Source organism: Hesperophylax consimilis, chromosome 21 (assembly GCF_061612785.1).
Source record: "Hesperophylax consimilis isolate HC1 chromosome 21, BYU_Hcon_1.0, whole genome shotgun sequence".
Lineage (NCBI taxonomy): Eukaryota > Metazoa > Arthropoda > Insecta > Trichoptera > Limnephilidae > Hesperophylax > Hesperophylax consimilis.
In genome coordinates this window covers 3,013,781-3,558,447 of record NC_142856.1, presented here as the reverse complement: position 1 = coordinate 3,558,447, position 544,667 = coordinate 3,013,781, and the positions used below count along the sequence as shown (strand labels likewise).

The following is a 544,667-nucleotide window of genomic DNA, read 5'->3' as shown; positions in this document are numbered from 1 at the left end:
GTTGGATATCTCCAAAGCCTTTGACAGAGTCTGGCACCGGGCGCTTATCGGGAAGTTACCATCGTATTAATATCCTTCTCGCGAAACTGCAAGCCCTTGGTATACATGGATCATTCCTAAAATGGTTGAATAGTTACCTCTGTAACAGCGAACTGATGGTAAAATTAAATAATAAAGTCTCATATAAATTTAAAGTAACATCGGGAGTTCCTCAAGGCTCTCATCTGGGCCCACTTCTCTTCGTATTGTTTATAAATGATTTATCTTCATGTTTCGAAAATGTCAAATTCATTCTATTTGCAGATGACCTAAAGCTTTTTAAGATTATTAAATTTTTAAATGATGCACTTATCCTTCAGCATAATATAGATAGACTTGCTAGCTGGTGTGAAATAAACAAATTATTCCTAAACGTAAAAAAGTGATTCCACATGTGTTTTTACCGTTCATGGACTCCAATAACCATATCTTATTCAATTAACAACAATGAAATTGCATTAGTACCATTTATCAAAGACCTTGGTGTTATTTTTGACAGAAAACTTACCTTTGATCGTCACTGTGAAACAATTTCCAATAAGGTCATGCAAATTCTAGGTTTTGTAATGCGTAACACAAGGACTTTTCAAAACATTGAGTCAATTAAATTACTCTACTGCTCTTTTGTGAGATCGCACCTAGAATATGCATCTCCTGTATGGTCTCCGATTTATACCTGTAAATTACACCGCTTGGAGAAAGTACAAAGAAATTTTTTTCGATACGTTCAATTCAAATTGAGACAGCCTGTAATTGATATCTGCTACAATACTTTAAGGTCTGGTCTAAATCTACCACTTCTTTCTACCCGGCGAACTATTAATGACATTCTTATACTTTTAAAATTACTGAACAATCTCATAGACTGCCCTCAAATGTTAAGTGTTATAAATTTTCGTGTCCCTGTTAAATCAACTCGACTCCACCATCTTTTCCACAGTGACAATCATAGCACTAACTATATGTATCATTCACCGTTGGCGCGTTTTCACCGCACTGCCAACACGTATATAGACCTTTTTGATATTTTCAAAACCTCACCGTCTTGCATCAAGGCAAAAATACTTGGTTGTGAATGTAACTGATATGTTTGTGTAATGTTAAATGTCTGTTTGTACTGCATCATACTGACATGTTCTTTTTTATGTCTAACATATGTATGGTGTTCTTATACATATACATTCCACATATATACATATATGTGAAATGTATATGTATAGCATCAATATAAACTGCTTGCTTCAGATGTCTTATACTGTTGGCTAACGGATGTATTATTTTAATTAAAAATGTTATTTTTAATTGTCAAGTCTCTGACAGCCCTGAATTGTTGAAGCTACTTTGCCATACACTCCGGCTATAGTGTCCAAGTGGAGATATAAATTTGATTGTAACAATAAACTCACTACTATTTGCGCTACTATAATATTTTGCTAGATTATATCTGTTGGCAAGTCACCTTTTCTGTATATTTTATCCTGTTTAAATGAAGTGTTTTCTATTATTGTAGCATTCTATGCCTTAAGAAAATTTCAGCTGTATCACATTCAATGTCGTTTTATATACATATTGTTGTGTTCTTAAATGTAATACTAATATTCGCTGTGTACTTATAATCTAATGTATCACATTACTGTAAAAGCCTTTTATGGCGTTTAATAAATAAATAAATAAACAAAATGAACGCTGTTCCTTGGTTTCGCTTACGAGTTTGAACGCTTTTACGAGGAGTATTTGTGACGTACGCTATGTGGTGTCATTTTTAAAATGGATTTAACTTTACAGGGCTAATCTATTATAATACATCAATGTATGTAGCACATTTTTTCTACGAAATAATAGCTCGAGGGCTTATAAGGTCCATTATAGGTCACGAACATTGGCGGGTTAAAAACGGCCATTTCGTTTAGGCGGCAAATCGAAAATGACACATTTCAAACCGTTATAGATAATTTATTCGTCAACATAAAAATAAACTAAATATACTTCCATTTTCTTATTTTTTCAAGAATAAAAAAAACTATGAAAAATCCTATTCTGTGCTAGCGTTAGTTAGTCTGTGTATTTGATCTTATTTTTTAATGTGAAAATCGCACAAAAGTCCCAACTGCTCCCAACCGTCTGGAGCCAGTGAGACTTCGGCATCCCAATTGGAGTATATTGTGAGACTGAAGGTAGTGGAGAGGGGAAGGAGATGGGTAAGAGGAAGGTGGGGGTACTTGGCTATTCAGATGTGGCCACCAAACACGGCTGAAGCCATGTCAAGCAATTTTTCTGCCTGGTGGCTTACACCAGGTCTATAAATGAATAAATTGTAAAATAACACACATTCATCAAAAAAATTACTTGCGCACACCGGGATTTGAACCCGTGACATTCGGATTGCTAGTCTAGAGCCTTACCCCTTGATTTCGGAGGCTGTAAAATCTGTGGGATGTGGAAATTATCGCGACTGCGATATTATTATTTAATTTTTACTTATTGTACGTTTATTTATTAATTATTCTAAAAATTTTGATGAAAAAATGATTGTCTCGATTTGAGTTTTCGAATGAATTCTAGGGTTTAAAAGCAATTTTCTCGGTTTAGATTCCATGTTCGAATGATTTGTGACGTTTGAACGATTATCTCAAATCCACTTTCGATGAAGTTTCAAAACCATTGTCTTTGTTACCCCGTTCAGACAGAGCAATTTTAGTTGAACGACCTTTATTGAACGACAAAAATTGAACAAGATATCATTCAGACGTTTCAATTAAACTCGAACCGATATTGTTAAGAGTGGGTTAAAAGGCAGAATGGTGATTTGCTGGAAAACGGCTCTCTTAAACGGCCTTTCGTATGTCATTCTCAGAATTCATATTTTTTGTTACCAAAAAATGGACAAATATTTTTCAATCTGCTTTTTTTGTAATTGATGTAGGCATTTGACCATAAAAAATAAAAAACATTGATACACCATACACCCCCCACTTTTCAAACTTCGATCTATGATTATCGTCATCTGTAGAGGTAAGGCTTCTTATTATCGTTATGATATCTGTGGATATTAACAATTAAATAAACACTTTTTCTTGCACCAAATTTTCAACACATTTCACATTTTTTTACTTATTCCGGGAGAGAAGCTCCCGTTGACTGTGGTGAAACTACACGCTCCGTGTTTGACGGCGTATATATATATATCGAAAATGCCATCAAAATGTTTCAGTAATGAGTAGAATACCGACTCACTTGAAGTATTGCAGTAAGTACTCACAAATTCCCTTTTTTCGTGTAAATTCGTCGCATTGTATTTTTTCAACTGTCATATTCTTTGAAACCCATAAAATACAACATTAAATGTGCGTTCCTGTTCCGAACAGATAGCACGAACGTCATGATTATTGACTGGCGCGCTCTTTTTGCAAGAGTGTGTGAGAATTCATTGTCTATACGCGCTCTGACTATGTTGTGAGAGTGAACGTTTTTTCATACGGCGTGTTTGGTAATAAAACCAAAAATTACAGTCTCACGCCGGATCGTTGGTTTGGTAAAATCGGCCGTTTTAGGTGATAACAAGTCAAGTTTTTCACTGTTCCGGCCTTACACGGTAATAATTAACATAAGGAGTAAATAATTAATAAAGTTATATTAATATAAGGAGTAAAAAAGTTTATCACCGTCAAAATTGTTTCATGAAAATTTATTCTCATCATGGTCCTAACGAGCGGATGGATATAATCAGAGGATTTATCGGAAAAATGAACCAGCACCAAACAAAAGGCTTTTGATGGAAAAAATTGATGCCAATTCCAGAAGAAATTCAGATGAGTAACCTTGTGCCTTCCTATCTTTTTAATCATTTCCAAGTTCAAACAAGCTATGTTTTACTGTGTATTTTGCTAATATAATAATTTGAAAAGAAAAAAACGGCTACCCACAGCATAGATGCAAGTCATTGTGTATTATTATTGTTGGTTTTTTAAGGTAAGGTAGCTCAAACATATTATTTGTAAGAATTTGTCAAGGTACGGCTGGATTTGGTTATTTCATTATTTGTGGTTTCAATTATAATACGATTGCGCAGAAAATATTTTAAAGGGAACATTTTTTTTTTGGTTTTTACGCAATTAAGATGGATAATATGAAATCGCTAATCGCCAAACGAGGAGTTTTAAAAGGTAAACTCACGAGGTTCGGGGATTCAATAAATAGTTTATCGGTAAACGAGATCCAAATTAGGTACGAAAAAATTGAAAACGTATTAAACCAGTTTGAATTAATTCAAGATCAAATAGAATCTCTACCAGATTCTGACGACATCGAGAATAATTTCCAAAGGGAAAGTTTTGAGAATCAATATTATTCGATTTTAGCGAAAGCAAAAGAAATGTTACAATCCGTTGAGCAAAACAAGGTAGCAATAAAACTTCCTAACCTCCAATTAAGGGAATTCAATGGTGATCAAAAAACATGGGTAAACTTCTTAGAGACATTCAAGACACTGGTGCATAATAATCAAACGTTAAATAATGTGCAAAAATTCTATTATCTGCAATCCTGCTTAAAGGGGAATGCAGCGAAAGTGATCGCCAATTTCGAAGTATCAGATTTAAATTACGTGTCAGCCTGGGAATTGTTGCAACAAAGATTTGCAAATTTACGAACTACCGTTCATAAGCATATACAAGCTTTGTTTCAACTTAAAGAAATGAAACAAGAGGATCCGGTAGCCATGCGCTATTTAATTGATGAGACTAATGTGAACCTAAAGGCTCTGCAAAATTTAGGCTTAAAAATCGATCAATGGGATGCATTAATTATTTATATAGTTTCTAATAAATTAGACGCAATATCGCGAAAGCATTGGGAACAAACAACATTACAGGAAGAATTACCAACGTTAGGAGAATTTCTCAAGTGTCTAACGTCAAGGGCGCAAGTTTTAGAATTAATGTTACATACAGAATCGAAAAAAAATGTTACCTACCCGAAAATAAATGGCGGCAACAATAACATTCCTAGAAAGGAATCAGTTTTCTTAGCAGCCGCCCACAATAATTGTATATGTTGTCACGATAAAGGACATAAAATTTATTATTGTAAAAAGTTTTTAAAGTTAACTTCAGGAGAGAGAAGCGAAATGATAAAGAGGTGTAGGGCCTGCTTCAAATGTTTGAGGTTAGGGCATACGGCCTCATATTGTAAAATTAATATACAATGCAAGTTATGTGGTAGCGATAGCCACAACACGTTATTGCATAAAGGGAATCACCCGAGTAATGATTCCGATAAAAATGGTGAAGCCTGCCCTGGAGGTAGCGACCATATGGAAACTGAACGAGTTTCAGTGTCCAACCACTCCGCCTTGGTGAAGGCGGAAAAAACTGTGTTATTGTCGACAGCAATCATAGGAGTTTTAGATCGCAATAATGAAATGCATAAAGCAAGGGTATTAATTGATTCAGGAGCCCAATCAAATTTTATGTGCGAAAAGTTCGCAATAAAATTGAATTTGAAGTGTGAAAGCATAAACAAACCCGTGTCGGGTATACATAACAACGTGACCCATATAAAGAAACGGGTTGCAATTAAAATGAAATCTTTAAAAACAAATTATAAACAAGATATCACATGTCTAATATTGCAGGAATTAACTACAAATTTACCGCAAGCAACGGTGGCCAGGAAGGATTTCAAGCTTCCGCCGGGATTGGAATTGGCGGATCCAAACTTCAACATAGCAGCACCAATTGATATACTGTTGGGCGCTGAGAGTTTTTGGGAGATCTTGAAGAATGATCGGCTAAGATTGGATACCGGACCTACGCTCCAAAGGACAGAATTAGGATGGATCATCTCGGGCCCAATCAACGCTCACCATAAAAAAAGGCCAGTACCAGAAATCTGTAGTTTATCAATAAATACACTGTCAAATCAAGTTGAAAATTTTTGGAAAATGGAAGAGGTGATGCCTCCAAGTTTTTATAACCACGAGGAGAAGGCTTGTGAAGCCGACTTTGTAGCCACGCACGCCCGAGAGAGCGATGGTAGATACGTAGTGAGTTTGCCGCGCCGGCCGTGTGTCAACCAACTTGGTGACTCATTAGGCACAGCGGAAAAAAGATTCAAAGGTTTGGAAAGAAAATTTTTAATGAATCCTGAACTGAAATCTCAGTATGCTCAATTTATGAAAGAATATGAGCAATTAAATCACATGGAGCTATGTGAGAAAACAAAGGACCATTCCTATTTTTTGCCGCATCATGCGGTAATAAAGGAAGCGAGCAGCACTACTAAAGTGCGTGTAGTATTTGACGGATCGGCTAAAACGTCGACCGGTATTTCCCTGAATGATGCATTAATGGTAGGAGCTGTTATTCAAAAAGATTTATACCCTCATCATCTTTTACGTTTTAGGAAACATAGATACGTCATGACGGCGGACATAGAAAAAATGTACCGTCAAATCAACGTACGCCCAGAGGATCGCAGCCTGCAGAAGATTTTATGGCGCAACTCTCCAGAAGAGGAACTCAGGCATTATAAATTGAAGACAATCACCTACGGTTTGGGACCTTCCTCTTTCCTGGCAACTAGATGTCTACGGCAAATCGGTATGGACAATCGCATTAAATTTCCCGTAGCAAGCCAGGTCATAGAAAACGATTTCTACATGGACGATCTGTTGACCGGAGAGGACGACTTGGACGCATGCGTCAGGTTGAAGCAACAGGTACATGATATTTTACTGTCCGCCGGAATGACCCTGCGGAAGTGGAGATCGAATATTTCGGAATTGTCATCTGGGTCGGGCCAGGGTGAAATTGCTGGGAAAAGCAATGGTGAACAAATGATCACTAACAATTCCAAAATTGAAAAGATCCTAGGTTTGATCTGGGATAATGAATCAGATTGTTTATCATATGAAATTAAAAGACCGTCAAGTAAGACGGAAAGTAAGCGTCAGATATTGTCGTGCATAGCTTCAACTTTTGACCCATTGGGTCTCCTAGGCCCCATAATAGTGGTGGCCAAATTAATTATGCAGAAATTATGGCAATCAAAAGCAGCATGGGACGACACACTACCTGATGAAATTTTACTACCCTGGAGGGCCTATCTAGGTGAACTATCACAACTAAATGTATTGAAAATCCCGAGGGGAATTAACCACGGAGCGCCAAGGAATATACAATTACACGGTTTCTGCAACGCTTCGGAAAAAGCATATGGAGCCTGCGCTTACGTCGTCTCAACTGATCAAGAGGGTAAGCGACATGCACATCTACTTACTTCTAAGTCTAGAGTAGCACCACTGAAATGTATTTCACTACCCAAGTTGGAACTATGCAGTGCTGTGCTACTAGCCAAACTGATTAGAAATATCAAGTTGGAGCTAAGTATAGAGGAATCGGCCACTCATTACTGGTGCGATTCAACTATAGCATTATGCTGGTTGAAGGGTCAACCAGCTCGGTGGAACACTTTTGTGGCTAACCGGGTAGCGGAAATACAGGATATCAGCGATCCAAACCAGTGGCGACACGTATCATCGGCCGAAAATGCAGCGGATATACTGTCCAGAGGTACCACAGCTGAAAGGTTAGTCAACGCTTCAATTTGGTGGAAGGGACCAAGCTGGTTGACAGAAGAGATCAGCGCTTGGCCACTATCCAAGGTGTCCTGTTTGAATCCCCCTGAGATTAAGAGTAAAAATGTATTACTGGCAGCTAATGTTCAAGAATGGGAGATTTTCGAAAAATTTTCATCGCTAACCAAATTGAAGAGAATTACCGCTTTGGCGTTGAGATTTATAAATAATTGTCGGAATCCTAAAGATAAAATCGGAGGCAATATAACTGTCACCGAACTAGAAGCAGCCTTAAAATGTCTGCTGAAATCATCTCAAGAACATTCCTTTAAAAGAGAATTAAAGGACTTGAAAAATCACAGGATGGTAAACAAAAATAGTAGATTGAAAGCCCTCAATCCTTGTTTATTAGATGGTTTTATTTGTGCAAATGGTAGACTAAAACTAGCTACGTACTTATTACATCAACAAAGGCAACCTGTAATATTATCGCCTACACACAAATTAACCGAATTAATCATAAGACATTATCATTATGTGCATTTACATGCCGGGCCACAAGCGCTGTTAGCAGAAATACGCTTGAAATACTGGCCCATACTAGGAAAAAATACTGTTAAACGAGTCTTACATAACTGTATTATATGTTTTAGATACCAACCTCGAGTTTGCCAGCAGATTATGGGAAACTTACCTGTTGAAAGAATCACTCCCAGTCGACCATTTGCGGTGACGGGGCTTGATTATGCTGGACCTATTGACATGAAAAGTGGAGCGCTGAGGAAGTCTCCACTTATCAAATCGTATCTTTGCATATTTGTTTGTTTTTCTACTAAAGCTGTTCATTTAGAACTTGTAACGGATTTGTCAAGCGATACTTTTTTAAATTGCTTAAAGAGATTTATCGCCCGGCGGGGTCAACCTGAAAAAATATTTTCTGACAATGCAACTAGCTTCAGAGGAGCTTCCAACAAGCTTCAAGAGTTGTATGCCAGTCTAAAGCTGAACAATGACAAAATTCATAGGTTTTTAGCAGATAAAGGTATAGTTTGGAACTTCATTCCTCCTAGGGCGCCAAATCACGGCGGGTTGTGGGAAGCTGCAGTTAAATCTACCAAGTTTCATTTATATAGAAATACCAAGAATAATCCATTACAGTTTGAATTATTATATACCTTACTTTGTCAGATAGAGGCTTGTTTGAACTCCCGTCCTTTAACTTCCTTGTCTGATGACGTCAACGACCTACTCCCCCTCACCCCCAACCACTTCTTTATGGGCACTGAGGCTTCTATCATCCCTGAATTAGACGTCCGCGAGCTACCAGAGAACAGACTAAGCCAATATCAAAAATTAAATGCCTTAATTCAAACTTTCTGGTGTAGATGGTGTCGCGCGTCGGACCTGGGGGGCCCTGACTTTCCCTCGGCCAGCTCAGAGCGGGGCATGAGACGTCTCTCTCATAGTCAGGGTTCGGGGTCAGCGCGAGGCTCAAGAATCCATATCCCACCGTCTACACAAAACACTCCCATACGACTGCTATTCCCAAATGAAAGAGGTTAGGTTTTTATGAATCAAAATTGTATTTGAGCGGCAAAATGGACATTACATGGGTGAATAACAATAGAATACAGGTTGTTACATCCTAACTGGAATTATCATCAAAGGGTTCCCTAATCTCTCTCTGGGGAATAATTAACAGCTCTCTCTCTCTCTAGACCGACAGGCAGCGTGGACGAATTTAGGTTATTAGCGGACACATTCAAGGGTAATAGGAAACGTAAGAGACTCACAGCGTGGTGTTGTCGGGGTATCCTGTTGATTGTAGGGCTGAGCGCCGTGTTTCAAACAAACGGTGCCAGCCTGCCGATGTTCAAAGCGCGCCATTCTCGTACATATTGCTTTTCGACCGAGCGGTGCGAATTTGGGAACGCGGGCGCTGAGACGAGCACACGTCCAGCTAGGTCAGAGGTCGGCGCGTAAGAAGGAGGAACGAGGCGCTTGGTCGCCGGGGGTGGGGGGAACTGTAGCGGATCTTTTGCGCGTTATTACTACGTTTGGCCCAGCAACTAACCTGATAATTCCCGCTCTCAGGCTGGCAACTGTAGGATCTTTGCGCCTAAAATCTGTTATATGACACCTCCCCCCGCGCTCGTAAAAAGGGCGACGTGGTAATGGAGCATCAGGGTTAAAAGATCCTCTATGTGCCTCCCTTGGGGTTTTTTGACAAAACAAGAGTTGCCCTTAGTTTGAGAGACTTGGATGGCCAGAGAGATGCCTAGCTAAAACATAATGACTAGCTTATGCCATAGGCTAGGTAACAATATTTGTGGGGAGAAATGAGGAAGGGTACATAGCATGTTTGGAGCAAATAATTTTGGGGAGAGAGCAGGTGTGGAAACAACAAGTAAAATTATGCAATTAGAAAACAATAGACATGGTTATGCAATTGAAAGACAAAAGACAAAATTATGCAATTGAAAGACAAAAGGGCATGGTTATGCAATTGAAAAAACAATAGACAACATTATACAATTGAAAAAACAAAAGACGGAATGTTAAGGTGTGATTCTAGGGTTTCATTGGTCTGGAAGCTAAGTTTGCGTTGCGTTGGTTTTTTTGGTTTCGAAGAGTTGCGAAGGAAACGAGATTTCACTGACTCTAAAAGATTACATTATCACTGTAATCTGACCCATTGAGATAACACTCAGGAGTACACTTAGGCCTTGGAAAAAAAAAACACTTTGCTTCGTTGTGGGCGTTGATGTTTGCGAAGTGGGGCTGTGGTTTACGGGGCTGCGGCTATGGTTACAGTGGTCATTGGAGAGAGTAGTCCAGGTTCCGTAGTTATGCCAGTACGAGTCCTATGTGCTATTATGGTGGGCACGGATCGTATGTGTTGGTTATCGGAGCATAATGTAGCTCAGGATAACTTTTTAGAGGTGCGCAGTTTGTTGTTTACTGGAGGGGCAAAGGGTAATTATGTTTCACCCATGACCTGGTATGTGTCACTGCATGACAGAGCAAGAGACGGTATAACTGGCATTGGCATTGAGGGCAAGAAATTTGAACTCCGGGACTTCTCTTCTTCGATGGCGCTACAGCCCATATCGAGCTTTGGCCTCCTGCAACAGTCGCCTCCAACTCCTCCTGTCCTCAGCGGCTGACTTCCAGTTTGTCACCTGGAGAAGCTGTGCTGCATCCCCTCTTACCTCATCTTCCCACCTCAGTCTGGGTCTTCCCACTTTTCTCTTTCCACCTGGGTGACCAGTCAGAATTCTTTTTGGGACGCGTGTATCCGGCATTCTCTGTACATGACCAGCCCATCTCAGCCTGAGGAGTATCATGTGTGCAGAGATGCTAGGGGCCTTATATATATCGTACAATTCTCTATTGTGCCGGATACGCCACTGTCCGTCCTCTTTCACCGGTCCACATATTCTTCTCAGCACCTTTCTTTCAAAAGTATCCAGCATTTCAGCCATCTTTACTGTCAGTGTCAGCGCCTCACATCCATATGCCAATACAGTTCTTACAATGGTCTTATATATGGTTATTTTGGTTTTTCTGTGGACACTACGTGACTTAAACACTGGCACCAAAGAGAAGTATGTTTTGTTGGCTGCTGTGATTCTTCTTCTGATTTCTGCTGGATCCTCATTGTTCTCTGTCAGGCTGGAGCCCAGGTAGGTGAATTGATCGACCACTTCGTATGAGTAGTTGTCTTTAAATAGTGCACTACTTCTTCTTCTGTGCGAAGGGTTCCTGCTCTGTACCATCATTTTTGTTTTGTCAACATTAACTCGCAGTCCTACTTCCCGCGCCGCTATTTCTAAAGGGTCGAAGACCTCCTTAATGGCTGAAATTGATCTTCCGACAATGTTGATGTCATCCGCATATCCGACAACTTGACTGCTCTTGAAACAAATATTGGAGCCAGTGTCTATTAGTGTTTTTTTTTCCGGTCTATTAGTGAACTCCGGGACTAGCGTGTCCGAAAGGTAGTTCAGAGTGTCATAAAGTATAGTGGGACAACTCGGCTTGCAGTGGTGCGACAAACGTCATACATATGAGTGGTATTGTCTGTGGTTTCAGGAACAAGATGGAACAAGTGTGTAGCGAGTAGTAGTCGAGGGGCCTTTGTAACCACAGCGCAGGCTGCTAGGAGGTGAGGCTCAGCTTGGCTGCCGGAGATGGCATCCGCCTGGGCTTCTTTTTAAATCCGGGGGGAATTATTATTAAAGCAAATTTCTTGAAGTTTACCTGCCTAGGGACCAATGAAGAAAAGTTTGGAGAGAAACAAAATGTGTCCAGAAAAAATAAACAAACGAGGTTTAGCTGCCGGTCCGGAGAGTGACGAAGAGTGTGAGAGAGAGGTAAAGAGAGGTTCCTAACTAGTTTTGATTACATAAACATTATCCTTTATTAGGATGACTTGGCGTTTGTCGAATGACAAACTGTCTTGGTTGAAAAAACAACCGGCCTTCTTTGGCCTATGTTAACATACAGGTGGTAACATTTTCGTAGGATTTCAAAGAACAAGACAAAAAATTCGTGAACGAGTCACGGCAACAGCAGGGAAACTAATTCATGAATAAAGGTTGTCAGAAAAGACAGACGATACGCCAAGTGCGTATCATACATATTCAAAATTCATGAATGTGTTTCGTTGAGGAGAGAAAAAAAATGACAACATACGTGAAAGGTGAGGTAGGAAGCCTGTTGGTGACCGGAACAATTACCGATTCGAACTCGAAGTGAGGGCGAAATATGGTCGACAACAGATTTTCCACTTCATACATATGCCTGAGGGCATGGGGGTAGGGAGGGGAAGGAAAAAGGACGGGAATTGAGTTACGAAATTTGCTAGAGACTGGACTAATTTCCAATTCAACCTCTATGTGAGAGTGAAACATATTCAACCAGCAGATTTCCTGACTCTTTACATTTTAATAAAGTGGATTAATTTTAAACAGTATTTGAATACACATTGTACTAAAGAGGCTAATCTTTTGCGTGTATTTGGCAAAAGATTAGGGGTCGTTTTAAACTTCTACATGATTGTGAGAAAAGACAGACCCTAGTTCCAATTTCACAAACCTGGGATTCTTCTTATTCGTTTCCCAGACGACGAGTTTAGTGGTTTTGTGCCCATCGATTAACTCCTGCGGCACTATGCCCCATAATTGACAGTGAAGCTGAAAACTAGTCCTTTTGGGATAGTAGATATTCCTGGGCTTCTTTTCTTTTTGGAAAGCAGCAAAAACAGGAAGTCCACGGGCATTGGCGTTGAACAAAGAGGTTTCTGTGAAATACTTACGTAGTTCACATATAAAGGTTTGATATTATTTCGTTCGCACGATTCATGGTGAGTATTGTAACGTCTTCACGTATAGTGTACAAGTATGCAGTATATGTAAGGTACAACTCAATTATAGACAGAAGTCAAAGAGTGTAAAAAACAGTTCCTTAAAGGAGATGACGATGTCGATATTATGTCGTTCACACGAATCACGGTAAGTATTATTATTACGTCTCCACGTCTCGTGTACAGGGTTGTACACAATTATACACAAAAGCGGTTCTCATGACATGTTAATGACACACGACCAAATTATACACAAAGGCGGTACTCATGGCAAGTTAATGTCACACGACCAAATTATACACAAGGGCGGTACTCATGGCAAATTAATGTCACACGACCAAATTATACACAAAGGCGGTACTCATGGCAAATTAATGTCACACGACCAAATTATACACAAGGGCGGTACTCATGGCAAATTAATGTCACACGACCAAATTATAACACATGGTTATAAGTATTAAGTAATTGTAACGAACTTCTCGTGTAGTGGTGGATTTTTTAAGGATCTCTCCTATCGCGTGACAATTTTTTACATTTAAATATAATTCAACAAAAGCTAGCAGTATCATTTGATACTGTTTGCAAAGATTTGTTAGATTGACTAACTCCGTAGCCTGGAGAGGCGTACGATGGAACAATAGAGAAGATAAACAATTTTAATGTTACTTCATGTGTTACAAGGTGCAAGATGATGGTAGAAGGTATTTCTACTTACATCGTGCGATGGGTGAGAACAGGCCCATAATGGCTTTACATACTGTTCATTGTAGCGTGCAATTGGGTTGCAAACACTTGGTTAAATGGTGAGAAAAGGTTGGGTGTTTATATTATGCAACGATGATCGAACAAAGTCCTGTTGATTTACGTTGTGATATAATTATTTGCGTTCGAAGATCAGGATAACCGTAAGGTTTTACTAACCTGTCCCGTAGGGTTGAAACGTGAGGTACGAGACATACGTGACGTAACAGTAGAGAAAAGAAATCGAGATCTCGTCATACAATAAAAGACCTTAATGGGTTTTACATACTTTTAGTTGAAGCGAGTCCAGTTATGGTATGTGGTTTTATAGGACCGACATTTGGTTTTCTTTTATAAATACAATTTCCCAAAATGGATGTGTCAAAATCCGATTTTTGGTAAATGTGAGCTTGGGTAGGACGCCATCAATTTTTGAAAGGAAAAAATTGAAAAAAATGAGAAAATTATATACATACAAAGAAGACAATTATGTGATTAATTGCTACTTGGTTCTTGCCTTTGAGACCACTATAGGGTTTTACATACTCAAGGTGACGTTGAATTGGACAAGAAAGAATTAATGGCTGTACTTGACAGGTTTTCTTCTTTTTTTTTTAAAAAAAAGGGGTCGGTATTTAACACTTTGGAATTTACAAAATCCGAACTCTTTTGGATGGCACTCTTATGAGTGATTACCAATCGTTATTTTACAAGGAACAAAAACAAAAGTGGGGTGGTTCTTTCTAACACGACGAAGGGAACAAAATGAAACGAAAAATGGGGTGACATGACATAAACATTGCATAGTGTAGAAGTTGAGAAGCAAAAGCGGGTTCGCGACTTCCCGGCGATTGTAACTCGAAAACGTGTCTCTATTCTAAAATGATCAGTTTCAGAACAGGTGAGAAAATAAAACGTAAAAAGGGAGAAAACGATTGTCGTGAGGGAAAGAACGTTATTACAGGAATAATACTTCATGGTCATCATATGTTAATATACATTTATTTACAAAGGTAGGTTAAACTCGTTTTGACGAATAGGTTGACATGTAGTTGACACTTTACACGCCTAATTATGGTAAGACTTCATAAGCTTACAATAGTTTGTGATAATACACAATGGGTTAGTTTAAAGTTGCTGGGGTGGTGGGGCAGTTTCAACTGTCTCCTCACTTCCAGACTTTACAATGTCCTTAATATGGTAATTACCAGTATGTTTGCCAGAGGAGTCGGACAGGTAGTAAACTAAGTCCGATATTTTTCTTACAACCTTGGCCTTGACAAAACGGGGTGCCAGCTTGGCAGAGAAGTACAGGGCTCCTTGAGAGAGGGTGTTATTCCTTCTCCAGACAACATCGCCTACATTAAAAGTGATGTGTTTCCTACGTAGGTTATATCTGTCCGCACTTTTTTGGTGGGCCAGCAATAGGGCATCAGTAACTTCACTATAAATGGCAGTAAGTTCTTCCAAACGATGAGCGTAATCAACGGCAGGATTGCTTGTGGAGGTGGTTGACGTGGGAAAATTCGTGTTCCAGTGCAATGAACCATGTACCACCTGTTCCATACCGTGTTTTAAAAAGAAGGGGGTGTAACCAGTGGTTAGGTTAACAGTATTATTCATGGCAGCTTGAATTTTATCTAAATTCTTACACCAATTACGTTGGTCTTTGTCAACCAAAATGGCCAGAGCTGTGTTAATAGTCTGGTTATACCTTTCGACAGTGTTATTTTGGGGAGTGTACAAGGTATTATAATAAATATCTTTAATCCCGTATTTAGCAAGGAAATCTTTAAATTCTTGTGCTATAAACTGTTTTCCGTTGTCAACTATTACGGTTTTGGGAGTTCCGTAGGGTATGAAAATGTGTTTTTCCACAAGTTTGACAATGGCGGCGGCGTTGGCTCTTTTTAAGGGGAAGATCCAACAAAATTTGGTAAAGATATCCACAATGCTGAGTATATGCATGTGTCCAGAATAACTCCTGGGAAAAGGTCCAACGAGGTCCATAGATAACGATTGGAGGGGTCTATCAGCACGTTTGGGTTTTCCCATTAGGCCGGCAGGGGGTGCCGTACTATGTTTGTAAGCTTTACATGTTTCACATTTGGAGATGTAGTTGCGAACTTGCTTGAAAAGACCAGGCCAGTAATACTTCAAGGAAATCTTTTTATACGTCTTGAAGGTTCCTGGGTGTATAGAGTCGGGGGCACTATGATTGTTGATGATTACTTGTTTTCTCTTTTCGAGGGGCACAACGAGTTTCCAAGAGTAATCTTCAAGGATGGACAGTGGGGCCTTACAATTGCGATATAGTTGTCCTTCTTTTATAATAAAATTGGGAAACTTTTGTTGATTGTTTTTGCACCCTTCATAGATTTTAAGATACCATTCATCTTTTGTGGATGGGGTAGAGGCAATTGTATCGATGTTTAATGTGGCAAGTTCAATTCTTGACAGGGCATCTGGGACAATATTGTCCGCACCTTTACGGTGGATGACATCGAAAGTGTATTGGGACAAACGAGAAGCCCAGCGAGCGAGTCTGCCGGAGGGATTACTTAGAGAGATCAACCATTTCAAACTACTATGGTCTGTGACTACAGTAAATTTGCTACCGTCTTCCAGAAGTCAACGCCAAGGATGAAATTCTGGGATATAGAGGGTACTATTAGAAAGTTAATTGTAACTGTGTTATTGTTACATTTAATTGGTAATTGCTGAGTACCGATGACTGTCTGGGGAGCATTGTCCGCAGTTGTCACGAGTGTAGGTTTGGAAAAAACTTTAAAACCGTTGTTAACAAAAGGCAGGTGGGCATTGTTGCCAAGGCAACTAACAGATGCACCACTATCTAGTAGTCCAGAGAAGGGGACATTGTTAACGGAGAAAAGGGCATAAGGTCTTCCATCTTTAGCTTGTTTGCAACAAACCGAAGAAACATTTAAGGTCTGGTTAAAATATTTAATGTGTGATAACCAATCAGTCCATTCCTTAGACCTTGGTACAGAATGAATACCTGAGAGGTTATTATTTAGTTTTTTGGTTTTCTTGCTTGAAAATTCGGTGGGGGTTTAGAGAAATCCACTTGAGGTTTAACAAAGTGAGGGTCTTGCAACCTTTCCATGTTATTTCTTGATTTTTTGGAGATTTCACGCAGTTCGTCGCGTGGAGGAGAACGATCCCTGGAGCGATGTCTCTTTAAGGTTCTGGGTTCTTTAGCTTCCAGAAATTTGGCCTGCTTGAAACAAGTGGTAGCTAGGTGACCTACTTTTTTGCAAAAGGAGCAAACTTTTTTGTTGTCAAATTCTGGTTTTAATCCAGAAGGACGGCTTGGTACAGTGATATTGTCCGTGGTGGTTTTGTTGTTTTTCCTGTCTTGGTGGGATTCCAAAATGAGGCAAACTTCGTTTAAATGGGCCAACGACACAATTTTCTGTGAGGTGATAATGTTTTCATATCTTTGTAGGAGGCCATCAGTTATAACTGGTAATAATTCGGCTTCCGAGACAGGGTGGGAAAGTTTGATGTTGATGGACTCGGCCCTCTCTATGAATGTTGCCACAGTTTCGTTTACTAATTGTTTAATGGATAGTAACGATAATTTAATTCTGTGTTGGGCCTCTGATTTGCCGAAGCTAGTGATCAGGGCTGATCTGAGTTTATTCCAGTCCTTGCATTTTGATTTTTGTATTCGGTGCCACGGGATTAATTCTGGAGATATTAGTTCTCTAAAGTTTTCTGCAGCACTTCAAATGGAACATTTTTAATTGAGGCCGTTTCTTCGATTCGGTCAATGAAATCCAGTACATCAGAAACACCGTTATATTTGATCCTCCAAGGAGTGAGATCGTATGTTTTTTCTTGTGCCGTGATGGGTGCATTGTCTTGTTTTACTGTAACATGTGTCCTGGTTTCTTTGTTAGAAACGGGGATTTTCAAAACTGGGGTATTGGGTGCCTTGTCTTCACTTGCAACGGATAGGTTTATTTTCCTGATGAACTTCTTGTTGAATAACAAAGCGTATGCTTTCAATGCTGACTTTGATTTGTTTAGTGGTGATATTCCTCTGTCTTTTAAGACGGCTTGTAGGTGCACTTTGGATAAGTTGTGTACATTGGGAATGACACCCATGTCCAAAGATGTAGCCATTTGATTGGAATTCATTGTTAAAAATGGTTTAAAAAAGGAAAAAAAACTCCGAAATTCTTCTAAGTCTTTTTGAAGAAAATTTGGCCAGGGGGACACTTTAGGACTTGCATTATTTAATTTTTGTGGGCACTATTCGCACTTATATTCACTGCACTCGAGGAAAGGCACGAAAAAAGGCACAAAAACAGCACTTTAGAAGCGAAAAAACACTTTTGATGGAAAGATTTTATATTTGCTTCATTTACTGGCACTAAATCGTGAGATTGAACACACGTTCTTATTATTGCGTCGAGAAAACACTTCTTTGCAAAAAACACTGCACTTCTGAAGTTAATTTGAAACAATTCACTTAAAATCACTTTTATAACAGTCAAAGCTGAAAAAAAAGAATACGGACAAACACCGTACCTATATAATTAATCGGGATAAAGAATTACTTGTGTTTTACAGGTTGTAGCTGATATACTTTTTAGAAATCAGCTTCGATGGGCCGTTGGGTGTATTGTGCTTTTTTTTTAAAAATCACTTCCGGTGTAAAAATTGGCTTCACAGTTCTAAATCCTGACTGTTATTATTACGGTGCAATTTATGCCGAAATTAAAACAGTGGGTTTGTTTTGTTTAAACAAAGAACACAGAATTTATGTTATTGAAAAAAACATTATGTTCAAACTTTCGTTATCACAGCATTTTGGCGGGAATTTCGCGCGTCTCTTTTATTCGTTCGAGAGGATTCCTACCGTTATTTTTTCGCGGCAAAAATGCGCTTGGCAACAAAATTGCATAGTACATGTTTTCAAATTGGGGACAATCGTAAAGGCAATTCTGTGCAGTCGGGAAGGATATGTTTAAAAAAAATTCTGCCCTATGTTGGTCGCCAGTGTCGCGCGTCGGACCTGGGGGGCCCTGACTTTCCCTCGGCCAGCTCAGAGCGGGGCATGAGACGTCTCTCTCATAGTCAGGGTTCGGGGTCAGCGCGAGGCTCAAGAATCCATATCCCACCGTCTACACAAAACACTCCCATACGACTGCTATTCCCAAATGAAAGAGGTTAGGTTTTTATGAATCAAAATTGTATTTGAGCGGCAAAATGGACATTACATGGGTGAATAACAATAGAATACAGGTTGTTACATCCTAACTGGAATTATCATCAAAGGGTTCCCTAATCTCTCTCTGGGGAATAATTAACAGCTCTCTCTCTCTCTAGACCGACAGGCAGCGTGGACGAATTTAGGTTATTAGCGGACACATTCAAGGGTAATAGGAAACGTAAGAGACTCACAGCGTGGTGTTGTCGGGGTATCCTGTTGATTGTAGGGCTGAGCGCCGTGTTTCAAACAAACGGTGCCAGCCTGCCGATGTTCAAAGCGCGCCATTCTCGTACATATTGCTTTTCGACCGAGCGGTGCGAATTTGGGAACGCGGGCGCTGAGACGAGCACACGTCCAGCTAGGTCAGAGGTCGGCGCGTAAGAAGGAGGAACGAGGCGCTTGGTCGCCGGGGGTGGGGGGAACTGTAGCGGATCTTTTGCGCGTTATTACTACGTTTGGCCCAGCAACTAACCTGATAATTCCCGCTCTCAGGCTGGCAACTGTAGGATCTTTGCGCCTAAAATCTGTTATATGACAATGGAAACGAGATTACCTTGCTGAACTACAAAAACGGACCAAATGGCAGGCCAGCAGCCAAGAAGTTATAAAAAAGGACGATCTGGTCATCTTGAAGGAGGATAATCTGCCTCCTGCATTATGGAGAATGGCGCGCATAACAGCAACTCATCCAGGACCTGATGGCGTAGTGAGGGTGGTTACCCTCAAGACGTCCCAAGGCATTTTTGTGCGACCTATCACAAAAATATGTTTGATGCCAATAGAATCAAACCAGGATCTGCATCTCCAGACCCGGCAAACTACAGACCTTCCCAAGGTCACAGCCTAATGTAACCAAGGCTGAACCGATGCTACCACACAGGACTACTGACCATAGAGCATCGCTGTGGTTGACCAACCTATATCCAGAAGCCACTGGGGCTTCCAGTCAACCAGGACCAGGGGTATTCGCTGCCTACCAGGACAGGGCACCCTTAATATGAGACTCAACCCCCTGAGTTAACATTTACCACCCTTGACAGGATGATCACCACTGGACCGAATGCAGAGTGAACGGTCTACACAGTGCAGTGATTACAGTGTTTTGTGTTCTATTAAAAGAAAAGAGTCAAGTATGAACTCATATAAAAAAACAGACTTCAGTTTTTGAACGGCTCTATACGGGAGCTAGAATATTAGTTATTTAAGTGATCTATATGTGTAAATGTTATTAATTTTATGAATTTTTATCAATTTTATGATTTATCAGGTTATGGGTTTATTAATTTTATGGAATAATGTGATTAATTTTATGGATTATGTATTTGTATGAGGGTTATTATATTTTTGATTGTTTTATATTATATTCCCGATCCCTTCAGGTTTAGGTAGTTTAGTTATAATGAACTATTTTAATATTTGTTGAAAGTTTTTTGTATTGATATCGAAAAAAAAACCCACCAGTTTTTTTTTTTCTCATCCCGGCGGTGGCAATATGTTTAAAATGTACAAGTTATTAGCTAAGTGCACAACCATTCGACCAGTTGCCGTTCTATGTTCCATCATGAAAATATTCGAGAAAATTCTACATAAATATATACTTAATCACGTTAATCCAATTCTTGATGACCGTCAATATGGTTTTAGACCCCAGATGTCAGTAACATCAAACCTCTTATGCATCTCAGATTTCTTATCACAAACTCTCGACAATCGGGGACAGGTGGATGTTGCTTATTTCGACCTGGAAAAAGCATTCGACAAGGTTGACATCGACATTCTTCTAAATAAGCTAGCTTCATTTGGTTTTTCCAAAAGACTACTCTGTTTTTTTGCTTCATATTTTCGAAATCGTAGACAGTTTGTTTATTATAAGGGTTCCAGTTCTTTGGAATTCACAGTTTTTTCTGGAGTTCCTCAGGGGTCTATCCTTGGACCACTTCTGTTTCTGATTTTTATCAACGATATTGGTTCAGTCATCACACATTCGCTGTATTTACTATGATGTAATTTATGTATTTACTTGCAGATGACTTGAAACTATATCGTTCAATAAAAAACCATCTTGACTGTATTCTCCTTCAACGTGACATTGACTGCGTCTCAAACTGGGCCAAAATAAATGGCTTGAACTTCAGTACACCCAAGTGCAATATCGTCTCCTATACAAGATCAAAGAAACCGCATGTATTTGAATATACAATCAATGAAATTATTCTCCAACACCTAAATCAAATCAAAGATCTAGGAGTTATTTACGACAGCAAACTAACCTTTCACCAACACATCGATGATTTAATAAGCAGAGGATACAGGCTTCTCGGCTTCGTAATTAGAAACTCATATCCGTTTCGTAACACAAAAACACTGACGTTATTATATAACACACTAGTCCTAAGTGTACTTGAATCAAACTCGATCATCTGGGCTCCACATGAATTAACATACACTTTACGCATTGAAAGAGTCCATAAAAAAATTTTAAGGTTTTTATTCTCGCGGCTCTATGGACGTTACCCTTGGCTTTACCCATCGATTTATATATTAGGCATGACCAATTACCACTCCCTAGAAACACGTAGAGGTATTGCTTTGCTTAAATATTTTTTCCAACTAATAAACGGTCACTTATCTAATAATGAGATACTGGCCCAATTAAATTTTTTTGTACCAGAGTCTCACTCTCGAGGACGTCATCACAATCTTCTATATAGTAGAGCAAGCCGCACTAATTTATTAATGAACTCACCTGTGGGGAGAGCTACGTGCTTTTTGAATGCGGTAGATAAGAAATTAGATTTATTTTTTGTGTCCTATAGCGCATTTACGAGATTTTTGGCATTGCATATACACTGCATAAATGGTACAATTATAACGTCTTAGGCTTTATTACCTGTAATTGTTATAAATAAATGTACTAATTATATATATAAATAAATAAATAAATAAATTTTATTTTACAGGGCACTGCCTAGCACCTAGCGGTCAGTAGTAAAGCTAGGGCCTATTGTTAAAACAGGTGTTTTAATTACCATTGGCTTCTATGACAGTATTTGTTTGGATAATTAGATTGTCAATGTGTGTTATTTTGATTAGGTTATAAAAAGCCTCGCAGAGTGGATTTTTTCACTTCTTCTCTCCAAAAAATAGTAACAGGCAGGAATTATGGTCAACTGACCACCTGTAAAAGTGTTTTGCCCGGGTCGGGAATAAATTTAAACTCGTAACATTAAATAAAGTACAAATGCAGTTTTGTGCAACCAAAACCATGCGTCTGTTATTCTGAAGACTCCATCAAGCCCCAAACTATTCTCAACAAACAATAATATCGCTTTTCTGCGTATAAACACGTAATCATTCACACGTTGTCAAATCAAAGATATTCTATGTATGTGTTGTGTTGTAAAGTTCCAAATAATAATATTATTTTTCTCTTTGTAGATCAATACATGATTTATATGGCAGCCGGAAAAAATACTAAAAACAAGGTATGCTTCAAGTAACGAATGAATGAAAAAAGATTATTGTTTAGTTGTACTAAATAACACAGAATAATTTAACAAATATATAAACAAAAAATTAAACTTTCTTTTATTTCTTGAGGTCAATAATTTTAATGATGTTATTAATATGTATAGATATTCTATCAAATATAAAATTTACCAAAAAAATCCACCTTCGATTTTCTCAAAAACCAAAGTTCAAATAAAATAGTCATAACCCAAAATTGACTTTAAATGAAAGGTAGATTCATTCACAAGTTATACCGTTTATACCACGAGTTTCCGAACACCGTGTAAAACAAACTTTCTTTGTATCGGAAATGTTCCGTCGTAAAGCCAAAGGCCATTCAAATCTAATCAGATTTAACAAAAGCAAGTGATTTATTTTATTTTTTATATTTACTCCACACAGAAGGCCCTGAAGAAAATAATTTCCCTCAGAGCCTATGTCATCTTTGGGGATGCTGTGTGGAGGGTCTTTTTGTGGAGAGGAAGGAGTGAACATGGGTCTTGAAGAGTCCCATGTTGTAGGAGGGAGGAAACACAGAGGCCGGCAGTTCGTTCCACAGCCGATCTGTTGAACTTAAGAACGAATCGTAGAAGCGACCCGTTCTTATGTGACAAATATCAACCGTGTACAAATGGTGGGCGCGTGTTTGGCGTGTATCCCGACTACGCACCGGTGCCGAAGGCATCAATGACGCTAGTTCCTCAGAGCATCTTCCATTGTAATACCGATAGAACAAGGAGAGCATACCTACCTGATGCCTGTGCTCTAAAGATTGCAGTCCGTTTGTTAAGATTGGGGAATATATCAAACGGACCGCCCGTTTTTGCACAGAGTCAAGGGTTTTTTTCAGGTATTTAGGGGCTCCGGACCAGAGATGGCTGCCAAATTCGACAGTAGGGCGCACTTGCGATTTGTACAGGGTCAGCAGTTGTGTACTATTAAAGTATCTGCGGGCCCTGTACAGTACGCCCAGCTTCTGAGAGGCCAACTTTACTCTGGTTTCGATGGAGCCCCCGTACCTGAGCTGGTCACTTATAGTTACACCAAGCATATCAATGGAAGGCCTGTTCGGAAGATTGCTTCCGTTGAAGGAGACTAGATTATCATTTGGATCCCTTTTAGACGTAATCAGACAGCATTGCGTCTTTGAAACATTAAATTCGACGAGATTATTTTTACCCCAGGAGGAAATACTCTCGAGATAACCGTCCATTCTCTGCTTCAAAGCCCTCCGAGCCGTTGGAGTTTGTGTGCCCTTTGGGGGCTTGTCAAACAAAAAGCTATCATGAACTGTACTGTCATCCGCGTAACAATGAATCGGTGCACATGTCAAAAGGTCATTGATGTGCAAAAAAAACAAAGTCGGAGACAGAACCGATCCCTGTGGGACGCCAGCATTTATGGAGTGTGAGGAAGAGGTGAAACCGTCAGCAACCGCCTGAATCGACCTATCCCTTAAAAAGTCAGCAATCCACGTACACAGGGATGCGAGAAGTCCGTAAGAATGCAATTTGTTGACAAATCCTCGGTGCCAGACCTGGTCAAAGGCCTTGGATATGTCTAGTGCGACCGATTGGGTCTCACCGTGATGTTCCAGTCACCGCCCCCAAACATTTTTTTTTTTTTATAAAATATAGTATAATTATTTAAATTTACATAGTAAGAACAATATTTCTATAAAAATTAACATGTTTACCTTTACAAGAGTCTAAAACTCGTGTCTAAAGGGAAAAAAAATAAAACTTAACATACATATGTAAATAGAAGAAAAAGGAATCATAAAAACATGTAAAGTGAAGAGATTTTAGTTTTTAGTACAATAATTTATAAAATAATATAGTGAGATATCATCGTCATTCTAATTCGTTAAATCATTTAAGATAGTGAAGTTTATTTTATTTTTAAATTTATTATAATCCGGTTTTAATCTCATCTCTGTCGTTAGTTGATTAAACCACACCACTCCAGTGTACGTGTAATAGTGTTGTGCAAAACTGGTGTACATTAATGGAGTGTGTGATGGTTTGAACACTTACATAAATAAACGAGACGAACGTACTCCAAAAAAATTTTTTGTTTAGATTAACAACATAAAATACATTACAGGCAGGCCCTTAAGTAAACACGTTCCCACGGGAAGGGAGAAAGAGGAGATCGCAGGTCGGGGACAGTCGGGATTTAAACTTCGATAGAGAGGGAGCTCGGGGAATAAACTAAAATCAGTGGTGGTTAAAAGAATATGTGAAGGTACGCTTAGTTAGTGAATTCAGATGGTGTTAAAAATTATTGTTAAGTATTAAATTAAAGTGAAATATTATTGAACCGGTGAAGTGAAAATGATTGGACTCATTGAGGATTCAATTAAGTGTTGCGATAGCGAATTATATTATAAAATGTGTTAATTTAAACGTGATTTCGTAAACAGTTCAAACTAAATTACTTATCTTAAAAACATAGAAATAATAATAATAATAATAATTGCGTTTTAAAACAAAGTGAACGTATTTAGCAGCAGGAAGTGTTTACCATATCGGAACCCTTACTGGAACATTGGACCTTTTCTTTCAATTCCAATTTTTTTTTGCATATATAGGTTCATTTTGATGTTAATAAATGAGGAAAAATAATAAAAAAAATATGAGTTATTATTTGAAAGATTTATTAAATAACTTGATGTGGTAATTCCAGAGTACCACTGCTCCAGTAGCACTTTTTTTTTCAATTGAGAAAAATAACAATAATTGTTTAAAATAATAATTAATGGTAAATAAGATTGAGAAACCTGTTTCATATATGAACATTATTTTTTATGATAATCGTTGAAGCAGTTTCGCAGCTCCGATAGGCATAAACCTACTTTGCAGGTGGAGCATTCCCATTTTGATCTGCGTGGAACTGCTCTGGTACTGCAATTGGCACACCTGCGAACATTTCCTCTTACTGGTAAATGTTGTGCATTTGCCAAACGCCTTTCTTTTGGCACAAAAGGCTTGTACCGGGGTATAAACTCTACAGACTGCCGACTTTTCCGAAGTTGAAGTTGGCCTGTTCCCATCAAACCTTCTGCAATCGTCAATCGGAATTGCTTATGCACCATTTCTTGGTCATGTAGTTTCCCATGAATAATATAAGAATTAACAACAGTTACATCCAGGAAATGAAAGAATATGCGGTGCCACCACTTCTTACTCTTCCGAGAGATCTCATAATAAGACTTGAGTTGATCCGCTTTATCCACATAGCCCATATGGGTATTGTATTTTTTGACAATCTCGGGATATGTAATGGTCGAATTCGAACCATCTTTATTTTTTCTCACCACAGTGCCAATTATTGAAGGATCTAAAAAGTTTGAAATCAATACACAGCTTCGCTTGTCCATCCATTTTGTGACAGAAATGTTATCGCTCGTTGCATAATCCCAGTCACCTCTTTTCATATTTTTATCTTCTTCCAGATATATATTACCCTCTTTCTCAATTCGCATATTTTTCTTTTTTATAGGCAAATGTAAGCGGTCTCCTCTGATAGTTCCACAAGCGTGAATATTATATTTGCTTAGCTCTGTCATTAGCGGCACAGAAGAAAAATAATTATCGAAGAACACAATGTAATTTTTATCGATCAACTTTTTTGTCAACTGCTTTATTACTCGACCTCCTAAATCTTTTTCGACTTTGTTTTCAATTTTTCCTGTATATATCTCAAATTCAAAAATATATCCTGTTTGGTCTGCCCTCACCCAGATTTTATAACCACGTTTGATGGTTTTTTTTTGGCATATATTGTTTGAAAGATATTTTTCCTTTAAATTTAATCATACTCTCATCTATAGCTTGATGTTGAGTGGGTAACATACATTCATCATATGATTGTGATAAGGTTTCTAGAAACGGACGAACTTTGTATAATTTATCAAAATTATCACTTCCTTTTTGTGGCATTCGAGTATTATCATTGAGATGAATATTTCCTAAAAGCCAGCTAAATCGCCTTAGTGACATGGTCTTTGCTATAAAGTTGTCTCTCATAGCATCGTTCGATGACCAATAGTCTTTATAACTGGGTGATCGTTTTATACCCATTAGAATGTTGATACCAAGAACAACTTTAATTCTTCAGTAGTAATAATAGGGGTATAGTTGGTGCCATATTGTTCTGCTGCGTATAAATTTGTTTGATATACAATGTGTTCAAACAAATCATTTGTGAAGAGACTTGAAAATATCTCTACTGGGGATTTTCCAACAAGCCTTGAAATTTGTACACCCGTTTCCTCAGTAAATGGTTCAATGTTCTTAATTTTGTCAATATTCCTCACCCATTCATAATTCTCGGGTATATTTGTTTGAACCGTAAGTAATGACGACAGAGGTGCATTATCATCTTCACAGAAATCGTCATCCAAATCTTCGATTTCTGTAGGATTAAATATTTCTTCTGGATTTAATTCATCTTCACTCAAATCGTCAACTTCAGATTCGGAATCTGACGGCAAATCTATGACATATGCATTTATTTCAAAATCGCTCAGCTTTTCCATCTGAAAGAACATCAAAATAACTTTTACTATCAAAATGCGGTAACACAAAAAATTAATTTACGGTCAGTGCAGATTTCCCTAGTGGAGTTGTGGTACACTTGAAGTAACACATGAAAAATTCAACCCACGAATGGTAATTTACATATTTCGATATAATTCTTAAAATAATCACAATAGAACATTGTATTTTAATAGAAAATTGGATTATTACCTTAATATTTGCACAAAAAAGAGGTTTTTTGTAGCACTGAACTCTTCTAACATCCGACTGTCAAAAAATCTCTCGATGAATGACAAAAATGTCGATAAACACGATGATATTCAAATTTTGAAGGAAGTTTTTGGCAGCGGCCAATAGATGGCAGTATCAGTTACTTCAATAAATGTGTGATATTTTAAAAAGCACACTGCTCCTCTAGGAAATAATTATTTTCTATGTGTGCTCACAGGGATACCACAAAACCGTTAAGGGTTAATCGAGCTAGGGAGGAATCAATAATTAGCGAGATGGCGTTCTATCCACAGAGACCGTAAACCAAAGAATCAAACAAATCATATGACTGCGGGTTCGAATCCTGACAGAGGTTTTAGGGAGGTACAATTTTATTTACAGAATTATTTAATTACCCTTCTATAGACATAGGGAGGAAACCGTATGTCGAGAGAGAGAAGTTAAACTAAACTGATTTAGCTATGTAGGGTGGAACCAGGTAGGCTTCATACTGGTATTGGGAACGGCTGACGGGGTGAGTTTTTTAATATTATTTATTAAATTCCAGAAGACTCTTTAAAGGACGGATGCAACCGTGGAACAGGAACAAGGTTTATAATACCTGCCCTATGTCCGGGGCCAGAGGCGCAGAGTACAGTCAGTCGAATAGGGAGGGCGTTTTGCTAGCGTATGACCGCCCGAATAGAAAGCGACCGGATGCAACCAAACGGAACAAAAATGAATATTTATCATCTGTTATTTGACTTTCTAATTTACAAATTGGGATACACAAGAACAAATCTAGAGCCAAAAAGGGGAGATGGTAATCTCCGAAATAAAACTACCAACCGAATAACTTTTCTCAACAGGTCCCTTTCGAGAGGTAGGCAGCCTCATAAAATTAAATGCCAAAATCAAACCAATTATCCGTTTATACCTACCTGAGAGGACAGGTATTCAATAGAAGATACCCATACCTAATACACGAGGGAGCTAGTAACCTCATAAAATAATTACTGGAACTAAATATTAAAATACAGACAGTCCTCATCCTAAATTTGGCATTTCGAGTAAACCTTACATATATCTCACATCATAATTGGCTGAATGGGTAAGCACACAACTTATCCATAGAAGCGGATATAATGTCGATAAGATCGTCGTGTGTTATCTGTGTTATTGACCTAGAAAGGGATGTAAGTTCCCGACGACGTGGAATTTACAGCGTTTTCTGGAGGTGGCATGTAACTTGAGACCTTACGTGTTACATTTTTGCGACTAGATTCGTGACAAGGGATGTCATGATTTTCCCCTTCTACATTCAGTAAAGTAGATTTTCCTGGAGGTATAATGAGGTTGGGGCATTTCTGAAATCGGTGAGAATACCTGGTTTTCTTTATTCTGGCGTGAAGGTTGCCAATTTGGAACAAGGGGAGACCCCGCGAAAGCCCGTCAGACCCGGCCGGTTCGGATATCCAGACACGCAGATATCGATTGCCTTGTTCTAATTATCATCCATGAGATTTGTTTGGTAAAGCGGAGGAGCCAACTTAGCTTGAACAAATTCATTTCCGTTCTTCTCCTTTCCCTCCCAAAATATACGTATGGATGGCGCCGACAACTAACACCATAAGCTTATCGTATGTATATCACATATATAAAATCTAACACCTTATCATACTCACATTACCCTACAACAGGTAGAATCACGTAGCTAGTTGGAGAGCAGGCGAGACAGAAAATAAGGTTTATGAAATGGCTTTAAAACACAGCGGTAATGGATTCAACTCACTCTATCTCAAAAGAACCGAGGGATACCACACACATACATAGATAATCAGGTTTCTATACCGAGAAACAAAAAACCAACACAACGTTCGGTGAGACCTTTTTATACTGAACCGTCACGTGAAATAATTACGTTCAAGGTCGTAAAACACGTAGAAAAACTAGGATGCACACACTTGAAGGGGTGTGTAATAAAGAGAGGAGCAAAGGCTTGTACAGACGGCAGGGAGGATATTTCTACCCCGGATATATACATAATCAAAGCCTTATGGAAAAGTTACCTATGGGACTTAAAGAAAATTCATCGCAGAAAGAAAAGTTTGAAAAGTGCAGATCATTACAAGTGCATAAGCGACCCATTGTATTTTGCCTATTGCTCTCGACACGAACCATGGAATGGTGTGACTTTTTATACAGATCTTTGTGGGTTTGAAGCAGCGTAATTTTTGTATATGTATTTTTTAGTGATGGGACTTGAAAATCTTGGAAAAGTTATGAGGTTGGGAAGTCTGATGGTTTTTTTATTAAAATTTTTATTAACCGCCTTTGAGTGATTTCAGTACGACTCATTGAGCAACTGCTAACTGGCCGTACCTTCAGGGTTTTTCTAGGAGGGCGAAAAAGCAAAAAAATACCCCTCAATAATGGCCTTGCCCAGGGCTCAGTGCTGGCCCCATCGCTATTTAACATCTACACTCGAGACCTCCCTCACACTGAAGGCAGAAAATTTGCTTACGCAGATGACATCGCCGTCACAGCTCAAGCCAAAACCCTTAAAGCAGAAGAAGATATCCTCAATTCTGACCTAAAGGCTTTGGAAGAATATTTCCTCAATTGACGACTAAAGCCAAATGGGTCGAAAACAGTTGCGACAGCTTTTCATCTTAGCAATTCACAAGCGGATGCCAAACTCTGTGTTCAGTTTGATGGAAAAAATATTTACCATGACCCCCACCCCCGCTATCTCGGAGTTACTTTGGACAGGAGCTTGAACTACCGGCAACACATGGAAACAGTGGGTAAAAAAACCAGGACAAGGCTTAACTTAGTTAATAAGCTAGCTGGAACTAGCTGGGGATGCGACGCCAACACGCTCAGAACAGCATCCATTGAACTGGTTTTCTCAACGGCTGAATACTGTGCTCCAGTATGGGCTAGAAGCGCCCACACTTCCATGGTAGACGTTCAGCTTAATGCCACAATGCGAACCATCAGCGGGACTTTAAAATCTACTCCACTCCCTTGGCTCCCCGTACTTGCAAACATAACCCCGCCAAACATCAGGCGAGAAATTGCAACACTGAGGGAATACAAGAAGGCGTTGCAAAAAAGCGCAATACCTCTAAACGAAGATGTCGTCTCCCACCCGGCATGCCGCTTGAAGTCCCGAAAGCCCTTCTGGGCGGAAGGAGAGAGGCTCCTCCGACTACCTCTCACCCCAGAAGATAGGTGGAAACTTGAGTGGCAAACGGCCAACGTGGGAAATGCCCATCTCATACAGGACCCCACCGAGAGACAGCCTGGGTTCTCACTGCCTCGCAAAACCTGGTCCGCCATCAATAGGTTAAGGTGCTCCCATAGCCGCTGTGCCCACATGATGCACAGATGGGGCCTTAAAGAGTCGGCGATGTGTGAATGTGGTGCGGTGCAGACTACCGAACATGTGGTCAACGAATTCCCGCTCCATTCATTCCCCGGCGGGATTGATGAGGTCCACATGGCGACGCCTGAGGCCCTAAAATGGCTCGCAGATCTAGATGTCCCCCTCTGACCCCCCACCATACGAAAGAAGAAGAAGAAGTGATTTCCAGCGGTAAAAGTGATGATTTGTAAGCTCCCCCCCATGCAACGATACCATACTGTATTATTGAATGGGCTAGAGCGTAGTAAATATTTTTAAGAATTTTTAAGTTAAGTATATTTCTTAGACTAATAAATATGTAAATGAGTTTTCTTAATCTATTTATGATATTGTTTATGTGAGTTTTCCACTTAAGGTGACTCTCTATTATTACACCTAAATATTTAATTTCATTTTTATTTTCTATGAATAAACAGTCATTATTTTGGCAAGTTGATCTTTTTGATGTGCATTTTTTTTTATGTATTTTAATATTTAAAGTAATAAAAGGGTTTTTTTTGTTTATACTAAAAATTATATAATATGTTTTTTCAATATTTAATATTAATAAGTTTTTATCAAACCATTCTTTTAACTTATTGATATCATTGTTAGCAACTATTTGAAGTTCATTCAATGAATTCGCTTGAAATATAATTGCAGTGTAATCTGCACATGAAATGAGTTTTCCTGTTAATGGTAATTTAAAGATATTATTAACATATAATATGAATAGAAGAGGGCCCAATATGGTGCCTTGTGGTATTCCAAAGTCACTTGTGTTCGGTTCACTGAGAGTATCATTTATTTTTACATATTGATTTCTAGAGTTCAGGAAACTTCCTATCCACATTTTGGCATTATCTATAATTCCTATTTTGTTAAGCTTGTACAGTAATTTTTTGTGACTTATGCTGTCGAAGGATTTCTTTGGGTCTATGAATATTGCAAGAGATTTTTTGCCTTTGTCTAGTGTTTGATGTATATTTGTTGTTAAATCTATGATTGCGTCCTGTGTGCTTATTTTTGCGCGAAATCCGAAACATGCGTCACATACGCGAGAAGATCACCGCCCTTTTTTCCCTAATAGGTTTGCCTTTTCGGTGGCGGTGTTTGCTAGTGAGCCGTCAGGTCTGGTAAGGGGTGGCAAACTGGATTTACAAAAATTCCGACCTATTGAGCCCGCAAGCGACCAGAATGCTCTGCTGATGATTTTGCTGATCTGCAGGTCGTGTTCGAATTTTGACCCATTAATGATTCTCTTGCATTCCTTTGCCGATTTGTTGTATGCTGATCTGCTTTTGGGCGTTCGAGATGTGTTGTAGGCTCGGTAAGCCGCGTTTTTTCGGAGCATTGTCGACTGAACCACGGCTTTGAACCCACACCAGTTTCTTTAGTAGTCGATTGTATGAAGCCATCCATCGCCGATTTGATGACTTCACTAATCTCCTGGGCACATCTTGAAGGGTCCGAAGTCCGAAAACAAACAGCTGACCACGGAAAAGCGTTGAAATGGGCTCGCATACCGAACCAATCTGCTGACCTATAGTGCCACACTTTTCTCCTCAGCCTCTCGTTGGTTGGTCTGAGGCTAACGGGGATTGATGTCGTCACTAGGCAGTGGTCGGATGATCCCAGAGGCGCTGTGACGTCAATCTTATAACCGTGTGGCACAGTAGTTAAGAATAGATCTAACAGATTGGATCTGTGAGTCTGGACATCAGGAACCCTTGTAGGCTCCTGAACCAGTTGCTCTAATCCGTAGCAAATGGCAAAGGATTCCGCCTGTCGGCCAGCCGATTCCGTTGGTCCTGAGAACTTCAACCATGGTTCGTTATGAACATTGAAGTCCCCCAGAACAATAAACTCGGCCGAAGGGTAGCGGGGCAAGAGATCATCAATAGTATCGCTCAAATTTTTGAAGAGTTCGGAAGTGTCTGATTCGCTATGGTTCGGTGAGCGGTATAGACATGCGTAGAATCTTGCCGTACTGGCAAGATTGACGCGCACCCACATTACGTCGAATCTGGAGTTTTCCAGACTCAATAGTCGTACACAGTTGACGTCAGCTTGACTATAGAGGCAGACTCCTCCTTTGAGTCGGAACTTGCTTGCAAGGGTAAAGCCCGGGCAGTCCAGATAGGAGGAGTCTGGCGGCTCGGCTATCTGAGTTTCGGATAGGAAAAGAAGGTTGGGACGTTGGGACAAAAGATGGTGATGAACGGAATTTAAATTTGTGTGCAGGCCGCGAATGTTGGCAAAATTTACCAACAGTTTTAGCCCGCACCGGGGACGCCTGCTACTCGCCGCTGTAACGATGTTAAATTTGTTTTGTGTTGTGTTCATGATTTTAAGTTTTTTTTATTTTTTTTAAATATTTTTTTTATGAGGTGAAAGGAAGGTCTGGAAAGGAAAGGTATGAGGGGTGGGTAGGAATCTGGGGTTCAGGCTGTCCAGGAGTGATGAGCATTTGGTTCCAGCCCACCCACTGCGGTGCTAGGCGATAGGCTGGGAGAGTCCGGCTGGAGAGGGCATCCAATGCGCCCCAAACGCTGCTGCTGGGTCACGAACCGGCACAACAGCAGTGGCGGGGTTTTTTCACCCGCTGATGGGGCAGCCCACCCTTAGTCGTGAGCCTGAGGGTCGGGCCCCTGTACTATCGAGCGGCCCGGACAGCGGTAACCGGTTGTAAAGGGTCTCCCTCAACCAGCATCTCCCAACCGGCCCGCCACGCAGAAGGTGGGCCGAAGCACCCGCCACCAAGACCTGGGCAAACCTTAACCCATGAACCCGGGCACCCCTGCTAAGTCACCAAACGTAGCGAACCACTTGGGGTGACCTGTGGCAGAGGTGTTGGTCATCCAATATATGGTTCCCAGGGCGGCGGTACCCATTCCCGCCTACCAAATTAAAATGATGAAACATTTATAAAAAATGTCAAATTAAATGCTTTACCAAAATAGTAGGTTCTGAAAATAAGTCATACCTTTTTACCAAGTTGTTTGTTTTACTTAATATATTGATAAATGTATTGTTTTGTAAATTTTTCTTTTTATATAATCTTTTGTTGTGTATAAATTCTTTAGTTCCTACAGATGTAATTTACTTTTTCCATATTATGCTGTCTCAGTAGAGGTAAAGTCACAAGGAGTAAATCCATAATTGGTTTTATTTTGGCCATGTAATACTTTTGTACGAACTGATTAAATGTAAGCTGTCGATTTCCCGAAAATTAATAAATAAATAAATATTTCTGATTGCGTACGTTTATTGCTGTGCGACATGATGAACGCACATTTGACGTTGTATTTTCACAACATAATTTCACAAGTTCAGTACAATTACCGCCCTCTAGCGACAAAAAAATAAAGACATTTTGACAGTTTGAGAAAATTCGCTAGCATATAACAATATGGCGTCAAGTGAAGTTCTCGCTGCGTGCATCCCTATGATTTGGGACCTTTGACGGAACGAACTTTAGACTATGAAATCTATGGGCCAGATAATGGATTATAAGGAGAAACGAATTAGGTGCTTCTAACACTACATTGAGAGATGGCGTTAGAAGATAACGAAGGCTATCGCAATCATTTGCCAATTTCGGAAGAACAATTTGATGTACTGTTGTCTAAAATTTGAAAAATCCAAAAACAGGACACAGTTATGCGCGCGGCTGTCCCAGCAAAAACTAAGTTGCAAATTACGCTAAGACACCTGGCAACGGGGATTCTTTTTCAAATCTGGGTTATATGCAACAGAATTCCAAAAAATACGATATCATTGTTTATAAAAGAAGTATTCGTTGCAATAGTTGATACTCATAAAATTGTTATGAAGGTAAAAAAATATTATTCTTTGAGAGTGTCACGGGCATTCTTATTTTTGCAAACTTCTTGCTTCTTCTCCCAAAGACAGGGATGGTTTTGGTATGTATCCATAAATCTAAACATCATATCATCCAACCACTTAATACATTTTTTCATTGAAGTAGATGCCATGATGGTTGGTACTAGGTAAGCATAAATAAATCACTCAGTAGGGACGTCTGACGTCTACTTTCGTAGAGGTGAGGCGTATTTATCGTACCCAGTAAAAGTACCGGGTATTTCCATGCGATACTTTGTACTTGTGACAGATCTCTAAAATACCTGGTTCCAAAATACTCGTGAGTATTTTATACCGGGACTAAATATTTTTAATAGGTACTTTTACCAGGTATTTTTGGTAGGTATTTTTGACAAGTATTTTTGATGGATATTTTCAGTAGGTATTTTTGATAGGTATTTTCGATGGGTATTTTTGATGGGTATTTTCAGTAGGTATTTTTGATAGGTATTTTGGATGGGTATTTTTGATGGGTATTTTCGATGGGTATTTTTAGCAGGTATTTTTGATAGGTATTTTCGATGGGTATTTTTGATGAGTATTTTTGTTGGGTATTTTTAGTAGGTATTTATGATAGGTATTTTCTCGATGGGTGGTATTTGATCCGATATTTAGCGACGGGAAAAATGTGGGGATTTTTTTCGAAATGGAATTCCTAGCTACCCCCCCCCCCCCCCCCCTATGGATTATGAAAAATTATGGGGAATCACACATGATGATTTTGCCTGTGCGGAATTTTTTTTCAGCGAAGTTCTGTAACAACCCCCCCCTCATGGATTTCTCAAAATTTTTGTGGGGAATTATGGTTTACAGAAATTCTCTAACAACCCCCCCCCCCATGGATTTCAAATAATACAACGGAGAATCAAGCTCCCGTAGAATATTTGTGGGGAATATGTGGGTAGAATTTATAATTTATGCGAGTTCATTAGAATTACTTATTCTGAATCAATACTTTTGAGTATTTTGTCACCGGTATTTTTACCAGGTATTTATCTGTATACCTGTACTCATTGAACCCAGTAACGAAAAGTACTCATAGGACCCACCTCTACTTTCGACCGCAGGGAATGGCAGGGAACTAAACATCACAAGCGACTTGAAACATATGTTCACACGTTTCGATTCGGCGGGAAAATCGAAAGATGACTCATACTTGAACAACGAAAGTAGGCTTTCAACTTTCGTCGCTAAACTAAAAACTTGATCAACTCTATTAAAAGGCTGTTCTGACTTATCGATTAGCTTTCATGTGTCATTCAACACAGACTTGATCAACTAATATCGTTCTGTGTGAATGGGATATATTAGACTGTGTTTTCCAATGCAGTTTCACATCGAGATACGAGAGAATTCATTGTCCAAGATTCGATTTGTCTATGACAGTGAATCGAAATATTTCGATTGTTGAAAAGATCGAACACATGTCGATGATTTATCGACTGTGCCCATAGACATATAAGTAGACCTGCCCTAAGTGATTAAAATCGTATTATTCCCCACTCCCCATACCGGTTCCATTGGAGCCGGCTGGGCTCGCGTATGGCCTCAAGTGAATTTAGAAAACGTGACGTCATCATTCTTGTGCGAACTATGGTCGAGGCATCATCGGTTCATTTTACGAAATAACACGGCAAAATGGTGGCTTGTGGTATGAAAACTTGTAAAAATAGATGTGAAAAAGAGAATAAACCCAATTGTCGTATTACATTCCATATATAAGCATTATTTTACTTTATTTTAAGCATATTCACATCGCATAATATGGATCATTTGTAGAAACATATACTATCACAGATAGATATACGTCTGGACGCGAAACACAAAGCTGGTTGGTTGCTGGGAAGTAAATTATGAACATTTATAAAAGTGTCTTAACTAAATACGTAAACGAAATATTCGACTCTGAAAATAGAAGAAATTTATTTTGCAAATTTGTTCATAACGTGGCGAGTAATTTGCGCTCCCATGTAAAAATGTCTATTGATTCAAAAGCAGATTTTACTTTTAAGAACTAAATGGTGATATTATAATGCGAGATGCCTATATACTGTCAGATTGATTTATTGACGAATCACAGTCAGCTTTACCCCCTTCGTTCTTCAACAGTTGATTTTACCCCTCATCTTTAATTTCTAGTCTATATATTCATATTTCTGTGATTGTGCCCATCTCTAGATAATCGTTTTTAAATGTCAGAATTAATTCGAAAACGCAAACCAAGAAAGTTGTTTCTCAACTCTTTCTGGCTAAACATTCTATATATAAGTCTCATTCTATATACCACGAAATATACGTAACTAGCAGTTAAAAACCCGCTCCGCGGGTTTTTTTCTGCTAGGCCCTGCGGGCGGCTCTTGGTTGGGCTTCGCCCATTTTAAGTGATATTAACAACAGTTACATTTAATAGATAGATATTAGGACATTCACAGAGAGAGGGTGAGTATATATATATATTGTTAAAACACGGAACAGGAAGGAGTTAATTAATAATAACATGCTAAATTTACGCATAATAAGAATGACAGTTGTTTGAATAAATGAAATTTTACGTATTTGTGATGGATTATTTCAAATGAAACACTATTATTGACTACATGTCTACAACTGATATTATATGTTATCTTAGATACCTAATATAATTAGCTCATAGGAGACTTGCAGTGCTTAAATATGTGTTACAACCGTCAATGTCTATAAATTGAATCAATATCGTTTAGTTTGTTACAATTAAAGATAGTTAACAAAGTTGACTTAAATAATAGTTTATTACATATTGATTAATTGTACCCGTGTTTATGAATAAAAGGAGGCTAATTGTGCGATGAGATTAGCAGTCGGTTTAATTAAAAGGTGTTCATTTTACTCCAACTGGTGGTAATTCTTTACCTACAACTGTTACTGTATCTAATAAAGTTTAAAGTTAGATTATATATACAACATCATCAGGAGAATAAAAATCTATATATAAAGGTAGATTATTACAATATAGCACCCCTGAGGTGATATCTCACAAAAGCGGCGCTATGCAAATTGTCCAATAAATAAATAAATATAATGTTTACGTTTTATTGTGTATACAGCGAAGTCAAAAATTAAATATAGATTGCAATTGTGAAAGAATAAGTGGAAGGAGGGGGGAGGGGTAAGAGTAGGCTGGGTTTATAATAATTAGGAATTACAATATCGTTAGACGGGAAAGACCAGTTGAGTGGGAAAATATTTAAAAGAAAGTTTATAAAAAAAATTTTGTTAATTATATCTGTTTCCTCATTTCTAAAATTTCAAAACTATTTATAGTGAAGTATTTTAAGACCTGAAAAAAACAAATAGCATATAACCATAAAACAATATATTTATAAGACAAATAGCTTTTAATAACGGTTATTCTAATAAATTGATAGTTGAAATACTAAATAAAAAAATTAAACATATTCTCTTCAAACGGTCTTTCTAAAGATAGAAATAAACAATGGCGTAGAATTCTGTTTGTGGATAACGATACTTCTAAAATTATATATAAAAACAATCCTGGTACTATTCAACTGGCGTTTTACACTAATAACAATCAAGAAATATATTCTTAATAATAAAGATAGCAAAATTCAAACAAAAAAATCAGGAATTTAAAAACTCAATTGGGATGATTGTAATTTCTTTTACAAAGGTAGAACCAATAGAAACTTTGAAGTCAGAACTAAAGAATATCGCAGGGCTCTAAATGGAAATATAGAATCTGAGTTTGAATAATGATCACACTTTCGATAAAAAATTCAGGTCTTAAAATACTTCACTCAGGATATAAAGCATCGCAAATAAATAATTTTGAAATTTTAGAAATTAGAAAACATGTCAATATAAAATCAGATATAATTAATTAACAAAAAATATATAAATAATAATGAAAAATTCCATTACAAAGTGATAAGCTTTCAGAAGAAATCTTTTTATTAAACGCTTGTTAATCGTAAGTAGTCAAATATTGTGAGCTGCATATTTAAATATTCGCGCCAATTATTTGGTTGGTTTTTATACCGCCAGAGGTGCGCTCTGTCGGCCATCTAATCTATAGCCGTGCGTATCGGCAATTGAAGGAACGCGTGATTTTTTTATAAACGTCAAACATAATCACGTAACTGTGGATAATTTTCACTGTAATGTAATTAATCCAATGGATTATGAACTTTCTAAAACATATTTTCTTCGATATTATCCAAAAATTATATGAGCAGAAACGATGCTTTTGAAGAAATCTCGTATTATTATGAGGCGATCCTATTTTAGTATGAAATCGTGTCTTAATTTTCAAGTTAGCTGAATTTACCCGAAACAGACAATTTTAATTTGACCAATCAGAGGACCTACATCGTCCAGACGCTGGGACAATAATACTATCAGATATTTCGTGGGTACATTGCTAGTCACAAAAGATTTGATAGTTGATATTGTCTTTAAACCCGTTGTGTGAACTGTAAATGATTAATTTATATTTTTAGGTTATGATTTACGTTGCCACTATATTGTATGTGTATAATATTGTGCATGGCGATTGTTTTAATAAGTTTGGAAGGTTAGTGGATTATTTATTTACTATACGGGTGTTATATATTTTATTTATTGGAAATGTACCGAAAAATAAGTAGGTACCAGTAGCATTTGATTCCTTCAAAACATCATTCTGATGTTTCGATTATGCCATCACTACTTCAAATAATATTATTATCTATGCATTTCGTATATTGGCCGGCCTTGCCAAAGTTTTCTAGCTCGGCGTATTCATGTGTTGTTGAAAATGGCGGACGGGGTAGATATAGATTTATATGCCGACGACGTTAAAACTGATTTTGCACAGGTAGTATGTATTATTTATGAATTTTGTTGCTATGTTTCGTTAACTAAAGCAACGACTCTTTTGAAATCAACCCAATTTTTACTTGAAACCATGATTCAAAGTGTTTTCATCGTATTCAAAGTGACCCCGCGGGAATGTTAATTTGACATGCTTTACGACAATGCCGGATGTTTGTGTAAATTAACATTTAATGATGCTGTTTTTAGTTTATGGCGATGTACAGGAAAGCTTCATGTATTCGTTGTGTTTCAGGACGAATTTGGCGGGGAAGATGTAGACTTATATGACGATGTGATAGTGAAACAAGATGACGGAGATAATGGGAATCAGCCGGCCTCACAACGTCGTCCGTCAGAAGAAACAAATGGCGGAGGAAGTTATCACAACAGTAATTCTGGTCATGGTCACCACGGACACATTGGTAGGCGTCACCAGTTATATGTGGGAAACCTTACATGGGTAAGTAATTATTCCTTTCCTGTATCCGTTATATCGAATATTTTTTTATCGGCGGGAACTGTTTAATTTTTGTATGCTACTTACTCTTGTAATCTGAGTTCATTACTTATCGTGGTTTAGGAGCTCCACAAGCACTTCAGATAATAAATGGAAATATACTTCTATTGTATATTATTAATACTTGACAATGTTGCTACCATAAACATTTTATGGTAAAACGAACATGTCCGAGTCCAAACATAGAGTTTCACTTATTTTATAATGAAACATGTTTACATCAAAACAGAGAGGACATACAAAAATATTATCTGGCAAATGTAAACAATATTTTTTACGGCATTTCTGTTTTGAGTCTTCAAATTCAATTCCCAACTACATCATTTCTAATATTATCCAGGAAGGCAATATACGTACTACATCTCAAAATACATGTACCTACCATTTTATTAATTACTTATAAATAACTACAATAATGTACTGTACACTCCTCTTCCAACCACAAGCTAACGCTTCCATAGAAGAGTAGTATTCTAATCTCACAATACGTACAAACACAATGAAAATACTATTTTATATGTACTTATTTCTTTAACAAATCTTATAAAATCTTTTTTTAATATTAATAATTTCTTTACTTGTTCACACCTTTAAGGGTTTTACATCTATACATTGTTATAAATAAGTTGTCCAGGAGTACAATGATAAATTAATAAACTGAGTACGAACAATATAAGCAGGTACAATACAAGTTATCATAGAGAGTTTTGTTCGGGGGCTTGGGATCACAGGGGCCTAGCTACAAAAACTGTTTTTTGAGTTAAGCTTAGTTTTGATAATGCCATAATCATATTTATTAGTGACACAAAGCTCTAACTCGTACATACAGTCGGGCATATGAGCATGCCAATCTTTATTTGCGTTTATCTCAAAACTATGTTATTGTAGATAGGCCCCTGTGATCCTAAATCCCGGTAGTTGTACAAAGGAGTTCAATAATTGTATATAGTAATAAGAGCACAAAATAAGTCCTTGGGCACTATGGAACAGAGGTAGCAAGTTTGTTGGTATTTATAAAAGTAAATGAGAGTTTGTTGTACAGCATGTTTATATTTAGCAAACCTTTATTACGCCAGATTGGTTGTTTTATAGAACATATCTAATTTGATATTGTTTCGCCTAACCCTTAAATCTATGGAAGATTGTGACCTCTTACAACAAGACACTTTATCTGCTTGGTGTGTTGACAACGAAATGCAACTGAATAAAGCTAAGTGCAAAGTTATAAATTTAACTAAGAACACCAACAAAACCCTATTTTCATATAGCATATGTGGTCACAATCTGGAAACAGTTGAATCGATCAAAGATTTAGGAATTATATTCGACAACAAACTAACGTTCAACCAACACATTGAATACATTGTAAGTAAATCAAATAAATTACTTGGTTTTCAGAGATGTGCAAAATGGGTACCCAAAACCATTTGAAATGCAAAATGGAAATGGGTCAAAAATTTTCCATTTGAAAATGCAAAATGGTTTTTTGAAAAGCATTTCAAATGCAAAATACCTATTTTCAAAATGCATTGAAAATGCAAAATGGTTTCTCAGGTCAAACAATTAAAATAATTAACGAATTTTCAAACAATTTTGTCATTTAATAATGGACATCAATGTAGAACAAACATATTACATGATGGTAAATCCAAAAACACCACGACTACAGATTAGGAAACCACAAAAAAATTGTGCGGGACTAATTTAGCCAACTTAAAAACCTAGAAACTGCTATCTAATATTTAATATTACAGCGTCATGGCCCCACTTTCAGTATTTGAATCAGTATTTTTTTGTAATGGTATCACTCAATTGCCAGGGCTTCTACCAGGGAGCAACTTGACAAATGTAAATTATCTCTCATAGCGAGGTTGAGGACCGACTGATATTTGGGGCTTATGAAAAAAAGATGAGTGGAGATAGTAGGAAGAATGTTGCAAAAAAGCATTTAAAATGGAAAATGCATTGAGAAAAGCATTTAAAATGCAAAATGGTTTTTATATAAGCATTTAAAATGCAAAATGGAAAATACCCATTTTGCATTTCCATTTTAAATGGATTTATTTGAAATAAAGCACATCTCTGTTGGTTTTATTGTAAGATCAACTAAACTGTTCAAGAATTCTTATAGCCTAATAATTCTATTCAATTCGTTAATCCGTAGTGTTCTTGAGTATGGGTCAACAGTCTGAAATCCACATTATATCACACAGGTATCTAGACTTGAATCTGTCCAAAGAAAATTTACACGGATTTTGTCTTATCGATCAGGTGTCTACCATCTACTAGACGGTTGCGAACAAAGACTTACATAGTTCAAATTAGATAGTCTAGTTAAAAGACGAAACATAAATGACCTCTTAATGCTTTACAAAATTGTGAATAATAAAGTAGATATGTAGTAACATAGTCCATCTAATCAAGTTAAACGCCAGGCCCAAATTCACTAGAAACCTTAACATATTTTGGACCGAAATTTTCACCAATAACACTGGTTATTTTAATCCAATGTCTAGAATGTCTCGATCATACAACGATATTGCTAAAACACACGCTTGCATAGATATTTTCGTAAATAATATAACTTATTTCATGAGATATCTCCACGATTTCTGTACCTAAAAAATAATAAACAAATATTGTTTGTTGATTTTTGATAGTTTGATATTTTCTATTATATACCTAATTTAAACATATTTTCAAAGTCTATTTATATGACACATTAGTCTAGGGGCATTTATATTTGTACATAAATTTATTTTATACTATACATGACTGTACTTTAAATGTCCTGTTTGTGTCTCAAATAAAAAAAAAAATTAAAAATAAAACCCATTGGAAAACTGTACGATATGTGGGTAACATAACCTCGAAGGCTAGCGCCAAGTCTGCGCATACGGCGGTTAATTACGGAAGCGATTATATTAGATCCGCCTGGCCGGATGGACTGACCTGGTCATGTGTGGCCAAACCATTCAGTTGTGCATGACATTTTCAATGGCGTGGAATTTTACAAAATGGCGTTGTGGTCCAAACATTTTTTATTAGAATTCATTCAGTTATCTAATTTAAAGCACTGAACATAGTTTACAATTGATGAAACTGACAGCCAATTGTGATACAATAGCTTAAGGTTTGTCTGCTGATAAAGTTTATAAACCAAAACTATAGTATTATAATGAACTTAACTTGCTTATTGCCGTCAAGAATTCCGTATTTCCCATAAAAAATTACTGCCTATTCCTGTCGACTGGAATTTCCTCGGACTCGTTCCTGTGTTGCCGGTGAGTTCAAAGGGCTACCGATATTACTGACGGATATACTCACTAAGGAAATTATACTGTGTGTATATAATAATGTCCTTTATTTCCAGTGGACAACAAATGTGGACATAGCCAACGCGGTGGCAGACGTTGGAGTCAGCGACTTTGTGGACGTGAAGTTCTTTGAGAACCGCGCCAATGGCCAGTCCAAGGGCTTCTGCGTCATCTCCGTGGGCTCCGAGCAGTCACTGAGGCTGTGTCTCGACAGACTGCCCAAGAAGGAACTGCACGGGCAGAGTCCGGTGGTCACCGTGCCCAGCAAACAGGTAAATTACTAACTAACCAAACGTCACCCTGTTTTCTGCAGGGGTAGGCAGAGAGGATAGACAGGCACGCACTCCTTGCTTCATTCACATTCATATATCATCTCATACATAGTGTTTTATTATTCTGACTGTTTACATGACCTGACTCAAGTATTTGATTCACTTGATTGGCCCATCTCTCATGTTTCACCAAATCCAAATAAATGGAATATTTCTGAAAACTAAAAAACTGCTTTCGAAAGGTGATGAAATATGCTTTCAAATGTTATTATTAGAAATAAACATATAATTTTTCAATTACTGAAGACAATATTAGTGATTCCTAAACGAATATTTGAAACAGAAAAATCAGAAAAAGATACGGTCACATCTAGGACTTGAACCCAGGACCCTTGCCTTGCCGGGACACTGCTCTACCAACTGAGCTAATGGGACCTTATCTCTTTCGGTCATATTTAACTGTATCATACTTCGAATAAGAACTACTGACATTGCCTGCATTTTTCTCACCGCACATTTTTATTGGCTGCTAATTTTATGTATGATCACAAGATTCAACTCAAACTAAATGCACTCTAGACAGTGTCTTGATAAATATATCTTATTTTAATGTGCGCCATCTATGGGCTTTATCTGCAAGTCTAGGATGAATATTTTTTTTATTAAGATCCTTGCCCCGTGCCCCGGGTCCCGGGTTCGAGTCCTAGATGTTTCAAATATTCATTTAGGAATCACTATTATTGTCTTCAATAATTAAATATTACAATTTGAGGTTTTACTCATTAAGTTATTAAAAAAATAATTATAATAATAAATAATTTTATAACGATTCAAATTTTGATAGCAAACATAAAAACTGATAATGAAAAAAAAGACAAACATAAACAAATGTAGTACATATGATTGTCATTTCATAAAAAAATAAATAAAAATCACAAATTTTTCCTCAAATTGCGGTCTGAAACTTTGCTTTCATAGAGATGCACACTTTAATTTTGCTGTGGTTAACTTCTATATTTGAATATAAAGTGTGGTATTTTGTCTTTCTTACACTGTTTAGATCACATTTATCACCGTGACAGTAAGGGAGATACAATGATTTCTAAGAAACTCATGTGAGCCGTTACCAAAAGCGAACAAATTTGCTTGAGGGGTTAATAAAATTCACCAGGGTTAAAATTCACCAATTCACAATTGGCATTGGGCTAATACATCAGCAACGCGGGACATTAGCATCATAGATGAATCGGTATTTCTGCATCCTCCATATATCCTACAGCTATTGGTGCTTTCCAATTCGCTTGGTATTTTAACAATCTATAAACTCTTCTTCCTTTGATTTATATTGATAAAACTTCAACTTCTTCCAATTATTAATTCCAGGCGCTGAACCAGTTTGAGAGCCAGTCCAAGACCAGGCCTGCGCCGGCCAACCCCAACCAGGGAGGAGGTGGAGGGGGCGGCGATGGTCGCATGGGCGGTGGCATGGGAGGCGGCATGGGCGGGGGCATGGGGGGAAGAGGACCTCAGGGACCCCCGCACCAACACCACCCAGGTAAATTATTGATTCGACTTCTTTATTTGTTAATTGCTTTTCCACAATTATGTATATCATTCTCCACTGTCAGTTGAGACTTGTTAAGTCAAGTCAGTGCCTTGAAAGTTTTGTCTGTCTTTATGGAATAGTTTCTAAATCATGGACTCCACTAAAGCCTTGTTCAGACTTTAACTTGAATATTCTATCTAATGTGTATATTATATGTTCTACTTTTGTCTTTAATTCATTAATTTATTATGTATGTACTTTCCTTTTCTGTAACTTATATTTTTCACTGAACAACTGGGTGCATTTTTAAATTGGAAATAATATTAATATAAAGAATTTTTAAGTATTTGTTTCACTTGATCGTGCCGTGTCTTCCTCAGGCTACTTTTTCTACCATTCACTTCATATAGTGTAATGAAATCCACATTGTTACTGTTAAAAATCTACAGTATACCGACTTAAATTTGACTTCCGATCTCATTCTAGTGCATAGTTAATGCATTAAGTCTTCGAGTGACGCTGACTTTTCTACCATTCACTAATATATACCATATTGTTACCGTTAAAAAAACTACATTATATCGACTTTAATTCAATTACGTATCTCATTCCAATGCAGAGATAATGCGTTAAGACTTTCTCGGGCATCCCGACTTTTTCTAAAAATCACTACATATTGTGTACCACATTGTTACTATTAAAAAACTGTATTACATCGACTTAAGGCGATGCACTACGTCGTGTAATATTTTAAATTGAGCCGCTATCAATAATAACCCTTACGTAGATGGCGATAAGGTTTAAATTCCCACTTAACACCATCCGCCTGTTTTGATTTATGCAAGAAAAAAACATGGCCAAAAAGTGCCTTTTATTTTATTTTGTGGATGTTCAGGCATAAATATTTTTAAAAAATTCGATCATTTTATAAATAACTTAATTTGCCACATTATTCAATAAAATCATAACCGAAAATGGGTTTGTAAGTAGGAGATTTTGAACTTTAAAGCAGTTTTCATAGGCCTTATACATTATTTTTTTCTGGGCTTATAAAAAGAATTATCTAAAAAATACTCGATTATTTCAAAGGCCAAGATGTATTCTACTCGCAGTATTTAATTAAAGCATCTGAAACATTTCTAAGCGACCAAATTTTCAAAATACAATATGGCCGCCACTCTGGCGCCGCGCTCGTGTGTAAATGATCTACGCGTGTGTTTCTAAACCCGCCATGTCGGCTCAGTTGACTTTCAAAAGCCTCTATATCACGAAGTGAGTATCAAAATCCGCTTTATCCATTTTATTTATCGAAATTACTTAATTATTGCTAGACATATATGGAAAAATAAATTCTTTTCGAAATGTTATTACTCCAATTCATTATATAAAAAATTGTAATGCAATTACAGGGTGGCCACAGACCTGGAAAACCGGGAAAACCGGGAATTATCAGGGAATTTTACCGAACCGGGAATTATCAGGGAAATGTCAGGGAATTTTAAAATATTCTTAAAATATCAGGGAATTCCAAAAATAAAACGAAATTCGTTATTTACGATTTGTGAAGTCCCAAAGTTGTGTTTTATTACTTTTACTTGAGGCGTGTGTAACAATAGATATGCCGACAAAGACAAACTAGATAAGTAGGTATTTTTTTATTATTATTTTCGTAAATAGCCCTTGCAACACAATCATGTCGTAAACCACCCGCCTTGGTTTTTCCCCTATACTATGTAGGTGCGAAATCTGTAAAGAAAAAGCTAGCAAAGTTACAACAAAGTGTCAAAAGGGTCGGACACCCAGTACGGTCGTAATAAAATTTAAAGATCATCATTATCAACATTTTTACAAAGTGTCAATACAGTAGAACCTCGTTAATTCGAAATCCACGGGACATCAAAGATCAAATTTCGAAATAACGAATTCCCACGTAATTCGAATTTTTATGATAAAAAAAAACGCCGAAAATCGATTTTCTCGGCCGCCTCTTCAAACCCGGGTGGTATTTTAGCTGTAAATTCGTATTAATACCAATTATTTCTTTATTTTCGCGGCCGATTACCGTAGCGGCGGGCCCTTTAAATTCAGATATTCGCAATAAATTCGTAAAAATGCTATATATTTACGCGTAAATCGAGATTTCGCTGCCGATTTCGGTCGCGGCCTACCCTTTAAATTGAGATGTTCGTAAAAATACGATATATTTCCGCGTAAATCGAGATTTCGCGGTAATTTTCCGTCGCAGCCGGCCCATTATTTCAAATATCTGTATTTAAATTCGAGAATTCGCGGCCGTATTCCGTCGCGGCCGGCTCTTAAAATTCAGATTCGAAAAAAATTCGCAAAAATACGATATATTTCCGTGTAAATCGAGAATGCGCGGCCGATTTCCGTCGAATACGATATATTTCCGTGTAAATCGAGAATTCGCGGCCGATTTCCGTCGCGGCCGACCCTTTAAATTAAGATATTTGATGTAAATTCGTAAAAATATGAAATATTTCCGCGTAAATCGAATTTTATCGGCAGTTTTTCGTCGCGGCCGGCCTTTTAAGTTCAGATACTTGAAGTAAATTCGTAAAAATATGTCATATTTCGGCGTGAATCGAAATTTTTCGGCCGATTTCCGTCGCGCCGTATTTTTTAACTCGGATATTCGAAGTAAAGTTTGTAAAAATACGATATATTTCCGCGTAAATTGAAATTTCGCGTCCGATTTCGGTCGCGGCGGGCCCTTTAAAATTCAGATATTCGAAATAAATACGTAAAAATACGATATATTTACGCGTAAATCGAGATTTCGCGCCCGATTTACGTCGCAGCGGGCCATTTAAATTCAAATATTCGAAATAAATTCGTAAATATACGATACATTTACGCGTAAATCGAAATTTCGCGGCCGAGTTTCGTCGCGGCCGACCCTTTAAATACAGATATTTGGTGTAAACTCGTAAAACTACGACATATATCCGCGTAAAACGTATTTTCTCGGCCCTTCAAACTCGGATATTCGAAATAAATTTGAAAAAATACAACATTCCAGTGTAAATCGATTCAGATTTACAAAATAATAATACTAATTAGGACGATGTATAACCACGTAAAAATACATTTTCGGCGTTTTACCGCCACGGCTGACTTTTAGATTCAGATTTACGAAATATTATGATTTATTTTCGCAAAAATCAAATTTTTTCGAATTTCACGAACAAATTTTCGTGCGCGGACAAAAATAAATTTCGAATTACGAATTTCGAATTAAAAAAATTTTTGTATGAAAAAATTTTTCTGCGGATATTTTTTTGGCGAAAATTTCGAATTACGCGTTTTTTAGAATTATCGGGGTTCTACTGTACTTACTTTTGTTTATTTGTCTATTTTTGTCTGGTCTTTTCATTTGTACACAAATTGTCTTCAGGCGAAATATCAAAAATTTGTAATAAGTGTATTTTGTTTTGAATAGATCATTGTGGTGCAAGGAAATAATAAATGCTTTAGATGACGGAATTCCCTTTATTTATGTATCTGTTCTAATTTTCTGGCGTAGATGAAAATCGTGTTTCAAAAATAAAATTTTGAACGATATGTCCTTATACCAAATAAAACATATCAGGGAAAAATATAGAAACTGCCCTGGAAAACCTGGAATTATCAGGGAATTTTGAAATCCGGTTTTTGTGGCCACCCTGAATTACTTATGTACGCTAGAGATGTGACAGTTTTTTGCGGTTTTCTCCAAATCAATGAAAGTTGATATAGCGGGTATAGAAATTACACGACTCATTTGTCTTGAGAATTTAAAACAAATTTTTGTTACAGAAATCAAAAACTCACACCTTCATTTATCAATATTTTTTAACTCAAATTTCAACACATATAACGTATAATTTTTCATAAGATTCTCAACAAAGCTTGTGATATGAACTTATGTATCTTTATTAATTGTGCACCATGGTAATAGTTTAGCCAAGCATTAACAATAATGTATTGAGTATCAAAATAGCACAAACCTATTTAAATTTAGTTTATTAATCTTATGTTTAAATTTTACGCTACTTAATGTATTTTGCATCTCTAAGTCAAAATTCAAAAGATTTGCATACAAAACCGGTTCTTTCCTGCTGATTTCTATCACATGAATATAAAGTGTTTTATTTCAACAATCCTTGAAAAGCCAAAACCTCCGAACTGAGAAAGTGGTGCCTATTTCTGTTCAGCTGCCATACATTAGAGACATGTCGATGTATTGTATGTGTTATTTAAAGAAAAAATATTCATAATTAATTGCCAACGACATTCTGGCACAAATAAAGTTCATAGGACAATGTCGGCAGAATGACCCTATGTCTGAATGCAGTGGATGAATAATTCAATACAATAATTTTTTAGCGATTGAGAAATTTCTAATATTGTTATTATTCCTGTTATGTGGACGTGTATTAATTCTTTTTTTATTTTTTTATTGCTAATAAAAATCTGATGGCCTCTGAAAACTAGATTATAATTATGTATATTATGTCATAAAAAAAACTATGAAAACTTCCTTTTTTTAAAAAATAACACTGCTTTACATAGTTCCTTAACACTCTTATAATGTAAAGCAATGTTATTTTTTAACCCTTTAGATCTGCTGAGTATTCAGTTACCAATAAAAATCGATTGAATATAAACAAATTTTTATTTTCTTCCAGATCACTTCTACGGCCCAAATAACGGCATGGGCCCTGGCGGCGGAATGGGTCCTGGCCCTATGGGCCCCGGAGGCATGGGCCCAGGTGGTCCAATGGGCCCAGGAGGCATGGGTCCAGGTGGCCCAATGGGACCTAATGGCCCGATGGGGCCCAACGGCCCAATGGGACCAAATGGCCCAATGGGTCCAAACGGTCCAATGGGACCCAACGGCCCGATGGGACCCAATGGCCCGATGGGACCTAATGGCCCGATGGGTGGACCCATGGGCCCAGGCGGCCCCATGGGACCTGGTGGTAATATGGGGCCTGGCGGACAAAGGATGATGATGCCTCCTCCGCACCAGCAGAATATGAGGGGACCACCTCCTCCGCATCATCAGCAACAAAGGATGCCCATGCAGGTTAGTCTATAACTATTTTATGGCAAATTGTAAGTAAGAATTAGTTCGTACATATTCTTCTGTTATTCTGAACCAAGACATGGTCCGACTCTAGTTGCCAGGAAAGCAACCCATTAAAATGAGCATACATTTTTGTTTTTAGGGCCCACCAATGCAGGGTGGCGGTGGCCCGCGCTTCCAGCCCCCGCCCCAGCAGTGGGGAGGCCCTCCACGCCCAGGCGGTCCCCCAGGGGGTCCCCCGCGCCCCCCAGTGCCTCAGGGACCCAACCAGCACCACCACCCATCCATGCAGCGCCCACCAGACCAGCACCACCAGCAGGGACCACCCTACGTAAGAAACAACTTAATTTGTAATTGCTTCGACAAGCCGCCTCCACGCTTCCCTGTCCTTGGCTTCTTCAGCAGTCTCAGTCCATTACAGGCTCTCCTCGTCTCCAAACTCTCCCAGCTTCTCCTTGCGAAGCCTACTCATTTTTTAAACTGCTGGGCGGTCAAATGAGTCATAAAAAATGAACCATCCTTATGGTCAACTTTGTACAAATCTGATCCAATCTTTTCTATCAAATTTATGTTATTGCTTGTGTATATATTATTCTGTAATGCAAGGGATTAAACCTCCCCACATTCCAAAACAACCATCTACCGCTAGTTCTTCAGAGCACCTTCTGTTAAAATACTGACCACCTGATGCTTGTGCTCCAAGATTGGAATCTGTCCATTAACCTTTACGTAAAAGATGGAAGGTGAAAAACATGTATCACCTGGATGGGGGCACTGGGGTCCCCCATATATCGCAGAGCGATCGTGTCTCTTAATACTCCTTTTGCCCTTTCCACTAAAACTCAGATATTAATTACTATTTTATACCTACCATTTTAACTAAACAACAATCAATAATTAAGTAAAACAAAAACTTTCAGTAAAATGCACTTATTACATCGTATTCGGGGCTTCTTTGCAGTAAGGATTTAAAATAAGTTATGTAGATTGGAGGAAGGGAGAGGGGACACACACACAACTTAGATAACGAACAAAACTCTCGTTTGGGGGATGTGTATTAGGGTGTATCGATTTTTAACTTTTTTTTGTTTTCAAATTCCAAGTTGAAATAAAGTTGCTACTAGGTACCACAACTTACCACAATTTTTTTTGGATTTTTAAAAAAATGTTTAGGTCACCGGCACAAGGCCTAAAGTTTTAATTTTTTTCAAAAAATATAAATTTTTTTTTTAATTTAAAAAAATAAATTCATAACTTTTTTGTTTATTCCAAGTTAAAAAACAGTAATATTAGGGCATAAAAATAAGTACGAAACGGTTTTTTTTAATAAAATATGGTATTTTGGTCTCCCGCACAAGCCCTAAAGTTTGTTAATTTTGATGAAATTTTGTAATTTTGTGTACATATATGAACCATGTTTTTTTTTAAGTTTAAGCCACCGGAATTAATTGTACTTTTCTTACAGAAGGCATAAAATGAGACAATATATATATACATAATTCTTATATACATACAGTAAAAATATATACCACATATATACTATATATATATATAATATGTTTTATACCTGAAAAAAGATAGTTGGACGGTGTAAATTGTATGAGAAAGGTGTTGAAAGAAACTAATGTTATTTGCTATTACTGTTGTTTTTTACAAAAGTATAAAAGGTTATAACATGTCATAAAATGTAGTATAAAAACTAAGTACAAAATGTTGCTGATTACTTTCCATACGACATGAGTGGCAGTTTTCTTGTTCTACTGCAAATTTACTGACTTGTTTAAGTATTCGTCCTTTCATCTTGGCTTCAAAACCTTAAATCAAAATTATGTATAGTTTTTACATAGGCCTAGTGAAAATTTTATAAATGTTATTACAGTTCCCAAATGAAATTTCAATTTAATATAGAAGACAGTATGATAAAGACGTTATTTAGAAACATTATAACTACAAAATAGTCGAAAAAACTTACTTAAATTCTAATCCTTTGCAGAGGTTTTGTACTGGCTCTTGGTCTCGAACGTTGGTAGCTCTTTACGGTCTTCCAGTCTGGCACGGATAAAACCATCTCTTTCGATCAGCCCACATACTCGCTTTAAAGCTTCTGTGACTTTCTTGACAATTCGTTCCACCGCTTGAGTGTGAGAAGGAATTCTAAATTCAACCCTTCCACTTTTGCCAGTTTCCGCAATTGACTCCAACTCTTCTAGGCTCATATCAGTAACAAGAAGGGGTTTGGTTACTGAAGTGGATCGCCAGTCAATCATATCTATATAGTCTTCGGCATCAAAATTGATCTGAGGGGGTTTAAATACCCTTACCCCTTTCCTTTCGGTTGCGCGAGCTTTCTGGATTCCCTTATAAGCCAAGGCTCTGATATGTTTTCGTTCATCGAACAGCATAGCTATCAAAACATGCTCTGGGTGAGCCATGAAAGCATTTCTCTGTAACGTTGCATGGGCGACTTTTCTTAGCTCATCTTCCAAGTAATTGCGGAAAAGAATCCTTTTTAAAAAATGAATGGAAGCTTGCGGGATTTGGGGATTGCACTTAATTGAGAACCATGATGGTATGTAGACCTTTATTATGAACTCTGCAAGCTTTCTTAGCTGAGGGGTCGGATCATCGGTGGCTACATACAAACGAAGGACTCGATTTGCCAGAGTAAGCCACCTGGCGTGCGAGATGTTGCCGGGGTTTCGTTTGGCCAACTCTTCAGCAATAGAATTGTCTTCCATATTAAATTGAAATTTCATTTGGGAACTGTAATAACATTTATAAAATTTTCACTAGGCCTATGTAAAAACTATACATAACTTTGATTTAAGGTTTTGAAGCCAAGATGAAAGGACGAATACTTAAACAAGTCAGTAAATTTGCAGTAGAACAAGAAAACTGCCACTCATGTCGTATGGAAAGTAATCAGCAACATTTTGTACTTAGTTTTTATACTACATTTTATGACATGTTATAACCTTTTATACTTTTGTAATAAACAACAGTAATAGCAAATAACATTAGTTTCTTTCAACACCTTTCTCATACAATTTACACCGTCCAACTATCTTTTTTCAGGTATAAAACATATTATATATATATATAGTATATATGTGGTATATATTTTTACTGTATGTATATAAGAATTATGTATATATATATTGTCTCATTTTATGCCTTCTGTAAGAAAAGTACAATTAATTCCGGTGGCTTAAACTTAAAAAAAACATGGTTCATATATGTACACAAAATTACAAAATTTCATCAAAATTAACAAACTTTAGGGCTTGTGCGGGAGACCAAAATACCATATTTTATTAAAAAAAACCGTTTCGTACTTATTTTTATGCCCTAATATTACTGTTTTTTAACTTGGAATAAACAAAAAAGTTATGAATTTATTTTTTTAAATTAAAAAAAAAATTGATATTTTTTGAAAAAAATTAAAACTTTAGGCCTTGTGCGGGAGACCTAAACATTTTTTTAAAAATCCAAAAAAAATTGTGGTAAGTTGTGGTACCTATTCTCGGTCCAAGATTAGAACAACCCGTGGACGCGCATGTCTCCGCCCCTTCACCCCACTCCTAAAAGGACGAGCGTTAACACATTCAGACCCACTATTTTAATAAATTAATTATTTAATTTATTTTCCTACCGATAAATAAAATTAAAAATTAAAACATTTTAATACATTCAAATAATGATGATGATAGTATTACAATACATATTGTACTTTATTAGGCATCAGATTTATCAAATAGGCTAAGAAATCAATCCAAAGTTGAAAATATCATCATTGCCATTAAAAAAAAAAAAAAATTTCCTCAGATGATTCATTTGAAATTTCAAAAGCTAACGAATTATCATTATTGTCCTCTAGTTCATCAAAAATGTGATCGATATTCCGAAATTTTTTTTCGATACATATTTATTATCATTGTCCGTTGAGGTTTGTGCACCACCTATAAACATAAAAAAACCGATCAACACCAACATTCACAAATTTTATACATATATTACCTATCTATATCCTTGAATTATAAAAATGCATTGTTGTAAATCGAATAGTCATACAAATAACACATAAATAATGTTTACCTGTCCTTTTTTGTTTTTCGTAATTGGTGATAATGAATTCGGACATATCGGCTGAACATCCATTTTATAGCAGGGTCTGAATGGGTTAATTTCTCTAAGCGCGGGCATTAACGACTAACGAATTGTCAGCGAAGATTGCCGGAGATAGCCGAGCGATGGCGAAGGAAAGGAGCGGGGGGGTGGTATGCGCAGAACGAACCTAATTTGGTACTCCAACAGGTCGTTCTTATCGTGGACAGAGTATAGTAGCAACTTTATTTCAACTTGGAATTTGAAAACAAAAAAAAAGTTAAAAATCGATACACCCTAATGTGTATTACCCCCTCTGGTGCGAGAGGGGAATCTATCGGATGTATTGCGCGTTTTAGTATCTAGAAACTCCCTACTAGATTTTTATGATAGATTGAAGAATGTTAGTTGTTGTATATTTTGATTTCTGGGAATAAGTAGGACTTAATTTTTTTCATTGAGACATTAGGAGTATGTTTTTTTTATAAAATATTAATTGGTAATGTGAGCCTCACTGGGTGCTTATGTATGATAAGTGTACTATGAAGGTAAATTTTTTATTCTATTAAGTAAATTTTTTTTCTTTAATCCATATTTTAATTTTGTTTGTGAAATGTTTTTTGATTTCCCTAATTTTTTTGTCAAGTGTAAGATTGTTAAATGCTTTATTATAATATGTAAATTATATAGTAATAAAAGCCTGCAACGGGCTGATACTGCCAGGAACCAGGAACTACTGTCAGATGTTAACATATGTATTGTTTGAATATTTTTTAATACCAATAAGTTCCCCATTTTGGCGTGGTCAACGTGGTGGCTGAAATGTAATCAATGTAATAAATATTCATATTTTTTCCAGTTCCCCGGTGGTCCGGGAGGCCGCGGGCCCGAAGTGCGGGGCAGCCCTCGCGGTGGGCCCGACTGGGCCGGCCCGCGCCCCCCGCCCCAGCAGCAGCCCCCGCCCTCGCACCACTTTGCCCCGCAGCAGCCGCCCCGCGGGCCTCCGCCCCAGCATGTGCCCCCGGGTAAGTTTACTGCACAGAATCTTTATGGAGAATAATAATAGATTAGCTTTTTGCCCGTTGCAGGCAACTAATTTGTAAAGTGTGTAACTTTCCGGCAACAAATTTAAAACGGTTTGTGATATAATATTTGAATGTGGATGAAGCAAGGATCGTGTGCCTTCATGAAGAACCCAGGGAGTTATCCATTCAATTTAGTACTCCTGCTACTGAGCCACTTGGGTCGCCCTGGTCAAAGCGCTCAGAATGAGTCAGAGAATGGCATTTTACCACGTGCCTTTTTTTCCCAATTAGTCTCCTCATTTTTTCTGAAGACTATGGATAGGCATAAGGGACGGGGAACTGAGAGAAAACCCCTCTACGAGTTGCAATTTGCCTATCAACCAGGTAAGTCGGTCGAGGCGGCACTGCACGGGTTGATGTACAAACTAGAGCAGGCAGACGACGAGGGAACTGGCAGTAGGACTCTTCTGGATATAGAGGGAACATTCAACTGCATCACTATTAAATCCATCGATCCATTAGTATACCTCCAGGAACACATTGCACTACATTTCAAGCTGAGATGGGGGCCATCTTAGCTTGTGCACAGGAGAACACACGTACCGGGTACAGGAATAAGAACATAGGCATATGCTCTGATAGCTAAGCAGCCCTAATGGCGCTGGAAAGTAATCGATGCGACTCCAGATGGAATGCTGGTGATAGAATGCAGGACCGTTTTTGAAGAACTTGCTACCATCAATAAAATAACCTTAATCTGGTTACCAGGACATAAAGGAATCGAGGGCAATGAGCGGGCTGATGGACTAGCAAGGAAAGGGACGAAAGCACCACTTGCAGGATCAAAGCCGGTTGTAGGATTAGCAGCTTGCCACACCAAAATACGTATTGAAAGGTGGGTCAAATCCCGGCACTGGGAGGAATGGGAAAGGGCACCCGGAATGAGGCAACCCGGAAAGACCCAAGGCGAACCAGATAACTACTCAATATGGACAGCAACCCACTGAGGGAACTGGTAGGACTACTAACGGGACACTGCCATCTCAGGAGACACATGCAGTTGTTGGGAGTAGAAAACGCCAATAGACGCAGGAAATGTGAAGAGGATGAAGAGACTCCAATTCACCTTTGTTGCCAATATCCCGCCCTGTTGGGAACAAGGCTCAGATACCTGGGAAGACACATTGTAAAACCAGAAGAGCCACTTATGATAACAATGATAACCCTGATAACCTTTATAAAGGGTTTACTGTTAAAGGAATGAGGTAAAATAGGAGATAGCACAATGGGCCTATGGCTTAACACGGGAAACTTACGTCAACCGTCTCCTATAATTAAAAAAATGTAATAATTCACCATGATCTACCGCAAAAACAAAAGCTCTTGAATGAATTTTGTGCTGGCGAATTGAACCATAAAATCTTCCAAAATGCAGGGTGGTACAGTCGATTTTAGCGAGACAAAAAAGGTTTAATTTTCAGGAATGGATGTCGTCACGTGATAATGGTCAGTTAAACTTAACGGTAGAGTGGTTATTTTACGCATATTGACAATGAAATTTCAATCTTACCAAATAACCACAGATATTAACGACGCATATTGGTAGAAATTTTCATTGTCAATATGCTTAAAATGGTGGAAGATGTAAAATTACATCATACAATATTATCTGATTTCCTCTGAGTCAGAGACATATCACTTTGATTATCCAATGTGTTATTCTCTGGCAAAAAAATGAATGGCTGGCTCATTGTTCAACACCTTTAATTTATGTATATGATACTGACAAAATTTGTACTCATTACAAACATTCAAATGCATTTTTATCAAACTAACTATTCTGGACATACCATACAACCGGTTCAGTGCCAATCACTCCAATGGGCGGAGCAATCATATGCAATTTTAATGGTAACAAAAGCTCCTGGCAGCGAATGTGGTAATACCATCGATATATCGCACCTCCGGTGCTAAACTGTCACTTATATGCAAGTTTTGTCAAGATTGATCTGAGTATGAGAAAAAATAACTAATGTACCTCTTTACTTGGTGTGTCATTGTCGCTTGTGTAGTGCGTATAATTTCCGCGTGAGGGCAGTTATGTCGTTATGGTTTTGGTGCAAATCTAACCTCCACTGGGAGAAAAAACGTTTGATTGGTTAGTTGCGCGCGGCACCCCGCACGAATAGCAGTCTCCTGGAGCTACAACGCCACTAAGGTAATTGTGACAATTCATTTTTATGATTTTGGAGCAATAACAACACTTAACTTTGTTGTGACATTTGTTTCTTGAAATAATAAAGATACTTGTGTACGTAGTGACATTGTTTCCCCAATCCTTATGTTTTATGGTATAAAGTTTTCGTTCGATTAACAATTGTGACAATATTCCTGATTCGTGGGGCGAAGAAGACTGGTAAACCATTTGTGGTAAAAGAAATGAATTACGATGATTCCTTTGATTTGAAGTCACTTGAGGAAAACATGAAGTTCAATATAGCAAAAAATTTAAACGGAGATGTAATCAAAACTGGTGATATTAAATGCATTAAATTCACAAAGAATTGTGAAAATTAACAACTTACAAAACTGAAAACTGGGAGGAAGCAAAAGCTATAATTCAACCAAGAGGAAGAAATTTACGCGGAAGTAGAGGCAACGCCCAAAGAATAGATGACATTCCCTTCAAGCAAGCATACACTTCAAAAATACCAATTACAGAACGCAAAAAGTGTGATTTATTGCAATTAGTGGAGGCAAATATCATACCAAGATACTATGAAAGTTTCTATAATGATCTCATTTAATTTTTTGTACTTTTAAAATTCTATAAAGTCACATTTCCACTTGCAGGGAAAACAAGTTTATTGAAACCACAGCGTTAAAGACTCCCTGATTTTCCTGGGAATCTGACAATAAATTTAAGGTTTTTGATTTTTTAAGAGTACCCAATTAGTACAAAATTAATGCTAATTAAAATAATAATAATAAGTAAAAGAAATTGTATTTGTTTGATACTGTTGTTAATTGCGTAATTATAGTATTTAAATAGGACCATACGTGACCAATGACTGATTTAATATGAAACGTCGCTGAAAACCGTTCGTAAAATGGTAAGAAAACTGAGATTAAAAAGTCTTATTAATAGTAAAGTTCCTTATGTAGAATTAAGAAAGTTTGTTATACTGCTTTGATTTTTTAATTAATAAAACTTTAGAAAACTATGATATCGTGTTTTGATTGTTATGACATAATTGTCTGGTAAATTGTTTTCTAGTGCCATAATGTGACTTCTGGGAGGGTTGTAAATTTAAAATGTTTATATTTTTTTATTACAAAGTTGTGAGACGTTTGCTTTTACTTTGATATGAAGTTTAAAGTTGTAGTTTAAATAATTACCAGTTCATTTTTTAGACAAGAAGAACTGTACATTATAATAGGATGTCGAATTTTCAAACGCTTCTCCTGAAAAATTACATTATTTGCATAAGTGACAGTTTAGCACCGGAGGTGCGATATGTATACCTATTACTTATTTTCATGCCAACTTCAGCTGTATTTTTGGGAAATATTCCCCAAACGGGGAATATTGCAGGGATTTTCATATAATTGATGAAATCCACATGAAGTTGTCTCCTACAAGGAAATATGCTATTTACAATTATTAATATTAATTAGAGAATGCTGAGGACAGAACTTTTTTATTTTTGGAAAATACCGAAGATATAAGCTGTCACAATGTTAATATTTGTAGCTGGCCAATAAGAATGTGATGTCAAGGTACATATCGCACCTCCGGTGCTAAACTGTCACTTATGCAATTAATGTAATTGTTCAGGAGAAGCGTTTGAAAATTCGACATCCTATTATAATGTATAGTTCTTCTTGTCTAAAAAATGAACTGGTAATTATTTAAACTACAACTTTAAACTTCATATCAAAGTAAAAGCAAACGTCTCACAACTTTGTAATAAAAAAATATAAACATTTTAAATTTACAACCCTCCCAGAAGTGACGTTATGGCACTAGAAAACAATTTACCAGGCAATTATGTCATAACAATCAAAACACGATATCATACTTTTCTAAAGTTTTATTAATTAAAATATCAAAGCAGTATAACAAACTTTTTTTAATTCTACATATAGAACTTTACCATTAATCAGACTTTTTAATCTCAGTCTTCTTACCATTTTACGAACTGTTTTCAGCGACTTTTCATATTAAATCAGTCATTGGTCACGTATGGTACCTATTTAAATACTATAATTACGCAATTTAAAACAGTATCAAACAAATACAATTTCTTTTACTTATTATTATTATTTTAATTAGCATTAATTTTGTACTAATTGGGTACTCTTAAAAAATCAAAAACCTTAAATTTATTGTCACATTCCCAGGAAAATCAGGGAGTCTTTAACACTGCGGTTTCAATAAACTTGTTTTCCCTGCAAGTGGAAATGTGACTTTATAGAATGTTAAGAGTACAAAAAATGAAATGAGATCATTGTAGAAACTTTCATAGTATCTCGGTATGATATTTGCCTCCACTAATTGCAATAAATCACCCTTTTTGCGTTCTGTAATTGGTATTTTTGAAGTGTATGCTTGCTTGAAGGGAATTTCATCTATTCTTTGGGCGTTGCCTCTACTTCCGCGTAAATTTTTTCCACTTGGTTGAATTATAGCTTTTGCTTCCTCCCAGTTTTCAGTTTTGTAAGTTGTTCGATATTGGTAATTTTCACAATTCTTTGTGAATTTAATGCATTTAATATCACCAGTTTTTATTACATCTCCGTTTAAATTTTTTGATATATTGAACTTCATGTTTTCCTCAAGTGACTTCAAATCAAAGAAATCATCGTAATTCATTTCTTTTACCACAAATGGTTTACCAGTCTTCTTCACCCCACGAATCAGTGATATGTATTGGTCGGGTACATAAATAGATCCAGCATTTTTTGCTCTTGTTACAGCTTTTTCAATAACCGAATGCGCTACGTCGCCTTCGTTTTGCGTATGACTTCGAATCAAAAAGTTATGTTGAATAAAATTAATGTCAAACTTACTGACTGCATAATAGTACATCGCAAACACAAACCTGTTCTTTTGTTGGCCACAGCAAATGTCCGAGTAAATAATTATATCGGAGCCATGACTTTCAAATGCAATCTGCTCCAGGTATTTATACACACACGATCCTATTTCTATGGCTCCTCTATTGCCCAAGCCTTCGTGCCAAAAATAACAGGTTGTTTCTTTCTTTTTTGCATTAGACATTGTTAATTTATAACAATTTAGTCTCGATTTGTAGTAAAAAGAGCTTGATTTGCCAACAGGACAGGGTAACACTGCTTGTAAGTCATAGATGAAAACAATTATGTTGGTGTCAGGTTCATGACACTTTTTCATATCCCTGTCTTTTTCAAGTCTACTTAATTTTTTTTCTTCCTGGAGTAACTTGAACCTGTCATGTAACATTGTCACAATTGTTAATCGAACGAAAACTTTGTACCATAAAACATAAGGATTGGGGAAACAATGTCACTACGTGCACAAGTATCTTTATTATTTCAAGAAACAAATGTCACAACAAACTTAAGTGTTGTTATTGCTCCAAAATCATAAAAATGAATTGTCACAATTACTTTAGTGGTGTTGTAGCTCCAGGAGACTGCTACTCGTGCGGGGTGCCGCGCGCAACTAACCAATGAAACGTTGTTTCTCCCAGTGGAGGTTAGATTTGCACCAAAACCATAACGACATAACTGCCCTCACGCGGAAATTATACGCACTACACAATCGACGATGACGCACCAAGTAAAGAGGTACATTAGTTATTTTTTCTCATACTCAGATCAATTTTGACAAAACTTGCATAAGTGACAGTTTAGCACCGGAGGTGCGATATAATGAACGTCATATCAGCTGCAGCACTACCATTCGAATTATGGATTGTGCCTCTTGTGACGTCCCGAGACAGAACTGTATACATTTTACCAAAGTTCATTTTGAAAGCTCATAACTTTGTCATTTTTGGAGATCTTGAAAAACTGATTTTACTGTCGTTATTAACTTTTTGAATACGATGAATTTTCATTAAAATAATTCAACCTGATTCAGAATAACTTTCTTAATAAAATAATTTTACCTACCAATAAAATTTATATTTTGTTTCCACGATGCCTGGAATTCATTATGAGAGAGAGCTTGCTCTTTCGCCCTTTTCATTTACGTTTCGCGCGTGTTTATTCCCTATATTTGCCCCTTTTCTCCACTTGCCACGCTTTCTCTCCCTACTGGCAACACTGTAGTGACGCGCATTTCAGGTCACGTGATGTTTTTGTTAATTAATTTTTTTTTTAAATCCCAACTGTGGGGAATTTATATTAGGTCGGAGGATATTCCCGGGTGCACATCACTAGCTGTATGTTCCATCGAGTTCTTCTCCAATGTCTCCGTATTATTTAATAATGTATTCTTTATCATTGCAGGTGTGGTAGGTGGACAGCCTGCCCCCCATGTGAACCCCGCCTTCTTCGCCGGAGCAGCGGGAGTGGGCGGTGCGGTGTCGGTGGTGGGAGTGCCCCCCCAGCAGGCGCCCCCCGTACCCCAGATCGCACCGCAGCCCTACCACCGGCCGGCGCATGCATACCAGCGTCCTCCCGTATGTAGCTCTGTCTTTAGTTCTTTGATGATGTGAACGCATAGTCGAACAATGGCTCTTCTATGAACCTCTGAATATTGCCAACATTGAATGGGGTGACTTGATTAAGACTTTCAAAATTTGATCTGGACATTATAGTTGCCCTCGCATCCAAGAAATCTTAACCACCGGCCGATGTTTTATAAATTATAACGCACATAAATAAAGTAACACATATCCGTACTAGACATTAGCTATACCTTTTGATAAAAAATAATTTTTCATTTTGATTTATTTTATTTAGTATTTTGGCCTCAAATTCAAATTTAAGTTTTGTATGAAGAAGGGTGCGCAACATTAAGTTTACACCTAATTGATATTTAACACCAATTTTTAATACATACTATGAAATTTCAGTTAATTTGTTGTCTCAATATTTTGTTTATTGAAACTGTTTAAAAATAATATCATTTAAAAAAAAACGATTGGATTGATGGTGAAAGCGTTTTGTAGCAACAGTTTATGATGGGTATTTCAGTTTACAGGTAAATCATTTTAGAGACCCTTGCTTTTTTAGCGGTGTACTGGATGGATCCAAAACTTATTTTATTTAATAACTAGCTGTACCCCGCCACGCGTTGCTGTGGTTCAGTCTGTCTGTGCAGATAGAGAATCAATAGTGCGCGCATATAATTTTTACTTTCATCAGATAGCGCTGTTTTTCACAAAAAGCATGCTTTCACCTGTCACAGGTTATATCTATATAATATAGATATATAAAAACAAATGCAAATTCAAATGCAACGTTGTGTCAAAATTTCAAAGCAATCGGTGGATAACTTTCGGAGATTTAAGATTTTGATCAAACGAACATTTACATTTTTATTTATATAGATAATTTTGTATTGTCAGGAAGCTTAAGAATGAAACATTTAAGAACATTGTCCAATTGAAACACGAATCTAAATTTAAGTTATCGACGAGACAAGTTGAATATAAGCGCCACGTGGAGGTGACATCACCCATACATTCAAACATAGGCGAAACGTTAAAAAGCGATTTTTCGATTCCAAAAGTCACTGTTCCCTACCTTGATATATTCTAAATCAGTTGATTGATTCTATAATTTCTGTATAAAACAATCTAACGTACTTGTATTGCCATTTCCAGGGGGGATATGAGGGTCGCGTGGAAGCCCCTCCTCTCATGTCGGAGCAGGAGTTTGAAGAGGTAATGGGCAGGAACCGCACCGTGTCCAGCAGCGCCATCGCCCGCGCTGTTTCAGATGCCGCCGCCGGAGAGTATGCCAGCGCCATCGAGACGCTCGTCACCGCTATCTCACTCATCAAGCAGAGCAAGGTAAGGAGGATGATTATTTTATGCATACATCTTCTTCCCCATATCGTATTCAAGGCGCCTCCGGATGTATCTTCTGGGATATTTCAGCAAGCCCAGCCTCACCTCGCGCAGTCCTGGGAGTTATTGTAATATGATTTCTATCAATATGATTTTATTGAGAATTGTGATGGCTGAATTAACGTCAAGTCAAATGACTAGGAGCATCCGCCTTTACTTTGTTAATGTTCAAATCAAACTCAACATTTTCCGCTGTTTTCCACTGCAGCTTTGCAAAATATCTTTTTCTACATGTATACGATGGCTACCCATATTTAGGTCTCATCGCTCTAGGCCTTGAGCCACGGCTAACTAAATTTAGGTTGACGGTTTTTGCAATTTGTTTCAATTTATTTTTTACCTACGTATATGGGATAAACAATGAAATATCAATTCATTGGCTTTAAACCACAGTAGGCAGTTTATGTTTTAGTATTATTATTCGTAGTTTATCATGCTGAATTATCTAGATGACTTAACTACCTAACCTTCCACATCATTTCTCCGGGTAGGCTGGAGAGGATAGACTGCCACACAACGGCACACACTTACAGATTATCACCACAATGCACATTCCATCAAATTAAGCCGTCAAAAGGGCAAGATAAAGTGTATGAAATCATTGTGACATATCCATTCAGACATTTCCATTATTGCTAGATACTTTTTAGCACTCGTCTAGCCCATGCGTGACACACCTCTGGGAGACGATGAAGCTAATCACTTTAATACTCTCTTGTTATGGCCTGATTCAAGTGTATAATGACTGTTTGTTTTGTTAACCAAATCTCTGTAATTTCAGGTTGCAAACGACGACCGCTGCAAGATCCTGATCTCATCGCTGCAGGACACCCTGCACGGCGTAGAAACGAAAAGCTACGGGTCTGCCTCGCGCCGCGAGCGCTCTAGGTCCCGGGATCGAGTGCACCGCCGCGCGGCGCGCAGGGAGCGCTCTGCATCGCGCACCTACCGGGACAGGAGCCGCGAACGTGAGGAGCGCGAAAGGTTAGAATTCATTTTTTTATTTATTTTTTTTTTTATTATTGTTATTAAGTTTAATTTGTAGAACTCCATTTTAATATAAAAAATAAATAAAAAAAGGTTAGAATTCAATTTGGTTTTAACAAATGATTTATTTTTGTTTAATTTCAAACTTTGATGATCGTTAGCTTATGTTTTGCTAGAGACGTGAAAAAGTTATTTTCGTGTAAATGATGAAAATTATCATATTTTTTGTGCAATTTTCTGCTATTTAAAAATATGAACATAAAATATTTGGTTTTGACAACCTTGAATTGCCATAAAGTGGAATGTAGCAAACTTCAGGCTGAAAACATTGCATATTTATTTTTTGATTATGTATACAATTAAACACAAAACAAACAATAATATGCCATTCTGCCACTTTTTTCATGCAAAACATCATAAGTTAACATAGCTTTTGCTGTAAAATAACACCGCTTTTCCATATTCCACCAAAAAATTATGTGAATTTCGCCAAATAATAATGCAAAATTTTCAGGTCACTTTGTGTATTGCTAATAGATTTCTAAATGAGGCAAGTTTTGTTAGTAGTTTTTAAACCCTAAGATTTAGATAAATATATGCTGTTAACTTAGTTTAACTTTTACAGAGAAAAGAGAAAATTGGTATACCTGTTAGAGTTTTGAATTGTTTTCTAGCATGGTGATATTGCGCTTGGGATGATATTTCACGAAAATGGTGGTATCAAAATTATCCCTTAATTAATTAGGCCTGCTTTCTGGGCTATCAGTCACCTCAAATTGTAATAAATATTTTAAAAAAATCTTTCTCTATACTTTTTTGATTAAATTTTTCTTGATTATAATAGTAAATAAATATTTTCCTAGTATGGAGTTTCATGTTCAACAATTTCCATTATGTGTGTTTGTATTTCCCATACATAAAATGATTTTTATCAAAGTTCGGAATTGGTCTTAACTTCTCTGAAATCTAAAAACCCACTGTAAAATTATTTGTTCATTATGTCTTCATTTTTTACTGTCACATGCATCTCGTCGATTGTTTGTGCCGTCTGTAGTAATTTGAAATTATTTTGAGTTTGCTGAAAAACCATGTTATTATGAACAAAAATGGACCCATGACCTTTTCAAATTGCAATGCAAAATAAATCTGATGTTATTTTTTTTAATTATGTGATGATTTGGGTGGGAAGATTGATATTTTAAAATAATTCGGTTATTGTTTACACCTGTCTGCTTCTAAAATAATATTTTCCTCAATATGTCTAAACTTTGTACAATGTACTAATTTAATCAGAACATAGCTCTAAGAAGGTAATTGCAGATGGGAGCTAAAGGTATATTAAAACATTTTTTATTTTCACAAATTGGGCTCCATTTCTGAAGGGATGAACAGCAAACTGCATGTAAAGTTTTCTAAAACATTTATTCCTTTTGCATTCCCTTCCTTTTCTATTTATTATGTTTAATTTAATAAGGATTCAGAATTCTGCCTATGGGCTCATATCTAATTCACAATAAATTTTACGAGGGGTGGGATTTGTTCTCATTTATAAATAAATGTTCCTTAGTGCAGTTCTGGACATTTGTTTCCAGTCCCCAGGCCTTCCTATCCTGTTCCAGAGTGGTACTCTTTGTATCGCCCTGATGAAAGAACACCTTTCAGAATCGAAACATTGCTTGTGATGGCTGGTTTGGTGATCAGTTATGAATAGCCAGGTATATCCCAACCTTCCTCTTGCACATCTCCTTCCTTTCACACTCCCTTCGTCCTCAGCGTACCCAAATTGAGTATCTCATAGTCCCACTGACTCCGAACAGTTAAGACTTTTGTGCTGTTATCTTTTCGTTCACGACTCAATACATATCTTCCTCTGGGTAGTTTCCACTGGGACACCCACTTGCTTACTCCCTTTGTAATCAATTTGCCATCTTATGAATAGCATACCTTTGTGTTTTAATTAATCAAAATAGATTTTTATTCCACTGTAAGTAAACCTATCTCAGAGCTCATTTCGCATAGCTTATAATTTTATTTTATGCTCCAATAGATTCCATTTTCATCTGGAACTAACCCACATTTTCCATTCCTTTTTTCCCATTTGTTCAAATCAAAAACTATTTAGGTTAGGATAGGTAATGTGGTTAGTAACATGGTAGTTTCTAGTCGCGTCCAAACTGACGTTTGATATTGCCCTTTCAGATTCAGGGAACGTTCGAGAGAACGGGACAGGGAGCGTGAGAGGGATCCGTGAGTATTCCACATTTGCCAACGTGATTTCACCATCTGTGTTTTCATTAATCATTGATAAATAAGATGCTTGTCACGTCAACAGTTACAATACAGACCAGATACTTTGTAAAGATATTTTTTTTATTTTAGCGATCATATAAAAAGATTAAACAATAAAAGAGACAGTAAAATTTCAACACCATTTTATACATACAGTACTCTCTCACTAATCTGCCACCCCAAACAAACACTGCGCAAGTGTACAATTAGCGGCGGATTATAAAATACATACTAAAATAAATACATACATACGTTCTAAAAACTAAACAAACTCTGTTATCGATCTTTTGTAAAATTTTAATTTTTTTGTTTAAAGTGTCAATTTTTAACGTGTCAGAACGAAACGAAGAAAACCACGTTCGAAAGTTGCTGAAATACGCAGAGGACTAACCGAACTATCCTTTTACAACAAACAACAATTGTGTCTGTTAAAATCGTCAGCTCTACCGAGCTAAACGGCGATATATTAACTGAGTGTGTGAGATAACCCAACCTGTCGGTGTATGTGGTTTGCCGCTCGAGTCTAGGAACGCGACGGACTACTAAATTTGACATACGAATACCGAAGAATTATAAAGCTTGATTTTGTATAAAAATAACGGCGGATTACTGAGAGAGCACTTTACTTCATTCTGAGGTGAGATGATGAAGCATAACGTTACAGATTCAATTCCCATGTAACGCAAAAGCTCAGCTATGCTAAGTCTGGGTGTTGTAACATTGCTCCTATCTTCAAATAATTTCAAGCTTTGTATTGTAACTCAAACACGTGCTAATGTCATGTATTATATTATTTTTTTGCTAGACATTTGCGAGATGGTATTAGTTTGTGATATTTACTGGTGTTTGTGTTATTTTTTGTAATGAGTAGTGGTTTAACCTTCTTGTGCCACAATACTCAACTTTTATTTAAAAACATGACATACATTTTAAGTACCTATGTTTTTTAATACTTGTTTGAGATATTTTTGGCTCTGTCAATTAGTTGGCCGAGCCTAAAAATGATTGTAATTTTATTTTTGAATTCATACTAATTAAATATTTGAACTAAAGGTGAGTCTTAGAAGTGCTTATTAAAAGTAAACAATATTTCAGATGCCTCTCTATCACTTTTTAACCCACATTATCATGGCCATTTACCTCATATTTTGATTGTTCTCATATTAGAACTTTCTGAATTTCTGCTACATTTGACAAAAAATATGTACACTGATGAATATTTTTGGTATTGACCAGAAGCTTTCACAATTTATTTTTATTCTTTGGGGCCTGCAAACTGCACTTTACAGCCATATAAACTGTACGCCCCTGAAATTGAAATTTTGTTATTTGTGATAGAATGACTTTGGAATTATGTTATCTTTTGGCAATCCACATACTTGTTTACGATTTTACCATTTCCAGTATCAATTTTGTTGAATACTTATTCACAAACTCTTCTCATCTCTTTCAGGTATTACCGGGATAATTACCGTGAAAGGGAGAGGGAACGATCTCGCTCCAGGGGAGACAGGACGGACCATTACAGGGGCCATAGCCGGGAAGAAAGGTACTACATAATAATAATTTAATATTTTACAGCGCATTATGCTTATAATTAGAGTGAAACATGGTGATTCAGGTAAGCTGCTTTGTCTTTCTAGCCCTACAATGTTAGAATACATAATGCATAGCACTTTTTCGTGACAACTAATCTTAGCATGTGAAAAGTTATTCAGGTCCTGAACTGAGTCTATAGGGAGATACCTGTTGTATGTAATACCTTAATAAAATTAAAATTTATTTACAATACATTAAAAAAATTATTGATCGTTCAGGATCTGCAGTCTTGCTACCATTGGTAAAGCCAGTTAGGAGAGCCTACTAACAACATGCTGAGAGAATTGGCGGTTAAGAGGAACGGCTTCGTGACCTTTTTCATACAAAACTTAAATTTAGATTTGAGGTCAAAATACCCAACCAAACTGAAAAAAATAATAATAAAAAAATGTACAAATATCTAGAATTGATATGTTCCACTGTATTTATGTGTTTTAATTTATAAAATATGAGCCATCGATGAATTCAATAGACATGAAAAAAAAAATATTCAAATTTTTATTATATAAATATATGAAATATAAAATTTAATTAAATTAAATGATTCAGAAAACCATTTTGAACAGCGTAAATTTAAATTACAAACAGATTTGTGTTGGACAATTAAATACAACAATTGTTGATAATTTGTTGTATTTAAAATTTCTACCCAAAAGAAAACCCTTGTGATATTAACACAGTATGTAGGGTAGGATTATTTTTTACTAATTACAATTAACTCGCAAAAAAAACAAAATCATGGAAATTTTCTCCAAAAGCATGCAAAATTTACTTCTTCAATGGCCTATATATTATTGTAATTTAAAATGCAATTAAATAATGTTACTTACTAATAATATTTATATTTTATTTCCATCGATGCATGGAATCCATAATGAGAAAGAGTTTGCTCTTTCACCCTTTTTATTTACGTTTTGCACGTGTTTATTCCCTATAGTTTTTTTCGACTGCTACACTCTCTCTCCCCTATGGCAACACCTATATATCATCGTAATTTAAAATACAGTAAAATAAAATAGCACATATCGGTACTAAAAATTTGCTATACCTTTTGATTACAAATAATTATTCACTTTGGTTGGGTATTTTGGCTTCAAATCCAAATTTAAGTTTTTTATCAAAACGACAGAGCAACCGTTTATCTTAACAGGGCCCATTATTGAAAGTGACTCTCTCGTAAAAACTTATAAATTGCGCTAATCGTCGATTTGTGAGAATGTAAAATATGCCATAGATTGAAACAATTAGTACTAACACTCGGTGTTATAACCATAAAATTAGTCTTATAATTTCCTTTCTCCCTTTAGACCTCGCAAGTCTCCAGTGGAGCCCAGTGCCGGTGAAGCCCCCGTGATCTCAGAGTCAGTATCCAAGTCCCGCTCCGGAGTCTCATCCAGCGGAGGCCTAGGGGGCTACTATGAGGACCGCTACCGAGAACGCGGTGGAGGGGCACGCGAGAGGGAAAGAGAGCCCCCGGCCGAAAGAGAACGAGATAGGGGAGAACACCGATCCCGACACTAAACAATGTGACACTCCTATCTGTTTTCAAATCATTTCTATGCTTTTAAGAAATGACATCTCTTTTCAATCTAATTCTATGGCTTTGATAAAATAGTGATGCATCTATTTTTGTGCCACTTCTACGGATTTTATGAATGAAAAAATTGTTAATTTCTTAGATCTTCATTTATTACATAGTAGTAGTTATTTTAGTTTGCTAATTTCTACTACAATTCTTGGTACATACATACAGTATAATTTAAGATAGCATGGGTCATATATTCGGTGCAATTTACGATAACATCGGGTAGTGAAATTGTTGGATCCAAGTTTTAAATTGTGTAGAACCACCATCTTCGATTTAATTAAAAATTATGTACTGGTATATTGTGTTGCACACTTTTAATATTTGCCTCCACAGCCTGAAGTGTTTTGTAATAAAGGTTACTATGCTACGCATCGCGAAATGTGTTAGTATTATTTTGGGAGTGTTGCAAATTATCCAAAGATTGACAGATCATCAGTGAATATTCGAGTGAAACCCACCGGTGTTTGTGACCGTACGTTGACATTATCAATTCAGTGCTCTTCTGATTATTTTCACTAATCACTTATTATTCTGAACCCACTTTATGTGCCAATTTCTGACATGTGATTTAAATACTTTAACTTACGCTTCTAGTTTTTTTTTATCATTTTCGTAAAAGAAATTATGCCAAAATCTATGATCGTTTTGACCTTAGAAAAACTTTTGTTACTAGTGCGGATTTTGTTTATTTTTTCAAAAAATCTTACTTTTTTTTTCCTTACACAATAACTTTTTTTTGTGCGGTCACGCATATTATTCCATTTGATTTAATTTCATTTTTTTGACTACCATTATATTTAAGTTGAACAATATGTTCATCGCTTTAATAAAATGCAACATGTTTTTATCTCACTGATTCATGACATTTTTCCGAGTCTCTTGTAATGAAAAATGATAATGTTTTTTTGAAGATTTATTATTATTATTTAACGCTCTCCAAAGTTGTGTCCTTATCTGGATCTTATAAAGCTTAATTAAACACGGATTTAAAAACTTATATTTAAATTTAGGTTCTAACTCCACGTAATATCCATTAGTGTCGTTACTTGCGTAACCATTGATGTTTACTAGAAGTTACAAATGTAACCCATAGATTTAGTCAGTGTACGTATGAATTGAGTCGGAAATTTCTTTCTTAGGGAAGATGTTCTATACGGAAGCGGCAACTCCAAAAAGAAGAAAGAAGAAAATAACGGAAGATTTCATTTTACTTATTGTATTAGTTTTCTTTGATGTATTTTAGTGAGTATAAAAATTATAAAACCAATCTCATTGTATTTTACTATTGTATTTTTTAGATTTTGGTGTTTTCACCTCATTTATGTTGTATACATATTAATATGTTCCTTCTTTGTAAATTATTCTGGCTGTGTGATGAGACTTACTTAAAAAACGTACTCAAATACATTTATAAAAAAATTTAATTTAACTTTTGCTACGTGTATTTTATTATACACGTGATAGCTGTTTTGCTTTTCGGAGGCATTGTCGAATGTCAAAATTTGGCAATGCATTCTAAGGATGGGTTTTTTCACAGAAATTCAAATGGCCAATCAGCACCATTTTGTGTGTTTTTTTTTTAACCGTTGAAATGTCCCCGTTACATACCGATTCTAAGTTTGTTTCAGTTTTTGAACAAATTGTGATCAGTGGAAGAGGATAACTATCATCTTATTAAGCTTGTCAGCTTATCAAAATTTGATAGAAAGCTGAAACGCACCTGGAATCAGCGTTTAACGCGAACCTTTGAAATGTAAAAAAAAATGGTGATGACTTTGTCACACGTGAATTTCTGCAAAACAACTTGGCCTTAATTTAAATGTATACCTAGAAGATCTGAAAGCATTGTATTTAAAAAAAAAAAATTGTAATGTTTTACAACTAAACAAAAAAAAATGTGATGAAAAATATTTTCATATTGTGTGAAGTGTTAAGGACGGGTTGTTTCATAGAATTTGAACAATTCTTCAAATTTCAACATTAATTTTCGGGTTCCGTGAAAGTCCTGTCCAAGTTTTGTTAATATATCATTATAGGCCAGACAGAACTGGAATAATAACAAAACCAGAAAAGAACTTTCACAGAACATGAAAATTAACTTTGAAGTCTGAAGAATTATACAAATTCTCTGTAACAATCCGCCCTTAGTGTTAATAGATCACTTCTTTGACTATTTTGAAAGAAGAACCAATGTCTTTTGTAAATTCGAACTTAACCTGTGATTTTTTTTACTGATTCCATTACATGGCTAATTGTGTGTAAGATTATTCTCATGCATATTGCTATGTATGCATTTTGTATATGTAGCTAGTTTTACTAGCTCTACATGTATACAATGTCCTAAAGATAATTCTATGTGAACGGAAGAAGGGAATAAGTCAAAAGATCTCATTTAGATTTAAGCACTTAATGGAAGAAAAAATTCAACAAATTGAAATATATTATTGAGTATTTTTTAAATCAAATGTCATCTTCAACGTTTAAAAAACATGTCAGTGTGGGTGGGGGTTAACTGTTGAATCTACATCACATCAGCGAGACTTGCGTCTTTTGTAGTATAACTTTTTCTGATTTGATATTTCACTTTTGTCCAAAAAGTTCACTCGTCAAAATCCACATCTCTATGTGATGTGGATTTGCCAGTTTCCCGCTTGTACTACGAGTTTCCGAACACCGTGTATATAAATAATTGCATTTTTTTTAAAGCAGTGTTATAAGAGAAATAATAATAATGCTATATTTGCCAATTTTGATTTATCTCCTTCCTTTCACACACAGAATTAATTAAATATTTGTTGGACTGCCGACCCTTTACAGGTCTTTTTATTTATGAAATAGTCTGATAAAATGTTGAGTGTTAGACTGCGTAAGATTGAGTGCTGAACTAAAAAATGTTTTTATATTAACTCTAGAAAAGAAGTTCCAATATTATGATGGAAGGAACTTTTGAGGTGCGTTTAATTAAATGTAGATAGAATGAAGGTATTTCTACATAACTCTGGTCATACAAGCGAAAGTCACCATGTACACTATTTTAGCAGAAATTGTTATCTGATTAAAACTCTGACTGCTGCTACAAGAGTGATCATGTGTTGAAAACAATTACATTGACTGATTTATAATTTTGGTTTTATTGTGTTCACTGAGAGAGAATCATTTTCAAAAACAAAGTAATATGTTTCTTATCAAACATAAACATAACAATATCAAACTTCATTCATAAGGAACAGCTGTCACATAATATGATTCCATGATAACTCCTCAAAATGACAACTAAACACATCTATAAAAAGTGTTACAAAGTTATGAAAAGTGATGAAACAAAAACTAGGTTAAATAGTTACATATGTAACCTATTTAACCCAGTTTTTGTTTCATCACTTTTCATAACTTTATAACACTTTTTATGGATGTGTTGAATTGTCGTTTTAATGAGTTATCCGGTCACCCTCATAATATATTTCCTTTGAATTGTGTGTCTATATAATATATTTATTGAAGAATAAGATAATTCTAAAAAATCTAAAGGAAACAGAACAAGACACAGAAAATAAAAAGATGATGGACTAAACTGGGAATTGAACCCGGATTCTCTGTCTTACGGGAATAACGTCCTTATCCAGTCAACCATATTGGAATTATTATTTGTCGATCTCTTCTTTCAAATTCAGAATCAACAATAATATCTTGCAACTAATTTTTCTCATATATATAATAATCTTATATGTTTATCCGAGACACTATCAAGGTTACAAACCAATTCTTTAGAACTTTGTGATCATTCAAAAAGATAATGCCAAAATTATGGAAATAAATTAGTTGCGAGATAATATTGTTAATTCTGAATTTGAAATATAAGATCGACAAATACGACGTATATTAATTAGGTCCCAATGGTCGAGTGGATTAAGCCATTGTCCCGGTAAGACAGAGAGCGATCCTGTGTTCGATTCCCAGTTGAGACCGTTATCTTTTTATTTTCTGTGTCTTGTTCTGTTTCATGCTTAGTTTAGATTTGTTAGTATTATCTTCTTCAATGATATGTTGTTATATTGATTCAAAAGTTGTTCAAATTAAAAATTGAATAATATTTTGTTTTTGGAGAAGATGACTGTGAAAAATGAAAATAAAACCAAAGTTTATTTTCCTCTTATTTATGAATGCAAATTTAAATTCAAAAAATCAGGTCAGGGCGTTTTCAACACAGGTGTCTAACCACAATATTTAAAATTAACCCCAGCTTTCTGTGTCGTTTACTTTATAAGCATTGTTTTAGGTCCCGAGTATTAATAAGTAGTAAATTAACACTTTTTATTTTTATTTTATATACTTAACCAAGATGAGATTTCAATTTGGTTTTTGGTGAATGAAAATCATTTAATCAATTTCACAAAACCTGTTATTTTCATCTCAGTTATATTATCGCGTTATTTAATTCAATATTTTGAAAAACAGTATTATAAAAATATTTGTGCCATTCCATATATTATAATAATATTTAGCAATACAGTAGAACCTCGTTAATTCGAAATCCACGGGACATCAAAAATCAAATTTCGAATTAACGAATTCCCACGTAATTCGAAATTTTATGAAAAAAAAATACGCCGAAAATCGATTTTCTTGGCCGCCTCTTCAAATCCGGGTGGTATTTTAGTTGTAAATTCGTATTAATACCAATTATTTATTTATTTTCGCGGCCGATTACCGTAGCGGCGGGCCCTTTAAATTCAGATATTCGCAATAAATTCGTAAAAATGCTATATATTTACGCGTAAATCGAGATTTCGCTGCCGATTTCGGTCGCGGCCTACCCTTTAAATTGAGATATTCGTAAAAATACGATATATTTCCGCATAAATCGAGATTTCGCGGTAATTTTCCGTCGCGGTCGGCCTTTTATTTCAAATATCTGAATTTAAATTCGTAAAAATACGATATATTTCCGCGTAAAACGAAAATTCGCGGCCGGCTCCTTAAATTCAGATATTCGAAATAAATTCGCAAAAATACGATACATTTCCGCGTAAAACGAGAATTCGCGTCGTATTCCGCGCGGCCGGCTCTTTAAATTCAGATATTTGATGTAAATTCGTAAAAATATGATATATTTCCGCGTAAATCGAATTTTATCGACAGTTTTTCGTCGCGGCCGGCCTTTTAAGTTTAGATATTTGAAGTAAATTCGTAAAAATATGTCATATTTCGGTGTGAATCGAAATTTTTCGGCTGATTTCCGTCGCGCCGTATTTTTTAACTCGGATATTCGAAGTAAAGTTAGCAAAAATACGATATATTTCCGCGTAAATTGAAATTTCGCGTCCGATTTCCGTTGCGGCGGGCCCTTTAAAATTCAGATATTCGAAGAAATTCGTAAAAATACGATATAATTACGCGTAAATCGAGATTTCGCGGCCGATTTCCGTTGCAGCGGACCATTTAAATTCAAATATTCGAAATAAATTCGTAAATATACGATACATTTACGCGTAAATCGAAATTTCGCGGCTGTGTTTCGTCGCGGCCGACCCTTTAAATTCAGATATTGGTGTAAACTCGTAAAACTACGACATATATCCGCGTAAAACGTATTTTCTCGGCCCTTCAAACTCGGATATTCAAAATAAATTTGAAAAAGTACGACATTCCAGTGTAAATCGATTCAGATTTACAAAATAATAATAATAATTAGGACGATGTATAACCACGTAAAAATACATTTTTCGGCGTTTTACCGATAAAGCTGACTTTTAGATTCAGATTTACGAAATATTATGATTTATTTTCGCAAAAATCAAATTTTTTCGAATTACACGAACAAATTTTCGTGCGCGGACAAAAATAAATTTCGAATTACGAATTAACGAATTTCGAATTAAAAAAATTTTTGTATGAAAATTTTTTTCTGCGGAAAATTTTTTGGCGAAAATTTCGAATTACGCGTTTTTTCGAATTAACGGGGTTCTACTGTATATTCAACTGGTTAATCTATGTTAGTCGACATGCTAGTTCTTTTAACCCTTCAAGCCTTTGACATTTTGCTATGTACTGCTCTTAGAAGAACTGTCAGGATAAAGATTCCACCGAGAATATTTTGGCATTTCATATGAGAGCAGATAAATTCGCTGTTTCTGAACGTATTTCAAAATGAAATGGTCTGTTTTCAAGAACAGTATTTTGACTCGAATGTATTGAGAAAATATTTCATGCACTTCATTTTGACAGTTCAAATAAAAATATAGTGGCTTTAGGGGTTAAAGGAATTATTTGGGTGACGGAAGGTTACTCTCTAGACTTTCTTTGTTTCTCGTGTCTTGTCTTTAATTATGAAACATTAAACCTTGCACTGATAAATCGGCGGTATTCGCACAGTATGATGGGCTATTGAGCACTTTCGTAGGTTGGTGCACGAGGGTTAAAAGGCGTTATTAGATTTTAAACTATGCACGCCCAGTTTTAAGTATGTTCATGGTCCAATCTTATGGCATCATTTACAAAATTTTACTAACCACGAACCCGGAAAAATCTTAATAATTTGAGGCAATTTAAAAAACTTCTATAATGTCTTTGTTGCAGCAATATCTGTTATGTGATTCTATGGACGGGTTGTTTCACAAAATTTGAAAATTCATCAAATTTCACAGTTGATTTTCAAATTTTGTTATTATATCATTATTGGCCAGTCGTTTCAAAAAAACTGAAGCAACCGGTGCTTAGGACGGGTTGTTTCAAAGAATTAGAACAATTCATCAAATTTCAAAGTCGCTTAACAAATTCCGTGAAGGTTTTATTCAAGTTCTGTTGTTATTTTAGTTTTGTGAAGCTGCTGGCCGATAATGATGTAATAATAGAACTCGGTTAATGAAACAACTCGTCCTTAATTTTCTGTAGTTCATTTCAACCGATGCATTATAATTAATGCATAATATTACTAGTGCCAATTCATTTTAAATATATATTTTTGCTTCAAAGGACAAAATTAACATCACGTAAGGGAAATTGCTGAGCGAATTTATTCAACACCTTGTTTCTGCCAGGAAAGATGTTAAAAAATTTATATGTTTTTCTGCTGGTCCACAGAATTTTTTGTTTTCCCAAATCATAACGGAAAACCTTATTAACTTCCACAGACTAAGAAAACCATAGACAGGCCCATAAGGGTGAAGAGAATAAACCAAGTGCGGGGAGGTGGCATGTACGTCTCGTCTCCCTTTCAATGATTTCTCACTAAATGAATCTGAGTGTTTACAGGCAACACGCATCCTCCTCACTGTCACAACACGCATCCTCATCACTATTTAGTCTTTGAAAATAAAATCTGCTTACAAATTACTAGTCCTTTGAACAATGGTGCGTGCATTGCCCGTTTCTTAATGAACATACTTGAGATTCCCATATCGGGTGACAAAGGTTCGGCTTGTTTCCAAAATCTAATATTTTATTGCAGTATTTACAAATGTGTTATAATTTACTCACCTCACTCAGTTTTGCGGCCCGAATTGATAGTTTTTAAAACAGTTCAGTTAAAAATGAACAATAATATCTGCCAAGGCAACATGCAAACCCTGCCCAGAAAAGTCTCACGATGGACTACTCTGCAAACTGTTGTCTAAGTTTACTTTTCTCTCGACTGCGGTCAGCATACAATAATTTTTTTATTCAGTGTTTTTTTACAATTAATGTTGTGGTTTGTTCAAAAAAATGCTGGAACCCTCGTGCCAAAATGATATACGGATTTTGAGTTAGGCAAGTCTATCCTTTTCTTCGTCTGTGATAACAAACAACATATCATTATTTTTGATACTTGTGAATTTTTGTCATATCAAAAAATAAAAAGACGGTCCCCGGGTGTCTGGGGGTAAAATGCTCAAACTTCGGGAAGTGATTCTACATTATTGTACAAGTTGTTTTAAGGTAGTTTTCAGGTACAAAAGTTGATTTTTTTTTAATGGAGAAAATAATATTCTTCTATGGAAAAATATTTTTGTATAGGAGAAAAACAAAGGAATTTCAAAAAAGTTATTTATTTTTTTTACTTCTACTATCATGTAGAATCACCTCCTGAATTTTGTGCACTTTACCCCCAGACACGCTGTATGTAATACCGTTATTGTGTACTTTGTTTCATACAAATGGAACAATATTTACAATTAAATATTATTCACAAAGAAATAACCTAAACATTTTTAATATAATATTTTATTTCAAAACATTCTTCTCTCGCTACACAGAAGAAGTTTTTAAAATATGAGGTTTTAATGTATTTATTCTTGCGTGCATTTTTTTTTGTTGGAGTTGTAGTTCTTATGGATTGTGTACTATTTGACATGTTGCAAGGTGATGCTAATCTATCTATTTAAATTTTACAATGAACAGATTTATATTATGAAAGTACTTACTAAAGAAACATTACAATTATTGCAGTTAATTCTTAACAACATCCCCCAATTGGGGATGCCATAGTCTCACTGGCTCCAGACGGGAGCAGTTGGGACTCTTGTGAGGTATTCACTATAAAAAAAATCCCTCTGGCTAATTTGTTCACTCTTGGGAGCAGCTCGTATAGGTCTCATAGAAATCGTTGTGTCTGCCTTACTTTGATGGTGAGTATGTGTTAGAAAGAGAAAACACCACGCTCTATATTAAATCTAGAAGTTAACCACAGAAGAATTAAATTGTACGTTTCTATGAATTCAAAGTTTCCGACCTCAATTTGAGAAAAAAAGCTTTGTCAATTTTTTATTAAATATTTTTATGTAAAACGACAAAAGAAACATTTTTAAATAAATAAAATGGTTTGTATTTTTATTATACAAAATAGTAAGGTCAGCCATTTTAAAACCTTTTTTTATGTTTGCATTCGAAATTTTTATATTTTAAAAATTATATGTTTATTTCTAATAATAAAATTTTAAAGTGTGTTTCATCACCTTAGCACATTAGAACGTCAGAACAACGTCCTAACCACTCAGAACATTAGAACGTCAAAAGATGTAAATATGATAATAGCGGTCAAGACATTAGAACGTCTTTTCACGTAAACGCGCGAGATTTTACAAAAATCGATTTATTTCCATCACTTGTATACGGATTGCCATGATTTAAAAAACAGAGTATCGATAATGAATAACGCTACGCGTCTGTATTCAAGAATATCTATGGAACGTAGAAGTGCATTATCTAAGCCGATTGAATCTGTCATCTTGTTCGTTCATAATTTATTGCGTTTCTAAATAATTTATTAAAAATATTTTAGTTTGGACGGTTATTATTTTGAGGTGACTAATAGTTTTTAATTATATTTCTTCAATATATAAAGTGTTATTTCTTTATGATACTCAGAAAAAAGTACATTTTTCACGGCTTTGAAATAATGGTAAGCGATTCTTACATATTTTTGACGTTTTCATAAAATATATATTTAGAAACGCAAATATTTACGTATAATAACACAATGCGATAATGGATTTCATAATCTTTCCAAAACATTTTTTAGAATGAGGCTACGTTTCCCAAAACGTGAGTTATGAAGCTTTTAGCAAAATTCGTAAATAACACAAAAATTATCACGTTTTGACAGTTCTCAAAGGAACACACAGTAAATAAATGTCTTTGTCTGAGAGGTTAAGAAAAGTTTTTAGTTTTGGAAACATTCAGAAATATTCCATTTATTTGGATTTTATTGCGAAGTGAAAATACTCTGGCCTTCTGACAGGTATGCCAAAGGCCTGAAGGGGTTAAGAATTATATTGTATGCAGTATTTACTACATACAAGCATTCAATTGTGTAAATTTTTAAAACAATTTTTGTGTAAAGACTTATTATTATCGTCACCTTGCAACTTGTACAAAATATGTCTGTTTTATGTAAGCGCTCCTTCTTTTTTTGTATTCAAACCTCAATTCTTACCAACCTTAATCCTATCCTCAATTATAACCAAAGAAACAAGTGTGTACCATTACCTCAAAAGTCTGACAATTACCATAGCTCTGTTCAATCATGAATATCTCTAATTATCTGTTCAATCATAATATCCTATTTAACAGTCATTCTAATAATCATCTTCATCTTATCAATTATTTAAATTTCTTAATATTGTGTTATTTTTTTCTTTTTTTAAAACATGTTTATGAATACTGTATAAATAACAAAATTATATTCTTATAATTTTTATTCATTGGGTACCGACAAACAAGCCAGCTTACTGAAATTTTCGTGAAAGTGTAAACGTAACGTACATTATAATCTACACCTTCATAAATGGCGTTAATTTAATCATAATATAAAAATATACTTTTTGCAAGTTATGCTTTAAAATATTTAAGACAAATTATTTCTTTGCATCCGTACATACACAGTATAAATATGAATAAATAGTTTTGTCTGTTTAAAAACTCAATTCTTTCGAGAAAGGCGTACAAATACAATATTGTATTGGCGATGTATACCTTGTTGTACCGATACAAAATTGTATTTTTTTTTTTTTTTTTAAGAAAGACAAACATTCCTGGGTTACGAATAACCTGACAATATTTGAAAATCTCCTACTACCACCACAGAAAGCGGAAAATGTTGCTTGTGTTGTGATGGAGGACTTAGCCAGCCGAGGAATTGAACACGGTACGCCTGGGTGGGACCCAAGCGCGATGTCAACTCGGCCACCGACCTGTCAAAATTTGTTTGTCTATATTGAATAATTGAGTGTTTATACAAGCTGAAGCTGAATCCATCTAAGATTGAGTTTCTCTGGGCGGCCACAAACAAACATCAACATTTCATAGACGATTCATCTATTTCTATTTCCTGCAGCGATATCATCCCAAACACAACAGCCAAACTTCTCGGTGTCAATTTAGATTCGGACTTTTAGTTTAAAAGTCAAATAAAAAGAACTGTAAGGACAGGTATTTTTCAACTAAGACAACTCAAGTCTGTCCGAAGAAACCTTCCTGCAACGGCATTTATGCCAGCCTTCCAAAATATCAATCTGAGAAACTTCAATCAGTGTTTAAAGTCCTAACAGAATTCAGGTCTAAACTAAAAACTTACCTCTTAAATATCTCGTACCCTTAAATTAAATATACATACCTGCCTGAGAGTAGCATTCTTGTATTGCCTATAATACATCCTAATCACACTTCTCTTATTGGATTTACATTAATCGAAATCTGTCTTATACCGAAGGACGAATCACGTTTAGGAAGAGGAATTCTGATCAAAACCTTTTACTCTAGTACCACCCGGCATAAAATTAGTTTTTCCTTTCCTAAACACGCTCATTAAAGAACATAAATACATATTATTAAAATAAATTCCAGAAGACAAATTATGTCCCGTGCGTGCGAACCGTATCTAAATTTCTCTAATAAACATTAAACCTTGTTAATCTCCTACCAGGTAATTATGGTACTGTATATAATCTGCCTGTACAAAATAAGAATAAAAACATATGTACATTTGTAGGAATGTATTACATATTTGTACAGCGCCCTTGAGGTGATTTTGCACAAAAACTGTGCTATCAAATCATCCAAATATAATTATTGTTATTATTAAAACAATGTTCATATTGCGTATGTACGGGCGCAAACTAATAATTCTTCATAATGTTTTTAAGGATTAACACACTTCGGCCAGAAAAGGTAGTTCTACCCGTTCGGTCGATTGATGCTTAACGCCGGAAAAGGGTAGTTCTACCTTTTGCGCTGGCCTCATTTCCATGGCAGAAAAGACGGAGTTATTCAATGTTTTAACATGAAAAATATATACCAATCTCTTTGTAAAGATCCCAACTATATGTACATAATTATCAATGTAATGAAAGTATTTTTTAAAAATTTATTTTCGTGCCTTTCGTTTTCTTCGATATTTCAACAAAAGGAAAGTATATTAATTGTTAATGAATTAATTCAATTCCTGGAATGAGGGTTTTTATGACCGTGAAACCTGATTCGAATCTCTTTCTCCGTTCCGCACCCACTCAACTGCTATGTGCGAGTGAGAGATGTCGGGCGTATTTAAAGAAAGTAGGTATGAGCAAATACTTTAGCCGTGAAATGGCTTTAGCCGTGTTTGGTGACCAGATCTGAATAGCCAGGTACTTCCCCACCTTCCTCTTCTTCATCTCCCTCCCCTCCCCAATACCCTCAGCCTCACATCATACCCCAATTGGGGATGCCATAGTCTCACTGGCTCCAGACGGGAGCAGTTGGGACTCTTGTGCGGTAATACTGTAAAAAAAAAAAAAAAAAAAAATACATATAGGCGGAATACCGTAATAAACATATTACAAGTTTAATTTAATTGAGTTGCATTTCAAATAATATTCGATTATCGTTTAGTACTTTTATAGCTTGCGTATGCTGAGTTACTATGTTGAAATTTTATTAAAATATTTTTGAAGATATAGCGATTTAAAACAAATTAAAGAAATTCGCCCGGACTCAGCATAATAGCGCCAGCGCAAAAAATACCCAGCCCAAATGTGTTAATTGCAAAAAGTGTATTTTTATGAAATAATTAAATTAACACCATCTATGAATGCGTAGATTACAACGTGCCCTTAATTGATGTTTAATTTTTAAAAAAATTATTACGTGGTATGAAATTTCTTTGTTTCAAGATTGTGTTTTTTATATGCAAAACAAGTATGAATCAATATTGTGCTTTTGATTTATTAAAAAAAATAGTGTTTTTGATTTAATTTGGATTGCCACTTTTTCCTTTGTCAACAATATTTCACGGTAGAAATCTGGCAAAATTTTAATTTTGAAAAAAATAAATTGATATTTTCTATTTTATTAAAAATAAATGCATTTATTGGTATTAACTTCTAACCGTAAACGTTTTGGAAAATAAAATGTTTTCCTTTAAAATAACACAGCAAATGAGATTGAGAGTTCTTCGTACATATTATTGTTATGTATCATTATATATTTTTTTTTTTTCAATATTGTTTTATGACTTTTCCTCAATGTTCCTTTTCGATCCATGTTCCTTTTTACACATGTAAATACTATTTGTTTTAGATCCTTATATTATCATCTTTCTGCTTCCTATACATTTAATATTATTGATTTACTGTCAGACTTCCTAGATTTACACCAAAAAAATTAGAAAAATTATAAAATTATCCATTTTAAAAACATAAAAAATTGAAGCTTTTGCTGTCGTGTAATGCCAATTCAAGACCTCGCCGTAAAAATGTTAGTTTTTTTGTTTTGTTCCAATTTCTATGCACTTTTGAAAGAGCTCGTGAATGATAAAAGATATTAGGATTCAGACCCTTTTTGAAAAACAATGTTTTTTTTGGTTCTGATGTAGCCATTATTATTCACCAGTTTTGCACTTGTTCCACTAGTTTCCGGACACGGTGTATTATCAAAAATAAATCCTGTTATTTTCGATATCTTGCCTGTCATTAACTTGCATAGAACACAAAACAGAAAACTGAACGGTGCTTTTGCCTTGGGGTCCTCAATTGTCATGTAAGTCTGGAAAATCTGTACAAATTTGTAATGTAGATTTTGTACCATGGATTCCTTTGTAAGTGTAAAATTTATTTCTGTCCTTCATTATGATTATTTTACTAGAGTTTTATTAAGTTTTACACTTAAAAATGGCTCAATATATTTTAGGTCATGTCAAAAGGCTTCTCGTTCGAAATGCAACTTTTTTTTCTCTGTCTCTCATTTTGAACAAGTGTTGCAAGCTCTGAAATAACAGCATTTCAAACAAAGATGTCTTTAGGCATTGACCGTGTTAAATGATATTAATCAATCTATTTAAATATTCTATTATATTGATTAGTTTTAGACATAATGACAGGTGTGAATAATATATATATATATATATATATATATATATATTTCTTGTTTTGACTGAAAACGTTAATTCTAACATTGATTTTCTGCAAGGTCGGGTGCGATATTGTCATTTAGGTATTTTTCTTTAATAATTACTGAATGATATCAAATACCCTAGAATAGAAACAATACTTCCAACTTTTGGCATTTCCCATGCGTTCTGATGGCAGTATTCTACGCTAGTTCCTCTTAGCTGTGCCAGTTCTGCTACTGGGGTTTCATTCATACGTTTTAATGAATTTTATGTTAAATTTTTATATTAACGAAAATTTAAGAAATGAATATTGGTTTAATTATGTACATACTGACCTTACTGCTTTTTAAAAATATTTTTTAATCAATATTGATCACAATTCAAATTAATGTACTAAAACAAAATGCACCACCAAGTACTTAATAAATTTATTTATTTCCCGCCGTTATCTAATGTTAACATACTACACTAGCACCTCTAGTGGCCAGCATTGGGTAAATACTGGCAACATGTTACTGGAGTTTGGCGTGTTATTATTATTCTATGGTATTTGATGATATATATTAACACAAGTTCTTATCAGACGTGATATTTAATAGATTGACAGTTGTAAGAAGGTCCCTGTTTTACGCTGTTAGAATATGTAATGCCGCCAAATCACTACTTGGATCTGATTATTAATCCATAGTACAGCTAAAATGGTGGTTAAAATGTAACAAATAAGTTTTTTTGATGGTCGTCAGCTTGTCACTTATTATAATTGCTGTACAAAATATGTTTTGGCCAATTTATCATTAATTTTCACCACCATTGTTATTTTTGTGCTATTCTTTGGATGAAACAATCGGTCTGTGTCAAAGTGCAGTTTTTTTTTAAAAACTAAAAGTGGATAAAAGTTCTGGATGATATCAGAATCAATGTGAAAAATACTCCCAGAGTAAAAATATTACCCACAGTGAAATCTTTCTCCACTGAACTGATCCTAGCAATTTTTAAGTGTCTTTATATTAATAACTCAGTATTTGAGGAGTTGAGGCAGATTATGCTTTCACAGTGGGTATTATTTCACTCCACGGTATTGTATATTCTTTCGCTACATATCTCTGTAATAACATGCCCACATCACCTTTTTCTTTATTAGTTATAATTCAACCCGTTTACAAAGTAAAAGTATGTTAGCATTTATCACCATTATATAATATTTTCTAGTCAAGTCAGATTTCCCGTGTAGGTCATGTTAACAGGTCATTTTTATGGTAAAACATGTTGTGATAATGAGGTGGTTTCCTGCAGCGAAATTTCATGTGTTTTACAAATGTATCATATTCATTAGAGCACGCTGAGAACAGAACATTTTGAAAATGTTGAATAGTACCGAAGATACAGTGGGTGGCCAGATTATTAGGTTTTATATTATTTAAGAAGTAACCGCTTTTAATGCATAAATAAATTTATTACTAATTTTATTGATAAACTTAGAAAAATACATATAGTAAGTCAGAAAACTAGAAAATCAGGAGGAAAGTTATTCACTATGCTCCTAATGAACGAAAAAAAATTGACATTTGCCTGGAAAACAGGAGAAAATTTACGAAGAAGTTACGAGTGCGAAGGACGAAAATATACTATTTCGCTAAAATGCATTTAGAGCACACCAAAAAATGTGCAAGCTGTAGCTGACACCAAGGGAAGGTCTACTAAATATTAACAGATTTTGTATAGTGCTATTTAACAAAAATATATATATATTTTTTTTTTTATTGTTTGAAATTCCTAATTTAACTAAAAAAACATAAGTAAAAGTATAAATTTCCCCTATTTAAAAATTTTACAGCTTCAAACTGATGATAATGTAATTTTTGTATGTGTAATTAATAATTGGGCCACCCACTGTATAAGCCGTCAAAATCTTGATATATACGGCCTGCCGAAAAGGTTTTATGTACACGGCACACATGCGGAGGTACTGCGGCACTGCCATTAAAATTATGAATTGTACTGAAACGTGTCTTGTGTGACGTCATTAGCGCAAACCCTTACAACCAATCTTAAACGATCCATACTGTGCTTTGCATATGTCAAGAAAAAAAGAAAGAAAATAAACACTAATAACTTTTGTGAGAAAATTGTTCATTTCCGATAAATGTACACTTTTTGCAATTTATTTTTCTTCTTTTCATAGGGTATGCACAGCTTTGCAGTATTTGTGAATAGCAATTAATTTTTCCTGCTTGCAAAAATAGTTTTCAGTCCTCTTGTCAGTATATGTAGCTTAACTTATCATGTGGGAATCTGAAAGAAGGTTTATTGTGATATATAAGTCCCAAAGCAAGTGTAATTGTTTTTGGAAAAGAAGTACTTAAGTTAATGTATTATAAGTAGTGTTAAGAAGGAGTATGCAGCTTGGAAGTCTACAGAACGAGACATCGGGCGGTTGCGGACAGCAGACTTCAGTAGACATAAGCACTTTAGTATTAGGTTATGTTCTTTGGATTAAAAGAACTAACAATTCTAAGATTATGGTAAGATTTGTCCTAATTCTGTACCATGCATATTTTTTCCATAAAAAACCTGTTTATACTTTCAACTTACTCTATCTGCAATACCTTGTAGAAGCCAACTTTGAAGTGTATTTTTTCACAATTTTGCTGAAAAATTGATATTTATAACAAGTGTTATGACCGTATTCTTGATGTAAAAATTTGTGAATAATAAAGCAGCAATACAATTTACTTCAAAGTTGGCTCTTCTTGTAAAGTAGAAGATTTGCTGATAGAGTAACTTACTGTAGTATCTCATTCCCTCATTTAACTAAAATTAATCTGATTGCATTCAAGTTGGTTATAAACATAGGCAAAATAATAATCAACCTCTTCTTTTTATTTGTATCTTCTGTAAAAATATTTTTTATTTACTTTACCTTATTTTCAATTAGGCAAAACTTTGTCTTTCTATTATCTCTTTTAATATTGATGTGCATTATAGACTTCAATAATCCTATTTTTTTAAAATTATCATTGTGTTGTGAAAAAGCAGAATAAGTGAATGTTCGTAGAGATTGGATCTTTGCAGGCATCGCCTAATTTCTCAAAACAAACTCCTATTAAAAGATTGGTAATTTTTAATCATTGATGACAATATTAGCGACTCAAAAACAAAAATTTGAAACAGAAAAGGGTTTGATAGCATCTAGAAATTGAACTCGGGACCTGCCGGGGCTTTGCTCTGCAAGGCTGTGGTCCAGGGTTCAATTCTTAGATGCGGCCAAATCATTTTCAATTTTCATTTGAGGGTCACTAATATTGTCTTATATGATTAAATATTATAATTTGAGGATTTACTCATTAAGTTATTTCAAAAATATTAGTAATTTTTTGGTTTGTAGGAGATGATAATAGCTGTTAAATGATATTATTTCTTAACCACAATATTCAGTTTTATATTAATTCCTTATAAGCTTATATATATCTATACATATACAGGGTTTTCCAATAAGAGGTGTTATTTTGATATTCAATCGTAAAAGATCAATGGTTTCGTTGCTTGTGTGGCACAACGAGCCGTTTTGTTGAAAGTAAGTAGTTGTCCAGATCAATACAATCCAATTTCGGCCATAAAAAAACATTAATCATCTCTCGATAGCGCAATCCATTCACCGTAACTGTTGCTCCAGCCTCATTTTCGAAAAAGTAAGGTCCAATGACTCCGCCGGACCATAAACCGCACCAAACAGTCACATGGATAGAGAGGCTTTTCAACAATAACTCTTGTGTTTTCCTAGCCCCAGATGCGACAATTTTGCTTGTTGACGAAGCCACCGAGGTGGAAATGGGCCTCATCAATCAAGATGATTTGCATTTGATTCACTCAAGTGAATTTTAATAATTTCAATGCTTTGTTGAAGCGTGTATCGTTCCATTTTTATTAATGGCGTAGTTTCTACTTGTCAAATGTCAAAAAATGGCAGCTTCAAAAGTAACATCTACCGAAATAGCGGGCTATTCAAAATAACACCTCTTATTGGAAATCCCTGTATATATCAACTCTCGTTACTACGCAATTGTTGAATTAAAATTTCAACAGTAGTTATATTCGGTCCATCACTAACAGTAATTCACTTTTTATTTTAAACCAGGTCTTCTTTATACTGTATCAATCGTCTACCCCATTGTAAAATTTATATTTTTAAAACTGTCGGTTTGCCGTGGAAATTCCAACGTAATGAATATAAAAAGAAAGATATCAGCGATCATCAGACCAGTCTGAAGATGACTACAATAGGTTGAAACCGATCCGATCTACAAAATAAAAATGGAATTATGATTTAAATTGTTGTATATTCATTAATACCATTGAATTTAAATAAACCTCTGATATCCTAATGCGTACTCGCTGACAATAATAATTCTGTAACTTGAAGTTTCTCCAAAAATTTCTAATTTTCATGTAACTTGATAAATTTGTTAGGCTATAAAAGTCTTATAGTTTTTTTTTGTAAATTATACGAGTTATAACTATTCGTATTTTATTATATAATGTAAAACACCAAAATAAAAAAATAAAGTATATTTTATTATGTTTATTCATATAAATTTGTAACCATTAACAATTTTTGTATTTTGCTTGCGCTATTACTATTCGTAATTTATTGTTCATAACTAGACATCGGATTTTACGCATGATATGCGTTTTTGAGTATTTTTAGTTGGTAGTGCATATTTCAGCCTTTTTGTTCGTTGGTGTATATTTGAAAGTTTTTCCATCACCAATGCCTAAATTTCTTCAAAGTATATATTATAAAGTATAAATATTCTTAAAAATAGATAAAACTGAATATTTAAAAAAATATATAGCTTATAGATACATAGCAAGTAGGCTATGGATGAAAAGAATAAAAAAATTATAATATAACTACAAAAATATAAATTTTCTGAAAGAATCGATTGCAGAAGATCTATTTTTCTTGTTTTTATTGTTTACTTAAAGCGTACATTTTGGCATTGAGAATGCATTTAATCCGATGTATATTCTTAACATTATGTAGATTAACGTCACACACTATAAATAATATTATTGTAGAAATACAGTCAAGCAAACAGGTTTGGCATAAATGTTTGTCGAAAAATATTATCATTAAATTTTCATCATTTCATCTTGCCTTCATCCAACTTGGAGTAAAAAGTACTAAAAGAACTATTATCTAAAAGAAATGACTCTCGATCATTATTAATGTTTAGTGGTCCATACTCAGTCGCTTGTTTATAATATTAGATAAAATGGTACTACATACATAATATTATATCTTGTATTCCTAAAGGTGTGTATAAACATGCGAGCCCAACTGCCGAGCTAACCACAACTTGTGGGAAAGGAAGGAAGCAACCTCAAATGGTGCGAAACGCAGCTTGCGGTTGCTTTGTTCCTTTCCTGAAATTCGTGGATCAGCTTGCGCGTTTCTTCTCATGTCTGTATTAAACATTAGAGTTTTGAAATAATGGTGTTCTTTCCAAAGTTTACAAAGAGTTTATTTTTAAAGCTGAGGTTTTTAATTTTCGTTTTGTTACGGAAGAAAAACTTTGAACCTTATTCTTGTGGTTCCTTTTTAAAGTAGGCCACAAGGTATGATTATGTCTGCACTATATTTATATTGTTTTTAATAATAGGATAAAAAAAGGTAAGTAACATTAGTATAGGTTAAATGTACATTATAGGTTAAAAAGTTATTTTTATTGATGCCATTGGTTGTGTATATTACATCTTTTTGAATGATTTTTTTTTTTAATATTATGATATTATTGTTTGTTTTACTTGTACTTAACCCGTAGGAGCCGGCAAGAATATTCAATAAAAAAAAATACTTTTTTGTCATACCACACTTGAAAAAGTGACATTTTGATTGTGTGTTTAACAAACCCTGTAGAAGTAATATCCAAATGCAAAATCAAGGTATTAGGTCGACACTGCAATTGCAGTGTTTCGTGACGTGCGTGGGCACAATTCTTCAACACTGCAATTGCAGGAATCCGGCTCCTAAGGGTTAAAGTTGTAAAATTAATTACACCATGCATAAAAAGAACAATCACTTTTGAACGAAGTAATTGATATTTTAAATGTACTTTTGAACCACAGGGTGACAGTTTTTAGACAGATGTAATATTTATTGTATTACAACTTATACTACAATTTGTATAAAATTGGCAAACTAATTACATTATTTTCCCTAATATTATTTAGGTAATCTAGTTAATTAATAATCTTGATGGAAAAGTACTTAAATTTGTAACTAATAAAACCTGTTGGTAGCAGATGCATTTCCCATCAAATTAATTATTGAAGTGTAGTGTTTTTATTTAAGCTTTTTCCCTTCAAGTTTATACTACATAAATATAAACAATAATTTTTTTGATAATGCCATTATCATTACAAATAGTGGTAATCTTTCAGATATGCTTTATACAAATATGTTTTTCGAAAATATCACTTGGACTCAACTTAATTACTATTAACGATAAGTACACAATTACGTTGTGGGAGACGGTAAAAGATGCATTAAAATTAAAATTTGATGTGACAATCTCAGCCACGTTTTTTTTCTTGTTTAACGTATTCATATTAAGCATATTCAGTGATTCTGAAATTTTACCCAAATAATAATGCCTTAAAAAAATAATACTTTGTTCTGACTTTGATAATTTATTCTGTTTAAAATTCCATGATAAATAGGACATTCATTGGAAAAGTTTATGTATCAGCTCTGCGTTATTTTTCTTGATTATATAAATGCAAATTTCTCAGATTTACGCTATCTGTAATGGTTAAGAATTTCGTCTAATATAAAAAAGTTCGGGTGAATATTACAGTAATTATCTATTAGTCTTTTACATCTCAACGTCGCTGTTAATTCCATTTCACTCTTGATGACACTACAAAACAGATAATATACTTAAGGTTAAATGTAAACATTTGTATAAAAACTCAATTCTTTCAGGAGAGGCATTGAAAAACAATATTGGATTGAATCACTGAGACAATATTGTATTTGTATGCCTTTCTTGAAGGAATTTTTTATAAGAACAAAACTATTTATTCATATTGTGTTTGTACAGGCGCAAACAAATAATTTGTCTTAATATTGTAAAGCATAACTCAAAAAATGCGTATTTTAATAAAATAATTAAATTAACGCCATCTATGAACATGTAGATTATGATGAACGTAGCGTTTAACCTTAAGAATTTATATTACATATTGTCGTCAGAATTTTTTGAAATCTTTGAAGTAATTTTATGTTCAAAGAAAGGCGAATGGATGCAAAGACAAAATTGTACTGTGCGGGTTGAACTTGAAACATTTTGCAAAATAAATCGTTAACAGTATTTTATTAGTGTATAGAAAAACTATTTTATATATTATATTCATTCCTTAACATAATAAATTTTTTTTACATTATTATATTTTATAATTTTTATAAATTCATTTTTTTTAAACTTTATTTTTTAGGTTTACGTTTTCTGTTGTGTTTTATTATAAACAATGTTTAATCAGTATTCAAAGAAATCAATTATTTCTTACGTTAAATTATCAATACAATATTATATTTTTTATCTGTCTTGGTATAACCAATCTGTGATATTTTTAATATGTTTGATTCGAAATAATTGATGGGATCATTACATAATTTGATATTTGAAGAAATATAATGCTTGCTAGCTGAATACTGCATTTTAATAAAAATAAAAATCCTTGCACAAAAACAGGTACAAACGAGATCTATAAAGGTGTATATTTTATAGTTTGAAGTAGAAGAACTAAAATGCTTTTTAATGGTGGTATTAAAATTAAATGTTTATTTAGTGAAGCAAATAACATCAAACACTGCGAGAGTGCGAGGCTTTTAGTGACAGTTGAGAATCTATGAATTTGCTTAAAAGCTTAGATTTTCAATATCTAAGACTGGAAATCTAAAAAGTTTCAGACAAAAAAATAGTGATGGTTTTTTTATTCTTTATAATATAATATGAATCATATATATAAAATTAATAAAATCGTATTTCATTTTGTAATAAAGTAATGGTTACAATAAGAGGTTTGGATCATAGTGGAATCGATTAATAGCCATCGAAACAGCATGTCTTAACAATGGTTTTTTAGACACTAAAGGGCAGTTGGGTATTAACAAAATATTTGCAGCACTTATAGTAATTTGGTAGGTTTTCTTAGAAATCCAGTTAGTCGTGTTTTGTAATATTTCGATTTTTTTTTTAATTTATTGAAGATCGTGAAAATCGTAATACCCACTAAACTTGAGAAGTCGGATAGGAGTAAGTATAATAATTATTTTTTTTAAAAAATTACTGATCGAAGGATTGTAACTTACCGTCGTTAAAGCAATGCACTACGTCGTGTAATATTTTGAACCGAGCCGCTATCAATAACATACCTTACATAGATGGCGATTAGGCTAAAATCCCCGCTTCACACCATCCACCTGTTTTGATTTATGCAAGAAAAAAACAAACCAAAAAGTGCATTTTATTTTGTGGATGTTCATGCGAAAATATTTAAATGTTTTCCATCATTTTATAAATAACTTAATTTGCAACATTATACAATAAAACCATAACCGAAAATGGGTTCGTAAGTAGGAGATTTTGAACTATAAAGCAGTTTTCATAGTCCTTTACATTATTTTTTTCTGGACTAATAAAAAGACTTATCTAAAAAATACTCGATTATTTCAAAGGCCAAAATGTATTCTACTCGCAGTATTTAATTAAAGGATCTGAAACATTTCTAGGCGACCAAATTTGCAAACCAAAAACACATGATTTTAAATTACTACGTAGTGCATCGCCTTAAAATAATTTTAAGATCAGCATGGTAGCAGAAGTCGGGGACGCCCGAGGAAGACATGGCACGATCAAGTGAATCAGATAATCGAGTCGGGCCATGTCAAGAGTCGAAAATTATGTATGAATATGAATTAAGCAATAAGTGTGTGCCAAGATCGAGTTGTTTGGCGGTCCGTCCTCCCTGCCCACCTCTGCGGGGAAACGGATTAATGGTTAGTTATGCTGTGTTAGAACAAAAAGATTATGTATCGAAATTGCACGAACGTTTTCACAATCATCTGAATTTTAAAAATAACTTTAAATAAGAATTTTAAAATAAACACCGACAAACCTTGCACAGGCGATAAGGCCGAAATATTCTATTTTTAGGTGGGAGAAAGCTTTTAAGTTTTGTGGATAACTACAGTGATGCCATTCTATGCCACCTCAGATTCCCATTGATGTTTATAATAATAGTGATGTTGACGCAAACGGTTATGCGTTTTATATTTCGTGGCTAATGGTAAACGTTTACTTCTGTCTATGATCATTTGCAAGAAGTGTCTATGCCCCACTGTCGTACCGCAGTGCACCCTACCGCCACAACTCCGAACTAGAATTTAGTATGAGACTGAATGCATTCGGCGGCGGAGTCGTAACTCAAGTTGTTTGGAGTGGGGGTGTTTCTATCGCCATTTTACGCGCTTGCTTCTGACAGTCGCCGTGTTTGTGTCTTATTGTGAAAATTTGGGAGTTCCATCGTGTATCCTAGATTTAAAATGTGTTAAATCATAATTACTACGATGTGGTCTACAGTTTTTCAGTGTTCCTTTTTTAGTGTGTGCTCCACGGTGGTGGAAAAGTGACGAAAACGAGCCGTGTTATTGTGTTGTGGTTTGGCTGTCACAGCTGTGAAGGTTCATTTATCGTGTGAATTTATCGACCTCGCGCCGTCTCCTGACTTTGGAATACAACCTGGACAGCATTCGACATGGCATCCAAGAGCATTCCCGCAGATAAGGTACGTTTCAGTGAATCTTTCGCCCCTCCCTCTACATTGCTACAAGAAGTCTATTTCGACCTACTTATATTATAGGTACCCTAGATTAATTCGTTGAGGAGGTCGAAATGTTTTTACATTGGTCACTTACTTACATAGAAATCTATTCTTGAATAACACTCGCTGAAGAATTCTTCGGACTCTTCATTTCGTTGTGAGACTTCCATATCGCTAAAGGGAAAGTTTGTTTGTTCTTGTATTCTAGGTTCTTGCGATGAACGGAGAGAGAAAGGTTGGATAATTCACAGCTCACGGATGTTTTAACAGAAATAATAATACCAGCGGAGGTATTACTAAACAATTGTTAGTCATTGATGAGATTCAGCGCTATACTTGTACTCTTCATTAGAGTGACAAGGTAAATATTTGACAACGAAACAAAATATTTACATTGCTGGTTTGAATTGAAATTTCTAGTGGTTGCTGGAAAAAAAACTGGAGCTACTTACTAATAATTTTTCATTGAGAAATATCTTTACAAGGCTTGGTGCTCACGGCAGACTGCATAAGTATGGAATTCCCTGTTAAAATATAATTCAATGATATATTAGTAACAAAGATGATGGTAAATATACAGAAAACAGGGACACGCTTATACACACATTCTACTTTCATTTACAACTTTGTATCCGTTAGATAATAAGTATTTCAGTTTCCGGAAATTGAAAATAATGGATTTTAATATTTATTTCGTTAAAAAATGTGATAATTTGACTATTTTCTTTACGCCGTGTTTTGGCGTAATAATATTAAAATTGTTTTTTAAACCCAATTAGGTTCGTATTTTGGGTTAAAGACGAAAAACTAACCTTAAAACTTTCACTTCTATAGCAATAATTTTGGCTGCAAGTGAACAATCGATTTTAATTCTAATGAAATAACTGTCGGAGTTTATTATTATCTAACTACCGCATCTTTGTCTAGCCAAGTGTTCCTATTTTCTGTATATTTACCAAAAACTTTTCTGCACTCGGCCAGGGAATGAAAAATAAATATTTTAACAACTAGTTCCTACTCGACAATTTTAGTTCCTACTTTGCATATTTTAAAATTTTGTCATTTAGCAGAGATCTGAATTTGAAAATCACCCGACATAATTACATTTACAAGGCATCGATAATTTTTAATGAAATTGTTTTAAAATTAATTGAAAACCGCCAAGTTACAGAATTGCACGCAAGTTTTACCACGCTTCTTGAACAAGGTACCTTCCTACCTACCTTTAAAAAAACCATTATAATAATTCATGGGCAATGGTAAAAGTTCAATAATGAATGAACATTCTGTGTAGAGTCAACGGTATTGAAAGTTAATTTAAATAAATTAGAGACGGTTCTTGTACGGGTGAACCCAGGTTTTAGTCGTCCTTCGGCCAGAGTTATTTATCGAAAATGTATTTAGCGAATATAAATGAGGAATTATAACAATGAAATTGATACCAAAAATATGTTTTTCGATTTTTTTAGATTGTAGCTCTATATTTCAATTGGATATCCGATTTCGTTATAATTTTACAAGAATCTGTTAAACTCGATATTCTATTTTAGTATGTGAAACACGCACGATGCCCATACATATGTAAATGTTCAGTAATTAATTATATTCAATTAAACAATAAACAACAAAGTAAATGTCAAACAAGACGTCTAAAAGGTGAAATACAAAGTACCCACCTACATAACAACTTATTGGTTTTTTATGGTATATTTGTTGTTTTATTTTGTTTTTATATTTGCATGTCATTCTAGCTTTTTTCTGTATTCGGTATAATATCGATGAAAGATGAAGGAGGAACATTACAGACGCTGGAATATGTCTGTACATGTCGAAACAAAGAACCATTTGGATATTTTTGTGATGTGCGTCATAATCGACATTATTATTTATTTATATATTTCGTTTGTAAAAATAATTAATTCGAATAAGCACGTCGATTATAAATAATAATCCAGAGTGGTAGTGATATTAACATACTAAATACTGCTAAATTGCAATCCGTTTTCAACGCTGTGGCAAGATTTATGACCGGCGTATCTAAATATTCCCACATTTCAGAGCATCTTAAAAAAAATCCTAAAAGAATCCAGTTCAAGCTCTGGTGGATGTAGGGTTGCCAGATGGTATCCAAAAGGAGGACATGTCCTCCTTTTCCATGTTTTGTCCTCCCTTACCTACTGTAAGTCCTCCTTTTTGCTAAACATCCAAAATGTTAATAAAACAGCCAAATACCCGTGTTTTACCAGCGGGCGAGACTACTTTGAAGCCAATAATGTTCTGTTTACGACTGCCATGTGAATGTGGGCAACAAGGGAACTATTGCTTTAGAAAGACACGTGGCTACGAACTACGTAACTTGATTTCATTTCTTAAATCAAAATCAGATGAAGATGAAGCATATTATGATGAAGTTGCACGAACAGTGGTAAATCTACTTCAAAAGTGTTAAAAACATTGAATTTTTCTTAGAACTGCTCAATATCTGCGAGTTATATTTTTGTATAAGCGCACATAACGCAAATGTGAAAGAGTTTTTTCACTGATTAATACTCAGTGGAGCAAAGAGAGGAATATACTAAGTGTGCAGTCAGTTAAATCTTTATTTCTTACTCCATACAACTTCAAAAACATGAAATGTGAAGATTTTTATAATTTTTTGTTAAAAAACCAAGAACTTCTTTCCAAAATTTGCAGCTCAGCTAAATATGATTAAAATAAAATAATAGGTATAAAAAATTCGTTCAATTTCTGAATGTCCTCCTTTTTTACAGAAAATCCTCCTTTTTGGACCCATCTGCCCTCCTTTATCAAATTATCATCTGGCAACCCTAGGTGGATGGCATTTAAACCACTCATCGGAAATGTGTATTCAAGATAATGCCAATTCACGACAATCAACCCCCAGGTCAACAGCGTCATCAGATATCGGAAGGTTGAAGGAACCAAAGCGCACACCAGACTATTAATTCTTTCGTTAAGGGATGCGATCCCGTTTTTAACCGGATTTCCAATAATTTGAGTTTCTTAATAAATTAGCAATACTCGTTTTCCTGCGTGTAGGTAAAATTTATATGTTAGTATTTTTTCTTCGCTTTTTATGACTCGTCAATTGTCACTGTGTTGGATTATCATGGAAGCGTAGGCAATGCATAATTTACTGCTTATTATTTCATTACTAAACTCCGCTCCGGTGTCGGTAGCCAACTATCGCATAACTCGATGTTAATTGCATAACAGGTAGAAGAAGAAATATAAACGCACATGCTCACATACTTGATAGATTATCTCATGCATTATGGATTATTTATTTATAAATTGTATCACGCCGTTAGAGCAATGTCAGCCAAGTCAAAACGGTGGCAATTCATCATCACTCTCCAACGTCATCCTTCCCAATGAAATCTTGCTTCTATTTTGAACTTAGATCGCTGTCTGAAGAAAATTAAAATACGAATTCATTATTGCAATTGGGTATTTATTCATTTGTTGATAATTCGTGAAATTTTTGTAAGTGGTAGCAGTAATGGTGTCAGTTAATTTTAGATATAATCATATTTGCATAACTTGTCTCTTATAAGAATAGCTGTAACTGCCTTTGGTAAAATTATCATTAGAAACTTAAGAGGAAGCTACAAGCCAAAAATGTGTATATTCTTAGTATACCTTATATTGTAGGTAATATGCATTAAAATCGCTTGACAAACGGAGTCTAGAAACGTTCGATTGCAAGCACAAAACTGGTTTTTATTTATTTTCTAAATAATTTTATAAGAAAGCAAAAAAGTTAAACAAGTGAAACTGTCACAGATAACACTGGTCAACACATTTTTTGTCCCTTTAACGAAATCTGACAGGAAATTTCACGCTGATTTCAGATATTAGTTTTTTTCTATCACGTCAGGTTTTCATGGGTTTTAAGTTTTACTAAAATGTGTATTAATTCATATTCATTCGTGAGTTATCATTGATTTTTTTTTATAATATGTCAATACTAGGCTCGAATGTCATTTGAATGTCACAAACATGAAAGAGAACTATGACAACATAAAGCTGCTATTAACAAAAATTAAATATGTAAAATACGAATGGAAAATATGTGGTGATCGAAAAGTAATAGGGCTCCTACTAGGACTGCAAGCGGGATACACAAAGTATTTTTGTTTTCTGTGCGAGTGGGACAGCAGATAAAGAAAAGACCAAGGACTGGCCTACTAGAAAGCACCTTAAACCTGGCACGAAGAATGTTCAACATGCTCCCTTAGTAAAATCTAAAGATATCTTACTTCCACCCTTACACATTAAATTGGGTTTGATGAAAAATTTTTTAAAAGGCTTGTCTAAGGATGGAAATGGCATGATTTACTTAAAGCAAAAGTTTCCTAAGATCAGCGACGCAAAAATTAAAGATGGAATATTCGTGGGACCATTTAAAAAAATAAATGTAGACCAGTGTAATCTTAACTTTATACTGTATTTTTTAGTAGTTTACATTTATATATTTTATTGAGTAATTTATTTTTTATTTGGATTCTACTCAAGCGAAGCTATAGGAAAACCTTCAATTTATTTAAAGCATATTTTTTGGTATTCATAATGTACATCAATTCGTTATAAAGATTGATCAAAATAGTGATTTGGCATTAAGCTCTGATAAAGGGGGTATTCTTGAGTCACACGTCTTAATTAATTCCGACTAATTGGTAACTATAATACATTTTTTCTCAGACCGATACCCACGGGTGTAAGTTATTTATGTTTAAGTTTAATAAAAACTTTACCTTACCATGAAAATATTTTACGTAAAACGGTTTGATTTTTTTGTTTTAAACTGTAAGCACCAGTTTTTATTTTTCAACACGATGAATAAGGAACTTCCCGAGGGATTCAGTTAAAAAAATCTGGGATTTTAGAATTAATTTAAATGACCCCCGCGACTGACAGAGCAAACTCGACCTTATGTCCGTCCAGTAAGCAACGCCGCGCGCCGAATACTTTTTTCACGACTTCTCCACTTTTGTCGTTAAGATTCCCACTTTTTTTGGGTGTATTTTAGTGTCATCTTAACAAATGAATCGCAATCTTTAGAGCACAGGCGTCAGGTGAGAATGCTGTCCTTGTCCTACCGGTATTTCAATGGAAGATTTTCCGAGGAACTAGTGTCATTATCTTGTAAAATTAAATAAATAAATCATTTGCAAATGCATTCAGTCGCTTGATGCGACTTGTATTGCAGTAAATTCAAATCTCCCCGTGGAAAATGTCAAGCTACGTCACGTCTTTCTAACCAATCACTGCTCTACCCTCTCGATGAGAAATAAATATTGTATGGATGATTCAATTCAATATTGTATTTGTATGACTTTTTTGAAAGAATTAAGTTTTTACGCGGACAAAACTCTTTATTCGTATTAGAATAACTTGAAAAAAGCGTATTTTAATAAAATAATTAAATTAATGCCATATACGAACACGTAGATATAACGAACGTTGCGGCGCGGCCCTTTTCATACGAAACTTAAATTTGGATTTTAGGGCAAAATACCCAACAAAATTGAAAATTATTTTTTCAATCGAATGGTAGAGCAAATATCTAGAAATCTAGATCTTCCCAGAAATCTCTTAATTACCCCTTCCCTTTTGCTCACCTCCCGCTCCAACACTTAGAAATATGTATATATAACAATATTTTATGTGAGGTAGTTTTAATATTCTCCTGGTGAAGGAAGGGTACTTCTGAAACCGGTTGAGTGTAATTACAATAAAGTGGTCAAAAACAAATGTATGTGTTTCTATTGTAAATACCTATATATTTCTGTATCGCACAGGAGTTCCAACTGTCTGAAGTCTATGGCACCCCAATAAGGAATTTCAGTCATCTTTTAAAAGTTTATATAAACTCGCTCACCTTCTATCTTAATTACATATTTTTTTTACAATTGTCGATTTCATTTTTGTTTTAAATATCTAAATCTGACGGGATACGCGTGACGTCATACGTTCCTCGGTTTTGTCGGTTAAAAGTAAGATCAATCCCACTCGGGTCGGTATAAAATCAACAAATCCCAATTTAAATATTTAACAAGCTTTCTAAAAAAAACATAGGTAATTTATTTAAAACATTTTTGAAATAGTAACCTTCCACTCCAAAACAGAGTAATTCAAGTAACTAACTCCCGAAAATAGACAAGAAATAACTATACTACGCATAATGTCCCAGACTTCGAGTTTATTTTTCTGCTGAAACTTCTGAATCTACACCCAACCCCCGCCCACCCTATTCCACCCTCTTTCAACCTCCTCACCCCTTCACCGATCTGCGCTCCCGATACCCGCCCCCTAACGAGGCAGCGATTTGTTCGCAAATCGGAACGCTTTTTCTTACTCGGACAACAAACCGGCTCAGATCTCAATCTTGTTTTCGGAAGCGAGATGTCTTCGTGTGTGAACCATTTTATTTTGTAAAATAATGGCGTCAGAAACACGGTGCTTACTTTTTTTTCCGTTATTGGGCACATTTGAATTTTCAGTTTTTGACGATTCTTAATCCCACAAATTAATCTGCACCTTTAGCTGGGATCGAACCTGATTTATTATACGTTCTATTTCGTAGAACTATTTCTTAGATTCTACGAAAGAAAGCATACGGTTTCACGATAACTCAACACAATGACAATTCAACACACCTTGAAAAGGTAAAAACTAACATATAAACATAATCTAGTTTTGTTTATCACTTTTCATGACTTTAATCTAATCTGAATCTACCACTTTGTAAAGCGCTCTTGAGGTGATCACCACAATATAAGAGTAGTATTAAGAATTTCTTCTTGTGATTTACTCCGTTCTTAAATTTGATTGTCCTTTGATTTATTGAAATTCAATGTAATTGACGGGTTGAAACTACTGAAAAGCCTAAGCAAACTTGATTTAGTTCAGATACAACATTAATTGTCTGTACATATACGATGCTAATATGTAATAATGTCAATCTAGCGCCCTCAGATACCTGTCTCCCTTGACTGAGACGGGGTGTTATTATAATGTGTACTTTACTCGTGTATTTTGACACTTGCCATTTGATATGCCCGCGACATCTGCTTGGAATCACCCCTCACACCGCGTACCCCTCTGCCGTTCTGCCGCGCTAATGAGAGTAATACGTTCCCGTCGAAGGCTACATATTATGTTGGACATTTTTCACCCCTAAAAGAAGAAAGGGGAGTATTCTAGTATATCACCTGTGGTCCTGCCACCGAGAGCTGTTATAACGTCCGTACATTGTTTATGTGAAAGCGGAGAGGTAAATAAATTTAATAAAAGCTGTATTCTGGAATAACTTTTCTTTCTGTTACATTCGTTGTTTACGAGAAAGAAAGAGAGGTTACAACATATCTACGAGTGGGTATATCTGCTTCTGAGAGCTACGTTGTAACTTGTAACCTCTCTGTTTCAAGCGTCGTTTACAGGAAAAGAAGATAGGTTACAGCGATTCTACTAGAGGTATGCTATCAACGATCCTACCCCTGAAACTTTCATTGCAGTATGTATTTCTATTACATGTGTTGTTTATGACAAACAAGGAGAGGTTACGACATATCTATCAGCGGAACGCTATGGTTCTAGCACTGTTGTAACATCTCTTTCTGTTACGGTGTGTCTATTATCAGATAGAGGGAAATAATACGACGGATCTTCCAGTGGTGTGTCTATATGTATAGTAGGTGCGGCAGCCTTGGAGGGTACGCAAGTAGTTAAGGAAGCTTTTTCTTTCTAGAATTTCCCTCCCTTTTTCCATCCTTCGCTTCTTGCCCTATCTTCTCCCTCTGACACTTAATGACATAAATTGGAGTATTTGTTAGTGCGTACTTGGAGAAAGTTGCTTGGGCCAGTCTAACACGGACCTTTGATCTTTTTTCAGAATCTTATTCGCAAACTGTGCTTTTTCATATTCTCTTGAATTTTTATGGAAAAATATTTCCTAATGCTTATTCAGGTTTTTGAGTACATGATTTTGTAGATGTTTGACTAAACGTATCCTACAAAACGCTTTTGATTATTCTACCTCAGCTTCATAAACAGGCTTTATCTGATTTCATGTGTTAAAAAATACAGGCTTGATGTGATTAACTATGTTACAAAACATGCTTGGTGTGATTACTTCTAGAAGCTACAAAAACCTGCTTGATGTGATAAACTAAAGCTATAAAAACCGGCTTAGTGTGATTACTTCTAAAAGCTTCAAAAACCTACTTGATGTGATAAACTAAAGCTACAAAAAAAATGCATCATGTGATTAACTATGCTACAAAACATGCTTGGTGTGATTACTTCTAAAAGCTAAAAAAAACATGATTGATGTGATAAATTAAAGCTACAAAAAATGTTTGATGTGATTAACTATGTCACAAAAACGTGTCTGACATGATTACGATTACCCGTGCTACGAAAACATTCCTGGTGTGATCACTTCTTGAAGCTACAAAAACATGTTTGACATGATAAACTAAAGCTACAAAAACATGCCTAATTTGATTAACTATGCTAGAAAAACATGCTTTGTTCATGACCCACTTAAGCACTCATGCTATAAATACAAGCTTGGTGTGATTACTACTCGAAACTTCAGCGCCGTTGAGGCGCTAAGTACGGCGCTGTGCAAGTTATCCAAATTATTAAAAAAATTACTAGACGTAATAAACTAAAGCTCATAGACATATGAATATTAGTATACCTGCCCTAAGTGATTAAAAGCGTATTATCCCCACTCCCCATACCGGTTCCATTGGAGCCGGCTGTGCTCGCGTATGGCCTCAAGTGAAATTTGAAAACGTGACGTCATCATTCTTGTGCGAACTATGGTCGAGGCATCATCGGTTCATTTTACGAAATAACACGGCAAAATGTTGACTTGTACTACGAAAACTTGTAAAAATAGATTTGAAAAAGAGAATAAACCCAATTGTCGTATTACATTCCATATATAAGCATTATTTTACTTTATTTTAAGCATATTCACATCGTATAATATAGATCAGTTTTAGAAACATATACTATCACATCGAGAAACGTCTGGACGCGAAACACAAAGCTGGTTGGTTGCTGGGAAGTAAATTATGAACATTTATAAAAGTGTCTTAACTAAATACTTAAACGAAATATTCGACTCTGAAAATAGAACCGAATTTTTTTGCCGAATTTGGACTTCGCAAATTTGTTCATAACGTGGCGAGTAATTTGCGCTCCCATGTAAAAATGTCTATTCATTCAAAAGCAGATTTTACTTTTAAGAAGTAAATGGTGATATTATAATGCGAGATGCCTATTTACTGTCAGATTGATTTATTGACGAATCACAGTCAGCCTTACTCCCTTCGTTCTTCAACAGTTGATTTTACCCCTCGCCATTATCTTCTCGTCTATTAATTCCTATGTCTGTGCTAAAGCTACAAAAACATGCCCAATATGATTACCCATACTACAACAATGTACTTGACCCATGACCCACTTAATTACTCATGCTTCAAACACAAGCTTGGTGTGATGACTTCTAAAGGCTAAAAATCGTGCTTCATGTGATTACTTGTGAAGCCAAGTATTGTAGAAGCCAAGCGAGTTGTGAAATATTTTGAATTATGACCCGACAGATAGGCTAGGCTATCCCAACTCCTCAGCTATCGAACAACAATAAATAAGCATAAGTTTTCAATTCCATTTCAGCTCGAAACTTGGACACAAATCAACACCTTATCTAACTTTGACTGAGCTTTTTAATAGTGTGGTCCCTACCCGCTTGAAGAATGTTTGAAAAATAATTCCCTACCCGCTTGAAGAATGTTTGAAAAATAATTATCATCGAGATAGTGACGTTTCTTTGTACATTTGTGAAATATTTTTTTTATAAATCTTTCAGCTTCACAAATCCTACAATAATTATAATATCCTGTGATTTTTCACGAGGTCTGCCCTAGTAATTCATAAAAGTTGAATTTGCAACAGCATAGCCAATCAAATTAGTTTACAATGAATTCCTAAGCTAATCTCTTATTAAAATTGTAATTCGTGCAAATCGTAAATGCGTGTTTTATCCCTCGTTGAGTAGAGTTTAATTGGCGACCCTCCGTGGAGTGTGGAGAATGGGGAGGCGTGGGTTGTAAATCAGGCGGCGGCGTCCAGTGGGCGCTAATGAAAACAAATTCAATTTAGGGGATGTAATAAAAGTGCAATAAAACCGGCTGGGGTCGGAGAGCGGTCACAATTCTCCCGATGTTTACAGCTTTGGACCACAACACTGTGATGGCGCTGTATACGAATATCGCTACACGAAAATGTATCATATTATGTATCTTATATTATTGTAGTCACTGCTGGCCACAGACCTAAACACCTTACAATAAATTACCGCCACTGGAACGTGTCTGTCGTAAATAATGGCATTTGCCATTTGCAACTCTCTACTTGGACGGTCTACATCTCACCTTACTCGTGGATCGTTTGTCCAATATCTTGACTTTAATTGTTAAATGTTATATTACATATACACATAACATTTAAAAATTATTTCATTTTAATTTAGAATGAATTTCTAAATTAAATAAATTAATTCAACGGAATCTTGGAAGTGGAAATTAACACACTTCCCGACATATGATCGTGCTGAAACTCGGCAGATAGTCTCGTCGTCGATGGCAAAACATTCTATCGACTTTTGGTGGCATACACACGCATTTTCTGTAATTGCCTGACATTATAAAAATTTTCAGCAGTTAATATACGAAATAAATATCGGTACCATCCAATTGTGATAGCGCGGTTCACTCATTTTAGTCAGTCCCTGCGGAGGAAGGTCCAATCCTCAGTTAAACCAAAAAATTATATATTTAATAAGAAACAGGTGCATTGTAATTTAAAAAAAAAAATTAAAGATTAATAATAATAATAATATTGGACATTTTTTATAGCGCCGTTTTTGTGAGTTATCACCTCAGAGGCGCTTTACAGTTGATGCAGGTATTACAAAAAATATAAATATTACCAAAATAAAGTGAAGTTAAGTAAAGTAAAATGAAGAACAAGAACAGGTGATATGAAGACAGAAGATGGAGACTCTGCAGCAAGTATCCTAGGTGGTGAAGAGGCTGGACCAGCTGCTGCAGCGAGAGAGACTACCGCATCCACCAACAGTGCCAGCACGAGGTTCGTCATCCGTTCAGGTATGTGTCTGCTGCTAATAAAGCGCTGACATGTGTCTGCTGCTATTAAAGCGCTGACACAATATCCTCACATAGATAACAGACCTTGGCAGCACCGCTGTGACGTTCGACGAAGACAGAAGATGGAGACTCTGCAGCAAGAATCCTAGGTGGTGAAGAGGCTGGACCAGCTGCTGCAGCGAGAGAGACTACCGCGTCCACCAACAGTGCCAGCACGAGGTTCGTCATCCGTTCAGGTATGTGTCTGCTGCTAATAAAGCGCTGACATGTGTCTGCTGCTATTAAAGCGCTGACACAATATCCTCACATAGATAACAGACCTTAGCAGCACCGCTGTGACGTTCGATGAAGATAGAAGATGGAGACTCTGCAGCAAGAATCCTAGGTGGTGAAGAAACTGGACCTGCTGCTGCATCGAGAGAGACTACCGCGTCCACCAACAGTGCCAGCACGAGGTTTGTCATCTGTTCAGGTATGTGTCTGCTGCTAATAAAGCGCTGACATGTGTCTGCTGCTAATAAAGAGCGCTGAAATAATATCCTCACATAGATAACAGACCTGGGCAGCACCGTTGTAACGTTCGGTGAGTCCATCATAGTCTCTATTAATAATAATATTTGGACGATTTATACAGCGCCGCTCTTGTGCAAAATCACCTCATCTCTCCTAGTCTATTTTAGTCCCTTCTAGTCACTTCTTAGCTATTCATGCCACTTAGTGCATCTTCTCGACCCTTTTAGACTCTTTCCTGGCTCTAATACCTAAATAAAATCCAACAAAAATTAAAAAAAAAATAAAAAAAAATTATAATTTATTCTATTGTGTCGTGATCCAACGATTTCATACCTCTGTCTCAGACCTATAGGGCTCGCTTACGCAGGCTATCATCAACAAAATCTTGAACCAAAGTCAAAGTGAAGTGTATGTGTGTCATCTGAAACGAAAACAATTGTAACTTAAATTTAAATGACGTAAATGCGAATGGATGCAGAAGTCGGGGACCCCCCGAGGAGGACATGGTACGATCAAGTGAATCAGATGTTAAGATTTAGAAAAATAGAAGAGTATGTATGAGACAATGTATGAATGTGAATGAGACAAGGATTGTGTGCCAAGACCGAGTTGTTTAGCGGTCCGTCCTCTCTGCTTACCCCTACGGAAAACGGCGTGATGGTTAGTTAGTTGAATTGTAGTACGACAGATTAATAATTCATTTACAGTACAAGGTTTCTTATTTTAATATTCTTAACATAAAAAACTTCAGTTGAGTTTATTAATGTTAATCATAAAATTTTAACTAAATTGTGAAAAAAAAAATATTATCAAAAAGTATTGATTTGTCGAAAATGTAAGCGAGTTATGAGAGTATAATAACTAGATTAATGTTCGACTTTTTACTTGGTTGAATAATATTAAATATTGCCTAAAATCCATCTCCCGTGATTGAAATTAGATAGCGATTTAGAAATTGACGTAGAAATTGACAAAAAAACCTGTGCAAATCTTACGACGCCAAAGCTCACCGTTCCAGGGCTTTTGTAGCACTTGTGCTTTGTAGTCGACTTTTTTTTAAATAATGACATAATTAATTTCCCCGCTTACCAATGTAACTCATCCTCCGGTAATAACAGATCCTCGTTTCGGACGCTCACTTTGTGGTAAGTTTGAAAATTATTATGCCGTAATGTATGGCGCTGTAACTTCCCTTGTATTTTATTTGGCAATAAGGGCGGATGGGTTTAACGAGGCGGGCTGTTTTAAAACGCTCTGAAATCAGACACTAAACCTGTGCCTCGATTCTCGACGAAGTCATTCCACTCGAACAACGAGTGGTTCGACCCACTCATTGTTTGTGTGGAATGACTTTTGACATTAAGCGTATGTAATTACGTACCTTCGACGAATAAGATTGTCGACGAATGTATGTACTGTCGACGACGAATGCGAGCGGCCTGGATTGGAGAATCGATACACTGGAGCTGTGATTACGGAATTAGGAATGGGTTAATTCGACATTCTTTATGGTGATAGTTGTGATGTCTCGTTGGGGACGTTGGGATTAGGGAAATTGTTTAATGCTAAAGCGTGAAACACAGATTTTAGATAACTTCTTCGGAGAAGAAAAACGTATAACATTTTTTGAGAATTCTGCCTACAAAGTATTTTATTTCATTTCAGTATATAAAACAGGCACGATGCTAAAAAAATTACATACATGGATGTTTTAATATATAATAATAACCAAAGCAATTAGCTAAATATCCAAAAGTAAATTACAAACAAGAATATGTAAAAGGCATTGATTTATTATGTAGATGAGACATGAAGCGTAAAAACGTGTTCCGCTTTTTGACCTCCAACTCTCACAACCATATATAAACCACTAACTAGACCGATATCTTCGGATTTTTAGTATGAAAAAAATTGGTCCTAAAAACCATAGATATGCCAATATATAGGCAGTAAGATTCTCATTTGGAGCCTACTTATTATACTATACACCAATGAAAAACTCTGAAAGTTTATTCCACAGACTTTCAGTTTTTTTCATTGGTGTATATAGTTAGGCACTGTGACGTCATATATAGGTATATGACGTCACAGTATTTCGGTTCCAATTTTTGATCGGAGTTATACCCCCTGCTCCCAACTCTCTAACTAAAACTACCGATTCTGGTCTACTTGCACCCGTTATCGCGTTCTAATAGTGGAACAAGTTTCGACAAGATATTATTATAGTATGCAGTATCGCCTCTAATTGTAGATCTATGGTAAAAGGGTGGAATACAAATTAAAATGTTCATAAACAATTTATTATTGTCACTTGTACAGATGATACACTGATTTGGTAGAGGTACAATGTGCTTCATGACAATATCAGCTTGATATGATTAATGGTAAAATATATATTTTTTAAGTATTTAAATTGGTTATTAAAAATGTCTATTTCATTATTAGACCACTATATATAGTGTTATATTTCCTTAAGGTTAAACGCAACGCTCGTTGTATTCTACGTGTTCACAGATGGCGTTAATTAATAAATTTTGTTTAAATACGCTTTTGCAAGGTATTTCTTTACAGTATTAAGACAAATTATTTGTTTGCGCCCTCATATACGCAATATGAATATGAATAAATAGTTTTGTCCATATAAAAACTCAATTCTATCGAGAAAGGCATACAAATACAATATTGGATTGAATCATCGGTAAAATATTGTATTTGTGTGCCTTTCTCGAAAGAATTAAGTCTTTAAACGAACAAAACTATTGATTCATATTCATATTGCGTATATACGGGCGCAAAAAAATGATTTGTCTTAATATTGTAAAGCAATACCTTGCAAAAGCGTATTTAAACAAAATTAATTAATTAACGCCATCTGTGAACACGTAGAATACAACGAGCGTTGCGTTTAACCTTAATGTTCGCCGTACAGGGAAGAAATATCCTGTATTTCTGTGGTAGGCTTTAATATTGAAAATGTCCTGCACTACTGTATGTTGATGTTAATTTTGGATTAAATGTTTGGTGTATCAACTGATGCATGTATAATTTTACGTAGAAGCAACACATCATAAAGTTTACGTCTGACTGTCAGAGAGCGTAGTTTATAGTGCAAAATTCGGATGTTATGCGCTCCAAATTGATCAGATAAACCTTCACAATAAGCGATTATACAGGTTAATTTTCTTTGTATGGATCGATCCTATAATTATGAATCTCATAATTGGGAGACCAAATAGTGAATGTGTATTCAATAATACTAAGTAACTGATTACATATCACAAGAGAGCCCAGAAGAAATCTTATTGCTTACCAGGCTTTGAGTTCCGTAGCCCCGGCTATCCGGGAAGTAGCTCAAATTGAAATGCGTAGACCACACCACACTATAAAATAAAAATTAATTGGGTTGATCAAAGCAAAACGAACTCTAAGCAGAATTCTTGCCTGAACAGACTATGCAATAATTAATAGCGTATTATCCAAGGTTGATATTTTCAGTTGCGAACTTACCAAATACAAGTTAGTAAAAGAATATTTCTCTGATGGTTCTTGAATAATGTTTATGTCTCGATTGTTTATATCTCTATTATGATTTGATTTATATCTACAACCTCTCTCGATGGCTATAAATGTATTGTTTTGTAAATTTTTCGTTTTATATAATCTTTTTTTTTTATTTTTTTTTATTGTTTAACTTATAACATTGTTACATTGTATATAAAATTAGATAATCATAGGTAATAGTGAAAAACATAAGTTATTGAATTTCTACTCCAATGAAGAGTGCTAGCTCTTGAGCTTGGCGTAGGAGTTATTTGACAATTATTTCATGTTTATATCACTAATTAACATAAATACAGTACAATAAATATAAACTTAAAAGAGGATTGTGACGTTAATTTTGGTTGTAACATGAATTGAAGTTATAACATTTGATAGGTGATATTAATTTTTTTTAAAGATAAATTTGACCTTCTTTTTGAATAAAATAAAATCTGGTATTTTTTTCACTTCTTCGGGAAGACTATTAAAATATCTTATGCCTTTGTAAATGTAATTATTGTGCATTTGTTGTGTTGAAAATAGAGGAATTTGGATGTTAAAATTATGCCTTAAGGATGAGTTAAACTTAAGTTTTTTTATTACAGTTTCTTTATATATTTGTAATATTGCATCTTTTTTATAGAGGTCTTCAATTGTTGGTACTTCGAAAATTTTGAACAGTGATGCTGAAGAGAATGTTGGTTTTTTTTTCAAAATTACTTTTATAATTAGTTTTTGTACCACTTTTACAGAGCTTAAAATTTTTTCATATGCACCTCCCCACCCAATGATTCCATACTGAAGTAATGATTGGACTAGTGCGTAATAGACTTTTTTCAGGTTATTTAGCTTGAGAACATTTCTTAATCTAATGAATATATAGATACATTTTCTAATGCGCTTGACAAGTTCACATATGTGTCTGTTCCATTTCATATGTTGGTCTACAATTACACCGAGGTACTTTACTTCAGTTGTTTGGTTTAGTATGGTACATGATTTATTACAAACATCTTTGTTACATTTTTTGTTGTGTATTATTATATGAATGTTGGGGTAAGATTTGAATTTATTTATTGTGAATGGTATATAAACTGTTTTTTTTTTGCGTTAATTGTAAGTAGATTTGAATCGAACCAGTTTTTTAGGATTTGGATGTCATTATTTGCATTTTCATTTACAATTTTCCAGTCATTACCCTTAATTATGATAATTGTATCATCTGCGTAAGATATAACTGTTCCACTAAGGTTTTGTTTAAAAATGTCGTTTACGTACATGATAAAAAGTAATGGACCCAAAACAGTACCTTGTGGTATCCCAAAATCACTTGTGAGTGGTAGACTAGATGCGTGATTAATTTTTACTACTTGTGTTCTTTGGTGAAGATAACTTTTTAGCCAACTTAATGCTGTGTCATTAAAACCCACGATCTTTAATTTTTGTATTAGTTTGACATGAGATATGCTGTCGAAGGCTTTTTGGAGATCAACAAAAATACCAACACATTTTAAAGATTTGTCTAAAGCGTCTTGTATGGTACTAGATAATTTAGCAATGGCGTCTTTTGTGCTTTTGTTTTCCATGAATCCAAACTGGTTTTCGTGAATTATATTAATCTTTATGAACTGAGTTATTCTTTTTTTGGCAATTTTTTCAAATATTTTTGCAATGTTTTATAGTAAAGAAATAGGGCGGTAATTGGTTGGTTCTTCCGGATTGCCGGTTTTAAATATTGGTATAATTACAGATTGTTTGTACATGGATGGAAAAACTCCGCTTTGAAAACTTGTATTGATTATATGAGTTAATGGTTTTGATACTTGTGATTTTATACATTTCAGTGTTTGTGTTGTGACCCCATCAAAACCAGGGGCAGAACCTCCTTTCATACCTGAAATAATTTGTTCAATTTCTTCTGGTGTTGTCGGTTGAAATAATTCAAATTTATGCTCATTATTTACTATAGTATTTGGGTCATTTGGGGTAAGGCCTTGTTGGATTTTTTAAGCGAGGTTTTTTCCTACATTAGCAAAAAAATTGTTAAATACATTTGCGGCTTCTAGAGGTTTATCTTTACAGCAGATTTTTGAATCATTATGGTTTACATTGTTGATTGTTTTATTTTTTAAATGTTTTTTATCGACAATTTCATTTATGATGGACCAAATCCTTTTACTGTCATTTCCAGATAATTCAAGTTTTTGTTTGTAGTAGTCATCCTTTGTGTTTTTTATTAGATATGTAAGTTTTTTTTTATAAGCTTTGAAATGTTTTTGTAATGTTATATTTTCCGGTTGTTTTGTATATTGTTTGTAGAGTGTTTCTTTGTGTCTAATTGAGATGATTAATCCGTGAGTTATCCATGGTTTGATTGGTTTTAGTTTTGAAGATGTTTTGTTAGATGTAATATTTCTACAAGCATTTATGTGAAAACTCAGTTTTTTATCAAATATTTTGCAGCATTCTTCTACATCGTTACATTGATATATTTCTTGCCATTCTTTTTCGTTACTTAATATTTTAGTGAGAGAATTTATATTAATATTATAGTTGTATTTATCAGTATTATTAACGGCCGTTGTGGTTGGTAATGGGAGGTTTTGATGTTTGTAGTCATATTTAAATATACATGCAAAATGATCCGTTACAGTTGTTTTAATTACCGCAGATGATATATTTTGTATATCTTTGGTGTTTGTGAATATGTGATCGATACAAGATGGTCGTTGTCCGATAATGTTTCTGGTGTATGAATTTATACATGAAATGTAATTTAATTCTGCTAACATATTTAAATAGTTATCTTTATCGTTAGAGGAGTAGTCATTAGCGATATTTACGTTAATATCTCCGATGAGTATTGTTTTTTTGTTTCTATGATGTTGTAATATTTTTTTTAATTCTTCTATGTATGTGGTTATAGCAGAAGAGTGTGTCCGATAAATAGCAATGATATTAAATGAATAATTCATAAAATTTATCTCTAAGTTTAATAAATTGACATTACTCACCATTATTTCATTTACACTTGTGACAGCGTAAATATTTGATACAAATATGGCGACGCCGCTATTTCTGTTAATTTTATATTTTGTTGCATAGTCCGAGTAGCCCGGTATATTATAATTAATTTCACTCGATGAATGCGTTTCTGATAATATTATACAGTCAAGTCTATTTAATTGTTTAATAGTTATTAGAAATTCTTCGAAATTTTTTTCCAAAGATCTAACGTTCATGTGTATTATTATTAGGCTGGCTGTAGGTTTTATATCTATAAAATCGTTTGTATTATTTACCGTGTCAAAAATCCTTTCGTCTATTTTATATGAATTATCTATTGCGTTTATTATAAAGTCGTTCATTTTGAGGTAGTAATAAAATTAACAATAATGTTGGCGCTGGGAATACACTTCACATTTGTAATTATAATACTACATGTGTTGCTTGTATATCATCACTGCGTGTTAACACTTTGCGGGCGGGCTTTTCGTAATATTTTTTTGAAATATTGTGCATATTATTTAGGTTTTCGTTAGATTTGTGATTAATAATATGCATCATTAGTCGTAATCGATGCGATCCCTCGCAATTTTCAGCATTTTGTTTCTATAGTTGCACCTAATACTGTTGGCTGCGTGGTCCGTGGTGTTTTTTTCTCCATATTTAGAATTTTGTCTGTTGCAGTTTACACATGCTGGTACTGTTTTTTCTCTTCCCGGACATTTTGAAAGGATGTGATCGCCCATACAGTGTGGGCAAATTGGAGGGCTGGTTCGGTGTAGGCATCTTTTAACCGTATGCATGAACATACAGCAATGAAAACATTGAGTTAATGGATCGCAATCTTCAATTTTCACTCGTTGAAACTGTATATTTAGTTTACCGAGTGCAAGGAGACTTTTTCGCATTTTGCCACTGGTTTCCATGATGTAGCTAGTGAATTGGCGCTGCTTTTCGTTTATGCTTGTGTTTTTTATCTCCGTTATAAGTGTGATTTTGTTGTCTTCACTTTCCTTGTAAACATCTTCAATTCCTTCGTTCTGGGTAATTATTCCGCAAACTATTTCGTCTTCAGTAAGATTGGATTTTAATCCTTTTATTATTATTTTTGGTCTTTTCTTTTGAATTTCATTTACCACCAAATCGGTATTCAGTTTTTTTTATTTCGGCGGTTAAGGTATTTGCATATTCCTTTTTTGGGCATGATATTATTATTTTTTCTTCTTTTGTTTTTCTCAAACCATTTATTCCTATCTTTATGTTACTTAAATTTATTTCTTTTTTTATTATCTTTTCAATTTCTTCTGCTTTAGCATTATTTTTGGTCGACGAAATGATGATTGAGAATCTCTCTTCTTCTCGAGGAGTGACTTTGGTTGTTGATAATACCTGTGCATAGGATGGTGTTGTTGCGCTTTTCATTATTTTTTCAAAGTTTCCCACCAGTTGGTCGTTTTTTTCGATAAGTTTGTCTTGTAGTTGAATTATTTGTTGTTGCATTTTTAATATTTCAGATTTCACTTCATTGTCAAGATCAATGATAATTTTTTCGATATTAGTTTTGGTTTTCGAGTCTTTAACGGTTTGTATTTTTTGAACTTCATTTTTTAGCGTACTTAACAACTCTTCTACCGTCATGAAAGTGTTACGTTGCGGTGTAACGAGAGCGCGAATACAGTACCGTGGGACGGGCTGCCGTTACGAGCGTAAGGTTATAAAAAGGTTAGTTAGGTTAGTTTTTGTTTTGTATAAATTTTTTAATTCATATTCCTTTCTCGCAAATTTAAATAACTTATTCCATACTATTCTGTCTCAGTTAAAGTCACAAGGAGGAAATGCATAATTGGTTTTATTTTACTATATTATACTTATCTACAAACTGATTAAATGTGAACTGTCGATTTCCCGAAAATGAATAAATAAATAAAAAAGCCCATCCTAGCCTAAATTTCTTCTAACATTGTGATTGTTTACTTACATAAATTAAAATTCTCGGTAAAGTTTTTAAACCCACCCAAAATCCTGTACAACGGACTTCCTCCTAAATAAAACTACAAGTATTGTTTATAAAAGTCGTGGCTCAGTGTCTGTTGGCTCTTGGGCCGGTTGCTGGTGACTTGCTGTTGGCTGGGAAGTGTATCCGAGAATTTATTAAACCTAATTTATGCTTCCCTAAGAAGTTTTATTCTTATCGGAGGCGAACTGAGTGTTTCGGAATGTACTCGTATTAATTCCACGCAAATTTTTTGGTCAGACAGGGAGTCATGATTCCGTGGAATTTGCTGGTATATTAATTAATTTACATTTTTTATGTAAAAACTGCACAATATCGATCGTGAAAGAAATCTATCTGCCATGTAAATACCGCACAAGAGTCTCTACTGCTTCCAACCGTCTGGATCCAGTGAGACTATGGCATTCCCAATTGGGGTATTTTGTGAGACTGAAGGTAGTGGGGAGGAGAAGAGGAAGGTGGAAAAGTTTCTTGCTATTCGTCTTGTCACCAACGTTTAAATTCTGAATGGTGGACTTTGACCAGCTGGAAAAGTGCCGTAAATATACTGTACAGGGTGTAACAGCTTGTACCCGAAGAACTGCTGGAACGTGCCATAAATATACTGTACAGTAAGGTGGAGCGGTCTAGTATGCAGAATTTTTTTTTTCGTAATATAGAATTCGACATACGCGGGATTGATGCTCCGTTATGTACTTATCTTAAATAAAAAATATAAAAAATATTTATTTATAATTACGACATCGCCACCACTTTGAATTTTTGATAAAAACACTGAAAACACCAATAATGTTCTCCCGATTCTTAGAAATGCTTATAATTATGTAAAAAAAATTGAGTGTTTATTTATTACCTATGATATAATTACATTATTATTTTATAATATAATTATAAAGTAGGACTGTAGGAACAGTTAAACTATTCCCACACAGCAACGAATCCTTCTATCCCAAACGCGTATCAAAGAGAGTGAAGTGTATCGCGTATCATCTTGGCGAAGTTTCCGATCCGCTAGACATTATCTAGTAGATCGGGGTACTGACGCTATTCCTTCTTGTAGTTTAAACTTTAGACTCTCAAAAAAATGTGCTTCGTCTTCAATCCCTCAAGAAATAATTCAAAGTGAAGCACAACCAAATTATTCTCACCATGAGGTGAAAGATTTCCCTGTTGTGGCCAGAATACTAGACAGATATTGTATTTCAGATCGAGCAGGAGCTGCAATTGTTTTCGCTGTATTACAAGATGTTGGTTTAATTTCACAGAACGATACATCTCGCGTTGTGGATAGGAGTAAAATACGTCGAGCTCGAATGAAGAAAAGAACTGCCCTTACTAGTAAGCTGTTAGTAATCGATTCCAATCAATTTGGTTTATACTTCGATGGACGGAAGGACAAAACTTTAAGCATGGAGGACAACCGGCGAAAAATAATAACTGAAGAACACGTTAGTTTAGTAAAAGAACCAGGTAGTGGGTGCATGGGACAAATTTCATTAAAAACCGGAAAATCTGAATCAAAAAGTAATGGAATTATTTCACTACTGTCTTCGAAAGATATTGCTTTGGAAAAAATTGTTGCAATTGGATGCGACGGAACTGCAGTTAATACGGGGTACAAAGGAGGTGTTATTCGGCGCCTTGAATCACATCTCAAACGGCCTTTACAGTGGACTGTCTGTCAATTACAAGCAAACGAACTCATTTTGCGACATCTCTTTGAGAACATCGACGGAACCACGACTGGACCGCAAAGTTTCACTGGAATTATTGGTAAATCTTTAAATAAGTGTGAACAACTTCCTGTCGTGAAATTTAAAATCATTCAATGTTCATTACCAAGTATGACAAATACACAGGATTTAAGTACAGATCAGCTGTATCTATTGAAAATGTGTAAAACTATTGACTCCGGATTCTGCAATGAAAATTTATCAAAAACAAATCCCGGTAAAATTGTACAATCCAGGTGGCTAAACTACAGCGAATCGGATTCTTCGACTTGACATTTTTACCCTAAAACCATAAAAAATTTGGTAACTTTAACGACATTTGTATTAACAGTTTACGCACCTATGTGGTTCAACATTAAGACCAAACCATTATGTCTTTTCGGTGCAAGGCATTTACACGAAACAATAGTGCTTTCACGGTATTTGCCCAGTGATTTAAAAGATATGATTGATCCAGTAATCCAGCGTAATGGCTTTTTTGGGCATCACGAAAATATATTGTTAGCCATGTTAAACGACAACCGAAAATACGTAAGAGAGTTGGCGTTGAGAAGAATATTGAAAGCTCGGCAAATGAAAATGCAATCAGACTTTATTCGTACCTTCAAAGTGCCTGTTTTTGATTTTTCAGCAGATGATTATATTGATGTTATAAAGTGGGAAAATATAACCGAGACACCACTAACCAAATTTGTAAGTGACGAGACAATTTTACAAGCCATTACCGATCACACGATAATTGAGGATGTCATACTACCAATGATAAAGAATTTTCCTTGCCACACTCAAGCTACAGAAAGATGTGTGAAAATTGTAACAGAAGCCTCAGCCGTTGTTTGTGGACCCTTGAGGCGAGATGGATTAATAAAAACAAGGTTAGAGTCACGACACCTTATGCCTATTTTTAACACCAAAATGCAGTACCGTTCATAGTAACTTTTGTAATTTTCAAGTTTTTCAATGCGGTAAATAATATATGTACAATTTTTATTTCCACTATTTGTTTCATTCTAACAATCAACGAATGTAATATCTGTAAAATAAATGGTAAAATACAAATTTTATGTTTGTTTTATTTCGCGTACATAAGCTATAAATACTTAGGTAAAATCGTGAAAATGATAGAATATAAAGCTTTGGCGATGTCCAGGTATTGTGAATATATTTTTTTATTATTTTTGTTGTAATTGTTAATATATGGAGCATCTTTCCCAACTATGTCGATTTCGAAATTCTCAAAAAAAAAATTCACTCCACCTTACTGTACAGGGTGCAACAACTGAAGAACTTGTACCTGAAGAACTTTAACCAGCGTCTCCTGAGTATTTATGGAGTAAAAAATGTAGGTGCCATCTATGTTAACTCCAAATATTCAGGAATCGCTTGTTAAAATCCTTCCGGTATGTTCTGATACATATCATATAATACATATTTTTTATTGAATTATTTGTGAAACAACACAAATTAATAAGATTTACTTTAGCACGCCGGAATTTAAACCCTCGAATTGCTAGTCGGAGTATTACCCTTCGACCACGGAGTCTCTTAAATTGAGGTTTCAGCGCAATTACAAGGTTTCATTGGGCATAAATACTTTTTTATATGGTGTCGCAAGTCACATCTAACAGGCGCCATTGGAACTATGGCATTTTGATGTGGGGAACAATGCACTTCATTTCTTCAATTTTCTAAAGTTTAATATATTTTTGTGATGAATGTGGAGCACTTCGATAGTAATTATAATTTAAATTATCGATTTTCTGTAGAAGTCTACATTATATTTCTCTGCTCAAGTTCAGAAGTATTCTTGAATATAATTCCTCTCTCTGATCACATTTATGTAACATACATACACATAAAATTGAAAGAATCCCTTCAGCATACATTTTTAAGGTACATAAATTAAGGGAATGTTGTCTTTCTTTTTAAAGAAAGAAAATTATAAATTAGATATTCCAATTGATAAAATAAATCATAGTGATTTAATACGATTACTTATGATAGCCCTGACCCGACGAGTGACGACCCTGACCTGACTAATTATCGTGTAGGTAACCAATAAATATAACACTATACTTCATGCTCACCAATTCTATGTACAATTCTTGTTCCCAGAGATTGCATCGTGGGGGGAATGAATCTTGCTCTGTCGATCTGTTACACAGATATCTTAAATGAATTAATGAAATTAATCTTCGATCTTTACCTCACTAAGATCATTCATCGCCCTACAATTAATGTATATAAAAGTCTAATGGACGTTTAAATAAATAAATTAGAGTTATCCACCCTTTCCAGATCCCACCGCGGCGGGGCTCTCAGTATTGTGAAATATGAAGGCCGTAAAAAGTTTTCCCATCGAAATAATAAAACTCGCGCGCTTTGTTCGTGCTTTTAAACTCGCGGAAATTTCGCGGAAAAAATGCTCGTTTTAAAACAACTACCTGCCAAACAAAGTGAGCTAAGTTATAAGTAGGTACTTGCTTAGTTAACGGTGTTTACAACATTACATTTGAAATGTTGTATGGTTGTTCATTATAAGAAAATAAAATTAATTTAGCTATTTTAACCCTTTGATGTATGCCGATTTATCTGCAGGATCCTTTTTGCCTCTTGAGTGCGGCGCGGCTGCTATTATGCTACGTATACATACGCGAGCTGAACCTCATCACAGCATGGCGAACGCTTGTCCCTTTCACCTGATCATTCAGCATTGGAAATACACATTGGCAATGGTTTTTTTTTTAGCAAATATGCAAATTAAAAATTAATCAATATTTTAATGACCCGTTTCATAACCACCGCTCCTTATTTAAGGATAACAATGTATTGGGCATTGTTTGTTTCACATTTTGCATTCAAATGTATGGAGAAGCTTGGAAATTAAATTGTTTTATTTTTTAACGTTAACTCCACCCAGGTGGCCATGAAGAAAATTATTTCCCTCAAAGCCTATGTCATCTTTGGGAATGCTGTGTGGAGGTTCTTTTTTGAGTAGAGGAAGGTGTGAATATGAGTCTTGAAGAGACCGGATGCGACAAAGGCTATTCTAGCCATCACGCAGTTCCTTTGTAAGGGTACGCAGAGAGGATAGACCATCATACAACTCTATGCCTATGCACACATCCTTGCTTCATTTACATACATCGTCTCACACATACTTTTCTGTCTCTTGACAAGCAGTGGCGGCTTGTGACGTTTGGGTGTGCTAACATTAAAACAAGGTATTATTGATGTTGTTGTATCCGAAAATGATTTTTGTTATTTTTAGGAAATTCGGTTTTTTGTACGAAGATTTTCAAGTAATTTCCTGAAAATCTTCATACAAATAATTTTAGAAAAAAAACGTTTTGGACTAAACAACACTAATAATGTCGTAACGTACGCTATAATCTACGCTTCATAGATGTCGTTAATTTAATCATTTTATGAAAATACCCTTTTCGTAAGTTATCTTTTAAATTATTTGTTTGCGCCCGTACACACGTGATATGTATATGAATATATTAATAGTTTTGTCCGTAAAAATACTCAATTCTTTCAAGAAAGGCATACAACAAATACAATATTGGATTGAATCACCGATACAATTTTATATTTGTTTTGCCCCTCTTGCAAGAATTCAGTTTTTATACTGACTAAACTATTTATTCATATTAATAATATTGCGTCTGTAGTATACGGGCGCCAAGAATAATTAATTCATATTTTAAAGCAACACTTGCAAAAAGAGTATTTCAATAAAACGCCGTCTATGAACGCTTATATTATGACGTATGTTACGTTCACCCTTAAGATATTTAACTTAAATTCCCTTTTTTATCATTTTCAGTAATCTTGTTCACAGTACATAACTTATTTTCGACATATAGATTGTTATCATCTAGTATTCCGCTGAGAATCATTATATTGCTTGTTAAATATTCAAGGTAAGTTTGTTTCGCCACTTTTGCCGCTTTGGCTCATCAAAATGTTTAATGCGCCTCGAGAGACTCGTGCGCGTTGTGATTGCTTTTACTACCTGCCTTTAAATAATGGAATATCGTTATTGCTAGTCTAATAAATACACCTTTCATTTAATAAGGCCATTATAATGTATGTTTAAAATTTATTTGGTGATTCAATGGTTTATTCCTGGTTACAAATATTAGGGTCTAATGCCAATCGCCCGCCTTAAAATTTCGGCAGAAGTGTTGGTAATCCAATAAATGGTCGCCTCCCAAATTTTGAAATCAGAATATTAATATTTTTTAAATAAATAAAACGAAAATTGTTGGTTTTAAGTCACCTTACTGATATATTTTCACTGTCTTCCGGTGTCTATATGTTCCCCATTACTTCACTTATCCCACACTCCCCTCCCTCAACTCTCTCCCTCAACTGACGAACTGTCCCACTCTAATATACTTCTTATTTCGTATGGTGGGGGGGGGGTCAGAGGGGGACATCTAGGTCTGCGAGCCAGTCTAGGGCCTCAAGCGTCGCCATGCGAACCTCATCAATCCCTCCGGGGAATGAATGAAGCGGGCATTCGTTGATCACATGTACTCCGTATACCGTATACTCTAGTATAATGGATCTTTCTTTCTTGATAATATGTCTATATATATGTGTACTTCTGTATTTGATAGCATTATTTTTATAACGGTCCTTAGACTAACCGGTAGACAGTGAGAATATATCAATAAAGTTACTTAAAACTAAGTATTTTCTTTCATTTATTTAAAATGTCAAGTCACAATGTGTTTGAAAAATTTAATATTTTAATGGCGTAATATTCACAAGTTTCTGATAGCAAAACGTAACATTTTTTATACTATACCAGGAATTAATATTATTTTTTTTGATCTGGGCAATAAACACGTCTAAAACCTTTTTTAACATAAGTTTCAATGGCAAATTTTGTACATGCTGTGTAGGTATAAAATATAATACAAGTATAAATTCTTTTTTTTTACACAGTCCACAAATTTTGTACATGATGTAGATATAAACACAAAACTACTTTTGACAATATCCAAACTGCTCGTGATACTAGAACCAAAGGACATAATTTCTTACAAATCCCTTTCGCTAAAACAACTTTTGGCCAGAGAAATTTTAGATATTTTGCAACAAGGCTATATAATGCTCTCCCACTAGCCATTAGATTGAACGAATTTTTTTAAAAATATAAAACAGACATCAAGTCTTGGATCATCAGCCAAGACAGATCCAAGATCAAAAATTTTATAAAAATCCCTTCATAAGTATGTACTCCAACTAGATGCTGATTAACAAATTTATCATTTATTATTATTATTTATTATTTTTTATCTTTTTCACAATGTCATTTAATGTAATGAAATTTTTATGTATCAAAAAATATGTAAACATTAATTTATGTATCAAATACGTCCGTCTCGACACAGGTTTATCCTAGTGAGACAGACATCGAAAAAAAAACCTGTAAAAAAAACTTTATATTGATAATAAAAAAATAAAATAAAATATAATATAAGTATAAATTCAATTTTTTTACACATTCCCTCAAATTTTGTACATGATTTAGGTACAAAATATAATATAAGTATAAATTAAATTTTTTTACAGTCAAATTTTGTACATGATATAGGTATAAAATAAAACATAAGTATAAATTCAGCTTTTTTTCACAGTACTCCTTTCAAGCAACGTTGAGTAATGTTCGCTATATTAAATTCGGTTCCAGCCATTAGAGAATACTTCATTGCTGTGTACTAATAAGTTCCGATTCGTCAATTATAACGATATGTACGTCGTATAAGAACCTATCGTTATTAAATTTTTGATTGTTCTGTTACATTACTTTACCGAATAATTTTCAATGACAAGCATATTAAGGAAAAACATTCGGAAATGGGCGAAATCAATCCTTTTGCAAATGGCGATAAGGTTGAAGTTCCCGCTTAACACCTGCCGCCTTTCACTTTATTTTGTGAATTTTTGACACAAATCTTAATACGTTTTTCCATAATTTTCTAAAAAACTTAATTTACCACATTATACAATTAAACCATTTCCGAAAAGTGGTTCGTAATTCATAATTACTTACTTATTTATATTATACGCCCTTACGGGCTTTTACAAACGTGTTAACAGTAATCATGAAGTAAAACTTGGTATTAAAATATGTAGAAACCCAACGCAGAAGAATGGTATGTTATTATAGCCTTCTTGTAACTATATTCCGTGCAGTTGAACACGTTTGCTATTTCTGCAAAAGTATGGGCAACTGCATAAAATCTAGGTACAAGCGAGTATCTAAATGACGCAGTCCTGGAATTGTTGTTGCAATTAAAAATAATTTTCGATCGAGTAGTTAAAGGTGACTTGGCTCAGTAAATCGGGGCTGTCTATAATTCCATTAACAACTTTATATTCGACTTCTCCAAGTGAGGACGTGTTTACGTCGATCATATGAACGCAATAAAGTTAATTATGACCTTCGGAGGAGGAATATTGAGTTCAAGGTTGGTGACATTCCTTCGTTTTGTCTGATGCCTCTAAACATTTCTCCGCTAAACTGGCTCCTAAATTTTTAAGGAGCATAATTATTGAAAATGTCTCGGCTGTTGTGTATAAGCTGGCAGATATGAAGGGGAAGTCAATTGGCGCTTTCCACATAAAGGATTTAATTAGAGTAGAAAAATAATTTTGTTTTATATAAAAAAAACGGGTTTCTTGTACTAACACTATGTTCGCGACGGTGGTATCTGAAACTCATTTTTTTTAGTCATTGATTTGGGGAAATGGTTTTCTCGTCCCTGGAGAATTCGAACTAAATAAAACCATTGAAATGTTGATCTGTTATTTAACGTTTTTTATTATTGTTAATTCACACAAACACTAAGAGATTTTTGATTTGTGTACTACGTGTTTAATTTAATATTTTATTGACGACCGTTTTTTATTAGATATTATAGATGCCCAGTTTATTGGTAGACTCCTCTCGTTGATGCGTCGAACGAGTCTTCAGATTACCTCATTTTGTTATTTAATTTTATTACACAAAGGTAAAAGTTGTTAGCTATAAATTAGCTACCAATTCAAACTTCTCGGTAATAATAAACATAAATCGATTCTCAACTTACAAAATTGAGTAATTTCTGCATCCATAATGTTCCGATTAGTTTCACGTATCGTACGTTTGAAACTCTGTAATGTTAAATGTTAAATTCGAACCGAAATACACTTCGATCCGATTAGCATAACTTCGCTATTATAATTTCCGTGTTCCGAAGTTTGGTTTCTAATCTCAAACACAAACTAACCAATCCACAACTAGGAACGTTTGATATTTCCACTAGTGTCGGATTAATATACTTGTACTACTAATAGTGCAGTTACCTCGGTTCAATAAACTAGCTAACGTCGGTTTTAAATTAGTTCGAATTACTGACTCATACTTTGGCTCACCTGTAATTCGTTTGGATCAATTACATACATGTTAATCTCAGTCGATTCTAGAACCACGATGCATAAATAGTAGATATGAGCCAATGGTTACAATGAAAACTGACGAAAATACTGGTATTTAAGCTAGAAGGTGAACTTTCATATGTATATATTTTTTAATTGATCGGAATTCCTTATTAGAAACTCTAATTAGTCATCGTTGTCTACCATCCTCTTTCTTTAACTTCCATTTAGCTTTTTCTTGATACATATATACAGGTCTCTTTCATTAAAATATGCAGAAATGGACGAGTTTTAAAGACGAGTCTACATTATGTTTCGAAACGGCCTAAAAACTATTGATTATTCGTGAATCGCTAAAATCTATGTCACTGTCCATTGACCAATGTGAACCGAATTTAAAGTATCGTCATAGTGAAGTGTGTACCTACCTGCTTACCGAACTGCTATTGTTTATGAATGTCGATTAAAGGGCGTAACAGATTACGCTATAAGTTCAAAGTCTTTTATATGACTCCATCTGTCACACCTAAAAATGTGATTTATTATGTCGGGCGCTTTACAGTTAATGCAGATATAGTAAAAAATATAAATATCACATAATAAAGTGAAGTTAAGTTAAGTAAAATGAAGTACAGGAACAGGTGACACGAAGATAGAAGATGGAGATTTGTTATAAGTGTGGGTGTGGTGACGATATTCGCTGTGATCTGCTAGCCAGGCTATATTTAAATATATGCGACCCTCTCCTACCTACGGCAGAGAAGGGGTCAGAACAATTTACGGAGCGCGTAATTAATTAATTTTACTACGCGGCTGTTATTTGTCAAAGTGACAGATCCCATGCAAAGAATTGATATTCCGCAGCAGTTCCCCAATTGATCTGACCCCCTCTCCTGAGTAAGAATATAGCGTAGTGAATCACCCCAATATATAATACGTATATTCCACGCCCAAATTATGCATGCATAATATAGCGTAATGTGTCTAAGGCTTAATACTATAATAAATATCTCTCAATGGTCGAGTGGTTTAAGACGCATGTCCCAATAAGACAAAAGATCCTGTGTTCAATTCCTAGTTGCGAGTTGTGACCGTTATCTTATATTTGTCTGTGTCGTGTTCCGTTTAGATTTATTCGTATTATCCTTTTCTTCAATGAATTAAAAACAATTTCTTACAATATTTCGAGCTTAGTTTTCTCATGTGTAATTACAATTAGTATAAAGCTAATTCGCTCTTAGTTAAGTAGTTCTTCTGACTTATTTATAATTAACAATCTCGAGAGATATCGCTACTTTATGATATTGTATTACGGAAGTACTTACTCACTTTCTTAGGTGTTCCGCTCAAATACTTTCGAAGTGTTTTCCCCGTAAAACAATATCTTTAAGATGTTGCTTTTCTCGCCACTTCCTCGAAAAGCCTACATTAGAGCAATTAAATCTATTGCCTTTACGCGGAAGGCTTTTAAAGAATGTAAGAGGCACCACTTAAATACTTACGTATTTGTAAAACGAGCATTATCAACGTTTAAGGCTCAAAACCACCAACCCAAATAATTTATTTTATATGTGTAAAAGTGCGACGCAAGAGCCCCAATTATTCCTAACCGTCTGGAGCCAGTGAGACTATGGCTTCCCCAATTGGTGTATTTTGTAAGGCTGAAGGTGGCGGGGAGGGGAACGATACGCGGAAGAAGAAGAAAACGTTAATTATTTATTTACCAGCTGACCCGGCGTTGCTCGCCTTTTCTCTACTTTCAATAAATATAATATACATTATTTATCTTTCGAACGTCATAAAATTACGTATTTCCGCGTGATAGAAAAAAAGAGAAAAATACTTCTATAACATATATGACCCTAAAACGCTGGAGAGGTTAAATAATAGGAATTAGAAACATTTATTTTAATATTATATATACAATACACATATTGCATTCGAATGTATTATAAAAAAAAGAGAAAAATACTTCTATAAAATATAGACGCCCTGTCATACATGACCCTAAAACGCTGGAGAGGTTCAATAATAGGAATTAGAAACATTTATTTTAATATTATATATACAATACATATATTGCATTCGAATGTATTATAAGAACTCCAGACTGACTTCTATTTACCTTGACAGAGACCTGTTTCGCAGTATGTAGTCGTGGGAATGCTAATTAACGTGTTATTATGTATTTATTTACATGAGGTGCTTATTATTTACCATTTTTACTATTTTCGTTTCTTGCTGCAGTGCAATCCCGATGAGATAAAACTTATTTTAGGACCGATGGAATTTATTATCCATAAGTAGGAGGTAATACAATTTTGCATAGGTATTTTGATAAATCAAAAGTATGAGTTTGATGTTCAATGCAACATGTTGGAACACGTGTTCATGAAAATCCGAATATTTATAGTGCACGTGCATTTGCTTTGACATGCTCCAACATCGTGATAATTCGTAATTTACGAAAAGTTTGTCAGGGAACCTGTTAATTTATTCGTTAAGGCCTGCAATCACGTTTTTAAACGGATTACCAATAATTTTAAGAGATTCTTAATAAATTATCAATACTCATTTTTCTCCGTGCGTGTCAGAGGAATTCAGATATTATTGTGGTTGAATACAGATTACGGGGAGATTTTATTTTTCTTATTACAATGATTGTCGACAATCTTCTTTGACCTTTATTGAGCTTTCTCCGTATTAGCTCGCCGATGAAGGGAACCATAGAAACCTTAGTGAACCATAGAAAACGGCCTGCCGTGTGTCCTCAATTCGTTTCTGATTTGTTTTCACTAAGCATGACCGTTTCCGATTCGTTACAACGTTTTAATAATTAATGGTTTAAGTGTTATGACCCTGATTTGATTGTAAATAGACTATATTCAGTTGGTGCAGGTTATTTTATGATAGTGAAGACACTGTCATGTACAAGACTTATTTTTGATTCATTCAAAAACAAAATGTTCGTGAATATGGCATTGTTGGACGTCACACCGGTCAATGTCGGTGACAGCCATAGACTAAAGAATATAACAAGCTTTGCCCTGCGGGAGTGTGAAAACTGCGTTTTACCATGATTACAAAATTCAAATAAGATGGCGAAATGCAATTTCAGGCAAGTGTAAGAGAGACAGACCGCGTGCTAAATGGTCCAGAAACTCCGTTCAAAAATTTCCGTTAAAATTTAGATGGAAGGCACATTTCTTCTTTATTCTATGGTGACAGTCATCTTACCAGCCAGTAGCGTTTTATTCGTCGTAATGACGTTGTGGCCAGTTGTAACCGTTTCGTAATATGCGATTTTAGATCGTTTTTAAAATCAATAATTTTTAATTAAAATATAAAAATACACATTTTTACTACGATGTTCAGAATACGAAAAGTTTACTTTAAATCTTTCGCATATTCGCAAATCATGAAAATACCCCGTACACCAGTATTATCTTAGTATGAAAAACAATTTACAATGTGGTGATCTGAGAAAGCGATACAGTAGACGATAAATACATCACTAATTAATTTTTAGTGGTACATGAAAAGTGTTTTATTTCACAACTCTTTTAATTCGCGGGTCAAAGTATTTAACGCGCCAAATTGTTGCAATTGTGTAACTTCTTACTTATTTTTTACAATGTTTTGAAATAATGGCGTTAGGTAACGAGATTTTTTTTCTTTCATTATTCTTAAGTTTTTCACACGCCTTTGTGTTATACTAAGAAGTAATTGTTTCGCAACTCCGACAAACAAGAGCTGCGAGCGAGATTATTTTATAATTTTGAATCGATCCTTTGTTGAAAATATGAACCGTTGTGGGAATTAATTAAATCTCACTTTCATCCGTTGTCGCATTGTTGTGTTGTTGTTAGTTCTTACGAACTCTCTCGTGTGTGTTGTTTGCTGTGATTTTGCGGTAACAGCCCATTTGAAAATTGCTAAGTCTGATGTGAAATCGTATGTTACATGTGATGCAGTGTGCAAGAGATGGACTATTCTGTGTTTGCTGCTTCTGCCAAACTGTATACTACTGACTGACTGACTAGACTTGTCATCGCTATTGATATTTGATATTGTCGGGAATGTCAAATTTGTTGAATCAAGACGGGTAAGACTTTATAATCAGAAGTATTTTTGATTTTCAAATACAAACATCAGATATTCTCACTATCTCCCTGGTGTTACTACCACCATTCTGAATTGAAACGTTGCTTGAAATTACTTTTAACGTAACAAGGTATTTCCCCACCTTCCTATTCCCATCTCCTTTCTCTCCCTTCTACCACGAGCCTTACAACATACCCCGATTGAGGATGCCATAGTCCCACTGGCTTCAGACGGTTGGGAGCAGTTCTTGTACTGTATTCATATAATAATAATTAATGAAATTCCTGATTACTTACGTTCGAAAATCTAGGTTAAAATCTTCGTCTCCAGGCACTCAAATTGTTAACTCCCGACTGACAGTGCTTATAGCAAAATGTGTCCATAATCCTGACGTTGATCGCTCTGTTATAACTTCTCCATATTTCTCGTAAACAACTCATGTAACAGGGAGGCATGTTCCAACGGTACGTTTCAAAAGTGCCATACATTTTATTTTCAACATAAGTAGATACACAAACACATGGAATAATGTTGCAAATGCAAAAAATAAATATTGGATGGGAAAGGGTCAGAGTATTTGATGCATTTGACATTAAGCGCTGCTATAAATGCTACGGGTTCAACCATAAAGGGAGCGAATGTAAAAAAGACTCCTTTGTATGCCCTAAATGTACAGGTGGTCATAAAAGTGAAGAATGCAAGGCTATTAGAGGAACAGAAAAGTGTAATAATTGTATTAATACTAAAAACAAGTTGAAGATAAACCTGGACTCAAATCATCCAGCGTGGAGCTTCGAATGTCCAGTATACAAAAGGAAATTGGAATTGGAGAAGAAAAAGGTAAATTTTTTATAAAAAGCAACCAACTGCAAGGAATTATATACTTAAATATTCAGAGTCTGATAGCGAACAATGAAGAAATCCAGATTTTGATTGAACGAAATGATCCTGCACTTGTAATGTTAAGCGAGACTCACATAACATGCGATATTGAAGACAGCGAAGTTACTTTTCAAGGATATTCAACAATACGCTGTGATTCCTACAGTAGACACACAGGGGGAGCAATAATAATTATCAAAAAAGACATAATATTTGAAGTTATTTCTAACACAAAATACGAAAAGAACTGCTGGATACTAGCGATCAGGATAACTTCTGGATATAAGAAAGGAGTATACGGAGTAATTTACCATTCTCCAAATGCAAGTACAAAAGACTTTTTATCATTTATAGAGAACTGGTGCACCCAAAACCTAGAAGAGGAAGAAGATAATATCCTAACTGGTGACTTTAATATAAATTTCAAAAATTTGAATGATACATATACTTAAAAAAATTATCCAAGCATCGGGAATGAAACAACTTGTTAAAAGTGAGACACGAATAACGGATAAATCCAGGACGTTAATTGACCTTGTCATATCCAACAGATTAGATTTGAATGTAAAAGTTCTAGATGAGCCAAAAATAACCGACCATAACCTTATCCACATTACAGATAACACAAAAAGAAATAATACGAAAACCAGCAAAGTAATAAAATACAGAAATTATAAAAAATATAACAGTGAAAGGTTAATTGAACTTCTGGGTGATATGAATGAACTTCATCAAATGGAATTTAATGAAAAGGCTAAACCATTAATAAATAACCTTCAAGAAGTAATCGACCAGTTAATACCAATCCAAACTACTAAAATAAGAGGAACAAATAAATGGTATAACATAGAACTACAATCAATACAATATGAAAGAGATAGACTGTACAAAATTGCAAAAATCTCAAGAAACTCACAAGACTGGAAAGCATTCAAAAATGCAAGAAATAAATACTCAAAACAACTGAAAGTTTGTAAGAACGATTACTTCAAAAATAAAATTATCTGTGAAAAAGGAGACACTAAAAAAATGTGGAAAACCATAAAAGGATTAATGCAAACTGAAGATAAAGGGATGAAACATGACATTGAATTTCCACATCAGATACAGGGTAGCATACAGAACTGCTTCAACAAATATTTTGTAAACAGCATAACGGAATTACATCAGAGTATACCAATACTGAAGGAAGACAACCGCGTGAGAAATGTTCCCCTAAACCGAGAAAAACTTGTGTTTAAAGAGATTGATGAAACATATCTTTTACAGATTCTAAACAGCACCAAATCAAAAGAGAGTCCAGATGGAATAAGCTTTACAGTTTTAAGGGATGCAATGCCAGTGATAGGACCTCATCTACTGAACATAATAAATGAATCGTTAAGAAGTGGAAAATTTCCAAACACATGGAAAACATCTATTGTGATCCCGATTCCGAAAGTTGTTAATACCAGAAAATGCGAAGAATTTAGACCTATAAATATGTTACCAAAATACGAACAGGTACTAGAAATTGTAATAAAGAAACAACTCGTTGAGTATTTGGAAAAACATCATATATTATGTGACGAACAATCAGGATTCCGTAATAATAACTCTTGTGAAGCTGCAATAAACATTGTGATTAATACATGGAAGAAAGAAACAGATAATAAAAAAATCACCATTGCAACATTTTTAGATTTTAAAAGAGCATTTGAAACGATAGAAAGGAAAAAACTTTTGGAAAAATTAGAAGATATAGGTCTTTCTGAAGTAGCTCTAAATCTTTTCAAAGAATATCTCCATGAAAGAAAACAGGTAACAAAAGTGGAAAGCTCAGAATCAGAACCGATAGAAAACAACCTCGGTGTTCCACAAGGGTCGGTATTAGGCCCAATTCTATTCATTATTTACATTAATGATATAATTAAAACCATAAAACATTGCAAAATTAGATTATTTGCAGACGATACATTAATCTATATTTCATGTGAAGAATACATAGATGCAATCAATAAATTAAATGAAGACCTACAAAATATAGCGAAATGGCTGAAATTAAACAAATTAAAACTGAATGTCAACAAAACAAAATATATGGAAATAGGCAACAAAACACATAACACAGAGTTAAAATTGACAATTAATGGCGAAAAAATTGAAAAAGTAAATGAAATTAAGTACCTGGGTGTGATACTAGATTCAAAACTAACTTTCGCAGCAAATTTTGAATATGTGCTAAAAAAGGTATCTAAAAAAGTCAATTTTCTTAGAAGATTAAGAAATAAACTAAATGGAAACACTACAGAGCTGATTTATAAAACTATAGTTGCTCCACATTTAGATTATTGCTCTACTGTGTTGTATTTGGCCAATGAAGGAAACTTGAACAAGCTAGATGTTATACAGAATAGAGCTATGAGATGTATACTAGGAAAAGGAAAATACGCAAGCATAGATCAAATGAGAGAACAGCTAAATTGGATTTCTATAAAAAAGAGACTATTATTTAATGTGTTAATTTTTGTACATAAAATCATGAACAACCAAATGCCAAAATATTTTAAGGATGAAATTGTTTTTAATAGAGATGTTCATAATTACGAAACCAGAAATGTAAATAGGATTAGATTGCCACATATGAAAAAAACAAAATCACAGAACTGCCTAATGTACAAAGGACTAAAAATGTATGATGAAATGCCTGAAAGTCTGAAGAATGAAGGAAGAATGAATGTATTTAAAAAGAAATGTTATATTTATTGTAAAAATATGTAAAATTACAAAATGAAATATGATCTTGTTTAGATTAGTTTATATTCAAATGTATAAACTAACTCAATAAATAATAATAAATAAAATAACAAACAAAAAAAAACCAACAATAATAATTAGGAAGCTGTTTCAGGTCAAACGAAGATTACATTCGCGGTTAACATGGTGACACGAATCTTTCTTCGTACCTTGTGGTTTATCCCACTGCCAATATTCACGACCTTATTACCATTAACTAACCATTATGCTGTTTCCCCGCAGGGGTAGGCAAAGAGGACAGACCGCCAAACAAATCGGTCTTGATACACACACACTCCTTATCGCATTGTCATACATACATCGTCTCATACTCTTCTGTTTTTATGACTCTTTACATGGTTCGACTGAAGTATTTGGTTCACTTGATCGTGCCATCCCCGGGCGTCCCAGACTTCTTCTACCTTTCACATGTATAAATTCTCCTTACACTCATTTCTTCATATATTCGCTCGAAATCCCCAAACCATCTAAGCGTCCCTTTCTTAATCTTATTCATTGCGCTTGTCTTGCATTCTTTGCGAATCTCCGCATTTCTCACACAATGATTTACTACACATACGCCTCAGGGTCTCATATCCACAGCATTCAGTCACAAACAGGGTAGGTATTAGCACCTATTGAGGACTACTATCTTCTTTGGACATTTTTTTGTTACCACCAACCTTATTAACACCGTTATTTTTTTATTTATTTTATATATATATAAATTACAAACAATACAAAACAAAATTAACCTTTGTCTGTCCAACTGGGAAGGATTCCCGTTTCAGGACAGCCAAATATGTATTTAGTAGGTACATAATATTCTTACAATGGAATGGCGATGCTGTCAAAACAAATTTTGAGAACATTGTTGATTGCATTCGAAGTGACAGGATGGTTTCTTTATCCTTGAAAGAATCGCAAGGATGTAATTTATTAAAAGGGGTCAATTTGGATAACATTAGTAATTGCATTCAGAACAGATGAATGGTTTCTTTCGGGACATCACAAAAGTCTGAGATTCTTTCCAGGGCATTTTGGAGAACATTTACAATTGTATAGTTAGAATTTCCACATTTATCAATCAGTATAAGACATATGAATCCCATAGTACTATATTTTTAGAATTTTTAGGTGATAGAAATTACACATTACTATACTACACCTGAATATATGCCGTATGACATATGAATATCCAATTTTTAAATTTCGAATCTTTATTTATTAAATGGCTAGTCATTATTATACAGTAATCGAAATAAAACCGCGCAAAAGATTCGCAAATTTAAATAATGACAACAATGAAGATCAAGTATTAGGAACAAAAATAACCATTTTTAAACTTGAAATAAAAAAACTGACTTTAGATCCTTATCTGTCTTAAGTATAAAACAGCCTTTTGGAAGATAAAATGTTGACAATTACCTTCCTAAACCTACACACCAGGTAACTCTACGTACTATAATGAATCAAAATGTGTTTCCTAGAAAGCCTCCAATGATCTGCTGTTCGTACTTAGGTATTAATATTTACAAACCGGTTTCTACGTTTATACACCTCGTTCTTGTTTAGGTATGCACTGAATGATCAATATCGTGTTGTATTTTGTGTTACCGGTTTTAGATGCTCCGGGCTAACAGTTTAAATGCCTAATAACAACGTGGTCCAACCCATTTGGTCTGATCTAACTAGATATACATACACTTTATATATATATAGTGTATGTTGGTTTATTTGAATCTATGCGATGGCACAATATTTCGTACGTGTTAATATGCACGAAAGTTTACTGCAGGAAAGTTTATTGCACGAAAGTTTACTGCTTGCGTTATGATGCCTAAAAGGATCTGTATAAAATGCATTAAATTATACAAAGTGTTAAGAGATGTACCTGACTTATTTCCCTAGTGATTTTTGAGCTCATTTGAAGAAGAGGAAGCTACAAGCAAAAAAATTGTATATTCATGGTCTACCTTATATTGTAGGTAATAGGCATTAAAATCGCTTGACAAACGGAGTCTAGAAACGTTGGATTTCAAGCACAAAACTGGTTTTTATTTATTTTGTAAATAATTTTATAAGAATGCAAAAAAGTTAACCATGTGAAACTGTCGCAGATAATCTTATCTATAGTGCTGTATTTTTTAAAAGTTGTTTCCTTTACGCGTTTATACATTTCTATTGAAATAATATTTTTTTAATAGTTTACATTTATATTTTTTATTGAGTTATTTATTATTTTATTTGTATTCTACTCAAGCGAAACGATATGAAAACCTTAAATTTATCTAAAGCATATTTTTGGTATTCATAATGCACACCAATTCGTTATAAAGATTAATCAAAATAGTGATTTAGTATTATGCTTCGCCTTGAGAATTTGTTAACTTTTGTCTGTATGTTGTTCTCCAGAGACCATTTTTTTCCTTTTGTTATCACCTAAAACATAATAAAATCAGTAGGTACGTATTGGACAGTTACGGTCGGGGTGGCGGTTTGGACGGTTACTCGGATGAGTGAAAGTGACGAAAAGATTTTTTTTTTAATGTTACCTGAGACCAAAATTTTAATTTACTTACTACAAATATGGTCAGAAATCACTGTTTAAAGTTCGTCATGTGTGTAACTTAACAACCCGTTTACGTTGTCGTTGAATCCAATATTGAGAGAAGATTTCTTCTTAATCTTGTCGTGTTAAAAAAAATACGTTGTTTTAGTAGACTTGAATTGAAAGTACGTATTTCTTTTTACATTGGTTTTGCGGTGTTTGAGTAAAGTCCTGAAAAAGGCTCGGACAAAAGGTTATAAATAAATTTTCTGCTTACAAAGATGTACCAATCCTAGGCATATTCAATTCAATTCAATTTATTATTTTAAAAACGTTACAAAATTTTTATTTTTTGAGCGTTTTTTATACATTTACATTTGCAAAGCATAAATATAGACAGTGGGTACACCGAGAAAACTTACTGATATATATTGTTAATTTATTAAAAATCCTGTCAAATTATAACGAATGATTTGATAAATTTCATAACAAACTATCAGTAAAGCACGGATATGTTATGAGGAAGCGGAAGATGTGTTCTTCAGAATAATAATAGTATGGCATCTTGTCCATTGTATTTATTCGGACAAGACCACCTGCGTTGAACATGTGTTGAGATATATTCTGAATTACTAATATTTTATTAGGTCATGCAGTCACATTTTTAACAGTATCTTGATAAAAAAAGCCGTGCTAATTTTTCTCCGTGCATATATCAACAGAGCTTGGCTAGTAAAGGCAGATTCATTTATGCTAAATATGTCGATATCCGAATTGATTCTTTTTAACAGCAAGATTGCTCTCCCTACCGGCTTGACCATTGGCAAGTTAGTCCTGCAGGCTGGGAGATGTCTATGTTGTCTAGTCATAGTCATTGTCATAGTCTATGTTGTCGGTGACGGAGATAACCATGAAATGAATGCTCTCCATTATAGCCATGTTTTCAAACCATCCTTGAATCAGTTTGAAGAAATGTGTACATTCCTCCTGACTCGTAGATGCTTCACTCCGAGCACGAGCAGTTAGCAAAATTAATATTGTAGGTACCAGAATTCTACTCTGATATACAATTTTGAATATAATTATATATCTTAAATTCACTATATTTTTGATTGAATTCACGAAATTATCGATTGTGTAAGTTGACTAGTAATAGTGTTACATTCGAGCCATTTCTACTTCGTGCTAAATGCCATACGAAACAATTGTATAGTTGTAACACTTTTCGTATTGTGTAAAACCATATACAATGTTTGTATGTAGACATCCCCCCTTGTATCACCATAATGTGCGATGACACGGCAGTATATTTGTATGCTAATCTCCCTAAAGCAATAATTGCATTCAATGTCTTTATAAATAATATTGCATTGTCAACATCGATGCAGTTTACCAGCGTTTGATAAGAATAACAATTTAATTTCTACGTACAAATATTGATTAATTTATTTACAATCGCGCAATGTCTCACGTAGAGGTTAACATTAAGGAGAGAGGCAACGTGCGTCCCTGTGCAATGTTGTTGATTGTGTTTGAAATAATATATGCAAAAAGCTTTTCCTTTGTTGTGACATTTACTTCCTCGTATTTATGTTTTCCTGATACGTGGTTTCATCAGATGTTCACCAATGACATCTTTAAAGTACAACCTTTACATCTCCGGATGTTGCTAACTGGATGTATTATTAACGCCTAGTGGAGTAGGCTTTCATATTATTATAATATGACATTGTTATTGCACAATTTTGTTATATTTCATCAATACTCAGCCTTACTCGCTTGCTCGGATAATCTATCAGAATTGCTCTTAAAATTACAACAGCGGCGGCGTTTGCGTAGTGTATACATTACTTACCTCTAACCGTTATGACATTAATGGGAATCAAGCCGTGCCTTTGTTATAAACCTAAGAGATAGAAATCCTACGACATAAAACAACTTCTTTCTCTCAATCTTTAAATTTTAATATTTCAACTATCGACCGGTTTCGGAATATACCTTTTCAGTAGGGAGCAAGTGTAACCGTCACCCCTGATAAAGGATGGTTATTCCAAAATATACTGATGTGTAGAAATACTTTTCAGTGCTTGAAAGAAAGTATAATTTCTTTAATTTTATCTAATTTTGGCAAAGTCACAATGTAATTTGTTTTTAGGATCATTACTACCGCAGAACCGTGAATAATCACGGGTATCATAATTCCAAATATGAAACAGAAAATTAAAATAATTGTCTTGTTAAAATATATCGTTTATCGCTCTCTGAATTATTCTTCACATAAAAAGTTCTATTTTTTTTTTTAATGACACTTAAATTCAAAGCAAATTTGAGTACATTGAATGGGAATATTTTCACGCAGGAATAACGCACATCAAAGACAATCGAAATTAGCATGTTTGATAACTGAAGTTAATATAATCGTACATGTTATGTTAGTATGTACATATTTTACAACGTTTGTAAAAGTCTTCGAAGACATTACAAATGTCAACAGAACAGAATTTGTAAAATCTATAAAACCCAAAGGTAAAGTTAAATATTTGTCAATGAATCCTTCATCAAACTGAGCTATTTAGTTATGTATCTTACTTAGTTAATTATGTCAAGTATTGAAGTAGTAACAAGTGCAGACAGAAAATATAATTTATGACATAACTGCTTCCATTCTCATAATATATTCGATGTAAATAATGTTTTTTTATCGTATTCCAATGTCTGTAAGTGCCATTTCAAGTAGGATGAATCACAGTAGTTGTCTCGAGCACCGATTGACCCATTCATCACGCCGTTACGCGTCGCGAAATACATTGCACTTTAAATATTCTCATTAAAGTATGTCAAGACGTGAAAGTGTGTGGTTTTTCTTCACCAATCATGGCTCGGTAACGCGACGAACCTCTCCAAACCCAACCGTTTATTATTATTATGCATACGATTAACGTTCTATCGAGGTAGTGTTAAGAAATAATTATGTTTTTATCGAAATTTAAGTAGTTATCTTAACCTTGAATGATTTAATCATGTGATGGTTTTCCAACTTGTTCTTGACCTCTTTGGAGAATGAAAACAACACGAACAGTCTATACCCCTTACCGTGTGTTTTGTTATTGATAGCTCGTCGAAACGTATAATATTTCATTGAATTATATGTAAAAAAAAATATCATATTTTGTCCTGATTTTTTTTCTTATGACTGATAGATTTAAAACAAATTTAAGCAATAGTTGTTCATAGGACAATATTTTCTCGGCCTCCATGGTCGAGGGTAAGGCTCTCGAATCGTGATCTTAAGGTTGATGGTCCAAATCCCGGCGTGCGCAAGTAAATTTAATTTATGAATTTGTTATTAATTAATTATAAATATTTGAATTATTAATTTTTTTTATTTTTTTTATTATCTAATAAATGTTTGCATGTTACATTTTTTAACTTTTTTTTTAACTACCATACTAGGCTAATGCCCGTGTTATGGTAGTTATACATGAAATAATAATAAAGATAACATAAAAGAACTAAAAAATACTATTTTATAAAAACATAAGTATGCAAGTATGAATCATACATGAAATAATAATAAAAATAACATAAAAGAACCAAAAAATACTATTTTATAGAAACATAAGTAAGCAAGTATGAATCATACATGAAATAATAATAAAAAGAACTAAAAAATACTATTTTATAGAAACATAAGTATGCAAGTATGAATCATACATGAAATAATAATAAAAATAACTTAAAAGAATATTATTAATTCTAAATAATATATAGTATATAAGTTAATCGACGTTCCGGAGTGGAAAATACTCTCAGTATCGCCCTGATGTAAGACCACCATTCTGTTGAAACGTTGCTTAGAATGGCTTTAGCCATGTTTGGTGACCAGATCTGAATAGCCAGATACTCCCCCTCAACCTTCCTCTACCCCATCTCCTTTCTCTCCCACCACCTTCAACGACACAACATACCCCAATTGGGGATGCCACAGTCTCACTGCACGGGAGCAATTCGGACTCTCACTGCACGGTATTCACATTTTACAATACGGTTAATGAAATATCAAATGTCGTCGCCGATTGAAAATAGTCGAGAGTGACAAATTGATTTTCTGCTTTGTTGTTAATACTTTTCTGCTTGTAAATTATTCAACTTAAATCTCACATCTTTTATTATTTCTTCATTTGACTGTTTTTTATGAGAGTATCATTGAAATGTTTGTGTTTTTAATAATGTTGATTTGGTTTTTATTGCTGTACATAACTTGTTGACATTTATTTGACCGATGAAAAAGGCTTGTTGACAGGAATAGTTGGTACTACTTGTGTGTGGTATTAAACTTGTGACTTGCGGATGTCTCGATTGAAGATTGCTTCCATTGGAGAAGATTGTCTCGGTTTGTCGATGTTTTGATCCTCTTTAATCCAAGTCAGACACGACTGGATCTTTGAAACATTGTCTGTTCTCATTATGCTTCAAAACTTCTAAGCCATTGAAGTTTCTCTGCCTTTTGTAAGTTTAATCCCCCAAAAAACTTAACCAGTAGAACGCCGCTGGGTCGCTGGAGAACATGCGAGCATTCTGATATGATCCTTATTAGAAAAATTCACGATGCAATTTTGAACTTAATTACTTAGAAAAATGTATGAAAAACAAATTCAGCATCGTTTGGGCTAATAAAACGTAAGGTTTCACTAATATTTTTCTGTTTTCAACAGGTTAAACAATCATCGTCTATCATCCATATATTCCCATTGGTAGTGTATGGTGAGCGATACGCTGAAATAGGCCAAGCCATGATGCGTATAGCGTAATGTGTCGCCTACTTAAATCTCACATAGCCCCATAGACATCCAAATTAATAGACTAGTCCATTAGGGAAAGAGGAACAAACCAAGTTGCGAGGAGCGCTGACGGGTCGTGACCGTCTCTCTTTCTGTAATTTATCAATAAATGAATCTGACAGTATACGGGCAACTCGCTTTGTAAATCACCATTTAGTCCGCAAAAATAAAATAAAACATTTTACGAATTACTAGTCATTGTTACAGTAGCGCCCAAATTGCTGGCTGCCTAAAAACTTAACTGCAAAACCCACATCGATTTAACAAAAGTTCGGGATTCTTTCTAAAACTGAATGCTTGTTTGCACTTTTACAAATGTATTATAATAATTTTTCCATTTTACTCATTTTTAGCGATGCTAAGCCACCCGATTTGAAGGTTCAGTTTTTTTAAACGCTTTTACGAATTTTCCGATCCTGCCCAGAAAAGTCCTACAATGGACTGCGCTGTAAACCGTTGCCCTACTGTAGCGAACTTTACTTTTCTGCGCTGGGTTATTTCAATGTGCGCTCTTCGGAGTTCAACGTACGACTGATGTCGTAGATAATTTAAAGCATTCTTGAACTCTGATGCCAAAATATAGTCACGTGGTTTGCTTCCAGCTTGTCGAAATGATACCCGGATTTTGTGTTAGGGCAAGTCTATCAATTTGAAAGTCTATGTAAGGCCCCAATATTTATTTATATTTTATGGTTTGGTATTGGGCTCAGAATAATACTTCGGTATAGTTACTAGGTTAGTGTGAGAAGCCGTCTAAGTTCATTATCAAAACGTATATCCGTATTACGCGGAATTAGCAAACCCCGGAATATGTAAGTTGATTAGTTTTCGATGAATTCCCGAAGATGTAGTTGGTTAATTTCAATTTGCTACCAGCCCGGCCAATTTGCGCCCCCGTGTACCCTCGCAACCCCAAGAAGGGCACCAGCCACCCTTAAACCAATCAGTGACTTAATCCATCTCCTTAACGGCGGAAAATATCATCCCCTACCCTTCTTCCCATCCCTTATCGCTAGTTCCGCTAATACGCGCGCACGGACCTTTATCGGAATAACGACCTTAGAACGATGGCAATCCGTTATCCGTTTGCCTAACGTCTTACATACTCTTGCTGTGTTATGTTTCTGCTGCTCGATTCGTTGCTGTGTGATGTTTGAGTGGCTCAGAACCGAATTCGCCTAAATAACAAATTTGTTACAATTTATTTCCGAATTTAGTGCAGTGCTTATCACGTCACACAAAAGTCAAGTCTGAATCGAATAAGTTAAGTCTGAATGACAAAATCAGCTAAAAATTCTAAATCGGTCATCTCGGAGGTCGTGAACTTTCCGCAGAAACATCATTTAAGCCCCCCTACATACCGATTTATAAAGCGCGCTCTACACTCGCGGCGCTTTGCTCTATTTCAAACTAGTCGTGTTTTATTAAATATTTTCGCTTCATTATTATCGTTTTTATTAGCACGCCCCCTCTAACATTCATATTGACATATCTCACTTTCAAACCATCTTTGAACGCTTACTGAACTTATACGTCAACGCAACTCTTTTAAGATCGCATTTTTTTCGCGTAATATTGAGCTTTGCTTTGTCCGCTTGTATACAAGTTTTAAACGAAGTTATACTGTTGGTTCTATAGTCTTTCGATAAAAGAGTTGAAATTTGGTCGAATTCGAACGGAAGCAACTGAACGAACTGAACAATGAAATGTTTAATGATCATTAAAATTAAAATTTAAACAGAGGCAACAATTTGAAAGATGTTATTAATTTTATAACCTGTGAACTTTGAAATTAAAGAGTCCTATATTATTTTAAAAGAAATATTATATTCTACCTTTGCCACTAATCTTCTATTTAATGTAATATCAATAATAAAGGAAGTTAAAAGAGCAATTGTAAAATCAATGTCCAGTGTTTTCACCATAGTGTCCTCTGCGTGCAAAGTCGTGTCGTGTTTATCTGTAGTGACCTGACAGGTAAATATGTTTTTCTGTATCTATTTGTAAATAATATGTATGTTTTTCTGAATCTGTTTGTTAATAATAAATTTAGAAGAGCCTAAGAATTCGCGATTTTTCACAAAAACTGCGCTATATAAATTATCCAATTATTATTGTTTGTGCGGCAACCGTGGAAATATTAGTATTAATTCGCAAAATGTTTCAACGATAATATTAAGTCGTACATTGTTTACCAAATATTCTTTATTTTTAATGGAATGTTATAGTTATCTTGAACAAAATAAATCGCTTATAAACATAATGGCGTACTAATAATAACCTTCAAATGTACAATAAAAATAAACACATTAATTAGTAACATTGTATCGATTATATTGTAACCTTTGAACTTTGGCGCTAATTATCTCAGTTCCCCAATTTGCTGTATAGGCGTTTTTGGCTCTGTGCCATTCGTTTATGTTACACCGTGTCACGGATCTCGGAGTACTGACACTGAATACTTCCGGAAAATTACACGGATGTGATTCACATTCTGGGATCAGATAAAATATCACTCCACCTTAGTTGAATATTGTTTACGGGTTCTAATAGAGAGATTTTATCAAGAAATGTACTGTAAAACAAGTTTCACACGTTTTTTAAAAATAGTTTATGATGTCACATCGTTCGATGTTTCTTGTCTACTAGCGCAGCCCGTGAATAATCACGAGATATTATAATTGTAGGATTTGTGAAGTATTTATTAATTATATGCCTCGGGATCATTGCTTTTCACAAACAAATATTATCTCAATTTATTAATAATACATACACGTAATTATTATTTTTTGTTGACAAATTTAGAGGCGTCACAATTTCCATTTCGAATTAATAGTGTTAGTACACTTGAATAATCATCTTTCGAGAATTTAAACAAAAGAAATGTACACATCATTTATGTGTAAAATTATTAATTTAATAAAATAATGTTGTTCCTACTTTATCGCTTGTCTAAATTGTTTCCACAATCAGTTCCTATTTTGATAATTAAATGTTTATTTTAACGTGAATGATTTCGCCCAAGAATATTTAACATATTTACGTGTGGTGGTGTGTATAGGTATGTGGTATATGTAACTAGTTTCGTGTTAGACAGTTGGACAATGTCTTCTCCAATTGTGGGTGTGTTGTGAGGATGAAGGGAAAATGAAAGATATGGGGAATAGGAAGATGGCTATTTGGATCTGGTCACTTTTACCTGGACACCGAATGCTAGTATCGTATCTAGAGAGTTCTACCTACGATGCGTTTTGCATGGGCGAACGTTCCCGAATAGTCTAGTAGCATCGCTACGTATTTCTTAAAGGCCTTTCCATTAAATGTGTTTTAAATTTTACACAACTGATGAACTACCAGTAACGTAGGGTAAATGGTTGTTTATCAGTTGTTTAAATCACGTTTATTAGTAAGGGGTATAGTATATAATAGTTTGGCGTCGTGGAATTGACACACTTTTTGACACAATTTGCACACTTCACTTTCAAAACAAGGGGAAGGTGACTATCTATATAAGATTTCTGATAACCACCCCCACCATTTTTTCACACCCTTTCAAGTAGAATTTTTAAATTTCTTGATATAATTTTGCACACTATAAACTTAACGTTCAAATTAAGAGAAAAGTTACAGTCTAACTCTTTGTAAAAGCTATGCAACGTTATTTATAAATATATTTCATGGCAAAATTTTAGTATTATTGTTCCGATACAATGTAGATATATCCATATAATAAATCGACAGGGTATATTGTGACGTCAAAGCTCCATAAATCCACCCTGGGTGACGTGAAGGAATCATAAATCCCCGTAATTGCCCGGGACATTCGGCGAGGCGAGCCGACCCACTCGGTCTACTTTCATATTATTATATTCAATACATGCTAGAAAGCTAGAAGGCACGACATTATAGCCGTGTAGCGGTATTTTCCGATACGAAAGATAGCGTTTTTGTTATTTAGAATTTAGTGGACTAAAATAAGGTCGCACGTGTTTTTTATATGCTACGTTTTAAGTTCTATTATTTTTTATACTATCTTCAAGGAAAATGTATTTTGCTGTCGGAAATCTAATGATAACCTATGTTAACTCACGACCTTCGTGTTTGAATGGTTATGACCCTTGGCTACGAATCCGGAAGAATTTTCATCAGTTTGATAACGGGTGGGAGTTTGTTGTATAACTTTACAGTTAAAAATCAACCCGTAAAAAAAGGTTTTTTTTACTATTATTATAGTATTATTATAATACATCTAGCTTAAGGCGATGCACTACGTCGTGTAATATTTTGAATCGAGCCGCTATCAATAACACACCTTACGTAGATGGCGATAAAGCTTAAATTCCCGCTTCACACCATCCACCTGTTTTGATTTATGCAAGAAAAAAGCATGGCCAAAAAATTCTTTTTATTTTATTTTGTGGATGTTCAGGCACAAATATTTAAATATTTTTCGATCATTTTATGAAAAAACTTAATTTGCCACATTATTCTATAAAACCATAACCGAAAATGGGTTCGTAAGTAGGAGATTTTGGACGTTAAAAACAGTTTTCATAGGCCTATTCATTTTTTTTCTTGGCTTTTAAAAATTCTCGATTATTTCAAAGGCCAGGATGTATTCTACTCGCAGTATTTAATTAAAGCATCGCAAACATTTCTAGGCGACCAAATTTTCAAACCAAAAACACATGATTTTAAATTACTACGTAGTGCATCGCCTTAAAATGTCTTAAAAAAAAACTTTAAAAAAATGGTTTGACTAAGGATTGTACCTCTTTTCTCAGGGACTGGACTCGCTAACATACTCGCCAAATGCCGATCGGGTAGGACCGATATTTACTTCGTATACTAACTGCTCTGATATCATCCGACTTCAGAGAATTGCGTATATTTCCGCGTGTGTGCGTGATTGCCACCAAAGCTGACACGATCGGATGTCGGGAATTGTGTTAATTTTCGCTACCAAGATTTGCATTCAATCGTTTCCAAAAACAAATGTGAAATCCAAATAGATGTATTTAAAGATGCGGAGTTTTTAGTCCAAATGTAGTATTATTCTCATGTAGGTATTATACATTTAGCTCGTCTAATTAAATACGTACTATCGGGTATTAGTATTTTTTCGCATTCCAACAGTGCACTAGTTGTAACTAGTTTTTTTATGCCATTATTTTAATTCTACACCTACGAGGGGGCGTAATTAAGTTCGCGGAATGGGAAGGTAAGTGATTAGTGGGGGTGTCGGTGAATTAGGTACTAATTGAGCAACTCATTATTAGTATAAATACCGGATTTATCGTAATTAGTTCATTAGTCTTTGAGCTATCGTCGACCAAACAAGTCAATCAACGGGAGAATTGTGAATATGGAGAAAATCGAGTTCCGCGCTGTTATAAAATCCCTTACCAAGCAAGGAAAATCAGTTCAGATCATACTGGAAAAGATGTCATCCGTTTACGGTGACTCTTGTCCAAGTAAAACTATGGTTTACTAGTGGCATACCCTCTTTAAACATGGCAGGGAGTCGCTTGAAGACGACCCACGGCCAGGAAGGCCTATCGAGGTGACCACTTCGGAAATTATTCAAAAAGTCGAAATATTAATAATAGAAGATGCCCGACTAAAGAAGAAACAGCTTGCAAACAGAAATGATTGGTGTATCAGATACAACTATTTTCAAAATTCTTCACGACCATCTTGGCATGACTAAAGTCACCGCAAGATGGGTGTCGAGAATGCTCACACCGCCTCAAAAACAACAGCGCGTGGAGTGTTCTAGTGCAGATTTGGACCTCTGTAGGGAATACAAAGATACAGTGTTGGCTCAAATTGTTACTGGTGATGAAACTTGGGTTCATCATTATGAACCTGAGTCTAAACAGGACTCTATGCAGTGGCACAAGAAAGGCACACCACCACCCAAGAAGTTTAAGGTGTCACAATCGGCTGGGAAAATCACGGTGACAGTCTTTTGGGACTCAGAAGGAATCCTGTTGATCGATTACAAAGATAAAGGTGTTTCCATAACCGGAGTTTATTACGCTTCAATTCTAGAGCAATTAAAGGAAGCTATCAAGGAGAAAAAAAGGAGAAAATTGAACAAAGGTGTCCTCCTTCTGCACGACAACGCGCCTGTTCACAAGAGCCGTGTTGCGATGGCTGCCCTGCAGAATATGGGCTTCGAAATTTTGCTACATCCACCCTACAGTCCTGACCTGGCTCTTATTACCTTTTTCCAAACATGAAAAAAAGAACTTCGTGGGAAAAAGTTTTCAAGTGATGAATAAGTGAAGGACGCAGTTTCGGTGTATTTTTTAGACAAAGACAAATCTTTTTATTGAGGGTATACATACATAAGTTAATTGAAAGATCCGAAAAATGAATTAGGGTAACTGGTGAATATATTGAAAATGAAAAATAAATTTGGATTTTTATTTCCACTCCTTACCCCCCATTGGAACGTTCCCTCGTACCTACAAATTATAAATACATTATTAACTAATCTGTACATATTCCTATTGCATTTTATTACAACCGTTTGTCTGCTAGAATCCATATAATTAATAATATGAATTACGTTATAATTAATTATTATGAAAATGTCTACGTGTACACAATTGAACCAGAATGGGATATCGGGAATACCCAGGACGTAGATATGGAACGGTCAAGTTAATTAATTTATATTTGCTGATGCATTTTCATTTCTGTATGTGGGAATGTCCTCACTTAGTCATCATTCTAGTATCTCCTGTAGTGTTCGTTTTCGTACAAGACGTGTGAGCAATGCTTCGCTACTGCTAATCTCTTTCTCGGGCGTCTCCGACTTCTTTCACCATTCACTACTGTATACCACAATCGTACTGTTAAAAACTACATTACATCGACTCTATTTCGACTCCGTATCTCATTACGGTGTAGAGATATTGCGTTAAATATTCCTCGGTGTCCCCAATTTTTTCTACCATTCAAACTAATCTCTAAATACTCCTGCCACTAATAAGAACAAACTTAATTTTTTTAGCAATATCGGTCGACTACTTTTTAGTTTTGCGAGCACAAACATACGCCGACTGAATTTTTATACACATGGGACGATTATCGATGATCTCACGTACGACTTCTCTCTCTGGTGTAACTATAGAAGTACTTATTTCTCATCAGTTTTTGGACTCCTGCCTAACCGAAAGGGTTTATTTTGAACACTTTTTAGTGTTTACTGTAAATGCAACAATGCGTTTTGACCTCACAGCTAATTATATTACTTGTAATTATAATTATATTGGTTTTATTCATGGTCCATGTCTCCTTTGAATTAATTTATTTAAATACGATAACGTAAAGAGGTTAATTGCGGACTCCTCCAATGGTTCGTTAAGTCATTAAATCACACTTAATGGTGGGCAATTCATTTGTTTATTTATCTTCCAGTATTTAGATAACCCCGAGAGCGGTATCGAGTAATGTACACGTTATGTTAAATAACCTGCCTGCAGTAATTATTTAATTAATTTCATTTTAAAATTGTCAAATCTGGATGAATCATTTTTTCGTATGAGTGAACAGTAGGAGATCAGATGGATCTAAATCTGAGCTGGGATGGGGATAAAAAATTTCCATGTTTTCACTCTCATTAAGAAGTGGATTTAGGTCCATCCCTAAGATGACGATGAAGATCTTCATAATGCTGTGACAGGTTGGCTACGTACGAGTACATTCCCAGGCGGCTGAATTGTACGCAAAATGAATTTGGAAATTGGTGAAACGCTATGAAAAGCGCTTGAATTTAAATGGCGACTATTTTGAAAAATAGTGGATTTTTGTAGTTTTAAGGCGAAATACGACTCTTATAAAGGGGGTTTGCTCGATGCTCCATTTGCTCTACATGCCCAAACCATTTAAGCGTCCCTCTCAATCTTACTCTCATTACCCTTGCATTATTTGCGAATCTCAATATTTCTCACACGATCGTACATGATTTTATCTCTTTTTACCATTTTTATATTTTGAAAGATGATTTTTGTGTATAATCTAAACCAAATTTTTTCTCCTCATTTTTTAAAAAGTTTTATTTTCAATGTAAAATTTTTGGTATACAGTGTACGATCTGTCGTGTTGATATCTCACAAAAGCAGCGCTATATAAATTGACCAATATTATTATTATGTGAAACACGCCCTCTGAGACCTAATGTCCTTTCAAATGAAAGAAGCAATAAGGTCTAAATATTGACATTAACAAAAAACATGCGCACCGTTTAATATTAAAACTATTTTGTGATTATTCCACATCCCAATGTTCCGTTCAATTGTCATTTTCTTCCTTCCTAAAAGTCTTACCCGGGAAGAAACAAGAACGGAAGTGATCTATGTTGTGTACACCTATAAACTGAAAGTTATCTGTTAGATGGAATTTCCAAGAAACCAATATCATCATAATTAAATCCTTCTCCCTTTAATCTCCTCGTGTTCCTAGTGATTTTAACACGATCGAGTGAACTTCTTTCATTCATTTACATACAGTCCATTTTAACTGCCTCGGGCATCAAACATTTTGGTCCTTCGAGCAGGATTGAACGTCAGTTCAATTAGAAAGACAAGGATCGTGTTTAAAATCACAACCCCGTTATATATTCCTGTCGTAAAACTATTTCAACAAACTTTTTACTTTTGTTTTTAAATAACTCTACCAATATCGCGTATCAAATACGTTCTACCACTGCCAGATTTAATTCAGGTCTGAAAGGGCACTGAGTCATTTACGACGCATAATTTCAGCTGCTTAGGGAACATTACCCGAGTTATCCACAGCTCCTGCGATCCTTTAATAACCTCGTAAATTAGCGATACAGGTGACAGAGTGCTGAAATAGAACCCGTTAAAACATAATTTTATGGAGCAATATTAAATGTCTTTATTATGAATATTATGTATGCGAAATCTGTGCTTGTACAGTGACTTAATCGAACAACGACGTGAGTCTGAAAAAATATTTTTTTTCGTAACTCTCTCTCTCGCCTAGCAACTGGAGCTCGTGGGTTCAAATCCCTTATTAAAATATGTTTTTTCACAGTTATATAGTACATTTGCGGCATGTTCCAGAGAGGAAGATACTCTCAGTATCCCCCTGGTGTATGACCACCATTCAGAATTTGGAAACGTTGCTGGAAATAGCTTTGGCCGTGTTTGGTGGCCAGATCTGAATAGCCAGGTACTTACCCATGATCCTCTTACGCATCTCTTTCCCCTCCCCGCTACCTTCAGCCTCACAACATACCAAAATTGGGGATGCCATAGTCTCACTGGCTCCAGACGGTTGGAAGCAGTTGGGACATAATGCGGTTTCACATAAGAAAAAAAAAAAAATCGCTCGAACGGTGAGCTCTGGCGTTATGTAATTTAAATATCTTTTTCGTCCTGAAATTTATTTTTCGATCCACTTTCATTCAACTCGCTGGGTCATTTCCATCGTGAGCTATGGAGCTTCGAAATGTTCTACTAAATACCTATTTTTTTCATTTTTCAATTAGAATATAATGTAATTAATTAGTAATAATAGAAAAAAATTGTTTGTTACTCGGATGAAGCCTGGTAGTAAAAATAGATATTTGTAATATCAAGGTTATGAAAAAAATACAATATAAAGGAGTGTACCTACTTAACAATTTAATTCCAGTTAATGTTACGTCCCGCTGTCTTATTAATATAATTTTTTTAAATTTGTAAGTTCCTTGCTTGTTATCAAGGCGGCATTTTTTTACAGTTATAATTAACAGCAAAGGTGTGCAAAAAAAGTGGAAAATATCACATTGCCTGGTTTTTTCGTGTTCGATAAGTTTTTGCTTAAAATGACCTGTAAGCAATTTAAAGTATTTTATTTGCTTCATAGGATTCCAGTCCGTGCGAATCACCCGATTTTTTTTGCATACATCTATTTGTATGAAAACAATTTTATACTATTATGGTATTTTTTGAAAAGTATCTTTTTTAAAGTTTTTAAGGTGGATGCATTGTTTGTTCTGAAATCACAAAAATAGCTACAGACGCGTATAGCGTATTTACAAAGCCTTTTCTAAGTCAGTGATAGTGACAACTATTATATTAGATCAGCTTTTGTTTGAGCAAAATCATTTATAAAGCCTACATCATTTCTGTCCGTATACTTTCTTTTATTATATTTTATGAAGATACATTATGATAGCAAAGGCTATTCTATAGGTTAGGTTAGGTTTGCCAAGACAAAATTGACAAGTAAGACCACCATTCGAAGCGTCGCTTAAAATAGCTTTTGCCGTGTTTGGTGAACAGATCTGAATAGCCAGGCACTTCCCCACCTTACTCTTCACCACGTTCTTCCCTTCCCCACGGCCTTCAGCCTCACAACATGCCCCAATTGGGGATGCCATAGTCTCACTGGCTCCAGACAGTTCGGATTCTTGTGCGTTATCACATAAAAAAATAAGAAATCTGTAATAGTCGCCACCGTGACTGAAGTAGTGAAGGTTTTACGAACGATTTTGCACAAACAAAAAATTATTTATTTATTAAAGCTTTGTAAATTCGCGCGGGGGCACACGAAAAAAAACTGAGTATTGCTGATTTATTAAAATCCGGTTAAAAATTATCCGGGATTGCAGACTGCTTCCTGATAAACTTTTAGTACATTTCTAATACATCGGAACACGTTTTCATCCACCTGCGTTCGCCCTGATAATATATAATGACGAAATGCGAAAATATAATGGTTTTTATGAACACGTGTACATTCCTTTTTTACTAAAAGTTTAACAGGGAACTTATCGATTCATTCGTTAAGGGCCTGGCAGTTCCTTTTTTAAACGGATCACCAATAATTTCAACAGATTCTTAATAAATTAGTAACATATTGTAAGTTTTCTCCTTGCAAAGATGAGAATCGGCCTTTGGTTTCTTTCGCTATCGACTACCGACAATGCGGCGCTTGCGGTAGGATTCATTTTTGCCCATTACCATTAGAGCGGTGTAGTTCCCAATAAAAAACTCAGATGGCATTTTTTGACACACAAAAAGAGCCTTAGAGTTTGTTGAATAGATTATCAACCTTAACCCAAAATAAACAAACAACACTGATTTCAGATAGATTCACTGATAGAAGCTTTGTTCTGTTATGTTCGTTTGTCTGTATTCTGTATGCCAATAAATTGTATGGGGATATTTTTGACGGGTCTTTTGTTCGCACCAAGGTCGGGTCAAGATCTCCATAGTTCGCGCATTCTGATTGACCTTTCTCCGCCTTTGTTGATATCGGTTAACCCTTCAGTACATTCATGACATTTTTTCAGTTTGCAATGTTTTCTGTCTATTTCAAATGCGCTATATTCATCTTATTTTTTAAATTTCCGTAAAAACAAATACTCTTCAATAAAGTAGATAAAATTATCTTTCCGTGGTATGCATTAATAAACATGACTATTACAAAATAATAAAATTTTAATATCAAACGTTAAAAACGCTGTCAAAAACGCTAACCACATTTTACTTAATTTTTTGCTCCAATCATAAAAAAACTTAAGATAACTTGGGATTGTTTGGGGAATCAATAAGAAAACTGTACCTTCACTTTTATCTCGTTCATATAATAAAAAAATAAGAAATAAGTTAAACCGATTGTTACGATAGCGGCGCCAAAAATGAATTATTCATTTTGGATTTTTTTAGGATTTTATTAAATAAAGAATTATTATTTCTCTTTTTAACGTCAAAAAAATACGTATTCCCGCGTGTTATAAAAAAAGGTACAAAATACTTTTATTAAATATGGACGCCCGGTCATATATGACCCTAAAACGCTGGAGGGGTTAAAGATCAGAGGTACCTACCCAAACCTTAATACGTTTGGTATTTCATTGAAAGTGGCCTCACTTTGAACGATGTTGAATTATCAATGTTTTGTTATTCAATTACGTATTTCCATTGGTATTGGCAGTGCTTTATTTATCAACATTTTAATATTTGCTTTCAAATATGTATTAACAAAATAATGTGTCGGAAATGACCGGTTAATGGCTGAGTTTGCTAATGCGTTGGGTTCCCGCCCAGGCGTTGATTTCAATTCCTCGGCTGGCAAGTCTTCCATCACGACACAAGCAATATTTTCCGCTTAGTTTGATGGTAGTAGGAGATCTTTAAATATTGTTTTAACCTTAGAATGTTCTACTTCACGCTCTATTTAATTTAACATACCAATTCTATGTGATTTACACTAGGTCCTTACAAATGAACGAGTTTTAATTTTATTATATAATCAGTAGTGTAAAATTTAAAATACGTTTATTAGGAAGGGAGTTATTATTTATTTACCTTTCTACAAATCACCGTGATTTTAAAAAAACTTTCAATGCGTCAATAAATTAACATTAACACAAATTTTTACAAAAAACCAAGACGAAGTAACGTCCCAAACATACTGATTTCAGTTATCAGTGCGTGTTTATTTGTCCCGTGAAATCTGGCTTAATAAACTCAAAAATTGGTTTGAATTTACGTGTCATTTTCAAAATTGGGGCGATGAATTAGGTACCTACCTTTAATATGATCTTTGAACAAAAATATATTGTAATTGTCTTTTTTAAATATAGTGTATCTATTTATTTTTATGACCAAATATTTCCGAATCACAGTTATTTTTAATTTTATTTGAGACACAGACAGGACATTTAATGTACATTCTTGTGGGTAGTATAAAATAAATTCAAATAAAAATATAAATGTCCTTAGACTAATGTGTCTGCAGCAATCACATTTGCACATTCACAGAAGCAAACACGACAAAATCAGTATTTTTTATACAAAGCTTAAAATTACCAAAAATTAAAAGACAATAATTTTTTAAATATGTTTAAATTAGGTATATAATAGAAAATATCGTTGGCTAGGGAATCAAACCGGGTGTCCGGGGTGTTCAAACTTCGGAGGGTGATTTTGAATGATAGCGCAAGTAAAAAAGATGGATAACTTTCTTCAAAATTTCAACTTTTTAAGGTAGTTTTTCGATACCAAAGTTCAATTGTTTGTATGGAAAAGATAATATTCTTTTATGGAAAAATATTTAAAAAAACAACGGAATTTTGAAATAGTTTATTTTTTATTTTTTTACTTCTACCATAATAATAATAATAACCTAGCATTTATATAGCGCAGTTTAGTGTCATTTCACTTCAAGTGCACACCATTGTGTAAAATCACATCTCGAAGTTTGTGCCATTTATCCCCGGACACCTGTATAGATTAGCCGAGCGTTGGGCATGTTTACCTGTATCTACGCCGTGGTTTTATATCATGTTTTTCATTCTGACCTTACGCACCGCGTAATATATACACAGCGTTTATAAGTAAGGGGTATGTTCATTTTATGTTTGTGTCCAACGTATACCGTGTTCAATGTTATCGCGTTATTTATGCCTCCGCGTTAACAGCGTACCATAAAGTCCCGGATTTATCCGTCAACTTTAATTTTATGGACTCTTTTAATGGGCACCGTGAGCTCTTCGTCTAAAGGGATAAAAATAAGCATTATTGTTATATCAAGACAATCACCGTGGTGATAATAATAAGAAAGTTACGTGACGATTTTTTACACCCCATTTTCGTGAATTTTTACCTCAAGGACGCTTTACAAATCTAGAAAGAATATCTGTATGAAATAAACCGTAATTGATGCAAGATCATAATATACCAATGCCCATTTGCTATGAAAAGGAATTCCAAGATGTGGGGAGGTTAGTGCAATCCCACACGTCCCATATATAGATATATACACATTGATTGTACAATAGATATCAGAGGGCCCTGAAGAAAATAATTCCCCTCAGGGCCTATGTCATCTTTGGGGATGCTGTGTGGGGGGTCTTTTTAGGAAAAGAAGGGGAGGAAGTTCTGGGAAGGAAAAAAGTATGAGCGTTGGGTAAGAATCTGAGGGTCAGTGTGTCTAGGAGTGACGGATGTATGAATCCATCCCCCCTACTGCGGTCTGAGAATCATAAGTTTCCCCCAACCAGTCTCTCCCGCTCCGGTCTATCACGCAGTTGGTGGGCAGACGCATCTATTGCCAAGACCCGGACAAACCTCACCCCACGAACCTGGACACCCTTGCTAAGTCACCAAACGTATCAAACCACTTGGAGTTATCTGTGGCAGAGGTGTTGGTTATCCAATAAATGGTTCCCGGGGCGGAGGTACCGTACACACCTACCAAATTGATTCAATATTGCGCAATTACCATATCTACATTGTTAAGGCCCCGTAGTAGGCATTCAAAAATGGTTTGAAAGGGAGATATTTAAATACGAACGTTTGAAATAGAGCAAAAATCTCTCTATAAATGTTTTAGTTGTATTTAAAGATACATTGTGACTTTTTTCATGCCTAAAACATATAACAAAACATGTTTTTAATAATTTTCGGAGCTTACTTTGCGATTCTGTTCCATCGAAGAGATTTCATATAATGAACGTTTTAGCATAGCACATGTATAGATATTATCTTCAAAAATAACATATATTTTATTTGGAACTTTAAAACTTAAAAACTTAAAAGTTAAACGAGAAACTTGTTATGAATCGGTAGAAATTGGGTACGCGGGACTTAAGCATGATATGAAAGTGAATCTATAATTACAACGGTTATGCCATCTATGAAAATTAATTGTAATTTTGTAGCGTTATCATAATTTGTCATTATCATCTTTTGTCTGAACATTTCCTTCTTCCCTAGGGCCTCAATAGTTTATAATTTATCGTAATGTCTGCGATAAATAATAAAGTAATTGCGCTCAAATAATGACTATTATTTATTTCATTTATTATAACAATTCTCAAGGCCGTCCCATGATACAGATTGTTAACTAGTTATGGTAATTACCAAATAAAAACACTCGGTTAACGTTGCGAACGGAAATTTCACTTCCTCTTCGCGGTTTGACAATCTTTAAATTAATAATCAGGCTACATACAAAAGCCATATTATCATCATCACCAGATAAAATTTTGCATTCTGCGAACGGAAAATAAGTTTGCAAGTCAACAACATCAAGTACAGTGGTACCTCGACATACGAGTTTAATTCGTTCCGCAACCTTGCTCGTATCTTGAATTACTCGTATATCGATGCAGATTTCCCCATACAAAACAATTAGACTACCATTAATCCGTTTCAACCCCCAAAATGTCACCCCAGTTATTTTTGTTACGTGGTTTTGAATAATAAAAACGTATTTATAAATGACAAATATTTATTGTACAAAAACAAAAAAGAGAATGTAAATAAATAAATTAGATATCCTTACTGGTCTTTGCCTTTTTCGCTACATTTTTCTCGCTTTCACCTGTAGGCCGTTTAGAAAAAAACATGTCCAAGGAGGTTTGTTTCTTCCTCCCTCTCAGAATGTTTCGTTGTATTTGAATTTCGATTTTGTTTTCGTGAATGCAAATCTTGGAAGTGGATATCAAACAACTTCCCGGGATCCAATCGAGCTGAAACTCGGCATATAAACTCGTTGTTGATGACAATGAATTCTGTCAACTTTTGGTGGCAATCACGCATATCATCGATGACATTATCAAAAGTTCCCACAAAAAAACTCAGCACATAAACACGCTTCAAGGTTCACAGAAAACTTATTAATCCCAAAAGCAAACAAAACTATATTTCAAAAAGGACCACACTACATGGCCATTAAAGTATATAACAACCTTCCACGTAGCATCAAACAAATAACCGACATACTTAAATTTAAATCATCACTAAAAACATTTATTCTAAACAAATGAATACCTCGCATAAATTAAATACCTCTGTTTTTTTTTTGTTTTTTTTATTTACATACATTTGTTAACATGTAATTGTTGGGTTATGTAATATAATGTGTATTTGTTGGGTTAGCTGGAAGAAATAGGATGTAACCTATAAGCTATACCCTTTGTACTCTGTATTTTTGTGCAGTAAACATTTTTTTGAATTTTGAATTTTGAATTACAATTGTCGGTCCTACCCATTCTGGATTTGGCTTCGTTGTTAGCGCGGTTGACTACAGTCCCTGGGGAGGAAGGTTCAATCCTCAGTCAAACCTAAAAAAATATCTTTACCATTAGATACATAATTTGACTTACGTGCAAAACATAGGGCTTTATAATTGAATTAAGGTAAATATTATCGGTCTAGCTATAAAAATTAATTTGTATATTGATATTGGGTACCTGCGTACATTTTATAGTATGGCAGTTTTATAAGCTATTTCACAAAGTTTATCATACCCAGCCCTTGACGTGTTTATGTCCAAAAATCACAACCGTAACTCACGTCGTAAAGGCGACACCTTTGTATCGTTTAGTACCGACGTAAGTACACACCGGTTAACGTCTCTAGTACCTACTTACTAATTTAATGACTAACGTTAAAGTCGTGGCACGTGACGCACCTGCACTCGTGTACCTGTTCCGCTGAAGGTTTGGAAGTTGTGAAGAATCAATTTTGACAATTTCCTTTGCATATCTTTTAAGGCGAAGCTTAATGCCAAATCACTATTTTGATTTATCTTTATAACGAATTTGTGTACGTTATGAAAACCAAAAAATATGCTTTAGTTAAATTGAAGGTTTTCCTATCGCTTCGCTTGAGTAGAATACAAATAAAAAAATAAAAATTACTCAATAAAAAATATAAATGCAAACTATAAATAAACTATAAATACAAAAAAATATAAATACTACAAAAAATACTTTTTCAATAGAAATGTATGAACGCATAAAGGAAACAACTTTAAAGAATGCAGTTTTATAGCTAAAATTATGTGTGACAGTTTCACTTTTTTGCTTTCTTATAAAATTATTTACAAAATAAGTAAAAACCAGTTTTTTTGCTGAAAATCGAACGCTTCTAGACTCCGTTTGTCAAGCAATTTTAATGCCTATTACCTACGGTTTAAGGTACACCAAGAATATACAACTTTCTGGCTTCTAGCTTCCTCTTAAGATTCAAGCCAGTTCCATTACAAAGATACTCACAAACCTACATTATTCAATAAACCTCCGGTTTCAACAAAAAACTTAGGACGGGTTGTTTCACAGAATTTGAACAATTCATCAAATTTAAAAAAAATAAAATAAACATCAAATTTAAAAAAATTAAATAAACATATTTATGAAACCACAAATGTAAAACAGAGTCACAGAACTGCTTTTTGAAAAGCTTTTTTAAACTATCTGTACCCTGTCACACGTTGCTGTGGCTCATCTGTCTGTACAGATAGACAAACAATAGCGCGTGTTGTGATTACGTCCAACAGATGGCACTGTTTTTTCAAAAAGCATGTTTTTACCTTTCACAGGTGACATCTATATAATATAAAAACATACGAGTATTCGAATTCAATGTTGTATCAAAAATTCAAGGCAATCGGAGATTTAAGATTTTATACAAACGAACATTTAATTTTTATTTATGTAACCAAGTGCAAATTAGTTTATATTCAGAAAACATAACTATCTAAATAAATCTTTTTGATGATAATTAAGCTTCAACCTGTACATTTTAATTTTTGCCCTATTTTAGGTAGTCTAATCGATTTCCACCACATAGTTCGAGTTGGGTTCCTTTGAAGGACTTATGGAACTAATTAACACGTGTCCTTACATTTTCGCGCCCTTACAATGGCGAGAAAATCAAGCAAACCCTTTTAAAATTTAATGTGAACTCTCCCACTCTATTTTCAATTTCAATGTCACGCTTTGTCATTGTCCTTTGTCTAGCTCCTCAGAAGTCAGCGATATTCTCTCAGAAGGTCGTAGCATTTCTGCTTTGCAATATAATCTAAATAAATGGAATATTTCTGAACGTGTGTTCATGTTTTTGAAATGTGATACGCTTTGAATTTTATTATTGTATATAAACGTTACAATTTTGAATGCAAACATAAAAAATGCCTCATTTTACGTTTTTTGTAACAAAAATTACTGATAGTCAAAATATATTTAAAAAAAAAACACTTATATTTTTAGACAAATATTTATTTATTTTTTTATTTTATTTGGTACAATATTTTTTACATTTTAAGTTTTCCAGTAATGTAGGCCTCACTGGGTGGCTTGCCCGTGCTGAGGCCTTCATTTTATAATATGAAAATATAATCTACATAATACATTTAAAGAGAAAATAATACATTTAAAATTAAAAATACATAATAATATATTTAAAATTAAAAAATAATATGATTTAAGATTTTCACGGCCAAAAGTATTTTTGTTATTTGTTTTTGGGGTATTATGCCGTGTTGCGCCATTGCTACTGACACTGCAATGCCGTCCGAAACGTTGGCTAAAGAAGGAGTTAGCGCAACACGGCATAATACCCCAAAAACAAATAACAAAAATAAAAAATAATACATTGAAAATAATCTTGTGTGTTTGAGAGTGATGTGTGTTTATATTGGTTTTGTGTGTTACGTGTAGGTTTTGTTTTTATTTTATGCTATGACATTTTGGTAATATTGTCTTTTTTGTTCTTTAATCCATTTTGTGTGTGAATTTATTTTTATTTTCCTCAATTTTAATTTCAAATTTTACACTGTTGAAAGCTTTTATAGCATGGTATTGGTAGTCTCTCTTTGTCCAAAGCTTGAATTTACTGTCGGAGTTTTTTATGTTTTCTTTGTACGCTAGTCTAACTGGTCTGTTAGTGTTTTTATATATACCAAACGTTAATGTCACCTCACTTTGTCCTAAAATAATTCATTAAAAATTCATGAAGTCTCGTGTAAGTTTTTTTCAAATTGCGGTCGGGACCCTTGGTTTCATAAAGGTGCACATTTCAATTCTTCTCTGGTTAACTTCTATATTTTTATATAAAGCGTGGTATTTTCTCTTTCTAACACCGTTTAGATCATATTTACACTACAACACCAAGGGAGACAACGATTTATGAGAGACCATATGAGTTATTTACAAAAGCTGATATCCAATTTTGAACAACTTTAAAGCTATTTATTTTCTTTCCCGTAATGTGTTTGTTATCTGTTATACATTTACGAATATGCAATGCAATACCGCTTCTGGCAATATGTGCATTCGCGGAATTGTCTTCATTACTTTATCTTAAAATTATTCCGGGAAGCTGCATTATCGAAACTGATAAAATAATTAATTATAAACTTCTCGGAATCAAGTCTAAAAAAGAATACATTAGTAAAATTCTTTCATGTATTGTAAATTCGATGTATTTAAGGCGAAGCTTAATGCTAAATCACTATTTTGATTAATTTTTATAACGAATTGGCTTACATTATGAATACATAATTATAGCTATATTTATCCGTGAGAGTTTCACTTGATTAACTTTTTTGCTTTCTTATAAAATTAATTACAAAATAAATAAAAACTAGTGTTGTGCTTGAAATCGAACGTTTGACGAACGTCTCCGTTTGTAAAGCGATTTTAATGCCTATTACCTACAATATAAGGTACACAAAGAATATTCACATTTTTGGTATGTAGCTTCCTCTTAACATAGTTGGTAGCTTCTCACTTCTTAACCATAGCTGTAGCTTCCTCTTAATGGGTTCCTCAACTTATAACCTAAGAACTAGGGCGGCGATTGCATTGCAGCTAGCTAAATAGATTCCTGAAGTCCTGGGAAGACCCTAAACGCATGGAGCACGCCTAATTACGGAGGCAATTGAAAAATATATAATATTTAGAGCCGACAGGGCTGATCTTAATAGCTCTTGGCATCCGGTAATTGACGGCTTCATCAAAACTAAACGATACTTACTATTCATATACTCATATACCAGTCCTAAGAGGATTGACGCGTGCGACACCGTATCCCTAGTACATATATAAACACACAATCTTCACATCTGCCGTGATGTGATGATGGACAGTGAAAGGCTGTCCGAAACGCTACGAAGGAATAATATTATATTCGTTGCTATGCAAGGCGCACTAAGAATATACTCATTACACATGGCTTGTGTATTCTTCTTGATTGAGCCCTGAATGCTGTAATTGCTACTAAAAAGTGGTTGCAAAAAAAGTCTGGCAGTGCGCATTGGGTTTCTGATACCAACCCTGATTTATGGCAGCGAGTGTAAAAGTCCCAACCATCTTCGTAAATTGGGGTATGTTTTGTGGCGAACCGTATTTGGGAGGGGCGGAGGAAGGTGGGGAATTACCTAACTATTCAAATCTGGTAACCAAACACGGCTAAAGCCATTTCAAGCAACATTTGATTTCTGAACGCTTCTTACTCCAGGACCATATTGAGAGTATCATATAACATGTCCCAAATATACTACATTTATAATTTTACATGAATAAGTTGTGGCTTTGCCGATCATTTAGTCATTTATAATATGTGAGATAAAAAAAACATTTGGTGTTCTTTGGTGTCCTTTTTTATTTAAATGGTTTTCGGAACCTAAACAATTCTTTTGTTTACAACCTTTTGTATAGAATGTCGTCCATATTGGTTATTTCCTATCGGTGCTGTGTCGGAACCTTCGGCCCTCCAGTCTTGTTATCTAAAGTTATGCATCCTGGTGCCAGGGGCGCATGAAGTGGAGAGGAAACGTGTCTGGAATCGGTCTGTGGCGGAAATGCGGTGTCTTTGACGAATGCGCCTAAAGACGGTGGACGGTGTTGTATGGCTGAATTGGATACCTTGTTTGTAGAACATACGATAATGGAGGGCTACATCAAAGAAACTATTACAATGTGGAGCTTTGGTTTCTTAAGTCAACTTCTTATTTTATTTTTTGTGTTTTTGTTAAAATTGTATGCCTCGAGGAAGCTCCCCTTGTATTTCCCAGTACAGTTACAAAACCTTCATCTTATTATTTATTTATTGGACAATTTGTATAGCGCCGCTTTTGTGAGATATCACCTAAGGGGCGCTTTACAGTTGATGCAGATGCTATTTATTTATATATATATTCGGCGCCCTTGAGGTGATTTTTCACAAAAACGGCGCTCTACAAATTATCCAATTATTATTATTATTATATTGGCACTATAGCAAATAATATAATACAAGGAAAGAGATAGGCAAAGTGTATTGATACCTGTCGTACAAACAAAAAGCAACTAATAAAGTAACGTATGTTGAAAACACCAACCCGTTATAAACAAAGTTTCTTTCTTGTAATACTTTTTCTTCTTTATGTGCCGTATCAGGTCCCCCCGACGTTGGCGATCACTCTAGAAAATGTCTCTTTGTCTTACGCTGCCCGGAATAGCTCCTCCACACTACTAATGCCGGTCCACTCTCGTATATTTCGCAGCCAAGACATTTGTCTCCTACCAGGCCAATAATAATAATAATAATCCCTCTTGTAATACATATTTTTTAAATGTCTTTTAAAACTTGGTTTGACTGAGGATTGAACATTCCCCGGGACCGGAGTCAACCGCGCTACCGATCTTGGCAGATGCCAAGCAGGTGAACCGACATTTATTTCGTATATTAACTGCTGTAATGTCATCTAATATCAGACAAATGCGTATATGTTCACGTGTATTTGCTTAATTGCTATCAAACGTTGATAGAATGCGTTGTCATCGACAACTAGTCTATCTGATCAGTTTCTGCTCGATTTAGTTTGGTGATTTAGCCGGGGTGCCCAGATTCATCGGTGAGGTGTGTTGTGGATGTCAGGTGTGTTCCCACCAGCCTTGGCATGCCAGATCGGGAGAGGCTGGTTGGGGCAGAACCTTTGAACTCTCCAACTGGTCCAACATCGTCTTGCGCCGCAGTGGGAGAGATATATTCATGGTGACCGGATAAATCATCAAAATGATAATTCATCACATCTTTAAAAAGTTATATAAAGTCATGGAAAGTGATAAAACAAAAACTTTATTAACTGGGTTAAGTAGGTTAGGTTAGGTTTAAATTTTATTTTTTATTTTTTTTCATCGTTTCTAATGACTTTATATCACTTTTTAAAGGTGTGTTGAATTGTCACTGTGTTGAGTTATCATGGAACCATGTTCATATTTCCGTCACTCCTGGACACACTCATTCCTAGATTCCTACCCAACCAACTTCCTCTCCTTCCTTTCCTTGAAAAATAACTTCCACACAGCATCCCAAGGGATGACATATGTCCTTAGGAAAGTTATTTTAATCAGGACCTCTTGTGTGGGGTTAATATAAAAAAAACCACTAACACAAAAGTAACGATTCAAATATGTGTATTTAAAAATGCCTTCAATATTACATAATCCCCTGATGTTACATAACACACTATAATATAACTTTTAGCGGTTGATTCTTAACATTATTTTGTTTCTGCGCAAAATATGTGAAATTGCTACAATAAACTGTTTCAACTCTACAATCGATTACTGAGTAATGTTTTTTGAAAAGGAACGCCCCTCTTTCTGCCAGTCTGCTACACAATTTGCTGTAAACTAAATTGACGTTAAGAAAATAAGTTATGAATAATTTTCAAACCGCATCATAAATTTTCGTCGTAAAACAACAACGTGATATTTATAATCTTTTAACGCTGTCTAGTAAATTTGTATGAGCCAGTAAATTTATGGCCACTTTTGACTTGACAATGCCTTCTTCAGCAATTCATTAGTCACCTTATTACTTCATTGTTTCGGTCGATCTTTAATATTGTGATGATAAAACTATTTTTTTTATTATTTTAGACGGTACCCCTTTTTGGAATAATATTGTACTACGATGTGAAGTTATACAGGTGTCCAGTGGTAAAGTGCGTTAAAATGTCAAAAAATATCACCTATGATAGGTAAAAAAAAGATTTTTAAAAACAGCGCCATCTATTGGACGTAAAATCAACAGGCGCTATTGTTTCTCTTTCTGCACAGATACACTGAGGCACTGCAACTTGTGGTGGGGTACAGCTAGTTTAAAATAAGTAAATTCTTTCTTCTCTTCAAAAAAGAATTTTATGTATTTACTAATTTCCATGTTTACATTAGAATATGATTTATTCATTTTTATTTATTCATTTTTGGGAAATCGACAGTTTACATTTAATATCAAAGGCAAGGAACAAAGGCAAGGAACAAAGGCAAGGGTATCAAAGGCAAGGAACTTCAACTATTTAAAAGTTATATGAGTAACAGAACTCAACAAGTCAAAATTAACAACCATACTAGTAAACCACTGCCGATTACATATGGAGTTCCACAAGGAAGCATACTAGGGCCCGTTCTTTTTACTATTTACATAAATGAACTTTGCAGCATGAAAATAGACAATAGTTAGCTATGCTGATGACACAGTTTTACTTTTCAAATCTAAGGATTGGAATAATGTATATAACATAGCGAATTTGGGAATCTCGCAAGTGAAAACATGGCTAGACTCAAACATACTTACACTTAACATATCAAAGACAAAATTCACAACATACAGTATAAATAGCACGGGACAGCCAAAAAACAATACAAACACCATAAAAATACACGAATGTTTAAACACCAACATCTGCGATTGCCCTCCTCTAGAAAAAACAGAACAAATAAAGTATCTAGGAATCGTAATTGACCATAACCTTAGATGGATACCTCACATCAAACATATCACAAATAAACTTCTCAAAACAATCCACATTTTCCTTAACATAAGAAACATATATAAAATAAAACAATTGAAAACAATATATTTTGCACTCTGCCAATCAATAATAGAATATGGAATTATTGCTTGGGGAGGAGCAACAAACTCGGCTATCAATTACATAGAAACCGCACAGAAAACGATCTTAAAGGTAATACTAAAAAAACATAGACTGACCGATCCAGACCAAATATTTAACAGCTGTGACGTACTAGATATACGCCAATTATACGTTAAAACACTACTAAACTACATTTTTAACAAAAAAAATAAATTTCAACATACACAAAATAACACTAACAGACCAGTTAGACAAGCGTACAAAGAAAACATTAAAACTCCAACAGTAAATTCAACATTTGGACAAAGACACTACCAATACCATGCTATAAAAGCTTTCAACAGTCTAAAAATTGAAATTAAAATTGAGGAAAATAAAAATAAATTCACACACAAAATTACAAAATGGATTAAACAACAAAAAAGACAATATTACCAAAATGTCATAGCATAAAATAAAAATAAAACCTACACGTAACACACAAACCAACATAAACACACATCACTCACAAACACACAAGATTATTTTCATTGTATTATTTTTTTAATTTTAAATGTATTATTATGTATTTTTATTTTTAATTTTAAATTTATTATTTTCTTTTCAAATTTACTATCTTCTCTTTAAATGTAATATGTAGATAAGATTTTCATATTATAAAATGAAGGCCTCAGCACGGGCAAGCCACCCAGTGAGGCCTACATTACTGGAAAACATAAATTGTAACAAAATAATGTACCAAATAAAAAAAATAAAAAAATAAAAAAAATCAGTTTGTACATAGGTGTTATTTAGTAAAATAAAACCAATTATGGATTTCCTCCTTGTGATTTTAACTGAGACAGCATAATTTAAATTTGTGAGAAAGGAATATTAATTAAAAAAATTGTACAAAAAAAGATTATATGAAACGAAAAATTTACAAAATAATACTTTTATAGCCATGGAGAGAGGTTGTAGATATAAATCAAATCATAATAGAGATATAAACAACATAAACAATAGAGACATAAACATTATTCACAAACCATTAGAGAAATATTCTTTTATGGACCTCTTGTATTTGGTAAGTTCGCAACTGAAAATATCAACCTTAGATAATACGCTATTGTAATTATTGTATAGTCTGTTCAGGCAAGAATTCTGCTTAGAGTTCGTTTTACTTTGATCAACCCTGAACAGGACACAAGAGCGTGTTGAACGCGCAGGTACATTGAATGGAATCTTGTTTAGCAACTCTGGGCATTGAATATTATTGTAAACTACTTTATACAGGAATAGTGCATCTTTATGATGCCTCCGTACACTCAGTGAATCAATTTTAAAGTATGAAGCTGCCTCTGCATAATTACTAAATCTTACAAATGACTTGTAACAAAGATATTTTAGGAATTTGTTTTGAATTGCTTCGTTTTTGTTTATGTATTAAAATATTATTTTAATTGAGTCGTTAATTAGGAATGTATGCATATGATAATGCGCATTATTTAATTATAATTTTCTTTTGTTACAGGTTAATAATACATCTCTCCACAATTACAATTGTTATCAACGTGACACATGTCGACATATCCAAGAATATTGATATTCCATCAAATGTTCACACATGTGACACAGCCTTCAGGTATTTAATCTAACGTTCAGCACTTGATAAATTTGCATTGTCTTTTTGCAGTTTCAACCGCTTTACATGTTCAGTTTTTAATGAAGTCACTATTTATTTGTTGTGTATCTGCTACTTAGTCTGGGTCATTAGAGACCTCTTATGAAGTGATCAATTACAAAGGAGAACTAGTAACAAAAAAAAAACCATTCATAAATCTTAACTTTTCAATATTTTATAATAATCCGTATTCTAAAACTTCCGGTAATTGTTTGGTTTCAGTTCCCTCCTTATTGTACCTTTTTAAAATGTCTGCTCAGAAGATTCTCATTTCTGAGCACAAACTACCTCCTGTTTTATATTATGTTTTAATTTTAATGTTCTTGTTTTGTCCTATTCTGCTGTTATTGTTATTCTAAGTTTTGTCATCACTTTGTATAAACAGTGTATTTAGTGTTACAATATTAGATATGTATTAGGAAAGGAACACTGTAGGAATAATTTTAAGAACATGACCACTAATATTAAATTACCGTTTTTAAGTTTGTTATAGTAAAGCGCACTTGAAGTGAAATGACACTAAACTGCGCTATATAAACGCCATGTTATTATTATAATGTATCATATTATAATATAAAGATAAAAGCATGGACACATAACATGTAAAGTTGCTCCTTGATTCTTGTGGATTTTGTAAGGTGAAGTATTTTTACATTTATAACTTATTAATTACCTTCCCCCGCTACTTATTGTTATAGTTTAGTCTTTGCTGATATATGATGCTACGTATACATACGCGAGCCGAACTGCTGAACTGAACCTCAACTTATGGGAAAGGAACCAAGTAATCGCAAATGGCGCGAAACGCCGCTTGCAGTTGCTTCGTTCCTTTTCCGTGATTCGTGGCTCTGTTCGCAAATGTATACGTACCATTACGTCTTTTCATATTCAGTGCACTTTGGATTCAGATGACGGAGCTATTGGTTTTTAAAAATGTTGATATATTTATTACTGGCCCGGGTACACGCAGTTTTTCGAAATCAGTCAATAATAATTTTTCTCTTATTTTGAACGTCAAATGTGCAAAATTTCATTAAGAATTGTCAATTTTCTGCTTTAAGTGATGAGTATGATTTTTCGAAATCACATGTAAAATGTCACCTTCCTCTTGTTTTGAAGAACAATTGTGCATTATTTCATCAATCTCGAAATAAATCTTTATCAAAATCGAATCGTCGCCGCCCGCTACAGACCTGGGCAAAAATGAATGAAAGAATTATATGAATACATTCAATCTTATAACATGCTAGATTTGATTCTCAATTTCAAATCGAATTGTTTCTTCATTCCTTACCTTTGGCCTTGTATCCTACGATTTTTAACGTCACCATAAATCTTTCATTTCTATTTTACAGTTAAATTATTTCAATGATTATTAAGATTAGAATGATGTGTACTGTAAACGATTTAAATATTACAATGTTTCTTAGGTATTTAAATATTATAAAATACCCGGGCGACTAACCGCCGCCAACTAGTTTCGAATTCCGACCACTTCTTTTTTTGTGAATAAGAGGAACGAATAAAACGAATCAATTCATTGGCCAGGGGAATCAGACTGAATCGATTCTCTACTGTGAATAAATCTGCCCGTGTCCAGTACACACACTATTCTTTGAATAAAGTAGATTAAAATAATGAATTTTGTTAAAATTTAATTAAAACAAAGTATGTACTTTCGGTTCTAAAGTAGCTTCTAATCCTAGGTTCCAAGTTTATTTTAAATATTGATTGGCAGTTTTAACATTTAATCATTTAAATCCAAGTTACCTTCAGGGTATTGTGAAATCTACTGTACGTGGAGAATCATTGCTGCTTAAATACTAGGCCATGTGCTCCGTACCTACACCTATCTTTCCCTTACCTTGGTGGCAAACGGATCCGCGCTTGTGCCAAGGTCGCATCGTCACCACTGACGTCAGCATTCCGCTCTTTGTGTACGAGAGGCATCCGTAAAAGTTCAATTTTATTTTGCTCTGACGCTTCTCGTTTTGCGGAGAGAGGTAAAAACATACCACTGATAACTCCGTTTTAACCCCTTTTTGTGGTTGCTGTGTCATTATCTCTCACTGATACCCTAATATCATGGAATAAAAAAAATTAGAAGGTCCATCAGGGCTTCGTCTCACTTATACCAAAACCTCCTAGATCACAAGGCCAGGACACTGAATCAAATCAGCCTCCTAACTTGTATGAGTTCCTCTAAAAAAATGTATTTTTTATTTATTTATTTAAATTAACTAAAACATTAAGATGTTTTAATAAATAAGAATAAACTGAAAAAAATAATTAAAACATTTTTTTAATAAAAATCTCATACAAGTTAGGAGGCTTCTTTGAATGAGTATCCCGGCCTTGTGATCTAGGAGGTTTTGCTTACACTCGTCTGACATCGTAGATCTCCATCCCGGAGATTTGACTTGACAGCCTCCGTGGTCGAGGGTAAGGCTGTCGACTAGCAAGCTGAAAGTTGCGGGTTCTAATCCCGGCGTGAGCAAGTAAATTTTATTTGTGTTTTTTTCGCAATTTACTCATTTAAAATAATGTGTATTGTATTTTTGCGGCACGATCTAGAATAGAGTAGAAAATACTCTCAGCATCGCCCTGGTGTAAGACCACCATTCAGAATTGAAACGTTTTTTGAAATGACTTTGGCCGTGTTTGGTGACCAGATCTGAATATCCATATTCACTTCCTCGCCTTCCTCTTTCTCATTTCCGCTCCTTTCCCACCACCTTAAGCCTCACAATATACCCTAATTAGGATGGGGTATATTGTCTCACTGGCTGCAGACGGTTGGGAGCAGTTGGGACTCTTGTGCGGTTTCAACGTAAAACATAGACATCGCGATAGGAGAATTTTTTTATTAGATTTTAGACATTCGGATCATAGATTTTGTAATAATTTTAAGCAGTTGAACTGCAGTTGAGTTTGAGTATAGGGAGCCGTAAAAGAGAGAGAGGAACGGATATCTCAGTGACAGCACCATATCTACGTTACGTGCATCATACTGTACAAAGCTGAGTTTCATTATTTTACTTTTAGAATAGTGCAAGATGGAATATAAACACTTTTTATTCTGTGCTGCTTGCTTATACAGGCACTCTTGTGGCGCGCAATTACTTTGTGCTGGAACTTTTCAATTGCGAAGCTTTTGTCGTGACGTCTCTTTCGGTATTTATTTTGTTGAACTCTTTTTAAAAAATAATATGGATTGCTGACCAAAATTCCAAGGCACAAGTGGCTTAAATCTAATGGAATGAACTACAAACATAATTGAAACATATTGAAAAGGATTCATTTAAAAAAATTATAAAAATGAACGTATTTTTTTGTCCTTTTTTAAATTTCTTTATTTTCATTATATTATGTTTACCCTGACGAAGAAACTATTGGTTTCGAAACAAGTCGATCCTTTTGATTAAATAGTGGTGTATTCAAAGTATTACATTTTATATGATTAAAATTATGACCTTGCTCACAATTAACATTTATCAAAAAAAGGTAATTTTCTGTTAAATTTACACACTGGAATTATGTTGCTTCATCTCTTACAGGTGTGATTTTATGAGTCCCTGAGCACAAAACCACCTTTCGTGTTACGTGGAGATAGATTTCAAATGTTTCTAGGTAGGTACTTAAAATAGAATGGAGTTATCCGTATTCTACTCCTTCCTTACTCCACTTTACCTTATCTGCATACATTTTATAGATCTGTGTCCAAAACACTCCCAGTTTCCCTTCCAAAAAAACATCCTATACAAAGCTCTATCTTAATACATACTATGATCTCAAACAGAATTCATAACGAGCTGTAGAGTTCAAAAGGCTACTCTGTGATTATGTGATTATTGTTATTTTTTCCTCTCGCCAACGCAACATAAAAAAAAACAGCGCAAAAAATCGAGTAATTCAAGGATAATATCGAGTATATTTGAATTGCGCACTGTGCGTCGGCATGCTAAATTAGCTGCACAAAATCCGATTACGACTAATTTGGGTATACTATTTTTATTTTATAGTAACGGTAACACTGGCCGCTCGAATTAATCAATTTATTACCTAATAGAATCTCTTTCCAGCATGATTACTTATCTTTTTTTTCATCTCATTATTACATTCATCTTTTCTCTTTATAATTCATTATAATTTTTTTTAGCATTGTAATCCGAAAAAGGAGAACAAATACATTATTTAATTTAGATTTTATTTAGTAGATAATATGATACCCCTTTAGTTTTGGACAAAGGCGTTTTAATTAAGAATAAAACGTTCATTAAAGACTACATCTATTCCGAATATTTTTAATTTTTACCCACTTACTAATGGCCATGTTTTAGGTTCTGTGCAGCTGAGAAACATCCATTTACTCTACATTAAGGGTTGGTTACCAGTTGTGTAGGGTTTGAAACACCAAAATAAATAATTTGTATTGTTAACCTTTTATTCAAAATAAGTATAATGTATTTATTGGTCACCGTGAAACAGACAGTTGCCTAGTATGGCGATTCAATGAATCAATGCCTTGTAAAATGTCTCTAAAAAAACATGTCTTTTATAAATAAAATATAAAATAAAGAGTATAGGTATTTTCAAAAGTATTTTAAGGTATTTAGTATTACATTATAAAAGGGTATAAAATTAAACAACCTTTTGTTTTTTTTTAAGAAGCGTAGTGATTTTTACTAATTGTATACACTATTGAGATACATGCTTTAAGTTGTAACCACTCGAGCGATTGGTGTCATATATATATTGACCGGTCAGTGGTTGAGTTGGCATCGCGTTTGGGTCCCACCCGGGCGTAGTGTGTTCAATTCCTCGGCTGGCTAAGTCCTCCATCACAACACGAGCAATATTTTTCGCTTATTGTGGTGGTAGTAGGAGAGTTTCAAATTTTGTCAGGTTATTCGTAAGCCGGAAATGTTTGTCTTTCTTATTCATTTACCATAATTATTTTATTTATACTACTCCTCAAAATATTAATATGGAAACATACGAAACTGCTTGCTTGTAGGTTGTATAAATTTGGCACATAATGGCAATCGATCGCTCAAAACGTTTTTGCAAATTTGGTTTAGTATGCCAAAAATCGCTCAAGTGATTAAGTGGTGATTACTTGGAAAGAAGGGATAGAGGCATAAACTGTTTCTGTCAGCAAAATTGCTATGCCTAATTTTGCTTTAGTCTTCTGGTAACATGATAAAGTTTTCTTTTCTTATTAGGTTCTCCGATGAGTATGTTTTGTCTCCTAAATTCAATCCGCGACCCACCGTGCAGCGTTGTGTGAATTTCAGTCGAGTCATTGAAATAATTTCAATAGAATTAAAATTCTTCGTAATGTCGTGTGTAAATAAACAAAGCTGTCAAATGTTTGCATTGAATTTGGTCAAAATCAATGTCGTTCCTTTGTATTTATATGTGTTTTAGTCTTGACCCCCATATGAAGCTCGCATCTTAAATAAATATATAATATTATTAACACTTCAATTGATTCATTACCGCCTTGTTCACACTGTTGAAGTTGATTTTCCAATAGTCGAGCGCGTTCGGCATTACATCAATTAGGCAGTTGAATGGATTTGGCCTTTGGTGTCTCGTATCGCATCGCTCGATCAGAATTTGCCTTTATTGAATTATAACGTTATTGCATTACGCTTTACGCCTGATCATATTATGTTGGCGTATAAAGTAACCAATAGAAAAAGTAATTACATTAAGTAAAGCGCTGAATCATTTAACCACAAGGGTATGCAGAGAAAATGAAACTCCATACATTTGAACGTACTACAAAGATACCAACTATAATAATAATATTTGGCTAATTTATATAGCGCCATTTTCGTGAGAAATCACCTCAAGGGCGCTGTACAAATATATTTCTTAAATAGTTAATACTAGAACTAGTGACTTATCTCTAAGACTTAAATCTAGTGACTTACGACTAAGGTCTATAACTACTATCTTATTGACATATATACGAGTATTTACATATGTAGCAACTTACAACTAAAATTAACATTAACAATCCAATATTACTAACGCCAGAAGAAGAAGGAAGTTCTATTATATTAGGGTGTTTTTATTAGTTATTAGCTGGAAATATATATGTTAAATGAATTAAATTAATGAATAAAATCAATCGTCGATCTTGAACGCATTTAGATGATTCATCTGCCAACAATTAAACCGATTGACTTGTTATGTTCCCGCTGATATTGGAAGCTACAAACCAAAAATGTGTATATTCTTGGTATACCTTATACTGTGGGTAAGAGGCATTAAAATCGCTTGACAAACGGAGTCTAGAAACGTTCGATTTCAAGCACAAAACTGATTTTTATTTATTTTGTAAATAATTTTATAAGAAAGCAAACAACTTAATCAAGAGAAACTGTCACAGATAATCTTAGCTATAATACTGTATATTTTAAAAGTTGTTTCCTTTATGCGTTCATACATTTCGATTGAAAAAAAAAATTAGTAGTTTACATTTATATTTTTTATTGAGTAATTTATTTATTTTATTTGTATTCTACTCAAGCGAAACGATAGAAAAACCTTCAATTTATCTAAAGCATATTTTTTTGTATTCATAATGTACACCAATTCGTAATAAAGATTAATTAAAATAGTGATTTTGTGTAAGAGAGCTTTATTTTTCATTGTTTTATGTCTTAATTAAAATAATTCTGAAACTAATTAATTCATTCTAATATAATACAGTAGCCCTTCGGGATTCGTTGCAGAACTTTTCTAATTTCTGGCTGCGATCCAAAAACCTTGCTTTGCTGCAGCTTTCCCCAACTAACAAATAATAAAACTAAATAGTACCACTTTCGCAAAAGTTGCTTCTCATGAACACTGTCTTACACTGTTTACAATTAAAGTAATGTTGATAACATTTCCCTTTGATGAGTGGCCTTCTCGCTACTGTTTCTTGGTCGCAGAATTTAATGGAACGGTACTTTAAACGTTAGTTTACGAAGTTAAATAAAATTTTGTGTGATTTACAATGGCAATTTATTGCTGCAGTACTTGCAAATTATAGTAACACTTATTGCGATGAACATAAGCAATAGTTTTATCGCTATATTTTTTGGGTAATTGTCCAGTAACTGTAATTTTAATATTCGCTTTACAAAATTCTGTAATAAAACAATATTCAAATTATTTGCATAATTCACGGTTTCTAAATTTAAAAATACTAATTTCGGTTGTGCTTCTGACTGTAACTCTGGTTCAATGAACTCTAGAACTTGCTTTGCATTGAATATAAGTGCCATTTTCAAAATTGGAACTGATTGTGGCATCATTCATACAAGCAAATTAAATTTTTTTACAGATGTGTTAATTTTTCAAGTTTGCTAACGGTGTGCATTTGAAATGTAAATTTATGATTCTCACTAAAAGTTTACAATGTTTGTTTTTTCCTGATCCTGAGGCAGATGTTATTTTTTTACAAATACTTTCAGCTTCACAACTCCTTCAATTACGATATATTATCCCGTGATTTTTTACGGGTCTGCGCTACTTATTAATAAAAACCAAATCGAATATAGATCAATCTCGCATGCTGTGAAATCTTGCTGATTTTTGGCTTAAAATAAGAAATGTATGCATAAATATAGGCAATTTCTTGTAACATGAACATTCATGTACCCACTGTTTATTATTCGGATATGAATGTATTATTAATATCACTAAGGAAGATTTTAGTAATTTGGATACAAAAAAAATAGTGTCAATGCAGATAGTTAATTATTTAATTCTGTTTAGTATCATATCACATTAATAAGAAAATAAATTTATCTTGTGAAATGTTGAATAATTGGCTCTAGGACTGGTGACGTAATGATGCAATGGATGACGTTAATCTGGTGATGAATAAATGAGGCAGAGATATATTTTTAATTTTCTGCATAATGGTTATTGGCACTCGACAAGAAAAACAAATTCAGTTATAAGGCATTCTCTTAGTATCTATGGTTTCGATGTATTAGTTGGCCATAATCCGATGCAATAAAAAAAACATTAAGTTTCATTTTGAATTATTGCGTATTCCAAAGAATTGGAACTATTTACGAATTTTTGATTTTTGCAATATCCCACTAGATACCAATTGTTATTCTGTGTATCCACGGGGAAAACTCGTTACAAATGATGGACTTGCCGAACGGCACAGCTTGGTGCTGCCAAGGTCTGTTATCTATGTGAGGATACTGTGTCAGCGCTCAATTAGCAGCAGACACATACCTGGACGGATGATTAACCTCGTGCTGGCACTGTTGGTGGACGCGGTGCACTCTCTCGCTGGAGCTGCTGGTCCAGGATCCTCACCACCTAGGATTCTTGCTGCAGATTCTCCATCTTCGTGTCACCTGTTTCTGTACTTCATTTTATTTAACTTAATTTCAATTTATTTTTGTAATATTAATATTTTTTTCTAATACCTGCATCAACTGTAGCGCCCCTGAGGTGGTATCTCACAAAAGCGGCGCTATGCAAATTGTCCAATAAATAATATTCGCTTCGCGTAAATTAAATCATCGGGACTTTTACCGCGTTACAGCTGTAGTCTCGTTATAACCACGCTCGTCATAACCGAGTTACACTGTATATTTTTCCATCGCGTATCACAACATGCACTTCTACCACCCTACTGAACCGCTTACATCAACATCTGAGTGTATATTATAATCACTTCTTATTCAGTTCAGTTTCAGTGCCGGCAACCCGGGCGTTTATTTAAGGTTGGTTCTGTACAGATGTTTTTTTTTTCATTACCCTCCTCACTAGACATAGTCTGTTCTGAGGCTGGTAATTATTACCGTTGTTGTTTTCGTGCCCAACTTAATAAATACCCTTCCGCTGACAACTTCGTTTTGGTGTCTCTTTCTACTGCTTGCGTTTCTTATGAGGAGTGAAAGATTGCATGAATGCCTAGAAAATCACCTTCTCCACGGTCGTGCAACTCTGCACGTTTGCACGTAGCGTAGCATCGGTGCGACTGAATTCTCAATACATTACGTGACCCTAATTTAACGCCTAGAAATCTAGAAATCGAGCGTTTTTAGCTTAACCCTGTTATTCGAGTTAGTGTAGAGTATAATGTATGTGTTGTACATGTACATCCCTGTTTGACTGGCGCCGGTTTTGTTTAACGACTGTGGTAAATCTCAATTAATACTTTGCTCGTCTTCAATCATTTGCTAATCTCTATTCTATGGAGGACAAATACAATTTTTATGTGTGATACCGCAAGAGAGGTACAATGGCATTCCAATTCCAATTCTGGAAAGCTCTAAGGCGGAAACGAGCGGGAACAGAAAGGTTTGAGAAATAACTGGCTAAAAGTAAACATTTCGAAAACCATTCAAAGCAACGTTTCAATTCCGAATGCTTATCTATCTTCAGGGCGATACCGAAGTATCATTTACTGTGAGTTACAAAGAGCAAATGTGCACCCAGTTGGCCTAGACGGATTAACAGGCCACATTCAAGACCATTTTCACTATTCAAACTTATCGACCCTTCAAATTTTTCATGTTACCAACGAGGCTGAGCTGTCAACTTGACATCTGCATCCAACAACGAGAGTCAAATTTTTTTAGGAAAAAACACCTTTTGCAAGTTATGCTTCAAAATATGAAAATAAAATTGTGCTCCTGGTATATACCGAATATGAATATAAATAAATAGTTTTGTCCGTATAATAAAATTCAATACTGAATTAAATCACCGAAACAATGTTCTATTTGTATGTCTTTATTGAAAGAATTGTGTTTTATACGGACAAAACTATGTATTCGTATACCATATGTACATGCGCAATAAAAACTATATATATTCATATACCATATGTACATGCGCATTAAAAACTACATATTCATATATCATGGATATGTACTTGCGCAATAAAAACAATTCATCTTAATATTTTGGAACATTTCTTGCAAAAAGAGTTTTTTTCCTGAAATAATTCAATTAGCGCCATGTATGAACGAGCCGTTCATAAATATGTTTAGTATGTTTACTCTTAACGTTTTCACGTATTTAAAGTCTTGCATATTTTAAAGTAAAGTGATTACTACATAAATTGGTTTGTTGAAAGCGCATTTCAGTAAAAATGTATTAAATTTCAAAATATTGTTTTTCAATTCCATTCTTTCGTCGAAAATTAAATTTAACAGACAATTCACGCTTCAATATCAACAACCTCGTACAAAACATCAAAACCGATGCATGAAATATTGAAAATTCTTTTTCTTCTTTAATATTATATTGCAAAGAACTAACGTACAGGAGAATGTATATATAAATTTTTCATATTTTTAAACAAATACATATTAGATCGTGACATCATAATTACTGGTTTTAGGTGAAAGCTATTTTGTTGACATTAAAATCGATCAAAAGGCATTCGGTTATTTAAAAATAATATGTAAATTTATGTGGTGAGCTCATTTTAAAGGTAAAAAACGATATCCAGTTTTTTTAATGATGAATGAGGAATGCTATTCTAGACGTAACATATTTTAAGACGAGAATACAGGTAACTTGGTACCGTAACGTACCGCGAATCTTTGTAAGGTGGATTATTAATTTTGACAGCCTCCGTGGTTGAGGGATAAGGCTCTCAACTAGCAATCCGAAGTCGCGGGCTCAAATCCCGGCGTGCGCTATATAATGTTATTTGATAGATCTTTATTATTTTTATAATTTAATCATTTAAAATCTCTCAGTATCGCCCTGTTATAAGACCACCATTCATAAATGAAATGGCTTTAGCCGTAACTGACTCACAACTAAGATTCATAATAACTAGTGACTTACATCTGAGATCTATATCTAGTGACTTACGACTAAGGCTTTTATATATGAATATACTACAGTCATAGTGATTAAATAACTTTTATACATAATGACTGGTCATTATATATAATAACCAGTCAATACAATGTGATAAATTAATCATTTTATCCGGATATTATTCATAATATCGGGTCAAAGTTAGCCAAAGTAATAAATACGGTCCAACTGACTTCTAGCTTCCTACCACAGTCAAAGCTTCCTATCACTTCTAGGATACTACCCCCTATCCTAACCTAACCTATAATAACCCAACCTAACCTCACCTATCCTAACCTAACCTAACCCAATCTAACCCAACCTAACCGTACCTAAGCTATAATAACCCAACCTAGTTTAAATTTACTTCATAAAATTAAAGGCAAATTGAAATAACATATTATAATCTTTACCTATACCTACTTGTTTTATTACTTTATCGTCTTCGAAGAGATTATATAAAATTTCTAGTTAATGTGATTAATTCTGTGTCAATTATCACTTTGTCTAAATTGGGTATATAAATAATGGCTCGATAGTATATATAATATCCGGATTTATTAGTTTGTCTGTAACATTTATACTACATATAAATTATATTTATAGAAAGTAGAGAAAAGTCGATGTTTCGTAATCGTAAGCGCTGGCTAAACCTTATGAGATACATCAAAATAATGTAGTACGGAATTGTATATCTTAATCAGCCCTACAGAAAAGTCCGAGATTGTATATATCTATCTCCTAAGGATAACCCCCAGCCACGCCGGGTACACGTTAGCTAGTTAATAAATAAATTTCAAAACAACACGGTCGTCTGTGTATTTCGATGTTGAGAGCTTTTAGCAGTCCGCGTATTCACGGCGATCTTAATAACCACAGACATAGGAATTAATAGACGAGAAGATAATGGCGAGGGGTAAAATCAACTGTTGAAGAACGAAGGGCGTAAGGCTGACTGTGATTCGTCAATAAATCAATCTGACAGTAAATAGGCATCTCGCATTATAATATCACCATTTACTTCTTAAAAGTAAAATCTGCCTTTGAATGAATAGACATTTTTACATGGGAGCGCAAATTACTCGCCACGTTATGAACAAATTTGCGAAGTCCAAATTCGGCAAAAAAATTCGGTTGTATTTTCAGAGTCGAATATTTCGTTTAAGTATTTAGTTAAGACACTTTTATAAATGTTCATAATTTACTTCCCAGCAACCAACCAGCTTTGTGTTTCGCGTCCAGACGTTTCTCGATGTGATAGTATAATATGTTTCTAAAACTGATCTATATTATACGATGTGAATATGCTTAAAATAAAGTAAAATAATGCTTATATATGGAATGTAATACGACAATTGGGTTTATTCTCTTTTTCACATCTATTTTTACAAGTTTTCATAGTACAAGTCAACATTTTGCCGTGTTATTTCGTAAAATGAACCGATGATGCCTCGACCATAGTTCGCACAAGAATGATGACGTCACGTTTTCAAATTTCACTTGAGGCCATACGCGAGCACAGCCGGCTCCAATGGAACCGGTATGGGGAGTGGGGATAATACGCTTTTAATCACTTAGGGCAGGTCTACTAATATTCATATGTCTATGCTAATAACGCATTATTGTTATCAGAAGGCGGTTTTCTATATTACTCATGAAAATATGCAATTATCACGATTCTACTCTAACCCACATCTATATATGGGTTCGCAAGTGGCGAGTGTACAAATTAGGTCATAATACACATTGCGACATTTCTATAAAATTAATGGCCCTTCGAGCGATTGCTACATTGCACAGTAATGCACAGCACCAAGTGCACAGAGCATTGAACACTCCCAACAGCAGCGGATCGGTGATCCATTAGTTTTCTGGGTTAAGTAAGTCACTGTGATGAGAGCGCGCTTTATGACATTTACGACCACTTTGGTGACGTTTTGCTATGGGAGAAATCGCGGCTCTCGGCTCGGCGCAGCGTGAGAATGTCTTTATTGTTTCCGCTTGTGTAGGGTGGTTCCCATTAACATAGCTCGAAACGTATTTCGCGCGTTCAATAAATTTTTCGATCGATTTAACAAATCAAAACTGATCGAACTATGAGTGAAATGAGGATTTACCCCTAACGACATGCTCACTCAAGTTTCATGTATTTTTTTACCATGCAATGCTACACAAAAAGAAAGCCCAGGGGCAAAATATCATCGTTATGTTATGAGGAGCTTCAAACGTTTCACGTATATTCAGGTAGTTTCGTATTCACGAAAGCGTTGTGGTGGTTGACGGAACATCTGAAGAGGAAACCATGATATCAGGGAAGGAACTCGCTCACATACAACCGCCTCAACAAGGTAAAGGAAGTAAAGAAACACCCATGAACTAATATGAACTTCAAATGCTTTGGACACATGGCGGGGCAAGGAGGATCTAGTCACGGTAGACTGGTACTTTTCTCCCGGTGAGGATACGGCGGGAAGCGAGTGCCAGGAAGCTAGAAGCAGGAAACGAGAAGCAGCGAAAAACGTGAAATGAGAAGCAGTAAGAAGCTGGAAACGCGGAAAGCGTGTAGCAGGAAGCAGGACGTAAGAAGCAGCGTGAAGCGGAAAGCAAAAAACCAAGAAGCAGTAAGCGGAAAGCAGGGAATAAGAAACAGCGGTAGCGGAAACGGGAAGGAAAAAGCAGAGAGAAGCTGGAAGCGTGTAGCGCAAAGCATAAAATAACAAGAAGCAACAAACAAAAAAACTTCGCGGGAGGATGGAGACGGGAAGCTAAAAGTGGAAGCTAAAGCTGTAAACGTGAAGCAAAAATAAGTGAAAGACGAGAAACGACAACCAAAGCTCGATCAATTAATTTATTCCTGCCCACCCTACATTCCAATATTGGCTTATTAGGTTGTCATGTATACCGGTCGATTAAACTCCAAACTCATTTCCATCCTTAGGGCACGTGTTTCTATTCTTAACTAATCAATGCCCCCCGGTGAACCGGTCCCACCGGGAAAGGAGTGCTCCTGGCTGGGGTGGTACAATCGTATCGTATCGTCATTTTATGAGGAGCTTAAAAAATACAGGATTGATTTTTTTATGTGAATACCGCACAAGAGTGCCTATAGCTCCCTGCTAACCGGAGTCCGTGAGGCTATGGCATCCTCAATTGGGGTATTCTGTGAGGCTGAAGGGTGTGGTGAGGGGAAGGAGATGGGGAAGTGGATGTAATTAGTAATAGTTAACAATTGAAACAGTAGATAGCACGTTTTCTAAAAAATTTAGAATGCGATGTCTGGGGAAAAAATTTAAATGTTTTGTGAAGAGGTCATCTGAATATTATAAGATCCCATCTAGGTAATCTCCCCATTCTGTGATCTCTCTTTCTCTGCACAGTGCACCATGTCACTTGGGCGTGGTAGTCATAAACTTAACAGCATCCATTACCACATCTGCTGCTTGGAAAGTTGCGCCCATTACAAGAACGATCCATCTGGCTTTGTTTATTCTATTGAAGTAGTTAATCTTGTGAACTGCCTCATCTAGGAATAGAGTATAAACATACCACTAATAGATTCTTTTGTATCTCACTTTTTCTTACAAAGATGCATGCAATAGAAAAGACGTTACAATAGTGCTCTCAGCGGTAGGGCTGTATCGCATATCAAAAACTAGGGTCAGCTTAAATAATAAACGAAAATCAACCAATTAATTTTTTACACGTTCATGGATAAAATTATTTACTAAACAAAAAAATCGGGTTAGAACTCAAACGCACGATATCTTTAAAAAGTTTCAAGTTTTCAATTTACAAAAACTTTATTAATTTATTTTTAAACTAAATAAAAATATATCTGAATACTCTACTGCCCAACATAATTACTCAGCCAGGGCAATAAGCCAATATGCGCTGGTTAGTAACAGATTTATTTTTTTAAACTGAAGTAAAAACATGGCTGAGAGAACATATTGATAATCAACTTGTAAACATTATAAAGACAATGTTAAGAAACATATAGACTAAATAGAAAAAAATGTAAAACTATAGGCCGCCTCAGAGGAGGAAACCGTAGTAAGGGCGGACTGTGAAACTAATTTATTTTTTGGATAGGCCCTGAGGAAAATAATTTCCCTCGGGATCTATGTCATCTTTGGGGGTGCTGTGTGGAGAGTCTTTTTAAGGAAAGGAGGGAAAGTTCTTAAAAGAAAAGTCCTGGGTAGGAAAAAGGTACGAGGGGTTGGTGGGAATCTAAGTGTCAGTGTTTCCAAACCGGCCTCTCTCGATCTGGCCCGCCACGCAGCTAATGGGCAGGCGCATCCAGCGCCAAGATCTGAACCCGGGCACCCCTCCTAACTATCTCCAATCGTAGCAATCCACTTGGGATGACCTATGGCAGAGGTTTTGGTTATCCAATAAATGGTTCCCTGGGCGGCGGTACCCATGCCCGCCTCCCAAATGCATTATGCTTTATATTTACATCATGTACAATATTTGCCATAGAAACTAAAAAAATAAAACAAATTCAAGCAAAAGGCAAAATCTAAACTAGAAACAATTTAAAAACGGAACTTTGCTCTAATCTCTTCATGAACTGATTTTGATTCTGAAAGGAAGATAATACATTAATCTATTCGTGTAGATTAATTTGAAAAGGTTAATCCATACAACATTATTCGTATGGTTTAACTAAAGTAGGTTAATCCAATGATTTATTTGCATGGATTAATGTCAATTTTGTGTTGAACTGTCAGTGTGTCAGTTCACTTATGTTAGTGCAGGTCAAATCATTACTTTATTTACAAATGTGTGACAGCAAAAAATAACGAACATAGATTTAAGCCCATGACAGACCTCGCTATAAGCACGCAATATAAGCCATGATGCGTTTAGCGTAATGTGTCGCCTACCTTATGCAATCTAACATTTTAAGCAATACAATATTCCAATATTAAAATATTAAAGTAATTAATGGTTTTTTTTATTTATATTCTTTGCGTATTTACTTACAGTTGTATCTCGGTTTCGTAGCAAAATGTTGTGGCATCGATCTGCTTCTGCTGGTTTATCAGTTGTGTTGTGTTGTCTTCTTTATTATTATTTAATACCTTCACTATGTCACCAAGACATTGGAGTTTATTTAGACGTAATTAATTTTATACGTTGTGCCCTGAAACAAACTTGTGGTTTAAGCTGGAAGCTGGTACATTTACATAATCTTATTTGGTTTCTATTTTTTTACTCTAACTTTCGTTTTGGAGTAATTCCAACGATGGATTTTTTTATCAAATTCAAAATGTTTATTCGCTACGTTTACCCGGCTCCGATGGTACAAAATTGAAACAAAAGTTTTTAAAAATCAACATGTAAAAAAAAAAAAAATTATTGTAATACATTTATTTTCAAATGTCTTTTTTCCTTTTGGTTTTACTGAGGATTGAACCTACCTATCCAGGAACTGGATTCGAGAATTCGTCGAGTCGAGCCAAAGCCCAATTGCACAAAACCTACATTCATTGCGTATATTAAAAAGTTGATAAAATGTATTGTCATCGACAAAGAGTATATCTGCTAAGTTTCAACCTGATCGGATGTCGGAAAATTGGTTAATTTTCACTGCCAAGATTTGCATTCATTCAGGAAAACAAAATTGAAATTTAATTAGATATTTAAAAAAATATGGTCAGATCGCAGAGCATAAGGTTTTTTTTGGTTTCTCCATATAGTTTCACCAGTTTACCGCTTGTACCAATGTTTACTGACACCGTGTAAAATTCAATTTCGCAATCTTTGGAACTTTAAAACATTTTTTTATAAAAGTTGATAGTATAGTCTTCCCATTCGCATTCATCTATGCAAAATATAACCACGATCCGCTCGCGAATGTCTACAAAACAGTTAAAGGTTTGTATAAAACAGTCCTATAGACTTATAGAAATAATAGCATATCAGTGTTGTGTTGTGGCTATCGTGAGGCGGGGAATAACATTATAGAAAGCGGCTCTGGTTCATTATACTGAACCCTTCCGCCCCGGACTTGTCTCGATCTCACAGACCTTGGGAGGGGCGGGGAATTATAAAGTATAAAGCCTCCAGTTGCTGCGTTTGTTATAGAAGATCAAGCGGCCAATTCTTTCAATGGATGATTCAAATTGTTAGGAACTGTAAGATATTAACAAAAAATATGTACAATATGGTACACGATATAGGCAAAATAGTTCAAGTAATTGTACTGGACTGTGTGTAATCTTGGGGAAGAACCACAGACATAGGAATTAATAGACGAGAAGATAATGGCGAGGGGTAAAATCAACTGTTGAAGAACGAAGGGAGTGAAGCTGACTGTGATTCGTCAATAAATCAATCTGACAGTAAATAGGCATCTCGCATTATAATATCACCATTTACTTCTTAAAAGTAAAATCTGCTTTTGAATGAATAGACATTTTTACATGGGAGCGCAAATTACTCGCCACGTTATGAACAAATTTGCGAAGTCCAAATTCGGCAAAAAAATTCGGTTCTATTTTCAGAGTCGAATATTTCGTTTAAGTATTTAGTTAAGACACTTTTATAAATGTTCATAATTTACTTCCCAGCAACCAACCAGCTTTGTGTTTCGCGTCCAGACGTTTCTCGATGTGATAGTAACAACTGATTCTGAAAACCTTGACGGTTCTTTTTGAAAATAACAGAGGGCGCCACTTCCGTTTACAACAATCCTAAACTGTGCAGTCATTAACGTAATAATACTATCAGGTTGGTCACGGATGGTGGTTGGTTTCTTCCCGTAGACAAAATATATCATTGAACATACAGTTTTCTTTAATTTGTTATCATACTTTCAACAGCTATGATTTTCATATTTACAAAATAAATTGATTTTTTTTTACTTTCAGCATCACTTCACTATGGATGTAACTGTATAATGTAGTTTTGAAAATACCTTACTATGATGAACTTATGACTGAAGTCTTGTATGAGAGAGACGGCATGAATGCGATACAAATGAAGGAAAGTATATAAAGAGTAAGGTTCATGGTTCTCCGGTCTCTGCATTATCTCTTTCATCTTAGAAATTACAGTCTATTATTATTATTCCACCATCCCAAAATCCATGTAAATCCTTAATGTAAAGGGCCATTATGCAAAAAGCCAATTTCACCTACGTACTTAGCCCATTTCTGACGTTGTTCTAAAAAAAAAATTATGTTGGACGAGAAAAAATATCTTATTTTTCTGTAATAATCAAAACTATTGTAACAAAAAGGCCCCCGACTAACTCGATAGACCCGTGGTAGGAGAGAGGCTCCTCTGGCCGACATTGATGTATGGCTCGCGCGAGGAATGCTACCTTCCTCAGTCCTTAGTCGGGACCGAGCCGAGCCTAGAAGGTGAGCCGTAAGCTGTGAGCCTGGGTATATATAGAGAATACATCGCGGAATAACGCAAGTCATGGACGGGTGGAATCGTACAGCAGATCTCGGGACAGATTATAATTTCCCGGTTAATCCAATTTTTTAACGAATATTTTTTTCATTATTTAAGACAATGTTAGCGATTCTTAAACGAAAATTTGAAACAGATAAATCAGAAAAGATACGGTCACATCTAGGACTTGAATCCGGGACACTCGCGGACGCCGCCCTACCAATTAAGCTGATGGATATATTATATATTGCACTTATCTCCCCACATCCTGGAATAAAGAATTTATTATTATTATGATGGGACCTGAGCTCATTCGGTCATATTTAATTGTATCATACTTCGAATAAGAACTACCAACATTATCTTCATTTTCTCATCGCACACTTCATCTTAAATATTAAAAAAATTGTGTTTACTCTTTAAGTTATTCCAATAAAATTAATATTTTTTTATTCGTCATTATGGTTTTCCCGGTAAAGCGAGAATAATGCTCCTCTGGCCTACTTTTTTTTCTTCTTTTTAATGTAAAACAAACATTCCCGGGTTACGAATAACCTGACAATATTTGAACATCTCTGAAGTAAGCGGAAAATGTTGCTCGTGTTGTGATGGAGGACTTAGCGGAATTGAACACACTATGCCTGGGTGGGACCCAAACGCGATCTTAACTCAGCCACCGACCGGTCCATGACGTATTTGACTTACCGATTAACCAATGATTCCTGGCATTATTTGAAGTAAAAAATATAATGAAATTTTGGCCTCCGGTGACATTTTACTGATTTTTTTTTCAAAATATTTTTTTTTCAAACCAATTAAAAAATTCTTCCACTTTTTGACACTGGTCACTAAGCCGAGTAACTACCCAACCTCTCACATCAATCCCAGCTGTGCAATACCTATTGATTTTCTATGTTTTTGTAGAATTAACAACAAAAAAGTCGCCGGAGACAAAAATTTCACTTACAATTTTTCTCCAAATAATGTCAGAAATCACTGGTTAAAGTAAGTCAAGTTTGTCTTGACACCCCGTATAAACTAACCTCTTTCAAAATATGGGGATTAATTTAGGTTCCAGAGATTAATTTTTAAAAAAAATGTTTGTCTAATAATATTTTTCGGCGGGCTTCTAAGATGTTGAAATCAAGCATTCTTGTTAAAACAAGGATAGATACAGGCATTAATAGTATGTATAATCCCTCATATATAGGTAACGCTTAAACCCCTTTTGTACTCCCATTGTAGAACTCGCGTGATAAATGCTCTCTACCTCAAAATTAAACTGTAATGGTAGGATTTAATTATCTTAAGGTTCTCACTATCCATCTTCAGCAAAGCGCCAGAAGCGTGAGTGAGAGAATACTTTGAGATATCGTAATTAAATAAGTTAAAAATAAGCGGGATCAAATAGGCTCCTTGGGGAATTCCGGAAGTTTCATAAATATTTTCAAAATATTCATAGTTATTTGAATATTTTTTTACTGTAACAAATGTAAATACTAGTCTTAATGTTTTAGAAGAGTATGCACACCCGTTCAACCTTGTTGACTTGAGGATTACCTACTGTAAAAAAAACCCTTGGATCATTTTAAAGTTTCTATTATCAACAAAGACACTTCCCGGTTAAGCCGCTTACCGCTTAAGACGAACCCTACAAATCGAAAGTCCACTGTATATCGGCCTCATTGATGCGGCCGGCCAACCCACCTCCCAGCATCCTGGATCCCTTCATTGTTCGTGGTCCAATCATCTGCCAACCGAGATGATGCCAGAGGTATTTGACGGGACTCATTTATCTCACGAGGGGAGGGTCAGGGGGATTTAGGGGAGAGCGTGTATCAGCGCATTTTTACATGTGATACAAATTACCACTGAATATTTTTTAATTCATGAGGTTATGATGGATGATATTGAGTTACAATAATCTACAATCAATTACCTGGCTTTTCAGATATGGTCACCAAACGCAACTAAAGACATTTAAAGCGACGATTTTGAATGATATTCTTTCACCATGGCAATACTGCGAGTATCTACCACTTTGCCATACCGCGATTACTAAATGTATATAAATTAAATCTGAAATTAAAAATTAAAAATTTATTTAGTCGAAATTTAAACCCACGAGGATCTCAGATATTCAACCAAGGAAGAATGAGAAGTACTCACCATGAGTGTTATTTTTATTTATTATACTTTATTTGTTTATTAATAAACGCCATTTTTCGGGGCGTTTAAGTATGAATATTAAGAAATATACATTATTTTTTGTTTATTGCTTCATTAACAACATTTTATATATATATATTTTTTTTGGTTTTAGGCATTTCACCCTGAAAAGAGTGCTTTGTGACATTTTATATTTGTTTTAAGATGAATTGAAGATGTCCACTGACTTGGTATAATTGTTTCCCTTCATTAGTATGCCGGGCAAAGAGGAATACATATGGTAGTTAGTCCTAGAATTTCTGCACTGAAATAAATCCTGACGTTGTGGAATCCGGAAGCTTCAGAATCAATCCTAGCAAAACCGGACTATCAACTAAATCATTTAGAATTTTATATAGAAATACCAAGTGAGTGAAAGTTCTTCTGTCTGACAATTTGAACATATTCATATAATTTAACAGAGTGTTTTAGTTCAACATAATTGCTGGAATACCCATTTTACAAAGTAATAAAACGTAAGAATTTGTTTTGTATTCTTTCAACAGCTTGTACATGTATATTATAATGTGGGTTCCAGACAGGAAAATAATTCTTGTTACGTACATAATTGTTACATTTTTCTCTGAATTCTCCTAATATAGGTAAATTTTTAATTTCACTAGGAACATGGCTATACATCTGGGATTCCTTTATAAAGCAAGGTATTTTCACTGTTATTTTTTATTCTCGAAAAATATTATCATTTTCGATTGCCGCTAAAACGCCATGTTGACGACATTGGTGACAGCCGTTTTTGAAGCCAGTGACATAATGACGTTGTAGCCAGTTGGAACCATTTCAGAATTTCTGTTTTTCAAAACAAATAATAATGAACGAAAATATTAAAATTACACATGTTTAGTGCAATGATCAGGATCTGAAAAATAAACTAAATCTTCCGCATGTTCTTAACAGTATTCATAGTTTGTGAAAATACCCTATTTTTGTTTTATTACTTTTTTAGACTGAGATTTTCTTCTGGTTGCTTCATTCTTTTCTCGTAATTCGTGGCTCGGCTAGCGCGTTTTTTCTCGTGTCTGTACGCAGCATAAGACCTTCTGTTTCTTGTTCGTGATATCGAACATGTGTCATACTTACACGACCGATTGCTAAACAGCTTTAAAATGATCGTCAGTTTATTAGATTAGTCATCTAATCCCCAACATGCAACGACACCGACTTCTCCCGTCACCCATATCCGCCTCGTGAATAGCACTAATGATCATTGTCATCAATTGTTGTTGTATGTGGTTAAAACAGCAGGTTCTTTGTTACGCTGTTAACTAAAATAATACGCATTGTTGCGAGTAGGTTCAAAGTCATTGGTTCTTAATTAGGGTTTGACTCACCACAACAGCATCTTGTTGAATTTCTGTGTGGTTTTTGTATTCTGCAGGACAGATTGGGCCAGAACAAGATAGGGACGCTTGGAGATTTTTTTCTATGACCAGGGGATTGTTGATTTTATTTTAAAAGCCCATAAGGCCTTTACATTATTATTTAGTACGTCTTTTATTCAGAAATAATAATAAAATATACAAGAGTCAACAAAATACAAGGAACAACTAGTCATCGCAAAAACGACGAGCACACAAAACAACCATCACCAAAAAAATCACACCAGCCGAAAGGACGACTTCTCCTAGCCCAGTGATTGGCTTACTGACTGGGGATAGGTAGCTGTACACGGTTTTCAAGTTGTTCTACTGGCAAAACCCGGTACTACAAAACTAAGCCCCCCGCAACACTAGTTTGGTTTTTTTTGGGTACCCCTCGTATACACCCCAGACATTATAACCTGCGCAGAAAATTAAGTAAGGTAACGGTCTGCAGCGCAGTTCCCAGCATTTGGTTTATATTGATTGCTTACCGACCCGTGAGACGACGGGCTTACACTTTTCTACTGGAAAGTGACTTCTTCCTGGCTGCAGCCTGCAGGATGAAGATTAATCTGATAATAACCAACCTCCGATAGGAGATGGTTTTATTTTACGACTACCATCTGATAAAATATCAATCTAATCTGATAATATGTTAAGCACCTTCGTCATGAAATTTGCACAGCTTTTGGTAAAATTGTTCTTTTGTATATCTGCTCCCAATGTAACTAATTTCCACATCGCTTTGAAATATCTATCATGTGTTGAAATACGAGGCGTATCCAGAAAGTAAGTGTACTGATTTTTTGTAGTTTACAAATCTTTTTAATGAAACAAAAAAATTACATGGTTACCGTAGTACATATGTAAGCTATTTTTCGACATAGTCGCCATTCCTCTCAATGCAGGTGGTGAAGCGGGGGATCAACTTTTTGATGCCTTCCTCGAAGTAGTTTCCCGCCAACACCTTCGTCCACTTTTCCACCTCCTCCTTTACCTCCTCGTCGGTTAAAAACCTTTTTCCACCCATGTACAGCTTCAGGGAGGTAAAGAGATAATAATCTGAAGGTGCTAGGTTAAGGGAATGCGCGGGGTGGTTCAGGATATCCCATTTAAACGAAGCAAGCAGTTCCTTCGTGGCGTTGGCCGTGTGTGGTCTGGCATTGTCGTGCAGCAGGCTGACTCCCTTTGTCAGCATGCCTCTCCTCTTGTTATGAATCACCTTCCGCATTTTTTTTAGGGTCTCACAGTATCTTGCAGAGTTGATGGTCTCCACTTGAGGCAGATATTCAATCAAAATTATGCCTTGACAGTCCCAAAACACGGATGCCACGATTTTCTTGGCTGAAATTGTGGTTTTGAACTTTTTGGTGGAGGGTGAAGACGTGAGAACCGTTTTTAAACTCGCGATACTACTTGTACACACTCGTACAATTCATAGCTTTATCACCATATGCAGTTTTAACCTCATTATAAACCTCAAACGGAGGTTTTTCCTTCCAAACGAGATAACGGATGACGCCGCGTATTTCGCATTTGGCGGGAGATTGGATTGACATTTTTCACGAAACGTGTTGTCGCGTTGACACTTCTCAACGTACTGACCTTGAACAGGTCTCGTTGCGGAGGGGAAGAGTCAGGCTACACGTAAGTGTAGCCAACATATCGAAAATAAAATTCATTCGGTCGTGAGAGCCTCAGTACACTTACTTTCTGGATATGCCTCTTATAAGACAAAGATAGCACAATATTATTTGTTCTAGCACTGCGTAGTTACAACACGATCATTTGAAAAATTTGAACGCTTAGAAATATTACTGATGATTTGATTAAATACTGCGAATAGCATTTTGGCATTTTAAATAATCGAACTTTCTTTTGATTAGTCGTTTTATAAGCCAAGAAAATCAAACTATCAGACCTTTAAACGTGAACTGCTTTAACGTGAACTCTCCTACTTGCGAACCTCTTTTCGGATTTGGTTTTATTGTATAATGTGTCAAATTATGGAAAAGCATTTTTAACTATTTGTGCATGAACTTCAAAAAATAAATTAAATTTTTATGCGTAAATTAAAACAGGCGGCTTGTGTTAACCGGATTTTTAACCTTATCGCCATCTAAATTAGGACTGTTATTGTTAGAGGCCCGATTCCAAATGTTTCACGCCACCATAGACATTATCGTTACCTACTAGTAAAACCAGTACAAAAAATGTTTGGTTTTGAACTACAAAATTTTAGTCTGTATAAATGCGTTATCAAACCATCGATCATTAAAATAATTAGCTGATCTCAAAAATCGATACTATTATTAAACAAGTGTTTATAATCACATTGATAACACGTGATGATTGTAATTATTATTTACAGATCTCTTTGTCCTCTATAAAGTCGTGAAATTTTAATATAAATCTGATACCTAGTGTGCCAACTGCAAACTCATTTTCTATTGTTGCAATGTTATCGCTGCATGACGAGTTGCTGAGACGTTCGTATCGTAGATCTGTCTCGATATGTTCCTTTATTTAGTCCAAGGCTGCCCAACCTTTTTAACAGTTGGGCCAAATTGACGATTTTAAATCACTGGCGGGCCACTGAATACCTGACGGTTCCTATTTCCATGGGGGGGGGGGGGTTGTTAGAGAATTTCTATGAAACATAATTCCCCACAAAAAAAAATTTAAAGTGAGTGCTCCCTACAAAATATTTGAAATCCATGGGGGGGGGTTGTTACGGAACTTCCCTGAGAAAAAGTTCCGCGCACCCAAAAACATCATGTGTGATTCCCCACAACAATTTTTCGAATTCCATGGGGGGGGGGGGTGGCTACAAGATTCCATTTCGGACGCATAAAATATTATATCAAAAACCGGTGTATTTTTGTTTAAAAAATAAGTTCAACAGGTTAGATTTTTTCGTCGCTGATTCTCGTTCTGAGTAGCCTAAATAAAGATAGATCGTCTTCGTTGGCAACACTGGTGATCGCGCGCAAGCTGCATTGTTTGTTTTACTGCGGGCCCGCGACACTTTTTCAAATTGGCGGATTGGCGGGTTTTTTGAAAATGGTTCACGCGGGCCACTTATAATTCGTTCGCGGGCCACATTGTGGCCCGCGGGCCTGGGGTTGGGCAGCCTTGATTTAGTCATTTGATTAGGCATTGAAAAATTAAACGTTTTGATGGGTATAAAATAATTGTTTAATTTTATTTTTTGGAATAAATTTTGAGTAAAACCCCAAATTGTAATATTTAATTATTGAATACAATATAAGCGATTCCTAAATGAAAATGTAAAACAGAAAAATCAGAAAAAGATACCTCAAACCATACTCAAACCCAGCACCCTTGCCTTGCCGGGGCACAGCTCTACCAACTGAGCTAATGGGACCCTATCTCCTTCGGTCATATTTAACTGTATCATACTTCGAATAAGAACTACCAACATTATTTTCATTTTTCTCACCGCACATTTTTATTTGCAGCTATTTTTATGTATGATTGCAAGATTCAACACTAACTAAATGCAATCTAGACAGTGTCTTAGATAAATATATCTTATTTTAATTTTAATGTGCGACATCTATTGACTTTTTTCTGCAAGATAAGGAATCATGTTTCTAACCATTTGTTCAGACACTGGTTCTATTTTATTCCCTAAAATGTTGAATGTTAAATGTTTATTTCCCTGTTATGTTAAATGCGTTTATGCTCAGGTTCATTCCTATTCTCAGATAATAAACTGAGCGAAGTCCTGTTTTAACTAGACAATTTTGCATTTCGTCTGTCTGTAAATTTGTTTTTATGTTCCCTTTCCGGTTCATGGCTCTGTAAAGATTATTTTTTCAAATTTAAAATCGTCAGGCTTATTCGTACTCTCTTATTAGCATTTTTTTTTAATATTATGGTACCTACCTGCCTAAAGAATGTTTGAAAAAAGAATAAAACTGTCATTAAGACAGTGAAGTTTCTTTGAACAAATTTTATAATTCTTTATTTGAATTATTTCAAAGTTACATTATGGTTTGCTTATTATTAAGTAGGTAGGTAATTTCCGAGTTCTAGTCTTGGGCATGACGCATTACCTAATTTTCTTTATTTTCTGTCATTTCTATAAATTTATTACTATTACCTTAGTCTCGAAGAAAATGGTCTTGTAATGAAGATGTCCAAAAGAACATGATTAAAGTTGCCCAATGTCTTAAATAAGTGTGTCCGCATTTTAATATTGATAAATCTATACGAATTAATTATTTATTATTATCAAGATTATGTTTTCTAATCCATTTTAACTTCCTTAAGTTCGTTCTTCCGCGTGAGAAATGAATATTGATCGATTCAACTGTAGCGCTAATCGTCACGATTCATTAATGCTAATCGAGAATTCAAATCGGCAACGACTGCCAATTAGGTATGTGTTTTTGTCAATATTTCATTTGATCTGTCTCGATGTTTGGCAATCTGCTAGCTGCAACTTTTAAATGAAAATTCTTGTCGAATTTCGTTGCGTTAAAAGAAGATTATTTTCGTTGCTGCATGAACGGTTACAGATTACAGAATATATTTCTGAGACTTGTTGTTGGTGTTTATATAAATGAACATTATTCTTTTTAACATCGTATACTAATAACAACCAATCTGGAATGTTAAATATAATAGTGCCTTCGGAGGTTGAAACAGCTGTCACCTGTTTAGATAACTATACCTATTTATATCATTCAAATTATAAACATTAGGTAATCAATCACGCAAGAAAAGTTTATTGCTTCGAATGGGATTTGAACGCCGCGCCGCGATCTTTCGCTTACCGGGCGACTCCTCTAAACCACTGAGCTCTCGGGACAACTTTCAGACTAGGACAACACACACTTCTTCATTAATAAACAAACACTTCCCAACGGTTAAACGGTGTTTTAGTTACACATTAAATAATAATTAAACAACCTCAGATTTGATTTGGTACTAATAAAAAAAGTCTTTAACTTTGCTCCGAAAGAGCTGGCAACATTGCACTTAGGATTGACACCTGAAATTTCCGTCTTGAAAAAGTGAGGTTATTTCGGACATGTCGTTTTTTTAATTGACTGTTACTGCGTGAAATTAATAAGAATTCTATGAAAGTAATAATTTTAAATAACATAAATGTTTTATGAATTTATAGGTAAATATAAAGCCTAGAAATCAACGTTTATACTGCGAATTTCAAGTTTATACAACAGATCAATAACCCTCTTTGGCCGTGTAAACAATGTATATATCTTTCCATGAACTACATTATGTCCAAATTATAATAAGCAATAATTATTAGCCTGAAGTACAAATAAAAATTGAAAAAATCTTCCGATAAAAAATGAATAAGCAATAATTGTTGAATAAAATACTAGTATTTATTGAATTATTTGGCGGTTTAAAAATAAGACGTAGCACAGTGGCTTAGTGCACCTGACCGGCAAACAGAAGGGTGCGGGTTCAACTAGAAGAATTTTTCAATTTATATTTGTTTTTCAGGCTGATAATTATTGCTTGTATACAGTGTGGGGCAAAAGTAATCACCCTATTGGAAAACGCTATAACTTTTGCAAACGGCTCCAAATGTCAATTCGGTTTTGACATTTGTGAAGTAAACAGGCGCAGAATACAGATAGAGAGGACATGAATCGGTTTACAAACAATTGAACAAATTTCACAAGCAGTACCAAAGTTTATCATAAAAAAATAGAGCAAAAGAACATCGGGTGATTACTTTTGCCCCACCTTGTATAAGTTGTTATACTTTTTGCTTTGCATAAAAACCTTGTTTTGTAAACATAAGTTTTAATAAAAAAATAAAAAAATTATGCCCGTTTCTATTAGTAAGGTTTTCACATAAACGGTTGTTTATGAATTACATAAGATATTCTTTACGTTTATAGTAAGGCTGATAGTATTTTGATAATGATTGCGTTACGAAATCTTGTCGTGGAAACATTAAAAAAAATTACGTATTTAAAAAATTGATTAGTCCGCGACTTCTGTACAACATACAAGTCAGTGTTTGGGCTATCCAATTGAATAACGACCTTCACAATTCTTTGTTACGATCTGTTTTTCAACTGTTTTATCCTCACATCATTTAAATTTCGAAATGACTCCTTCGACATCCACTTGAAGCAATAATACCCGCAGAAATTGCACAACATCCTTGTTGGTATTTACAGTTCCTAATCACGTCTGGCAAATTAACCGTTCCGAGTAAAAAGAAAAAATCCTAGGCCTATCACAATAGCTGTTTGACTTGATATTTTTTACAATTGTTCTAAATCTTGCAATATCCTGCTGCAGTAATACAGAGCAACTCTTTTGTGAAAATGGAAGACTTCTATGTATATAAGTCCCCAAGCTAGTCCATTAATGCTTTTACCTTTTTGCGGCAAAACCTTCAACTCTAATGTTTTTTTTACCTGTGTTTTCGAGTTCACCATATTATTGCATTTCATTGTAGATTCTTGATTTGACGCTTTGAGATTTGATACGTTCCAAGGCTATTGTTTTAGTAATCTAAGCTGATTCTTTATATGCTGGTAAAATATTGTTATTTTCTAGATGTTTTTTTTGGTCAATTCAAAATGGCAAACCTTCAAATTATGGTGATTTTATCTTCATTAGGTGTTTGTTCATACAATCATGAAAATTTTAAATTTTTATATTTGCTGTTCACATTTGGTTTATTGTGATTTATTTATGCTTATTATTTTCACAATATACATTCATTTCATCGCGTTCCATTGTATCGTGTAAATGTCTCTATATAAAATGTTATTATTATTTAAGTAAAGTTGTTTGGCCCTTTGGTGACGTAAAATTAACTGAATTTTGTATCTAATTTCGTTTATTTTTCTTTTGCAGGTAATCCCAAAATTCAGTTATTCTCTGATCAATCTCTGAAATGTTGAGACTTCAATATTGTGCAACAGTATTGGTAAGTATATTTAAAATTTTAATCTTTGATTTGTAAACATATACGTGTACACCTACACGTGACGACATAATTTAATAAAACATAAACTTAATCCTCTTGTTATGTATTTTTGTGTAGAAATCGGTTAATGGTTAATTGAAGAACATCTTTAAAATACATTAATCATAAGCACAAGGTGTCTATACCACTCAAACGATGTTATAAAATGATCTTTATAATATCGATCTACTTTCGCGATGCACTCTTTGTCAATATTTAAATTTATAGACGTTTCTAGTAGTGTTATGGAAACCATAGTACAAAATATTGGAGAATCGGGAATTGCCCACCAGAGAGAATCGGCTACTTCGTCGTATGCCTAATTATATTGAAACACTGTAATTATCCGTAGAATTTAGTTTTAAACTAGGCACTCAAAGATAAATGGAACGGAACAATTATTTTAAGTTCTTATTAATTTGCAATTGTGACAAGAAGAACCTAGAAGAGACTAGAATAGGCAAGAGGAGACAAAAGAATCCTGGAAGAGCCAAAAATAGCCAAGAAGAAAGAAACAACTCAATCAATTCCTTTGTTTGTGACCGATGCCCATCCTAAGTTCCATTATTGTCTTATTAGGTTTCCATGTAAACCAGTCGATTAAACCCCAACCTCCTTCCCATCCTGAGAGCACGGGTTTCAAATCCTAACAAATCCGTTCAAGAAGATAATAATTAAATTCTGGGATTTCCTGCAAAAGAAAAACAAACAAAATTAGGTAAAACATTTTTTGAATTATTTCGCCAAAGGGCCAAACAACTTGCACCGTGACAGGAATCCTCCTGGCTGTGGTGATTCATTTTTATCGTATCATTGCTTCGCCGAGCGCCTTGAGTCGTTTTTGGTTTTTAAACTGCCAAATTGTGGTATACATGACAATCATGTACAATGGCTTAGAAATGCGTCGTAAACTCTAAAAAACGGATGAAATTTATCAGCATCAGCTTTTGTAGAGATTAGATAACTAATGTCCGGGTGTTCCCTAATATTCGGATAAGACAAATATATAATGATAACGGTCATCCACATTTGTTAATTATGTGTATCTATGCTGTTATCAGAATCATGATTATCGTACCATGATGTTTACTTGGAGCAACGAGAAGAAAGATAAGAGTCTGCGCTGTGATCTTTTTGAGAACTTTAATATGGAAAAATGTCTCCCATTGAATATTTCTAAATCGATAATTTAATTAATTATTACTGCGGCTGTATTTTATTTTTAACCACCAACAGAACAAACAGGACACTTTTGTAAAGTTATATGGAGTCTTGAAACGATGAAAGGAAATAAGGTTAGATTTTTTATCACTTTCAAAGGTGTTCTGTTTTATGAAAGAAATGTTGAGAGAGTTATTATTTATATATCTGTGACAGCGACAAAACAGAACACAAGATTGACAAGTCATGAAAAGACGAAAGTAAACAAGTTTTTTCAATCACTTTTCATGACTTTATATAATTATTCAAAAGTGTTCGGTTTTGTCATGAAACCATTTTATATACGTAAAGAATAATTTTTAAACATTCCGCTCTTCGAAAATAATGTTCAAATACATTTACATGTATTTCCCAAAATATGCAAACATTTTGCTGACTATTAAATTTCTTTCGAATAAATTAGTCGATGCGTTCCTTCGATAGTAGAATGCCAAATGTAATTTGATTGATTTTGGTTTGATTTGAATAGTAGTTTTTATTGACTTTGACAGGGAAGAATATAGGAATGTGATGTTTAATGAGATGCGGTTATTTGGAACAATCAGAATTTATATTCAGCTTTCAAAATTTTAGATCTTTCGTCTATTTGTCATACAATGGAATGCCAAATTTTTGAATCCCAAATGCTCAAATTATATCTGGGTTTACCTACTATTATAATGATTGAGTTGTATTCCTACACGGAGAAAAAGTATTGCCATTTTATCAAGAATCTATTAAAATTATTCGATTCGTAATCCGCGGTTAAGGTTTACTGTTAAACTTTTAGTAAAAGAGTAATGTGTTATCACGATGTCGGATCACGTGTTTATAAACATCATAATATTTTCGCATTTCGTCATTTTATGTTATCAAGACAAATGCAGGTGTTCCGATAAATTAGGAATTGACTAAAAGTTTATCAGTAAACGGCCTGCAATCACGTTTTTCTCCGTGTATTATTAAGACAGATGCATATTTAATCCTACTAGTTTTATAGTACCTAATACGTGATGTCTTCTGATCAAATAATGTTAATTCTGATAAAATTAATCGGGTTAGCAGATAAGTGGATAAACGATGTCCTACCTGGACATAATAATAATAATATTGGACAATTTTTATAGCGCCGCTTTTGTGAGTTATCACCTCAGGGGCGCTTTACAGTTGATGCAGGTATTACAAAAAAATATTACCAAAATAAAGTGAAATTAAGTAAAGTAAAATGAAGAACAGGAACGGGTGACATGAATAATATATTACCGATAGAAGATGGAGACTCTGCAGCAAGAATCCTAGGTGGTGAAGAAACTGTACCAGCTGCTGCGGCGATAGAGTTCACCAACAGTGCCAACACGAGGTTCGTCATCCATCCAGGTATGTGTCTGCTGCTAATAAAGCGCTGACACAATATCCTCACATAGATAACAGACCGTTCAATTCATCTGCCATCTAAGACCTCCTTCATTGCAGAAGTTAAATATTCCGCTTATAATGATGATGTAAGTGGTAGTTTTTCTTTAAACAAAATCTTGATTAACGAAAGTGAGCTTTCTTTCACCAAATTTAGGCAAACCTACATGTTTTTTTTTGTTTTATTTGGAACGTTAAAAAGTTGATAACAATTCATTTAACAAATAATAATAATCGCGATTGCAATCCAAATAACCATTGTTCACTTCATGCAAACACAATGCAAAATAATAATTATATAAGCTTAAATCTTTTAATCGTCAAAAGTACACGTCAGAACCGTGAGTAGATTATACTGCATCCTGATGGCATAAGCTAAAAATCGCTTACAAAAATGCTTTATAATATAAATTAATACTATTCCGCCTACCGAGATACTGCAGTGCTACGGAAATGTTCCTGGAGGGACTAGTGCACTCTCAGAGCGCGTCTCCACCACCACATGGGAAGCTTATGGCGCATACTAAGCTAATCAAATAACACTATCACCACTGCCATGGTTTCCTGGACGGAGTTCCCCCTAATGGCCCTCTAGAGACGGGAGATGTTCAAATATATTAACGGCGGCTTGCATACATTTTTCACTTCTATTACGCATTTTTTGTTGCTATCTATGTATTCTTATTATTTGTATGTTATTTTAAAATATTGCATTGGACCCCCTGCATACATTCTGGAATGAACTAATGATTAGAATGATTATGTAGTATATAGAACAGCTAACAGATTTATTTACAAAGAAAAACACAAAAAAATCCTTTTTGACCACTTTAATTTTATTTAAACTCTACCGGTTTCGGAAGAACCCTTCTTTCGTCAGGAGAATATTAAAAACTAATCTACAACACAAAATATTGACATGTATATAAAAAAAAAATTAGGTGTATGAGGGAGAGGTGGACAAAATGGAAGGGGTAATTTCGGGATTTCCAGGAAGAACAGAGCGGTTAACTGGAATTATATCTAGAATCGGAATAAACAATAGATTAATTTGGTTATTCATTATTCTATATTTATTATGTAGGGATTTTCTGATTTCGAGTGCTTCTAAATCATCCAATTTTTGGCTTGGTGAAGAATTTTAACACCATCTTTTTTACATCTATAAATAATAAACTTATAAACAATACAAACAAAGGATAACAAATTATTATAAGCAATAATTAGTCTCCTGAAATATATGTACTTACCAGGTGGAAAAAAAAATTTTTAGACGTAGCTCAGTGGTCCAGAGTACCTGACCGGACATCAGAAGGTGCAGGTTCAATTCCCGTCGGCGGCATTTATTTTTACTCGGAAGATATTTCAAATTGTATGGATATTTCAGGAGACTAATTATTTATTGCTTATAATAATTTGTTATCCTTTGTGCCATGCATAAAAAAACCTTGTCTTATAAACATTAGTTTATCATTATAAAAAAATAATACAAACAAAATGTAATGATAGACAGACCCGTGGGCTAAAATATTTACGAAAATTCAAATTTTTAAATATAGAATCATGCCGGTAGATGTTATTCAGTAATAATTTTCACTTTTCGTGAATGTCGCACATTGCACACGAATCAATTATGTGGACTATAATCAATATGATTTGGTAACCTTTCAACTTAACACAACTATTTGGGAATATGGTTAATAATAATAAAGTGTTTATTCCGGTATGTGGGGAGGTTAGTGCAGTCCCACACATTCCATATAGAGAAGATTTAGTTTATAGAGTAGGTTAAGATTTAGTTAGAATTGGGAACTGACTTACCCCTTGTCCTTCTTTATACGTCTTGTGAGAACATAATATGTAAACGTTCCCAGTTCTTTTAACGGACTCGATATTAATACATTTTGAGGGTCACTTAAAAGTGTACACTGCGCAGCTTGTCTTAGTAGAGTGACAAGGTATCGATCAAAAGTAAAAATTCCGGTATGTAATCAAAACTGTCAAAAAGGGACAGGTAAATGGCTATGGGAATGCAGGGGAGGGAAGGTGTGAACATATTTTAGGAGGATATGCATAGTTGCGTCAGCATAAGTCATTATCATTCTGTTACGTGAAAAGGTACTAGGTACCCACTCTAAGTAAACCTCTCCAATCCCAATCTCACACCTCAACCGAAAGCTTCTGTTCTTCCCAAAATGTCCATCTAATCACCACCAGCCGCAACGTACAAATTCCTCATGCCATGGTGAGGGTTAATTAGTCTTGCAAAGTGGTCGGCTTGTCGCTGCTCCAACCCGCTACCTCCGGATAGCTAGTGGAAAGTCTTATCCCTCGACCACGGAGGCCGTCAAAGACTAGACTAAGACAGCCTCTTTAGCCCGTATTACTTTCAACAAATTTTTCAATTTACTTCTTGGGTGCTTAATTATATAAATGTATTTAAAATAATCGGCACAAGTGCCATTTACGAGTACATGCATGCTAATTATTGACAGTCATAGTACAAAATAGAAAGAAGAAAGAAAAAAAACAATTATAAGATTATATTTGTAAACAAGGCAAAAGATAAAAGAATATACATGAGTACGAAGTTGATGAAAGAAATGAAGAAGAAACAAAAACAAAAAACCTGTTATGCGGTGACCTCGTTGAAATACGCTCTGTTAAAATGTTTAATTAGTACCTACAGCTTTAAGCCTGTGACAGACCATGCTATAAGCGCGCTATTTCAGCATATCGCTTGCCGTACATTCCCATTGGGATTATATGGCGAGCGATATGCTAAAATATGCCAATCCATGATTGGTTTAGAGTAATCTGTCAGCCCGATTATACTTCAATAGAAGCATATTAAAAACATTTGCTAACATAGCATTAGAGTTACTAATGACGTCTGATCTATTTATAACAGAATTGTAGCTTGAAACCATAATATAATTGTCACAATAATACATACTAGGGAACCTTCATCTAATGGTAGGAACATGAAAGTGAATCAACATTATCAGAGCTATCCAACTGATAATTTATAATTTTATATATAAAATGTGTACGATAATTTTTTTTCTGCTACTTGATGTATTGTCATTTCGATATAAAATTACTGTCCATCGGGTGTTACCACCTTGAACGTCGAAAGGTGAGATTAGTGCTCTTTACGACAGATTGGACTCAACACCCCTTTAATAATGCCATCCAAGGTGCAAACATTGTTGGATATATTCGACCTGTTAGACCGCAAAAGCCTTGCATCTGAGTGCGGTTAGCACCACTTTGCATACCCGACCGGCCCCTAAACCACGAGCCGCGGGGGCGGTGTAGGAATCTGCAATCTTACAACCCTTGCCCTCGGGGACTTGTAACTTGTAAGTAATGTTGGAATCCACCCCTTGCCCTTTACCCTTTGGAGATTTAGGTAATGGAAGGATATTGTGGGATCATTTTGGTAGCATTTTCTTGTTTTCTTTTTCAACTAGCACAACCCCGTCAAAATCACCGGTCATTATATTTCTAGGATTTGTCAAGCTGAAAGTATTTAAAAAAAATCATCTACCTTGGGATTATTGACTTCCAAATGAAGAAATTAACCTTTAGAATGTTAGTGTCTTGATAAATTATGACACATGGCATATGTCAATAATTTAAACAAAACAAATACAAATTTTAAAATAAATAAAAATATGCTCCTACTTTATCGCTTGTCTGATATGATTTCATACTTATCAGTTCTGACTCTGGTTCACTGACCTTACATTTGTTTTGAGTTTAAGTGTAATTTTCAAAATCTTAACCGATTGTTTGAAGAATTCGGACAACAAGATAAACTACCTATAGTCATCATAGAGGGAGGTCATAAGTATGTTATCTATGATTGTCCTTTGCCTTTTACGTATTTATAACCATAACAACAAAAGATAACAGAACGATGACGTCACATACGACCTCTGAGACTACTATGCCTGCATCATATAATATTTTAACAGAAAATTATTATAGTGGAAATTTTTTTTTGGAATTGGAACTGATTTGTCAAGAATCTCGTGAATTTTCACGGGTCTGCGCTAGTACCTAATAAAATACCATTCAAATTCGTACAATCCATTAAAAGTTTGACTCTCCACCGCATTTCACGTATGAATATACTATATAAGATTTATTGCGGAATACTAACAAGCTGTTTAGTAGAAGATTACTTTACCTGAACACAGTAGTGCGAGTGAGAGCCGAGAACAATCGAACACTCTCACGGTATTCCATAGTCTTGGGGCTCGATTCTCCAATAGCGATCAAGAGTTATTCGTTATGCGCCAAAGAACTGTGAACGAAAGATTACCCGTTGTCTTGACGCACTTTGTCGAATGTTTCATTTATTCCTACGTATTATTGAAAGTCGAAGGGTTGAGGGGTGACGATTGTATTGGCATCCCTGTGAATATTTTCTGATGTTTTTAACGTTACTATGGTGATACTTGGAAATGTCAAAAACAAAACGTCACCTCGTCATTTTTGTAATCATCTTAGTTTCGGCATCTAGAGCTGAAGAACGGGACGGAGGTTTATGAACGGATGTACAATGACTACCAGCCGACGTACTGACGCTTTGTTAAGCCTAAAATTCCTGACGAAGTATTTGTCTATCAAATTAGCGAAATAATCAAATCAGCTGTTTCAGATTGCTCTACATGTATGTATTGCAGCCAAATCGCCGGTAAATCAGAACTTTAAATCAACTTTGTAAAAATATACGATGCTTGTCCTTCGAAGAGCGTGCGGTAAATGATCTTATGCTACGTATACATACATACGCGAGCCGAACTGTCGAACTGATCATCAACTTATGGGAAAGGAAGCAACCACATATGGCGCGAAACGCCGCTTGCAGTTACTTTGTCCTTTTCCAAAATTCGTGGCTCGGTTCGCGTTTCGATTCGCAAATGTATACGTACCATTAGGTTAAGATATAATTAAATAGATTTTGACAGCCGTCGAAGACATATGGGTTTCGACTGGTTCGACCCACTCGTTGTTCGAGTAGAATCATGTGGAATGACTTTTAACGTTTGGCGTCTAAGTATGTAGTACCTTCGACGAGACTCGAGAATAAGATTTTCGACCAATGTATGTACTTTCGACGGCGATTGCGAGCGGCCTGTATCGGAAAATTGGTCCCCTGCTCGTGAATTCCTATTGTCTCCTTGTTAAAATTCCAGCAGACCTTCTAAGAAGCGGAAAGCGGCCCGGTAGAAGAAACAATATAACGTTTTGAACTTTTAAAAAAGCAATCCTGCTTTCAATGCGGTTCGGAGAGAACGGCTTAGGAATATATTGTATTGTATTCAATTATTTTCTTACAGTACTTTATTTGTTACTTTTACGACGGAAGAATAAAGACTAAAAAAATATAACAGAAGCTAGTTTGTTCGTAGTATTTTTCCATTATTCAGTAAGACACAGAGTAGTAATAAGTAGTTGATAATAATATTGAAAGATAATTTCAACAATTCAAAGACTGTCTAATTTGCAGGTTTAATTGCTAAATTATTATTATTATGTAACATAAAAAACACATTATAAAAATGAAAAAAAATGTAAAATATTTATTACGATGGGTGATGTATGGCTTTTACTTGCCTCTTGATTCTTTCAATACTAATGTTAAATATGTCGACAGTCTTGGAAACATTATTTTATAGCGCCTTACCTCGTGTCATGCTATTCCGAGCCAGTACCTCCGTTCTGCTTTGTGGTATACATAGCAGATCATGGTGCCGTTCCTGGCTGTAGTTGTTCGGTACAAACAACTTATAGCATTACAGGAAGTATGGGCTATCTATTCAATTATTAGTTATGTTAAACATAAACATTTTACAAATTTTATAAAAAAAATTTCTCTCCCTTATTCGTAAAATATATTTGTATACAGTTTTTTTTACATGCTTTTCGACTACCACACTAGACACATGTCCGTATTATGATAGTCGAAATTTATATAATATTATATAAATGTAATACATGTTCATTTGTTAATTAATACATTTACAAATTGGCTATCATTATTTCTTTGCACCAATCATCTAGGAATGGTGCATTATTTGACTGGAATCACCTGCTAATTGAAAATTTTCTATTTGTCTTATATGCGCATTGGTAGCGGACATTTTTGCGTAATTCGTGTTATTTTTTTTACGAATTTCGGGTTATCTGTGTAAAATGGTGTTACTATAATAATAAAAATAATATTTGGATGATTTATATAGCGCAGTTTTTGTGCGAAATCACCTAAAGTCACTCAAACAAAAGTTATGTTATGTTCGCTTTTTGGTATTTTTTTTAGCAAAAAGTGACGAAACAGATTTTATATAAGAACGTATTTCATTTTTTTATCATTACCATGCTTTGTGAAAATCAAAAAAAATAACGACATGAAGTAACCTGCATTCCATTTTATTGGTATGCATGCAAGTTCTAAAAAAATAGACAAACAATATTTAGAACTTATAATAATGTTGAACGAGTTGTTTAGCGGTCCGTCCTCTCTGCCTACTCTACTATTTTTTTTGCTACCTATAATACTCAATGCAGATTTTTTTATTGCTTTTTTAAACCCCCGACTCCTTAGTCCAGAGCCAAGGAGCTTGCAGGTCTCCCACGAATTTCATCTATAACATTTCTACTGTAGAGGGTAGAAATCCCTCTCCCTCCTGTAGTCCAGCTTCCCTTCTCTGCTTTATGGTCCCCTCGAGGGCAGGTTAAATCGACGTATCTACTAAGAATCATGATACCCGGAGGTAATATTTACTACACACACGATCGGCGTTTCTGTCTGGGAATTGTTGAACATTGTTGATTGTGTTTTCAAACTTACGAACATTCCTTTGCCAGTATAATGGGCTTTTTACACGATGCTTTTTTCATAACGATTTCAATATGGAAGCTATATTGATACCCATATGAAAAATGTTTGCTTTACACGATTATTATTTTCAAACATACAATTTCATACAGATAGTTGTCATTAGAGACTAAATAATATTTTGAGACAGTACACCTAACACCCACCTTGAACATAACCATAGATCACACGAAAATATCTGTCATTTGCCTTTACCGTTGCCGTCATAAATTCATCACAAATACATGCGAAATTCTTGTCAAGTATTTGAATCTCTTGATTATTCTGGTGTGTCCCAACTTTTTCTTTCAAGCCACATGAGCACTTCCATGCCGCAGAGCCGTTCTGCAGGGTCGGTATCAGAACACCGTTGTGGACTGGTAATTCCGATTCCTTTGGAATATCTTGAGTCTTGGATGAGCGATGGAAGTATTTATGCAGAATGATTTCGTCATGAAATTTAGTGAGTCTTAATGTCCGGTTTACACAATACTTTTTAATTAAACATTATCTATTTGATTATATGAACCTGAAACACTTTGTATACACCACTTTTAACTAATAATAATTTACATATTTCGAAGCCTATGGCTTCTTCGTCCCGTCTCAGAATAATGAATAGTAAAAATAATGATGATTCTGATGAAGAAGTCTGTAGATTATTGTTAACTTAATGTGGTGTATACAAACTGTATCATATTAATCAAAAGTGGTGAATTCAAAGTGTATCATTTTCAATTAAAAGTGTATCATTTTCAATTAAATGTGGTGTATACAAAGTGTATCATTTTCAATTAAAAGTGGTGTATACAAAGTGTATCATTTTCAATTAAATGTGGTGTATACAAAGTGTATCATTTTCAATTAAAAGTGGTGTATACAAAGTGTATCATTTCAATTAAAAGTGGTGTATACAAAGTGTATCATTTTCAATTAAAAGTGGTGTATACAAAGTGTATCATTTCAATTAAAAGTGGTGTAGGTATACAAAGTGTATCATTTTCAATTGATCCACAAAGTAATTTTAAACTATTGAAGAAGAAATATCTTTTTGAATTTCCCTTTTGTTTTCGGTAATGAATGGATGAATGCAAATTAACCCACTTTCCTATATCCGATCGAGCTGAAGCTCGGCAGATACACTCGTTGTCGTGGAAAATGCATTATGTCAACTTTTGGTGGCAGTCACGTACACACGCGCGGACATATGCGCATCTCTGAAATCGATGACATAACAGAAGGTCCGACCCGATGGGCATTTGGCGAGGTTGGTAGAGTTTTCGACTCCAGTTCCTCGGTAGGAAGGTTCAAAACTCAGATACTATTATAAAAAATAAAAAGTCTTCTTTAATTTCATTTTTATTTCCTTCAATGAACATCACTTTCTATGTTACATATTCTGACAGGCGCCCGCGACTGCGATTTATTATTAACGCTTGATTACACAAATGGTTAGGTTATTTGTTACAATCATGTTAAACATAACATACTGTGCGCATATTTGCAACAACGACTGTGGGCTAGGACCATAGAATAAAGGATCTATATTTTATGTTTCATAGCTCGGAATTTGCCGAAAGCGATAAATGTGCACGATCTGCAGGCCGTTATGCATTTTCGCATTTTTTTCTTTTGCATATATATACTGCTCGGGGGTGACCATACCTTCAACATTAATTATTTAAAAAATATCGTGGGTTTAGTACATTTTCATTTCATCGTCTTTACTAAATTTTCTTAGTTTAATCGGTGACCCGTTGCGTCAACAATGCTACTCCAGGCGTTTTTTAAAAATGAAACTTAAGGTGACGTTTCCTCCGGTTAAAAACGGTTAAAAATCTTTGGGGGTATCGAGTTTTTTTTGTAATCATGGTGTCTCACTACTTTATTATACGAATACGTGTTCCAACATCTCGATAATACATTCCTTTTTTACTAAAAACCTATAAATTCATTCGTTATGGGCCTGCATCCCCGTTTTTAACCGGATTGCGAATAATTTGAAGAGATTCTTAATACATTATTAATATTTTATATCCAACAGCTGCTGCTTATTGTCTTTAAAACTTTAGAAATCTATTCTCGGCTCTAAACGCTTTTTTAACCCTTTAAATGACGAAAAAATGTGTTAATTGAAATGCTCAGATCGAAAAAACCTTTTTAACTTTCTTTTTGTATGTGATGTACATTCATCAGTTTACCGCTTGTACCGCCAGTTTTCCGGATACATTTTATGTTTTTATTTATTAACTTTCAAAAATACAGTTTTTTACTATTTCGCCAATAAACAATTAGATAATGTTAATTAAGTGTTAATCTCAAGTGACCTACCAGGTAAGTATTGTACTGTATATTTTCTCCATAAATAGTTAAGTAATAACATAGATCACTGTAGAAATGTATTATAAGTTTGTACAGCGCCCTTGAGGTGTTTTTGCACAAAAACGGCGCTATACAAGTCATCCAAGTATTATTATTATTATTATTATTTTAAGTCCCGTTAAACTGATTGACATCAGTTTGTCAACGGGTTCTTTTAACAATAACTTTTAAAATACATATACAATATTAACAAGTACATAAAATATACACATAATTACATTAGTACAAAAAAATTCTTTCACATAACCATTTTTTTAACATACATTTCCTTCTGTGAGTCAATTCACGGTTTTTTTATTGCGTTTGGTAACATGTTGTAAATTATTGGAACGAGGTATTCTAGAGTTCTTTGACCGTATTTATTCAGGTATCTGGGAACTACAAGTCCATCGTTTGCAATTAGTCTTGTATTATGAACATGTGTCACTATTTTATTATTGTTGGTTCTATTTTTGAATCGTCAATAAAATAATTAGTAAGTTTTATGATGGAGACATTATTAGATTTCATTATTTTAGATGCCCGTGCCAGAGTCAAAAGTGCATCTATTACATTTACATTATTGAAAAATGCTGTAAGGCGACATGAAAAAAATATTGGAAAGGTGGTAAGCATGGACTAGATCCTGGCTATTGATTTACCCAATGAAAATAGTTGTAGCCATTTCCCCTTTCAAATAAATTTTCATTAATTATTGATTATTCCTACTAAACTAAACTATTTTGACCGGTCGGTGGCCGAGTTGACATCGCGTTTGGGTCTCACTCGGGCGTAGTGTGTTCAATTCCTCGACTGGCTAAGTCCTCCATCACAACACAAGTAATATTTTCTGCTTACTGTGGAGGTGGTAGGAGATTTTCAAATATTGTCAGGTTATTCGTAACCCGGGAATATTTTATATTTTGGAATAACTTAATGAGTAAACCAAAGATAGGTCACATCTAGGAATCGAACCCAGGACCCTTTCCTTGCCGCGTCCGCGAGGGTCCTGGGTTCGAGTCCTAAATGTGACCCTATCTTTTTCTGATTTTTCTGTTTAAAATTTTAGTTTAGGAATCGCTAATATAATCTTCAATAATTAAAAAAATATGAAATTATCTAATGGTGAATCAGGAAAAGTTGTAGATATGGGATATGTCTAGAATATCAAGATCAACTCAGCACTTCAGTTAACGGTGTTATTTCTTTCATGAGCTAAGGAGCTATAAAAATAGACAAGAAGCAATATACTTACTGTATACATTTTTTTTCAATATTTTTCAATTGTTCAGACAGAAAATGTTAATATCTTTTAAATTGTGAAGATAGTGAGCATAAATTTCATAGCATGCTTCATGTCACAAATTCGTTATTTCGTAAGTAGGGAGTCTCATTCTTGCAGCCGATCGGTTGGCCACCCTAATACGTCACAGGAAATTGCACACGTAAAACAATTTTTCCGCTATCGAATCGGCGCATCCCTGGCGGAATATTCGCTCCGTTTGCTCCATGGAAACCCGTTTCTGCACAGTGCAGCGATAACTTGCATCCACCGGCATACAACACATAGGAAGCTTCGAGTATATTCTATAGTAGGCGCAGAAATAGCAACCTGCTTTTACAGGTAGCAAGCAAGTAGCAAGGTCTATACTACTCTACTGTAGGTTGCAGAACTGTAAGAACTGCAGACTGTGTCTGTATAATTTTTCCTTAATCATATAAAATTACGCCAAAAGTTTTTTTTTACAATTTACACACACACCATACATATAAAGGCATTGGCAGACCGGTCAGTGGCTAAGTTGGTATCGCGTCTGGGTCTCACCCAGGCGTCGTGAGTTCAATTCCTCGGCTGGCCTCCATCATGACACAAGCAACATTTTTCATATTGTGGTGGTAGTGAGGTGTAATTATTATTGTCAGGTTATTCTTAACCCGGGAATTATTGACTTTTTAAAAATAAAATAATAATTTATATAGCTTACTTCCCGGTGAATTCAAAAATGTACCTAGATTATGCATATTGAAAGAAAAATTAAAAATTTCTGTTTGTTATAAATTTTAGAAATAAGCAAAATGTTAATTAAGAAGGAAAATGTATGTTTATATTAGTCCACACGAAGTGGAACTATTTTAAGTTCAATAATTAAATAAAATAAAAATGTTAAACTGCTCGAATAGCAGCTTACTCCGTGCTTATGCGGGCTAATGCTACGTATACATACGCGAGCCGAACTGCCGAAACTACACTTATGAAACTGCTGAAACTAAACTTATGGGAAAGGAACGAAGCAACTGCAAGCGGCGTTTCGCGCCACTTATGGTTGCTTCGTTCCTTTCCCGTGATTCGTGGCTTGGTTCGCGTTTCGGTTCGCAAATGTATACCTACCATTAAATGCATGATACGTCGGGTACACGGGATGGTAGGAAATTGTGCAAACACAGCAAATGCACAAATCAAACTTCCTCTTACGAATAAAACTAAAAATATATCCCCGAAGAAGATTCTCCATGGAGTTGTCTGGTATGTAGACTTATTATTTTGTCAAACTTCCGGAAGGAGATGAATACAAAATGGAGGCAACGCAACAACGGTACCTACTAAAAGTATACCAGTTATATTATCCGGCTCCGCCCAGAATTTCTGTTTTCTCCCAGTAATAGTAATAGGTAGAACACCATTTTTTCTAAGTCCTATTTTTATTATTGGAACATTAAAAGATGCAAAAAAAACAAAGCGAATTTTTGTTCTATTTTAATTTCAATTTTGTTTTCTTGAATAAATGATTTAATTAATGAAATTGAATCTTGGAAGTGTAAATGAACCCGACATCCAATCGGCATATAGACTTGTTGTCGACGACAACGCGTTCACTAATTTCCTCATTGGTGGCACTCACGGACACACGCAATTCTCTGAAATTGGATGACACCACTATAAAAATCTACAGCAGTTAATATACGAAATAAATCTCGATATCCAATTAGTGATAGCGCGGTTCACTCATTTTAGTCAGTCCCTGGGGAAGAAAGTTCAATCTTCAGTCAAACCATTTATTTTTAATTTTTTTATTTAATTAAGTTCACCGCAGTTCAATCCTCAATCAAAGGAAAACAATGGATATTTTTAAATACATTAATTAATAGGAATAACATTTCTTTTTACTGGTTGATTGTTTGAAAAGCCAAATTGGTGTTTTAAAGCTACATGTATCCTTGTGGAAACGATATTACCAGCTGCTGACAATGCGTTGGACTATAAATTCGTGAGAGGAAAAGCTGTGCTAATTTCATAACGCCAAATAAGTTTTTATGTTGCTTCTGAATCAAGCAGCTTCCGCTTTATAGTAAATATTATTACTACTACAAGTTTTATTGCTATTTATTTTAAGCTAGGCAGAAAAACATTGTTTACCGTTTGAGAGTTTTTTCCGCTTCAGCACACCGATTTTTTGCTGTTAGGATAACATTTTTCTATCCCATTAAAAACTCGCCAACGATGTTTTTTTTTACAGAAATTCTGCTGTCGATTTAAAACATTGCATAATTTATTTTTAGAATAACTCTATGTAGCTATAAGATGAACTATAAAACTTTTTGCTTATAAGAAATCTACAAAAGTTTCTATTAAATTCATTTGTTAAGCTTTTCAAATGACAGTCAACTTCTATAAGATGAACTATGTATAAAACTTTTTGCTTATAAAAAATCTAAAAAAGTTTCTATTAAATTCATTTGTTAAGCTTTTCAAGTGACAGTCAACTTCTATAAGATGAACTATAAAACTTTTTGCTTACAAGAAATCTACAAAAGTTTCTATTAAATTCATCTGTCAAGCTTTTTAAGTGACAGTCAACTTACTTACTGGTCTTACAAAACATATTTTCAACATTGGTTTTCAACTCTTATGCTATGCTAGCTGATGTTTTTAATATGCCTTTATTGATGTATAAAGCCATACTAATTAAACATTTTAGCAGTGCATATTTTAACGAGGTCACTATGTAGTATATTTGTTTACATATTTTTTGTTTCTTCTTCATTCACATACAAAATAAAATAATAGATTCAATAATTTTATAATAGCCCCCTTGTAAGTAATCTTTAAGTACCTGAATACGTCTGTCTCGACACAGGTTTACCCTAGTGAGACAGATGTCGAAAAATTTATGTAATAATACTTTATATTGATAAATAAATAAGTAAATAAATTTCTTTTTTAACAGTGTATAATATATAATACATATTGATAGAAGTAAGTATACAGCAGACAGAGCGTTAACATTACAGCAAAATTACAAAGTAATAACAAGAATATATATGCCAACCGTCCAATGACGGTGGACAACTAACAGTGTGTTATTTGCAGTATGTTATTGCAGTATGTATTTTACATTGCTGCAGTTTTTGCAAATGCAGCAATACTGTTACGTGTGAGACATGGTGTCACTACCGAACTTACTCGATGGAACGACTCCGAATCAAAAATAATGACGCCTGTAGAATCATATTTGGATACAGAAGATACAGCAGCGCATCGACAATGTTCACGGAATTAGGACTAAATGGATTTGCCGGCCTGATGAGACACCGGGTCACTGGAGCCAGGATGCGGCTAATGGCCTCCGCCAACACGTTGGTGACCGCAACCTACCAGCACCAAACGCCACTCTTGAGTGAGCGCTGGGCTCAACCTCACTCAAGACCACGCCCTACATAATTGTACTTAATTGATAATGTATTTTTCTTTATCTATTTTTGCATGTTAAAATTTTTTGTACAAAAATATCGTTATCTGTATTGGACGTGTGGGATTGCACTAACCTCCCCACATCCTGGAATAAAAATTATTATTATTATTATTTCAAATGATCTGCATAAGGGTAAATATATAATATATGTTTGAAGCTGTTAATTAATACCTCCCTAATTGAGAATAACTCGTGTTTAGGGAGGGAAAATACTATGTATACCATACTTTCATATAAGATATGTATTCAGGTAGATAAATAGAATAGAATTAACCCACTCCCGAATGTTTACCTTCACAGGACAAAATTCACTCACAGTAACATAATATAAGGGAACTAAAACGCGATCCCTAATAAAAAAAGGTTCCACATCCTTCTCGGAACCGTTTTTCACCTTCTCCAGGGAGCACGCGCTATAAATTCTCATTATTTGCAGTTGCTGGATTAGTTTCTCTGCAGAACACCTTTATTAAATTAGTGGCGGTTGTTGTTTTTCTCCACTTCTTCCCTTTTCCCTCTTCCCTCTCCTACCCGAGCAACCACCCCCCGCACCTGGATTAGGGGAGGGAGTTAAAACCCACCAACCAATAGCCGCCTTTACATTAACCATCCAAATGCAACATTCAATTGTATTAAATTGCAATTAAATATCAATGTATATCATGATCACCCTACATGTTTACTACATTATACTGTAATGAATTGGCTGGAATTAGATTAATAGGTACCCAATTCGTAGAAACGTAAATGTAACAATATTGTTCTCTTAATATATAGTATTTGTTTTATTTTTTTAATTATTAACCTCAACACAAGCTTGTCCTAGTGAGGTAAAAAATTCTAACGTAAAAAGGATACAATGTAAAGAAACAATAAACAATTAGTGCAATATTAATTTAATCATTGAAGACAATATTAGCGACTTGAACGAACATTTAAACACAAAAATATCAGAAAAAGATTCGGTCGTATCTGTGAATTCCCAGGACCTCGCATCAAAATGAAAATGTATATATTTATCCAAGACACTATCTAGATTGCAATAATATCTAATCTTTAATATTTGGAAGAATCTTGCAATCGCACTTAACCCTAGATTCATAACCATTCGTCCCACAGACCGCGCAAAACGTAAATTTGTTTCTAGTGTCTCGAGTGAAAGAGATAGAATGATGACCTCTCAAGTACCTTCCTAGATCGCTTGTTCATTAGTAACGCGGGTGCGTTTGCCTCGCAGTGAAGTCTTGTGGACAAGTTATAGACCAAGGCTGCCCAACCCCAGGCCCGCGGGCCACAATGTGGCCCGCGAACGAATTATAAGTGGCCCGCGTGAACCATTTTCAAAAAACCCGCCAATCCGCCAATTTGAAAAAGTGTCGCGGGCCCGCGGTAAAACAAACAATGCAGCTTGCGTGCGGTCACCAGTGTTTGCCAACGAAGGCGATTTATCTCTATTTAGGCTACTCAGAACGAGAATCAGCGACGAAAAAATCTAACCTGTTGAACCTACCTTTCCGTAACAACCCCCCCCCCCCATGGATTCCAAATATTTTGTGGGGAGCACTCATTTTGAATTTTTTTTGTGGGGAATTATGTTTTATAGAAATTCTCTAACAACCCCCCCCCCATGGAAATAGGAACCGTCAGGTATTCAGTGGCCCGCCAGTGATTTAAAATCCTCAATTTCGCCCAACTGTTAAAAAGGTTGGGCAGCCTTGTTATAGACCTTTGAACGTCTGAGAGACGAATGCTTATGAATAGTGTAACTTTTGAAGACACTGCAAGTTATTTTGAAAACATTGTTTTTGATGAGTTCTGGTTATACAGAGTAAAAGTAAGCATATGATATTATTCTATATGAGTTATTATTTATAGTTACATCTTATTTTATCGTTCAAAATGTATTATTGTGTGTATTTTACATCAAATCTTTTTATTTTATTTTAGAATGGATGATCGGCAAATTGATGACTATTTGAATCGTTTATCTGATTCTGATGATGATGATTTTACCATTCAGCAAAAGGATGTAGAAATCAGTGATGTCGAAGATTATGTGGAATTAGATGAAATGGTCCCGACAGATTCCGACAGTGATAACGACATGGTTACGTAAAAGACACGAAATGCCAACTTTGAAGAGATGCCTAAAAAGGAAAATCGCCGAAGTTTTAGATGAAATGCCTACCATTGCCACACCTGGTCTAAGTGGTACTCAAAAAAAGGTTTGTGGTTATTGTGATTATAAAAAACGGTATATAACAAGGTTCCAATGCAAGCAATGCAAAAAGTATATGTGCATGGACCATCGCGGCCTCATGTGTGTGGAATGTAGCGATGAAATTTTATTTTAACTCGTTTATTATTTTTTTTGTTACCTAATTAAACTTATTAAAGAGTGCTATACTTAATTTATTTATTTTATTTACAAGTACCCCAAAACTCGTCACTTAAATTTAGTCGTCTGTGAGACGAATGTTTATGAATAATGTTCCTCTTAGATAAGGTTATGAATCTAGGGTTAAAGATAACAGCCATATCTATACTTAATTAATCAATGCTATTGATTATTTTCCAATCACTCAACTAGATTATAAACTTACCTTAACACAATGTTTGCGGGGGTTTTTTTTAATCAATCTACGCCGTAAAGCGGGCAATTTTTATTATGTTCGCGCGCAAAATTCCGTTTCATGTAAAATAGCTATAACTTCTGAACTATTGATTAAATTTAAATAAAATTTTCAGTATTTTACCTTATTTGAATTTTTTATTATGATCTGGTCACAAATTTTTATATTTTTGAAGAAACAATTACGATATATAAGTTTAAATTAAAAAAAAAATTGAAAAAAGTGCACTTTTGTCGTATTGTCTATTTAATCATTTTATGCACATTCAACATAGTATATATATATATATTTTTAAACACACACCACTAAACACTAATATTGTTTGAAAGTATGAAATCGTTGGAAACAATTCCCTTCATGTAAAGGTACATCATAGAATTTACACATGTACTGGGTTTCGCTAAGTATTTTGTGTACCGCGCACACATCATACGTTACTCGTAATATATTGTTACTCTAAGTGTACCTACATCGCATTTTGGCGTCTCCCGCGCTTTACCAATAGTGTACAAATACGAAAAACGCTTTTAAGCGTCTCCCGCTCTCTACCAACAGTACGCAAAAGACGCTTTTAAGCGTCTCCCGCAAACAATGTGTTAACACTACCCTTCCCATTTTCTACCTTACAACTCCTGCGGTGATCTGTATTTTTATTATTACCATCTGGCTTTTACTTACTTTACCGATTTTATTTTATTCTAAGTGCACTAAGGGAAAATATCTCAGTAGGATTAAAAAATGAAGCGAGGAAATGGAAAAAACACCTTTGGGTATCTATATCAACCATTGTCTCATAACGCTTATTTATACACTTACTTAAGATAAATATTCAATTTTGTTTTTAATCATTTGCTGCATCCTTTTCGAGTCGCATCTTTTTGAGTTTCTTTGTCGGCTCCTAAAGCTGGGGGACACGTCATTCACAATAAGTATAATATTTTGTAATCACGCTTGAAGAATGTTTTGTTTTTCGATTTTTGCAAGCGATTTAAATAACCAAACATTCATTTATTGTTAAACATAAGCATTCGATACTATTTTTTGTATTTTAAGATATTATTTTTTTTCTTTTCGTTATTCTTATAAGTACAAAATTGTATATGTAACTAGTGATTCTAACAGGAAATCAATCTTAACACTTTTTTCCTTCTATAAAATAATATATTCTATAATTAAACAATGTAATTTAATTAACCTCATTGAATTTCATATACCCACGAGAGCTACTCGTTCTAAAATTTTGTTTAAATGCAACAATATCAAGACTGAGTATTCCAAACACTCGCTTGTACCTAGGTTGCATGAAGTTAGTAATAGATACGCAGATGTGGCAGATCTATTTAACTGCACGCAAGGTAGGTACAAGAGGGCTATGCTATCAAATCTTTTCAATCAATATTAATTTAATCTAATTCTACCTTATTTGCACTATAGAAACTTATGTACTTGTATCTCTTGTTTACTTACTTACTTACTCTCTAATGTCATTTCACAATCAAATGCCACATATATTTGTAATTCTTTTTTTTTTAATATTTAAACGATTTTAACTGTGACATGTTATCATTGTTTATGGTATATTTATACCGTTGATATTATATAAATAAATAAATAAGTAATATGAAATTTTGATATGAACTCAATTTGTCAATTTGACTGGCCTAAAACAAACAGGATCCGTTCCTAGTTGGCTAGTCAAAGTTTAGCATATGATTTATTGTATAATTTTGTTGTGAAATATATTATTATTATTAATAAAAACTCCGTTAAAAAATGAAGATAATGTTGGTAGTTTTTAGTCAAAGTGTGATGCAATTAAATATGATCCGATGGGGTTAGGGTCGGATTAGCTCAGTGGTAAAGCAAATCTCCGGCAAGGCTGATTTCCTGGGTTCAATTCCTAGATGCGTCCGAATTTTCGTTTAGGGATCGCTAATATTGTCTTCAATAATTAACAATTTAAGTTTTTACTCATTAAGTTCTTCCGGAAATAATAAAAAATATATATTTTAGCCAGATACCGTCACCGTAGCTATTTGATCATTGACATCTGGAGGTGGCAACATTGAATCAATCTGAATGATATCAGCTCAAATCTTCACACGTTTCTCTCCGGGTGTTCGTGGCTTCACGGCCTCCCTCTCGTGTTAGCTTCAATAATTTAATAGTGGAGATATGTTATTTAACATAATACTTTAATCAGTAGTGAACAATGCAACATGCCCCATTCCAATGTAACTTAATTGCAGACCACCAAATTAAAAATTGCATCACCAAAACTTTATTTATTTGACTATTACAATTAGAGGGACAGCAATACTAGATAATTGATTCTATGATTAATCATTTCAATGTGAAAAGGTGATACCCAACACTTCAGAACACGTTTATTCATTAAACTTATTCTACATATATTAAAGTACTCGTGAAGGTAATTGTGAATAATGCCGTACACACAAATAGTTACAGAAAAGGCTATGCAAATGTAACACGTTACAGCTTTAAATCACTGCCTGCTACGTTGCCGTTTTATGTGATACAATTAAACAGAAAAAGTGTATTTCTGTAAACGGCATACTAATGGCTCGTTCTGATCAGGCACTTAAACTAACATACACACATACAAAACTGTTTGTAAACTCTGATTCATTGCCTGTAATTTTATTGGATCTAGATTTCAGTAGCTCGAACAGTGAATACAGACTCGACTTTAATAAAAATATTAAAATAACAATGTTTTTTCTTCGTTCTTTCTTTTTTGGTAAAAGGATATTTTCATCAAAGTGTACATTGCGTATTTGTCATGTCCTACGATTTTGATTGGTTCTTTCATTATTATGTATTGCAGAATATTGGAAAGTTATTTATTTTAACGTGCATATTTATTAATTTACTTTGTTTAGTCGGTTTAATACTACTATTGAACCTGCATATATTTTTAATTTATTATTTAGATCAACAATAAATGGGGTTTTACCACTATTTTTGATGTCCCATTTCTACTTTAAATTTAAAAAGTCTGATTTCATATTTAATTTTAGGTATGTAAGATTAATTTTGTGGCGTCTTAAATAGCTTGCGTAATATACAGGGTGTCCGGAAACTCTTGTACAAGCGGGAAACTGGTGAATCTACATCACATTAAAGTCGATTTTGTAGTATATTTTTTTTTTGATTTGAGCTTTCGTTATCGAGTAAATCGAGTTAGAAGTTGATTTTTTTTTTTTTTATAAAATTCTTATAAATTATTACTGAAGATCAATGTACCAACTAATTAAAACTATTTGAAAGTAAAACAAATGAAGAAACTCGGATTTGAAGCATTATTTTGAAATCACCCTTCATTTAATCCGGTGTAATCATAAAATATTTCTGCTCTGCAGGGTTAAAACATCTGTTGTTCAACCCTACAAGAAAAAACTTTAACCCTAAAATAGCCGAAAAATATATATATATTTTTTTTTTGTGAAAATGCTCAAATCAAAAAACTTTATGTTTATTTGGCTTCCCCATGTGGTGTAGATTCTCCAGTTTCCCGCTTGTACTACGAGTTTCCGGACACCGTGTATATTAAAATGATTAAAAAATATATTGTTTTTGAAAAGCAATAATCCCGAGGCAGATGTTTTATAAATATTTTCAGCTTCACAAATACCCGAATTATAATATCTATAAGCAATATAAAATCGATTGTGATGTGAGAATAATATAATGAATTTATGCCGCCTTTCTTAAAATAGTAGGTAGTCAGTCTAGTTCCCTTCCAAGCAGTTGATCGAGGTTCGATAATCGGCCGTAAGAAAAAAAAATTAAATTACCCCTATTAAAATAAATTAGTAGTGACCAGTATTAAAATAAATTGTATTACAATTTATATAATTTTTTTCACTCTCATTATTATATATGCTCCACCGTATTTTTGGTAAGGATTAATTTAGAAGGTGTGGTTACGTCCGGTTACAAAAATGAAGCCTTGAAAACTATTGCGAACAACAACTTTATACCTTTTGTATTTGCGAGCCGGATTCACACTACACGCCAAATTAACAAAGCACACAAAATTAATGTCAGACAGAATGACAGAATATATAATAGAATCAAAATAACTCCCACAAAGAAGATTATCAATTTTTAATAATTTTATTTGTTTGTTCTGAAGTGAGGTAGACTCAAGTTTGTTTCGTTACAAATTCAACGAAATTGTAACTTTTTACTTGCAAGTTTCCAAACAAGCTGGATCACTCTGTCAAACTGTCAAATCCAGCATTTGTCGAAGGAAACAAAGTTGTTTGAAAATATTTTTTGATTATTGTGCTTTCGAGGCAGTTTCTTGACGTTACGGAGACGATCGCATGCCTCGTCTTCAGCAGACTTTGCTGTGCCTACTTCACATCTCAGAGAAACCTGTAAAGTACAAATATTGTTTTAAATTCTAAAATGATATTTAGTAAACAAAACGCCCCTTTGAAAATACATCTATTTGAATTTTATTTATTTTTTCTTGGAGCGGAAATTAAACCACTTCCGAATTCTGATCGAGCTGAAACTCGGCATATAGAATCGTTGTCGATGCCAACGCATACTACCATCTTTCTGTGGAAATCACGTACACACACGCGGTAATACAGGATTTTCCAATAAGAGGTGTTATTTTGAATAGCCCGCTATTTCGGTAGATGTTACTTTTGAAGCTGTCATTTTTTGATATTTGACAAGTAGAAACTACGCCATTAATAAAAATGGAACGATGGAACAACACACGCTTCAACAACGCATTGAAATTATTAAAATTCTCTTTAGTGAATCAAATGCAAATCATCTTGAGTGATGAGGCCCATTTCCACCTCGGTGGCTTCGTCAACAAGCAAAATTGTCGCATCTGGGGCTCGGAAAACCCAAGAGTTATTGTTGAAATGCCTCTCTATCCTCAACGTGTGACTGTTTGGTGCGGTTTACGGTCCGGCGGAGTCATTGGACCTTACTTTTTCAAAAATGAGGCTGGAGCAACAGTTACGGTGAATGGATTGCGCTATCGAGAGATGATTAATGATTTTTTATGGCCGGAATTGGATGGTATTGATCTGGATAACGTTTATTTTCAACAAGACGGCGCTACGTGCCACACAAGCAACGAAACCATTGAGATTTTACGATTGAATACCAAAATAACACCTCTTATTGGAAAACCCTGTATAAGCATTTCTCTGAAATCGGATGACGTTACAGCAGTTAATGTGCTCCTACCCGATGGGCATTTCGCGATGTTAGTAGAGTTGTCGACTCCAGTTCCTGGGTAGGAAGGTTCAATCCTTAGTCAAACCAAAGTATAAGTAATTTTTTTAAAGCATAAAATACACTAAAATAAAATAAAATACTTTTAACTGGACTGCCTTAGTAACAATCTTTTGTATTTGTTTAGCGAAAAATTGAAGATGCCCACTTCCTCGGCGTAATTATATCCCTCCATTAGTATTCGGAGCGATGAGGAATACGTGAATACATAGGTACACATAATGACTACCTCTGTGGTTATTGAGAAGGTTCTTGACCAGCAAGCCAGAGGTCGCGGGTTCAAATCCTGTGGTGCGCAAGTAAATGTTCACAATTTACCAATTAAAAATAATGTATAGTATATTTATTATTATTATTCTATTCGGAAAATAACACGTGTCCTCGATATATTCTGAATGATTAATATTTCATCAGGAACTTGTAGCATGCTGTCACTTCTCTGTGCATCTTTCTCATAAACAACGCATGTACCAGGTCTAAACTAAAAACTTACCTTTTTAAGCTGTCGTACCCTTAAATTAAATATACCATTCCTAAGAGAAAGTCCAGTTATATTCAGTTTTCCAATTATGTCCTAAATCCTGTATCTAAATTTCGCTAGTAAACAATTAGATAATGTTAATCTCAAATGACCTACAGGTAAGTATTGTACTGTATATTATCTCCATAAATAGTTAAGTAATAACATAGATCACTGTAGAAATGTATTATAAGTTTGTACAGCGCCCTTGAGGTGATTTTGCACAAAAACGGCACTATACAAGTCATCCAATTATTATTATTATTATTACCAGAAAACGGCTTTAAGATTTACAACAGATCTCTCAGCGGCAGAACAACAGCAAGGACACAGATTTACCTTAATCCACGTGTGTTCATCCTTTGTTCTGTGTTACACGTGAAAAAAAGCTGTAATGAAATTTGCGAATGTTTTAACAATATTTCATTACATGTTATTATTTTAGTCAAACTTTGTACTTTTGAAATGACACCCTCGCCACCCATAAAAACAAACCGCACCGTTTATAACGAATGACGTAAGTAGAATTATTACTGAAACACCGCCGCTGTGACGTGTTCGGCCGAGGAAATCCGAACTCGGAACGCGCTCACGGGCGGGTTTATAATAAAAATAATTTTCCCTGGCGTGTTGAGACTATTACGTTGATTGCTTCGCCGTTCGCTTTTTATTGTCCTTATTCAACTTTTTCAGAGGCATAAGCCGGAAATATTACAATTTTCAAACGCTTTAGGCGAAATTAAAATTCTTCGAAAACATTGAAAATTTAATATTCAACAAGAATATTTACGGAATTTTAGTGGAACGATTTATATGCAGACCTTTAAAAAATGTACTGTATACTTTTTGATTTGGTTTGTAGGCAGTTACTAAAATCATTTTTTTTATTAATGTACGGTGTCCGGAAATTGGTAGTACAAGCGGGAAACTGACGATTGTACATCACTTGGAAAATCAAAAAAAAAAATTATTATTAATATTTTATAAAAAAATTACAAATTTGAAAAAGTTGAAAAAGCACAAATTTGTTTAAAAAAAATTGAGAGAAAAAACAGGTCTGAATTTTAGTATTATAGCTCAGTTGAATAGAGCACTCGCTTAAATAGCGGTTCAAGAGATACAAAATCCCAGTCCCACAAATAACGTTTTGTGATATGATTATTATTCTTTCAATGTTAAATGTCAACATAAAGCAGCGCTAAAAAAATCTTTGTAAAAAAATAATATTAAAAAAAAATTGTTGCATTTATTGTAAGAATAAATTATAAAGTTTTCTCGGAGCTTATAAAAATAGTCGCTGACAAAAATGATGATGAATATTTCAGTGACGTCTTTTATTCTAGTACGCTATATTCGCGGTCTCTTCTGTGGTCAGATTGGCCGAGTGGTCTAAGGCGCCAGATTTAAGTTCTGGTTCTCGAAAGGGAGCGTGGGTTCGAACCCCACATCTGACAGACGGTTTTTTTTTATTGTCTAGTTCTTTATCATTTATTTTATTTTACATTATAATATATTAATAAAAAAATAAACATTTTCTTAATAGATTATACTTGTACGGGTGAATAGGAATTTTAGAATGTAGAATGAATACTAAAGATTATCTGATCATTTTTATTTACGTGATTTTAATTGAAGTTCTCCGATTTTTTTGTAACACACCGATTAAGTTTTTTTTTTAATAAATTTAATATTGTTACAAAAAACGTTCCTACAAAAATTCACCGCTTTATTTGGTTGTTTGATTTATGTGTTGAGATAAAAGATCAATCAACCTAATAATAATTCAATTACATTGCTAATTGTTCACCATATATTATTTTATAGTGTTGTTTGACCTTGAAAGATACTTCACAACAGTAGCTACTTGGCTAGTAGCCACTTGATAAGATTCTGTTACTTCCATTATCCACGACTTCTGCTTGCTAATTGTTGTTTTTATATACATCAATTTGAATTGCACTTTTGTTTTCGGGAATAGATTTAGAATTAGAAGCGGAAATTAACCCACTTCTTTACATCCGATCGAGCTGAAACTCGGCACGTAGTCTCGTTGTCTATGACAATACATTCTATGAACTTTTGGTGGCAATCACACATACACACGCGGAGATATACGCATTTCTAATAAATATTATGATTTCATAGCAGTTTAATATACGAAATAAATGTCGGTCCCACCCAATCGTGATTTGGTGCAAGAGGAAAGATCAATCCGTATACAAGGATATTTTATAAGTTTATAGCAATTTATGAGCCAGTACCTGAAAAGGAAGGTTCAATCTTCTGTCAAACCAAAAAAAAATAATCTTTGAAATTGGCTACTAGCCGGCCCAAGAGATGGCGCAGTTAGGTTGAAAATTAAAAAAAAATTTCAATTTTGTTTAACCCGATAAAAGAAACTTTGTTTTTTTACAGGTTGATTTTTTAAAAATTTTATTTACTCTTGTTCTTATGCGTGGCAGGCAGCTGACAGCTTGTCAACCTGTCAAAATTGAAGCGAAACAGCAGTAACGGGAAAAATAAAATCACTTAAAAATGGATGATGATAATTTATTATTTACTAAAGTGTTTTTCAAAGTAATCATTAAGGTCTTTTTTAATCATAAAATAACATACTTTGTTTACACCACTATTTAATAAAAAATGTCAACATGTTTAAAAGCCAATGATTTCTTCATCAGGATATAAGCAGTGGCGGCCGGTGGTCAAAATATGTGGGGGTTCACCGGATTACAACATTAAGTCATAAAATAAATTAAATAAAGGTACATACCTATTTATAAAGAAGTTCTATTCTCTGCTCCTTTTGTTTAACGAAGACCTCTATCAATGCTTAACACTGATAGTGCGTTCAATCTGTCCTGGCTCAACGTGTTTAATAAGATTTTATTCTTTTTAACGTTGAGAAACATCTTTAGCTTTCAACTGAGGTCATTCCAAAGGTCATGAATGGTGCACAAAAGTTTTAGTAATTTCACAGTCTCGGGAAAGTCTTCTAATAATCAAGTACTATAAAAAAGTTGTAAAATTAAATTAATTTGTTAGCTTTTGAAAAATCGTCGCGGGCGTAAATTGCACAGAGTTCACCTTTTACTGAACTTTATTTAGGAAGTCATACGTTTTAAGCGTCACATTGAAATCATGTTCTGGGAAATTTGACCTGTATCGATTTTTATTAAATAGCTCATTATGGTGTTTAACTTAGGCACGGTAGCCTGAATCCAATTGCATTCTGATGTCAACTTTTCCTAAAACCTTTAAGCTCAAAACTTTTTGTAAATGTAAATGACAAGAATTATGTTTTTTGATTTTTTCAGAAAGGTGAGTTACATCAGTAACACCGCTGATTGTCCAAACTGAATCAACATCGTAAATTAAACACGTAAAACAAAATAAACTATCACATTCTTCGATCCAGATTTTCACTCTTGTTTTATTATCAGTTCAGGTTTTGGGTTGCAATTGATATGCCTTATTAATAATTGATATACAAGATCGATATAACCTGCAATTAAACTTCAAAACTTTCGCAGAGTAAGAAAAGTTTTAAATTTAACAGACAATACAATGCCCGGCAACGGCGAGTACTGACTAAACTGATAATAAGTAATCTGACCATCACTCATCTCTTAATGACATGTTTTATCCTGTATGCTTGTATCGAAGAAGCGGAACATTCGCTGAAAAATAGCAGATGGTAAATTGAAACCACGATATCGACAATAATATCAAACATACGCGTTTTAGTTTAACTTTCTACTGAATAAACCGTTCCTTCTGATGTGGTGGTAAAACCCCGAACGCCGTCCTTGATGTGGTATTATTTGCAAAGAATAGTATGAACTGGTATGTACCCACGCTTTCGACTGTTCCACAGAATATGCGACAAAGCAGTTAAATTTTGGATCGCAATCGAAAACGAACTACTACGAACATAGGCACAAGTCAAAGTCGGTCTGCAAGTTATGCGCGCTTAATAAGTAGGTACCTTTTGAATGAGATATTATAACCGAACCGAGTTTCGTATTGTGATTAGTCATGTCAGAAATCTTGTTGGTTGTTCGGCGCTCGGGAGCACATATTAGCTGGCCGCCACTGGATATAAGTATACTTATATAATCATGAATTTCAGCTAAAATTGAAAAATTATCTTAGACCACTATAAGAGTGCACATATCTGTTATTATTTTAAAACATTATAATGTATTATTGATAAATCTTACATTTTACTAACTTAAATAATTGTTATTATTTACAATATTTAATTAATTACTCATATTATTTTGTATAATTGAGAGACAAACACAAGAGCCTTTTGTTTTGTTTTTGAGGAATGGCTATTTTTGTTTATTTTTATGAAAATACTGTATGACGTGTAAACATTGTATATTTATTGTAAAATATAAATATTAAATAATCAAATATATGTATTTAAACATGCTTATTAAAATATTTGTCTTTGGGTGATTAAACATTCGAGCCACATAGTGCTAGATCTGTCACCAAATGACAAGTACTCATAAAACTCATTGCATTTCCTTTTTCTGCTTTGTTATTTTTTTGTTATTCTTCATTCAATAATAATTATAATACTAAAGCATAAATATAACGAAAAATAACAATAAAAAGAGATTTAGAAGGAGAGAACACCATGTTTTATCTTTGTATTTAAAAGTTTACCACAGACGCTACCGCATAATTTTAAATAGTTCTACAAAATAGTATTATTTTTTTCATTAACTCAACATAGGTAGCCTTCCGCCATGAGCTATGTCGTCTTTGGGGGTGCTGTGAAGAGGGTATTTTTGACCAGAGGCAGGAGTGAACGTGGATCTTGAACAGACCCATGTTGTAGGAGGGAGGAAACACAGCGGCCGTCAAATCACCCCATAGCCTGATTGTTGAACTCGAGAACCTGTAAATGTCAACCATATACAAACGTTGGGCGCACGTTTGGCGTGTTTCCCGGCTATGCACCCATGCCGATCAACGACTCTAGTTCCTCGGAGCATCGTCCATTGAAATACCGGTAGAACAAGGACAGCATTCCCACCTGCCGCATGTGTTCTAAACATTGCAGTCCGTTTATTAAGATTTTATTATTCGATGTAGATTTTTCTTTTCAATTTCTACCCATGAATCGCACTCATGTTGCAATGTAAGTTCACCAATAAACATAATTAATTATCTCATAATGATATTGCTTTTAAAGTGCAATTCTCATATTATAAATTATTTTGGATTGAATGTAGGCAGGATACACCGCCGTGTAGGCTCTCTAGATAAAATCACATTAATTAATAATACCATTCGAGACAAGTCGGCAGTACATCCTGAACTTAGCCTGTTACTACAAAGTATAATAAATACGGTTAAGTATTGCAAACTTCTCGCCTGCATTACGGATGTGAAATGCAATAACGTACCATTTCGCAATGGTTTTCTGTTACATCCATGCACCGTATCTCCTTTCTTGCTGTACGCGTACTCTAACTCTGTACTAACTGTGTAGGTAGGTAATTTATAGTGAAGGTATGTACCTATCATGTAGTGTGGATAACTGTTGTATACAGCGTCGATTGCGTATCGCTATGTGAATATTTATTACCAACATTATTAGGAATAATATTAGTTTTGACATTAAGGCGATGCCATACGTAGTAATGCAAAATCATGTGTTTTTGGTTTGACAATTTGGTCGACTAGAAATGACTCAGATGCTTTAATTAAGTACTGTGAGTAGAATACATCTTGGCCATTGAAATAATCGAGTATTTTTAGATAAGTCTTTTTATAAGCCCAGAAAAAAATAATGTAAAGGCCTATGAAAACTGCTTAAAAGTTCAAAATCTCCTACTAAAGAACCCATTTTCGATTATGATTTTATTGTATAATGTGGAAAATTAAGTTATTTATAAAATGATGGAAAGAAATTTTAATATGTATGCCTGAATATACACAAAATAAAATAAAAGGCACATTTTGGCCATGTTTTTTTCTTGCATAAATCAAAACAGGCGGATGGTGTTAGCGGGAATTTAAACCTTATCGCCATCTACGGAAGGGTTGTTATTGATAGCGGCTCAATTTAAAATATTACACGACGTAGTGCATCGCCTTAATAAATTATCTACTTGAAATTTTATTTTTTGTTTTCTGGACTAAAATGAATTAATTGAATAATGCAAATCGTTAAAGCGGAAATTAACCCATTTCCCGACATCCGATCGAGATGAAACTCTACAGATAGACCCATTGTCGATGACCATGCGTTCTATCAACTTTTATTGGCAGTCACGTACTCACACGCATCAAATCGGATGACATTACAGCAGTTAATATACGAAATAAATTTCGGTCCTACCCGATCGGAGTTTTCGACTCCAGTTCCTGGGTAGTAAGGTTCAATCCTCAGCAGAACCATTTTTTTAAGTTTAGGGTGAAAGGCGATGCACGTCGTGTAATATTTTAAATTGAGCCGCTATCAACAACAACCCTTACGTAGATGGCCATAAGGTTTAAATTCCCGCTAACACTGGATGTTCAAGCATAAAATTTTTTTTTTCGATCATTTTATAAATAGCTTAATTTGTCATATTATACAGTAAAATCATAACCGAAAATGGGTTCGTAAGTAGGAGATTTTGAACTTTAAAGCAGTTTTCATGAGCCTCATTATTTTTTTCTGGGCTTATAAAAAGACTTATCTAAATAATACTCGATAATTTCAAAGGCCAAAATGTATTCTACTCGCAGTATTTAATTAAAGCATCCGAAACATTTCTAGGCGACAAAATTTTCAAACCAAAAATACATGATTTTGCATTACTACGTATGGCATCGCCTTAAAAGACATTTTGAAATAGTTGTTGGTATTATAGTTTAAAAAAAAAGTTTTTTTAGTGATTGATTTTTTATATTTAAATTATAATGTGCATCGAGAATATTCCCCTACCCAATAAAACGTCGGGATTTTTTGTTGTAAAGAAATTTATTATTCTAAATAAATCTATTCTAAACGTTCTCGGAAACATTTCTATTTTTGCTGTTGTAATATTTTCATCTGATCTTTAAATAGTTGTGTTTCTGTAAATGCAGGTGTACCGGTGTACATCGTGAAGAATTATTATCAATTCGTACATTTTTGTACAAAAATAAAACAGGTGGGCGTTACAAGTTTCGACCAGAACAGGGTCATATTCCTTTATTTCTTTGTCTTTGTCTATTCTAGTTTTTTGATTGTTTTGTTGATGTTGTTTTCCGTGCTGTCTTAGGGTGACCGGGTATGTCATCAAAATGACAATTCAACACACCTCCAAAAAGTGATATAAAGTCATGAAAAGTGATGAAACAAAAACTAGGTTAAATAGGTTACATAGGTAACTATCAAACCTAGTTTTTGTTTCATCAATTTTAATGACTCTATATCACTTTTTAAAAGTGTATTGAATTTTCATTTAGATGAAATATCATGGAACCCTGTCTTACTTACACCCCCGAACATTGTTAAGCATTTGGTTGAATTATTTATGCAGCCGAATTTTCAGTGTTAAAATATTTTCTCCTTGTATAGCGGGTTCAAATCCCGGCGTGCGCAATGTATAGTATACTTGCGCCACGTTCTAGAGTTGAAGATTCTCTCAGTATCGCCCTGGTGCAAGACCACCATTCAGAATTGAAACGTTGCATAAAATGGTTTTAACCGTGTTTGGTAACCAGATCTGAAAAGCCAGATACTCCCCCGCCTTCCTCTTCCCCATCTCCTTCCTCTCCCCACTACCTTCAGCCTAACAACATACCCCAATTATTTGGGATTCCGTAGTCACACTGGCTGCAGACTGTCGGGAGCAGGTATTAACTTTTTTTAAATGTAAGGATTATTTTTTTGTTCGCACAAATCTTTAAAAAAAAAAATATTATTCTAAGCTCCCACAAAAAAAATATCGATTCAAAAAGTTGACTAAGCGCCCCTGAGATGATAACTCACAAAAGCGGCGCTATAAAAATTGTCCAATATTTATAGATTATATAACAAAAAATCTGCCATTTAAGTAATATTCGAAGTATGAAATCAATAATGATGTTACGTCTAATTCACCGTCGTTCATATTCCCATAAAAAAACGTATTCAGGTTTTTTTAAACTTCCGACCTCGAAAATTCTGTAAGGTTAATTCTTTCGCGTCTAACTCTTATTAGGTACTGTGTACCTTTCAGTCGTTACAAGTGTTAATATATTATGTATGTATTGATTATTCAAATTTCAACTCTGAAAATAGCCTGACATTTGTTGGTTCGTTATACAAACGAGATCGATAAGTCTACGTTGACTCGTCGATATTTAATTCTGACGTCGGTAGAGCTCCTTATTAAGACTAAACATTAATATTTTAAATTCACTCGTTTAGAAAATAGGTCCATTAAAAAAATCAGGTAAATGTAATAATTATTAGATAATATTTTGAAGATATCCCGCAGTACTTACCTAATTTTGTATTTTGTTGATTGACCTTGTAAATAAATATGATGAACCAAGCATAAATGTGGTTTATAGACATTATAATATATTATATCCATATTTTAATATTTAATAATAATATTTGGCTCATTTATATAGCGCCGTTTTCGTGAGAAATCACCTCAAGGGCGCTGAAAATATTAATGTATTTTAATATATTATGTAGATATTATAACATAATATATTATAATATGTAGGTATATATTATAATATATTATGATGGATTTTATAATATCTACTTAATATATTGTGTAGATATTATAAAATATTATGTAGATATTATAATATATACATATTATGTAGAAATTATAATAACCACATATCATAATATATTATGTAGATATTATATTATCTACATATTATCATATATTAAGTAGATATTATAGTATATTATGTATAATGTAGATGATATTGTAATATCTACATATTATGTAGAAATTATAATAACCACTTATCATAATATATTATGTAGATATTATATTATCTACATATTATCATATATTAAGTAGATATTATAGTATATTATGTATTATGTAGATGATATTGTAATATCTACATATTATGTTGAAATTATAATAACCACATATCATAATATATTGTGTAGATATTATAAAATCTACATATTATAATATATTATGTAGATATTATAATATAAAAAATATATTATATGTAGTTCTCGAATATTCCCGAGTTGTAAAACAGTTTTTCGGTGTTTATTCAAATGTTTTTTTTTTCTTCTTATTGAACAGTTGAAAAATTTCAAACAAGTCAAAATACAGTCCGGAAGTACGGATTGTGTGGCAAAATTCGCCGGACAAATCTTGCAAAATCCTCTACATTGCCCAACATTTTTCGCCGATGGAAGTAGGTTTTTGAGTCATTCAAACATTGAATTCCGTGAATTTTTCTATCTCAATATAGAGGGGAGAATGTGGGGGAGAAAACATATACCTCACGTGCTTATCGGCTGACCGAAAATATCAAATTATTAAAGGCTTTAAGACTTATCAGATAAAAACATGATATAATGAATTACCTGAATGCCCTTCCTTGTGACAATGTTATGCTTCGGTTGTTTTTCCACCGGGAGAGACCTAATCAAGGCGGCCACTTCTCATGCAGTTTTGCACTTCGCCAACTATAAATACAAACAAAATTAATTAACCCCTTAGGTAACTTTGGGAGATATTCTTCACAGACAACATACAACCGTAGCCTTTTTGGAAGATACATATCTACAGGGTGTCCGGGGGTAAAGTGCACTAACTTCGGGAGGTGATTCTACATGATGGTGATTGTACAAGTAAAAAAAAAAACTTTTTCGAAATTCCAACTTTTTTTCCCACACTTAAATATTTTTCCCCCAAAAGAATATTTTATTTATTTTCCCATACAAAAAATTCAACTTTTTAACCTAAAATGTAGTTTAAACCTTAGAATTTAGAAAAAAGTACATCTTTTCTACTTCTAAAATCATGTAAATTCACCCCTCGAATTTAGTGCACTTTACCCCCCGGACACCCTGTATACTCCCAGCCAGACACATAAATAGTATAATAGTAGTCTCATAGTCTCATAAAAGTAATCTATCGCATTTTGTATTACGGTGAGAAATATGATTTAAACAGTGTTAGAAATAGAGAATAACACACTTTTAGTTATATTACTTGACAAAATTTACTTAATTATTCCGACAGTTCTAGAACATGGTAAAATGTCAGAGGCTTAAGGAGTTCTGACATCTATGTAACAGCTATTTTCGGTAAAATTCGGTATTTTCAAAAAATTCTAAAAATTCTGTCGTCGTCCTCAGCATACTCTTATCAATATAATACATTGTAAATAACATAAAATTTCGTTGTAGGATTCGAGAATTCTCGAAATATTCCCATTTTCTGAAATATTCCCTAAAAATAAATTCCCGGGAATTTACCCATCACTAGCCAAGATATATAATAATATACTATATCTTGACTATAAATATTACTTCAAGTAACCCATTACACCAGTCCCTCTTTCGTCCTCGAGTCACTTATGCAATAGTGTTTTACCATTGTTTCATCTTTCAACAACCTTCTTCTTTCATTTATGTTTCTATGGCTGTACAAATGACTGATTGTTATGTAGTTAGCAATCTGTTGCACTTATATTTGCTTAGCGGGTACCTATGCATACTACTTGTTATTCGTATTCAATCTATTTACTATGTATGACTCGTACGTGTATTTTCGATATGAACAAGTACCGGTGCCGGTGCCAGCGCCAGCGCCAGTGCCAGTGCCAGCGCCAGTGCCAGTGCCGTCCCATCGTTCTAATGTGACGTCATGTCATGTAACCTTCACCCGGTTCCAATAAGCGCTTCAGCGATATTTGGAACGAATATGCGATCGATGTTAACACATTGCATTTTTCATACACATGCCTCTCCACGTGACCGTGCTCTGTCGAAATCACCGTGGCCCCAACACGTGACGGCAATGGAATCATTATTAATTTCAAACGAGCGCAGATCCGTGAAAAATCACGAGATATTCTGATTATTTTAGGATTGACAATTATCGCATGTTAGCTAAAAATCACAAAATCTGACATTAATGATAGTTCCGGTCGGTGACCGAGTTGACATCGCGTTTGGGTCTCACCCAGGTGTAGTGTGTTCAATTCCTCGGCTGGCTAAGTCCTCCATCACAACACAAGCCACATTTTCAGCTTTCTGTGATGGTAGTAGGAGATTTTTAAATATTGTCAGGTTATTCGTAACCCGGGAATGTTTGTCTTTCTTAAAAAAAAAAATAAAAAAAATTGTTCAGTGCCGTTTTTGTGAAAAATAACCTTCAGGACGATACTTGTCTAGATTAACCTTAAGAAATTAACACATTTGTGACATATCGTTTCCAATTTTAAAAAGACCATTAAAATATTTTTTAAATAATTATAAGCAATAATTAGTCTCCCGAAATATTAATACAAATTGAAAATATCTCCCGAGTAAAAATAAATGCCGCCAACGGGAATTGAACCCGTGCCTTCTGATGTCAGGTCAGGTGCTCTGTATCCACTGAGCTATTCGGCTTATTTTAAAGCCGCCAAATGATTCAATATGTACTAGTACCTCAATCAACAATTACTGCTTATTATATTTTTTTCACCTCAATTTGTATTAATATTTCGGGCTACTAATTATTGCTTATAATTATTTGTTATCCTTAAAACCTTGTCTTATAAACATTAGTTAATCATTAAAAAATAAAAATATTTTTTGTTCAAATATTATATTATAGGTATCTATGTACTTTATCGCTTGTCTGAATTCTTCACATAATCAGCTCCTATTTTTAAAATGACACTTCAATTCGAAGCAAATCCGAATTCATTGAACAGATTGCACAACGAAATTAGTATTTTTTATGATTAATATAACCATTACGTTAAATACTTCTTTACAATAAAAAACACATAAATTTGTTTTTGACCACTTTACTTTAATTTAAACTTTACCGGTTTCAGAAGAACCCTTCCTTCTTCAGGGGAATATTAAAAAATAATCTGACGAGGCACAAAGTTAATGCTTTTTACAAGTACGTAAATACTTCTGGATATTTTTTACTATTCCTGTATTATTATTTTTCTTTATTATGCTTTTACTGTGATTAAAATTTATATTGTTGCATTGCACATTAAATATGTTAGCTAAAGCAGCATAAGCTCATCGCTTTATATCACTAGCGTCATAAAATTTGTAATATACAACTCCGTCTGGATTTTCTGGTCCAACACAATTGTTGAACCAAATCATCGTTTCTAAAACCACTTGAGCGATTGGTGTCATAAATATACATTTACCATATTAGTCAATTAATTCTATTCCTCAAAATATTAATATGGAAACATATGAAACTGCTTACTGCGGCTCAAAGCCAATAAATTCACTTAGATTTAACCGTTTATCTCGTGTGTTTAGGTTCTATAAGCTATTTAGCTTCTATATTGTTTTATTCTAACTAACCATCACGCTGTTACCCAGGATCTCCAAACAACTCGGTCTTGGCACACACTCCTTGCCTCATTCACATTCATACATCGTCTCATACATACTCTTCTATTCTTCTGATTCTTGTCATGGCCCGACTCAAGTATCTGATACACTTGATCGTGCCATGTCTTCCTCGGGCGTCCCCGACTTCTGCTACCATTCACATTTGCGTCATATATTCTACTTAAGTTTCTTTGCTCGTTTGCTCTACATGCCCAAACAATCTAAGCCTCCCTTTCTTAATCGTACGCGTTGCGCTTACATCAGCCTTGCACTCTTTGCGGATATCCATATTTCTTTATTTATTATTTATTCTAGCTTTAAAAGTACCATTTTGCCTTTGCATATTGTTGAATAAGTAAAAACGCGATGAAAAAGAGTGTTAAGGCGATGCCATACGTCGTGTAATATTTTGAATAGAGCCGCCATCAATAACACTCCTTACGTAGATGGCGATAAAGCTTAAATTCCCGCTTAACACCATCCAGCTGTTTTGATTTAGGCAAGAAAAAAACATGGCCAAAAAGTGCCTTTTATTTTATTTTGTGGATGTTCAGGCTTAAATGTTTAAATGTTTTCCGGCCATTTTATAAATAACTTAATTTGCCACATTAGACAATAAAACCTTAACCGAAAATGGGTTCTTAAGTAGGAGATTTTGAACTTTCAGCAGTTTTCATAGGCCTTATACATTATTTTTATCTGGGCTTATAAAAAGACTTATCTAAATATTACTCGATTATTTCAAAGGCCAAGATGTATTCTACTCGCAGTATTTAATTAGAGCATCTGAAACATTTGTAGGCGACCAAATTATGTATGGCAAAAAACCAAAAACACATGATTTTGCATTACTACGTATGGCATCGCCTTAATTTATTCATAAAGTTACCAACTTTAAAAAAATACAGAAGTGGAAATATGTTTTTATAAACCTACTCGCAATTACTTTAATTTTTCTTATTTCTTTTGCCGTAAAAATTAACTTTTTTTCTGCATATTTTTATTTCACCACTGAAACAAAGTCTTCATACGTTTTAATTATTCCAAATGTTGTAACTTTGACCTCGCATAATACAAATAATACTCCCGAAACGATCTACTTATTTAGTTTTACAAAATGATTCCCTCGGCCTGTGTAACGGGAAAACTCATTTATTTTTATTATTTTTTACAGGTAAGAATATCCCAACCAACAACAACAGCTTTGCGCAACTTTGAGCAACTTTTCCCAACTGGGTCGCAGTTTCCCCATACACTGCGCAACTTTCCCGTAAGTTTTTCACATAATAATCTTGCTTGTACCTTGTACCGAACACCATGTTCAATTACCAGAAGTTGATCGTCAGTTTGTTGACTGATTTTGTAGGAATTGGATACTATTGTTTTTTGAACAATGCACATTCTTGAATAATCTCGGAACAACGGTTTGCAGAATGCAGTTTTTCTTGTGATAGGGGCTTACGATAACGAATGCCAAGCATTTTGTTGCGGAAGTAACGGGATATGGGTGAGATAAAGACACAGAAGGCGGATTTTAGTTAGTGTCAGATTTTCCGGTGTCATCAGTTGAGATTATATTTTTGAAATTATTTTTTAAGAATTTAAAAGTTTTTTTCAAAACTTAAATTTGAATTTGAGGCCAAAATACTTGGCCGAACTGAATAAATATTTTTGTGATCAAAAGGTACATCAAATATCTTGTGTTTTAAATTATAAAATATATGCCATTACATAATTCTATTTTACGCTCTTTAGAGACAACTTTGACATTTTTTAATGATTGTAATCATTAAAAAAATAATCGTGCCCAATATACTATGGAAATACCATTAAATAAATAGATTTAAAAATAGAACATCGTAAAAAAGACGGTTTTGTGCCTGAATTTAAAATTAATTTGTGTTCCAACGTAAATCGATGAATTAAATTTAAGCACATCAAAATAAGTTATTAACAATTATTTTTTTTATTATTTTATATTTGCATAGTAGGGGAAGGCAAGCTTATTTTTTAGTAATTACCATTAAGTCACATATAAATAAAATAGCACATATCCATACTAGATATTTACTACACCTTTCGAATTTTATTTTTATTTTGGTGGGGTATTTTGGCATGAAATCGAAATTTAATTTTTGTATGAAAAAGATCCCGCAATCGTTCGCACAAAATAAAATCGTATTTTAATTATATTTATCGTGGGATTTGGTGATAGCAATATCAATTAACATATTAGTCTGCACCACAGCGTGGCATTTAATGTTGTCGAATTTAATGAGTAATCAGAACTCCATTAACGCGAAAAGGTCCAAATTATAGAAACTGATCTGTAAAGGATTGGGTTTTGCATTCAGACTTAAAGAAGTATTGAAAATGCAAGATTTATATTAGAACAAAAATATCCTCATTCTAATTCTGTCTAGCAAAAGGGCTTTGCTAAAAGTAGTAATATGGTGTGATACCGTTTGATCTTGAAGCATCTTTGTATATGAACAGCGTGGCATGCAGGAATATCATCTCGGCTGGTTTTTCAAAGCAAATGTAGCCTTGTCAACAATTTCTCAATGACAAAAAGCCCGTTTGGGTGCAGGATCGGTAGATGTTCTCATATTACAAAGTCCTCTCAGAATCAAGTCTCCAATGTCAAATAATGATGTTGTTATTTACGAGTCCGTGATTCGTCATGCGTTATCCGTCAATCCAGAGGTCTTCCAAAGCTGTGCATTATCGTACAAGAAATAAATGTTACCCAGATTTTAACTTCCAGTTCGGTGGCGCAGTTTTGACAACTGTAGCGACCGACAAATTCAGTTTTGGCAATATGGCTACACCGAAACCATAGACTATAATTCATATTCACAAAATCCTTTATATGACAAGATTTGTACCTATTTTTTATCACCGTATTATAATGTCTGAAGTTTTTTTTGTCCAAAGGAAGTATTTGTTTTAGGTTAATCGATATATACGTATTATAAAAGTAAGTGTACAATGTGCGTGCCGCTAAAAACCAGAAAGGAGTCCCGGTACGATCAAGTAAGTTATATGGTGTGGTAGCCCTCTATCCCCCATCCATGAAGAAGGTTCCCGTTTTTAGCTGAAGGGCGTGCTTTTGAAGATATAATGTCTGGAAGTTCCGCCCGAACAGTCAGAACTTTAGAGAGTATTCGAGAGCATTTCACAACATGGAACAACATCCCGGAACATTCGGGAATAGTCAGGAACGTTCAGGAACATCCCAGATGATAATGCACCAAAAACGGGATTACAGGCCGTTTCCTGATAAACTTTTAGTAAATTCGTAATCGCTACAATAGATTGGTATCTCTAAATAGTATAAAATAAAGTCATTATCCGCATCTGTCTGTTTGTGGGCTTAATTCTTCTAAACTATGCAACGGAGTTTGATATGGTTTTCACTATCATTTAGAGAATTTCTTCCGGAAAGTTTATGTATTATATAAAGTAGAAAAAAGTCGAGAAACTCCGGATAAACGTCACCTAGTGTATTTATAAATTGAAGTGTGCCATGTTCTAGAGTCGCAAGTGTTACATGAATTAATATTCTTATAGATGAAAACTTTGTATGTATCGTGCAGCAATGTTGCGTAGGTTCTCGAGAACAGAGTCGAGTATGCAAATCTCCCCCGCAAATAATGTTCAAAACACTTCGTTCGCTCTTCGACCTGCATATTATTATTTCGTAACAGTTGGTTCTCATCCAATAATAGCGCACCTGGCTCTTTGAGCTCAATCTTCCCGAGTGCATACGTTCAAAGAGTAGGTAAGTGCACTTGGGAATATTATTACACTTTACCAGTTGCACAATTATACACGTTATATTAAGGTTCTATTGCAAGTTTCTCAAGAAGCTCTGAGAAATACGTTTGTCTAATGATGTTCCTCTTTCACAACCATCTATCTCCTTTTCATGAAAACGACTTGTTTTTACCACAGACGGTACGGTATGTAGTAGAGGTGGGTCCTATGAGTACTTTTCGTTACTGGGTACAATGAGTACATGTACAAAGAAATACCTGGTAAAAAATACCGGTGACAAAATACTCAAAAGTATTTAATACCGACCTGTGAAATTCTTCGAATTTTTGTGAAACATAATTCCCCACAATTTTATTTTCAAATTTGTACTTCCCCACAAAATATTTGAAATCCATGGGGGGGGGGGGAGGGTTGTTCCAGAATTTCTGCGATACGTAATTCCCAACAAAAAAATCATATGTGATTCCCCACAACATTTTTTCCAAATCCATCGGGGGAGGGAGGTAGCTACGGAATTCCCTGTCGAAAAATTCCCCACATTTTTCCGATCTCAAAAAATCATCGTAAAAAGTACCAGTCGAAAATGGCCATCAGGAACACCCATCAAAAATACCTACTAAAAATACCCATCAAAAATACCTACTGAAAATACCCATCAAAAATACCTATTAAATATACCCATCAGAAATACCTGGTAAAGGTACCTATTAAAAATATTTAGTCCCAGTATAAAATACTTGTGAGTATTCTGGAACCAGGTATTTTGGAGATTTTGAAGTATCGCATGAAAATACCCGGTACTTTTACTGGGTACGATAAATAAGCCTCACCTCTAGTATGTAGCGCAGTGAATTATGAAGACTTCGCCTTTTGCCTCAGAATTTTCAAAACCGCGTAACTCGTGACAACACAACACAAGATAAAATGTAATGATTTTTCTGCAAACATACACAACCAACTATCACACACACTCACTAAAGTCACTAACCAATAGAATGCATGATCAGGTTTGGGAATATTATTGAATTTTTCACTGACTCCATTTATAGAATTAAGCGTCATCTATACCAGCTCTTTGCTGAATCCTACAAATTATAGTAGCATGGGTAACGTAGTTTAGTGATTTGTCTTAAAATATCGTTTTAATTTCTAGTATGTTTTTTTTTATTTTATGTTACTGTTACATGTTTTAATAATATTATATCATATTTAGTTTATCAGTTATAATTCATGCTTTAAAAACGTTATTTTGTATAAATTTAGACAGCTCATTGGGTATATTATGTTGGTGTAAGATATATTAAAGTCCAGCTGGGCGTAAAATCAAATAAAATAAAATAATATATATCATCTTGCATCATTGTAGTAAAGACTACCCACTATATAAATTTAACGACTCATAATATAAACTATCGTTCGGTACTTTTGGCTACTTCAGCACACGTCTTTCGTACTTTGCTGATTCACCATTTTATTGGGCTATTACGTCAACACCAGGAGGTCTAACGCGGACGATCGATAAAGCCCTATGTCAATACGGTATTGACGAAATCCCTCATCTATGTGTCAGTTAGCCATATTTGCTAGCAGAATTCCGAACAATCGGTAGACAAAGGCCACTGCTTTTAGCGCGGCCTCCAAAGTGTCGGATAAGCTGTCAATATGGACAATTTTTTGGATAATGGCGTTCTTTATGCAAAATAACTGACTTATAATGGAGGTGAAGCTCTTAGAATTGAAAGAAATCGTGTATACGATCCATAGACTTTATTAATTGTCTAACACGCGATCAATTGATTCCGTTCTAGCCTGCAGAAACAAAAGTTGTTAGTTATATATTTATTGGACAATTTGTATAGCGCCGCTTTTGTGATATATCACCTCAGGGGCGCTTTACAGTTGATGCAAGTATTACAAAAAATATAAATATTACAAAAATTAATTGAAATTATGTTCAATAAAACTAAGTACAGGAACAGGTTATGAAGTACAGAAACAGGTGACACGAAGATGGAGACTCTGCAGCAAGAATCCTAGGTGGTGAGGAAACAGGACCAGCTGCTGCAACGAGAGAGTGCACCGCGTCCACCAACAGTGCCAGCAAGAGGTTCGCTGCTAATTAAGCGTTGACACAGTATCATCACATAGATAACATACCTTGGCAGCACTGCTGTGACGTTCGGCAAGTCCATCATTCATCTCCATGTAATATTTAGTTATGACTAAAGACCTCATGAACTAATTACCGCCTTTTTTAGTGTCAAAAAGTACACGGACTAATAATAATAATTGGATGATTGGTATAGCGCCGCTTTTGTGCAAAATCACCTCAAGGGCGCTGTACAAAATATAATATATTTCTATAATTATCTATCTTATTACTAACTATAACGTTAACTTGACGTTTAGGATTGTCAATTCATCGATAATACCACCAGTGTTGCTAGCGTATGTCGATTTATAATTTATTGTTTTATCAATGTTGGCTATCAACAGCGCGACCGTGCTGGGGATATCTGTATAAAACCATCGTATCAAATTAATCATATTGTAAAATTATAGATTTCACTGTGCTAGGACACCCAGGTGTGCTAGTATTAATTATAATTTTTGTACACATTCATCATTACTTTGTTAATCATTAAACATTTACGAATTCATTTACATAATTATAATTTTGCAGTTATTGTGTGTGACCACGTTTCACTATTCATGTTTCTTCAGTGTCAAGTGTGTTGCCGTTAAATGGCGACCTCTGGAAAGTGGCCTCAGCCCACTGTTTTTATTTTTACCATTCGTCATTCAACGTATTACGTATTCAATTTTTTTTTTACATACACGATCCCTTCAATGTCATTTCCTGCTCACCCACAATCAATTTGAATCACACAGATGTTTGGAAATTATATTACGAACTATAAATATGCAAGTTAATGATTCATTTTTTCTTTGTTGTTGATACGGAGATGATTCGATTTGTTTAACGCTCGCTGCCTGTAGCTTTTGTTAGCATTCAGGCGACACAAGACTTTAATAACAGGGGTTTGCTCTAAGCTCACATTTTTTTTAATTCAGATTATTTCGTTACTATCATATCTTTTTTTATCAGACCGATACCCACGGATATAAGTTATTTATATTTAAGATTAATAAAGCAGTACCGTACCATTACATTGTTTTAGGTAAAACGGTTTGAAAATGTATAAATCTATACAGGGTGTATCCGGGTGGAACGTACCCGACAAACTTTAACCAGCTATTCCTTAGCATATTTGGAGTAAAAAATAATGGGCACTTTGCTGTCCGGTAACATTTTTTTTAAATAAAAAATTTACCATTCATATTTTCAGCAAATGTCACCACTGTTTTATCCTTTGTCACAGTTTGAAAACCCATCTGGCAATATTTTATTCGAGTTTCGTTGAATAATATACGTACGTACCTACATTGGCGCGCTTTTACAATCACAACGAAATGGCATGGCACCTTTCGTCTCATTTTTAACTATTATTATTTAGTTTGTAAGAAAGAGCGAACACGCTTTTTGACACACTTGCTAATAACAGCTGTTGAACACGAGAAACAGTGACAATGACAGTGACGGAGTGTGGATTTTTTTATATTTTTTTTTGTTTTTAATTGAAAAAAATGTTACCGGACAGCAAAGTGCCCATAACATTTTTTACTCCAAATGTTAAAGTTTGTCGGGTACGTGCCGATACACCCTGTATAATTTAGCTATAAGTACAATATTTTATTTTTCTAATCGATGAATTAGTAACTATCCGAGGTATTCATTTAGAAACATCTGAGATTTTAGTAATGCGTTTATCAGAATTATTATTTTTTAAATTCCGTGGAAAGGTCAATTTTCTAGGTCTGTTAGAGCAAATTCGACCTAGGTACTTCCAATACACCAGGGCCGCGCGTCGCGTATTTTTGTTTTCGCCTTCTTCACTTACGTCGTTAAGCCCCCCGCATACCCAATTTCTACTGATTTATAACAAGTTTCTCTTTAACTCTTTAAGTTACAAAAAACAATATGTTATTTTTGAAGATAATACATATACATTTGTTATTCCGAAACGTTAATTATATGATATCCCCGTGATGGAAAAAAATCTCAAAGTAAGCTCAGAAAATTATTAAAAACACATTTTTCTGTTATTTAATGTTTTAGGCATGAAAAATTCACAGTGTATATTTAAATGCAACTAATGCATTGTTATTTTTTGCTCTATTTCAAACGAGTCGTGTTTTATTGAAGAAATATTTAAAATTAGATATTATTGTTCCGCCCATGGGAGTGATTGGCGCTGAACCAGTTAACTCAATAGGCACACAGCACAAGTTAAAGTGAACAGGACTGTATTATAATTCTTAGGGTTTATAGCTTTTTCCCCATTCGTGTCTTTAATAATCAAAATTTGAGTAACTGTTATCCACTTTCCCCTGTTCGTAATTAGCACAAACCTAATACGTAAACAGCGGGTTCCCGTTAATAAATCACGCTTATCCTCTAGGGCAGCTTTATTCCACCGGTTGTACTTCGGACCTTCCTGGGGAGAGATTAACGAGAAATAAAAAAAAACAGGGACAATTGAAACGAAACGCGAATCAAATAATTGTCCTATTTTGTAGCATGACATAAAGTGCCGGGCACGTTTTTCTGTGCCCATTGATTTTACAGATCGAGCGAACACAAAACGTGAATCGTTTTGTATAGGTACCTAATTAAAGTTTAAAAACTTTACTTGTTGTAGTAATGCTTTTGGAGGTTTTGAATGTTTGGTTGAATAATGAATTCTGCGCTGACTAAAGAAACGTACAGGTGCAGGATAATAATTTTAAATAAGATACTTTGAATGTGTTTGTTCACACCGGTGATATTGAAAGTTGCAAAGAAGTTTTTCTAACTAGTTTGGAACACTCGCCCGCAGTCCCCTCTTGCCCCGAAAATGACTAAAAGGACAGTTGGAGGCGATTTAGGGAGAGTGGCGGTGGGGTTAAAATTAGCCTCTTGTCTACACACCTGTCTCTGCCGCAGTGTAAAACATTGATCAAGATAGCGATACTGGGCACCATCGCACACTGGGTGACTCAACGCTAGCCGACTTGATGTCAGTTCCGATTTCGCAGTTAGGGCCGTTTGTCTACTCACGCAGTGATCGAGGAAGCGATCTGGGGTGCCCACCATTGCCCCGATATTGCCTCCGATTACAAGGAGGTATGTAACGACTGCTTTACACCATACTTTTTCATACCGATCACCATATCGAGACCCTCACGAAATTTTTCGCTTTACACGTTCATTGTTTTCATACTTACGATTTCATTAGAGATGTTTAAAAATAAATATTTTGAGACGATAGTAAGTCGTCAAAAAATGGCAACACCTTGAACATAACCATAGATCACGATCATGAAATCATCTGTCACTGTCATTTTTGAGCTTTGTCACGTGTTTTGTCATAACCCAATCGATGTTTTGGTCTACCCGTTCGTCTCTGAACCTTTGCCATGTTTTTTTATAGGCACCTATAATTTCCTACCTGATCATCGTATCTTGATAGGCACGATATTTGTATAATATATGAGGTGGAACTACCAAAACACAGCAGCGCAGATGTCAAAGCAACAGCTCTCACAACCCTGTTTTCATAAATAAACCACTCACCATGTGTCTATACATTAAATAAAAGTATGTTACAATATCAACTTAACACACATATATATTCTTTATTTAATGAGTTAACTGTACGTATATAAAATTCTTATATTATTTCCTCAAAACAAAATGTCAAATCATCAAACATACACGCGAAATTTACAATATCTAACAGCAATACACATTCACAATCAGTAATAAATAGATATTGTAGTCTTTTACTAATATTTTAAATATAAAACTGAATAAACATGCAACATTTTCACGCAATATAGTTACGTAAAACAGTGATAGGTGACATACGTCAAATAATGTCCGCCATCTTAAAATGTACGAAAATCGATAATAATCTCGCGGTACCAACTACCAAAATAAAACACGTCCCATTTTTCATCTCGATTAGACAAACTGGATGAAAAAAGGTGTGTAAAACAGCCATAAGGACTTTTAATATACTGGTGCGTAGCGACGTTTATCAATTCCGTTTAAATTTAGACTCGCGATTGAATTCCACAATTATTTTGTAATTATAAACTAATGTTTATAAGACAAGGTTTTATGCATAGCATAAAGGATAACAAATAATTATAAGCAATAATTAGTCACCTGAAATATTGCTTATAATTATTTGAATTCTACAATGTTTCTCTTGGGTTTTTTGTTTCAATGTTCAGCTCCCTAATAAAACACAATTATTTTTTTATAAATCCAGGCCACCACTACGCTAATTAAATAATAATAAATTCATAAGTGTACTTTTGGTTCTGGAACATGTATATAATTTGTATTGTGTGGTTTAAACAAAGCTCATTATTTTCATTTAATAAAAATTATCAAGTCGTGGTTGTGAAGGGACTTAGATTTGTCAAATTATCTCGTTGGTAGGAAGATTCATTATTAGTTATATTCTAAAAATAATAACAACAACAAAAACTCCCAAGACACGTGATAATATTATCCTCATTTTTCTACCCGAATGATGTCAACTGCGTGACTTACAGCTAGCGACTCGACCCCGTGATTAATTAACGAAGTAACCGCGATGAAAGGCCAGAACGCCAGAAGTAACAAAGGGGAATGGTAAAAAGCTAAGTTCCCGACTGTAATCCGCGGTCACATGACTGTGATGTATTTTTCACAAGGCGAGAGGGAAAAATGTAAAAAAAAATTGCCTGCGGGAATTTATTCTAGTTCGTGAATAAATTACACGGGGCGATTGCTGGCCGGGGCTTTTGTTCCGAACACCCTTCTGCCCTTTTTTCTCCGTCGGACTAATCACTTTCCCTCCCACAACCCTCTGCTGCTCAATTTGAAACATATTTTTGGTTTATTTAAGCTCGGGCAAGATTACAATGCGCGTTTAATTTAAATATAGCTCTTTAAGTTGTTGGCGTAGCGAATAAGACAATGAGATCTTTCTTGTTGAAATAAATACTTTAGGACTGCAGTGCTGAAGAACATGTAGTCAATAAAATTATGCAAGAGTGTATTTATGATTTAAGATTTTCACGGCCAAAAGTATTTTTGTTATTTGTTTTTGGGGTATTATGCCGTGTTGCGCTAACTCCTTCTTTAGCCAACGATTCCGAATCGTTGGCTAAAGAATGAGTTAACGCAACACGGCATAATACCCCAAAAACAAATAACAAAAAAGAGTGTATTTATGTATTTATTTAAACGCCATAAAATGGCTTTTACAATAGAGTGATACATCGTATTATAAGCATACAGGAGAATATGAGTAATAAATTACAGAACAAGTAATGTGTACACCAAAATATTATTGCAAGTGATACAGTTGTTAATAGTAGTGCAGTGAGACAATACATAATTAAATAGAAATATCTACTAGTGTAATAATAGTTGAATGAATGCTAGGTTTGTATAAGACCTGACATAAATCGAGGTAAGAGGTGTTTATGATAATAGATAGTAATTAATATAAAATAAATTCTATTAAGTTATAGAATGTTATAATAACAGAGAATATTTTATTTTAACAGAATCTTAATAATATGTATAAATGGTGACTTGTTAAGGCGATGCACTACGTTGTGTAATATTTTAAATTGAGCCGCAATCCGCGATAAGGTTTCAATTCCCGCTTAACACCATCCGCCTGTTTTGATTTATACAAGAAAAAAACATGGCAAAAAAGTGCCTTTTATTTTATTTTGTGGATGTTCAGGCATAAATATTTAATTTTTTTCCGATCATTTTATAAATAACTTCATTTGCCTCATTATACAATAAAATCATAACCGAAAATGGGTTCGTAAGTAGGAGATTTTGAACTTCAAAGCAGTTTTCATAGGCCTTTACATTATTTTTTTCTGGACTTATAAAATCTAAAAATTACTCGATTATTTCAAAGGCCAAGATGTATTCTACTCGCATTTTTAATTGAAGCATCTGAAACATTTCTAGGCGACCAAATTTTTAAACCAAAAACACATGATTTTGCATTACTACGTATGGCATCGCCTTAACTCCAAATTAAACAATAAATTTGAGCGTACATTTCAATATTTGCAACAAAGGTTAAACAATAACATCGACTGTACCCAACTTCTGTCCCTAATTAATTTTTACGTTAATTCTTTGAGACAGTTCCGTGATAACTCCTCAAACTGACAATTCAACACACCATTAAAAGGTGATATAAAGTCATCAAAAGTGATGAAAAAAAAACTAGGTTTAATACAGGGTTTTCCAATAAGAGGTGTTATTTTGAATAGCCCGCTATTTCGGTAGATGTTACTTTTGAAGCTGTCATTTTTCGACATTTGACAAGTAGAAACTACACCATTAATACATACATACATAACATATTTGGGTTCGTAAGTAGGAGATTTTGAACTTTAAAGCAGTTTTCATAAGCCTATACATTATTTTTTTCTGGACTTATAAAAAGACTTATTCAAAAAATACTCGATTATTTCAAAGGCCAAGATGTATTCTACGCAGTATTTAATTAAAGCATCTGAAACATTTCTAGGCGACCAAATTTTCAAACCAAAAACACATGATTTTGCATTACTACGTATGGCATCGCCTTAACATGTATAATCTTGCAAAATTAAAGTATTGTATTACTAAGCAATATAGTTTCCTAGTCTATTAGTCCTCAGTATTTTATTTTTACCACTTGGTCCTTCTGCCTGATTTATACGCTTAACCACAATATTGTTATTATTAGTTGATATCGTGTACTGCGTTAACCTCACTGTCTTGGGCACATTTTTAGTAAGGCACGCTTTCATTTAATACGCTTCGATTAATTTAAGTGAATAGGTTATTTGAGTAATTGCGCTTTAATTTTTTTTTTTAATTATCACCCATGTTGTTATTAAGCCCCACTTGCTCGACAGTGTAATGTTACATCTACATCAAACGTTTTCACTAAAGTTTCACATTTAATCTGAATATTTCGTTGATCGTAATCGTGATTATCAATATCTTATAAGTTTAAACTTGCCTGAAGGGAGTTGTCGCCTGAAGGCTCTGCTCAATTTGCAAGTTCTGGCTGTTGTTCTAAATTTACTAACTCGTGGATGGCTTTCTTGCCTTGGGGGTGCTTTAAAAATCTTACTAGTACTTTTCCAGTCTGCAAAGTTTTGATTGTTTTGGGAGTTATTTTAAGGCTGTTTAGAAATTCGCAAAGACCCCCTTAAAAATGCATTGCATATTTTCAGGGTTTTTTATGATCCATATTGCCCATATCGTTCCTAAAAGTTAAATACAAATTATTTATATCATAGCCTTGCTTTTGAGAGGAACGGTTGCACGGCAGTTTTCATAAAAAACCTAATTTTTGATTTTGGGCCAAAATACTCGACCAAATTGAATAATATACTTTTGAATCAATATAATATGTCTATCAAATAATATCTAGTGCGGATGTGAGCTATTTTGTTTATTTCTGTTTTAAATTATTAAATACAGGCCTCTAAAGAATTCTATTTTTTAGGCAACTTTAGCAATGATCTGGGAGTTAATGTATAATTCCTACTATTTGAAAATAAAATTATAAAAAAAAGGATTAAAAAAAAGCTTTTTGATGAACATAAATTTAAAATTACAAAATACCGATTTAAGTTGGAACATAAATTTGTCGTACCTATACAAACTACAATTTAGACCCAAAAAAAGTCTTTTTTACAATGTTTTATTTTTCATGCAGTAAGGTGGGCATGATTCTATTTTTTATTAACTTAATAAGTTGCCAAAGTTGACGAAAATCATGAAAAATCGAATTATTGAATGACCTAGGTTGGCACGGCCTATATCGACTCACACAAACCAGTCGCCCCTTGCACACACATGCACCTTCATTTTTGGTCTACGTCATTTTGCGTACTTAGTTACTGCTTTTGACACGGTATAGTAGGGCATTTCGTTATTAGTACTGGGCACTTATTTTTGAAAGTGAAGATTGTAGTATTGCAATACTTTTACACATTTATATTTTTATGCGAGTGAGATAGGGAAGGTAGTGCTTACGTGTATATGTATATGGACAGCACGTCTCTTTCCGCGTGTTAATAAAAAGCGATTATGAGTTTTATCAACTGTCTCGGGCCTTGGGTTGGACTTGCTTTCGAACGTGACGGGTGAAAATGGTATTGGATGCATTGCGGGGTTTCCGTAGATTAAAGATTATCTCGGAAAACTGCTAGAAATTTCGGCATAAGCTCCTCAACTAGGGGTTTCTTAAGATTATTATCCGAGAAAGTTTCCTTGGCGGGTTTGTCGATAACTACACAGGGAAGGCTTCTCGCTCAATGATGCCAGGAATCCATTTTCTAGATTACGTTAAGCTTTCTTTTTGAAAATATGAACTCGGAATCCCGGGATAGACTGCCAATCTTTGGCATTTTATCTCCTCATATTCGTGTGAACATAGAACATTCCGAGACATCTTTGCTATGAAAAGAACAATCCATGTGTATGAAGCAGCAAGCAGCTCTCGGATGGTGACCTCTGGCATCTTGATATTTGCATAGGTTTCTTCTTACGTGCAAATTCAATCGATATTAAGATACTATCTTTTTTAACTTAGAGGCTTCTATATATGTCTACAACACGCCTAAGCGAAAATAGCGTTCAGTTCCACCGATACTGTGTAACTGAACCGTGTTTTAACTTAGCGAACGCTCAGTTTGATTGATTTTTCGTCTCCTTTATAACTTTTTATGATCGATTGCTTATAATATAGATCGGTTTTACAATCCTTAGATAGTCTTGGCTGTCTCCAGGAAATACCTCCACTATCATTTCTCTCTACTCTCGTTAATACACTGCATACAGTGCGGACCGAACACTGCACTGACGGTCATGAGTCATGACTAATAACAATAATTGAGTGTATCACGGCCCGGGACGATGAATCAAGGTCCCGTCGGCAGTCCAGACGGCACCGACACCAGTTAACTTTAACTCATTACTCATTACTGATGGGGTCGTTGTACAATATACACTATATACAGTACTTACACTTGTCGGGGGAGTGATTATGGTATGGCCGATTCGTTGAATCAGTTCGATAACGTATGTACATATTTATTTATTGAAAAATGACCAATATTTTAGTCATTACACCCAATTGAAATTATGAAATGCGATACTATGGCGGCTGCCCTAGTAGCCACTTTTTTTGTTAACTCCTCATTAAGAGAACCTGTGCTGAGGTGTTCGCATGTATTGGGAAAGTATTATTATGTATAAAGTGTCATAAGTAAAAATACATCACCGTCCTTGAGGTACTCAAGGAGGATACTGTGGTTTCGTCTATGGCGGCAGTAATGTGTACATACTAGATTAATAGTTGTTACATCATAATGTTACATATCACATAGACCTAGTTTCGTGAAAAAAGGATACTACGTAAAGTCTACTAGTACGAGCGTCTTCAGGCTTACTCACACCTCCTCGGTAGGGGTGACGGGTACATAGAGGGGTGGCTTAGGCCTCTTTTTCACGGTGATACGCAAGTATTCGTCACTCGTATTGTGCACTTTGTTGCAAACAACTCGCTATTTGAATCACAAGACTCGCGTTTCCACGAATCATTGTTGAATTCTCCAAATATCTCTAAACTAGAATATTTTCATAGCCTCAACGACCTGTAGTTATTTAGCTGTCATTTTTAAATACATTTATTTGATTTTTTTTTATTTTCGATAATGAATTAATGAAAATTTTGAAAGCGGAAATTAACCCACTTCCAGAAATCCGATCGAGCTGAAAATCAACAGATAGACGCGTTGTCGATTACAATGCATTTTATCTAACTTTTGCTTGCACATATTCAAACACACGCTGACATACACGAATTCTCGACACATGGCAAGGCCGGTAGCGCGATTGACTCCGGTCACTGGGAAGGAAGGTCCAATCCTCAGACAAACCGAAATTATTTTATGGTAGTAAAAAAAAACTTTTTTACGTATTGATTTTTATATCACGTCATTCTTTGTTGACTGTTTTGTTCTGAGCATTGATCTAAAGCACACGCCTTGTAACAAAATGTTTGACAAAAGTGAAGCCATGTTTAATGTTTCGACGACGTGAACGGTCACAACCTCGCCCGGCTGGTCGTGAGAGACTGGCGTCGCCGACGAGTTCATAAAATATCGGAAACGTGTGCCTATGTACGAACCTCCGCGCAGATGTATGACGGTAGTCTTCAAGATACTTGAATCTTTGAGTATCGGATACTTGCGCATTGTCGTTGAAGAAAGGCCTAAGTGTTATAAGTAAGTATTGGGTACCAACTCAGTGCCACATAGAGAGGTGGCTACGTACATCGTACAGTCATAAGGGGGACCATCGCTCTAGACATTTAATAGTAATCTAGGCGCCATCTTCACTTGTCCCAAACGTGCGATACGTATTTTATTATTTTATGCAAGTTTAATCGCATGGATTGACAACTCCTATTTTTTTTATTTTTTTTTATTTTATTTGGAAAACCAACAGTTATTATAATTACAAAGTATGGTGTATTAAGTGTTAATTATTTAACCAATAATAGGTTTTCACTTAAGTATTCTGAGCTTCACTTTTACTTCCTATCGTTTCTACATGTGATTCATATTATTTAGTGATCGATGTAATTTTTTTATTATTTTTATTTTCATACCAATGAGTTACAAAGCGCACGCGGATATTTATTTATTTTTTATTTATTATTGGATAATTTGTATAGCGCCGCTTTTGTGAGATATCACCTCATATATATGTATTTCTCTGAAATCGGATTAGATTACAACGGTTAATATACGAAATCGAACGGCATTTGGCGAGGTTTGTAGAGTTGTCGATTCCAGTTCCTGCTTAGGAAAGATTTTTTTTGAGTTTGACCGTGTTCTATGTTTTAAAAACATTTTAAAATACATATACTTATTATAGATATGATTTAAGATTTTCACGGCCAAAAGTATTATAGTGATTTATTTTTGGGGTATTATGCCGTGTTACGCTACCTCCTTCTTTAACATTACAGTGTACAGTGTACACATGTCCGAAACTTTGGCTAAATAAGGAAGTAGCGCAACACGGCATAATATCCCAAAAATAAAGCATTTATATATATTATAGTTAAAAATATTTGGTTTTTACGGCTTGATTTTTCCTATTCACATATTTGAATAGAAAGTCTTTAATATTATTTTGTCTGATTAAATAATGTAACGGTGAGTATTATAAACTTACAACAATAAGTTAATCCTAGAATTTGAAATTTATTTGTTTGTTTTGTTCGGAAATATCGCTTTAACTGGCTATCAAACACACCTAAAATGGATAAATGCGTCGCGAATAATTGCGAAAAAACGCTCATCGATTCCAGCTCAAAAAAAATTGGCGCCATGTAACTCCGCGCCTCGTTTTGCCGCCCCCTAAAATTCATTGTATGATGTTTATTATTATGTCTACAACCCTAGGCCAGGGGTGGCGAATCTACAGTACGCGTACCAAGGTCGGTATTTCAGTTTACTCAGAATATATATTTTTTTTATTTAATATGTGTACCGCACTTTCCAATTCCTCACAAACGTCTTTTTTGTAACAAATTATTATATGAAATAATAAAATAAATAATAAAATAAATAATAAAATAAATAATAAAATACAATAAATAAAATAAATACCCAAATACACTTACTATGTCAATAATATAGAGCGCATACAAAATAAATTCATTAAGTACCTAGGTTATAAATACAACAATAATTATATCTGCACTCTCCAATCCCTGAAATCCAGGCGAACGGTAGCTGACATGACATTTCTCCATAAAATAATACACAACAAAATAGACTGCTCAGAACTTCTATCCCAAATAAATTTTAACACCCCATCTAAAAGAACTCGACACACCAACCTTTTTTACACAACTAGTAATAATACAAACGCTGCAGCCAATTCCCCTATTTCTCGCATCCTTCAAACATTCAACTCAATTCAAACAAGCACAAATACCGATATATTTTTTGATTCTCTCCCTCTATTTAAGAAAAACTTTTTTAGCACACTGAATTCGCCCACATAACACATACAACCACACACAGACACACATGGACACGTACACACACACACAAACACTCACACATACCTCTCTCCTTCCCCAGCACACTAATTTAACTTAACTTAAAAATGTAACTTAACCGTTAAATGTATAATATACCTCATATGCATATATGTCAGCGACATGTCATTGGTACCAATTATTGTACTAACTTTTATAATTTTGTAACTATTGTCATCTATGTAATTATGTACTGTTTGTTTCTGCAATAAACAAAAAAAAAAAAAATAAAAAAAAAAAAAAATAAGCAATAATTAGTCGCCTGAAATATCAATACAAATCGAAAATATCTCCCGAGTAAAAATAAATGACGCCGACGGGAATTGAACCCGCTTCTTCTGATGTCCGGTCAGGTGCTCTGTACCACAGAGCTACGTCAGCTTGTTTCCAACACGCCAAATAATTCAATATTTACTAGTACTTTTCAATCAACAATTACTGCTTACTATATTTTTTTCGGTTCCATGATAACTCAACACAGTGACAATTCAACACACTTTTAAAAAGTGATATAAAGTCATTAGGAAAGATGATTTTTTTTTTAACCTAACCTAACCTAACCTACTTAACCCAGTTAATAATGTTTTTGTTTCATCACTTTCCATGACTTTATACAACTTTTCAAAGATGTGATGAATTATCATTGTGATGATTTATCCGTTGACCATTTTTTTCACCTTTAAACATTCAACTTTAGTTTTACTCGGGAGATATTTTCAATTTGTATTGATATTTCAGGCGACTTATTATTGCTTATAATAATTTGTTATCCTTTGTGCTATGCATAAAACCCTGTCATATAAACATTAGTTTAACATTTAAAAAATAATGAAGTCTTTTTTAATGTGAGACCGCACAACAGCTGCTCCCAACCGTCTCTTTGAGGTTTTGGTGAGGCTGAAGGTGGCGGGAAGGGGAAGGATATGTGGAAGAGGTATGTAAGGAAGTACCTGGCTACTCAGGTCATCAAACACGGCCAGAGCCATTTTAAGCAAAGTTTCAATTCTTCTTCGGTCTTACACCTGGGCGATAATTATGGGCGAGTATCTTCAACGTGCCACAAATATACTACATATATATTTTTTAATTAATAATTTGTGAAATTAAGCAATTTCATCGAATAAAATTTTGAACCCGCGACCTCCAGCTTGCTAGTCGAGATCACGGAGGCTCTCTGGAACCAGTGAGACTATTGCATCCCCGATTGGGTATGTTGTGAGGCTGAAGGTAGTGGGGATGGGAAGGAGATAAGGGTAGAGAAAGGTGGCAGTACCTGGATATTCTGATCTGGTCACCAAACACGATTAAAGCTTTTTCTCTGTACATTTGTCATGCCGAAACTTTAATTATATGAAATTCCCTCGATAGAAAAAATCGCAAAGCAAGCTCCGAAAATTTTTTAAAACACGTTTTGTTCAGTTATTTTATATGTTATATAATATTTGGCTAATTTACATAGCGCCGTTTTCGTGAGAAATCACCTCAAGGGCGCTGCATGATAAAATCACAGAGTATCTTTAAATGCAACCAAAGCATTTGCTAAGAGATTTTATTATCGTTTTTTCAATATTAGCGCGCTCCCTCTAACATTCGTATTTACATATCTCCCTTTCAAAAGGTCTTTGAACGCTTACTACGGTACCTTAACTGTTTGGGTGCCAATCGTCGATTTTCGTCGATTAGTGTTTTAACGAAGATTGCCGATCGTCGATTTCCGTCGATTGCGTCAGTCGTGTTCTGATTCGCGCGTACGTCTGTACGTAAAATTCTCATTTTTTCGAAACGCCTGGACTTCGGGATCCTCCTCCGCGTGATTCTAAACCAATATTCTTTAATAGAAACACCGAAAAAATCATCGAAATCCTTGAAAATTCAAAGAATTTATGGGGTTTTAAAAAAATATATAGTTTCATAAAAAATAATGTTTTTTTGGTGGCATTTTACAAGCAACTGTATGAATTTTTTTGGCACTCAAACGGTTAAGATCAGCGAGCATAATTAAAATGTGCTTATGTAAGTGATGAAGTAAACAATTATATTTAAATTTTTATATCGAATGTGTACTTTTAAGTTAAGAAAGTAAAATGTGCATATTTCTTTTAACTTACCTACCTACCATTAAGGAAAAAGGGTTCGCCATCCCTGGTCTGCGCCGTTCAATACTGTCATTGGCGTGATACATAACCACTCGCAATTTGTTTATTGTGTCTGGGTTAGTTGCGTATTCCGCCATCGCGCAAAACACTCCCTTAAAATAAAGTAGTATTGCTCAGCCCTTCAGAATTCCTCTGTATTGCTTAAGCTCTGTACTGCTTAAGCCCGGTATACATTAGGCTCTGAATATGCTTAAGCTCTGCATTCCTTAAGTTCAGTATAGCTTAAGCTCTGTACTGCTTAAGCCCGGCATACCTTTAGCTATGCATTCCTTAAGTTCAGTACTGCTTAATCCCGGTATACCTGAAGCTCTGAATGTTCTTAAACTCTGCATGTCTTAAGTTTAGTATAGCTAAAGCTCTGTATGTAAGAGTATGTAAGCAGGAGCCTACTGCGAGCCGCTCGCGGGTGGAGCGCAGTGTGCTCGCAGTGACCCTGTTTCACTGCGAGCACCATAGCGAGCACTAAAGGCGGATCCGGGAGGTCGTAGCTGGATACGCGGTTACCGTGGACGAGCCGTACCCACTTGCAGATTGATTCAGTATCAGATACGTTAAATGTTACACGGTTAGGTGAGTACCCTGCTGTAGATATAATAATATTAATTACAGTACTTACATGATTGTAAATCCAAAAACACCATGACCACAGATAATGAAACCATTGAAAACATAAAAAAATTGCGCGGGACTAATGTTGGCAACGTAAAAAATAGAAACTGCTTATTACAGCGTCTTGGCCCCGTGTTTACTATTTGAATCTGTATTTTGAAGTGAAACTTCTTTACGCGCGTCATGCAATTTCGAGGACCGGAGTAAAACCGACTCATGACCGAAACGAAAATGCGGGACCACCGATTAAAGTTCATTTGATCTAGTCAAAGTTTTGAAGTAACATATAAATGCTTCTTAGCTCATCCCGACAACTGGCGTTGGTGGTGTAATGGTCAGCATAGTTGCCTTCCAAGCAGTTGATCCGAGTTCGATTCTCGGCCATCGCACATTATTTTTTTGTTTTTAACGCCTTTTTCATTCAATATCTTATTTTTTAGTAGGTCAGAACATTTTTTAAAAGAAAATAATATTGCAAAATAATAAAAACACTTATCTCACTGTGATAAAACATTACTCCGCTAGAGCGCGCTTTGCGTTATTGTGTTGGATTAAAATTATTATCTAATCCGTATATTATGATAATTGTATTACATTTATTTAATTAATTTATTTATTTTGATAATATGTAATAATTTACAGAAAAAAAAATTAAAACTATCTCCCTCTGATAAAATATCCGTTCGCTAGAGCGCACTACGCGATCTTGTGTGGGATTCTATTTCTGTACATTGTACATTATTTTTAAAAATATATTATATTTTGGGTGTGATGTAGGTAACATTATAAAACATAACAAGCTCTCATATTTTCAGAACCTACATAATATAATCAATTTATGCGGCTTTGCTTACAGTTGGTGCTCAGCGTGGTTGGCTTTCAATCAGTTAAGCGAGGTTCGATTCTCGGCTGTGGCATTTTTGAAGTGAAACCTTGTTGAGGTGGGGGAGCCGCTCACGAACGTTCTCTCTCTTCTCTTCTTTCCTCTCTCTCAGACACCAGCGAACTGCGCCACGCCAAGCATCAGCTGAAACTAGAAGTTTCACTTCTGTCTTGCGTAGGCTTGACACACCCACTTTTTTTTTTTTAATGGTATCACTTAATTGCCAGGGCTCCTACCAGGTAGCAACTTGACAGACGTAAATTATCTCTCATAGCGAGGTTGAGGATCGACTGATATACGTCTATGATAAAAAGATGAGTGGAGATAACAGGAAGAATGTTGCAAAAAAGCATTTAAAATGGAAAATGCATTGGGAAAAGCATTTAAAATGCAAAATGCAAAATGGTTTTTAGAAAAGCATTTAAAATGCAAAATGGAAAATACCCATTTTGCATTTCCATTTGAAATGGATTTATTTGAAATAAAGCACATCTCTGCATATATGTAATACATTTCAATCGGTTTCATGATAACTCAACACAGTGACAATTCAACACACTTTTAAAAAGTGATATAAAGTCATTAGAAACGATGAAATTTTATTATTTTTTTAACCTAACCTAACCTACTTAACCCAGTTAATAAAGTTTTTGTTTCATCACTTTCCATGACTTTATATAACTTTTTAAAGATGTGATGAATTATCATTGTGATGATTTATCCGGTCACCATTTCAATCATAACACTCATACATTCTACACTCCAACCACCTATCTCTAATCTCCCTTCATAAATCTCTCACATTCCTTATCCAATTTTCTTAATTAAATTATCATATAAAATATCTAAAACTAAATCTGAATTTTATATCTTAAAACAATTATTATATGCATATTGTGAACGAAATTCAATCTGTCAATTTCACTCGCCATAACACAGGAACATCCCTAGAATGGCGGGTGAAATAATACTAAAAATATCTAAAGTACACATTTTTTTGTACGAAATTAAAAAAATGAATTGTGCTTCAGTGAAAATTTGTCATAGCACTATTACGTATATTGTGTCAATTATGTTAGATATATTTGAAATTGGATCAGAAACGTGTCAAAATAGCTAGAATTAATAATTTTGTAACGGATTTCTTCGAGAATATTCTCTCTTTTTTTGACTATATTAAAATTCCCCTATTTTATTATTGAGTCAGCATAAATAATATCCAAAATAGACAGGAATTCCAGAATCCAATTTAAGATATTTTTCAGTATTCCCATGATGTCAGATCTAAATTTGTTCCATTTCTACTTGATAAAAACCGCTACGGACCATGATAAAGCTGGGTTATATACAGTATAATTCGCATTTATATGTAGTATAAAATGTCCTCTGTTCCACCTTCGTGTTATTTCTACGTCATCTCTACTTTCATTGTGATGAATCAGTCGTAATAATAATATTTGTCTAATTTGTACAGCGCCCTTGTGTACCTTCGGCTCAAGGGCGTTTTTTTTATAAAAGCTAATATAAGTTACGGAGAATCATAGAGGTTAGCAAGTCAGAGGTCGCGGCTTCAAATCTCTACTCATTTGAAATATTATGTAGTATATTATGGAAGATACATTCAGAATTGAAAAAAATGCTTGAAATGGCTTTGAACGTGTTTGGTGACTAGATCTGAATAGTCACGTACTTCTCCACCTTCCTCTTTCCCATCTCTATCCTTCAGCCTCACAACATATCCCAATTGAGGTTGCCATAAAATAAAAATGAATTATAAATTTTCCAATTATTGTTATTAGCTATCCGAGGAATTAAACTCACGACGCCTGGGTGGGAACCACACTGGATATCTATTTATTTTTTAAATATGATTTAAGATTTTCACGGCCAAAAGTATTTTTGTTATTTGTTTTGGGGGTGTTATGCCTCCTATGACTCCTTCTTTCTCCTATAACGTTTGTATCGTTTCAGACAACGTTACAGTGTCCATCATCGGGGCAGATGTGTGATATGTTGGCTAAAGAAAGAGTTAGCGCAACACGGCATAACACCCCAAAAACAAATAACAAAAATATGTATTTGTTGTGTATTTCGAGAGCTTCTAGAATCACCATTTTCCACTTCAAAATACGTGAGTAATTATTATCAAGATCGTTCATATTTTAATTTTAAATTAATCACGTTTATAAATCTAAAAGGTGAACGTTCATTTGTGGCCCTTATCAAAGGTGATCAGTTTTATTTCAGACCGAACCGATTCTCTTAAGTCCTGCGAATATATTTTATTTGCTGTTCACATCCTTAACCCTTTCCGGACCGTGCGTATATTTGAAAATACAAAGATTTAAGATTTTTTCCTCCCCGTCTAGAGCGAATAATAATTGGCGGTTTTCGTTTTTCAATTGCTGGAATAATTAACTGGCTTGGCATGCCATTGTTAATTGGATTTTAACTAAAAGCTTAGGCAGTAGCCACTTTTATATTTTGATATTTGATTTTTGTGTTCTATCTCGACCCAAAGTATTGAAGGTATTTTTTCTTTTTATATTTTAATTATCCATAGTGGAAGATACTCTCAGTATCGCCCTGGTGTAAGACCACCATTCAGACTTTATAAATGACTTTGGCCGTGTTTGGCGAATAGATCTGAATAGCCAGGTACTTACTCTCCTTCCTCCTCGCCATCTCCTTCCCCTCCCCACTACCTTCAGCCTCACAACATACCCCGATTGGGATGCCATAGTCTCACTGGCTCCAGACGGTTGGGAGCAATTGGAACTCTTATACGGTTTCACAATAAATAAAAATATTACGTTATTTCAAATGAAATTAGCGAAAAAAAACAACAACAACATTTTCAAATAACTCCAGCATAAAATACGTTCTACCACTGTTGGTTTTAATTTAGGTCTGAATTGGTTAACATTACAGCATTAACAATGCATGACGTAATTATTAATATTAGATTAATGGTATTGTTATAACGGGTTTGCTGGTCCTTTGTACTGCCGGCATTCATGAATCATTCCTTACTCTAAAATTGATGCATGAATCAATACAATAAAATATGTACATAAGGGGTCACCGACTTTTTGTTGGTAAGGTCGACATTTTAATTCAATAGAAAACAATGGTCGCGATCTAAATTAACATCTACATAACTCGATCGAGCCTCCTAGACTAATCAATGACGAAGTGATTGTTTTTTCGATTTAAAAGGCTGTTTTTTTATTAGTTGCAATTGCAAAGTTTATACGATATAAATACTACACAGTCCTCACTAGGGTTTCCTGTTCTGAACCGGCCTGTAGATTTTAAACTTTTGTATTTAGCTTCAAGTTGTCTTTACATCGTTTTCATAATGTTTTTAAGTTGAATATCACTTTGTTCTCTCAGCCGTGTTTTTAATTTCGTTTTAAATATATCCATTTCCGTTATCTTTTTTGTTTGATTTGGTAGAGCATTGTATAATTTCGCAGCATACAATTTAATATCTCTCAGTTCAAACTTTGAGTAGCTATTTTATTTTGGTTTATTGTTCTGGTTGAGTATTTATGTTGGGCAGTGGAGTATTTAGATATATTTTTTGTACATTGTAGACTTGGAAGTTTTAAAATATTTCTTCTGCCAGAGTTCTAACCAGAACTTTTAGAATTGTCTTTAGTACTGTTTCTCGGTCTATATTGAGCCGCTCTGTGTGGGTGCTGCAAGGCAGACCCCCAACCAGTTATCCCGTACTCTATTAGTGATTGACACAAAGCGTAGTAGTTTGAGGGGACCCTTTGACCTCTCCAACTAGTCTCTCTTTAACCTTGCGACGCGGAGGGTGGGATAGATTCATGCGTCCGTCTCTCTTAGACTCACTGGTCCCTAGATTCCTACCCACCCCTCAAAACTTTTTCCTTCCCAATAACGTAGACAATAACCATACTTGGTAAAGTGACATTTTTTATTTTTGTCTTACCAACTAACCCATTAGCGGTAATATCAGAAAATTCGAATATCGAATATTCTATATGAATGTAAAAGGACAACACTGCGGTTGCAGTGTTTTGTACCGTACGTCGATACGATTTTTCAACACTTCAAATGCAGGGCTCCGGCCCCAAAGGGTTAATAAACTTTGGATTATTGAAGAACGCTGGAAAGGTAGATTTAATCAGAAAATTGAGGGGCGCTATACATGTCATTTAAAAAAATCCATTTCATCACCGATTCAGCTACGATTGTCCAAAAATATATTCAATACTGACAAGTAATTCGCGATCCACCGGTTAACCGTCGCTGATAAATATATAATTTTGAAACAAAGTTTCAAATAACGAGAACGGTTAAGGAACACAATATAACGTTTCACTGTAAATTTGCCTAAAGAAAGTGCTTTATTCGTCAGTCTTTTTTTCTGTATATTACTAACCTACCGTTCTCAGAATTCATGTATCAAACATTCATTTTGTTCCTTTGTTCGTTTCCACATTATTTACGACATTTTTTGCCGGTATTTGCTGTTTGCCAATGTCAGACATTTTCAAAGATCTTGTTTCGTGCGGTTCTGGGTCAGTGAACATTGAATTCGCTATTACTAGATTTTTTTTTGTAAAATGGCCAGATTAGATTATTTCACCCACTGCTGGATTCGAAGTGACCTTCGCAGCATCGTAGGAGTAGTCAACTGACCTCCGGTGCCATATTTCTGATTCACCTCTAAAGTGCTTTTTCGAAATAATTTCATTCGCCTTCAAAGTTCTTCCGGCACCTCAAACATTTAGATTTTTGCAATATTAAATAATAAAAAGTAAATAAAATTTTTACATTGATTTTTTCAGATTTTAACATCTTTAGTTGGTTGGTGCATGAAGTTGCTCCAGAGCGATTTCAGAATGTACATGCATAAAGTGTTTTAAGGATTTAAATTTAGATTTAATTGACCGGCCACTGGCTGAGTTTACATCGCGTTTGGGTCCCGCTCGGGCGTCATGAGTTCAATCCGTTGGCTGGTCCTTTATATCGACACAATCAACATTTTCCGCTTACTGTAGTGGTAGTATGAGATTTTCAAATATCGTTATTCGTATCCCGGGAATGTTTGAATTTCTTAAAAAAAAATTTAAAATCGTTTTGCTTTTAAAATTCTGTTTGTTTGTTATTATTCATAAAGCATATATTTTTAATGTAAAAAAATGAGGCATGTTTATAAAAGCTCGCGTGAGTATTCTTGGTTTATGCCTCGATCCTGTCATATATATATTATTATTTTTTTGCGACTCTTTTGTTTTTTTCTAATGACCACTTAGTTTTTAATGAACTATGTTCTTTTTATGATACTACTTCAATTAATCCGTTTTCTTTTTATAGTAGCTATCCTTCTAATGATGAATGAAGAAGTCAGAGTCGTCCTGGGAAGACATGACACGAACAAGTTAATCAAATACCTTCATCGTTGTTACAATTTTTATTGTGTAAACTGAATGCGTCCATTTACTTTACACATGAACGTTATACGAAATAATAAGAAGCAATAACGTTATAAGGAGTAGGCTGGTAGTGTAAGGACTCTGGAACAATTGAGAAAAAAATTCTCAGGTACTCTGAGAACATCCGAGGTTTCGTACCGTACATCCGATGTTCTAGCACCATATAGACTTACTTGAGGCAACAAATAGATTTAACCTAGAAACCACACGTTATGCAAATCTTGCAATAATTAATTTAAATATTCATAGCCCAATCCTCTCGGAATGTTATGGCTTGTACGTTCCTGAAAATTTCAGCTGTAGTCGTTATCACGACTTGTTCAAGATACCACACGGTAGAACAGATCTTCTAGCACAATACGTCATGACACGAGGAATGATGCTGTTGAAGGAAATTTCTGAAACAGTGTATGTATTTAATTCATCTTTAAATAGCATTAAGACTTTTTTATGTAATAATCTTCCCAGATGTTAAGTGTCAAAAAATTAAAATTATTTGCGTGTCTCTTTAAACCTTCGAGGTTATGTTGGAGATATCAATGTTATTTATCAGCACCACATCATCATGCTGTGCTGAGCCAACACGTCTCTTCTGCCATATGGTGTGCAAATCAGATCGTGGCGCCGCCCTAGAAGTAGTTGTTTGGTACATGTAAAGATTCAGAATAACAGAAGTATTCATGAGGAGATAAATACAATAAAAAGCAAAGGGAGTGTGTAAGAATAGACTAAATTTAGTAAGGCTAGCATCGTCGGTTTCAAGTTTCGAGTTCTCCTACTTAATTTGATTAATTATTTACATTTATTGACCGAATAGTTTATGACATTGCCCGACGATAATAATTTATTTGAACAAGAATACGAAGAGTTTTATTATTTAAATGCGGACATAATGATGTTTGCCCTCGTTAGGTATTTTATAAGACGCCCTCACTTGCTCACTTAAATGTCAATGTCAAAACGTCAAACATTATTTCTAATAATTTTAAGTTTTTTACTGCTTAATAATTTTAAAAAAAATCTAATTAGATTTTTCTATCGAGGCTTGGAACGATAATGATCTTGAATGTCATTTATTTCCGCTTAATTTTTCAATAAAATTTTTCCTTTCTTTTCCCAGAATCTATATTGTTGACCAAAAATACCAAATACTTTTATGCAAAAAATAAAAATTAGTCAGTTATATTTTTTTAATTTTTTTTTTATATTTACTCCACACAGGAGGCCCTGAAGAAAATAATTTCCCTCAGGGCCTATGTCATCTTTGGGGATGCTGTGTGGAGGGTCTTTTTGTGGAGAGGAAGGAGTGAACATGGGTCTTGAAGAGTCTAGAAAATCTAGAAAAATTAAATTATTAAAAAAATCCTCCTTCCTACAAAAAAGTTGTAGGAGGGAGGAAACACAGAGGCCGGCAGTTCGTTCCACAGCCGAGCTGTTAAACTTAAGAACGAATCGTAGAAGCGACCCGTTCTCATGTGACAAGTGTCAACTGTGTACAAATGTTGGGCGCGCGTTTGGCGTGTATCCCGACTACGCACCGGTGCCGAAGGGATCAATGACGCTAGTTCCTCAGAGCATCTTCCATTATATGAAAGCTTTTATCAAGGGTAAGCAGAGATCACATAATAATCTGAATTGTCATATCTGTATTCCTGATATAATACAAAACATTGAATAACTTGATGAGTAAAACCTCAAATTGTAAAATTTAATTTTTGAAGGCAATATTAGCGATTCTCAAAGAAAACATTGAAACTAAAATCAGAAAAAAAATTGGTCGCATCTAGTAATTGAATACGGGACCTCAGCATTGCCTGGGCTTTGCTCTCATAAAGATAGCAGATAAAAATATGCGTTAAGAAAATGTAGATGATGTTGGTAGTTCATAGTTGAAGTACGATGCAGGTAAATATGACAGTAGGGGAAAGGGTCGGGATAGCTTAATGGTAGAGCAAAGCCCCGCCCTGGGAACCATTCATTAGATAATTAACACCTCCGCCATAGGTCACCCCAAGTGGTTCGTTAAGTTTTAAGGATGAATTGAAACGTACGTCACTCCTGGACCCACAGACCCCCAGATTCCAACCTTCATACCTTTTCCTTCCCAGATCATCCTCTCCTTCATTTCATTAAAAAAAACTGCACACAGCATCCCCAAAGATGATACAAACCCTGAGGAAATTATTTTCCTCAGGACCTCCTGTGTAGAGCTGATGTAAAAAAATCTACAGTTACATTAAGCGCCCTTGAGGTGATTTTCTCACGAAAACGGCGCTATACAAATAATCCGATCATCATTATTATTATTACCAAACAGCTCGCCTCTGAACAGATGTTACCAACGAAAAAAAGATATAAAATTCATCCTTGCGCCCTTGCCAAATTTTGCTGTTAAAAAAAACTGGTTTCTCGGTATCCTGGGACGGCGTTTATTATCGAAAAAAGTGTTCTAGACTTTATTTGTATTCCGCTGAAGAAAAGTAACTAAGCGATATTTCGTGGAATCAAATATTGCTTTAAGTCCTACCATTACGTAAATATTTTCTTGCTCGGAAAGTAATCTTTATCTGTAGTCAGTGTTTTGTAATAGATTTTCTCTGACTCTCTGAAGCTTTCCAGAGAAAAATGAGAAAGTCAAGTTGATTTTTAAGCTTCTCAAGATTTTGGATTTTATCAGAAATAAGTAACTTATATGAATACAATAATTACCTGGGTGACCTTTCAATGACTTTTAGTGACTTTGAAGTCGGATAGTTAAATTAGTTATTGGCATCATTTATAAATTTATTTATTTACAATTAACGGCGCAAGTGTCATTTACATGCATGATAGTTATTTACAGTCAAAGAGAGAAAAAAGAAAATAAAAAGTGCTAAAATGCCTAATTAGTACAGCTTTATACTTCTGTAGAGGCATATTAAAAACATCAGCTAACATAGCATTAGAGCTACAAATAGTGTGTAATCTATTTATAACCGAATCGTAGCCTGAAACCGTAGAATAATTGTCACAATAATACATACCTTGATCTAATGGTAGGAACATGAAAATGAATCATGATTTATATATCAGGGCTATACAAGTTTAATTGCCATTATTTATTTTTATTGGCATTATTAAATTTGCGTTAGTGTAAATAATGTAGAGTTTTCGGTGTTGTTGTTGCGATGATTGTTTACTTCGATTAGACCAGAGGTTCCCAAACTTTTTTGCCCCGTAGACCACTTGCCAAAAAAAATTTCGTAGACCCCCTTCCTGCCGAATAATGAATGTTCCATAACTATTAACGTCCAATGTGATCATTTATTTTTTTCGTCAAAAGATTCCCTTCCCTTGCCTGTTCAACAACCGGGTGGCGGTATAGTTCCTCTGTCTTTACACTGTGCATACAGGAGAGCCCTTGTGAGGTATTACACCAAATGAAAATGAAGCAGGATAAGCAACGGAAATTTCTTTCTGTAGCTGGCCCTACAGAACTTCCCCTCAAGTTCTTTGTCATTGCTTATTCCGGTCAGTTCTTCTTGTCACATGATATCCGATTCTTCAACGTTCCATGTCCATAGTCAAAATGTCCTCAAACTTAGTTTTGAAGTCTGTGTGAAGTGCAATTAAATGTTGAACGTCATTATTACCCTGGACGTTTTTCAAAAACAAGTTGGGGGACTAGGAAAATTTGCGGCTTCCAATGTGCAATGTTTTGCTTGAATATATTAATTCTGACGAGAAAAGGAACGTAGACTCTATTTATATACCTCAATTAACAACTTTACGAAATATAAAAATACATTTATCAAATAAGTAATTTCTCAGTCTATTATATTTGTGTTAGGTCTATTGTGTCATTTACGGAACTCCTAAATGTTGACTTGAGATAAATGGGAGTCGGCTCGTATGTACCCCCATTTGAATCTCGTGGACCCCCAAATTTTTTTCTCGCTGACATAGCCCCCCAGCAAGCCGGTATCGACCCCTGGGGGTCCATATAGACCACTTTGGGAACCTCTGGATTAGACTGTGCAAAATATCTGTTAAATATTATTTTTATTTTATATCATTGATGAATGAAATACTAGTATTTATTTTATTATTTGGCGGTTGAAAACAAGCTGACGTAGCACAGTGGTTTCGTGCACCTGAGAAGCAATCAGAAGTTTTGGGTTCAATTCCCGTCGGCGGCATTACTTTTACTCGGAAGATTTTTTTTCAATTTATATTTGTTTCAGTCTAATAATTATTGCTTATAATAATTTGTTAAAACTTTATATTTTCCGCAGATTTTTAAGGTTATTCATAGTTTGTGAAAGTACCCCTTTGACTTAAAAATCCCTTCCATTTTACCTCCTTAGATCAACCGTTCGATTAGCATCTTCGTTGCAGGTTCCTGCTGCGTTCTGACAACCGCTTACCCCCACCCACAGCTCTGGGTGACATATTATATTCTCCCGAGACGTTTAGGGGGTTGGGGAGGTCTCGGGAGGGCTAATTGCGTTTCGGGATCACTCCCCATCCCTCGGGAACAAGGGTTGGTAAGAAAGCGTGGGCATTGAAGCCTGGGAGGTGATTCACTACTTTTTTGTAATTATTTTGGTTTGCGTTTTAAAATTATTATGGAAACTTTTTTTGTTATTTTTAACTAAGCCTAAAGTGTGTTTCTTTAATCTTTAAAGTAGAAAAAACTATCCAAACTTTTGTGAAACTTGCACAAGTTTTTTTAGTTCTACGCCATTTCATCAAATCACAATAATGAGCTATGTAGCTTTAAAATATCATTTAACTGTCACAAAATAAAACTAAACGTATTTTTTTTGTTCCACACATTTCAATTGTAATTTTAATTTAGTGTAAAAAAACGTATTTTTTTATCTTCGTTCCACTTTATTAATTCTATGGAGTTCCTCTTTAAACTTTTTTCCCTTTATTAATACGATGGAGTTCAACCAAGTGTTAACCGTTGAAAGAATAAATATTCTAAATTGTAATTTTAGTCGAATATGTAGTAATAAATTATCGGTAATTTAATCGTCATTTGATAAATGAAAGATTTTAGGGAAACACTTTTAAACTTAAACTTTTTAAATTTAAACTTTTGTATTGTATCTACATTGTTTGAAGATGTTGTATTATATAATTTTGGTAATTCGGACTGTCTCTGAAATATGGTTTTCTCCACGTAGTAATGTTTTTCTACTATTTATAATATATTTATGTCTCGACTTCCACTATTGTAAAAAAGTTCGCTAGAAAACCTACCTAACCCTTCAGGCCTAGGAAGGACATTACTGGCCGCACACATCATATTCCATTATAGCCTCTGAAGGACAGATCTGACCGGGGCGTCTGTACATTATTAAACTATTTGTATCTTTTGTTCTATAATGCGTAGATTTGTAAAATGTTCGTCATTGGAAAGATACATAATTATTCTTCACAGTTTGTATAAAATATTTATACATTATTACATTTATAAAATTTTTAAAAATTATCAAAGTTTTTTTCATTGACAGTGGAAAGTTAAAAAATTATTTACATTTTTTTATTGTAAAAAAGGTATAAAAAGTGAAGTGACAATGTTCTTACTTATTGCCTACACAAAAGGAATGTGTTTTATAAATATCGTATTATTTCAAAATTATGGACTTTCCAAGTCCAAATTCTCTGGTAAGTTTTTTTGTTAACATTTTAACGTTTGATATTAAAAGTTTATTTTTTAGAAAGATCAGTGTTTTTTTTAAATGCAAATTTTTCAAAGATAATTTAATCTTATTTCTAATATAGTATTTCTTTTAACGAAAACTTCGAAAATAAGTAATATGTAGCACATTTTAGATACATCGGGTGCATTTCGAAATTCCTAGAAAATTCTCCATGTCGTTGGTAAAAATATTTAAAAACCTGAAGAGTTAAATGAGTGTGAATGTGAATCGCTCCCTGAACATTTTATTGTCGCTCCACACCACACGACTACTTTTCACCCCGCCTTACCTTATAATGGCGGCTCTCCGCGCAAATAGTTTAATGGCGCGTGCCGCTGCAAGATTTTGGCGGCAAGCGACGCCATCTTTCACCGAGGGGTGACACTTCCCGCCACGAGGAATATTATTATTATTATTATTCCGACTAAAGTAAAAACTTTGACTTTCGTGGAAGTTTTTTGTCCGCCATTACAAAGGTCGCACTGTGCGCCCTCTGAGGAAAAAGGCGGAACATTAGGTCAGATTCTCGGTACCGGTCTTTAATTGATTTAGAAAAGTTTTAATTGTTTAAGTTCTTACCCCGGAGATGTAAATAAGAAGTAGGATGAGTGAAATGGAACCTTCAGCCGATGATTATTGGACACAAACTCTTAAAACTAACGAACTATTGGAATATTATAAATAGATTCGATTATTTTTTTCGATAGGGCCCATCACTAGCCCAATGAAACTATGTTTTCAGTTCTAATCTTAGATTTTGTGATAGTTCGAGCTACATATCATAGATGGCTCTACTGCTAGTATCTCATAGAGTTTATAGAGTTATCCGATAGATGTCTCTAGTCTTATTCCAATGAAACTATGTTTTCAGTTCTAATCTTAGATTTTGTGATAGTTCGAGCTACATATCATAGATGGCTCTACTGCTAGTATCTCATAGAGTTTATAAAGTTATCCAATAGATGTCTCTAGTCTTGGCCCAATGAAACTATGTTTTCAGTTCTAATATTAGATTTTGTGATAGTTTGAGCTACATATCATAGATGGCTCTACTGCTAGTATCTCATAGAGTTTATAGAGTTATCCAATAGATGTCTCTAGTCTATAGGTTTGCACTACCGTGCTCAGAACTGAGGAGGTCCAGCAGTTAGTTTTCTAGAAACATAGAGATTTTGAGAGCGTAACAAAGAAGACATTGGCCTCCAGGCCGTCCTAGACGCTTGTTCCTGATTATAAGAGTTTTTTTTTAAATAAAGAAAAAATGTTTTGTTTTGAAGAAGTAGTTATTATTTATCAAAAATCATTCATAGCAGTGTTCTAATGTATTTTATCATGACCACTTTCAGTTATCAACTTCTTTTCTATCATGAGCTACGATGCCCATTTAACTATCAAGAGATAACCTAAGACGACGTATTGTTAGATCAATATTTTAAACGAAGTATTTAACCCCTCGAGCATCGACAAAACAATATCATGTCATCAAATATTCTCGCTTTACATTCAAAATTAAATAGATTCGCACTTTTTGAACATATTTCAAAATAAAATACTGCTTTTGGAAGCAGATAAAAGACCCATTCAGATTTTAGTATTATAAATCGATATTAAAAAAATTAAAATTTTGAACGTAAATATGGATAATTTTTTTAAAGTCACTTACCCATGGTTTTTATTGTGGTAACTGTAATATTACCCCTTTAAACTAAACTGAAAAACATATTATTTAATTGTACAAAGGTATTGTAAAAGTTATTTTATCCTTACTTTTTGCGTTTTATACAAAAATATTTATTAAAAAGATTGCAAACTATGACAATTTTTTTTTAAATTCTCAGTGTTGTTTTAAAGTGTGGTATTCTCTTTTTCTAACACTCTTTCAATCGTATAACTCAACGTAATACAAAATGAGATAGCATGACTTTTATGAGTGCATGTCAGGCTGGGTTAAATATCTCCCAACTACATTCCAGGGGTTAATTCCAACGACAGACTTAATAATACCTGTTAATCTCAAACAGAACAATACCAATATTTACACTGTTTCTTTCGCCTAGAAACCTGGTCACCCTAAATACAGAAGACAGGGGTGTAATCTCCGTCACCCCCGGGGGAAGAAATGCGACGCGGGATTTGCCATATTAAACATAATAAATTACTACCCCTCCGGTAGAAGGGACTCCACCCCTTGTGTGAACAGCATTGTCACCCACTGGGAATAAGATTGGTTTATCGGTGGAAAGTAAAGTGCCTTGCGTCTTGTCAGCTTGATCGTGGCTGCGAATAATGGGGTTAGTAATTTAATTGGACACCTTGTAACATATCGCTACTTGCTGATAATTACTCTTTGCAATTCACTTGAATTTAAGTTTTTCCACACTTGTATTTGTGCTATCAGGAATTTAATATACGGGTGTATCGGCACGTACCCGACAAACTTTAACCAGCTATTCCTTAGCACATTTGGAGTAAAAAATGTTATGGGCACTTTGCTGTCCGGTAAATTTTTTTTTACTGGATTAATTAAAAACAAAAAATGATAAAAAAAATCCACACTCCGTCGCTGTCATTGGCATTGTTTCTCGTGTTCAACAGCTGTTATTAGCAAGTGTGTCAAAAAGCGTGTTCGCTCTTTCATACACACTAAATAATAATAGCTATAAATGAGACGAATGGTGCCATGCCATTTCGTTGTGATCGTAAAAGCGCTAATGTAGGTACGTACGTATATTATTCAACGAAACTCGAATAAAATATTGCCAGGTGGGTTTTCAAACTTTGACAAAGGATAAAACAGTGGTGACATGTGGTGAAAATATGAATAGTACATTTTTTATTAAAAAAAAATGTTACCGGACAGCAAAGTGCCCATAACATTTTTAACTCCAAATGTGCTAAGGAATAGCTGGTTAAAGTTGGTCGGGTACGTGCCGATATACCCTGTATATATATATATTACCTATACAATATACAGGTAAGCCGTAACTATGAATGCATTTAAATATTATAAGATTCTACATTACAGCACATGATCTAACTTAAGATTAATACATAAGTTATTATAGAGTACCTACCGTTTTTGTGTAAAAATCAAGTACGCGGATATTTTCTGTGAATTATAATTAATTCTATAATCAAAATCCCGCCATTACAGTTTGCTAAGTCATTCCACGAAAAGCCAAACACACGTAATTAGCGAGCTCTTCAAACAACGTGGATACATCATCCGTTACAGCATCAGTCCCCAGCCAACACAAACATCGATATGCCCTGCGAAATTCAATCATTGAATTTGAATATTTGCCTACATCTGTTTGTTGGACAAACAGGGTTCAACCTTTATCCCCGGGCGCAGAGCCTGCAGACCTCCCTGTCTCTTGCTCCGGGCGCTGCACAATCGTCCAAATTGCAAGATCAGTTGGCCAAAATACAATTGTGATTTTAGTGATTTAAAACATGCCGTAACTTGTAACAGCGTAATGCATCACATGGTGCACGATCCATCTCGTTTCTCAAATGCTGCTTTAGTCTGAGTAATTCAGAGATTTCTATGAAAAGTGTTATATTCCAAAAAAATCTGGAAACTCGTTGCACTTTGTGATAATATACATAATTGTCGGAATTGTTAGACCCAGCTGATTTTCAAGTGAGTGCTTTTAAAACCTGTGTTGTTTTACGAAAATATTTTGTTTGGGAAAAATAACGTATTCGTTTCAAAACAGAAAAAGAGTGTGCTGGATTATTTGTGTAAATATGTTATAATATTTTATGTTTTCAAATAAATATATTTAAAAAAAAAAACAGAACAACGACAACATAAAATAAAATAGACAATTTCTTTTCACAATTTTTTTGTCCAGCTAAACTTGCGATTCAGCCGTAAGTGCGCCTACCGTAAAGCACAGAGCAACCATTATAGTTCCGGGTTCAAATCCTTTGTCCAGGGTTCCCACACCTCTTTGGAGTTCTCCTGGATGTTCTGGGGATTGCTTATCTGCTGGATGCTACGGTAAACATTCAACCCTCTAGATATTGCTAGTATTATAATTAATACCAGCAGCGTTATAATGTTCTGTGCAAGTAGTTACCTATTTTTTTATTTTGTAATTTTCCTGAAATATTAATTATTTATATTCCATTGACATCGTGTCGTTTGTTTTCTTTAAAGATAAAATTGTAAATAACTGTTTTTACCTACATATTTTGCCTAACTCAATAGTTTCTTTGTTTATTTTATATTACCTAATGTTAATATTTTATATTACCTAATGTTCATATTTTATAACATCATATTCGAGTCGATAAATCGCCTGTGACGAGATTGCATATTTTTAAGCTTTCTAAGTATTAATTACTAAATCTTTCATTTTTTCCCTATTTATAGTTTGTTTATCAGATCAACTACAGTTCTAAATAACTTCTAGCCCCCTGGCACGAACACGTCGATAAAGGTTTTATCGATAATAATAATAACGATTGGATTATTTGTACAGTGCAGTTTTCGTGAGAAAATCACCTCAAAGGCAATTGCAAGTAACTTGTCGTCATTCCTGAGCGCGACTGCAGATCGCCAACGAAAAAAACAACGGTTCACACCGGAGTTGTACAACAAAGTTTTCTTTTGAATTTGTAAAGATCCCACTTGTAGTGTTTTTCTGTCCCTATGGTGTATGTCGCTATGTCTTATGTGTAGCTAGAATTATTATTCCCGCGTGTGTAGCCTATTAATCACACCGAATCAACACTCCTGTCTCCTGTCCCTGTCCCGCGCCGCCCGCCCTAATGAAATGCAAACACATGTCTCCGACTGCGAGGCGGATTTCTAATAAGGACCCGAGGACAATCTCACATTTCCTTAATTAATGTAAATCGTCTCGCATCACTTGGGGTATTCACTCTGTTATTAATATTTTGTTTACAATGGAAAGGATTCACAGTTTTTGATTGAAAATGGCTCTACCTAGAATTATTATTATTTATCCACCCGGGTCTAATTGTGTAAGGGTTCCACAATGTTCAATGTGCATAATATTGATACAACTAACTCTCGATCGTTTGGCAAAATCATGATGGATTTCTTTACATTAAGACAGGACAATACCCTCAATAAAGTCGGAATCTTGACGTAAGTGAAGAAGCCGTGTACAAAAATATGCGACGCGCGACCCTGGTGTATTGAACAGACCTACGGTCGAATTTTCCCTAGCTTCTATAGGTACTCTAAAATAAAGTGGGAATCATAACGACGTAAGTGAAGAAGTCGTGTAAAAATATTTCTTTAATTAATTCTGATATTTAATATTTATTTTAATTCATTCTGATAAACGTATTACTGAAATCTTAGATTTTTCTAAATGAATAAAATACATCGGAAAGTTACTAATTCATCGTTTAGAAAAATAAAATCTGGTGCTTACCGCTAATTTTGCATAACATATTTTAGCGGTAAAGACTGTTTTTATTAAACTAAAATATAAATTACTTACATCCGTAGGTATCGGGGTATATACATATAAATATATTATTGTTACGAATTTGTCGGAATTAATTAAAATGTGAGCCTCGAGCAAACCCCTTAATGAACAGATTAGAACGTAGAAATCTGGAGGCCAAGCTGTATCTTTTCGACCGGTATTTCAACGACAAGTGCTCCGAAGACATTGTCTTGGTTGTTTTAAACATTATTCCTAAATTTTGTCAATTTTAATAGTTATTATAGAAATTTCCCTCCTTATTTTAAAACATCAACAAAATTATCAAAAACAGTTGTTTAACATGGATAAAAGAAATTTGAACATGTTTTCTTACTTATTTTTTTTTTACATATTTTGAAAATTATTTGTGTAACTGAACACTTTCAAAATAATATTTTATGAAGTGTGGGTATGATTTCATCTGCCTTTCAATATTCTATAGCATGCAATCAATAACATGATCAAAGCCATTTCCATAGTTCGATGACTCCGTAAAGTCCCTGAGCTGGTTTATGCGGAGAATATAATTTAAAGTGGGATGTCACTCACCTCCTTCGGGCGATCATAATAGTAATAACAAACCTACCACAGAACAGGTAATCCCTAGAAGTGTCATCTATTATACTGAGTTGAAACTAAACTGATGTCGCTTCACTACTTTAAACCCTTCTGCAGGCCAATAGAATGTATCTTCTGTTCAAGAATTTATAAAAAAATTATTTTGCGGGTTGGAAATAAGCCGACGTGGCTCAGTGGTCCAGAGCGTCTGAACGGTTGAACTCGCACCTTCTGATGTCCCGTCGACGGCATTTGTTTTTACTCGGGAGATATTTTCAATTTGTATTGATATTACAGGCGACTAATTATTATGTATAAAAACCTTGTCGTATAAACATTAGTTTATCATTAAAAAAATAAGAATAAGAGAAGACTATGTATTAGACGATGTTCATGAAGCAAGGTGTGTGTGCCAAGACAGACTTGTGTGGCTGTCCATCCTCTCTGCCTACCCCTGCGAGGATACGACTTGATGGTTATTTACTTAGTTAAGATACGCACTTTTTATAGTCTTCTAGCGCAAGAAATATTATGAATTTATCTTTAAAACCTATGGATGCAAGTTATTAGAAAAATGTACAAGGTTTCTAGTTAAAAAGTTCTTGGACTTGCAGGCTTTTGTGTTCTATATGAAATAAGTGGTGACCGGGTATGTCATCAAAATGACAATTCAACACACCTCCAAAAAGTGATATGAAGTAATGAAAAGTTATGAAACAAAAACCAGGTTAAATAGGTTACATAGGTACATAACCTATATCACTTTTGGAGGTGTGAAATTTTCATTGTGATGAAATATCATGGAACCGATTTTAATTATTACAGTTTGATGATTTCGTTACTGGGAACTACACTTTTCAAATTTGCAGTTAAAATTTTTTGTAGTTCCTCTTCTATAGAAGCTGGCGCTTGTGTCTAGAAAAGTGTGTCTATTGCAAATTGCAAGTTCGCAGAAAAGAAAGTGATGTTTGGGGTCATTTTTGTTCTTAACCTTTGTTAGTGTACATGCTGTCCGCAAACTCGTAATGCAAGCGGGAAAATGGTGAATCTACACCGTACAGAAAATGCAAAAAAAAACATATTTGTTTCGACCTGAAGTTTTTATTTTACTTATGTTTTAAACATAAAAAAATGGAGTCGGATCTACGCCTAAGTAAGTTATACTTGCAAAATCTACACAAAAGTGATGCAGAATCGCCAGTTTTCTCGCATGAACTACAGGTTTCCGGACATCGTGTATAAAAAAAAGAATAGGAGTTAAATTTTACCGCGTCAAAAGACACGCCCATAACGCACTCCTATCGGTATCTCATTCAGTGCTATCAACGTTCGCTTCGAAACGACGCAGCTCTGCTGGATATTGAATATGCATTATGCCCGGTGTGACGCGCGACATGCGGGTCTATTCTGATGGCCCTTCAAACTTTAACCAACCATCCTTCGCTACGGCTCGCTTCATCGGGATACTTCTATTGGCGCTGTTGGTGTTGTCACAGCTGCTCGGAATGGCCAGTGGTGTTTTCAAGTCCTGGATTATAGCTTTATAGGCAGATTATTTGATCGATTTTGGTAGATGCTGCAATTTGCATGAGTTACAGTAAGTCAGGCACCTCGTTTGACACCCTATATATTGCAGGCTACTAGAATCCAATAACAATACTACAATTGCCGTCTTACTCATAATAGATTATACGAAGGGATAAGAACAGGTTAGTAGAAAACGTTACACATAATCAATCACGCGCATGCGTACTGCGTATACCTACATATTCCTACTAGGAGATCGCGGACTTAAAAATCTGATTAATTTCACAAATATCGATCAGTCTTGCAATGAAATTGTAAAAAAGCAGTAATACCCATTGGCAGCACTATCAGTGGAAAATCTTAAATCGAAATATCGATTTACCAAAGCAAATACGAAATGCATAATCAAATTGGCCTAATTTCGAAGCAATTCAAAGCAGACCGGGTAAATGACATCGCAAATGTCATCTGAAGAAACGTGAAGTTAGCAACTAAATGCGAAATGTAAAAATGACCGCGTTTTTGAGGGTTGGAACAAAGTGGTACCAGTCTAAAAAAAATCTTGCATGAATATTGTTATATTTTAACTCCTTCATAAATGATTATTATTTATATCTCAACTAACGATGTTATTAAGAATCGTTGCTTGCATCAGTGATAACTCCTCCTCTAACAAACATGATACATTCACAATATTGCTTCATTACTTGACATTTTCTGAGAACGCCCTCGCGTTCTATTTTCATAACGTCCAAACGCGGTGAGGAAATTGGAAATAGACTTTACCAAAGTGTACTCCCATTAACCACCACCGTTATTACATACAAAACTAATAATTCCGATTCTACGAATCTCATATTATTTCAATCTATTTTTAGTGATCAAACAACATTTAATTAATTGACGGTGACGAATCCATCACGATAATAATATTAAGTTACTAAAATTGGAAAGGTTCGTAATGCTTCGTCATGCTGTGAGAATGATACGCTTGGACTGGGTAGATTAAACATTGTTTATTAATTTTTGTGGTTTAACAAATTCTTGTCTAACCACAAAATTTATTTAACTTTCCATCGCTTTCAAATATAGAAGGAAAGTTACGGTATATTTAATAACATAAGGATTTTTTACAAAATGCGGTTTTATTGGTAGGTGGATTACGTGAAAAATAAAGCAGTAAATATTTTTTTACTCAACAAATCACGATGCCTAATGAATTTAATAGGAAAATTAACGAAGAATATAAGATTCACAGATAATAAATTAATAAGGCTACAGTGAATTTTCCGTAGAAATTAGTCTAATTAATAAGATTAAAATATAAGTATGTAAGGATTATTCTTTTTTATTGGAGCACACGTTGATGTGGTATGCCTCTAAACCAATAAATAAGTAAACAACAGAGTGATAGATACTCTCAGTATCTCCCTGTTGAAAGACCAATAACCATGTTTGGTGACCACATTTGAACAGCCAGGTACTTATCAACCTTCCTCTTCCCATAACTTTCCATTCAATCTCATAACATAACCCAATATTAAGATTTTTAATGCCATAGTTCCACCTGCAGTTAACAAAGTACCTGGTATTAAAAACACCCTTTCTCCTTTACATTATTGTCACGGGATAATAATACAACGTTGTAATGTTAATATTTCTACAAGTCACAGAATGTCTCCACTATATTTAAAAAAATATATATATCACCCCACAATATAATAACTGCTATGCCAATCTCAATTTACCTTCCCCAGCCTTCAGTTAATAATTTCAGTATACGCACCCCACTCAGTGGGTGTATTATTATTGAGAATGGTGGGTGGGACTGTGTGGGGTCTATCTTTAGTGTGATGTATGATGATCCCGGAAGTGTTCATCCCTTGCGGTATTAGCGCCGAACACCCTGTATGAGGGCCCGTATTGCATCCCAAGTATACGCAGTGGCTGAATTCCAAATTTTACCACCCCTCAGCAAGATTTTTTTTTTTTTTTTTGTAAACGGGAGTCGTTAAAAGATAAATAGATTTTTTAATGTTTTTTGGTAAATATGTGAGTATTATAAAAGATGTGAAATCTTTTTAAATAATCACCTTTACAAACTTAGAAAACATTTGCAATATAATTCACACAAAAGATGGAAGAATTCGAATTTTATCATAATATTTGTAACCTGGGAGTTTTTCTTTCTTTTTTTAAAGAATATTCTTGATTTATTTGTTTAATGATGTATTTTTATACGTAACTATGTTTTAAAAGGGTAATAAGTTCCAGGCTTTTAAACTTACTAATTTTGATTTTTTTAATAGATTTTCCAAAACAAATAACGTCGCCCTTTAAGTGTATCTCGTCAAAATTTTACCAAGTGCTGAAAATCGGCGTTTAATGAGATAGGGGGACAATTTCGAACAACTTTGCCTAAGAGTCGGTAACTTAGAACATCGTAAATAAATGGATTGATTATTTCAAGTTACCGTCTACCATAATATTTTGATGAGCAGTGATAAATTCATATTTTGATAAACAATAACAATTTTTATACCATAAATTTGAATGTGTACGTATATTAATTTAAAATTAGGTATCCGTTGGCCCGGGCAGTTACATAAAAACAAAAAAAAATAATCTTTAATGGACCAATTAGATAAGCGTACAAAAAAAACATAAAAACTCCGACGGTAAATACAAGCTTTGGACAAAGACACCACAAATTCCAGGCAATTAAAGCATTCGAAAATCTTTCACTCAATATAGTGAAGGAAAGAAAAAAACTTTTCAGAAATAAAATTAAACAATGGATTAAAAAAAATGCAATATTACAAAATTTTTATAACGTAAAATAATAAAACATAACGCATAACGGCGCCTCCGCTGCATACCCGAAGCCGTGGGTGAAGCCGCTAGATGGCGCCGCCGTCGGTTGGTATTCCGCCCGTGGTGTTGTAGCTTGCGGAACAGTAGGCTCTCCCCCCACTGTGTAGGCAAGGCTGTGACTGGGGCCACTCGGGGCCGCCGCAGTCTGTGGAAGGCCCACCCGTGGGCCAGTGGTGTGCGCCTCGGGTGCGTAGCCCCAGCTTTGCTCGGGGCCGCTAGATGGCTGGCTTCCGGGATAGGCTCCGCCGGGTTGCCAGGCTGCAGGTGAAGCGGTCCGCGTGAGGTCCTTCAGCGTGGCGACAAGTTCTGCCATCTGTCGGGCGTGGTCGTCCTGCAGCTTCTGGGTGCGCCGCCTCTCAGCTCTTAGCTCGAGCTGCACCTGCCGGAGCGTGTCCTCGCTAGAAGCCTCGCTTCTTGACGAGGCGTCGGCTGCGGCAGGGGGCGTCTGTGGTGGTGATGCGCCGGAGGGACCAGGCAGTGGGTCCGCTCGGGGATCAGAGGGGGCCAGGGGGGCTGTTGGCCGGAGTCCGGGGGGCGCGGCTGTGGCCGCCCGGTTGGTGTGGGATCATCGCTTCCCTGCGATGAATCCCCGTCAGCGCTGTTCTTCCCAGAGCGCAGTGAAGGTGACATGATTTCCACAGAAAGATCCGGCGGCGAAGGACCACTTATGTATCAGACGTAATCGTGACACACAAGACTGTAGATAGGGCCGGTGATCCCAATCTGTGGAGGCGTAAGATGTCTTCCTTCAGTGGCGTGGAGGGGTAGAACGGGGCCGTCTCTGATGCCGTTGTAGCTGGTCCGAATGCTGTTTTCGCGTCCTTGATGCTGAGTCCGGGTCTGGTCCGAAGGGGTAGGCAAGTCCGTGGTCCAGGGTGAAGCGGGGGTCAGAGTGAAAGAAGGCGAGTAGAAGCAGAAGTCGGAGCGAGGTAGAAGGCAGAGCAGAGAGAGAGGTGTTGAGCTGGTGGTGGTTGCTGGATATCTGTCTTTTCAAGGGACTGTTGCCCGTTTTATAGGCCACCGGCGGCAGGCGCTGGCTGAGCGACGTTCACACGGGCCAACTTTCTCTTTGATTCTGGGAATCGAAACCCGTGTTTGTGACGCGCTCGCGGCCCCGCCGCCGGTCTGGTTACCGCCTCTCGGCCGGTAATTTTGGGCCCGTGGCCGAACGTGACCACGGCCTCTCTGTGTTCAGGCACGGTCCTCAGAATCGCGTTGTGTAATTGTGGAACGTTCGGGCGGCAAACCACCTCGCACGCTATGACGGCGCACGGCCCTTTGCTTCGGGTCGCGGCCGAACGTTCCCTCTCGTATAAGCACGATTCTCATAACCGTGCCCGAATTAAATGCTATGCTAATTAAATGCTATTAATCCACCAGCTCTCTCGGTATACTTCTCTGCCCGTGTCTCCTAGCCAAGCTCCGACGTTTCATTTATTGTTTACATATTCATTTTCTCATAGGGGTTCAGACATACATTTTATACATTTCTTTGATTTTATACAATTTAGGATTAGACAGATTGGCGTAGATTATAGATTGGCGACCGTGGCCGAGCCCGGAGCAGTACGTCCGTAACAGTAGGTACTATAGGTATAGGTAGGTATCATCAAAAAGAGAAATTTTCCAAACTGGTATTCAGCTTCTCTAATTAAAATCATTAAAGATAAACAAAAACTCCATAAAAAATGGAAATTCAATAATAATCCAGTAGACTACATAGAGTTTTCAATCAAACGTACCCAACAAAAAAACTTACAGAAGCATTGCTTTATTCAGTACATAAGTTCAGTTGAATCTAATATTCTTATAAATAATAAACAACTTTGGAACTATGCTAAAAGCAAAAGTAAAACAAATGGCATCCCACAAATCATGCACCTTAAAGATGAGTCAGGCACCGGTGCTCAACAAGTGTGTCAACTATTCTCTAAACACTTTCAGTCCACCTACGTTAATGATAAGGACACGAATGATCCCAGTATAGTCGATAGTTTTACCTATATGAATAATCATAACCCGATTGGGAACGTACAAATAAACAATTTTTTGATCAATATATACCTGAAGAATTTAGACATTAGTAAGGGTGCTGGCAGTGATGGTATATCGCCATTCTTTGTCTCAAAATGTGCAAAAAATCTTTCATACCCCCTAACTAATATATTTAGAATGTCACTAAAAGCAGGAAAATTTCCTACAAAGTTTAAAGAAGCAACTATAATCCCTATTCATAAAACAGGTTCTAAAAGCAACATTGCAAACTACCGCCCAATCTCAATTTTAACTGTATTTAGTAAACTCTTTGAAAAAATTGTCTACGATCAAATTTATACAACAATTGTTCGCAACATACAAAACCAACAACACGGATTTCTACAAAAAAGATCGGTACTAACAAATTTGGTAAATTTCACGGAATATTTAACGAGCAATATGGACAATAGAAACCAAGTAGATGTAATCTACACTGATTACTCTAAGGCCTTCGATAAAGTAAACCTTTTCATTTTAATTAAAAAATCAAATAGGCATCCATGGTGACTTACTTCGGTGGCTCACTTCATACCTTCGGAGCAGACTTCAATGTGTATCAGTTGCGGGAACTAAGTCCAGTTTCTTTTCCGTGCCCTCCGGTGTACCTCAAGGTTCTCATTTAGGGCCATTATTATTTAATGTGTATATTTATGATATTCACAAATGTTTTTTACACGCCAATTACCTAGCATATGCAGACGATAAAAAAATCTACTTAGTTATCAAATCAATCGAAGATTGCATTAAACTTCAAGAGGATCTCAATCGTCTTTTAACTACTGTGAATCAAATAAACTTGTAGTAAATACCTCAAAGTGCAATAAATTATCATTTACACGTAACAAAAATAAAATTTCCTTTCATTATACATTAAATGGGACACAAATCAAAGAAGTAGATTCTATCAGAGACCTTGGGGTAATACTGGATGTGAAATTAAACTTCATTCAACACACTGATGCAATCATCAACAAAGCCAACAAAATGCTGGGATTTATAATACGTTTAACGAAACCTTTCCGCAACCTTAAGACTCTATATTCACTTTACACAGCGTTCATCCGTCCCCACCTAGAACACTGCACACCGATCTGGACTCCTTTTTACCAAGCTCACATTGAAAGAATCGAAAGAATTCAAAAAAAAAAATTTAAACACATTAATTATAAACAAAACTTACATTTCTCAAATTACGCCGATTCTATTAATTACCACAACTTCAATTCACTTCATACACGACGTTTGATTTTTGACCAAATCTTATTATTTAAAATTCTTAACAATGGCCTCGACTCACCAGAGCTAATGAATTTAATAAATATTCATATTCCAACAAGATCAACACGGCAATCCCATTTGTTTCATTTACCTACACATAGAACTAACTTTAGAAAAAATTCACCAATTCCACGTATATGTGCCCAATATAATACTAAATTTCAAAACATAGACATTTTTAGCAATACACTTCACAAATATCGATTAGAAGTAACTCGTACGATCGAAAATTAATACAATAGTATGGAATGTATCCAGAGCATCTCCTATCCTTATCCTAAATTCCTATTCCTCCCCTCCTCACCTAAAATATATATATATATATATTTTTTTATGCAATAAAACTCCATCTCCAATCAATTTTAATATAGGAGACTTTTTTGGCTTGACTGTATTTAACATATTTATATTTATATTTTATGTATAAGCTGTTTGTCTTTTACCATTACCAATAAATAAATAAATAATTACCGTTTTTTTTTCATCACCGCCTTTATTGTTGTATTTTATTTCATTTCAATTTATTTACTATTCCTTATTATATATTTAATATTATTTCATTGTAAAATGGAGGCCTCAGCACGTGTAAAGCATCCAGTGAGGCTCACATTATTAAAATAAGATAATAATATAATTATTAGCTAAGAAAATGGCAAAAAGGTAAATTTTTAAGTAGAATAAGGAATAAATTAGATATAAATTCAAGTAAATTAGTTTATAATAAGTACAGTAGCATCTCATTTAAATTACTGCTCTAGTGTCCTTTTCTTGTGCAATCAAACACAGATAAAGAAATAATTCAAAATAGAGGTATTCGAGCAGTATTGAATTGTAATAGGTATTCTAAAATAATTATTATGCAGAAAAAACAAGGATAGTTTGCACAAGTATGATACAGCGAATAATTTACAATACCCTAATATTTATATTTAAGATGCTCCCGAAATACATGTTTAAGAATGTAAATTTGAAAACGAGAAACTGTGGAGATTTTAGACTTCCAAAAAAAAATTTGTCGCGAACCCAAAATAATCTCTATTTTAAAGGATTTAAGATTTTTAATGAATTACAGACAAAGTTGTTAAAGAAGCTAAAAGCGCGTTGTTGCTTTTCGTGCGTTATGCCTAAATACCATAAAGAATAAGTATTAGATGTATTGTAAAGTGTCCTTAATGTAATAGAAGTAAGTTTTTAAAAGGTTTATACTAGATATAAAAATGCAATTTTTTTATAATTAAATAAAAAACATACAACAACAAAAAAACATTACCAAATAATGTTTTACTATCAAATATGTTATAAAAGTTATTTTACCATTTTTTTTACTTACGCCACTGAGCATACACCAGTATAAGAATACGCGGTGATACGCGGAGGCACTATTTATTATTTATCGACGTACGTTTGTAGGTTTATCGATGTTATGAGGCATGTAGCAGATACGACATGAGTGATGTATTGTATTGCTGCGAAATAATAAAATCCATCGTGCCCCGTGCTCTATGTTCGAAAACGGTATTTTTATCTATCTAAGTATTAATTATTACGATAATAGCTAAAGGGTTTAATGTGCGGCTTTTCTTTATCATAAAAATGTATGGAGTGAAAACGAATCTCACACAGGCAATTGCGTCTCTGTATGAGGGAAGTGTCGCCTGTGTTAGGGTGAACGGTGGATTTACGGGTTGGTTTTATATCACAAAAGGTGTTAAACAAGGCTGCTTAATGTCACCATGGTTATTCAATCTATACACGGATAATTGTATGCAAGAATTGAAAGAGGTGGGATTGGGCGCAATTTTGAGTAATCTGAAAGTATGTTGCCTGTTGTATGCTGATGCGGTACTGATTGCTAACATGATGGAAGATGTAGTCTCTCGTTTTTAGGATGAATGAAGTATGTGTGAAGAATGAGTTAGTGATGAATTTAGTCTAAAGTCATGATGTTTGAAAGATAGAGTACGAAAACAGTGTACAATAGAGTTGTAAATGAGGAATACTTGAGAGCAGGTGGATTTGTGAGTTTGTGTATTTGGGAAGTATGTTTACGGGAGATCGGAAGGCTGATAGAGATATTGAAAGAAGGGTAAATGCAGGTAACTCCATTAATGGAGGACAGCACGGAGTTGGCGCTAACAAAAAAATTGTCCAAAGAGGCGAAACTAGCAGTCCACATTGGAGTGCTGGTACCTACCCTGATGTATGGCAGCGAGGCATGGAACTGGCAGAGGAAGGATGAAAGTAGACTGAATTCTGTAGAAATGAGATCCATGAGGCGTATGTGTGGTAACCATGCATGATAGTGTGGGAAATGTGGAGATCCGTAAAGAGTTCAAGGCTGATGTAAGCGTAATGAGTAAGATCAAGAAAGGGACGCTTTGATGGTTTGGGCATGTAGAGCGAATGAGCGAAGAAAGGAGTGTAAGGGGAATATACGATGCAAATGTAAATGATAGCAGAAGTCGGGGACGCCCGAGGAAAACATGGCTCGACCAAGTGAATCAGATACTTGAGTCGGGCCATGTCAAGAGTCAGAATGATAAAGAGTATGTGTGAGACGATGTATGAATGTGAATGAGTCAAGGAGTGTGTGCCAAGACCGAGTTGTTTTGCGGTCCTTCCTCTCTGCCTACCCCTGCGGAGAAACAGCGTGATGGTTGGATAGTTAGTTAGTTATAAAAAAATCTACCCGAAAAAACGAGGTTTTTTTTACTTTATTTTTTTTTAAATTTATTTTATAAATTTGAAAAGATTACTACTTTGGTGATTTTCTCAACTACCATACTAGGCTATGCCCGTATTATGGTAGTCGTACATGATTTATGTAAGAATAACAATAATAAAACATAAGAGAAAAGGAAATTTTTATGGTAAAACTAAAATTTAAAAAAAAAGTGTATTACTATAGAAACCATATTAGAAGTAAAATAAAGATATTTTGTAGAAAATAAAGATATTTTATAGAAAATAGAAATAAAAATATTAATCGTAAGATTAAAGCACATGCAAAATTATACCAAATTTTTTTTCTTATTTTTTGTATTTTGTGAGTGTTGAATCAGATTGGGATTTAAACATCTGCCCTGCCTTTTTAAAGTAAACTTTTATTTTGATCTAATGTTGTTTTATTTTCTTCTACAGGTAATCATGAAAATCAATTACTCTCCGATCGTCAGATTTCGAGCTTTCAAGTATAGGCGATTACACGGGTAAGTGCCTAAATAATAGCAAGTGTTGCTTTTACGTCCAACAGATGGCGCTGTTTAAAAAACGTTTTTTTTACCAGTCACATGTGTCAACTATATCTGAACTTGTAAAATGACTGCCTCAACACAGAGGCGGGGTTTAAGAAACCTCAAATTATAACTATACATTTCTATTTGTTACGTACCACATTCTCATTATATACCATTATATTTTATTGTTATTTTTTTTACTTGCCTAATCTGTAAACAAAGGTGCACTGTGCACTCTAAACATGTACTTTTGGTTGTAGTTGCAATGTTGCAAATGACTTACAACAAAGACTTACTTATCACTATTATTATTCAGAACTGTTCAGAATACATAGCAAACACAGCTAATGTAATGTAACATTAGTTAATGTTAGCCACTAGATACTAAGGTAATGTTAGCAACTAGGTACTAAGGTAATAATAATAATTGGATGCCTTGTATAGCGCCGTTTTTGTGCAAAATCACCTCAAGGGCGCTGTACAAACTTATAATACATTTCTACAGTGATCTATTTTATTACTTAACTATTTATGGAGAAAATATACAGTACAATACTTACCTGGTAGGTCACTTGAGATTAACACTTAATTAACATTATCTAATTGTTTATTGGCGAAATTTAGATACAGGATTTAGGACTTAATGGAAAAATTGAATATAACTGGTCTTTCTCTTAGGAATGATATATTTAATTTAAGGGTACGACAGCTTAAAAAGGTAAGTTTTTAGTTTAGACCTTAGATGTTAGCAACTAGGTACTAAGGTAATGTTAGCAACTAGGTACTAAGGTAATGTTAGCAACTAGGTACTAAGGTAATGTTAGCAACTAGGTACTAAGGTAATGTTAGCAACTAGGTACTAAGGCAATGTTAGCAACTAGGTACTAAGGCAATGTTAGCAACTAGGTACTAAGGTAATGTTAGAAACTAGGTAATAAGGTAATGTTAGCAACTAGGTACTAAGGTAATGTTAGCAATTACGTACTAAGGTAATGTTAGCAACTAGGTACTAAGGTAATGTTAGCCACTAGGTACTAAGGTAATGTTAGCAACTAGGTACTAAGGTAATGTTAGCAACCCACACCGTTTTTCTAGAAGTTGACGGAAAAAGGATGGGATAGATGTAAGTAAGCATGTAAGACAATATCTCTATTATAAGGTGCTACAAGTGTAATGGTTATATGCACAAGGCGCAAGAATGCAGAAACCAAAACAGTTTACATGTGAAAAAAAAATAATGAGCAATAATTGTTCAATAAAATACTAGTACATGTTGAAATTTTTAGCGTTTTGGGAATAAGCCGACGTAGCTTAGTTGTATTCGAATGCAACGTTGTATCAAAATTTCAATGCAATCGGTGAAGAAATTTAGGAGATTTAAGATTCTGAACAAACAAACATTTACATTTTTATTTATATAGATAGATAGCAGCTGCATTTCGCATTTTGTTTTTTAGCTTGGATCTTAGATTGGCCACATATTTTGTGGTGAACGGATAATTCATCACATCTTTACCTACTTAACTTAGTTAATAAAGTTTTTGTTTCATCACTTTCCATGACTTTATATAACTTTTTAAAGATATGATGAATTATCATTTTGATGATTTATCCGGTCACCGGTTTAATCACGCATTTGTACAGACTAAAATTTCACTTTTTAAAAGTGTGTTGAATTGTCACTGTGTTGAGTTATCATGGAACCATATTTTATAATACCTTTATTCGCCAGTGTGGACGGGCGTTATCCATTTGGTCCCCTATTGGTTTTTTTTTCATATATAAACATGATTGATATTATTTTAATCATTGAAAAACTTTTTTTTCCCTTTATTTTTTCCCATTTTTTACATTTTACATACAATATTGTATAAATCAATACGAATAATGGAAACCCACTGATGCGCAGCCTGTGCGTAGGTAATATATATAAGTTATTATATTATTGTACCTAGAAATAAACAAACTACGGGCATACAGATTACATAAGATTACATTTTGTCTAAGCGGTTTGTATAAAAAGTGTTTACAATAGTGTATAGTGAAGTTATAAGTGTTTAGTGTAATATATGTTGAATATTTTATGAGATACATAAATTGATACAAATTAATTAAAGAAGTTAAGTAAGTTTAGTAATCAATATTTTTCGGTAAAAGATTGAAAGTACGAGGTCCAATGAAACTGCAGTGTGTTTGCATTTGTTTTGTGTTCGTGTGGGGAGTATAAAATACATTATTATTTCTTATGTTGATTCTGTTATCATTTATTTCGAATTTATTTTTGTTTTTAAATGTGTATTTCATAGTTTGCAAAATAAATAGTTTATGGAGACAGAATAGTTTAGATTCTTTGTATAACTCATTTGTTAAAAATGTTCTTTTACGATTATACAAAAAATTGATGATATAATTATAGTATTATAGTTAAAGGTAAAGGTTTTATATGTGCATGAAGCGCATCGCCCATAGACTAAATCAATGGCATCGCCCCATTATATTATTCCGTATATGAGTGAAGATTGCACCAAAGAAAAATCAATAATTTTCTGTTTTTCAACATTGAGCACTTCTTTTAGTCTGTAAAATGTGTATGCAAGATATCATAATTTACAGACGGCATTATTAATTTGTGACTGCCAATTTAATTTTGTATCAATAATAATAACTAAATATTTGATCTTTTCAACTTTTCCGAGTTCAAAGCAAGATGAGCATATTTCTTGATTACAGTTAGCATTATGTTTTCTAATTTTAAGGTTATTCGGGGGTTTATTTTTACTATTTTTATAAATGGTTAGGTAAAATGTTTTATTATAGTTTAAGAAGAGTATATTTCTTTTTAGCCATGATGAGACATATTTAATAAATTTTAGTTGCCTTTAAAAAAGTTTCAAAGTTTTTCGAACGGAATAATTGACTAAAATCGATATATTGACCACAATGCGTCGTAGAACCACTAGGAATCAAAGGGTTACATATGAGTCAAAACAGGAAATGTCAAAAATCAAAACCTTAATTCCGAAAAAATCCAATTTATTAATGCGTGCCAATTTCACCCCAGTAAACTCGTTTAATTAAAGTTTGACGTAATTCTCAAATGATTACGACTGTTTGAACGAAATCCAATATTGTATCTCATCCATTTTGGTCCATAAAATGATTAATTCGTATAAATGGGACTCTAACCAACCATTAACGACTCGTTGGATTAATCGTAACAAAATGTGAACTTTTTTTACACTTTGTTGCTCAAATTTAATGCGAATTCATCGGTAGTTAATGTTATTTGTTATTGTAGTTGTGCAATTTTATTATAACTTATAAAACCTAGAGCTTTTAATTTCCCTCTCAATAATTCGATCATTTTTATGTTGACATATTTAATGAGCGTATCTGCGTCCACAGTTCTTTTTTCGAACCATTTACTATCGTCCCTTTTTTTATTGAATATTTTATTTTTTATTTCTTTGCATTAGTTCCACACAGGAGGCCCTGAGGATAAAAATTTCCCTCTGGGCTCATGTCATCTTTGAGGATGCTGTGTGGGGGGTCTTTTTTAGGAAAGGAAAGACGATGTTCGGGGAAGGAAAAGGGGGGTGGGTAAGAATCTGGTCAGTGTGTCCAGGAGCGACGGAAATATGAATCCATCTCTCCCACTACCGCAGTGGGAGAGAGAGTCCAGCTTTACATTACAATTGGTCTCCCTCAATCCTTCAATAAATGGTTCCGGGGCGGCGGTACCGATACCCCGCCACACAAATTATAAAGCTCCAGAGCCCATGATGGGAATTACGTTCCATGCTGAATTTCGGCTGTAGAGAATAGTATTTTTGGGGATCTGGTGAGGAGGCACGAAATGAAAGACGTGTCGTGAAGGTCACAGTGTTTTATTGGTGAGTCAGTTTGCCGTGATGTGAGTTGACATAGGACTGATGTTGTATTCTCCGGATGCTGGCTGTGATGGCTGGTCGAGCGCGGGTCAGTGAGTCGACGCCGGGCGCTGGTGACCGGACTCGTTGACTGTCAGGCACTGGAGATCTTGGCAATCAGTACTCCAGTGCTGACGGGAAGGCCGAAGGTGCGGTGTACCTTGTAGGCGGTTGAGCGGGAGCTGCGTAGACCAGTGAGGATGCTGCATGTCCTCGTGGTGGTCATGGTGCGTGGATGAAGCGCTGGTCAGAGCCGCTGGAACCAGGGCGCTGTAATCCGTTGTAGCGCTGGCCAGGGACGGTGGCCAAGGCGCTAGGATGATGTCCCGATGGAGTCCATGATGAGTACGGGCGAAGCCGGGAATATTGTCCTTCGCGGAAATAAGGTGCGCGGATTATCACTCGTTGATCCTTGTAAACTGATGGCGGATTGATGACTGACTGACTGACTAGATCCTTCATGCTGTCGCTTTTATAAGGTGAAGAAACTTCTCGAACATTTTGGTTGCTATGTAGATATTGCCAAACTAAAATTAAAAAATAAAAGAACATCCAAGAAGCTTGTTTGGAAAAAACTGAAACTTTTAGAATGCCGTTCGAATCAAGTAGTGGCGTACCACTACATATTTGTATATTTTTACAGTTCCCAAAGAATTTCTTTGTTTTTAAGATTAAAAGTGAATTCTCTCTCTTCAATATTTTCTAAGAATAAACGTTATTTTGGAATAACGGACTCTATTATTTTACTCCGAAATTGAACTTTTAGGAAATTACTGAAAATTTTGAACGGAATTTTTTCAAATAAGAATTCTGTACCCTGTACTACAAAAAAAGGATTATGTATTTGAATTCCCCGGTAAGAATGCGGAAATATTCATCGCGGAATAAAAAAATAAAATAAACTGATTTTTTACCGTGCAACTAACTGTACATAAAAAAAACTTGATAAACAACAAAGAAATCATTCATACTTCTGTTCTTCGATAAACGCAAATTCCTTTTGTTGGCGTCATTTTAATTATATGAAAATAAAATACTTTGTATACACCACTATTTAATCAACATATTTCTACACCAATGGTTTCTTCTCCAGGGTAAACGCACCTATACATTTTATATTTCTATAGTTAGTTCATATTAACTCCAACATACTTTCATAAGCCTTGCAATTCTCTGCTACTACTCTTCTACTCATGATAAAGTCAATGTGCTATTGATTTACTTACCATAAAGCCTTGCGATTCCCTGCTACTACTTTACTACTCATGATAAAGTCAAAGTGCTTTTGATTTACCCACCATAAGCCTTGCAATTCCCAGCTATTACTATTCTACTCATGATAAAGTCAAAGTGCTATTAATTTACCTACCATAAGCCTTGCAATCCTCTGCTACTACTCTTCTACTAATGATAAAGTCAAAGTGCTATTGATTTACCTACCATAAGCCTTGCAATTCCCTGCTACTACTCTTCTACTCATGATAAAGTCAAAGTGGCATTGATTTACCTACCGATAGACAATGTCAGTGGATGTCTGACTATTAGTTTATTTCATTAAGTAAATTTCGTTTCATTCACTTAAAATATCTCTCTATAGTTAGGTAGACTATATTCTTACTTTTCTATGAATCTAGATAACCCAAAACATATGTATTTTGAAATGCAAATAGATTAGTTGTAGGTCTCTAACTTCGTCACAGTTGTAAATATGTTACCAATTTTAAGTCAGTACTTATGAGTCTTGGCGTAAGTCACTCACTAGTCGTAGATGTAAGTCACTTGTTATAAGTATAAATCTTAATTGTAAGCCAATTATATTAATTTTATTATATATTTATTTGGATGGTAGGATAGCTATCAGAATGCCAATTCAACATTCTTTTTAAAAGTGGTGTAAAGTCATGAAAAGTGAGTAAACATATATTTTGTTATGTATGTATTTTAGTTTTTGTCATCGCTTTTAATGACTTTACATCACTTTTGAAAGGTGGGTTGAATTGTCATTGTGTTGGTTACCATGGAACCATTTATTTGTACAGATCTCCTTATGTGATTTTCCACGATTACGGCGCTATAAAAATCAGCCATATATTATTATTATTATTAATTTGAATGGCCTTTTTTCTGCCGTTGGATGATTACAGATTCTTTTCAACTTGTATGAACTTATAGATACGTTACTAATTATCAAACCATCATGCCCTTACCCACAAGGGTAAGCAGAGAAGATCCTCGGGCTCCCCCGACTTCTTCTGCCATTGATCTGTCCTATATTCTTCTTATAATATAATCTTATTATATAATCATGTCAATAATTTAGACTGCTCAATGCGCATACATACAGACACACACATACAGACACACACACACACACAAACACTCACACATACATTACACACACTCCTATATACTACACACGTCACCTGGTAATTAAGGAATAAACATACCACTTAGCAGACATTACAAGGAAACATATCATAGGTACCCAACATGAACTATCTTATTCCTGTATATTGTTTCAACTCTGTAAATCACGTACTGTTTGTTTCTATAATACAAAATAAAAAATAATCGTTTCTTCGTTTATTCGCTCTACATTATAATACCCAAACCATCTAATCGTACGATACGATAAATTTGTACCAACCCACTCAGAAGTACTATTGTCCCGGTGCCACTGGTAACCAGTTATTAACCATGTTATTTCTTCTTTTCTGAAGTTATTTTATTTGCCACTCTTGTATCTACTTCGTTCCAGGCTTCAGATCCTTTCCATACGTTGTTTTTAGCACATCTGCAAGTACAATCGCTCTGTGTATCAAAGATATATCAAAGAGACCCAAGGACTTGAAAGTCAAGTGTAAAAATTTAACCAATCTTGGGATAAAATTGTAGATTTGTATAAAAAACAAACCCACTGATACTCTTCCTTATATATTACGCCCCTTGCGGTGATTTTCTCACGAAAACGGCGCTATATAAAATATATATAAAAATAAAAATTGTTTTCGTTATTATCATTTAAAACTGCTTTTGTAGTTTATCATCACGCACATATTTACAACTTTTTATATATACAGGTGTATCGGCAAGTACCCGACAAACTTTAAACAGCTATTCCTCAGCACATTTTGAGTAAAAAATGTTATGGGTGCTTTGCTGTCCGGTAACACTTTTTTTTCCATTAAAAACAAAAAATAAATAAAAAATCCACACTCCGTCACTGTCATTTGCATTGTTTCTCGGGTTCAACAGCTGTTATTAGCAAGTGTGTCAAAAAGTGTCCTCGCTCTTTCGTACACACTAAATAATAATAGTTAAAAATGAGACGAATGGTGCCGTGCCATTTCATTGTGATTGTAAAAGCGCGCCAACGTAGGTACGTGCGTACATTATTCAACGAAACTCGAACAAAATATTGCCAGACGGGTTTTAAAACTTTGACAAAGGATAAAGCATTGGTGACATGTGGTGAAAATATGAATAGTAAATTTTTTATTAAAAAAAAATGTTACCGGACAGCAAAGTGCCCATAAGATTTTTTACTCCAAATGTGCTAAGGAATAGCTGGTTAAAGTTTGTCGGGTACGTGCCGATACACCCTGTTTACGCGCCCTTGAGGTGATTTTCTCACGAAAACGGCGCTATACAAATAATACAAATTGTTTTCGTTATTATCATTTAAAACTGCTTTTGTAGTTTGTCATCACGCACATATTTACAACTTTTTATATATATATATACATATAATAACATGTTACATTTTAAAGTAAGCACTATACGACAAATCAGCATTGTAAATTGATGTGAGTTCAACTTTAGCCTATCTTACTTTAACTCTACTTGTAGGTGTACAAGCATTCCCTTAGTGGTTTCCTATTACTTACTTTTCTTGTATATACATAATATTTGTATAACTATCTAAAAATTAAAAATGTGTTTTTACCAACGTAAACATAATGGGAAAAATACAGATTTAAAAACATTAAAAAAGGTATTGTAAAAAAATCTCTATTAAAATAATTCAGGTTCATTCGCCGCTAAATCAAGAGACGTTCGGTTCGCCACGTGGGCGCTACGTGCACGTATTCTGAACTGCGTGTCGGCGCGATACCACGTAGGTCTAATGACCATTGCGTGTGCGACGCGTTATTTTAACGCCGGTGCGTGCGCATCCGTCGGGCGTTATCGCTCCCATCACTTCAACGTGTTATCCTATCACGTCCCATTATTACATTTAGATTTATTTTACAGTTGGAATAAACGCATATTTAAAAAATATCCTTTTATTTCATCGACATTGGGCCCATGTCTCTAAACACAGCTGGGAATTTTCATTTCTTAGTGCTGCACTGCTACGTTATTCTCATACCCTTAAATATTAATTTTTCGAAGAAAACTTCTTCTAACTGCTTTTCACTTTGTGATGGCATTATTTATTTTTTATTAAAACACAAATAACTTAGTTTACATCACTTTATTTCGATACAAAATCTCAACATGTTTCGTGAACCAAGTTCACATCATCAGGAGCACAAGTATACTAAAGTTATAATTAAAATTAGGTCTAGAAAGAAGAGGTAGAAGGAGCGGGGAGGGGTAAGAGTGGGGGAGGGTTATTCAAAGTAGGAATTAAAATGTCATTAGACGGGAAAGACCGGGCAATTGGGAAAATATTTAAAATGGGGGTTTATAAAAATTTTTTGTTTATTAATAATATCTGCTTTCATATTCACGTGTTTTCTTATTTCTAAGATTTCAAAATTATTGATTTGAGATACCTTGTAACCAGAATGTAGTATTTTAAAACCTGAATTAATATCGAAAGTATGGTCGTTATTTAATAAATGATCCGCAAATTCTGATTCACAGTTTCCCTTTAAAGCCCTAAGATGTTCTTTAATTCTGATCTCAAAGTTTCTATTAGTTTTTGCTTTATAAAATTAATTCCTTTTATATAAAATTAAAAAAATTAAATTTAAACTAATTTTAATTATAACTTTAATATACTTGTGCTCCTGATGATGTGAACTTGGTTCACGAAACATGTTGAGATTTTGTATCGAAATAAAGTGATGTAAACTAAGTTATTTGTGCCTTAAATATTATCTCTTGGATATGTTTTTGATTCTAACCCCGTTGTAGTCTGTTTTGTAAAACTAGCTATAGGTCCCCGGCGTTGCCCGGGCCTTAAGCAAGAGCTTTTCGAAATCAGTTGTAGACAAAATTTTACTTTGGGGTGGGAAAAGTGGATGTTGTGTTTTTTTCTTTAATTTTTGCATTAAATCCCACACAGGAAGCCCTAAGGAAAATAATCCCTCACGACCTATCTTTAAGGGTGCTGTGGCGGTATTTTTGAAGAAAGTAAGGATTTGAACCTTGGTCATGAAAAGACCCATGTTGCAGGAGGGATGATACACTGAGGCTGGCAAATTATTCCACAGCCGAGCTGTTCAAATCAAAAACGAGTCACTTACGACCCCTTTTCATGCGAAAAATAATGTCAATTGTGTTTAAATGTTGTGGTGTTTCTCGACTGTGCAGCGGTGCTGAGGGGATCAATGGCGTTCCTTGGAGCATTTCTATTGAAAGAACGGTACAACAAAAATAGCATCCCCACCCGACGCCTGTGCTCAAACGATTGTAATCCTTTTGTTAAGATAGGAGAATGTATAGGACTTGAAGGTCAACTGTAAAAATTTAACCAATCTCGGTATAAAACTGTAGATTTGTATAAAAAAACAAACCTACAGACACTCTTCCTTGTATATAGAATTTTGTAAGAAAGAGGAGGAGAGGTTACAACGAAACCATCAGCGGAATGTTTTTGTTCCCGATTCACACTTATTTTCTTCTTTGGGGATATTCTTCGCTCTGAAGATTCACAGATACAATAATAATATACCCATCATACGTAACTCGATAGTTTCATTACGAACTGAAAAAAGTCGCTGCTTCGATTATCGAAATGCGAAACGCTAAATTGATAAGAAGCTATACTTTTTTCTTCGTCTGAACGACTTTGAACATGAACATAAAAAGCTTGCCTTCCTAAAATTCACTAAGTGAAAATCGGTAACTACTTCTAGCTTTTACACAAAAAATGATCGTAAGCTTTTTCTGCTCTAGACATCTGGTTTCTTAAGTTTTCGCAAAGTGTTCTGCAATCTATTCGAATCCAAAAACTAAACCAACACTCCATTATTATCAGGCACGTTCCCCGTTGAAAGCTAATACTATTATTGTAATATTTACGTCAACTGAATATTGAATTTGTGTGGGAAGCATGTAAAAATAAAATATGAATATTATAGGAAACGTAGAGGGTTTAGAAACTAAAAGATACACTTTTGGCTATTGATTTTTTGCGATCTTAAGTATGTTTGACTCGTCCTAAATAATAAACTACATGTATTTTACGAGTAGAACACGTGCTGCCCTAATTTTTGATCGAGCGATTTTTTAATACAAGCCTTAACTTCTTATTGGAAAATATTAGTAAATTTGTCTCGAAGCTTCACAAAATATACATTACATTTTATTGAGTTTTTTTTTTGCATAATTTAAATCAGTCGTTTGACGGGACGAGTCAATTTCAAAATAATATCCACTTCGAGTTTCTCATTTTCATTTGCACCTTTGTATTTTTGTTTCCCCTTAGAGATAAATTAAAACTCCTCTACATCTGAATCCTTACCGTAAAGGTGCCTTACTTTGTCCCTTGATATGTAACTTTGCCTAATTTAAAAAATGTTATATCTACAAATACAGTATTTTTAAAACTTTTATCACAATTCATAAAATGGTACTTGTAGTAATATAATATTTTGTCTTGTGACTTTCCTGAAAAAAAAGTTTTTTGCTCTCTAAAAACTAGTATCAAACGCAGCCGACGAGGTTAGATTGAATGTTGTGATGATGAATAATGCTCAGTTCTTTGAAATTTTTCAACAATATAGTATTTTTCGACTTGAAAAATGTTACCCCTGTAAAATTCCAATCGCCTGGAGTACCAGTACTCGCTCACACTATTTTCGTAATAACATATATTGTTCCGTCACGAAGTTTGTCATTTTTGGCGTTACTTCACAATTGTAGCTTCGTTATGCTTCCGCCGAATTTTGGAATTCAAAATCCACGCTTGATTTTTGTACATATCTTACTAAATATATATACAGGGTGTATCGGCACTTACCTGACAAACTTTAACCAGTTATTCCTTAGTACATTCGGAGTAAAAAAATGTTATGGGCACTTTGCTGTCCGGCAATTTTTTTTTAATAAAAACAAAAAATGTACACACTCCTTCACTGTAAATGGAATTGCTTCTCGTGTTCAACAGCTGTTATTAGCAAGTATTTCGAAAAGCGTCTTCGCTCTTTCGTACACACTAAATAATAATAGTTAAAAATGAGACGAATGGTGCCATGCCATTTCGTTGTGATTGTAAAACGCGCCAATGTAGGTACATACATACATTATTCAACGAAACTCGAATAAAATATTGCCAGATAAGTTTTCAAACTTTGACAAAGGATAAAACAGTGGTGACATGTGCTGAAAATATGAATAGTAAATTTTTTATTAAAAAAAAACGTTATCGAACAGCAAAGTGGCTATAACATTTTTTACACCATATATGTTGAGGGATCGCTGGTTAAAATTTGTCGGGTACGCGTCGATTCACCCTGTATTTATAAATATGTACATATAAATATATTACTGTGACTTTCAAAAATCAGAATTAATTATGACATTTGACATGAAATTTTGCGTCGCGCTTTTTCACAGATTAAATAAAAATATTTGAAAGTAAAGAAACGATAAGCTAGAATAATAATTCGTGTTATTTCATTTCCAAGCGAATAAAATATATTTTACTATTGATGAGTTCAGAATATAACATTTAATGTATTGGAGTATTTTTTAAAGTTCAAAATACCATCAATACAATCGAGGGAGTGCGGTGAGCCACTCGCATATCCGCAACTAATTTCTTGGCCCACTAGCGGTTAAGGGGCAAAGTAAGGCTCCTTTATTGTAAGCCGCAATCAAGAATCAATGCAATGATGAATACTCTGCCCCTTCACAATTTTTCGACAATACAGTATTTTTCAAATAGTGCAAAGTTACTGCTTAAGGGGAAAAGTATGGCGCCTTTACAGTCCTCCCGCAATCAAGAATCGATACCTTTGGCGCCTGATTGCTCCAACTGCACCCATTATTTGCGCCCAGTCAGTCGGTTATACCGAGACAATAGAGCAAGGAGTCAATCCGTCTGCAGATTGTTTGATTGAGATTTGTTGGTTCATTGGTTAGTTGCCGATTGGTTTGTCGCTTTGTTGGTGTGCTAATTCGACTATTTGTGTTTACTGTTATCTGTCGGTGGTATGTGGACTGCGTGATCTGGTGCTGCTTGGGTGAAACCGGTTAGTTAAAATTATTGATAAGGTAAGGAACAGGAGCTGCATCTTACTTTCGTATTGATACTCTTTAGGAAGTTGCCTTTTATCTTATTTCAGAATTCTTCAAAGCTCATAGTAGAAATATTGTTATGAAGTTGAGAAAATTTTTTGCTGACCTAGAAATTATGAACAAAAATAGTTCCAAATAGCTCACATAGAAATCTTTTGCTGCTTTTGATATCCACAATGAAATACACAAATATTCTCCGCTTTATAAAAGGCAATTCATGTGTTTTTGGTTTGAAGATTTGATCACCTAGAAATATCTGTAGTCGCAATATTATATGCGAATCAGTTTGTGGTTGACTGTAATCAATATTTGACTTTTAAAACTGACACAACTACTTGGGTTAGCTGCTTTACAGTTAGTTAGAATTGGGAAGGGATTCTGACTTATCCCTGGTCTTTTAATAATAATAATAATAATAATTGGATAATTTGTAGAGTGCCGTTTTTGTGAAAAATCACCTCAAGGGCGCTGTACAATTTGAACGCATCTTGTTGAGAATCGATGTTGTGCCCCTGAGGTACACCGCGGGTATCACTGAACAAGTTTCCGTAATAGATTAGATATTATGCATACTAAATGAACATGTTCAATGTACCAGTTTTCTTAACAGACTAGTCATGCATATAAAATGTTGCAATTTCACTGATGTAGGTACTTCACACTGTCAGACACGGACAGGTAATTAGGTAGCAGGTTGGGCACGAACATGTATCAGAGGGAGATGCATATAGTTGCGTCAACAGGATCCAATTCGTAAAATTCTTAATCTGCTGGCATCTGTCTGACACTATGGATATTCATCGACAATGCCAACCTTTTAATTTTATTATTTCTTCTATAATAAATTGAAATATGTTTATGGGAGTCATACTTATCTTTTGTGTGTGTATTATATAAATTATGTGAACGTGTGTGTAAAAGTCTTTAGTGGGCATAAGTAAATAAATGAATATCGATTAATAACAGTGAGGTATATATACCATATCCCATATCATTGAAATGTGATCAATAAGCCTAAGAGCGAACCTGATGAGGTTTTTCCGAAAGTTCATCGTTCGAGAGTATTTTTGCTGTTTCAGACATCACAAATACAGAAACCCTATTCCGAATTTCTGTCGATATATAACATATTTCTCTTGAACACTTTTAAGTTTTTAATGTCCCAAAACAATATGTTCTTTTGAAGATAATATCTATACATTTGTAGACCCGAAACGGTAATTATATGAAATTCCATCGATAGAAAAAAATGGCGATAATTTTCAAAAACATATTTTGTTCTGTTATTTAACATGTTGCAGGTATGATATAATTCACAGTGTATCTTTAAGTGCAACTTAGACATTTGTCGAGAGATATGTGCTCTGTTTTAAATGTTTCGTATTTTATTAAATATTTTCACTATTTTGTTCTGTTATTTAACATGTTGCAGGTATGATATAGTTCACAGTGTATCTTTAAGTGCAACTTAGATATTTGTCGAGAGATATGTGCTCTGTTTTAAATGTTTCGTGTTTTATTAAATATTTTCGCTCAATTACTATCGTTTTTTTTAATATTTGCGCGTTCCCTCCAACACTCGTATTTACATATCTCCCTTTAAAACCATCATCTTCTTCTCTTTTAATGCTTACTACGGAGCTATAAGATTAACGATTCGTTTAACAAGCACATTTAAAAAATATATACCGCTGCAATCATACTGTAGATTTTAAACTGGATATTTTTTCTCTTTACCAAAAGCACTGGACCATCCCGCGGCAGTAATCACGAGGTTTTGTGGGCTTTTCACTCCATTAAACAACACCGCGTGAAAACTGTTGGGAAAATGTCACACCGACTACTTGAATAATATAGACGAGCGAGAAAATCGGGCAGAAAGTAGAATATCAAAACGACAGAAAAACTCTAACTCGTTATTTTAACGGGCCGCGGTATAGAACCATAAACGATCTCTGTGGTCTTTTTTGGACGAGTGGTGGTAGTGTTGGTTAGATGAGAAACTGACGTAGCAATGCCAGAAGCTGAGAATAAAGAACAGAACAGTCTGTCAATAAATAGTATACAAAATTGGGTTCCATGATAAATCAACACATCGACAATTCAACACACCTTTGAAAAGTGATATAAAGTCATTAGAAACGATGAAAAAAAAATTAAAAAACCTAACCTAACCTACTTAACCCAGTTAATAAAGTTTTGGTTTCATTACTTTCCATGACTTTATATAACTTTTTAAAGATGTGATGAATTATCATTTTGATGATTTATTCAGTCACCACAAAATTGATGGTTTTAAGTGACAACACCAAGGAAAAGTGAATTTATGTTTAAAAAATATTTGGTCCAATGAATATTTTTGTAAATTTAGCATCAAGGAGATGAATCTATATCATAGGTAAATTTAATATTCGAACATAACAATGTATCAAAGAAACCATTTATTTGATACTAGCTGGAGCACCCGGCGTTGTCCGGGTTTATTCTGCTTTAGGGGGTGGAAAAAGGAGATGGGGGTGGTTTTCTGAATCTCATATAGACATTTACCTTCCTCTTATTTTAAAGGTCAAGTGTACAAAATTTCATCAATCTGGGAATAAAACTGTACATTTGTATTAAATGAAATAATATTATTATTTGGAAGATACAAACACTTACATACATTTTTTTAAACACAAGTTGTGCCGTTTTGGAATTGACATTACCTCAGATTTATATGTGCTAAAATTCGTCAAATTGTTTATTCATCAGTAGTATTTCATTGCTCAGTCCAGGGGATTTCTCTACTTGACTTTTTTTTCACTTTAATTTAATAACAGTTTATTAAGCGTTAACTATTTAACCTTACCACTGGCACCGCGGGGAGAAATCATAACAATCTGTATTTGTAAATGTAAATATGTATGTCAGTCGTAAATCTCTAGTTTAACCCGTAGTTGTAAGTCGTATTATACCGGTATTGTGTAAATGCCCACTTGGTCATAAAAATATGTATAGTTTTTAGTCATTAGGTAAAAGTCTTAGTTGTAAATCACTCGACATTAATCTTAGTTATAAGCCACTAGTCAAGTCTCTATCTATGAAACTTAGTTATAAGCCAAAAGTCTAAGTGATGTATAAATTAAGTTGTTAAGCGCCCTTGAGGTGATTTTCTCACGAAAACGGCGCTATATAAATAATCCAATCATTATTATTATTATCAGTTGGTTTCGTAATGAAAATTTCGACTTCCATTTTATTAAATTTGTACACTTTTTTAACGGACTGTAGCTAACGCCAGACGTCGAGAATAACGAATATCGAACCTGTCGTAAATGTATTTCTCCGTGAGATATTATCATTTTAACACTTTTTACTGTAATATCATTGATGTTAGTACAAGATAATATAATATTTTTCAATGGTTTGAATTGGCTCGGTAAGATTGCCATTCGATTCGGCAATTTTTTTGTCCCCAATTTATCGCAGCAGTAAAACATTATTTGATAAAATTTCTGTCATTTTCGGAATACGAAAGAATGGAAGAAATGAATTTATATTAATTTCACGCCCACGACTGGCACCCAAATGATTTTAACTATCCGGGGGCTGAATCAGCAAGGCAAGACCCCGGGTAGCTGCGGGTCTGGTAATCTGCAGTTTTTATCTGGAAATATTTTCAGCATAGACGTTATTGCCATCGTGCACTGTAAAGCTCTGAAATACCTGTAAACTCTTGATCGGTGAGCCCTGGCATCGTACAATTTGCAGTTTTTTTCTATCAGGAAATATGTTAAGCACTGTCACTTCCGTCGTGAGATATAGAGCTTTGAAATATAGCTGCCGGTCGGGTAATCTGCAGTTTTTATCTGGAAATATTTTCAGCAGAGACGTTATTGCCATCGTGCACTGTAAAGCTTTGAAATACCTGTAAACTCTTGATCGGTGATCCCTGGCATCGTGAAATTTGCAGTTTTTTCTATCAGGAAATATGTTAAGCATTGTCACTTCCGTCGTGAGTTATAGAGCATTGAAATATACATCAGTAGTTTTGTAAGAGCATTGAATACGAAGGCTATCAAATCCACTTCTATTTAATAGCCTTCCAGATCACATTAAGTCGTCAAATTCCTTGTGTACATTTAAAAATAATGTTAAATTATTTGCTTTCATATTTGTCCTTTTAAATTGTGGCATAATATGTTGTACCTATATGTATATTTTTTCATCATTTTCCTTTTATAATGTAATTTTTTTTATTAGACAATTTACGTAAATTTTAAACGTAGGAAAGAAAGTGTGTATTTATTAATGATAATAATAATCTTTCTTAGTGTTTATTGGCACCAGATGAAGAAGGAAGTTCTTAACCCCTCCAGCGTTTTAGGGTCATATATGACCGGGCGTCCATATTTTATAAAAAAAATTCTATCATGCGGAAATACGTAATTTTTTTGACGTTCGAAAGACAAATAATAATTCTTTCCAGCTTGCCTCAAATATTTTAATAAAATCTTAAAAATAGCCAAAAATTAATAATTCATATTTCGCGTCGCGATAAACCATCGGTTTAACTTTAAAAATAATTATTTTTATTATATCAACGAGATAAAAGTGAAGTTGCAGTTTTTTTACAACTTCCCAAAACAAAACGAATGTGTTTATGAAAATCGAGGTCTCCCAATTTTTCTACGATTGGAGTAAAAAAATAAGTTAAAATGTGGTTTGCCTATTTGATAACATTTTTCACGTTTGAAATTAAAAAATTATTATTTAGAAATAGAAATGTTTATTTTAAATGCATACACCGAAATGATAATTTTATCTAGTTTCTGAAACGGTATTTTTTTTACGGATTTTTTAAAAAATAAAATGTATACAGCGCATTTGAAATACACAAAAAATCGTTGCAAACTGAACAAAAGTAATGAAAGTATTGAAGGGTTAAATACATGAATACTAGTGGACTGCGCAATGCGTCTTTCTCGGACGTCTCCGACTTCTTGCACCATTCACTCCTGTATAGCACGATGTTACTGTTAAAAAACTACGTAACATCGACTTTAATTCTACTCCATATCTCATTCCGGTGCAGAGATGTTGCGTCATGTATTCCTCGGGGGTCCCGAATTCAATCCACTCTCTAAGCACTCCTGGCACAAATAAGAACAAACTAAAAATTTTCAGCGATATCGTTCGACTTCTTTTCGAGTTTGCAATCACAAACAACGCAGGTTGAATGTTTGTATATTAAGAGGAAGCTACAAGCCAAAAATGTGTATATTCTTGGTATACCTTTTATCGTAGGTAATAGGCATTAATATCGCTTGACAAACAGAGTTTAGGAACGTTCGATTTCAAAGAAAAAACTGGTTTTGACTTATTTTCTAAATGATTTTATAAGAAAGGAAAAAAGTTAATCAAGTGAAACTGTTACAGATAATCTTAGCCCTAAAACTGTATTTTTTTAAAGTTGTTTCCTTTATGCATTCATACATTTCTATTGAAAAAATATTTTTTGTAGTAGTTCGCATTTATATTTTTTATTGAGTAATTTTTTTTTTATTTGTATTATACTCAAGCGAAGCGATAGGTAACCTTCAATTTAACTAAAGCATATTTTTTGGTTTTCATAATGTCACCAATTCGTTATAAAGATTAATCAAAATAGTGATTTGGCATTAAGCTTCGCCTTAATGATTTTTTTATGTGTTTTCGCAAGTAATTTTAGAACAGTCAGTATTAAGAAGAATATTAAATTAATGCTAGCAAAAATTATTATAATAGTCCGATTTCCTCGTGATTCTGTAAGCTTGTGATGTATTATTTATTTAGAACATTTCAGAAGGTCATAACGTCTGACCGCGCCTTCTGCCTTCATAAAATGTAATGTCTAACGTGGAACGCAACACGGTTAAATGAACAAACTCTAAAACGGAGTGCAAACTCCCAGTTAACCAAAAGTTGGCGTTTTCAGCTGGAAAGTAACACTTTATTATACTGTCAAACAATGAAAAGTTTGCCGTTCCAAAAGCCAAGGGTCATTTTGAAGGAAACAAACGAGATCATTTATATTATATGTCCTAAATCTTTCCACAGTATTTTTTAATTTTTATTTATTTATTCACTAGCTGCTGTGTACCCGGCATTGCTCGGGTAAATGGTTTGAAGTAAAGTTTTGAGTATTTATTGTTTTTGTGTTTAATTCGTAGAACTCCATTTAAGTTTTTTTTTTAAATTTAACTAAAATCAAATTTAATAATATAATTATTAAGTTCTGCAATTATTTTTTGGTTTTTGTTATTGTTACAGCTGTTTCGGCTTTCAAGGCCATTTTCAAACTGTGGTTAAGCCACGTTTTGACGACTTATTAATATGATTCTATTTTACCCCCTCCCAAGTTAAAATGATTTATTACCGGTTAAACCAATTTACTGATAAAAATAATTGTGACAATAGATTTCATATTCTGTGGGGGTATTTTGAAGTCTGTTTTCCCCACATTAATGATATCTTAATTGTTCAATAATGATGTAGCAGTTATTAATTTATTTAAATGTGTTATATTGTTTAGGTTTTGTGAACATACTTAGAAGCGAGGAATAAATAATTTTCCTTACTTTATTAATTAATGTTATATTAGGGTCATTGGTTCTTTTTATTGATTTCTAATTGTTCAAGTAAATTTAATCTAAGGCCCTTCCTTTCTATGTGCAAGGGTTTTGAGGTTGTGAATTTTATTGTATGAAAACTGGGCCTATTTTAAAGGTGGAAATAATATTATTCAAAATAATTGAAAAAAGAGTTTAAAGTTTTTGTTTTTATTTTCTGTTTTTGTTTATGTATTTTGTTACAGATGACACACATAAACTTCACTTTGACTTTGGTTCAAGATTTTGGATAGCCTGCGATAAGCGAGCCCTAAGGGTCTGAGACAGAGGTGTGAAATCGTCGGATCACGACAATAGAAAGAATTTTAATTTTTTGCTGGATTTTATTTAGGTATTGGAGCCAGGAAGGAGTCTGAAAGGGTCGAGAGGATGCACTAGGTGGCATGAAAGGCTGAGAGGTGACTGGAGAGACTAAGGTAGACTAGGATGAGGTGATTTTGCACAGCGGTGCTGCCAAGGTCTGTTATCTATGTGTGGATGTTGTGTCGGCGCTCTTTATTGGCAGCAGACACATGTCAGCGCTATATTAGCGGCGGACACATGCCTGAGCGGATGACGAGCCTCGTGCTGGCACAGTTGGTGGACGGGGTAGTCTCTCTCCCTGCAGCAGCTGGTACAGTTCCTTCGCTACCTAGGACTCTTGCAGCAGAGTCTCCATCTTCTGTCTTCGTCGAGCGTCACAGCGGTGCTGCCAAGGTTTGTTGTCTATGTGAGGATGTTGTGTCGGCGCTCTTTATTGGCAGCAGACACATGTCATGTCAGCGCTATATTGGCGGCAGACACATGCCTGAACGGATGACGAACCTCGTGCTGGCACAGTTGGTCTAAATAACAAATGTAGATCCTAGGAAGTAAATTGTACAGCGCCCTTGAGGTGATTTTTCACAAAAACGGCGCTCTACAAATTATCCAATTATTATTATTATTATTATTATTACATATTATCGACTTTTATTCATTCCAGTGTAGAGATAATGCGTCTTCTAAAGTTTTCCTCGGTCGTCCCCGACTTGTTCTACCATTCAAAACACTATTTAAACTCCTGACACTAATAAGAACAAACTGAAATTTTCAACAAAATCGGTCCTCTAGTTTTTGAGTAGGTACAGGGGACAAACAAAGAAAAAAATATTGTTGTAATTAGATTTCTATTATCTTACAGTTTACATAATAATATTAAGTACCTACCTACACTATAATATTTATTTTAGTAGAATCTTTTTATTTCCTATAATATAATCTGATTGCACATAAAAAATATTATTTTAATGGATTGGAGAAGAGATCAGGTCAGAAGATATTGAGGTCATTTGATTTCCCGTAATTTTCTCAAATCTTTCTTTCGCGCAGTGGCATAAATGAGGTTTTATCATGACAAAAAGGCTGTTACAGTCGTCGTGAGCGGAAACGTCTTGATGAATGATCACGATAAATAGATGTTATTGTTTCTCAAACAGAATTGATTGAAATGTATTTTTTTTAACGCGTTACGAGAAAATTGGTCACGTCTAAATTGAACTGACGGAATTTAGTATAACAACCGTGAAACTAATGATCGTGTTACAGAACCGTAGTCTATAAACGTACTCCGCGGTATATCCTCCCTTCCCTGTGTTAGGAAGCCAGATCCGAATAGCTAGGTACTTTCCGATATTCCTCTTTCCTTTCTCCTTCTCTTCTCCTTTCCCAGCAGCCTAACAAAAACCTTACTTCTAATGGGTCCAAACCAACGACCAAATATTATCTAGACAGGGCGAATGAATTTTAAAATTAATACCGTAACCAGAAATATTGGTTTAAGAAAACATGAATCAAAAAGAAAGTGCATTATTTCGCGGTCGAAAGATCCGAAGAATCATTGCTTTTTACCTTTTGTTGGTCTGCACTGAGCAAATTTGTCGTCCGGTGAGTTCGTTCCAATGCTCACAATTAGCTTTGTGAAGATCATTTTTCAGACGCAGTTCCAAATAATTTAGGTAGGGGCTTTCTTGGACTTGATCGTTAACAATTTTTTTAGCTATATGAATATATAAAAAAAAAACGTACCATTTAGGCAGCTTCAAAGTGGCGTATCAATAAATTTAACTAATAATAAAAAATCTTACATTTCTTTCTAGAATAACAACTATGTTGCGCAACGAATTACAGACAATAACAATTACACTTTTGCCACTAAATGAACTTTTCGCATACGTTTTTAGAAGCTTGTACAGCAATTTTACATTAATTTGGGTTGTTAAGTTCATCTCTATGGCTTGTGACGCGATGCTTTTCAGGCTCGCTATTGGCCGATAAATAAACAAATATTACATCATCTGATTTGAGCGATAACTTTGTGCTCTTTTTTATAATGTAGGGAACTTGCATTTAAATCTAGGCTTTCGAAGCGAGGCATCGGAATTCGATGGGGAATTCTATTATGAAATTACTATTAGGCGGTATCATATGATTTGTTACATTGAAATTAGGTATGAGAGGGCTAATCTATTGCTTTATTTACATAAATAAAAATGTTTCAGTTTCGGTGAACTTTACAATGGAGCTATCAGCGTCATGTCTCTTAAAGATCTAGATTTAGCATACAGATACTGACAAGACTGTGAAAATTATTATTTATGAACGGATCACAGGGGTCCAATACTCTTTGACCCCTAGGAAAGGGTAAGTTTGCATTTGGCCAGTGATAAATGTATTTTTATTTTCTAAAGGTCGGGCGTAGGTCCGCGTGCAAATATAATTATCCGTAGACGTCCTAGCGATACCCTTCGGCCCTGGATTAGTCCTTCAATAATACCCTTAATTGTTTTGGGCCGCCTAGTTTTCTGGCACCTCTATTACAAATAATTGTATTTGTGATTATATCTTAAATATTCCGTACATAATTGTAAATCAAATTAGCGCAGACGCATGAAAAATCACAATGAATTCCTAATATATAGGTAGCTATTTTATCGCCTGTCTGAACTGTTTACACAATCAGTTCCAATTATGAAAATAATACTTTCACGCAGGACTAACGCACAAAATTAATATGTTTTTTTCGTTTGGTGTAAATTATAATTCAAATGTTAAAAGCGTATTGAATTAAATTATAATTCAAATGTTAAAGTGTGTATTGAATAAAATTATAATTCAATTGTTAAAGGTATATTGAATGAACAAATATACCTGAAATATGCCTGAAAAAAAAAACGAAAAAAATAAAGAAAATGAAATAAAAATTTGTCTCTTGACAGAACGAAATGAAGACCTAGAAAAAAGAATAATAGCGATCGAGATTGACCAAGAAAACAGGAACAGACGAATCAACAATACTTGTTTGGAACTTCGAGGGCTTCCAGAATTCAAAGAGGAAACATCACAAACCTTAAAAGACATTATATTCAACACCAGTAAAATAATAGACTGCCAACTAAATACAAATGATATTTATAATATATATAGAGTATCACAAAGAAACAAAAATATTCCTCCAACAGTTAAACCTAGGTCAGTGGTAATTAATTTTAATTCAATACCGTTAAAAGAGGAGCTCCTTAATGCTATAAAAAAATATAACAGGTCTTGCGAAAAGATTGGAGACAAACTAAACACGGGAACAATCGGATTGTCTGGCCCCATTACACCCATATACGTCTCAGAACTCCTCACGTCTAAAGGCAAACGGCTTTGGTATCTAGCTCGCCAACGTGCGACGGAATGTAAATATAGGTACGTCTGGACGAAAGCAGGTCTAATCTACATGAAAAAAGATGACTCTTCTCGACCTATATTAATAGACTCAGAACAAGCTATACCGAAGCTCTGACTACCTGCTCTTTATTCTGATTATCGTGATAAAACTACTGACTACCGCTTTATATCGCCATTTCATACTCTATTACATAACAGCACTATATTATATGAACACCTAGGTTTTTGCATAACTCCAATTTGTACTGGAACAATTTTAATCCTAATTTTAATTTTAATCTTTATTCTCTCTAGAATGGTAACTACACTTATTATAAGATTATTATTTGATTTATTAGTAATATTACTAATAATTCGGCAAAAGAGAACTCTAATCAACATATCTTATATAACCCAGATATTACTTATTTTTCATACTTATACTACTTTTTACTGTCTTTTGAAAGAGAAAATGCCACACACTAACTACATACGTTATTTATTTCCTGGATTTTATTTCAGATATTATTTCTTACTCATATATATTTTATTTTTCCTAATTACATCATTTTGTTTACAGTTTTGTCGCTACATATTTCGTACTACAAGTATTTATATGATAATAAAATACTGTTTTAAAACTTTACCCAGAAAACAACAATTAATTTTTGAATTCTAATGGTAATAAACGATCTTCAACATGAAATCGATAGTATCTTAGTGCCAAATACTGAAATAATTTTTGAAAACATTAACAAAATTATGCAATTTAATTGGGAATCTAATAGGATTAATATTGTTCATCAAAATATTAGAACGATGGGAAACTTGGATGATTTTCTTATATTTTTGGAAGAAATAAAAGCTGTGGTAAAGTTCCATATACTAATTCTCACTGAATGCAGGTTAAATGATTCATACATAGCCAAACAAATTTCAGGCTATAACGAATACCATACAACATCGCATATTAACCAAAATAGCGGAGTAGTAGTATATATCGACAACACATTAAATTCCTTAGTACAAGAAATAAACATCAATCAGTGTAATTGTTTAAAAATCAACATTAATGAAAATTTAGGTATCCTAGCTATCTACCGATCACCATCGTTCAATGACATCCAAGATTTCCTGGAAAATCTTATTGGTGAGTTAAAAAAAACTAAGGATTATGCACAATATGTACTGATCGGGGACATGAATATAAATACTATAGGAGAAGTATTGCATAGGCAGTCCGACGACTACTTATGTGCTATGGCTGAAAGTAACTTTATTTCCAATATTAATTCTCCAACTAGGGTACAAGGTAGCTCAAGCTCATGTTTGGATCATATATATACCAGAAATATAACAAATTCAAATGCATTTGTAATACATAATACAATCACTGATCATTACACCACTGCAATCAGTATCCCAAACTCAACACCCAAAAAACATAAAATTAATCACAAACAGATTATCGATTATGAGGCTTTATTAAATGATCTTAATAATAAAAATTGGAAATATGTTTATAAAGAGACTGAAGTTAACAATGCTCTAAACTATTTTATTAATGAAATCGATACATTCATAACAAAACACACAATAACTAAACGCATTCCATATAGTAAAATACATCTCACACCATGGATTACCAACGGCATTGTTAAATCTATACACAAAAGAAATCACCTTCATAAAATAGCTAAACGAGACCCATTGAACGATACTAAACAGCAAAACTATTACCGATACCGTAATATTTGCAAAACCGTTATTCGCAAATGTAAAGAGCGTTATTATAAATTCTTACTTGATAAGGATAATTCCAGCAAAAACATGTGGAATGTTGTCAGAGACATAACTAAAAGTAAAAGAAATACCAATGCATCTGTAACTGAATTAAATACCGGAAATTTGATTATAACTGACAATCAATCAATTGCATGTCATACTAATCAATATTTTGCATCTGTTGGATCAAATCTAGCAAAAAAAAATTTATTAGAAACCCAGAAAACGGAAGACTCTTTAGCATCGACAATTGAAACAAAGGAACAATCTTTTTCATTTAATATTAAACCAACTACTGTAGAAGAGGTCTTAAAAATAATCAACAGCCTTAATACTACACATGCAAAGGGTCCAGATAGTCTAAATACACAAATTCTAAAAAAAATTAAAAATCAGATTTCTGCTCCGCTATCATATATTTACAACTTAAGTTTTGCATCAGGAATATTTCCTGATCACTTCAAAAAATCAATAATTGTCCCAATTCACAAAAGTGGACCTAAATCTCTTGTAGAAAACTATAGGCCAATATCACTATTAAGCGCGATATCCAAAGTCATTGAAAAGCTTTTCAAAACTAGGTTAAACGAATATGTGGAGAAACATAACATTCTAAGTCCTAACCAATACGGCTTTCGGTCGGGTAAGGGAACGGATGATGCCATCGCATGTCTCACTGAAACTATTGCAGGGAATATGAACCGTGGCAAGAAAACTATTGCCCTTTTCCTGGACCTGGCCAAGGCATTTGACACTATATCTCATAAAATTCTTTTACAGAGACTTAGAAACATAGGAATAAAGGAAAAAGCTTTTCAATGGATAGAAAGTTATATATCTAATAGATTTCAACAAACCAGAATTAACGAAGCTATTAGCACTTCACTAAAATACACTTTTGGGGTACCACAAGGAAGTACACTTGGGCCCCTTCTCTTTATTATATACATAAACGAACTTTGTAACCAACACATTGGTGGCAAAATTATCACGTTCGCTGACGATACAGTTATTTTGTTTGAAGGAGATGATTGGAAAGAAACACACCACCTTGCGAACACAGGTATAAACAGAGTAAAACAGTGGCTGGACAGTAATTTGCTTACACTAAACATACAAAAAACAAAATATCTCACATTTAGCGCTACCCTTGCAGGTCAACCCAAAACACCTCATCACCTCACAATACATAATATTAAGTGTAGCCTTGGAAATAATAACCATACTTGTAAATGCGAAACCCTTGAATGTGTTAAATCTGTTAAATATTTAGGTATAATAGTGGATAACCATCTTAAATGGAAACAACAAATTGAAAACACAGCTAATAAAGTGCGCAAGCTTATTTATATATTTATAGCATTGCGGGAAATTATAAAAACTCAAGACATTAAAAAAATATACTACGGGCTCTGTAACTCAGTCATAACCTACGGTTGCATTGGATGGGGTGGAACAGGATTAACAATATTATACCCGCTACTGAAGGCACAGAAATCCATTCTACGCGTCATTATGAAGAAACCCTTCAGATACTCGAGCGACGCTCTCTTCAAGGAGTTTAATGTGCTTGATGTTCGACAGTGTTACATAAAAAAAATAACAATCTGCGTCCACAAAAATAAAAACAAAACGATAACAGTCGATCATAATCATCAAACCAGAAGTAAGAGCAGAAACGACCTTTCTATTCCAACTAGTAATACTGCGGCTTATCAAAAAGTTTTCTCATACCTGGGACCAAAAATATACAACAAAATCCCCTATCAATTTAAACTGTGTGAATTATCAGCCTTCGGTACTAAAATTACTAAATGGTTATTAGACTTAGGTAGGACAGATTCCGAAAAATTATTAAAAAACGTAGTCTGAGTTGATTTCTTCGATTTTGTATTTTGTATTTACCTAAAAAATATTTTTTTATTTTTCTTTCTTACATTGATATATTATATTTTTATTTTATATTTTACATGTACCTATCTGGATTTTATTGTTTATTACTGCTAAATTGTATTTTCCTAAAAAAATATTTTCTTTCTTACATTTATATGTTATATTTTAATTTTATTTTTATATTTTACATGTACCTACCTGGAATTATGTACACTCAACCTGCCAATTTGACTGTCCTAAAACGGGAAACTTCCTAGTTGGACAGTCAAAGCTTCCTTTTATATTTGTATATCTTGTATGTAATAAATGTAAAAATAAATAAATAAATAAATAAATGACTACTGATTATAATTCAAATGTTAAAGGTGTATTGAATGAAATTATAATTCAAATGTTAATGGTATATTGAATGAAATTATAATACAAATGTTAAAGGTGTTTTGACCGGTCGGTGGCCGAGTTCAATTCCTAGTTCAAGTCAGGCGTAGCGTGTTCAATTCCTCGGCTGGCTAAGTCCTCCATCACAACACAAGCAACATTTTCAGCTTCCTGTGGTGGTAGTAGGAGATTTTCAAATATTTTCAGGTTATTCGTAACCCGGGAATGTTTGTATTTCTTTAAAAAAATAATAATAATAAAAAAATATGGTGTTGAATGTAATTATAATTCAAATGTTAATGGTATTTTATATGAAATTATAAATCAAATGTTGAAGGTGTATTGAATGAAATTATAATTCAAATTTTAAAGGTGTATTGAATGAAATTTGCCCATGATTTTTCCGACTTCATAATTGTAAAACTGTTGACCTTGATAACTTATCAAAATGACAATTTTGATGAGTTATCGCAATATCTCTACACCGGAATAAGATACTGAGTGGAATTAAAGTCAATGTAATGTAGTTTTTTAACAGTAACATTGTGGTATACAGTAGTGAATTATGAAGGTGTGTTACCTATAAAAAGTGCTTTAAAGTTATGAAACAAAAACTAAGTGAAATAGTTACATATGTAACCTAGTTTTTATTTCATCACTCTTCATAATTTTATAGCACTTTTTATAAGTGTGTTGAATTGTCATTTTGATGAGTTATCCGGTCACCTTGTAAAACATAATTCAACACTCACGTTGATTTTACTATTATGATAATGAAAATTTGTCTTTTGTAGAAATAAGACTGTATTGATCGATTTGAGAGTTGTAGGTAGATATTCACTACACACTCAATACATCTGATTACGTTTTGCGGCTCTCTTCAAGAGAGACTATCCATTCTGCATTTCTTTGCTGTATTGTTTATCAAACTCCTTGCGTGACATAACGTAGGTATCTGTTGTTTGTTTATAAATTTCTAAAATATCTGTATTACGATATCCTTTATTCAACTGCACAGCACTGGAATTGACTGGTTTATTTCTGTCAACCGCTGCGAGCTGTCACCGGCACGTGTGTCATTCAATGTGCGACATCTTGACTTGTATTTGAGTGCATTCTACATTTATTTTATCATTAAGATTATAATGACTTGGATGGATGCAGCTTATTTAAGAAAATATGCATAAAATAATCCGTGATTACACCCGATGATTTTCAGATACCTATGTATTTTCAAATTGGTTTTAATTTTATTTGGTAATAAAATTGAAAGCAATTTGATTTTTATTTAAGTAACTTTTTTATAGAAGTTATATTAATAGTGGCCTCAACACACCATTTTGATTATGCCTTCGAAAGGCGAAACAGCTGTCACGCGTAATAATAATTACACCGCAGAACTGGTTTATTTATGAACTTTTTTTTTAGAAATTAAACTCGAAGCAATGCATAAATATTTTATTGGTTTTTCTTGTTGACCAAATTATATTTTAATTTACGCATTCGAAAACCAGGACTTTGCATGTGCAAACTTGGCTCGATTCACAAGATCCTCATTACAACATACATTCCACCAAACATCAACTAAAACGACTTGAAATATGCAATATTTCTCTGTAAAATTATTTAATATCCTCCCTCTTGCAATAAAAACCTTTACCAAAATAACCGGCTTCTAAAAGAGGATCAACAAATGGGGTTAACGCTATAAGATATTTTCTTCTAGATATTGCTTTATGATTTTCTTCTTGCAATATTTTAACCAAAAATTTACTTATTATAAGCAATAATTAGTCGCCTGTAATATCAATACAAATTGAAAATATCTCCCGAGTAAAAATAAATGCCGCCGACGGGAACTGAACCCGCGCCTTCTGATGTCCGGTCAGACGCTCTGGACCACTGATCCACGTCGGCTTATTTCCAACCTGCCAAATAATTCAATATGTACTAGTACTTTATTACTGCTTATTATATTTTTTCCACCTTTAAACAACCAACTTTATTTTTGTAGGAAAGGCTTTGTTAGTGATAAATTTCCCACTAGATGGCGTCGAGACATATTATATCTAAAGTGAAATATTTTGACTTGTCAAATATTATTATTTCTTTAATGTTAAACTAATGTTTATAAGACAAGGTTTTTATGCATAGCACAAAGGATAATAAATTATTATAAGCAATAATATAGTATTAGTTTATCATTAAAAAAATAAAAACTTATTTTTCAAAAAAATCTTGTCCTTATTTATAAATCAAACCATGTACAATGTGACCTTAGAACAGGGTACCCCAGTGAGGTCACATTCTTTTCGACATTGGTAAAAAAAAAATAGGTGTCTTGTTTTATAATGATCACAACTCTTCGCATTGTCTTATTTTTAACATTGGAAATGACCTAATGATCAGAAAACAGTTGAGTTGACCTGGAAATTCTGTTTATACACCAGATTTTTCCGCTTTAGTAAACTCATTTCTGCTTTCATAAATTTATAAAGATACTTATTTCATAACCGTAGCGACTTCTCACCTGCTAATTTCTAAGTCCTGACGAAACGCTAACTGTTGACGTCTAGTAGAAAGTGTTTTCACTTCTCTTTCACGCGTCGTGTTTATTTTGACACGGTGTCACCTAGTGACAGCTGTCAACAGTGCAGTACTCACGCCCGAAATAAATCATGTCACATAAAAAATAAAGTGCTTTATTTTGGTCTACAGGCGGGCGTGGAATCTTTTTATAATTATTATTTGTTATTCTTTTGTACGAAACGTTCAACGGTCTTGTTAAGAATTCATTGTAAAAGATGGGGAGGGAAATGAGCAAATTCCTACGTCTTACATAAAATGCATTTTTTAATGGTTCGTAGGTAAGGTACCTACACCTACCTGGTTACATTATTCTTATTTAGCCCCTATCTACCCATTGTAAGGTTTTTTTTTATTTATTATAGATATAAGTGGGTACAGTGGTGTTATATAAATTACTTGTGGGTACAAAATATATTTATATTCGCAATCTTACCGAAGAAGAAACTGGTTTTTCTTGCTTGGTGAGCGAGTTACATTATTTATTATAATTATTTGATTATGCTTGTATACTGTGACATGCAATTATTTTTTATGGTACATATATACCGTGGATATTAAATAAATAAATATATTACGCCTTCTTAGCGTTGTGCGTCTTTTAACACCATCAAACAGCTAATTCAATTTTTTTTAAATAAATAATTTTTACACAACTTCTTATCAGATTGTTCTCAATGTATGTGGTATCGTTTCGAAAATCATCAGTGTAATCCTATTACTCTCTACAAACGGAGAAAAATGTTCTGTTTATATATAAAATTGTGAACTCGATAATCAAAACTCAATTTACTCCAAATATGAGGAGGATTCTGGACACTCAGTTTTTCCGGACACCGTGTATATTACATCATACTTTTTGTATTTGAAAAAATATATATACATTTATATGAAAAACATAGATAGTTAAAACTGTAGAATAGAGTCAACATTTTAATGTTATATCATTTTGCGTACTTGGTTCCTGCTTTTGACAAGTTTTCGTAGGGCGGTCGGTGTGTTTCATTTTGGTAGTTAAGTACTTGGCGCGTATTTTTGAAAGTGAAGATTGTATGCTTGCAATAGTTTCATAGTTTTTTAATATTATTTATATTTTATGCTCGTTATGTAGGGTACGCAGTGCTTATGTGCTTCTATGAACGGCCCGTGTGCAGTATGCATAGATTGCATAGGGCTGGTGTGTGGGTACTCTGTGTACTAGTCTAATTAGCAAGCTACGTAGGTCACTTGTCTTACTTTGTTTTTTTCTTAAAACAATTTGACCAAATGGGAACGTTCCACTGACTGCGGGCTGTTGCTGATTTTGACTCTTAGGCGGTATCACAAAAAATAAGAATAATAACTCATCGACTTTCCTGTCCCACGAGAAAATATGTAGCAATTATCTTTCCATGGCTTTTCCATTTCAGTTCTTTTAAATTTTTGAAACCTACTACCTATACTCTGTATTAAACATACAGGCAATTCCTCCATATAAGACAGCATGGCATAATGACCCAGAAAATAAATCATCACGGACTGCGAGCGTTGAGGTACCGTTTCCAGAATACCATTGCTTCGCGTCGCATCAGAGTAAATAAGGCGTGGTGACTGTTGTTTCTCCTATTGTTGTTGCAAATCGAATCTGGTCTTCGTTCTGATTAACCAAAGCGGTCATTCACCATTATGTAAAAAGGAGAAAACCTATAAGTACCGCTTCATAAGTCAGAGATTATTGTAACTGTTCCCTTTTTACGCAAACGATGATTTTCCTTTGCTGGTTTGGCCGATATTTTGATTTTAAAAGTAATAATGCTACAGCGAAAACATACTCTAGTGCCCAATGTCTCTAAATCCGCGGTGACTGCTTTGTAATGACTGTGACCTTTCTTTCGCATGTGAATACCTCATGGAGTTCTGTCTGCAGCCAGTGGGATATACAATTATGTAACACGCCTAAAGCCATTTGAAGCTGTCAATTTGGGAGGCGGTTATGGGTACCGCCTCCCCGGGAACCACTAAATCTAAATGGTTCGCTTCGTTTGGTGACTTAGCAGGGGTGTCCGGGTTCATGGGGTGAGGTTCTCTCTAGGAGTCGGCGGCGGATTCGGCAGCTCACTTAGTGCGTAAGCTATCCGGATCGAAAGAGACTGGTTGAGGGAGACCATTTGAACTCTCCAGCGGGACTCTCTCGACCCATCGCCTCACAACACTGTAGGAGAGATAGATTTATACGTTCGTCACTCTGAACCCACTGACCCCTACATTCTTACCCACCCCTCATACCTTTTTTCCTCTCCCTCCTTTCCTTAAAGAGACCCTCCACACAGCATCACCAATGATGACAAATTCTACTCATTTAACTTTTTCTCAACTATTTTCCTCAGGGCCTATGTCATCTGTGTGGAGCTAATGGAAAATAGCAAACCTTTGTTTCTGAATTATGGTTTTTCACCAGGGCGATACTGAGAGTATCTACCGCTCTGCACTATTGCTTTTCTGTGACTATTTTCTTTCATCTGCAGCCACTACTTTTTATTTTCCTTGATAAGTCTCAACTAAAGGGTTATATCTATCTTATGCGTCTCTTGTCCCAATCTTGTTGCGAGATGACCTTTTCGTGCATTGGTTAGTTTTCCTTGACGTAATAATTGCTTTTTACCTGTGCATCTTTTTGCAGACCATACTAATAATGATTGTGCATTCTTCAATTGCTTGAGACTACTACCGTTATTTAAAGCCACTGCCCCACATAAGATCCTGCTATCAACGCTAACATCCAGGTTAAAGTAGCATTTTAATAAGGTCAAAGCGTAGAAAATATACTTTCCACAATAGGTGTAAAAATCTACCATCAGTTGTGATGAAGAACTCTTTGCCAAAGTGGTGTTATTTTGATCACGAACTGTGCGACTAATCTAAGTTTTCTGACTGTAGGTATTACAGACCTTTTTATTATGTTTGCAATTTGCAATACAGGTTTTCAAATAATAATGATTTATTCTAGCGGCGATCGGTCGTCCAAATAATCTACATTGATGTGGAAAATACACAACTTTGTATGTGTCAGAAAAGATTAGAAATGTAGAATAGAGTCAACGTTTGAATGTGACTTCATTTTGCATACTTGGTTCCTGCTTTTGACAAGTTATTGTAGGACAGTCAGTGTGGTGGTCAAAATAATCTGCATTGATGTGGAAAAGGCACAACTTTGAATGTGTCAGAAAAGATCTCAAATTTAAAGTTGATCGTTTTTGATTGGTGATATGAATTATTAATTCTAATTTTGTTTATTTCTCTTTTGCAGGTAATCCCGAAATTCAATTTTTCTCTGATCTTCGGAAATAGACCATCCAACAGTGTGTTACGTTCAACGATTTAATTTGTAAGTCTAATTATAAGTACTTTGGCCGTTTTATAAACATACCGTAATTTTAATTATAAAGCAGAAGTCTGAATGCTGAAGCAGCAAAACCTCTTGCTAAAAGTGTACTCTGGCGTCATGAAATTCGTGCAGCTTTTTTCGTCGGTATTTCTATTTATTATTTTTATTTAACAGAATCTACCTGGTTAGCTATCGGAAACTATACAATTTTTAAAATAATGATATAACAGTAAACTGCTAAACTGAATAAGGCAAATCACTAAAACTGGATTACCAACGCTACTATAATTTGTAGTATTCAACTAATTCAATTCTATAAAAGGAGTCAGTAAATATATCAATAGTACCTACCCCAGACTTGTTGCCCAGATCTTGCATCCTATTGGTTAGTGAGTGTGTCTGATAGTTGCTTGTGTATGTATTGCAGAAGAATGTTACATTTTGTCTTGTGTTCCTAGTCGGAACATTGCAAAAACTGTTTTTGCAAAAAATCAGAAATAAGAGGCATAATAAATAGTTGATTTACTTAATGAATTGCAATTTATTACAGCAAAATGTTAGGGAATGTGAAATTAGCATCTTTCTATAAAAGCTCTAAAGTTGATAAATCTTCGGTAAATCCTCTAGTATTTACCGAAATGGTTGGGCTAAATTAAGTTACCTTAGGTTAGGTTAGATTTTATTGTTGTTAGCACGTAATAAGGATTGTTCTTCTTTATTCAATGGTTGTTCGGTTGGTCATAAAAGCTTGTGTAGATAATCTTTAATTTTGAACTTTTACACAACACTAGCAATTCTCAGGCTTTGTAATTTTAATTACGAATATTTTTATCTAGGTAGAGGTACCCAACAAATTATTTATGTACGTTAAATGCAGTGCTGTAGCAGATTTATTCCAGCCCCATATTGCCGCTGTGGACAGCACGAGATGTCAGTATTCCAGAAGCGATATTTTAATTTCCCTAACTAAAACAACATGGCGGGCTGTTGACGTTTCCGCCAGCTTGATGAATCGTAAACACCTTCTGCATGAATATATTTGTATTTAGGAATATTTTACGGTCGACATTGATTAATGTCGAATACAGGACGGTAAGGTATATGTATATATATACATACATACATATATTATACATTGAACTTTTTTTGCAAATTAGTGGGTTTTTTCTCTTTGTTTTATTTATTTATTCATTCAAACGCCATAAAATGGCTTTTACAATACACTGACAATCGATAAGTGCAGTAAGCCAATGCATAATTCAAAAGAAATATATACCAGTGTAACAATAGTTGAATTAATTTATACTAGGTTTCTATAAGACCTGTATAAGTCGAAATATGAGGTGTCTATGATAATAGTCAGTAGTGAGTTTATTGTTATCCACAAAATTAATTGTACTTGGAATAGCTGAGTAGGCATCGCAACTTGGCATTAACAATTCAGGGCTGTTTTCAACGCATTGTACCTACTCTAAAAGCTTGTTAATATTGAAACATTGTAAAATATAATATGTAATCTGAAACTTTCCATATTCTTTTCCAAAGACCCAACTTAACCTTCTACCAACGTCTTGCGCGAATGTGATTTTTTGTTTGTTTTTAATTGAAAAAAATCATCGGACGGCAAAATGACATGTACAAATATGGTCAGGAATCGCTGGTTAAAGTCTTTGAGGTACGTGCCGATACACCTTGTATAAAATGCGAAAATTTGTTTGACCTATATAATATAATACCCATGTCTTTGTAATATGTCAGCGAGCAGAGAGGTAGGCAGGTAGGCACCACCGCTACCTGGATGCAGACCGGCCCCGGGAATCTGAATAATTTACTCCGTTGCGGTTTTTCTTTTTCCTTTTACACCTCCCCGAACCTCTACCCCTTCTGCGCCCCTGCTCTAAGGAAGGCATCCTACATTCCTCTCCCAGGGGTCCACAACCTTTTCAGACCGACACTGATTTGTTTATCTCTGGAAATAGAAGAGCAACGCTGATTATAATAATGGCTGCATATTGATTTTGTGTTGCTTATTTTTTTTAATTTCTACAAGCACAGTTCACCCGGATTTGTCCTAGTTTCAATGTTATTTTCGTGTTGAACAATTGGGAAATATGGAATATACACATATGGCGTTTTATATTATTTTTTATGTGTGAAAAGTTTACTTATTTCGAAGCTCCATACATTTATTTTGGATATCACATTGTAAGCTGAAAATAGTCGCGTCAAGTTAGATTCCAGAAAGGTAAAGCTGTGCGAATTTCAAGACACAGCTCATTGTTTCAATGTTTTTTTTTTGTTTCAGTCGATTTACACACAGTTTTACTCCTTTTGTTCCCTTTTTTCATTGACTGATTAATACCTAAATGCTAAGAGCCTTGTTATAAAAATTATATACTTAGAACTTTGCATTTAGATTCATGCTTTTTTTATCTTCTTAGCTATTTTACATAATTTTATGGTGATTCATTGTTGACTTAAGGCGATGCCATACGTAGTAATGCAAAATCATGTGTTTTTGGTTTGAAAATTTGGTCGCCTAGAAATGTTTCAGATGCTTTAATTAAATACTGCGAGTAGAATACATCTTGGCCTTTGAAATAATCGAGTATTTTTTAGATAAGTCTTTTTTAAAGCCCAGAAAAAAATAATGTATAAGGCCTATGAAAACTGATTTAAAGTTCAAAATCTCCTACTTACGAACCCATTTTCGGTTATGATTTTATTGTACAGTGTGGCAAATTAAGTTATTTATAAAATGATCGAAAAAAACTTAAATATTTATGCCTGAACATCCACAAAATAAAATAAAAGTCACTTTTTCGCCATGTTTTTTTCTTGCATAAATCAAAACAGGCGGATGGGTGTTAAGCGGGAATTTAAACCTTATCGCCATCTACGTAAGGGTTGTTATTGATAGCGGCTCAATTTAAAATATTACACGACGTAGTGCATCGCCTTAATCTTCAACATAATTTGTGTCCAGCCTCCTGACTCCTAGCTACAATGTGAACACAAAGGAAGAAGAGGATGATGTCATTTAGTCAGTATTCCAGGTATTACAGCATAGTCTGGAACATTATAAAACTATCCAATGACCTTACAATGCAAATAGACAAGTTATTGCCTGACAAAACAAATAACAGAAAATTCTTAATTCAAACGTTGTTCATGTGTGACAAAGATAGATAATAAAACATTTTAAATGTATGAACGATACATAGACCGGGCAGCGTTTACGTAAAAGTTGCGGCGATTCACTATATTATACAACACAGATGTGAACGAGATGGCAAGTTAAGTTTACTCGCTTACACTAAAATGAATACAGAACGCCGTATGCGATGACTTTCTGTGAGTAGTTTGTCCTTCTTATACTTGTGTTTTGTTATGTTCGCTATCTCACTTTATTTTATTTCGACATTCACCATTTTCTGGTAGCTAAAAGCCTAGTGAATAATTGCATTTTTTTTAAATATTAAATTATTTTTGTGTATTTGCGAATGGAAAGAAACTGCATTAGTTCTTGTTTTTGCTTTGTGCACCTTTCAAAAAATGTTTAGAACGACGTATTTGTGTAGTAAATTTCAAGTATGTCCACTGGACCTAGTTCAGTGAAACCACGCGCGTTGGGTCAGTAACCTATCTTTACTTTTTAATACATCTAAGGTAGGTAGTATCCCACCAAATGAACCCTATTTTTTTCCATGTACTATCTAATAATGACATAAAGGAGCAAATCTAGAATCTTCGCACAGTCAACGGGTTAGCGATATCTGCCTCCCCCCTCGGCCCATTGTGACAGTTGATATATTACATCTCCCCGCTGCACGTGGCTTTGTACCACGTATAAAAGGTCTAACCGGGTCTCGAATGGATGTCCCGCTTATATGGGAAGAAGATACTTGAATATAAAATTCTGAATTGTCTGCGATGCGCCCTGGAACTTGTACCTATTCCTAGCGAAGGCATTGTAACAGTTTAGCTGCAGCCACATGGAAAAGGCTAACCCAAGTACTAAGTATGTACAATAAGTACTATGTACGTTTAGTAAGTTCTATGGAGGTACAGTATGTACTGGTTTAGTACCGTATTCCTCGGAATCAAAATGATTTAGCGAAGCGGACACACAATACAGGGTGTATCGGCAAGTACCCGACAAACTTTAACCAGCTATTCCTCAGCACATTTGGAGTAAAAAATGTTATGGGCGCTTTGCTGTCCGGTAACATTTTTTTCCATTAAAAACAAAAAATAAATAAAAAAAATCCACACTCCGTCACTGTCATTTGCATTGAATCTCGTGTTCAACAGCTGTTACTAGCAAGTGTGTCAAAAAGTGTCCTCGCTCTTTCGTAAACACTAAATAATAATAGTTAAAAATGAGACGAATGGTGCCGTGCCATTTCGTTGTGATTGTAAAAGCGCGCCTACGTAGGTACGTACGTACATTATTCATCGAAACTCGAACAAAATATTGCCAGATGGGTTTTAAAACTTCGACAAAGGATAAAACATTGGTGACATGTGGTGAAAATATGAATAGTAAATTTTTTTATTAAAAAATAATGTTACTGGACAGCAAAGTGCCCATAACATTTTTTACTCCAAATGTGCTAAGGAATAGCTGGTTAAAGTTTGTCGGGTTAGTGCCGATACACCCTGTATAGTAGTAACCGCACTTTCTAGGGATCATCGCTTTCAAAACGTTTTGTAAAGAGTAATATATAGAAGGAAATAATACATATTGCCGGTTTCATAAATATATTATTTATTTATATGAAAATGAAGTACGTACATTGTATACACCACTTTTAATCATTAATAATCTACATGTTTTAAAGCCGATGGCTTCTTCGTCAGGATAATGAAAATTAATATTTATACTATTATTAAGTATTTCATTTTCATATAATTAAAATGACGCCACAAAGTAATTTTTCAACTTTGAAGAAAAAATATGTATTTATGTTTTGAAAATTCTGGAATTGTAAGGATCTACTTATTTTCAATTTGTATGGATATTTCAGGCGACTAATAATTGCTGATAATAATTTATAAAAGTATTATTATTCTTCCTATTAATTACTAATGACAACAAAATTAACGATGTAATTAACGCCTCGTGCCAAAAAATTCGCTTCTATTCAGGGGACAATTTCTCATCCTTTTATTTGGTGTTTTTTTATATGAAAAGGGGAGGCTACGCCGCGCCGTGACAATCTGTTAGCTTAGCGGCCGGGAAACTTCTTATCTTCCCCTCTGCAGGGCGCACCCTCCCCCGCCCGCCTGGAACCAACCGACCTACCCGCAGACATGGCCAGATAAATCTGTGAAATATATTATGCACTCGTTTGGCTATGGCTTTATGTGGTACTTCTTCGGTAAATGGGATTATACACGGTTTTTAACATATTAGAGAATGCTATTTATACTAGCGCAGACCCGTGACAGATCAAGGGATATTATAATTTTTATATGTGCGATGCCAACGTTAAGAAGAGCATCGTGGAAAGGCCACGCGTGCTGTATAACAATGCCCTTTCTTCAAGCATTCGGGTGCCATAACATGACACTTACAAGTCTTAAAATTATTGCACAGAAACATAACGATATTAATAAAATTAAATTATTTTATAAGTAGAAGTGGGCAGTAAGACATTATTGTCATATAATAATTAGGTACATTATTTTATTTTGACAGAATCAGATCTTAAAACTCAAATTGTTTATTAAAGATAATGTTGCATTTTGGAACTAACAAACGTTCGTAAATGGGTTATTCGCGGTTTTTACATGTAATTCTAGAACGTCATTTTATATGATTTTTATTATTTATACAAGCGCAGACCTGTGACATATCACGATAATAATATATAAATATATATAAATCCGACAGACAATCGACTTTCGAATTAACACCTAGAAATGTAGTTAGTTTCTTAACGCTTTCTTAAACATGTAAAAATCGCAGTTCATTGAAAAATCACAAAATCTGACTTTCCCTCTCAAGATTAACCCTTATAAATTTAAACAGAAGAAATAAACATTTAAATTGTAGAATTTTCTATAAAAAATATTATCCATAAGCACTTTAAATGACACTTAAATTCAAAGCAAATCCGAGTTCATTGAACCAGAGTTACAATCACAGACCGAACTGACATTAGTATTTTTGATGATAAAATAATATACTGAACACAGACATATGAATATATAGACTAGAAATTAAAGGTGAGGGGTAAAATCAACTGTTGAAGAACGAAGGGGGTAAAGCTGACTGTGATTCGTCAATAAATCAATCTGACAGTATATAGGCATCTCGCATAATAATATCACCATTTAGTTCTTAAAAGTATAATCTGCTTTTGAATGAATAGACATTTTTACATGGGAGCGCAAATTACTCGCCACGTTACGAACAATTTGCGAAGTCCAAATTCGGCAAAAAAAAATTTCTTCTATTTTCAGAGTCGAATATTTTGTTTACGTATTTAGTTAAAACACTTTTATAAGTTATTATTTTTTTGATAAATTAATGTTTTTAAAGACAAGATTTTATTTATGCATAGCACAAAGGATAACAATTATTTTTATAAGCAATAATTGTTCGCCTGAAACACTCATCCACATTGAAAAAATCTCCTGATAAAAAATACATGACGCCAACGGGACTCGAACCCGTGTCCATTCGATTTCCGGTCGAAAGCTCTGACCACTGAGCTATGGGGGCTTATTTCTTACCCGAGAAAATATTCAATATATGCTAGTGTTTCATTCAACAATTACTGCTTTTTACATTTTTTCACCTGAGAACAACCAACTTTATTTTTATATGAGAAAGGCATTGTAAGTGCTAAATCTCTCACTTTGATACAAATTGTATACATTTTTTAGGTGAAATACTTGGACTTGTCAAATATTAATTATTATTTTTTTGATAAATTAATGTTTTTAAAGACAAGATTTTATTTATGCATAGCACAAAGGATAACAATTATTTTTATAAGCAATAATTGTTCGCCTGAAACACTCATCCACATTGAAAAAATCTCCTGATAAAAAATACATGACGCCAACGGGACTCGAACCCGTGTCCATTCGATTTCCGGTCGAAAGCTCTAGTGAGAGATTTAGCACTTACAATGCCTTTCTCAAATAAAAATAAAGTTGGTTGTTCTCAGGTGAAAAAATGTAAAAAGCAGTAATTATTGAATGAAACACTAGCATATATTGAATATTTTCTCGGGTAAGAAATAAGCCCCCATAGCTCAGTGGTCAGAGCTTTCGACCGGAAATCGAATGGACACGGGTTCGAGTCCCGTTGGCGTCATGTATTTTTTATCAGGAGATTTTTTCAATGTGGATGAGTGTTTCAGACGAACAATTATTGCTTGACGAACCACGAATTTTTATTAATTTTAAGACCCACCGGTTTCGCTTCACTCGAGCATCGTCAGGGTACAAAATTAAACTAATCAATAATACAAAATGTGTCTTTATATATACATCAATGTCAAAATTAGGATTAAAGAACATCTTAGATGCCTAAATAGCAATGGCTTTTCAGAGTTTGCCAATCATCTTATTGAAAAAGATCATACCTTCAATAAAAGCACCGGTGCTAAGATTCTCCATAAAAAAGACCATAGTAACAAATTGAATAGCCTAGAAGCACTAGAAATAAAGTAAGCCATTAAAACCAAAAGTTTAATTCTGAATAATCAATTAGATTTGTCAAAAAGCCTAATACTGGGAATATTCCCTGTAAACTGTAAAATTCCCAGTATCCCATCACCTTACAATTATTAATACCTATTCTCTATTATTATAATATTTATATACACTAATCGTTTTCTTTTAATATATTGTTGTTTCATTTTGGTTTTACTTTCTCTCTCCCTCTGTATGTATATATAAAGACACATTTTGTATTATTGATTAGTTTAATTTTGTACCCTGACGATGCTCGAGTGAAGCGAAACCGGTCGGTCTTAAAATTAATAAAAATTTGGGTTTTAAACAAAAAATATTGTTTTATTTCATTAAGATAATAATATTTTTCATTTCCAAAAATTCTATGCACACCGCTTCATGATGTCTACCATAGATATTTTTTTAAATGTATTTATCAATATAAAGTTTTTTTACATAAATTTTTCGACATCTGTCTCACTAGGGTACACCTGTGTCGAGACAGACGTATTCAGGTACTTAAAGATTACTTACAAAGGGGCTATTATAAAATTATTAACTAACTAACTAACTAACCATCACGCCGTTTCCTCGCAGGGGTAGGCAGAGAGGACGGACCGCCAAACAACTCGGTCTTGGCACACACTTCTTGCCTCATTCACATTCATACATCGTCTCATACATACTCTTCTATTATTCTGACTCTTGACATGGCCCGACTCTAGTATCTGATTCACTTGATCGTGCCATGTCTTCCTCGGGCGTCCCCGACTTCTAAAATTATTATAAAATTATTGAATTATAAAATTATAAAATTATTGAATCTATTAATAAACGAGCCAATCAGAGAAAGGTGAACAAACCGAGGTGAACAGAGCGCGGGAGGCGGCGTGACCATCTTTCGATGATTTTTCAATAAATGTGAAATGAATCTGACTTTAATTTGTCTGCCCTTATGTTGGAAGCCTATTGGAAGTTTTTTGGGCTGAAAAGTATCTGAAATGTTTTTGTTTTATTATTTGAATTCGATAATCCATTTTAAAAACCCCCCAAGTGTACACGAGTACGAGACAAACACAAGTTCTCGCTCGGTAATATGACTACGGACTTAGATATTATCTCAGTTTGGGGAAATCCCGTCCAGGTCGTTTGATCGTTTATTTATTCCCGATAAAGTCGGTCCGAGAACGACCGAATTTGGGTAATATACGAGGGCTGAGTTCAGTACTAACCTTGCCTAGCCTAGCAGAGCTGCCAGCTCGGCCGTCATAGTCATAAATCAGATGGGGTCCGCTGATGCCAGATGCGGTCTTGGCGCTTTTTATACTCGTCGCGTGAAAGGCATGAAAGTTAAGATTTCAGATTAGAACACAAAGAAATTGAAAGAATATAATTTATACATGTTTGCCAGAATAGTTTTTTCTTCCAAAAACAGAAAAATTGTAATATTTTATTTTAGATTATTAATTTACACAACGCTTAGATAGTTTGGGCATGTAAGGCGAATGAGCGAAGAAAGAAGTGTAAGGAGAAGTTAACTCCATTAATGGAGGACTGAACGCAGTTGGCGCTGACAAAAATATGTCCAAAGAAGTGAAGCTAGCAGTCCACAATGGAGTGCTAGTACCTACCCTGATGTATGGCAGTGAGGCATGGAACTGACAAAGGAAGTATGAAACTAGACTGAATGTTGTAGAAATGAGATCCCAGAGGCGTATGTGTGGTAAAACCATGTATAATCGTGTGAGAAATGTGGAGATCCGCAAAGAATGCTAGGCTGATGTAAGCGTAATGAGTAAGATTAAGAAAGGGACGCTTAGATGGTTTGGGTATGTAGAGCGAATGAGCGAAGAAAGGAGTGAAATGAGAATATATGATGCGAATGGTAGCAGAAGTCAGGGACGCCCGGAAGACATGGCACGATAAAGCGAATCAGATACTCGAGTCGGGCCATGTCAAGAGTCAGAATAATAGAATAGTATGTATGAATGTGAATGAGGCAAGAAGTGTGTGCCAAGACCGAGTTTTTTTGGCGGTCCGTCCTCTCTGCTTACCCCTGCGGGGAAACGGCGTGATGGTTAGTTAGTTAGTTATGTACACAAAAGACAGAGAGTTAACCGAAAGAAATAACAAATAGTGAATACCAATTATCAAACGAACATTTTTATTTATATAGATAGATAGATTACCATACTAATCACACGGAGCAGTGGAAACAGGAACGTGTGCAATGTGCAGCGCAATTCAGTCGTTCCGGTTCACCAATCCGAAAGCATCCGGCCGCATCCGACATCCTTCAACATCGATGCGTTAATCTAACTGACGTCACTGGATCCGGTCCGATCGTGGCCCAATGGTTCGGCGCCGCCTTTGAGTCTGGGCGCATATACACAGCACTATGCATTACCCTTACGGACTTCCCATCGCGGGCCGATTGATACCTTTGGTCCAGCAAGCAACCTTTGGTTCTGCTAAATATATAGAATCTAGGTCGTGTTTGTTCAGTGGCTTTGGGTAGTGCTGCCCGAATGAAAGGCCAGAATATCTGCAGCATGGCAGCGCCTCTGGCGACGGATGTGTGAAGTGAATAGAAACAAAAGACGTTGTTTCAAAATCCGAAAATGTGTTCAATAATATGGGGTTGGTTAGAGAAAATTTATAATAATATGACAGTAAGTTGGGTCTTACACACATCCGCCAGTAAATAGGAACTTATCAAGTACCAAATTTTGTGTTAAAAAAATCCGCCAGTTACAATTGGACACAATAAGAATTTTTAAAGATGGCATTTTAAAGTTGTATAAAATATTTTCCGGTAACCAAACATGGCAGGCAAGAAAATGGGCAGTAATTATTTCAAAAACGAATATCTAAGAAAATAAATCACTTTTTCAAATTACCACAAATTAAGTGCATTAAGTAATCATAAACATGTTTTTATTAAAACTACTTTTAGCATATATTATATATAATTGCCTTACATTAAACTCTGGTCTCTTTGTTTTTATTCGCCTCATGTGCATCTTGTTTGATTTTCATAAAACGCATTTGAAAATCAATACGTATTCGCGTCTTCGCTCGAGACACTTTATTTTCGGCGAAAAAAAACCTCAAAAAGGTAATGTACAATCTAAACTTACTTATAGAATAAATTATTGCTGTATTATAATATACAGGGTGTCCGGAAACTCGTAGTACAAGCGGGAAACTGGTGAATCTACATCACATTTGGAGTCGATTTTGTAGTATTTTTTTTTTTTGATTTGAGCTTTCGTTATCGAGTAAATCGAGTTAGAAGTTGATTTTTTTTTTTTTTTTAATCAAGTTCTCATAAATTATTACTGAAGATCAAAGTACCCAACTAATTAAAACTATTTGAAAGTAAAACAAATGAAGAAACTCGGATTTGAAGCATTATTTTGAAATCACCCTTCATTTAATCCGGTGTAATCATAAAATCTTTCTGCTCTGCAGGGTTAAAACATCTGTTGTTCAACCCTAAACACCAGAAAAAACTTTAACCCTAAAATAGCCGAAAAATATTTTTTTTTGTGAAAATGCTCAAATCAAAAAACTTTATGTTTATTTGGGTTCCCCATGTGGTGTAGATTCTCCAGTTTCCCGCTTGTACTACAAGTTTCCGGACACCGTGTATACAGGGTGTCAAGGGACTTACTTGACTTAATTTAACCAGTGATTCCTACCATTATTTGGAGAAAAAAAATTTGGTCTCTTGGTGACATTGTTGAATTTTTTTCGTATCTACTGAAAACATAGAAAATCAGTTATTGGACAAGATTTTTTTAAATCGTTTTTGAAAAAAAAAAAAAATATATATAATAAAAAAAAAAACAAAGAGAGACCAAATTTTCATTTACTTTATTTACTCCAAATAATGTTAGGAATCAGTGGTTCTAAATCTATCGAATCCGGTCTACGCACACCTCTTATCGCGTTCTAATAGTAGAACCCGTTTCGACAATAATAGTAGTATGCAATAGCGTCTCTAATTGTATAGCTCCATGGCTATGTGCCGAATTGTGATAAAATTATCAGGAGGCCCAAAATGTAAAAAAAATATATATATGCTATATCGACCGCCATCTTGTCAGTGTAAGGGCCTTGTATGCAGGCGGTTCTGATTCAGGTCGACATCATGATCCGACACAAGCACCCGTTGCACCCTGTAACGCTCGTGTGGAGGACCCTTTACGATAGTGCATATTGCCTGTGCCGTGTCGCAGGTTTACCCACTCGAATTGAAGTTAGCGAGTTGTTGAACTTTCAGGAGACCTGCTAGCTGAAAATTTGTTCACTCATCTGCTGAAAGCACTAAAATCTCGAATTTAAATGTCTCTACCGCTTTTTGATATTTTAGGTGGAATGTTCAACTCCTCAAGCTTATTTTTTCGGTTTTGCGAACACCTCATATGGTCTATATATTTGCGAACATCTCATATGAAGAGTGAACATGTTGTAGGATAAATAAATAAAAGAATAATTAAAATGAAACTCTATGAAACCAAAGATTTCGGCCGCAATACGAGAAAAATTCTTGAAATTTTGTGATTTTTTACTAATTATTTTTATACAAAACAATCAAAAAGTGAGGTGGCAGTAATGTTTATAAATATATAAAAAACACATATATATATATATATATTAAATATGTGTTTTTCTTCGTTATCAGTATTTTAAATTCAGTGTTATTATAATGCGTAAGGTGAGTCCTTTTTACAACTTTTTTTAAATTTTGCATTCAAAATTTTAATAATGTTAATGACGTTTATTTCCATCGCCTATGAAAAACAGTTTTGTTTTTAGTATATGTTCAGAAATATTGTTTAGATTTTATTGAGAAGCGGAAGTACACACAAATTCTCAGACATTCTGACAGCATCAATATAACAGTCAATAATTTTTAGCCTGAAGGCTTAAAAGTATACACTGAAAAAAATCTAAATTATTATTGTCATGAGTGTTCTTTTGTTGTTTTATATTGTCTTAATTCATGTTGCATATTATTTTTATAATGTGATATCTTCTCTTAATATGACATCTTCAATTACCGCCAGTACTAGAGTGGCCTAAGCCTGAAACGTTTTTTTTTTTAATTCGATTTTTAGTATGAATATTTTCAGGAAATTTCAGTTTGGCAGTGCACTGCACCGATTTCCTGAAAATCTTCGTACAAAAAATCGTTTTTTGAAAAAATAAATTAAAAAAGTTTTCGGCTTCAACAACAATAACGCCATTTTATTGGTCACGAGCCGCCATTGGTTACCACTAGAATAAGCTCCATAAAGTAAATGTTTTTCTCATTTCATGTGCGATTTTTCGTTTTATATAATCTTCTTATAAATTTATTTTTTATGTTGTCTTATTAGAGGTAGTCATTAAGAGGAAATAGATAAATGGTTTATTTTGGCTGTATACCTACTGATAGAATGTTAACTGACAGTTTCCTGATATAAAAAAAAAAAATTATTACATTAACTCCACACAGGAGACCCTGAGGAAAATAATTTGTCGATTTTGTCTACGTCATCTTTGGGAATGCTGTGTGGAGTTTTTTTTATCAGAGGAAGGAGTGAACATGTTGTAGGATAAATAAATAAAATAAGCTGTTAATCTTGAGTTAGTAATAGGAATAATTTATGTGTATAAAATTATTAGTGCTATTTCTTAAGTGATGATGTTGGCGAGTACTAGTAGTTACTGCCCGGTTTCATCTTTTTTCGGTTCAACCATAAGGCGTCTTTTTTGATTTTTGGCGCTAAAATTGATATTTTAAGTTTCATAAATATAGATTATGATGAAAATTATGTGATCCCCTAAAATAGAAAAGGTTAAAATTATGTATATTCACAGTACTGCAAATTTCACGACTCCCTAGCCGACTCTATGTTAGTCTATGAGTATGTTGACTATGAGTCACACCGTCAGATTTTTTGGCTTTTGACATCAGAACCTTCGGTACAGCTCTAAAGTGTGAGTTGTTACAACAGATCTAGCAGCCTCGTGTTAAAAAATACTCATTCTTATCTTGAAGTCACTGAGGTTTGACTGAAAAATGTATCAGAAGAAAGGTGGTTTAAAAACTTAGTATGCTAAACAATATCACATATCAAAAATATTCTAAAGTCATTAACACGAATTCTAACAAATGTTAAAAACTTATTTACAAAGCTAATTAACATATTACTAATGATAATTACATGTTATTGTTTAGTTATACAAATATCTGGTAGATATTATATTTCACGGCTTTAAGCACCTCACGTGAAGCGTTTCGGTTCCACCCCTTTGCACGCAGCTACCCCTAACACGATATATTGTAATAATATGGTAACAGCACACACGTGGTGACAAAATGGGTATGATTTTTTACATCCGATATTTGAATACTGGGGTTTGCGTCGTTGATTTCTGGGAAAGAAATCTAGAATTTTTCAGAGATACCTCTCGCAATATACACTTATTCTTAGTTATTCTCACTTATCTTACTCCAGCAATTTGTACTTAGAAAACTATATACCAGGTTTTCCTACTTTCAACTCAACATAGTTTTACCACCCGTACATCTCGCAATTTACACTCAACAAAATAGACCAAAAAAAATATCCATGCCCTAGTTTTAATTCTGCAGCACTCTTTATTCGGCCTCTCTAGTGAATAACAAAGTGTCGGGTAGCAGAGCAAAGGTTCCATTGATTGCATGGCGGTAATGAATCCTTTATAGGACCCGCGCAAAGGGTTCTTGGATCCTGGTTCCTGTCAGAGGCTGGGCCGCTGGAACTTGCCAGAGCCCGGTACAGATCCGTCCTCGAGAGAAATTAGTTTCCTGCCAAATTGAGATGGGAATACACCGCGTCGCTTTAGCTGTGATTCTCAAACTATGCGTGAAGAAATTCTACGATTTTTAAGGAAATGAAATGCATAACGCATCATCACGTGCTGACAAACAAATCAATTAAACGCCAGGATTAATATCGACGGTAATAAGTTTCTATGTTCTGTAATCGGGCGTAATAAAGTTTGTTAATTACAAACATGCTTTACAACAAACTATTCGTATTTCTTTTTATAATAATATCAACAAAGTTACTTCACATTTATCTGTGACTACTTTGATAGTATCATAAGTATTTCTCTTGTGCTCTTGTTGTTAAGCACACTTATTGAACTCCTGTATACAACTTTCTAAGATAATGAAATTACAAACTTGTATAGTACCTGTTTAAATGTTTTATGCTTAATAATGTTATGTATTAACTAACTATCACGCCGTTTCTCCGCAGTGGTAGGCAGTGAGGACGGATCGCAATCCGCCAAACAACTCGGTCTTAACGCACACTCCTTGCATCATTCCCATTCATACATCGTCTCACACATACTTTTCTATTATTCTGACTCTTGACATGGCCCGACTCAAGTATGATTCACTTGATCGTGCCTACGGGCGTCCTCGACTTCTGCTACCATTCGCATTTGCGTCATATATTCTCCTTATACTATTTTCTTCGCTCATTCGCTCTACATAACCAAACCATCTAAGCGTCCCTTTCTTAACCTTACTCATTACGCTTACTTTAGCCTTGCACTATTTGCGGATTTCCACATTCCTCACACGATCATGTTTTTACCACACATACGCCTCAGGGATCTCATTTCTACAGCATTCAGTCTACTTTCATCCTTCCTCTGCCAGTTCTATGCCTCACCGCCATACATCAAGGTAGGTACCAGCACTCTATTGTGGACTGCTAGCTTCGCTTCTTTGGACAATTTTTTGTTAGCGCCAACTGCGTTTAGTCCTCCATTAATAGAGTTACCTGCATTTATCCTTCTTTCAATATCTCTGTCAGCCTTTCCATCTCTCGTAAACATACTTCCCAAATACACAAACTCACAAATCCACCTGCTCCCAAGTATTCCTCATTCACAACTATATTGCACACGTACTCTATCTTTCAAACATCATGACTTTAGACTTACTCACATTCATCATTAACTCATTCTTCATACATACTTCATTTATCCTAGACACGAGAGATTGTAGATCTTCCATACTGTTTGCAATCAGCACCGCATCATCAGCATACAACAGGCAACATGAACTATACACTTATTATTATATTCCTGAACATCTTACCTTTAACAATGTATGCTTGTAAAATTATACATTGTTATAGACTTTGATCAAAGATTGCTTCAAGGCGTGAATAAATAAATAAAATGCTCTGGAGTCCCAATTTTATTACATTGGTAATAGAACATTATTATAGTGGTTTAAGAATAAATATTCACTATACTTAACATTTTGTAGCTAAATAAAATACACTGTAATAAAATTATTAAATTTGATGTACTTCAATTTTTCAATAAATTAAACACAAATGAATATTTTCATTCTGGCCGGTTTCACCTCAATTTTCACCCCGGTGAAACTGTAAATAAATATTATATAATTCCATCGTAAATACCACCAAACTAAAGGTTGTCATTTTCTTTCTCTTCACGTTGAAACTACGACGAATGCTTTTAACTTATGATAAAACTTCTGAAACCCCTAACCAAAGGTTAAGTAACTATCGATCTTTACATTTTCCAAGAATAGACTTCTCTGCAAAACACTTTGGCAAGAATCCTCTTTACTTCTCAACTATGACGAATGCATTTTATTTGTAAAATATCATAACCCATGTGTTGTGCTCCACTTCTACCGCATCTCAGTGGAACGACATTCTCGATCTAAACTTTTTCTTCTAGACTTTTTTCTCTCTACTAGACAGAGGCGGCTCGTAACTGAAATTGCCAGCAGCGCATTTCGCTTTTGTACCTAGTATGTAATATAGTAAATTAATTAACAGGAGTACTACAATAATAAGTAATATTTGTAAAATAATTTAATACATAATACTGCTTCGTCATCGTTTACAATATCACCTCGAAAGTAAAGGCCACGCAAATTTATCGGTGAAAATCTCGCGGAACCGTTTAAATTTTACGCGCACGAGTACCAATGTGTGCATGTTGTAGTGCTAACATTATGAATTAACGAATATTTTCCCGACGCTTTGGATTTACGCATGATCAAAGTTGGGCAATATTCATTTGACTTTAAGGCGCTTCGCGCATGCGTCGATAGTGCCCGGGATAATCTATATATCTGCACTGCTCCAACACGCGATTTGCGCTTGTCCGATCTCAACCGGCCGAGCTGTCTCGATACCGCCCGATGCTGTCTCCGTAGTACCCACGGTAAACCAAAGTTTTGTGCACATTGGAATGTGCACGATGCGTTTGCGCTTGCGCGGAAGGCTAGTACAAGAAAATAGCTCAAATTTCCAATGTCGGGAATTATGACTGGAGAGTAGGTACTTTTGTTTATTCATGACTGGGGCACAGATGTCGCTGTAAGTTATGTGAAGACTTAAAACAAGTAGTGCAATGAATAGGCATACCAAGGAACCGCCTCTGCTCCTAAATGATATAATTATTATTTTTTATTATTTCTGCCTGAAAATAATAAAACGTCTTCTCGTAAGAACTTCAGGCTTCAGCCTCGCGGTGGCCTTTCTGCTGATTAGTGCGGTCGTCGGAACACAGATGGCAGCTGATACTATCGAAATGATGTTATATCACGCCGCGGCATTAATCATTTTTAAATCTTATTAGGTCCATGTGTGGGAAGCTGCATCTTGTAAAAGGTGAAGAGATTATATATTATCCGGCCTTGTATTATACCGCATTATCTCTTTGTACCAGAGTCACACTCTAGAGGACGTCGCCATAACCTTCTTTATTGTAAAGCGAGCCCCCACCAATTTGTTCATGAACTCACCCGTGGGGAGAGCCACGTACTTCCTAAATGTAATTGATCAAAAGATCGATATGTTTTTCATTTCCTACAACGCTCTTACGAGGTTTTTGTCACTGCAAATACATTGTATAAATGGTACAATTATAACTATCTAGACCCCATTCTATCTCGGGCAATGCTGGGTACTTCAGCCATAAATAATAAAGTAGGTACCCCTTATACTAAATTAAAAAATACTTTATGATTTGAGCAAATTTGGAAAAACAATAATTTATTGATAAAGATGAACAAAAAAATACCCAATGAAATGAGCCACTAAAATTGTGCACATAAAAGTTTTTGAATGCTTCTATGAATAATTATTATTCCTGCCACTGAAAGCTCCGTCGAAACCTATCTGTCAGCAGTAAAGTTGTACCAGTGAAATGTCACTTTTTGGTTTTAATAATATGCAGATGTAATTTGCCTAAAAAAATATTGGTAAAAAATAATATGCAAATCCTGTCCCTTTTCTGTTTTTGCGTGACAGAATTTGACAGTTCGAATATTGAATTAAAAAAATAATAAAAAAGGGGACTGAACTAATTTGAATTTGGAAAGAAAAAAATTTCCAATTAATTTTTAAAATATGGGGAAACGGCGTGATGGCTAGTAAGTTAGTTAGCTATAAACTAAAAAAATCTGTTTGTCTGAAGCAGCGAAAACTCTCGAACTGCAAGCTTTGGCGACATGAAATTTAATAATATTTGGATGATTTGTATAGCGCCGTTTTTGTGCAAAATCACCTCAAGGGCGCTGTACAAATATATAATACATTTCTACAATGATCTATGTTATTACTAACTACATATGGAGATAATATACAGTATCATACTTACCTGGTAGGTCACTTAATTAACATTAACTAATTGTTTATTAGCGAAATTAAAATACAAGATTTAGGACATAATTGGAAAATTGAATATAATTTGACTTTCTCTCAGGAATGTTATATTTAATTTAAGGGTATTACAGCTTAAAAGTCCTTCTTGTGTGGAATTTCAACGCAAATACATATTTTCAACTCAAAAAGCGATTTCCACCTTGAGCTATTGGGCTTTAAATTATCCAATTGACGATATATTATTATCTTTTATACATGAGAACAGGTGGTTTGTAAGAATCATTCTTGAATTCAACAGCGCTCTACATGTAATTCCTCCTACAACATGTTCACTCCTTCCTTTACTACAAAAGACCCTCCACACAGCATCCCCAAAGATGACATAGGGCCTTAGGGAAATTATTTTCCTTAGGGCCTCCTTTGTTCGGTTAATGTAAAGAAAAACAAATTATTCAATTTTTATCATTATTTCGCGACACCGTACATATAGATGTATAGGTTTGTTTTTCCACTAAAGGTACTAAACTATATTTAACTAAAATTAATTTACCAGTCAACCATCAAAACCCGACAAATGTTCTCAGTTTTACATCATCAACTCGCCTGAACTCTGTGCGGACCAATAACTTTTAATCTTTCTTTCGGCCCTTCCTATAATCTCGTAATGGAATCGGAAACGAAGAATTAATAGCAGTTATACAAGTATCAAACCATCGACTAAACGTCAATTCCTTCCTCGCAATGTTAGTTGGTTCCCGTTTACACGATTCTTCAATTAACTTGCTGGAATATAGCGCCTTGACACCTTCGAGACATACCTTTTATTGGGTCGGCCATAGACTTTTTTCTCGCCGTACAAAATTGTAAAAGGAAATACTTAACATTCATTTAAGTGGGAATAATATCCAGTTAAGTGACTTGGCACTTGATAAAAACACCCTTTCATTTACATCAAGCCCTTAATGTGACATATGAAATGGCCAAACCCTTTTATATTTGTTACGTATATTAGCTGGGGTTTGACTGTTTGTTGATGGACTGAAAGGGATTCCGTACTTGGCACCTTATTGGTGGAATTTTGTCGTTCTTTTTTCAAATTGAATACCTTCTAAGATCTACTAGGAGCGTTGGTCTTTAGCGTGTTATTTATTTTGCGCCAACAAAGGCGTATCTAACTGAGTACAATTTATCTCGCTTTGAAATAATAGGGTTGTAACTCAAAGACATGTTTTACAGTTCAATGACTCTGGAGTTCTTACGTAAATATGTTTCGAAAGCAAATCAATTGTAATTACAATTACAATAATGGGATAGCTCTACGCTTTGTTGAAACATGTTTTGTAAACACATTAGCGATGGGAAAACTGTCCACCTCGAATTACGTTATAAATAAAAAATTGTTACATAAGCTTTTTTTAATATGAATTTAGGCATCAGCTGTAGGCAGACTGATGGAACCTAAGCGCAAGCCAAATACTAAGTTTGGTGATCGCGCTTTCGGAGTATCTGGGCCGAAGGCTTGGAATAAACTCCCCCCGGAACTAAATCCATAACAAGTCCAACAGAATTCAGGTCTAAACTAAAAACTTACCTTTTTAAGCTGTCGTACCCTTAAATTAAATATACCATTCCCAAGAGAAAGTCCAGTTATATTCAATTTTCCAATTATGTCCTAAATCCTGTATCTAAATTTCGCCAATAAACAATTAGATAATGTTAATTAAGTTTTAATCTTAAATGACCTACCGGGTAAGTATTGTACTGTATATTATCTCCATAAATAGTTAAGTAATAACATAGATCACTGTAGAAGTGTATTATAAGTTTGTACAGCGCCCTTGAGGTGATTTTGCACAAAAACGGCGCTATAAAAGTCATCCAATTATTATTATTTATTTAAATATTGAAGACAATATTAGTGATTTCTAAACGAAAATCTGAAACAGAAAAATCAGAAAAGGAAACGGTCACATCTGGGACTCGAACCCAGGACCCTTGTCTTTCCGGGACAGTGCTCTACCAACTGAGCTAATGGAACCCTATTCCCCTCGGTCACTTTTAACTGTATCATACTTCGAATAAGAACTACTAACATTGTCTTCATTTTTTCACCCCACATTTTTATTGGCAACTATCTTTATCTTTATTATTATTTATTATTATCAGCTCAATGAAAGTTGAAGGAACCAAACAGAGTCAGGACTTGTTGTTTCACCGAATTTGAACAATCCATCAAATTTCAACGTTCATTTTCGGGTTCTGCGAATTGAAGTTCTGTTATTGTATCATTATAGGCTAGTTGCTTAACAGAACTTGAAAAAATCTTTCACAGAACTTGAAAACTAACTTTGAAATTTAAAGAATTGTTCAAATTCTCCGAAACAACCCGTCCTAAGTTTGCAGCTTTGAAATTCTCAAATACTGTATCTTGGTGAATCCTGGCACGTGAACAAATAGAATTCTAAGCGAAACGCAAAACTCATCTATTTAGTAATAAGTCAAACCCCCTATTTGAGACCATTATTTGGTACCTAAATTTTCTATCTTCTTATATAAATAAAAGTTTTAATGTTCGTTTGTTCAAAATCTTAAATCTTTGAAAGTTCTTCACCAATTGCTTTGAAATGTTGACACGACGTTCAATTCGAATACGCGTGTGTTTTTATATACATATTTATTTATTTATTTCATGCCTATTAAGGCTTTAACATACATATAAGTCAAAATATCACTGAACTTGATCTACACAGCATGCAGGCAAAAAACATAAAAAATCCCAAATATTTTTTCTGTTTCAGTTGACAAAATTATTATGTGTTAGTCAAATTAAATACCTTTATTAAAATATGATGAAAAAAACTTCAATAGGGTATGCTTATATATTGAAATTGATGAACTAAATATATCAACAACATCGTAGTATTTTTGTTGTTTGTTTTTGGGGTGTTATGCCGTGTTGCGCTAACTCCTTCTTTAGCCGACGTTTCGGACAGCGTTGCAGTGTCCATCATCAGGGCAGATCCGGTAGATCCGAAGATGTGATCCACATCCACAGAGAAGATCCACATCTTCGGATCTACCGGATCTGCCCTGATGATGGACACTGCAACGCTGTCCGAAACGTCGGCTAAAGAAGGAGTTAGCGCAACACGGCATAACACCCCAAAAACAAACAACAAAAATGCTTTTGGCCGTGAGAATCTAAAAACTTATCGTAGTATTTGTTTCCTAGCTGTTGAATCCGTCGCATAGGAGTGTGATATTGGGACGTTGATATAGAATTGCTACAATAATATGGTAGGTACTGTCTTGTAACCAACCTGCTTGGAGTATGAAAAGAGATTACATATAATAAATCAGGGGTATCAAACATTGAATTTTATACAAACAGGTTAAATCGGAAATAATTCTACGGTCAGATAATTTAATTAAATTTAATGAACAAAGTACGTTATCATAATTTAGGTTTTCTCTAGGAATGCCCATTTTAAAATTTACATATCTTAAAAATTTATTTTGGATTCTTTCAGTCTCATGTGAATGAACCTCACAATTTGGGGACCAAACCGTGGAATTGTATTCTACATGACTCCTTACTGTATATATATATATATATATATATTATAAAGTTGTCACCTGTGCATCATCGGCGTCATCTTTGGACAAACGAGCCTTTTTAATCAGTGCCATCTGTTGGACGTAAAAGCAACACGCGCTATTGTTTCTCTATCTCTATACTGAGCCACAGCAGTGTGCGAGTTCTCAATATAATTTTTGTATTATTTTGCAAAAATGAATGCTATTTCACAGTTGTTCCCTCAAATCTGAACGCTTTCATAGATCATTATATCTGTACGTGGAGAACAATGAGCATTACTAATTCATTAAGAATCTCTTCAAATTATTGGTAATCCGGTTAAAACTGTATTGAAGAAATTACGAATGAATTAACAGGTTTCCCGATAAACTTTTAGTAAATTATTAATATATTATCAAATTACTAAAGTTAGGAATACTCGTTTTTCTCCGTGTATATATTATAATATGATTAAACCGAATTTCGTTTATTTTGTACGCATAGTATTTTAATGGTAATAAAAGTACACATTTCATTTTTTGAGGTCTGTAAATAGGTAATTAAAAAAATTACATTTCTTGATTTTTCAGCGTTTTGCGCTGGTAAATAAATAATTAATCATTTGTTTCCATAATCTGAACAGTCGGCTATGATATTTTGCCATTTCATTTTTATTGAAACATTATTTCGAACAACAGACGAGACAATCGAGCTTGAATGGAAATTCCTCGTCGCTCGATTGTTTCTCGAGGTTTTAGCTTTTTCTTTCGGGGTTTTTTGTACCAAGGCGTTTTTTTTAACATTTCTCGCGCCGTGACCCCTCGTGGCCTGTAACATTCCGCCAGCACAAAGCATGCTGCGGTCGGGAGTGATTAAAAAGGAATGAAAGGATACTACCCACGGGGAGGTCGAGGGCCGGGCGGGGCAGATCTAATATTGGAAAGGACTTATCTACGTAATTAAAATACTTTAGAACATTCCAGTGTAGGTAAGGTACGATGTAATCTCTGAACTTGGTTTGGTACCAATACACCGTATAATAAAGAAGATGTTGGCCCTATCCCACATACGTTGTCTTTATATTGTTTAAGTTGATCTATGATCCATTAAATTTACATTATAATTTAAAATTGTTTTCTGCGTTTAGTTTTGGTGTAGCCGTCAATTACCGGATACCAAGAACTATTGAGCTTACCCCGTCGTCTTTATTAAATTTTAATTATATTGTAATACTTAGAGGATTGGCGTTTGCAACACGGTATTACATCTACTTACATAAGCCCACACCTTACCACATCGATAACCCGTGGACCCTTGAAGAAAGAGGTATCGCAAAACGGCATAATACCTCAAACATAAACCACTTTAATTGATTTTTGTATATATCTATTATATCCGTTCTTTGAAAATTGCTTAGTGTCCATGATCCGTTTTTGGCATTGTCAAAATAATCTCCATTTACCTAAACAATGACCAATCTAAAACCTAACCTAAAACAGTCAATTGCTCCGTTTAATAGCTCCTACGCAGAGTAACCAAGATTCAACTTCGGCGCTAATTAAAATATTTAAAAAAAGTCTTTTGCACGTTATTCATTAAAATATTTCATCAATTGTTTTTTGGCGGCTTTACATTCGGAATATGAATAAATAGTTTTGTCCAGTGGCGGCCAGTGGTCAAAATATGTGGGGGTTCACCGGATTACAACATTAAGTCATAAAATAAATTAAATAAAGGTACATACCTATTTATAAAGAAGTTCTATTCTCTGCTCCTTTTGTTTAACGAAGACCTATATCAATGCTTAACACTGATAGTGCGTTCAGTCTGTCCTGGCTCAACGTGTTTAATAAGATTTTATTCTTTTTAACGTTGAGAAACATCTTTAGCTTTCAACTGAGGTCATTCCAAAGGTCATGAATGGTGCACAAAAGTTTTAGTAATTTCACAGTCTCGGGAAAGTCTTCTAATAATCAAGTACTATAAAAAAGTTGTAAAATTAAATTAATTTGTTAGCTTTTGAAAAATCGTCGCGGACGTAAATTGCACAGAGTTCACCTTTTACTGAACTTTATTTAGGAAGTCATACGTTTTAAGCGTCACATTGAAATCATGTTCTGGGAAATTTGACCTGTATCGATTTTTATTAAATAGCTCATTATGGTGTTTAACTTAGGCACGGTAGCCTCAATCCAATTGCATTCTGATGTCAACTTTTCCTAAAACCTTTAAGCTCAAAACTTTTTGTAAATGTAAATGACAAGAATTATGTTTTTTGATTTTTTCAGAAAGGTGAGTTACATCAGTAACACCGCTGATTGTCCAAACTGAATCAACATCGTAAATTAAACACGTAAAACAAAATAAACTATCACATTCTTCGATCCAGATTTTCACTCTTGTTTTATTATCAGTTCAGGTTTTAGGTGGACCGGCATTTTTTATTATCACTTTGTTTTCAAAACTCGACCTATTGTTCTTAATGTATTCCACATTCAAACTCATTCTTAATTTATACTTTGAACAAACACAAAAGTAATCATAAATTAGTATAACCTGCAATTGATATGCCTTATTAATAATTGATATACAAGATCGATATAACCTGCAATTAAACTTCAAAACTTTCGCAGAGTAAGAAAAGTTTTAAATTCAACAGACAATACAATGCCCGGCAACGGCGAGTACTGACTAAACTGATAATAAGTAATCTGACCATCACTCATCTCTTAATGACATGTTTTATCCTGTATGCTTGTATCGAAGAAGCGGAACATTCGCTGAAAAATAGCAGATGGTAAATTGAAACCACGATATCGACAATAATATCAAACATACGCGTTTTAGTTTAACTTTCTACTGAATAAACCGTTCCTTCTGATGTGGTGGTAAAACCCCGAACGCCGTCCTTGATGTGGTATTATTTGCAAAGATTAGTATGAACTGGTATGTACCCACGCTTTCGACTGTTCCACAGAATATGCGACAAAGCAGTTAAATTTTGGATCGCAATCGAAAACGAACTGCTACGAACATAGGCACAAGTCAAAGTCGGTCTGCAAGTTAAGCGCGCTTAATAAGTAGGTACCTTTTGAATGAGATATTATAACCGAACCGAGTTTCGTATTGTGATTAGCCATGTCGGAAATCTTGTTGGTTGTTCGGCGCTCGGGAGCACATATTAGCTGGCCGCCACTGGTTTTGTCCGTATAAATACTCAATTATTTCAAGAAAGGAATACCTCAATTCAATATTGTATTAGTAATTCAATCCAGTGCATATACTACCAATCTCGGTGATGGAACTTTTGTATATCAGTTCAGTTAATAAAACACGCAGCTTTGAACTGGCGGTAAAGCTATGCTTGGAAACGTTTAACATACAGGGTTTTCCAATAAGAGGTGTTATTTTGAATAGCCCGCTATTTCGGTAGATGTTACTTTTGAAGCTGTAATTTTTTCGACATTTGACAAGTAGAAACTACGCCATTAATAAAAATGGAACGATACACGCTTCAACAACACATTGAAATTATTAAAATTCACTTGAGTGAATCCAATGCAAATCATCTTGAGTGATGAGGCCCATTTCCACCTCGGTGGCTTCGTCAACAAGCAAAATTGTCGCATCTGGGGCTCGGAAAACCCAAGAGTTATTGTTGAAAAGCCCATCTGGGGCTCGGAAAACCCAAGAGTTATTGTTGAAAAGCCTCTCTATCCTCAACGTGTGACTGTTTGGTGCAGTTTTTAGTCCGGCGGAGTCATTGGACCTTACTTTTTCGAAAATGAGGCTGGAGTAACAGTTACGGTGAATGGATTGCGCTATCGATAGATGATTAATGATTTTTTATGGCCGGAATTGGATGGTATTGATCTGGACAACGTTTACTTTCAACAAGACGGCGCTACGTGACACACAAGCAACGAAACCATTGATCTTTTACGATTGATTATTATCAAAATAACACCTCTTATTGGAAAACCCTGTATATCTAAAATTAAAACGTAGATTTCGTGCGTTGGTTTCCAATATTATTTCAATTCCAAATTGATAGATTCTGCCCAATAAATCAGTGTTGTCGTTCCTTCAAACATCTCCGGCGAAATGTGAATCTGGATTGTATATTCGCGGTTTAGCCCGCCCCGACATTTGTATACATTATTCGTCAATTTGAATTCAATCTAACCGCAGCCGGTTTGGCATTTGCAAATTCGCGTAATAAGCCTGGAAAACCGCCTTACATAATGTAGCACATACATATTTATGGAACCTGCCTGTAATGGATTGTACGCATCTAATACGTACGAGGGCCTATTACTTTCCTGTTGTTTTTCCTATATCGAATATTCCCAGCATCCGCCATGGAGCCATGATTGATCGATCTGAGACGACAGAATTCGACGTAGACGCGATAAGACTTATAAAATATTCAGATCTCTACATTTTACATGACACGTATATTACCTTTTCATCTTACTTACATCTTTGGAGAGTCCTAAGAACTTCAAGGAAATACCTTTCCTCCTGTCGGTATCATGCTGTCATTTCAGTTAATTCAGTTCCTCATATCCAAAGATAATGGAATAATTATTATCATCATCATCATCATTAGTCATTAAAATAATTTTTTAAGATATGTCAATTTCAAAATGGGCATTCCTAGAGAAAACCTAAACTACGATAACGTACTTTGTTCATTAAATTTAATAAAAGTATCTGATCGCAGAATTATTTCCGATTTAACCTGTTTGTATAAAATCATTAATTCAATGTTTGATACCCCTGATTTATTATATGTAATCTCTTTTCATACTCCAAGCAGGTCGGTTAGAAGACAGTACCTACCATATTATTGTAGCAATTCTATGTCAACGTCCCAATATCACACTCCTATGCGACGGATTCAACAGCTAGGAAGCAAATACTACGATTTTGTTGATATATTTAGTACATCAATTTCAATATATAAGCATACCCTATTGAAATTTTTTTCATCAAGTAGTGGAATATTTTAATAGTGGTATTTAATTTGATTTGACTAACATATAATAATTTTGTCAACTGAAACAGAAAAAAATATTTTGGGTTTTTTATGTTTTGTGCCTGCATGCTGTGTAGATCAAGTTTAGTGATATTTTGAATTTATATTTATTTTTCTGCAATGGTTTTAACAGTCGTTTCCTGCACTATTTTCATGTATAATTTCGTAAATATTTTTTATATATATGTATGTAAAAGCCTTAATAGGCGTGAAATAAATAAATAAATTATCATAATCTGCACTACAACCTTTGGAGAGTCCATAAGGTAACACTTTTACTCCTATCGTGATTATTTTTTGGATTTTTATGCCGCGTTGCTCCTTTCTCTTCTTGTTCTTGGTATCAGATACTTGAAGGCTATACCAAAACTAAACGCCGAAAACCACATTAATTTAACCAATTTATTATACTGAATTATCGGACCTAACAAAATTGACGTCCGCAACGCCTTATCACTTTCACGTACATGAACACAGACTTCACAATCTTTACATCTGCCCTGATGATGGACACTGTAACACGGCATAATAACCCAAACATTAATAACGATAATACTTTTGGCCGTGAAAATCTCAAACCATACCTCTACTCCTGCCTACCTCCTGGTGTAGTTCTTCGTGTCAAAGGATGAGGTGTTCGTCTCCACACCTTTCAATCACCCAAGCTTAAGGTCTCTTAAAAATTCTTCGTCCTGTAGGCATATAATAAAGACAGCTCTTTCTAATGCGTACTCGGCTATATTCCATCCTTGGTAAATGTCCTGCCCAAAGCTCTCGTCCAGTCTTTATTATTGACGACTCTTTCAAACGGTTGGTTGTGCCTTGACTCCATTTTTTTGTATAGATCCAAAGATTCTTCGTTTCAAAAATATCCTAAACAATTACATTATCCAACTCTACGAACCGTAGCTTAGGTCTTCTTGAATTAGTTGTTCATGGAGATTTTATTTGTTCCTTAGTCTTGATTTGAAATGTCTGAAGGTTGTAGCTTCTGTTAGCAAGGGCGACTCTTCTATTATTTCTACTTGTCGTTTGTGGCGTCAGAATAAGTTCCGATGTAAATGAAATCAATCACTGCAACAAATACATATTCATTAACATACATTACATCCTTTGCTTTGACTCGTACTGTTTTAATCAAATTCTTTCAGACCACTCGCCAAGGACTAGCCATATGATTTCCACACTTTGATGTGTTTGTCGGGAGGCATCACAGTCCTTCTTTTTTATGCGAATATCGCGCAACAATACTAACTGCTCCCCACTCTCGGAGCCAGTGGGACTGGTGTTGATCTGGCTTGTAAATAGCACAGATCATCAGGGAAATTAATTCCCTATGAAAAAAAATGGTTGATTATTAAATTCACTCTGCAGGAGAAGTAACAACTTATAATCCAGCCACCAAAATACATAAAAACAGAAGACTCACCAAAAAATAGCACTCGCATTAAGTTTAGCTCCTTGATCTTCAAATTCGGAAGCAGACGGCAAATCGGCACAATAATATTTGTATTCGCACTATGATATTATAATATGTCAACCAGCTCTCAAGAGAGTAGAATTTTTAATAAAGATGAATTAGCACATTGTAATTCCAAACGTACTGCCACATTATTGTGACAAAAATATCTTAATCCTTTTGTCTGAAATCCACCAAACAGAGTGGTGCCCTCTTTTGTCAAATGATATAATTCGGAAGAATCCATCTGATTAATGCAAAGATTACTGTAATTCGTTATCACTCACCTGCAGAGCAAAATCTATACAAAACTGACCAGAGATCTCTCTTCTGTCCATTATTTTTAATTTATATTTTTAAAATTATTTCACACTAATTTTAAATCGACTGCTTCTCCAGGGACCATGGCATCTCCAATTTATGCACATATGTTTTGAAGCTGAGGGAGTGGGGAAGAGAAGGCGCATCACCGTCTCTAGAGGAAGGTTAGGAAGCAAAATACCTAAACACAGATAAAGCCATTCCAAGCAACGTTTCGATTTTGTATTGAGATCTTTCACCAGGGTAATACTGATATTTAGATTAGTATCTTTTACACTGGTTTATTATTTCATATTCTAGGGCCGTCTGTTTCAACGCTAGCTATAGTAAAAGTAAATGCTAAAGTAAATGCTAAAGTTAAATTTCACCAAAATGCGTTTTTCAATCAATTTAACTCATGGTTTTACGTCACTTTTATGTTTAGTTTTTACTTTCCGAAAATAGACAGTTATCCTTTAGTTACTCCGCCATGTTGGCATATTTGACAGTTCTGTCTTATGCATAAATACCATTCACGGTTCTGTCAGAGTCGGGAGGTAAACTACGAAATTACGCGCTTCAAAATCGATTGCTAATCATGATAGATATTGTAGAAGGTGATGATAGTGACGATGAATTACTAATCCAATATGTCTTGCGGCGAAAACCAAAAACATTTCGACCCCGCGTCAATAATATGGTTATTTGGGACGATCTCGAATTTTTGGCGCGCTATCGGATGTCGAAAAACCTTGTCAATTTTGTGACACAACAAATACAAGGAGATATTACAACTACTGGAAGGTAAATTATATTTTTTTCCGCGTAATACCGTGTTACATATTATAATGGGTCTTCATTTACTTCAAGATACTCACAAACATATTTTTACAGGAACAAAGCTGTCAGCGCCATTGACCAAGTACTGATGACATTAAGATTTTTGTCAACTGGAAGTTTCCACATCAGCAATGGTGACTTATGCGGACTCCACAATTCAACTGTCTCCAGAGTCGTGTGGCGGGTTATTAAAGCCATTGCTAGGCTAAGGCCGCAGTACATAAAGATGCCAGCAGACGAGGCAGAGATGTCGGAGGTTGCGTGTTCCTTCTATAACATTGCCAAATTTCCCAGTGTGATAGGAGCCATAGATGGAACACACATTCCTATCCAGTCTCCAGGAGGAGATGATGCTGAGGTGTTCCGCAACAGAAAATCAACATTTTCATTCAACGTACAGGCTGTTGTGGACGCAAAACTCAAGTTTATTGATATTGTCGCACGCTGGCCCGGCTCTGCTCATGATAACACTATTTTCAACAATAGTGCTATCAAAGGGCGATTGATAGCCAAAGAATTTGGAGATTATCACCTTTTAGGTGACAAGGGCTACGCAAACTGCGAGTACCTATTGACACCACTTCGCCTCCCAACAACCCCTGCCGAAACGCTCTATAATGAAAGTCACATAAGGACGAGAAATACTGTAGAGAGAGCGTTCGGGGTTTGGAAAAGGCGTTTTCCTGCTTTATCGCTGAAACTACGAATAAAAAAAGATAGAGTGCAGGACACAATAGTCGCAGCTGCTGTTCTGCATAACTTATGCATTCTGCATAAAGAGATGGAGCCACCGGAAAATGGCCCGAATCCGGAAGAACACCCTGATGAAGAAACGTTGGGCGGGCCTCCACTTGGCGGCGGTGGGAGAGGTGAAAAAAGAAATAAATTAATTAATTGTTTTTTTGCCAATCTTTGAGCTGCTTTTTATTCCTTTGTAACTTTTGCAAACAATTAAAATAAATTTATTTTGTTGTACATTTTGTTATTTATTCCCATAATACAGCCTTCAGCAAGCACCAAATATCATAATTTATTAATTATGAATATAAACTAAAGAACGACGAGAAAAATTGCTCAGGTTATTATTCTTAGGTTACGTCTAAAGAACTATGAGCTAATGACAGCCAGGTAATTAAATTACTCCCACATGAGATAGAAACTTTAAAGTGCACAGACCTGATATGTCCATACACATCTTATCATTCTTACGTTATGTCTACAAAACTATGAGCTAATGACAGCCAGGTAATTAAATTACTCCCACATGAGATAGAAAGTTTAAAGTGCACAGAGCTGATATGTCCATACACATCTTATTATTCTTAGGTTACATCTAAAGAACTATGAGCTAATGACAGCCAGGTAATTAAATTACTCCCACATGAGATAGAAACGTTAAAGTGCTCACAGCTGATATGTCCATACACATCTTATCATTCTTACGTTATGTCTAAAAAACTATGAGCTAATGACAGCAAGGTAATTAAAATGCTCCCAGATGAGATCGAAACTTTAAAGCTGATATGTTCATATACATCATGTTATTCTTAGGTAACGTTACAACAGCGATGTGAGAGTCCAGAGATAGCAGACAATAATAAATATTGAATAGTAACAGTGAATAAATATAAACTGTAGAAGTAAAACATAAAAATATAGATGCTATGAGAATTGTGTCTACATAATGTGTACATTAGAGTACATTTATCCAAGTAATAATAAACTATAGCAGTAAAACTTAAAAATATAGATGCTACGAGTATTGTGTCTACATAATGTGTACATTAGAGTAAATTTATCCAAGTAATAATAAATTATAGCAGTAAAACATAAAAATATAGATGCTACGAGTATTGTGTCTACATAATGTGTACATTAGAGTACATTTATCCAAGTAATAATAAACTATAGCAGTAAAACATAAAAATATAGATGCTACGAGTATTGTGTCTACATAATGTGTACATTAGAGTACATTTATCCAAGTAATAATAAACTATAGCAGTAAAACATAAAAATATAGATGCTACGAGTATTGTGTCTACATAATGTGTACATTAGAGTACATTTATGCAAGTAATAATAAACTATAGCAGTAAAACATAAAAATATAGATGCTACAAGTATTGTGTCTACATAATGTGTACATTAGAGTACATTTATCCAAGTAATAATAAACTATAGCAGTAAAACATAAAAATATAGATGCTACGAGTATTGTGTCTACATTATGTGTACATTAGAGTACATTTATCCAAGTAATAATAAAACAATAACTTCGTAAACACCACTTTTATAATGAAAGTGGTGTTTACTAAGTTATTTTTTTTAAATTTAAATTTGAACGTTACATCACAAAATATCTGCTTCATATGAATATAAAATTAAAATAGCTGATAGAAACAACAGTATTATTTTTTTTCTATTTCTTTCTTCAGTAATAGCTCTGCCAATTCCTGTCGAGCTTCCGCAGCTTTGCACTCAGCGAGGGCCTTCCGCAGGTGCAACTGGTGAAGCTCAGCTTCTCGTGCTTCCTTTCTCTTCATGACGTCTTGACTTTCATCAAAGTACTCCATCTTCCTCTTCGTCATGGAACTGAGATTTTTTCTCAATATGGCCGGAGTAACTGCAGACTTCTTCTTTGAAACTGCAAACAATGAAATTGTTATAAACGCATTGTCTTGACGCTACAAAGATTCCACAATGTAGAACAATATTAAATGCAAATGAGAGAAAGCTCCATAAATAATTATTTTAGTTTATATATATGTTTGTACTAATTTGTTACCTGTTACTAGTGGACTGGCCATCTTTCTTTTGATTATGGGCTTTTCAGCGCATATCACATCATCCTCCTCCTGCTCACAGCTCAAAGGTCCAGCATCAGTTTTAGCTTCGTCCACTTCCACCAGCTCGATAGTAGTGGTAGGGTCGCTTAACGTACCGTGGTATCCTACAATATGTGTACATATTGTTAAAATGATAGTTTTTCAACATTTATGTAGTGTCACTTTGCACACTCACATGTTGCACATCTGGCATTGTTTATATTTAAATTATGATTGAGTTAAATACTTATTAAATAATACCATCGCAATCTGAAGTAGTGGGTTCACCCACCATCGACGTCTGCATGATGCCCTTGAGCCACAGTGTGGTCTCCGAGACATCAGACGGAGGTGGGCCTCCACCCGTCTTCCTCTGCTCCTGGACCACATGGCTCCATTCCTAAAACAAACATACATATACCGTATACTACCTAAATTAAGGAACTTTTATGAAAAATTAGGAGAACGAAATACCTACATAATAGAATAATACTTACAGTATTGGCCACCTTTTTTAAATTGGAGAATTTCAATTTTAGTTGGTTTGCCGATCGAGGAATGGGACCAGGCATATTAGAGTTGAATTCCATGGATATCCGGTCCCATACCTCAATCTTCTGTCGATTGGTCCCCGAATCTGTTTTTTTGTTGAATATTACATGAGAATACTTCGCAACCAGCTCATTCAATTTAGAAATTTCTTTCGGCGAGAAATTACTCGCCTTGTATCTGTAATAATAAAATGTAATCATATTAACATAACGTATAAATCCATGTAATTTATAAATACATGTAAAACAACAGAATTGTACTTACTTCTTTACATATTCCGCCATTTTAAAGAATTTTTGTCGGACTTGATGTCAAATCAACGATGATAAATGTTTGAATCGTAAATAACGGGAAACAAGATACAGCAATGTTTTGACAGTTCTATTGCATTTCAAATTTCATTTGTGGTGTTGCCGCACCAAAAAATATTGCTGTGCGTTTTTCCAGACAATTTCGAGGTATATTCTGCTTTGTAGACTGGCAACACTAACTATTTTTACTTTAGCTAAAATAGGCTTGAAACAGCGCGTGGCCCTGTTTAACTTCCTTTTTAGTATAACCGATGGTTAAAATTTAGACTTAGTTCACGATTTAGCTTTCCGATGAAACAGACGGCCCCTAATGAATTATAAACCCTCTTCTAATAATTGTTTAGAGGGTTAACAATCGTGTAAGAGAACTACATAATTACATCTTTTATAGTATAATATGCATCAAATAAATATAGCGCGAATGTTATAAAATATTCCAGTAGTCTCTCTGTGGATTTTCATTTTTCGATATGTTCTGAAGCCATTAATATTATTGAACAATTTTCAATTGAACCATTGCCATTGATTCAGGTAGATTGCATGATTGTTTCCCGGTATCTGATCCATCCAGGTATACATATGACATGAAATTATTTGTTGAATTTGATAAAATTTATGACATTTCTGCTTGTGTCGGCTTTCTGTGATTTTAATACTTGTACAAAGCAATACACAAAATAACATATAATATATGTTGGTAAAGTGACCGAATATGGCGTTAAATAAAAAATTAGGCACAGTTATGAACTTTTTGTAAAAAGTGTGATTTAATCCCGATATTTTTACACGTTCATGGAGCTTTAACATTGGTTACATTGAAATAGGTCCTTATGCCTACTGTATCGAGTAGGTACTCTTAAATTGACCATACCCAGATGTCACATTCAAGCTCTGAAAGCACAAATTTGAAAAAGAAGCTTAGTTCGCTATTTTATCCAATAATTAATAAACACTGAATTTGTTGAACCTGGGCTGAGGTGTTCGCTTGATATAAATATAAGCACACATGGCGTGGTTCTACTTTCTGTCGTTTTGCAATTTTAGAAATTTCCAGATTCCACTGATAGATTTATTTAAACCTTGCCCTCTTTCTTAAAACGATAAATGCAACAAAACATGTAACAACGGAGTTCTAAGTAGCAGAACCTACGTTTTTCTTCGAAATAATAATTGAGAGGGTTTTGATTTTTAATGGATAATGTTGAAAATTGAAAAAAAAACAACATGATTCCTTTCTGAACCTCTCTGTGTAGAACGAGGCTCATTTTTATTCTGCTATGTTTGTCTTAGATTTGAATCAAATTACAACCTGAAGCAATGATTGTCTCACAGTTACATGAATAAAGATTGTATCAATAATCATGAACCGTTTCTGTTGTTTGTCTTTGAGCCTCTCCCTCCATTCGCCACGCGGAGTTGCCAGCGTGTATCTCACTGGCTTACTGAAATGCTGTAGGTACTGATCTGGAGTGCTGTGGAAGGTAAAAGGTACACGGTATGGTAAAAATGTCTTACTTTGTCCCTAGTGTGGTAACCATGTTCTATTTGAAAACGTTTTTTATTTTAAAATATGGATAAATACTGTATTGTTGAAATTTTATCATATTAACATAGGATGGACCGCCACACAACTCTGTCTTTGCACATACCTACTTCTTGCTTCATTCGAATTCTTCATTTTATAGCAATTTCGGTGTAACCGGCTCCATTCTCTTGCGCGTCATAAACTGGTAATAATTTCTCCGTTTGATCACTGGTGATCGATTGAATATCGTACTTTAGACTTCAACCGGTAAGAAAGCTTAAATAAAAATCGTAGTAGTAATTTGGGAAACACAGACTCCGACGTTGTAAATATATTTAGTTCAACTGCACTATAAGTTGGCTTTAATACGTTTTTGTCTGATAAAATTTAAAAAATATATTTTTCTCGTTTGTGTTTGTGAATATACTGTATAAAATAAACACATATATTATATATAAAAGTTTATTTAACGTGCGTTAAAATTCAAATAAATAATATTATAAACTTTTTGCAAATTCTACGATAATATAAAGTATTTATTGTACCTACTGATATTTATTATATTCACTTTATTTATTTATACTGGGTTTTCACAGACGATCTCACTTACGTGAGATCATTCCAGTTATAAAAACTCAGTTAACATACAAATAGGTACAATAGGTACACTTATATGTATTATATTTCTGCATTATCTAAAATTTTGACTTCAATAAATAAATAATTGCAAAAAATATAAAAAATCTTCATTTTCATTTTCTCGGTATTCAAAAAAAAACCTTTTCAAATACAGCAAAGTTACGCCTTACGGGGCAAAGTAAGGCACTTTTGCGGTACACGGTTCTGTTCCTTTGTTGCTTTGATCTCCGCAGTCTGCCACGATGATTGTCCCGTTACGTTTTACGGTTGGTTACCTCAGCGAGGCGGTCACGTGGTCGCACTTTTATGCATAGTAGACTTACAAATACTATTATAAAGGAGAAAATATTTTAATTAAGCATTATTGTAACTGACGTTTTTGTTATGGATTGGCTAACCGCGGTCGCTTTGTACACGTGATGCAAAAGGGATGTAAAGGATTCTGCATAGTGTGAATATGGTCAAATGCAAATATCTGAGAGGAATGTCACCTTCATTACAGCGCCCTTGCGGTGATGTTTCACAAAATAGTACATATATGGTACAAATCGTCAAAATATTATTATTATTAACAGTTTCCCCTGGGGAAAATCTAGTGATAGGTAGGTATATTCTCGCGTATTTATTTTTGAGAAATATTGGGGAAATTGCGGGAATTTTCATCTAAATGGTGAAATCCCAAGAGGTTGTCTACAAGGAGATAAATGACGAATATTTATTTATTTAATTTATTTATTAATTTAAACGCCGTTATGGGCTTTTACATGATACATATTTTATATCATTTACTGCATAATACAGTGACAACGGAAGGTTTTTATTTTTAAAACATCAACAAAAAAATAACAATATTTTTTAGGTTCAGAACGTATGTAAAAGAAAACAACAAATATACACAATCGCTCTTTAAATATGCTACATAAAAATTTAATTCAGGTATCTCTTGAACACAGGCAAACTTATATTAAATATGTCGATATTTGAGGTGAATTTGTTTCCAAGTGTGTGAAAGCGAGAAATAGGTGCATGTATGTGGTAGTTGGTACTGAAGTTATTGTTGCAGAATAATATATTTTGCCTAGTTGCTCGAGTAGGTACTCTGAAATCTATGAGTTGCAGGAGTTCAAAACAGTCTAGTTGGGAGTGAATAATCTTAAATAAAAAAGTTAGGTCATTTATTTTTCTTCCATTTTCTAGGGAATATATTTTAAGTGTTTTTAGTAAGAATGTATAGTTTTTGTGTTACATTGAAAAGAACCTCTTCAAATTATTCGTAATCCGGTTCAAAACGGGAACGCGGGCCCTTAACTTAAATAAAATGTTACCACATTCAGTATAACTTTCTTAATTAAAAAAAAATTAAATTACCCACTTTGGGGATTTTATGTTATGTCGGGGAATATTCCCGGTTGCACATCACTAGTGTTGACCGTGCTGAACCAAGTGAATCCCGATGCCGTCGACTGCCGTCACTGTGACCTCCACCACATTCAGAAATAACTCCTTTATATTCCGTGTAAAAGTAACAAAGTGACTGTATTTCCTTACACAGTGGGTCATCGTATTGAAATGGTGATCCGGATATACCAGTGACCAGCTAGTAGCGGCCCCGGGAGCCGTGGTAAGGCGTTCACTTTGTGATTCCGCAGTAATAATTGCGGGGCCTATTATTACATTACCCGTGTCGTGCTACCAAAACCACCTCAACCCAGGCCAGGATACTTTATTTTTTTTTATTGCCGGTAACCCGGTCGTTTATTGACATCAATGGTTATTTACAAATCATGTGCGCTACCCGACTCACTAGACAATATCTGTTCTGAGCCGGGTAGCATACTGAATGCATATTACGCTGGTACTGTTGGTTGACGCGGTAGACTCTCTCGCTGCAGCAGCTGGTCCAGTTTCTTTACCACCTAGCATTCTTGCTGCAGAATCTCCATCTTCTATATTCGTCGAACGTTACAGCGGTGCTGCCAAGGTCTGTTATCTGTGAGAGGATATTGTGTCAGCGCTTTATTAGCAGCAGACACATACCTGGACGGATGATGAACCTCGTGCAAGTACTGTTGGTTAACGCGGTAAACTCTCTCGCTGCAGCAGCTGGTCCAGTTTCTTTACCACCTAGCATTCTTGCTGCAGAATCTCCATCTTCTATATTCGTCGAACGTCACAGAGGTGCTGCCAAGGTCTGGTATCTGTGAGAGGATATTGTGTTAGCGCTTTATTAGCAGCAGACACATACCTGGAAAGATGACGAACCTCGTGCTGGCACTGTCGGTGGAATCTCTCGCTACAGCAGCTGGTCCAGTTTCTTCACCACCTAGGATTCTTGCTGCAGAGTCTCCATCTTCTATCTTCATGACACCTGCTCCTGTTCTTCATTTTACTTAACTTAACTTCACTTTATTTTTGTAATATTTATATTTTTTGTAATACCTGCATCAACTGTAAAGCGCCCCTGAGGTGATATCTCACAAAAGCGGCGCTATGCAAATTGTCCAATATTATTACTATTATAGTAGAAGAAGTCAGGAAAGACATGACACGATCAAGTGAATCAGATACTTGAATCGGGTTAATCGGAACGTCTTATTCAGTATCCTGGCCTTGGTTGAGGTGGTTTCGGTTGTAACCAGCCAAAGGAAAAACAGCTATCTGTGACAGATGATGTGATATTTCATCTCGACTTTCTTTGTTCCGTATTCCCGCGATCATTTTAGTATCTAGTATAAAATCTATGGCGTACGAGAATGATATCAAATATTTATGTTGGATTTGTTTTATGATTGATGAATCTTTCTTATCTCGTATGAATTATTATTATTACTTTTTTATTTTTTATTTCTTGCTAGAGCTATCCCGATGAGTTACAAAAATCATTGTAGGACGAAAGGAATTTACAATACAAAGGTGGAAGTTAACAGGTAACAATTTTACATTGGTATTTTGTTATCAAAATTATAAGTTTCACATATGAAACAGTACACAAATAGAAAAAGGGAGGTAGTAGAACAAACAAGAATAAACAAAAAAGGAAACAGACAGGGATATACACATAAGCACAGAGCCAAGGTAGGAATTTAGAAGAAGGTACTTACCCACTAATACATTGGTAAAAATAGATTATGCTCGATTACAAATACAGGGGATAGAAAAGGAGAGAGAGAGAAACAATTAAATTAAATTAAACAAAGTACAACACGACAAGAAACATATTTTCGTTTTTATATGTTTTAAAAAAATATTCTTTTAAAGCCTTACATTGAATTTTTGGATTATGCTGGCTGTTTTTATACATATCTGGAAGAGAGTTATAGAGTGTGTAGGCAATATAGATTTAATTCCATATTTCGTAGTGTGTGTTAGAGAAATGCGGATTTTATTGTTATTTCGAGTATTGTGGTTGTGGATGCTTGATTGTAAAGTAGCTTGATGTTAGTGTGGGTTGATTGTTGGGTAATTTGTAGGATGGTGGTCGTGATTTCATGTTTGGGAAGGACTGTGATTGGAAGGATACCGGAAATTGAACAGATATCCTTGACATGTGTGTCCCATGGAAGACCAAGAACATTTCTGAGAACTCGGTTATAGAATATGCGTTGCGCTTGTGCCGTTGAAAGATCCGTTGTTACTTCTATTTTGTTACGTGTTTCCATTTGATAACCAAACAGACATTTAATAGCAAATAAACTTCATTTAATTGAAAATAATAAAATTTGATTATATTAATATTTCATTAAATATAATTCATATAAGAATAGACAAATAATCAGAGATAATATATAGCAATAATCCGTGGGAGAAAGTAATTAATTAATTTTAACCAAAATAATTACATAAATTAAATTAAATTAATATAAATAATAATTGTATTTATATAAAAATACCTTTTTATAAATTAAAACAGCGGAATCATGGAGCTACCATGATTATTTTAATGTTAAATTAATGTTTTAAAAATTGAAAATAACAACCTGCAAATCCTGATACACGAGAAATATCTTGGACTGTGCATTGATAAACACCTAACTTTTAAACAGCATATTCAAGATATTAAAGATAAAATCACCCCCTTAATTGGCGTATTCAGCCGGATATCATATCTGTTACCAAATAAAATTAAAAAAGGTTTATATTATAGCCTCGTACACTCACATTTAAACTACTTGGTTGAAATCTGGGGAAATACATGTGAAACATATATAAACGAACTACAGGTAACACAAAACAAAGTAATCAAAAAACTATTTCACTTCAAATCTAGAACAACAACAAAAAAAATATATATGGAAACAAAACTATTAAAATTAAGAAAATTATATGAATATAATACATGTCTTCTTATTTACAAAATAAATAATAAACTCACACATACAAATACAGAACTCATTAAAACGTCCCAAGTACACACACACTTTACACGGCAACACGATAAAATACATTTAAACACCATACATACTCATTATGGCAAGCAATCCATTGGTTACGAGGGAAGCACATATACAATTGCCTCCCAGACGAAATTAAAAATGAAAACAGTATAGGTACATTTAAAAAAAAATTGTTCAGTTTTATGCTCAATCAACAAAACAATGAAAGTGAATAATATCAGTGTGTAATATATATGTTATTTCTAGTTAAATAAGTGAAAAATGTAATTTACTTTTATCTAGAATAAAAAAAAATAATAAAAAAAAGTCAAGGATTTTTTACGCATAGCACAAAGGATAACAAATTATTATGAGCAATCATTATTGGCCTGAAATACCCATACCATTTGAAAAACCTCCCGAATAAAAATAAAAGCCGCCGACGGGAATTGAACCTGCTAAATGTAATAAGCAATAATTTTTGATTGAAATACTAGTACATATTGAATTATTGGGTGGTTTGGAATAAGCCGACGTGGCTTAGTGGTTTATAGCAGCAAATATTATAATGGTAAGGCCCGGTTTTTATTAATCTTAAATATAAATAACATACATCTGTATGGATCAACATTAAAGCTTTTAGTAATACGTTCATCAGAAATAATTAAAATGTGAGCTTTGAGAAAACACCCATTATTAGACTCTTATGTCGCCTTAAGCCTTTGTTCTATTCCAGTGTGAAATGATATTCCTAGTTCCAAGAAAACCCGCTCTCAAGATAGGTAGGTACCTACAGCATTATTTAATACATTTTATACGATAGAAAATTGGATTCTTTTATGGTCTTGTTATTGGAAAGTGTATTACGTAGTGTGTTCTCCCGATCAATAGAGAAAAGTACATAGTATTGTGATAGTTTGCAGGGAGAAAGCTTTTGAAAACATGAATCCGTGAATTAAATTATCCTTACTAAGGATCAACGCCCTTCCGAGAAATTTACAAAAGGAGAAGTTTAAGTTTGTAGGCGCAGGTTAAAAAGAAAAGCCTGTTATACTATACCATATATAACATATATGAAATTAATATGAGATTATTCAATTTAATGTTTATTTATTGAACTACCGGAGGGCTTTTAAAAACATATGAAGAACAATAATAAGATAAAATGAGTCGATACATACAGCACTAATATTACAAAAAATTTTTTGGATTCTCGATAATGACTTCTCGATATTTTTTTATTTTTATTTTTAAATGTCAATTTTTTTAGAATATCTTTTGAAGGTTATACCAATCAATGTAATATATCACTGAAGAAGAAGATAGCACTAATAAATCTAAACGAAACATGAAACAGAACAAGACACAGAAAATAATAAGGTAAGGTCTCAACTGGGAATCGAACCCAGTATCTCTGTCTCACCGGACAACGCCTCTAATCACTCTATCGCCATCGGGATATAATTATTTTTTAGTCATTTTTGTGGATCTCATTTCTAGATTACAAATAATTTTTTTACCACTTTATAATCATTTACAATAAAAATTAGTTAAAATTGTTTATAGAGAATTAGTTAACAACAAAAAATGGAGCGGGACACAACTGAAGAATGCGGAATTATTGTTAATGCTTATTTGACCAATTTCCGATCTGTTGTTTTAACGCACCGTGAAGTTCGTCGTCGTTTTCCTCGTCGTCCTTCACCATTTACGCGAACAATTGAGCCTTTAGCTGAGCGCCTCGTGCAAACTGGGTCCAGAAGTTTGGAGATAATTATGTTTATTCCGAATTTGAAATATGAGATCGACAAAAATGACGTTTAATAATTAGGTCCCAATGATCGAGTGGTTACGCAGGTTCCTGTAAGAATGCAAAAGAAGAGAATTTATGAAATATACAGTCTTTATGAATGCAAAGCTTATCAAAAAACTGAAATTAAATAACATCAATGATAAAGCCGTCCAATGGATAGAAAGTTATTTGAACAATCGTGCACAATTTGTTAAAATAAATGACCAAACTAGCGACCAAGAAACATCAAATTTTGGTATCCCACAGGGCACCGTGCTTGGACCAATATTGTTCATTTTGTATGTAAACGACATATTTATTCAACCATTGCATGGCCAAATTATCTCTTACGCTGATGATACAGTCCTTATAATAAAAGAAAAAACTTGGGAAAAAATTAATCTAAAAGCTACAGAAGACATAAATAATCTAAAAATATGGTTTGACAATAACCTCTTGTCGTTAAATAGTGATAAAACATATGTCATTCCTTTCGAAATTAACACTAACATTGTACCTCCAAATCTTCAAATATTCTTACATAATCATTCTCTCGCACAACACGATACTAATCACTGTCAACAAAAATGTTCACTTCTGAAAATAGCGGATAAAATTACATATCTTGGAATAATCATAGATAAAAACCTAAAATGGAAAGATCACATCGACCATACAATAAAAAGAGTTAGGAAGTTAATTCATATACAGTATTAATCTTACGCTCGTAACGGCAGCCCGCACGGTACTGTCTTCGCGCTCCCGTTACACCGCAACGTAACACTTTCATGACGGTAGAAGAGTTGTTAAATACGCTAAAAAATGAAGTTCAAAAAATACAAACCGTTAAAGACTCGAAAACTAAAACAAATATCGAAAAAATTATTATTGATCTTGACAATGAAGTGAAATCTGAAATATTAAAAATGCAACAACAAATAATTCAACTACAAGACAAACTTATCGAAAAAAACGACCAACTGGTGGGAAACTTTGAAAAAATAATGAAAAGCGCATCAACACCATCCTATGCACAGGTATTATCAACAACCAAAGTCACTCCTCGAGAAGAAGAGAGATTCTCAATCATCATTTCGTCGACCAAAAATAATGCTAAAGCAGAAGAAATTGAAAAGATAATAAAAAAAGAAATAAATTTAAGCAACATAAAGATAGGAATAAATGGTTTGAGAAAAACAAAAGAAGAAAAAATAATAATATCATGCCCAAAAAAGGAATATGCAAATACCTTAACCGCCGAAATAAAAAAACTGAATACCGATTTGGTGGTAAATGAAATTCAAAAGAAAAGACCAAAAATAATAATAAAAGGATTAAAATCCAATCTTACTGAAGACGAAATAGTTTGCGGAATAATTACCCAGAACGAAGGAATTGAAGATGTTTACAAGGAAAGTGAAGACAACAAAATCACACTTATAACGGAGATAAAAAACACAAACATAAACGAAAAGCAGCGCCAGTTCACTAGCTACATCATGGAAACTAGTGGCAAAATGCGAAAAAGTCTCCTTGCACTCGGTAAACTAAATATACAGTTTCAACGAGTAAAAATTGAAGATTGCGATCCACTGACTCAATGTTTTCATTGCTGTATGTTCATGCATACGGCTAAAAGATGCCTACACCGAACCAGCCCTCCAATTTGCCCACACTGCATGGGCGATCATATCCTTTCAAAATGTCCGGGAAGAGAAAAAACAGTACCAGCATGTGTAAACTGCACCAGACAAAATTCTAAATATGGAGAAAAAAACACCACGGACCACGCAGCCAACAGTATTAGGTGCAACTATAGAAACAAAATGCTGAAAATTGCGAGGGATCGCATCGATTACGACTAATGATGCATATTATTAATTACAAGTGTAACGAAAACCTAAATAATATGCACAATATTTCAAAAAAATATTACGAAAAGCCCGCCCGCAAAGTGTTAACACGCAGTGATAATGTACAAGCAAACACATATAATATTATAATTGCAAATGTGAAGTGTATTCCCAGCGCCAACATTATTGTTAATTTTATTACTACCTCAAAATGAACGACTTTATAATAAACGCAATAGATAATTCATATAAAATAGACGAAAGGATTTTTGACACGGTAAATAATACAAACGATTTTATAGATATAAAACCTACAGCCAGCCTAATAATAATACACATGAACGTTAGATCTTTGGAAAAAAATTTCGAAGAATTTCTAATAACTATTAAACAATTAAATAGACTTGACTGTATAATACTATCAGAAACGCATTCATCGAGTGAAATTAATTATAATATACCGGGTTACTCGTACTATGCAACAAAATATAAAATTAACAGAAATAGCGGCGTCGCCATATTTGTATCAAATATTTACGCTGTCACAAGTGTAAATGAAATAATGGTGAATAATGTAAATTTATTAAACTTGGAGATAAATTTTATGAATTATTCATTTAATATCATTGCTATTTATCGGACACACTCTTCTGCTATAACCACATACATAGAAGAATTAAAAAATATATTACAACATCATAGAAACAAAAAAACAATACTCATCGGAGATGTTAACTTAAATATCGCTAATGACTACTCCTCTAACGATAAAGATAACTATTTAAATATGTTAGCAGAATTAAATTACATTTCATGTATAAATTCATACACCAGAAACATTATCGGACAGCGACCATCTTGTATCGATCACATATTCACAAACACCAAAGATATACAAAATATATCATCTGCGGTAATTAAAACATCTGTAACGGATCATTTTGCATGTATATTTAAATATGACTACAAACATCAAAACCTCTCATTACCAACCACAACGGCCGTTAATAATACTGATAAATACAACTATAGTATTAATATAAATTCTCTCACTAAAATATTAAGTAACGAAAAAGAATGGCAAGAAATATATCAATGTAACGATGTAGAAGAATGCTGCAAAATATTTGATAAAAAACTGAGTTTTCACATAAATGCTTGTAGAAATATTAAATCTAACAAAACATCTTCAAAACTAAAGCCAATCAAACCATGGATAACTCACGGATTAATCATCTCAATTAGACACAAAGAAACACTCTACAAACAATATACAAAACAACCGGAAAATATAACATTACAAAAACATTTCAAAGCTTATAAAAAAAAACTTACATATCTAATAAAAAACACAAAGGATGACTACTACAAACAAAAACTTGAATTATCTGGAAATGACAGTAAAAGGATTTGGTCCATCATAAATGAAATTGTCGATAAAAAACATTTAAAAAATAAAACAATCAACAATGTAAATCATAATGATTCAAAAATCTGCTGTAAAGATAAACCTCTAGAAGCCGCAAATGTATTTAACAATTTTTTTGCTAATGTAGGAAAAAACCTCGCTAAAAAAATCCAACAAGGCCTTACCCCAAATGACCCAAATACTACAGTAAATAATGAGCATAAATTTGAATTATTTCAACCAACAACACCAGAAGAAATTGAACAAATTATTACAGGTATGAAAGGAGGTTCTGCCCCTGGTTTTGATGGGGTCACAATACAAACACTGAAATGTATAAAATCACAAGTATCAAAACCATTAACTCATATAATCAATACAAGTTTTCAAAGCGGAGTTTTTCCATCCATGTACAAACAATCTGTAATTATACCAATATTTAAAACCGGCAATCCGGAAGAACCAACCAATTACCGCCCTATTTCTTTACTATCAAACATTGCAAAAATATTTGAAAAAATTGCCAAAAAAAGAATAACTCAGTTCATAAAGATTAATAATATAATTCACGAAAATCAGTTTGGATTCATGGAAAACAAAAGCACAAAAGACGCCATTGCTAAATTATCTAGTACCATACAAGACGCTTTAGACAAATCATTAAAATGTGTTGGTATTTTTGTTGATCTCCAAAAAGCCTTCGACAGCATATCTCATGTCAAACTAATACAAAAATTAAAGATCGTAGGTTTTAATGACACAGCGTTAAGTTGGCTAAAAAGTTATCTTCACCAAAGAACACAAGTTGTAAAAATTAATCACGCATCTAGTCTACCACTCACAAGTGATTTTGGGATACCACAAGGTACTGTTTTGGGTCCTTTACTTTTTATCATGTACGTAAACGATATTTTCAAACAAAACCTCAGTGGAACAGTTATATCTTACGCAGATGATACAATTATCATAATTAAGGGTAATGACTGGAAAATTGTAAATGAAAATGCAAATAATGACATCCAAATCCTAAAAAACTGGTTCGATACAAATCTACTTACAATTAACGCAAAAAAAACAGTTTATATACCATTCACAATAAATAAATTCAAAACTAACCCCAACATTCATATAATAATACACAACAAAAAATGTAACAAAGATGTTTGTAATGAATCATGTACCATACTAAACCAAACAACTGAAATAAAATACCTCGGTGTAATTGTAGACCAACATATGAAATGGAACAGACACATATGTGAACTTGTTAAACGCATTAGAAAATGTATCTATATATTCATTAGATTAAGAAATGTTCTCAAGATAAACAACCTGAAAAAAGTCTATTACGCACTAGTCCAATCATTACTTCAGTATGGAATCATTGGGTGGGGAGGTGCATATGAAAAATTTTTAAGCTCTGTTAAAGTGGTACAAAAACCAATTACAAAGTAATTTTGAAAAAAAAACCAACTTTCTCTTCAGCATCATTGTTCAAAATTTTCGAAGTACCAAAAATTGAAGACCTCTATAAAAAAGATGCAATATTACAAATATATAAAGAAACTGTAGTAAAAAAACTTAAATTTAACTCATCCTTAAGGCATAATTTTAACATCCAAATTCCTCTATTTTCAACACAACAAATGCACAATAACTACATTTACAAAGGCATAATATATTTTAATAGTCTTCCCGAAGAAGTGAAAAAAATACCAGATTTTATTTTATTCAAAAAGAAGGTCAAATTTATCTTCAAAAAAAATTAATATCACCTATCAAATGTTATAACTTCAATTCATGTTTCAACCAAAATTAACGTCACAATCCTCTTTTAAGTTTATATTTATTGTACTGTAATAATGTTAATTACTGATATAAACATGAAATAATTGTCAAATAACTCCTACGCCAAGCTCAAGAGCTAGCACTCTTCATTGGAGTAGAAATTCAACAACATATGTTTTACACTATTACTTATTTTTAACTTATTTTATGTACAATGTAACAATGTTATAAGTTAAACAATAAAAAAATAAAAATAAAAAAAATATCGTCGGTGCATACATAATATGAACAATGTAAGCTTTAGTACATTCTGAGATAATCGATAAAAACTGTTTAAAAAAATAACGAAACGGAAAACGAAAGTTCTATTTATGAACAAAGTAGGAAATATACATTTTATTCAGTAAAATAAAATGTTATTTGCAAATATTAATTATTTTGTATCAGAAAATCACATTTTAATGCGATTTTGCTCACATGGTTCATATTCTGTGCACGGTTTTCGTCACATTGTTCATTTTCAATAGCAGCTGTCAAAATATTTCATTCAAGTCTTGTGTTTAAAGTAGAGATTTAAAATGGGAGACTATTATCACAAAATATATTATGTGAATGTAGTGGTGTGCAAAGGATATGACATTTTGTTTTATTATTTATATCAATTTTTGTATAATATTTTGGAAAAGTATAAATTATGTGAATGAAACTTTTTATTTTAAGATTCCCAAGTTTTAACGACACACATCTTTGTCATCACAACACCCATATTTACACAGAAGAAAATCCATCTCTAAAATATCTTAAAGATAACTAACTAACTAACCATCACGCCGTTTCTCCGCAGGGGTAGGCAGAGAGGACGGACCGCCAAACAACTCGGTCTTGGCACACATTCCTTGTCTCGTTCACATTAATACAACGTCTCATACATGCTCTTCTATTATTCTGACTCTTGACATGGTCCGACTCAAGTATCTGATTCACTTGGTCGTGCCATGTCTTTCTTGGGCGTCCTCGCCTTCTTCTACCATTCACATTCTTAGAGCTCTGCTAATTAAAACTAGTAACCTCCTGACAAGTTCAGTGAGTGGACCATTGCTCTCATTTTTCACACTAGTTTTAATAAGTTTATTCTTTAAGAATAAATTTAATAACTCGATAATATTAATAGCATAAAATCATACTTCAATGAAATACATAATAGTAAAATAAACACAATATTATATTTTTTAATGATGTTTTTATTGGAATATAATTACTAAAAAAGAGGAAACATAATTCACACTTAAATTATTTGTTTTTTCTCCCACAATTCTACACATAAGTTAGAGAATCATAAAATGGGTGATGATCCTTATCTATTACCAGTTTTAACTCTTGCAAATGCCTGAATTTAGAATCTGATAAAGCAAGGGGTTTGGTGTATAGAGGCAATGGGGGAACATAGCCAGTCTTGCGGCGTTGGAGCAATTCCAGCCAATCCTTCGACTGGTCTAATTTATAGAGGATATCCCCCGACGATAAGTATTTAAGAGCCCTCAAATCTGTGACAACGGGATCCCCTACTTTCTTTCCCGGTCTCAAAGATGTTAGGTCTGTATTCAATGATTCGTAATTTAAAAAAAAGTCGAAGTGGACATTTTTTATATTGTATGGCTGTTTGGGTCGAGCCATTTGCATGCGAGATAAATAATCACTTGGAGAATATATTGGTGGCTTGAAGTAATGCTCCAGCACCGAATGGACATTGTCGGCTTCCATCATAGTATGGCCCTTCTCCAGAAAAATTTGATCTATTGTGACTGACGACCTTTTAGAGTAATCACTCAATGCACTTGCCAGTATTCTTTTCCGATTTTGGTAATTGCAACCATCGGAAATAAGGATGACATTCTTATACTGTAGGGGTAAGCTCTCCAGGTAGTTGATTATACAACTTGTGAATTCATTCGCGGTCACACCTCCATCTGCTTCATGCCACGTGTAGAGAGTGACATCTACATTGTTTAGGACGTATAATGTGAAGTTGTGGAGTTGAAGTTTCTGCTTGTAGTATACAGCAGACGCTAGTAATTTGGGACATAACAGTACACTCTGCAAGTCCATAGTGACAACTAATGTAGTCTCACTGGCAGATTCTTTTGCTGCATTCTTAGCAATTTTCGCTTGATCCTTGCGTATAATATGCTGCTCATAAACTTCTCCTCCAATAGTACCGCATTTAAAACCCACACAAATATCACATTGATCTTTGCGTGGGTGGTGAATGGAAACCTTTTCAGCTTTTAAAACGTCACTGAATAAGTTTCTGTTGACTTTTGGCACATTATTTTCAGTGCACCAAATACTGAAGACTGAAAGCATGTGTTGCTTCGATAAAAAGAACGATTCCACATATCGTCTATTTGTTTGTGATCTGCAGTAGTGACTCGGAACAACTGGCAGAAGATTAAGCCATTTTTTAATACTATCCACTGCTTTAGTATGCTTGGCAACTTTTTTACTTACAGTGTTAGGGGATACGTTATCCTCGTCATTGACAACTTGATTATGATAGCTCCACCTCCTGAAAGTGCTTTTTGTAATGCTCAACGTATTCATAAACATTTTGTGACACACCTTATATTTATCCCCGTCCTTGGTAAACAGATATACATCACGTCCTTGTGTCTTTTTCGTGCAATCTGCGCTTTCACGACGACGCTGTCTTATAGCACGTACTGCTACAAAGCCCAGGAAATAAGCTCTCTTCTCCGACCAAGTTTTCAATTTCCAAAAACTGTTGAATGTGTGCAGGCGATCCTCTTCCGTTATTTTATGACAATAAAAAGAATTTTTAAGTGCAAATTTGGGTTGTTCGTGTTCACATCTTATTCCCATAGACTTTGCTGACTTCAATTGGCTTTGCTCATATTTCCCGCAATGCTTTTTATATCCGATATACTCTTTGCCCAAGACTCTACATCTCTTATTTTTTTTAATCTTCTGAACAAGTGAATCAGAATCTAATGGTAAAGAAACATTTGTATTATCATTTTCTGGGATCCACTCTCCAGTTAATTCACACAGACTTTTGTCTCCAGAGATAACATCGTTCCGTGTGGAGCCAATGTTATTCGACAGGTTTGGAATAAATTCTCCAGTCACAGGACATAACATCATGTTGTCATACATTTGATTGACTGGTTCAAGATCTTCAACATCCATTTGATTGACTGGTTCAAGATCTCCAACATCCATAACCTCTGATACAGAACTACGTATCGTACTTAAACGTACAATCTCCCTCGTGCGGTTTCGGTACATTCTGGAACAAAATCAAAATTAAATACATAATTCAACATCTTTCCTGCTACAGTACTAGTACAGTAATAAAAATATGAACTCACATAAAAATTTTTGAACTTGTCAGCAAACAACAGTGATTTCTCTACACGTTTCTCTTATTATAGTCAAAGATATATTTATCTGTAAAAGAAGATACACAGATTGAAATATACATTACATAGTACGCACAAATATGACAACAATATAGTAAAATATAGTTAAAAGACAGACAAATACTTACAGATGCCAGTCAGATGATAATGACATGTAATGCTTAGAATAATCATGTATTTCTCTTATTTTTGAGTTAAATTTTAGTATTAAACTTTCCCTGAAACCGTCAAACAATAATATTATGCCGGATTTATTTATTTATTCACTTCAAAAACAGCTAGAGCGTGTACAAGGTAGAAAATATGCGGGAACAACTTGACAACTGTCAGTGTAATCATAGATGTAGAATATGAACAATGTGACCATAGATGCGGAAAAAAGCGCACATTTAATATGAACCATGTAAAATAAGTTCACATGGTTCTTATTGAGATGCAAAATTTTGACTGCCTGCACATGATTCGTTTTCTATCTCCATAAATATTGGTTATTAGGACATGGTTCATATTGTAGAAGGTGGAGAAAAAAAAACTAAAAAAAACTGTATATTATTTAGTTCATTTTCGTCAAAAACGTTACATTGTTCATATTATGTATGCACCGACGATATATTCTTACGGATACGAAACTTTTTATCAACGAAAAACCTATACTCAATATACTACGCATTAGTACAGTCTATTCTTCAGTATGCCATTATCAGTTGGGGAGCAGCTTACAAAACTAATCTGACCCCCATAGAAATTGTTCAAAAACTAATAATAAAAATTATACTAAAAAAACCTCCAGCCTTCCCAACTGACAGCATATTCGAAGAATTCAAAGTTCCAACATTTAAAAACTTATTTATAAAAAATTCAATTATACAAATTATAAAAGAAAAAGATAAATACGCATTCATAACTGAAAATCGTACTAGACTTAAACATGTATTTGTGTGCCCCAAATTAAACACTTCTTTTGCACAACACCATTATACTCACCAAGGAAAATTCTTTTTCAATAACCTACCAATAGAAATCAGAAGCATTAGGAACAAAATTCAATTGTTGAACTCCATCAAAAAGTATTTTAGAGAATGTCACACTAAAAATCTTACTTGTTTTTCTTCTTACTGAATACATATATGTTTACATATTTTAGTTAACGGGTCTGATTGCCATGTGTCTATATTACCTACACATACATATATATTGAAATACATGATTATAGTAAATAGTAATTATAATTATATGAAATGTATTAACTGTATTAACTGCATTGTATTAACTGTACACGTGACTTTATTTGTACATAATATGTGAAATGTTAACTCTTCTTCCATCCACAAGCTAAGGCTTTCAATGGAAGACCAATAAAAAAATAAAAAAAATAAAAAATAAAAAAAAATTGTTATTATTATTGACATAGCAGTGAGCAGTATTAATTTCCATTCAACTTGTACACGGAATATTGCTTCTGTTGCCGTAATGCCATGAGCAGTGTTCTGGGTTAGAGCGAAGCCATCGGCCGGCCTACATACTCTGCGGATTATTCCACCTCATTCCACTCGTATGACTGCCTGTGCCAGTGCCAGTGCCCTCTTATCTCTGTGTAGAACACACAGACACACTAACGAATTATATCGTTTCCTTCGTTTTCTATCCTTCTACACCTACACAAAATGCTTATTGTTCATTAGGGTGGGTCGTTAATGTAGGTTATTTTTTTTTAAATTCTAACTTATGCGCACGCGCCGCACTCTGCGTGGACACCTAGCCAAAATATACTCCATGCAATAGGGGAGCGATTCCCCTAGTGTCATTTTGTTCGCTTTTCGGAACTCATATTGTCTCATAGAAATCGTTGTTTCTCCCTTCCCGTCATAGTTATTAATATGAACCAAACTGTGTTAAAAAGCGAAAACGCCAAGCTTTATATTCAATCATAGAAGTTTACCACAGAATAATTAAAATGTACACCTCTTTGATACCAAAGGTTCAGACCGCAATTTGAGAAAATAATGAAACTTAGTAAATTTTTTTATTAATTATTTTTTAAATGAAACGACAGAAAAGTGAGGTGATAGTTATGTTTATAATACATTTTTAAAATAAAATATGTATATTTAAAAAAAAAATGTTTATTTACATTTTAGCAGGTTAAAAGGTGACAAACAGTACGTTTTCCATGATTCTAACTAAAATATGAAAAGTCACACTTATCATTCACTTTCATTCACTCTTTCATTTAATCTGTTTTGGAATTCGCAACTTGGGACCACTGATATTTCCAAATTTAAAAAAAAACGTTCGAATGGCCCACCCTAATGTTTGCAAATGTTTAAGCTGTGTTCTCACTCGAAGCTTGCTTCGGATAAAATTTACACAATCTCGCGTAATTCTAGTCGGTATTAGGAAATACGTACCGGTACCTACTTGGAAATATATTCGTAGGTACTGATACCTACGTGGAAATGTGTTCCGGGCCTGAAGTGGGTTTGCTAAGCGTACACAACATGCATAAATCCGTGTTTACTCGCGCTCAAGGAAATTTTCAACATTGCTAGATTATAAACGGTTTTCTCCATTAAGCCTCCCGCCCGAATACTTGAATTATTTCCTTGGTAATGGCAACAAACATGTTGTTTTTTGTATTAAAAACGTGTACACTATGTACTATGGACATAAAGAAGAACACAAGAAATTCATCTTGGACGTGTTTCGTGATTCAAATATTTGCCAAATCTAGGCAAACTGTGTTATTGTTATTCTACGTTTAGTCATCACTTTGTATAAACAGTGTATTTAATGTTATAATATTAGATCTGTATTTGGGTAAGGCACACTGTAGGAATAATTTTAAGAACCACCAATACTGAATTACCATATTTTTAAAGTTTGTTATACGAGTAGTTAAGCGCACTTGAAGTGAAATGACACTAAACTGCGCTATATAAATGCCATGTTATTATTATTATTATTTACGAAATTCAAATGGGATGAAGATCTATGATATCAGGCGAGTGTTGAGCGAGACAGAACGCTAGGCTATTGGAACATTCGTTTCCATTAAAATTTGTATGGAATGCACTACACTAGTAGTTTTCTTATTTATACTATGACGATGTGAGGCACGCGTGACGTCATACGTACCTCGTTTTTGTCGGTTATCAGTAATGCCATTCCCACACCCCCAATGCCATTGTTGTAAATCTTCAGTCCTGATAAAAAGGGATAGGCATACGAACATTCGTCTGGTAGGAATCTTCTAACACATGCATATTTTTTATACCTTTATTTATTTTTTTATTATTGGATAATTTGTATAGCGCCGCTTTTGTGAGATATCACCTCAGGGGCGCTTTACAGTTGATGCAGGTATTACAGAAAATATAAATATTACAAAAATAGAGTGAAGTTAAGTTAAGTAAAATGAAGTAAAGGAACAGGTGACACGAAGATAGAAGATGGAGACTCTGCAGCAAGAATCCCAGGTGGTGAAGAAACTGGTCCAGCTGCTGCAGCGAAAGAGTCCACCGCGTCCACCAACAGTGCCAGCACGAGGTTCGTCATCCGTCCAGGTATGTGTCTGCTGCTAATAAAGCGCTGACACACTATCCTCTCACAGATACCAGACCTTGGCAGCACCGCTGTGACGTTCTACGAAGATAGAAGATGGAGACTCTGCAGCAAGAATCCTAAGTGGTGAAGGAACTGGACCAGCTGCTGCAGTAAGAGAGTCCACCGCGTCCAACAACAGCGTCCAGGTATGTATCTGCTGCTAATAAAGCGCTGACACCTCACATAGATAAGAGACCCTGGCAGCACCGCTGTGACGTTTGGCAAGTCCATCATTTATCTCCATGTAATCCTGTTCCTGGTAATTGTTGAAGTGGTGCATTCTGTCCGTAATAAAGCGACGGTTGGGTAATAAATTATTACCCTGGGCTTAGTAAAAAACTTGCCAGTGTCCAAGCTTGCCCAGTTTCCGAGAATTTTGTTGAAACATCTGGAGTGCATTTACCGGTCGCCGTTCGTTTCGAAAAACCAATATTTTTGAGCAAATTTCAGAATATTCACTTTAAAACACTGCACTCAAATCACATATTATAAAGTTCTAATAATTATTAAGTTTATTTTTATTTAAGTTCAAATGTTGATGGATTGATTTTAAAAATAATTTCAAAGGGATGTTGCCTCATTTCCCTTGAAAATACTAAAAAAAAACACAAAGCGGTTGGAGGAAGCGCTAGGACGCGTCCTGCTGCCACGAAGGGCGCTATGAGAACGCTTTCATTAGGTACATACAAGGTGGGGCAAAAGTAATATCGTAATGCGAATTCGCTGCCATTTTGTTAGAAATGAAAAACAAATTGCTCTGTTTTCAAGTAAAGTTTATTTGAAGGTCTAAAATCGATTAATTAAGTTGAAAAAATGATATCGGTCAAATAACCACCTCCAGAGTTGATGCCCATTTGTGCTCTTTTTACTGCAATTTTAATTGTGCTCGCAAAACATTTGGCTCCAAATTGGTGATTCTTCTTCAATGTTGGCTTTCAAGACTTGCAAGGCTTGTGGTTTGTTGTGGTAAACGCGAGATGGCCGGCCACTTCTTGCGATATATCTATTGTTCGCGCACATGGTGCAGGACGACGAGGAAAACGACGACGAATTTCACGCTGCGTTAAAATAACAGATCAGAAATTGGTCAAATTAGCAGTAACAATAATTCCGCGTTCTTCAGGTGTGTATCGCTCCATTGTTTGTTGTCATCTAATTCTCTATCTGTCTACAGCATAAATGTCAAAGCACAACGACATTTGACGCCATTTGCAAAAATTATGGCACATTCACATTATGACATAACTTTTGCCCCACCTTGTACACGAGTATGTATTCAGAATATGTCATCTCATTTCGTGCTACGATCTACGCTACAGCTTGCGGTACCTCATTGCTGGTTATTTCCTTCGTGTTAAAAAACGAATCATCAGGTTTGACTACCCTTCATTCAAATACTTCTCTGAGAAAACCCAGAAGTTTCAAATTCCTAGGTGTTTGTTTATGCCACGATTTTTGGTTTTATGCGGTCTTTATGTTTTTATGCCGTCGTTCTTCTGTGTTTGTATTTCTTTTGTTATATGTACATTACTACTTTTACTACCCGACTTCACTCTATATTTTAACACTCGTATATGAAACAAACTACATATATTGTTAAATCTTATGGTATATATTTTTATTTTTTTATTTGAACATTAGAAGTATTTTTTTTAATAATTTTTTTTTCTTCATTTGAGCCTCATTGGTGGCTTATATGGCTTATTGTTTTATTTTTGTCATTATAATCGCTATTTAAAATCTCTATAGCTCATGGTATAACTGATGCAGCGAACTGGAAGTATTTGCGTTGCTCTAGAAATTCCAGACAGAAAAAGCTACGCTAATTTAAAAATGCCAGCGCTTACCATTCGATAGTTTTTGGTGCTCCAAATAAACCAAGTAAATTTCTGTATTACAATGAAAACCTACATTTTGGTAGTATGGTATTTCCAAATGTGGCATGTTGTATGGTTGAAGTACCGGAGAAGAAGGATATGGGGAAGATGAAGGTAGGGGAGTTCCTAGCTATTCAGATCTCATCACCAAACACGGCTTTTTCAAGCAACGTTTAGATTCTTAGAGTCTTCCCCCACTAACTGAACAGTAGGTTTATTCTTTGACCAACTGGTCTAGCCTTTCATCTACCTGGCATAACTTGGCAACAAACCGACGCGTGATCACCGATAAACGTGGGCTGGATTAAAAGCCGCGTACGTCTCTACCCAACCCGACTTTCCGGTTATCCGACAACAACAGCGGGGAAGCTGATCCGAGACGGGTCTGTCTCGGATCTGCGGGATTATGCTGGCCGACCTCCTATTCGGGACGCTCTCCGGAAGGCTGGACCTAAACCACCTCAAGCCAGGCCAGAACACTGAATCAAATCGGCCTCTTATTTATATCAGATTTTCCTATACACGGTGTCTGGAAACTCGCAGCACAAGCGGAGAACTGATGAATCTACATCAACTTAACTTATTTTTTCGACCTGTGCATTTCGTTACATCTTTTTAAAACATTTTACTAGTTTTCGGACACCGTGAACAGATATATTTCTTTCTGTATTATATTTAACAGATCTTTAAAGTATTTTTATAGTCTCAAAAAGTTTTTTTATTCCTTTAGTTCCAGAAAAAAATGGAAAAAAAGTTTTTATTTTGTTTTTCGTATGTGGTATTGTAGACCCACCAGTTTCCCGCTTGTATTACGATTTTCCAGACACCATTTATAATATGTATATATGTATTATACATATTTACCCTTTTACTACTTGATTATTATTAATATGTTTATTTTCTAGTGTTAATGACATTTAATACGAACTTTATTTACTTAACTTGTCAATTTGACTATAATAAAACGGCAATTCTTCCTAGTCCACATTTAAAGTTTTCTTGCATTTTGTAAATGATTTTTGTTTTAAATAAATAAATCATAAAATTTGGAGGTATAAAGACCTAAATCATAATTCTACAGAAAGATCTTAAAGAGATAATGTTAATTAAGTGTTAATCTCAAGTGACCTACCAGGTAAGTATTGTACTGTATATTATCTCCATAAATAGTTAAGTAATAACATAGACCACTGTAGAAATGTATTATAAGTTTGTACAGCGCCCTTGAGGTGATTTTGCACAAAAACGGCGCTATACAAGTCATCCAATTATTATTACATAGGAGGCTGATTCGATTTAGTGTCCTGACCTGGGTGGAGGTGGTTTTCGCTGGTCCCTACACCGTTAGAGAAGCCGGAACGTGAACTGACAAAGACACCGGGACTTAGGTAGGTTGTACATACAGCATACAGTGTCTTGAGATTTGGACTAAGTACCTACTAAGTACTAAGTACCGAAGTACTAAGTTCGACAATCAAGTCTTATCAGCTTTGTCACTATTAACAGTTTTGATCTTAAATCCAGTTCAGACTCCAGTCAGGAATTAATGGTCCTATCGCCGAGAGCTCCGTTGTAATCCTTATCTCCGTTATGGCGCGAATGCACTTGCGAGCCGAACCACGAATAATGGGAAGGGAACGAACCAATCGCAAATGGCGGGTCGCGCTGTTGGTTGGTTCGCGGATTACATGTCGCACAATTAGAGTTGAAAAATAGTGCTGTTGGTGCTATTAGTGCTTGCTAATCGTCGCTGAGAAACAGAATTTTGTCTCTATTACGCTTCTTGTTGTGATTAGCGAGAAAGGACAAAAATCGAATTGGGAAACTTACTTTTACTTTTCCAAACTAAAACTGAAAAGTTTGACAGATTATGCTTATATGAAACGACACACTTTGGCGGACCGTTCATATAGCTGTTTCATTCGTACACACATCAATTTTTTGAATGGCTATGCTTTTATGGCTCTGATTAGTATGAATATAACGTGTCTTCTTTTTTTATAATGTCTTTGGATTATTTAATAAATGTCGTATTTTTTTAAGTTTAATAATATTCGAAAGATAAATTTCTTATTTTGAAAGGCAAAATGATCCCGTAGCATTTTTTTAATTTGTATAAAAACTTTCAGCTTTACAAATCTTACAATTATAATATCCCATGATTTTTCGCGTCTGCGCTACATTGATGTATCCAAGCCTCCTCATACCTGATTTCTACCGATTTATAACAAGTTTCTCACTAACCCTTAATAAGTTTTTAAGTTCCAAAAAATATATGTTATTTTTTAATATAATATCTATACATTTGTTATGCCGAAACGGTAATTATATGAAATTCCTTCGATAGAAAAAATATCCCAAATCCGAATTTGTTCTGTTATTAAATATGTTGTAGGCTTGAAAAAATTCACAGTGTATCTTTAAATGCAAATAAAGCATTTGTCGACAGATATTTTCTCTATTTCAAACGAGTAGTGTTTTATCAAATATTTTCACCTAATTATTATCGTTTTTTTTTAATAATAGCGCGCTCCTCCCCCTAATATTCGCATTTACATATCTCCCTTTCAAACCGTCTTTGAACGCTTACTACGGGGCCTTAACTTTCAAAAGTTAAACTAGACGACACCTTGTTTGTTCCAAATTATTATCAATTTAAAACGTATTATTGTGTCGAAACTAGGACGGATCCGGTAGTAAAGTCTAGTAAAGATGAATCAATATTCCTCGTGGATCTCGTCTTTATGCCGAAGCCTGCCGAAGCTTGTCATAAAATCTGCCATAGCTCCGCAAGGTTATGTTGGTAGTTTTACAATTGAATAAGGGGGTATTTCACTATCTCTGATTATGTTCTGACCAAGCACTTATCCGCGGATTAGTCATTTTTTCGTTTTCACTATATCTGAATAACGCTAACGCTCGGGTTAAAGTTAGATTTGACTAATCAGTGCTCGAACTTCACGTTAGGCGCTATTCATCGAATCAAAGATGGCGTCAAAACATTCCGAGTTTAACAGCTGAGAAGTGAGTCGAATTTTGTAGAATGAATTTGAATACTTGTATGATCCATCCTGAATTATTTGATTGTGTTCAAAATAAGAAACAATGTATTTATTCGACACGAATCTATCTAAAATGACCTGATAATCAACATAACATAACCAAAAAAATGCACACTTCGCGGTGTGCGGACTGTGACGCATGACAGCCGTGGCAGTAGATTGAGTAACTGCAAACATTTTGCGATGTTGCCAGACTATTTCGAGTGTTATCTATCCGGAAGTTCGAAACAATGGTGAAACGGTCGCCGTTGAATAACGAAGTTATTCTGATCTTTAAATCCAGCCAACGGATAGCTAGTCAGATATTTAGCCCGGCATAGTGAAATACCCCCTAAGTCCCGTAATATATTTTGGTAATAAATGGTCTTGTCACTGAAAGCTCCATTGTGACGTGTAACTATTATTTTTGTGATTTATTTAACTACTATTTATTTAACTAGCTGACGTGTACCCGGCGTTGATGGGGATTATCATTAAAAGATATACATATATACATATAACATCGCGGACTTTTCTGTAGGCTTTTTTAAGATATACAATTCCGTAGTACATTATTTTGATGTATCTCATAAGGTTTAGCCAGCGTTAGCAATGTAGTGCCCGAATATACCTTTTTTATGAATTGATTATAAAACATCGACTTTTATCTACTTTCTGTAAATATAATATGCATGTATTATATATGTAAACCTTCCGGAAAAAAATCTCTAAATGATAGTGAAAACCTTATCAAAATCCGTTTCATAGTTTAGAAGAACTAAGCGCACAAACAGACAGACGCGGATAGCGACTTTATTTTATACTAGTTAGAGATGAAATCTATACTGGACGGCCAATCGGCTAGCAATCCGAAGGTTTCGTGTTCAAATCCCGGTGTGTCCATTAAATTTTATTTGAATAAGTTATTTTATTATTAAAAATAATATAATGTTTATTTGCGGCACGTTACATAGTGGAAGATACTCTCAGTATCGCCCTTGTGTGATATCAAAATTCAGAATTGAAACGTTGCATGGAATGGCTGTGACCGTGTTTAGTGGCAGATCTGAATTGCCAGGTATTCCTTACCCAAATCTTCGCCATTATATTCCTCTCCCCACTATCTTCAGCCTCACAATAAACCCCAATTGGGGTTGCCATAGTCTCACTGGCTCCAGATGTTTGGTAGCAGTTCGGACCCTTGTGCGGTGTTCAATTTTTTTTAAACTTACCTTTTCGCATTTCGTATGTCTGTAAATTTGTTTATGTGTTCCGTTTCTCCAACCAACATTAGCATAAGATTTTTTTATTGACTTATATATAAATAAATATACAATCCTTATATTAGAGCTGTTTTGTTTTTTACAAATAAAAAAATTCTGTCCTCTTTTAATGAAAAAGAGAGAGAAAGATTATTCAATTATTTTAAATAACGGAGCTATCAGCGGTATCTACTCCTTGCATGCACCTGTAACTGTGAGGTGACGTGGCGTGGTGTGGCGTGGTGTGGCGTGGTGCGGGGACTACGTGGCACAGTGGGCACAGCGCGGCAGCGTGGTTGCCCCCGTAAATCTGTCGCCGGGCCCTTATCGCGCCCTGTTTATGTGGTGTTTCAGAGGTTGGGTTTAGATAAGCTGCGCCAAGGTTGGCGAACCCTGCCGCCCAGGGCTGCCACACTCATACTATTGGATATAATATGCCACTGTTGCATACTATTATCAGTAACGCCGTTGTTAAATATCACTTTTCGTTTCTTGAAAAGGCATTAGACGTGTTTGGTGACCATTGACCAATTGTTGGTAGATGAATCATCTAGATGCTGTAAATTTTGACGATTGATTTCATTCATTAACTTCATTCATTTAAGATATATCTGTATACTTTTCTATAAATCCAGCTAACCTATGGGTGCATTTTGCACCTGTGTTCTAAAATTAATTATGAAGCACCCCAGTATTATAGAACTTCATTCTTCTTCTGGCGCTAGTAAAATTAGAAAGAGTATTTATTGATGCATTTTTTTAATGTAAGTATGTTAGTTGTAAGTTTCTACATATGTAAATATATATGTCATTAAGACAGTACTTATGGGTCTTAGTCGTAAGTCACTAGATAGAAGTCAGTAGTTTTCGATCAACTATTTAGTAAATATATTTGTACAGCGCCCTTGAAGTGATTTTTCACGAAAACGGCGCTATTAAATTAGCCAAATATTATTATTATAATTATATACGAATAGTCAGGTGCTTGCTATCTTGCTTCCTCTCGTCTTCCCTTCTCCACGTCTTTCAGCCCCATAGTTCCGTTGGCTCCGTTGATGGTGACTTTGCCGTTGAAGAAATAGTCATCAACAACCCAATCAACCTAAATAAAAGTCCTATACCTAGGTTGTTCCCTATTGACAAATAGCACTCTTTTCCCAAACCTACTACCTTCTCCACTGGAGCTCAGTTCAATTTTTTGCAACCCTACGTGAAAACTTAACATAATTTTTCAATGTCATGTTTATTACTGTCTGCATCTATGGTTTTTCCAATAAAAAAAATAAGAAATGCGAATTGCGAAAATGTTACGATTTTTATGAATACGAGTTCCGAAATCTTGAAAATGCATTTAACTAAAATTTTATCAGGAAACTTAATAATTCATTTAAGGGCCTGCAATTTCGTTTTTAGCCGGATTACGAATAATTTGAATAGATTCTTAATAAATTAGTGACTGTGCTCGGCGTCTCAAACGAATAATTACCTCAATAAGTGAGGTTAGGTTACGTTTGGTTCGGTTACGTTTGGTTCGGTTCGGTTCGGTTCGGTTCGGTTCGATTCGGTTCGATTCGGTTCGATTCGGTTCGATTCGATTCGAATCGAATCGGTTCGGTTCGGTTCGGTTCGGTTCGGTTCGGTTCGGTTCGGTTCGGTTCGGTTCGGTTCGGTTCGGTTCGGTTCGGTTCGGTTCGGTTCGGTTCGGTTCGGTTCGGTTCGGTTCGGTTCGGTTCGGTTAGGTTAGGTTAGGTTAGGTTAGGTTAGGTTAGGTTAGGTTAGGTTAGGTTAGGTTAGGTTAGGTTAGGTTAGGTTAGGTTAGGTTAGGTTAGGTTAGGTTACGTTACGTTACGTTACGTTACGTTAGGTTAGGTTAGTTCTAGGTTAGGTTTGATTTGGTTTGGTTTGGTTTAGTTTGGTTTGTTTGTTTTCAACCACTTTTCTTTAATGCAATGTTTTTTCACGGAACGATGAAAATCCACAAATTTTTTTATTATTTTTTTTATTTTCGTCTACCGCACAGCCCTGGCTAAGTCGGTGAGGTGATTGTTCCCCGAAGTTAATCCGGATTTCTTCGCTCTTCCCGTATAAGCGCTCTTGAATGGAAAACCAACACTTGCCCAGTAATATCTACCCCATCGCGCCTTGGAACAACAATGTTCCATCTCACATTTTGGCCAAAATGACTTTTTATCTTTAAAACACTTAAATTTGTCCTACGTCTTTATAACTTCCATGGATAACTATGTAACAAAGTTCTATTTAAAACACGATTGTTTTTATGACTACTAGGTTTTATTTAGAATAACTTAGTTATATTTAAAATAATGCTAACAAAGTTTTACACAACTGCTAAACAAACATTTATGTATGGTAAACGGTTGTTTATCTACTGTGTAAAATAATTTAAAAAAATTATTTGTAAGGCTGTTGATATTTATTCTTTAGGACAAGAAAGTTTCATTTGTAAATTTACGGGCAACATAGTTCTATTTGATATAGCTAAAAAAATGGAGCAACATAGTTTAATTTGTGATGTACCTCATTTCCTTCTGGGAACAAGGTTACATCTGCCAATTGCGTAAAAGTAAAAATAATACATTTGTGAAAAATGGATATATGCAAAAGATATTTTTGTAATTGAATTATCTTTACGTTTAAGTATAAACAATAAATTTAGTATAAAATATAGTGCCCAAAAACATGGTATTTAGCCAAAACAAATTATTCTAGTGAGGTGGCTAAGAAAATATTATACACCGTTTTTATATTTTATTTCAAATATGTCAATGATTTTCACAGCAAAAGGGTTCTTTTTTTTGGGGAGGAAACGATAAGTTTTTTTTTTTGCACAGAATGTTATGAAATGTAAAGATAGTTCTATTACAATACGTTCATTACATTCAATCTTTCAAGAACGGCAATTTTATCGTGATTTAAGCATTGAACGGCAATTTCCCAGCTTCATGCAAATGTCAGTTAGAACCTTGTTGTCGCAAGGGGACGACATCGCGGCGTGTACCCACTTTATAGATGGGTGTAGTCGGTGGTGCAATCCTGGCTGTCCAATCCTTTTACTCGCCACATGTTTATTACCTCCACACTCCACACCCGCCCGGGGAAAGTAACGTTATGGCGCGTATACACTTGCGAGCCGAACCACGAAACACGGGAAAGGAATGAACCAATCGCAGACTTGGGCTTGGTTCGATCCTTTTCCACGATTATTGATTGATCTCGGTGGTTCGACTTGCAAGTATATGTACTATACTATGGTACTAAACTCTACAGCAAACTCTACAGGTTTCTGTTTCGGTCTGTATTTGGTGTCAGTATATTTTCTGTTTCTGATCTCCTTATGTTTTGTATCTAGCTTTTTATTTGAGATTTTAATATTGTAATATTATTGTGATTTTTGAATGAGGGTGGGATTTTGTTGCAGAGCTTAGTACCGTAGGAAGCTTTTTTGGGATCTAGTGCTTCTCATATTGTTAGTTGTTATTTCTTGCGTTTTGTATTAATGAATATAAAGCAATATTGTTTTAGAATAGTGTTGTTTCATTGACATGATGTTAAGATTGATTTTTTTTTAAATTATCCATCGAATTAAAAATGTCGCGTTTTATTTTTAATCAGAAGAAAATAGTGACTTCTCGCTTCACGTTGGCTGAACCTAAGATAAGAAAGAATATAGATATAAGATACAATAAACCTTTTTCAACATTATAGCGGTGCAGTCAAGTTCAAGCTGTCCATTTTTTTTGTTTGTTCAAGTTGTTCTAAAACTTCTTTATTACCTCGCAACCCGAAGAAGATCTACAGTCACTGCTTTTATGAACTTTAGTAAGTTAGTTTAGATTAGTTTTTAATTAGCTAGTTCGCAGACCCGTGAAAAATCACGATATATTATATATAATTGTACGATTTTAATCTGTGATTAAATAATGTGACCTTAGAACGGGGTACCCCAGTAAGGACACATTATCTTATATAAAAAATTGTTAAATAAAAAAAAAAAAAAAAAAAAAAAAAAAAAAAAAAAAATCTGAAAGTTTTAAAATAAAAAAAATATATTTGCCTCAGGATCATTGCCTTTCAAAAGATGTAATTTTACTTTCCAATCTTTAACGAATGTAAGTTAAGTTGAAAATTTACGATATCTATCCAATGACATTATAAAAATACAAGACACGTTATTAATTATTATTTTTTTTGGTAAACTAATGTTTAAGACAAGATTTTTTATGCATAGCACAAAGCGTTTTATTCATACTAATCGAACAAAACATGTAGCACCGCGTAAATCGGTCATTTGTAATGTAGAATGAAGCCTGTCGAAATGCTTTATTTAATGATTAATATTTTTTATTTCAAATTTTACTTATAATTTTTTTTTTTTGTAAATTGCTTATATAATCGAGAAAAATCGATTTCTTTAACGGCCTATGTTTTATAATTTCAAACATAAATAAATAACATTTAATATATCCGTTATACTAAATATTTGATACACCTTTTGAATTAAAAAAATATTCAGTTTAGTCAAAGATTTTGGCCTCAAATCCAAATTTAAGTTTTGTAAGAAAAAAGCAGCGCAGCCATAGACATATGAATATTAGTAGACCTGCCCTAAGTGATTAAAAGCGTATTATCCCCACTCCCCATACCGGTTCCATTGGAGCCGGCTGTGCTCGCGTATGGCCTCAAGTGAAATTTGAAAACGTGACGTCATCATTCTTGTGCGAACTATGGTCGAGGCATCATCGGTTCATTTTACGAAATAACACGGCAAAATGTTGACTTGTGATATGAAAACTTGTAAAAATAGATGTGAAAAAGAGAATAAACCCAATTGTCGTATTACATTCCATAAGTAAGCATTATTTTACTTTATTTTAAGCTTATTCACACCGTATTATATGGATCAGTTTTAGAAACATATACTATCACATCACAATGTAGCGATTCTCAAGTGTGCTCATCGTTGTTTACTGGGGTAAGTAAATTATGAAACATTTGTAAAAGTGTCTTAACTAAATACTCTGAAACTAACTACGACTCTGCAAATAGAAGAAATTTACTTTGCCGAATTTGGACTTCGCAAATTAGTTCATAACGTGGCGAGTAATTTGCGCTCCCATGTAAAAATGTCTATTCATTCAAAAGCAGATTTTACTTTTAAGAACTAAATGGTGATATTATAATGCGAGATGCCTATTTACTGTCAGATTGATTTATTGACGAATCACAGTCAGCTTAACCCCCTTCGTTCTTCAACAGTTGATTTTACCCCTCGCCATTATCTTCTCGTCTATTAATTCCTATGTCTGTGGTATATACCTTGTTCTGATTGTTGTATTCGTTGTGTGCGTGGTTATTTTTGTGTGTCGTTTAATCGTGCATTCGAACGTTTATGCCAAGTACGTCATATTTATTTTTTTAATGTATATTTTATTTAGTTATAAAATTTTACATCTTATACCTAAATATTATTTTCTAGGACTACTATAATAGTATTACTACATACTACTTATATACTACTATATTTCTAATAGTATTTATTAATAATGTCAAGTTTTAAGTTTTGCTTATATTTGGGAATTAAGTATTTTGTGCATATTAGGAAAATACTCGCATGGATTAAATGTATTCTACTCTTTTTAAATTACTTACTGAGTATTAATTCTTTTTTTTCTTTTTGTTTCAGGTAATTACGTACCTATATTCATCTCTCTCCGATCACTAACAATCTCTCATCGATGACTTATAATAAGGTGAGTTTAATTATTGTAAACTGTTTCTCATCTTAATATAAGCTCTCCGTAATCACGTGTCAAAGTGGAGAAAATGATATTTGAGAATTAACTGACTAATAGATCTATGATACGATGTATGAATGTGAATGAGACGAGGAGTGTGTGCCAAGACAGAGTTGTTTGGCGGTGCGTCCTCACTGCCTACCCCTGCGGGGGAACGGCGTGATGGTTAGTTAGTTAGTTTAGATCTATTCACATAACACAGACAAAGCCGTTCCTAGACAGAGAAGTCTCTAATTTGAGGAAACATTGCTATTCATATCTGGTCTCTAATGGCAATATAACAAGCTATTTCTAGCAAAGTTTAGATTATGAATGGTGGTCATCATCTCACCAAGTCGATACAAAGAGAATATATTTTTCGTCTCTTTGTTTTTTTTTTATAATGGCCTTGTATGTACCACTATTATAGTTACTTTAAGGTAAAGGAATGTTACAATCGGTAATTACTTGTTCACTGACCCCAACACTTACATTAAGCTCACGCTCACAGATAGCTGGTAATTACCAATTACAGGCTGTGTGAGTTTGTTGGAATCCTTCAATCGATTAACCGATTTACGTTCGATCATGATCGGATAAATCTCAATTTAATGGAAGTATAATTGTGAAGACGTGATACAAAATAAAGCTTGTTGCCAAATAGACTATATCGTATTTTAAAGTTGTAATCGGATTAAAAGTTATAAGACGATTTGTTTTCTCAATACTCAATGTAATTTCCTGTTCATTATTCAAAACCAAAAGCTTACGTGATTTTGTAACGTTTTGTTATATTCTGACTATCTCTTCGGTAAATCAAATTTTATTCGTATTGTTAGTAAGTCTTTATTATGATTTATTTTTGAGGTACATCATCAGGGCATATTTGTAATATGATGGATACTGTAACGTTGTCCGAAACGTTGGCTAAAGGAGGAGGTAGCGTAAGACTCACTAATCTCCAGAATTTGGCTGAATTTAAACGGGCTTTAAAAACAAAATTATTTAAAAAATCTTAACTTCTTTTCAATATTTTATAATAAGCCATATTCTAAAACTTCCGGTAATTGTTTGGTTTCGGTTGTATCCTTATTGTACCTTTTTAAAATGTCTGCTCAGAAAATTTTCATTTCTGAGCACAAACTGCCTCCTGTTTTATATTATGTTTTAGTTTTAATATTCTTGTTTTGTCCCTTCCTACTGTTATTGATATTCTATTGTTATTATTGTTATTGATGTTAAGTTTTGTCATCACTTTGTATAAACACTGTATTTAGTGCTATAATATTAGATCTGTATTGGGTAAGGCACACTTAGGAATAATTTTAAGAACCACTAATACTGAATTACCATTTTTAAGAATGTTATAGTTAAGCGCACTTGAAGTGAAATGACACTAAACTGCGCTATATAAATGCCATGTTATTATTATTATTATTATTAAGACGGCGTATTATCCTAAAAATAAATCACGATGATTTTTTGGCCGTGAAAATCTCAAATCATACCTTAGTAAGTCTTGTTTGAAGCTATTAGTAGGTTCTTGTCAGTTACAAGCATCATCTCCCTTGATGATGAACACTGCAAGGCTGCTTGAAGCGTTGGCTAAGTGCTTAGTGTATCAGTTGGATAACCCTGTTATTTTGTTCTTTCACTTTCATGTTCCTACCATTAGATCAAGGTTCCCTATCATGTATTATTGTGACAATTATACTAAGGTTTCAAGCCACAATTCGGTTCAAAACAGATTACACACTATTTGTAACTATTATGCTATGTTAGCTGATGTTATTAATATTAATTAAACATAGCCGTACTAATTACACATTTTAGCAGTGTATATTTTAACGAGGTCACCACATAGCAGGTTTTTTTTTGTTTTTGTTTCTTATTAATTTCTTTCATTAGCTTTGTACTAATGTACATTATTGTTTCTTTTATCTTGTTTACATATATAATCTTACATATTTTTCTTTTATTTCGTCTTTATATATTGTACTACGACTCTCAATAATATATCTAAATGGCACATAATCTATATGTTTATGTAAAAATAAATGTTTATTTATTTTTTATTTTTCGGAATAACTTTATTGAGTAAAACCTCAAATTGTAATAGATTCCCAGATGTGACCGTTTCCTTTTCTGATTTTTCTGTTTCAGATTTTCGTTTAGAAATCATTAATATTGTCTTCAATATTTAAATGTTTCTTTGTTTGTCTCTAACAGAACTATTCTTGATTCAATAATTGATTCTTTATTCAGTAATTCATTGTTCTTGTGCATATGTTGATTATGTAGTCGTAATTCTGCGACGATAATAATATAAATTATTGTTCATTAGATAATCGTAATAGTGCGATAGTTGATTCAATAATTGATTCATAATTCAGTAACTTATTTTTCTTGTATATATCTTGATTATGTAGTCGTAATTCTGTGACGATAATAATATTTATTATTGTTCATTAGATAATCGTAATTGTGCGATTGTTGATTCAATAATTGATTCTTAATTCAGTAACTTATTTTTCTTGTACATATCTTGATTATGTAGTCGTAATTCTGTGACGATAATAATGTTTATTATTGTTAATTAGATAATCGTAATAGTGCGATTGTTGATTCAATAATCGTGATCGTTATTGAGCTATTGCCGATTAGATACTCGTTGTTGTATGATTGTGGATTCAATTTTTAAAACTGAACATTTGTTGATCAACATCATAATCGTGCCATTGTTGCTTCGTAATCGTGAATTCAAGATTGTTTATCGTTTCCACTTCATTCCGGCTCGAGAAGTTATTCCACAGAACCAAACTTCTACTAGAGAACTTATTCAAATTTAATCATCTTCGTTCCCTGTGCTGCCGCGAATATGAAATAGTCAGTCTCTTCCGTATTGCAGTGGCGTGACAGGGAGAGAGTTGGGGGGCAGGTCTTTAATCATCGCGCCCCCCCTCCCCCAACGACTCCCCAACCCTGCCACCCCCCATTGTGCCATTATTCTCCATACTGAGGGCTTAACTCGGCCAAACAATGCCTGGATGGGCCTGGGTAGACGCGGGATTAAATGGCATGAAAGAAGAATATTATTCGTCGGCCGGGAGAAGTGCCCCTTTGGCGGGCGGTTTTTTGTAGCGCCAATGGACAATATGGACTGAGGACTGTGGACACGCTCGGAGGGGGATTTATCTCATCGACGATATTTTGGTTTTTCCAAGTTTTCATATTTTAGTTATATTCTCAGCCTCTTGTGCTACGCCTTTGAAACGTTAAATATATTTTGAAATGCTAAAAAAACACACCACACAAAAAAATAACTCTTATCCAGAATGGTGGATACCTATCCACAGACATATGAATATTAATAGACTAGAAATTAAGGATGAGGGGTAAAATCAACTGTTGAAGAACGAAGAGGGTAAAGCTGACTGTGATTCGTCAATAAATCAATCTGATAGTATATAGGCATCTCGCCTTATAATATCACCATTTAGTTCTTAAAAGTAAAATCTGCTTTTGAATGAATAGACATTTTTACATGGGAGCGCAAATTACTCGCCACGTTATGAACAAATTTGCGAAGTCCAAATTCGGAAAAATAATTTTTTTCTATTTTCAGAGTCGAATATTTCGTTTATGTATTTAGTTAAGACACTTTTATAAATGTTCATAATTTACTTCCCAGCAACCAACCAGCTTTGTGTTTCACGTCCAGATGTATTTCGATGTGATAGTATATGTTTCTACAACTGATCCATATTATACGATGTGAATATGCTTAAAATAAAGTAAAATAATGCTTATATATGGAATGTAATACGACAATTGGGTTTATTCTCTTTTTCACATCTATTTTTACAAGTTTTCATAGTACAAGTCACCATTTTGCCGTGTTATTTCGTAAAATGAACCGATGATGCCTCGACCATAGTTCGCACAAGAATGATGACGTCACGTTTTCTAAATTCACTTGAGGCCATACGCGAGCACAGCCGGCTCCAATGGAACCGGTATGGGGAGTGGGGAGTAATACGCTTTTAATCACTTAGGGCAGGTCTACTAATATTCATATGTCTATGATACTATCAGTATCGCCTTGGTGAAAGAGTAACAACATTCAGAGTCGAGCAGTTACTTAAAAATGCATTAGCCGTATTTAGTGACCGGATTTGAATAGCTACGTACCTACTTCTAAATCAAATTAAAGTGGACTCATTTGAATGTATTTGTGCACCGAACTGGTTTGGAACACTTGCCCGCAGTCCTCTCTTACCCACTAATTCTCAAAGATACTGGGTGCGCAGCGACTTAATCAATTGCGTTTCAATTTAAACTCTTAATGTTTTTTTTGTTCCATCCTTCAGCTTCCCAACAAAACCGAAATGATTATTAAATCGTTTTTTTTATCATTTATATGACTACACAAGCAAGGATCTCTTTAACTTTAATATTTACCGTTATTTTAATTAACTAATAATTGGATGATAATATATGTTCGAAATTCAAATACATTTAATTAAATCTAAACTTCAAATTCCGGTTGTGCGTGCATCCTTCGTAACTCTCAAGTGACTTACCACTGGTTGGCATGATACTGAATATTATATGCCTGTACAACATATAAATAAATAATAATAATAACATATGTGCATTTGTAGAAATGTATTATATATATTTATACAGCGCCCTTAAGGTGATTTGGCACAAAAACGGCGCAAAAAAATTAACTCTGATTCAATGAACTCAAATTTTCTTTGTATTTATGTGTCATTTTGACTATTGGAAATGATTGTATGAAGAATTTAGACAAGCGATAAAGTGGACTAACTATTAATAATCCGAAAGCGAGGACTTCTGCTTATCAGAACTCGCCAATCAGCAGAGCGACTCAACTGTTTCGATTACGATTCTGCATTGACCATCAACATTTTAAAACTGCCCCCATGACCTTTTTATACTTAAATTTACCTCAAATTTGAAATTTTCGTGATACATTTGTGTATAACCGTTTTATTATTTTCTTAATTGGAATTGATTTTTCAAGAATTCAGACTCCGATGATTATTCATGGGTCTGCGCTAGTTGACTAATAATAATTGAACGATAATGTTTGTTAGAAACGTTATTACATTTAATCAAATCGCATAGGTAAAAAATAAATGTTACTTTCAGTATTCACTATGCAATCCACCCCTCCCTAAAAAAATCAATTTCCTTACCACATCATTAAAATAAGGCAATTTTGTTTGTTCCTTATTGTTTTGTGCCTATTAAAACAATCAAAAGGCTGATTTAAATTCCCCAATTTCACTCTAATATAAACATAAAAACCATTGCCATCGCTTTGCCAGCGCAAAATTATTAATTTGACTTTCTCTTTCGAGCAATTTTTTATTATTTTCAAGGGTTCGATTAAGTTCAGACAAAGGTTTGCTCTTCGGGTCCGAGTAGATTACATTATCGTTTCGGCTCGGTGATTATTCCGATCACGACCACTCCGAACACAAATATTGCGCACAAATTATTCCGCAAATTATGATTTAATTAACATTAATCATTTTGAACAAAAAATATTTCGGACACTATTATTTGGAATTGAATAGAAACTTCACAGAACTTGAAAATCAACTTTGAAATTTGATGAATTGTTCAAATCCTGTGAAACAACCCGTATTTGTACCTTATCGAAACTGCTTATATTATATTTTTATTTATTTTTCCTTTTTTAATTTATACTTAAATTTCGAATGTCGTTATTTTATTGGTCAATGATGTAAACATTCCAAACACTGTAAAATTTAATGTGTAAAGTCTGTTTGTAACGCAAATAAATAAAATAAAATACTCTTCTGTTATTCAGACTCCAATATTTGATTCACTTCATGCTAAGTTTTCTTTGGGCATCCCCGACTTTCTCTACCATTCTCTTTCGCGTCATATATTACTATTATTTTTAAAAAAGCTTTGTGCGGAATAATTTGTTTTCGTGCGGAATCATCGTGTGCGGAGTAATGTTCGCAATTTTCCTGGTCGGTATAATATAATCCGAATACCGTTTCATTCTGTCTTTACTCTCTTAGAAGCGGAGGTGTATGTTTCGATACGAAGTGAAGGGCCTCCGCAGTATTAAGAAAGTTATAACGAGTTGAATATTCAGCCAGCGAACATAATTAATATTTCATTTTAAAGTCCGCCGAGGGGAGCTATAATTATTTCTATTCTGTTTTTCTGGAAAAGGCCTTTTGAGAATAATTAAATTTATCGATTTAAGATAAACGCTTTGGGAGATAAAATTATTTTGCTTTCTCATATCGAATGCGTCTAATGTACAGTTTGATGAATTCGAAGGTTCCTGCCTATCTGTTTGACAGACTGGACCACCTTGACTCTCTTACACACAGTACACGCCAAAGGGCAACCGAAAAACTCAACACAACGATAATTCAACACACCTTTAAAAAGTCATGAAAAGTAAGGACAATCACTTTTCAACAACGCCACCTCTACCCATCTATTAACCACTCTCACAACACCCGCCACTCATGGAGAAATCCAATTGTACCACCCACAACTAAAACATCTCTCGCTCAAAGACACTGCTCATTCTTAGGTCCAAAACTATACAACTTCAAGCCTGATGCTTGGAAAAAAGAAAACACAGCTATTCATAAATTGACCACTAATTGGTTTCATCAATTAGGTAGAAAGGAGAGTGAACTTTTACTACACAAAAAATGAAATCAAACACAAACCAAAAACAACAACAAAAACTCCAACAAAAAATAAACCATGTAAAAGATACCTTTATGTTCTAATCTTTATCATTATGTGTATATATGTACCTACCTAGTACTTTTAAATTAGAATGCTACCCAAGCAGCAGTTAATCTTATGTTTAATTGGATATTTTATTTTATTGTATTTCTTCTCTTTGTTATTCATATTTATACAAAATATGTTAGTAGGCTTAGGCACCAGTTAAAAGTACAAATACCTATTATTTCATTATTATTTTAATACTATACTTATCAAACAACTTATCAAAATGTTAATACTCATCCTAATTTGACTGTCCTAAAACGGGAATCCTCCTAGTTGGGCAGTCAAAACATTTCGTAAATAATGTATAATCTTTTACTAAATAAAAAAATTAAAAAAACTGGGTTACGAAGGTTAGGTTAATACGTTATTTTTATGCCACTTTTTAAAAGTGTGTTGAGTTGTCATTGAACCCTTTCTCGGGCGTCCCCGACTTTTTTATTTATTTAATATTTGTATGTTTTTTACAATAAATATACAATTATACATATTATACAGTGTTATAAAGGTAAATAATAATAGCTTTTCCTCACCATAAAGAGACAGGAGATAAGATACTTCTTCAACCATTTTCTTCCTAGTCTTTCATTCTCCTCCCACCCCTTTCTTCGTTCAACATGTACGCCTAATTTTATCACTCATAAGTATTTGATTCATTTCGGGTCGCGTTTTTAACTTTTTATAATATTCACTTCATGTAGTCTCATTTTGAAACTTGAAAATAAACTCGTTACAGATGTTTCGCCTTCCGAAGGCATTATTAAACTGGCGGTCTGATAATACTTTCGGAAAGTATACCGCTAATAATAATGACTACACAGCAGGACTGGTTTATACGTTTATACTGGTTTATAGTGCGCCCTACTGTCGAATTTGGCAGCCATCTCTGGTCTGGAGCCCCAAAATACCTGAAAAAAACCCTTGACTCTGTGCAGAAACGGGCGGTCCGTTTGATAGATTCCCCAATCTTAACAAACGGACTGCAATCTTTAGAGCACAGGCGTCAGGTAGGTATGCTGTCCTTGTTCTATCGGTATTACAATGGAAGATGCTCTGAGGAACTAGCGTCATTGATCCCTTCGGCACCGGTGCGTAGTCGGGGTACACGCCAAACGCGTGCCCAACATTTGTACACAGTTGACACTTGTCACATGAGAACGGGTCGCTTCTACGATTCGTTCTTAAGTTCAACAGCTCGGCTGTGGAACGAACTGCCGGCCTCTGTGTTTCCTCCCTCCTACAACATGGGACTCTTCAAGACCCATGTTCACTCCTTCCTCTCCACAAAAAGACCCTCCACACAGCATCCCCAAAGATGACATAGGCCCTGAGGGAAATTATTTTCTTCAGGGCCTCCTGTGTGGAGTAAATATTAAAAAAAAAAAAAAATGCAAAAAAAAAATATTTTTTAAAATTAAATAATAGCACCATTTAATAAAATAAAGAAATTTAAAACAAGAAACAGATTTGAGTAAGTAATAAATCTAGAAAATAGTATTAGAGAAATCAATGTTGCCCTCACGATAAAATAATTATCATGTCTTATTTATTAATAAAACATCAATTTTAGAATGTTTTATTGATTTACCTCGATGTATCATGATGATAAATGTTAAATTATCAGGCCTTATTTATTAATAAAATATCAATTTAAGAATTTTTTATTGATTTGCCTCGATGTATCATGACGATAAATGTTAAATTATCAGGCCTTATTTATTAATAAAACATCATTTCAAGAATGTTTTATTGATTTGCTTCGATATATCATGACGATAAAAGAATTTTCGTTGTAATACATAAACATTCGGATTTTCATGAGCACGTGTTCCATCATAAGGCCTGCAATCCCGTTTTTAACCGGAATTATCAATAATTTGAAGAGATTCTTAATAGATTAGGAGAGAATCTCGTACTATAAAAAAACTTTTATTATAGACGAATTTCATTTTTATTTATTTTATTTTATTGATACATGATTTAGAGAGTAGGTACATGTGATTTTTTTGTGTTATTTCACCCTCCATGCTAGGGATGACCTATGCTATAGCGGGTGAATTTTACAGTTTGCGGACATAGAATCTATACATTACTGTAATATAAATAAGAAAAATGATGTATAGCTAGTTTGGGTTGCAAGAAGAGGATGGAGAAGTTAGAGAATTATAACAAGATGAAACATTTGAGAAATTATTAGTATATAGATAACACTATTTAATTATGTACATTATGCGATATGGATTAATAAAATTCCAACGTTTGCGTTCAATTATTGGTTATTTATTTATTTATTCATTTTCGGGAAATCGACAGTTTACATTTAATCGGTTTGTACGTAAGTATTATATAGTAAAATAAAACCAATTATGGATTTCCTCCTTGTGACTTTACCTCTACTGAGACAGCATAATATGGAATAACTAAATTAAATTTGTGAGAAAGGAATATGAATTAAAAAAATTATAAAAAACAAAAATTATATAAAACGAAAAATTTACAAAACAATACATTTATAGTTAGAAAAATAATTCGGTTTTTTCTCTTCAGTGTTTATTGGTTTTTTACGTCTTTTTGTTTTCAAAGCGTATTCAAACTTTATTTTAATATGTCTGGTGTAGGTAGGTATATCATTATTGATAATATAGAAATAAACAAGTGATTACAGAAAAAGGAAGACCTATGTAAGGGGTGGTGGTAAGCAGTATGACGCGGGGGGTCGGGTGTGGGCAGCGATCCCCAGCCTTTTCAGAGAAATTCGGAACGCAGATACAAAGGTCATTTTTAAAGTGGGTCTTTTTAAGGGTTGAGAACCCCTGGATTTGAAAGGTAAGACGCAGGTTCCATATTATGTTCCGGGAAAGCTAATTCCATCCTGTCAGGTCGGCTCAATTCATCATCGCGCGTGTGACACTACTGTGCCGTACTGGGGATGGGAAGGAGAGACCTTGAGACGTACGATCTTACTGTCACTCACACTTTTTATGAAATATGAATTCGGGATTGTAAGGCCACATACCCAATGAGGTCGTCTCCTATAACAAAATTTATAGGAGACGACCTCATTGGGTATGTGGCCTTTCCTAAGTTTCTCACAATTCGGAATCGTAACAAATTTACCATATTAATTAAAGCATACCGAGGACAGAGCTTTTTGTGATTTTGGAAAATATCTAATAGTTCCTGTAAGGGACTGTAACTTCAACAGGACACCGGCACACATGGACAGTGGACACCTTGATTCCAGAGTTATTCAGGTAGAGTCCAGCTTGTAATGGCAGCACGGGCTGTGTAGGGCCAGTAGTAGGAATGTAGTCAATAAAACAACGTATTACTTTCCCTAGTACTGTTGGATGAGGAAGGACTGCTTGTACCAGTAACTTATCTATTTATTGGTCACGTGTGTTTAATATGGGGTAATTATTTTAACAGTGATGATCATCCTAATCTCACAATAGAATTGAACAAAGGACATTGTTTTAAAATGACCGAAAATTCGTAAAATTAATTGCTTTGGTCTCAGCTTGAGGAAACTGGATAAGGATTGATAGTGTGAAGATATAAGCCGACGTAAAATGTAGATATTTGCTCTAGGCCGATAAGGAGCGTGTAACGTCACGGGCGGCACTGCACCACCGCCTTTACCTATTTTCGAAATATTTTTGTCTAATATTTGTATTTTTTAAAATAAATATACAATGTTTAAAAGTCATACTGTTTTACTTTATACTACACTTCCATTAAAAGCATTTGCTTGTGGATGGGAGAGGAATGTACATTTACGAAAAAATAATATAACTAGGTTACAAAGTAAAAAGAATTACAAAATTAAAATCCATACAAATTATTGTATTTGGAAGGAAGAAAAATATATATTATGGAGGATAAGTAGAGTGTAGTAGGATAATTTGTGAGATTTTCAAGTGAAACTAGGGAAATCAGTTTTTTAATAACGATTTCTCTAAAATATTTTTTTTATAAAGTTCCAATATTTGTTTTTTATCATTAATGCTTCTAATTTCTTCTGAAAATTTATTAAAAAAATGTTTTCCTTAATATGAATAACCACTTCGTGTGACTTCGCGGGTCCCAATTGCATACATTTTACTAATGTTCTCTTTGAAAATTTCGTAATTTTTGCAGTTATCAAAAACTAGTTTTACCGTCGCTAATAGCTCTTTAAATATAATAATAATAATTGGATGACTTGTATAGCGCCGTTTTTGTGCCAAATCACCTCAAGGGCGCTGTAAAAACTTATTATACATTTCTATAGTGATCTATGTTATTACTTAACGATTTATGGAGATAATATACAGTACAATACTTACCTGGTAGGTCACTTGAGATTAACACTTCATATATTACATTTCAATTTTAACTTATTAATAATTAGAATAAAATAACTCTGTTTTTAATACCACTTTATTGTATATATTTTTATATATAAAATTAACCGTTTTCGGTTCACCTTGAACCTTTGTCAGGGTTATATTAAATCAATGACAAGTTATAGAAGAGGGAGAGAGAACATCAACCACCCTCGTTTGAACATTTCTTGCATTGTAATACTTTTAGTATTCTAATTATTATATTCAATTTGCATGATAAATAATGGTGTACGAAACGTTGGCTAACGAAGGAGGTAGCGTAACACGGCATAATACCCCAAAGAAAAATCACTGTATGCTCTGGCTCATTAAACCTTCCGGTAGCTGATGACATGATTTAGAACCTGCGACATGTTTTTATTTGTAATATTATAGAATTTTATTTTGATTTTAGTTTTGGATTTCTATTTCTAAGTATAAGCTGTAAATATTATCAAATACAGTCGCTATCCGCGTCTGTCTGTATGTGCGCTTAGTTTTTCTAAACTACCTAACGGATTTTGATGGGATTTTCACTATCATTCATATAATTTCTTCCGGAAGGAATGAATATATGAATCCTATAATTTCTATACCCGCTATATCCGATTTTTTGACAAAATGATCTAAGTATGGCATCTTGTTCACATTTTTGTGAGCAACAAGAGGAGCCTAAAATTGAGTTTCAAAACCCTTCTTATCACGACCAAAAACCATGTTAAAACTGCAAGTGAGAAACCAAATCCGCTATATCATACAGAAAGTTACTATCAAAAGCGCTATATCAGATTCAACCAATCACAAGCAGTTATTTTGTCAAAATACAATATGGCCGCCGCTCTGACGCCACGCTCGTGTGTCAAAATGATCTTCGCGTGTGTTTCTTAACCCGCCATGTCGGCTCAGTTGACTTTGAAAAGCCTCTATATCACGAAGTGAGTATCAAAATCCGCTTTATCCATTTTATTTATCGAAATTACCTAATTATTGCTAGACATATATAGAAAAATAAATGATTTTCGAAATTTTATTACTCCAATTCATTATATAAAAAATTGTAATGCAATTACTTATGTACGCTAGAGATGTGACAGTTTTTTGCGGTTTTCTCCAAATCAATGAAAGTTGATATAGCGGGTATAGAAATTACACGACTCATATATAATACATGCATATTTTTTTATAGAAAGTAGAGAAAAGTCGATGTTTTGTAATCAGGTCGTGTAATATTTTCGGTCGCTTGCATTGCTGACGCTGGCTAAACCTTATGAGATACGTCAAAATTATGTACTACGGATTGGAAATATTTATTAGAATATATATCTTAATAGAAAAGTCCGCTATGGAATTTTCTGTAGGCTGTTCCTATCTCTTAAGCATTACCCACAGCAGCGCCGGGTTCACGTCAGCTAGCCTTGCTTGACTAAAGCAGACTATCAATATTCCATTTGTATTAGATGAGCAAGTTTTTGAGGCATGACTGCCGCTGTGATTCGTAAAGGTTTTTATGTCAGATTGAATGTCGGACCTTTATCTGAAAGTTAAAGTTTACCTTCGGAATTCCATTCCGTCCGAGTCGGAACGGAACGGCCACCAGAACGGATCCGCTCCGGTCCGGGTTGCTCGCTTATTTCCGCAAATTTGCTCCGGACCGATGATATAGGAATATCTCTTATGTATTATATTATAATGATATATCAACATCTAATATAAAATTTATACGGTAATTGTTAGGCGACAGAATGAAATCTTATAACCTTATCTACAAAGCAGTATATATCCGTGTCTGAAGTAGCGGTGTGTAGGTTCAGTTGGAATGAGTTCTTGAACCCGAGTCTTTTGCGGGAATCGGATTCCACTCCTACACCTTTTTAAAATTAACTACTCCTAGAGAACTCGGACTCGGACCCGAATGCCTCAATATGTACCCAGTGCTCGGCACTCACATTCATCTCGCGCGAATTTATTTTAATATCAAGTTTTTATTTATTTTAATGTCAACGGTATATCACGAGTTCTCGGTGAGTGATGAATACGTTCCGCACCCGCACCAGAACCCGCACTGGTGCGAGTCCTCGTACGGGTCCGGGACCGAGTTAGGGACTGGAACCGCGCGTCATTCAGAACTCGGAACCTGGATCTTTCACGACAGCAGTTTCTTTTAAGTTGGTATAAATCAAACTTCTAGGGATTATCTATTCAATGGTACCAACTTATAACTTGCCCTAGGGTAGTTCAGTCAATTTGCCTCACCCTGTAATATTAATTCCAAATTCAACAATAACTTTAAATGTACATTCATCAATCTTTACAGTATCTTTACAGTAAAGGCGAGTAGTAGCTGATTTAACATTTATACTTGTTTCCAATTCCCATTGTTTAAGACGCCATCGCATGTTTCACCCATTTAAAAATAATATCACCTATTTTAGCCCTCTGAACCAAATGTGATGTTATAATAAGATAGTGTGCTGAAGTAGACGTTTTCGTCGATAATTTAGACGGATTCAGAAAAAATGTTCTGCTGTTGCTAAAAAATATGTGACTCTTGTTATATTATGCATTACTTGCGTCTCTATCTGTGTCTCCTGTGTCTCTATTTGTGTATCTTATTTTTTTGCACTATATTTATTTGTATTTTTTTTTCTTTATTGAATCTTTATGTATAAAAATTAATGAATAGTGAGTGTGAGTAGATTTTTGTAATGGTTGTACCTATGTGTGTATTAATTAATTTTAACATAGCTTTGAGAAGTACACGACATACTGCTCTTTTCCACACGCTTAATTACAAAACAAGTGCTGCATCTAATTCCCCAATTACCTTAATTATAGTGAATACCTCACAAGAGTCCTAACTGCTCCCGTCTGGAGCCAGTGAGACTATGGCATCCCCAATTGGGGGATGTTGTGAGGCTGAAGGTAAGTGGGGAAGGGAAATAGGAAGGCGGGGAAGTACCTGGCTATTCAGTTCTAGTCACTAAACACGGCTAAAGCCATTTGGAGCAACGTTTCAATTCTGAATGGTGGTCTTACACCAGGGCGATACTGGTAGTATCTTCCACTCTGGAACGTGCCGCAAATATACTATATATTATTTCAATTAATTAATTGTGAAATAACACAAATTAATCAAATAAAATTTATTTGCGCACGCCGGGTTCGAACCCGCGACCTTCGGAATGGCAGTCCAATGCGTTACCACTGGACTATGCTGGCCGTCTAGTCCAGTACTAAAGTTTATAAAAAATAATATTTTTTATAAACTTTAACATCGACATTTTTTTAAACTCACTGCCCAATTTTATACACATACTCACACATACATACACACACCTATACACTACACTCTTCAGCTGGTAATTACTGAATATTCATAACACATACAAGACATTACTAGTAAACATATCGTAGGTACCCACCTTGAAATATTTAATATCTGTAAATTATTTCACCACTGTAACCAAAGTATTGTTTGTTTCTATAATATCAAATAAATAAATACCTTTAATTTTTTCTTGACTAGAAAGCAGTTGTAGTTTTTGTGACTTTTTATCTATTAGTTTAGAAGGTTGTTTTTTCCATTTATGATGAAAAAAATATACATTTCTCACGACTTTTAAAAAGTTATCCCCATAGAAAGAGTTTCAAACAAATTGTTTTTGGCTTTCTCCTTTCAAGGATCTTTCAGTCGGAGTTTCATTAGTTAGAATTACTTACATAATAATAGTTTGCGAAAATATTATTAACTTCGATATTATTTTCGGGAAATTCAAGAAAGTTGAAAAAAATTATGGACTCAATATTTTTAATTAATTGCCTTTGAAACTAAGCTTCTCTTAGAACTTCCTTTTTTTGTATTTAGGTATTGAACATGCATATTTCGAAGATCCAGTACTTATGATAGAAATGGCACAACGAGCTTAAAATTGCAGTGTTATCTGCGTGCAAAAACAATTGTTTAATCTTCTCCAAAATTAAACTTTCTAATGAATCTATGTTTATCTGAAGTGGCCTGTACATAATTAAAGAGAGCTTTATATTCTATATATATAAAAATGTAAATGTTAGTTTGTTCACAATCTTAAATCTTCGAAAGATCTACACCGATTGCTTTGAAATTTTGACCCAACGTTGCATTCCAATACGCGTGTGTTTATATTAAATAGATGTCACCTGTGACACAGCGCCATCTGTTGGACCTAAAAGCAACACTCGCTATTGTTTATCTATCTGCACAGAAATACTGAGCCACAGTAACGCGTGGCGGGGTATAAATAGTTAATTCATAACTGTACAGCGCCATTGAGGTGATTTTTCACAAAAAGGCGCTATACAAATTATCTAGTTATTATTTACTTTGAAATTCCAGTCTTAAACGAAGATTCCTATTCCTGGGGAATAGGAATCTTTTAAAAACCTTTCGTCTACTAATACTGCCTGTATATATACGCAGAACACATGCTCGTGATTATGAGTAACGTTTCCTGCTAACCTGTTCTTATCCCCCCTATTATCTATTATGAGTAAAACGGTTTATTTCTTAAGAAGATACAACATTAGTTCAAGGGGCTGCGGCCTGCTTGGCCTTGGGGGCCTTCACTCCCTTGGCGGCTGCAGCTCCCGCGGCTCCGGTGGCCTTGCGGGGTACCGGGGGGAGTCCTACTCGGAATCCGTTGCGGAACCTCCTGCGCACAATCTTCAGGTGGCGCATGCGGCCAGTTCCGGTGGTCTTCCTCCTCTTGGCCTTCACGGACCAGTTGTACGAGCGCAGTTTAGCGGCAGGGTAGCCACATTGGGCGCATTGTGACTTTTGGATGTGATAGGAAGAGCGTCCACACCTACCACACAGGGTATGTGTCTTATTCCGGCGTTTACCAAAGCTGGAGGTTCCTTTCGTCATTTCCGACACTCAGCTTCAAAAAGAACGTATTCGTGTTGCATACGTTGGTTAGGTTAGCCAGTAGCTACACTCTGCGCAGTAAGTATCTTTCTGCTATCCTATGATGTTTAACGGGGAGGGGTGTAGATTTAGCTACAGGGTGGTAGGTACCAGCGCTAACTGTCGGCGGTTTGACACGCATAAATCTGTACCTCCCACCCCCTGTACCCCTATATCATCCTGTAGCTCCAGTTCAGTGTTCATCCCTTTTCCCCGGCGACAAGGGTTGGATTGGAGGCTTTTAATTATGCAGTCGGTAAATTACAAACCTAAATATGTCAATAAAATCACTAACTGAAAATGGTTTAAATGGATTATATACTATAGTCGTTTATTTTGGAGTATTATGCCGTGTTGCGCTACCTCCTTCTTCGGACAGCATTACAGTGTACATCATCAGGGCAGTGGTGTTTTATAGGAATAGTGTTTTACACATCTGCCCCTATGGTGGATACTGTAATACTGTCCAAAACGAAAGAAGGAGTAAGCGCAACACGGCATAACACCCCAAAAATAAACCACTCTAATACTTTCGGCCGCGTAAATCTCAAATCGTATCAGATTATATATTGCTTTGATACTGTACGAATCTATTTTTCATTTTTAGAACATAAATCGTCAGTAATAATATGAAAAATACCTACTCATTTAATAATATGAAAAATCACGAAATTCAATTTATATTGATTTCGGATTTCTGTGCGTTAGTCCTGTGTGAAATGTAATTCAATGAACTCAAGTTAAATGTTATTTTCAAAATTAAAACTTTTTTTGTGAAGAATTCTGACAGGCGATAAAGCAGATATCTACCTATAATATAATATTTGAACGAAAAATATTTTTTACATAATACAACGCACAATTCGAATTTCAAACAAGACGTCAAATTTACTGGTTATGAAAAAATATACAAATTTATTTATTTTCTGAACCTACTTACGATCAAATATTTTAATATAATGTGACGCACAATTCGGATAATAATCGTTATTTCACTGACCTCAAATGACGTCAACTAGATGTGAGAAATTATACAAATATATTTATTTTCTAAACCTACCTATGATATAATATTTTAACAGAAAATTATTTTAATATAGGGTTTTCCAATAAGAGGTGTTATTTTGATATTCAAAGAAAATTTTTTAATATAAATGATCGAATGTTTATTTCATTATAAAGAGGAAGGTATGCCGTTAATAGTGAAAAATAACATCAGTCAAATAACCACCACGACCACGCCTACAGGACCATATCCTTTTCATGAAATTTTCCATAACCAAATTGCAAAGTGTGGCTGCCTTATGTCCACCTAAGCCTCACGAATTCCATCTTTGAGGTCTTGCATCGACGCTGGGCTGTTGGCGTAGACCTTCTCTTTCACGTGGCCCCAAAGGAAGAAGTCGCAATAGGCAATAGAAGAATGCTACTTTCAGGAATGGTATACAGGGTGTATCGGCAAGTACCTGACAAACTTTAACCAGCTATTCCTTAGCACATTTGGAGTAAAAAAAATACTATTTATATTTTCCACCACGTCTTGTTGAAAGTAAACGTTGTCCAGATCCATACCATCCAATTCCGGCCATAAAAAATCATTAATTCCTTAATTAATATTCAAAATAACACCTCTTATTGGAAAACCCTCATATAATATGACTCACAATTCGAACTTAGAATACAAATAATCGTCATTCACTGACGTCAAATTTACTAGTTATGAAAAAATATACCAATGTATTTATTTTATAATTTTTTGATACTTTATGCATAATTCTTGATGTTTCTGAAATCGCCTTAGTGAAAGACCACGTTTAGGAATTTATACGCTGCTTTAAAAGGCTTTAGCCGTGTTTGGTGACCAGATATGAATAACCAGTCCCCCATCACCTTCCCCACCCCAATACTTTAAGTCTCACAACATGCCATATTGGGTATAAATAATAATATTTAGATGATTTGTATAGCGCCATTTTTGTGCAAAATCACCCCAAGGGCGCTGTACAAATTTATAATACATGTCTACAATGATCTATGTTATTACGAATTATATATGCAGATAATATACAGTACCATACTTACCTGGTAGGTTACTTGAGATTAACACTTAATTAACATTAACTAATTGTTTATTAGCGAAATTTAGATACAGGATTTAGGACATAATTGGAAAATCGGACATAATTGAACATTCCGGTATTTATTTTAATAATATATATCATGTTCTTTAATGAGCGTGTTTAGGAAAGGAAAAGCAAATTTTATTTTGGCGGTACTACAGTACAAGGTTTTGATCAGAATTCACCTTCCTAAATGTGATTCGTTCCTCGGCATAAGACAGATTTCGATGTATTATAGGCAATAGAAGAATGCTACTTTCAGGAATGGTATACAATAATAAATAAAAAATATATATGGTGCTAAGGAATAGCTGGTTAAAGTTTGTCGGGTACGTGCCGATACACCCTGTATATTTAATTTATGATGACAGCTTAAAAAGGTAAGTATTTAGTTTAGACCTGAATTCTGTTGGACTTGTTATGGATCTCAAGTTCCGGAGGGAGTTTATTCCAAGCCTTCGGCCCAGATACTCCGAAAGCGCGATCACCAAACATGGTATTTGGCTTGAGCTTAGATTCCATCAGTCTGCCTATAGCTGATGATGTTGCTGATCTAAGAGTTGCCAGTTGTAGTTGCAGTAGGAGATGCCATAGTCTCACTGGCTCCAGACGGTTGGGAGCAGTTGCGACGATTTTTAAGACTTTTTTTAATGTATATTTTTAAATGTAAGATATTAAAATACAACCGTATTTGATCCATATTTTAGGACGCAGCAAAGCCTAACGAAAGCTGGGATTTAACAATTTTGATTAAATTACCAAAAAAGCTCTACGCTTAAGGTAAGGTCACCTTCATTCATATCGTAGCATATTTTAGCAATATTTTTCGCAATAGGATTTACGCTCCATACAGATTTCAACTACTTACCTTTCGTAAAATATGTGGCTTCGTCAAATCCGCCAGCTTTACAAATCGACAGAATATTGAATGAGATTATCCCAACAAGATGGGTTGAGTGGTGGAGCGCTTCAAAAGGAAAATTGAATAAAATAATGTATTAATATTGAAGGTTGGTACTAATAAGTGATTAGTACTAATCGTGTGGCTATCTTGAATGTTTTCTAACTATTATATTTAGAGTTTAGTTCCATCATATCCAATAATTAATTTTTAAATATATACAGCAAGTGGCGCGAAACGCCGCTTGCGGTTGCTTCGTTCCTTCCCCACAATTCGAGGCTCGGTTCGCAAATGTATACGCAGCGTAAGATAGATTTTTTTTAACGTAAATCACGAGAAAGAGTTGCAAGAGCAAGAAACAATAGTCCTAAACGTATCAACATCTATCTATCTATAGAAATAAAAATGTTCGTTTTTTGTTTTCCGAAAGATATTCAACGATTGCTTTGAAATTTTGACACAACGTTGAATTCGAATACGAGTGTGTTTTTATATACCTATATTATATAGATACCACCTGTGACAGGTAAAAACATGTTTTTTAAAAAACAGCGCCATCTGTTGGTCGTAAAAGCAACACGCGCTATTGTTTCTCTATATGTACAGACAGACTGAGCAACAACAACGTGGCGGAGTATATATTGTAAATAATAAGAATAAAAGTTATCAACAAATTAAGGGGGCAACAGTAACACTTCGGGAGAAAAATTTCCCTCCCACTACTTATTAATTATCAATTTGTTGTCTCTTTCAAATTTTTTGTCTCTGTCTAGTATTTTTATTTTATTTAATGTTATATTCTCCCTCTGCCTGTCTACCTATATATATTCTATAACTATATTAGTATTTAGTTATTATTATATCTTAAAGAAGCTTGGTTTATGCGAAACCGGTCGATATGTAAAATAATAAAAGTTCGTGGTTAAACACAAATCAGTTTTTTTGTTGTAAATTTGAGGTTAACCGACGCCACCTAAAGATAAAGTAGGTCAATAAAATTTTTTGTTTTTTCCCATGTCGTAGTATAGGGTCAATGAGTACACATATAGAGATTTTGAAATTTAAAAAAAAGTTCTCTCCGCCTTTTAACCATATATTGTTTCGTAGTGCTTTCACACAAGCTAAAACTAGGTTTCTAGGTAGCTTTCAAGGTACAATAATATAATAACTTAAATATATTACCAACGCACAAGCTGCGCCTTAGTGGGTTCCTATTATTCGTATTATGTAAAAATTGGGAAAAATAAAGGAATTTAAAAAAAAGAAAAAGAAACGAAGTGTGGATTATCTTATACCTTGCTACATGTCTTAAACCCGTTTTATAAATTTTTCTTTCGGCGCTCTTCACAAAGTGCTTTATACTTGTGTCTTGTTTTAAATAAAGTAATTTGATCAAATCGTTTAGCAAATGCTAACAGAGTCTGATAAAATAAACACAAAAACATCGAATAAATCCTATAGAATTCTCGGAAAGAGATTTAAAACGGGTAGGTACTATTTTTTAATATATTTTTATAGAAAGTACTTTGTGTTTTCACTGCGTTAATCAGATCAATTAAATAATATAACTGTTTCTCTTTTTTAATAAAATATTTCATTTAGCAAGATGAAGCTCGTAAACCTCATTGTAATTATTTATTTAGTTTTATTTCCTGTATGTAGTTCCTGTGGTTTTGTTAGTTTGCGAATTGATAACTGTGTTCGGTCGAATAAAACAGCCATGTTCATGAAAAAAACATTAGTGTTTTTTTGTGAAATTTCCATAACTGAAATAAAAAAGGGGATGAAAGTGTGGATTATTATAATAAGTGGCTTTGTCTAACGATCGGCCTACAAACCACCTAACCCGCCCAACAAAGAAGGCAGTAGAAAGGCATAGCTACTAATTACACCCGGCTCAGCGCAGTCCGGCCCTCTCGTGTCCGTCCCGCCCGCTGATTGCTTCCTATCCTCTCCCTGTACCCCCCGCCCCCCGTATCACCCGCCCATGTATACCACCCCACCCTATCCGCATGGTTACTGAATAGGTACCGAGTACCGGGTACCGCACATTGGCCGGTCACGATACATCTTTTACTACTTTTAGCAGGATCTTCTTTTGCTGCATTCGATTATAATTAAGGCGATGCACTACGTAGTAATGCAAAATCATGTGTTTTTGGTTTGAAAATTTGGTCGCCTAGAAATGTTTCAGATGCTTTAATTAAATACTGCGAGTAGAAAACATCTTGGCTTTTGAAATAATCGAGTATTTTTTAGAGTCTTTCTATAAGCCCAGAAAAAAATAATGTATAAGACCTATGAAAACTGCTTTAACTCTTAAACCCTACCTGGGGTACTGGAGTACCCCCCTGGTGTTTAAAATATCAACAATTTTAACAATATTGCACTGTTACAAAAATCGCTCTAGCTAATCTACTCTCGATAATTTGCGCGTAAGTACGTCAGAAAGCCGTGACCGCCCGGCAAGTGCAGTCCCGTCCACAGGTGTTCCGGGGTACCCCAGTACCCCGTGGTAGGAATAGTGTTAATTCTTCCTTCGAGTTATACTTTAATTACTGAAGTTGTTTTTCGACATCTCTCTGGTAAGTTTACACATTATTTATGATTTACTTTATTTTGTGATAATGGTTAGGTAACAGTGTTGATAGGGAGGGCCTTCGCCCAATAACGAGACATTCATGGATTAATAATGTGTTATGAATGTAATGACAGTGTATGCAGTGTAATGAGATATGACAATTAACAATTGGTTCACGTCTATACCCACAGCCAAGAAATTACTGGAAAAAGGGATAACATTAGTTGGAACTGTAATGAAAAATAAACGATAAATTCCTCCGGTTTTCTTGGACACTAAAAATCGAGAGAAATGCACATCAAGGTTTGCCTACGACGGACCTCTCACACTTTTATCGTATTGTCCTCTGAAGTCAGCTAAAAATAAAATTGTAATCATGCTGTCCACCATGCATGACATCCCTGACAAGGATAATGAAGTGTACCTTCCAGAAATAATACATTTCTATAGTAAAACCAAATGCGGAGTGGATGTGTTCAACCAACTTTGTAAGAAGTACTCGACGTCCAGGAAGACCAAAAAGTGGCCCATGTATCTCTTCTACGGGTTGCTAAATGCTGTTGATGTCAACTCTTGGGTCTTATTCAAGCTGTCAACTAAAATTGATAAAGAGAAAATCACCAAGCGGCGTGAATTTCTAAGAGTTTGACAATGGCACTCATAAAGCCTCATATGAGAGCAAAATTACAAAGGCCAAGTTTACCCCGGGATTTCTGAGAAACTATACGTGCAGTCTTGAATATTTATATTGAAGACCATAGGCCGGTCCCTGATAATCCCAAACCTGGTCGCTGCTGCTTTTGTCCGCGCACATAGGACATAAAATCTTGATCTGTCTGTAACACTTGTCGCCGCCATATTTGTGCTGACCATCTTCACAAAATCAGTCCTTCATGTAAAGGCAAATATGTCTATTAGTTTTTATTGATAAATTTTACTGTCTTTTCATATTACTTTGCCATAATAAAAATAATATTTAAAGAAATATCAAAAACTTCTATTTTATTTTATTTTTTACGTGGGGTACTTCAGTACCCCGTGGTAGGAATAATTACATTCCCAGAGTGGTAGGGTTTAAGAGTTAAAGTTCAAAATCTCCTACTTACAAACCCATTTTTGGTTATGATTTTATTGTATAATATGGCAAATTAAGTTATTTATAAAATGACCAAAAAAATTTTTGCCTGAACATCCACAAAATAAAATAATAGGCACTTTTTGGCCATGTTTTTTTCATGCATAAATATAAACAGGCGGATGGTGTTAAGCGAGAATTTAAACCTTATCGCCATCTACGTAAGGGCTGTTATTGATAGCGGCTTTATTTAAAATATTACACGACGTAGTGCATCGCCTTAATCAAAGAAGTCTAAAAGTTTTGCAAATTAAAGCCATGAGTATAATTCTAAGGTGAAACAAATATTACAAAATTAAAAATATATTTAGGGAATTAAATCTTATATTATCTTATAAACAAATTGTGTTCCTTAATGTTATACTTCTTTTTTTAAATGAATTGCATCTAAACATTGCCAACAATGTTCAGAATTTATGCGGAAACGTAAATATCAATACAAACGTAATCACTCTACAATAGAAAAAAATCAACCCGTAAAAAACAAACTTTTTTTTACTATACTATATATCTATTTTTAAACTTAGAAAAAAAAACAAATAAAAAATGGTTTGTATGAGGATTGAAACTGCCTTCGCAGGAATCAGAGCAACCGCGTTACCGACCTTGCCAATATTTAAACTGCTGTAATTTCGTCCGATTTTAGATAAATGCGTATGTATCTGCGTGTGTGTACGTAATTGATACCAAAAGTAGTCGTCGTCGATAATGAGTCTCTCTGCCGAATTTCAGCTCAATCGCATGTCGGGAGGTGGGTTAATTTCCGCTTCAAAATATGCATTCATTCATGAAATAAGTCTTCCCTTTCGAAAGAAGTCAAAATCACAAATCAGGGGTGAAGATCTTCCAGGAAATACCAACCATTATAAAAACAAGAAAATACAGGGTTTTCCAATAAGAGGTATTATTTTGATATTCAATCGTAAAAGATCAATGGTTTCGTTGCTTGTGTGGCACGTAGCGCCGTCTTGTTGAAAGTAAACGTTGTCCAGATCAATACCATTCAATTCCGGCCATAAAAAATCATCAATCATCTCTCGATAGCGCAATCCATTCACAGTAACTGTTGCTCCAGCCATAAACCGCACCAAACACGTTGAGGATAGAGAGGCTTTTCAACAATAACTCTTGGGGTTTTCGAGCCCCAGATGCGACAATTTTGCTTGTTGACGAAGCCACCGAGGTGGAAATGGGCCTATTCACTCAAGATGATTTGCATTTGATTCACTCAAGTGAATGTTAATAATTTCAATGCGTTGTTCCGTGTATCGTTCCATTTTTATTAATAGCGTAGTTTCTACTTGTCAAATGTCAAAAAATTACAGCTTCAAAAGTACCATCTACCGAAATAGAGAGCTATTCGAAATAATACCTCTTACTGGAAAACCCTGTATATAAAAATATAGAAATAAGTGACAAACTATTTTTGTAATTTAAATACTCTAGTTTGTTTGTAGCTTTATTGCTATGTAATTTTCATACTAGCAGATATGTAACCACTGTGCGTAATATTTTAAGTTATATAAATAAATGGATTGTTCATTACTTTTGTTCTATTTCTGTCAAAAATAGAAAATTAAACGCAAGAATAAATTTTACAAACATTAAATTCAATGAAATTCGTTCCCACTCGTTTATATGAGGATTATATGCAAGCATACCTTGATAAATATTATTCAATCTCAGAATTTTTAGTAAATATTATTATCAACTTAAAACTGTACATGTATCTGTAAAATAAAATAAAATTACATTACCTCTCGCGATGAGGAAAACATTTAATTAATTTTATGTTTCATGCCAAGTGTTTATTTTATATCCAATATAATGTCACACCATAAAATGTTTCTAAAAATATGCATACCTTGATAAATATGTTCAATCTCAGTATTTTTATTAGATATTATTATTAACTTAAAAATGTATATGTATCTGTAAAATAAAATAAAATAACATTACCTCTCGCGACGAGGAAAAAACTTAATTAATTTTATATTTCACGCCAAGTGTTTTTTTTTTATTTATTTTATATCCAATATAATGTCAAACCATAAAATGTTTCTAAAAAATTTTTTTTTTACATGAAATATTTTCCATGCCGTATCCAGTATTCTTCTATCCGGTGTTTTCCCCCCGTTCACCGCCCTGTTCTGCTCTCTTTTGTTTCCGCTTCGGATTCATTTGTTTCTGGCCGCCCGCGCCCCCTTTGTCCGAACGGGTTAACCCGCTTCTGCCTTTTCAATCTACCACCGTCCACTAGGGGAGGGAATAAGCTGCCTACTGACTACGACCACCGTTTTTGCAGGCTGCCATATTAATTTTCGTTTTAAAATGCGAAATTATTGCCGTTATGTTTTCGGTCCGGTGACAATGTAAATGGTCACCGCTGCTGTTAATGCCTTTAATGATTTGTTTTTGAGAATTATTTTCTAAATATCATTTGCGTATTATTGTTGGCATGGTGCACTAATCACACTCTCCTAATTACAATGCCGTACGACTAAATATATCAAACTGCGAATATGGACTGGGTATTTAATTTATTTTATTTAAAACATTACATTTATTTATTTATTAATTAATTAACGGACTTACGTCCAATATATTACAAAGCGACACGAGATTTGGGGCAATGTACAATGCAAGAGTAAAGGATGGTATATAAAAGCAGAGACAAACAAGAAAAACACATAAGAAAATAGAAATTAAATAGAAGTGTCAAGTCAAGTCAAGACCTTGCTAAAACTAAAGTGATACAAAAAAGTCCTACTCAAGTTCTGTTACTATATCATTGTAGGCTAGTTGCTTGACAAATCTGAAATAAAAACAGAACTTGAAAAAATCTTTCACAGAACCCGAAAATGAACGTTGAAATTTGATGAATTGTTCAAATTCTCCAAAACAACCCGTCCTTAGAATTTGTTCAATTTCATAATACGAGTAATTGCCTCTTTCTAATCCTAGCCTCGTAGCAATACCTTTTAGGAACCGATTTTGAACGGACTCAATATGACGAATATGTATAACATAAAATGGATACCATATAACACAAGCATATTCAAGATGGGGGCGAACCAAGGAGCAGTAAAAAGTTCTAAGGGTTTTTATATTTATTTTCACATTGTTGACAACATAGAATAAATAAATATGTATATATAATATATATTGCAAATTGGCAAAAAATAATAAATCATGATTTTTCGCATGTGTTTGCTTAAATAACGGCCGGTGTGTGATGGTAATTCCATACCGCTGCCAGCACAAGAAATGTTCAAAAAAAGACAATGATAAGTAACGTTTGATAAAATAAACAAACAAAATTAAAAGCAATTCAGTTCAAAGTCGGTTCTTATTATTTTTATTGTAATATAAAGAATATGAGTTACATTTCCCGCCGCCCTGGGAACCATTTATTGGATAACCAACGCCTCTGTCATAGGTCACCCGAGTGCTTTGTTACGTTTGGTGATGTAGCAGGGGTGCCCGGGTTCATCAGTTGAGGTGTGTTCACCTACAACTTAACCTACCCACCAGATGTGTGGCGTGCTAGATCGTGAGAGGCTGGTTTGGTAGCTCCAACTGGGTTCTCGACCCATTGCCTCGCGTTGTAGTTGGAGGGATATAGTCATATGTCCGTCACTCATATACACACTGATCCTTTGATTCCTACTCAACCCTCATGCCCTTTATCTTCCCAGAAATTTCTTTCCTTCCTTTACTTAAAAAAGACCCCGAGGAAAATTATTTTCCCCAGGGTTAATTTAAAATATATAAATATAATTATATTTGAAAACATAATTTTAGGTCATTATTAGGCATGTAAACCTTATAAGAAAAGAAGAACTCTTGTACCTGATAAGGGAACCACGATTGTTACTTTCTTTATATTCTCACTGTTCCCACATACAAATCTCTATCGACCCACTCAAATGTATTTTGTGGTAATGCTCATGAAGGTTCCCCGACCTATATACTAGATGGAATACCCACCTACACTGTGTCTACTTTGATAATATCACTCAATTTATATATTCAGTATACCGCATTTTTATACCTTTTATTTTGTAAATAAATTTGCTACCCTATTTTATGGCGCAGTATGAAAATTCAAAATAGAAGTTTAATACCGAGTTTAATATTTGGAATAGAGCAACACTCCGAATTACTACGAAATATAACATACCTAATCTCTGAGGGAAGAAGTGTGCCAAGACCGAGTTGTTTGGCGGTCCGTCCTCTCTGCCCACCCCTTCGGGGAAACGGCGTGTTGGTTAGTTAGTTAGTTAATCTCTTTAAAAAAATATAAATATGTTAATTTTTAAGATGACCTCTATGCATTTGACGAGTTCAAAAAAGTAATTCCCTCGATAGTAAAAAATCGCGTAGTATGCTCCTAAAGTTATAAAAAACACATATATTCGGTTACTTAATATATTATAGGTATTAAAAAATCACTGTGTTTCTTTAAACGCTAATTAAGACATATTAAAAAATTTTGCTCTATTTTGAATAAGTCATGCTTTATTGAATATTTTCACTTACGCCTGTTAATTATAATCGTTTTTTCTATATAGCGCGCTCTGTCTAACATAATATCTTCCTTTCAAAAGATCTTCTTCTTATTTTTTAACCCTTACTATGGAGCTTTAAAGATGCATTAAGTGATGTAATTTACTTACTAATTTATTAATAATTTATTTAGTAATTAAAATCATCTTGAGATATTCGTAAAAATATATTAAGTGATACGATAATATAAATTTACAAAAAATAACTCTTACGCTATAGAATCGATTGCAAGTCAGCATCTACGAATCTACGCTGCTTCATTTTTTTAAATAGAAGATTGCGAAATACTGGAACGTACAGGGTGCGCCAGAGAAACTTACTTATTTGAAAAAATTTCCGACCTTTGAGTTGGGCAGGTAGAGAGGCGGGAGGGGGCGCATCTGGAGGGGGACGTCCCCAAGTTTGTTTCCCATTCTCGTCAGTTGCCATTATGCTGTGGTCTAGAGCAGTGTTCCGCAAACTTTTTATGTTCACGGTACACCTAACTAATCAAGAAATTTTAACGGTACACCAAAGAAAAAAAAAGGTAAATTTTGGATAGGATTGGCTAGGCTTATTACGAATAACGGAGAACTTTGAGGTTAAACTACGAAAGCTGCATTTCATCATAATTTAAAAAAAACATCCCAGGTTTGGAATGGTTTGTTTGGCAAAGCAGGGTTTGTCTAGCCGGGTTTGTGTAATTATGATTGATATTTATCACATAACAGTGAAAGAATGACCGCGAACTGTCACCGAATCGGTTCGAGAAGTGAATTTTAATTTTACGCAATTGATAATTAAAATGCATCTTTTTCCGCCGCCACCAAGCCAAAAAGTTTCCTTTTATAGTAATTACGGCATATCTAAAGTTTTTTTCTAAAAATTATTCGTAATAAGCGTGGCCACTCCGAACCAAAATTTACCAAAAACAATATTTATTATTAAAATCAATATAACATGAAAAGATGTTTAATGCGAAATGTGAGCCTGTTTAACTGAACACAGACGATCAAAATTTGGAACAATCGTTGATAACGCTGCTCGCATCTCTTCGTCGATCGTCCTCAGGCGTTCTCTTTTTTTTTACTTTATCGTTGTGAGAGTTGAAAACCCCAATTCGCATAAATAGGTCGTGGCAAATGGTAATAGAATTGCAATAGCTCGCTTTGACAGCAGTGGATACTCATTTTTTACGTGGAGCCAAAAATGTGCTAACTCTGTTTCAGAAAATTTTAATTTTAGTGTCCGATCAGTTTTAAGCTCCATGAATTCTTCCTGCTCGTTTATTGGTAAATGTCCAAGGGAAATGCTTTCCGAAAATGGATTTCTTACCCAGTCCATAGGTTTCAGGTCACACTTAGGAAAATATGAGTTCATTTTTTCTGCTAACAGCTCCAAGTGTTTCACTATCAAAGCCTGCACTTTTTTTTCTGAATCGGCAGCCATGACATTTGGAAACATTTCGTTACTACCATTGGTAGCGTGGCTGATCCATAGCACCAACTTAGCGCGAAAGCTTTCAATCTTGTCCGAAGACGTTAAAATGTTACAATTTCTTCCTTGCATTTTTTTGTTCAGCTCATTTAATTGAGCGAATATGTCCGCCAGATATGCAAGTTTTGCTACCCATTCTTTTTTAAATTTTATGTTGAAATCTTTTAAAATCTTTTTTAATGTTATGTTGTCACGCGCATGCACCCCGATAGCTCGTGCGCAATCACGTGATAATGTAGCAATAGCACCCCACTTATGTAGTGTAGCACACGTGATAATGTAGCGTAGCGGCGTAGCACACGGCCACTTCGCAGCGATCGAGTCCCACCCACGCCACCTCCGGCCGCCGCGCCGCACAGAAAAGTAAAGACCGATTTACAGAGCACTTTGTAAGAAGTGACGCGGGACTCGCGGCACACTTACAAATGGCCACGGCACACCAGTGTGCCGCGGAGCACACTTTGCGGAACACTGGTCTAGAGAGCAGCGGGCCTTCGCCGTCGAAAGCTTCTTTTGTAACGGTCGCTCAGTTGTTGCTACGCAACGTGCCTTTCGCGCTCGCTTCGAAATTCCTCCTACGGATTTGACTCCATGTGATTTTTTTTTATGGGGTTATTTGAAATCCCTTGTTTATGTCAATCGACCACGGACCATAGATCACCTGAAGAACAACATTCGCGATGCTATTGCCAATATTCCGATTGATATGCTGAGAAGAGTGGACGAGAACTTCAAAAAACGACTTAACCAGTGTATGCGCGATGAGGGTCGCCATTTAAAAGATGTAATTTTTAAGACAGTATGAAAAAAAACTTGGTACATTGCATTTTCAAATAAAAAAAGAATTACAACAATAACTACAGTGCTTTTGTTTTTATTGAACTTTCAAATAAGTAAGTTTCTCTGGCGCACCCTGTACTTTATTCAAAGTTCCAGAGACCGTCTCCCTCTTGCACAAGATGTTCGAGCGTTCGCAGCATCCGAGTGCTCCTCATTGTCACCGCGGCTAATTGTCCAAGATCTCTGATAAAGGAACCATTTGCTGCTCCCTTTCTTCCGTCCTTCCAACCTTTTTATACCTTTGTTCGTCTCCTTTTTCTTCGCCTTTCTTCCTTTTTTATAGGTAGTACGCTTATATCTGCAAATTTCTCTCTGGCTTTTAGCTTACTCGTATATCTACGAACGTCTATTAAGCTTCAAGCTTATATCTAAAAATGTCGATCTATGTAGGCTAATTTGTTCGCATTTGGGAACAACTCAACACAACGTGATCTCACAATAAAATCGTCGTAACTTCCTTACTGTTGTGTTGAGAAATATGGTCTAAATATGGTTAGAAAGAGAAAACACCGTGCTTTATATTCAAAATTAACAACAAAATAATTACAATGTTCACCTCTATGAAACCAAAGATACCGATCGCAATTTGATAAAAACTTATGAGAATATTTTATTGAATATTTTTATATTAAACGACATAAAGTAAGGTGACTGTGACGTTTGTAATACATTTTTCTAATAAAATAAGTGTGTTTTTTAATATTTTTGATTTATCAGAAATTTTATTTACAAAAAACGTAATGTTAGCCTTTTTATTTCTTCAGTTAGGTTTGCAGTCAAAATTTTAATATTTGAAAAAATATATGTTTATTTCTAATAATAAAATATGAAAGCGTATTTCTTTACCTTTCTAAAAGTGTTTTTAGTTTTCGGATACGTTCAAAAATATTCCATTTATTTGGATTTTATTGCAAAGCGGAATATCTGCGAATATCTGTCTCGCTTTTTGTTCTCTCTTGTTTTCGACTGATTTGGGATGTGTTGAGGTGGTTCGAGAATGGTTAAATCTTTCGCATACAGAAAACTTGATGTTATCGGGTCGATCAGGTTTTTTCAAAGGAGGTTGCGAAATCAAATGACATAAGTCAGATTTTTAGATGCTTCAGTTGGAAAGGAATATATAAGCAATAAAATAAATTATTGTATGTTTAAGTCATACAAAAATTCATAGCTCTACTTTTTTGTCCATTTTTACATTCGAAGTTAATCCATTCTGCAGCCTCCTGAATTTTTCCAGTAAAATGGGATTCACGAGGTGTACGAGTAAGTATGGTATAAACATCAAATGAGAAACGTACAGTTTTGCTTCGCTGTGATTTTGGAAGAAATGTATTTATTTATTCGCGTGTTGTACGAAACTGTGTATTTGTTTTTCAAACTCACCCTTCGTACAAGTGCTTTATTGTTCACACGTTAAGTAAACATCGCGTAGGTCCTGCACGATTTTTATGTCGTTTGTGTTGAGTTATTTTGTCTTTCTCATTGTAACCCGTAATTGAATAGCAACAGGTGTCCTCGAGATGTGAACGAGCTAATTAATCACGTGTGCTGGCTAGTTTTTTTACCTCATTTGTGATGCTAAAATGCCAGAGAGGTACCTTCAGTATAGCACTGGTGTAAGACCACCATTCAGTATCAAAACGTTGCTTGATATGGTTTTAGCCGTGTTTAACCTAACCTAACCTTACCTACTTTCCTTCCTTCCCTTCCCTTCCCATCTAATTTCAGGCGTACAACATACCCCAATTAAGGGTGCCTTAGTGTCTCTGGCTCCGATCTATAAAAATAAAATAAATAAATGATTATTCAACAGATTTGGAGTAATTTCTCCTTAACGCGATAATCATTTTCAACATCATTCAACATCGTATAGTTATTTATTTTTGGGGTATTATGCCGTGTTGTGTTACCTCCTTCTTTAGCTGACGTTTCGGACGGCATTACAGTATCCATCATTAGGTCAGATGTGTAAAGATTGCAGTGAAGTGTGTGCTTATGTATGTAGATGTGATACCGTGTTGCCAATTCTAATCGACCAGGAGCTGGTTTTACAGTATAGTTTAAAGTGGTTTTCTTCGTTTAGTTTTGGTGTAGCCGTCAATTACCGGATACCAAGAACTATTGAGCCAAGCCCTGTCATTTTAAATATAAATGGGATTTTTATGAATTTCAATCGCCTCTGTGATTAGGCGTGCTTTATTGTATTTCGGGTCTTCCCAGGACTTTCAGTAACAAATCTTAAATAATGGCAGGGTTCAATTAATTGCTTGGCAATTGCCGATTTGCCAGGGTGGCCGAGTTTACTTGCCCTAATGCTACGTATACATACTCTAGCCGAACTGACGAACTGAACCCAAACTTATTGGAAAGGAATGAAGCAACCGCAAATGGAATTCCGATTACGTAGTTCGCGTTTCGGTTCGTAAATATACGTACCATAAAGTGTCGGAATCATATTCTGGCCGTGCTCGCAAATATCGCTAACTGACCATAGATGACGGATTTCGTCAATATCTTATTGACATAGTGCTTTATCGATCGTCCGTGCTAGACCACCAAGTCGAGTAGACTGTTCCGATCGCGTAGACCTTTATTTTATACTAGTTTCTCGGTAACTTCTTATTATGTTATAATATTACTGATGAATTTACAACATTATTATTTTCCTATCTCAACGATTAAAGTATGGCTATAATAACTGCGGTCTATAGAGTATATGAAATAGCTTCGCGTCCTCCCAATTTGGTCCAATCGGTAGGTAAGTACTGGAGGCAGAGGCTTTGGCAGAACCCGAATGATAATTATTATTTCTCCTTCAAATAACATCAAAGGGAACAAAGCGACAGGCGGGACGGAATACAAATTATTATAGAAACGGAAAACACGCTATTTAGGATTTCAGCCCGTCGATTAAATATACAATAGATGAGCACTTCGTTTGTAAACAATCGAACGGGATTACATAATATCGTAATTGAATAATGCGTATAAATTTTTCTGAGCTTGTTTTATGACCTGATTTTTTTATTAATTTTTATTTAACTACAAATAGGACAAAGGCTTATGGCGATGCTGTAGGGAGAGTCTTGTTGAGGAAAAAAGGAGTGATCCTTAGGTTTGAAGAGACCCACGTTGTGGGAGGAAAACACATTTTTTGGATTAAGATCAGTGTTTAATGCAGCAGCACGGCTCATAACCGGGGTTTCAAAATATTCGCACATTTCAGAACACCTTCGTAACCTTCACTGGCTCAAGTGCCCTGAAAGAATCCAGTACAAACTGTGGTGGGTGGTGTTTAAATCCATCAATAAAATGGCCCCACCCTACATCTCTGAACTATGCGTCCCGGAAAACACTGGTCTGAGGCAGTCAACTCTTAGATCAGCAACATCATCAGCTGTAGGCAGTCTGATAGAACCTAAGCGCAAGCTAAATACTAAGTTTGGTGATTGCGCTCTCGGAGTATCTGGGCCGAAGGCTTGGAATAAACTCCCTCCGGAAATAAGATCCATAACAAGCCCAACAGAATTCAGGTCTAAACTAAAAAATTACCTTTTTAAGCTGTCGTACCCTTAAATTAAATATACCATTCCTAAGAGAAAGTCCAGTTATATTCAATTTTCCAATTATGTCCTAAATCCTGTATCCAAATTTCGCTAATAAACAATTAGATAATGTTAATTAAGTGTTAATCTCAAGTGACCTACCAGGTAAGTATTGTATTGTATATAATCTCCATAAATAGTAAGTTTTTTGTTTGTTTTGTTTTTGAATCTTTATTTAGATGTATGCAAATTTTTTCATACATCTAGTAGGAAAATATTTAAAAAATACAATAAATAACAATTACATTTTAAAAGGAAAAGATAAATACACAAAATTATATTATATAAGATATCTAGGTGACTAAATAAAATAGATCACTGTAGAAATGTATAGTAAATTTGTACAGCGCCCTTGAGGTGATTTTGCACAAAAACGGCGCTATACAAGTCATCCCATTATTATTATTATTATTATCAAGAAGTAGGTAGCGCAATAATACCACGGCATAATACCACAAGTGTGTGAAACTAAGCCCATCGTCCCACGGGTCGATAAGCAATCGACATAAACCGAATGCTGCAAGACCCTGCGTCGAAAAGCTCCACATAGAACTGGGCTGCAGACCGTTACCTTACTATAGCGAACTTAATTTTCTGTCGATTGCTTACCGACCCGTGGGGAGACGGACTTCGAAACCAAAATTGTTGCGGAGCCTGTGAGGCTACACGTCCACACTTCTTGAATTCTGTACTAAACAGACGAATCTTGCGTCTTATTCAATAAGATTTATGGGATTTATAGTATTATTACTGTACCATTTATATAAATTGAGGTACATTCGTAGAATTTTGTTATTATTGCGTAAATCCGATGGTCCATCAAAGGGATGACGGAATTTACAAATTGCTTATTTAAGAAGATTTATTTAAGTTATATTTGTCGCCTTAAACCGTTAGAATACATACAAAGAGGCACAACCCACATAAAATGTCTAAGATTCGTTACAAACTGTGAATTTTAGGTTCCAACAAGTACTCGGTGTGTACCTCTTTCCTTTGTGGCCTGAAAACTGACTCAATTATAATTGAATCGTTTGAAATCAGATAGCTTTAACACACCTAATAATATTTCTATAACGGCTACACAAGCCGAAATTTAGCAAATAAATTAATAATTAAGTGAAACATTGTAACTTTGTTTAAACCACTATATTACTTATGCCGACTAGTTACGGAACAACATTTTCTTCACCAGGGCAAAATATATACTAACCTAACTTAAATAATATTGCAAATTTATGGCTGAACATACCTTAGGTGTCAAGGTGGGGTGGAAGTGTAACTAGGGATAAGTGAAGAGTGGGGGGAGGAGATAGAACGGGCGGTGAATGGGAACAGAATATCTAAGATGGGGCTGTAAATTAACATTTTTTGTTGTTGCTAACCCATCGGCATACTAATTTTTATTTGCTACATCTGTGCATACTTCAGACGGATTCTTACTGTGCATTGATTACTGATTCTTACTGCATTATTACTGATTCTTATTGCACCTCAAACGAAACACTTTTCGTACTTTTATATAGATTTCATAAAAATTGTGATTTTATTATAATCTAAACAAGTGAGGTGAGTTTAGCAAATGCAGCCGCCCAATCTTGCCGATTGGTTTTATTAGATAATTTTTTTTAGGTTATAAGATTTGTATGTGTTATAAATAATAATATTTGGCTAATTTATATAGCGCCGTTTTCGTGAAAAATCACCACAATGGCGCTGTATAAATATATATAGTAAATAATTAATACTAGAACTACTGACCTACATCTAAGACTTTTATCTAGTGACTTACGACTTACGACTAAGGCCTATAACTACTATATTCATGACTCATATATTTACATATGTAGAAACTTACAACTAACATTAACAATCTAATTTTACTAGAGCCAGTAGAAGAAGGAAGTTTTATAATATTAGGGTGTTTTTATAGTTAATTTTAGAACAAGGGTGCAAAATGCGCCCAATCGGATAGCTGGATAAATAATCAAAATGAATGAAGTGAATGAATGAAATTAATCGTCGATGTTTATCGCATTTAGATGATTCATCTGCCAACTATCTAAGCATTTCCCCTTATTATCAATAAGGAGAATGTTGATTTCTAAAACTATGATGTGATTAAAAAATCATAAAATCATATAAAACATATTTTCACAGAATTTATACCACCGTTTTTACCACAGTTGGTGGTGTAAATGTCAGCGTACTTGCAGTTGAACTGGATTCGATTCTCGGCCGTGGCTATTAAATATATACGTTTTAAGGACGGGTTGTTTCACAGAATTTGAATAATTCATCAAATTTCAAAGTTCATTTTCAAGTTTTGTGAAGGATTTATTCAGGTTCTGTTATTATTTCAGTTTTGATAAATAACTAGCCAATAATGAATGATATAATAACAATTCACAAAAATTGAATATCAGTTTTGAAATTTGATGATTTGTTGAAATTCTGTCAAACAATCCATCCTAAGTGTGAATTTTTACGAGTCTCGTGATTTTTTAGGCTAGCTAGTTCCTATGTAAATTGTTATTGTAAAGAAAAGTGTACCTGCTGTATATTTTAATAAAATATGTATATGCTAATTATCCTGATGAATCGTAGTTGAAAGTCTAAATAATTTTTATTATAGTTCCATGTCTTTTTCTAGCTTTGTACAGCACCCTCTATGATGACATATTCTACAAAAAATGTTGCTATAGTAATAATAGCCAAATATGATTTTGTATTAAAATGCTGACGCATCCATTCAAGAGTCTTATTTCTAAAGCACTCAATTATTCAACTCGCTTATCCTCTTAGGGCACATCTTGAATATTATATCCCATATTCCCGGGATGAGCAGTAGGTACCTCAGTACCTACTTATAGTCATACCGCTGATAGCTCTGTTATTACCTCTCCCCTTTTCTCACAAACGACACATTCAATAAAAAGAGAAGGAACAACTAAGTTCTTAGCGGTAGCGTCTAGTACCTACCTTCCCATCAAGAAGAGGAGTAACTACCCATATGCTATATTATGTCTGTATGTATAAATACTATTCCATTTTTAAATCTACAACCGCTCACTGATTCAACTGCATTATAACCTCTTCCCTTTTCTCGTAAACGACGCATGCAACAAAGAGAGAGGTTACAACCAAGTTCTCAGCGGTAGTATCATACAACCTAGTAGGTACCTACCTTCCCATCAAGAAGAGGAGAGTTCCTACCTATAGGCCATATTATTTCTGTATATATTCTACTGTTCCATTTTTAAAAGCCCGCCTCTTTTAACCGTCTGGTTCTAAAGCACTTAACTCCGGCCCGCGAGGAATCTCCCCTATTGAAAAACAACTGAATGTTGTTTGTTTGTTTCGCTTTTGTTTTATTGTTTTTTTTCTCTTCTTTTTTGTCGTTCTTTTTTAAAACACTTTTAATGTGTTGGGGATACGGTTTCTGCTATGGCGGCGACTGGGGAATGTAAAATCGAAACTAAGCTATCGCATTCTGTAACTTTTCTCTTTCCGAGAGAGAAAATATTTAATGACCGGGATGACGTGACGGTCTCTCTGTCAGCTAAAGTTTCATGTTTATTTATGTATTCATTAATATTTCTCATGAAAGCTCTGCTGAAAAGCGATTTTTCACGATCAATAAGATCTTCTTAAAGTCAACATCATAACTTTTAGAACGCCTGAGGAGAATCCTTTACTTATTCTACCGATATTTCAGTCATTGATGCTTTTAAGGTCAACACAAAATATACACACTTTGGTAGTCTGCTAACGCAAGCAAATGACTTATAAGTAAATTCTACAGAGGAATTATAAGTGAATTCTATATGGTTTCCGGTGCAAAAGTTTAAAGTGCATCTCTTACAGGCAGTTTAGTATTTCATTTTAGCCCTTCTGGGCAGAAGGAGAGATTCTGATTACCTCTCACCCCAGAAGATAGGTGGAAACTTCAATGGCAATCGGCCAACGTGGGAAATGCCCATCTCATACAGGACGCCACCGAGAGACAGCCTGGGTTCTCATTGCCTCGCAAAACCTGTTCCGCCATCAATAGGTTAAGGTGCTCCCATAGCCACTGTGGCCACGTTATAGGGCCCTAAAGAGTCGGCGATGTGTGAATGTGGTGCGGTGCAGACCACCGAACATGTGATCAAAGAATGCCCGCTCCATTCATTCCCCGGCGGGATTGTTAATTCACATGGCGACGCCTGAGGCCCTAGAATGGCTCGCAGACCTAGATATCCCTCTCTGACCCCCTCACCATACGAAATAAGAAGAAGAAGAAATATTCACATGATTAAATTTAAAGAATTTTTGTCACTGGAAACCTTAAATATTTTTCTAATTATCCGTACGAGACAGAGTGTACATTTTTTGTAATATTTCTTGAGTTAAAATACAAAATTACGTTTATTGCCATTTTTAGTGCTGAGCCTTCATTGATCCCCTCTGCATCAGTGGTCATCACTTAGACATGCCGAAACGCCCAACATTTGTACAAGCTTGAAATTACCCTGGACTTTGCTAGGCTATGTAGGTATATAACTGTTCGACTTTTGTATTTCATAATTCCTATAAAATTGATCTCTTCAAGACCTAGTTTCACTCCTTCCATTAAAATACCATGTACAAAGCATCTCCTAAGATTTAATAGACCTCGAGGGAAACCTCAAAACCCACTACAATCTCGCCATTTCTGCCACGGCGCGTTAACCCGTTCCCATTTAAAAAACATAAATCTGCTTTGCTTTCAAAATACCTTACTGGCTTTTTCGTTTAGAATATTATTATGTAGTTGAAAAGCAATATTTCGGCCTATGTATGGCTTCCAAACCAGCCGCCCACGTCCCAAGTGGGGTGTCGCCGTGTTATTATTTACGGGTACTTCCGTATCCTATCCTTTGGAGATTGTGATCCGGGATCCGCGTACATTTCGCCAAAGACGTGTTTGTGTGAAGGACGGAATTACTCTGAGGTACAGAAAAAAAAACGAATCTCAAAACGCTTTTAGCGTGACAATTTTTTCGCGACATTCCACCCGAAAGTAACACCGCCCGTCGGCCGACCTTCTACAGTACCTACCGCCTGTAAAAAAGGCCAGCCCACTAAACTACAACAGCGCCTCTGGCGGCTTTGTCGAATTTCAAAGAAAGCTGTCAATATTTGCATACGATAACTCTGATTTCTATTAAAATTCCTGAAATAGACAATACTATTACTTCTTCTTGTGGCTCTCCTATCGATGGTTGACTATCATCAATGTAATATTCACCCATGCTTCGATGACATGAATTGTCTACTATGTCACTGAAATGATTCTTATTCATTTTCGAAAACTTACAAATGTTTTTAACTTGTGTGCCGAATTTAAAAATAAAAATTACCAACAGGACCAAAGGTTCGCAATTAGGTACTGCGGTATTTTTTTTTCTAAATTTACTTATTTGGCTGCTATATTATTGATAAGAATATCGGTGTATAAATAAACGTTCGTTATGTTTAAAAGTATGTACATAAGATAGCATATATTATGTATGTATATCCTAAACCTCCCAATTTTACAAAGTGTGTAACGAAAATATTTTAAATAAAGCCTTACGATTCAGTAACAAAACAAATCTCAGTCAAAAATACATGTTTCCGATTCCAATATGTATAAAAAACTTTGGGTGTACAGAACTACAAATTATTTTTTTTAAAATACCAGAAAATATAAGATCCCTTAAAAGTAGATTTAAAAAATTCAAAACACCATTAAAAAATATGCAAAAATATATATTAAAAAAAATGAATTAAAAAAAACAATTAAATTATAACTTTTATTACAAATAAAAATATTCTTAATAACTAAAAAAATAACCCCCCTCCCTCCCTTACACCTAAGCATCGCTTTTTATGGGGTATATCTTTAAATTTAATCTTAAAGGACTGATACAGACCAAATATTCAACAGATGTGACGTACTAGATATACGCCAATTATACGTTAAAACAGTACTAAACTACATTTTTGACAAAAAAATAAATTTTACCATACACAAAATAACACTAACAGACCAGTTAGACAAGCGTAGAAAGAAAACATAAAAACTCCGACAGTAAATTCAAGCTTTGGACAAAGACACTACCAATACCATGCTATGAAAGCTTTCAACAGTGTAAAACTTGAAATTAAAATTGAGGAAAATAAATTCACACACAAAATTACAAAATGGATTAAAGAACAAAAAAGACAATATTACCAAAATTTCATAGCATAAAATAAAAATAAAACCTACACGTAACACACAAAACCAATATAAACATACATCACTCACAAACACACAAGATTATTTACAATGTTATTATTTTTTAATTTTAAATATATTATTATGTATTTTTAATTTTATGTATTATGTAGATTATTTTTTCATATTATAAAATGAAGGCCTCCGCACGGGCAAGCCACCCAGTGAGGCCAACATTACTGGAAAACTTAAAATGTAAAAAAATATTGTACCAAATAAAAATAAATAAAAATATATAATTATGAAAATGAAGTGTTGACTACATATCGATCAATATGAATCATTACTCCGTTTTCAATTATGTTTATATTTAGTTTAAATTTATGATAAAAATATATATATTTATCTGTGGCCATCTATTTTTTATCAGGATCTCGGTCTTTATGGCTGCTTGGCCTTCTCGGCCTCGATTAAGACACGAGCGCAAAATTCCCCAAATCCCCCGGGCGGGTGAGCGCTGCGGTGCGGCGGCCTTAGGGTTGCCTGGTATTGGTTGAAAGGTTGGTTAGGATGGAATATTACACGGGATTGGCCTCTAAACTACCGAGTGTCCGAGCTTTCGTTTTCTTCTCTTTTTCTGTATTCTTTATGTTCGAGGGTGGAGCAACTGTGCAAGCCTGGTCTAATTGGCGCAATTGGACATTGAAGCAGGGCTCCCTCTGTGCGGACTTATTTTGTGTAGTTGCTGTGGTGACTTATTTATCAAGATATTGGTCACCCTACAATGCCTGACATATATATTGCTGATATATTGCATAAAAAATTAATTAAAATGAATTTCTGTAGACAATATTTTTTTCAGTATTTTCTGGTATTCGCTGCCATCTGTGTGATCCGTGCGTAAAGTTCTTCCGAAACACAATTGCACGCAACGATCCAACTGCCCCCACTGTCCAGAGCCAGTGGGACTATGGCATTCACAATTTGGGGCTAAAATTAATGGGGAAAGATAAAATTGGTAAAAAATAATCATAAATAGTTGTAGGTACAGGTAAAATCCCGCTTCCGTGTAAAAACTTTAATATGAAAACTTCAATAGTTCTATTTGAGTACTTTAGATGGCAGCACTTTCGTTTGTATCTAGTTCGTGGAGAGAATGCGTACGTCAGACGTTAGCGTATTAATAATATAGACGATGAATGAAAACGTTGAGGGTGAATGTTACAATGGGTACGTAAAGACAAAGTTTTGTTGCGGTCCATTTTCTCTGTCTACCCCTGCGAATTAAATGGCGTGTCGTAGAGTTATTCACTTACTTTATTATTATTATTATTAATACGGTTTCCACCCTGCCACCCTGTAGGCAGCTAGTATCCCACGTTGTGGGAGTGTATTCGGCCGGTTTAGGGGAGGGGAATGGGTGCGAGTCAAGTCGTCCGGAACGTGTTTCACCCGTAATGGGTCCCCTTTCTCCGGCCCTGCCTCCATTATGTATGGGCGCGTGTTACTTTGACATTTTTCTTCGAGACCGACCGCGGCCCTCAAACCGAGACTCGCGATAGCTAAACTACCCCTGACTTATTGTGCGCTGGTCACGTGGCATTCCCTTATCGGTTTGGGATGCTAGCATTTTAAAGTTTGATTAATGTTTTGATATTTAAATTAATCTATCTCACGTTACTGGAGGTCTTTGGCATTTACAAAAGAAAATACGGGCCTCATTTCCACATCCACTATTGCTACGTTCATAAAGAAGTTGTACCGAATTCATCGAACTTGAGAAGCCAACGTCCACCAATTTTTGTTTATTTAATATCAACGGTATAAATATAATAACAATTATTTCCATGTTCCAGTTTAGTACGGGCATAAGAAAATAATAAACATAATTTTTTAACAAATGATTATAAGCAATAATTAGTCGCCTGAAATATCAATACAAATTGAAAATATCTCCCGAGTAAAAATAAATGCCGCCAACGGGAATTGAACCCGCATCTTCTGATGTCCGGTCAGGTGCTCTGAAACCACTGAGCTATGTCGGCTTATTTCCAACCCGCCAAATGATTCAATATGTACTAGTACCTCAATCAACTGCTTATTATATTTTTTCCACCTGTAACCAACTTTATTTTTGTAGGAAAGGCTTTGTTGGTGCTAAATTTCTCACTAGATGGCGTCGAGACATATGATATCTTCATTTATTGGTGAAATATTTTTGACTTTTCAAATATTATTATTTTTTAATGATAAACTAATGTTTATAAGACAAGGTTTTATGCATAGCATAAAGGATAACAAATAATTATAAGCAATAATCAGTCGCCAGTAATATCAATACAAATTGAACATATCTCCCAAGTAAAAATAAATGCCGCCACCAATCTTATTTGCTGTCAATGCCTAGCACTCATTTGGTTGAGGTGGTCTATCGGGTATAATTTTTACGGTCCCCGCTTAGACTATTGTGGGTGTGTGTAGGTTTATAAGTTGCAGGAGCTCCGAACAGTCTGATTTAGATATTAGTATTTTAAATAAGAAACAAATTATTACAAGCAATAATAAGTCGCCTGAAATATCCATACAAATTGAAAATATCTCCCGAATAAAAATAAATGCCGCCGACGGGAATTGAACCCGCACCTTCTGATGTCCGGTCAGATGCTCTGGACCACTGAGCTACGTCTGCTTATTTCCTACACGCCAAATAATTCAATATGTACTAATACTTCAACAATTACTGCTTATTATATTTTTTCACCTGTATTTTCACATTTTTTTACTCGCGAGATATTTTCAATTTCTATGTATATTTCAGGCGACTCATTATTGTTAATAATTTGTTATCCTTTGTGCTATGCATAAGAAACCTTGTCTTATAAACATTAGTTTATCATTAAAAAATAATTAAATGAGAAAGTTAAATAATTTATTTTTTTATCTTCTGATGTTTGAATGTTTAGAGTATTTAATAGGAATGGATAATGTTTGTATTATAGCGGGATATTTAATGTTATTGTATGTACTCTTGTTGTTTTGACTCTCAGAACCCGGATCCAGTATTTGAATCACTTAATCTTTCTTAATGTCTTTTAATAAAAATAGTGGTTTCGAATAAATCTTTAAAATTAGATGCCTGCATATAAATTCTATTTTGAGCGATGTGTTTCGGAGTGACTTTCGACCGGTGCGTAAAATAGTAAAATCTCGCTATTTATAATTATTCGAGACGGCCCATTTAGATATTGTCGTGGGTCGACTGATACCTGATGCTTGATTTTTTTAATTTTTTATTATCAATATAAAGTTTTTTTATTATCAATATAAAGTTTTTTTATTATCAATATAAAGTTTTTTATTATCAATATAAAGTTTTTTTATTATCAATATAAAGTTTTTTTATTATCAATATAAAGTTTTTTTACTATCAATAAAAAGTTTTTTTTATTATCAATATAAAGTTTTTTATTATCAATATAAAGTTTTTTTTTACAGGTTTTTTTTTCGATGTCTGTCTCACTAGGATAAACTTGTGTCGAAATAGACGTATTGAATACATATTATTTGATACATATAATATTTCATAACATTAAATGACAATGTGAAAATGATAAAAAATAATAAATAATTAATAATAATAATAAATTGGTTAATCAGCATCTAGTACATTCTCATGAGGGGATTTTTATAAAATTTTTGATTTTGGATTTGTCTTGGCTGGTGATCCGAGACTTGATGTGCGTTTTATATTTCGAAAAAAATTCGTTCAGTCTAATGCCTAGTGGGAGAGCATTATATAGCCTTGTTGCAAAATATCTAAAATTTCTCTGGCTAAAAGTTGTTCTAGCGAAAGGGATTTGTAAGAGATTATGTCCTTTGGTTCTAGTATCACGAGCAGTTTGGACATTGTCAAAAGTTGTTTTGTGTTTGAAGAGGTATGCTACTATGTTTTTGGCATAAAGTTGCCTAGTGTCCATACCACAGATTTTCGTAAAGATTTTCTCCGAGCTGCTTGTGATTGGTAGTTTGAGGATAATCATAATCATAATACAGTGCGAATGCCGGCATACATCTTGCAAAAAACTTCCCGCCGTTGAGAACTCTGTTGTAACATCTATAATGTGGAAAGTGGTAGATATCCACTCTCAGGATCGAAACGTTGACCAGATCTGAATAGCCAGGTACTTCCTTATCTTCCTTTTCCACATCTCCTTATCTCCCCCACTCCCTTCAGCCTTACAACACACTGGGGTTGCTAATAGCTATAGACCCACTGGTTCCGGATAGTTGGGAATTTATTTCTTGTGCTGTGTTCACATAAGCAAGAAAAAAAAAGTGGACAAAGGGCTATTTCCCACCATTGTCGCCATAATCAAAACATGAGATGAAATAACTATAAAAATAACACGTAGAAAAATTAAAATCAAAAATCATCCAACTAATTGGTGTATTTGGTAGAATTGCCCATCTCCTACCAACAGAGGTAAAGAGGGGCTTATACTTTAGTTTAATCCAGTCCCGTCTAAATTATTTAATAAACAATACAGAACAAAGTTATTAAAAAAACTCTTCAATTATAACCCGGACACTCCCACAAAAAAACTGTATCAGGAAATGATACTTTTGAAAATAAGAAAATTGTACGAATACAACATATGCCTCCTAATCTACAAAATCCAAAATGGACTTATACATACAAACACAACATTTAAACAAACGTCACAAGTACACGAACATTATACTAGGCAGCATAACAAATTGTACACACATGCTGTAAGGACTGAAAGTGGCAAAAGACGTATTGGCCACGAGGGTGTACAAATATACAATCTCCTTCCAGATAAACTTAAAACGGAGAGTATAAATGTATTTAAAAAAAAACTTTTTAATATTAAGTTATTAGAACAATATTAGAAAACTACTTATTTAATGTTATATATTTAAATTAAGAAAGTGAAATGTAAATTTGTTTTAACTTAATAAATAAATAAAAAACTCTTATTCAAAGTGCAGAAAAACGTATTTTAATATTGTCAGGGGGTGTTTTACCATCCTCTTGATAAGCACTATCCATAGGATAATTTGTTATTTACGATTTATTTATTGACTAGCTGACGTGAACCCGTTGCTCAGAGATTTGTGTGTAAATGGCTTGGTGTAAAGCTTTGAACTTGTGAATTCTAGAGTACCTGACAACTGGGTGCGTTTTTAATGTGGAAATAATATAATTGTATTGTAATAAGTATTTGTTTTACTTGAACGTGCCATGTCTTCCTCGAACCTCTTCAACCGCTTACTTCCAAGTAATACATCGTCGCCGTAGATGTCAAGGGAGCCAAGTCACAAAATCATAAAGCTGACAAAACGGCGGACAAGGATTTTGTTGGTGATAAAAATGTAACATTTTATTTGGTAGAACTTTTTATCAAGTCTAGGATGAATATTTTTATTTTTTGGAATAACTTTAATGAGCCAAACCTTAAATTGTAATATTTAATTATTGAAGACAATATTAGCGATTCTTAAACAAAAATCTGAAACAGAGAAATCAAACACCCAAAAGTCACGAGCCGCCACTGATCGAGAGGATGGTGAAAACCCCGCTTAATTTTATTTATATTTTCTTTATGTGAGTACATTATTTATGCATTATATATTCTAGCGTTTCAGAATGATGAAATTGCAAAATATGTTTCTCCCTCTCTTTTACACAAACGCCCTTTAAAGTACCTTTGGTCTAGCTGCTGAGAGCTCCGTTGTTACCTCTCTTTCAGTTACATGCGATGTTTATGAGAGAAATGTAGAGGCTACGACGGACCTTGTCTGCGGAATACCACTGCTAGATGTTTTTTGCCTAAATTTCATATTCTGGAATATCAGAATGGTAATGTGCTTTGTGCCTTTATCTTTGTTTCTTTTATACCTTGTCAGTGGTTCTCAACCTGTGTTATGGGAATTTCTTAAACCACTGACGTGATTGGCGGAAGTGTAAATAGGGCTTGGGAATTTTCCTTGAATCTTGGAACCCAGAGGAACTTAGAATTCACTTCATTCAACATACGTATTAGTACATCTGATATTGCTGAAGTCTTCAAATACAAACAAAGAAAAGTACTTCTATAAAATATTGCTAATTTATTAAAAATCTTTTCAAATTATTCGTAATTCGTGGGCCTTTAAACTATCAATTGACAGATTTCTCAAAAAAACATCAGTAAAACACGAATGTGTTATGACGATTTCTGAACACGTGTTCTAATATTCTCGCATTTCGTCATTATATAATAACAAGATAAACGCAGCTTAATGAACACGTGTTTCCATACATTATGAAAGTACTAATAGTTTATCAGGAAATGGCACGCTGTAACTTTCATGTATATTATTTAGTTAGTTACAGTTTTGCACCTACTTTTTTGTATTATGTAGATACTGTCATATTTTTTATAGAAAAATCTTTGTTTCCTTACTGACTTACTTCAAAATGGTTACGAACCACCGCGTCGTAGTATTACAGGAAAAACTCCAAACCAAATATTTTCCTTCGCATTGTCTCTTTTACGGTAATTTTTTTTCTTTTTTATCGCGCTATTATTAAATTTACGAGCTTCCATGATTTCACAGCGATAAGTTGCCAGTCGCTTCCCTTTGTTATTTTACATGCAAATATGGCTAATACTTGATTATGTATAACCAACAAAAGAGGCTTCGCATAACAAAGTACAAAATATATTATTTTATCTGATTTTCTTATTTCTCTCCCAATTACGAAATTTCTAATCCGTTTGGTCTCTTTATCCTTTCCAGCGGGAAACTCGGCGGACAAAGACGTGGTATCCGATCACAGTTTCAGTTTGGGAGGCGGGTTTGGGTGCCGCCGCCCCGGGAACCATTTATTGGATAACCATAGGTCACCCCAAGTGGTTGGCTACATTTATTGATTTAGCAGGGTTGCCCAGGTTGTTCGGGTTGAATGATTATTATGCGCTCGCTGTCATGTCTGCACGCATGTGGGTAACGTGCATTCGTCTTTTGTACTTTGTTGAACCTGGCGTATTTATGACTCAGTTTTCTTACAGTCCACTCTTTAACCCGCCTCACAAGGTCGCCAAACTGAGGGCGACGTAGAACAAAGGAAGTCTTGGGTATATTTTTTGTTTAAAATAAAACGATAACTTAGTCAACAACACATTTATTTTTTTATATATAATGCCGACCGGGTTTCGCTATATCCGAAGCTTCATCAGGGCTATATAATGCCGACCGGGTTTCGCTATATCCGAAGCTTCATCAGGGCTGTATAATGCCGACCGGGTTTCGCTATATCCGAAGCTTCATCAGGGCTGTATAATGCCGACCGGGTTTCGCTTTATCCGAAGCTTCATTAGGGCTGTATAATGAATGATGAAGCTACGGTTCTAGCGAAACCCGGTCGGCATTAAGAGGAGGCTACAAGCCAAAAATGTGTATATTCTTGGTATGCCTTATATCGTCAGGTACTAGGAATTAAAATTGCTTGACAAACGGAGTCTAGAAACGCTCGATTTCAAGCACAAAGGCGGGTTTTATTTATTTTGTAAACAATTTTATAAGAAAGCAAAAAAGTTAATCAAGGGAAACTGTGACAGTTAATCTTAGCTATAATATTGTATTTTTTTTAAAGATGTTTCTTTTATACGTTCATAATTTCTAATGAAAAATATTTTTTATCAGTAGTTTACATTTATATTTTTTATTGAGTAATAAATCTTTTTATTTGTATTGTACTCAAGGGAAACTATAAGAAAACCTTCAATTTATCTAAAGCATATTTTCGGTATTCATAATGTAAACCAATGCGTTATAAAGATTAATCGAAAATAGTGATTTAGCTTTAAGCTTCGCCTTCAGTATAAAACATAAAAGTGGTGTTTGCTAAGTTATTGTTTTATTTTAAATTATAATGTCACATCACCAAGTAGGTATGTGCTTCAAATGAACAAATATTTTGTTGTTGTTGAAAATTGTTATTATAAACGTATGAATTGAGTTGTTCCGTGATGTAGCCAGCAGGATGAAGATCGATTATAGCCCGGATGAAAATCAACCTCCAATAGGATAAGACTACAGAAGAATAATAAGATATCTGTAGATATCTAGGGCTATCCCATCAAAACCGTGGTACTACCAATTCAATATTTTAAAATAATTAGTGAGGTTTATTTTTATGAGCAAAAACATTATTTATTTATAGTTAGATACAATAAATAAATAAATAAATAAATTTCCTCATTTCGAATGAAAATTGGACATCGCTCCATTACTTCTAACCTTTTTTTAAATTTACGTGCCTGACTCCCCAATAATACCTGCCTCGATTTCCTTCTCGGATTACAACGTTCCACCTTTTCCAAGTCGAAATATCACTCATATGATGTCCATTTTAACGAAATCAAAGTATTTTTTCCTCATTTTTCTCCATCTATTGAATATTTTCACCAACTTTGGTGAATACCTAAGATACTTTGGAAAAAACTTTTTGCTTGTTGTGTTGAAGCTGAACAGTGGTCACCTTACAAAAGTTGTTATTATCTTCTGATATTTTGATAAATTTCCCCTTGTCAATTAAGGCTAAGATCAAACCCGGCCACCCGGAGCGCAGAGCCTTCTCGGGTGAAACTTTGCCAGAATTACATTTTGGGAAGTTTTTCAATTTCCTCCTATCTTTCTGCTGGGAAGGCGCCGAAACATGTAGTAGCCTACCCTCGTCACTCTAGTTATGTGTGATACAGAAGATGCGAAATACAATTATTATCCTCCTTTGTGCTTTGTTATGAGGTTTTATTCACTCTTCCACAAAGTATGCGCTCCTGTGATGTTCAATATTTGATTGCTTGCTTTTTCTGGTCACATCTTATAGGGGACATTTCAATATATACTAAACATCTTTAAATAAGCTCAAAAAATAAAGTAAGAAATAATGCTTTGTAAATTTTAAACTTATCATTTCTTTAGAGCACACAAATTATCTGTCGTTAATGAATATTTTAAATATTCCAACTTTAGAAAACAGACGAATAATAAACCTTTTATTAAAATTGTTAAACATAAGTGGGAGTTAATCGGTAAAATTTTACATTTGTATTTTGATATCAAAATTATAAGTTTCACATACGAAACAGTACAAAAATAGAAAATAATCATAATTATAAGTTTCACGTACAAAGCAGTACAAAAATAGAAAAAGGAAGGTTAGGTAGAAAAAACAAAAAAGGAAACCGACTGGGATATACACATAAGCACAAAGCCAAGGTAGGAATTTACAATAAGGTGCTCGATTACAAATACAGGAGATAGGAAAGGAGAGAATTACGTATTTTCGTTTTTATATGCTTTAAAAAAATATTCTTTTAAAGCCTTACTTTGAATTTTTTGTATTTAATAATTATGCTGGCTGTTTTATACATATCTGGAAGAGAGTTATAGAGTGTGTAGGCAATATAATTAAGAGATTTTATCCCATATTTCGTAGTGTGTGTTAGAGGAATGCCGATTTTATTGTTATTACGAGTATTGTGGTTGTGGATGCTTGATTGTAAAGTAGCTTGATGTTAGTGTGGGTTGATTGTTGGGTAATCTGAAGGTGGTCGTGATTTCATGTCTGGGAAGAACTGTGATTTACAAGAGATTTTTCGTCTATTTAAAACGAGTCGTATTTTATTAAATATTTTCACCATTTTCGCTAAATTATTATTGTTTTTTTTTTTAATATTAGCGCGCTCTCATCCAGAATGTTCCGGGATTTTCTGGAATGTTGTGGAATGCTCTCGAATGTTCTGGAGAATGTGAAATTACCATCCCTTATATCTTTTAAAGTACGCCCTTCAGGTAAAAACGGAAATCTTCTTCATGGATGGGGGATAGAGGGCTACCACACCATATAACTCCCTTGGTACGATCAAGGGACTCGTTTCTGAGTTTTAGCGGTACGAACATTGTATACATACTTTTGTAATATATATTCAAATATAATATTCATTCTTCAAATAAGTTTAAAATCATTTTATTTGTAATTACCTACATACCTACTGTAATAAAACAATGTACACTCCATTTCTCCTCCTATCTGGACTGCCCGGGCTTTACCCTCGCAAGCAAATTCCGACTGAAAGGAGGAGTCTGCCTCTATAGTCGAGCTGACGTCAACTGTGTGCGACTATTGAGTCTGGAAAACTCCAGATTCGACGCAATGTGGGTGCGCGTCAATCTTGCCAGTACGGCAAGATTCTACGCATGTCTATACCGCTCACCGAACCATAGCGAATCAGACACTTCCGAGCTCTTCAAACATTTGAGCGATACTATTGATGATCTCTTGCCCCGCTACCCTTCGGCCGAGTTTGTTGTTCTGGGGGACTTCAACGTTCATAACGAACCATGGTTGAAGTTCTCAGGCCCAACGGACTCGGCTGGCCGACAGGCGGAATCCTTTGCCATTTGCTACGGATTAGAGCAATTGGTTCAGGAGCCTACAAGTGTTCCTGATGTCCAGACTCACCGCTCCAATCTGTTAGACCTATTCTTAACTACTGTGCCACACGGTTATAAGATTGACGTTACAGCGCCTCTGGGATCATCTGACCACTGCCTAGTGACGACATCAATCCCCGTTAGCCTCAGACCAACCAATGAGAGGCTGAGGAGAAAAGTGTGGCACTATAGGTCAGCAGATTGGTTCGGTATGCGGGCCCATTTCAATGCTTTTCCGTGGTCAGCTGTTTGTTTTCGGACTTCGGACCCTTCAAGATGTGCCCAGGAGATTGGTGAAGTCATCAATTCGGCGATGGATGGCTTCATACAATCGACTACTAAAGAAACTGGTGTGGGCTCAAAGCCGTGGTTCAGTCGACAATGCTCCGAAGCAGTTCGACGAAAAAACGCGGCTTACCGAGCCTACAACACATCTCGAACGCCCGAAAGCAGATCAGCATACAACAAATCGGCAAAGGAATGCAAGAGAATCATCAATAGGTCAAAATTCGAACACGACCTGCAGATCAGCAAAAAGCTGGCTGCCTGCCCGCATGGCAGCAGAGCATTCTGGTCGCTTGCGGGCTCAATAGGTCGAAATTTTTGCAAACCCAGTTTGCCACCTCTTACCAGACCTGACGGCTCACTAGCAAACACCGCCACCGAAAAGGCAAACCTTTTAGGGAAAATGTTTGCGGAAAACTCGACCCTCGACGACGGGGGTGCTGTTCCGCCGTCGGTTCCTCACTGCGGCTTCTATATGAAAAAGCTGAGGATCCGGCATCGGGATGTACTCCACGTCATACGGGGGCTCGATGTTAACAAAGCTAGTGGACCTGATGGAATACCTGCCCTGGTATTGCAGAGGTGTGCTGCGGAAATAGTTCCAGTTTTGACAAAGCTCTTCAAAATGTCCCTGAAGTGTGGCACTGTGCCCTCTGGTTGGAAAAAAGCGGTAATTCACCCTATTCCCAAGAAAGGTGACCGCTCCAACCCGGCCAACTACCGCCCCATAGCGATCACATCAGTTCTGTCCAAAGTGATGGAACGTGTGATCAACGACAAACTACTCACATACCTCGAGAAGAACAAAATTATCAACAACCGTCAATACGGATTCCGGCGGAACCGCTCGTGCGGTGATCTTCTCGCGTATGTGACGCATGTTTGGGGGCGGTGCCTGGAACGTCACGGTGAGACCCAAACGGTCGCACTAGACATATCCAAGGCCTTTGACCGGGTCTGGCACCGAGGACTTGTCAACAAATTGCATTCTTACGGACTTCCCGCATCCCTGTGTACGTGGATTGCTGACTTTTTAAGGGATAGGTCGATTCAGGCGGTTGCTGACGGTTTCACCTCTTCCTCGCACTCCATAAATGCTGGCGTCCCACAGGGATCGGTTCTGTCTCCAACTTTGTTTTTGTTGCACATCAATGACCTTTTGACATGTGCACCGATTCATTGTTACGCGGATGACAGTACAGTTCATGATAGCTTTTTGTTTGACAAGCCCCCAAAGGGCACACAAACTCCAACGGCTCGGAGGGCTTTGAAGCAGAGAATGAACGGTTATCTCGAGAGTATTTCCTCCTGGGGTAAAAATAATCTCGTCGAATTTAATGTTTCAAAGACCCAATCCTGTCTGATTACGTCTAAAAGGGATCCAAATGATAATCTAGTCTCCTTCAACGGAAGCAATCTTCCGAACAGGCCTTCCATTGATATGCTTGGTGTAACTATAAGTGACCAGCTCAGGTACGGGGGCTCCATCGAAGCTAGAGTAAAGTTGGCCTCTCAGAAGCTGGGCGTACTGTACAGGGCCCGCAGATACTTTAATAGTACACAACTGCTCACCCTGTACAAATCGCAAGTGCGCCCTACTGTCGAATTTGGCAGCCATCTCTGGTCTGGAGCCCCAAAATACCTGAAAAAAACCCTTGACTCTGTGCAGAAACGGGCGGTCCGTTTGATAGATTCCCCAATCTTAACAAACGGACTGCAATCTTTAGAGCACAGGCGTCAGGTAGGTATGCTGTCCTTGTTCTATCGGTATTACAATGGAAGATGCTCTGAGGAACTAGCGTCATTGATCCCTTCGGCACCGGTGCGTAGTCGGGATACACGCCAAACGCGCGCCCAACATTTGTACACAGTTGACACTTGTCACATGAGAACGGGTCGCTTCTACGATTCGTTCTTAAGTTCAACAGCTCGGCTGTGGAACGAACTGCCGGCCTCTGTGTTTCCTCCCTCCTACAACATGGGACTCTTCAAGACCCATTTTCACTCCTTCCTCTCCACAAAAAGACCCTCCACACAGCATCCCCAAAGATGACATAGGCCCTGAGTGAAATTATTTTCTTCAGGACCTCCTGTGTGGAGTAAATATAAAAAAAAATAAAAAAATAAAAAAATTTCCAGCCACAAGCTAATGCTTCTATGGAAGAGGGGTCTTGAAATATTTGATCATGTATTGTAACAAATAAACAAAAATGTACTTATATAATAAAAAAATAATAATAATAAAAAAAATTAAAAAAAATATATATTGATATTGCTTTTAGAATATATACCTTCAAATCCGGTAGATATTGACATTCATTAGGTAAAATATTATTGTAAATTTCTGGGCTTGTTATTTTATATTACTCGTATTTTCCAAACATATTGTTGTTATTTGCTACAAAAAACTCCTACAACACACCCCAAGATTGATAATAACAAGCAATTATTATTTTCCTATGTTTTTCCTTGGAATTATTTTTTTTGTTCCTGCTTATACAGGATGTCCGGGGTAAAGTGTTCTACATTATTTTAGAAGTAAAAATGATAAATTGCATCGCTTTAAGATAGTTTTTAGGTAAAAAAAGTTTGATTAATTGTATGGGAAAAAAATCATTTTGATGTCGAAAAAACTTATTTATATTTTTTACCTCTACCATCACGTAGAATCACCTCCCGAAATTAGCGCACTTTACCCCCCGGACACCCTGTATACACTTAAGCTGTACATAATATTATCCAATTTTGGTTTGTTTCTTTTGTTTCTTCAATATTACTCCGAAAGAGTCTTCACTGTTTGGATCCAGTGGAACGATGGCATCCCATTTTATCATTTTTTTCTGATCTAGTTATTAAACATAGCCAAAGCAATTTCAGACAACTTTTCAAGTCTGAGTTATTCTATGCACACCTATAGAAAAATATTAACCAGTATTTTTTCTTTTTTTCAGGTATAATCAAGTTGAATTATTGTTTTCATCTCGTTATGGACCCGCTCTCGGCAGAATCGGTAAAATTTTATACCTCAATATATATCCCTGTGTACTGTGGCTCTTATTTACAAATCTTTTCTTAACAACGCCCGATAGTTAATAACAAGATACGAAAAAACTTCACGTGACTTAACTAAACATCACGCCGTTCCCTTATTTTTACTTACACTTATAACTTATGTTATACTATACTTATAACCTATGTTATATTATACTTATAACATATATACTTAGTACTACTACCTACCTACATTGAATAACCCTCCCCCACTCTTACCCCTCCCGGCTCCTTCTACCTCTTCTTTCCAGACCTAATTTTAATTATAACTTTAGTATACTTGTGCTCCTGATGAAGTGAACTTGGTTCATGAAACATGTTGAGATTTTGTATATATACTTATCACTGTATAAAGATAATGGTTCAAGAGTCATGTAAATGCCACATATTAACCGTTATAATATGTATGTTGTGTTTCTTTTCTTCTTTTTGTCTAAAAATGTGTTATTTATTTTACATGTGTGTTGTAAATGAACACACGGTCTGTAATGCAGAAAATAAAGACAAATTTACCTTAAATTGTCATTAATAAACAAAAAATACAAATAATATAATTTTGAATTCCTCTGCTAAAGGTAAATTTTAAAATATTTAGATTAACGAAAGCGACTGTTTACACGAAGCTTTCTTTCAATTTGAAGTAATGTTAAATATTTAAAAAAAAAATGAAACAAATGAGAAAATTTTCGCCTTTACGTCCAGAAATAAAACAAATTAAAATATCGCCGGAGGAAACTCTAAATGATTATACTTATTTGTCGAATGCCTAAAGGAATTTAAAAATAGCTCTCAGATTATCGTTCTTCAATTATTTTTCTCGTTAGTCATTGCGAACGTCTAGGGCCGCTGCTTAGGACAGGGTTGTGGGGTTGGGTTGCGAAGATTACCACCCACTCCTGCGGGTGGGGGCGGGTGACACCACCGGGTGGGGCTCGCTTTACATTTCTTTGAAGGTCACCGCGCACACAGTTAATAGCAATAGCAGTTATTAAGTAAGTTGGTCACTTGCCTACAAACATTTAGATTTTAAGTTCCATTAAATATATTAGTACTGTGTATACTAAAATTAAAATAAGCTCTCTATAGAGAAAAGAAAAGGAGACGTGAGCTAATGCTTGTAATGATTGTAAACGTAATTTGGCGACATACATTTTCTTTCAAATCGGTGTAATTATTACGTGTTCATTGAGCTTCGATTTGTTGGCTTCCATGTGTTTATTAAATATCCCAGCACAAATGAAATTATTTTCAATTGGATATTTTCACTTTAATTTAATTTAATAAAATAAGAACAAATTTACGACAATGAATATTTTTATATTGACGAATAAATTTTCTATAACGATTTGTATTATACACAATTGTCATTTTCGATTTGCAACCAAAACGACATGTTCAATTTTATTCGTGAATATGGCGGCGTTGACGTCACGCCAGGCGACGTCGGTGACAGTCGTCTTACCAGCAAGTGGCGTTTTCTATAATGACGTTGTAGCCAGTTGGAATCGTTTCTGTATGTGCGGTTTTAGATCGTTTTTGAAATCAATAATTTGAATGAAAATATTAAAATTACATATTCACTGTTTACATAGTCACTGTTCACTAAGGATTTGTTGATTTCTAAGACTTATATGTAAGCGGTTTCTTTTATTAATATGAAGAATATTGATGCCTGTATTTTTTTCTTATGAATTATAGTTAGTTCATAAACTAATAATTATACTGTTCTGATAAAGGTTGGGATATACTAAAACTAGTTGATATAATCCATAAATTATAATAAAGTGGTTAAAAACAAAGTTTTGTTTACTACGAAACAGTTGTTCAAAATACTCTTGCAAATGATCCCACTATAAGCTCAAGTTAATTCATTAATAACGAATAAGTTAGTCAGTTAGTGTGCCAAAAGGGTTGGGTGCAAAAAATGTGCGAAATCACTTCTAGTGTAAGTTACACGGTCTGTACGTTAACATGGCGTCGCTTTTGCACACTGCATAGTGTGTTTAGTTTGTATATGTGTTGTGTGTATACATTAGCGAGTGTATAATATAGTTTATCCTCTGCGGGAATCAATAAATCCCTGCTGTTAGCTGTAAGTAGCCTATACTTGCCACTATTCGAAAAGTCCATCAATACTTGACTAACTGTGCTCGTGTGGGGCGGGTTTATGTAATACAGACTGCCGAATGCTGAATGGTTCAACCAGTGAAAGGTTATTGTTAAATAAAGGCACTGTTTCAACAGCTCAATCACATTTATTTTCCAATCAATTCTTTTATAATATCATAACCTAAGGGTGCTTATAAACTGGACAAAATTTCCGCGAACCGAGCCACGAATTCCGGTAAAGGAACAAAGCAACAAAGTTTCTCTCGGTTATCGCTCCGTCTGCGGTTGCTTCGTTCCTTTCCCATAGCTCGTCGAAATTTTGTCCTGTGTACACGTAGCATAAGAGTAAGGACGCTTTGGTATCAAGCTGTTTTTCTCTTGAGTTCGAAAATTAAAAGGAAGAAAATGAGGTTGGGAGGTCATTGACCAAATGACCAACATAGAAGAGCCGCCACTGGTTCCTATTGTCAAATAAAAACTGACTTCAGAGTCATCTATTGATAATGAGCTGCATTATTAGTGAGCAAATCTTGATATCATAGCTTCAAACCTTTTTTACCATCATCATTAGTTTGCACAAACCTTTAAAATTATACAGGTATTGCTTTAAGAAATTTAAGTAATTACAAAAATATTTTCTTTGTTCTTTTGGTGTATGTATAGCTTTGTGCATTTCAGCTTAGACGGTTCTTGGCTGTTCTCACTCATCCGAATCCAGTTGTTCTCCTTAGGTTGTCAGTCCATCTCATCTGTGGGCGATCAGTCTTTCTTTTTCCTACCTGTAAGGGACAATCGTGTATGAAAGAGACAGCTTGATAGGTTGTATGTAAATATGCTTCTGTTCTAGCCGGCCTTCATTACTTGTACAAATCAGTAGTAATAATTATGTCAACCCGCCTACCTACTATTAGTGACATTGCACACATCTTCAAGTGCTTTATCGGTGACTAAAAACGTAATGATCACAATTGGCGCAGCCGGTAGGATGTCATCGCCTTGTCGTAGTCATCACAATAACCAACTATGTCATAACCTAACTAAACATGTATTGTAACTTATGGCTTAAAACCTCTCTTGACTGGTACTTATGCTTTTCCGACTTCCAAGTCGGAAGGGTTGGAGATTACACCGATAATAGCGAGTACTAAAATAAGCAGAAGATATAATTAATTTCACTGGAACGATTCCACGTGATGCCCATCTCCCGATCTGGCACGCCACGCAGCTGGTGCAGGCGCATCCAAAACACACCTCACCCGATGAACCCGGGCACCCCTGCTAAATCAGCAAACGTAGCGAATCACTTTGGGTGACCCATTTCAGAGGTATTAGTTATCCAATAAATGGTTCCCGGAGCGACAGTACCCAAACCCGCCTACCAAATTTGCTTATAAAATATGCCGTAGTAGCGATGCTTCATACCGTGCAATCACCTTCAACCTTGAAATGAAAGCTCGCGTTCCTAACCAAAAGCAAATATGTATCGATTATCCCATCTAAAATACTCAACAAACTACTTTAAAAAATATACTTCATTTTCTACCGTAGTTATCTTGACGTATAGGGCTCCTATTCCACCCGTCCCGTCTCCTTTTTACCGCCCCGTTAACCTTCAAACTTGTATGGAATCCACCCTTTAACCCTCCGGCAATTTGTTATGTCCGTCGCACGAATACACCCCCTGGCGTGCCTGTAAAATTCTCACGTGAAAGTCAACTTTTCTTATTTTTACTACATAATTTCGACGACATAATGCTACAGTTTAAATTTTAAACGTGTTTTTGAATTGTAATTAATAATGTATATACGAGTATTGTAATAAAATTAGATGAAGATTGAGAAATCGGATTTGGCTTGGAATTAAATATTGAAAAAATATTAATTATTTATTTATTTTATTTAAAAAGAAGATAATACTAATTAATCTAAACGACATATAAAACAGAACAAGATACAGAAAAATAAAAATATAAAGTTCTCAACTGGGAATCAAATCTCTTTCTTACCGGGACAACGTATTTAACCACTCGATCATTTCGATCTAATTATTATACGTCATTTTTCTTGATCTCATATTTTAATTCAGAATTAACAATATTATTGTGCTAATTTTTTTTACCCATATTCATATCTTTTTGAATTTTCACAAAGTTCGAAAAAATTGGTTTGTATAATAATAATATATAGCTTATTTATATATCAACGTTTTCGTGAGATTTTCATCAAGGGCGCTGTACAAATATATTACTTAAATAGTTAATACTAGAACTACTGACTTAAAACTAGTGACTTACATATGTACATATGTAGAAATGTATATATTTACATATGTATTTTAGATAGTGTCTCAGAAAAACTTATCGATTTGTATTTATATGGGATAAAGTTTTATTTTAAACTTTTCTAAAAGTCTAAATGAATATTCATATTTTATTGGAACAAATTTTCTTTTAATAACTTTCGAAGGTTATCAAACTATCAATGTAATATGTCATTGAAGAAGACCATAATAGTAAATTCAAACGAATCATGAAACAGAACAAGACACAGAAAAATAAAAAGGTAACGGTTCAACTGGGAAACGAATTTGTGTAGTATTTAGAATTAACAGCACAAATGCCACTTATTGACAAAATGTTTAATTGAACAGCTTTATACTCCAATACAGCCATATTAAAAACATCAGCTAACATAGCATAAGAGTTACCAATGGCAATTATGTAAGAGTAGTATTATTATTATATTTAAGTCATATTAAAGACATCAGCTATCATAGCATAAGAGTTACCAATCGTAATTATGTAAGTGCATTCAAAATCGAAACGTTGCTTGATGTGGAATAAGTGGTGTCTGGTGACCAGATCTGAATAGCCAGGTACTTCCCGACCTTATTCTTATTCCGTTTGATATTCGCCCCCTCCCCACTTCTTTCAGGCTCACAACATTCGGGATGCGATAGACCGACTGGCTTTGGGTAGTTAGGACTCTTATGCGGTGTTAAAAATGTTTATAACAGTCGAGAAAAAGTTTACTTTGCTAACCGGGCGACTGCTCTTTTCCGTTAAGCTACTTTTAACTGGCAACCTCCACTATCCTCCTGTGCATAGTTTTTTATGCATTTAATCGTCATTAAAGGTTTAACATGAATTAAATTCTTGCATTTTCTTTGTTAAAGCGTTCATTATGTAGTTTTATTTATTATAAAATATTTATATCAACGAAATGTAATATAACAATGCCTTTTGAAGGTGAAACTGCTGTCATATGTAAAAACCTAAATTCACAGTTTGTAACGAATCCTACACATTTTGCGTAAGTTTTGTATGTATTCAAACGATATGAGGCGACAAATGAAAAGAAATAAACAATTAGTCAATTCAGTACACATCATAAACCTCGATAAACAAGACGCAAGATTCGTCCATTGAGTACAGCATTAACAATGTTTGTGCCTTATATACTCAAAAATTACTTGACCGATTTCGCTTCAAATTTCAACGTTTGTTCTTATTAGTGTCAGGAGTGTTTAGAGAGTGGTTTAAATTAGTTGGGGACGACCGAGGAAGACTTAATAGACTAGAATCCTGACGCAATAAACCCTAGGTCATCGAGTACACAGTTGAAACTACTTTGTAGTGAGAACAGACATTTAGTAAGCCTTAAAAGAAGTTTGTCTGCCGATGCGCAGTCATGGAAATAGTGAACGTATTTGTTCGTAAAAATTACGTCATAAGGTACTTATGAACGGGAATGGTCTCTTACGATAGGGGTCGATTAGCAGATGAAAAAAAAAAACATGTCTGCCAACCGGCAGGATTCAAAATTTGATAAAAATTGGTAAATTTTACGTCATGTAGTACACGAATGAAACCAACAAATAACTGTAGTCTAGATCGTCCCATTGAAGAATTTCTTGGTCTGGCTTGGTTTCTTGAATTATGCTCGTTATCTTTTTTATTTCAACGTGCGTTTAAAAACATATTGCCAAATTCTAAAAAAAGTGTGGTAAAAGTGATAATAAAACATAAATTGAGTTTTCCGATTGACTGGCGACCCTTTCGACGCGAACCAACTTACGAACCCGGCCGCTGTCACATATTAGTCCTCGTAAGAATTGTTTATAGTGCTTAAAAGTTAGAACAACCGCCGCACCGCCTTCATAAGAGCTAAGTTCGTCCGTAAAACGACGGAAACGCATTATATCAGCACTGGAATGAGATACGAAGTCGAATTAAAGTCGACATAATGTAATTTTTCAACAGTAACAAAGTGGATTTCACAACATTACACGAAGTGAATGGTAGAAAGAGTAGGGGATGCCCGAGAGGACGCGGCATGATGAAATGATTCAAAAACTTATTTTTTATATATCTATTTGAATTTAGATGTTGTTTTCATGAATGAACAAATGCAAATCTTGGAAGTGGAAATTAACACACTTGCTGACATTCGATCGAGCTGAAACTCGGCAGATACACTCGTTCAAACAAAAATAATTATAAATTTTTAAAGTTATAAAGAAATTTATGTATTATGGTAAAAAAACTTTGTTTTTGCGGGTTGATTTTTTATGCGACTTATTTAAATTATTTTACCTATATTTTGTTTACTCTACATGTAAAAGCCCTTTGGGCTACAAAATACAAGTAAATGTCGTTCTAGTTGTTTATGATTTGTTTATCTATATTTTCTTTTTTTTGCGGACGCACGTATTTCTCTGAAATTCGATGAGAATTACAGCAGTAATATACGAAATAAATATCGTTCCTACCCAATCGGGATTTCGTTCAGTTGTTAGCTCGGTTGACTTTGTATTTTACGGGTTGATGTAAATAAAACTTTATATATACGTCCTTTCATATTCATTATTTTATAAGAATTGTCATACAACAGTACATCAGCATTATATTGCATGAATCCATTCGAATGAACTGGTCTAATTCACCCATTAATTAATCATTATTATAATGTCCCAAGAGAGATCTCCGTAGAGTCCATCCCGTTGTGGCATCACCGTCACCTTGTCAGGAATGCGCCGCGCAGCACAGTGGGCTGAAAATCGCCTTTCATAAACATAGAGACTTGAATTTTCAAGGGTATTTTTTTGGCTAGAAAAGGATTCTGCTGATCAATACTATGCTATAAAATTTCGTATGAAGCAATTGCGTGTACAAATGAAGGAGTTATCATGTTTTTAAGAAGAATTTGTATAGCACTGACATTAAAAATGAGGCTATCTCTGGAATCATAAGGTTGGCCATTATATCCTTACACACAAAAATACTACTATTTATTTGTATTTTTTTGACATACTTCGTACTGTGGCGCAACTTGCGATTTTTTTTTTTAAATCCTCAAAGTTGAAAAAAAAACTTTTTTATGTTGATAATTAATTTTAATGCTAATCAGCAGAATCCATTTCTAGCCAAAAAAATACCCTTGAAAATTCATGTCTCTATGTCTATGAAAGGCGATTTTCAGCCCACTGTGCGCCGCTGCACTCCCCACGCCGCAGAACCGTAGTACTCAGCGGACAGACTATACGCCTTAGTCTGTTCATAAATGTCGCTGGGCCGAATCAATATGGCGACCTTGAGGTCGGCGCATATGAGCTAGATTTATTTTTTGTTGTCACCGTGCCAACAATGAGGAAACTCTCACGTGCCCGAATTACAGAAACGTACCTTGGTGTGATTTTTCACTAAAATAGCGCTGTTAAAATTATCCAATTAATTTAAATCAATTAATATGTGCTTAGTTGATTTCTTCTGGTTTAGGTTGGAACCGTTGCCAGAACGCCTCTTTACATGAAGAAAAATTACTGATAAAATATTGGTAATTTATAAAAATCTATTCAAATTATTCGTAATCCAGTTAAAAACGGGATTGCAGACCCTCACTGAATGAAATGATAGGTTTCCTGATAAACTTCCTGCAATAAAACTCTTGGGCTTTTAATGTGAATAAATATATCGACAATGGGCTCTGATATCTCAACCTCTAGGCGAGTATGGCCGTACAATTTCGGTCAGAACTAACGTTACTTCGGTTACTACCTAACCCTCCTACCCTGTGAGAAACCCTGTGAAAAACAATCCCACAGATATCAAAATAAATATTTACGACCACAATTTAAATAAAATAATATTGACTCTGCAAAAAAACCTTAATTAGGTTAACTGTACAAGTGTCATATTCCTTAAAATTAATTCACAAGCATGAAAAAGAAAATCTGCACAATAAGATTCCCTTTGACGGAAGCGCGTTTCGTCTTGTGGTTGCCCCTTTAGTCGTGACCCAGTGGCGTACCGCGACGTAGAAAGGAACCAAGGCGGGGGGGGGAGAGAGCTGAGATCGGGGGCGCACTTTGGCAAGCTTCCAACCCCCATCCCCCAACATCTCTACAACTTGAGAGATACTGGGTACTACCGTTAATGTTTGTGGGTTTAGGGATAGCATTATTTTACTATATTATGCGGTTTGCTGTCATATTTATTGTGGATCAAATAGCCATAACCCAAATAAATAAGATTATTAAAACGATTGTTAGAAAAACACAGATAAATGTTTTTTTTTATATCGTATTCCATATTTAATGAGAATTATCATATGTACTCGTACATCAGCAGTATACTACACGAATCGAAAACTTTATTTTTATGGCCAGATCTGAAAAACTAGGTACCTTTCCATTATCATATTCCCCTCTTCTTCCTCTCTCTGCTTCCTACAGTCTGCGTCATTCCCAATTGGGGTATATTGTGAGGCTAAAGCGAATGGGGAAATACCTTACTATTCAGATTTGGTAGCTCAAGCCAACGTTTTAAATGACATTAGTGTAATCATTGGGACTATGGCATTTGTGGTATGGTGTTAGGCTGAAGGTAGTCATTGGGAAAAGGGAAGTTGGGAATTTCCTGGCTATTAAGATTTGATCACTAAACCATGTAAAGCCTTTTCAATCAACGTTTCAATTCTTAATAGTTATCTTTTAGCAGGACGATACTGCTATATTGTATCTACCACTGCTAGACGATTGCTAGAAATCACAGCAACCGTTAGACCTAGGGAGGTGGGTTTGGGTACCGCCGCCCTGGAAACCATTTATTGGGTAACCAAAACCTCTGCCATAGTTCACCCCAAGGGGTTCGCTACTTTTGATCATTTAGCAGGGGAAAAAAAGACCCTCTACACAGAATCCCAAAAGATGACATATGCCCGAGGGAAATTATTTGTTTCAGGGCCTCCTGTGATTATGATGAGAAAGTGGGGAGGGCAAGGAGATGAGATGGAGAAGGACTGAGTTAGAACCTACCTGTAATTTGTAGGCTGTGAATTCGACTCCCACTGAAGACGCTTTGGCGCAATGACCTATATAAAATGGGTCGAATATAATAGATATTCACTGATTTCATGAATACTTCCCCCCTAAGACGAGATACGTAACTTCGCCTGATGGTGGGGGTGAGGGAGGTGTATGGTTTGGGGTTTGGGGAGTGGCCAGTAGGGGTCATGGCGTTTCCTGTTTTCCTATTTTTCCCACATTATGATTGTCGGATAGTAAGCTTTACAGGTCAGCGAAGAACAATGCATATTTTAACCCTTTACACGCCCATTTCGTTTAGTTGGCCCCATCCGTCGGCAGATGTTACATATTATTTGCCATTAATCTTGAACCAGCCTAAGGGTATCATAATTTGATTTTTCTGAAATTCTACTGAAATCTGTTTTAAGTTCTGACAGGTGTTGTTGGACCTTAACATAAGCTATTGTTTTAACGGTGAATGTTGAAGACATTATTAGCGATTTCTAAACAAAATTCTGAAACATGCGATCATACATAAAAATACTTAGCAATGTATGTGTTATTCCTTTTTTTGAACAAAAACTTTCTTCTTTCTTAGGAATCATAGAAAAAACAGTATTTCACAATCGAAATTTATTCATACAAAATTACAAGATTATTTAGAAATTTTCAATACATATAAAAAAAACTATAACCTAATAGTGCTTCAATGTGTGATAGGGTTCGAAACACTTTCCTTTATGCAGGGGCACATTGCAAAACTTGCACATGTACCGCGTTTCACTGTGTAGTTTGTGAGCGGAACATACGCGACAACGATTTTTTTGTTGTTTTTCAAACTCATTGTATTGACAGGTAGATAGATCGGGTACCGCCGACAATAGAAAACACATGACCCCGCACCCATTTAGAACCCCTTGTTTACAAGTTTCCCTCTCCTTACCGCTTTGCGCAACAAAACGAGTAAACTCGTCTCCCGCGTCTTACTGTAAAAAGGCGTATGACGAGTTTTCTAGTTTCCCGCAAAGAATGTGTTAATAGTATTATTACTTTAAATTTCACCAAGCCAGAGCTCGCTGTTGGAGATAGTTTGCTTCTTCAGCATTACAAACAAATTTTGTGCTTTTTATTCAAAATTCAGTATTTTTGTCAGGTACGTAGTTTAATAAAAAAGGTGACGTATCCAAACATGAAATGAACACGAACACGTTTGAATAGGTTTCTTTAATGATAATATGATTCTACGGAAACAACTACATTAAACCTTTATTAAAGCTTTCTAGCTGTGTTTTTTTTTTATCTTCTGACGTCTAAACCTTTCCCTTTGAATTAAATAAACGCCTTCTGAGTAGAAGCAACGCACAATTGTATAGGAAATGGCTCGGGACTGCGACTGGCTGTGTAGTATGTAGTCTGTGTCTGTACTGGGTCTAACTGTATATTGTGATAGTACCTACTAACTTGTTCTGCGAGCGCGATTGAAAATACAAAGAAAAATAAAGAAGCAAGAATTTGAGACGAGCAAATCTAACCAAATCCCCTTTATTTCTGTGTTGTGCCCATTGAAATAAATAATACGAGATTGGAATATTCATTTGGCATTTTCACGAGCATTTTGTCTCCTTATATTCGGGTCTAATATTGACCTGATAAGACATTATAACACTTGTGCACATTTGATTAAAATAAAATATAACGCATTGTGCACGGTATTGAAAAATTCGAATGATTAATATAAAGTGCCTTTGTAGCTCTGACGTCATGAAATTTGAACAATTGAGGCAGTATTATTAGTTCCACGTGGTCAATAAGAAAATGAAACTAATTAGATTATTGACACTCGGGCGAAGTCGGGTAGTGAGACTGGTAAAACAGCAAATGTCAACTACATAATCAAAATGTTGGCAGTGAAACATCGGCCCAATTCTGCGTCATCTTCATAAATAATTATTTTCACCATCCTCTTCTTCATCATATTCAACCTATCTTCAAATTTTTTAATCGATTTCCTGGATCAAAAAAATAGTTGCAGTTGAAAAGGTATCATTTATCATCTATAAAAAACAATTAACATTATTTTTCATTCAGGTATATTAATATTTTCATCTGAATTACTAAATATGGATTATTCCATAGAATTTGAATAATTCTCAAATTTCAACGGTTCATTTCGGGTTCTGTGAAAGTCCTATTCAAGTTCTGTTATTGTATCATTATAGGCTAGTTGCTTGAAAGAACTGAAATAAAAACAGAACTCGAAAAAATCTTTCACAGAACTTTAAAATGCACGTTTAAATTTGATGAATTGTTCAAATTCTTCGAAACAACACGTCCTAAGGATTTCATAGAATTTGAACAATTCATCAAATTTCAATGTTCATTTGAGAGTTCTGTGAATGTCCTATTCAAGTTCTGTTATTATATCATTATAAGCCAGTTACGTGACAGAACTGAAATAATAACAGAACTTGAAAAAAACTTTCACAGAACTTGAAAATAATCTTTGAAATTTGTTAAAAATTGTTAAAAATTCTCTGAACCAACCCGTCCCAAATATCTTTTTAAAATTCTGTGAGCTTATCTTAGTTAGTGCAATTCCTGACTGTCGATAAGTCGATATCTAGTCTATGTGATACCACTGGTAACTTCGTATCACAAAAACAGAATACGAGAGATCACGTAAGGCAGTAAAGCAGTACCTAAAAGATCTATACAAAAATATACAATTTTCACTTTGTCTTTTCGATGTTTCGGCATACGCTTTTATTTGCCCGCGTCAACAGTCAGGCAGTCCTACGCATATTTCTTTGTTGGGGATTTTCCGCGATTGCCCGTTTGGGGAGAAGAAGCAATTCGGGCTTTTGTCGAAACACCCCGATGGAATAATTTAACTTAGCGGCTTGTCTTGTCGTCACGCCTGCTCCTCCCCGTGTCTTCACCACTCCACGAGTAGGAAGTCAAAATATGAGTTCTAGTCTGTATCTTGGAACTTATTTCTTTTGTATTATGGAAACAACACAGTACATTTTTTACCATGATGAAACAATTTACAGATATTAAATATTTCGTTTTGGGTACCTGTGATACGTTTCCTCGTAATGTCTTATGTGACAATGTCTTATATGTATTACGGTGTTATTTAATTACATTTGTCACGTTGATGAAACAATTTACAGATATTAAATATTTCATTTTGGGTACCTGTGATATATGTCCTTGTAATGTCTTATGTGTCTATATGTCTTATATTTATTACGGTGTTATTTATTACATTTGTTACGGTGGTGAAACAATTTACAGATATTAAATATTTCATTTTGGGTACCTTTGATATGTTTCTTTGTAATGTCTTATGTGCCTTTGTCTTATATTTAGTAATTACCGGTTGACATGTGTAGTGTATAGGCTTGTGTGTGTGCATATGTATGCGCGTTTAACAGTTTATATCATTGACGTGGTCACGGACGTATATAAGGGGGGGGTCTTGGGGGTCCGGACCCCCCCCATTGCACCGCGCCGATTGTAGAATACGATAGTTTAAGTCCGCCACAGTGCGGGGAGCGGGGGAATGGGCAGTGCCCCCGCCGCGGCGCGCCGCCGCCGCCCGCGTTTCGGCCGCGCGCACCATACCAAGCTAGAATCTAGTTTAGTCTATTTTGTCTCTTCGCTCTCTTATGTTATTCGTTAATAATGTTCACACAGGTAATACCTAGATACTGTTTATTTATTTATATTATTTACGAAGAAGTTATAACTTATTTAAAAAAGCACAACCATTTATATGAAATAAGGAATGATAATTTTTAATTAATAGTAGTTGTAAAACAATGAATCTCGTGTCAGTTTTTTTTGTTTGAGAGAAAACTACATTTATTTTCATGTATAACTTGAATTTACAATATTTTGTTAGTGTTACTGTAGGCAGGTAGGTAATTTTTAATTTTAATTATATTGTAGTTCATTAAAAAGAGTGTCATAATAATACGACCAAAGTTTAAAAGAAATTATTTTGTTCTTAAGATGAAAGCTCTTCATTTAGCTTGAGAGAAAACGCTTATTTTTTTCATACATTAAGTATTATTTGCATTAAAAATATTTTGTTATTGTAGGTAGGATGATACTTTTTGATTTTAATTTTATAATTGTAGTTCATTAAAAAGAGTGCCTTACAATATGACCAAAGTTTAGAATAAATTATTTGGTTATGTGATTAAATAAAAGGTGTTTCAATTTTAAAACAAATTATTTGTTCTTAAGATGAAAGAGTATTTTTGTTTAGTGTACCTTAACAAATTAGGTATAAAAAAAAGTTATTTTGTTTTCCACCTTTTATTTTATGTTATTTCTTTTTTTATGTTATAAACGAAGCGATTTTATTTAAATAAGGAGCGATAATTATGTTATGTTTATTTTTAGTTCAAATATCAGAGACTGAATGATTTATATATATAATATTTAAAAATAAAGGCTGATTGATTAAGACTGACTATTTTTTTCACGAAAACATGACCTTATATATTTTTTTTTAATTTGCGGACCCCCCCCTTATCAAAGCTATATATACGTCCGTGGACGTGGTGCTCCTTTTAAATATGAGCAGTAAATCCGAAATAATGTCGATGTTTTAGTTTAGACAAATATTATTTAATGTATGAAGAGCAAGGTTATTTGACGAATTAGATGATACATTTGTTTTTTTCACTAAGCCTGTGAGAGACCGCTTTATAAGCTCGCTATATTTTCGTGGCTTGGCCTATTTCAGCATATCGCTCGCCATACATTACAAATGGGAATATAATGCGTATAGCGTAATGTGTCGCATACCTTGTGGAAGAGCGATGTACCTACTTCTCAAAGGGTGACCGGATAACTCATCAAAATGTCAATTCAACACACCTATAAAAAGTGTTAGAAAGTTATGAAAAGTGATGAAACAAAAACTAGGTTTTAATTTAATTTCACCTATTTTCATCACTTTTCATAACTTTAACACTTTTTATAGGTGTGTTAATTGTCATTTTGATGAGTCATCCGGTCAACCTTAACAAAAACTAGGTTAAATAGGTTACATATGTAACTATTAAAAACTAGGTTAAATAGGTTACATATATGTAACTATTAAACCTAGTTTTGTTTCATCACTTTTGATGACTTTATATCACCTTTTAATGGTGTGTTGAATTGTCATTTTGAAGAGTTATCATGGAACTGTCTGAAATAATTAACGTAAAAATTAATTCGGGACAGAAGTTGGGTACCGTCGATGTTATTGTTTAGCCTTTGTTGCAAATATTAAAATGTACGTTCAAAGTTATTGTTAAATTTGTTTAGTTAAGATATTTTATAAATTTGTTTTTAATGCGTCCTTTGCTATCGATGTACAGTTTATATGGCGGATTCCAATTGGCGAAGTATATTCCCTTCTGACTAGGGCGAAATAACTAAAATAAAATTATGACAAATGCGGAATAAACCAAAGTTTCTCTCCAATTATTATTATTATTTTTTTTAAATAAGTTTTAAATAATTAATAAATTTTCAGAATAATAGATATAAAGAGTATAATCAATACTGTTAGCTAAAATAATTCATACAATTAGTTTTCACTGCTTTTGATTTTTTAATGTTCGTCTTCTATAGAAGCTGGCGCTTGTGTCTAGAAGAGTGGTGAGCATCAAGATTAAGAATATTTAATGTTTGTAATTATGAATATTAACATTTATAATTAATTAAAAAGATAGTTTCATACTTTAAAAAATACTTTAAAATACTTTAAAGATACTTTAAAATAGCTATCTCCGTTGTGACTCAATTACAGTTAGTTTTTTTCCACGTAGTAATTTATTTTTTCAGTATGAATTTTTTTGGAGATGATAGTACTGAATGCCGTTGAAATGAGATCCCTGAGGCGTATGTATTATAAAACCGTGTATGATCATGTGATAAATGTGTACATCCGCAAATAATGCAAGACTGAGTAGAATGAGTAAGATTAAGAAAGGGACGCTCAGATTGTTTGGCAATGTTCAATCAAACAAATCAACAAATTCAATCTATGGAATTAAACTCTGAATATAACAATAAAGTTGTCCTTAAATTATGTTAAAGTGTTGCTATATTGGTGTTTCAAAATAATCAAGCAATATATCGTTTTAAAAAGAAGTGGTAAATGAATGTATTCAAATAATTGGTTTTTCGTTGCCTTGAGTAAACAAGGTGCAATATATCTTTAAAGTTTACATTAAAAGTTTTGACAGAAGAAAACCACAGAAAAACATTAAAATAGACAGGTGATCTGAGATAAACGGACATAAAACTTGATTTTTGCCGTGAATAGTGAAATAAATAAAGTAACTCAAGATGGATCCTAAAAGTTTTATTGATAAAGCCACAGATGCAGTTCTAATTCTACAAAATTGCATTAATGACAGTTCGACAAAACTAAACAAAGAACAAATTAATAAATTAACCCCGAAAACAATTACAATTTTGGGGTTAATAAGCGAAATGGCAGCAAAAATGGCCGATATTTCTGGAGAAAATAGAATACTTAAGGAAATTACGGGTAACAATAAGCAATACCAAAATTTGGGGAAAAAAATTATTATCACTCCGAAAGAAGAGCAGACCACGGAGAAAACCGAAGAGGATATTAAAAAACAAATTGATCCAATTGAAACAGGAGTGATGGGAATAAAAAATGCAAAGGATGGTAAAATAATTGTTACATGTAGAAATAGTCAGCATATTGAAAAACTACAGGAAGACATAAAAATAAAGTTCTGTGAAAAATATACAACGAAGATCCCAAATAAAAGATTCCCATCAATAAAAGTCGTTGGAGTAACACATAAAATGGATGAAAAAGAAATCGTTCAGAACGTAAAAATTCAGAACGAGTTTCCAGAAGAACCACAAAAAATGGAAGTAACTGTAATAAAAAACAAGAAATTAAAAACAGGAGAAGAATATATAATATATTTGGAAGTAGATACACAAACACATGGAATAATGTTGCAAATGCAAAAAATAAATATTGGATGGGAAAGGGTCAGAGTATTTGATGCATTTGACATTAAGCGCTGCTATAAATGCTACGGGTTCAACCATAAAGGGAGCGAATGTAAAAAAGACTCCTTTGTATGCCCTAAATGTACAGGTGGTCATAAAAGTGAAGAATGCAAGGCTATTAGAGGAACAGAAAAGTGTAATAATTGTATTAATACTAAAAACAAGTTGAAGATAAACCTAGACTCAAATCATCCAGCGTGGAGCTTCGAATGTCCAGTATACAAAAGGAAATTGGAATTGGAGAAGAAAAAGGTAAATTTTTTATAAAAAGCAACCAACTGCAAGGAATTATATACTTAAATATTCAGAGTCTGATAGCGCATAATGAAGAAATCCAGATACTGATTGAACGAAATGATCCTGCACTTGTAATGTTAAGCGAGACTCACATAACATGCGATATTGAAGACAGCGAAGTTACTTTTCAAGGATATTCAACAATACGCTGTGATTCCTACAGTAGACACACAGGGGGAGCAATAATAATTATCAAAAAAGACATAATATTTGAAGTTATTTCTAACACAAAATACGAAAAGAACTGCTGGATACTAGCGATCAGGATAACTTCTGGATATAAGAAAGGAGTATACGGAGTAATTTACCATTCTCCAAATGCAAGTACAAAAGACTTTTTATCATTTATAGAGAACTGGTGCACCCAAAACCTAGAAGAGGAAGAAGATAATATCCTAACTGGTGACTTTAATATAAATTTCAAAAATTTGAATGATACATATACTAAAAGACTTAAAAAAATTATCCAAGCATCGGGAATGAAACAACTTGTTAAAAGTGAGACACGAATAACGGATAAATCCAGGACGTTAATTGACCTTGTCATATCCAACAGATTAGATTTGAATGTAAAAGTTCTAGATGAGCCAAAAATAACCGACCATAACCTTATCCACATTACAGATAACACAAAAAGAACTAATACGAAAACCAGCAAAGTAATAAAATACAGAAATTATAAAAAATATAACAGTGAAAGGTTAATTGAACTTCTGGGTGATATGAATGAACTTCATCAAATGGAATTTAATGAAAAGGCTAAATCATTAATAAATAACCTTCAAGAAGTAATCGATCAGTTAATACCAATCCAAACTACTAAAATAAGAGGAACAAATAAATGGTATAACATAGAACTACAATCAATACAATATGAAAGAGATAGACTGTACAAAATTGCAAAAATCTCAAGAAACTCACAAGACTGGAAAGCATTCAAAAATGCAAGAAATAAATACTCAAAACAACTGAAAGTTTGTAAGAACGATTACTTCAAAAATAAAATTATCTGTGAAAAAGGAGACACTAAAAAAATGTGGAAAACCATAAAAGGATTAATGCAAACTGAAGATAAAGGGATGAAACATGACATTGAATTTCCACATCAGATACAGGGTAGCATACAGAACTGCTTCAACAAATATTTTGTAAACAGCATAACGGAATTACATCAGAGTATACCAATACTGAAGGAAGACAACCGCGTGAGAAATGTTCCCCTAAACCGAGAAAAACTTGTGTTTAAAGAGATTGATGAAACATATCTTTTACAGATTCTAAACAGCACCAAATCAAAAGAGAGTCCAGATGGAATAAGCTTTACAGTTTTAAGGGATGCAATGCCAGTGATAGGACCTCATCTACTGAACATAATAAATGAATCGTTAAGAAGTGGAAAATTTCCAAACACATGGAAAACATCTATTGTGATCCCGATTCCGAAAGTTGTTAATACCAGAAAATGTGAAGAATTTAGACCTATAAATATGTTACCAAAATACGAACAGGTACTAGAAATTGTAATAAAGAAACAACTCGTTGAGTATTTGGAAAAACATCATATATTATGTGACGAACAATCAGGATTCCGTAATAATAACTCTTGTGAAGCTGCAATAAACATTGTGATTAATACATGGAAGAAAGAAACAGATAATAAAAAAATCACCATTGCAACATTTTTAGATTTTAAAAGAGCATTTGAAACGATAGAAAGGAAAAAACTTTTGGAAAAATTAGAAGATATAGGTCTTTCTGAAGTAGCTCTAAATCTTTTCAAAGAATATCTCCATGAAAGAAAACAGGTAACAAAAGTGGAAAGCTCAGAATCAGAACCGATAGAAAACAACCTCGGTGTTCCACAAGGGTCGGTATTAGGTCCAATTCTATTCATTATTTACATTAATGATATAATTAAAACCATAAAACATTGCAAAATTAGATTATTTGCAGACGATACATTAATCTATATTTCATGTGAAGAATACATAGATGCAATCAATAAATTAAATGAAGACCTACAAAATATAGCGAAATGGCTGAAATTAAACAAATTAAAACTGAATGTCAAAAAACAAAATATATGGAAATAGGCAACAAAACGCATAACACAGAGTTAAAATTGACAATTAATGGCGAAAAAATTGAAAAAGTAAATGAAATTAAGTACCTGGGTGTGATACTAGATTCAAAACTAACTTTCGCAGCAAATTTTGAATATGTGCTAAAGAAGGTATCTAAAAAAGTCAACTTTCTTAGAAGATTAAGAAATAAACTAAATGGAAACACTACAGAGCTGATTTATAAAACTATAGTTGCTCCACATTTAGATTATTGCTCTACTATGTTGTATTTGGCCAATGAAGGAAACTTGAACAAGCTAGATGTTATACAGAATAGAGCTATGAGATGTATACTAGGAAAAGGAAAATACGCAAGCATAGATCAAATGAGAGAACAGCTAAATTGGATTTCTATAAAAAAGAGACTATTATTTAATGTGTTAATTTTTGTACATAAAATCATGAACAACCAAATGCCAAAATATTTTAAGGATGAAATTGTTTTTAATAGAGATGTTCATAATTACGAAACCAGAAATGTAAATAGGATTAGATTGCCACATATGAAAAAAACAAAATCACAGAACTGCCTAATGTACAAAGGACTAAAAATGTATGATGAAATGCCTGAAAGTCTGAAGAATGAAGGAAGAATGAATGTATTTAAAAAGAAATGTTATATTTATTGTAAAAATATGTAAAATTACAAAATGAAATATGATCTTGTTTATATTAGTTTATATTCAAATGTATAAACTAACTCAATAAATAATAAAAAAAAAATAAAAAAATGTACAGCAAATGAACGAAGAATTGAGTGTAAGAAGAAAATATGACGCAAAAGTGAATGGTGGAAGAAATCGGCAACGGGAATCAGATACTTGAGTCGGGCCATGTCAAGAGTCATCAGAATAATATGTATGTATGAGATGATGTATGAATGTGAATGAAGTAAGGAGTGTGTGCCAAGACCGAGTTGTTTGGTGGTCCTTCAGAATCGGGAATTTTGTAATGTACCAGATTATTCAGATCTTTCACTTATGCTTATAGCATAAGCCATTACAAGGAAATTTTCAATTCGGTGAAAGCATTTAATAATATTATGAAATAAACAACTAACTTATTTTCTTTTCATTTGTTTCAGGTAAAATCAAGTTGAATTGTTTTCACCCCGACATGGACCTATTGGCTGAAATGGTAAAATTTCATAATTCATAATCAAGTCTATTGTATATCTGATACTTTTTGATCTGAAAATTATTTGAATCAAAGTTTTACATTTTATGTGAGTATCTACAACCAGACAAGAGTTCTAACTAATTCCAACCGTTTAGAAACTGTGAGACTATGACATCCCTAATAGGGGTATGTTGGGGGCTGAAGGTAGTGTGGAAGGGAAGGAGATGGGGAAGATAAAGGTGGTGAAGTATCTGGCTCATCAAATCTGTTAACCGAACACGGCTAAAGCCATTTCAATTCTAAAAGGTTGTCTTTCCTCAGGGCGTTACTGAAAGCATCCATGTCAATATTATTAAAATGATTTAAACTCTAAGATAGAATACTTGTATCCGACTTTTAAACTCTAAGATAGAAGACTTGTATCCGACTTTTAAACTCTAAGATAGAAGACTTGTATCCGACTTTTTAAAAATTGTTAATAGAATTCAGTTTCGTTTTTCAGTGCCGGTTTTATTTTTTTATTATTATAAGGTTTTCTTTACCCGCTTCACTAGACAAAGTCTGTTCTGAGGCGGGTGAGGATTATAGACAGCCCTGATTTACTGAGCTTAATCACCTTCAAGATTCCAACTAAAATAATAACAACAACAATATCAGGACTGAGTCATTTAGCTACTCGCATAAAGTGTAAATGTGTTCAACTGCGTGGAATACAGTTACAAGAACGCTGTAAAAAACACCTCAATAATAATATTAATTAATGTTACCGTAAAATTTTATTCTTCCTCGTGGGTTTTATGTGTATAATTTAAATAGCAATTTTTACTTCGTGTTTGCTATTCCGCACGGAGGTTGCAAATTTATTAAAATCTCTTCAAATTATTGGCAATCCGGTCAAAAACGGAATTGCAGGCCCTTCACGAATGAATGAATAGGTTTCCTGATAAACTTTTAGTAAAATACGAATTTATTATCATCGTGTCGGAACACGTGTTCATAAAAATCCTAATATTTTCGCATTTTGTCATTATATATTATCAAGGCAAATGCAGGTGCATGAACACGTGTGCCTTTATTTAGGAATTTACCAAGAGTTTATCAGGAAACGGCCTGCAATCCCGTTTTTAACTGGATTACCAATAATTTAAAGAGATTCTTAATAAATTAGCAATACTCATTTGTCTCTCATCACAAGTTTGTAAAATGTTATAGGCGTAAAATACAGGGTGTCCGAAGGTAAAGTGCGCTAATTTCGGGACGTCATTCTACATGATGGTAAAAGTTAAAAAATTATGAATAACTTTTTTCTAAAGTTTATTTTACCATAGAAGAATATTTATATTCCCATACAAACAATTCAACTTTTTTTTAGCCTTAAACCTTTGTAATTTCTAAAAAAGTTATTTACCTTTTCACTTGTACTATCATGTAGAATCAATCACCCCTCGTAGTTAGCGCACTTTACCCCCGGACACCCTGTATAAATAAATCATAAAAATCAACAATTTCATAATAATTACTCGGATAACTGTTTAATATTTATTTTTCACTTAAATAATTAAGTAATTTAGCGATATTGACAATAGTTGTTACCCCGTGTTTAAATTTAACGTTTAATTACAAGTTTAGGTGCGAACAAACACAAATTCACTGTTTATTAATTAATTGTGTGCGCCGCAGACCCAATCTGAAGAAATCCATCAGTTATTAACACAATAGGTAGCTACTAGGTACTATGTACTCGTTCCGACCGATCCAATCTACTTTCTGTTTACTTTCTGTTTGACGAGCCCCGCCCTCCGTCGATACCCAACCACCCCCTTTACCATCTCCCTTATCACCCACTCCCCCCCTCACCAACACCACAACCCTCCCTCTCTCATTCCTACGCCGCTTTCAGATAACCCAGTGGTGAAGGTTTTCTAGAAGGATACACCAATCAAATGGATGTCTGGGTTACTAATATGTAAGGAGTTAAAAATATATTAATCATTAAATTAATTCAAACGTTATTAACTGAATGTGGCGACGTTCTGTTTTAACTCGACCGTTTTGCATATCGTTCGTCTGTAAATTTATATACGTGCCGTTTCAAAATGTGGCCAGTTCAGTAAAGATTATTTTTTCAAATGTGAAATGGTCGTGTTTATTTGAACTTTCTTATTCGCATTTTTTTCTCAATATTATGGTACCTACCTGCCTGAAGAAAGTTTGAAAAAAGAATTGTCACTGAGGTAGTGGATGTTCTTTTGGACAAATTACGAAATTCCTCATTTGAAATATTTTTTAAAGTTATATGAAATGGTTAGGTATTTAAGTACCTATTTACAAATCTTTTTATATAAGTTTTGATTTAAAATAACATAAAATTAAACGCATACTTTTTTGGACGCGAGGTCTATTGTTCACAAAATTAAACACTACTGTTATCAAAACAGTAAATTAGAAATGCGATTTGGGAAGCCTTGATTGTTTTCTACAATCTAAATTCTGAATTATTTAACCTGACGTAAGCTTTTAAAAAAAAATCAGGTTCATAAGTATATACATCAAAATCTCGACTGGTCTATTGCAACCATTATGTTGTGGCAGTGTGTATGCGGATGTTTTGTAGCTATTTGCACGTTATTAAGGATTTTCTTGCATGCCTGCATTCTGCACATTATCCTTTTTCCTGTGAACTCGAAAGATCAACAGACTTTAAATTGGAAATCATTATCTCTAAGAAGTAATAAGTCTCCATGTAGCCCATGACGGAATTGACGTTAAAAACTGAAAATTTATTTATCTGGAAATCTTCTGTCAGAAAAAAAACTGTGTTAATACAATACACTAATGGCACTAGTATACCGTGCTAGGATTTTTCTGCTTAGAAAATAGATTTAAGACGGATTATTTCACAGAATTTGAACAATTTTAAAGTTTCAAGTTTAGACTTCAATTCAATACTTCGTTTGTGTGAAATACGTCAAATTTGAAAGATAAAATCCAAGTTCTGTTAAAGTTATATTCAAGTTCTGTTATTATTGCATTATGGGCCGGTTGTTTCACAGTACTAGATAATAAACAAAACTTGAATAGGACTTTCACCGTACTTGATTAAATATTGGAATTTGATGAATTATTCGAATTATTTGAAAAAAAGTTCTAAATATTATCACTACTACATTTACAACAGGCACCAAACTCCATCTCATTTTATCCACGTATTTTTAAAACATTATTTTTATTTTTTCCGTTTAAGGAGAAAACACAAATCCTAACTATTTCTCACTGATTTACTTTTTTATGTTTTTTTTTTATCTGGCGCCATTTAATCCGCAGCTTCACAATTTACCACTAAATTATGATTTACTAAACTTGCCTTTCTATTCTTTATAATGTACTGACTGAATTCCAATTTGAAACTTACCCTGTTAGTTCTTTAATCCCCGAGTTTTCGCCTCCCCCTGTTTTCGGGGCCCTCCCCCTGAAAATTTGCGCATTGCCGAAACTTGACGCGTCCCTCTCAATGTTTTATAGATTACCTGCTGCGGGCGCTACCGAATGCCGCCTATTGCCTATTGCGCCCCAAGAAAGGGTTCCACAGTGAACATGGTTGGTTTAGAAAATACGATGCCGGTTGGTAAAGAGTTTAAAAAGGCTGGTTTAGAATATAGGGGGCTGGTTGGTAAAGAGTTGAACAGGGCTGGAAAATAATATACGAGCTGCTGGGTACAGAATTGAACAGGGCGGCTTCAGAATTTAGGTGGCCGGTTGGTAAAAGGTTGAACAGTGTTGAATGAGGAAGGGTTGAACATGTTGAAGGTCAGTTGGTAAAGAGTTGAACAGCGCTGGTTTAGAATGTTGGGGCTGGTTGTTAAAGATTTAACAGGGCTGCTTTAGAATATAGGGAACGGTGGGTTGAATTGTGAAGGGTTCACGGTGAACAGAGCTAGATTAGAATGCTGGAAGTCGGTTGGTATAGAGTTGAACAGAGCAAGGGTTTAGAATGATGGAGGCCGGTTTGTAGAGAGTTGAATAGGACAAGGGTTTAGAATGTTGGGGCTGGTTGTTAATGATTTAACAGGGCTACTTTAGAATATAGGGAACGGTGGGTTGAATTGTGAAGGGTTCAACGGTGAACAGAGCTAGATTAGAATGCTGGAAGTCGGTTGGTATAGAGGTAAACAGAGCAAGGGTTTAGATTGATGGAGGCCGGTTTATAGAGAGCTGAACAAGACAAGGGTTTAGAATGTTGAAGACCGGTTTGTAGGGAATTGAACAGGGCAAAGGTTTAGAATGTTGGAGGCCGGTTGGTAGAGAGTTTTATTGTATAACGTAGCAAAATTAAGTTATTTTGATTACGATCGGAAAACGATTTCATATTTGTGCCTGAACTTTACAAAATAAAATTAAACATAAATTTGGATTTTTTTTTGCATAAATCAAAACAGGCGGCCGGTCTTAAGACGAAGCTACAAGCTAAAAATGTGTATATTCTTGGTATACCTTATATTGTAGGTAATAGGCATTAAAATCGCTTGACAAACGGAGTCTAGAAATGTTCGATTTCAAGCACAAAACTGTTTTTTATTTATTTTGTAAATAATTTTATAAGAAAACAAAAAAGTTAATCAAGTGAAACTGTCACAGATAATCTTAGCTATAATATTGTATTTTTTTAAAGTTGTTCCCTCAACGCGTTCATACATTTCTATTGAAAAAAAAAAATTTTAGTAGTTTACATTTATATTTTTTATTGAGTAATTTATTATTTTATTTGTATTCTACTCAAGCGAAACGATAGGAAAACCTTCAATTTATCTAAAGCATATTTTTTGGTAATCATAATGTACACCAATTCGTTATAAAGATTAATCAAAATAGTGATTTAGCATTAAGCTTCGCCTTAAGGTTAAACGTAACATATGTTATAATATACGCATTCATGGATGGCGTTAATTCAATATTTTATGAAAATACACTTATTGCAAGTTCTATGAATGTAACGTTTACCCGTAAGCAGGGATTTCAACATAATCACCATCTGCGTGAGTGCGTGAGATGAAGCATTACTAACTATCAAGCCGTTTCCCGAGGGGATAGGAACAGAGGATAGACCTCCTTACAACTCGTTTTGAAATATTCGTTTTCTTGCTTCGTTCGCATTCATACATGCTTTATAGTAAAAAAAATTTTTTTTCTCAAAAGAAGCAAACACATTATGACTTAATGAATTATAATATTTAACTGTCAGCTCAATTCTAAGAATGTTCCCCTCTCTTCCACAACTGACGCACTGTCCCACTCTAGTATACTGTCTCTTTTTTGTTGATAATATGTGTATATATATGTGTACTTCTGTATGTAATTGTATACTTTTTTAACAGTCCTGATGATGGTACGGAGGTACCGAAACCGGTAGACAATAAAATATATCAATAAAGGGGCTTAATACCAAGTATTTTTGTTTTACTTGTTTAACTTGTTACTAAAGTAACTAAAGCTTTGTCTTGTTTCAAGTGCACTCGTGGGCCTATCTAGTGTGTTAAATCTCAATGTTGGGTAGGTTTTAGAATTCGCCTGGCCGCTTTTGTATGAAGAATAATAGCCTCACATATTTCATAGTGGCTTTAAGGTCCGTCACACAACGAAGCCGCTCGGACGTGGTAAGCTTAATTGACGTTTTTTTCTCCTTATAAATACGTATAGCACTCGTAAAATAGAAAACACACCCCAAATTCAAGTTTACATTCTTAAGGGGAACGGCTTCATACATAACTTAAATTTGTATTTGAGACCAAAATACTGAATACCAAAATACAACTGAATAGTTATTTTTTTTTACAAGAGATATAGCAAATATCTACTAGGGGTTTGTAATACTTTATTTATTTATGTTTTAAAGTATGAAATATAATAATAATATTCGGATGATTTGTATAGCGCCGTTTTTGTGCAAAATCACCTCAAGGGCGCTGTACAAATATATAATACATTTCTACAATGATCTATGTTATTACTAACTATATATGGAGATAATATACAGTACAATATTTACCTGGTAGGTCACTTGAGATAATAACAATAATTAACACTTAATGAAAATTATCTAATTGTTTATTAGCGAAATTTAAATACAGGATTTAGGACATAATTAGAAAATTGGATATAACTGGACTTTCTCTCAGGAATGGTATATTTAATTTAAGGGTATGGCAGCTTAAAAATGTATGAAATACAAGTATTTCACTTCATAACTAAGTATAGGTTGTATAATTAAATTAAATTAAAATTAAATTAAATTAATTAATTAAACACAAATTTTTAAGATTTATTAACTTTAAACTAAATATTCCAATCCAAAATATAAATTATATCCAACTCATGCATCAACTAAATTTGATTACGCTATCAGATAGGCGAATTATCTCCGACCTCGTTCTACTAAATAAAATTATTAATTATAGAATCGACAGCCCTGAAATTCTTGCCACAATAAAATTATTTGTACCTTCCAAAAACACGAGACAAAATTCCACCTTTTTCTGTAACAATTTCAAATCTAATTATCATGCGCACATATCGTTAAATCGAATACAAAATTTTGGTAATAAATTTGGTAATGTTGTTGATATATTTAGAGATTCCGTAGCAGTGCTCAAACGAAATCTACATAAACACTTTGCTGAAATGTATGACTTCTCCTCTCCATAGTAAAAAACCCATTTTTTAGCTTCTGTTTTTTCACTCTTTTCTTTTATGACTTTTTAACTTTAATATATATGTTTTAACTTTACAAATTAATATTGTAATTTAAATAACAATTCGAATATGATTTTAAGTCCCTATAAATGCTGATTAATTTCAATCCATTTATTTTTCTAAGTAAGTAAAAAAAGAAAAAAAAAACTGTTCTCCATAATGGTATTCTGTATTATTTGTAAAACATTTATGTACTACAGATATAATAACTATTTTATTTATATTTATTTATATATGTACGTAAACTTTTCAATGTCACATAGTTAATGTAATAACACTAATAACAATGTATGTAAAAGCCCAATGGGCGTTTAAATAAATAAATAAATAAAAATAAAATAAAAATAATAATAACATGCATAACAATAATAAGTTTAAATTATTTTAATTTCCCATTTGATCTCTGGTGATTTGACATGTTGTTCTTGTATTGTCTTGTATTTATTATGCTTATATAATGCATTTGCATAATGTTGATTGACTAGATGATCATTTGTGGAAAAGTGTGTGGAAGGGTTAAGTTTTTCCAGTGGGGAAGATTTAACCCGGACATAAAGTCGGAAAATAGAAACAAAATAACAATAGTACATAACTTTTCATTCTTTTCGCTTATATTAAGATGGAACAAATTTTTCTTAAATTTACTTTTTCGATTCTCTTTTTTTCAGGCCATCGGGAAGGAGATTATAAATGTTTAAAACCTCGTGACCTAGGCTTTTCTTACCGCTTTCAGTCTTTACTGTACTAGTGTACAATTTATTATGGTGTCTAGTGTTCGTGTACTTCTAACATTTATTTTATGAAACACGCACAATTACGTTCCTCTAAGCCAAGGTTACCTTAAGTAAGCCTTTTATTCGGGCAATTGTTCTAATGCTAAGTTATTAGAGTCAGCTTTTTATTTTATATAATTTTCTTTCTATTTTAACCGACCGAATTAAGTAAGGAGAAAGGTTTCACGTGTAATCCTTTGCTTTTCAACCGAAATGGTAATTTTATACAAAAATTATATGTTCACGCTTATATGAATTAAAAGAGAAGATTACTGAGACAACGCGCATGGCTGCACTGAACTAGGTCCAGTGGACAAACTGCGTTTAACTAACTAACCATCGCGCCGTTTCCCCGCAGGGGTAGGCAGAGAGGATGGACCGCCAAGCAGTTCTTGCCTCATTCACATTCATAAATCGTCTCATAAATAATCTTCTATTATTCTGACTCTTGACATGGCTCGACTCAAGTACCTAATAATAATAACATCTTTATTCAAGAAAGTTTACACATTACAACTATAAATACATATTATGGTGTACATTGATTTGTAACCATTATATTTAAGGTTATAAAATTAAAAGAAAAATACAAACATAATATTGTGAAGGTAAAAAGAAAATAAAAGTACAGTTGAGGTTTCTCAAATACCGCCTCACAATGTCGATGAGGTTCGCTATCCATCACATCGCCAACCCTTCGGTGGCGCAAAGAGGAGGACGGAACGTGATCAATGTCGAATTGTTACATGGAACATTAGAGGAGGAATGGAAAGAAAGATGAACGAACTGTGTGATACTATGGTGAGCAAATGTTTGGACGTACTTTGTATAACAGAGAGTATGAAAAAAGGTAGCGGTACAATGCAGCATAATGATAGGCTCGTCATTTGGTCTGGGAGACCAGATACGGAGAGGGCTTGTCAAGGTGTTGCAGCGCTACTGTCTCCCAGAATGATTGAATGTATGTTGCAGTATGAATGTGTAAGTCCGAGAATAATGTGGATCAGATTTAAAATCGGTTTGACAAGGGTGTTTCTTGTTATTTGCTACGCCCCTGTTAATTCTGAAAGCGATGAAGTGAAAGATGATTTTTGGACTGGTGTGAATGTTGTAATGAGACTAAAAAATATGAACGAAAGGATTATAATGGCAGGCGATTTGAATGGGTGGGTGGGAATTAGACGTGACGGATTTGATTCGGTCTTAGGTATGTTTGGGGATAAAAGAACGAATGACAACGGGAACAGAATGCTTGAAGTATGTTTAGAGTGGAACCTGTTTGTGTCGAATACTTTCTTCGATCATAAAGGTATCCACCAATATACGTGGGAAAGAGGAAATGAGAGGTCAATTATTGATTTTGTAGTAATTGACTCTAGGTTGAGAGCTGTTACCGAGGACACAAGAGTTTTCAGAGGGGCTGAGGTCGAAACTGACCACTTTCTTGTAGTGTCGAGAGTAAACCTCTTTCGCGGTTGGCGCTCTAAAGTGAAAACGGTACCAACTCCGACAAGAGTCAAAATAGAAAAACTGCAAAACGATAATGTGAGAAGTAAGTATGTGAATTGTGCAGAGATAAGATTGAATGCGAAGGAAATGGATGGTCTAAGCATAGACGAAACATGGAACCACATAAAAGTGTGTCTTTGTGAATCTGCTAGGGAGGTTTGTGGAATAAGTACGCAAGGTAGGAAGAAAGGTGATGCATGGTGGGATGATGAGATTAAAGCACTGGTCTCAGAAAAGAAGAAAGCATGGTTGTGTCTGATTGCGGCTGGCAGTGCTTCCAGCGAAGAGAAGTATCGAGCGAAAGAAGTATATAAGGAATGTAAGAAAAAAGTAAGAGTTGGAGTGAAAGAACGAAAGAAACGCCTGGAAGAGGAAGAAGGAATGAAAATGACAAACCATTTCCAAGAAAACATTAAGTTGTTTTGGAAAGAAGTCAAAAGGTCCCGGAGTGGCCCAGAAAACGGAAGCATGAAAGTGATAAAATCAAAAGATGGAAAAATGTTGACGAATGAGGAAAAAATAAAAGAGAGATGGATGAATTATTTCGAGGAAGTCTTCGAAAGCGAAGTGAGTGACAGTGATTCCAGTGGCAAATCAGATATGAATGACGATGGAGTGAATGTTACCGAAATTAGCATGGATGAGATAGAAAGCTCGATTAAATGTATGAAGAATGGTAAGGCTGTTGGGTTTGACAATATTGCTGCTGAATATTTTAAAGGAGGTAGCCGTGTAATTCTCACATGGTTGTGCAATCTTTTTAACCAATGTTTAAAGGAAGGTTACACGCCTTTAGATTGGAGAAGGGCTGTGATCATGCCATTATACAAAGGTAAAGGGTCACGTATGGAATGTGGGAATCATAGGGCTATTAGCCTGCTTAGTTCAGTTGGCAAGCTGTATGGTAGAATTTTGATTGAAAGAGTAAGAAAGGAAACAAAGGATAAAATATGGGATGTGCAAGGTGCTTTTATGAGTGGAAGGGGGTGCATGGACCAGATCTTCTCATTGCGTATGCTCACTGAGAAGTTTCTGGCAAAAAACCAGAAACTTTTCTGTGCCTTTGTAGATTTACAAAAAGCATACGACCGAGTCGACAGGAAAAAGCTATGGAAGGTGTTGTCCAAGTATGGAGTGAATACGAATCTGATTCAGGCAATTGCGTCTCTGTATGAGGGAAGCGTTGCATGTGTTAGGGTAAACGGTGGTTTTACGGGGTGGTTTAATATCACAAAAGGTGTTAAACAAGGCTGCGTAATGTCACCGTGGTTATTCAATCTATACATGGATAATTGTATGCAAGAATTGAAAGAGGTGGGATTGGGCGCGAATTTGAATAATTTGAAAGTATGTTGCCTGTTGTATGCTGATGATGCGGTGCTGATTGCTAATAGTATAGATGATCTACAGTCTCTCGTGTCTAGGATGAACGAAGTATGCATGAAGAATGAGTTAATGATGAATGTAAGTAAGTCTAAAGTAATGGTGTTTGAAAGAGAGAGTACGAAAACAGTGTGCAATATAATTGTGAATGGGGAATACTTGGAGCAGGTGGATGAGTTTGTGTATTTAGGAAGTATGTTTACGAGAGATGGGAAGGCTGACAGAGATATCGAAAGAAGGGTAAATGCAGGTAATTCCGCTAATGGAGGACTAAACGCCGTAGGCGCTAACAAAAAATTGTCCAAAGAAGCGAAGTTAGCAGTCCACAACGGAGTGCTGGTACCTACCTTGATGTATGGAAGTGAGGCATGGAACTGGCAAAGAAAGGATGAAAGTAGATTAAATGCTGTTGAAATGAGATCCCTGAGGCGTATGTGTGGTAAAACCATGTTTGATCGTGTGAGGAATGTGGAGATCCGCAAAGAGTGCAAGGCTGATGTAAGCGTAATGAGTAAGATTAAGAAAGGGACGCTTAGATGGTTTGGGCATGTAGAGCGAATGAGCGAAGATAGGAGTGTAAGGAGGATATATGATGCAAATGTGAATGGTAGCAGAAGTCGGGGACGCCCGAGGAAGACATGGCACGATCAAGTGAATCAGATACTCGAGTCGGGCCATGTCAAGAGTCAGAATAATGGAAGAGTATGTATGAGACGATGTATGAATGTGAATGAGGCAAGGAGTGTGTGCCAAGACCGAGTTGTTTGGCGGTCCGTCCTCTCTGCCTACCCCTGCGGGGAAACGGCGTGATGGTTAGTTAGTTAGTTAGTTAGCCTCACTAGGCTAGCCTGTGTTGAGGCAGAATTTTTCGTGTTAGTTCCTAATGCCTTTGTACATACCTATACTCGATCAATAATGTGGTGACTTCAATAACTGCGAATTTGGGTGAATGCACCGGTGAAGGCCCTATTCTTAATTTTGATCCAAATTTTTACATTATCTTTGATTTTTTTTGTGAATCACATTGTTTTATGCTCTCTGGAAGAATGTTGTAGAGTCTTGTCGCAAAGTATTGATTCACTTGGTCGTGCCATGTCTTCCTCAGGCGTTCCCGACTTTTGCTACCATTCACATTTTCGTCATATATTCTCCTTACACTCCTTTCTTCGCTCATTCGCTCTTACTTATCTCTTACTAGGTTTAGTTTCGCACATGAGCCGTTTTAGTCAACATTAGTCGGTTCACATCCTCTCGATTAGCACTATCCGTAAGATAACGTATTATTTTCGATGTGTTTACTCCTAAGGCCTGTGACAGACCACACTATAAGCGCGCTATATCGCCATGATGCGTATAGCGTAATGTATCGCCTATTTTCGTATTGAATATGGAATTATATGACGCGGATCTGCTGTATCTAAGTATATACATAACCTGAACACAATTCAAAAAGGAATCACAAAGTCCATACTGAAAGTACCCATAAAAACGCCTATGATTGAAAATTTTCAATAGTTTTGATGTACCAAATGTACAACAAATATATGCTAATAATTTACTATTAAACTATTCAAAAATACTGTATCCTCTACAATACCGCGTATTCATCAAACTAAGCCGCCACAATGACATAAATAAATATTCCAGGTCATAAAACTACATTCGGACAAAGAAATTACTTTTATTTTGCGACAAAACTCCACACCATCCTTCCCCCAGATAAAAGGCGAATAGAAAATATGAATGATTACAAATCAACAATAAAAATCTGGCTGAAAGAGATTAATGAAAAAAAACATTAAAAACGTCATAGAAAACAAATAAATCAGAAATGAATAACTTTATTTCGCCTCAGCACAGGTCACCCTAGTGAGGAGGACTAAGAAATACAATTTACTATACATGTATTCACCATCATATTTTGTATGTACAATATTTAGATAGTCGCTATAATAAATATTTAAACATTTTAAAAAGCGAGTATACTATTCGGTACTCGAACCTGTGAATAGTCGCTATATATATCGGATACTTCAGCCCAGTTTGCTACTTATCGCGAATATTTATTTATTTACTATAATAATGAATAGTTATCGAGAGGATGGTGAAATACCTCCTTAGATAACTTTTATATTATTTTGAATAAAAATATTATCATTATTATACATATTTGAATATGATAGTCGCTATACATATCGGATACTTCAGCCCAGTTTGCTACTTATTGCGAATATTTATTTATTTACTATAATAATGCGTAGTTATCGAGAGGATGGTGAAATACCTCCTTATATAACTTTTATATTATTTTGAATCAAAATATTATCATTATTATACATATTTGAATATGATAGTCGCTATACATATCGGGTACTTCAGCCCAGTTTGCTACTTATTGCGAAAATTTATTTATTTACTATAATAATGCATAGTTATCGAGAGGATGGTGAAATACCTCCTTATATAACTTTTATATTATTTTGAATCAAAATATTATCATTACTATACATATTTTAATATGATATTGTATCAAATTATTGTCATTATTATACATATTTTAATATGATATTGTATCAAAATATTGTCATTATTATTCATATTTTAATATGATATTGTTACAAGATATTATCATTATTATACATATTTTAATATGATATTGTATCAAAATATTGTCATTATTATACATTTTTTAATGTGATATTTTATCAATATATTGTTATTATTATACATATTTTAATATGATATTGTATCATAATACCTACCTAATAAAGATCATTATTGAAAACTTAGAATTATCCAATTAATAAATACCATGAAAATATTTGCGTAGTATTTAAAATTAATTATCAGTACTTAGATAATGAAATAATGATTTAATACCCTCATTCAAATTCAGTCCAATTAGCATTCAAATAAATTTCGCAGTCTAACAATTCCATAAAATACTTATAATAAAATATGAAAGCACATTTCGATAATGCCCACACTGTTTCCAGGGAAGAGTCAACCCGCTTTACAATAAGTATTCGGTTCGGTGATTATTCCGATCGCGAATATTGCGCACAGGTTATTCCGCACATGAAAAACTTCGAACACAGATTATTTCAGACACACACGTGTCATTAATATTAAGATTTTTTTTTTAAATTCTAATTCTCATAGATTTAAATATTTTGTTAACATAACCTATCAAAAAATATATTTGTCCCACTTGATTTAAATTATATACGTTTTGATTATTTTCAATTAATTGTAAACGTGGAATTTTTTAAATATTAATATCTCATAACTATCCCAGCTGACCAGAGCCAGTGGGACTATTTCATCCTCGATTGGTTTGTGTTGTTGTGTTTGAGTGGGGAGGGCCATGAGGTGGAGAAGATTTTACCGGGGCCGATACATGCTGTATATGGAGTATCTATATTTTTTTTAAATATGAGATACAATTACTTCGACTACCATAATACGGACATATGTCTAGTGTGGTAGTCGAAAACCATGTAAAAAACTGTATACAAATATATTTTACGAATATAGGAAAGAAAAAAAAAACTTTTCATCATTTAAAAATTATTTGATAATGTGGGCCACACCGGGTGCTTTACCCGTGTCGAGGCTCCCATTTTACAAATATAATACTATAATGTAATAAATACTGTAACCTGGCGGATTAAAAATTCATCGCTTCTACGATTCGTTCTTAATTTCAACAGCTCGGCTGTGGAACGAACTGCCGGCCTCTGTGTTTCCTCCCTCCTACAACATGGGACTCTTCAAGACCCATGTTCACTCCTTCCTCTCCACAAAAAGACCATCCACACAGCATCCCCAAAGATGATATAGGCCCTGAGGGAAATTATTTTCTTCAGGGCCTCCTGTGTGGAGTTAATATATAAAAAAAATCAATCCTATTAAACATTCTCAAAAATAGAAAAATGTGCGAAATAATCTGTGTTCGATGTTTTCAATGTGCGGTATCATCCTGTGTCCGGGATAATCTGTATTTGAAACTTTCCGTACGTGGAATAAATTGTGCGCAATATTCGTGGAATGAATAGCCCTGGTCGGAATAATCCGAACATCAAAGTATTCAAATGTTTACCAATTAAGCTGAGCACTGAGTTTAACCCTTGAAATGCCACGATTTTCCTAATAACTTACTTGTTTTTGGCAAAATGTTGTTTTCGTTACATCAACCAATTTTCCAGATAATGTGTTTATAAATAATTTTAAATTATTATAAATGTATCCTGTGTACTTTCCTCAGAACAGCTACTTAAATATTAATGTTTTTTTTCTTTAATGTTATGAAAAAATATAATATTATGAAGACATACGAACATCTTCTCGAGTTTTCTAAAGCTTATTAGCTACGCAAGCGTTCTTCAAAATAAAATAAGCTATAATATGATTATTTCTTGTAACTAAATACATCACCGTGACTTTTGAAAATCTGAATTATGCGACGCGATTTTAATATAAAATAAAGGTATAGAATAATATTAAGATACATTATTTCCTTGCCAAGCGAATAAAATATATTTTAATATGCCTGGAGCCTTTGTTTGTAGGGTTCAAAATACCATGCAAAATACCAATTACCATTCCTTCCACAGTCACGTAGCGGTATAGCTCGGATTAAATATTTAATCTTTTACTAAACATATCTTACAATGTGATTCTGGCTCAGATAAATTTCTTTGTGCCAGAGTCTTATTCTGGATATCGTAACCATTACCTCCTTTACCCTAGAGCCAGTCACACCGATTTGCTTATGAACTCACCCGTGGGAAGAGCCACGCACTTGTTAAATGCAGTTGATCAAAAGATCTATATGTTTTCCTTGTCCTATAACGAACTTGAAAGGTTTTTGGCATTGCAAATACATTGTTTAAAAGGTAAAAATGACGTCTTAGACCGAAATGTACAATTCGAATTGAATAAAGAAAATCGGTACGGTGAGCTACTAGCAAATCCACTGTATATGTCTAAGGGGTGTTAACAAGGTTAACTAAGGTCACACTAGGGGTTAACAAGGTTTTTTCAGTATCTGAATCCAATACTCTTTTGTTGTGGGTGGATAATAAATCGGGATTTTGGCTTAGTGTTTTTTGTTTGTAGCGGTTTCCACTTAATCATTTAATAAATTATTTATATATTTTCGTATAAAACTGGGATTATTAAAAGTTAATAACGTAAAACTAGGCTTTATTCGGAGAAAATTACGCTACAGAAATTTGTTTTCATGATGAGAATAATAAAGTTGTTTCGTTTTTTTTTTTAAATCTTTTTTCATATACCCACAAATTATGAATTCAACTTCGAGCCGCTAGTTCGGACACAATCGTGCCTTCTTCAAACAATTAAATGGTTGCCTAAAAATCTTTATTTTACTTCCAGAGTTCCACCTAACTATTGCCTACCTAATACGCATAGATTTAAGTGCAATAATACTAGTAAATAATAATATCTAGATTTAAGTCTAATAGTCCACCTGTAGTATCAGAAATACAAACATAACAAAATGTCATGGACATAGATTATTGTAAATTTTAATTGCAATATTTTCCATCACCCTGAATTCAAATAGTTGTCTCTTATAGTAATTATGGTGAATCTAAAAAAATATTCGTATTAAGCGTGGCCAGCGATCCCGAAAGTTTGCCAATTAAATAAACAGCCTTTTCTCTCCAGTGCTGCGAGAACGGGGAGGCATATCAAGTGGTACAAGTGTGCTGCCATTAGGTTATTGGTAATGTCACCGGAGATTAAAATGCCATCTACATTTTACTAGAAATAAACCTCAGGAATCGTTGGTGAAAGTCTGTTGGGTATCTGTGTTATTCTGAAGTGGCCAGGTAAGTATGATTTCTGTATATTTGTACATAATTAGATAGAGCCTAGGAAGTTGGAAGTCATATTTGCACAGAGTTCCACAATTCAACACACCTTTGAAAAGTGTTTATATTCCAAAGTTATTAAGTGATAGCCTTATTCTAAGTATGTTCCCCATTATTTCACTCATCCCACACTCCCCTCCCCCACCTCTATCCCACAACTGACGAACTGTCCCACTCTAGTATACTGTCTCTTTCTTGATAATATGTGTACTTCTGTATTTGATTGTATTATTTTTATAACAGTGCTGATGATGGTACGGAGGTACCGAAATCGGTAGTCGGTGAATATTAATCAATGCAGTTACTTAAAACCAAGTATTTATACGTGTTACGTATACACTTACAGTGTCCAGAAGTGACGGACATACGAACCCATCCCTCCAAATGTAGTGCGAGGCAGTGGATCGAAAGAATCTGCTTGGAGTGGTCAACCATTCTCTCTCGTTCCGGCCCGCCAAGCTGTTGGTGGACAGACACAAGACCCCCGCCAAGACCTAGACAAACGTGGTGAACCACTTGGGGTGGCCTATGGCAGAGGTGTTGGTTGGTTGGTTAGCGAACCACTTGGGTAGACCTATAGTAGAGGTGTTGTTTATCCAAAATATGGTTCCCCGGGCGGCGGTAACCATACCCGCCTCCCAAATTGAAAAGTCTAAAATTTTCTCTCAAATTCACAAAAAAATCACGAAAAACAACTAACCTATAAACCTAACCTAACGTAACCTATTTAACCTAGTTTTTTAGTCATATTTTTTCATTACTCAATTGTTATCAATATATATTGATCTGTCACTGTGTTGATCACTATGTTGACTTGTAAGGTTACCAAGTGCCCTTAAGGTGATTTTTTTCCACAAAAACCGCTCTTACAACTTGTCCAATTATTGTTATTGCGTCCTGATATAAAATTAATTTTGCATCTGATTTATTTTTTCAGAAGTTTTTAAGCTTACGAACATAAAACATAAATATATTTAAAGACACTTTATCACTATACGACGCTTATTCTAAAGAATTCCAAACAAACATTCCAACTATTTCGGGCATGGTTATGGTTGTATTGAAAGCGGGGAAACTGCGATGGATAAAATATATAATTTATCTTTTTATTACCGAAGACATTGAATTCCTTCCATAAATCGCAATAACACTCCTCGCCAAAGTTCATTCCTTCAGACATAACCCTGTTTCGGTGAAGTCGTTTTGGGCCCAAACCCACCTAGTTCCCAGAGAGATGGTGATCGCTATTTTTTACCGCATTCGAAAATAAATAAAAAATGGAAACTGTGGTTCATTACCATTAAAATATTTGTATAAAACTGTGTAACGGTACGAAACCGCGCGACCCCGAATGCTTTCGTGCTCACTCCTATTACTGCATCCCTATCTACCAACGCAAGACATCGTAGATCTCCTCTGATTTCGCAAATTATTAACCAACTAATCAGAGGCTAGCTCGATTATGTACCACGGACGGCCTATATAAGCGGTCGCACGGTCTTGAACGAGCAGAGATCCTGAGCCGGTGGTAGGCTCAAGACCTGATCCTAGTAGCGAGATGTGAGGTCTTAGAGATATCCAGATTAAGCCCTGGTCTCAACACCTCACAACTGATATCGACATGTGTCGTCCTTTTCAGTAGGTTAAAGAGTACATAGAAGATTTTTTTGATATAATCGGAGATACGCGCCGTGTCGCCTTTCTAGCGAGTATAGTTACATCGATTTTTTATTGTTATGTCCTACTTTTCCAACAATAAAGTCTGTGTCCCGAACTCACTTTAATGCTTACTATTATTCAATGTCTTTACAATGGGATTTACAGATGCGAAAGGGTTCAGATTGTTGATGTATAAATAATAATGAAATGAAAAAAATACACATAATTTGCACGAACATGCAAAACTTTTAATTACGGAATTATGGCACTACGGGTTAGCTGCGAATCAATTATTCGCAGACCTGTGAAAAATCACGAGATATTATAATTATGGGGTTCATGAAGCTGAATGTATTTATAAAATATTTGCCTCAGGATCACACAATTCCTTACAAAAATATATTGGCAATTTTCTTTATAATATTATGTAATATATATTTTTTGTTGACAAATTAAAGAGACGTTAGATATTTTCCTTTAGAATGACCACCGTTTGAAAAAGTACATCTGACAAAAATGTATTCAAAAGAACTGCACATTTCAAATATAGTTTTGATTTTCATTATATGTTTATCCTGACGAAGGAACCATTGGTTTCAAAACATGTCGATTATTTTGATTAAATAATAGTAGTGTATACAATGTTATTTATTTTAGTGATTTTTTTTAATTAAGCTAATATCTCACATCACAGAAATCCAAAATTAGTATTTTATTATTAAGATTGATTTTCTGGTTTTTGAGTTCCTCTATGAATTCTGTTATTTTTTTGCTTTGGGGTTGATACTCTGAAAGCTTGATCTCTGAACTTAATGCGCTTTGGTTCCTCCAACCTTCTGATAACTGGATGACTTTACTGATATAAAATTTGATTTCCAAGTTCGTATAAATTAGTGCACAGTTCGTATAAATTAGGGAATACCATTTCGTCAATTACTTTAAATATAATCCAAACAAAAATTTTGCTGGATTCTTTTAGCACATTATTTGAAACAGTGAAGGTTTCTTATATACTCTATACTGTAAATATTTAGATGCACCAGTGGCAAGGTCGACTAGAGTTTTTCGATGTCTTTCAAAAAAAATTCAAATTTTCGTTAAGTAAACTTCACTGTTTTAACTAGTCTTATCACTCTGTTTATTTAACATAATTAACAAAATAAATAAATCTATTTAAATAAAGAAGAATGTGTGTGGCGGGTGGCGTGGATTTGATTTTATTCTGAGGTTGATGAAATTTTGCACACTTTACCTTCAAAACAAGATGAAAGGAAGATCACTATGGACATAAGATTTCGAAAACTCTTTGTAAAACAATGATCTTCAGCTAGAAAATAAATAAATATGCTAGCGGTAAAACAACACACACAATGAGCAGTAACAGCGAGTAAAAACAACAATGGTTGCTCGGTGGCACCGACTTACCGTGAAACGTGTATCATTTTAAGAATGACGACTAAAAGCAACCTTTGTTTTCTAGCGTCCATGGTGCCAACGCACCCCACATAAAACATCGGATAAACTTGTGACAATAAATTTCCTTTAGTTTCGTGTGTTCTCGAGAGATATGGGATCTGAAACGCAGGCCGAGGACGCTCAATATTTTCAATATTTTTTCGGGTTTTCCTTGAAATTTTGTTTTTTATTTCGGTTTTTCCCAAGGAGGATAGATTGAAGTACGCTATCCGGCTCGAAGGACCGAAACAATTTGCATAAATCGTAACGCAGACCGCCTTATATCTTATACAGTATAATATTGAAAAAATGAAGGTCCTACTAGGGTAAGGCTTCTATGTAATATAAAAAAAAACATTTTTGATATATTGAATTATTTTCCGCCACGAAGGCCTACTTTTCTTCATAAAATATTACCAATCATAATATTTAAGCCATTTTAAAAAGAAACGACGTAGAAGTTTTCAATATTTTTAAAACTAGTTGGAAAGATAAAATACTATCGCCGAAAAAATGGAAGAGGAAAAAAACGCCGGGGAATTATTATAATATTTTATTACTATTTAATTTAAAAAATTCAAAAGACCCGTGTCATTGTTTTAATAGCAATTTCAATTTATTCGGTACTGGGGTGCGCCCGGCGTTGTTCGGGGTTATGAATGGTTTGTAGTAAAGTTTCGAAATTGTGAACCTGAATTGTGTACATGAAAACTGGGTGTATTTTTAAGGTGGTAATAATATTATTCTAAAGAATCGAATAAGTTTACTTTTGAGTATTAGTTTCACTTGATTGTGCCATGTCTTCCTCGAGCGTCCTCGAACTCTTCTACCATTCACTTCTACATCATACATTCTACTCACGGGGTCGCGGGTACATATCCGGGCGCGCGAAAGTAAATGTTATTGGATTAATTGTGTGTTATATCACAATTTATTCATTTATATAACCATATTTTGTATATTTTCGGAAAGTTCCAGAGTGGTAGATTCTTGCAATAAAGACCACCATTCAGAATAGAAACGTTGCATAAAATGGCTTTACCCCTGTTTTTTAACCAGATCTGAATAGCCAGGTACTTCCCTACCTTCATCTACCCATCCCCTTCCCCTCCCCGCTACATTTAGACTTGTAACATACTCCAATTGTGGATGCCGTAGTCTCACTATCTCCATGCGTTGGGAGCAGTTGAGACTCTTGTGCAGTACATAAGGAGCAAATTTTAACATTATGAACATCTAGAATGTATTCTCCACCTGCTTCGCAGATTAACTCCTTTATGACGTGCACCTATCCACTTCACGTGGACTAACACGTGTGCCTGATATGATTATCACATAAACTAGAACAGGGCGCATTATGACACGTTCGCAGGTCAAGGCGGCTTGTTTTGGCTAAGGGTGGTACAGCAGTATCTCGATATCGTTTGACAGCCTTAGGTTTAGCCGGGAAGCGGCTTAACCGTGAAGCGGCTTAACCGGGACGTTTTAAAGATACAAAAGATTTTATGTAAAAAAAAACTCTGGTCAATAATTATGGCCTAATCCAAATAAATTTGTTTGATTTGAGTTTTTCATTAACCCACGAGCTGAAACTCGGCAGACAGACTCGCTGTCGATGACAGTGCATTCTATCACACACGCGGACATATACCCACTATCTGAAATCGGATGACATTACAGCAGTATACGAAATAAATGTCAGTCCTAACCGAACAGCATTTGGCGAGGTTTGTAGAGTTGTCGACTCCAGTTCCCGGGTACGAAAGTTCAATCCGCAGTCTAATAAAAAAACATGAAGTTTTAAAAAACATTTAATAATAGGTGAATTATGGTAGAAAAAGTTTTTTTTTCTTCTTAACCCTCCGATGTACTTCTGGTCCTTTGGAAGGGTAATGTGGCCTGGCCAGGCCATATAAGAGGTGTGAGCTATCAAAATAGATTGAGATATGACAAGTGTGCAAATTGAGGTGATAACTCACAAAAGCGGCGCTATAAAAATTGTCCAATTATTATTATTATTAGTGTGTACGAACGTGTCAATATGTTGTAGATGTGTATATAACAGGAAAAATCCTGTTTGCGCGTACAGTACCAACAATGGAAAGTATTTTTCCATCTGAATTCTGACCGAGTCGAGTGACGTAAAAAAGTTATCGCAGCTTATCACCACTCATGCACCTTGATTCGCTTTACGATCAGCATCTGGAAGTTTTCCGGTGTACACTTGACTTCTGAGCGGGTAGTTGGTATCCGAATCGCAGACCCACCAGACCTTGCGGCCATACGCAAAGGCCTGTCCAGGCCTTGTGGTACAGTCCTTGAAGTTTTTGTCTTATTTTTTTGTTATACTACCAACTAAACGCAAACTCATCGACAATAGCACCATTCGACGCAACTTGCCGTGTTGTATAGTATATTGAATGATAAGAAAAGAAACTCACTTTAAAAATCTAAATGGCCTGGTCAGGCCAAATTGTCCATCGGACGGTTAATTATAAATCATATAATATTTTATGTAACATTTTTTTTTCAAACTCTACATTTATTTCAAAGAAACGTCACTATCTCAATGACAATTCATTTTTACAACTTTCTTCGTGAGGTGGTTGCCATAATATTGAAAAGTTGGCCATCTAAAGTAAGGCTTGCTTGAATAATAAAGTGGATACAGCAGATTTTTAAAACCAGAAACGGAACGCACAAACAACGGACAGATGAAATGCCAAACGGTCAAAAAAATGTCTTCGCTACGCTTAGTCAAACTTTGTGCATCCTTTTATTTAGTAGATTAACTGGGAAATCTCTTTTACTTCGGACAAAAATAGGGAAATATGTTGAAAATATTAAATTGTATAAAAAAAGTATATATCTCGGTAAATCGAGTGTCTACTGTACCCAGCACGCGGCATTGCTGGGGATGAAATGGGCCACTGGGCGCTGGGGGTCGGGGGCGGCCGGTGTAGGCCGGGAAACTGGGCCACACTCCTCCCCCAAGAGATGGTGCAAACCCTGTGTGCCTGGATGGGATAAGGGGAGTGTTGGGGAGGGGGGAGGGAGGCAGTTGTCGGGCTGATACACGATTGGGGCTAATCCGCGATCGTAAACGGCCGGTGACTGTTGGCATGTGTGACAAAATGTGCTTACGTGCCTTGCCCGCTGCAGGGGGTAATGAAATGCACGCTCTATTTTAGCCCAGAAATTATTTTTAATGCCGTTTTGTGAAAAATCACCAAGATAAATACAGTTGAAAAACGCAAAGGGAATCTTATTTTTATATGTGATACATGTCGCCCAAGTCCCGATTGCTCTGAGCCTGAGATTACAGGGTTGAAGGAAGGGTGGAGGGTAAGCAGATGGGGAAGAGGGAGGTTGAGTAATACTTGGATAAGCATATCAGTTCATTAGACAAAGCTAAAGCCATGTAACGTTTGATTCTGAATAACGTCCAGACAGACCACACGCAACATACATTCCTAACTAGCAAATAAAAAATGAAGCTGTCTAACTAGCAAAATAAAATGTGTGATATCATTCATAACTATAATAATTTAATAATATTTTTTTTGCTATTTATTTATTCAAAAAAACAGTTTTTAACATAAAAAACGTACTCTGCACATCTCACTAGGGCATTCCTGTATCAAGATGTGCAGCTTTACAATTATATCATTTAAAACAATACATATATGTAAACTTAATATAATAATAACATTAAATTTAAACCTAAAAAAGAACGTGACCGGTAGACAAAAATAAACCAAATTTTAGTATAATTTTTTCTATTGTAGTCAGGTCGATCCTAATAATATCTTGTATCCACTCTGGAACGAAGCACAGTAAATGATTACGTATATTTTATCTCGGTATTTATATATATATATATATTTTTTTACACCTAGCCGGGCTTTTACAGAATATACCTAGTGAGCTATCGAAAATTATGCATTAAAAATTTAAATCGTGATATATCAGTAAACTGATAAAAAATATAATATATGTTTTTATACCAGTAGCCGCGAAATAGGTAATAAAGGTTTTCTACAAAATTTACACAATATCAATAAACATATACCGGAAAAATGAGGTGAAGTCGATCGGGTGGGGTGGACTCATCATTTCTATATTTATTTTATTGCAATTTGACCACAACTGCCAATTTAGAGTTTTTATTTAAGCTTTCCAAATATAAATTATTTCGTAATAAATTAGTGCTTAATTAAATGACTCTTTTTTTTACATCCTACTAAGCCTTTATTTCAAACCAAACTCAAGCGTGATGAAATCACCCCACTCCACTCGCGGGGTGAAGTTAGTATCCGATACATTTCAGTGATAATAATGAGAAAAAATTTGTCGGTACCTAATTCGTTTAACGAATTCACCCCGGATTACGTTATCTACAATTTTATATTTTTCACACTATGCAGTATTTGGTTGATTTTGATTGGTGAAAGTAGCTGTCATTGAATTTAAGGTACTTTGTCAGGTATTTTGGTACGCACTTTGTCACGCGTCTAAGCGCCTTGTCTACACAGAACCCGCGTGTGTTAGGAACTGCGGAAGCGCAAAGGTATGCAGATTTTATTTGGCAGAATAATCCCGGGAATCCCGTTACACAATGGAAACCACACCCTCCGCTGGATGCAGTGGATTCCGGTTTCCGCGGAATTCGAGAATATGTTCTCATTCGCCACTCTGCACTACATACTATATGTACATACTACCAGTGGCGCGCTATACATAAAAAGCTGACAGCTATGCCTACCTTAAAATCGAGCGTAATTTGATTTATAAACTTTATTTTTTACTTTATTCGGGAATATGAAATAATGTAGGAAAAAAACATTATTCTTCTTTCGTGGATGGGTTAAAGGAGAACGTAGTCAGTAAGCCAGTCTAGGGTCTCAGGCGTCGCCCCGTGGACCTCATCAATCCCGCCGGGTAATGAATGTAGCGGGCATTGTTTGACCACATGTTCGATGGTCTGAACCGCACCGCATTCACACGTCGCCGACTCTTTGAGGCCTATCATGTGGGCTCAGTGGCTGTGACAGGACCTTATCCTATTATAAAACTTTGTATGATTCATACATGAATTCTATTACATAGATATACTTATTAAATTGTAACAGGTACGTAATTTAATTGTTTATGTCTTATATTGTAAGTTATATTAAGTTATTGATAAAAATAAATAAATATTTGTATAAAAATACCTAAGGAACATGTACGTTCTTTTATACAGTTGACCAGAGCAGTCAGAGGAAGATGATAATAAATGGCTTTGATAATAAAATATGATAATAATAAACAATAACAATAAATTACATCAATAGTAAGGATTAAGAATAAACTTTTTTATTTTATTTATTTGGGAAAATCAACAGATTATTTATATATATAAGAATATACTAAATAATAAAGATAAAATCCAATAACAGATTTTTCACTTAAAATTATAATAATAATAAAAAATATTTAAAAAAAAAACTAAATGTTCTGTACCCGTGGCCTGAGAGATTTACAAAAAATACTAAATCACTAAGAAATTTTAAGGACTTGCGTAATAGGTACGTTAACTGTAACTGTTTAATATTTAGTACTTTATAGCTTGTACTTTTACGTACTGTGAATGTCCAAATAAATAATAAATAAACAAATTGCCATTTTCAAGTATTTAAATTCGTACCTCAACCTTCTTTACATTATTTTATGATGTAATATTACACGTTGACCGGATAACTCATCAAAATGACAATTAAAAACACATATAACAAGTGTTATAAAGTTATGAAAAGTGATAAAACAAAAACTAGGATAAATAGGTTACAGATGTAACTATTTAACCTAGTTTTTTATTCATCACTTTTAATGACTTTATATAAATATATCACCTTTTAAAGGTGTTTGGAATTGTAATTTTGAATTTACATTTTAAAATATATTATTGGCGGAATCTTCACTGGTCGATGCAACCATGAAAAATTCTATACGCCATGTGTACGTACGTTTTCCCAAATAAAATATTTAAAAAAACAAAATGAATGAAAACTACATAAAGCTTACTTTTGGTGAAAGGGCAATGCACGCCACTGCCGCATGCTACACAGTCTACGTCTCTTCTGTGTTGGTTTGTTGGTTTTATAGTTCAAATAACGTTATTGCAAACGTGTACCGTGGGATATAGGGGTGCACTGGAAAATTTTGTCAAATTCTGGCAAGATAGCTCTTACCACCATGCTGTTTTGTTAGCTTTATCTTTGAAATTATTTCAAACGTGCTGGTAGAACGCGATACAGTGGAATATTTTCATCAAATTCTGGAAAGCAGACCAGGAAAGCATGTTATATACTAAACCCAGCGAGAGATCGTACGTGGTGTCATCTTCTGTTCTTTTCGTTTTCAAACGAGATGCGCGAGAAGGAAGAGGATGAACGATTCTATTTCACTATATATACAATTGAAGATTTGTATGTATGTAGTAGAGAAAACTGTGGCTTCGTGAAATTTAGCACAGCTTTATTTGTCTAATATCAGCTCGCGGCGTTATTTTAATATTTATCATTTTAATGCAAATTTAACTATTATTTTTAATGATAAACTAATGTTTATAATAATTATAATATTTGGCAAATTTATATAGCGCCGTTTTCGTGAGAAATCACCTCAAGGGCGCTGTAAAAATATATTTCTTAAATAGTTAACACTAGAACTACTGACTTAAAACTAGTGTCTTACGTCTGAGACTTATATCTGGACACTTACGACAAAGGGCTATAACTACTATCTTAGTAAAATATATATTTACATATGTAGAAACTTATAACTAAAATAAACATTAACAATCTAATTTTACAAGCGCCAGAAGGAGGAAGTTCTATTATATTAGGGTGTTTATAAAATTAGTTTTTATTATTAACTGGAAATATATCTTAAATGGATGAATGAAATTAACCGTCGATCTTTAACGAATTGAAATGATTCATCTGCCAACAATTAAACCGATTGACGTGTTATGTTCCCGCTGATATTGTCCATTGTCCATTGGTAGGCAAGTCAATAGCATTATGACTTTATCATAAGTAGTTGAACGCAATCGATATAGAATGTATGTGTGTGAATCATCAATTACGGTATAACAAAAGGAAAAAAATGCCATATTTGGATAGAATGACGGATTTATGGAAATGAGTGTTTGAAAAAGTGAGTTTTAACAAAAGGAAAAAAATGCGATATTTGGATAGAATGACGGATTTATGGAAACGAGTGTCTGAAAAATTGAGTTTTAACAAAAGGAAAAAAATGCAATATTTGGATAGAATGACGGATTTATGGAAATGAGTGTCTGAAAAAGTGGGTTTTTAATTTGGATCTAAATTCTGTTGGGCTGGTTATACATCTCAATTCTATAGGAAGTTTACACTCATTTCGTAGTTCATTCGCTCTACTTTTCCAAAACCATCTAAGCGTCCCTTTCTTAATCTTACTCATTACGCTTACACATCAGCCTTGCATATTTTTTTTAAAACCCTGTGTATGCTATAACTAGCTGAGACCTGTGGAAAATCATAGGATATTTTAATTCGAATTTTGAAAAAGAAAATTAAAATAATAATCAGTTCAAATATTTTTTAAGTTAGGTACTTACACTACCTAGCTACTTGTCCGTTCTCTGAACTATTGTTCTACACACAAGCAGTTCCAATTTTGAAAATGACTTTTAAGTTCAAAAGAAAATTTGAGTTCACTGAATCAGATTTCACGCACTTACGCACGTCACAGAAAACCGAAATTAGAATGCTTGATGATTTCTTGATGAAATAAACCAACATTGTTACTTGTTACTATCGTTCACATTGCAAAATTTTTTTTTAATAATTTTCAAGTGAAATAAGGGCTCGTGCGCAAGTCATTATTAATACGTTCTGACATTTAAACAAATGACTTAAATACATTTGAGTATTTTTAATTAAAAACAGCTTTACACATTTTTTGTCTTTCTTAATACCAACGTTCCAATTGCCTTATTCCTCCGTGGATTTCCTGCGGATGCCGCCCTGTAACACTAAGCTCTTTTTGCCGCCTGAAGTCAGAATTCTATCTGGAGTCACGGCGAACCGGAATAATAATTGCTGCAGATTAGTGCTGGCGCAGCTTCCACGGCAGGGCGAGGCTAAATAAATTATAATCCTCTTTTAATTACTCTCCTAATATTGTGACACGTAATCACTTTGCACGTGGAACCTTAATTTTGTTATTTTTATATTTGTCCTTATTTGTTTATGTTTTTTGCAATAATTGAGACATTGTCGCAAAATACTGTTTTATTACTTCTTCTAACACAGCAAACTTATTTTGTGGCACCATTTTAATTGAAATTAATAAAATACTTCGTTTTTACCACTTTTATTGTTTATTACCAACATATTTCATGAGCAACGCTCACTTCACTCATGAAACATGTTGGTAATAAACAAAGATATTAGAAGAACGAGATATGCTATGTTGGCCGCCGGACCGTAGCCGGAGTACTACCTAATTAGGGTACTTTGAACGGTATCGGGACGTGTACGCACAGAAATCTGTTCTATGTATTAGTGCGGATACCTTAGCGCAAGCGAAGGTGTGCAGTAGTATTGGTGGACAAAACCGGCGACACTCGGCAAAACAATTCCACTCAGTACGAACTGCGCATAACACATCTCGTTCTTCTAATATCTTTGGTAATAAACAATAAAAGTGGTAAAAACGAAGTATTTTATTTATTTCAACTGTTTTATTAGTTATTAGTACAAAATTCTATTGTTAAATTACTAGTTTCAAAAATTATTTTTTCACAGACACGTAACATTACATTGTTGTATCGAAACTTAAATATCTTGCCTGTGCAGACCTTACTATGGGACAACATATTGATTCAACATATATCTGACTCTGTATTTAAAAATAAATTGGCTCATAAAGAATTAAGGTATGCTTGTTCCAAAATACAACAATAAATACGGACAGCGAACTCTAGAATATAACATGCCCAAAATGTTTAACATGTTGCCAAGTAACATAAAACATTGTAAATTCTCAAATAGCTTCAGATATATGCTGAAAACATGGCTCATAAGTAGAAATACTTTATACCAATCATTGCTATCAATCAATAGTTGTTATTTTATTAGCATGTAGATTTTGTGTTATTTTAGACTGTGTGCCAATAATAATAATCTGAATATATAATAATTGACCTGTCGGTGGCTGGTTGACATCGCGTTTGGATCCCACCCAGGCGTAGTGTGTTCAATTCCTCGGCTGGCTAAGTCCTCCATCACAACACAAGAAACATTTTCAGCTTATTGTGGTGGTAGTAGGAGATTTTCAAATATTGTCAGATTATTCGTAACCCAGGAATGTCTGTCTTTCTTTTAAAAAAAATAAATATCAATAAGTGGCAACAACATTATGAATGTTTATAATTAGTCATAATATTGTGTATACATATTTACACTGCATTTAACTTGTGCGTTTAACGGGAAAAAACGTTAAAGAACAATACAAAATAAATAAAAAAATCCAAATACTGAGAAAAACATCTTTTAGTCATTGTAATAAAAGTTCATTCAAATAATTGTTATGTGGTAGATACTATATTGAGTATTAAAACGTTGCTTGAAATTGCTTTAGCCGTGTTTACATGACCATCTCTGAACAGCCAGGTACTTCACAACCTTCTTCTCCCCCATCTCCTTCCCTTCCGACTCCCTCCAGCTACACAACATTCCCCATCATATCCTTTCAATCCTATGACCACGTGTACCTGACGAGTTGTTACTCAACATTTTACTTAGAGGTTGTAAATCTCCCTTCATGACTCATGAACTCGTGGACCCATTTTTCCTATTCTTTCAACTACTATTTTCATTTCTATTTATCTTTAGAGTTTTTTCTTTTTAATATTCAATATACATATATTTTATAAGATATGCTACGATCATATCATATATTAGTACGTACTTGAAAGTCCAGCTATTCCTGAGCAAATGTAGATATAATTTTGCTGTTCGATAATATTTTTGTTCAGTCAAAAACACAAAAAATATTTTTCTACCACAAGTCACAACTGAGCACAATGCTACTAGTCGCAATGGATCACGTGATACGCACATTGTCTCGTTACGGAGTGCATATCACGTGATACGCACATTGTCTCGTTACGGAGTGCATATCACGTGATACGCACATTGTCTCGTTACGGAGTGCATATCACGTGATACGCACATTGTCTCGTTACGGAGTGCATATCACGTGATACGCACATTGTCTCGTTACGGAGTGCATATCACGTGATGCGCACATTGTCTCGTTACGGAGTGCATATCACGTGATACGCTAGGATGTATCCAGTGGCGACGTGTGTTGGAAATGGTTTTTTGTTTTTATTCCAAAAATATCACCGGATACCAAAATTACATATCTACATGTTTTTCTCCAAATTTACTCGGGAATCGCTGGTTTAAGACTTTCGGATACTTGCTGATACACCCTGTATGTACTCTTAATACTGTATAAATAGTGTCCACCCGACAAAACTAGGCCAGAGTTTTTTGTATGCGATGCAACTACGCAATACCAAAATGTTTGTATATTTCACAGTGACCTATTTCTATGGCTACTAACTTTTGACCTAATCCAGCAAAAGTTCATCCCTGACATTTAGCGTAGTAACATTATTAGCTCACTGCAAATTCGTTGCTGAAACCAGCCAAAGAAAATAATACTATTACTCGGAGAGATAGAACATGAAACCCAATGTGAATTTTAGTAAAATTAACATAAATAAGTTACGTAAAATCTGACGAAGATTTTGCTTCATAAATAATAAGTTAATTGGGACGCGTTGGCCATTAGGTATTTTCCCTTTTCTGAAAGAAATAAGAAGTTTCACGTTCATCCAATTATTTCTTAAAAGCCGTGCCGATTCTGTCACAAAAAATGCTGCGCAAGATGTAAGAATTGCTTACTAAGTTTTCAAGACGAAAATTGTCAATTTGACACATCTTGAAATACATTGACTGCGGCAATTCTGTTATGTAAAATACACCTATTAATAATATTTTGTTTATAAACTGAGAAAAATTAATAATATTTAATATTGGTAATTTATTAAGAATCTCTTCAAATTATTCGTAATCTGGTTAAAAACGGGATTGCAGGTCATTAAAAAAATTATGACGATGTCGGAACACGTGTTCATAAAAATCCTACTATTTGTATTTCTGCATTTCGTCATTGTATATTATCAAAGCAAAGGCATTCACTGAAAGTTTATCAGGAATTTTATGTTTATTATTTTAAATATTTTTTTTATTCCATACAATATCCAGTTAATTATCGACACACATTTATTACACCCCCTGCGGGGAAACGGCGTGATGGTTAGTTAGTTAATGTTCTTGTTTTGTCCTGTGCTATAAGATAACTCTTATTGTTAATTATTTGTTATGTTACCATCGCTTTGAGTGTACTGTACATTTATATCATGTTAGTTATTATATACTTACAAATATGATTTCTGAGGAAATTTTGGTTTTTGAAGAAGAGAAAATCAGAAACACACTGTTTCGGACCCGAGGTCTACTGATCACAGGGCCATTAGTGTAACTATGGGACGACCTTTCTTTGGTTCTTGGTAACCCAACAGAGATGCTTACGCTGAATCTTTTGTCCTTGTTTATCGAGTTTTTCTGACTGAAGACTGAATCTATCATAATATTGTTTAATTTATATTTGCCTCTCATTTTCCCTTTCGATATAAATGAGCAACTAAATGGCAACTCAAATTGGAGATATTTATATTCAATTTATAAAATAATTTTAATATAAATATCTCATTATAAACTTACCTGTTTCTTATTTCTCACAGATACTTGATTCTGTATCTGGTTAAGGTCTGTATCTTACTCACAGAGCCACTCACACCTTGTCAGCGGCCCGCAGCCTCCTGACCTCTCCGGGGTCAGATTTCGGTCCAGTTCCTACCCTAATAATAGCTATACTACCCTCGTCCCTTGTTCCTTGTCCCGGTTGTAAATCTCTTGCAAGTTGTAAAGCCCTATTTATTTTACAACTTTAGTTCCGAAGACACTGTTGTAAATCCGGCCCAAATTGAATTTGTGTGTTTAGTTTTCGGAGATAATTTACGATTATCCCGGTTGACTTTGTGAGTTTAAGATGGATTAATTACATAATCTTGTATCTCTTCTAACTACATCTGTGTATCTGAAGGGATGGGGCAGATTCTACGTTTCTCTCAACGTACCTTCTACGCCGTAGATAGTAGATGCATTCGATTTATAGCTGTGTCGTTAAGATTCTAAAAACCTATTATGCAACAAAATACAGCTTTCTATTATAATTACCTGTGTGGGTACGTTAAGCCCAAAGTCGAGGGTACAATTCGACTCTACCTTAAAATGTATTTATTCACACCAATATTAGAAATTCGCAAACGTCTATTCGACACATTTCATAATATTGCACACGAATTCACTGATCTTCAATCAGTACGACAATATACAAATACCTCACGTGCCTCAGGGATCTCATTTATGTTGCTTTAAATGTCCTTTCGTCCTTCCTCAAGTAATTTCATGCCTATTTTTTATTTAATATATATAAGTGGGTACAGGATGTTATATAAGTACAGGGTTTTCCAATAAGAGGTATTATTTTGAATAGCCCGCTATTACGGTAAATGTTACTTTTAAAGCTGTCATTTTTTGACATTTGACAAGTAGAAACTACGCCATTAATAAAAATGGAACGATACACGCTTCAACAACGCATTTAAATTATTAAAATTCACTATTTTTAATTATTTATTTGAGTTGATTATTAATTATACTGAGTTATTGTTGACAAGCCTCTCTATCCTCAACGTGTGACTGTTTGGTGCGGTTTATGATCCGGACTCATTGGACCTTTCTTTTTCGAAAATGAGGCAGGAGCAACAGGTACGGTGAATGGATTGCGCTATCGAGAGATAATTAATGATTTTTTTATGGCCAGATTTGGATGGTATTGATCTGGACAACGTTTACTTTCAACAAGACGGCGCTACGTGCCACACAAGCAACGAAACCATTGACCTTTTACGATTGAATATCAAAATATCACCTCTTATTGGAAAACCCTGTACATATCGTTACAAAATATATTTATGTTCGCAATCTCACCAATGAAGAAACTGGTTCTTGTGCTTAGTGAGCGAGTTACACTAATTATAAGAAAAATATAATACCATTATGCTGTATGTATAATAGGAACAATTGAAACTTCTGGATTATCTATATGTGTAGTTGTACATATATAGGATTCTGTTACATACTAATTATTAAGTAATTATGAACATCTAAATACAGTGGAGATGAGTATAGACTGATAATAAATATCAATAAAGGGAAAAACAGGCAATTATTTAGTTAATTATTTCTGAAAGTGTAACTTCAGTTTTAGTTTAAGTATGTGAATATCCTTTAATTTCTTTATTTCAATCGGAAGGTTGTTGAAATACTTTATTCCTAAATAGGTAAGGTTATTTTGCATTTTTTTGGTATTAGATTTTGGAATTTTGATATTGTATTGATATCTTTTAGATAGGTGGGTTTCAAATTTTTTGATTATATTATCTTTATAAATTTGGATAATTGCATTTTTCTTGAATATATCCTCTACTCGGGGCACCCCGAAATCTGCAAATAGCGTTTCTGTTGGATATGTGAAGGGTTTCTTGAGGATTATTTTGAGGATTAGCTTCTATCTATTTTAAAAAAGGATTTGTATGGACTATTTCTGAAACTTTAAAACACAAGCTGAAAGTCCGTTTAGCAATTAATATTGGTCAAATTCTCATACGTATTTGAAAACACGCTTAGGTTATTATTTCAGCGTTATTTCAGTAAAATATCTCTTAAAGGTCACTTAGCAACGCTATAAAATAACTTTATAATAATAGTTAGGTTCAATTACCTTGATTACAAAATACTACCTTTATTAAACGAGGTTTATGTTAAAAGAGAATTTTGGCTATTTACATATTGTAATGTTTAGTGTTTTGTTTGTATGCTGATAAATTAATAATATAACACTCCGATATAAAGACAACTGCGATTAAATTGGAAGAGGGCTCACGAATACGCTTACTGGCCTTTTATACCCTACTTTCGCCCCTGTACATTAATCCGAGACATTCGTCCTTGTTTACTTAACAATCTCCGACCTACGTTCGTTACACATTTACAGATATCGCCAACTGTGATAAGGTTAGGACTTTAATTTTTAGTTTTTTCGTTCGAGAATCGCTAATATTGTCTTCAATGATTAAATAGAACTAATTGAGGTTTTACTTATATTTTTTTCCAAAAATAAAATATTCATTCTAGATTTAGTAAAAAAGTCGAAGTCAATAGATTTAAGTTTTTTTTACATCAACCCCTCGCAAGGGAAATTATTTTCCTCAGGGCCTATGTCATCTTTTGGGATGCTGTGTGGAGGGTCTTTTTTAAGGAAATGAAGGAAGGAGACGAAGTTCTGGGAAGATAAATGTATGAGGGTTGGGTAGGAAATTAGGGATCAGTGTGTCTAGGAGTGACGGACATATGAATATATCCCTTCCACTGCGGATATGTCGAAATAGTCCGGCCGGAGTGGTCAACCAGCGTCTCTCGATCCAGCCCGCCACGCAATCCGCCGCCAAGACCTAGACACCCCCACCTCTTGAACCCGGGCACCTCTGCTAAGTCCAATCCAATCTAGTGTTGCGCACTTGTGATCTTTTGTATTTAAGGGTTGTTGTGTTGTACTCTTATGTCATTCCATTGTGCTTGTGTATAGTGGATCTACAGGTCTGCTGTGTGGAGGTTTGTACATAATTCATTGAATAGCATTCTCTTCACAGAGCTGGTGCATCTCCAGCAACCTCCTCGATAGCAATCCTGCTTGTATGCTGAAAGTTTGTCTTTGACGGTCGGTTATATGACCCATGACTATCACTTTGGATACAACTTGAAGTGTTTTGTTATATCGACTATAATATATAATTTGTATAGCGCCGTTTTGTATCTGTATGGTACAATTATTTACAGTTCCCAGACTCGTATTTAATTTTATAATACACAAAAAAAGACAGAAAAACATACTCGCCTCGCAGTTCAATTCAGATAATTACACTTTTATTAAAAACAGAGGACACTATAGTAAAAACACTTGACATTGATTTAACGTTTGCTATTTTACCCTACATTAAATTTATTAGAAGATTATTGTCAAAAGTAGTATTGCTATTTATTTTAAACTAGCTGATGTGTAATCCTTCCTGAAGAAATTCTCTAAATGATAGTGAAAACCCTATCAAACCGCTGTCTAGTATAGAAGAACTAAGCGAACAAACAGACAGATTCGGATAGCGACTTTAATTTAAACTATTTAGAGAATACTGTAGATTTTTTTATGAAATGACTAAAAAGCTTACAAATTCTTAGTTATTTACATTTAGCTATTTACAATTTCGAGGACTTTGAAGGTGAAAGGTTTCTGACTTAACTGTAAAAAAAGGTGGAAATTAAGTTCAGCTTTGAATTCTGTCGAATCTGTGATCATTCTTAAATCACGCGGCAGTCCATCTCCGGCTTTATGTATTGACACTACGAAAGCATGCTCCCGAACTTAGTATAACTGCTCATTCTACAATCCTTGTCAAATCAATCGTTTATTAATTAGTATAGATCCTTTGACTTGTTCACGCGACTAAACCACTATACAACATGTTGTATTATTAATCCTAGACACATTTCCATTGGATCAGTGTACATGGAATGGTGTGGATGGTATGATGGTATGTGTGCGACTATTGACGACCGGCGTCATTACAAAGTTCATCAACTATTCCCGGACAGACATTGGAAGTTTTGTAGTTAGAATTCCTCTGTTACATACTAATACGGTTCAGATGTGTTCGTTCTAGGGTCGTGTGTATCTATATGCGGAGTGTTGATCTACCAACGACAGGCGTGGTTTGACGTATGACTCACTCAAAGTTCTTCTTCAATGGTTAATATCATCTCATTCTCATTTCGAATAGTATTTTTTCTAATTAAAATATCGGAATATTGAAGCCATCATTATGATATCGTGGGGTAATTTTACTCCAGTAAATAACTCCGAAACCATATACCTTTATTTCCTCGTCTCTTTATGCCACAACTCATATCATTGCATGGACTACGTGTATGCCACATCACATTTGTAGTGTAGGAACTGTGCGTAAATAATTTTTAGTCTGGCAAAGTCCATTTGCTGGCAACACCAAAATGACTCCAGAATCTATTGGGGCGGATTTTGAAACCTCGTTCCGATTTGAGTATCAGCCCACTGTACACGCGTACTTGCGGCCCATGTCCGACTTTTGTTAATTTTGTCGCGTTTGTAATGTGTTTTTAGATAAAAAAAGTTAAATGTCGAACGATAGGTTACCATACTTCATTGGTCTTCACGATCCTCGACCCCTTTAGCACCTGCTTGAGTTAAGGCGCAGAATTCCATCCTGCTAAAATTTGTGACCCCGGCGTGATTTTAACACGCAACCTTCTGATAATTACCCTGCTATATATTTATAATACTGTTGTGCTCGTACAAAAAGGTCTCCAACTCGTCTTGGAAGGAGTTAATAAATAAGTGGTTCTTTTAGATTAATCAGGGATTTATTAATACTCCGCGTATTATAATGGTGACTCGATAGTCGACCTAACTAGTAGCTGGCTAATTGGAATCTGAAACAGTGAGTTTCTCTGAGAGCCTTACCACTGGCCCTGGCGACTACTGGCCACTGGCTCCATCTTGCGGACTTCCACGCAAGCTTTATGCACTGCCATCTGTGCGTGCATCTACGAGGCTCTTACTTCCCAACATACACCCTTTTGCATGGTTTTACATTAGGAAAATACTGCAGATAGATGACTTGAATTCGTACTACTTTTTCTGTCTAGAATATCGTGGCCAATGCAACTGTTTTCAGCTTGCAATGTCGTATTCTTATTATGTTTTGCATAGCATGTTTTTTTTCTTCCTTCCTTTCCTTTTCCCTCTTATTTGAAATCATCCATAATTTAATTTTACCTATGTGTGCCTGGATAATCACCTTTCTGTAAATTCTGAAATTGGGTTTGCGCTTATGTGTATATCCTTGTTTGTTTTCTCTTGTTGTTTGTTCTACGTAACCTCTTTTTACTTTTATACTATTTTGTATGAAAAAACTCACATTTATTAACCAAAATTCTTCTGGAAATCTCCCATCCTGCTTTTTTAAAAATAACTAATAGGGATTGCTCTTAGCGAGAAATAAAAATTATTACCAAAGAATGATAATAGTAATATCTATCGACAGCTATGAATTTTAAATTGCAGTGTCATAAAATAAGACTTTTATTTTTCGTGTCATATTTTTCAATTGTTCTCCATGAAATATACTTTCGAAAAGAGGTTATTCAAACTCGGGCGAAGACAGGAGTTGTTATGTAAGGAAGAAATGATTAGGTCAAAATACACTATTTATGGATCAAACTAATAATGTAGTTGGCAAGTGTACACGCGCTGTATCTGTATCCAGTATGTTCCGGTAATTCTGCCGGCGGTATGGGGTATGGGATTAGGGGTTTGGTATAAGGAAGGGGTATGGAGTTATAGCAGTCCCTACTTGGCTTAGGAAGTTTAATTAGTTGTGTCGCGAGGGCGTTATTCCTGTAATTGCGGACCAACTATGTACAAGGGGTGGCTTGCTTTTGCTTTTCACATAATATTATGTCATCGTTGGTTTGTTTCTTCGACTTCTATAAAATCCAATACAATACACAACATATTATATTATGCCAGATTTCATCAATCAAACTGAACGAACGCAATTTTTTTTTATTTTAATTTTAAATTAACCTCACACAGGAGGCCCTGAGAAAATAATTTCCCTAATGGCCTATGTCATATTTGGGAATGCTGCGTGGAGCAGCTTAATTGGATTAATAGTACAATATCTGGGTCACAAACGCAGATGAATGAAATTTGAACAAAACCGGGCACAAGTAAAGCCTAACAGTTTTTTTAATACATATAAATAAAATGCGAATAATCTAAAGTTTTTCTAGGAAATTTGTACGTGTAAGAACAACTGTTCCAAATATCTTTAACCATAAAGCTGAAATCCGAATTTATGACACAGCATAAACTCTCAAACGGGGAGTTTTGTTGTGGCATCACTTTGTTGAAATTTTTAGGGCAACGCTACAGTTTTCAGATCGCAACGTCATTTTCATCATGAGCTATCCATCTACTGTTTAAAAAAATAAAGCAAGTGGCCGTAATAAAATGTTCCACATTTTACAAATCGAAAAAGATTTTTTTTTTTAAGAATATTTTATGTAGTTATAAAATTTTACATCTTATATCTAAATATATTCTTTTCTAGGACTACTGTTATATTATTTACAACTTACATACTAAAATTTGGGCTTCGCTACATTGAGATAAAATTGGGGCAAAGACGAGGGGTATTATACGTACTAATAAATTATATTATTATTTAAATAAGGTTTTTAAAATAACACTCCGTTAGCAACTAGAATTTTGTAGATAGGGGTACAATGGGCAATCTTTAGATAAAAAAATTACAAAATTATTTTTGTTTTCAGTAGACGAAAAAATAAATTGATAAATGCTTCATACTTGACGTTAATTTTACTTAGCATCCACCGCGAAATAAACTTAATTTTATTTGCCTCTATGGCAGACACACAATGAATTGCGATCATCAGTTTTTGCCAACTTACAAATGATTAAATTAAATAAACCTACGAATAAATAGTGAGTCTATTACTATATGGAAATAAATAGTGAGTTTATTAATATATGGAAATAAATAGTGAGTTTATTAATATATGGGAATAAATAGTGAGTTTATTAATATATGGAAATAAATAGTGAGTTTTATTACGATGAGTTGGTTGAGTTTTAGATATTTTTTATTTAAATTAATAATATAACTATAATCTTTACTTTGTTTTTCAAAAAATGATGCAATACTCTCAATATTTAATTGTTTATTTATTCTCTTTATATGCCCATGGGCTTTCGCATTGGTTACATTGAAATGTTTACAATTTTTACGGTTATAAACAATGGATGCACAAAATAATTTCTCACATTACAATGGTTTACAATTGGATAAAATAAAAACAATATAATAAACTGAAATTATCAGAAATAATATCTTTACATAAAAAATTAAGTATTTTTTTAACATCGAATTTCCTATGTAGACGAGGAATTAGCGAATTTGCTACATAATTTGTTTGTGAATGGTTCTTACGCCTAATGTGTCGAGTAGGCAGAGGCGGCTCGTGACAGAATTTGCCAGCAGTGCATTTCACAAATAATGGTAAAATGTAAAATAGGAAAATAAAGTGATTTAAAGGGAACTACATACCCAGTACAAATAATTCATTTGTAGTGAAAATCCATTCGTCGCTCTTTCATTTGAGAAAATTCTTCAATTACAAGATTATTAAAGACTGGTATAGACGAGATCAAACTTTTTTCGATGCTCATCATTGATAAAACATTGAGACGATCTTGGGACAAAAATGTTTTTACACGTTTCAACGTAGAAAAACACCTTTCGCACTCGACAGTTGTCATCGGAATAGTACAAATTATTTTGAACAGTTTCACTATTTCACAACACTCCACCAAGTTACACTTGTAAAATTGATATTGCTCCGTCAGCATTCGCAAAATCATCTCTAGTTTGTTGGGATTAAATGAACTTCGGTTACTTTTGATAAAACCGCAGTGTTTTCATTAGCACTCATTTTTAAAAAGCTTTTTGCAGAGCAAAACTCGTAAAAACCGTTAAAACGTCGCGTCAATCGCCAATAATGAATACTGTCAAGTTTGCAGATATGTAGATCGCGCCGGTAACGCTAGAATATTATAACATTGTTAATTAGTTCGAAATCTGTCAATCCTAACTAATGCATTCCAAACGTTTTACGCATGTTTAAGGTTTTGATACATATCAGGATGTTTCTGCGCATGCGCCGATAATGCACAGACCTGCTTCTATCTCCACTGCTCTAACACATCATCAGCCGTTATGGGTCTCTACCTGTCTCGCTCGTTTCACGGTTCCGACCTCTAGAGACAGTGCCTATAGAAGGTACATGGCATGTCTCGGGCAAAGCCGAAAATGCACGGGTTGATATATTACACTGTTTTTCGCATGCGCGGCAGTCTAGTACAAACTTTGATTGGTAAGAATATTATAATGATCTGGCGTGAATTCTTCGTGAGTGGATATACGAATTTACATTTCTAACGTATATCGATGTTTGGCAGTGCAGTGCACAAATGCACTAAGGCAGGGACCGCCTCTGCGAGTAGGTACTCTTAAAACGACTTGAAGTTCGCAACAGTTGAGCTCAGAATTTATAATTTACTATGCCGATCCTCAAGTGTAACTATTTTTAATGTATTGTGGGATATTTAACTTAAAATTAATAAATCGTTAAAACTTTCGCCGAGTTCTTTATATAATATAGTTTTAATAATTTTCCATCGATTAATTAAGTACAATAAATAAACCCAATGATTTGATTTTATTACACCATTATTAAAAAAAAAAATCAAGAAAATGGTTATTATATTTTATTCATTCAAATTTGCTTACATTAAAACATCTTTATTCACCCCTGATAACCCTCACTAACAGCTGATCAAAGATACATATCCATTTTTTTTGCCCTGTTGTAATAGGTAAAATGATCGTTAGCAAAATGATTGTGTACAAAATGATATGATCAAAAGATCGTAAACAAAATGATCGGAAGCAAAATGATCCCAAGCAAAAGTAAAATGATTGTAATCAAATGATCGTATACAAAATGATTTTATACACAATGATCGTATGCAAAATGATCGTATACAGAATGATCGTAATCAAATAATCGTATGCAAAATTATGGTAATCAAATGATCGCAACCAAAATAATCGTATACAAAATTATGATAATCAAATGATCGCAACCAAAATACTCGTATACAAAATGATGGTAATCAAATGATCGCAACCAAAATAATCGTAAACAAAATGATCGTAATCAAATGATTGTAACTCCCAAATGATCATAAGCAAAATGATCGTAAGTAAAATAATCTTAGGAAAATAACAAGCAAATGATTTAAAAGATAAAAGTGTATGTTTGTCATGTTAAAATAAAAAGATTTGATGGAGTTTATATTACGCAAATCTATATAACAGTTAACAATAAGTATATCTAGGTATATATGTAAATGAAGGAATTCACGTACGGTATGTAAGCAGCCTTAAAGATTGGAGTTATTCTCTTCATTAAGCAATGCTCTGGTCTATTATTCCACGCATATACGAGTAGTCAGGTCAGTTTGATTCGAGTGATGACAACCATTTTCTTATTCACCATAATTTCAGTAAAATTATAATCAAATTTTAATAGCGATCATTAAAAGATCGAGTATTTAGCATCTTTTTCTTATTCACGATCTTGTTTAAATTTAAGAATAAATGAAAATTACGATCTTTTTGCTTACGATCATTTAATCACGACTAAAACGTTGGTTAACTTGTAATGTATGTATTTTATTTGACATATTTTCCCCCTTCAATAATTTATTTTCATAAAATAAATTACGTTTTCATCTTATATTTTCTCTTGGTTATTTCCCGAAAAGTAAAGCAGTCACATATTAATAATTCAATATTATGGTATTATAATACGTATTAGATATTAGTAGGTATTAGACGGCAGGGCCGGAACCTGTATTGTACAGTGTACGTGGTGTAATGTAATGGGGTCGCATGGAAGAGGGGTCAGGGTGTTGGTTTTGTTGGGTTGGGTTGGGGCAGCACAGGTTTTGTTCCCCAAGGGGTTGGTACGAGGCCAAGGAAAATGTCACAATTAACTTCGGAAAGGGCATGCGTCATACTAACCATTATATTGCTAACTGGGGATGTTACAAAGCGTGGACGCCGGCAGATCAATTTTGGTAGTAACGAATAACAACAATTCAGTGTTGTTCAATTCACTGTTCAGCCCAACATAGCAAGTCATCATTATCTCAGATTTTCTGAATACCAACAACAACTTGAAACTTGATCCATAAAAATTTAACATAGAAATAATCGAATAGAGAAACATTTTTAAAGTCTGTATTATTTACTGTTCATACGTAATATTTGTTAACCAACATAAAAATTTCAATAACCTGGTTTTTCTATCTTTACTGTTTATATTCCAATTATCATGAGAAAAATTTTTTAGGAGGATTTAGCATTTGTATTTATCATTTATTGGATACTTATTTGTCACGAAGTAATATCTGGCTTCAAATTTACTGTTACTATTAAATAGAACGGCGTCGTTTGAGCTTTACTATTTTTACCTCGTGTGAGTTTTTAACATTTGCCTGGCTATTATTTGTCTATTGTTGGTCTAGGTATGTGTTTCTGGGTAGGGAAAAAGTTTTTGGGAAGGGAAAAACACAAAAAAACCTACAAAATTGAATGTTGTTTGCAGTATCAACAATCTGGAGTATCACAAGCAGCATAGATGGCTATAAGTATATACATACTTTATCTCTTTGTGTTGTGTCAAGAGTGGGAGGGCGTCGGTTATTACTTATATTTAGTAATTCTTCCGCTTGGAAAATAATTCCTCTTAGGGCCTGTCATTTTTTTTGTTTTTATTTATTTATACTGGCTTTTACAGACGATATTACTTACGTGAGAAAAATCCAGTTATAAAAAACAAAGTTAATTTACAAATAGGTACAACAATTACAAAAATTACTCAGACATATTTATACATTTTTTATATTTACATACATTATATTAATTTTCATACATCTAAATAAAGATTAAAATATAACTAACTAACTAACCACCACGTCGTTTCTCCGCAGGGGTAGGCAGAGACGACGGACCGCCAAACAACTCGGTCTTGGCACACACTTCATGCCTCATTCACATAAATACATCATCTCATACATACTCTTCTATTATTCTGACTCTTGACATGGCCCGACTCGAGTATCTGATTCACTTGATCGTGCCGTGTCTTCCTCGGGCAATATAAAATATTTTAAAATATAAAATAAATAAAACAACAAAATTATTTAGAGACAATAGAGACGCGTGACGCACACGAAGTAATACATAATATAATCAGCGCAAAGCAGTACTTTTTTAACAGAATAGAAAATTATCGATGAAAATGTCTACTTCAGCACATTCTATCTCAATATATAGTCGACACATTTGGGTCAGAGATTTAATCTTTGGGGATGCTATGTGAAGGCTCTTTTTAAGGAAGGAAGGAGAAGAAGTTGTGGGAAAAAGGCATGAGGGGTGGGTAGTAATCTGGGGGGTCAGTGTGCCTAGGAGGGACGGACTTATGAATTGCTTTTGGAAATAATGAAAACCATAGAAAACCTTACTAAGGAAGAAACAGCTATGTTTAAAAGCAGACATGACGACATTCAGTTTTATTGTTTCTTTACATTGTATCATTTTTAACGTTAGAATTTTCAACCTTACTGGGACAAGCCTGTGTTGAGGTTAATAATTTTACAAAATAATAAAAATAACACAAAGATAATATATTAAGAGAACAGTGTTGTTAGATTAACGTTTCTACGAATAGGGTACCTACATGGTAACTATTAATCTAATTCCAGCCAATTCATTACAGTACAATGTAGTAAACATGTAGTAACATCATGTAATGTCCTGCGATGTCTGCCTTGCTACCGGCAATTAACCCTGAATTTCCTAAAATCCATGTTATCTTTTAACGACCTAAATTTTTAAAATAAAATATGTAGTTAGACTCTAGCGACTTACACAGTACCTAACACGATATTTCCGTGCTGTTCTGCAAAATGAAAGCTAAACGCAATACGGCAAGGGTAATTTTTCAATCCGAAATTCGTTTATTCGCCTTCCCCTCCCCACGCTGCGTCGCGGTGCAAATTTTCATCATAACTCATCATTAACTTGCCTTTGGTTGCACGCGGGGAACTTCGTGCACGAATTCTCGCTGCGAACTTTGTGTTTCATTTTGTACAGGAAATGTTCACCTTTATTCATTAATAATAATGCACAGATTTTCTAAAGAATAGGCCTTGGGCTAGCAATAAACTTTCATGTAAATTATAGGTTTATTATGAAAAGTTTTTAATAATTTTTTTGAATTTTTCTGAATTTTTATTGCAAAGGTTTTTCTGTCTAGAATTGCTAGGTAGACGCAACAATTCTACTCGCAACTTCATTTCTATTATGAGGTATTAAGAGGAAGCTACAAGCCAAAAATGTGTATATTCTTGGTATGCCTTATATCGTCACGAATATAGGTAATAGCCATTAAAATGGCTTGGCAAACGGAGTCTAGAAACGCTCGATTTCATGCACAAAAATGGTTTTCATTTATTATGTAACAATTTTTTAAGCAAACATAAAAATTAATCAAGGGAAACTGTCACAGATAATCTAAGCCATAATATTGTATTTTTTTAAGTTGTTTCTTTTATGTTTTCATACATTTATATTAAAAAAATAGTAGTTTACATTTAAATTTTTATTGAGGTAATTAAATTTTTTATTTGAATTCTATTCAAGGGAAACGATAGGAAAAGCTTCAATTTATCTAAAGTATATTTTTTGGTATTCATAATGTAAACCAATTTATTATTAAGATCAATCGAAAATAGTGATTTAGCATTAATCTTCGCCTTAAGATTTGAAATATCCATTTAAGGCGAAGCTTAATGCTAAATCACTTTTTTGATTAATCTTGATAACGAATTGGTTTACATTGTGAATACCAAAAAATATGCTTTGGATAAATTGAAGGTTTTCCTGTCGTTTCCCTTGAGTAGAGTTCAAATAAAAAAATTAATTACTCAATAAAAAATATAAATGTAAACTACTAAAAAATATTTTTTTTCAATAGAAATGTACGAACGCGTGAAGGAAACAACATTAAAATATACTGTACTGTAGCTAAGATTATCTGTGACAGTTTCACTTGATTAACTTTTTTGTTTTCGTATAAAATTATTTACAAAATAAATAAAAACAAATCGAGCGTTTCTAGATTCCGTTTGTCAAGCGATTTTAATGTCTATTACCTACAATATAAGGTATACCAAAAATTTACACATTTTTGGCTTGTAGCTTCCTCTAAATTGGCATATGGTGTCATCAAAAACCTGTAATGGTTGTCCATGCCATACCTATAGGACTTACCCGCCTCTGCGTCAAGGGTTGTACTTTATGCGAATAATACCATAGGTAAGGGTAGTGAATTGGATATTAAAAATATCTTCAAATTATTCCTATTCCTGTTAAAAACGGGATTGCAGGCCTTTAACGAATGGATTGACAGATTCCCTAGTAAATCACAATGTCGGAAGACGTGTTCATAAAAATTCTAATATTTTATCATTTCGTCATTACATATTACAAGATGAACACGTGTTCCGATATATTATGAAATTGCTAATAGTTTATCCGGAAATGGCATACTGTCACGTTTTAACAAGATTTTAATAAATTAGCCATACTCATTTTTCTCCGTGCAAACCAATCGTTTTTGTTGAAAATTCCCTTGCATAAAGCAAATTTGATACGAAATCGTGCATTATATATTTATTCGAATACCATTAATCTATGTTAAGTAGGCAGCGGGGATTTGGCCAATCCCTTTTCCATTAGAGTAATTTATTCTCAGGAGATTTGAGGGCAGAGAGAGTTGGCTTTGTTCAACACGGAGCCGAATGGATGCTGCACCGCTATTGTACCAATTCTATTCTACAGTCTACAATACCGCTGCATATTAGCATAAGTGTCCTAGTATAGTGATGTTGTGTTTGAAATGGTATTATAATATTACAACACAATTTAAATTTGGAACCCATATTTCCAATCAAGCAATTTTTTTTAAATATTAAAATTATACTTGTGTAATTTTTTTTAAGTTAGTTTATCTGGACAGTTTTTTTCACCAATCTTGAACCCTTTGAGAGGCTGCGACAATCTGTGAGAATTACTTATTGTTTTATATATTTATTTATTTATTTAACGCTTAGAGGGCTTTTGCATGTAGGTGGTACAATTTTGATGACAGACAATTTTGAAACATGAGAAAGAAATAGTAAAAATAAAATTACATTAAAAAATAATATATGCAAGAAACAAAATTAAAAAGAACAAGAATATAATTTAAAAAAAACAGCGATTTAACTGGTTTACAAAAATACAACTTCCATTTAGGAATAGTGTTGAAATAAATCTTTTACGTGATCCACAAAATTCGCAAAGTGAATATTAAATATATCGACATCACCGAAGTATTGGTTTCCCATAGTGTGAAACCGTTGTATAGGGGAGTTCGCAATGTAATTGCGCTTATGTGTGTTCCAGTGGAATAGTGTATTTTGTCTTGTTGTTATTGTAGGTATTCGTAAGTTTATGAGTTGCAGAAATTCGCCACAGTCGAATTTAGAGTTTAGAATTTTGAATTAAAAAGTTAAGTATTTTTTTTTTTTTTTTTTCGCAGAAAGCAATCACTTTGTGGTTTAACATTTTAATGAAATAAAACAATATTTTTTGTTTAAAAAATTATTTTAAGACCAACCGGTTTTGCTTCACTCGAGCATCGTCAGGGTACATAATTAAACTTTAATTTTGATTTTAATTAAATAATTTATTTTTAATTAAAGTTAATTTTGTACCCTGACGATGCTCGAGTGAAGCGAAACCGATTGGTCTTAAAATTAATAAAAATTCGTGGTTTTAACCACAAATATTGTTTTATTTCATTAAAAAGTTAAGTGTTTATTTTACGCCTGTCTTGCAATGTGTGTATTTTTAAGTATTTAATAATAAATGTTTTAGATAATATAATTAATGTTTGAATTTAGTTAGAATAAAATAACTTATTTTGACCTTCACAGGTTCAACCGTTCATCAGGTCGTACTTATTCTATTGTAATTATGTATACCCAAAAAATGATGCTACATGTGAAAAAATTGAAGTTCATTTCTAGCTTTTAAAAGAAAGCTTGAGGTTATATTCCTACTTTCTTGGGAATTACGCATAGTTTTTCGAAATCTACTATAGACAGTGACCTTACTCTGTGTTGAAGGTCAAGTGTCCAAATTTCATTAATCTCGGAATAAAACTGTATATTTGTATAAAAATCAAACAAACTCTGCCCGCCACCACTTTATAAATTAGATTAAAAGTTTTAGGATGGGTTGTTTCGCGAATTTGAACAATCCGTCAATTTTCGGGTTCTGTGAAAGTCCTATTCAAAGGCCAATTGCTTGATAGAACTGAAATAGTGTAACAGAACTTGAAAATTAACTTTCAAATTTGAAGAATTGTTCAAATTCTCCGAAACAACCCGTCCTTAGTATTTAACATCTTCAAGTGTGACAAATGCAGTAGGTTTCTCAGATTGTGTGAAGATATCTTGCAAAAACTGTATTTCACAAGAACTCACCCATTTTACAGTTAGGTAATTTGCCACTTATGTGAAAGTATAACATAGACCTATACAATTAGAGTCGCTATTGGGTACTAATATATCGTCGAAACGTGTTCTACTATTAGAACGCTATAAAGGTGGAAACACATTATTAAAACCCGACGCGACCCGATGAAACGCGATGCGTGTTGAGTCGAATCAAATGTATTGTTTTCTTATGACCAGAAACACACTATGAACATCCGACATGGCGTCGCGTCGGATGTTCATAGTGTGTTTCTGGTCATAAGAAAACAATACATTTGATTCGACTCAACACGCATCGCGTTTCATCGGGTCGCGTCGGGTTTTAATAATGTGTTTCGACCTTAAGCGGTGCGCTTAGGCCGGATACGATATTTTCAGTTAGAGCGTTGGAGGTCAATTGGAGGTAAAAAATATGAAATCTATTTTTTTGCTTCATGTCTCATCTGAAAATACATCAATTAATGAAATAAGTACTTTTCGTGGTGGTTGTGTTTATTTATTATTATTGTTACATTAAAATATACAATGTTTTCTTAAATTGAGTTTCATCTTGAGTAGCTGTTTATATGCCGCGATTTTCTGCGACGTTAGAAAGAGAAATAATGATTCGTTCCAGTTTACCTCAAATATTTATACCGGAATCCATTAATAAAATCCTAAAAATAGCTAAAATGAATAATTCCTATTTGACGCCGCTATCGTAACAATCGGGTTAACTTTAAAAAATATTTTTTTATTATATAAACGAAAGAAAATTGAAGGCAGTTTTCTTACAAATTCTCCAAACGAATGTGTTTTGAAATATGAACGTGTTTTCGAGTTCCCTCAACTTTTCTATGATTTTAAATTTAACACCTAAAATTTGTAATTAGTTTGTAAAATATAGAATAACCACACAACAAAGTCCCTCTTTCGCGATTTACACTTTATTGCATGGAGATTTAAAACGGCCACTTACCCCGCACTTCCCAACTCAGTGCATTGTGGCTCCAGCCTCAAACTCTCTACAACCTAAAACTAGGCCACTCCGTAAAAAGAGAAAAAACCATACACATGAATTAACTTTATTTTAATACTGTGCAATTTGTCTTTTTTTACTCATGGTTTTAATACTGAAACCATTTTCGACTTTGTGGGGACGTTTCAGAAAATAGTGCAGTTGGGTGTTAGTGGGATCTCTCCCACGAGAGTGGATAGTGACGTCATAAGCCCCGTTTCCCTGTTGCCGTCTCGCTCGCTCCTTATATTTCTGATGGGGAGAGAAGAGGACGGACAATATTACAGCTGTTTCAGAGGAAAAGGAGATTTATTGGGACATCAATCCGACGGATTGCATTAAATAATGTTATAACGATGTAGTCTTCCAGAATATAGGCGTACCGTTGAGAGCTCCATTTAGATACATATAACCAAGTTACCACGGTACTCTCACCGGCAGGATTATAAATTATGCATCCTATTTTCTTATTTTACAACCTGGGAAAACTAATTATTTTCAATTTTAATTAAATCCCCTTTTTCTATGATAACAAGAATAACCTACCCATGTAATACGTGAAAAACCCCTTAGTGTATTTTCTGTTTAAAGCGTTTATTCTACATAATACATAGTAGTTCTGTGAACAGTAGATCTCGCGTTCAAAAAAGTATATTTCTAATTTTCTCTTTATTTATTTATAAATATCATAATTTTTTTGTGTGTACCTACTTAATTATCAACCATATACACGGTGTTCGGAAACTATTAAATATTATTATATTAATATTAAATAATATTTGGAATCGATTTTGTGGTAAAACTTTTATTGATTTCAACTTTCGTTTTCGAGTAAATTGACCCCGAAGTTGTAATTTTTTAAGTAAAATTTGAAAAATTCTGTCGCTAGGGGGTTAACTTCAGCCGTTTAATGTCTTTTAAAATGCTTCCAAAAGTTTTTTGTAACCATTTAGTTGCCGATAAAATAGAAAAAAGAAAAAAATACAAACAAATTGAAATTCTCATATCGAAAAAAATATTTTTTTGGTTTGTGGATTAAACAGTTTTCTGCTTATATTACACGTTTCTGGACACCGTGTATAGTAGTATATATGATGATATAAGCTGTAACACAGTGAAGGTGGAAGTATAGCCCGATTGTCACCGCTCTCCTCTTGCACCCAGCGCTGGGTGTGTGGTGTGCAGTGTGCACATTAGAGGGATTTACACGCGGGGCGATGGAACCATTATGCAACTCACCCTCCCCCAGTGGGAGGTGAGTGGGCACCCACCCTACACCACCGCAACAAGGGAGGATTAGCCCCTTTCAAGACGGAACATCGGTTACTTTCATTACTGAATCCTCCCAGTGAGTGACTAATCTCAAATCCCTTTTAGATACACACCCACGCCTGATATTGTCACGAATACTGCAAAATGTTTTATGTATCTTCATGTTCCATAGTGAAATATACTCTCAGTATCGCCCTGGTGAGACACCATCAATAAAAATGGAATCGTTCCTTGATATGTCTTTAGAAATGTTTAGAGACCAGGCCAGTCAAAAGAAACGTTTAAACAAATTAGAAACCGAATATCATTAAAATTTCGCATATCAGTGGAAATTGTATATCTAAATATAAACAGGGTTTTCCAATAAGAGGTGTTATTTTGAATAGCCCGCTATTTCGGTAGATGTTACTTTTAAAGCTGTCATTTTTTGACATTTGACAAGTAGAAACTACGCCATTAATAAAAATGGAATGATACACGCTTCAACAACGCATTGAAATTATTAAAATTCACTTGAGTGAATCAAATGCAAATCATCTTGAGTGATGAGGCCCATTTCCACCTTGGTGGCTTCGTCAACAAGCAAAATTGTCGCATGTGGGGCTCGGAAAACCCAAGAGTTATTGTTGAAAAGCCTCTCTATCTTCAACGTGTGACTGTTTGGTGTAGTTTATGGTCCGGCAGAGTCATTGGACCTTACTTTTTCGAAATTGAGGCTGGAGCAACAGTTACGGTGAATGGATTGCGCTATCGAGAGATGATTAATGATTTTTTATGGCCGGAATTGGATGGTATTGATCTGGACAACGTTTACTTTCAACAAGACGGCGCTACGTGCCACACAAGCAACGAAACCATTGATCTTTTACGATTGAATATCAAAATAACACCTCTTATTGGAAAGCCCTGTATTTTGTCTTTGACATCCAACTTTATCACTAACTGTAAATCAGAACATCCGTTTATGTGAAGCATAAAAAAACATAGTGTTTTTTGTTTAGAATGTCGACATCAACGCGACTATTTTCATTATGTCATCTCAGTTGGATAGGGTTCCAACTTCACTTTTCCTTGTTATGAGATATGAGGTGTCAAAGTTTGCAAAGACGATTTCTTAAAATCTATTTACAGATTTCCGATGTTGGTGTTTAATATTGTGTATTTTAGTTTAACATATTTTAAAGTTAAATATTTAAATATGACGTATAATTACTATTTATGTATGAACATACCTAAACGTGCAGATAGAACCATATGCATTCAGCATAAGGTTCTAACTACATTTCCCTAATGCCATTCCAAGATAAGGCCACGTTCTAAGTATATATTTTCCTTTAGAATATGTTAAACTAAATTAATTTACACGAGATTGAACCTTAAAATCAGAAAATGTTAAATAGATTAAGTGGAAGCGTCTTTGCAAACTTTGACACCTCAGAAGATGATAAGGCGAAATTAGAACCCTACTCGGAGAAAAATGAGTATTGGTAATTAAGAATCTCTTCAAATTATTTATAATCCGGTTAAAAACTGTATTGCAGTTCGTTTCCTGATAAACTTTTAGTAAATTCGTAGTAATATCGGAACACGTGTTCAGGCACCTACGTCTTAATAATGGTTCCAAGATATTTCATTAAAATGACAAACACACCCTTAAAAAGTGATATAGAGTCATTAAAAGTGATGAAACAAAAACTAGGTTAAATAGTTACTTATGTAACCCATTTAACATAGTTTTTGTTTCAACACTTTTCATGACTTTATATCACTTTGGAAGGTGTGTTGAACTATCATTTTGATGAGATACCCGGTCACCTTTAATAATATATACTTACGAAATGCGAAAATTAGGATTTTTATGAACACGTGTTGCGACATCGTGACAATACATTGGTGTTTTACTAAAATTTTATCAGGAAACCTATCAATTCATTCGATAAGGGCCTGCAATCCCGTTTTTAACCCGATTACGAATAATTTTAAGAGATTCTTAATAATTAAGCAATATTTTTTTATCAGTAAGTTTTCTCCGTGTATCCAACTAAACTGCGCCTCGTACAAACTATGAGCTGTCAGATATAAAACAAAATGGTAATTGAAAAAGGTTCAAAGTGATATTAGAAATAGACCCTTGTAAAATAAACGGAAACTTAAAAAAAATATGTTAGAAATTCGTTTTACAAGTGTCTACGGAAATACAACACATTTGGCTCCGAGAGTTATTTTAGTTTTAGAAATGAGTAAAAATTTTTTTTTTAAATGTCAGATAGAACCTTGACCAACTGAGGTGTCGATTTATACCATGCATTTTTTAAAATATGTATTCGTTAACGCAAAAAACAACTTAACACATATTGTGTGTTTCGTGTTTTCAATCGTTCGTTAAGAAGAATATTGCTGAATATCATGCAAAGCTGGTAATTTATAAATAACACTTTGCTTTTAAATTATCATAAGCAATAATTAGTCGCCTGTAATATCAATACAAATTGAAAATATCTTTCGAGTAAAAATAAATGCCGCCGACGGGAATTGAACCCGCACCTTCTGATGCTCTAAAAATATAAAAATATAATAAGCAGTAATTGTTGATTGAAGTACTAGTACATAAGCATACCTTATTGATTTTTTTTTTTATCAAGTAGGGGAATATTTTGAGAAAGTTTTTTAAATTGACAGTATTACAGTATTTTGCACGTTAACAGTATTTTGTCGGCTGAAACAAAAAAAAATATTTTGGATATTTTATATTTATATTTTGTACCTACATACTGTGTGGATCAAATTCAACATTTTTTTTATATATGTGTTTTAAACAGTCATTTCCTTCACTAGTTACGAGTATAATTTCTTAAATGTTGTTATATATGACCGGTCGGTGGCCGAGTTGACATCGCGCTTGGGTCCCACCCAGGCGTAGCGTGTTCAATTCCTCGGCTGGCTTAGTCCTCCATCACAACACAAGCAACATTTTCGGCTTTCTGTGGTGGTAGTAGGAGATTTTCAAATATTGTCAGGTTATTCGTAACCCGGGAATGTTTGTCTTTCTTTTTTAATTAAAAAAAAAATATTTTTTTATATAAAAATAAAATATATTTATATATTGAATTATTTGGCCCGTTGGAAATAAGCCGACGTGGCTCAGTAGTCCAGAGCGTCTGACCGGACATCAGAAGGCGTGGAGATATTTTCAATTTCTATTGATATAACAGGCGGCTAATTATTGCTTATAATAATTTATTATCATTTGTGCTATGCATAAAAATTTTGTCTTATAAACACTAGTTTATCATTAAAAAAATAAAACTTTGCTTTTAGGTTATTCTAATCGACATGGAACAATAACAAAGTAATCGATAATGATTTAGATATTTTCCTATTGGAATTTTGCATAAATATTTTGATATCGGCTTGATTTATGTTCTCGATTGGATATCGGGTGGCCCGTAGCGTAAACAACGTCCGATTAATGGTCCGATATTTGAATTTCAAATCAGCATTTATTATTTATTATATTCTGCGTGCACAGTACTGCACAGGGCACACCCATTACATACTTCATTAGTTAGCGTTAAAATTAATGACTGGTGTTTGGTGGGCATTCACTATTCGGTTAATTACTGACGCTCTGTAACAATGGATTTCCATAATGTTGGGTGTCCAAGAACAAAACTAACTAACCATCACGCCGTTTCCCCGCAGGGGTAGGCAGAGAGGACGGACCGCCAAACAACTCGGTCTTGGCACACACTTCTTGCCTCATTTACATTCATACATCGTCTCATACATACTCTTCTATTATTCTGATTCTTGACATGGCCCGACTCGAGTGATTCACTTGATCGTGCCATGTCTTCCTCTGGCGTTCCCGACTTCTGCTACCATTCGCATTTGCATCATATATCCTCCTTACACTCCTTTCTTCGCTCATTCGCTCTACATGCCCAAACCATCTAAGCGTCCCTTTCTTAATTACGCTTACATCAGCCTTGCACTATTTGCGGATTTTCACATTCCTCATACGCCTCAGGGATCTCATTTCAACAGCATTCAATCTACTTTGCCATTTTCCATGCCTCACTTCCATACATCAGGGTAGGTACCAAAACTCCATTGTGGACTGCTAACTTCGCTTCATTGGACAATTTTTTGTTAGCGCCAACTGCGTTCAAATCTCCATTAACGGAGTTACCTGCATTTACCCTTCTTTCAATATCTCTGTCAGCCTTGCCATCTCTCTAGAACACACTTCCTAAATACACTCATCCACCTGCTCCAAGTATTCCTCATTCACAACTATATTGCACACTGTTTTCGTACTCTCTCATTCAAACGCCATTACCATTACGTCATTTTGTAGTTACAAAAATGTCTTCATTGTCAACCATTCAGCTATCTATGTGTATATTATAGGTTATACACATCACTGGAAAGCCAAAGTTAAGTTATGAAGACATTCAAAAACAGTTTTCCGTATGTTTTTGTTCTTCAACAAAGAGTTTCCGGAAACCCGTTTGGATGACAGCGCTGCTAAAGTAAAAATAAATGCCCGGGCTTTAACACCTTCATCTCACAAGTCGTGTCTTCTTCATTACACCGTAATATAACAAATGTGACCTCGCATTAGCGATCGAGTCGCTTTATCGTCTCCCAATCTTTAGTATAAATCTCGGTCTCGATCTATCCACGCGCCCTACAGATGTATCTGCCAATTCTCCGCCCCTGCGATGCTGGGCTGGGGCGGGTTAATGTCACCAGGGGCGGTATATTCACCCCGTCGCGGGACCATTTGCATTGCAATGCTCACTCTATCCCAACCCCCTCTCCCCTTTCGCTACTTTATCTGGAAATATTTTCTAACATTGTTGAGTTCAAGCTTATGGTCCTGCCACTAAGAGCTCCGCTGCAATCTTTTGAGTACACATTATCCCTGGTGTTCTGCAACATTCTATTACCACTGGTAAAATAATATTTTTTTAGTCAATCATTCCTAAGTTTTGATAATCTGAGAATATTAGTTATTAAGTTATAAGTCTTGGTCGTAAGCCACTAGTTATAAGTATCAGTGTGTATTTTCTACCTATAAGTCTTAGTGCGCCCGCAGATGAGAGACTTTAGTTGCGGAGACAGTTGCATTGCACGACAGACTTTTTTTTTGAAATGTGTGTATTTTGGAATAGTTTTTCAACTATTAAAGTCGATTAAAGTCTCCCGTCTGCGGGCGCCCTTAGTTTTTGTAAGTCATTAGCTATAAATTTAAGTAGTAATAAATCTTAGTTGTAAGTTTTTAATTATATATAGAATTTACAGGTTAAGGGCCTTATTAATTCATAAACGTATATTATATTTATTAGTAAGGCGATAAATTAGGTTGTACAAGCGATTTTTTTATACAGCGATTTGTCCCACGAAAATGGCACTATTTCAACAATCCAATTATTATTACTTGATTTCCTCCGACTACCATCATTTTAAACTGAGTATGTTTCTTGTGCAATGATGGAGGACTTAGCTAGCAGAGATTTGAACTACCGACGCCGCAGTGGAAACACATTGCCTTGCACCACTTTTCCACTAAACGACAGAGATTTTTTTTTAATAATATTGTAATACCTTACATTTTTACTTGGGGTATTTCTTCTTTAGATAATTAGTGAACGATCTTTGAGTATTATTAATGATGGATAGAGTATAATAATAGAGTGTAGGCAGAATATTTACTCTATTGTCGATTACTAGAAGGAAGCTTACTGGTAAAAAGCAGACATACCCTTTTATACGTCGGCATAATCATGCTATCACTTTCGTACACGAGTGTCTCTTTTTAGAAATAAGTTTATGACCATAATTAATTTACTTATGTGGTAGCTAAAGAATAATCCTTTCCTTGGAAACAAAATAAACTCAATTATTTATATTTCTTTCACGTACATTAATCTTTCGTAATATTATGATAAATTATTTATCCGATTCAGAAAATAACTCTTCGCCTCCGTGATAAATACAGATACCATTACTTACCTACAATACAATATCGTTAACACGATACATTATGAGAAGTGAAAAATAACGTTAAATATAATATGAGAATAGTGAACGAAAAATAATGAAGTATGTTTATCTGAAAGCTTTCTATAAAATATGATTTATTCATTGTAAAACAACACAAAGACGGTTTTTTCAACTAAAAACATCTAAAATCAATAGGTATTGGACAGTTAGGGTCGATGTGAGAGCTTGGGTGGTTACACTGCTGAATAACCTGTGACGACATGTGGAAGAATTAAAAAAATATATAAAATTTTATTTATATTTTTTACTCAATGTGGAAACTTTACTAATAATCTGAAGAATGAGAGTTTAAAGAAGTCAACTACGTCAATTAACACCTATATAGTCGATGGAAAGATTTGATAGATAATTAATTAAATATTATGCAATTATTTTGTAATATTTTGCGCCTGGCCACCCAGTTGCGTGGGTGCCAGATCGGGAGAATTTCTTATAATTCTTATAATTAAATTATACATAATATGTCAATGAAATCCTCAGCACGGGAGATCCCAGTGAGGATATCATTATATCTATTTATTACAAAAAAAAGATAATAAAACACTCATTATTATTATTATTATTCTGATCTCTACACACACTGATCTTTAGATTCCTACCCAATCTTCATACCTTTTACCTTCCCAGAACTCTTCTCCTTCCTTTCCTTAAAAAAGACTCTACACACAGTATGCCAAAAGATGACAAAGACCCTGATAGAAATTATTTTCCTGAGGACCTCATGTGTTGTGTTAATGTAAAAAAAAAATTATGGCCAGGACCAAACCTACACCCATTCAAAGTTAAAAATCCTTTATTTTATCCTTTGTATTTAGTAACTCATTGTTTCCTCTGTCGCTTGTTGCAGATCAACCTCCGGCTCATCCTGGTCTCCGGGAAGACCAAGGAATTCATCTTCAGCCCCGCGGACTCGGCGGGAGACATAGCGCTACACGTCTACGAAAACTGGCCCGAAGGTAACATTGTTTTATTTTCTAATGTGATATCGCGTAATAGTCCCTATATCCTTCGCCATAGATAGTTAAGGGCCTGCAATCCCGTTCTTAACCGGAAAACAATAATTTGACAAGATGTTTAAAAAATTAACAATATTTCATATAACTAAGTTTTCTCCGTGTGCTGTTCTATCCTGTATATACATAGCAGACCAACTTGATTCAGTGTCCTGGCCGCGTATTTCCTGTTCCGTGTTCAATAGGAGGCAGTGCTGCCTTGAAACACGCACGGGTTTGTCAGGCTAATTCTTTTTCTAAACTATAGTACTGCCTCCTATTGAACACGGAAAAGGAAATACGCATCCTGGCCTGGGTTGAGGCGTTTTTGCTAGAATTCGTCAAAATAGTGAAAAGTTAACTTTATAGAAAAGCGGTCGTAACATTAAAAACTTTTCCCTGTTCAATTGGAGGCAGTACTACCTTGAAACACGCACGGGTTTGTTACGCTAATTCACTTTCTCAACTCTAGTACTGCCTTATATTGAACACGGAAAAATATCCTGGCTTGGGTTGAGTCGTTTTTGCTAGAATTCGCCAAAATAGTGAAGAGTCAACTTTATACAAAGCGGTCGTAACATTTTAAAAATTTTTCCGTGTTCAATAGGAGGCAGTATGACAGTACTGTCTTGAAACACGCACGGGTTTGTTACGCTAATTCTCTTTCTAAACTCTAATACTGCCTCCTATTAGTCCAGTCAAGATGTACATCCGTGCTTGCAAAAGGTCCAGTCATTCTGAATTTTTTATATGTTGTTAGGACCTAAACCAGTATTAAAAAAAAAAATTTGCAACTTCGAAAGTGCTGTGCGAGCGGCGGTGGACCTAAAAAACCAGGAAATTTTCGGATTTTTTTCAGTTTTTGCTCAATATCTCAGTAAAGGAAGGGTCTGACCGGTGTAGTCGGTATGCATACTTTTAAAGTAGACTATAAATTTGCTATAATTTGAGACCAAAGCAAGCTATATAAAGCCATTGGTTTTCAAGATACAGTTCTTCAAAAATAGGCAATTTTTTCCAAAAAGTGAAATTTTTTCGAAATGGTCACTTATTTTGTAAAATAATTTCTAAAATACGCACCTCACGTCAAATATTATTGGAAATAAAGTTGTTGTAAATTTAATAAGCTTTTATTTGAGACTAGATTGATATCTGTAGACTAAACGGTTCTCTCAAAAATGATAAGCATGCAGATAACCAAAAACAGTCATAAGTGGGTTTTGGGGAAATGCAAATAAACTGTTTTCGCGTCTTTTTATGGTTTTAATGTGCTGTGAAGTAAATCCATTAATCATACTGGGGTTTATCCTAGGATTATAATATAATTACGACTATTTCAAATTTCAAGTACCCATTAGTACCTATACCCATGGGTACCCATATGAATGGGCACGCATATTCACGAGCTGTTCGAGCCCACATTTTGGGAAACCTCACACTGGCCAGCATTGTTTTTTATGAGGTTGACATAACTCCTGAGGAGCGAGACGAGACTGAAAAATTGCTGCGAGACACTGAAAGGTCTCTCACTATATCAGCAGAAGAAATTGATACCTACCAAATACTAAAGGCAAAATTTAAAAGTGCCTTGGAGAAAATTAAAGCGAATGGTCCAACATCACAGTTGTGGGTCCAATACTTTCGTATGACCACTTTGATAAAACTATTCATCCAGGCAGAGCGTGTTGGTGTTTGGAACCTTCATTTGTACACTGTCCACAAGATGCTCCCTTTTTTCCACGCAGCTGGACATTTTTTGTATGCTAAGAGCGGGCACCTCTATCTTCAGGATATGATGGCTCTATAAGATCGGATGGATAAAAGTGAATACGACATGTATCACATGTATCACATGAATCACAAAAGGATCCTTCACCATTTGCCGGTCTGACAAGTTTTGGACTGGGTTGTGGTCAGACCTAACAATTGAGCAGAAGCTGACGCGATCCATGAAAACCTACGGTGGGTTGACCCAAGGAAAAGGAATCTCCGAAAGTGTTCTGGCAAGGTGGACAACAGGAATGGTGTTTATGTTGAACATTTGTGAAGAACTGGAAAGTTTTTGCAGCTTATCATGTCATACTGGAGAGCAGCATGTAGACATGAGACCTTCTCGAATCATCCGAGATAATAGTGATGTGGAAAAATTAAAAAACTGGTTTGCTCTCCACCCTCCATTTCCAAAAACTGACAGTTTAATTTCTATCAGTGGTGGTTTACTGGCAGGTCCTGAAATTAATTGCCACACAGCCCAGAGAGTTACCACGCTGGCATCGATCACCTCAACCGTTAAACTGCCGGACAAAAACAGAAGCGTGGCTGTGGATCCGCTCACAAGTTTTCAGCGAGTGTGTATTGCAAAGAAATTACAGGATGACTTCAAGTATGAGTTGGCCCCGTTCCCGATGTCTCTGTTCAATGAAAAAGGGATGCGCAAGGGCACAAAATCTACTCTGTGCTCTGCCTTCACTCCTCTTTCCAGCCACACGCCGATAGATGCCAGCACTCACGTCATTTTGGATGTTGGCTACCTCTTGCACAAGGTCGTGTGGCAGCGGAAAAGCACGGTTCGAGCACTTTTGGCGCGTTATACCACCTACGTCCGAAACCACTTTGGGAAGAACGTCTCCATCGTTTTTGACGGCTACCCCGAAGATGCTACCAAAAAAAACACCAAAACAGCGGAACGACTCCGGCGCTACGCAGCTCATTCCAGCTACGAATTGACTTTCGATGAATCCACAGTAATTCAAATTGCTCAAGAGCATGTTTTGGGCAATGAAAACAATAAGAGACGCCTTATAACTCTTCTCTGTGACGCCTTTCAGAAGGAGGGAGTAGAAGTGGCTGTTGCCGAAGAAGATGCTGATCGAGAGATCGTCATGATGGCGTTATCAAAAAGAGCAGATGCCGATCGGGTCGTCATAGTGGGAGAAGATGTCGACCTGCTTCTTCTCAATGGTTTAGGCGCTGAAGAGACAAACGTCTATCTTCAGAAGAGCACGAAGAGTGAAGCTGGTTGCTGTCACTACTCTACGACCTCCTACAATGACCAGAACTCCCGACAATTACCAGGAACGGTACTATTTACCCACGCGTTTGCCGGGTGCGATACCACCTCAGCACCGATTTGGCTAAGGAAAGACCAAAATCAGCACACTTCTGAGCAAGAGTGAAGCTGAGCAAGAGGAGGTCTCCCTTCGGCCAGACTCTACCCCACAAGCCGTGAGTGAAGCAGGCATCAAGTGCTTCGTGGCTCTATATGGGGGTGACATCGCGAGGGATACTTTGGATTTCCTGAAGTATAAGACGTTTGTCACTTCAACAAACATAAACCTCGCCCGTTTGCCACCGACGGAAGATGCTGCAGGCCACCATGCAGCAAGGTGCTACCTCCAAGTGCAGAAGCGGCGGGGAGTCAACTTGAATCCCACTGAATGGGGGTGGAAGCTGTCTTCTCAAGGACTCAGCCCCATCCCTACCACGATGGATCCCGCACCTCCTGCCCTTTTGCGAAAAATTTCGTGTAAATGCAATAAAGGATGCTCTGGGAGCTGCTCGTGTAGAAAGGCTGGGCTCCACTGCTCAGTCCTCTGTCAGTCATGCGGTGGCAAATTTTGCATTAACGTCCCGGATGCTGAAATGCTCGGACGATGAAGATGACCCGACTACAGACTGGGCGCCTCTCCCAGCTAAGATAAAAAGAAAGACATGATTTGGCAACCAAGACACAATACCTACATGATTAATATTAGTTTTATTTTTTGTGTACATGTAATTTGTCCTTATAGTAGGTACCATGATGTTTGTACAAGCATTTTGGTATGTAGGTATATAAAACAATGTTTGAAGATGACGTAATTCCCGATAGATGTAATATCTTTTCTTTTTTTCATCAAAAATCTGTTAACTGTTTGATAAATAAAACCATAAAAAGACGTGAGAACAGTTTATTTGCATTTCACCCAAAATCCACTTATGACTGTTTTTGGTTATCTGCCATTTTTGAGAGAACCGTTAAGTCTACAGATATTAATCTTGTTTCAAATGAAAGCTAATTAAATTTACAACAACTTTATTTCCAATAATATTTGACGTGAGGTGCGTATTTTAGAAATTATTTTACAAAATAAGTGACCATTTCGAAAAAATTTCACTTTTTGGAAAAAAATTGCCTATTTTTGAAGAACTGTAGATATCTTGAAAACCAATGGCTTATATAGCTTGTTTTGGTCTCAAATTATAGCAAATTAAAAATCCGAAAATTTCCTGGTTTTTTAGGTCCACCGCCGCTCGCACAGCACTTTCGAAGTTGCAATTTTTTTTTTTTAATACTGGTTTAGGTCCTAACAACATATAAAAAATTCAGAATGACTGGACCTTTTGCAAGCACAACCCCCTTTTCATGTTTAACTTGACTGGAATATATTGAACACAGAAAAAAACATCCTGGCCTGGGTTGAGGCGTTTTTGCTAGAATTCGCCAAAATAGTGAAGAGTTAACTTTATACAAAGCGGTCGTAAAATTTTAAAAACTTTATGTTTTTGAACTCTAAACTGGGATTTAAACTATAAGTGGCCAATATATTTCAATCTTCTAATTATTCCACGAACCATAAAACTTTGAAATTACCCGATCTTTATCTTTGTAATGGGATCATTACGTTTTGAATGTAATTTCGGCGTTAGTGCCCCAATGTTCAGATAAAACATCAAGGACTTTTTACTACCGCCGGAGTACATTCTCTTTCCCAGTAAAGAGGCTAAAGGACTCCTTTAAAACCGCATTAAACCTAAATGTATCCTTATTCCGACGATTATTCTTTACCTACATAATAATATCTGTCACACTTACAAAAAATAATGACAGGCATTTTCGAAACAATTTGATTTTTTATTATATTATGTATTTTTTACAATAAACATACTAATAATTTTTACAAGTCACACAGTGTTTTACAAATAAAAATATTAATAATAGGTTTTCCTCACCATAAATAGACAACGGTCTTAAGTTTTGTGAAGGAATTCAAGTTCAAATAAGAAAATCATGTAAATCAAGTACGTTTTTAATTTTTTTTTATGTGAATAGCGCACAAGAATCCCAACTTCTCCCAACCGTCTGGAGCCAGTGAGAATATGATACCCACAATTGGGTGTTGACGCTGAAGGCTGTGGGGAGGGGAAGGAGATTTATTTATTTATTTATGTATTTATTTGTTAAGACATACACAGTACAATTAGATACAATTAGATATTTTTAGTTATTACATAGTTGTAGTACCTATTACGTATGTCCATAAAATATCATTACGTAATTTCGCCTGAGATTGTTATAAAAGGAAGGAAGTGTGTGGATAATAATAAAAATAATAAATTAATTGAAAACAAGAATTATAATAAGCTCACGAATTGTAATTGACTGTTAATAAATAGGAGTTTTGAAAAATGATGTGAAAATATTTTTGAAATATGTCATGCTAAGAAATTTAATAAGTTAGTTTTGTATGTTAGAAAGGAATCATGAAAGATGTCTAAATGTAGTAATTTTTCGTAATGGGTGTATGTTGTGATTGCGCGAGTAATAACTGAATTGAGATGGAGAAGAGGAAGGTGGGGAAGTACCTGGCTATCAAAGAAGATCTTTTTTTTTTTTTTTTTTTATTGAAACATATAAACAAGGTTACAATTTTTTTTTAACAATATAAACACCAATATATCAATCACTATCCTAATAAAGCAGCTGCTTGTGTTTAGGAGAGGACAACAAAAATATTTTAACATTTGTTTAAATTAAACAAAAAATATTAGTAATAAAACAAAAAATAACACAAAAAATAACAATAAAAGTAATAAAAACATAGGTTAGTTAATAAATGATTCAAAGAATTTAAAAGGCAAAAACATATTTCTAAACAATAAGTAAATCTGGTCACCAATCACGGCCAAAGTCATTTCAAGCAAATTTTCTATTCTGAATGGTGATCTTACACCAGGGCGAAACTGAGAGTATCTTCACAAGTTTACTATAAATATTTTAAAATAAATAAATTGTGAAATATCACAAATTCGTCACATAGAATTCACTGGCGCACGCTGGGATTTGAATCCGCGACCTTCGGATTGCTAGTTGAGAGCCTTGCCCACTGAACATACTTACACCGTATTAATTTGGTCGATGGTCGAATCACGTCACTATTAAAGAATTTGGGAGAGAGAAAATAACCACGTTCAAGAAAATAATTAAGGAAAATGCCAGATTTATCGGTAACAGAAAAAGAAGATTTTTTAAAAAACAATTACAAAATGGAATCTTATAATACATAGTACCTTTTAGATAATTTTTCAATTGGAGGGAAATTTCATGAATATTTTCGATAATTCTCCAAATTCTCCAAAATAGGGCAATGAGAACAATACTCAGACGAAATAGATATTCAAAAATAAAGAAAATGTTAAACCGAACTAAATTGGCTAACAATGAAACAGACGTTGACCCTGAACACGATGATATTTGTACACAAAATAGTAAACAACCTGCTACCAAAATATTTTTCAAATAAAATTGTATACAACAAGGACATACTCAAACATAAAACTAGGACGTGCAATGAAATCAGGCTACCAAAAAAGGACAAGGCGAATACTCAGAATCGTATACTATATAAAGGGATGAAATACTATAACGCGCTGCCGGAAAACCTAAAGTCTGTCCCAATTGGAAAGTTCAAGATGCTGTGTAGGAGTCACATCAAGCAAGAAAAAACATAGTGTATTTATATGTAATAAATTAATAAGTCATTTGTAAACTTAAATGTACAAATTACTAAAATAAAATTAATAAATAAATAAAAATATTATTTGTCAAACATTTTAACAAATAATTAACGGAATATCTTTTTTCGAAACGTTTCAATAGTTTTTTATAATTTTTTCAGGACGTATGATAATGTGGGCCCCACTGGGTGCTTTACCCGCGCTTTATATTATATTTCGAATAAATAATGGACGAAGATATGAATATCAATAAAAAAACTACAGCTTTTTTAAATCTCTAACTTACCATTACACTATTTTCCCGCATGGGAAAGTGGTATGTACTCTTTGCTTAATTCACATTCATTTTGACTGCTTTATTCCGACTGTTTGCCATGCATTCCTTGGACGTCCCCGACTTAATAATAACAAAGAATTTATCTTGCTTCTTATAGCTATATTTCTTTCTCACATCATAAATCATTTGTCAAATATAATCACGTGACCAGTCACGCGAAATGGTACAAAAGTTTATTTTTAGTTCATTTTTCTCCTTTCATAGCTCTTTGGCTAAACATGACATTATGACATGCTCCCTTGCATGTTGTACGAGTCTTGTGTGCGATGAAAACCCCTGCACATTATTATTATTATTTCGTGTCCCGAGTCCCGAGTTCACCTTCCCTGGAGGGAGCATCTTTGAGCCGCGTTGTCAATAGCTACTTGACCCACATAATGTGAGACATCACCAGCTGGCAGGCGTTTTAAAGCCGCCCACGCCGCCGGGTAGGGGTGCCACCGAAGGGTCGGATTATTTCAAACATCGAACGTTGTTAAAATGATTTCTTAGGAATTGTTTCAAAAATATATTGTGACATTTCACGCTATGTGTAAGGCCAGAGAAGCAGTGACACCCCTACTTGGCTCGGGAGCTTGAAAACGCTTGCCACCCGATTTGGCGACGACGCGCGACGTTTTTATCTGGGTTTCATGTTTACTGTACCTACTTAGCTTTAATTTGCAAACAAAAGCTTTATTTTTCTGTATGTCGTGTCTGCACTTTTATTTAAAATTCAATTTTAACTAATATTGCTAATTTATTAAAGATTTCTTCAAATTTTTCGTAATCCAGTTAAAAACAGGATTGCAGGCCTTTAAAGAATGAATTGATAGGTTTCCTAATAAACTTTTGGTATACTACGAGTGTACTATCACAAAGTCGGAACACCTTCATGAACACTTATGTCGGAATGTTCATAAAAATTCTAATATTTTCGCATTTCGTCATTGTATATTATCAAGGCAAATGCAGGAAATGGCCTTCAATCCCGGTTTTAACCGGATTACCAATAATTTAAAGTGATTTTTGATAAATTAGCAATACTTATTTTGCTCCGTGTAGTTTCAAAAATTTTGTAATCACATTTGTGTAACGTACAACTTACTCAACGTTATTTCCTCCATGAGGTATGGAGCTTTGAAATATCAATTTAAAAATAATACCAAACGCAATTCTTATTGTTCTATAGTATAATAAAAAATAGTTTTAGAATGTTCTATTAAAAAAAGTATTATAATATGACTTGTTCTGCCTCTGTTTCGTTATAAACATCGTTCGTTAGAAATAAGGCGAGTTTACAACAATGTATCAAACATCTAATCGGGTTTCGATGCTAAACTACTAAATTCATCCCTATCTTTAGCCCCGGGGAGTTTGGGGGTAGGTTTAGCAGGGGGAGGTGACCTCTCGGCCCCTTTGTCCCCAGAACAGCATCTCACATTTACCCCCGCCGTCTCATCAACGCCGTGGCCTCAATTAGGAGTTTTCTCCCCCAAGGGCAACCGACCAACATGCCTGCAGATAATTTGCATAGATAAACACAATCAAGTCGAGTTTCTTTGCTCTTGAATGCATTTTATGACGACAAATTACGTGAAAAACTGACAAGGATGTGCTGTTTAAATGTGCATTTGCAATAATGTTCACTGATAACCTCATTTCTTAATTGCAACGATCGACCACGCGAATGACGATGTCTAGTATGAAAGAGGCAGCAGAGAGAACGAGAAGAAAGCATTATAAGAGGGTTAATGTTTCACTGTAAAGAAAGAGTAAAATAAAAATAATACGAAGTAGAAAGAGCAAATTCGATGATAATAACAATTTGTTTGTTTGTTTTGTATGTTTTTATGTGAATACCGCACAAAAGTCTTAACTGCTCCCAACCGTCTGGAGCCAGTGAGACTATAGCATCCCCAATCGGGTATGCTGTGAGGCTGAAGGTATTGGGGAGGGGAAGGTGGTGAAGTGACTGGCTATTGAGATCTGGCGACCAAACACGGCCAAAGCCTTTTCAAGCAACGTTTCAATTCTGAATGGTGGTCTTACACCAGGGCGATACTGAGAGTATCTTCCACTCCGGAACGTGCCGTAAATATGCTATATGTTATTTTAAAAGAGTATTTGTGAAATAACGCAAATTAATCAAATCAAATGTATTTGCGTTTGCCGGGATTTGAACTTAGCCGCAACCATGCAGGCCGTCATCTATAACAGTATTTTGTCTATTATGCCACCATCCTAACACTTAGTAGCGAAGTTCTGTTTTAACTCAACCATTTTGTATTCCGTCTGTCTGTAAAGATTTTTGTGTGTTCCGTTTCCATTTCAAGATGGTAGCCGTTTTAATGTCTCAGTAAAGATTCCTTTTTCAAATGTCGAACCTTTGTGTTTATTTGGACTTATTCGTTTTTCTTTGTCATTATTATGGTACCTACACCTACCTGCCTGAAGAATGTTTGAAAAAGAATAGTTATTGAGATAGTGACTTTTTTGGAAAAACTGTAAAATTGATTCACAAAATATATGGTTTATAAAAGTAGGTAGGGATTTGAGTACCTACTTACATCTTATGAATTCAGGGGAAATTTTTGCTTTGATTTATCAAATAAGAGAAAATTAGATTTTTTGTAAGCTAGTCTACTTCTTCTTCTTCCTAGCACTATCCCAACTCATTGCCTAGGTAGGCTGTTGGGGTCGGCTCTTCTCGTTCTCAGGTTATAGCTTCTTCGGTTCTGAGTGTCGCTTTCATCTAGGCCGTTTCTTTGTAGGATTTTGGAGCATTGGGTCATCCAGGAGTTCTTTGGTCTACCTCTGGATGACTGTCTTTGAAGCTCTATAGACATTGCCTGCTTCACAGTGTGGTCTGGTGGTCTCCGTCTTATGTGCCCATACCATCTTAACTGTCTTCAAACCCAGAACGACTGGCTTTCCTCCGCTTCATTTTGCTTGCCCCTGGAGTCCTGCAAGCTGACCCTAACATAATGTCAGTCTCTGGATCACCGAGGAGAGATTCCCCCTCGCTGCCAGACAGGGTAGTGCATCTTTGCGTATGTTTTTCCATGAAGCTTTGGTTGATTGACTATGGTTTTTATCCACCGATGGTCGTCAGACGTGGAACCAGAGTGACCCAACTAACTAGGGCTGGATCCGCTATCATTGCCCGTTTATGGTCAATTATCGGATTAAACTAATGAGCCTGGATACCCATTAGATATGGTGCATGCGACTAGTACCCGAATATGTCGAGTTGCCACACCCACCATTTGTGAGCCGCCACTAACATGCGGAACAGACGCTCACTGCTTCTCACTTTAGCCGTACTTTTGGGGTCCCCCGACGGATTGGTTACCATCAACTTCACCCTCCAGTCCGTTGCCCGTTGGTCACCGCGTGGAGGTATGAGAAGCGAGGGTGGGAGAAGCTATGTCGGTCCAGGCCCTAGGACCAATGTATTGCGCTATAACCACCCGACCAACGTAAGCTAGTCTACTATTAACAGAATTAGTAGTTTTAATGTGTTGTTGTTATTTTGTTTTAGCGGATTGGGATGCGGAGGCAGTGGCGCGGGCGGAGATCCTGCGGCTGATATACCAGGGCAGGTTCCTGCACAGCAGCGTGACCCTGGGAGCCCTGGGGCTGCCCCCCGGCCGCACGGCAGTCATGCACCTCGTCCCCAGGGAGAACCTGCCAGAGCCAAACTCTCACGGTAATATACATATATATACAACCATACGGTGTATGTGACGTTCTTCGGATATGTCTCTTCCTATTGTACATATTCATTATACAATCGTAAAAGCCGTTTGTTATCCGTTATACATGTTTACCATGTGATTTGCCTGTACCGCCAGCCAATGCAGTCAACTGGTTTGGTGTTCCTCTAATTATTTAAATATCTATTTTCCTCCTTCACATATAATCAGGGTCTCTTCAAGACCTGTATTAAAAATCCCTTCCTACAGCCCCTACGTTAACCCGTCTCACAAAGCTGCCCAACCGGGTGGCGACATAGTTCTCCTGCCTTTGCACTGTACAGACAGAGGCACTCTTGTGAGGTTCACATAAACAAAAAAAATAATACTTAACACAGAGTTAACATTTTAGGAGTTTCTCAGCCATACATTTACGTAAAGGATAAAATAATAAAAATATATATAAATATAATATAGTATTTATTGAACGCAACACAAAATAAATCCTTACATACATAGGTCTGTATGGGTTGATAATTTTCCGAGTGGTTCGGTAGTGAGGTCGAGAGTTACGGGGTTTCGTTCACTGGGCCACCATTCGCGGAGATCTGGAGAATGGACGTATCATGTGTTTTATGCGTTGCCGATATTTTTCCCTTGTTTTCAGCACTGATATGTAATATTTTTCTTATGCCCATAATCAATTTGAACTATTAATTTTTATCCAATTTATAAAATGTAGAATTTCTAAACATGTACCCTGTGCACTAAGTACACGGCACCGTAGATGAGGGATTTTCTAGCACCGTAAGGGAAGGAAGGGTTAATCACTTGTACATACACTTAACATACAATTATAATAAATCTATAATCTTACGGAGTAAAGCTTACTGAATCTTTTGTCGTTCGAATGACATTGTCACTATCCACAGACCTAATGTATTTGTTTTCTGTTTGCAGATCAACGACAGAAGAGCAAAGGCGGGTCCAGCAGTTGTTGTTCCGCCTCGTGCTGTATATTGTAATGCACACACACTGCCACGTGTACATAGAGCACTCCCACCACAACACCACCAACAAGCAACACCTTAGCTGGGCCCAACAACAACCAACACCAACCAACCGAACAAACAACCGAACACCCGACCGACTAGCTCCTGCCGGAACTACCGTCTCTCTCTCCCAACTGAATACCGATCTCCTCCAGTCAGTGCTCTCCCGTCTCATACAGATTCTCACCAATTGTCGTTGGATACATTAACGAACACGGAACAGACTGTCGTGAAGCAAGCGAACTCTGAGATTTTATCGACAAAGTGTTAAATATGAGACGTAATTCACCTTTGATTTGAGGATTTAAAAGTATTAAACGGACGAACATGTTTGTTAAACGTAAGAGTAGATATCAGTGTGAATTCAAAACCATTGTGTTTATTTATATATTGTAACCTCATCGTGGAAATGCTCAAGAATGATTAGAATGCATAATTTTTGAGGAAATAGAATATTTTTTATTTGCGTCAGTTAATTTTGTTTATTATTTCGAACGCTTTATGGGAAAGTGAAAGTTATGTTTAAAGGTTTGTGTACATTGCTCTGTATGTTTGATTAATGAATATTTAAAATGTATATTGGATGTTTAACAAATAATACTACAATATGTATGGAAGTTTGAAAAACTTTAATTACATTTTAATCCCCGTGTAGATATTCAAGTCATAATAACTAAATAACCATTTAGCTCTCATAACAAATTTTATAAACGTGTTTATGTGGAATGTGAATTAGTCGCATTTTGTCCAAATGTTATATTTTATTGTGAAAGCTATGTAGTATAAAGATGCGCAAAAAAAATATTTATACTTAAATAAATTCAAAATAATAATCAATATTCTTATGACAAAGTTGATTGACAAGATTTTTTTAATGTAAACTAATGTTTTCTCGCCTAAAAGATATAATTTTTTGTTTTGTTTCATCCGTCGATCGCTTGTCCTAATAATCCTTCGTTGGACATGTCTGCACGTAATATTGACCAGTTTGTTTGTTTGTTTGTTGCGGAAGATGTATTATTTTGTGTGTAGAGTTTAGTTTGTGACATTTAAAGGACCGCTAAGTGAACACCGTTTAATTTAAAGTGTATTATGATTATGAATAGTGATAACATTACTGTGTACAGACAATTGAATTATTCCTAAGTGTTCTCCTATTGAAGAAAAAATCTCATTTACTTTTCCTGTATTATATTTCGTAAAGAAAACGCATGAATACAAACAAAGGGATTAATAAAACATGAATGTATCGGATACTAATTACTGTGTTGAGATGTTAGGCTAAGCTAGTGTCGGATATTTGATGCAGCGGGTTCTGACCATCGCTCCCTTTGCCGTTAACTATTTTTCTTATCTTACTTCTCTATCGATGATTGCTAAATCATTTGTACCAACAAATAAAGATGGGCCAATTTAACATTTCCACCTGTACCCACTAAACATTATGAACTCTTGGTTGTTGCCCTCTGATGAGAATAGAAGATTTGATTTTTGATTCAAATCTTTTATTGATGTTTCATATTTGTTTTACGTAGGTTATAAATCTATCTAGAATTTAACTCTTTGTGAAAAGAATGAGTTAATTTGTTTTTGTTTTCTTTTTAGGACAGCATTGGGAGCGGTGTTCCGAAGCAGTTAGTATAAGAATTAAGTTAGGGAGAAATTTAGCAAATGTTAATATTTGTATGTATAGCGTAATAACAATATATTTACAGGTGCGATAAACGAATTGAGAAAATAATAATTATACTCGTAACGATTCTGCTGTAATTGGACGTATATTATTAAATACTTATTAATGTTGAACGCTTCTCGCTTCCTACCATTCTAACAATAGTTTGTACCCATTTGGACATGCCTCACGATGGAAACCTCCCTAGACCAGAATTCATGTTAATTAACCTTACATTAATAATGAATACCAGTTCAGCGATCATCAAGTTCAATGGAAAGTATTGATTTTATCCGCTGACTCACTGCGATAATTGAATTATTGTGAATTGGTCTATTGAAGTTTTGCCATGTATAGAAACAAAAAATACATTTTATTATCAATCAACTGAACAGAATGTCATCATAAACAACTCCCGAGTGCTACTTAAAGATCTCTATCTATTTAAATACAGTTAAAAGAAAATAAATATCGTAAATTGTAACGCTGGCGTTATCACCCGAGTAATAACTTGTATTTGTTTGTTTCTAAAACACAAATAGATTAAACCGTCTTTCAAACTTCTATCTGTTTACAGTTTATTGTTCAATGGCTTAAATATTAGTCACTAATTTCCGCATTACGAAACTATTGATGAATTCTCGTAAATTAATGAAAAGATAACCATTGTTTTGAAATTCATTATAGCGTAGTAAGTGTTTGGGATTTTAGTGAATTTGACCTGTTGAATTTAGGTTGAGTTTTGTTTGGCTCGTGTTGCCGTTAATGTCCAAAAAATATAAATGTGTAAAACAGAAGATATTCTTACCACTTTGTTTGTTACCCATTCATATTGAATTCAAAGTATTTGTCTTATGCGTATTGTAAACAAATATGAACAATATTTATTTAATGATTGTGAAATGATAAGTTATTATAATATTAGCCACATTGTACTGCCATAGTAAAGCAGCCAGCTTCTAATATTGTTTCAGAGATGGCATTTCATTGTATTCCTCGCACTTAATGAGGTAACTTATGCTTGTCCTAATTGTTAAATCGTTTATCTCAAATCATAATTAACCATTTTAATGTATTCTGACTTTATTGTTTACTGCCGTAGAGTTTAAATATTTATTAAACCATCACACTTTTGCTAAAATTTATTAAGTCTTATTTACATTCGATACATTTACCAAGTTTTAAAAATACGACAATTTTAATAATATTGCACTAAACAATAATATTTTTATCCAAATGGAGACCAATGGTGTTTCTAAAGAAAGCATTGCATCCATTAAAGATTCATGTTACAAATCAGAAAGTATTCAATTATAACATTATGTACAAGGTATTATATACATTTCTTTGAAAATTAAATCTCGTGATTAACTTAAATCTCGAGTATCTCTCAACGTATTCATTTACTGAACGTTTTGCTAGAAAATTATTTTTAATTTTCGTAAGAGGAAACTCGTTTTGGTAAATGCATATTTTTAGATTATCGGCATGTTGTAAATTTTAAATTTAACAAATATATTGAGAATTTTAATTAAAATATTGCACAATTCATTGGAAGAAAATATTTAACCCACTTGATAAAGGTCAGATTGTGGCTTACTCCAGTTCGTCTCCAAACTATGCAAGGAATTACTTTCACTAGACTAAATCACTTCAATTAATGGGGTAAATAGTATTTAATTATCTCTGTTTTCTTAAACATTGATTTAAATTTTGCACAACTGATAAAAATAAACAGTACAATAATCGTTGTTTATCAGTTGTGTAAAATTTAAAACACATTAAAGGCCCCCTTAAAATTGTTTTAAACTAATTGACTTAAATGTCACCCAACTTTAGTTGCCCTTTCGATGCGTAAATCGACTTTAATTAATTAATTGTCTTTAAAAAAAAAAATTACCATTGTTGGAAGTCAGTATCGTTCTGCTGAAAGACTACCGTTCCGAATCAGAACGTTGCTTGAAATGTCTTGAGCCATGTTTGGTGACCAGATCTGAATAGCCAGGTACTATTCCAACCTTCCTCTTCCCCCGCTCTTTATCTGTCCCACTCTCCGCAGCCTTACATCCTGATGAAAGACTACCATTAAGAATCGGAACGTACCTTAAAATGGCTTGAGCCTCCTGAGCTTCCTCTTTCCCATCTTTTTATTTGTCCTACTCCCCGCAGTCTCACAATGTAACCCAATTGAGGATGCCATGGGGATGCACTGGCTTTGGACAGTTGAGCGGTATTCACATTAAAAAAAAATAATTAGAAAACATCCCCACGAAATGTTAATTCAATTCTTGCAGGGTTGGTGTTGAGAAGAAAGGGTGCGATAGGAACAACACGTCCAAAGAGTCTTAAACTAGTGACTAGAAATGATTGTTTGCTGTGCTTGGACTAATTCCTTTTGTATGTTTGGAAACGTATTGAGTAGGGCGCAATCTAACTCTGATAATAATATTCACTTAAATAAGCTTTGATCCTCATGTATATTTGGAGTAATTTAAGAGATAAATATGTTTACGGTGTGATAAGTTTTTTTGCCTGAGTAATTTAAGTAAGAAAAAAAATATATGTAAATAATATTAAACAATTATATTAATGAATAGATTATATTAATTATAGATGGGAATGTAATTTCGTCTCTATTAACTCTCTAGATGTCGCTGTAAGACAGGTGTCTATGGTTATGATAAAATGCGAAATCGTTTTCTTTGAGTTGTGACAAATAAAGCGTCTAATATTATTATGTCTCTATTTTCAATAACGGGTATTGTTTATTTGTTTTTATGATTTTAAAATAAACTTTTTCATATTATTGATTTTAATTTTTCTAAATTAGAGTTGTGAGTTCTCAAGTTATTATGAACATGGTTGAGTTATAGTGTCTGGTGTTAGTGACAACTATGTTGTATTTCTAGAAAGACCTCCAGAGTTCTTAAGCGTATATTTGCGGCACGTGCCAGAGTGGGCAGTCGCTAGATACTGTCAGTATTCATATGGTGAAATATCACCACTCAATCCCACTGACTTTGGGATAGTTGGGACTGTTGTGCTGTATTTATATTTATATATCATATATATCTATATTTGCACCTAGGTTTACTAGCGCTCGGGTTATTTCAAACTACATTACATTTGGTAAACATCAAATTGACGATCAATGCCATTTTGAATTTTTGACATTTGAACAATCTCCGTTGATCGCCGATTCTCGGTCTGTTTTTGATCAAAGTGTGGTCTGTTTTTGATCAAAGTGTGGTCTGTTTTTCACAAGTTGAACAAAAGATGAAATGGGGCGAGAATCGGCATTTAACAGAGGCCATTTAAATGGCAAAGCTCAAAATGGTGGTGATCGTAGAAATTTAAAACACCCCAACCTAAGGGTACGCATACATTTGCGAACCGAAACGTGAACCGTACCACGAATTACGGGAAAGGAACGAATCAACTGCAAGCGGCGTTCCACGACATTTGCGGTTGAATCATTTTTTTCTCATAATTTGAGGTTCAGTTCGACAGTTCAGCTCGTGGATGTATACGTAGCATAACAGTACCTACCAAAGAGCTCGAACTCGCGCTCACAGGAACGATAGTATTTTTTTTTGTTTTCTTCAGTTGAAAGAAATGATTGGTGATAATAATTTGTACAATAATTATGTTTGTTATTCAATGGTTCGTACAACATATTATGTTCTGCCAAACAGACTGCAATATGTAGATGTTGAGTATTTATGTTTCATTTGTGTCTGGGATTATTGTTCATTTGGAAATTACTTTGTGCAGAGACGGCCGTAAAGATATATATTATTATTTCGTAGTGCATTCATGTATCTGTGCCGCGTCATGTATTTTTTGTGTTATTTTTGTAACATGTAAGTGATAGATAGTGTTTAATGACTCCATTTTTTATGAGAAAACTTCTTCATTTGTATCATATTATTCTTTTTCATTGCAATTATTTTTAGTCTGGGAATAAACGAAAAGAAATGTAGTACTGTTTTTTATTTCCAAAAAGTTCAACCCACCCCACGACCCCCTTTCAACCATGCCAGGTCAACCTTCCTCTAGTCATCTCCTTTCCCACTCCCTTTTTAGCCTCATAACATACCCCTATTGTGGATGCCGTAGTCCCGCTGTCCCCGGCCAGTTGGGAATCTTGTGTGGTATTCACACATGTATGTAATTAAAAAAAAAGACTAAGGACAACATTCTCACCTGACATCTTTGCTCCAAAGACTGCGGTGACCCGTTTGCTATGATAGGGAATCTATCAAACGAACCACCTGTATCTGCAGTTTCAGGTTATTTGATGCTCCAGACCAAAGGTGGCTGCCAAGCTCAACAGTGGGGCACACTTGAAATGTGTGCAGGATCAGCAGTTGCATGTGGACTGTATGCCCAGCTTCTATAGGCTAATGTAAACTGGCTTTGATGGAGCCCCCGTGCCTGAGCTGGTCATCACTAAAGACCAATCACGTACATGAGAGGTGTGTTGGGAAGGTTGCTTCCATTGAAGGATACTAGATTATCATTTCAAACTCTTTTTTTTACATTAGCTCCACACAGGAGGCCCTGAGGAAAATAATTTCCCTCAGGACCTATGCCATCTTTATGGATGCCGCCCGATATGGGTGTCTTTATACGGAAAGGAAGTTCTGCTAAGGAAAAAGGTATGAGGGGTGGGTAAGATTCTGGCTGGGGGCAGTAGGTCCAGGATTGACGGACTTATGAATCCATCCTTCCCACTGCGGTCTCCCTCAACCAGTCCCCCGATCCGGACAGCGACGCAGCAAGCAGACAGACGCATCTGCCGCCAAGACCAAGACAAACGTCTTCAAAGTTCGAACCACAGTTTTACAGTGGTGCCTGTGAGAATGACATTTTATCCCCAAATGCAACATTATTGAGATTTTGTTATAGAATCAATATCAAACCATAAATCTTAGTATGTATCTAAAATTTCATCCCGTTAAGCTCCATAGATCCTCAGAAATCAGCTTTCAAAATTCGAAACCAAGTCTGGCATTTGTGCCCTTGAGAATGGTGATACATATTTCACAAAATGCAACATTATTTTCGATTTTATTATTGAATCAACTTCAAACCATAAATATTAGTATGAATCTAAAATATCAGTCCATTGGATAGCATAGAACCTGACAAAACAGCTTTCAAAGTTCGAACCTTAGTCTTGCATTTCTGCCCGAGAGAATGATATTTTTTTAACAATATCTGCATAAATTTGCATTTATGGAAACATCATCTTTCCTACGGGCACCATTGCAAGACTTGTGTTCGAACTTTAAAAGTCATTTTTCACATTCTATGGTGCAGAACGGGCTGAAATTTTGGAATCGTTATAGGAATCATCGTCTGAATCAAAATCAGTACCAATATCAGCCTAAAGTTGCATTTCTGGAAAATTCTTCATTCCTACTGGTACTATTGCAAGACTTGGGTTCGAACTTAAAGAGGCTTTTTTCAGGTTCTATGTTGTAGAAAGGGCTGAAATTTAGAAATCATAATTAAAATCATGGTATGAAGCGATATAAGTATGTAATGATATCTGCATAAAGTTGCATTTATGGAAACATCATCTTTCCTACGGGCACTATTGCAAGACTTTGGGTTCGAAATTTAAAAGCCATTTTTTTAGGTTCTAAGGTGCCAAAGGGGCTGAAATTTTGGAATCGTAAAAAGAATCATGGTTTGAATCGAAATCAGTACAAATATCTGCCTAAAGTTGCATTTCTGGAAAATTCATTATTCCTACGGGCACTATTGTTATTGTTAACTTTAAATGCCATTTTTTCATGCTCTATTGCGCCAAACATACTGAAATTTTGGAATCGTTATTAAAATCATGGTCTTAATTGAAATCAGTATTAATATCTGCCTAAAGTTGCATTTCTGGAAAATTCATTATTCCTACGGGCACTATTGTTATTGTTAACTTTAAATGCCATTTTTTCAGGCTCTATTGCGCCAAACATACTGAAATTTTGGAATCGTTATTGAAATCATGGTCTTAATTGAAATCAGTATTAATATCTGCCTAAAGTTGCATTTCTGGAAAATTCATTGTTCCTACGGCACTATTGCAAGACTTGGGTTCGAACTTTAAAGGCGATTTTTTCAGGTTCTATGCTTCCAAACGGGCTGAAATTTTGGAATAGTGATAAAAAATCATAGTCTGAAGCGAAATCAGTAACAATATATGCATAAAGTGTTGGGTTATTATAGGTCAGGTTATGTTAGGTAGGGCTTTTATAGGTTAGGTTAGGTTAGGTTGGGTTAGGATAGGTTAGGTTAAGTTGCGTTATGATCGGTTGTATGGATTTTTAGTATCTTATGCGGGTATCTTGCTTGTTACTTACAAGGTTTCTCCTAATTCTTTTTTATAAATATTCTTTGTTCTACTTTTTATTTTTTAGTTTTCGTTTATTTCATTAATTCCTTTAATTCTTTTGTTTATTGTTTTCAAGTATGCTATATATGTTTTGCTAGTTATTTTCTGTTTCCGAATTTTTGTTCTATTATCTTCAGTGATTCCGAAGTTTTTTTATTTGAAATTTAGTCTGAATCCTTCTACATCTAAAATTGAGCATTTTTCTAATACGTGGGTGCTATCCTGTTTTGTCACACGGGCATTTGTCATCCTTTATTATCTCAGGTGTTCTTTAAAGCATTCATGTACTGTCAACATTTGTGTTGCGTTAAAGCTGTTTTTCGCGTGTTTTCCCTTTTGAAGTGCAGTGTTTATATTTGGAAAGTGTTTCGTAGTGATTAATGTGTCTATTATTCAATTTTTGTTCCGTTTTTCTCTGTTTAGAGTTATTTTCGTGAAGCTTGGAGGTACCTTTGCTGTAGTCTGGACGTTTTTTTTAATAATCTTCCCTTTTTCGCTGCTGCATCTGCTTTTCGTTTCCTTCTAAGCCTTTGTGCGCTTTAACCCATTGAAATTTTACCTGGTTGTGGGTTATGATAGGTTAGGTTAGGTTAGGTTGGGTTATTATAGGTGGGTTGGGTTTAGGATAGGTTAGGTTAGGTTGTGTTATTATAGGTTAAGTTAGATTGGGTTAGGTTATTATAGTTTAGTTTAAAATAATTATTTTAATAAATAACGGGTTTTTTAACACATTATTTATATAATAAAAAACCGTTATACCGTTATAATTATATTTAGATTTTTGCGTTTCTAGCTTCCGAGAGTGTTTTATGTTTTTTTTTATTGTTAGGTTGGCACTGTCTTTGCGTAAATTATTATTTACGGAAATAATATAAAATATATTTTTCAACATCATAAATGCAAAAAGTTGTTGTTTATTGTAATTAAGTTGAATCACATCTTTGTTTTTTTTTTTAAATGCGGTAGAATTAAAAACGGTAAAGAAAATGTTGCTTGTGTTGTGATGGAGGACTTAGCCGGCCGAGGAATTGAACACACTACGCCTGAGTGGGACCCAAGCGCGATGTCAACTCGGCCACCGACCGGTAGGTAAGGTTTTACCCAAACAACTGTCATTCTTATTATGCCTAAATTTAACATGCTATTATTCATCAACTCCTTCCTGTTCCGTGTTTTGACAAGATATACTCACCCTCTCTCAAAATGTCTGGTCGGACACTGCAAATGCAACTGCTAATGTCCTGTCGGACAGAAGAAAGTCGGACACTGCAAATGTACTGTCGGACACTGCAAATGTACTGTCGGACACTGCAAATGTCCTGTGAGATAGAGGAAATGTCCGGTAGGACACTGCAAATGAGACAGTAGAAAAGTCCGGTCGGACACTGCAAATGTCCTGTCGGACATACGGGACTCGAACCCGTGTCCATTCGATTTCCGGTCGAAAGCTCTGACCACTGAGCTATGGAGGCTTATCTCTTACCCGCGAAATTATTCAATATATGCTAGTGTTTCATTCAACAATTACTGCTTGTTACATTTTTTTTTTTCACCTGAGAACAACCAACTTTATTTTATATGAGAAAGGCATAGTAAGTGCTAACTCTCTCACTAGATGGCGTTGAGACAAATTGTCTACATTTTTAGGTGAAATACTTGAACTTGTCAAATATTAATTATTATTTTTTTGATAAATTAATGTTTTTAAGACAAGATTTTATTTATGCATAGCACAAAGGATAACAATTATTTTTATAAGCAATAATTGTTCGCCTGAAACACTCATCCACATTGAAAAAATCTCCTGATAAAAAATACATGAAAAAATATATAAAATAAAGTTGGTTGTTCTCAGGTGAAAAAAAAAAAAAAAAAAAAAATGTAACAAGCAGTAATTGTTGAATGAAACACTAGCATATATTGAATAATTTCGCGGGTAAGAGATAAGCCTCCATAGCTCAGTGGTCAGAGCTTTCGACCGGAAATCGAATGGACACGGGTTCGAGTCCCGTTGGCGTCATGTATTTTTTATCAGGAGATTTTTTCAATGTGGATGAGTGTTTCAGGCGAACAATTATTGCTTATAAAAATAATTATTAGTAAGTGGGATAATTCGTAAAGATTCGTTTTTAATATGTACCTACCTACTTGCAGTCATAAAGAATATTATTATTAAGGGGATATAAAAATAGAACCGGAGCAAACTGCTCCAACTGCGCCCTCACAGGACCGGCACTGAATCTATTGTATCACATTTGAAAATGAACTTAAAGGAAGATACCTCATTGCATCGTTAACTTTGTTCATTTCTAAAACTTCCGTGATTTTTCAGCTGGCAAGTCAAACCAAGCACCTGTCGATTAAAAAGTCCCTGGGGCATATGCCATCATGATGGGGGTATGCACACAGGAGGCCGGGAGGAAAAAAGACCTCAGGGCTTAAGCCATCTTTGGGGATGCTGTGTGGGGGGGTATTTTTAGAAAAGGAAGTAGAGTAAGTTGCGGATTGCAACAATAACATTTGGCTGTCATCAGTTGTTTTGTTTTGCTCTATCTAAAATTAATTTTTTACCATTCTTTTTTGTTTTCTGGCAAAAAAAAGTGTAGTGTGTTGTGCCTTGAGGTTTCTTCTCCCTCCTGATCTTCCAGGAGTCACTTTTCGCTGCTGATTTCCAGATATTTATAAACTTTTTTTACTTTTGTCATTTTCCATACTATTATTGTAGTTGTTTACTGTTGTGAATAATGGAGGAAGATTTCCCTCCTGTACCCCCTACAAAGCCCCCAGATCCCTCTCCGGACCCCCCAGACGGGGAAAATGTAGAAATTTCTGACAGTGATTCTGTCATTTTGACTTCTACCAAAAAAAGGAAATTTACTCCTTCTTCCCCAATAAAACTTGACTCGCCTTCGACTTCACAGTCCCCACAAGCACTTTCTCAACTTCCTCCAACAAACTTTTATTCTCTTCATTCCCGTGGCCCATTCATAGTATACGCCCAAAAAACTGAGCAAGGAAAAACCATCCACCCTCTTGAATTTGGCAAATTCCTATCAAATAGCAAGAATCTTTCAATCAAACCTGGAGGTGTAAAAGCCGAGGGTCGCTTCCGAATCTCCGTCGAATTCCTCTCAGGGTCAGCTGCCAACAGTTTCATCAAAAATATCTTCATTTCATCTAATTCAAAGTTCAAGGCATATATCCCTACTTTCAATGTCACTCGCATGGGCCTGGTCAGAGGTATCTCGACCGATCTGTCCATCGAAGAAATTCTGTCTTCACTTTCAACCCCCCAACACATTGGCAATCCCATAAAAGCCAGGAGGCTAAATTACAAGGACTCCTCTGAGGTTATAATTTCCTGGAAGCCCTCCCAATCTGTCGTTATCACCTTTGAAGGTCAATCTCTTCCCTCCCATATATATTTATTCTTCAACTCATTACCAGTTGAAATGTATACTTATCCCACCACTCAATGTTTCAATTTCTGCCGTTTTGGTCATACCAAAGCTGCATGCAGATCTCAACCCAGATGTTTTAAATGTGGAGAAAACCACGCAGCTGACCAATGTCCTTCTTCCTCCTCACCCAAATGTTTTAAATGCTCAGGCTCACATACAGCTATCACACTTCTTGCCCAGAACAATGTCGCCAAAAAAATATTAAAATTTCTATGGCCTCTCAGAACTTGTCTTTTCTGCAGGCTTCTAAACTATTCCCCCCTGTCAAAAAATCATTTGCTGAGGCTTTATCCAGCAACTCCTCATCCAACCCTCTTCCCTCTTCTACAACAACTTCTTCTCGTTCAACTAAATTCTCATACAAAAACGCTATCTCTAAACCGGCTCCTGGATACGATCAGCAACAACACAACTCACTGCTCTTAAATCCCAATGGTTCATCTCTTTCAAATGCCACAAATGGGTGTGCAAATAATTATAATCCGTCCTCAATGAACTCTCTAAAACTTTCTGAAAAACTCTCCCAAGACAATTCTTCATTTATCCAAACTCTTATTATGCTTCTAATTGACCTTATTTCTTCTCAAACTAATCTACCGTCCAACGCTGCTATTATTATTTCCACATTAAAATCATTTATTCAAAATGATTCTTCAAGATGTCAGAATACTTCAGTGGAATAGCCGAAGTGCTATTTATAACAAATCTGATCTCATTAACCTATTAAATTCCAACTTTATTTCTTTGGCTGCTATCTCGGAGACTTGGTTTACACCATCCACCCACTTTAATGTGGGAGGGTATTCCTGTCTCCGCGACGACCGCCCGGAAGGTACGGGCTGCGGTGCTGCCCTTTTTTAAAAAATCCATATCATTTTCCCCAATAAATAATATCAAACCCCCCAATGCTGACTTCCAAATGGTTGCAGCTAAAATAAAGGACACTTCCTTTATTTCAGTCTATCTTCCCCCAACAGCCCACTTCAATAAACAAATTTGGTTGCAAATTGTAAGTCAACTAAGCCCTCCTTTCTTTATATTAGGCGATTTTAATGCCCATTCCCCCGTCTGGGGTTCTGCTTTTTCCGACCGAGATGGTCGAAGTGTGATGGATTTCCTAGATCAATCCAACCTTTTCCTTTTGAATGACGGATCCCCTACTAGGATCTCACGCCCCAGCACAAACCCCAGTGCAGTGGATCTATCGATATGTTCTACTAGTCTGGCTTCTCTCTCCTCGTGGGTGGTGTCCCCCGACCCTTGTTCCAGTGATCATTTCCCGATCACCATTACTTATCAAACTTCTTTCCAATCGGACAAGTCTCATATTTCGACAAAGATTAAAACAAAACACACCAAATGGGATGAATTTAACTCTCATGTGGACCAGTTCCTACTAAATTTACCCGCCACCGATATATTTTCCGTCAAAGATGACTATAATAACTTCAAATCAATGCTCATAACTGCAATAAATAAATCAAATCCTCCCCCTAAAACTAAATCTCTCAAAAAACTCCCTCCAACTCCCTGGTGGGATGAGGAATGTTCCAAAGTAGTAAGAATTCGGAAAGCTAAATCTCTTTCCTATCGTTACAATATGACTATGGAGAACTATCTAATATACAAAAACGCTGAATCCAATGCCAAAAGGGTATTGAGGTCAAAAAAAAGATCTGGGTGGTACAACTTCTGCAGTTCAGTATCTCCGAACACTCCGATTTCGGAAGTTTGGTCTATGATCCGAAGATTTCGATCCTCCTTCAGTTCACCATCTCCTCGAGCGTCTCATTCTAAATGGATAGATGAATTCTTGGACAAAATTGCCCCCCCTTCTGTACCTAACTTAGATGAAATAACGCCCATCTATAATACTCCTATGTCTAATCATTGGCTAGACTCTCCATTCACCTTAATTAATCTAAAAAAATGTTTATCAACAGTCAAGGACTCATCTCCAGGCAGAGATGGTATACCTTACAGCATAATCAAAAATAGTAATGAGAATGTTCTAAACCACTTCTTAAGCATCTTAAACAAAATCTTCCAGACTGGTATAATGCCTGATGACTGGAGTTGTCAAATAATCATCCCTATTTTAAAAACAAACAAATCACCAAATTCTGGATCCAACTACAGGCCAATCGCTCTTTCATCCACCCTCAGTAAACTTTATGAAAAATTAATTAAAAACCGATTAGAATTTTTTTCGAGAGTAAACAGCTTCTCTCTCCATCTCAATTTGGATTTAGGAAAAAAAAATCCACTCAAGATAATCTTGCCATCATCAGCACTGATATTAATTTATCAATTTCTAAACAGGAAGTTTGTCTTGCCGTCTTTATAGATATAGAAGGCGCCTTTGACAATGTTTCCATCCCAATCCTGAAAAAAAAACTTCTAGGCCTTGGCCTTCCCCCCATGTTTGTCCAATCTATTATTAATCTATTTTTAGATAGAAAAATTTTCATTGAACTTCCAGATATTTCTCCTCAAAGTAGGTCTATTTGGAAGGGTTTACCACAAGGCGATGTATTGTCCCCCTTACTGTATAATATATACACATATGATATGCATGTCACTATTCCCCCACTAGTAAAAGTTATTGAGTTCGCAGATGACATAGCTTTCTTCTTATTATCCAAAATCATGCCTCTCGCCGTCAAATATCTTAACGAAGCCATGAATGCCCTTTGCACATGGTTCACGTTAAATGGTTTTGAACTTTCAATCCAAAAGACTCAGTGTGTCACCTTCTCAAACCGCCATAAAAACCCCCCCGTTCAAATTTTATTTAAAAATTCTCCAATCCCCAACGCTTCTGAAGTAAAATTTTTGGGAGTAACATTTGATAGAAAACTTAAAAGGTCTTCCCATATTAATAATTTAGTTACTAAATGCGAAAAAAATTTAAATATCATCAGATCATTATCTGGCGTTTGGTGGGGAGCTCACCCTACTTGCATCAAGTTGCTTTACAACGCACTTATTTGAAGCCATCTCGACTATGCCTGCCCACTTTTTAGTACTGCCTCAAAAAATGTACTTGATAAATTAGACAAAATTCAATCTTTGCGAATTATAACTGGAGCGATGCAATCGTCACCCATCAATTCCCTTCAAGTAGAATGTTCTGATCCTCCCCTTTATTTAAGGCGTCAACTATTTCCTGACAAATTTGTTCTTAAATGTTTAAATTCTAAATGTCATCAGGTTATCCCCAGCGTCTCGTTGTTCATTGACTCAACCCATTCATCTACAATCAGAGCTTCAACTAAACCTCTTCCTGACATCTGTAAAAATTTTAAGTCTCTCTCAGAGCTTCACATCATCCAAAATGATCTACTTCCCTTATACAAATTAAAATATAGTCACGTCACCCTATCCCCAACAATAATAGAAGGGATCGGAATCCTTATAAGTCATTCCAATCTCCCGGCCCGAACTGTCAATAATATGTTCAATGACATCATTTCATCTAAATGGCCCAACTTTTCTCTTTTATTTACTGATGGATCAAAATCTCCCAACTCTCCTAACCGTGGTATAGGTGTTAAAGTTTACCACAATAATTCTAATGACAGAATATTTCATTCAATTTCAAATCAATTTTCAATATTTTCAGCCGAGTGCATTGCAAAAATAGAATCTCTCAAATACATAATCAAAAATAATTTTGAACATTCCCTCATTCTCTCTGACTCTCACAGTTCCCACCAAAAACTTAAATCCAGTCCTCTTCTTCATCCTGATGATCACTTTGTATGCCTCATTCGAGAGATGATAGCCTCCATTCAAAGCTCTGGTAAAACTGTAACTCTGATTTGGATTCCTGGACATGTTGGTATCATGGGTAATGATATTGCGGATGCCTTGGCAAAACAAGGAGCGTCCAACCCTGTTGTTACCCTCGTAAACCACATTCCCCTATCTGACATTTTTTCCATCATCAAAGATAGATCCCGCAATGTTTGGTCGGAGTATTGGCACATTGCTAGTCAATCCAAGGGAGCCTGCTATGCCTCAATACAATATCCCATCAAAACCGTGGTTTTTGATGGGATAGTCCTTTACTCATTTTTCCAAAAAACAAATTTCTTCTCTCATTCGAATGAGGATCGGACATTGTTCCGTTCCTGCCCACCTTTTTAAAATTCACGTCCTTGACTCCCCAGATTGTACATTCTGTGGTCTAGAAGTGGGAACTTTAGATCACATATTTTTTGGTTGTTTGCCTTATCTAAAATTGCCTCCCCTCCATTCAACATCTCATCTCTTCTAAGTCTGAACTCGACTCCAATTTTCATTATAATTTTGAAATTTGCCTATTTAAATAAAATTAATATTTAAATTCACCTTTCATTTCTCAATAATTTTAAATGATGGCCAAGAACACCCTCGAACGGTGAAAGCCAGAAATAATGGAAAAAAAAAAGAAAAAAGTAGAGTAAGTCCTAGGAATTAAAAAGGTATGAGGGGTGGGTAGGAATCTGGGGTCAGATGTCCAGGAGTGAAAGACGTATTAATCCATCCCTCCCACTGCAGTGCAAGGCGATGGATCAAGTTGGATATGGATTGGACACGGTTAAATTGGTTTAAACGGTTTCTAGTAACCGTTAAACCGGAAACCGGAAAAAGCGTTCCGGAAACTGGAACGCTTTCGGTTTTTTGAAAAATAAACCGAAACGCTCACCTCTATTACAGTTATCAAAAAGTTTTATTTCACATTACTTTTAGGTAATTTTGTAAGAAGTTCAGTTCTCTAAATAATTTTCTGATACATGTTTTAGTTTGGGAGATATAATGGCTTTGGTAGAACATTTAATTTAAATGTTTGGTGGGGCATAGGGCAGGAAGCAAGCGGGGGAGGAGTGGAGACTTTTGTGAAAATACTCCCTGGGGTAGATAGTGTTGTATTGTGGTGAACGAATATTATAACACGTTTGTATTTGATATGTTATTTATTAAACCAGCCCAGCTGGCGATCTGTTGACAAGTGGTGACAGCTAGGGTTTGTGTAGCACAGACAATATATTAGGAAATGGCCATAGATAACATTATACTGATAACACCAACATCCCTCTTTTCCTAATAAAGAGAAACAAGTCAAGACAAGATGAACATTACAAATATAAATTTTTCTTTTCAAATAAACATAATTCATGACATAGTAATAAACTGTAAGTGAAATACAATTACCAAATTTAATTATAATCAGATGGATTATATCTATCAGGTTTATTAACAATTCTGCCCGAACGAGTTCGAATGCTTGCCTCATTATTTGTCAGCTCATCAGAAGTTGTAGGACCTGGATAGAACGGGATGGAATGAAAATCATTGTCAAAACGTACACCTTTCTCCGATGAACTATTTCCATTCAGCGGTGATGATGATTCCTGACGTGATCTGTCTAAATTTAAGTGTTTCCTATTCCTGCGATATCTTGAACCATCGGGAGTTTCAACAATATATGACCTTGGGCATCCTTTAACAATTTCTACTACAGTAGCTAGTGACCATGAACTTGACACATCTTTTTTAAAAACTACTTTATCGCCTATCTTCAACTCAGACAAGTTCCGAACCTTTTTGTCAAAATATTTTTTCATTTTGTTTTGACGACCCTTAAATTTATCTTCATATTCTTTAAATCGCACGACTTTTGGTCTAAGTTGACTGGATGTTACTGGTAAATTACATCTAAGTTGACGTGACATTAAGAGGCTTGCAGGGGATGGAAAATTATTTTTTGGACTATTTCTGTAATGTAACATAGCAAGATACGGATCAGTTTTGGATTCAAGGCATTTTCTTAAAATATTCTTTACTATTTTTACTGAACTCTCAGCTTGACCATTTGACTGAGGATAGTTTGGACTAGTGGTGATATATTCAATATCCCACTCATATAAAAAGTTTTTAAAAATGGCTGATTGAAATGGTGGTCCATTATCACTAACAAGCGTTAACGGTATCCCATGACGTGAAAATATAGATTTTAAGTGTGTGACTACAGTTTCCGCGTTATAATTGTGTAACATTGAATTTTCGATGTATTTTGAATAATAATCAGTAACAATGAGATAATTTGAGTTGTTGAAATGCATTAAATCTACACCTACCTTTTCCCAGGGAAAATTAGTGATACCATGGGGCAAAAGAGGCTGTGACGGGTTATTAGGTTTAAATTTAGTACAAATCTGACATTGATCGACAATGTTTTTAATATCAGAGTTAATATTCGGCCAAAAAATCATATTTCTGACTAGACTTTTTGCTTTTGACATACCTAAGTGACCTTTATGTACATCTTTTAAAATTTCAGGACGTAAAATTGACGGTATAATTAAACTAGGTCCCTTAAATACCAGATCATTGACAACATGAATTTCTGCTTGAAAATTCCAGTATGGTTTAACGCAGGGTTCAATTACATTTTTATTTGACGGCCAACCGGTTTTATAATATTTCATTAAAGTTAATAAAGACTGATCTTGTTTCGTCGCCTCAGTGATTAATTTCAGTTTTTCTTCTGAAACTGCCAGACTTGACATCAGTAAATTGATATGTATGTCAATTTCTTTTTCCGCATCTGTTATTTCTGTATCAGGTAACGGCGCTCTAGATAACGTATCGGCAATATACATAAATTTACCAGGTACATATCTGACGTCTAAATGGTAGCATTGTAGAGACATCATCATTCGTTGTAACCTTGCGGGAACTTCAGAAAGTGATTTCTTAAAAAGTGTGACTAGTGGTTTATGATCTGTTTCAACATTTACTACGTGGCCATAAATATACTGATGGAATTTTTGACAACCGAATAAAATTGCATATAATTCCTTCTCTATCTGTGCATAATTTTGCTGACTGGACGTTAGTGTTTTTGACGCATAAGCAATCGGTCTACTTTCCTGCAAAATAACTGCGCCCACTGCGCTCTGCGAAGAATCTACTGATAATTTTAACGGTTTTTTAATGTCAAAATTAATAAGTACTGGAGATCCTGGCATCCCATTGCCAGCTGACGTCTTTCTTTAGCAAAGTCCTTAAAAGTTCTGTTTCTTTTGACAAATCTTTGATAAAAGATCCCAAGTAATTAATCATACCTAAAAACCGTTGTAAGTCTTTCTTACAAGTGGGAGTAGATAATTCTCGAATAGCTCTAATCTTTGACTCATCTGGCCTAATCCCTTGACTGCTAAAGATATGACCTAGAAAAGTAACTTCCTGTAAGCCAAAGTGACATTTATTTAGATTGAATTTTAAATTTACTTCTCTGGCTCTTTTAAAAACATTTTCTAATCTCCTTTCATGAGATTCAAGATTCTCTCCCCATACTAAAATATCGTCAACGAAAACTATCACCCCTTCTAGATCAGCAAATATTTCCGTCATTATTCTAGAGAAGAATTCGGGAGCTGAATTAATTCCATACGGAAGTCTTAAAAATTGATACCTGCCGAAAGGTGTTTGGAAAGTGCATAAATCTGAACTTTCACTATCTAAGCGTATCATCCAAAAACCTGAAAATGCGTCTAGATTTGAAAAAAACTTCGCTCCTTTAATTTTAAACCTAATTTCGTCCATTGAAGGTGTTGGATAATGCGTTCTGCAAATAGCCCTATTTAAATTTCGTGGATCTAGACAAATGCGTAACTGTGAATTTTTTTTTTCTACGACAACTATGGAACTCACCCACGGTGTTGGTTTTGTAACCTTGACAATGACCTTCATTTCCTCCATTCTATCTAATTCTTCTTTTAATTTATCGTGCAGCTTGAATGGAATCTTTCTTGGTGCATCGATTTTAGGATGAACATCAGATCGAACTGTTAGATGACATTCGTGAGGTAAGCATCCGAGACCCTGAAAAACATCGTTAAATTTCTTTATTAAATTGTTCGAATTATACATTGACAAATCATTGTTGGGAATATTTTCAGAATTATTCGTGTTAGAATACACACGTTTTATTATTCCCATTGCATTGCAAGTAGCTAGCCCTAATATAGTTTGACATGATTTCAACTCAGTGATGACAAAGGGAATGGACATATTTTTATCATTATTATAAAAACAATTTAACTTACAAATTCCTTTTGTAGGAATGTTAGTACCACCGAATGAATTTATTTTAAATGCTGTTTCTGTGATAATTTTTTCTGACAAACCAAGTTTATTAAAATTTGTAAAAGACATAACATTTACATTGGCACCGGTATCTATAAGACATGAAATTATAACATTATTTATTCTTAAATTAATGTGCCATGAATTCAATGTTGAATTAATATTGTTACAATTTAATGTATCAATTGTATAGTCGTGGTTGGGTATTTTACTTTGTGACAATGTATTAACATTAATTTTCCTACCTTTCAATTTCCTATTAAAACAAAATTTCGAATAATGCCCAATCTTGAGACAATTAAAGCATTTAGCTAATGATGCCGGGCAGTTTGTGCGGTGAATTTGTCCACATTTGGTACAGACTCCGCCCTGACTTCCGGATTGACCTCTGGATAGACTGCTCGGACTTCCCGATGGACTTCTGGAATGATTGCTCGGACTTCCGGATTGACTTCTGGCTGATAGTGAAGATGAAGAAGGGCTTCATAGAACTTGTTGTATAATATTCCCCTCAAGACTTCTTGTGTTTTCCCTCGATACAACAATCGCTCTTGACAAATTAATCGCTTTTTCCAAGTTTAACAACGTTTCTTGTAAAAGTCTTTCTTTCAAGTAGTAAAGATTTCGATTTAGGTTACATATGAATATGTCCTTTATTAAGGATGTTTGTAGATTGCCGAAATCACAAGTTTGACTTAGATTTTGTAGCGAAGCAATAAAATCTTCGACTGTTTCACTATCGCCTTGCTTCCTCGTGAAGAATTTAAATCGTTCCACTGTCACATTTATTGTGGGTATGAAGTGTTTATCGTAAAGGAGTAAAATACCGTCGAGCGTACTTTTCTCAATTGTGAGGCCAAATGAGTTAAAAATTTCTACCCCTTTCGGGCCAATCGTGTGTAGAAGCCTGGCCACTTTTTGAATTTCCTTTTCTTCATTAAAATTATTAGCCATCATATAAATAAGGAATGATTGCTTAAATTTCTTCCACTCACCCGCCATATTTGGAACAATCACCATAGGCACAATATGACTCGACATTTTATTTCTTTTGACAATTTGTTTTGGATACAAATTATTGACTCTTGATGTGACTTGACTTGACTTCACTCACAATATATTTATTAAGACACACCTGACACCATGTTGTATTGTGGTGAACGAATATTATAACACGTTTGTATTTGATATGTTATTTATTAAACCAGCCCAGCTGGCGATCTGTTGACAAGTGGTGACAGCTAGGGTTTGTGTAGCACAGACAATATATTAGGAAATGGCCATAGATAACATTATACTGATAACACCAACAGATAGTATTACCAAAAATTCAGTTTTCCCCTAATTTGTTCCAGTTAGGGTCGATTTTTTGTCTAGATTGACTGAGCTATACAGGTGTTATCCCAAATCGGATATGTGGTCGATTTAAGTCATACTGGCCATGTATACAATACAAACCTTTGGAGAGGCCAACTTGACTCTGGCTTTCATGCCTTACCTACTTTATTTCATCACATATATTTTGGTGGTTAGGAAACAGAGGAGAGAAAAGGGAAGGATGTGTTTAATTTGAAAAGCACGAAAACTTTAAAGTTCTGTATAATATTGTATTCATCTATTTACAACAGTTTAAAATAACAACCTAGAACAAATTTTTCATAATTAATCATAAAATATATTTAAGAAGTATAAAAGTAATCTACAATATGATTGTTTATAACTTAACAATAATGTAACATTACATAATTTAGTTTACATTTCCCAAAAGCGTACAGTTAAAAAGTGATAACATAAACTAAGGGGTGATATTTGATTGAACGTATACAAACTAAAATTATCCTAATAATGGTGCTACTAAATTAAAATCATAATTGTAATTAATACATAATATTATTTAACTATTAATTATTTATTTGTTGCATTAACGATGTGTCCATACCAACGGACACTTGCTTGGGATCATTCAATTCAGATTCATACGCATTACATCATACGTCCATACCAACGGACACTTGCTTGGGATCTTTCAATTCAGATTCATACGCATTACATGATATGTCCATACCAACGGACACTTGCTTGGGATCATTCAATTCAGATTCATACGCATTACATCATACGTCCATACCAACGGACACTTGCTTGGGATCTTTCAATTCAGATTCATACGCATTACATGATATGTCCATACCAACGGACACTTGCTTGGGATCATTCAATTCAGATTCATACGCATTACATCATACGTCCATACCAACGGACACTTGCTTGGGATCTTTCAATTCAGATTCATACGCATTACATCATACGTCCATACCAACGGACACTTGCTTGGGATCTTTCAATTCAGATTCATACGCATTACATGATATGTCCATACCAACGTACACTTGCTTGGGATCTTTCAATTCAGATTCATACGCATTACATCATACGTCCATACCAACGGACACTTGCTTGGGATCTTTCAATTCAGATTCATACGCATTACATCATACGTCCATACCAACGGACACTTGCTTGGGATCTTTCAATTCAGATTCATACGCATTACATGATATGTCCATACCAACGGACACTTGCTTGGGATCATTCAATTCAGATTCATACGCATTACATCATACGTCCATACCAACGGACACTTGCTTGGGATCTTTCAATTCAGATTCATACGCATTACATCATACGTCCATACCAACGGACACTTGCTTGGGATCTTTCAATTCAGATTCATACGCATTACATGATATGTCCATACCAACGTACACTTGCTTGGGATCTTTCAATTCAGATTCATACGCATTACATCATACGTCCATACCAACGGACACTTGCTTGGGATCATTCAATTCAGATTCATACGCATTACATCATACGTCCATACCAACGGACACTTGCTTGGGATCTTTCAATTCAGATTCATACGCATTACATGATATGTCCATACCAACGGACACTTGCTTGGGATCATTCAATTCAGATTCATACGCATTACATCATACGTCCATACCAACGGACACTTGCTTGGGATCTTTCAATTCAGATTCATACGCATTACATCATACGTCCATACCAACGGACACTTGCTTGGGATCTTTCAATTCAGATTCATACGCATTACATGATATGTCCATACCAACGTACACTTGCTTGGGATCTTTCAATTCAGATTCATACGCATTACATGATATGTCCATACCAACGGACACTTGCTTGGGATCTTTCAATTCAGATTCATACGCATTACATGATATGTCCATACCAACGGACACTTGCTTGGGATCATTCAATTCAGATTCATACGCATTACATCATACGTCCATACCAACGGACACTTGCTTGGGATCTTTCAATTCAGATTCATACGCATTACATCATACGTCCATACCAACGGACACTTGCTTGGGATCATTCAATTCAGATTCATACGCATTACATCATACGTCCATACCAACGGACACTTGCTTGGGATCTTTCAATTCAGATTCATACGCATTACATCATACGTCCATACCAACGGACACTTGCTTGGGATCTTTCAATTCAGATTCATACGCATTACATGATATGTCCATACCAACGTACACTTGCTTGGGATCTTTCAATTCAGATTCATACGCATTACATCATACGTCCATACCAACGGACACTTGCTTGGGATCATTCAATTCAGATTCATACGCATTACATCATACGTCCATACCAACGGACACTTGCTTGGGATCTTTCAATTCAGATTCATACGCATTACATGATATGTCCATACCAACGGACACTTGCTTGGGATCATTCAATTCAGATTCATACGCATTACATCATACGTCCATACCAACGGACACTTGCTTGGGATCTTTCAATTCAGATTCATACGCATTACATCATACGTCCATACCAACGGACACTTGCTTGGGATCTTTCAATTCAGATTCATACGCATTACATGATATGTCCATACCAACGTACACTTGCTTGGGATCTTTCAATTCAGATTCATACGCATTACATGATATGTCCATACCAACGGACACTTGCTTGGGATCTTTCAATTCAGATTCATACGCATTACATGATATGTCCATACCAACGGACACTTGCTTGGGATCTTTCAATTCAGATTCATACGCATTACATGATATGTCCATACCAACGGACACTTGCTTGGGATCTTTCAATTCAGATTCATACGCATTACATGATATGTCCATACCAACGGACACTTGCTTGGGATCATTCAATTCAGATTCATACGCATTACATGATACGTGTCCATACCAACGGACACTTGCTTGGGATCTTTCAATTCAGATTCATACGCATTACATGATATGTCCATACCAACGTACACTTGCTTGGGATCTTTCAATTCAGATTCATACGCATTACATGATATGTCCATACCAACGGACACTTGCTTGGGATCTTTCAATTCAGATTCATACGCATTACATGATATGTCCATACCAACGGACACTTGCTTGGGATCTTTCAATTCAGATTCATACGCATTACATGATATGTCCATACCAACGGACACTTGCTTGGGATCATTCAATTCAGATTCATACGCATTACATGATACGTGTCCATACCAACGGACACTTGCTTGGGATCTTTCAATTCAGATTCATACGCATTACATGATATGTCCATACCAACGGACATTTGCTTGGGATCTTTCAATTCAGATTCATACGCATTACATGATATGTCCATACCAACGGACACTTGCTTGGGATCTTTCAATTCAGATTCATACGCATTACATGATATGTCCATACCAACGGACACTTGCTTGGGATCATTCAATTCAGATTCATACGCATTACATGATATGTCCATACCAACGGACACTTGCTTGGGATCTTTCAATTCAGATTCATACGCATTACATGATATGTCCATACCAACGGACACTTGCTTGGGATCTTTCAATTCAGATTCATACGCATTACATGATATGTCCATACCAACGGACACTTGCTTGGGATCATTCAATTCAGATTCATACGCATTACATGATACGTGTCCATACCAACGGACACTTGCTTGGGATCTTTCAATTCAGATTCATACGCATTACATG

At 34.7% G+C, this 544,667-nt stretch overlaps 3 protein-coding genes, 1 long non-coding RNA gene, 2 other non-coding genes and 1 pseudogene across 8 annotated transcripts; 3 read left to right on the top strand and 4 right to left on the bottom strand.

Moving 5' to 3' along the window:
• Positions 1 to 39,279: 39,279 nt before the first annotated feature.
• Positions 39,280 to 71,050, top strand: Cpsf6 (cleavage and polyadenylation specificity factor subunit 6). 3 transcript variants are annotated; one of them, XM_089644805.1, is made up of 13 exons: positions 39,280 to 39,382; positions 39,635 to 39,841; positions 43,272 to 43,487; positions 44,871 to 45,042; positions 49,725 to 50,125; positions 50,268 to 50,456; positions 55,089 to 55,254; positions 61,753 to 61,925; positions 63,075 to 63,263; positions 64,102 to 64,304; positions 66,507 to 66,554; positions 68,050 to 68,145; positions 69,503 to 71,050. In XM_089644805.1, the coding sequence occupies exons 1-13, from the start codon at positions 39,323 to 39,325 to the stop codon at positions 69,714 to 69,716; spliced, it is 2,334 nt and encodes a 777-aa protein (XP_089500931.1). In that variant the 5' UTR covers positions 39,280 to 39,322; the 3' UTR covers positions 69,717 to 71,050. The 3 variants fall into 3 exon arrangements, with proteins under 3 accessions (XP_089500931.1, XP_089500930.1, XP_089500932.1); XM_089644804.1 differs by having other exon boundaries at positions 39,305 to 39,385; XM_089644806.1 differs by lacking the exon at positions 66,507 to 66,554 and having other exon boundaries at positions 39,305 to 39,385.
• A 22,044-nt stretch (positions 71,051 to 93,094) lies between these two features.
• On the top strand, positions 93,095 to 521,916 carry UBL3 (ubiquitin like 3). The gene is made up of 4 exons (XM_089644541.1): positions 93,095 to 93,475; positions 507,925 to 508,033; positions 518,707 to 518,874; positions 519,821 to 521,916. The coding sequence occupies exons 1-4, from the start codon at positions 93,446 to 93,448 to the stop codon at positions 519,883 to 519,885; spliced, it is 372 nt and encodes a 123-aa protein (XP_089500667.1). The 5' UTR covers positions 93,095 to 93,445; the 3' UTR covers positions 519,886 to 521,916.
• On the top strand, positions 218,746 to 218,829 carry TRNAL-UAA (transfer RNA leucine (anticodon UAA)). Its single transcript has one exon. It is a non-coding gene; the product is annotated as a tRNA-Leu (tRNA).
• TRNAS-UGA (transfer RNA serine (anticodon UGA)) lies at positions 228,892 to 228,964 on the bottom strand. The gene has a single exon. It is a non-coding gene; the product is annotated as a tRNA-Ser (tRNA).
• Positions 344,007 to 344,981, bottom strand: LOC149413524 (uncharacterized). Its single transcript, XR_016304202.1, has 2 exons — positions 344,907 to 344,981; positions 344,007 to 344,765 (listed from the first exon to the last, which is right to left on the bottom strand). It is a non-coding gene; the product is annotated as an uncharacterized LOC149413524 (long non-coding RNA).
• On the bottom strand, positions 344,998 to 345,891 carry LOC149413523 (myb/SANT-like DNA-binding domain-containing protein 3; the record flags this gene model as incomplete). Its single annotated transcript, XM_089644388.1, has 3 exons — positions 345,444 to 345,891; positions 345,208 to 345,346; positions 344,998 to 345,071 (listed from the first exon to the last, which is right to left on the bottom strand). Coding segments are annotated over exons 1-3 (468 nt in total), but the record flags the coding sequence as incomplete, so codon positions are not given.
• On the bottom strand, positions 393,929 to 394,331 carry LOC149413522 (large ribosomal subunit protein eL37 pseudogene; annotated as a pseudogene).
• Positions 521,917 to 544,667: the final 22,751 nt, after the last annotated feature.

What these genes read in the sequence shown, in the direction of transcription:
- Cpsf6 (XM_089644804.1), top strand. Translation starts at nt 39,323, where the DNA reads ATGGCGGACGGGGTAGATATAGATTTATATGCCGACGACGTTAAAACT. An exon ending in ATGTGGGAAACCTTACATGG is followed by an intron (nt 39,842 to 43,271) that starts GTAAGTAATTAT and finishes CTTTATTTCCAG; the next exon opens with TGGACAACAAATGTGGACAT. An exon ending in AACAAAGGATGCCCATGCAG is followed by an intron (nt 50,126 to 50,267) that starts GTTAGTCTATAA and finishes TTTTGTTTTTAG; the next exon opens with GGCCCACCAATGCAGGGTGG.
- UBL3 (XM_089644541.1), top strand. Translation starts at nt 93,446, where the DNA reads ATGGCATCCAAGAGCATTCCCGCAGATAAG. An exon ending in AGAGCATTCCCGCAGATAAG is followed by an intron (nt 93,476 to 507,924) that starts GTACGTTTCAGT and finishes CGCTTGTTGCAG; the next exon opens with ATCAACCTCCGGCTCATCCT. An exon ending in CTACGAAAACTGGCCCGAAG is followed by an intron (nt 508,034 to 518,706) that starts GTAACATTGTTT and finishes ATTTTGTTTTAG; the next exon opens with CGGATTGGGATGCGGAGGCA.